Consider the following 576,716-nt stretch of genomic DNA (forward strand, 5'->3'; position numbering starts at 1 on the left):
CCTATAAAGGAGAGAACGAACTTGAATGATGTTACACTGGCCTAAGATCACAGCGCGCACAGAAGACGTGCCGAGTTGGTAAAAACCCTTGAATACGCAGAAGCCAAACACACCCAGCGGCTGACAGTGTTCCACGTGATCGGATCCTGAATACAGAAACAGGAGCGTCTTTCCGAGTCCATGATTAAAAAGGTTCTGCTGTTTTCTTTTGTACCATTTCAGAAAATACCTGCTGTCGCCACAATCGTAGATGCTTCTTGCTGACTTTTCCCGATACTGAGTCGGCTGTTAATACATTGTCTGCACGAAACTAGCGACCCAAACGTCACCGTCGGTCCTTTTAAATCTTCAGCGGTGACAGCAAGTGTACAACGGAAGAAGCTATTGCCACTGTAGTGTGACTGTGAGTCGTGTTACTGATGGCCTGCCAGAAAGGGCCGACGTCTTTCGTTCCTTTTTGGCAGGAGATTGACAGGATGTGATTTCTAAATTAAAGCTGTCGTGATACATATTGTACACATTCTCTCTACGACCGTTTCCCTAATAGCTCTTGTGCCCATGAAAATCACTTCACATGCAGTAAGTAATTCTGTGTGGGTAGTAACATGGTTCATCCTTAGGGACATAATACCATGTTTCTTCCTGAAAGCATACATCCACACATAAGACACTTTTTAAACTTTCTAGTGACGCCTCCATTGCAGCTTAAATGCCCCAATGTTGTACAGAATTGTGACCATTTCTCCTGCACATTCGAAAAGTTTTGTTGCTGTGAAACCTGTTTTTGTTTTAATAAGTTAAAGTTCCTCTTAACGGTGCTGAGAGACAAATTTCTCTTGTCTCCACATCTCCGAAAGGAGTCGGCGCGTTTCGTACGCTCCACGGTTACAAAATCAAAGTAGTGTCCGATGATATTACGAGTACATTTTCAAAGTAGACATCACCATCACTTACTTCATCATTTTTACATCCCTGCCCTGATGTACCAATCAAACTGTTCGACGATTGTAACTGGTGAAACAGTAGGTCATTATCGTCACTGTCATCCTCTCATAAAGAAGCATCGATCGTGAATTGACTATTTTGCGTTACAAAATGGTTCAAATGGCTCTGAGCACTATGGGACTCAACATCTATGGTCATCAGTCTCCTAGAACTACTTAAACCTAACCAACCTAAGGACATCACACAACACCCAGTCATCACGAGGCAGAGAAAATCCCTGACCCCGCCGGGAGTCGAACCCGGGAACCCGGGCGTGGGAAGCGAGAACGCTACCGCACGGCCACGAGCTGCGGACTTTTGCGTTACACTGAGATGACAGACGGTCGTGAGATAGCGATAACCACCTGTACAGCTGACGGTAGTATCGTGCACACAATGTACAATAGGGCAGTGCATTGGCGGAGCTGTCGTTTGCACTCGGGTGATTCATGTGAAACGGTTTCCGGCGTGATTAAGGCGGCACTACAGGAATTAACTGACTTTGAATTCGGAGGGATAGTTGGAGCTATATGAATGGAACATTCCATTTCTTTAAGGATTTCAATACTCTGAGATCCATCGTGTCAAGAGTGTGCGGAGGAAAACAAATTTCAGGCATTACCTCTCATCAGAGGCAATACGGGGGCCAACGACCTTCACTCAACGACCGACAACAGCAGCGTTTTCGTCGAGTTGACAGTGATAGCAGGCAAACAACATTGCGTCAGATAAGCGCGGAAATAAATGTGAGATATGAGACGAACGTATCAATGCAGTATGACGAAACACGGCGTTAATGGGTTATGGCAGCAGACGACCAACGCGAGCGCAAGACATCACCTGCAGCGCCTCTCCTGGGCTCGTAATCTTATAGATTGGACCCTAGACGACTGAAAACCCGTGACCTGGTCGGATGAGCCCCGATTTCATTTAGTAAGAACTGACGGTAGAGTTCGAGTGAGGCGAACACGCCATGAAACCATGGCCCAAGTTGTCGACAAAGCACTGTGCAAGCAGGTGGTGGCTGCAGGATGGTGTGGACTGTGTTGACATGGAATTTTCTGGATTCTCTGGTTCAGCTGAATCGATCATTGACTGGAAGTGGTAATTTTCGGCTACCTCGAGACCATTTACAGCCGTTATGTTAATTAAAATTACTTGAGGAGCGAGGGGATGGGCCTGCACGCCATTAGCTGATACGACAGTGGCCAAGGATACTACAGCGATTGGTGGCAGACATCATGACGATGTCGTCGAATACACACGGCGCCATTGGCCACATGGGGTGAAGGAAGTGGTGAATGGGGGGTGGGGGGGGGAGGGAATGTTATGGGGGGAGGGAATTCCAGGAGAAAATATAGCTGACGTTGCAAGTCCAGGAAATCTGACGCCAGTTACCTCTAAGAAGGGGTTAAGGTTGGCCAAAACTCTCCTTGATACCCTACTAAAGTTTCCTTGTGAGTGACAACTGCGCAAGGCATGGGCATAACGAGAGATCGTAGTCAATTTTTTCGTGGGCAGATCACTGGAGCAACAGGGATGACACGCTCCAACTACGAATCCCTGCAGCAACTGAGGATTCCAGCACCATTCAGATTCTATCTTGTGAATGTCGAGAGTCCGTCAATACTGTTGGACGGATCCCAGGTGGTGGAGGAAGAAAGGTGATTTTGGGAGTCATGAGCCATCTCTGCCCCCCCCCCTCTCTCCCCGAAAAAAACCTTTTCCCTAAAAGCGCTTATATTTTCATGCACATTAATTCACAAATTGTTCAGCCAAGTTTTAGGAGAATACCGTATTTCGAAATGGTAAGACAATCTAAAAAAATTACGAGCCCTCTTTAACAAATTACACTTCTAGTTGTACCCTGAGGGTTAGAACACGTGTATTAGTTTGCGGCCTGGCTGTATAAACAATTCAGTAAGAAAAAGTGGCCATAAACAGCAACAAATGTGACACAGTTCATGAGTCCACAGATGGAACTAGCAAGCCACAGGAATTTGAGAGAAGGCAAGTCAGAAAGGGAAAATTCTCCACTAAGGAGACAAAAGAAATACTGACGTTACGGAATGTAAGTGGAAACAACAGAAAGATACAGCACCTCGTCCCCATCCCTTCCTCCACCGAACAGTTTATGTCCTATATAGCCTTAGTCAACAGATCAGCATTAATTATCTTAGAGCTATGTGAAATAGTGAGCATGGCAATTTAACACTTCGATTTTGTCCGTACAAATTATGAAGCTGTCAAATTTATGAAAGTTTGTTGTCGTTATACGATAATTGCTTAGTTAATTGACCAATTTTTGGGCAAATGCTTTTCAGAAGGTATTTTGGTCTAAATTACAATTTCTTGCGAACAATATAGTCTACAGCATACTGACGTAAACGAATTACATAAAACGTTTAATTCAATGATGATAAAGTCTCGATCAGCATATCAGTTGCTGTACATGATATAGTGCATCATCCAAAGATACGCCAAAAGTTTATCTAATCTAATTTTTTTCTTACATTCAAACAAATGTAGAGTTTAGGACTATAGGAAAAAACATAGTCATCTATAGAGCTATGACAACGCTGAGGCGTTTTCATAGAGACGTTTACAAAATCGCTCTCCTACAATCTTCGGTTCTCGAAATTTTGTCGTTCTAAGGAAGCTAGTTTGACAGTTAAGATCACAACAATGCAATTTTTTACTTGCCGAATGGGTAGGTTTCGAAGAAATGAACTTTTTTTTACACTTCGTTTACATAGGTATCAGTAACTGTAACCAAAGGAAATCCAAGTAAGACAGCAGCAGCTCAAACGGCGCGTGACAGCTGCAAACTAGTTGTCGGCCGTCGATGCTGAGAGTCTGTGATTTAATACGTTCTACACCGCTATTATCGATATCGTGTTCCAATGGAGTTACAATACATAAAATGTTAATTGCCCCTGATGCATTAAAGAGCCAGGTTGGCTGCTACTCCAGGCTCCATTACAGCGTATTGAATATTACTGAACTGCATAGCCACGGGAGACACTGGGGTGACATAAATTCGTTACAGGTTGGCAGGATAGAAACGTTTTGCTTCAAATTTAATTATTCACTGTACCTCTTAAGTCTAAGCAGATAACAAGTAAACACTACTAAGCGGATAAAACATTGTCAGAACCTGATCCTCTTGAGCTTAGAATAGGTATGACCAACAGTTGGATTTTGCTGACAAATTTATTAACACATTAGGCGATTGCTACCACGAAATTGAATATTAAACAAATATTGTGCATGATGGAGAAATTCTAGATGAAGAAATGACGGTAAGTGTCTGAATGCAAATGACATTGAAGGGTGAGTATGGAACTTCTAAACTCTACAAGCGTCTTGCATGCAGCTTCGCTCGCACGAACAGCCGCCACATGTCTTTCCTACACGTATTTTGAAGATCTTTCGCACACATTTCGTTTGTGTCTACAGTAGATTTCACCTCTCGCTTTCATCCAAACCCTGAGGAAATTTTTTTTTTTTTCAATGCAAGTGTCTCGGTTTGATGGAAACTTGAGGAGCTGAGAGAGAAACATTTATTTCAACTTACAAAACTGCAAAAATGAGCTCGTTCGGTTCATGACGTGCTTCATGTCTCCTAGAACATACCACATCTTTGTTCTACCTCTAATGGTTCATTTACCATTAAGTTCATTTATAAATACTTTGCATTTCAGTTGTTAGGGGGAGAAGGGTTTCCGCCCTGTGATACTTGTACAGTTGGCGCTAAACCCTGGACGTTGTTGTAAAACCGCTTTGTTCTGCAACAGACAAAACTCCGAATGACATCGTTGTAAAGCATGAATTATATCGCTTTTTGTTCCTGCCAAAATGCTTCGATTCTGAGATAGTCCCAGAATTAAGACAGTGGCGGTTCTGGAGGGGTTGAGGGTGTTGGTAGACCCAGTGAGGCAGTACATACCAAAAGCTTCAACTTTATATTTCTTATCAATAGAATACTTACAGATCGTTCATATGAATACGTGGTGAATGTTCTTTCGGACGTGTCCGAAAGAACAGACACAACGCAGAATCTGCAGCTGTGATGCATTATATGTAAATTGAAGGTGGAGGGGTGAGCAAGGAAGGGAAAGAGAAGGGATTACTGATGTCAGCTGCATCGGGACATTACGCGGAATCAGCGGCGACGACTGAAAAGTGAACGAGACCGGGATTCGAACGGGGATCTCCTGTTTAGTAGGCAGTTGCGTTAACCATTGCATCATCCGGGACACAACCTTACCTCGGCACATCTCAGCCGATCCACATTCCTACCGAGTGCCACCTGTGGGCAGTCCCTATTCATTTCCTCCGTGCTCGCTACTCTGCGACTCCCGCCTAGATGGGCAATGGATCCACCTTCTTCAGTGTGGATGCACACACAGGTCCGACCTCCTGTGGGAATCTCAGAGTAGCGAGCTAGGAGGAAATGAAAAGGGACTGCTCACAGGTGGCACTCGGTAGGAATGTGGATCGGCCGTGAAGCGTGCGAGATAGTCCGTGCAGATGCGGTAGCACCGTGTCCTGGATGCCGCAGTGGTTAACGCGCCTGCTGAGGAAGCAGGAGATCCCGCGTTTTAATCCCAGTTCGGTACACATTTTAACTCGTCGCCGCTTATTCCGCGCAATGTCCTGACACAGCTGGGATCAATAATTCCTTTTCTTTCCTTTCCTTTCTCCTCCCTCCACCTTCAATTTACATACACTACTGGCCATTAAAATCGCTACACCAAGAAGAAATGCAGATGGTAAACGGGTATTCATTGGACTAATATATTATACTAGAACTGCCATGTGATTACATTTTCACGCAATTTTGGTGCGTAGATCCTGAGAAATCAGTACCCAGAACAACCACCTCTGACCGTAATAACGGCCTTGATACGCCTGGGCATTGAGTCAAACAGAGCTTGGATGGCGTGTACAGGTACAGCTGCCCATGCAGCTTCAACCCGATACCACAGTTCATCAACAGTAGTGACTGGCGTATTGTGACGAGCCAGTTGCTCCGTCACCATTGACCAGACGTTTTCAGTTGGTGAGACATCTGGAGAATGTGGTGCCAGGGCAGTAGTCGACATTTTCTATATCCAGAAAGGCCCGTACAGGACCTGCAACATGCTGTCGTGCATTATCCTGCTGAAATGTAGGGTTTCGCAGGGATCGAATGAAGGGTAGAGCCAAGGGTCGTAACACATCTGAAATGTAACGTCCACTGTTCAAAGTGCCGTCAATGAGAACAAGAGGTGACCGAGACGTGTAACCAATGGCACCCCATACCATCACGCCGGGTGATACGCCAGTATGGCGATGACGAATAGACGCTTCCAATGTGCGATCACCGCGGTGTCGCCAAACACGGATGCGACCATCATGATCCTGCAAACAGAATCTGGATTCATCCGAAAAAATGACGTTCTGCCATTCGTGCACCCAGGTTCGTCGTTGAGTACACCATCGAAGGCGCTCCTGTCTGTGATGCAGCGTCAAGGGTAACCGCAACCAGTCCATGCTGCTGAAAAAGTCGTCGAACTGTTCGTGCAGATGGTTGTTGTCTTGCAAACGTCCCCATCTGTTGACTCAGGGACTGAGATGTAGCTGCACGATCCGTTACTGCCATGCGGATAAGATGCCTTTCATCTCGACTGCTAGTGATACCATGCCGTTGCGATTCAGCACGGCGTTTCGTATTACCCTCCTGAACTCACCAATTCCATATTCTGCTAACAGTCATTGGATCTCAACCAACGCGAGCAGCAATGTCGCGATACGATAAACCGCAATCGCGATAGGCTACAATCCGACCTTTATCAAAGTCGGAAACCTGATGGTACGCATTTCTCCTCCTTACACGAGGCATCACAACAACGTTTCACCAGGCAACGCCGGTCAACTGCTGTTTGTGCATGAGAAATCGGTTGGAAACTTTCCTCATGTCAGCACGTTGTAGGTGTCGCCTCCGGCGCCAACCTAGTGTGAATGCTCTGAAAAGCTAATCATTTGCATATCACAGCATCCTCTTCCTGTCGGTTAAATTCCGCGTCTGTAGCACGTCATCTTCGTGGATAGCAATTTTAATGGCCAGTAGTGTATAACCTATACATCGTTTCCGAAAATTTTCACATGTCACCCTGTCTCAGCCTAACCTCCATCCCAAGGGGCAAGTGAGTATATCCTATTCACGCAGGATCTTTAAACAAATAATGAATCATGTACACTCCAAATTCAGTTGAAATTGCTCCTGGCATTCCTGAATTATGGTTTTATGTTACCGCTATCCACCTCTATTTTCAGCTGTGGAACTCTTAAGGGTGTATTAGTGCCACAGCAATTTTTTTACAGATAGAAGTCTATAAGTGAGTCAAATTAAGTATACATTACTTCAGGCGATACAGAGATGTTCTGATATGCCACTATCTCTTCACCAACATTGCTATCCCTCCCACGTTTCCCTCATCGGGTCTGTCAGTAGTCACTAACGAGCCTATTGTCTGTAACTCGCGGTCTAGTGGATTCCGGCACGGTAGCTCAGCGTGTTCGGTCAGAGAGCTGGTTGGCCTCTGTAATAAAAAACTGAGTGGAAGGATCAACAAACGAAGTTGAACGGATGTCATGTGACGTCCGCAACGACCAAACACAACGATCAACAACGAACAAAATGCAAAAAAAGAAAAGTGGCTATCGTTGCTGCCTCTGGATCACGAGGTCCCGGGTTCTATTCCCAGCCGGGTTGGGGATTTTCTCTGCCCGGAAACTGGGTGCTTGTGCTGTCCTCACATACTTCAACACGGTACGTGATATATGTACCGACCTTCGTTGAGTCTGATCAAGAGGTTTACGAGGAGATGTTCAACGTATATGATTCAAATGGCTCTGAGCACTATGGGACTTAACATCTGAGGTCATCACTCCCCTAGAACTTAGAACTACTTAAATCTAACTAACCTAAGGACATCACATACATCCATGCCCGAGGCAGGATTAGAACCTGCAACGTATATACATAAAACAATTGTTATAAATATATATCTGAAAATAAGTGGATGGAAGGGATAATTAGCGAGTTCGTGACTTTTTACAGAGAAATGCCTCTTGGTGGCTGAGAGCCTCAATTCTTGACTGACTCTTGAGGAAACTACAGCACAGTTCTTGTTTCGGCGCCTCTGCGATGCGCGCTTGTTATACTGAAAGAGTTACTACCATTTTCGTTAATTTTACGCTTTCATCCGAATTAACGTTCGCAGTGGCATTCTGATGAGTGCTGTAATAATCATGCTAATTATTATCACACGGCATTAGATCAGGGTCGTTTTCTTTTATAAAGAACTACTCCTAAAGGTGATTACGATATACAGGGTGTTTGGGGAGGAAAGGTCAATACTTTAAATAGTGATAGTATAAATAATTCTGAACAGAAAAATATTATATAAACCTAGGTCCAGAAATGCTTCGTTTAGGGAGGTATGGGTATTGAGAGGAACTTTAATTCTGCAAAATTGATGTGCACAACATGAACGTATATGCAATGCAACTGGACTGTAACATGATTTTCTTGCAAACAATGCACAGGTACATGCCATGTTTACGTTACCAAGTATTGCGGTCATGTGACGTATGTAGTAGGTAATACAATCACCTGTTGTTTGCGCAGTTGTGCCATGTAAGCCGCATTGTGCAGTGTACCGACGACGAATCGGTTAACTGTGTAGTGTATGGTTTTAACTGCGTTCGTACAAGCGCTGCTAACAATGCTACACGTCTACAGTAATGAGGAATACGCAGATATGGTGTATGTTTATGACTTCTGCAACGGTAGCGCTACCGCTGCAGGAGAAGAATACCACAGGCGCTATCCGACTCGGCGATTACCTGATCGCAGTGTATTTACCAAAGTGTTTATCACTTTGCGTGCAACAGGCTCTCTTCCAAGTATACATTTTTCTTCCGAGCGTGCACGTCTACAGACTTTGCTAGAACAGGAAGAAATTATCGCAAGTGTTGATCGAAATCCCAGTACGAGCATACGAAGAATGTCCCTGTGTATGTCCCACAGACATGTGTATGGGAAACATTATATGCGGAAAACCTGTATCCATTTCACATACAGCATGTCCAAAATCTGCACGTAGGCGACAATGCCCAACGACTTCAATTCTGTCACTGGGTAATTGAGAATAGTCATTTGCTTCCATGTATACTATTCACTGACGATGCCCAATTTTCACGTCATGAAATAAACAACACACCCAATAATCATCGATGGTCACGGGAAAACACACACGCTTCAGTAGACAGCAATTTCCAAGCTCGTCTTGCCATAAATTTTTGGTGCCATAAATGTTTGGTGCGGCATGATCGGTAACCTTTTGATAGGTCCATTTGTTATCAACCATCGATTGACGGGAGAGAGGTACCCGCAATTTTTGGAAAATTTCTTTGTGGAACTATTGGAATCGTTCCTTAAGCCAAGCGAACTGGAATGTACTTTCAACATGACGGTGCCCCTCCATACGTCACCTTGCGTGTGAGGGACCATCTCAACCGCAGTTACCCTAATGGCTGGATTGGCCGTGGCTGTGCTATTACCTGGCCTCCAAGGTCACCTGACCTTACACCTTTAGATTTCTGTTTATGGGGTTGGATGAAATCAGAGGTGCACAAAGTGAAGGTAAATACACGAGATGAACTCCTTCGTCGCATCATGGACGCTGCTGAATTGATTAGGAACCAGTCACAGGCAACTGAACAAGCAGCACAACATGTTACCGCTAGAGCGCAAAAGTGCATTGATATTCATGGTGGGGTATTCGAATATGTACTGTGAACTGTACGATAATTGTTAAAGCCGTCTGTAAAAGACGTGGTACGTCTTTTTCAACTGAATACATGTATCATGCCTGTTGTAATGCATTATGTACTAAATGCAAACCAAATAAACATTATATTATGTGTAACATAACTGTACGTCTCTGTAACATTTTTTTTTTCAAGATAATCACGTTACGGTCCAGTTGTACTGCGTATACGTTCGCGTTGTGAACATCAATTTTGCAGAATTAAAGTTCCTTTCAATATCCATACCGCCCTAACGAAGCGTTTGCGGGCCTATGTTCATATAACATTTTTCGTTCAGAATTACTTATACTATCACTGTAAAATATTGATTTCTCCTCCCCGAACACCCTGCATATGATGATCGATGTCTCGGTTTTCAGTGAATATACTGTCACTATCCGCCTCTTCAAGTTAATCCGTAATAATCAGTGTTCGCTATCAAGAGGAGATATTTCTTCCATGTCAGTGAGCAGATTACAAACACATATCAATAAACAAGTACGTCTGATAATTATCAGTCCCTCGGCTGGTTTGACGCTGTGCTGATATTTTCATACCTACGTCGCTGCCACATAGAACATCGTCTATAATCTATTACGAGTAGATTATTTCGGCCTGTTCTGCTGCTCCTTCCAGAGACGGGTTAACTATTGCAAGGCAACTTGCAAGGTGACTTTGCGAATTTCCCACTAACCTGCGTCTTCTTCAACTAGAAGTCTTCCATAGATTTTTACCCTCACCTATTTGTTTTAGTAAGAGTGCCTTCTACAGACTTCTCTCCTCTCTTATCTTTTATAGTACTTTTTGATTTAGTAGTTCATCCTGTATTGAATATTTAATATTCTTAAGTGGCACCATATTTCAAATGCTTGCATTTTCTTGCTCTTCTGATTTCAGAAGGTCGACGTTTTCCTTTCATTCAATTTTGTATTCAGACGTACACTACCTAGAATTTGTTCTTCAGTTCAGTACAACATGCCATCGACTGCTGTTGCCAATTTGGAGCTCTGTTGAATCATTCAACGCTCTGTCTAACTCTAACCGCATTATATTGTCGTCTATTTCTTCCATATCAACTTCCACCTCTTCTTCCGACATACTTCGGAATAATTCCTCTCCATTGTACGTGTCTTAAACAATTCTGACTTCTAGCTACCTTTTCTTCTTTATTTCATAAAGATTTTCCGATTAAATCTCAAAAGTTAACACCTCTACAGTTTACTTTTACGATGTAACATTTGCTCTTCCTGTACCCTGTGTCGACTCTTCCTAGTACCATGTACAGCGTAGTTATACTTAATTTTAGACCCCTGTATGAGTGAAAAATTTGCATTGCTAATTATCATCATTATCATACGATAATAGTTGGTGGTGACTTTCGTAAAACGTTTACGTTTCAGGTTACAAACGCTGCTCAATGTGACCACCGTTTGTATTGACGACCGCCTGGAACCGCACTAGACATTGTTCTAATGCTTCCCGAAACAACTGTTCACAGCATTTTTCGACCGGTGGACCGTGGAATGTTTCAGCTGTCGTGACACAACCCGTGTACTGCTTGAAGATCGCACATTGTGTCCAGCATTTTCAAGCATGGCAACAACTTCTTCAGCAATATGTGTCGTAACTGTTCGTCGGTCTCTCCGAGGAGCCACTTCCCACTTTCGAATCGTGTTGACAGACTCGCCCAGGGAGGCAGCGCAGTTGCTGTTGTTTTGATAAAACAGCTTTATGAGTAAAGACCTGATCACCTTGTTCAGCCTCATGTTGATTATGTGCAACTCTAAAGCACACTGTTGCGTGTGTTTCCACCATGCGTCATCTACAAGTAGCGGCACCTAACGGCAAGCCACGACACTAACACTACCAGCAACGCAAATCCTGCAGCACACAGTCTGAGGATCATTGCTATAAAGTTGAGTATCCATACAGCACATAGTTGTCGGTCTACTCTGGCTAGAGTAGCGAAAAATTATATCCATGCTGTACACTCAGTACCTGCGTGTTTCTTTCATCCATTCCAATTTAACCTTTCTACACTTTGTGTTAATGTCATAACTATGCATGTTGTACTGCTGTGTCCCTAACTCTGTCTTAAGGTTCTTACATTTTCTTCTTTCATTCGTAAGGTGAACTATGTCCTGAGTCACGCGTGGCTTCCTCGCCTCTACTTTTGCTATTGTGTCTTGTCCTGCCTTGATTATTTTAGCTATTTTTATATTCTGCACCTCTTCTACTAGGCTGCTCGCGAAGCTTTTACTTAGGCAATAGGTCGTCCTTAATTTCCAGTACTGCGTTTCACCATGTACTCTTTTTTTCATGATTTGTTCATTTCGTCCGACTCTTCAGCGCTACTGTGTTATCATGATAGTATATGTATGCACATAGTGATAGTTTGCTCACAGCTTTATGCATATCTGATTTCTGAGGGTTTGTCAAAGCATGTGGTCCACCTGATACACCTCAGTGTTGAAGAACAAAACAAAAGGCGACAGTACACCGAAAAACCAGCCAAAATTGCAAATGTCACTTTTTTTATTCTCTCCATGACTAGTTTCGGTACTGAATCCATTTTCAAATCATCGTAACAGATATTCAAAATATTATTTCCGAAAATGCAAAATCCATGTCAAAAATGTGCAAACGAACACTTACAACGCATACTGTTATCTGTGTGCGTGATTAAAAAAAGTGAGATTTGCAACTTCGGTTGGTTATTCGTTGTACAGAAGCTGCTGACCTGTAATTATTCCAACATGCTGGAAGTTCGTAAAAGGCAGTGGTTCTGGCAACACATACTAACATTGGAATTGCTCCAGCAACGCTTCCTACAGTCGGAACCGATCTCGTTGTATTGCTTTAAGGTAATTATGATGATGGAAGTAAGTACCTTCAAAATGTATAAAATTAGTGTTTTTGCATTGTGAGTACTTCATTCTATTGTCTCCCTTGCTACTGTATAACGTAGCACAGAGTGAATATTATAAGAGGCGAGAAAGGAATGTGATAACCATCATAAAGCGTATAGACTGCTTTGGACTGTTTTACTTTCGCAGCCTCACCAGTGGTCCAGCGAAAGATGCTCAATACTCATCAGTATGGTAACTGATCGGGAAAAAGAATGATGTTCAAATATAATGAAAATGGAACATTATTTGCAATTCATTAGTACTTAGGGTTTTATAGATGGTAAAATACTACACAAGAAAAATAACCAATTAGTCGCTGTACTGCTGTATACGGCCTCGGTGAAACTTCTCTCGCAGCTATAGTGCTGATCGGCTTCTGAAGAAAAACGGAATGAAACTGTAGACGGAGCGACAGGATACACATTGCTTTGGACCGGTTCCTGGAAGTTATGTTGCCTGAAAAATCCTACCGTGACGGGCGCGAAGTGTTAATCACAGAGCATCAGAATTCACGACTAGCCACTGTAACGTTTGACACGCTTTCTCCCACCAAAAGTGGAGAAATTAACAGCGCATGTGATCACCGCCTCGTTCTTCATTAAGAGAAGGAAAAGCATAGCAAATATCGTCATTTATTTACATTCAACAGTATACACGCTAATTTTGTGAATCACACTGCAACTTTCGGCTTTCATACTGCCTCATAAATTGTCTGAGCCAGCCGTTTTGAATACTCCTTTAGCATTCTCCAGAAAGCTTTGGAAGTTTCCCATAACCGGAGAGATTATTTTCATTCGTCTATGGTTTCTCATCTTCAGTAAGATCCAATTAATAATCTCTCAGTCTAAAATGTTAAGTAGGACTTAGTACGGGAAGAGCGGCGATTATTCGTGACTCACGCACCTACTCAGAGCCTTTATTGGTTCGAAGGAGAAACGTGAACAACCTCTTCTGAGACCAAACACAAGCTAGCAGCGTAGACGGATGAGTAATAAAAATAAAAATAAAATAAAAAAGGCCTGGATTTCATAACAAACCGGAGAACAATATAACAACTAGAGTACAACAAATGTAATACTAAGTTGGAGTTTAGAAGACGTTGTACTCGTATCTATAAAAGTAAAGTTATCGCCAGTACTTCGAACGACGTAGAAGAGAGTGAAACTTAAAGTCCTACATTTAGAATTTTTTAGTTAGTAGCACTTCCGTAAAGGGGACATATGCTTCAGGAGCTTCCAAAAGCCATCTTAGGCGAATATATATAAAAGTAATCTCCGTTTGATAATTTTTTCTTCGCTATATTCTTCTCCGATGAAACCTTATTTAGTGAGTCTATTCTTTTAGGTGAACGAGCATCACACTATTTTTTTACCTATGTTTCTAAAATGTGATTTCCGGATTTCGTTATTCGGCCAGATTTAATAGCTCTGAGCACTATAGGGCTTGACATCTAAGGTCATCAGTCCCCTAGAACTTAGAACTACTTAAACCTAACTAACCTAAGGACATCACACAACCGACGATTGAATCCAGTCTATTCCAATAATTATATTCTAAAGTATTTGGAGGGCACAGCATGTTATTTTCTAATCAAATGTCTCAATGCCGATGTACTTAGCTCTTTACTGAACAAAGAAGGGAAGGTTGAAGGGTAGAGGGAATATCTGGAAGGACTACATAAAAGCAGGAATCTTGAGAATATTGCAATGTACGGGGAAGAGAAAGTATATGAAGGTGAAACTGAAGATATGATGAAGAGAGAAGAGTTTGATGGAGCCCTGAAAGACCTTATTCGAGACGCCTTTAGTAGATGGCATGTCCTCACGTTCATTAAGATCTTTGGGAGTACCACATACCACGAAACTATCACTCCTTGTTTTTGGATGGAACCGGCTTTGAACAAAACTCAACTTTTCTACTTTCATTCATGCGTTTCGCTGAAGTTACAGCATCATCAGTGGGTTTTGATTTTCTTTCCTGTTACCACATATTGTGGTTTGTACTGGTTATACGCTTTGCATTACAATGTTTTCCTTTTACAGTTTGTAATTTTTTTCATGTGTCCCCATTGTCTTTCCCGTGCAAAGTTACAATTTTTAAACTTCCAGTGTCACTGTTTATTATAGGAGACGAAAAACAAGATTGGGAAGCAGTTGTTTAAAAGAGAGTGAGTCAAGGTTGTGGCCTATCCCCGAAGTTACTCAGTCTTACGTTGTCCAAAACAGTAAAGAAAACTACGGAGGCTTTGGTAAGGGAATTAAGTTGAGGGAAAAGACACATAAAGTTAAAAATATGTCAGTGATATCGTAATTCAATTAGAAACAGCAAAAAAAACTAGGGAGAAGATTGCTTAAAAATTATAAATATCTTGAAAATAGGTTATAGGATGAACATCGCCAAGAAGAAAGCTAAAGGAATGGGACGCACTCGATTTAAATCAGGCGATTCTGTGGGAACAGTGCTAAGAGCGAGTCAACTGTGAGAAAAGAAGTTGTCACAGTTCAAAGATTCTTTGTGTTGAAACTATGCCTCAATGGGCACGGGGCTGCCGAAGTTATTATTAGTTAGACGACTGTCGATGTTATGACAGCATATTTATACAGTTGACTCACAATGCGCGCTGTTCTCGTTTCAGCTACAGCTGTTTAACCGTTTTTATAAAAATTGTACACTAACTTCCTCTCCGCCGCCGACTTCTACCTCACTATTTACAACCGTCCTATCGAGCTAACTAATACACTAAAATATCTTGGACTAACCCTGGACAGCGACGTGCATGGAAATATCAACTACTTATCATCCATCAGAAAGCCCACTATTGAGTAAAACTAGTAACTAGCCGAAAAAATGGAAATTTGTGATAACGTCTTAACGGACCAAACTGCTGAGGTCATCGGTCCCTAAGCTTACACACTACTTAATCTAACTTCAACCAACTTACGCGAAGGACAACACACACACACCAGTGCCTGAGAGATGACTCGAACCTCCGACGGAGGGAGCCGCGCGGACCGTGACAAGGTGCCTCAGACCGCTCGGCTACCCCTCGCGGCTAACTAGCCGAACTTGCGGATTAAGCCCTCAAATATCGTCCACACAATCAATACCTTGATTCGACATAGCCTGTCTTATGTAAATGTTGTGTGGATTTCTGCTACACCTCCCTTCAATGCCTTATTTTCTGTATCCATTTACCTTGCCCGACATGGATTCCTTGCCATCTCTTCTCACCCACATTGAACACCTTCGTAAGACTACACCAGCTGAAAACTCTCCTCCAATAATCATACTGTCTCCCCTCTAATTTTCTATACTGCTACTCTAAACCGACACATTCCATCAGGTCTACACTTGCACACCCTCCACATTCTCTCCCAACGAAATTTCAACCATCTCCCTCTTCAGGACAATGAAATCCGTCCCGTCATTTACCCATCCCACCAAATACAGATACACCCCACGTGTTCCATCTCATCAGAGCTCCCTTTCTCTTCCGCTCTCCATCTTTCCCTACCATTTTCCCCTTCCCTTCCCATTTTTTATTACTGTTTTTTCCCTTTCATTTTATGACCTTACAACACCCACAACTACTTCTCTCTTCATGTCTCACCAACACCCACGCTTACCCCATCGACACCACCCATCAGTCCTCCATCCTAGTATCAGCACCCTCCTTCCCTATTAAACGTCTTTTACCTCTCCAACAACAGTTCATCTTCCCCAGGGCAGGTAGGGCCTTGAACTTCTAGTGACAGAGCAGAGTTTCATTTTAGAGATCAAAGTTTTACATAGTGTTTCCAATGTATTCCTGTTGCTCTTAGTTTTACCTTTTCCTCTTCCTCTTTCAGATTCAAAACGAAAAACTTTTTAAATGTCAGCCCTGACTAGTTGGGGCTTGACAGGAACCACAGCTGGTGGCGGAGCTAGATAACCACGGTATGGATCTTATCTGTCGAAATATACTGGATGGCGCACGGAAAGAGGGTCCCGAGTGCTAGACTACGCATTATCGCCTACCAGTTATCATATATTCTACATCTACATCCATACTCCTCAAGCCACCTGACGGTGTGTGGCGGAGGGTACCCTGAGTACCTCTATCGGTTCTCCCTTCTATTCCAGTCTCGTATTGTTCGTGGAAAGAAGGATTCTCGGTATGCTTCTGTGTGGGCTCTAATCTCTCTGATTGTATCCTCATGGTCTCTTCGCGAGATATACGTAGGAGGGAGCAATATACTGCTTGACTCTTCGGTGAAGGTATGTTCTCGAAACTTTAACAAAAGCCCGTACCGGGCTACTGAGCGTCTCTCCTGCAAAGTCTTTCACTGGAGTTTATCTATCATCTCCGTAACGCTTTCGCGATTACTAAATGATCCTGCAACGAAGCGCGCTGCTCTCCGTTGGATCTTCTCTATCTCTTCTATCAACCCTATCTGGTACGGATCCCACACTCTTGAGCAGTATTCAAGCAGTGGGCGAACAAGCGTACTGTAACCTACTTACTTTGTTTTCGGATTGCATTTCCTTAGGATTCTTCCAATGAATCTCAGTCTGGCATCTGCTTTACCGACGATCAACTTTATATGATCATTCCATTTTAAAACACTCCTAATGCGTACTCCCAGATAATTTACGGAATTAACTGCTTCCAGTTGCTGACCTGCTATTTTGTAGCTAAATGATAAGGGAACTATCTTTCTATGTATTCGCAGCACATTACACTTGTCTACATTGAGATTCAATTGCCATTCCCTGCACCATGCGTCTATTCGCTGCAGATCCTCCTGCATTTCAGTACAATTTTCCATTGTTACAACCTCTCGATACATCACAGCATCATCTGCAAAACGCCTCAGTGAACTTCCGATCTCATCCACAAATTCATTTATGTATATTGTGACCTGACACTTCCCTGCGGCACACCTGAAATCACTCTTACTTCGGAAGACTTCTCTCCATTGAGAATGACACGCTGCGTTCTGTTATCTAGGAACTCTTCAATCCAATCACACAATTGGTCTGATAGTCCATATGCTCTTACTTTGTTCATATAAACGACTGTGGGGAACTGTATCGAACGCCTTGCGGAAGTCAAGAAACACGGCGTCTACCTGTGAACCCGTGTCTATGGCTCTCTGAGTCTCGTGGACGAATAGCGCGAGCTGGGTTTCACACGACCGTCTTTTTCGAAACCCATGCTGATTCCTACAGAGTAGACTTCTAGTCTCCAGAAAAATCATTATACTAGAACACAATATGTGTTCCAAAATTCTACAACTGATCGACGTTAGAAATATAGGTCTATAGTTCTGCACATATGTTCGACGTCACTTCTTGAAAACGGGGATGACCTGTGCCCTTTTCCAATCCTTTGGAACGCTACGCTCTTCTAGAGACCTACGGTACACCGCTGCAAGAAGAGGGGCAAGTTCCTTCGCGTACTCTGTGTAAAATCGAATTGGTATCCCATCAAGTCCAGCGGCCTTTCCTCTTTTGAGCGATTTTAATTGCTTCTCTATCCCTCTGTCGTCTATTTCGATATCTACCATTTTGTCATCTATGCGACAATCTAGAGAAGAAACTACAATGCAGTCTTCCTCTGTGAAACAGCTTTGGAAAAAGGCATTTAGTATTTCGGCCTTTAGTCTGTCATCCTCTGTTTCAGTACCATTTTGGTCATAGAGTGTCTGGACATTTTGTTTTGAGCCACCTACCGCTTTGACATAAGACCAGAATTTCTTAGGGTTTTCTGCCAAGTCAGTACATAGAACTTTACTTTCGAATTCATTGAACGCCTCTCGCATAGCCCTCCTCACACTACATTTCGCTTCGCGTAATTTTTGTTTGTCTGCAAGGCTTTGGCTATGTTTATATTTGCTGTGAAGTTCCCTTTGCTTCCGCAGCAGTTTCCTAATTGGCTATGTTTATATTTGCTGTGAAGTTCCCTTTGCTTCCGCAGCAGTTTCCTAACTCGGTTGTTGTACCACGGTGGCTCTTTTCCATCTCTTACGATCTTGCTTGGCACATTCTCATCTAACGCATATTGTACGATGGTTTTGAACTTTGTCCACTGATCCTCAACACTATCTGTACTTGAGACAAAACTTTTGTGTTGACCTGTCAGGTACTCCGTAATCTGCTTTTTGTCACTTTTACTAAACAGAAAAATCTTCCTACCTTTTTTAATATTTCTATTTATGGCTGAAATCATCGATGCAGTAACCGCTTTATGATCGCTGATTCCCTGTTCTATGTTAACTGTTTCAAATAGTTCGGTCTGTTTGTCACCAGAAGGTCTAATATGTTATCGCCACGAGTCGGTTCTCTGTTTAACTGCTCAAGGTAGTTTTCAGATAAAGCACCTAAAAAAATTTCACTGGATTCTTTGTCCCTGCCACCCGTTATGAACGTTTGAGTCTCCCAGTCTATATCCGGTAAATTAAAATCTCCACCCAGAACTATAACATGGTGGGGAAATCTACTCGAAATATTATCCAAATTATCCTTCAGGTGCTCAGCCACAACAGCTGCTGAGCCAGGGGGCCTATAGAGACATCCAATTACCATGTCTGAGCCTGCTTTAACCATGACCTTCACCCAAATTATTTCACATTTCGGATCTCCGTCAATTTCCTTCGATACTATTGCACTTCTTATCGCTATAAACACGCCTCCCCCTTCACTGTCCAGCCTGTCTCTGCGGTACACATTCCAATCTGAGTTTATGAAACTGTTGCGATTACGTTTTGTATTGTCAGTATTAAGCCGTTATGACATGGTTAAGACATGTGAAGTAAATATCTCAGCGAGATGTATCCTGTTCAAGAAATGATCGCTACAGTGGAGAAGTAAGTGTCTACCGGTGCTTTTAAGAAAACGCGAGACACTTTTGCGAAGATGTTTCGTGGCGTTTCTATGCCAATAAAGATCAGTTTACAGGATTTCGTGACAAAGTGACATGCTACATGGACAGCTGCAAACTAAAAAGGAATGGAGCTCCGTCCGTTCGTACACCTGCTGTGATTGCGGATATTCGAGCACGAACGACACAGAGTCCAAAGAAGTCGGCAAATAAATTGTCACAAGAAGTGAACTTTTCGTGGAGGATTTGTTAACGCACAGGCACCCGTGGTCTGGGGGCAGCGTTACTGAATGCTAATCAAAACGTCTTCGGTCCCGGGTTCGAAACCCCATCACCTCTCGGCTTGAATTTCGATTAATAGCATTGGTGGCCGAAAATTTCCGGCATAAGAAGTAACGCTCATTCTGCCAACGGTCTTGTCAAAGAGGGAAGAAGAGCCAGCAGAGGTTCAGGCCACTCTTTTGTCATTGGGTGGAAAACTACCTATAAAGGCAGAAGTATCAGCAATGATTAACGGCATGAAGATGCAGAAGGCAATGGAAACCACTGCAGTAAAGACACACAATGTGTATCCACAGGACTTGTGGCCTGTAACTGAAAAAGTGCCATGATGACCTCTTCATTGGCAAAAGATTCCGAGAGGGGGCGCAAACGGAGGGTTGATCCCGAGAAAAAAGATGAATAACCAACGAAACTATAATGTTCTACGAGTCGGGGCGTGGAATGTCAAGAAACTTAAACGTGATAGCGAAGCTAGAAAATTTCAAAAGGGAAATGCAGAGTTCAATATAAATACAGTAGGGTTCAGTGAAGTGAAATGGAAAGAAGACCAGAATTTATGATCAGATGAGTATAGCAGTAAAAATGGTGGCAGTAAAAATGGCATAACGGTAGTAGAATTCGTTATGAATAAGAACGTAGGGCAGAGAGTGTGTTACTGCCAACAGTCCAGTGATTGGGTTGCTCTTATCAGAATCTACAACAAACCAACACTGACAACGATAGGACAGGCATACATGTCGACATCGCAAGCTGAAGATGAATACATAGAGAAAGTACGTATAAGAGGACATTCAAAGGATAGTACAGTACCTAATTGGAGATGAAAATCTAATAGTCATGGGGCACTGGAATGCTGCTGTGGGGAAGGAGCAGAAGAAGAGGTTCTAGGAGAATATGGGCTTCTGACAAGGAATGAGAGGAGAAAGACTTATTGAGTCCGTAAAAATTTCAACTAGTAATATCGAGTACTCTGTTCAAGAATCGCAAGAGGAGGAAGTATATTTGGAAAAGACCGGGTGATATTGCAAAATTTCAATTAGATTCCATCATGGTCAGAAAGAGATTCCGCAATCAGATACTGCATTGTAAGGCGTACTCAGGAGTAGGTACACGCTCAGATCACAATGTAGTGGTGATAAAGAGTAGGCTGAAGTTTAAAAGATTAGCCAGGAAGAATCAATATGCAAGGAAGTGGAATGCTGAAGCACTAAGGAATGACAAGATCCACTTGAAGTTCTCTAAGACATAGATACAACAATAAGGATTAGCTCAGTAGGCAGTACAGTTGACGGGAAATGGACACCTCTAAAAAGGACAGTCACAGAAGTTGGAAAGAAACACGTAGGTACAGAGAAGGTAACTGCGAGGAGACCATGGATAACAGAAGAAGTACTTCAGCTGATTGATGGAAGAAGGGAGTACAAAAATGTTTAGGGAAATTGAGGAATACAGAAATACAAGTTGCTGAGGAATGAAATAAATACGAAATACAGGGAAACTAAGACCAAATGGCTGCAGAAGAGAGAGCGAATAGATGGAAAGAGTACATTGAAGGCCTCTATGAGGGGAAGATATGTCCGATGTGGTAGAAGAAGAAACAGGAGTCGATTTATAAGAGATAGGGGATCCAATATTAGAATCAGAATTTAAGAGAGCTTTGAAGGACTTACGATTAAATAAGGTAGAAGGGATTGATAGGATTCCAACAGAATTTTTAAAATCATTGGGGAAAGAGGCAACAAAAAGGCTATTCATGTTAGGGTGTAGAATGTATGAGTGTGGCGTCATACCATCTATTTCCGAAAAATATCATCCACAGCAGCAGGCTGCTGTGGCCGAGCGGTTCTAGGCCCTTCAGTACGGAACCGCGCTGCTGCTATGGTCGCAGGTTCGAATCCTGCCTCGGGCATGGATGTATGTGATGTTCTTAGGTTAGTTAGGTTTAAGTAGTTCTAAGTCTAGGGGACTGATGACCTCAGATGTTAAGTCCCATAGTGCTTAGAGCCATCCACAGCTTTCAGAAGACTGCAAGAGCTAACAAATGCAAGAACTATCCCACAGTCAGCTTAATAGCTCATGTATCCAAGTTTCTGACAAGAATAATATACAGAAGGATGTAAAAGACAACTGAGGATGTGTTAGATGACGATCAGTTTAGCTTTGAGAAAGGTAAAGGCACCAAGAGGCAATTCTGAGGTTGCGGTTGATAATGGGAGCAATACTAAAGAAAAATCAAGACACGTTCATAGGAAAAAGCGTGCGACAATGTAAAATGGTGCAAGGTGTTCGAAATTCCGAGAAAAGTGGCTGAAAGCTATAGTTAGAGACGGGTAATATACAATATATACAAAAGCCAAGGGGGAATAATAATAGTAGACGACCATAATGTTGTTTGCTGTTGTGGTCATCTGTCCTGAGACTGGTTTGATGCAGCTCTCCATGCTACTCTATCCTGTGCAAGCTTCTTCATTTCCCAGTACCTACTGCAACCTACATCCTTCTGAATCTGCTGAGTGTATTCATCTCTTGGTCTCCCTCTATGATTTTTACCCTCCACGCTGCCCTCCAATACTAAATTGACGATCTCTTGACGCCTCAGAACATGTCCTACCAACCGATCCCTTCTTCTGGTCAAGTTGTGCCACAAACGTCTCTTCTCCCCAATCCTATTCAATACTTCCTCATTAGTTATGTGATCTACCCATCTAATCTTCAGCATTCTTCTGTAGCACCACATTTCGAAAGCTTCTATTCTCTTCTTGTCCAAACTATTTATCGTCCATGTTTCACTTCCATACATGGCTACACTCCATACAAATACTTTCAGAAATGACTTCCTGACACTTAAATCTATATTCGATGTTAAAAAATTTTTCTTCTTCAGTAGCGCTTTTCTTGCCATTGCCAGTCTACATTTTATATCCTCTCTACTTCGACCATCATCAGTTATTTTGCTCCCCAAATAGCAAAACTCCTTTACTACTTTAAGTGTCTCATTTCCTAATCTAATTCCCTAAGCATCACCCGACTTAATTGACTACATTCCATTATCCTCGTTTTGCTTTTGTTGATGTTCATCTTATATCCTCCTTTCAAGACACTGCCCATTCCATTCAACTGCTCTTCCAAGTCCTTTGCTGTCTCTGATAGAATTACAATGTCATCGGCGAACCTCAAAGTTTTTATTTCTTCTCCATGGATTTTAATACCTACTCCGAATTTTTCTTTTGTTTCCTTTATTGCTTGCTCAATATACAGAGTGAATAACATCGGGGAGAGGCTACAACCCTGTCTCACTCCCTTCCCAGCCACTGCTTCCCTTTCATGTCCCTCGACTCTTATAACTGCCATCTGGTTTCTGTACAAATTGTAAATAGCCTTTCGCTCCCTGTATTTTACCCCTTCCACCTTTAGAATTTGAAAGAGAGTATTCCAGTCAACATTGTCAAAAGCTTTCTCTAAGTCTACAAATGCTAGAAACGTACGTTTGCCTTTCCTTAATCTTTCTTCTAAGATAAGTCGTAAGGTCAGTGTTGCCTCACGTGTTCCAGTATTTCTACGGAATCCAAACTGATCTTCCCCGAGGTCGGCTTCTACTAGTTTTTCCATTCGTCTGTAAAGAATTCATGTTAGTATTTTGCAGTTGTGGCTTATTAAACTGATTGTTCGGTAATTTTCACATCTGTCAACACCTGCTTTCTTTGGGATTGTAATTATTATATTCTTCTTGAAGTCTGAGGGTATTTCGCCTGTTTCATACATCTTGCTCACCAGATGGTAGAGTTTTGTCAGGACTGGCTCTCCCAAGGCCGTCAGTAGTTCCAATGGAATGTCGTCTACTCCGGGGGCCTTGTTTTGACTCAGGTCTTTCAGTGCTCTGTCAGACTCTTCACGCAGTATCGTATCTCCCATTTCATCTTCATCTACATCCTCTTCTATTTCCATAATATTGTCCTCAAGTACATCGCCCTTGTATAGACCCTCTATATACTCCTTCCACCTTTCCGCTTTCCCTTCTTTGCTTACAACTGGGTTTCCATCTGAGCTCTTGATGTTCATACAAGTGGTTCTCTTATCTCCAAAGGTATCTTTAATTTTCCTGTAGGCAGTATCTATCTTACCCCTAGTGAGATAAGCCTCTACATCCTTACATTTGTCCTCTAGCCATCCCTGCTTAGCCATTTTGCACTTCCTGTCGATATCATTTTTGAGACGTTTGTATTCATTTTTGCCTGCTTCATTTACTGTATTTTTATATTTTCTCCTTTCATCAATTAAATTCAATATTTCTTCTGTTACCCAAGAATTTCTACTAGTCCTCGTCTTTTTACCTACTTGATCCTCTGCTGCCTTCACTTCTTCATCCCTCAAAGCTACCCATTCTTCTTCTATTGTATTTCTTTCCCCCATTCCTGTCAATTGTTCCTTTATGTTCTCCCTGAAACTCTGTACAACCTCTGGTTCTTTCAGTTTATCCAGGTCCCATCTCCTTAAATTCCCATCTTTTTGTACTTTCTTCAGTTTTAATCTACAGTTCATAACCAATAGATTGTGGTCAGAGTCCACATCTGCCCCTGGAAATGTCTTACAATTTAAAACCTGGTTCCTAAATCTCTGTCTTACCATTATATAATCTATCTGATACCTTTTAGTATCTCCAGGGTTCTTCCATGTATACAACCTTCTTTCATGATTCTTAAACCAAGTGTTAGCTATGATTAAGTTGTGCTCTGTGCAATATTCTACCAGACGGCTTCCTCTTTCATTTCTTAACCCCAATCCATATTCACCTACTATGTTTCCTTCTCTCCCTTTTCCTACACTCGAATTCCAGTCACCCATGACTATTAAATTTTCGTCTCCCTTCACTATCTGAATAATTTCTTTTATTTCATCATACATTTCTTCAATTTCTTCGCCATCTGCAGAGCTACTTGGCATATAAACTTGTACTACTGTAGTAGGTGTGGGCTTCGTATCTATCTTGGCCACAATAATGCGTTCACTATGCTGTTTGTAGTAGCTTACCCGCACTCCTATTTTTTTATTCATTATTAAACCTACTCCTGCATTACCCCCATTTGATTTTGTGTTTATAACCCTGTAGTCACCTGACCAGAAGTCTTGTTCCTCCTGCCACCGAACTTCACTAATTCCCACTATATCTAACTTTAACCTATCCATTTCCCTTTTTAAATTTTCTAACCTACCTGTCCGATTAAGGGATCTGACATTCCACGCTCCGATCCGTAGAACGCCAGTTTTCTTTCTCCTGATAACGACATCCTCTTGAGTAGTCCTCGCCCGGAGATCCGAATGGGGGACTATTTTACCTCCGGAATATTTTTCCCAAGAGGATGCCATCATCATTTAATCATACAGTAAAGCTGCATGCCCTCGGGAAAAATTACGGCTGTAGTTTCCTCTTGCTTTCAGCCGTTCGCAGTACCAGCACAGCAACGCCTTTTTGGTTAGTGTTACAAGGCCAGATCAGTAAATCATCCAGACTGTTGCCCCTGCAACTACTGAAAAGGCTGCTGCCCCTCTTCAGGAACCACATGTTTGTCTGGCCTCTCAACAGATACCCCTCCGTTGTGGTTGTACCTACAGTACGGCTATCTGTATCGCTGAGGCACGCAAGCCTCCCCACCAACGGCAAGGTCCATGGTTCATGGGGGGGAGGACGATAATGTAGTGGTCGGATTAAAAATGGTTTAAGATAGGGATGTAATCTTTTCCCATACTGTTCACTCCGTGCATCGAAGAAGCAACGTTGGAAACAAAAGAAAGGTTCAGGAGTGGGATTAAAATTCAAGGTGAAGGTTTATCAATGATATGATTCGCTGTTGACACTGATATCTTAAGTAAAAGTGAAGAAGAATTACATGAGCTATCGAATGGAATGAATAGTCTAATGAGTACAGAATATGGACTGAGAGTAAATCGAAGAAAGTCTGAAAGAACTGAGAAGTAGCACAAATGAGACCAGCGAGAAATTTAACATCAGCATTGATGGTCACGAAGCAGCTGAAGTTAAGGAATTTTCCTACATAAGTAGCAAAAGTTAAGGAATTCTCCTACCCAAGTAGCGAAATAAGCAATGATGGACGGAGCAAGGAGGAAATAAAAGCAGACTAGCACTGGCATAAAGGACATTCCTGGCCAAGATAAGCCGACTAGTGTCAAACATAGGCCTTATTTTGAGGAAGAAATTTCTGAGAATGTACGTTTGGAGAACAGCATTGTTGGTAGTGAAACATGGACTGTGGGAAAACCGGAACAAAATAGATTCCAAGCATTTAAGATGTGGTGCTACAGCCTTGTAAAAGAATGCGTACTGGGAATTGGGGATATAATTGTTACATCCCGCTTCTGACACCAACTGTAAAAGAGTTCGTGGTTTGGGGATGGGGAGAGAAACTTCTGATACCAACGTTAATGTATACAATGGCACGGAAGGGGGAAGAAGGTTGTTAAATATGCCTCGTGGCGGCAGTGTGCAAGAGGTCGAGCGGTCAGAATTTGATAGTGGGCATCCAGGGCTGCCGTTGAATGACGAAACAGGAAATGAAGTACAATAAAGATGATATATTTCAATATACGGAATACAAAGGACGCGCCTAGCGTCGGAAGTTAGCAGGTTTAGGGCAGTCGAGGAAGTCGAACCATTAATTAAAATGGGGAACGGAAGAGGAAGCGATTCATGTTAACTTACGTTGGTAGCCGGTCGTCAAAAGCAGACCCAGAGGCTCTGACTTCCAAAAAGACGTCTGTTCTGCTCGAGGTCTGGATTACAAGAGAGGGAGGCAACTGTGTTCTGGCCCGCAGGACGCTCCGTCGTCCACTCACGTGATCGGTATCCCGCGCACGCTATTGGCGAAAATCAATGTCGTGAATTCGCTAGCAGTTTCAGCAAAGGTCTCGGGGCGTCTCCTGTCAGCAGCTTTAACTGGAAAGGACTGCCTCGGTTTTGAAAGACAAGCGACTTGTGTCACGTAGACACGGCGTGAATTACTCTGGGACAAAACTTGTAAAGATTCCAACGGGCCTTTGAAATAAATTTTCTTAAACCAATTCCCTAAAATATTCCTTGACTGGCTGCCATCCTGTACAGACGAGAAGGTAAAGAATGGGGAGGTGCTGCGCAGAATCGGAGAGGAAAGGAATATGTGAAAACACAGAATGATAGGACATCTGTTAAGACAACAGGGAATGATTTCTATGGTACTAGAGGGTCCTGTGGAGGGTAAAAACTATAGAGGAAGACAGAAATTCGAATACATCCAGCAAATAATTCTGGAAGTAGATTGCAAGTGCTACTCTGAGATAAAGAGGTTGGCAGAGGAGAGGAATTCGTGGCGATCCACATCATACCAGTCAGAAGACAGATGACAAAAAAATTGTTAACGTGTTTTACACCATATAGGGATGATGCCCTACAAAATGACATATGTCCAAGAACTGAAGAGGGAAGATAAGGTAAAACGTGTGAATTACTGTACGCGGCTATGTCAAGCAATATAGAGTGGAATGTTGGATCCGCGTCTCACGAATTCATGAAAGATTCACAGAAGAAAGGACTGTCAGCATAGGACTGAGACTGCCGCCTTCGCCGGACCTAACCATTTGTGACTTTTGTCTGTGGCGCAGTCTAAGGTGAAAAGTGTACACAAAAAAGCCAAACGCGTTATAAGACTTGAAGAACAATATTCGTAATCAAACTTTTGAGAACCGATGCGGCAGAGTTGCGCAAATTGTATATAAACATGTTAGGGCGCACGCAAACATTCATTGGACTTAGCATTAGCTTATTTGTTATTTATTTACTGTCTAATTATTACATTTTTATCTATTTCTTGTTGTATCTGCTCGTGGCGGGCAACAACTCTTGCGTAATTAGCTAGCAATCTGTACTCTGTGCCGATTTTTCGTGGACGACCCTCTACAATCAAAGTTGTAACTCAGCATTCACATGTGATGAGAGCCGCAAAATGTGGTACAGCTCCTCGTGCAACGGGAAGAATTCACATGGCATCGCATTCGCCGCCGCCCTCGTCTTTTGCTGTCGGCCCGCCCAAGCGCCCCGGACACCATCTCCTGTGACCTAAAAAGTCTATACTTTCCCATTGCCTGCTCTATCTGTCTCAACACGGAACATTCCCATTTGCGAACCACCTTACCTCAGTCCTCCTCTATCTATGATTTTCTTTCTCACCATATCTACCTTCAAAATCTCTCTATCAGTTCCCTTTCAGCCAAAAATCGCCAGCAACCATATCTGCTATTGCCGCATGAATTACTATCCGCTGACCAAAAATAGCTATACTTAATGCCCTGAGCATCCCATCAACAAGACACAACTCCTCAAATGACGCTGTTGAAGGATCTACACAACCCACAGCTACATCATATATCTCCACCCTCATATCTTCGCGCCCTCAGCGGTCACTATGAACCCACCAAAACAACACGCAGTCTCATACCCAGAAACTTAACCAGGCAAGACCGTGTACAGGGACACAACTCATCCTGCTGCAACATACTCCCTTGCCCTCGTATCTTCGTACTCTCTTACTCAAACTCAAATTCCTCAAATCCAAATCGCTCACACTACAACTTTAAAAATACCCCCTAACTATCCAAACATAACAGATAATGCAGAAGAATGACTCATTCCTAACAAAGTCCCAAATCCCAACTTCCAAACTGACTTCCTCTGCAAAATTTCTCGCATTATCTTACGTACAAAAGCCTCCTTAGCACCTCTCACCTCCAACCACTACGCCAAGTAAATCCAATCTCCCCACCGTCCTCTCATCCTCACAGCTGTCAACACAAACGTCGACCTTGACTTGACTCTGAAGTACATTTCGATACAGATATCCTTAAAACTCTCCACATCAACAATTATCTTGGCCCCCAATTACCTCGTCTATGTTTTTTTTAGACTCTGCCTTCACAGTACGTCTACATCTACATGGATGCTCTGCAAATCACATTTAAGTGCCTGGCAGAGGGTTCGTGGAACCACCTCCACAATCTCCATTATTCCAATTTTCGTATAGAACGAACACCTACATCTTACCGTACGAGCCCTAATTTCCCTTATTTTATCATGTGGATAGTTTCTCCACATGTAGGTCGGCGTCAAAAAAATATATTCGCATTAAGAGAAGAAAGTTGGTGATTGGAATTTCATGAGAATATTCCTCCACAACGAAAAACCACCGTCGTTTTTAATTATGTCCATCCCAAATCCTGTACCATTTTAGGGACACTCTCCCCTATTCCGCGATAATATGAAACGTGCTCCCGTTATCTGAACTTTTTGTACGTAGTCCGTCAATCTGGTAAGGATCCCACACCGCGCAGCAGTATTCTAGGAGAGGACGGACAAGCGTAGTGTAGGCAGTCTCTTTAGTAGATCTGTTACATTTTCTAAGCGTCCCGCCAATAAAACGCAGTCTTTGGTTAGCCTTCCCCACAACATTTTCTATGCGTTCCTTTCAATATAAGTAACTGTAATTCCTAGGTACTTAAATGAATTTACGGCCTTTAGATTTGACTGATTTATTGTGTAACATCAGTTTATCCGATTCCTTTTAGCACTCATGTGGATGACCTCACGCTTTTCGTTATTTAGGGTCAACTGCCAATTTTGGCACCATACAGATATCTTTTCTAAATCGTTTTGCAGTTTGTTATAATCTTCTTGTTGTATCCTGCCTACTCGTCAAATATGGGGTGCCTAGGAACTCTGCTTTCTCGGATCGCTACACAACAATTCAAGCAAATCTTATTAATAAGTTTTATTACAAAAATTAAATGACAGAACTAGTAAGATGGTTATGGGATCGGTAAATTAAATGTGTAGATGCATTATGTTGGTGGATGCGACGTCGTTGGTATAGGTGGACGTTTTGGAGTACTGTCGTCATGAATTTTATAGTAACTTTGGTAGTCGCAAGCAAAGGCCGACAGGCAAATAAGAAATCTCTTCAGTATATACAGTTCGTAATACAAGTAAAGTAGTACAGTGAATGCCTCTATCCAGATCTCTGGACTTGACGCTTCTCTAGAACTGGGCCGCGGCCAGTCTGGAGCGGTGCTTATGTTCTCTTCGCTAGAGGCCGCTGCTATCGCGTTGTCGTTCTAGAGAGTGGTCGGTCGGTGTGCTATTGGTTGACGTCTTCTTCACAGCCTTCTCTGCTCTAACGTCCCCGACTGGCGTGCCGGCGCTTGACTTCACGCCGGAACACTTCTGATAACTTTACTAGTCGATAAACGACAGCGTCATCTGCAAACGTCAAACAACCTAAGACGACTGCTCAGATGTTCTCCCAGATCGTTTATATAGATAAGAAACAGAGCCTATAACACTACATCGGGGGACGCCAGAAATCACTTCTCTTGTACTCAATGACTTTCCGTCAATTACTATTAACTGTGACCTCTCTGACCGGAAATCACGAATCCATGCACGTAACTGAGACAATACTCCGTAAGCCGCTTGTGTGGTACAGTGTCAAAAGTCTTCCGGAAATCCAGAAATAAGTAATCAATTTTAAATCTCTTGTCAGTAGCACTCAATACTTCGTGCGAGTAAAGAGCTAGTTGTGTTTCACAAAAACGATGTTTTCTAAATGCGTGTTGACTGTGTGTCAATAGTCGGTACGTTATCTCCTTAATAAGAGAGCAATGATACAACAACACAGCCTCAAAGCTGAACCTTTCGAGTCCCATCCTCAGTCCTAGAAAAGCATCTGTTAACAATGATCACCTCGTAGACAATTAAAGAACACGCTCCTATCTTCAACTTCTTTAGCGATGCCTACACCATTCCTTCCACGAAAAACGAAACCAAGCCCCAACCTACCAAACCTGAAATAACTGTCGCAATCTAGCCCATCGATAATACTATTCATTCTAAAAATTTCTTCTACTCACCTCCCATTAACAAAGTTACTATAAAATACACAACGACAGTACTCCAAAACGTCCACCTATACCAACAACGTCGCTTCCACCGAAATATTGCATCTAAACATTTAAGCTACCGATCCAACAACCATCTTACTAGATCTCACGTGTACACATCACTCCCAGGCCCTTACCATGATGTGACAACACTGCAATATCCCGTCCCACAACATCACTCTGTTCCCGCCCAACAAATAAACCCCTATTTTAGTATTCCATGTCCCAACATAAAATCCATGACTTAATTTTAAATTAGATCTTCCTCCAAATATGTCACACTATCTAAATCGCTCCCTTTATCCAACATTGTACAGATGATCTCATCCTCTGCAGCAGAGTTGTAGTTGGTCACCAAATTAACATCCCTATTCGGTCACAATCTTTATACAAATATCCCACCGAGAACCTCATCCATAGCCACTGCATAAAAACCTTGCCTTTGCCCCCGTATACATCTGGCCTCATCGCCCAGTGCCCTATGACTTTCTCACCTACATAGACTGTACCTTCCCCACTTATATTATTGCCGCTGACCTCAACATTCACAATAGATCCACAGTAGAACTTCAGCGGTGGTATCAGTTTACTCACTCTCCCCACACCCGTCCTTAAAGTAATACAGCCCCATATGTCATCCTAGCATCACCTAACCTCCTGGGACGTATCCTTGATCCATCTGAAAGTGACGATCTACTCATCCTACTCGCTATTCACTTCCTCCCAATGGACCCCAGCACAATATCTGCTCCATAATTAGCCCAGAATACTCGTGTACTAACTGGAATGCTTATCAGGAATCCATACACATGTCAGAAGCCAGCCACAATTAGTTGCAAACCCTGTTGATATACTTTTTTTCCGATTCATTCACTTGTAAGACCTCGTTAGACGCTACATCTACCCATATCTCTACCAAAACTGTTTACCCTAATCTTTCTGCCCTCCCTCCATAGGCTCTACCCCTCCTAAGTGAGTCTCATCGCTTGTACCACTCATTCCAGAAGACTCGGGATCGGGATACAATCACACACCACCGCCACTTACAAAGACATAATAGTTACTGAATGTAAGGAAACGTCGGTATTGACGCCAAACATGCAGCAGACTCTACCCTACATTCCCCGTTAACTCCTCAAAGTATTGGAAAGCTATCCATCGACTAACAGGCAGAATCTCTATCTACTACTTCACAATAATCAACCCCTAATGGACGCTCTGAGCAAAGCTAGACAGTTGACGTCCTATCTCTTCGAATCTTCACAATTCCTAAAGCCTCTCATTTTGATTACTCCCTATTCCTTACAGTCCATGAACATACAGATACCCCAACTTGACCGATTACTCCCAGCTTAAATTATTTGGATAACAGAGTTGGACACACCCACCACAGCCCATTACATAGTATTACACAAAAAACGCAGCTCTGCCCTTGGTCACGATTACATTACCTGTACCCACCTACGTAAATGGCTCTATTCCTTCCTAAGAACCGTTGTACTCCTTTACAATACGATTTTCTCCACAGGCTACTCTCCTGGGCTTTGTAAATCTCCGAACTCCTACATTATCTCAAACCGACCAAACCTCCTGCTAGCAAAGGTCTTCGAATCCACCTATTCTTAAACACATAATTCAATACTTAACCGTTCTTGTGAACCTGTGTGGCTTCCGTCCCATCTTAACAAAAAAAATCTGCAATTTCCGTATTCCTCGACCTCGAAAAAGCCTGTGAATGTGTATGATCTTCCGTCTCCTCTTCAGACTCCAGACATTTGCACCTCTGAATAACTGTGGTTCATTTCTATCTATCCGCCCAACCTCTCTCACTATTACTAATACCAGTTCCAGTATTTTCTGTTTTACTGCAGTTGTGCTCTGTCTTCTCTGTTATCTCTCTGCATTGCTGATAAACCAAAACCACCCTACCTGCCCACCTCCTTCAGCAAGCTGATGACACCGCGTTCCTAGCCCTCTAAGCTAGATTAGAGATTAGATTAGATTAGTACTTGTTCCATAGATCATGAATACGACACTTCGTAATGATGTGGAACGTGTCAGGTTAATAAAAGGTGTCTATACAAGATATTACATTAGACAAAATATTACATGACACTCAATATTTTTAATTTTTTTTTATTCTTCATTTTTTTGTGGGGTTGGGAAATTACCCACTTACTATATCCAAAAATTCATCTAATGAGTAGAAGGAGTTGTCATTAAGAAATTCTTTTAATTTATTTTTAATTGCTATATGGCTATCTGTCAGACTTTTGATGCTATTAGGTAAGTAATTAAAGACTTTTGTGGCAGCATAATTTACCACCTTCTGAGCCAAAGTTATATTTAACCTTGAGTGGTGAAGATCATTCTTTCTCCTAGTGTTGTAGCCATGTACACTGCTATTACTTTTGATTCGTTCGGATTGTTAATAACAAATTTCGTAAGTGAATATATATATTGTGAGGCTACAGTGAAGATTTCTAGCTCTTTAAATAAGTGTCTGCAGGATGATCTTGGATGAGCCCCAGCAATTATTCTGATTACACGATTTTGTGCAATGAACACTCTTTTACTCAATGATGAGTTACCCCAGAATATGATGCCATAAGAAAGCAGAGAATGAAAATAGGCGTGGTAAGCCAATTTACTCAGATGTACATCGCCAAAATTTCTAATGACCCTAATAGCATAAGTAGCTGAACTCAAACGTTTCAGCAGATCCTCAGAGTGTTTTTTCCATTTCAACCCTTCATCAATGCATACACCTAGAAATTTTGAATATTCTACCTTAGCTACCGATTTCTGATCAAAGTCTATATTCATCAATGATGTCATTCCATTTATTGTGTGGAACTGTATATACTGTGTTTTCAAAGTTTAGTGAGAGACCATTTGCAGAGAACCACTTAATGATTTTCTGAAAAACATCGTTTACAATTTCACCAGTTAATTCTTGTCTGTCGGGTGTGATAGCTATACTTGTATCATCGGCAAAAAGTACCAGCTTTGCATCTTTGTGAATATAGAATGGCAAGTCATTAATATATAGTAAGAACAGCAGAGGACCCAAGACCGAACCTTGCGGCACCCCATTCTTGATTGTTCCCCAGTTTGAGAAATTACCAGTTTTTTGCATATTATGTGAACTGTTTATTTCAACTTTCTGCACTCTTCCAGTTAGGTACGATTTAAACCATTTGAGCACTGTCTCATTCGTACCACAGTACGTGAGTTTATCTAGAAGTATTCCATGATTTACACAATCAAAAGCCTTTGATAGATCACAAAAAATCCCAAGGGTGACTTCCGGTTACTCAGAGCATTTAATATTTCATTAGTGAAAGTATATATAGCATTTTCCGTTGAGAAACCCTTCTGGAAACCAAACTGACATTTTGTTAAAGCTTTATTTTTACAAAGGTGTCAAGCTACTCTACAATACATTACTTTTTCAAGGATTTTGGATAAGGCAGTCAGAAGGGAGATTGGGCGGTAGTTGTTGACATCAGTCGTATCCCCTTTTTTATGCAGTGGTTTAACAAATCGAAGGCGATACCTCCATCTTAGCCAGTTTTGCTTCTGTTATAACCACTGGCTCCTGAAGATCAACTCCCCCAAAACACAGGGAATTATTATAGGCCGCGCATGGTAGCCGCGTGGTCGGGGCGCCTTGTCACGGTCCGTCCTGCTCCCTCCTGTGGGAAGTTCGAGTCCTGTCTCGGGCATGGCGTAAGTTAGTTTCAGTTAAATTAAGTAATGTGTAGGCTTAGGGACCGATGACGTCAGTAGTTTGGTCCCATAAGACCTTACCACAAATTTGCAAATAATTATTATAGGACGAACCACCATACCACAATTTACAACCGTCCTAATCAAGTGATTAACATTCTAAAATATCTTGGACTAATCCTCTACTGGCAACTAACATAGAAGCCTTACCTAATAACAATCCCAGGAAGTCCACAACAAACCAAAACTACTAACTGGGGATTGCGACCTATCATTATTCTCCACGTTTACAACATCTTGATTCGTCTCATCCTCTCCTATACAAATGCAGCATGAATAATCACCTTTCCATCTTTCGCTTTAAATACTTGAATGTCACGCATTCCCTCTTACTTTCTGTATGCGTTACCTTCCTCCACACAGATTCTCTGTCGGCTCGTCCAATTCCTACCCTTCCTCACCCACGGTGAACGCCTCCACACATACTACAATATCCTAAAACTACACCACAATTTCCCCTCTTGCCACAAATCCTGATACGCTGTCGCGTTGTTACGACGCACATCCCCGTCCCTACACCTACACACTCTCCATACCCTATCTTAATGAAACTTCAATAGAGTCCCTTTTGATGAAATCCGATCCGATATTTATCCATTGTATCGACTACAGGGTTTTCCTAGAAGGAACGGTCAGTATTCATGGATATGATGGGACCGATCATTCGAAGCAAAAAAGGCTAGTTCCCATTGGCTCTAACATGCATGTCGAAAGAGCTATGGGCACGTACTCGTCTACGATACTGTCAAACAAATCTTTTCTGCTGCAAGCACTTTGCTTTCCATATTTTGAGAGGTAGAACGAAACAAGAAAAAAGCGGCCAGTAAATATGGGGCGAAATGGATGCATGCTTCTGAATAAGTGTTAGTAGTTCTTAAGCTATGTACTTTAGAACTCATGTTTAATGCACTTTTTTTCTGGTCCATACTACGTCCTGAACAGCAAAGAACTTGCATTAGAAGAGATTCGTTTCACAGTATCTAAGATGAGGAAGTGCTCTCGGTTCTTAATGTGTGCATTCTAGAGCCTATGCTTATTAGAATTTTTTTTCTGTTTACTTCGAATGGTCGTTCCTGTCATATCGCTGGATAATGACCACTCCTCCTGGGACGTCATGTATAACTCCTCCCCACCTGTGCCACGGCACATCAGTTCCCCCCCTTCCTTGTTCCCTCTCAGTGTTTCTCTGTCCCTGCTTCTCCTTGTACTTGGCCCTGCCCACAAATAAACTCCTCCATAGATACCACCCAACGCCCCCTATAATTGTGCCCAGATCCTTCAACTCAACAGAACACCAAACGAGTTGGTCTCCCCGAAATCAGCCCGCATCTCGTGGTCGTGCGGTAGCGTTCTCGCTTCCCACGCCCGGGTTCCCGGATTCGATTCCCGGCGGGGTCAGGGATTTTCTCTGCCTCGTGATGGCTGGGTGTTGTGTGATGTCCTTCGGTTAGTTAGGTTTAAGTAGTTCTAAGTTCTATGGGACTGATGACCATAGATGTTAAGTCCCATAGTGCTCAGAGCCATTTGAATCATCTCCCCGAAATCATGATTACACAGTGCAGGGTCTTCATCTCTTTGGTGGAAATGCAGACTCTTTTATAATGAACGTTATCGTCGTTTTAACATATTGTAAATAACATTTTTTTATCTTTACCGTTTAGTCTTTTTTACTTAAACGAAGAAGGAAACAAAGAAATGAAACAGTGTAATCTTTAGCGTCGAACATCCACCTTCTAACACATTTTAAAAACGTTTGTAAATTTCCATCTTTTAAGCGTATTTGTAACGTCTTACAATAGAGCTGGCAGCTCAACTCGAACCCATATAAGAAAAACTACTCGTCATAAGATTTACCTTTACGCGCCATGTGCTGCTTGTTGGACAGTTTGGTGGCCGGTCCTCATCTACATAAGGACCGCCTGAAAGTGGCATCACATCCGAAATTGGCCAATAGTGGAATATCAGTATTAATTACCTTTAAGCTGCGACATAAGGTCGATCAGGAGACCTGCAACCATGATACAAGAATGAGATCACTTATAATAACGCTGTCAAACATGAATTTTAAAATTTTCCCGGCGAACTGACTGTTCAAACAAATTTCGGGTTTTCAGCTGGTTGCCGTTCAGTACATTCCGCGATATTACCACTGGGCATCAGCCAGTCATCCTCACGTGAGCAATCGAAGACTGATGAAGACGTCACCCGTTCCGCGATGTATTGCGCGGTTTCAGTATTCCGCGTCCGGGTCAAAATCATAGACAGACCACACTATCCGCCGGCAGCGCCCTCACTGGTGGCAATACGGAACTCAGATGTCCTGAGTCTTGTCCTTAGGCCGTCCGCGCACTCTGTCGTCTGCGATTAGAGCAAAACGTGTCCGCCTGCTTAGCTGAGTGGTAACGTGCTTGCCTCCCATGCAGCGGGCACGGGTTCGATTCCAGGTCGCGTTAGAGATTTTCTCCGCTCGTGGACTGGGTGCTGTGTTGTCCTCTTCATTATTTCATCCTCATCATCGGCACCCAAGTCGCCCAATGTGGCGTCGACTGAAATAAGGCTCGCACTTGTAGGCCGAACTTCCCCGAATAGGGCCTCCCAGCCCATAATGCCACACAATCATTTCATTTTACAGCAAAACGTGGATATGGTATGGTCCCACGCACTGTCCGTCTGGTAGCCGCTACCACGGTTTATCAGATTATGCTTTATTTTCGTGTCGCCTGGAAGCAGAAATTTTAATACGAATAGTGTAAGGTAAGAACCTCTCTTGTTACACAACTCGCAGTAAAATGCTGCTTCATGTCTAGAAAAGTAACGAAGATGTTCAGAAGCATAACCAACCAGGAGGAGATCAGCATATAACAACCACTAGGACGTAAACAGCTGCACAAAACGCGTGTTTACCGAAACACGAAAGAGAATGGTTCAAACGGCTTATCAGATTATGCTTTATTTTCGTGTCGCCTGGAAGCAGAAATTTTAATACGAATAGTGTAAGGTAAGAACCTCTCTTGTTACACAACTCGCAGTAAAATGCTGCTTCATGTCTAGAAAAGTAACGAAGATGTTCAGAAGCATAACCAACCAGGAGGAGATCAGCATATAACAACCACTAGGACGTAAACAGCTGCACAAAACGCGTGTTTACCGAAACACGAAAGAGAATGGTTCAAACGGCTCTGAGCACTAAGTGACTTAACATATGAGGTCATCAGTCCCCTAGAAATTAAAACTACTTAAACCTAACTAACCTAAGAACATCACACACATCCATGCCCGAGGCAGGATTCGAACCTGCGACCGTAGCGGTCGCGCGGTTCCGGAATGAAGCGCCTAGAACCGCTCGGCCAACTAGGCCGGCGGTAGTCGGAAGCGAAGGGCGACAGACAAATAAAAAATCTGAAGTTAAAATCTTCTGGGTTATTAGGCCGCGTCAGGTTTCTTCTAAAATGTTCGACGTTTCGGCCCCTCTGCTGGGATCTTCCTCAGGATCTTTTGGTCTCCACTACTGCTAGACGTAAAACGGATGAACCTGATTACCTCGGCCACCGATGCCGGCTCACGAAAGAGAGAGAGAACAAAGCTGTAATAATACAAACACGGAAAATTAGCAACGTGTTAATACATTGCCACTCTTTTGCTATTATTAACTAGAAAACATACATCTTATAACCCCATCGTTGAGGTAAGCTGATTAGTGCCATCACTATTTGCAATGATAATATTGAAAGTGTGCGTCGTCCTAGGTGTTATTTTGGTATTGTTTGTTTTCGTTTTGTCAATTTTTGTTTTGATTTGTCTTCTTTGAAAGGTTTTGGTGATTTTAGTGGCTTTCTCCGATCTTTGAAGTGATTTACTCAGTCATTACAGAGACCTATAGTTCACTGTGGACTCCGAATCACGGTTCAGCTTGGCATTGGTTACACACATAAATCAAAGCAAGGACTGAAAGGAGCAAAAACGTTAGGGATAAACCCTGAATCTTTGTATTTGTAGTCGGTCAGTTACCCTCTTAGCCACATTTTTATGCAGTAATGGCAGATAATACACCAAAACAGTACCACTTACTGCTGCAGCCTTACTTTAGTGCCACTAGCCTAATAGTACGGTTAAGCCCATTTATCGGAGTACTTCACTGGCACCGAGTGAGGTGGCGCAGTGGTTAGCACACTGGACCCGCATTCGGGAGGACGACGGTTCAATCCCGCGTCTGGCCATCCTGATTTAGGTTTTCCGTGATTTCCCTAAATCGCTCCAGGTAAATGCCGGGATGGTTCCTTTGAAAGGGCACGGCCGACTTCCTTCCCTAATCCGATGATCTCGTAGTTTGGTATCTTCCCTCAAAACAACCCAACAACTTCACTGGCGTCAGCGTCGACTACAAGCAGCACGCCGACATCCCGTCGGTTGGTTGGCAACATTCGTGTCGGACGACCGCCCGTGGCCTGGCTGCCCTCTTCTACCTGGCTTTCATTAGCACCACTCACAAGGGAACCTCCTCATCGCACCCCCCTCAAATTTAGTTATAAGTTGGCACAGTGGATATTTCTTGAAAGACTGAACACAGATCAATCGAGAAAACAGGAAGAAGTTGTGTGGAACTATGAAAAAAATAAGCAAAATATACAAACTGAGTAGACCATACGCAAGATAGGCAACATTAAGGATACTGTAAGCTCAGGAGCGCCGTGGTCGCGTGGTTAGCGTGAGCAGCTGCGGAGCGAGAGGTCCTTGGTTCAAGTCTTCCCTCGAGTGAGAAGTTTACCATCTTTATTTTCGCAAAGTTATGATCTGTCCGTTCGTTCATTGACGTCTCTGTTCACTGTAATAAGTTTAGTGTCTGTGTTTTGCGACCGCACCGCAAAACCGTGCGATTAGTAGACGAAAGGACGTGCCTCTGCAATGGGAACCTTGTTACTGACGTCGCGAGCTATATTTGCTGCATTCATATTGCCCACGGAATACATCTCACGTATTTATTGCACTCTCATCCAAAGTAGCGAACAGTCTACTGCCAGCCAGGGAGCCTCGTTAGCAGGAATACTCTCTCTTCCGTGCGCTGTGTTTCGATGTTTGTCTAGGTGTAGCGTCCCCATACTACGGCTCAGTTACCTCGCATCGGACCGACGGACGGACGGAGAGATAATAATTGTCTGGAAATAAAAAATTGAACTTTTCACTCGAGGGAAGACTTGAACCAAGGACCTCTCGCTCTGCAGCTGCTCACGCTAACCATGGGACCACGGCGCTCCTGAGCTTACAGTATCGTTGAACTTGCATATCTTGCGTATGGTCTACTCAGTTTGTATATTTTGCTTATTTTTTTCATGGTTCCACACAACTTCTTCCTGTTTTCTCGATTGGTCTGTGTTCAGTTTTTCAAGGCCTATCCACTGGTCCAACTTATAACAAAATCTGAGAGGGGTGTGATGGGGAGGTTCCCTTGTCAGAAACCGCTGCGACGCACCGTGGATCCATAGAACTGCTTGCTGATAAAGGGGAGTAGCTTCTGTAATCCTCGTGGTGAATTGTGTCATTATCTACCTGCCCTCGTTATTACTTTCTGGTTTGTACCCGACCCTTAGAGTTTCACTCTGTCGGCTCTGTGGCCGTAAATATAGGCCGTAGTACTGTACTAGACACTAATTGTCGTTTGAAAATTTGTTCTGTTACTCTATGGCCTCTCCTTTCTGGGTTATACCCGAACATTGATGTTCTAATGAATCCGCTCCTGGTCGTAAATACAGTCGGAACAATTGTACTTAGGCACAGGTTGCCCTTAATCAAACAGGGGTCTTGTAATTAGATTTACATGTTAACCGGTTCGATTCTTTGATTGTTCAAATGGTTCAAATGGCTATGAGCAACAGGGGACTTAACTTCTGAGGTCCTCAGTGCCCTAGAACTTAGAACTACTTAAACCTAACTAACCTAAGGACAGCACACACATCCATGGCTGAGGCAGGATTTGAACCTACGACCGTAGCGGTCGCGTGGTTCCAGACTGTAGCGCCCAAAACCGCTCGGCTTCTTTGATTGTAATTGCATTAGTTCTAATCTGAACAACCTGTTGTACTAAGCTGTGCGTTGTTGTCTTTGAAAGACTGGGTCATTATTGGTGTATTTTTAACTACATCTTGTGGTTCCACCAGTGAGTTCTCGTGTAACAAGTGTTCATAAGTAATGTTTTAAAGTGTTCCTTGTGAGCGGTCTTCATAACTGACAATCAGTTTAACTTTTAAATCTGTCACCAGGCCTTTAGTCAGAATAAGATTGTCAAAAGGGACGTGTCGGAACCCAGTCGCACCCTGGTTGCCGATTGAAATTAAGAGGTTTCTTGCTTTGAAGTAAGCCTTATCATTGTCATAGTTGTTTCCTAATCTGCTTAACCTTTAAGCCCAGGTGCGCATATTAACCCCAAACCTTGCGACATATAGTTTTTAAATTAAAAGTTACGTCATATGTTTGAGTAATTGAAGTACTCTTGTTATCAAACGTTCTTATATAGTTTTCATGTGTTGCAAAAGGGCATTTAATAAGAGAAACTGTGTCCAGCGCTGTAGTAAACACCGCTGTTTCACCCGGTAACGGAGGAGCTGCAGGTCCGGTCGTCTTGTAATTATTGTCATGTTGTTCTTGTTTTGGTTTTCCTTGCAAAAGCTTATTCATTTCACAAATTTGTTAAGTTGTAAAACAAAAATTATTATTATATCTTGTTAAATAAACAGGTTGTGTGAAAAGAAAGTTATATTGGGGGGTCCCTCCTTCCACGCTCTCCTTAATTCCAGTAAATACCATGTCTCACCAAATTTCAGGCATTAACTTTTACCACAATGCAGTGGCTGACGGCTTTCACTTAACGACCGAAAGCAGCGGCGTTTACGTAGAGCTGTCAGTGCTAACAGACAAGCTACACAGCTTTAAATAACCGCAGAAATCAGTATGGGATCTAAGACTAACGTATCCTTCAGGACAGTGCGCCGAAATTTTTCGTTAATGTGCTTTGGCAGCAGGTGACCGACTCAAGTGCTTTTGCTAACAGCACGACGTCGCCACTCCTGGTCTCTTGACCATATAGGTTGAATTCTAGATGACCGAAAAACAGTTGCCTGGTCACATGAGTCCAGATATGAGTTGGTAAGGGCTATTGTAGGATTCTACTGTGGCGCAGGAGCCATGGACCCAAGTTCTCAGGAGGCACTCTGCAACCTGGCTGTGTCTTCATAATGGTGTGAAATGTGTTTAAACGGAATTGTCTGGTTCCTGTGATCCAACTGAACCAATGAGACCATTTGCAGCCTCTCATAGACTCCTTGTTCCCAAAGAGCAACAGAGTATTTGTGCATGACAACGTACCGTGTCAAATGTCACATTTTTATTTCGATTGATTTGAAGAATTTTCTGGACCGTTCGAGCCAATGCTTTGGCCATCCAGGTCACCGTACATGAATACCATTGAATATTTGTGACCTGTGATCCAGAAGTTATTTAGTGCACAAAATACTGCACTGCAAATACCTTCGCAGTTATGGACCGCTATAGAGGCAGTATGGCTCGATATTTCTGCATGGGTAGCCAAAGACCTGTTGAGTCCATGCCAGACCAGTTGCTGTACTATGTCAGGCAAAAGGAGGTCCGACACGATATTAGCATGTATCCCATGAATTCTGTTGCCTCAGTGTATATGCAGTGTGTATGCAGGCCATGAGAAAGAACTCGAAGATAGTTACTATATCATTTTTCAGGTTTATTTCATTCGGCTGGGAGTTCAGTTGCATCATCCTGATTTATATGAGAAAGCGAATGTTGGTTTTGCATATGATATTGGGTTGTGCTCCAACTTTGTAAGATTCTGTTGTATGTGAAACTTCCTGGCAGATTTAAACTGTGTGCCGGACACAGGCACGAACTCGGGATCTTTGCCTTTTGTGCGCAAGTGCTCTACGAACTGAACTACTCAAACACGACTCATGAGCCGTCCTCGCAGCATTAATCCCGCCAGTACTTCGTCCCCTGCCTTCCAAATATCACACAACCTCTCCTGCATACCTTGCAGAACTAGCACTCCCGGAAGAAGTGATATTGTTGAGACATGGCTTAGCCTGGGGGATGTTTCCAGAATGAAATTTTCACTCTGTAGCGGTGTATGCGCTGGTATTAAACTTCGTGGCAGATTAAAACTGTGTGGCGGATAGAGACTCATACTCGGGACCTTCGCCTTTCGCGGGAAAGTGCTCTACCAATTGAGCTACCCAAGCACCACCCACGACTCGTCCTCAGTGAGTAGAGCACTTGCCCGCGAAAGGCAAAGGTCCCCAGTTCGCTTCTCGATCCGGCACACACTTTTAATCTACCAGGAAGTTTCATATCAGCGCACACTCCGCTGCAGAGTGAACATTCTCAAAACATCCACCAGGCTGTGGCTAAGCCATGTCCGCGCAGTATCCTTTTTCTGGGTGTGCTAGTTCTGCAAGCTTCAAGGTATGCAGGAGAGCTTTTATGAAGTTTGGAAGGTAGGGGACGAGGTACTGGCGGAAATGACGATGGGTCGTGAGTCGTGCTTGGATAGCTCAATTGGTAGAGCACTTGCCCGCGAAAGGTAATGGTCCCGAGTTCGAGTCTCGGTCCAACACACAGTTTTAATCTGCCAGAAAGTTTCATAGCAGCGCACACTCCGCCGCAGAATGAAAATTTCATTGTGTTGTATGTCATCAAGATTCTCACTGTGAAACTGTAAATCTGTTTCGTTGAAGATCAATGTATTCACTTTAATCATATGTGGTGAACAATTCCAGTCGGTCACTTCCTTTATGTCATAAAGCTAATATTTGTTTGAGTCCTGGCTAGGGCCTGAGTCGTCAGTACTGGCCTCTTCTCTCTCTTGGAAACAAAACGTTGAGGCTAAGCCGCATTCTTCTACTTTGTTGTAGCGACTGCTTGTGTCAGCCAGTGAGTCCTTCGTCCACACACACAAAGGGGGTATAATAATGGAGTAAGGTCGTATATCTGATGGATACTCCATACATTTGTTTCTAGTGGAAATGTTTGAAGCAAAAATACCAGGCTGCGTCATTCATAGGTTTACTAATTATTCTGATTATAGTGTAAAGTGTAAAGGAATCATTTCATTGATAGGCAGACTCATTTAATCGATATTTTCCTTTACGGACCCGACTTTTGGTTGTGCTGTTTTTTTTATTTCTTTTTCTACTGTAGTAGTTCTATTTCTGTCATGTCACTTTATATCCTCTATTACTTCAACTCTAAAAACTCTCTGGGTGAAAACAGTGAGAAGGAAAGACTGGAAACCGACCAGACATGGCGAAATATGTTCTCAGCATTTCGTCAGTCCGTATCAAGGAAACTGTTGGATTACGAAAGCAGACGTTTTATGTTACAAACTTCTCGTTTTTACTTATTGGGAAAGCGTAACAAAAAGGTTATATTAACGTGATGAAATACATCATATTAATGGATCAAATATACATTTAAGGCCAGGAAAATTTCTGAAAATGACACATTCTCTGTTTAAAACAACTGTTACGTTCATACGACAGAGATTAAAAGCAAGACGCAAACGTAAACAGTAGTGAGCTGTTTTGGGTCATGTAACATGGCAGCGCCGGCTTCAAAGCAACGTGAAGCCTAAGTCTTTAGCGCCATCTCCCTTTATTAGATCATCGTGGTTTGAACAGACACTGGTATTCAAAGTAGCTCGCACAAGTAATGATCATCGGTTAGAAACATAGAGAGGCAAAAATTACGGAGTGAGCTTAGCACACTGTCACCATCTAACCGAAATAGTCACGTGAAGGTGGTATGACTCTGTCGTTCACATGCCGCTACACATGCAAATCGAAAATCTTCAGAGGAGGAGAGCTACTTTTCGTTGCACAAAGGTCTAATTATAACTCTTCTATTAGTATGAGACACTTCACATGTTGATTAGTATCTAGTTTCGTGAATGAACTTTTGATTATACCTGGCAGATTAAAATTGTGTGCTGAACTGAGACTCGAACTCAGTATCTTTGCCTTTCGCAGGCAAGTGCACTACCAGCGCAGGAGAACTTCTGTGATCAGGTACCGGCAAAAATACAGCTGTGTGGAGGAGTCGTGAGTCGTGCTTGGGTAGTTCGGTTGGTAGAGCACTTGTATGCAAAAGGCAAAGGTCTCGAGTTCGAGTCTCGATCCAGCACGTATGTCCTTGTCCAACAGGCAGGACATGTTGAAGTAGGTTCCATATCTGCAGCATTGATTTTGAATAAAATGGTAGCACCAGTAGCACTTTACTTTATATTTCAAGAACCCACAACCGGTTTTCGTCCACTATACTATACGCCAGGCGTTGTTAGAGAACACAAAACGACTGAAAATTCTGTGTCCTCTGAGGATAGCTGACGTATACGTAGCAATGGATGATGACATTTTTATATTAGGAAGAAAAGTGCAACTGTTGTTACTATTTTATTCAAAATTAAAATTATGGGACTAATTTATGTGACTGTATAGCCATACATTTACGAGACAAGTGCTGGATAAATTCTGAACTGCGGAAGTGCACTGTCGGTCAAGCCAGGGAGTGTGTATACGTTCAGTTTGGAGAAATTAAAGGTGCTCAGAGAATTATAGAATATCTTTTTGAAAGTGTAATTGGAAACGACAATATGAACCATTTAATTATGGACCGTGTGAACACAGAAAATAAGATAGCATTTGAGATAGTGAAAGGGTCCTGCTAATTGCCAGCTGGATAATTGCATTGAGAGCAACCTCTGCTTATGCTGTGTGTTTAACTTCCGTCTCCTGTTACCTGAAGCGAATGGGCAAGAAAATGAAAACTATCAGAAGCAATTGCAGGAGATCATTGTGTGAGATTTCCCCCATCTATTCCTCTATTTAAATCCCTATCTAGGCAGAGAATGAGCAGTATTTGTAACTTGACATAAGAGAATATACTTTTAATTTAAAGTTGGCTTTCGGCTTCAGCCATGAATTAGGTCACAGCTTGGGAAACTCCTTGTGAAGGGAACTTACTTTTCGTGGGGACACCGCTCTGGGGGTGGCTGTGCTATGCAACGTCATTCCCTGACAATAGGTGACAGTTACGTGTCCCTGCGGTGGTCTGAGGGAACTTCACAGGCGTCTTGCAGGCGCCGAAGTATATGTTCAATCTTAGGTATTCCTTTTTCACTTCTTTTATAACATTTCCTTGTGGACAGGCCGACCTGGCGACACCTGAAGACACGGGGCTGGAAGAATGAGTCTTCGCAATAGATTTTCGGACACGTCTCGAGTTAGATAGTGCAAAGAGAAATACTCTTTATAGTTCCGACCGAGAAAGTTCCAAATTCCGTAACAATCCGGTGGCAGGGGATTGGGTTGCAGAAGCATGCATCGTCTCTCTCTTCGTGCTTGTCTTTTTCTCTCTCCATTAATCGTTCCTAGATCATAATGAGATGAGATGATAGAAAATCGGACTTTCTCTACCCCGTTGGCTAGTCTCCCAAATTTAACATAGACGGATAAGAAATGAAAACAGCCACTAGCCTGATTGGTTGTTGTTTGTATATTGTGGGCTAGCAATCAAGCTTACACATTTTCTTCCGCAGACCCGAAGCGGAACTCTGAAAGGAAGCAGTCGATGCTTTTGGGTTACAGAACTGGAAGTTGCCGGACTACGAAGGAAGCAGACGCAGAACTCTTATGTTATCAGCATCAAGACACTGCTAATGAATTTGGAGAAAATCAGCTCCTCACGGACGAAACCACAGTCATCCTCATGGTAAGTGTAGCTCTGGAAGTTTCGTGTTATGTTCGATCAAGTCTTGTTCATTTTGAGATGCAAGATTTTATTCAGGTCAATTTCAGTACTCTCATTAAATTCTAGTTTCTTAATTAACGAATGATTTAGGGACTAACTACTCGTATCCCACTGTTTGATTTTCAAGAACTGCTCATACAAATGCCTCATTGCTGGCTTTTGTTCCCTGTGGATAAATGACTAGCCCTCTTGAAGCCATAATGTGACTATCCGTGCACTAGTTTCTGGTTCTGCTGGGAAATATGAGAATTGTCCCGGTTATCAATGAAGATGTACTTCACAGTCCTCTTGACTCAACAGCTTTCCATGTAGCCCACGCATACGAGTGTTTTATGTATGATATTAGAGATTCCATACTTTATCGGTCTATGTCGTTGAAGATGGAGCTGTATAATAGTCGCGTAACCATGGGGTAGGGCTTGTTTAAGAGCTATTTTGTGATCAAGGGACTGGCAAAGGAGGGTGCATCGTGAAGGGCCGCATCAAGCCAGTCAGAGGACGAATGCTCGTAAAAACAAATAACATAAATTATAGCCTATATACTCTTTTTGTGAGACCTGTCACGATAGCCGTGAGCGCTAACGCGCTGCTTCTTGGACTCGGGTAGGCGTGCCGGCCCCGGATCGAATCCACCCGACGGATTAACGACGAGGGCCGATGTGCCGGCCAGCCTGGATGTGGTTTTTAGGCGGGCTGGTCCCCATGTTCCGCCTCAGTTACACGGCTCGCAGACATCTGAACACTTTCGCACTATTCCATGGATTACACTCGACGCAGACAGTTGGGGTACACTACTTCTGTCCCGGCGGGTACGGGGTGGCTGCAGGAAGAGCATCCGGCCACGCCTTAAACATTAACATTAACATGCCAAATCCGATTAACGATGGTTGACCCTGCATAACTGCGGGACAAGCCTCAAACGATAGAATATTATTTTTATGAAATGTTTTCGTATTTTTAAGCGTATTTATATGCCATAAAAAAGTAAGCTTTCAACTTGGGCGTGAAAATCTGCGGCTTGTTACTAACAGCCTGCATCTCTGGTGGACGTACACTGAAAACGTACGTTCTGGTGAATATTTTGTAGCAGTGGTTAAGAATGTGTGGATTCTTTGATAAAATTTCGGCAGCAACCAGTCACTGTAAATTTTCCTATGTGTTCTACGTGTTGGAAGGCAGTGCTGCTATCGGTTTCTTACAACAGGTTCACCCCTAGACTGTTGCTGACGCTGATTTCATGACATTTACGTAGTACTGGCCACAAGATATTGCCTCTCTCCTGAACTGTTGAAAGTTCTTGGGGTGACAATGCCCTAATTGTTCTTCGCACAGCCGAAAACAGCAGATTTCTTTCTCGCAGCTGCTTATTTTTGGAACACAACCTACGACCAGCTTAGAGACAGAAGTGACGACACTTTCTGCATGACCTGACCATCGTTTTGCAGGACAATGTTCAGGCACGTACAGTGCAAGCTGTTACTGATTTGTGTGACTGATGGGGCTGCTAAGTGCTATACCACCTACTGCATTCCCCTGACTTAAGCCCTCGTGAGTTCAACTCTATTTCTAAACTGAAGGAAACATTTCACGGAATTCGCTTCAGAACTGCTACAAATTCGTCGGGCAATAGACTGCGCCGCTCGAACTGTCAACCCAACTGGCACTGCTAAGATTATCCTACGACTTCCACATCGCTGGCAACGGGTTATACACAATGCTGGTGGCTACTTTGAAGGTCAGTAAAACTTTGAAACACGTATCTATTTTGTACGAGCTGTAAATAAATAGTTGCAGCTATTAAAGTTCCAACCCTCGTAATACCGCGTTTAAGAATTTCCTTCCTGTCTTTTATATGGTACCGTTTCTTCATCGACAAATGAATAGTCACTTTTTAGGCATCGACAGTACACAGTTGCAGAATTTTACCGATAAATAATCTTGATCTGTTGTAGAGCAAACATATCTCCGTATTTTAAAGTTATTTTTGCTCGGTTGCTGTATGGCTATTTCACTTGTGAGCAGTTGCAAATTTTAGTTGTAATAAATACTCATTCAATGAATATGCATTAAAAAAATATTTCTGCCTAGAGAAACTTTTGTTGCGACATTTATGCAAATATTGAATCTTCTCTGACAAACATATTCTTTGGCATTCTTTTCCGTTTGTACATCACCATATTTGTGCACAAAGAGCAGTGTGGTCGATATGCTTGGGTATGTGTGCGTGTGATGTTCTCAGTTGCAGATTACAGAAAAGAGTTGAATCTTGCTTATTATTCCAAGAAATATTAACTTCTCAAAAGCGATCAATAGTCTCATAACACAAAATTCTCACTTTCAGGAAGCCTATTACGTTATTTTTTGGTTTGTTGTTAGGTCTGATTAGAGTGTAAAGGTCCTATTTCTTACGTCGACATTTTTTTTTAGGTTAGCCATCTCAAAGAACAGCGAGTTCCTAGTGTTCAGTACAACTTAAACTAAACTATGAACGTTCAAAAATGTAATTGCGGTCTTTGGCCTTAAGAAATGTAATTTGTAATAGGGCTTGCTGGTTTGTTTTAATATTTTGTGCGATTACACCTTATAATGAATTCTTTGTTGACAGTGTCGGTTCATCGGTTCATTAACAATCTGTCAGATGAGAGGTTTCCTGAAAGAAAAAGATTGCAGACTAAATACAGTGATTTCCATTAAAACTGCATCATGAATGTAACATGTAACGTACTTCCATCTCACCAAGGGGTTGACTACGCAAACGATTAGCGTTTCAGAGCAACCGGCCAAAGCAGATAGGAGTGACGCCATCTGCATGCTGTATACAAGGAAAGCTTCTCTTCCAGAAATCACATGTGAATGTTGGTACTTTTTAACAAGATTGTGTTGTGCCTCTTGTACGAAGCAAATATGTATCACAATTCGACAGCAGAAAGCACTTATCGTGTGCAATTGCAGTATATTGTTCTGCAGTACTGCTGCTCTTGTTGATCCGTGTCCCAGGAATGTCAAGCGAATATGGAATAGATAGGATCAGGAGGCCCATACTGAATGTAATGAGGGATTTAACCACTCTACAATACTAGCGCCTGACAGGCCAGACATATGCTGCACTCTGCTGTGCACTATCGTAGAACCACTGCACGCACGTTGGGTTGTCAAGTATCTTTATGGTTAGTGTGAGCATACGGAAGACAGCGAACTGTAACATGACGACGAGTATTGTGATCTGTCTACACTGCAGCGTAGAGAGACACGCCGACAGTGGTACCCCAACAATGCCCCTGGGCACAAGAGTGGGACCACGTTCACTCATTGGACAAGCCCAGATTCTATGTAAGCATCCCGACGAAAGTAACCTTGCGTAGAGGCACCGAGTAGAGCTACCGTCATACGAGCGCAGCACATGGCGTCATGACACCTACTCCACTGGGTACACAACGCAATCAGCTCCCGTTTGCATGATCAGTAATTTGGTCAGCAAGTGCTACTTTGCCAGGGGTTTAAACCGCTGACAGTGGCATATCTTCGAGCTCTCTGGGATACCTTCCAACAAGATTGCACAATCCTCGTGCTGTACTGACTTAACTCAATACACAAGGTGTTCAACCCTTGGCCTGGGCAGCAGTTTCTCTAGATCTCACACCCTGTGGAAACATCTCGGTAGTCATTGATGTATTCCTGCATAGATCTGAAGCAGCATGGAATGACGTACCTGTATGTGTCAACCAAAGTGACTTCGACCATGAAAATAAAATTAGAGATATTCTAGCCTAAACTTAGGCTTACTATCAATCGTTTTTCCCGAAAACCATTGGCGACTGTATAAGGAAAGGGGGGAAGAGACTCCGGTACAGAAGTACCCTCCGCCACACATCATAAGGTGACTTGCGGAGTAGATGTAATTTCCATGTGGGTGTGGGCTCCTCATCTGTATACACCGGGTTGTTATAATTAAAGTGTAGCTACTCTGAGTCGTCTAGTGTGGGCTGTATTTATCATATGGTAATGAAACTTGGTAGATACGCTGATGAGCCAAAACCTGCTTACAACTTGTTTGTCCGTCTTCGGAATGAAGTACGTCACTAATTCTGCTTATCAGTGATCCGACAGTTTGTTTGTAGGTTTGTGGATATATGATGTCTACGCACAGCTCATGTACTTCGCGTAAACATCGGGCCACTGATTTGCGTACGCGATGATGGCGCCCGATAGCGATGGTTTCCATACGATTTACTTTAGGCGACATCACTGTGCGGTAACTACAATGCTCCTCAATCCACTGTAGAAGAATACTTGAACGTATTCTTTATTTGAATATAACTTTCTTGAGACTCAGAAGCTTATGTCCATGTATCAGCATGGTTTTAGAGCGCACCGCTCATGCAAAACTCAACTTACCCTCTTCTTACGTGATATACTGCGAACCATGGACAAAGGACAACAGACAGTGCCAGATTTCTAGGCGTTTGACCTGACTGCAGGCTGTTAACGAAGGTTCAAGGACTCTGCAGAAAACCGAATTTATGGATATTGGTCTGTAATTTTGTGGGTCCGTTCTTCTGCCCTTCGCACATACTGTAGCCACCTGTGCTTTCTTCCAGTCGCTTGTGACTCTGTGCTGGGCGACCTAGCGGTGGACAATGGTCATAATGTTGTGACTTATCAGTGTATACCAATGCGTTAATGCGAAACCGATTGACGCTGGAAAAAAATTAGTCTCAATTTGGACCACCTGCTGCAAATCTTGCGCTGTACACTGTCGGTATGGCACCACGCTGTTATTCGACAAATCATAACTTGAGTGAACAGTGTGGCTACCGAGAAGAGAGACCGAGTGCTGTTAGTGAAATATTTTAAGTGGACGGCGCAGTTACATTGCTGTAGTGAGATAGTATGGCAAACTGAAAGGTCTGAGGAGAGCGCCGATGTCATTAAATGGTTTAAAGAATATAACAATGAAATTCGAAAACACGGGTGAGCCTGGTGTGGCTCCTGGAAGAGGAGAGCGTCCCATCCCGCTGGAAGTTATTGGCGAAGTTGCTATTGCTGTAACTGAACATACAGCACGTGCCCCAGGTAGAGCTAGTGCTCCTGCAGTGTCACGCGAAATTTCCATCCCATGGTTAACAGTACGGAATGTTTTGCGGTCACTTTTAACTGGCAACTGTACAAGATCGAGACGATGCAGCGACTGAAACCTCATGATCCGCAACAACGTACTGAATTTGATCTTCAGTTTCTGGCACAGCTAGAAGTTGGTGACATGTGGCCGGGCAATATTCTGTGCAGTAACGAGGGACATTTACACTACAGGTTGTAGTGAATAAACAGAACACCGAATTCGGGGTACTGTCAAACTGCTTGTTGAACACCAAGAGCTACTGCACTCACCGCATGTGATCGTGTATGGAAATGCTTCGAGCAACTGTTGATCAAGTCGTTTTACGGATCCATCATCTCGTCATCATTTCTGTTGCTCATATTAAAAAAATTGCGTAAGCAGCGGTTAACAATAACATCAACATTATGCCTCTTTCGCTTGTTTGACCTTTTCTGCATATTTACGGTTCCCAATCCATTACATATACAAACGTTTCCATACGTCTCTTTTGCACTCACAGCGCAGGATTTGCATCTGCTGCCAAAAATTGAAACTGCATTTCTTTCTGCATATATCGAGTCCGCATTTTAGGATATCTGCGAGATTTCGCTGCCATACGACAACTACAGCCCACACGAGACCTCTCTCAGTAGCTGCACTTTAATTATAACCACACGATACGTCTGGATGGATGCTGCAGAAGCTGCTGTGCATAGCTGGGCGGAGGAGGGGTGGGAGGGGAAAAAGGGGGGCTGAGGGGGGGAGTGTACTTTGTACTAATGTCAGTCATTCTCTTTCCTGTACCACTCGCAAATGGAGCTAGGAAAGAACGAATGTCTATATGCTTCCGTATAAACACTTATTTCTCTAGTGCGTTTTCGTGGATAGCCATGTGGTCAGCGAGTCCGACTCTTATGCAGGGGACCCGGGTGCGATTCCTGGCGCTGCCAGGGATTTTCTTGGTGGGAGGACTGGACCTGGGGTGCACTCAGCCTCGTGATGCCAACTGAGAAGCTACCTGACTAAGAGGCATCGGATCCAAGGTTGGAACGTCGCCAACGGCCTGAAGTGCAGTGTGCTGACCACAAGCCGCTCCATACCGCATCCGATGATGAGTGACAGGATGACACGGCGCTCTATCGACTATCGCTTGGTCTTCAGGGCCTAACTGCAAAATTTTTGTTTCCGTGGTCCTTGAGAGAAGTGCAAGATGATCCCAGTAAGATAATTCTGTAGTGTATCCCAAATGCCGTTTCTAGAAACTTCAACAGACGGAGAAAGCAATAATAATTGATATAACTGATTTATATATATACGAAAAGAACGTCTTCTTCCCTCCACACTACGGCGTCATCAACAAACAGTAGTAGATTGCTACTCACCCTATCGGTCAGATTATGTACTTGGTATAGGGAACAAGAGTGGTCTTGTCATATTCCCTGGACATTGCTTGTTCAATGCCCAGCTGAGCCCCCGGTCTGCAACATACGATCATGTATTCTCCCCACTGTAGTGTGTACGCACAATAAGTCAATCGTTATTTGCTACTGTACGTGGCATGGAAATTTTTCTGCCTCAAATGAGTTTAGGTGCGATATTGCAACGAAGAAGACCACGAAGCGTGGGAAGTCGCCAGAGGACGTGTCAGTTCTGGAGCAGCTGGAGGGCAGCAGCGATGAGGTGCGTGGGTGCGTTACGCGGAGGGATCCCAGGCTTTGACCAAAGAGGTCAGCGCGGCGGTGGCCCCCGTGAGAGGCGTGTATCGCATCGCGGGCTGCCGGCTGGCGGGAGATGTGCGCCGCCCGACACTTTCTCCGGCCGCTATATAAGCGCGCGGCGCTGGGCTCTCGGCAGTCGGTGAGCAACCGCGCCACACCAGCAGCAGCTGCACAGCACCAACCAGAGCAGAAAAGCGTTCTCCTGCTCACAGACATGGCCGCGCCGCGCACGGTGAGTCCGACCTCTGAGTTATGAGACCTAAACTCCACTCTGCTGCAGGGCTGAGGTCTACCTTCTGACGTGGACACACTAGAAACCAGGAATCTACATGGGGGGCCGTGCGTATCGGCCAGAGCACCACTCACTACTTACACCCAGTGATCCAAATACTTCCTTACTTACTTTGCGCAATGGGGCCCAGAGGGCAGCGCGTAACTACACTGCTCCTCTTCCACTGGATTCTGTCTCCTGCGTTCTGTCGCCAATCACCATCCATGTCTCTCAGCAGCAACTCCTCATGGATTCCATCTCTCCACCATTTCTTTGGTGTCCCTCGAGGTCTCCTGGCAGAAAGTAAACTCCCTGGGCTTCTAAGGCCGTCCATTTTTCTCCGCACTAGCGACCTGCCCGTTTTACAAGCCGTCCGTGTTTCATCAGGGCTGCAATGTTCTTATAATTACTTTAGCATGCAACCATTGATAACAGGAATATAATACTCTTTCTAGCACATGGGATATGGTTTACTAGCGACACTTTTGGGAATAGATTCTTCCTACACATCCAGTGACACCTAGTTGCGAGTTATTTTGTAGTTTCAGTCACACAACTGTAGTACATACACACCCAGAGGCGTCAGAGAATCGTCAGTTTAGTAATGGAGAGAAATTTGGAGAGTAAACATTGGTGAGGGAGAGCAGGGCTTGAATACAGTAATGCAGGTTCAAATGGATAGGATAGGACAGAACAGCGTGGAGAACTGCAACAGATCATCCTTCCCTTGAAAACCACAATAACAAACAACACACTACAGGGCATGGGCGACCTGTAAACTCTCGCTAAAACCTGGACCTGTTGTTTCATGTGGACATCCTTGAGAGTAGGAATCTACATGTGCTCAACCACGGAGCTGCTGGAGTCAGACCTGTGCCAGGATGGTCGTCACCTTGTAGTACTTATTTACTGCACAGTACATATTCACACTCTGTTTTCCATAAGATACCATGTGGATTACATTTTTTCAGAACATGAAATATGACCTAACGATGACGCTTTGCCAAATCGATTCTTCATATACATCCCACGAGACTCAGTCACCAACTTGACTTTTTTAGACGACAAGTCAAAAGTTACGGTGTATATCGTCACACAACTGTAGTATGTACACTATACTAGGCAGACAGAGAAGATGCAACGAAGAATGCCACTTTCAATCTTGAGATCGTTTAGCTTTATTGATCTGCTCCGGTGGCAGACGCTAGAAGAGAGGCTTTACAGCTGCAATTTCTAGAGTCGGGAAATGTATTGTTTCCTCTAACTGTGTCTTCCTAAATGACCACGAGGAGAAAATAATTGGAACTACATCTCATAAGTATACCTACGCAGACACGCTCTCACGGTTGTGAATGTATGCTGATAATGGCACCTCAAATACCGTTTGCCATACATTATTAGGTGGATTGCGGTGTATAGTTGTAGATTTGGACTATACTGGAGCTAGAATTGTCCACTGGCGTCGCTAACGATGCGGTCGTAGGTATAGCGCAGCTATGAACGCAGATGCTAATCATGATCCATCTTTCTGACGAAATTGTCCATTGTTTCCCCAAATCAGCTTACAGACGGTGGAGATAGATCTTTCAACAAGACCATCATGAGCTCATTCTCCCAAACCTTAAACAAGTCGAGCATATTCGTAGTCTTTTGAGTAAGAGGACAGCGATTTTCCAACATTAAAATTCTGTAGTGTATGCTTAACGCAGGACAGGGAGTGGCAGAATAGTGTCTAACACTTCACAGTGTGTGATGGAAGCGCAAATAGAACTTTAAGTCCTGTCGACGATGAGGTGGTTGTAAACGGAGAGCAAGTTCGGTTCGGGAAGAAGATGGGTTGTGCCATTTTTTGAGGCATTATTCCAACGTTTGTCTTACTTTCGGAAACACGGAAAATCTATGTCTGTACGGACGGTTGTAGATATGAACCGCTGTCCTCGCCAGTACGAGCCTAAAGTCTTAATAATGCTCTATCTCTCTCGTTTCCACAGATACTTTAGCAGAACGCGGAACACCTTGGTGAATGTTACAGTATATTCTTACCTCGTTTCCATGTGTTAGCTGTTTTGCAAGGCTACATTAAATGTTGGTTGCCGAGATACCCCAAGTTACCGTCTGTGAACCTCTGTGCACCTCAGTGCCTAGAATCAAGCATACGTATCAGTCGAAGGTCCCGCCTGCAATACATGTTACTGATAAGTACCGTTACCGTTACCAACCTCAACAGCTACTAACTGAAATTTAGGTCTCGAAATCAAACTATACGACTGGTTTATTATATGGTTTAGTACCATGTGTCTAAAAATTATCGTTAAATCAGGGAAAAATCATAAATTATTCCTATAAATAGTTATAAGCTGCAGCTAGCTAGCTATTGCACAAGCTGAGGAACATACGATTGTTAGGATAAGACTTCGCAGGTAATCTATTGACACTATTCCAGTTCGCTGCATTTTCGTTCATGTGCATGTTGTAAAAAACTTTCATTCGGATTATGGGGTACGCCACTAAAATCGCTCGACAGCAACCCAAGCAACTAACTAGTCAGAAATACAAAGACTTCACTTTCTAATAGTTGCGGGAATATGATGTTTCCACTTACGCATCTCACTGTTCAGCAACAATCTTAATACAAACCTTGATGTAGCCTACAAAAGGTCTCTCATTGGTAATTACTTGTAACAAGCACGTGAAATGCTTTCCCAAATCTCTGTATTAACCCATCATAAGAGACGCTGGTGCTCCTACAGCCTCACTGTATCGGGGTTAGCGACCGCAAGCAGGCGACTCCGGTCGTAAACAGAGGCTCGCGGTTTGCTGCGTTGCGGGTCTGCCTAACCGCAGGTGCGAACACTGTCACTCTTGTCGGTCAGTGGGTCACAGAGAGCGCGAGTTGCAGTGGCAGGAACGAGGCGAAAAGATTTACGTACCTGCGGTTAGTTTCTATACGTGTAACAAATTTACTAGACCCACAATGTCATTTCAGGGATGAGCAACATGTACAGCAAAGATAAACTGTCAAAACTGGCGTAAAACTCCTTAGAGAGCAGGTGCTGTCCATCTTACCACATTTATATTTGAGGCACCTCTGCCGAAATCGAATTGCAATGACAAATTAAATTCGACTCATTTCGTTATATTTTGGAAATGTCGCTAAAAACTTCTTCCCTAAAGAGAAGTGTGTGGCACACACGACAATTCAACATGTGCGAAAGTCGACGTTGTTCTTTAGTTATATTTATCCTATAACTTAATAACTATATCGTTCGACTAGGCATTTACTTGTTACAGAAGCGTTTTGTTTGTTCCGAGCTATACCTATGGACCGAGTGAAGTGGCACAGTTGCTGAAACTCCTAAGTGTTTGAAATACACTTACGGTCAGTCAGTGTTAATTTTCCGCTGATTTTCTTAGATTTCTACAGACGTATGTCACGACGATTCTTTCGAATTGCTTTCTTCATCCTCCCCCAGTATGAGCTCGTATTTTGTCTCTAATGACGTTACGAGCTGGCCAGACAAAACATTCGTCACCCCACCTAAGAGAGAACACTAGAGCCCTGTAGAAGGTGTTTTACTGGTAACAAGCGGTCCTGTCACGGTCCAACATTGAAGTAAAAGTGGTAGACTCCAAACGGTGTTTCGAATACGTGGAAACAGTGCAATAAGATGGGTCGGCGTGAAGACATGGAAGAAAAGAAGGAAGATGGTAGCATGTTTGATCGTGCCCATGAACCAAGGGTAAATGAAGTTCTCCGATTTATTTGGGTAGCAATGGAATCTGTGCGATTCGTCTACAAGGAGTGGTGTATTAGTCGAAGGCACGTAACATGGCGCAGAACTGTCCTAACCGACAGAGAACGGAAACGAGTGTTACCCCTCGTCAATGACTTTTCAAAGCCAACAAAAATTTTGCTCTAAGTGAATGCAAGTCCATCTCAACCAGTTTGCCAAAGAACATTGCGACAGGAACTGTATACAACGAACATTTGGAGCCGAGTACCTCGCAAAAGGATACTGCTCGCACTGGCATATAAGGTTACAGTTTTCAGTAGTTCAAAAAAAACACAGAAATTGTACTGCAGCTGACTGGACACGTGTATTGTGGTGAGGCATCACTGTTTTTCCTCTCGTCAAATTATGTAAGGAGCTGAGTGGACCGTCGGCCCAAGAAGGCGTTTAAACCACCGCGTGTGGGTGGTGGCTGGAGGTGATTTGGTCCATTCATTCAGGTTACGGTGAATATAAACCACCATGTTTTTCAATGTTCTCGGTGAGCACTGATCCTTTTCTTCTACACCTTCACGAAGACTCTTCCAAGATGGCAACAACAGTATGACGATCACTCAGACACCATATCGCATCTCCACTAATTCACTATTTCAGCCGATTCCAACCATAGAGAAACTGTCTGAGCAACGTGTGAAAGGCATCAAGCCGGCTGCTGTGGGCGAGCGGTTCTAGGCGCTTCAGCCAGGAACCAGGCGGCTGCCACGGTCGCAGTTTCGAATCCTGCCTCGGGCATGGATGTGAGTGATGTCCTTAGGATAGTTAGGTTTAAGTAGTTCTAAGTCTAGCGGACTGATGACCTCAGATGTTAAGTCCCTTAATGCTTAGAGCCATTTCTGAAAGGCATCAATCAATATCTCCCCAATTTAGTAGCTCTACGGGATCTATTCATCAATCAGTGGCTACAGCTGGATATAGCAAACATGAAGAATTTTGTAAACCCCCGTAGTGACCGAAATGTGGCCATTTTCAAGACCTGAGCTATTGTTTTATCAGTCTCCGGTCCATCAGTCTCTCGGTGGACCTACACTGACCAAAAAAACTGCAACACCAAAACATAATTAAAGTAGAGTGATGATATTTCTGGAATTCATTTGTCTAGGTAACATATTTAAGTGATTAACATAGCAAGATCACAGGTTAATGCAAGCGTGAGATAAGCCGTTGAAAATGTGAAATGCTGGTGCATTAATAACCGGCGTGACCGCCAGAATTGATACAAACGTACAAGCATTGTGTTTTAGAGGTGGCGGTTGTCAGTTTGTGGGATGGAGTTCGAAGTCTGTTAGACTTGATCTGTCAATACAGGTATGGTTAATGCTGTTTTCGGATGACACTGGAGTTGTCGTACGTTGATGTCCTATATGTGCTCGATTGGAGAGAGATCTCTTGACCGAGCGGTGCATGTCAGCATGTTGGCACTCTGTAGAGCATGTTGGGTTATAACAGCAGTATGGGGGCGAACGTTATCCTGTTGGAAAACACCCCTGGAACGTTGTTCGTGATTGGCAACACAATAGGTTGAATCACCAGACTGATGTTCAAATTTGCAGTCAGGGTCCGTGGAACAAACACGAGAGTGCTCCTGCTGTCATACGAAATCGTACCGCAGACCCTTACTCCAGGTGTTGGTCCAGTGTGTAGCACGCAGACAGGTTAGTTGTACGCCATCAACTAGCCTCCTTTTAACCAACACAGGGCCATCACTGGCATGGAAGATGAACGGACATTCATCAGAAAACATAACAGGCCTCCATTCTTCTCTCCAATGAGCTCTCGCTCGACACCACTGAAGGTGGTTTAGGACCAATAGAATTCACGCTATAGGCCGTCTGACCAGGAACTGTCTTTGAAGTAATCTATTTCTACTAGTTCGTTGTGTCACATTGGTTCCAACTGCTGCTGAAATGGCTGCTGCAGATGCAGTACGATATGCCAGAGCCATACGGCGACCACGATGGTCTTCTGCCCTCTTGGTAGTGCCAAGTGGCCGTCCGGAGGGGGTGTCACGTTGAAACATACGTCTAGTTACTGGTGATCCACGGTCCTAATAGAACAGGTGAACCGTCCTCGGGTCGACAATACTTCAGTTTGTCAGGAAATTCACACTAGAAGCTGTGTTTTACTGGTGCGTTTCCTGACTCTCTTCGAGTCACCACCGAGGAAAATTAAGAGTTAAATCTACAGTACGTCTCTGTGAGTGTACCCCTGTTCGGAACATGAGCCTAAGAAGATCGTCCAGCGAAACCACGACGGAAAATGCTGAACGCAATGTCTTTAGTTTTAACTTAAGTGAAAGTCGAGGGCTATGGTGGAAAGTTATGACACATGCAGCGCCACTGTGTTTTAATAAAATGAGTAATGAACTGACAAGTGACCAAGACTTGTCACTAGTTCGGAGTACTTTAAGAAAGTCTTATATAACATAAATTCTGAAACGAACTCAACAGTATTAGTGTTTTTCTTTTTAAGCTGAAGGTTCAGTAAACATGCTGCTCGTTTCGCTCTTTCAGTGCAAAATTTAACGTCTTTCGTTAAGAGCAGGTACAAACTTTTTCGTCAAAATATTCCACAAGGAATATCACTTGTTATGCGAATATATATTCTATATTTCAGACTGGGATAGGTCTAAATATCTTTGGAACATTTTCAGATTTTAATTTTAACTCTGTCTATATCAATGATTCAGCACTCTTATACACGGCACAATGTTGTGTATATGCTTTTTACCTAAAGTAGATGGCCTTTGTTGATGACAGCTTAATCGACTGCCTTATCCGTATATAAAACACGGATCTGACAATCTCACGGGTATCAACTCATGCTAAATTCTACAGACTTCTTTCTGGTAAAGATCTAATCTTTAGTTAACAGAAAACAGTAACTAGTTGTCAAATGCGTGTATTCCTAAACATCTGTACCCAACTGCTTCTATACGACCTACACCAAACACTTTCTTCACACATTAATCATTGGCAGCGTCTGAAGAAAAAGCTTGTAGAAACATTAATAGCCTGTTTTTCTGTTATAACAAACGAAACGGTGAAATAAATATTTTTGTTTTTCGACTTTCTTAAATTCACACTTCATAGCATTTACTTTCTTTAAGAACATTTACATTTACGTGAACCCCTATTCGCAGTCTCCGTCGACTCGGAGGCAGTGCATTAGAACCCTGTTAACGGAAAATATTTATATGTCTCAGGTGGCAACGGACCGTATTCCGATGCATAATTTCTTATGGGGTGAAGATGTATGACGCGTTACGCTCAGCTGTCCCTGTGGTGCCACATTAAAGAAATGATTGAAATGAGTGGTCTATCTTCCAGCGCCGGGACTCCACGTTCACAAGCCTTTCATTTCACGAATCATACACACGACAATGAATTGCACAATCTCATACCATTATCATCAACATGATACTAGCGTCCACTGCCTTGCTGGATAAAGCACACGAAAACTCCGATGCGTTGACTGCTTTTGGAAAAATGAATTCATATTAGGAAGAGTGCTAGGTAGACCAATAGAAAAAAAAGCATCGAAATGAAACCACACAGAACACCTACTGACGAAGGCACGTAATGACTGTTTCAGACGCTGCTGGCCTTGTGCTGCCTCCTGGCGTCGTCCGCTGAAGTCTTCGGGTACGGCAGCAGACGCCTCGTACGCAGAGATGGTGAGTACATACAGAATATAAGTCTGCAGGTTCCCGTCGCCGTTGTCATTTACGGTAAAACTTTGTGCGTTGTTAGACCATGTCACATTCTTCTTCAAATAGTTCTGGCCACTGACTGAACAATACTTGTTGCATGCTTGAACAAACATGACGACTAAGCCTGCGAATAGGAATACGAAAAGTAAAGGTTCAAGCTGTATTCATTAGATTATCAGATGGATTGTTCTTATGGTCCACAGAAGCACAAAAAAATGTCGCTAAGTGTGTATGTTCTACAGTGCTGTTTTACTGATTCTGCTGCATAGCTAGAGATCAATCCGCGAACTGTCATAGGAACTCTGCCTGCCTAACGTTATCTGTCTAAATCGTCAAACTATGATGAGAACTGTAAGAGTTTGACATGAACTGTAGATCTTATAGATCATATTAGTGAAGTTCGCGTTGAAAACTCTGGCGTCGTTAGGGAGGAAAGGACAACTGTAAAGGAAAGGGTATTCATATGGGAAAAACTCTGATATAGGTAAACTAAATGCCACCATTGGTACCTACAGTTAAACGAAACGTGGGTGTTTCTAAATTGTAAGTGTCCATGTTGCAGAAAGGCATCAGGATTCTCAGTATCACGGTTCTGTAGGTAAAAAATGTCAGAAATAATCTAAAACGCCTTATTCTCAGAAGTTGAAAGGTTTCAGACGAACACTGTCAAATGTGACAGCATCTCGTTAAGAGATACCTGCTCTGTACTGGGTTTCTTTTCCCATTGGCTTTCTCATTTAGTGAGGTATCGTCATTGTGTACCAGCCATAACGCGAATTTTTAACTTTTGTTTGAATACATACGAGAAGCTTAATAAGTACGAGACATTGTTCCGTGTGGGTATCACAGTTAAGTTAAAATTGGAAGTTTATGTCATTTTAGGAAATTTGTAGTAAACACTGCTGAAGGAGCCGTGACAGTGCACGACGAAGTAGGTCACGTTTGAGGGACTGGTTATGGCGAGAAACTTTTTAACCAAGGTCCCAAGATATTTTCTTGACTGAAACTTTCACTCCACATTGGAACGTGTGCTATAGATGAGACACTAGAAAGATACACTAATGAGCCAAAAAATTATGACCACTTGTTTAATACCGTGCTGGTCCACTTTTAAAACACAGTACAGCAGCGACTGTGCTTGGCAGGAATTCTACAAGTCCCTGATGGGTTTCCTGAAGTATATGCCACCAGATTTCAATTCACACGTCACAAAACTACGTGGCGGTGGTTTGTGAGCACGCAGCTGGCGCCCAGTAGATGTTCCAGTGAGTACAGATCAGGGGCATTTTCTGGCCAAGGCATCAGTATGAGTTCACGATTATGCTCCTCAAACCATTGCAGCACAATTCTGGCCTTGTGTTGCGGAGTGTTGCCCTTCTGGAAGACGTCATCGTCATCAGAAAAGGTGTTCCCAATAATGTTCACGTAGATGACTGCTGTCGCGGTGTCGTCGAGTACAAGCACAGGTCCCACAGAAGCCCAGCTTAATGCACCCCAAGAAAAATTCTGCTGACAGCCTTCTGCATCTGTGGCATGATGCACGTTTCAAGCAGCCACTGGCCGGGATGACGGCGTGTAAGGAGCCAACCATCGACCTGATGTAACAAGAAATGGGATTCGCTCGACAAGCGACACGTTTCTACCTGTATAGATTCACGGTGAAAACTCAGTGATGCCGTCACCACTGCATTTGTAACTGACGATGTCGTTGGATTAACGCAGGTACGCGAGGAGGTAGTGTGATGTGCAGCTACGTGTTCAACAGTGACCTTCGATCGAAATGCTCCGAAACACTTGTGCCTGTACCAGCATTGTACGCTGTCGACAGGTCTGCCTCAGATCACTGCCTATTCTGGACTACACAGCGGGGGATGCTCAGACCGCTACGATTTGTGATGAGACCTGTACGTCGAATACCACAAGGCCTGCTCGTTATTTCGCCATCTATCGACCACTCTCCATGGGTGCTCACGTATGCGAAAAACCGACCAGCTAAGCAGTTTCAGAGATTCTCATTTCCACCCGCAGCGCCACAACAATGCGCCCTTTGTCAAAAACGCTTATATCAGTGGATTTCAGCATTTATGGCCCGTCCCCTCGGTGTAATGACTGCCCGTTTGTCTCTCTCCCGCATACATTCTTTCCTAGTAAGGTGTCCGCAACACTACCAGGAGGCACTCATCCTCGAGGTGGGCATAATGTTTTGGCTCATCATTGTATCTCTGTGAAGTTTAGAACGCTGGGAAGATGTACTGGCTGACCGAATCTGTGATCTGTCTCGTATGTCCCGCCTGGGAAGCAGCACTGCCAACCAGAGATGTCGATTCGATGCCAAGTACACAGCTTTATCCAGTGATGAATTTCCTAATCCACCTTAGCTTCCAGTGTGAAAAGGAGGCAGATCTCAATATTCTTACCTTAAATTTCAGCTTGAACACTGGATGCTGAAGTAATTTCGTGGAGGGATAAACATTATTTGGTTCCTTTTTTTCAGCTCGCAGCTAGCAAATTTCAAAAGCGGAAGTCGAGAAATTATGTAAGCCTTGTTCCCGTAATTGTGACCAACTGAAGTCGTGGGTTCACTTATTTCTCTTTCGGAAGTATAGCTCTACAGCCGAGAATTTTCAATAACGCACTTACTCGCATCTCATATTGCCCTTACATTGTTCAAGATAAAACTCTGCACATTGTCACAGTGAAATTCCTCTTTAGATAATTCCCGAAAGGAAGTGCCTGGCGCTTATGCAGTGCGACGCAGCTGTCTACGATCGCTATCAGCATAGAAAGCAAGTACGTAACCACGCCAGTTAGCGCGCTGTGCAGGCGCTGCCGATAACGCGGGAGAAAGAAACGAGAAAGTACCCGCATGTGTTGTCTCCATGGCGTCGTGCGCTGGTGCGCCTGCAAACTCCAGTAGCGGCGGCTGTAGCTGCAAACAGTGCGTCTATGTGTTCACATAGACGTTTTAAAACATCTAGAAATGATATCAGGAGGCAGACACAAAATATACCCTTTATTTTCAAACAAGTTCATAGCTTACTCGATAAAATTATATACAGGTAGTAATAACAATCTTAAACGTGTCTGCACAAGATTTGAACTTCTACAAATATGTATATTACATTCCTGAAGATCCTAATATGTGAGTTTTGTGTAGCCAAGAAAGACAATCTTTAGCCACAGTCACATCACTCCATTTACTCTTTCCGAGCTACAAAGTGATACTAGTACCGGGGTTCCAACATAAACACAAGGAAGTTGGTGTTGTCGACTCAGCTGATGTGGTACCTAACGCAGTTTGTGAATTACTTCTGTTCGATTTACAACCTAAAGTTACGTGAGAGACATGTGAGAAAATGGCTTTTGCTGACATAACAAACAAAGACGGCAGTCACAGAATACCTGCTTACACGTATTTCCATAGAATTATCGCGCCTTTTAAGCCAACTCGTGTATTGAATCTGCAAGCATATGCAGCCTCCTTTCCTTGCTGCTGTCGATAACATCTTCCATAAATATTTGAGGCTCTTATGAAGCCTTGTAGTCGTGCATTGAAGTATGAAGATTAACTTGTAACCAATCACATTACAATTTCATAATCTGTTTTCGATGACTCTGCCTCAGTGCTAGAACACATCTTCAGTTTTTCGATTATGTGTCTTCTTTATGTGCGTCTTTGTGTGCCCAACCGCACGGCCCCTGTCTCCACACACACACACACACACACACACACACACACACACTCACACACACACAGTATTTCACTTTATTACCATTACAGAGCAAGACATCGGTGGAACAAGTTATCGGGCGGCATTCTTTTGGTTTACGCTTTTCTACTTCCATTGCTCTTTTTCACAAAGGTTTGCATTTTATTTCACTGGTTCCACAAACAGCTGCAGAGTTTCACTTTACATGATGGTATACAGATTTTGTCCTTATCATGTGATGATCAAGTTACCGTGCAGTATTTCTGCAACAGTGGCCTTCTTCGTGTCAAATGAAAATGAGACAGATGGAAAAAGTAAGTAAACTGTTTGTTATTTCGAAAGTAATAGCAATAACCATTAATACCTTAATCCCACTTCGTTGTCTACGGAAACATAATTGTACCCAGGCGTGCCCTCTTCGTACGAACCTAATCGACGGCCACGAAAGTCTTTCTTCAGGATTCCAAAGATATGGAAATCGCGTGGGAAGGGACTGGGACTGAATGGAGGTAACGGCTTCGCAGTGAAGCTTCTCTAGCGTACTCGAAACAACGTTGACAATATGTGGGCAGTATGTGGGCGGGCCCAAAATGCGCAGAATTTTCATTGGGAAGCCTTATACACCCTGCATATAGTCCTGATTCCTCCCTATTCGTTTCACACATTCTTGGAGCCCTGAGGAAAGACGCTCGTGGCTGCTGATTTGCTTAAGACGAAGACGTGCACGCCTTGGTGCAATTATGGTTCCGTAGACAAGCGCAAACATTTTTCCATGAAGGCACTGATTTCCTTGCCTCCAGTGGTATAAATGTATATATTAACATTTATGATCATTACTTCTGAGATAGTAAACAATTTACTTACTTTTCTCCATTTTTCTTGTTTTCGTTTTACTGTCCCTTGTATTTTGAAATAATGTGAACAGGTTTCCAAGATACTGTTTCAGTTAATTTGTTGCGTAAGAGTCCGACTTGCGAAATACACACCCTAGATTAATACAAAAAGTGTCTTACTGTAATTGTAATTGATAGGTTACAACATTCGTTCATTTTTTTAACATTATTGTGTGCGCCCATATTGTATTGGACTGAAGTGTAGCCACGCGGGATAGCCACGCTGTCTCAGGCGACTTGCCACGGTTCGCGCGGCTCCCCCTGTCTGAGGTTCGACTCCTCCCTTGGGCATGGGTGTATGTGTTGTCCTTAGCATAGGTTAGTTTAAGTTAGGTTAAGTGGTGTGTAAGCCTAGGGACCGATGACCTCAGCAGTTTGGTACCACAGGAACTTACCACCACTACCACTACTTAAGTGTAGTGTGTTACGTGAGCCTGGATCAAGACACTTGAATATTTCGGATAAATCCTCTTCTAGCCATCATAATGAGATTTCCCTAGTTTTTCGCAAACAGCTTCAAGTGAATTCCTTTCGGTTTCTTTAGAGACGAGAGAGCTTGATTAGTTTCTCAGAATCTTCCATCTTGTCTTCTTTTTAATGTAAAGCTTGCAATTTTTGTATAAAGCTAAACGTGCACAAAAAAGAAATCACATTCTGGCGATCTTTATGTTGTGGGACCAGTCGGAATGATTTATGCACGTTTGCCATTGCCAGTTTTCATCTATTGCTCTTCTGTCCACAGCGCCACTGACGAGCTACGGAGCACCTTCCCGGCCGTCTTCCATGTACGGAGCTCCTTCTGCAGGTGGTGGCGGCGGCGGCGGCTTCGGCGGAGGTGGCGGTGGTTTTGGAGGCGGAGGATTTGGGGGCGGTGGCTTCGGAGGCGGTGGATTTGGTGGAGGAGGCGGGAAACCGTCGAGCAGCTATGGAGCACCCGCCGGGCCTTCCCGGCCATCCAGCATGTACGGTGCACCATCATTTGGAGGAGGAGGAGGAGGCTTTGGCAACGGTGGTGGACGCGGGAAAAGCCACGGGGGATTCGGCGGTGGAGGCGGAGGCGGAGGTGGAGGCGGAAAGTCTCGCCCGTCGAGCAGCTACGGTGCTCCGTCTTCTGGCGGTGGTTCCTTCGGCGGCGGATCCTTTGGAGGTGGATCTTTCGGAGGTGGTTCTTTTGGCGGTGGATCGATAGCTTCAGCTCCCTCATCTAGCTATGGTGCACCCTCGTCAGGTGGTGGCTCTTTCGGGGGCGGATCCTTTGGTGGTGGCGGTGGATCATTCGGTGGTGGTAGCGGCGGCGGATTTGCTTCTGCGCCATCGTCTAGCTACGGAGCACCGTCATCGGGAGGTGGATCATTTGGCGGAGGTGGAGGAGGAGGAAGCCTATCATCCAGCTATGGAGCACCCTCAGCTGGTGGCGGATCTTTTGGAGGTGGATCTTTCGGAGGTGGATCTTTCGGAGGCGGTGGAGGAGGAGGCAGCCTATCATCCAGCTATGGAGCACCCTCAGCTGGTGGCGGATCATTCGGCGGCGGTGGGTCTTTTGGAGGCAGCGGTGCATCCTTTGGATCGTCACTATCGTCTAGCTACAGTGCTCCTGCCAAGACCCCGTCATCAAGCTATGGAGCTCCTTCATCTGGAGGTGGATCATTTGGCGGCGGTGGTGGATCGTTTGGCGGAGGTGGTGGATCATTTGGCGGTGGTAGTTTTGGATCTGCTCCATCATCCAGTTATGGTGCACCATCCTTCGGCTCAGGTTCATCATCTTCTAGTAGTGGTGGCGGCGGCGGCCTTTCTTCTAGTTATGGTGCACCTTCCTTTGGCAGTGGAGGTGGAGGCGCTGGTGGGTACAGTGGTGGTGGAGGAGGGTACAGCGGAGGTAATGGAGGTGGCGGCGGGTACAGCAGCGGTGGTGGTGGAGGACACGGAGGTGGAGGCGGAGGATACAGCAACGGAGGAGGTGGAGGATACAGCAGTGGTGGCGGTGGAGGATATAGCAATGGTGGTGGCGGAGGATACAGTGGAGGTGGCGGCGGAGGTTACAGCGGAGGCGGCGGTGGAGGCGGACATGGTGGAGGAAGTGGAGGTGGAGGCCAGGCGTATGCCAGCAATGGAGGATATGTCTACTAGAATCCAGTCTCAACTGGTAGCCGCCTCTTTGCCATTCCGATTGCGCTTCTTTGAAGAGTGTTCAGCCTCCATCTTTGCCATAATAGGAAGCTGCCTTATTATCATGAGCGTTGAGGAATGATTGTTGATCTAATCGCCATGTCTTAAGCAATGCGTTTCCTGACAATATGCATGGTACCTTTATGCTCCCCATTACATATGAGAATTCGGCTATGTTTCCTTTAAAAAAGCTTACCCTTTACTCCTCGTAATTTCTGCGAAGGTACCATTTTTATATTCAGCTGGGCCAAAAACGAAACAGCTGGAATTTTGCTTATTTTTTTCTCTCTAATAATAAAATATCATTTTATTACAGTCTTCTACCATTCTGCACGGAAGTGAGACAAGTACAAAGGAGGGAGACTGGTAACTGTTTAAGTGTTATTTATATATCTCCAAAGATTTTTCACAGTGTAATGTTCTGAAGACAACAGAAGCTTAGCTTCGTGTCTGTAGCAATCCAAACCGATGTTTTCTCAGTTGAAATTGTCTTGCGTAGGCTCCAATACGAGACGTAGTTCTGAAAACAGAATAGCGTACTGTTCACCAGCCAGCTCTCTGGACTGCTTCAGTCTCATGACTTTGAGCATTTGTAGTCCGAAGCACGAATAAGTTATTGGAAGTATGGCGCTAAATAATCGGTTGTTACCTTAGAGAAACGACAGCAAGTCATTACAGCCTGAGGTAGTGCTACGTGTTTTCTCTTTAAAAAATAGAAACAAAGTTTTTATCAGCTGAAATTTTCAAAATCGTTTCAGCTGAAGGTAAAGAGCTGTTCGTTTCTCCAAGTAACAACTGAGCGATAAATAGAAAAAAAGTTAGTGTAGCCATGACTGTTATTTTATGTATTTTGTACTTTTTATATATAAACACATCCATTTTTATGAGAAAAATAAAAAGATAAATATTTTGTACAATGCTGTGTTTTTTAACATTAATATAATACGACAGTATCCGAGAATACGTGGGCAGTTTTTTAATTCTTTTTGAGAAGACTATCACAAAAGTAAAAACAGGAAGAAGAGGTGAATTCTTATTTCACATTATCTGCTAATGTCATTATACCAACAACAGAATTCGGTGCTTGCACATGTTATGGCCATATCTGTACCTCCTACTTGCTACTGGACGCCTGGCAGCACGTATCCCGCAACGTGAAGTAGGATGCCACGACCTACGAACGCCACCTCAACCCTATCGGCCGTTTGCGGATAACCAGCTGCCCTGTGCAATTGCTCGTGTGCGGCGGTTGTGCTAGCTACTGCACACCTATGTCGCTTGCTTTAGTCCCGGACTCAATTCTGCAGTTATGAGGCAGGCTTCTACCGCGACTGCTACTCGCAATATGGCTACTGCTGTCTCCTCTCACAGTTCCCTTATGCTGTATTTCTTGTTACAGAGCTACGAATATATCCATAAGGTTTCATTCTGGTGTACTACAAAGTCCTAAGACAGTGGACACTGCAAAACCACTGTTTACAAACATCAAGCTCTTATATCTATCACGCTTCCGTTCCTTTGCATCATAACGGTTTCTCAAATTTTGTCGTTTAATTTGTTCTGCGTCCATCCTATCTTCCATTGTGTTCTAAAAATAACAAAATAATAAGACGTTTCTCTCTCTACATTACTTTCGCTCTAGCAAATAACGGAAATGACAAGCAGTGATCAGTCAGTTACAGGGGCAAAATGATGTTATGACGTTCTCCTTGCACGTACTGTTGCTTTGATTACTAAGGTGCCTATGAGGGCAGTAACATCACACAGAGTGTAAGGTAAAACATGTGCTTAGGGGCAGCCATTTAATCACAAGGAGATTATCGCGTGGCTGTAACCTACACAGGCGTTCAATCTGCAGCTTTCAAAGTACATTAGATGCACGAAGTTGTCGCTATTACTATCTCCAAGCTATTCCCGGGAAATTACGTTTCTTGTTACGACTGCCAGCACCTGTGTATCAGGCCAAATTCTTGTGCGTACCGTAAGACGTTGCTCTTCGGTAACAGACAAACACACTCGTGCACTCTAACAAAACCAACACTCTGTCTAAATAGTCATGTTCTCCTAAGCTCTAACAACTCATAAATCTTCAGCAACAAACCGCCTGCAGTAGAAATAACATGTAACAGTAAATAGAGAACTCTTTACAGAAACTCCATCTGGCGCAGCCAGATTCGTCTTTAGGCAAACTATCTGCAACAAAACATCTGGCATACGCATTATCTCTTATAAACCTCTCAACCTGAACACTGATATATTATTTTACTTTATAACAGAACCACAGTCAAGTGAAAATCTACACACTTTAATTGCTCGGAGAGTAACAACATTGACAAAACACATCGAGAGATCGTAAAACGTCAGGGCTTTTTTAAATAACCTGTGATATTTGATAATATTGCTGTATGAATCGATTGTCGCTGTCGCGGGCTGCACCATCATTTTTGGACCCGGAAATGCTGCACCCTAATGTCCCGTAATGGATAGTCTCTTTCTAAAACTGCATTTCACAGAGTAATGGTTCTAATAAGTGTCTGGGCCTTTAATCAAAGTTAATGAGGTGTATTTTATTCTCTGTTAATAATTTTCGATTCAGAACCTTTCGTAGCACTTGAAAAATGGCAATCTGATACAGTGAAATCCTTCAAGGCAGCCCACGAAGCACAGTTAATACGTGTACAAATATTTTTTTCCCTTAAGGAGCACTTTAACTAACAAGACAACATTATTATATCAGGCAATAGATACAGTTGACACACCATATTAAATTTCTTTTTTTTTTTTTAACAACTACTCCACATACAATAATTCTAGAATACACAGAAGCTCGTAAAGACATCCATATTCACAACAGCAAATCAAATATAAACGTTCGTATTATTAATTATAGCCTTTAACAACACTCAGCCTAGTATTCAGAATAGACATCCAATGTTTACAACAAAAATAAAACATCCACATTAACAAGTGGAGTGCCGGCCGCAGCAGACACGCGTGGACTCCGGGGCGCTACAGTCGGGCATAGCATTTCTCAGCTGTCGGCTGCACGCTGCACAGCCGACCGCTCTGCTCTCGGGAATGTCGTGTCATGAACTCCATAACTGCTGTTTATCGGTCAAGAAAATGACAGAAAAGTTTTGTACAGGCTGGGAGTTGTGGCAAGAAACAACAGACAAAGTTAATTAGGAAATGCGTTTTGGAGGTTGTCAAGCCTTTGAATAATTCTCGACGAAACCGTTTACAAAACCTGGACGCTATAACACCGTCCTTACTGCACCTTTCAGTTCGGCGACAGTTGTGCAACATCAGCTAATAGTAAGGACCCTGATTTTTTTGTACGTATTTATTAGTTTCTTCATTTCCAAGTTCTTCTTCTTGTGTCTTAGCAATTACTGTTAACTTTCACTGATTTATCATTTTCACTTTACGCGTACGAGAGTGACAAGGGCATGCAGCTGAGTATCTCACTAGGTACAGAATACATTCTTATCGCTTTATTTCGTCCATCTTATACCTGAAAGCTACTTAAATTGCAATAGAGCTTTTCAGTTGAGAAACAGCACGTTTCTAAAATATGATAACGAAAATAGTAAAAACTTTATGTTTGACTGGTTTGATGCTGTCCTCAAACTCCACCTATATAATACTAATCTTTTAATATTTAAGCACCGACTATAACATCTTCAATAATCTCTTTGACATATTCCATTCTTTGCTTGTCATCATTACTCTGCTTGCAGTATTATGGTGTCTATTTATGGAGATCGTAGCAAGCTTTTCATTAACCTATAACTCCTGACAAGACTTCTTATGCGTTTCTTTAGTCTGTTATTCATTCAAGCACGTCTTCATTTCAAGTATTACCTGAGCGTTGAACTATCATGTTCAAAATAATAACTCTATGAATTGTCAGACCCGTACGTGAAAGCATACTTAGCAACGAATTAACTTACAACATCTGAATAACATCACTATGAATTATTATAATTTGAATATTCGACATAAGAGGTGTATTTCTGACAAAAAGTTGCTTGATCTTGATGATCGATCGATATTTAGCCATTCGTTACAGGTAAAAGGATTCTTAACATACTCCATGTGGCAGCAGGAGTAGAAGAATTCATATTGCCAAAATGATGTGAACCTCTCAGAAAGAAAAGAAATTCATTCTTAGCTATAAGCATAAACATGTTTTACAGCTATCACCAGTTTCACGTTTATGTCATCAGCAAAAACGGCAGGGGACAGCTTTTCAAGCAGACTTCCACAGCTGAACGTATGTGAATTGTATGACTCCATACGGATCCAAAGCTACAGTAGGGCCGCCTTTGTGCCGATAACCGTGGAAATTGGTAAGAGCTCTAATTTTTTGATGAGACGGCAATTAAAAATAAAATGTATTCTTAATGCGTGGCAGTCACTGAAGCACTTGGAGTTTAAGTAGTCAGAGAGATTGTAGTTTAATACTCTGAGACCCGGCACTGTCTCATGGCAATTTCTGTATTTTTCTGAAAGGTAGCCTCCTTTAATTCTGACAACAGCACTTTAACGAACTTTTCCTGTACGTGTTAAATATGGTACGAAGAAATTTCATGTCTGACTGTTAGCAAGACTGGAACGAGAGAGAATCACTGGACCACATGGAGGAGACATTATTTGATTCGAGATATCGTCGGGAGACAGTAAAACAGCAGTCGATGTCTAAGTAGTTATTCTTTCTTTCAGCGAAGCAATTACGCCATGCACCGCTTTCAGTAGTTGGAGCCCGAGAGCAGGTGAGTCTGTACGAGTGACACAAGCAAGTGCCATGACGTGGTAGCTGGCTGCACTAAGTGGAGACTGAGTCAACGACACTGCGCTGCCCCGTAGTTAGCTGTCTGCTGCAGCGCAAAGCACACAGAGTCCCTGCCACTATGTGCAGCTCACTACTACAATTATATATATATATAATTCCTTTGTAATATCACACACAAAATATACGTTGTACACGGCTACACCGCGTTGTTACTGTAACAACACTAATACTGATGCTCCAGTATGAGGGTGGGTCGTATTGGTCGTTGCAAAATCATACTGATGGCGCTTACACGACGAACTACGCATCACAGCGCTGTACACGCTACGCGCTTCTTTTGTCTAATGGTGACGGTGTCTGCAGATAAACGCTGAAAAACTACTCTCAGCACCAGTAGATTTCCTAGGAGTTGTGAATAGCCGCGGGGCACTATGCTTCTGGCGTTGTGGTGTCTCCAATAAATATGGGACACGGGATACAACGAGTGATTCTCGTGGCTGTCAGATATCGGGAATAATTGGTACGAGAGTAAATGTAACATGCTACCAGCCAGGTAAAGCCTGTTGTCGGGTACTGTACACATTACACGTCATTACGTGACTGAGTCCTAACATTTCTCCAGAAACACGTCCAATTAGTCCTTGTGCTGTAAACAAGAAAGGGTGAAGCAGACTTAACGCCGTTCATTACATTCTTAACGGAAAAGGATGGGGTGAAGCAGAGGATTACTGGAACAGGGCACAGAAGAGCATTCGGTGGCGTCCATCAAAGTGCGGAGGCAGAGAACGGGCTGCGACAACCATTGCTGCGGCGTGTCTGGAGGAGATAGCTTTTGTGCTTCAGATCTGCAGAAACTTACCCGCTTCCTGACAGTTCCGAATTGAAAATGCTGGCTCGATTTCTGTAAACATTTAACGTTCTATATTGCTCTTGTTAAGTGTCTAAAAGAAGTGTGGCAGCACAGGGCACAGTGTTTCAGGAGGCATAGCCGATTGGGTATACTGAAAGTGGGCACTTAACCCAGCAACTTAAATGTTATAAGTCTGCCGTCTACTGAAATTATTCTGCGCTTAGTTGCACGATGTGAATAAATAGTTCATAGATTCATATCGTTTTCTCATTTTCTAATAAAATTCAGTTCTTCTTATTTTTCGTAAAACTAACGTATCCAACAAAACTGGACAGTGACGCCTCAGTTCTTCAAGGCTACAAAAGGAACACAGTTACTTTAAGTTCCTTTGGAGAAGCGCCAAGTGTCCTTTTCCGTTATAGCTTTCTGATTAACGAAACACGCTTGCTCCTCTATCATGCATCCATCGTAACTCCCACATAAATATTGGAGAGAAACTTTTCAACCTAGATAGCCCTATTTCTGGAATTGAATCAAATACTGCTGACAATGTACAACTTCGGAAAAATTTAGAAAACAAAGTATTTCAGAAATAACATATGATCGATCTGGAGTGCTTCTCAAAGCAGAACTTTCTCAGTGCTGAGTGACACTGTGTTTGCTGTTTGAACTACCACACATCTCTGGGTTTTGGTACTAAATAGAATTGTAGTACTGAACACGAAAAATATTCATACGAGCAAAGCTGAAAGGAAATGCCATTGATAATAGCTTCCTTAATACGCAAGAGGAAGATCACAGTCTCATGAATAAAGAGCAAGGACAGGAAAAGTTGTGCCTTTGGACGAGTAGATTAGATTTAATAATAGGTTGGTAGGTCCAGGGAATTCAGTAAAAGGGGCCCAGCGCAGTGCAGGAACACTCAAAAAGTTACCTGCAATGAGAAATCATTTGGAAGATACATCGTGTTCATAGGCTACTTGTAAACAATAGAAAAAAGTTCGGTAGTTATCTACTGGTACTTGCAAATGTAATTCCCACTTAATACTTACAATGATGTGAGATTACTGTCGCAAGACAAAACTGACGAACTGGGGACATGGGCTGCTAGTGAAGAGAAAAGTGGAACACTTAAAAGCGGTGCTTGTTGCTGAGCATATGTGCCTATCAAGCGAATAATATTGTAATGAGACGTTTGTTTCGTTCGGCAAAAAGCTGTGCTGCCAAAAAGGCAGACAGCTACCACGGAAACTTCCAAGGCTACAGTTACTCTTCACTTCATGTCAGATGGTATTCTTATATGGAGTGGATCCAGACATGAGTCACTGTCTTGTTTCAGCAGTAAGTAGAGACAGTTCATCGATCGGGTACGTTTCTGCAGCAAATGTTATAGTTTCTAGTTGATTATAGAACGCTGTTTTGCTCGGTGTAGCGATATGAGATCTTCGAAAGGATGACGCTGGCGTTGATGTGAGTAGTCCCATATAGCAGGGAGTGACAGGAAGAGCAGTGTTGTGCCTCCAGCTCAGCCGCCAGCGCGCCGCGCAGCGTCGGCCGCCTCCAGAGCTCCGCCCCCAGAGCGCCACCCGCGGAGTTCCGCCCCCTTACAGTGTGGTCTGGCGCTGTTTGGTTGTGTCGGGCGCCCCAGCGCCCACGCCGCCTCCGCCCCCGCTGCCGACGGCTGCCCGCAGTCGCTCCACCTGCCAACATACCAATTCCGTCAGGCGCTCTCGGCCTGCTAAGCTCCAGTGAAAAGAAAGGAAACGTGGTTTACAATGAAGCAGAATTAATCGTCAGGTACAAATATCAGGAAGCTAGCTCATTTGTTGCATTCATGCAGTAGTATAGCCTGCTGGTCATTACAGTTGTAACACAGGAAAAAAGACACCACATAAAGAAAATTTACATATTATGTGTATCGAGTACAGTAGGAGCAATAGGTGATTAAACCTGTAGGTGGTTTAAGGGAACACAGGATGCGAAATGTGGTAGACAGATCTGCGACGTTGGGCTGCGACAATTGTGCTATCCTGCATACGCACCAAACAGAATTAAAGTATGATGCCAAATACGAGTGCATCATTGCATGCTTCTTCAGTTCTTATGCAAGAGGTCATCAACCTTTGTGGCTGGCGAGTGGTGGCATACCACTCCCCCGGCAGCGATTAATGTAGGTTAATACAGACGCTTAGGAAAAAGTATTGTAATGTTAGAATATAGTATTAGTGATGAGCTGCTTAACATTGTCACATGGATTAAATATCTAGGCGAAAATTTGAAAAGCTATATGAAAAGGAACGAGCACATGAGGTCGGTAGTGAGGGAAGGCAAATTGGTGTCTTCGATTAATTGGGAGAATTTTAGGAAAATAAAGCTCATCTTTAAAGGATACCATATGTACAACACTAGCGCGATCCATTCTTGAGTGCTGCTCGAGTGAATCCTCAGCAGCTAGCATTAGAGGGAGACATATAACGCGCTGCCAAATTTATAACCCGTTGGTTCATCAACAGGCGACTATTACGGAGATGGTTCGTGAACTCAAGTGAGAATCCATTAATGGGAGACGTCGTTCATTTCTCGAAACACTATTGAGGAACATTGTTTACACGTGTTGTTCAGGCGATCTAATGTTGCAGTTTACAATGTGTAAGGCAAAATCCGATGTGAAACAGTTTATTTCATGACCAGTTTCGAAAGTAACTAGGTGTCATCCTCCGATTCTCATATCTACAATATACGGATAGAATGTCATTAATGTAGTGATCTGCTTGATCACACAGTAATTATACACATGGTACAAAATTATCTGAAAAATAAACATTACATATCTTCTAGAAATACAATTACACATCATTCTCGTCGACATACTGAGGAAGCGCTCCAATTATAATAATACAGCTCCACATTGGTTTGTCAAATATATAAAACTTGCTAAATGAAATATTCATGCACCAATAAGGAATATAGGAGCAAAAACAGATATATCAGTAAACTACAACCGAGTAAGATTGATTTAGATCCCACGTTAAGAACCCATGGCGATCAAGCTTGAAACCACTTAACATGGGCTCTAAAACGCATCGGTTCAGTCTGATGTCGTCGATGCATAATCTTACTGATGTATCTTTTTTGCTCCTGTTCTCCTTATTTATGCTATGGACACTTTATTTTGCAAGTTTTAGATACTTAGCAATCGAGTGTGGAGCTGTATTATCATAACTGGAGCGCGGCCCCATTATGTTGATGAGACTGATGTGTAATTATATTTCTGGGAGGTATGTACTTTTTATTGTTCAGATAATATTGTTCCTTACGTGTAACTGTTCTTCGGTCATGCAGATCACTACATTAACGTCATTCTACCCATAACATGTAGATCTGAGAATCTGCGGATGACACCTAGTTACTATCGAAACTGTTCGCGAAATACACTCTTTCGCATCAAGCAATCGTGGCATCTAATGTTGTAAACTATTATTGGGAAACTTCACAGAATCTGCATATGCGGATGACTACAAAACGTTTCTGCATCTGTCAACGTACATTTTGAGCAGGAACCGCGAAGACATGACGAGAGAAGTTAGAGACCATGTGGACTCAAAAGGACAAGTCTTTTTTCCTTCGTCGATTTGAGAGTGGAACATGTGATGTACCTTTTGCATTTCTTGCTTTTATGTTTTCGTTTCCTTTAAAACCAAAGAGAAAAGGTGAAGCTGTAACCCAGCGTAGAGCCTGCGCCTACCGTCATGTATTTGTTATTTTCAAATATTAAAAAACATAAGATGTTTTCCCTGTTCCTCGGTAAGAGGCAGGACTCGCTCCCTGCTAATGAACGAAGGTAGACGCACGTTATTTTAGAGCGTAATCAGTGGTAGCCATTTTGGGTTGAGAGAATAAGTAAAAAAGTCTGTGTTTTTGATTTGTGTAGAAAAAATCATACATTGGTATTTCATTAGTGAAAAATTGACTTATTATTCCAAATAGTATTGTAATATAGAAGAATTCAAGAAACCCACCTGTGTACTTCGGAGCTAATACGAAGATCCGGAAACAAAAGGAATGATGAACACGGTCAAGATTTTGTTGATGAATACGACGATCGGACATAGTATTATTAATTGGTAAGCATAAATCTACAGCACGAGAAAGACTATTTCGTCCATGCAGAACTAATATGAACGAATATGAACCCATTTACAGCCATAGCCCAACTTCTTGTGCTTGTCCGAGCGCCGAAACATTAATCTCATTATTTCCATATATCCAATCATTTATTATATATATTTTTATTATATTGTAAACAGGAGTAGTAGTGGTAGGAGGTACGCTCCGCCATGCATCGTATCGTTGCTTGCGGAAAACGTTTGTCGATGTGGATGTAGATGAATCCGTAACTACCTACTTTCAGTGGTTAAGAGATCTTTAGAAGCTGGTAGCCTTGACAACAGTAGAATGCTCCTTGCATCAACATGGGTCAGGACAGAACGGGAAACATGTGCTCTCGTCTTTTTGCAAGACAATCTTACGGATCTCTAAGCTAGGCTGCTCCCAAAAACGTTAACCCACAGATGACTGTGCTTTGTACGCAGTGCCACACCGTACTATTACGCAAGCTGCTGGGCTCGAATGAAATTGGTGAATGCAAGCCGGCAACGTACGTCTTCCTCGGAGCATCCACACATGGATATTTCCATCCGACTACTTTAGAAGAACCGGGACTCACTTGAAATGACGATAAAATACCATTCTTATGTCCAGTATTGTTGGAGGCACTACTGTAGGGGCGCCTTCCGCTGCTGCAAGCAACACTCATGGCCTTGCACTAGTTCTCGAGGTGTCGTCGCAAGGCGTGTGTGGAACCTTAGAGTACACCCGGAGTTCAACTTCCCAGCAAGAAAAACGCAGACTTTCCTATCTGGCACACATTTACAGTACATTCAATAAAGTAACCGTGAAATAGTGGCAGAAAATGAAGCAATATCGGATAACTATACAGGGCAGTCATGTCACACAACTACAATTAAAAAGTACACATGAAGTAACCTCGGTCATTCAAGACGAAGATTTTCTCACAGGGAGAAATGGTAGCGTATTTAAGACACAGAACTCTTATCCATGTGTATAGTACAAATATCCGCCTCACTGTACAGTTTTTTCCCTGACGTTCCTGTAAAACATAAGAGGCTAATGTAGAGGCAGTTCCATTGAAAAGCATGTAGCTATTTACCCAAGTTTCTGTTTGTCTGCAGGAGACAGTCAGTTAGTCAGATTAAGAGGGGGAGCATGCTTGGGGTGGCCTGTTTCGTGCTCGCTGAGGGCAAACATTGCCATGCCAAGAGAACAACTGAGTATGACGCTTTTGCCATTTTTGTATGTACATCAAAGGATGGGAAACAGTGACGGTGACCGACCAGTGTGGAATGTTGGCTGCTTGCGCTCCAAAATTTTGGTCTACCCAATTGAATGAGTCGCCTCCGCCGTTGTGCTTCGTGCGAAGAGGCTGACCAATCGATGAGACACTCCCCCAACCTCGTATTTGTTAATATACGTTTTGTATACAAAGAGTGGGAAGTTTCAGCTGTGTTTCCCTAGTATTTTCGGTTTTATTTTTCATAAAATAAGCGGTATTTTCTTTCGTCACATTCGCAACAACGTTTAGTGGTCCTCTCCATGGCAAGCTATTTTTACAGTGAAGGGTTGGAAGTTTTGAATTAAGATTCTGGGCTATTCGTCTCCCGGCGGCCGACGTGCCGATCGGTGCACACTAGCTAATGTTTGAAGAAATGTAAGTTCCGCACTTGTGATAGCTCGCTCCACGTAACTTATGTCGCTTGACTGGTTATAATTTGTGACATCCTTTTGTCTCCCTCACTTTGAATTTACGGACTGGCCAGATGAGGAGATCTTATTTTGTTTCCTCCACATAGTCTTCCAAATAATCTTGTTATTCCCCCCGCAGTGTTAGCGTTATTATAAAATTTCATTTGAGCTTTATACCTGTTACTCGCAGTCTTGACTTAGATATCAAGATCGCTTACTGTTCTACAAATTTCCATGATTAGCTAAACCACAAATAATAAATATAATGCATTTCTAAGCTGTTGCTCTCACTGTGGCGGTGTTTTTGTTGTGTGCAGGTGCTAGATTCAACGACCATTAATTTAGGAATTCAGAGAAGGAAATGAGTGTATCCGTCGGTCGCCTTTTATGTCTACAGTTTTGTTTATTGACCAGAGAAAGTGATTTCGATTTCCCCTTGATCTGAAACTAGGTTTACTGTTGTTCCGTAATGCTACGACTAACGAACTTTAAGACAGAGGTCACAACTTTCATTCGTTTCTTACGAACAGAAATATCACTGTTGTGGGTTCTGTATTGTTATTGACTACGTTTGTCAGTAACACGTAAATCGTGAGACAGATCTTTTTAATAAAAGTACCCTGAAAATCTTAAAGTTTTCCGGGTGTTATTCCTCGTCCTGAATAAAACACGAGTCGAAATCATAAGAGCAACACAGAGAACAGAAAGGCGGTGTTTTGCCAAAGTAGAAGAACACTGGATTATGAGCAGAAATGTCTTTGAACCGAGTGACCGACGCCGATCGTATTGGCGAGATGTTAATAAGAAATGCACGAATTAATATTATGCTGCATTTCTCAGGCAGATAAATAAGCTGACTATGTAACACAGTGAACGTGATGTAACTAATGTCTGTTGTTAACTGATGTTTGGGCAGCGTACGTTCCACCTGTTGTAAACCAGGTTGCATACGAAGTCCATTTTGGTTGGTTGGTTGTTTTTGGGAAGGAGACCAGACAGCGAGGTCAGCGGTCTCATCGGATTAGGGAAGGACGGTGAAGGAAGTCGGCCGTGCCCTTTGAAAGGAACCATCCCGGCATTTGCCTGGAGCGATTTAGGGAAATCACGGAAAACCTAAATCAGGATGGCCGGACACGGGATTGAACCGCCGTCCTCCCGAATGCGAGTCCACTGTCTAACCACTGCGCCACCTCGCTCGGTTAGTCCATTTTCCTCCAGCTTAATTGTCAGCAAATTAAACCCACTCATCAACCACAGACAACATAACACCGCAAGTGGAACTCTCATCCTATGAAGCCAACGTGTCGTTATACTACACCATGATAAACTCTGCATAACACTTGCTAAAACACTTTGAAATTTACCAATAATAACATTCACGCAAGGCAAAAATTACACCGATTGGTCTCCGAAAATTAATCTTTTCTTAACAGATAACTATCCCACGCAATCAGCTACAACAATAGAATATTAAGAAAGAAGAAAATTTGAAGAAACTTTTATGAACGGAGGAGATGCTTTTTATGAACGGAGGAGATGTTATTACAGCCAAACCACACCTTAAAATGGGACGGTATACGAGAAACAATGGCGTGCATTCTTTTCTCGCATAGAAAAAACACAGTCCGGCATAGCCAAATATTATCTTTTCTGCTTCTAGTAAGCTATTTACGGTTTCTCTCTCGTACAGGTAATACCTGTCCTGATCTTCCATTGGTTGTATTCTCTTACTGTCGTATCGACTGACATTTTTATACGAAAACAACTGCAATTAGTTTCTGGCTGACTGCATCGGTGAAAGCGAAGGAAGCTTTTTGGATAGGATTTGGTTGTAAGTCCATGAAAGTACATGTAAACCACTAGATCCTTGTGGATATGGCGATTTCTTTGGAGACCAGCCAGAATTTTCGACGCCGTTGTTCCTCGGGACTTCTGAGAATGTTGTTCAATTTTTCAAGGTTTTTGCGCTTCATATAAACGGAATATTAGGTTGTTTTTTCTGATGGCTTAAAAAATTATTTGACAAGTTCCGTGCTGCCGAAATTAGAAGTTTTTATTCACGTGAATCGTAAAGTTCGGAACAGTTCCTTAGGAAGAGCCGCTAGTAACCATCATAGATTTGTGTGAAAGAAAGACTTTAATAAACCAGCTGTGAAACGATGTAAACTACTGAAAATACGTACGAAAATGTGGCAAATTAGTGATGAAGACGAGAACATTAAAAATGCACCTCCACCTAGGAAAATTGTTCGGAAAGAACAGCACAAGAAAATCTATGCGTTGCATTTGTAGAAAGAGAAGTAGAAACTTGACCATAACCATTTGTAATTGTAAAAAGAATTGTGGTATGCTGACACTGTTGGGAAAATACCCTATAAGTCAATAATTTGAAGCACTTGAATAAACCTGTCAAGAAGACGTTGAGCGTCCGAAAAAGCTTCAGCGGTGAAAACCAGTTCTAATGTAATGTCAGTCTACTGTATCCCGCAGCAGTTACGTTCGAGAGGTGATTATTCAGCGCCGCATGGAACGGAATGAAGAATGAGTTAGATGAGCTCATGGACAGCTGTAGACTTACTTCTGTTAATACAGAAGCGATAAACTTGTAAACACGCAAATTTTTAAACTTTTTCACCACTCTGAGCACATCTAGGGTAACTGACTGAGTAAGTGGTTTCATCACGTGGAGATAGTTTACTGAATTTCACTTTACATCCTAAGCGCTTCCTCATGTTTTTCCACAACTCAGCGATATCTCTGGGTTATTAATCGCTATACTGTCAGTATCTCGTAGAATAGGCAGTGCTGGTGTTGCTCTTGACTTCTACCTGAATCTTGTAAAAACGTAACTCGTGCTCGGAAGACTTTTCTGCTGATCTGTGCCAGCATTACACACTGAGAACTCTAACATTCTTCCATCAAGCTATTTGCCCCCTTTCAGTGCAATGCACTTTGCAGCACGCTGTTGATGTGTTTAATATCTTACATGTACGCAGTGTCCCATCTAACTGGAATCTGCAAGCACTATGCTAATTTTAATGCAACAAGATAATAATTCAGCCCAAGATTGATTGATTACAGAAGCCCTATCTTCTTGTGCTACCAAAAATCACTTAAATGGGTTTTTTTTAAAAAAAAATACAATGATCTGTAGCATTTATAATGGTACTGCGTTTTTTGTGCCAGAATAGCTGATCCGTATGAGAGAGATTTAGTGATATAACTATTTCATATATCTGAAAAGAATCATGGAGTAAAAATACATTGAATACGGAAATTGTTTTACTGTTGTTACGGCAGTTGAATGATGCGTCACTTTTTACGGTAGTTCGGGTCGAAAAGGCGAGTCAGGTGTGATGTTTACGCCGTTCTCGGCCGAGACTATTAACTGGAATATTCTTCCAGATGACGTATTGTTCCAACAGCTGCACCAACATTGTAAAAGTCTCCATATTCAGAGTATTTTTACTCCATAATTTCATGTCACATATACAAAAGAAGTATATCACGTAACTTGTCTCATATAGATCTATTACTCTGGCGCAAATGTACAATAGTCCTTTTTTTTTAGTGACCACGGTATTTTTTTACAGTATGATATTCAGTTTATTTTCGGTAGCACAAGCAGATACGACTTTTGGGATCGAACAGTCTATGACTGGACCACTTTCTTGTCACAGAAAAATTAACACAGTTCTTACAGACGCTAACGTTGGATGAAATGCTCTATGCATACGCAAATAAGCATGTAAATCTCTCTAATTTGTTATTTTTTCTCGTTGGTTCGTGTACATGTAAAATAGGTGATTTTCGTGTAGCTCTGGTCCGTAATAAAACATACTCCAAGAGCAAAATGCTTGATCAGGATTGCACTACTTCCCTAGCAGGATTGATTAAACGCAGTTGGCAACTATTTTTTACATTGTTTATCCAATCTGTACCTGAAAATTGAGTTTTCACCGATAGCTGACTTTCCTCGTGAGAGACTTTTCTAGTAATATTTTACTCTCATTATACTTCCAGGTGTAATAATTTAATAACAATGTTTTGGGCTTAAATTAACATTCTTTGAGAAAGCAAATGGTTGCTATAAAGACAAATATGGCCATTATAATTCTGAAGCAATATTACAGTAACAATCATTTTCTCCTGTGCCGATCATTCCTGAAATAATGTCCTGTTTTCTGAGAGTAAAAATTTTTCATTGTCAAGCTGAAATTTTACAGTTTCGTTGTTTCGACTTCCACTGAAATTTTCTTATGTAGCATATTCTTATTTCTTGTTCCTACTTCGGAAAAAGCAAAATGATCCTTTCTTATTCTGATTTACATCTCTGCCTCTGCATCATCCTTGACAATCTGTTTCACGCACTTTAATCATAAGTATGGTACTACACTTCTTCCATCTACTGTTCGTTTCGAAGTTATAGATTTCCTTACACACATTCCACAAGACTGTCTCTTCATCTAGTGCAGATTTCCCTTAGACTTTCTTTCCTTATCTGTTCCTTGTACCTCTTCATTTCGTACTTTTTCTGACTGTATTCTTCGGTAACAGAACATTTCGAATCACTGGCCTTTCTAACGTGCAAAATCGTATTTCAGATTGCATAACCAGTTCATAATCCTATTAAACATGTGGAAATGTGTTGGCATTTCAGCTGTATTGGAGACTCTTAAATGATTTTCTTTAATTAATGTTTTGTTCTACTATACTAATTTACAAATATACATCTATTGGTAATTAACGTTTATACTCACATTATTAAATTATTTACTTTAGTATGTCTTTTACTGGTGAAGTTTTAGCTGGCTACATACTTTTCTCTTGTTCTGTAAAGACAAGAGCTTTTCAATAACTGTCGTTTACCTGTTCAGTTTAACTACTTACGAACATAACGGATTTCTCATTGCAAGTGTCAATAATTACTTCCGCGTTTAGAAAGTCTTTTTGTTGACCTATCTTTACTGCGACTTCCTTCTGGTATTATGTACATTCAACCGTATGCGTTTACGCCGTTGATTATCATACGGTGTGTACATGTCGAGTCTCAAGACACTTCGCCCTGTGACCTTTCTCGTAAACAGCTCCCTTCATCGTTTCTATACATTAAATGGCAGTTTAACTTATCGCTTTCTGACACAGTCTTACAGTATTATGCTTCAGATTTAATATATATTTTTTTAGCTATTTCTTTATTTTCACACTGCAAGAGAGAAGTTTACCAGAATAATGGGTCAGATTCGTGTTTGCCCTTGCATAGTTATAGGAGAACATTGCAAAATCTTCCCTAGGAAAGACCTTCCGCTCGTATGTAGGATTTCTAACACTCTCTGATCAAGTCTGTGATTTTAGACCGCAAATATTAGATTTTCTGCGCTTCAATCAATTTAGTTAAAGGTAGCGAAACTGAAGTGGACGAATTGTGCTCACAAGTCGATATACTCATCTTTTCAGCACTTGCCGTCAGTTGCTTATTCTCTTTACGGTGATGGAGATTAAAATTGTATAAATAATTCGTTGTTTGGGACAACAGGGAGGAAGCCAGTAATGAAACACATATTAGAAGAAAATATTCTTTACTTCCAATAGTCAACGTATCGATAATAGGAAGAACAATATCACGTTATATTCTTCAGGTGGGTCAGGAATTCTCATTTGGCAGGATGTGAAGAGTGTGTTCAGGTCTCTCAGTTAGGCCACTGTGGGATGCTACAATAGGAAAATAGTCTACTACAAAACATTTTACTCAGGTTAAGGCACTTATATCAAATCTAGTAAAATATTATTATCTTAGGCATTTCTATACATTTAGAATTTATCTCATCATTTCGTAATTCGCGACTGACAAACATCCTGATTGCTTTGTCTGCCACTTCGTGTGTCGAAGTGCGTTTCATCACGATTAGAGTATGATCCTAAATCGTATAGGCATTCGCATGTATTTGCAATCCTTTTTATGCTTCTTTGACCTTCATAAAGCATTTTCTCCGTTGCTTCTCGTTTTGGAGTTTGTCTTTGTCTCTTGTGATTTATAAGTTACGTGTTTGTATAGTATAAAAATAGCAGGAAAATTTCAAACTTTCATGTCATTTCAAGTCCTTCCCCTATCAAAATTATTTAGTTATCACATCATCAGCAAACACATTCCATTTTGTAATAAATAACAAACTTTCATCCCCTCTTAGATGTTAATCTAAATTTTCAACTTTCTCATATATTTCTTGTGTAACCTCTGACGATAAATATTTTGTGTTGACGAATGAGGCCTATTTCTTTCCTGTTAGTAAGAATTTTGAAATTATATCCTCTTATATCATTATAACGCAATATTTTGTTATATATTTCTGCGTGTAACGTGGATTTTAAAAAATAAAAAATTATGAAATTACTTTTTTGAGAGTCTCTAAAATCTTGATAAATATAAAAACCATAGTGACCCTCTAATTCGACGGTTTATTCGAATACGTAGTTATAAAATTGACATAAGTCATAGTCAAGAAATGAATATCATTCCCGGCAGTGACTGTTTAAGATGTATTAAGTATTTCATTATTATACACAATGCATTCAACGTATGCCGCGTATTTTTCTGAAATAAAAGTTTTTTTACGTACAACATATTTCTCAGCGTTTATCCAATTAGGAATATACGGGTTTCGTCGTCCGCGAGAGGCCTATTTCTTGTAGTTTCCCAAGTTTCCAACTCCGGAAAATGAAACTGATGATAATTACGACTTTTCTTAGTCTTCTCCAGCTCTGGTTGTTATGAATGTCACCCGTGACTATTAATTGCTTTTTAACTTCCTCATTATAACAAATGGCCATTTTCCGTACAATATGGGTAATAGCATAAGCATATAATTACAGTAGGCAGCGTCACAGATAACCTACGTTTACTAGTCTTGTTCTCATTCGGAGATCTCTATGACATTTTACAGCTGTATGAAGTATTCCTTTTTATTTCATTTCTATTGCAATTTTTCTCCTTTTTATCTTCGTCCAGGCACAATAGCCCCTTTCCATGTGGTGTATACGAGTTGTGTTAGATGTATCCGTTGAGTGTGGGTGAATGTAGTGGGCGTGTTTATAATGTGTGGTCATGTTTGAGCAGTATGATTATGAGAGAAAGCTAACGATGAAACCCGGTGGTGGCACGTAGCCTGCACCTCTCAAATGGCATCAAGGTGTCGCTGAGCTTCGGAATTGTCCATCACTCCATGATTCCTCATGAAACGCCTTGTCTTTTCTGACTGTCGGTCATGAATCATGATTCTACCTATAAAATTGAGTTAAGAACTATCTGGGTGTATGCTGTACCACAGTGTGAGATACATGGAGTGTACACGAAACGTTCCTGATTCCCAAATGGAATTAAAGCAAAACTATGAGATACAGATAGCAGCTCAAAAATCTTTGTTTCGATTTATGTCTAATTAATTCCTTCTCTTTTATTTCAGAAGTTAATTAATTACCAGAAATGACTACGGCTCAACAGAGAGCCCAGTCTGTGGTGTGGTGTGCAAAAACTAAATCTTCCATTGCTGTGGAAAGAAATTTCCAACGTGAATTTCAAGTGAAATCAGCAGACGTTAAGATGAACTGGGTTGATGTGATGAATGAGTGTAGACGGACATTCTGGTTATGTCGGAAAGAGAGGTTCAGAGAGAGCGTCCGAAGACAGATCGCTGAACATCACGAGAGCTAAGTATCGCCCACTCAATAGTACAGTTCACAAACTGCAGAATAAATGACTTCACTTGAACGCATACGAAGTTTGAATTATGCAAGCACTGAAGCGAAACGGCTTGGAGCTTGCTACTGCTATTGCTACTTGCTACTGCGATTTTGGACCGGATCAGATAAAACCTTAACTACCTAGGAAATGTCTACATGAAATGATTGTGAATAGTTTTACTTTATACCTACGTCTCATACGATCTTTTGATTTGATTTCTACATGGATCTTATGGACATCCTGTACGTAAGATGCTAAAATACTAAAATAACTTACGTTTATGTCAAGTTGCAGAGGCCATCTTCAGGGTGTAGTCTCTATGCACTGACTCAACTGCAGAAACTCGGCCGTTATATTGGTTATTTCAGTACTTTTAGCATCTCATGAGATGATGCGGCAGCACAGATAGGATTTTAATGAGACTGATACCGGCCGCGAAACGATGCGTATATTGACGAAAAAAAGTAATTGCACCAAGAAGGAGTTGTGCGACATAAAAGAAAATTGGTACACGTGTCTAGACGTCCAAAAGATGACGTCTGTTCAGATTTCCCTCCAAAACAGCGACGCTAATAGCGTCTATAAGGATGCAAATCACGTTTGCTCTAAATACGTTCTGTAGCAGTCGTGAGAATTAGTTACCTTTCAGATCGGACGTAGTGAGTTGATGTTAGTCAGGAATTCCTTTAATTCATCGAAGATTCCATTATCAGCAGCTCACTGAGTTTGAACTAGGTAGTGTAATAAGGCCACGAAATACTGAATGTTCCTTCTGAAATATTGCCGAAAAACTTGGCAGGACAGTAGCCACAGTACATGTGTGCTGACAGCAGTGGACACGGGAAGAACGATGGCGAGAATACCAGACTCCTTGTTGCAACGAGGCGCTACCGAGAGGGTAGACAGTCGTGTTCACCATATAGCTGTGAGGCCTCGTATTGTATCTCCTGCAGCAATTCGGGCAGCAGTTGGTATCACAGAGAAACATCTACCTGTCACACATCAGTTACCTCAAGGACAGCTCCGAGCGAGACACCCTGTAGCGTGCATTCTATTGACCCCCAAACCATTGGTATTTGCCATATAATAGGTATTAAGCGAGAGCTCATTGGAGAGAAGAATAGAGGTCTGGTGTGTTTCCTGATGAAGTCGGTTGTGCCTCGGCGCCAGTGATGGCCGTGTGTCAGTAGTAGGAGATCATATGAGCACCTGCAACCAATGTGTCTGCGGCCTAGACACACTGTACTTACACCTGGGTTTATGATCTGGGGTGAGATTTCGTATGGCAGGAGGAGCACTCTTGTGGCTATCCCACACACCCAGACAGCAAATTTGAATGTCAGTCTGGTGATTCGACCTGTTGTGTTGCCACTGTTAAACAGCAATGCAGACAGTGTTTTCCAACAGGATGACGCGTTCCTACGTACTGCTGTTGTAAAACAACATTCTCTGTGGAGTGTCGATCTTTCGCCCTGGTCTGCTCGATCACGAGATCTGTCTCCAATCGAGCATGTACGGGACATCATCCGAAGACAACTCCAGTGTTATTCACAACCAGCATTAACCGTTCCAGTATTGACCGACCAAGTGAAAGAGGCATGGAAATGCAACCCCCTAACTAACAATTTTTTTCCTGTAGTGTATTTGTACCCTTAAAATTTTTATACAGGAAGCCAGTTTTCAAACCTTTATCTGGAGGGTCACGATAGGCAAAGAGTCTGGAGGAACTTAATCGTTGTGAAGTAGATTTAGAATGTCTTTATTAATAGTGATGTGCGTCATTGCTCCCTACTTATCAGAAATGCTGGACACACTGACGTTGTTCGAGTGTGCGTAAGACCTTTCGATGAATAGCGATACTCTGGAAACCTGTGTAAGAGCCTGCCGATCCTACGAACACGTAGTAGCGAAACAAACGCGAGGAGTAGGGTGGGCTAGAAGAGCGCCGACAGGTATCTGAGTAGCGAGGAGACGCAGTCGACGACTGCGCGCAGCACCTGCTGCAGGGCCGACGAGCATACGCTGAGGTATCGGGACAGAGTGGGGCCGGATGTGGCTGTGGGAGCGGACGTCGGTGCGGTGGCGGGTGCGGGGGCGTACTCGAGGACAGGTACGGGGGCGGGGGCGGGCTCTGGGATGGGCAGTTCGTAGTGCAGAAAGAGCAGCTCCAGCGAGAAGGAGCACGCGGCGGAGGGTCGGCGGCGCACCTCGGCGGGCGAGACGTCGTCGTCGGGCTCGAGCGCCGGGTTGACGCGGCCGTTCATCTCGTCCTTGCCGACGAGCGTGGCGGCGCCGTAGACGCGGCCCAGCTGGCCCGCCGCCATCACCGCCAGCTGCTCGCCCTCGGCCGGTTCGCCCACGCGCTCCACGTCCTCCGGGATGTTCACCACGCAGCGGAACACGTCGTAGCCGGGTGCCAGGTGGCCCGACTCGAAGATCCACCTGCCGAATACAAACATACACACTCTCTCACTTAATGAATAACCGACAAACATACTTCGGGCACTTTTAGTGCTGCAGCTTTAGGTGTGCAGCGAAATCGCAACTGAAGTGGCGCACGGTGCCGGATTCGGCTCGCCCAGTACGGATGGAAAAAACCAACCCATACCAGCATTTTAGTTCTGAATAACCGGTACTTTTTGGTATATGTTTGGTCTCGGCTATAACAGATGTTTTTATGTTTTACTAATAACCTGCTTAAAAAGCCGAAATGCCAATTTGCAATAGCGTCAGTGCAACAATTTTTAGTTTTTAAACAAATCTTTTTTAAAGAGCAAGTAATTTTTATTTGTAAAATTTGCATTGCTCCGAAATATTGCTTTATCGTAGAAAATGGGAAAACAAAATTGTTAAGATTTCGTGGCCACTTGTTGACAAACTGCCTATTGGCTTCTGTCTCGGGTTCTTCGGCCGACGTTCGTCTAATGATTTTACTGACGTTTCGCCAGTACGAGTGGCTGGCATTGTCAAAGCTTCACACTTCATTGCCGGTGGTGAACTGGAACCGAGCTCGCGGCCGCAGACTATATGTACCTGGCGCGCCGACGTCCGAGGGCTTCTCCTCGCTCGTTTCCGGTGCGGTTTTCCTCTTGCTACGTACGACGGCTGTTCGCTGCAGTACTGGAAGCCAGTACTGTGCTTAGTTTTCGGTACATCGTCGGATCTAATAGGTCTCGCATCTTTTGCTCACAATCTTCGGCATTCATTACGACGGTCGCATCCCCCTTCAAAAAATGGTTCAAATTGCTCTGAACACTATGGGACTTAACTTCTAAGGTCATCAGTCCCCTAGAACTTAGAACTAACTAACCTAAGGACATCACACACATCCATGCACGAGGCAGGATTCGAACCTGCGGCCGTAGCGGTCGCGTGGTTCCAGACTGTAGCGCCTAGAACCGCTCGGCCACCCCGGCCGGCGCATTCCCCTTATCGGCAGACAGTACCAGTATACTCTTGTCGGTGTTGAGATTCTTAATGGCTTGTACCTCTTCTTGCAAGCTGGTGGTTTTGCTTGGCGCAGTATCCTGACTGTTTCAGTGCGTATTTCTTCCGCCCTTTCAGAAAAATAAATGTCGAGTACGGTCTTTCTGCCATATATTCCCAGAGTCACGGACAGAATCGGCCGTATATTGCGCAAACATGGCGTAAAGACGATTTTCAAACCGACAAGGAAGATCAAAGAGTGTCTTAGATCGGCAAAGGAGAAAAGGGACCCACTTGCAATGTCGGGAATATACCGTACACCATGCACATGCGGAAAAGTTAATGTCGGAATGACTGGACGATCAATCAACACCAGGATCAAAGAACATAAGCGACAGTGCAGGTTGGGGCAGGTGGAGAAATCGGCCGTGGCAGAGCACGCACTGAGTGAGACCGACCACGTAATAAAATCCACCGACACGGAAGTTCTGGCTGTAGAGAAGCATTAACACATGCGCTTGTTCAGAGAAGCTGTAGAAATACAAAAACATACCAACAGTTTCAACAAGAAAGAGGAAAGCCATAAGGTAAACGGATCCTGGCTTCCAGTACTGCAGCGAACGACCGTCGCACGTAGCAAGAGGAGAACCACACCGGAAATGACTGAGGAGAAGCCCTCGGACGTTGGCGCGCCAGGTACATATGGTCTGCGGCTGCGAGCACGGCTCCAGTTCACCACCGGCAATGGAGGGTGAAACTTCGACAATGCCAGCCACTCGTGCTGGCGAAACGTCAGTAAAATCATTAGATGAACGTCGGCCTAAGAACCCGAGACAGAAGCCAACAGGCAGTTTGTCAAAATGGGAAAAGCAGTCGGTACGCTTTTAATAACAAAGCTGCCAGAAACGAGCAACAAACACGTGGCGTAAGAATTGGTACAGCTCTGCTGAGACAATAATGTACCTTGTGGCAATACTGGCGATGTAAGAAGGGAAAATAGGCTGTAGTGAATTGAAGTTGGGGAGGCCATTGAACAAGGGCGGCCACTGCAGTTGTGTTAGCTGTAATGCTACGGTGGTGTAATTTCTATCACATCTTGTTAGTGAACAGGAGACCTGGCTTCATAACCCGGCCGTGGCACAAATTCATTTCTTCATCTTCTACCGTTATCGAAAACAATTTACCGGGTACCATATGGAGTGGCCTCTTAGATAGTACGCATGTACATGCAGTGCTCAAGACCTGCCCCTGTGGTCTATGTTGTAGTTTTCACTGTCGTCGTTGTCCATCAGTTGCATTACAGAACGGCCTGGAATCATTTTATGAAGTGCGATACCAGTAAAGTATGATACTGTATTTGCCTTAAAAGATTATAAACGGGAGGAGCCAGAACAAACATGCGACATAATATGAAGAGAAAACTTAAAACTTAACAGTTCATGCATAGTTTACAATAACAACAGAAAGCAGAGCATCTGCTACCTATATCTGCGTAATATAGCTTTTATCTGATGGAGCCCTTGAAAATGGACAAATTAAAAGCTGGAATAGAGCTCCTCAGCCTCAAAAATGACTCTGAAAACTATGGGACTTAGCTTCTGAGGTCATCAGTCCCCCAGAACTTAGAACTACTTAAACCTAACCAAGCTAAGGACATCACACACATCCATGCCCGAGGCAGGATTCGAACCTGCGGCCGTAGCGGTCGCGCGCTTCCAGACTGTAGCACCTAGAACCGCTCGGCCACTCCGGCCGGTCCTCAACCTCAGTTTCCACTCTTTATCACTGAATATTCGTTATTTAAAAACAGTGGCATGATCATGGATTACTACATAGTTTTCGAGCAGAGTTTCAAAAAATTAGAATCAATAGGAGAATACGGGTGGTTTTTGTTCTAGTCAGCCACTTACCACTTATCGAGAAAATCAGCGTGGACGAACAAAGTTTTCTTCTATTTGCGTATATAATTTAATATTTTCATCCTGCGTATTTTGAAACTGAGGGAGACAAAATTTTTCAGTCTTAGTTTTTTACGTTTATTATAAGAAATAACTGGAATAAAAACCCGAAGAATCGGTTATCTCAGAAACCGGTTTTTTTCTCGGTTTTAACAGTCCGATTAACTTGCCACTGAAAAAACGAAAGCTTGTTGTTTTAGCGAAAACAACCCACCCCTACCGCTCGGTCGCCCGCACGCGCACTGGCCAACCCGGCTACGCAGCTGGTCGCGGTCCACCGTGCGTGCCCGGCCATGCTGACGCGCCGCGCCCGCCGGGCTGCGCGCTGTGGCTACTCAAGAGGCCGGCCTGTCGTTCTGACAAGGGGACCGTCTCTAGTCGTCTTCACCGATTTCGTCCGAATTTATGGCATATACAGCACTTGAACATAAATGAAAGGGGGAGATCCAGATGACAGAGCGTTTAGAAAAAGACAGCACTTAGGAACGAGTCGGACGAGGTGAGCCATTTATGTTAGCGAAGGTTCCAGGCAGCGACTGGTGAAGCAGAAGGAGTACAGATCGATAATCGAAGGTTCGCCGGTATATGAAAAGGAATTTTTGCCTCTTTTTTGTTTTCAGCTTCACCTTCCTTACACTGCAAATAAACCGAGGTAATAATATGTATATTGTACGCATGAAAAGCAAAGACAAAAGCAAAATGTAGGAATTTCGTTATTACTTCGTCAAATTCTGGAAAACATAGTCTAAAACTAAATATTTTTACTTATGTGATAAAGCCATACTGACACGAGAACAAGTTTCTCCTGTTGACTGACTCGAGGAAAGGGCTACCGTTCACAGTTATACGACGAGATTTATCAGGATGTAGAAGGACTGTCATCGAGCAGTATTATAGTGAGTAGTAATGCACTCCGCTAGAGTAAGGTTCGATGGCTATTTTACGTCGTCAGGTGAAGCATTCCATCAGTAAGCTTCGAACCTGCCCTTATCTTATCGAGAGAGAAAAACAAATCACATCTCGAGAAGACTACATCAAAATACATACCACTGTATATCACCAGCTATCCTCGCCAATATTTTTCGACATGATGACTTAAACGTGATTCTCTGCCAGACTGTGGAATGAGACAGAACCTTTAATGAATATAACAAAAGTTTGTGTTTCTATAGAAATTTTAAAAGAACCATTTAACTGCAAAACCACGGAGTTTATCGTGCGTGCAACATGCAGAGACAATTACTTCTTTCCCCGTCTTTACGATAAATAACATCCCAGCAAGTGTAAAGCGTCAGCTGTAAAATAATAAAAATGTTAATTGACCATGTTCTTGTGAACGGCATACAATCATTTCCTAGAAATCTATTTGCAATCGCAAATTTTCCTTATACTCCGACCCGACCGGGAATCGAACTTGGGCCCACTACAGACAGTTAGACGGGCTGACCACTCAGCGAAGAGGGCAGACACTTTTATGAAAAATAAGTAAATACAATACATTGAGCATTATTTAAATTGAAAAAGTTCACGTATATGGACTAGACCCGGGCACCCTCCGATTTCCGTCTTTTAACCATTCCGGTGTGCCAAAATCTGCCTGGTAACTACGCAAACATAAAAAGTTCATGTCTCACCCGACCGTGCCAATAATGCTATTTTTTTCTAAACGCTTGACCATATGGAGCCCACACTTTGCTCACTTTCATTTTTGGCCAAGCCTTGTATAAACCATAAATTCAGAAGAATCGTCGATGTCAAGTGTCAACTTGCCACTTGAGAATAAAAGTTTGACGACCTCTGTTCTAAACTATTAGTCTTCGCACTAATTAAGTTATCCTGTTGCGTCTGTATGAAAGTGGAATGCTTTGCTCTCATCTGCAGTTTTTAGACTTCCGACTAAAGAAGACCTTGCAGAGGACGGTGAGGCAAGCACCGCGCCCAGCGGGAGATCTATGTAGCTCGCGGCCCGGCTCGCGCCCGGGCACTCGGCTAGAAAGGTCAGAGTGCAGCGGGCTGCGTCCTGATGGACGGCAGGGGCTTCGGTCCCCGGGTGCTGGGGCAGCCGCACACCCCCCCGGCGGTCTGTGCGCCTGCCGTCATACCCAGCTCAATCTACGTTCCGTGTACAGCCACTCGACGAAGAAAAATCACTAGGTCACTTTTTTTGTGTTATCACATTGGTTTCAATCGGTCGGTTACGATCTCCTATCATTTCAGAAACGGATACGGGAGACTGTAACTTCCCTCTTCTCTTTGAAAAGAAATAAAGTAAATTAATTAGTAGGATAGCCGCAAAGCCTCCACCCCCGATTTCTTAGATAATCGAACTACCCTGTGTAAACAGCTTCAACCGTCTGATTACTTTAAAAGAAAGTTAGTGTTTATAAGCTAAAGAGCCAAAGAAACTGGTACATCTGACTAATTCGTGTACTGCGCCAGCGAGCACGCAGAAGGGCCGCAACACGACGTGGCATGGACTCGACTGATGTCTGAAATAGTGCTGGAGGGCTGTTCATAAATCATACGAGTAGGAGGGGGCGGATATCTCTTCTGAACAGCACAATGAAAAGCATTCCACATATGCTCAATGATGTTCATGTCTGAGGAGTTTGGTGGCCATTGGAACTGTTCAAACTCAGAAAAGTGTTCATGGAGCCACTCTATAGCAGTTCTGGAGCCACTGTCACACTGTCCTCCTGGAATTACCCACCTCCGTCGGAATGCACAATGGACATGAGTGGATGCAGGTTATCAGAGTCGTATCTAGACGTATCAGGGCTCCCATATCACTCCAACTACATACTCCCCACAATATTACAGAGCCTCCAACAGTTAAAACAGTCCCCTGCTGACATGCAGGATCTATGGATTTCATACCCGTACACATCCACCCGCTTGATACAACTTGAAACGAGACTCGTCCGACAGGCAAAATATTTGCAGACATCGATAGTCCAATAACTTTGTGTCGTGTAGTTATCAGAGGTACACGAGTGGGCCTTCGGCTCCGAAAGCCCACATCTGACATGTCGCGCGGCTGGCGGTAGTACCTCTTTCTTGTAGTGTCATCCTTGGCGTCGATTTCGCTTTGGACGGCCGCGAGTCAATTGTTCATCGCGGGCTCGGCTATTTAAGTCTGCAGCGTCGAGGCATCAGATCTCACCGAGTGGTCTGTCGGTTGCCGTTACAACACGGTCGGAAGGTTGGCCCTTACTTGGTTGGTGTACATGCTCCCTGCGCGTGGCGTTACTGGAGTGCTGTGGCCGGAGACGGCGGAAAGGTTTTGGGTTGCAGCACGAGGCGTGGTGTTTGGCTTTTCTCTTTAGCTTACGAGTATCGAAATACTAATCTGTCTCATAAAACTACATCAGATTCCATTAAAGTGTAGTCCTGGTGGACTCTTGCCCGTTTAAAGTAATACTCAGCTGTTACTATCACGTTTCAAGGGACAACCTTAATTACGCGTGTATTGTAATGTTTAAGCAAATTCTTAAGTGTTAAAAATTTTTTGGTGATCTTTCCTGTTTTAATGTTATGTTTTATTCTTTTATGTCATATGAATGTGCAATTGCAAGTGTGCTGTTGTAATTGATTTATGTTTCAGTTGTGCGGGACGCAGTGTATTGCATACGGTACTGTGGGTCGTGGCACCCGGGCTTGACGACTTGGCCGTTACCAGTGGAACTGTGATTCGTTAGACCGGGCTTCATATTGCTGGCCTTCTGTCCCGATCTCGTCCTTGAGTATTGCTGTTCTCTTTGTTCCTGGCTCTGTCAGGTAGTTAATCTTTGTAGCTCGTTCCTCAGCCGCTTTGGCGAATGCACCTTTCGCTCGAAATATGAATTTAAGCCTGTAAAACTGGGTTCCACTCCGTAATTAGTGCCCGATCAGATCGCTGGAGGCTCCGCCTTATTAATTCTGTATTAACTTATCAGCCATTCGTTTATGATATTTGTACCTAGTAGGCTGGTTTTGAAGTTTCATTTTTATAAGGAAGGGTTTCAAATGCGTATGTTCTCAGGGAATGTTTAGATGCCGAGGCGTTGTTTTTTATTGTTTGTTATTTAATTAGTGCTTCCCTGTATTGGCATCAACTCGATTATTCCTTAGTCAGAAGTCTGTGTGCCAGGTGTCTTCATTGCCGAGCGGTGAAGTTTTAGAAGTTGCTTTTATTATTACTTGTAAGTCTTACGTTAAGCCTTAATGTTTTACCTCGATATGAATTTATATTGCAAAAGAGACGTCGTTGTACAGGATAGTCTTGCGGGTTCAGAGTTTGGCAAGTATTTACACCGACAGAAATTTGTTAATGTTTTATGCATTCGTTATGCAGATTTTAACAGGAGTTTAAGAAAATTTTTTATTCTGTTCCCGTGGGGTTGTTCAATTTATCTGTTTTATTGTATTTAAATTTTGCAAGGTAATAAGCATTGTTTAACACAAGCTATGTATGTTCGGTAATTATGGCCCTGCTGTTTCCTGTTGTATTATTGGACACAAATAGCACGGTCCAAATGGTAGCAGAGGCTTTGATTCCTTAAAACGAGGGAGGGGATACATACATAGCTTGTGTTGTTGATGGTTTTTTGGTATCGTTAGTAACCTTGTATATCGTCATATATACTAATTCTTTTGAGTTTTGCAGTTACCACGGCCACGGTTAATGCATGCGCCGTTCCCTGCATTGCTCGTTTACGCTAGGAACATCTGATATACGAACTCCAAATCAGAGGATTATCTACCGACGGATGAGTGTCTGATCATGCCGTCCGTCTCCGTGCCACAGTACTAACATCGATTACCTTCCCTCCGGAACTTTCGCTGCTCTTGGTGCCTTTCCCGTGTCTCAGTAGCAGCTCAGGAACTAACACTAACAATAGAATTTTTAAGATCGTCTCAACCTACTCAGCGTCAGGTGTTTCGACTTAGGTACTTTTGGCGTTTTACAGTAACTATTTGTCTGATATAATAATCGTTAATCGTATGGTGTTGGATACCCGTCTTCATCAGAAACTATGTGATAAAGTACACTCGTTGCAGATTCGCCTGCTGGCTATTGGTTTAGAGGGGGGAGGTTTCGGGTCTGAATCCGAGGCCGAGGTACAACCTTTGACTGAACAGTCGGCACCAGTTAGTTTAGCTGATCGATTTGCTCGTTTGCCTCACCCGATACTGTTGCTTATTAAGCATATTAAGGAACTGTCCTTGGATTCTGTGACTCAAGTTCGGCAGGTGTTGTGGTTGATTGTACACCTTCAGTTTCATGCGGACTGAGATGTACGTGATCGCTAGAAATCACTAAGATGTGACGTAATAAGATTGCTACACAAAGCCACAACGATGACGTATTGGCAGTTCAGAGCATTTCCAGGGATGGTAGAAAAAGTATATAGGAGAATAAGTGAGAGCGGCCAGTGTGTGTGAATCATTTCCTCAGCCGCTGAAAACGTCTCATCACAGCGAGATAACGTTGAACATTTTCCTCAATTAACAATTATAAAATTACCTTTCACTCTTGGTTTTCCAGTCAGTATGTAACGACCGTCGTCGGGTTATTTCTTTTATTCCGTTGACCCACTGCTCCATTTCTCCTTTAACGCGCGGTGTAAAGACGAGTAAAGTCGAGATACGTCACGCCGTTTCGCTAGCCTTACTTTATCGCCTTACTAAAGGCGAGTTGAGTATACTATAGGCATAAGTCTTGTAGAAACCTGGGTCGTTACGGCAGCTGAGGCAACGTGTGTTAAAGCAAAAGCTGTCAGCGCGGATGCGCGTTCATTTAGAGCAAGAATATTATTGGAAAGTGCAGGCGCATCAGGAAACCTTGGGACAATATTTTGACCGAGTACGCATCGCTGTCGACGCATTAGACATGCGCATCCCGGAAGCACAGAGCATTGACAACCTTATTGAGGGGATGCGGCCCCAGGACCGACCCCATTTCACCTTTGCACGTTGCAGCACCGATGATGTTTCGTTGACTGGTTCTCAGGCCGACACTTGTTGATGGCGCGGCATTGAAATCTGCAGCAATTTGAGGAAGGTTTGCACTTCTGTCAGTTGCACGATTCTCTTCAGTCATCGTTGGTCCCGTTCTCGCAGGATCTTTCTTCCGGCCGCAGCGATGTCTGAGATTTGATGTTTTACCGGATTCCTGATGTTCACGGTACACTCGTCAAGTGGACGTAAGGGAAAATGCCCAGTAGTAGCTAGATTGACTATAAAACCACGTTCAAACTCACTTAAATCTTGATAACCTGCAATTGTAGCGGCAGTAACCGATCTAACAACTGCGCCAGACTCTTTTCTTATATAGGTGTTGCCGACCGAAGCGCCGTATTCTGTCTGTTTTCATATCTCTGTATTAGAATAAACGTGCCTATACCAGTTCCTTTGGTGCTTCATTGTATATTTGAGTTAAGAGTGCAAGCGAGAAAAAGTTTACAAAATGTTTGGAATTATCTTGGAAGACGGTTATTGATCTCATCAAATGCTAGGTAATTTGTTCTCCTTTTATACGCAAGCTGGTTTTTTACACTTCTAAATGATTATGATGTCATACCTCCTGAACTATATGCTGCACAGTGATAGAATTTTGTAGGCACGTAGCCCAATTTTTTTCCCCTACCATTCTTGCCCTCGATCTAGTGCAGTGTCAATTATTCTTTGTTCTTGATAGACGTCCGATCGTGCTGTCTCTTCTAGCTACAGCTTCCCACACATTTCTTTCCTCGTCGATTCTGCAAAGAAACACCCTAATTTCTTATCGTTCCACCAGATTGTCTGCATCCTTCTGTAGCACTACATCTCCAACGCAGTGAGTATCTTCTTTTCCTGTTTTCATTGTCCATGATTTACTTCCATACAGTACTGTGATCCAGACGTATATCCTCTGAAATTTACTTATCGAGTTAATGCCTCTCTTCGACAATAGAAGCATTCTTTTGGTGAGGAATGCATTTTTTCTCTGCGTAAACCTTCTTCTTTTGTCCTCTTTTCGGCGCCCATCACGTGAAACTTGAGTTCCGTCTAGCAGAATTCCTTAACTTTGCCTACTATTAAGTCCTAAATTTTTATGTTAAGTTTGGCGCTAATCTCCTTCCTCCTCCAACTCTAAAGTTTTGTCTTAGTTTAGTTTGTTCTGACTCCACAATGTGTGAACAGCAGACTACTTATTCCATGCAACAGGTACTGCAGTATTTCCCTAGTTTCGCACAGGAGAAGTGTCATCAGTAATTCTATCAGTGGATTCTTCCACGCTAAAATGTAATGCCATTTATGATTCTTTACTTTTATTTCCTTAATTCCATTTTCGATTAACTTTATGCGGAACGAGCAGCATGGAAGTCCCGGTGTGACTTTGCATTTTTCGGGTTTGCATTCTTCCTCCAAGTCACTCTGTCGTATGTAATTAACATAGTGGCACCTTCATATTGACTTCATATTAACTTTAGGCCTAATAAGACAAGCAGATAATTGGGCTATTACTGTTTCCGTCGAACCTTCCATCTCTCCATTACATTGGTTATGTTAGAAACAAAAATACACGGTAGATAGCTAGAGTGAAAGAATGAAGTATAGTGTATTCATCAAAAATTATTTGAAGTTGAACTATGACTGATGACGTGCACCTTAAGGCGAGCAGTAATATTCTGGCATATGAACAGTTAGTATACACAGAGTTATTAAACGTTCACTTCACTTGAAATGTGAAGTTCGCCTTGACTGTGCTTGTACGGCATGTGGTATTTGTAAGATTTCCCTGCAGAATAAACTGCGGTATTCTTACCGGGGTTGCCGAATCGTATGTAGTGTACGTTCAACGGAGCAGCTTGTATGATGGGATACATCTAGTCTAATAACGTTTTCACTCTTCATATGTTCTTTCTAATGGTGACGGCTAAAAACGCTGTATTTGCTTGAAATGTTCCTGTCGTCCGTACTTTGTAATTTCCGTGTGATCGCGTCAAGTCCCACTGATGTTATTGCACTGAATCAACGCACTCTCGGCGATGTGTCGCGTGCGAGACTCACTACACGAAGTACTTCTTCTCGGATTTAATTGGACAGACCTAGATTAATTATCTGTAATCCTACACATGTGAAATAAGTTAAAACAAGGGTCATCCGTCTCGCTTTGACCTGCGAGATAGGTTTAAAATTGAGCGAGGTGGCGCAGTGGTTACCACACTGAACTCGCTTTCTGGAGGACGACAGTTCAAACCCGCGTCCGGTCATCCTGATTTAGGTTTTCCGTGATTCGCTAAATCGCTTCAGGCAAATGTCGGGATGATTCCTTCGAAATGGCTTGGCCGACTTCCTTCCCCATCCTTCCCTAATCAGATGGGACCGATGACCTCACTGTTTGGTCTCTTCTCCCGAATCAAACAATCAACCCACCAACAGGGTTAAACTTCTCACTATTCCAAAGTCAATAATTAATGCCATGTAGCAAACGAAATAATTTCCGATCCCTGAATTGGAATACGTACATCACTACGAATTCATGCATCTCTTACATCTGGTTCCTAGCCTCACTCACCGAGGTTCGCTACGACAACCCAAGGGAAATATAATTTAAAGTCAGTGGGGGAAAAGTCACACTAGAAACACTGCACGCAAATTTCCATCGAAACGAATATAATTTATTAGTTTCAGCAAAATGCCTGCCAAATCAGTCTCGATCATTACACACCACGGTCCACCTAGTTACTTGCCTCCACAATCTAATTTCAGGTCTTTGTCTACTGAACTTCAGAGAGAAAAAAACGGATAATTCAACCCGAAATCCACGTTCGCTTGCGGGAACCCACTTTCGGATTCTCACAGATTACTCGGTTGATCAGCAACACCTTCTCCTAACTTCTAAAGTTTCTCCGCCGGAGAGGGCGCACGACTTCTACACCTTACGGGGGTCGCCAGGAGATTCCTTGATTTCGCCAGCTCCAAAACATCTCCACGAAATTAGTTAACAATCAGGTCCTCCATCCAGTCGGAATCAGGAGCAAAATATTGGCATTTTCATCGGACATTTCCTGTCCGAGCAAATGAAGTTTTTGTGCGCTGCTTCTTCCTGGGGGTACTTTCAGTTTCTCTGCCATGGATGTTGGAAACGGCCGTCTGAGGAAGCTACTCTCACTGCAATCCTGAGGCTTTGGCTCCGCTCACAACCCACTTAGGGGGATTAGGGGAAGAGCGGCCCATCATCTTCAGGTCGAACAAAATGTAAACACGGAAATCGGCCGAGACGACTGCAATACCGACTGACACACATAGACTGCTAGGAAATCATACTCGTATAGTACTTCAAGCAAAGCTGTTTCGTGCTTTGATTCTTAAGAACAATTTCCTCAATTAACAATTATAAAATTAACTCTCTCTCATGGTTTTCCAGTCAGTATGTAACGAGCGTCGTCGGGTTATTTCGTTTTTTCCGCTGACCCACTGCTCCATTTCTCTTTTAACGCGCGGTGTAAAGACGAGTATTTGACGCGTGACGCGGAGAACGGACATTTCCAATAAACGGAGGTGGCGGCGAGCTGTGAAGGAGCAGGCAGACGTGTTGGTGGCGGGGGTGGCTATTGAAAGGGAGTGGAGGGAGGGGCGGGGAGAGGCCTAGCCGCGGGTCTGGCTGTGGAGGGGCCCTCACGCAGATGGCCAGATTGGTCGCCTTTGTACGCGGCCAGGCGGCGCTGAGTCCGCACCTCTCCCAAGCCTGGGTCACGACTAGCGGGAGCGCACCTCCACCACCGATGCGTCAGCTGCAGGCTTCTCACCCTGCAACAATTGTCACCAAACCTGCACGCAACGTTTTCTCGCTGTGATGAGGCGTTTACAGGAGCTCAGGAAATGATTCAAACACACTGGTCCTTGTCACTTATTCTCCTTTTTACTTCTTCTACCATCCCTGGAAATGCTCTGAACTGCCAATACGTCATCGTTGTGGCTTTGTGTAGCAATCTTATTACGTCACATGTTAGTGATTTCCAGCGATCACGTACATCTCAGTCGGTAGAAGGAATAACTTGATTTTCTGTTGTTGTCCTAATAATTTGCGTTACTTCCCCGTATTCCAACATCTCCACTATTAATGTAAGGATGCTAGTTCCTCTTTACCTACACCGCCCTTGTTTTTATAACCTGCAAATCGTTTTTATAGTTAAATTTCACTACACTCCAACAAAACACTCGCTATATTCTTTATCGTTACCCACCGTTATTGCAGCGCGCCGAGCAGCCAGCAATCTACACTTCTGAATACGACATCGGATGAGTGTGAATAGTACCGTTTATATTTATTTTTACAACAGGGAGTGTAAGGAGTGCCACAAAAATCGATAATAATTAAAACACGACACCATGTTTGTCTTTCTTTACTTTCCTATGCACGTTGGGAAGTATGTAACGGTACATTGCAGGAAGGTTCAAATGGTTCAAATGGCTCTGAGCACTATGGGACTCAACTGCTGAGGTCATTAGTTCCCTAGAACTTAGAACTAGTTAAACCTAACTAACCTAAGGACATCACAAACATCCATGCCCGAGGCAGGATTCGAACTTGCGACCGTAGCGGTCTTGCGGTTCCAGACTGCAGCGCCTTTAACCGCACGGCCAGTCGGCCGGCTGCAGCAAGGGATTCTCTTGTAACCTACGGGTACTTTCCAAAGAATGACGTTTTCTTTAAAAACAAAGAATGGCTAATAAACAGCATAAGACCCGAGATTTTACAGAGAGACATCACATAGGCTACCTAGTGAACAGTATGAAGTGCATTCTCACTTCACTTTCAGTCAAATCAGTGAATGTGTAACAAGGATAAACTTGCAAGGAATGCAATAACTACAGCATTTAACGCACCAAGTAATCCACCACAACTAATGTTGAAGGGAAAACCACACAAACATGATAATACAAAGTCAAAAGCAATAACAATATCTGTCAACACATGAGAAACCAGTTCCACACTTGTTCTTACATATGAGGCAGAAACGGAAGCCTCTTCAGCACATTTGCTTTTGAAGCAATGTAATTACATTTTCAAAAGTATTCTCGTATTATTAAATCAAGTGAAGCGTAAGAATGGACGGTCATTAGACTCAATAAATTTTTACATGTTAAGAAAAGTGCCTAGCACAAGAAGAACAGAAAACAGCAGGAATACTGTATATGTTTCTCATGCATGAAATATACAGTATGTACATATTCTGTTTCTGTCAGCGGAATAAGCTTCAATTTTACACATGTTGCAAAGTATTTCTTCATGAATAAGTTGTAGCTTACGTCACCGAATCAGTGAGATTCGGCTGTTTTTAAATTCATTTAACGATAATTCACATCTATTGGCAGTTTACTAATGAGCGGAATGTAAAAATATTATAACTATTTCATTAATTAAATAGAAAAATAGTCAAAAACAAATATTATCCTTAAGAACCATGTCACTGTTTGCTGTCTTATCGCTGGAAGCGCTAATGCCACTACGGCTGCCAGCGGTATCTTTTGCAGCAGAGCGTGTCGCGACTGTGGTGAGGCTACGTATTACACTGTGGTTTCACTTTCTACGCTGCTAAATCTGGTTTTCTTTTATTTACATGTGTCCAATATCGAAAAACTTTGAATTTCTTGATATTTATACAATATTAGCTTCTTTAACGATGAAGTAATAAGGTCGTATTTGATACGAGATTCTCTGTCTCTTCGACCCCAAAATGTGATGATGCGAAACATAACTGATTCAGAACTATCGAATCAGTAAGTTGTGAACTGATAGGCTAATACGCAACAGTTCAGATTAATCAGGTGTTAGAAGAATACTGAGTGGGGACACTAAGACATTTATAACTTTTTGCTTCCGTTATGCATGATATTGGGGACAACACTTGTTACATATTTCATTATGTAGAATGAAGACGTCAATCAGCTGTGGTTTTTTTTTCTTTTTTCTATTGACCATCGAATTTAAAGTTCTGCTGCGTTACCAGCACTTCCGTAGTGTGCTGGCAATTACTACTATGGTAATTGTCAGTGAATTGTCGAGAGACATCACTGTGATGGGCGCTGTTTCAGCAGGTTGCTTCTGGAACTGACGAACCTCCTTGGCCTAAAATGACAATGCTCTCAAGGTGTAGGCTTGAATGATTATGAGAGGCATTCACTGGCATACCGAACAGTGTACATAAGATGAAGTCTGTTAAACGTCAACGTATAATGTTGCAGGGCGACATGAAGTGGAACGACCACATAAGGACGGTAGTGCGAAAGACGAGCGGTTCACTTCATCAATAAAGACGACCGCGAATAGAAAGTAGGTGCAACCCATTCCTCAGTACTATTTTTGTGTTTCGGATCTGCACCATGTCGGGGTCGACAAGTTAATAGTACGGGATGCTTTTTGATCTCTGGTGGGAATTCCTGGATGAAAGCGACTGTCTTTGCGCGGAAAACTACTGAGAAAAATTCGAGAACCACAATTCGAAGCTGAATGCAGGATGATTTTCCTACCGTCAAAGTAAATTTCGCGTAAGTAGCGAGAAGATGAGAGAAAATAGGGCTCGTGCGGAGAAATTTAAATAATTGTTTTCCTTCGCTCTGTTTGTGAGTGCAACAGGAAATGACTAATGGTGGTATAAGCTACCCTCCGCCACGCACGGTTTGCAGAGTATATGTGTAATGTAGACACAGACATTTTTCGTCAATAAAGGAAACGGTTTTCGTGATAAAAACACGCACTTTCTTGTTGTTACACACACAGATTTAAAATACGTTCAATAATTATGAAGCATTCAATAATTATGAGGCAACTACGGAAACTACGGCAACACAAATGAAGGAAATGAAACAAAATATGCAAGTCGTGAGGTTGGTGAAAAACTTTTTATGGGCTGTTATCTTGATCAGCGAGTGAAGCTGTTGAAGAATATGGGTGGACACTCGCCTGGTGAGCCAGGAGACGAAGACGAGCGTGATGAGCGAGAGCAGCATGGAGAAGGTGCGGAAGGGGAACAGCTGGCGCTGGTTCTCCTCGTCCCAGCCGGGGAAGTGGATGGCCGCGGGCAGCCCCATCAGCTGCTCGCCGCCGCTGATGCGCACGAAGAACGCCACCAAGTAGGCGGTGAGGCTGCCGTACGTGTTGCAGTGGTGCTTGAAGTGCACCACCATCAGCAGCTGCGGGAACAGGATCACGTACACCAGGTCCGAGCACATGGACCTGCGCACGCCACACCACACAGCTGCAGTCGCACGTCGCGAGTAGGTCTGCACAACTTGTTACTACACACACTGTCATTTCATTGGCAGCGTAACATTTATATGAATACGGATGTATAGCATACACGCATTATGGAACATTCTTCCTTACCATCAGTGAGCAACCCGGCTCATACCACATACCGTGTTAAAATGCAAACACGAGGTGGTGTTAGACACATCATAAGCCGGATTAGAAACCTCTGTGACACATAAATTCCTGATCGTAAATAATTTGTAAACTTTTCCTATGTATTCTACATAATTTAGGTGATACGATAATAACCTTTTTTATATATGATCATAGATATAAAGGGCGGTAAAAAAATGTTTGATACTCTTGTAGGGATCTTGCTGGGCAGGTTGTACTGGGACATAAATGTCAAGAAAAAATTCGATCCGTTGCGCCGTTTCCGAGTTATTTAGCACTGAAGTTAGGCAATCAGCTCGTCGCACGCGCAAATTCAAATTTCAGTCAACCAAGCAAAGCACTCACTGGGCAACACCGCCTCTGGTGGGCCGCTTGAATGTGAGCACGCGGCGCCCTGATTGGCTGATTTCAATGCTAAATAACTCGGAAACGGCGCAGTGTATTTTTTCTTAACATTTACGTCTCACTAGAAGCTGCCCTCAGACATCCTTACAAGCGTGTCATACATTTTCTCACCACCCTGTATACGTATGAACCTAAAGTCGTGTAACTAATAGTGGTTACAAAATTTAAAGGTACAGTTCTTTATCGCGAAACCAAAACTCACAGTGCAGAAATTTTAGTAAGTAGGGAAAAGGAACTTTTATTAACGTAAAATGTAATGTTCATATAGTATTTACACATTTTGATTAATTGTGAGACTCATATGCATTCAATTACTTTTAGAGTTGCGTCGCAGTGGTTCACATTACACATGTTGACACGCACATGTTCTTCCTTATAAGTGGCTACAATAAATGATCCTGTTCCCTTCATAAGTTGTAATAAATACAGGTTGTCATAATAATCGTTACTTTTCCTTCCTTTCTAAAATTGCTGTACTTGAAGTTTTGTTGTCACGATAAACAACTGTATCTTTAAATTTTGTTGCCAGTATTAGGTATACACCTGAATACGTTCATGAGTACGTCTCTACAAACATATCAAAATTGTGGTTATTATCGTATCACATAAATTATGTAGAATACTTAAGTAAGGTTTAAAAATTATTTATAATTAAGAATCTGTATGGCACAAACTCGCCAAGTTAGCCGAGAGCGCTAATGCACTGCTTCCTGGACTCGGGTAGGCGCGCTGGCCCGGGATCGAATCCGCTCAGCGGATTAAGGACGTGGGCCGGTGTGCCAGCCAGCCCGGATGTGGCTTTTAGGCGGTTTTCCACATCCCAGTAGGTGAATACCTGGCTGGTCCTCACATCCCGCCTGAGTTACACGACTCGCAGACATTTGCAACACGTTCGCACACTTTCATGGTTTACACTAGACGCAGAGAGCTGGAATACACTGATTCCGTCCTGGGGGCTATGTGGTGGCGCCAGGAAGGGCATCCAGCCACCCCTTTCAATTAACCATGCCAAACCCGATTGTAACAATGACGACCCTGCGAAAACTGCGGGACAAGACAAAAGTAAAAGGAGAAGACGAATTCGTATGGCTTAGAATTTTGTAACACGGTGTATGATATTACCTCTAACGTCAGCTATCACATAGGAAGAATGTTCAATAATGATTGTATATTATTTATCCTCAAGGTATGTAAATCGATTCCTTGCTTCGCACACAGACACCTAGTCTTGTGTTATATTCCGTGTATCGCGTCATTGCATAAGAAATTTTTGTATCTATTCTTACATAAATTTTTTGCACCACTAACCTGATGATGGTATAAAGCGAAACGCATTGTAAAAAGTGAAAAATAAAGAAATATTGGCAACCAGGACAAGAATAAATTTATTTGACTCGAACATAGTCGCAGACCATTCAATGACTTCATGTCTAAAAAAATGTCGGTAAGTTATGCCACGCGACCACCAGCCATGCAAGTCGGCCACCTGGCGAGAAACAGAGTACGAGAAAGGCCCCTCTCTTCGGCAAGTCACTCAATCACGTCATCGCCGTCTACTCACCAGCATTGCCGCTGGACCCTGTTTACGTTACCGGACCGCTCCGCTGGCCCTGCAGAATTCATCGTCTCGTCCTGCTGTACTGACGTGCTCTACCACATCTCATAGAAACATTCCCTCTGGATATATGTACTACCTTGACCAGTCTTTTGGAACACACTTAACTTGCACACCTGCATGTGCCACTGACTGAATTCTCAGTCTACACGGTTTAGCAGTTCTGTAACATGTTTTTGAATTATACTTTGAATAGTTTCCAAACATCTTCCGCTTGTTATAATTTTCGCCATTTTAAATTCTTCCTTAGAGTTTTTCATGATGCTTGTTGTCGCTTGCTGAAATCCCAATTTTGCTTTTATTCCTAAGACGGGCTTATACTCTTGAAAAGAAAGGTTTGAATTGGAATGTCAATAGTGAGGGTTGTGGAGATGGTGAATGGAGGCGACATGTCGTTAGCACACTGCCTTCCAGGCCATTACTGCCGGTTATTGCCGTTGTATTCCATACTTTCCCCTGGAGTTATTCTTCGGGTGCCGTCAAGGAGAATACTTGGCAGAGGGGGCGGGACGTGGGTTGTCCATTTGACAGACGATTTATGATGTCAGACCAGATTTTTCGAGAAATGGCAAGAGGAGACAGAGAAAAGAAAGAGGCAGAGGTACTACATTAACTTACCAGAGGCCGTAAATGGAGGGAATGGTGAGCGCCATGATGGTTGACAGGACGCCCACCACCAGTATGGAGACCCGCATCACCCAGATGATCTCCATCTCGGAGGCCTGTAACACAAGCAAGCCTCGCTGACCATCGGATTTTCACTCTGCACAAGTTCGATCTTTTTCGGCGACTCATTTTCAATGGCCTCTCAAAGTACACCAAAAAGAATTTATGCATTTCGTTGCAATATAACCCGAAAGTAAGCGTAGCTCACTAGAAGAAAAAATATTTTTCAAACGCATACCAAAGGAACGCAAATTCGATTTTGTGATTAATGATATTAGTGAGCCACCTTCTTCTAAGAATGTAGTGGCTCAAGGTTTTTGTCTGATTAGCAGAGGCACTGCTTCCCTTTCATTTCTCAGTCGTTGTCCCTTGTCCGGAAGCCAAAAGCCCTAAGTGAGGCAACTGTAAGTAGACTCGAAAAACTGTTTGAGCACAGGAACCTGGTTTGCATACATTTTCCGTTACACAATGCAGCGAGAGATAAATCCTCTAATGTGGGCGGAACATCACTAGCTACAAATAACTGAGAGTGCTAAAGGTTACATTATTCCGAACCATAAGATGGGAGAAGGGTGGTTTTTACAATGAACGTAACAGAAGCCATTCACGTATTTCATTTTTTTAATGAATAACGAATAGTGTTGCTGACACTGACTGTCGCATTCGTCCAGTATATTGAAATAAACCATTATTTCATCGAGATGCGTCGAATGTCGTACAAATGATAGCCACAATTCCCCTAAACCTAGTTTCTAAATGTATGAAGCTCTACAGCACACTTAGTATCAAAAAACTGGACAGGGCACATTTATCTAAAAAAAATGAAACGAGTAAATTAGTTTACACAGAGGTAATACGAGTTTTGTATACATCAGTCATCGATAAAGATCACATCGTAAAGGAAATGTTTCTGTATGCTTTAGCCATTTCAGTACCATGCTGTGTTATCACTTTAAATTTTATTGTAATGAGTTTTCGCGCTTGTTTCACAAAAAGTGCTGGACTAAGGTTAAAATTCAGTTACTCAGTGGCCTCCTAACATGAAGTTCCCAGAGGGTCCGCACAGAAGTAGATGGTCATTACAAGTAAAGATTTAAATCCACAACAGAATTATAAATATACCAAGTTTTAAGTTCTTCAGATATTTAAACATAAAACTTATCTGCGTAACTATAGCATTACATGCTTTTTGTAGCTTGAACAGTAATTATGCAAGCACTTCAGAATGAAGGGGAATATATCATTTCAAGCTATTTCTATACGCCGTTGGGCTTGATTTCAGGCCCTGTTCTTTCCCGTAGTTTATCATTTTTTTCTTCCAATGTCTTGTTTGCTTACGGCGAAAAACTACATCTAAGCCTGAACTCACTTAATCTGATGAAATGACAGTAATTTGATGTAGTCCGCAGCGAATTTATCATGTTTTGAAACAAATAGACCCTGAAGAAAAAACAGTGGTATCCGCATTACTAGAAAGCTAATGGAATGATGTGAAATTTCTGGGCATAGCGGGATCAAAGGTTGATTGATTGGTTGGTTGATTTGAGGCAGGGGATCGAACAGCGAGGTCATCGGTCCCAGAGATGAAAGGAAAAGGTGTGATGACAAACAGTTCAGGATGTTTGTATTAAAATCTGGCCAAGACGTTGTATTTTGTTACTAACTTAGTTATCTTTTGAAGAGACTAGTGGTGTGTAAATGGGAAAAGACATGCATGTATGTTCGAAGGAACATTGCATCAAACTTCACAGACACATCCAAATACAGACACCGCATTAATGTAATACACTGAAATAGGTACATATTAAGGTACCAATTATCGCAATATTTTTACCTGCACCCCTAACATGCTGACTGTCATATACAGAGTAAGTTCAGATTTCGATCTTGTCTGCTCCATAGTAAATTCATTGTTTAACCTCTTTTGTGTTGCGTCGGTTAACAATGACTTCAGTTCCCTGCTTGAGTTGAGAGTGAAACGTCTCTCACAATTCTCTTCCCCGGTCACGCCTCCTCTTCACGTTGTTATGAATCAGCAAATCTCCACCAAAGAAGTGAGAGCTAGATGAAAAAAAGTAAACCAAAAAGATGTTCAAAGAGAAAGACCGCCAGTTCCATAAGTAACACTTTTTTATATACAGTGCTGCGATAAGAACTCAGCAGAGGCAAGTGCTCGCAGCCTGACTCCAAGTTGCCTGGTTGAGTGGCAGACTTATTGCATGCGAAGCTGAAGCATAGTACCTTTCTATTTCTTTAGCAAAAATATCTGCTTGCTTAAACTACACCATTAAGTGCCTCAATTATCAGACTGTTTTTCAAATAACTCTTAAAATCTGTTCTCTGGAAAAAGGACTGTCCCTTAATTTTGAGAACACATTATATACAGTTCCGTTCGTGGAAGAGAGCCATGCCAACAACTGACGGAGCGCTTGAACAGCAGCCAGTAAACCAGGAAGCATGTTTCAAATCTCTGGGTGCACATATTGATGAAAACTTGAGCTCGAAGAAGCATATTACTGAGGGTGCTCAAATATTTAAGTTCAGCTACTTTTATATTCAACATAATTGTTAGTTTTGGAAATAAACGAATGAGCCTCTTGACATATTTTGTATATTAGTATTCAGAATGGCTTATGGAATAATTTCCTGCGGTGGCACACCACTTAGAAGACACTGATTGCTCAAAAGCGAGCAGTAATAATACTGCTCGTGTGTGGTGTTCACAAAGTCATATTTTTGTTTTTTGAGTGCAGTTGCATGAAGAGGACTGAAAGAATTACTTCATTAACAAAAGAAAAAAATTTAAGTAAATCTTTCAAACTGACTCATTCGATGTCACTTTCATAAACAATCATTCGGTAGATCTATGGAAAATGCAACTAATTCAAAAGAAATACTTACGCGCTGCCTGAAGATAAGCTTATAAACATTCCTGGCGAACATCGAGGACGCTGACAGCACGCTGGAGTCAGCCGAAGACATGACAGCCGCAGAGACAGCGCCAAGCCCGAAGAAGGACACGTAGTCGGGGGTGAGGTACTGCAGCACCATCGGCAGGATCATCGACGTCTCGTCCTCCGTCAGCGGCCAGGGCCCGTGGTACGCCGTCTCGTTCCACGCTGCAACGTACCAGAGAGTGGGCCGACTGCTGATGTGGCTGGTTTGCATGAGGAGCTTAAAACTAGGGTCGAGCACGGGGCGGCTTCAGACGGCCCAACCTGTGTATCGTCCAGGCCAGCCCGTCTCACGTAGTACAGCCAACTGTGCATAGACCCCGGGCGTTACACACACACACACACACACACACACACACACACACACACACACACATTCAAAAATTGTTTGGCACCACCCGTTTGTTTCGAATTTCATGGCACAGGCACGAATATTTATTTCCACTGCTTCCAGATCACTAATTCGAAGTAACAAACATTTATGGGACGACAACTTCGTCTGTTTCCCAAGGGGAATACTTCCCAGCATTCCTAGGTCAAGTGAATATACGGTGAAACTTCCTATTGCTCAAATGCAGCCTTGAATCCGCCGTGGCATAATATCTACGAGAAAATCAAGGCATCCCTGGTCCAAATTGTTCCGTTCTGCAATGTCGATTCTGGATAAGTCGCCCTGAGAACATGGTCGCCGTCCACGTTCAAAACCAGTTCATTTCTGTCGACCCCGGCAGAATCTCGTCCCTGTACCATAAACTAGTGAGACTTCGTTCAACAACCACGATATATGGACGGTGGCCCATGTAATGCCACCCTAGAAACCCGCTCCATCACCTTGTTGCAGACATGGGGCATAGGGTCGGAGGCGTTCGATATTATCGGGTTGTCACCAAACACGTTGTTTGCGATTATCAGGGTACAAAAAAATCAGTTTCGTCGGTAAACAACTTCCAGTGCCTATCCAGGAGCCTCTGTTTTGGATGGTTGTTTGGCCTTCTGTAAGAAAGTCCATTAGGCTGTGGTGTGTGACTTACAGCTCACCATCATGAAATCTTCTCCTAACTGTCCGATGTGATACATAACGTCCTGCAGCCACTTCGAACACTGAATTCAGTTCTGGTCCATTCAGCCCACTTTTTTCACTAAAAATTTTTAGATATCAATCGTTTTGTGCACCTGTCGATCGTTTTCGGTCTGTCCGATGTGAGTCCTCAACGTTACATTTCAGTTGGAACCGATTACACGTCGCGCCACATCACTGTGACACCGCTATAGAAATCGAGCGAATTTCCTGCTTGACAAGCCTTCGGCGCGTAGCGTGGTGATGCAGACCCGATTACTATTCGCGATTGTCATTCGTGACATGATGAAATTTCACTCTACTGTTCCAAAGACGTCTCTAATGCTTCCCTACAGGCTCTTTACTTTCAACTGAAATCACTCAATCTATTCAAGTTCGGCGCTCTACGCGTAACTATGTACGTTTATAAACAACGTCAGGGGTGATTTGCCGATCGGTACATGAACAATAACATTAGTAACACAAGAGCTTAACATGTAGGGTGATGCATAACTTCTGTTGACGTGTGTAGATAGGCTGCCATCCTGTCGTCTCGCCAGCTTTTTTGCGCTGTGCTGCTGTCTGATCATAGATCCACCGCTCCAGCTTGCTGTCTGTGCTGCGGCGCTCCTTCCGACTATCTGAAAAATCCTGAAACTTAAGGGCAGTAAATCTGAGGTCTTGTACTCCTTGATGCCTAATATGCTTCGGTGCATTCGTGCATTGCGACTGTAATTGAATCCTCCCTACTAGAAAGCAATGTCCTTAATTTCGTCAATAATCGCCTGATTTTTATTATAGCTACATCTACTCCATATCTGTAATCCGCAAGCCACCCTACGGTGTGTGACAGTAGCTACATTCCCCTTTTCCTGTTGCATTCGTAAATCCTTCAGGTGAAGAACGACTGCTGGAAAGCCTCCGTGTAGACTGCAAACTATCTAATTTTACCTTAGTGACATTTTCACGAGATATATGCAGGACGAAGCAAGGTATTAGTTGAGTCTTTTAGAGACATACGCTGTCTGTACTTTAACAGTAAACCAGACAGTGATACAAAACATCAGTCCTGTAGCGTCCGCCATTGGAGTTGACTGAGAAACTGTGTGGCTCTTTCGAACTCTTTTTATGAATCTGTAACGAAACGCTCTGCTCTTCTTTGTTTCCTTTATCAATCATACCCGGTACAGTTCCCGGAATGACGAACAATATTCAAATATTAGTCGAACAAGGGTTTTATAAGCTGCCTTCTTTGTAGATGGGCTGCATTTCCTGCGTTTTCCGATGAAACTCAGTGTGAAGTGTATCTTACCTGCTATTACTTCTATGCGGTAATTTTTCTTTTAATCGCTCCTTACGCATATTACATGTTTTATGGGAATGTAATCATAGAATACTGAGTCTTTCTTCCTGTTTGTACGCAATACGAAACATTTGCTTATGTTGACGGTCAGTTGCCTATTCCTACACGATGTTTTGATCCTCTGCAGCCGACCGGTGTGGCCGTGTGGTTCTAGGCGCTTCAGTCTGGAACCGCGTGACCGCTACGGTCGCAGGTTCGAATCCTGCCTCGGGCATGGATGTGTGTGATGTCCTTAGGTTAGTTAGGTTTAAGTAGTTCTAAGTTCTAGGGGATTGATGACCACAGATGTTAAGTCCCATAGTGCTCTGAGCCATTTGAACCATTTGATCCTCTGCTTGTTTTCCTGAATTTCGCTTTAACTTTCGAGCATTTAGATTTCTCTAAATGTTCAAATTTGTGTGAATTCCCAAGGGACCAAACTGCTGAGGTCATCGGTTTCTAGACTTATACATTACTTACACTAACTTACTTTATGCTAAGAACAACACACACACACCCATGCCCGAGGGAGGACTCGAAACTCCGGCGGAAGTAGACTTCTCTGTATACAACATTAGCATCAGCGAAAGGTCTCATAGGGCTTCATTCAATAGGTCGTTTATATGTATTGTGAAAGGTAATGACCCTACAGCATTCCACTGTGGCAGCTCAATATTCCTTTCTCACGACTGAAGACCTCTCTCTATTGAGAATGACACACTGTGTTGCATCTGAGCAGAATCTCTTCAGTTCACTTAGTTCGTCTGGTATTTCGTACTGTCGTATTTTGTTCACAAGCATCTATACGTAACTGTGTCGAAAGGCTTCCAAAATGGCGAGGTACGAGGCATTCACCTAGCGCCGATTTTTACTGTTTTTGATTCTCGCGGACGGACAGAGCAAGATGGGTTTCAAAGGTGATGTTTTCGGAATCCGTCTTGATGCCTATTGTGCAGTTTTTCTACGTCTTTCTGATGTTCGTGTGATAATTGAAAGCAAGAACTACAGGGCGAGCTTCCTCAGTAAAACATACACTCCTGGAAATTGAAATAAGAACACCGTGAATTCATTGTCCCAGGAAGGGGAAACTTTATTGACACATTCCTGGGGTCAGATACATCACATGATCACACTGACAGAACCACAGGCACATAGACACTGGTAACAGAGCATGCACAATGTCGGCACTAGTACAGTGTATATCCACCTTTCGCAGCAATGCAGGCTGCTATTCTCCCATGGAGACGATCGTAGAAATGCTGGATGTAGTCCTGTGGAACGGCTTGCCATGCCATTTCCACCTGGCGCCTCAGTTGGACCAGCGTTCGTGCTGGACGTGCAGACCGCGTGAGACGACGCTTCATCCAGTCCCAAACATGCTCAATGGGGGACAGATCCGGAGATCTTGCTGGCCAGGGTAGTTGACTTACACCTTCTAGAGCACGTTGGGTGGCACGGGATACATGCGGACGTGCATTGTCCTGTTGGAACAGCAAGTTCCCTTGCCGGTCTAGGAATGGTGGAACGATGGGTTCGATGACGGTTTGGATGTACCGTGCACTATTCAGTGTCCCCTCGACGATCACCAGTGGTGTACGGCCAGTGTAGGAGATCGCTCCCCACACCATGATGCCGGGTCTTGGCCCTGTGTGCCTCGGTCGTATGCAGTCCTGATTGTGGCGCTCACCTGCACGGCGCCAAACACGCATACGACCATCATTGGCACCAAGGCAGAAGCGACTCTCATCGCTGAAGACGACACGTCTCCATTCGTCCCTCCATTCACGCCTGTCGCGACACCACTGGAGGCGGGCTGCACGATGTTGGGGCGTGAGCGGAAGACGGCCTAACGGTGTGCGGGACCGTAGCCCAGCTTCATGGAGACGGTTGCGAATGGTCCTCGCCGATACCCCAGGAGCAACAGTGTCCCTAATTTGCTGGGAAGTGGCGGTGCGGTCCCCTACGGCACTGCGTAGGATCCTACGGTCTTGGCGTGCATCCGTGCGTCGCTGCGGTCCGGTCCCAGGTCGACGGGCACGTGCACCTTCCGCCGACCACTGGCGACAACATCGATGTACTGTGGAGACCTCACGCCCCACGTGTTGAGCAATTCGGCGGTACGTCCACCCGGCCTCCCGCATGCCCACTATACGCCCTCGCTCAAAGTCCGTCAACTGCACATACGGTTCACGTCCACGCTGTCGCGGCATGCTACCAGTGTTAAAGACTGCGATGGAACTCCGTATGCCACGGCAAACTGGCTGACACTGACGGCGGCGGTGCACAAATGCTGCGCAGCTAGCGCCATTCGACGGCCAACACCGCGGTTCCTGGTGTGTCCGCTGTGCCGTGCGTGTGATCATTGTTTGTACAGCCCTCTCGCAGTGTCCGGAGCAAGTATGGTGGGTCTGACACACCGGTGTCAATGTGTTCTTTTTTCCATTTCCAGGAGTGTATTTCGAGAAAGGCGTCTCGTATTTCGGCCTTCTCTGTGTCGTCCTCCGTTTCGATGCCATTATGGCGTCAAAGTGCCTGAACTAATAGCCTCAATTCGCTTACGATTTAACATAACAACAAAACTTCTTAGATCGTTCAGGAAATTAAGAAGTTATCAAAGACATACTGCAACTGCTACTGCTGTTACATGCTCTCTTATGATCATGAAAATATCTATGAGGATACTGTAATTGGTTTTAGTTTGTTTTCAAAACGGTATAAGCTGGCGCTATAGTGAAACATGGCAGCACAAACATTCATTAAAACTGCTTCCCATCTGTACCTACGTATTGAAATGCGTCAGTCAAATGGTGCATTGGCACTTTTCAAGCATCATTGCATTGATTCAGTTTATTGTAATCCGTATCGTGTGTCTAACAACTCATGAATACCTGATGCTGATAATTATGAGTGATATCGGTGACTGCAAAAATAAAGGAGCTAACACATGTTTTAATTTCTCTCTATCTTTGTAGTTAATCGCACGTCCCATGTTTGTTGTGTTTTACGGATCTTGGATGGACCACAAGCAGAAGGGGGCAGGAGCCTCTGGCGGCCAGATCTAAAGAGATCTAACAGACGATCTAAAGACGAGGCTGCTTGGAGCTGGGGTCAGCGACCCGGGCACTGACCGCCACGCAGCAGTTTACGGGGTCCCCTACTGCAGGGCTTCATTTCGGTCAGAACGCACCGGAATGGCGTTCCGGCACCCCCCGCTCCCCAAGGACTTCTTCTTTTTCTTTAACTCACTGTAACAAGTCGAAACAGGAGATTTAAAGTAGCATAAGCGTATCACATCGCAATGCAATTTGCCGCTGCGCCGGCACCAGTGGACTGACAATGGGTGAGCAGCGTGAGGCGATTTGCAGAGGCGTGGGGCGAGGTACTTGTGTCAATTAGAAAAGAATAACGCTAGAAGTGTTTCAACATGAGCATCTGTATAATGTTCTTTCACAAAAATGTTGTTTCTTATTTGTCGTAATTTATGCCGCAACAGCTGATCAACTGGGCGCGCGGCACACGGAATTAAAGTTTCGTGAAGTCGTGTTACTGGGATTTTCGATTTCAAAGGTGGTGCTTATTTGTAATAATGAATATGAAATTAAATCAGTCCAGTTGCATTACAACTGAATCAGTAGAAGACAAATGATACTGACAGCATTTGCTTCACATCTGACTCCTCGTCTGCTGTCACATCGTGCTTTGTTTTTACTAACTCTTCGGGAAGTCGGAATTGTAAGTGACTCCAGCGGGCTAGGAATATCTCTATCGTCGTTCATCATTAAAAAGCTTTATTAATTAATACTGGACACACGGTCATCGATCAGCTACAATGAAACTGTTCGTACAATGCGGCTGGCAACAGTTGGAAATATGCTCATAGTCACGAACATTACCAGTTTCTGCCGATTTGCATCGAGCAGGACTAGAAAGTAAAGTGACTTTGCTACAGGGACAGAAGGTAGCCCCTGTTGCTATATTAAATCTTACGTTTTTTGTTATGATTATAATGAATTATGTTTAAAAACCTTATTTCGGTACATTATTTTGTAAAAAACTTAGAAATTAAGCACTGTGTCGCCAGAAAGGCGAGTGCGGTCAGTCGTTGGGCGACGAAAAAGGACGTCCAAGGACTGGGAATTTGGAACTTGGTTTTCTCAGAATTTTATAAGTGAAAAGCAGCTGATTGAATACCTTGTAAAATATTTTCTAAGTGAGGCATTGGATTGCTGTTTTAAAAAATATCGTTAGCCTGTTGCTGGCGAAGCCCTGTCATTGGTGAGGTATCTTTTGTGTGGGTTTTGTGCAGAGAGCAGAGGAAATACAATTTCTGGGACACTCTGGATATATGTGCGGAAGAGGACACACGGGTTTCCGTTACGTGCAGAAGCAGATACTCTGGATCAGGACGCGGAGAGAGAGACTCTGACTTTGGAGACGCGGTAAAAGACAGACTTGAATTTTTGAGGGTCAGTCCATCACACAGTGGTTGATGAATGGTGGCTGTCAGCACGCTCAGCCTTATGTAGAACTCAGTTCTCCAACTCTCCCACCACGGTGAGAATATCTGGCAGCACAGGCTATCCGGGAAGGAGAGCAAGCTTCTCATCCATGACCGAGCAGGGTTTATCATTTGGATGTGGATTCTGTAAGTCTTTCTGGCGTGATCAGGGCAATCACTGCACACTCATCTGCTGTTCTGATTCTTCGAGAATGACCTGTTGAGAAAATGATCAGTACCATCTCTCTTGCTCCTTGCAGGCATTGCCAAACCAACCAAACTCTGTTTTACGTTGATTCCAGTGCTTGTAATTGGTAGTTACTTTTATTAATCAAGTTTATGAGTAATTATTACTTTGTCCTTTACGTATGTGATCGCAAGGAGTATTTGTAATAAATTGGGATCAAACTGGGCGAAAGCTTTTTTATTCAGTAGTTAGGTGACCCCCTCGTAATTAGCAAACCTATAACGCGTTTTGTAAGAACCGCCCGTGTGAGGGTGATTCTATTCATATAGTTCAATCTTTTGCAAGTCAGTTTTATTTCCCTATCTCAGTTCACGGAGCGTGTGATCTGTCTCTTGGTCGGTCCTACCAGTTCAGATGATTATAACAGCCAGAAGGCTTGTTAGTTCGGTTGTCGTCTTACAGTTATAATAATGAAGGAAAGAGCTGAAACCAGCAACTTACATGTGTTTACTTATATCCCTGTTCAGATGTGACTCGTAGACGTACGTTCAAGCAGCAGGCCATGTAAAAACTTCTTGTCATGAGCCTGGTGCACAGACATCCAAAACATGGTGCACTCACCATCATGTTCCAGTTTCAGCTGGTTCCTAAATTTCTCCAAACGAATACGTGAAGTGTGGAAGGTAGGAGACGTGGTACTGGCGGTAGTAAAGCTGTGGGGATGGGGCGTGAGTCGTGATTGGATAGCTCAAATGGTGGAGCACTTGCCTGCGAAAGGCAAAGGTCCCGATTTCGAGTCTCGGTGCGGTACACAGTTTTAATCTACCAGCAAGTTTCAATGTTCACATCAAACAAATTCCTACTTACGGAAAGTTATTCCAGGTGTAGCAAGTGGTGTGTGCTGCTGCCTTATGAACATGCAGATGACTGACAAATATAGTGAAGCACCCAGAAGGGAGGAAGAAACGAAACTAAACTTCATGGGTTGTGAGGGCATGTAAGTCATTTCAAAGACAACGAAATCGAGTCACATTTACAAAGAACTCGTACGTATGAGCCCTCTCATCTGTATGACGTTGCACACCCTCTTTTCTTTGATTGATGCTTTAGTTCGGTTGGAAAGAGTCTCGAAATGCCATTGTATCCGCTCCTGACGCAACCTCGCCTACAATATTTGTAACTAGTCCTTGATATCTTGGATTTTGGCACTGGCACGAAGATGAAGTTCGAGCTGGTCTCACACATATTCTGTCAGGGACAGTTGAGCAGGTGTGCTACTTGGTGGAACTGATCTGGGGTACTTTCTGGGCACGAGAGCATATTTGCTACATATGGAAGAGCATTTCTTTGAGAAAATGGCGTCATACGATGTTAGCTGAGAGATAAGACAAGAGGGTGAATGATGTCTGTGCCGTAAGAGTTCCCTCAATCACTAGGAATCGCTTCCTGAAGTCATACTATATGGCTACATGCGACTTGATGCGAGGAGTAACACCGCTGTGCTTCTCCAACACAATGGACGTATGAGACCACCTACCAAAGTCGCCGCAGTACTCACCAGTGGTGGCCGTCGAGGGTAGTGCAGATGCACGAGATATCGCTGAACACAGTGTGACACCACTCGTCAGCAGTCCATGCTTCCCGCTCACGCAGTCACTCCAAATGCCGCCGTTTGTGGTGTGGTGTTAACGGTGGAGGCCTTCACATGGGGCGGTTATTCTAAAGTCGGTCTGCTGCTACTCTCCGAGTGCAGGATGACAGAGAATGTTACCTGCAATTCATTAGTTCTTCTCGGATGGCAGACGCAGATGAGGAGTTACGATGTGCTTGGTGCTCAATACCTTTACTGTGGTGATCACACGTCGTTGACCGGAACCTTGACGACGAGTATACTTTCCCTCATGTTCCCTTGCTGTCCAACATCTGGCCACTGTCATATCCGAAAGACACACAAATCTGAATATAGCAAAATTCTAGCAAAATCTGTTAGGTACTGACAACGTTGTCTCACACGTACGTGGTATATTCGTGCCCTCCACAATGATCACCCGATATCTATCGCTGTTGACGCCTCTTACATCCCCTACGAGGCCTGCCAACAACACTAAACGCGAACGATATTAATGCACTCTGGTAGCCGTTCTACTCGTCACAGAAAATTACATTTCTGGTCATTTACATACCCGCCAACGGTGTGTACATGCACGAAGTTACACTGACATCCGACCACGATTTCTGGGTGCTTTTTCTCAGGCAATGTAGTTTAGATTCGGTAGTTAAGATTTTGTGTAGTGACGAAAGCACTTTGAGAAACAAATATGAGGCATACCGAAGTTGTGGGTGCATCAGAACTGCACTAACCCGTTGACGTCTATGGCGTATATGAAACGTGAGTATCAAAACGAGATACGTAAAAGAAAAAGCTATTAATAACGTAAAGCTTGCGTAAGGGGTGAACCAGAGCCCAACCGACAAAGGTTTAGAGGTTATACACGGGGCATTCAGTAGGCAGTGTAACAATTTTTTTTTTCTGGGCCAGATGTGGTTGAGAAACTATGGAGTTTGGTATGGGGCATAGTGTAATATTTTCGCTTCAGCCCTTTGGTTTCAGGAAGTTATGACTGGTGGCGGCGCTGTACGTAACCTTCAAAATGGTGTCTGTAAGAGATCATTGAGTTTCTTTTGGAGGAAAATCAGAGCATCGCACATGTTCATAGGCGCTTGCAGAATGGTTACGCAGACCTAAAAGTGAACAAAAGCACGATGAGTGGTTGGGCGAGGCGCCTGTCGTCACTGGAACGAAGTTGCGCAAACCCGCCCGAGCTCCCCTGTGCTGGCAGGTCTCACGCAACTGTGACACCTGCAATGTTGGAACATGTGGACACGAAATGATCGACGGATCACAATCAGATACCTCGCTGCACAATTGAACGTCTCTGTTGGTAGTGCTGACACGCTCGTCCACCTGTTGGGGCTCTCAGAGGTGTGTGCCCGCTGGATTCCTCGCTGCCTAACATAATATCATAAAGGGTAACGAGTTTGGCCCAATGAGGGATGCACTGCGTGGGAAGCAGTTCGTGGATGATGGGGAGATTATTTATGCAGCCATACGTGGTCCCGATGTCCACCAGCAGCGTGGTACCATGAGGCCATAGAGGCCATCGCAGTAAGCCGGCGTGAGGCTGTCGCGTTGAACGAAGATAATGTTGACAAGTACAGTTTTCTAGGTAAAACATTGGGGAATAATATGACGTACTGGAATGCAAAGGTATTTTCTCAGTATTTTGTTTTAAGTCTCCAATGTCTCGTTACAGAGTAATTGCATTTGGTTCTCTTTCTTACTCTTATCCATATTAATATTGGTACTGTAGTGTCGACAGAATCCGCTGAGTGCCTTGTTTACAAATAAAATTGTTCCGTTCAGAATCAGTAATTCCCACTTTATTCTTCGTTCTCAAGCTTGCTTTTTACACTCCTTGGTTCTGTCTCGGGTTTCTTTGTCTAGCAGTGCTAAATGTACGATAACAGTGATACACAGCACTATGAATACGCTTACTGATGAATAGTTGACCAAAATACACATCCTGCTTGGGGTCAGTGAACGCAATAGAAGAGCAGCAAAGCGACGCTATGCTGAATTGTTCCTGCAGCTACGACAATCGCATCACACCACTGATGCATCTGAGAGGTGTGGCATTATTCTGTGTTTTGGACAGTAGTTTTTTATGAGTGCTTATTACGTGGTGTTGTACAAAAACGTTGCGTCGTTTCTTAATGTTACACCTAGATATTTCATCGAAGTGACTCAGTCAGGAAGCGTATCATTAAACTGTCTAATAACATTGCATGATGTTTTCCTTTTGTCCAAATGCATTAACTTATATCAATTACAAAAATAGCTCTGAGCACTATGGGACTCAACTTCTGAGGTCATTAGTCCCCTAGAACTTAGAACTAGTTAAACGTAACTAACCTAAGGACATCACACACGTCCATGCCCGAGGCAGGATTCGAACCTGCGACCGTAGCGGTCTCGCGGTTCCAGACTGCAGCGCCTAGAACCGCACGGCCATATCAATTACATTTAAAGCAAGCTGCCGTACATCACATAAATTAGGAATCCCGTCCAGCTCAAGCTTAATCACATCCCTGTGATGACAAGAGTTTCATGTAGGCAATGGCTTAAAAAGGTCTCCGTTTTTGTTGTTGTTGTTGTTCCCTTCAGTCCAAAGAGTGATTTGATGTAGCTCTCCATGCTACTCTATCCTGTGGAAGCTTCTTCAGCTCCCAGTACCTACTGCAAGCTACATCTTTCTGAATCTGCTAAGTGTATTCATCTGTTGATCTCCCTCTACGATTTTTACCCTCCACGCTGCCCTCCAATACTAAATTGGTGATCGCTTGATGCCTCAGAATATGTCATACCAACCGATCCTTTCTTCTAGTCAAGTTGTGCAACAAATTTCTCTTCTCCCCAGTTCTATTCAGTACCTCCTCATTAGTTATGTGATCCACCCATCTAATCAAATGTTCAGATGTGTGTGAAATCTTAACTGCTAAGATCATCAGTCCCTAACCTTACACACTACTCAACCTAAATTATCCTAAGGACAAACACACACACACACACACACACACACACACACACACACACACACACACACACACACACGCACGCATGCCCGAGGGAGACTCGAACCTCCGCCGGGACCAACCGCACAGTCCATGACTGCAGCGCCTCAGACCGCTCGGCTAACCCATCTAATCGTCAGCATTCTTCTGTAGCACCAAATTTCATCTTGTCTAAACTATTTATCGTCCACGTTTCACATCCATACGTGGCTACACTGCATACAAGTACTTTTACACTTAATTCTATACTCGATGTTAACAAATTTCTCTTCTTCAGAAACGCTTTCCTTGCCATTGCCAGTCTACATTTTACATCCTCTCTACTTCGATCGTTATCAGCTATTTTGCTCCCCAAATAGCAAAACTCATCTACTACTTTATGTATCTCATTTCCTTATCTAATACCCTCAGCATCACCCGATTTAATTTTGCTTTTTTTGATGTTCTTATATCCTCCCTTCAAGACACTGTTCATTCTGTTCAATTGCTCTTCCATGTCCTTTGCTGTCTCTGACAGAATAAGAATGTCATCGGCAAACGTCAAAGTTTTTATTTCTTCTCCATGGATTTTAATTTCTACACCGAATTTTCTTTTGTTTCCTTTACTGCTTGCGCAATACACTGATTCAATAGCAACGGAGATAGCTTACAATCCTGTATCACTCCCTTCCCTACCACTGCTTCTCTTTCGTGCCCCTCGACTCTAACTTCAAAAATTCAGTGTTAAGTAGCACGTACTGTGATTAGAGCCCCCAAGCACTGTGTTATGGTATTGGAGAGAGTCAATATATTTTCCTGAGGAATCTTCCTTCTTGCCGTATGTATGTGAGTCCAGAAAGCATCCACAAGGTTGTTCTACGACCGTGATCCGTTGTATGGGAACATTCCTCTCACCCTGATCTACATCTAAATCTATATACATACTCCGTAATCCACCATACTGTGCGTGGCGGAGTGTACCTCGTACCACAACTAGCATCTTCTCTCCCTGTTCCACTCCCAAACAGAACGAGGGAAAAATGACTGCCTATATGCCTCTGTGCCAGCCCTAATCTCTCTTATCTTATCTTTGTGGTCTTTCCCCAAAATATAAGTTGGCGGCAGTAAAATTGTACTGCAGTCAGCCTCAAATACTGGTTCTCTAAATTTTCTCAGTAGCGATTCACGAAAAGATCGCCTCCTGTCCTCCAGAGACTCCCACCAGAGTTCCTGAAGCATTTCCGTAACACTCGCGTGATGATCAAACCTACCAGTAAGAAATCTAGCAGCCCGCCTCTGAATTGCTTCTATGTCCTCCCTCAATCCGACCTGATAGGGATCCCAAACGCTCGAGCAGTACTCAAGAATAGGTCGTATTGGTGTTTTATAAGCGGTCTCCTTTACAGATGAACCACATCTTCCCAAATTTCTACCAATGAACCGAAGACGACTATCCGCCTTCCTCACAACTGCCATTACATGCTCGTCCCACTTCATATCGCTCTGCAATGTTACGCCCAAATATTTAATCGACGTGACTGTGTCAAGCGCTATACTACTAATGGATTCTTTTTCCTATTCATCTGCATTAATTTACATTTATCTATATTTAGAGTTAGCTGCCATTATTTACACCAATCACAAATCCTGTCCAAGTCATCTTGTATCCTCCTACAGTCACTCAACGACGACAGCTACCAGTACACTTCAGCATCATCAGCAAACAGCCGCACATCGCTATCCACCCTATCCAAAAGACTATTTATGTAGATAGAAAACAACAGCGGACCTACCACACTTCCCTGTGGTACTCCAGATGATACCCTCACCTTCGATGAACACTCACCATCGAGGACAACGTACTGGGTTCTATTACTTAAGAAGTCTTCGAGCCACTCACATATTTGGGAACCAATCCCATATGCTCGTACCTTAGTTAGGAGTCTGCAGTGGGGCACCGAGTCAAACGCTTTCCGGAAGTCAAGGAATATCTTATCCGTCTGATACCCAACATCCATATATCATGTGAAAAAAGGGCGAGTTGCGTTTTGCAGGAGCAATGCTTTCTAAAGCCGTGCTGATGCATGGACAGCAACTTCTCTGTCTCAAGGAAATTCATTATATTCGAACTGAGAATATGTTCGAGAATCCTGCAACAAACCGATGTTAAGGATATTGGCCTGTAATTTTGAGGATCCGTCCTTCTACCCTTCTTATATACAGGCGTCACCTGCGCTTTTTTCCATTCGCTCGGGACTTTTTGTTGGGCAAGAGATTCGCGATAAATGCAAGCTAAGGAAGGAGCCAATGCAGTAGAGTACTCTCTGTAAAACTGAATTGGAATCCCATCAGGACCTGGCGATTTATTTATTTTCAACCCATGGATTGATGTCAGGAATTATTCTGCTGGAACATGGCATACGTGGTTTTCCAACCTGGGAGCCTTACTCCTCTCTAGAATCCTGATTGCGCATGGTTTCCACAACCGCCCCAAATCACAGAACTTGGTATTTGCTCGTCAAGAAGCTCAAAAGCGCACCTGCTTATAGCAGTGGCACAAAACACGTTTGTCCGCAGCTTGTGGTCGTGCGGTAGCGTTCTCGCTTCCCGCTGCTGGGTTCCCGGGTTCGATTCCCGGCGGGGTCAGGGATTTTCTCTGCCTCATGATTACTGGGTGTTGTGTTATGTCCTTAGGTTAGTTAGGTTTAAGTAGTTCTAAGTTCTAGTGGACTGATGACCATAGATGTTAAGTCCCATAGTGCTCAGAGCCATTTGAACCAAAACACGTTTAACTGCAATCTTTAACGGATTAAATGGGCCTTGAAATTTTTTGCGCTCTACACGCCAGGGATGGTGTTGAAAACCCATTGTGTTCTAGGGCCTTTGTGATTTCTCGACTTGGAAACCAACACAGTGTCTTGCTTTCCACTATTCCTGCAGATGCAGCCAAGGCCTTATGGTAACTAGCTCACGAGCGCTGCTGTGTTTCACCGAAGAGCCAACATTATTAGAGTAGCAAAATCCATTTCTGGCAAAAAGAATAAGGCTATCATCATCCTGTGCTTTACAAAGTGGGCATGGGCCACTAATCACTTGTCGCTGCATACAAAGCTATTTTATCATTTGATTCCACGTTCCTATCAAAAATGGTTCAAATGGCTCTGAGCACTATGCGACTTAACTTCTGAGGTCATCAGTCGCCTAGAACTTAGAACTAATTAAACCTAACTAACCTAAGGACATCACACACATCCATGCCCGAGGCAGGATTCGAACCTGCGACCGTAGCGGTCACGCGGTTCCAGACTGAAGCGCCTTTAACCGCACGGCCACACCGGCCGGCACACGTTCCTATCACAGCCGTTTGCAGAAATATCATGTTCCGAGAAATACATTTTCCGGAGATCAACAATTCAACTCTGATATTGCGGCATCTGGTACTAGTTAGGCATACTGGCACAAGCCTTCACGTTCCCTAATTTTTTGATGATTCTTCAGTAGTAGAATTTAGACCAGCTCACTTTCACAAGAATGAATACAGCTGACGGGACAGTTACGCCATCTTCATGCAGTCTTAACCACTATATACGTTTCTACACGTCTTCCGGACGTGGTTCTATCCCAAATCCTCCCGCCGAGGTTCCCTCGGGCATGGGTGTGTATGTTGTTCTTAGCATAAGTTAGTTTAAGTAGTGTGTAAGTCTAGGGACCGATGACCTAAGCAGTTCGCTCCGCTAGGAATTCACACTTTTTTTTTCTATTCCAAATATTCTTTTGAGTCTTATAAACTTTGTTGTACATAGCGGGAAAAACTAAACTTGCCCGGCAAATATTTCACGCATATTAAGATCTGCAAAACAACTTATATCATCCGCCACACCATAGGTGTGAATGATGTAAGCTGGGTTGCCTGTCTTAAGGTACATGAAAGATTTTACGGGCCAGTTTAACCTTGCCCACCGTGTATTATTCTATTCTATTTGCTGTGAAGTCTGCTTTTCAGCTCAGAAGACCATGATTAGAAAACGATTTAAATAATCAAATGTGATAGGACATTGATGAACTGACTGGGAAACAAATTTTGCGGTTGAAAGGTGTACTGCCCTAGCAAAACAATAAAAATCGGTATAGTTAAGCACTAAAAGCAGAAGTAATGTGCACATGTTCACTACACCATCTCCTTTTATTCCGTGGTTATTGATAGGCATCTAGTCCCTCCATTTTTTATATCCCAATATGCTCTAAATGCTATATTCTGCATGCAAAACTAATTTTTTTCAGTTTTTACTTCGCTGTGTTATATAGAGTAGCTATAATCAAAGTGCAGCTACTTACAGAGATCCAGTGTGGGCTATAATTATCGTATAGCAGCGAAACTTTGTAGACGTTTTAATAAGTTGATACGGAACAGATTTACGCTGGAAAAAAATTACAGTCAGTTTTGGGTACAAGGTGCAAAACTAGAGCTGTGGATCCACGGAAGCGGTTAGGAACCTTTCCATATGTAATGGATTAGGAACGGGACGCTGGTAGAATCGGTCAAATAAGTGATAAAGGTAGTTGGAACTAACTTTTTTCCAGTTTAAATGGGTTCGTATCAATGCATTACCATATCTATCAAGTATAGCTGCCATACTATAATTACAGCCCACACTGGACGTCCTTGAGAAGCTGCACTTTCATTATAACCACCCGATATTTCGCGTCGCGTCTTGCTGTTAAACTCTTCGCATTACTTATGAGAACGAAGAGTCAGGCTGTACTCAGTATATTTTAGAAGCTACACGAGGCGAGTTACTCACGTGTCGCCTTGGCAATGGCGCCGATGATGACGGGCGGGATGGCCATGAGGACGCACCCGAAGGCGGCCACGTATGACAGCACCTGTGCGCGGCCCGCGGACTTGCTGGACAGCACGCGCTGGAAGTACACCTGCAACAACGCGAGCCCCACCCTGTACCTCTAGCGTGTGCATTCACAGCACGACAGCTTCCAAATCTCAAGGCCTGTCAGACTCACTGTGCCTGTACGTCTTCCAACACAGACATCTTCAATAAAAGTACACTGCTGGTCATTAAAATTGCTACACCAAGAAGAAATGCAGATGATACACGGATATTCATTGGACAAATATATTATACTAGAACTGACATGTGATTACACTTTCACGCAATTTCGGTGCATAGATCCTGAGAAATCAGTACCCAAAACAACCACCTCTGGTCGCAATAACGGCCTTGATACGCCTGGGCATTGAGTCAAACAGAGCTTGGATGGCGTGTACAGGTACACCTGCCCATGCAGCTTCAACACGATACCACTGTTCATCAAGAGTAGTGACTGGCGTATTGTCACGAGACAGTTGCTCGGCCACCATTGACCAGACATTTTCAATTGTGTGAGAGATCTGGAGAATGTGCTGGCCAGGGCAGCAGTCGAACATTTTCTGTATCCAGAAAGGCCCGTACAGGACCTGCAACATGCGGTCGTGCATTATCCTGCTGAAATGTAGGGTTTCGCAGGGATCGAATGATGGGTAGAGCCTCGGGTCGTAACACATCTGGAATGTGACGTCCATTGTTCAAAGTGCCGTCCATGCGAACAAGAGGTGACCGAGACGTGTAACCAATGGCACCCCATACCATCACGCCGGGTGACACGCCAGTATGACGATGACGAATACACGCTTCCAATGTGCGTTCACCGCGATGTCGCCAAACACGGATTCGACCATCATGATGCTGTAAATAGAACCTGGATTCATCCGAAAAATGACGTTCTGTCATTCATGCACCCAGGGTCGTCGTTGAGTACACCATCGCAGGCGCTCCTATCTGTGATGCAGCGTCAAGGGTAACCGCAACCATGGTCTCCGAGCTGATAGTCCATGCTGCTGCAAACGTCGTCGAACTGTTCGTGCAGATGGTTGTTGTCTTGCAAAGGTCCCCATCTGTTGACTCAGGGATCGAGACGTGGCTGCACGACCCGTTACAGCCATGCGGATAATATGCCTGTCATCTCGACTGCTAGTGATACGAGGCCGTTGGGACCCAGCACGGCGTTCCGTATTACCCTCCTGAACCCACCGATTCCATACTCTGCTAAGAGTCATTGGATCTCGACCAACGCGAGCAGCAATGTCGCGAAACGATAAACCGCAATCGTGATAGGCTACAGGCCGACCTTTATCAAAGTCTGAAACGTGATGGTACGCATTTCTCCTCCTTACACGAGACATCACAACAACGTTTCACCAGACAACGCCGGTCAACTGCAGTTTGTGTATGAGAAATCGATTGGAAACGTTCCTAATGTCAACACGTTGTTGGTATCGCCATCGGCGCCAACCTTGTGTGAATGCTCTGAAAAGCTAATCATTTGCATATCACAGCATCTTCTTCCTTTCGGTTAAATTTCGCGTCTGTAGAACGTCATCTTCGTGGTGTAGCAATTTTAATGGCCAGTAGTGTAAGTTCACCAGGCAGAATTTAGCTACCTTCTTAACATTTCGCACTGGTTATTTCAGTGCGCTATAAATATTCGTAGTGTAGAACTGATACAAAACGGTTAAGTGACACTTCATCGCTGAAGTCATGCCAGTGAATTGGTGTATGTGACAGTCGGTTGTATGGAATCAGTGCAGTGGGATGGGGCGATGTGCATGCGAAATACACTCCTGGAAATTGAAATAAGAACACCGTGAACTCATTGTCCCAGGAAGGGGAAACTTTATTGACACATTCCTGGGGTCAGATACATCACATGATCACACTGACAGAACCACAGGCACATAGACACAGGCAACAGAGCATGCACAATGTCGACACTAGTACAGTGTATATCCACCTTTCGCAGCAATGCAGGCTGCTATTCTCCCATGGAGACGATCGTAGAGATGCTGGATGTAGTCCTGTGGAACGGCTTGCCATGCCATTTCCACCTGGCGCCTCAGTTGGACCAGCGTTCGTGCTGGACGTGCAGACCGCGTGAGACGACGCTTCATCCAGTCCCAAACATGCTCAATGGGGGACAGATCCGGAGATCTTGCTGGCCAGGGTAGTTGACTTACACCTTCTAGAGCTTGTTGGGTGGCACGGGATACATGCGGACGTGCATTGTCCTGTTGGAACAGCAAGTTCCCTTGCCGGTCTAGGAATGGTAGAACGATGGGTTCGATGACGGTTTGGATGTACCGTGCACTATTCAGTGTCCCCTCGACGATCACCAGTGGTGTACGGCCAGTGTAGGAGATCGCTCCCCACACCATGATGCCGGGTGTTGGCCCTGTGTGCCTCGGTCGTATGCAGTCCTGATTGTGGCGCTCACCTGCACGGCGCCAAACACGCATACGACCATCATTGGCACCAAGGCAGAAGCGACTCTCATCGCTGAAGACGACACGTCTCCATTCGTCCCTCCATTCACGCCTGTCGCGACACCACTGGAGGCGGGCTGCACGATGTTGGGGCGTGAGCGGAAGACGGCCTAACGGTGTGCGGGACCGTAGCCCAGCTTCATGGAGACGGTTGCGAATGGTCCTCGCCGATACCCCAGGAGCAACAGTGTCCCTAATTTGCTGGGAAGTGGCGGTGCGGTCCCCTACGGCACTGCGTAGGATCCTACGGTCTTGGCGTGCATCCGTGCGTCGCTGCGGTCCGGTCGCAGGTCGACGGGCACTTGCACCTTCCGCCGACCACTGGCGACAACATCGATGTACTGTGGAGAGCTCACGCCCCACGTGTTGAGCAATTCGGCGGTACGTCCACCCGGCCTCCCGCATGCCCACTATACGCCCTCGCTCAAAGTCCGTCAACTGCACATACTGTTCACGTCCACGCTGTCGCGGCATGCTACCAGTGTTAAAGACTGCGATGGAGCTCCGTATGCCACGGCAAACTGGCTGACACTGACGGCGGCGGTGCACAAATGCAGCGCAGCTAGCGCCATTCGACGGCCAACACCGCGGTTCCTGGTGTGTCCGCTGTGGCGTGCGTCTGATCATTGCTTGTACAGCCCTCTTGCAGTGTCCGGAGCAAGTATGGTGGGTCTGACACACCGGTGTCAATGTGTTCTTTTTTCCATTTCCAGAAGTGTACAATGAGAGAGAAAAACTATCGTGTTTCTATGTCCCCGTGTCCTCATTGTGAATGAAACGGACCTACTTGTTGGTGTATCAACGCATACCGTGCAATATGTCCTCAAGGAAACGTGTAGTACTCGCAGTCGTGCATCAAGAAATAAGAACAGTAGTCGTTAGCGGATCCTGGACAGTAGACAAATGTCACGCTTTATCGATGACTAGCGTGTTTCAGACCACCCCATAAGTGAATTCGGGACTGTCTAAATCACTTTCCGAGTGAACCTTGCGCAAGCAGTTTCCGAGCGGATATTGCGAAGATAGTTTAATTTTCCATGTTCCAACTCGTAAACCAGTGTACCTGGCCGTATTCGACTTATGAGGTTCCTTCCTATTCCGAGGCAGATTTGTGAGGTTTTTTGTGGGGTAAAATGTCCCCTGGCCGCGTTACTGGCGCTGCGCTGGGTTAGCCCTATAGTGGGACTGCCACTGTTCTGACCTGAGCTGGCCGGATTAATGAGACACGCAAACCTCCCCACCAACGTTAAGGTTGTAGTGCTTGAGGAGGCCATCTACGGAGGAATATTGTGAGGTCGGCGCATGATCTACAGAGTCTACGATCGCCGATTTGATGATGATGATAGTTTAATTTTATCCATAATGGACATTAGATCATAGTTATTACAAAGTTAAAATGTCAGCTCTAGCACCTTTTTAAACTTAAAAAGAGCAAACACTAAAATTTAGCCTTTTCGACAGCCAAACCATCATCATCAGATTGCTTACACAAGAACCGCTAAAAGCAATCAAGCTAAAATATAAATAAGAGCAGTAAACAATCTGGTCACTTCCCTTGCAACCACGTCTTAGTCTGTTTTATCAGTTCACGGAGATGTGGGTGGACATCTCAAAAAGACATGATTACGAGGGAAGTGACCACGCTATTTTACTGTTCTTATATGTATTTTATTTTGATCGCTTTTAGAGATTTCTGTATAATCATTCCGATGGCGAAGGTTTGACGTTCGAAACCGCTAAATTTTAATGATTATTACACTGAAAATAGATGGTTGAGGCGACATTTTAAATTTGATTGCGAAAGTTGGTCTGTGCAGTGGACTCTTCAAGTCAAATACTTTGCAAAAGTCGTTGCTAACAGTGGTATATAATACTGTACATCTTTCTTGGGCCAAAAAAAAAAACAGAAAGTGGACAGTAGCTGACTGAAAGTATGTTGTGTGAAATGCGATTTATGCTTATTTGCAAAGGATACAAGCGGTCAGAGCACCGAAGGCCCAATAAAACGTTTAAGCCGCAGTGCGAGGAGGGTGGTTTTGAAGCCGGAAGTTCTTCAGTTAGGTTTTTGAGGTAATTTTATGCACTGACTTGGGCCACTCATCAATATTACAAGGAGCACGAAGCAGGATGATTATTTTAACATTCCCGGTCACTAAGATTTGTGCTTTCCTCTTCATATACATTATGAGTATGCTGTGGAAACTCCAGTCTTCACAGAGCTGCGCGCATACGTTCCTGGTTTGACGAACAATCAGCAACCATTTTGCATCTCGTCTGGCCCACTAAATCGCTCGATCTTAATGTCATAGGTAAATTGTGAGACCGTAGGGAACAGCAGATGAAACAAAACTATCAACATCTCCACAATTTGGATCCAGTCACTCATGAATTCCGTCAGCTGGATCTGGGTATGCACGTGACAGCATACGCCATCTAATACGTTCCAAACGCAGCGTATAAAAACAGGATTTTTCCTGCGCTTATGACAAGGGTTCTATTGGTGATAGATACATAGGGTCAAGTGTTTTGGACAGCATTTGAGCTAGGGACTACTTGTACAACCAACAGAATGATCCTCTTACTGTAATTATGTCTACGTTTGGATATTACACACTTTCTCCTGCTTAGATAAATGGAGCAAATAGGATGATTATTTTTACACTAGATGTGGTCTTCGGTGAGGTTAAAGGGGCTTAAGGAGGGACCATTAATTCGTGGGCGGGTACTGAGAAAACCCGCAAAATAAAGTTTTGGGTGCCAAATTTTGACTTCATTCCTAAGATCCTGCTCTAGAACAACCCTGAACATTTTCTTGATATCATTATTCGTTACAGAAATACAAAGGTTCAAGGTCGTCCTACTTCCACTTGTAAATTACGCGCGTAAAATCCGTTGTGAGGTGACAATGTAGTTCATAACGTGACGTAGCACGGAGAAAATTGCCGTAAAGTACACTATGTGATCAAATGTATCCGGACATCTGACTGAAAATGACTTAAAAGTTCGTGGCACCCTCCATCGGTAATGCTGGGATACAATACGGTATTGGCCCACCTTGATGACAGCTTCCACTTTCGCAGGCATACGTTCAATCAGGCGCTGGAAGGTTTCTTGGGGAATGGCAGCACATTCTTCACGGAGTGCTGCACTTAGGAGAGGTATCGATGTCGATGGGTGAGGTCTAGATCGAAGTCGACGTTCCAAAACAACCCAAAGGTGTTCTATAGGATTCAGGTCAGGTCTCTGTGTAAGCCAGTCCGTAACAGAGATGTAATTGTCGTGTAACCACTGCGCCACAGGCCGTCCATTATGAACAGGTGCTCGACAGTGTTGAAAGATGCAATTGCCATCCCCGAATGGCTCTTCAACAGTGGGAAGCAATAAGGTGCTTAAAATCGTCAGTGTACGCCAGTGCTGTGATAGTGCCACGAAAAAAAACAAGGGGTGCAAGCTTTCACCACGAAAAACACGTCCACACCATAACACCACCGCCTCCGAAATTTGCTGTTGGCACCACACACGCTGGCGGATGACGTTCACCGGACATCCGTCATACCCACACCCTGCCATCAGATCGCCACATTGTGTACCCTGATTCGTCACTCCATACAATGTTTTTCCGCTGTTCAATCGTCCAATGTTCACGCTCCTTACACCAAGCGAGGCGTCGTTTGGCATTTACCGTCCTGGTGTGTAGCTCATGAGCAGCTGCTCGACCATGAACTACAAGTTTTCTCATCTCCCGCCCAACTGTCATAGTACGTGCAATGAATCCTGATGCAGTTTGGAATTTCTGTGTGATGGCCTGGATAGACATCTGCCTATTACACATTACGACCCTCTTCAACTATCGACGGTGTCTGTCAGTCAACAGATGAGGTCGACCTGTACGCTTTTGTGCTGGACGTGTCCCTTCACGTTTCCACTTCACTATCACATCGGAAACAGTAAACCTAGGGATGTTTAAGAGTGTGGAAATCTCACGTACAGACGTATGACACAAGTGACACCCAATCACCTGACCACGTTCGAAGTCCGTGAGTTCCGCGAAGTGCCCCATTCTGCTGTCCCACGATGCTGAGGTCGCAGATATGGACTAACTGGCAGTAGATGCCAGAACAATGCACCTAAGATGAGAAACGTATGTTTTTGGGGGCGTCCGGATAGTTTGGATCACATAGTGTATCTCCATTATCATTAGAACGGTTCTGGGAACCCCATGTTGTAATAATGAAGCACAATCAAAATTGTGTACGCTTAATATCGGGTCTGAGTTGAAAAATTATTTTAACTTTATCCCGATTCCACATTTGTAAAGTATCAAAATATTACAGACCCAAAAAGTTCTTTTTATATAAGAGACATTCTCCGCTGTAGCATGGAAAAGAAGGGAACTAGAACACTTTCGGAACATGATAAAAGTGACTATGGTCCTGTTTATTAAAAATCTTTGACAGAAAAGTGAGGTAGCAATTGCTTTATTCCACCTTTCTCAGCAAAGTTAAAAATTTTCCTAAAAATCGTGGCATGCGTACATATTCGCGCTTTTTTGTGCTTAGATATCAGACAGTGGCAGTGGGAAAGAGACGGAAAAGTAATAAATACTGAAAGACAATAGACAGAGGTTGTGGTACACAAAGAGCAAAGCAGACAGTGGCAGTGTGAGAGAGAGAGTGGCAGTGGAACATGGTTGACAATGATAGAACGGTGCTAGGAAAATAGTGAAGGAGGCAGCGCCATTGGGACAGGAATAATGACTTCACGCTCCGCCTCTACCCTTGCTAACTGTCCACGACTTTCATCAGATATTGCACCAACGGAAAAAAAGGAAAAATTGGAAGTGAGAGCCAGTGATAATGAGAGACAAATCTATGATAATGACAACTAACAACAGAGAGATAATGACTGTGAATGGACAACAGTAATCGGAAGGTATGAAACAGATAGTAGAAATAAGAGGGAACAAGAGGGAGACAGTGACAGTAAGAGGAGACAGAACGAGGGATTCTATGGCCATCAGGCAGGGGACATTAACAAAGCGAGACATTAACAAAGAGATACAAAGAGATAATGACAATAATTTGGACTGAATGAGTGACAATGAACAAGCAGGAATGGATGGGTATGAGCGACTTATAGCGATGGACTTGTGGGTGTGAGTGAGTTACGGGTGGGGGTGCCAGTGGGAGTGAGAGATAAGCTGCATGCTAAAAGAGCGCGAATATGTTGGCATGTTTCAATCTGTCTTTTAATAGGAGCATATTCACCTGTTTTTGTGCTCCGACAGGAGCATGTTTCCGTTGATCGAATATCTGAAGAAAGTCCAGGACTCACCTTCACAGAATTAAGACAATTAGCAAGGGTAGAGGCGGAGCGTGATGTCATCTGGAAGTGAATTATTGTTCTCCCAGCGTGCTTAGTCACAACCTGTGGCCATTATCATGTAAACCAGCAATAATATGTGATGGACGACTTCTGCTGTGTGTAGCAACAAGAGTGAAAGGGACGCCAGCTACAAGACCTACACCGAGAGTGGCGCCCCAGACAGCAGCCGCACCTCCAGGTCCACTCTGTGTCAGGTGGCGCCAACCCCTGATACACGATGCGGCATCAGCAGGCCCACAAATCTGAGCATAAATCGCAATCTCCATTCACTTACCAGGTGTCCACATTGCACCTTCCAGCTTATGATTTAGAATATCATCTTTCCTGTAAACACCATCAAGTGTATTTGAACCTGTTTTATTTTAATCTGAACTTATTTATAAATATCAATGGTTGACAAGCAGCAATAGGGGTGCCCATTCCCCCACCCAGGGGGGTAGGAATGTGAGTAACTTTTAAATAAAAAAAGTAATAATGCAATTTTGTACTATTTAGACATGGTTGAACACCGTGACTGTTATATAAAATAAATTGCTGATGCTGTACAGCAACCAGCCACAAATTGGTTTCAGGTTATTTCATCTAAAAAGTACCATTATAAATTACGAAATTTTTTACAATTTACCATACAGTCAGATAGTTTTTTCATGCTTTTATCAATACATTTTATACATTTGTTTTCCTAGGATACACAATAATTTACAAATTACGTGTAACAAAAATAGTAGCGCTACATATTTGTATTGTAATGAAACACGTGAAATGTCCATCTGGCGCATTTGTCTTTGCAGTTTTCTTGCAATGAAATATATTCCCGATTATGTTTCTCGGAGTATTTCCATAATCAAAAACGTCGCATTGAATTGTAAAGCACTTTTGTTCGCTTACAAAACGAATTTTCATTTTGTGCCACAAGTTTTGATTTATATGTGTTTAGTATGTGGAAACAAATACAGTTTGCAAAGTACATGAGTATCAAAGATGCAACAATGCAATCATACAAAGATGCGGTTTATTTGAGGGGGAAGAAAACGTAAATTACAGTCATATTGAAATAGGGTTTTACATTAGATCTTGTGCATTAAATGCAGACAGGTGTAAATTGCAGCACTACAGACTTATTTCATACAATAGTAGAGATAAAAGTCTGGGTAAGAAGTGTGTGAACTCTTACGTGGTATTTGAACATCAATGATGATAATACATTACAATTTATTAGTGTTTAATGCCGTATATAATACTGACTATTGTAGGTTCATTCAATATTATAAGAAAAAATGACAACCTGAACAGTCTCATATAAACAGCAGAAGAAATTAGAAGCCTTAAAATCTGTTAATAATTCTGGTTGGGTTAAAAATAAGCAATCAGGCCAACAAAAATTCTTTGATGGGGTAGTTAACAGCACTGACATCCATTTAAATGACAGTGAACTTATTCTATTAAGTAAGGGTCTCAAATATAATCTTACAACAAACCACAACAGTCAGTGTCAAAAATCTTATAGCCTGTCCAAAGCATGCATGTGACACAGCTAAACTAGATACTTGGGAGAAAAATGTACTATCTTTTAAGTCAAATAAATTGATAATGAAACATCTAAAAGCTAATAATACTCCACTAAAATATTTTAAAAAATTTCAAGATCAAATTATCTGCAAATTGTCTGAAAGTGAAGCTGAAAGTGAAGTACTCATAGTAAAAACTGATGAAGAAATATTTATTGTCATATTATATGAAAAGGAATATATAGAGAAAACATTAAATTTTTTCCATAGCAACAACATTACTGAAATAAAGTCCGATACCACAATAAAATTCCAGACAATACTCCAAAAGCTTCTAAGTAACTGTCACTTTTTACTGAATGTGCAGCTGTATAACAACAAATCCCTTAGCACCAAAACTACATGAACAGCCGAAGATATATAAACAAAGCTGTCCTATTTTCCCAATATTGAACCTGGGAAACAGGCCCACATACTTTATGAGACGTAAGCTGAAAAACCTCATTGCCTAATATTATACCTCTGAAAATAGCTATACCATCCACAACACGCATGTACTCATAGCCTCTGTTGAAGAGATCAACATCCCACCCACAGCTAAATTTCCACCACTCAACATAGTCAATCTCTACCCAGATATCCGTGTTAAATAAATTATTAACATTATAAGAAAAATCTGCTTAGGTATAAGAAATGGTTCAAATGACTCTAAGCTCTATGAGACTTAACATCAGAGGTCATCAGTCCCCTAGACTTAAAGCTAACCTAAAGAGATCACACACATCCATACCCGAAGCAGGATTCGGACCTGTGACCATAGCAGCATCGTGATTCTGGACTGAAGCGCCTAGAACCACCCAGCCACTGCGGCCGGCGCTTAGGTGTAAGAAAATTAGTACTGCAGATACGTATGAATTCATAGAAATACACACACTCATCCTGGAGCACAATTACTTTAGCTTCAACAGTAAGTTTTACCAAAAACATGATGGTCTGGCAATGAGCAGAATCTTAGCTGGAATATTAGCAGACATCTACATCAGCCACATAAAACAAAAATACTTCTCAACTCTCAACCACAAATAAAATGACATACTACAAAACATACACTGATGACGCAATCCTGCTTTCTGATGGTACAAACAGTGAAACTGACACATTGGCAACATGCCACAGCAAAAAGCACAAAAATATTAAATTCACAGTTGAGCTTGAAACAAATAGGAGAATAAATTTTCTTTGCCTTAAAATCTTTAATGTTAACTACAAACATCAATTTAGCATCTACAGGAAACCCACCACCACAGATGTCAGCACTGACAGGTCCTCATGTCATTCCAGCCAACACAAAATGTCATATTTCAGAGCCATGGTACATTGAATGCAAAAAGTACCTATGAATCACACATATCAACAACGTGAAACCATTACAACTAAAATAGTTACCCAGAATAATGGCTATGATCCTGTAATAATAGACAAACTCGACAACAAAATAAAAACAATATCAACAACTCCACAGCACCGCAGTTTACACACAATTCAGTCAAAAACAAATCACCCTCCTGCAGAAGCCAAACACAAAGTTACAGTTATCCTATACATAGATCCAAAAAGGAAGGAAAATTACATCAGCTTATCTGCTAGCAATAAATTAGGAATACACAAGCTCTAATGTGATTCACACCCAAAAGTTTTGAGATTAGGTAGAAAGAACTCCTCGATTTCTTAAGGCTTGGAAAGTTGATTAAATCTACATTTGTAGCCCACATTGCGGAAGAAAACCATTCAGTGACAAACACTGAAAGCAATATGAAAATATTACATTTAGCAGAAAAAGGAGTCACTATGAACATATTACAGGAAACAGAAATACATACACACAAAAGCATTCCATTGATAACCATTCAGTGACAAACACTGAAAGCAATATGAAAATATTACATTTAGCAGAAAAAGGAGTCACTATGAACATATTACAGGAAACAGAAATACATAGACGCAAAAGCACTTCCACTGACTACATCCTTAATGAGCAAGCTGAATTGGCTAACACACCTTTCCTGGAAAACTTACAAGTACTTTCTGTGCTCCAATATAAATAATAGTTGTGCAACTATCTACAGATCAAGTAACAAATCTTGTAATATTGTATGTACCTAGAATAGTCGGTACTATATAGAGCACTAAATACTAATAACAAAACTGTATGTACCTAAAAAAGTCAGTTTTACATATGACACTAAATCCTAATAAATCCTAATGTCTTATCATGATTGATGTTCAAATAGGACACAAGAAATCACACGCTTCTTGCTCAGACTTGAATCTCTATTCTTATATTAAATATGTTTCTAAAGCTGTAATTCACAAAATCCCATGTATTTATCGTTTCTGTCTGCATTTAATGCTCAAGATTTAATGTAAAAACACTATTTCAATATAACATAACAGTAATTTACGTTTTCTTTGTGTGGTTGCATTGTAGCATCTTTGATAATCACGTACTTTGCAAACTGTGTATTTGTTTTCGTATGCTGTAAACGAAAACATGGTGCGCACAGTGAAAGTTCGTTCTGTAACAGAACAAAAGTGGTTTACAATGCAATGTTTTTGACTGTAAAAATACAAACATAACTGAGAATGTATTTCATTCCCAGAAAACTATTAATACAAATGCGCCGGACTGACATTTCACATGTTTCATTACAACACAAATATGTAGCGCAACCATTTTTTTACGTGTTTGTAATTTGTAAATTAATGTTTATTCTAGGAAAACTCACAGGAAACCAATGTATCATATGTATTGATAAAAGCATGAAAAAACCGTCTAATAAACTGAAAAAAAATTCGAAACTGGGGGTGTACTCCCACCGAAATATCGGCGATCGCTGTAAATATTACCTGGCTGAATTCCCGTAAAATCTTTGGAAAATTTATATGCCAGGAGAAACTCAGATCTCACAGGAATTTAATATTCTCGAGGACTAGTAATATTTTCAAACTTCTCATTGTGCCGGACATTTCAAAAGAAGCAGCATCATTTATGCTGGATATTTCTTCATATTTAATAAATATCATTTTATTACTAATTGCTTGGAATCTTTCTGATTGAAGATAACCTACGCCACCCTCTGAATTCCCATCAGAAATTAATTTTTGTATTTTGATATACTCTGTAGTAAGTAGAACTGAACAGGTAAGAACTGGAGTTGCAGTTATTATCAAAAATACCGATAGGAAATGGCTGCAATCATATATGTTCATAAATGAAAGACGTTTCATTTAAGGTTAAAGACACTAGTTACGCTGGTGAATATAATTGGTGTATATGCATTAGAGGAAGAGAAGAGAGAAGAAACACATGCATTCTATGAATGCATGCAGACAATGATTAATGCAATGCCTAAGTTAGAATATTTAATAATTGCTGGAGATTTCAGTGTAAGTATAGGTAAAACCATTAAAGGAATAGAGATTCACGTGGAGAACATACTAAGGACTATAATATAAATCGGTTAAGGGATTTTTTGGCTTCAGCCACTTAAGCGTAACAAACAGTTTTCCATCTACAAAGATAGTCATAAATTTACATAGGGTGCTTGGTGTACTACGTCTGTAATAGGCCGTGTTATCACAAATGAGAATGCCATCCTATTGATAGAAGACACCAGAGTGTAAGAGACTGTTATGTTACTACTGAACATTTTCTGGTAGCATCAAAACTAACAGTCCCATTTTATAATAATGAAAGCGCAATTAAAACAATACGAGAAGAAGCCTATACAATACAATTGCAACAAGATTTAAGCATTATATAGTTACACAGAAAACGTTTACTTGAAGTACTAAAACATGAGCAACAAAAGCATAACGTTAATGAATAGTGGACAGAAATAATAAGAATGATACACACAGCTTCTGGTGAAGCTTTAGGAACAGCATGAAATATAAAAACAAAAGACGACTCGCAACCTGGAATCAACAACCAGCAAAGATCATAAAATGAATAAAGCAGGCCCACCTGTAATATCTGCTATCATTGGAGCAAGAAGACTATATCAAGTACAAGCGACACACAGCGGTTGACAAAAGAGGGACTAGAAGAATAAAACAACGAAGCTGGGGACGTTATCTGAGTGAAATGAAGCATAATGTACATGCGAAACACTAAAGCCTATTGTATGCTGAAACAACATAATAAAGAGGAAAGAGTTGTAGTTCAAATTAACCCCATATCAGAAATTGAATGGTTAGATTATTTCCCAAATCTGTGTATACGTGACGAGAAAAATGTGAAGGCTGCAGTTAGCGACGAGCATGTTGATCTTATATCAACGGAAGAACTAAAGGTTGTATTAAAAACATCTTAAACCAGATAATCTCCAGACGAAGATAACGTTAATGTGGAGTTATTTAAATATTCATCGGAATCGTTACTCTTAAATACTTGGTGAAAATACAATAGCATATAAGAGGACTGGTAAACAGTGATTATTATCCCATCTGTAACAAAAAGAGGACCGCAGAAATTTGACAGTTATTGAGGTATTAGTCTTCTGAATTCTAGATACAAGATGTATGTAAAACTAATAACAAATAGACTAACGATACTTTCGCAAACCTTTCTTCCTGAAGAACAGAATGGGTTTCGGATTGGAAGATATTTCTTAGACAGTGTTTCTCCAGTGTTCCAAATTATTCAAAAACACAGAGAACACTACCATCCTATATACAAAGTTAACAGAGTTAAATCATGGGAAATTTTAGAAACGAATGGTATACCCCAGCATCTAATAAGTGTAAGTAAAGTATGTATATATACAACAAAATCGAAGTAAAAGAAATAAGTTGGTTTGCGAGAAACATCCCTCATGGAGTGAGACAAGGGTGTCCTTTATCATCCACATTATTTAATACACTGAAGAGCCGAAGAAACTGGAACACCTATCTAAATTTGTGTATGGCCCCCCGCGAGCACGCAAAAGTGCCGCAACACGACGTGACATGGACTCGACTAGTATCTGAAGTAGTGCTGGACGGAACTGACACCATTAATGCTGCAAGGCTGTACATAAATCCGTAAGGGTACGCGAGGCTGAAGATCTCTTCTGAACAGTACGTTACAAGACATCCCAGATATGCTCAATAATGCTCATATCTGGGGAATTTGGTGGCCAGCGGAAATGATTAAACTCAGAAGAGTGTTGTTGGAGCCACTCCTGGTGAAATTGTCCAAGTCCGTCGGAATACCCAATGGACATGAATAGGTGCAGCTGATCAGAAAGGATGCTTACGTACGTGTGATCTGTCAGAGTCGTATCTAGACGTATCAGGGGTTCCATATCACTCCAACTGCATACGACCCACACTATTACAGAGCCTCCACCAGCTTCAACAGTCCCCTTCTGGCATGAAGGGTCCAGGGATTCTTGAGGGTGTCTCCATACCCGTTCATGTCCATCCGCTCGATAAAATTTGAAAGAAGACTCCTCCGACCAGGCAACAAGTTTCCAGTCGTCAACAGTCCAATGTCGGAGTTGACAGGCCCACGCGAGGCGTAAAGCTTTGTCATGCAGTCATCAAGGGTACACGAGTGGACCTTCGCCTTCGAAAGCCCATATCGATGATGTTTCGCTGAATTGTTCGCACGCTGACACTTGCAGATGTCCCAGCACTGAAATCTGCAGCAGTTTGTGGAAGGGTAGCACTTCTGTCACGTTGAACGATTCTCTTCACTCGTCGTTCGTCCCTTTCTTGCAGGATCTTTTTCTGTACGCAGTGATGTCGGAGGTTTGATGTTTTACCGGGTTTCTGATATTCACGGTACACTAGTGAAATGGTCGTACTGAAAAATCCCCACTTCATCGCTACCTTGCAGATGCTGTGTCCTATCGCTCGTGCACCGACTATAATGCCACGCTCAAACTCACTTAAATCTTGATAACCCGCCATTGTAGCAGCAGTAACCGATTTAACAACAGCGCCAGACACTTGTTTTATACAGGTGTTGCCGACTGCAGCGTCGTATCCTGCCTGTTTACATGTTTCTGTATTTGAATACGCATGCCTATACCAGTTTCTTTGTCGCTTCAGGGTATATACATAGACGACGTCATAAAGATATGATAGAAGAAAGTAATCACCATTATAAGCCTAATAATAATTTTCAAAATACATTCCTGTGTGCAGATGATCAAATAATCTCAGCGGAATCAGAAGATAAAATACAAATAGCACCTTGGTCCTTGCACAAGGTAGAAAAAGATTATAACATGACAATATCTAAAGACAAAATTAAGATAATGGTTTTCTTACGTTAAGAAACATTTAAGAGCAAAAACTATAATTGATGATAAACCGCTAGAACAAATAAATACTTTTTAAATTCCTGGGACATGTTGTCTCGTATGTAACACACAATGATGATGAATACAAATTGCTAAATTCCTACTGTTGATAGGTACTATAAATCGCACTCTCCTCAAAACAATTACAAAAAAAACCGTACTAAAAATTTATACTGTCATGGCGGTAGTAAGAGTTCTAATGTATGAGTGAGAAACTGGAACTCAAACCGCCAATCAGAGGAAAAGAACTGAGGCAGCAGAGATGCGATTCTTAACACATTATGGCCTACTCTAGGTTTCTCAGATAAATGGCTGTATTTACGAAGAACAAATAAGTAAGATCTCTAGCTGGTTACAAACTCACCGATTGGATAAAAATAAGAAATGAAGTGAGTGTCAAAAGCATACTTAAGAAAACAGAGGAGTACAGGAAGAACTGACATGAACACATCACATTCAAAGGACGTCAGAAGAACGAATATCCAAATTAATATACAGATATACAACTCAAGGGAAAAGGAATTTTTGATATCCTGAGAAGAGATGGAAGGATCAGCTGCATTGTGTTTGAAACTGGAACATACAAGGATTCGTAGAAGGAAACTGGACACGCCGACGATGAATTGTGATGTAGTCTACACCAATATTGATGGAGCAACAGAGAACGAATATCAAGCATCGAAATCGGTAGGCACTGGTGCTCAGTCTGAAGCTCACATATTATCAAGCATCAGATTAAAAAAACATTATAAAATATAATCAAGAAAGATTCTATAAGGTTTAGCGAGTGAGAGATGTAAGTGCTAGCAATGAGGAGCAACAATAAAGCATGATGGTGCGTTGCCTAGCCAGCAGACCGCAGCATTCCGCACTATTGAGTAAACGGCGGATGGTGGGTGTCCACGTGAACTTCTGTGATGCTCGCGGACGCTACGTATCCACTGTTCCAGGATACAAACAAAAGTGACGCTGTGTGATACTGCTAGCCCCTATTTAAAAACTCTCCTGCAGTGGGAAAACAGCAGAATTTGAGGGTAGACACTACTTTCGATTGCCGCCGTTCCTAGAAAAAGCTATGTCTGTCCTAGCACTAAGTTCTATGGGAACTGTCCAGATCTGTCAGATTACCATTACTTAGTTGGTGCTAACAACCAACTACCTCCCAGAAATGCATCCCCATGCTCCCGGAGACCTTCATCAAACCAAGAGGCTTCTATAAAGATACCACCATCTTAGAGACCACGAATAAGTACCGTTCGAAAGGCGTTGCCTCAAAATTAACGTGAATAAAAATTACTTCTACACACAGGGAATAACGTTAAGCACTTTATCTCACTCTCGTCTCGGTGACACCAGAAATTCGTCAGGCAGTGTTTTTTCTTTTATTTTAAATTACAGTTTAATTTCCTAATAAAAGAAATGTAATATCACACCCTGATGATAACTTCCAAGAAGGTGACGTCGGTTATTGTGTCCAGCTCACAGGACGGTTGCTGTTGGGCATCTTCCATATCGTGCATTTCTTGAGGGTTCTATATCAGCTGCAGGACAGGGAGCAGGGAACCAAGGACGAAAATACCTATCTCGATCTGCATCCCGGCGAAAGTGTGGTGGTCTCGAGTCCCAAAGCTTGACACATGAATAAGAGTAGCTCTGCGTCATTATACAGCACATGAAATGCGCATTTATATCGTTAATCTGTACAGCACTTCTTTCAAAGTTTTATAGTAATTCTTTATTACGAGTATGCTATGGATACACGTAACTGTATCATAAGCACTTAGTGCTTTTTATCCTTGGGGGAAAATTACCTGTTCAGAAGTCCGTCAGCAACACTGTCGAATTTTTCATTCGTTGCAACTGTAAGAGCACTTTACCAATTTGTGTTACTTGTTTGTAATTAATATGAAGGGCGTTCAATAAGTAACGCAACATATATTCCTCCTGGCCAGTTTCGATTGAAAAAAAATGCGTAGTTGTTGGGAGATGTCGTGGAATATTTTCGTTTCTGCCGCTGCAGCTTCATGAAGTTTCGATAGTAGTCGGCGCTATATGTAGCCATCAAACTGCTTGAAGCTGCACCCTTGGCCGGTAAAGTCAAGGCGACGTTCTTCTGGAATTGTGTTTTATATTCTCCCTCATGGTGCAACTATCAACTCTGAAGTGTATTGTGCTAATCTCAGGAAATTGAAGAAACTACTTCAGTTTGTTCGTCGTCACAAAAACGCAAACGAACTTCTTCTGCTCCTTCGCTAGACCTCACACAAGTCTGCGCACCCGAGAGCAGTTGACACAACTTCATTAGATTGTTCTCCCTCATCCACCCTACAGCCCGAATCTCGCATCTTCCGACTTCCATCTGTTTCGCCAATGAACGACGGATGGCACGAGATGATGAGGAGGTTATTGAAGCAGCGAGGAGAAGTTGGCTCCATCGTGGACCAGTAGAGTAGACCATGCGGTAGTAAGGTTGTGTAAGGCAGTCGCATTCAAAAGAGATTATGTTGAACAATAGTATTTTGCAGCCAAAGGAGTGCGGAACAATACGATGTGTTGGAATCCTGAATGAATCAAACCTGCCTTTATAAAAAAAGTGTTGCATTACTTATTGAACGCCCCTCGTAATTTAGTTGCAGCGTTGGTTAATGTGTCTTATCATCTAATTTTTGTGTTTTCTTTCCTTAGTTTTATTTCCATACAAAAACTAATTGCGAGTGATTGCCTGTTGCTGCAGTACGTACCTGCCAAGGGATGCCCCCGAAGACGAGCAGCAGCCCGTAGTCGATGTAGGAGGCGATCTCCTCCTTGGCGACGCTGCCCACCCAGTCCACGTTCTCCGGCGACAGCGAGCCCACCTGCTCGTTCAGCCACGCGAACGGGATGCACAGCCACTGCGACAACACAAGCACGTATCCAGTCTCCTGTTTTCGCAGGGTAGCCTCCCTGTATGCCAACCTCGCATGCGAAAACATCTCAGAAAGCGCAGTGTATTTCTGCGCGTCTTCTCGTACTACAACAACAATTGTTGGCATCTCGTACTACAATAACAATTGTTGGCATTGTCAGCGAACATGAAAACTACAAATTTGTGTACGTATTGAAACAGATGTCTGTGTTTAGTTGCCACTAGTTGCCTGTATGCGACTGTAGGAAACATCTAGAAAGGAAGCCGTACATCTGTATTTTATTTACCTACATTTCTCCTCTGTCCTAATCCAGTGAACCTCATCATAACGTATGATTGTGAATGAATTGAATGTTTATTTTCTGCAAGTGACAGTAATCTGTAGTCTTCTAAACCATTTTTGCCAACTTGAGTTGGTGTAGGCAGGATGGCGGGTTGAATTGCATCGACAGGACAGGCTCGTCTGTCAGGGAGTTCCCCTTAGATAGGACGTCTCGTCCTCTCTCTGGTTAGTTTCCCCCACCACACTTTCAAAGCGGGACCGCTGATCAACATCCAGTGCCCGGCACTCGGACGGCAATACCAAGTGAGGGAAGTGCAGTCTTCCAGGCAATCTGTCATGGTTTGGTTTCAACTGTTAGTGTTTCATAAATAAGCTAAGTTTATGTTCAATACTTTCCTTTCAGTTTTTGGATGTTAGCTGAAAATTATGGTAGTTATTTCGGTTGTAATTTTACAAGTAAGCGAACGATTGCGCTTTCTATGAGAAATACTTTGTGTACAAATGGAATTGCTACCACGAGCAACGTTAATACAAACAAACTTTGTCCGTATAGAAGAATTAATAAAGGAAATTCATATCCAATTTAGCCTATCAAGTAAATTAATGGGAAATAGCTGTGCTTCACCTTCCATTAGTCGCGCTACCTCCCACGCGCCCTAGCAGTCAGAAGTCAGCACTCCTGCGGTACGAATCACTTACTTGTTCAGTTTGTATAAAATTTGTTGTTTCCTACTACCCATGCGTTCACCAAGCGCCCAGATTCCTAGAATTCTTTTTTTTTTTTTTACTGTTAAAAATTGATAAGGCATCCCACAGGTGCAGCGCGACTATGAATGGGGGACCAAGGGGCACAACTATCGGGGTGCTAAGACGCTATTAAATTTCTTGTTTCTAATAGTTTGTGGCCTTTGTTCAGCCACATTCTCAGGGCTGGTAGTAGGAATTAACGCTTGTGTTCAAACAGTCTGTAAAGAATGTTCGCACCCTGACAGCGTGTTGGTTATACGTTAGGATTTCCGAGTTAAAGTCTCTCTTTTTTGTGAAATACAAGATATTTTCTTTGTCCACGGAAATGCTGTGTACATCCAGATGCTTCCAAAGTTGTAGATGAGATCATATTCGTACTATTTTATTGACAGTAATTAATTTCCTACTTCGAAAGAATATCCACTCATGTGCACACATTTTATCCGCTTTCTACAAATTTAATTTAATGCGTTTTTCGTGGTTTAGTACCTGCCCACAATTGGCGTCTCACTTCTCTGCCGAGTGCGCAGTAGTTCTTGTAGACGTTGCTTGTAGTGGAGAATATCATTTGTTATTATTATTTAATGAAGTTTTTCTTCGTATACTGACATCCCTCGTAATGTGTGGTACTGTGAATACTCATGGGTGCCTAGGAGGTTGCAGCTTCTTTGTATTAATGTACTGTTGATTTATCTTATGACAACTGGAAACCACTTTTAGTTAGAGTGTACGCGTTTTGTGTTCACCAAAATCTGTTTTTGCTTGCTAATAAATCTGTTTAATACAAAATTTAAGAAACCCGAGTCTCCTATCTGACGAGCCTCAACCAGATCCTTATTCATATTCATAAATTTATCTGCTGCTCAATTTAAATGTTGATTCAATTTTATCATGTCTGTTGCCTGATTTAAATACTGATTCCTTATTTCCGACCATAATATCATTCACGAAAAGCAAAACAAGTATCGCAAAATAAACCCTCAGTGCGAACAAGTAATAGGCAGCTTTCAAGATCAAACAGTTAACTTCTTTACAGTTCCCGAGTTATTGATATTTCAAAATCAGGATTTATTTTTATAAAGCCTCATCCATAACGGTGGTCAGGAGACTGAGTGGGACTTCATCGGCGTGGCCACTTACGCCTCCACCCTCACAACCGCCGTCAGACAGGGACCGAAACAAGAGCGCCTGATTGGTCTGCTGCCAGCGCCAATGCCGTCCTAGTGCGGACGGCCGCACGCAGGCATCGTGGTCCGCTCTCTCTTACATCGTTCGCGCTCCGCGAAGCTTCTGCTTGCTGGTTAGGACTGCTGCGTGAAGTGTTATGACAAACTAGCTTGTTACCAGACTTGTACAGGACTGTTTCCCTACTGTTTCCTGATCACGAGAATGCGTATACTCTGGTGTTCCGTCACTGCAGCCTTTGTTAGTGCGTACTTTGCTGCTTGTTGTAAAATTGTTGATACTATAGGGACATACAAGGTTTCAGTTTTGCTTTGTGCACAGCTCTGCAAGTAGATGCCACTGACACATCAACCTGAAATGCTCGTCAATTTCGGTTAAAAGCGAAACACCGCTTGCCACAGTCCGAACAACGTGCCGGAGCACATACAGTGCTCTAACTGTGAGGGTATAGGTTCCCGTGTGAACCAGACTGCAGCACTTGCTTCGCACGTAATACACCCTGTACTGTACAATATTAATATCGCTCAAATATTTCCTATTTTATTAAAAAGTGCGTAGTTAATTAAGTGCGTAACTGTGTGTCTCGATCAGTTTCACAATAGATGTGCCAAGGGTGTCCCGAGAAAGGTTGCACTGCTTTCCGTTCGTTCGAACTAATTTTAAGACACTCTGTCTGTCTATAGGAATTCAACACTAGGCACTAAATCTATGGTCAACATGGAGATTATAGCAGATCCTCGGATATATCCAGCGGTTTTCGAAAGAATCACCGTTTGCCGAAAACAACCTCCTAACCTCGTGAGACCTTCTAATTTCAGAGGACCTGTGATGCGAGTCTAGTTTCTGCCCGCGAAAAGGTGCCATTGGCAAATTTGTCACTGACGTCACGGAGACGGAGCATTTTCCGAAACATGAACGGTCTAGCGGGAAGAAACAGCCGCATGTACTATTCTATGAAAATAGCAAAGTGGCGGTGGCTAGATACGAAAGCGATCTGATTGGAGTCCGCTGCCAGACATGCTAGTGAGTGCATCTTTAGAGGCCATTCGAAGACGTGGAGATGTGCGCGTCGTGAGCATATCAGCAGCGGACAGCAGCGCGCATCTTAGCAGACGACGGTTAGCACAATTAACTGCTATTGCGTGATTGGACATTTTCTTAGTTCGCACTTGCGGAAATCAGAACGATCAAGTGTCTTAGCGCCAGCGTTGCTGTAGTGAATGAGTTTTTTAATTACTATCTGGTCAACAGCACCTCTTTTTTGTTTGGGGATATCAAGTTTCGAGAGTAAATTTCAGACCGCCATTAGCGTCAGAGGGCGATTTTTTTTTTTGGTTCAAGTATCGCTGCAAATCAAGATATCCATTAGTAGAATTTGCATAAAGAATTTGTAAGGTATTTCACATTTCATTCATTATCTCTGAGAATAATTAAGTATTTATTGAATAAATTACTATGTGAACTGAGAGATTGTTTCTGTTAACCACCTACTATTCATAATAAAAAATTTTTCTGTGGAAACATCCACTTTATGATCTGTAGTTAGGTCATTAATAATTTCCGTTATCCACTAAAGTTGTGCACACTAATTGGTAACTTACAACATAAAGGCGTGTGTGACTCTCAAGTAGTTTCCTGGGTCAGTGTAACACTACACACTCAGGAGGTCCACAAATCTGCAGAATGGTCGTGTTCTCAAATAGTGGTTTGCTAGAGAGTTCAGTTGTGCAGACACTCTTTTCTGGCTTTACGAACAAATTTTTGATTAGATGAGAGCGTCGCACATGGCAGAAACTGCTAAAACTATTACAATTCCCACGTGTTTTTGTCATTAGATAATGATAAAACGGTAACATGTGATAAGTCGTGGTTTATACTGAAGATATCTGAGATAAGTGGCGATCAGAATGCTATAACGAAGTATTCCTGGTAATTATTTAAGAAATTATGCTGGGTGAGGGAAGAAAGGATAGATCATGTAGAAGTTTCAAAGGGAAGAAGATAGTACTGAAGAGAGTAATATTTCGAAAACGTGAAAGAATAAAGTCAGGGTTTCAAGCGATGAAACTAATGCAGAGAACGATAACTGAAAACTGTTTAGCTGACTTGTCTCTTAGAAAGATTAATTTGGGCCAGAAAAGAATACTTTTGCTCCATTACTCCATAATTTAATGAAATGACAAGACAATGTCATGGCAAAATAAAGTAAAATGTTTCGCTATCTTCTGGCACAAAAGAAGGCTTTTCTGTTACTATTTAGTAATTCGCATAACGAATAGAGAAGAAAGATACCATTACGTCAAATCGTACGAAAAAACAAACAGCCTGTTGTCACAACAGAATGAATCAATATACACTCCTGGAAATGGAAAAAACAACACATTGACACCGGTGTGTCAGACCCACCATACTTGCTCCGGACACTGCGAGAGGGCTGTACAAGCAATGATCACACGCACGGCACAGCGGACACACCAGGAACCGCGGTGTTGGCCGTCGAATGGCGCTAGCTGCGCAGCATTTGTGCACCGCCGCCGTCAGTGTCAGCCAGTTTGCCGTGGCATACGGAGCTCCATCGCAGTCTTTAACACTGGTAGCATGCCGCGACAGCGTGGACGTGAACCGTATGTGCAGTTGACGGACTTTGAGCGACGGCGTATAGTGGGCATGCGGGAGGCCGGGTGGACGTACCGCCGAATTGCTCAACACGTGGGGCGTGAGGTCTCCACAGTACATCGATGTTGTCGCCAGTGGTCGGCGGAAGGTGCACGTGCCCGTCGACCTGGGACCGGACCGCAGCGACGCACGGATGCACGCCAAGACCGTAGGATCCTACGCAGTGCCGTAGGGGACCGCACCACCACTTCCCAGCAAATTAGGGACACTGTTGCTCCTGGGTTATCGGCGAGGACCATTCGCAACCGTCTCCATGAAGCTGGGCTACGGTCCCGCACACCGTTAGGCCGTCTTCCGCTCACGCCCCAACACCGTGCAGCCCGCCTCCAGTGGTGTCGCCACAGGCGTGAATGGAGGGACGAATGGAGACGTGTCGTCTTCAGCGATGAGAGTCGCTTCTGCCTTGGTGCCAATGATGGTCGTATGCGTGTTTGGCGCCGTGCAGGTGAGCGCCACAATCAGGACTGCATACGACCGAGGCACACAGGGCCAAGACCCGGCATCATGGTGTGGGGAGCGATCTCCTACACTGGCCGTACACCACTGGTGATCGTCGAGGGGACACTGAATAGTGCACGGTACATCCAAACCGTCATCGAACCCATCGTTCTACCATTCCTAGACCGGCAAGGGAACTTGCTGTTCCAACAGGACAATGCACGTCCGCATGTATCCCGTGCCACCCAACAAGCTCTAGAAGGTGTAAGTCAACTACCCTGGCCAGCAAGATCTCCGGATCTGTCCCCCATTGAGCATGTTTGGGACTGGATGAAGCGTCGTCTCACGCGGTCTGCACGTCCAGCACGAACGCTGGTCCAACTGAGGCGCCAGGTGGAAATGGCATGGCAAGCCGTTCCACAGGACTACATCCAGCATCTCTACGATCGTCTCCATGGGAGAACAGCAGCCTGCATTGCTGCGAAAGGTGGATATACACTGTACTAGTGCCGACATTGTGCATGCTCTGTTGCCTGTGTCTATGTGCCTGTGGTTCTGTCAGTGTGATCATGTGATGTATCTGACCCCAGGAATGTGTCAATAAAGTTTCCCCTTCCTGGGACAATGAATTCACGGTGTTCTTATTTCAATTTCCAGGAGTGTATCATGCTGAATCAAGACCAAGACATGAATTATTGCAGATCATATTTGAGGGCTATGAGGTTATGTAATGATAAAAAAGAATCTTTTAGCCATACTGTTATCAGGTAGACTGGAACACTAGCTAAAGTTACGTAAATTCACAATAATCAGACATTACAACAAAGTCAACCAGAAAATTTTTAAGAATCCTAGAGGCATGGAAAGATTAGATACCATAATCTATTAAAAAAAAGAATGCCGATTTCAGTAGGTACGTAGCATAAAGGATGAGGGGTGTCAGTACAAAATCAGTTAAAGTAATTAGAGAGACAACCAGAAAAAGAGAAGAACTGAAGTGGATTTACATTTTTATCTATGTGAAATGCAGAACTAATTTTGGTTGCATGTTATTAACAATATCAGATTTGCTGAGGACACCGTGCGTTTTAGCCGGCAGCGAAGACGAACTTGCTGAGTGAAGGACATAAGACTATCATATGGATCAGACATCAACCTCACCAAGTCCAAACTCAGTTGATAGAGGAACTCAAGTTCAACTCACAAGTCGAATGAAGGAACTGGAAATTGTGCACTCATTCATCTGTCTTCGGTCAACCATCTGCGACACGCGAAACTGTGAAGGTGAGGTAAGAAGGAGAATCACCCGATGCCGGGTGACTGTGAAGAACTCACCAGTCTGGCAGAACACAACGATAATCAACACCACTAAACGTCCTACTTGTTAAATCACTCGTGATTTCTGACATCTTTTGTGGTTTCGAAACATGGACCCTAATGACCAGAGACAAGCGCCTATTAATGTCTTTGAGCTCTGGTATAATAATAGCGTGTAACGAGGGCCTCCCATCGAGTAGACCGCTCACCTGGTGCAAGTCTTTCGATTTGACGCCACTTCGGCGACTTGTGCGTCGTTGAGGATGAAATGATGATGATTAGGACAACACAACACCCAGTCCCTGAGCGGAGAAAATCTCCGACCCAGCCGGGAATCGAACCCGGGCCCGGAGGATTGACAGTCTGTCGCGCTGACCACTCAGCTACCGGGGGCGGACTGAGCTTTGGTGCTGGCGTAAGATGTTGCGCATAAAATTGACCGAATGAAGAACAGATTTCTTCATTATAGAGCAATTCAGTATTTCCAAGCGTCGTTCTTCTCTTGTCAGCCAAAAATGTCTCCGGTTCTTTGCCCACATCTTCAGAAGAGATGGAAGAAATCTAGAGAAAATAAGGATGGAAGGGGAGAGACCAGGAGGAAGAGCAGCGAGAAGGTGACTAGAACAAATCAAGATCTGTGGCCAGCCTCTTCAGCAGACTCTAAGAGGATCTGGAGACGTTTCCTCCGTTGGGTCACGACGCTCAGCAACGAGCACGACCACTTGTGATGATAATGAACGTAGGGTAAAGATAATAATTTCGATATCTAAGGCAACGAGAGTAACAGAAGTCTGTTACAAGAGACTACGCAATTTTGATAACTGGGGTGCAAAAAAAGATAAATTTAGGTTCTGGGTCTCAGACTTGGACTGGACGTAGATGGGGCAAGTAATGGACCACGGACTGCTTGAAGGAACTATCCCATCATTGGTTGAAGTGATTTAGAGAAACAATGGAAAATCTGAATGATAGTGGCCGGATGGACATTCAAAACCTACTCCTGGGAAATGTAAATTTTGTGTTAGAGAAAACCCAAAGCTGCCTAGAACTGAAGCGTAAGTTTAGTGATAAAAGTCATGTCAGTATATGAGAGGCAGTCAAATGAAAACCGAACACTTACTGCAATAAGAACCTGAAGCGGTTCCATTGAAAAGTAATCACTACAAGGGTTAAAACATTTATCTCACTGGTAGACGAGACTATCAATTCCTGTTTCGCAGAACGCGGTCAGCCACCGATGAATCCACAACGGCACCCACTCAAACCGACTTCCGTGTCTGTCTTTCTTCAGGTCACCTAAGATGTGAAACTAAGATGGTAAAAGATCCAACAATCGGGTTGTACGGAGGATGTTGCCGTGTGTCCCAACCGAATACTTGGCAGTGTGGGGGCGCACGTTATCATGCAACAGGATGATTCCGTTCGACAGCATTCAGCATTCCTGGATGTTTTGACTTTACGGTGCGTCTCAGTTTCTGTAGACTGCCTTCATGGCGCTGCGCATTGATTGTGGTTCCATGCTCGAGGACATCGACGAGCCGAAGAATCATCCTGTTGCACGATACGTCCGCCCCCACACTGACAATAGGACAGAGGCCCCGTTTCAGTGATTTGATTGGGAAACACTGCAACATCCTTCGTGTGGCACGGATCTTTCGTCTTTCACAGCTTGTTTTCTTATATCTTCGGTGATCTGAAGAAATCCATGCTTGAACGTCGGTTTCAGTCCGATGAGGAAGTAAAGAGTGGGTGCGGCTGTGGATACGTCAGCGGCCGACCACGCCCTACGAAACAGGAATTGATCGTCTCGTCTCCCAGAGGGATAAATGTTGTAAAGCGTGTGATCCCATTGTAGCGAGTGTTCGGTTTTCATTTGGCTGGCCCTTATACAATAGTTACCATTTTAGTAGAATAAAAATGAGCACAGCTTTGAAATGGGTTCAAAGTGAGATTGAGGACAACGACATGCATCCATACTCAGTACATCAGCGAGATACTGTGATCAGATATCATTCACAGAGATGTTGTACTACAACAAAAGAGTCCTTTGAATATGATGCGTCGCTTAGCTTTGTATAATTGTGGGTAAGTGTCAGTGTTCGAGTTCAACGGTCCTAAGATCTTCACTTATCACTTCTCTCACCTTTGATACTACTTTGTACACTGATGAGCCAAAACATCACGACCAACGCCCACCCTGGGACTCAATGCCGCCCATCTGACGCTGCGGTCACGTGACGCCGGAAGGAAAGTAGATAAGCGAAGTAGGGACGAATGAAGAATCATTCTAACGACGATGCGGCCCGCAAATGCGGAAATCGACTGACGTAATGTACTTTGACAAAGAGCAGATTGTTACGGCGTGGCAACTGGGAAGAAATATTTCGGAAACTGCGCAGTTGGTCTGCTGTTCGCGAGCAACTATTGTGAACATCTTGGGAAAAGCAGTTGTAGGACGGTGAAACCCCATCTAGGCGACGAGTTGTTGGACGTCCACGGCTCATCACAGAACGCGGAGTTCAGATGCTTCCCCGCGCTGTAAAGCAGAACAGGCGGTCGGTCATCTGTGCCACATCTGACGCCAGAGCGCAGTGCAGGTGGAGGCGCAAGTGTTTCGAAGCACAGCGTTCAGCCCAGTTTGGTGAACACAGAACTCCGCAGACCACACGTACGTTACTGCATGTTGACCTAACAACATCGTCTGTTACGACTGTAGTTGGCACGGGATAATCGATATGGGACCGAAGGTCAGCGGGACCATGATACCTGATCGGATGAATTACGTTACAGGTCAATCGTCGTCATTCAGATGAACGGCTGCTCGAAACATCTACATTTACATACACACTCGCAAGCCACCGTATTCACTACTAGTCATTTCCTTTCCCGTTCCGCTCGAAAACAGAGCGAAGGAAAGCCGGCTGACTATATGCAACCGCCTTTTTTTCCCCTTTGAGTCATCAGTCTTCTCATTGGTTTGGTATGCTTTCCACGCATTCGTCTCCTGCGCATCTCAGAGTAGCATTCGCAACCTACGTCCTCAACTATTTGCTGGATGTATTACGATCTCTGTCTTCTTCCACAGTTTTTACTCTCGATAAATCCCTCTAATATCACGGAAGTTATTCCCTGATGTCTTAGCAAATGTCCTAGCAACCTGTCTCTTCTTCTTGTCAATGTTTTCCATATATTCCTTTCCTCGCCGATTCTCCGGACAACCTCTTCATTCCTTACCTTATCAGTCCATAGTTTCAACATTCTTCTGTAGCACCACACCTCAAATGCTTAGACTCTCTTCTGTTCCGGTTTTCCCTCAGTCCATGTTTCAGCACCACACAGTGCCGCGCTACAAACGTGCGTTCTCAGAAATTTCTTCCTCAAATTAAGGCCAATGTTTGATATTGCTTGACTTCTCTTGTGCAGGAACGCCATTTTTGCCAGTGCTAGTCTGCTTTTTATGTCCTCCTTGCTCCGTCCGTCATGGGCTATTTTGCTGCCTACGTAGCAGATTTGCTTACCTTCACATCTACTTCGTGACCATCAATCTTGAAGTTAAGTTTATCGTTGTTCTCATTTCTGCTGCTTCTCATTACTTTTGTCTTTCTTCGATTTACTCTCAATCCATATTCTGTACTCATTAGACATACTCATTCAACAAGTCCTGTAATTCTTCACTTTCAATGAAGATAGCCTTGTCACCAGCAAACTTATCATTGATATCCTTCCACCTTGAATTTTAATTCCGCTCTTAAACTTTTCTTTTATTTCCATCACTGTTCTGCAATGTATAGTTTGAACAGTAGGGATGAAAGACTACATCCGTGTCTTACACTCTTTTTAATCAGACAGCTCGTTCTTGGTCCTCCATTTACAGCGTTATTTCTTCGTTTTTGTACATATTTTATATTAATCGTCGTTCCCTATAGCTTACTCCCATTTTTCCCAGAATTTTTTAACAGCTTGCATCATTTCACATTGTCAAACAGTTGTTCTAGGCCGCCAAAACCTAGTAACGTGCCTTGATTTATCTTCGGTCTTGCTTTCATTATCTACCGCAACATCATAACTGTGTCTCTAGCGCCTTCATCTTTTCTAAATCCAAATTGATTTTCATCTAACAGACCCACACTTTTGTTTTCAGTTCTTCTGTATATTATTTTTCTCAGCAACTTGGATGCGTAAGCTGTTAAACTCACTGTGCAATAATTCTCGCACTTGTCGGCTCTTCCAGTTTTCGGAATTGTGTGGATGACGTTTTTCCTTCCGAAAGCGAGATGGTACACCAGTAGACTCATACATTCTACAGACGAACGTGAATAGTTGTTTTGTTGCCACTTCCCCCAGTGACTTTAGAAATTCTAATGGAACGCTACCTATCCTTTTTGCCTTCTTTGATCTTAAGTCTTTCAAAGCTCTTTTGTAATCTGATTCTAATACTGGATCCCCTATCTCTTCTAAAACGACTTCTATTTCTTCTTCTATCACATCAGACAAATCTTCTCGTCATAGAGGCCTTCAATGTTCTGTTTCCATCTATCCGCTCTCTCCTCTGCATTTAACAGTGAGATCCCCACTGCACTCTTAATATTACCATCCCAGGTTTTAATTTCACCGACGGTTATTTTGACTCTTCTAGATGCTGTGCCAGTTCTTCCGACAATCACTTCTTTTTCGATGTCTTCACATTTTTCATGCAGCCATTTCGCCTTAGCTTCCCTGAACTTCCTATGTCCTCCGTACTAGCACTGATTACGCTCATCTTGTCTTCGTGGCTCTCATGCGAAATGTACGTTGGCAGCAGTGAGTCAGGGGAAGAGTATTGTATGTCATTTTGATGATGTAATGATCATAGTTCCACAGTTTCAGTGTCGACAGTACGTAATAATTACTGTCCCGCCCGTCGGTTGGTGGAGAATAAATAAATTAGTTTGATCGATAGAAAATGTATTAAGTAATGACAGAACCAACGTCTGATCCACCTGGCCACCGAGAGCAGCATAGCACCAGTAGGGTTACATATGGGATCCATTGCGTGGAAAGGAAAGAGGGAGTTAATGTCCTTCACTTTAGTCAGAAATCTAATAAATTTATAAAAGTGAAAAATGCTACATGTAACAAAAAGAAAATGTGTAAATAAGAACTTTACAAAATACGCCGAGTATTGGAAGTTTAGAATGTTGACAAGGAACGACTCAAACTATGAACACCGATATCAAGTTTGTTGCCATTCTTGAGTTAGGCGCACTATTTAAAAGCATTAAAAGCACTTTACACTGAAAGTTATTGCAATCGCATGTTAACACCTCTAGCGCGGAGGCGGAGAACATTTTATTATTATTTTTCTGTTGTCCGTGCTGGCCGCGCGGAGTGGCCGCGTGGTTTTAGGTGCCATGTCCTGGATTGTGTGGCACCTCTCGCCTGAGGTTCGAGTCCTCCCTCGGGCATGGGTGTGTGTGTTGTTCTTAGCATAAGTTAGTTTAAGTAGTCTAGGGACCGATGACCTCAGCAGTTTGGTCCCTTAGAAATTCACACACATCTGAACATTTTGTCCGTGCTCTTGATTATCGCATATTTTGTGTTCTACTTGCAACATTTGTCGTTTACTTTTCGTGTGGTAGCACTTAGTGGGTAGCTAAAGTGACTATTCGCAAACACTTCAACCATAAGGGTGATATAGTGACAACGTTCCAATTCTATTAAAAAAATTGGGCCAAGAGCTTACAGAGACTGTGTGGCGAACATTCCCATCACGTTAATGGCTTTCGCCTGACAGGCACAGAAGCTGAACCAGCTCTCTAAACGACGATGGAAGCTTCTCGAAATTGATTTGCGAACCGCAATCGCAATTTCCAATAACTGTGTCGGCCAAGAGCGTTGCTTGGTAATGACAAGCGATATGACTGGCGTAAATGGCATCTATAGCATCTACTTTTCTACCCTATTACAGTGAAAGCCTGAACTTTTCTCGTGAAAAATTGATTATATCTTGGATAGAGGAGAAAACATGAAAGAATCCAGCGCAAGCACAAATATATCTAAAAACATAGATAACGCCGTTACTTCCCGAGAAAGGAACGAAATACAAGCTCATGACTTTCGGAGACTGCAAGATGAAACTAAAGATTCGGCTTTGAAATTCGTTGTTAGATACATATATATTTCGGCGGATTACTATTATTCAGTTAATTTATATAAAATGGTGACGGATATGTGATCAAAAATGCACGTGTTTAAAAAAACAATAATGATGTTGAAATAATTATATGAGGTGAAAGACGTGATTTTGAATATTCCAGTAAAAAGTAAACACTCGCATACTGATTATCGTCATGTCTAATGTTCATAACCGGGGTTTGGCGGATATATATCAGATATCCACAAATTCATTCGGTTTAAAGGGTGTGATCACTTGTGTTGAGATCTCTGAGCGTATACGAGGGCAGTTCAATAAGTAATGCAACACATTTTTTTTCTGAAACAGGGGTTGTTTTATTCAGCATTGAAATACACCAGGTTATTCCCCAATCTTTTAGCTACACAACACTATTTTTCAACGTAACCTCCATTCAATGCTACGGCCTAACGCCACCTTGAAATGAGGGCCTGTATGCCTGCACGGTACCATTCCACTGGTCGATGTCGGAGCCAACGTCGTACTGCATCAATAGGAAGGAGATTAGTGTTTAACGTCCCGTCGACAACGAGGTCATTAGAGACGGAGCGCAAGCTCGGGTTAAGGAAGGATGTGGAAGGAAATCGGCCGTGCCCTTTCAAAGGAACCATCTCGGCATTTGCCTGAAACGATTTAGGGAAATCACGGAAAACCTAAATCAGGATGGCCGGAGACGGGATTGAACCGTCGTCCTCCCGAATGCGAGTCCAGTGTGCTAACCACTGCGCCACCTCGCTCGGTCTGCATCAATAACTTCTTCATCATCCGCGTAGTGCCTCCCACGGATTGCGTCCTTCATTGGGCCAAACATATGGAAATCCGACGGTGCGAGATCGGGGCTGTAGGGTGCATGAGGAAGAACAGTCCACTGAAGTTTTGTGAGCTCTTCTCGGGTGCGAAGACTTGTGTGAGGTCTTGCGTTGTCATGAAGAAGGAGAAGTTCGCTCAGATTTTTGTGCGTACGAACACGCTGAAGTCGTTTCTTCAATTTCTGAAGAGTAGCACAATATACTTCAGAGTTGATCGTTTGACCATGGGGAAGGACATCGAACAGAATAACCCCTTCAGCGTCCCAGAAGACTGTAACCATGACTTTACCGGCTGAGGGTATGGCTTTAAACTTTTTCTTGGTAGGGGAGTTGGTGTGGCGCCACTCCATTGATTGCCGTTTTGTTTCAGGTTCGAAGTGATGAACCCATGTTTCATCGCCTGTAACAATCTTTGACAAGAAATTGTCACCCTCAGCCACATGACGAGCAAGCAATTCCGCACAGATGGTTCTCCTTTGCTCTTTATGGTGTTCGGTTAGACAACGAGGGACCCAGCGGGAACAAACCTTTGAATATCCCAACTGGTGAACAATTGTGACAGCACTACCAACAGAGATGTCAAGTTGAGCACTGAGTTGTTTGATGGTGATCCGTCGATCATCTCGAACGAGTGTGTTCGCACGCTCCGCCATTGCAGGAGTCACAGCTGTGCACGGCCGGCCCGCAAGCGGGAGATCAGACAGTCTTGCTTGACCTTGCGGCGATGATGACACACGCTTTGCCCAACGACTCACCGTGCTTTTGTCCACTGCCAGATCACCGTAGACATTCTGCAAGCGCCTATGAATATCTGAGATGCCCTGGTTTTCCGCCAAAAGAAACTCGATCACTGCCCATTGTTTGCAACGCACATCCGTTACAGACGCCATTTTAACAGCTCCGTACAGCGCTGGCACCTATCGGAAGTCAATGACACTATACGAGACGAAGCGGGAATGTTTGAAAATATTCCACAAGAAATTTCCGGTTTTTTCAACCAAAATTGGCCGAGAAAAAAAATGTGTAGCATTACTTATTGAACTGCCCTCGTATTTTCAAGCGCGTTGATGGATGGTCAGTTGCGATAAATGAAAATCGGATTTGAAAATTGTGTGTGTGATCTAGTATATTGGTTTCGAATTAGTGTTTAATTCCTCTAGATTCAAATGCATGCAACAACATCTCATGAAATTCGGTACTAAATGTAATCTTAGACTTCTACATTAAGCCTTGTTCTCCAAAATATCTCTTACTGGCATCTATATGTACGTTTAAACGTTGAGTTCGTAAATTAAACTTGTAAATTGCAGTACATGCTCCACTGATTATAACATTTACTCTACCAATTACAACATTTGAATATTTATTCCAAATAATCCTAAATTCATCACTAATATCATAAAAATAGTAAAACTAGACAACTTTTCAATTTGTGAGTTAATAAGCTTATTCCCATAATTAAATTTCATTTCAGTTGTATTGGAGGATGAAGGTCTCCATCGAGCCGTAGCCAAAAAGCTCAGAATGGAAGTTATACGAGATGCCGTGCAATATACCGTCGGCAACTACGTGCTCACATGTGAAATAGCTGTCCGCATAGTTAATGAACTCACAAAAGCTGTTACGTTAGCCTCCTTTACCAACATATCAGTAGCGGGTATGGAATCAACCGATTTATAGTCAGAAATATGTGGAAACGCAACGTAAATTAAAAATAAATACATAGTTAAAGTATGATTGACATTTCTTTAAGCACATGAAACTTTTAGGTATGACGTCGTACCTTGGTGCAGTAATGTTCATGACGGAAAGTGTAGGTGCAAAACGTACGTATATTTGGTTCGTGGTTTTCGCAAAACATAGTATAAGTACCATGGAGAGACACTTTTTTTTTTTTTTTTTGAGAACTGTGTAAGTTCTCATCATTGACAATGGAAAATAAAGGGAATCGGTATGGTTCAGCATGGCTTCGAACTGTAATCCCAGTAAATGAGAGTTCATCATTTTGCTGGCTCACAACGTAATCACCTGAACATAGTGAATTCTTTGACAGGATTTGTGCAATATAACTGAACAGTAACGATGTTTATCTCTTGCTTGTGAGGCAATACATTTCATACCTACAGATATTCTGGAGGAGTAGAACATGTCGTAAATAAATAATGCATGACAAAATTCAAGAGGGTGAAACGATATACAGTCATTTATAAAGTCAAATTACATTGTCCACTTTTATCTATGTATATACTGTAATTACATGCATGGTCCTGGGTGGCGTATCGCATGGCACGCATATTCACTAAGCTAATATACTAACAGATATCGAGATACCTATTTGTTCCAGATTTGCTAACAACTGCCACGTTTATTTGCCCTGCTGCATTCACAAAACAATTCCTACTGCGAAAGAAACGTCAGTCCACATGTCCTACTCCATTGTTAGATTGGCGTGCGACACCTAGTACTATTTTTTGTCCGTCACTTCACTGGCCGTTTAAACTAAGTAATTCATGACATTACGAAAATCGGGTAAGGAAGAATGACTGATTTGGGTGTACGGCCATCAGAAAACCAGTAAAAGAAAAACAAGGACAAAAAGGATCGTCTTTGTAGTTACGGATGTATACAGATTTAATTTCCAACGCAGGCGGACTGAAAAGTAATGCATCTGAAGTTTCTTAAATGAGAACTGTTAAGGCTTTTTAAATAAAACGGACGTTGTTAACATTCTTCATCTTCATTCTTCATGTCTCATATTTGCAGCGTTCTGCCGCTATGGGTTGCCAAATTGTAGCGTGTAATGGAGTCTATATATACAGAGAGAGAATGTTCACAGATGAAATTGAACGTGATTAGCTGATGAGCTGCGACGCTATCTTTTTGCCTCAAGTGTCTCTCTGTTCGTATGTTCGCAGTGATTTCTGAAGATGGATTATTGTTTTGAAGGTTTTTGGAAAACTGTTTCAGTCTGTTGCGTATAACGTTCACAGATTTATTGCCTTTGCAAGAAAAACATCAACTTCGAAAACTTCTGAGCATTAGTATCCACAAGTCATTCCGCATACCTCTCGTATCTCACTCAGTAGCATTTAAGAACGTAAATAATGGTGCCGGTTACTCGATTCACGCTGTCCGCGAGAGGCAAAGGTCCTGAGTTCGAATCTCGGTCCGGCACACAATTTTAATCTGCCAGGAAGTTTCATATCAGCGCACGCTCCGCTGCAGATTGAAAACCTCATTCTGGCATTTTATGTTTAATTACTTACGCATGAAAATGCGAGTATCCGTAACAGAAATTCCTTCTTCGAAAATCAGTTGCAGTGACATTGCTTTACCAGGCTTTCATTCTTTTGCGTTTCTAATTATCATTACATTAGTATGTCTTCTGGAAATTTACGGGGTAAGTAACAGTTCCCAGATCCGCAAAAATCTCATCTAAGATTTATTAAACTTAGAGGCTGCTAACAACAACGAATATTCAAGCAAGAAACTCTGAAATCGCTTCAGAGCGTCTGAAATAATACAAGTGAAACTCTTTTCCTCCTGATAGATATCAGTTTTTCCCGGGACGTTGGAATAAATCGCTAATACACTGTAGCATGTCACATTTGAATTTACTCCACGTTAAATGTGAAGCAGCTGTATACTAAATAACAAGTTAGAATTTCTGCTATAAGTTGAGTGTCAGATCCGTCTTGCGATAGTCAATAGGAGACAGTATTATCTTCAAGAATTCGGGCAAAAAAAATGGCGGCCATCTGTTCATATTATCTATGGTCTAAATAACATTGGTCACACTCTCTGTGTACATAGCATCTCTAACGTGTAAGATGGCCGTGAGTAACGTAACTATGCTGGTGCGTGATAAATAGTGTGCTGTAATAAAGTTTCGAATTCGAAGAGTTCGTCCAAACACGGAGCACCCTATCCTTCAGCATGACAACGCCGGATCACACGTGAGCGCAGCAACATCTGCAACAATCCGATACCCTGTATTCACTGTCATCGATCATCCTCCATACGGTCCCAGCTTGGTCCCATCCGCTCTTCATCTGTTTCCAACACTTAAAGGTCAGGTTCGAGGACTTCAAATGGTTCAAATGGCTCTGAGCACTATGGGACTTAACATCTGTGGTCATCAGTCCCCTAGAACTTAGAACTACTTAAACCTAACTAACCTAAGGACATCACACACATCCATTCCCGAGGCAGGATTCGAACCTGCGACCTATCAGTCGTTCGAGGACTTCACTCTGATAAGTGATGAAGCGGTGCAAGCAGAGGTGAGATTGTGGCTCCATCAACAGAGTCTAACATTCAATAGTGACGGTGTCAACAAACTGGTCTCTCGTTGACGGAAATATATTCGTTGCCAGGATGACCAGAGTGAGAAATAAATATGTAGACATGATGAATTAAAAAAGTTTGTTTTGTTTAAAAAGCTTTGAGATTTTCACAGTAAAAACACACAGGCGTTGCTTTTTAGAGCGCCCTCGTATTTAGTTTGCAGGCCACAGTTCAAAGCTTCTACCGCTGTTATCCACTCCCTTTAAGATAGCACCCAGGATGTATTTAGATCTCCCTTACCTTAATATTGTGATCCTCACACGAAATATCCAATGGAGGCAGTAGAATCGTTTTACGATTTGTCTCAAATACTGATTTTTACGCATTAGCGTACTGCAAATAGAGCTGCGTCTATAAAACAAATGTTTTCGGGGAACCATCGTTATATTAGCATACTGGGCGAACTAGCCGATTACAGCTTTAACAGCCGGTTTTTAAATGCTTTCTATACCAGTTCCCATGAGGATCCCAAATACTCTAGCAGTCAAGGAGTATTCATTAAGTCTTATTTACCTCCCCGAAAAAATGAAATTACTTTTTTCATGTAGGCATCTGCAGTTCTTCTACACATTATAATCCCTGCGCTGCAATGCGACAACTCTAGAGAACCCAAAACAAACCGGCGCAGCTATCTTAACGCTGTCTCAATATTGTCTTTGTCACTATCTGATCTGTGATCCAGCTACGTTCAGCGCAGCGCTTGTATAGAGATTCAGAATTTTTCCCTGCCAAAAAAAATCCACAATTGCACTCCACATACTTACGCTTTCCGAGCCAGAGCCTATTGTGTGTAGCTCATCACGGAAATCCTACAATCCTCCACTACCTAGCGTCGATTGATGTGCCTATGGCGGATATCGTCACAAAATTGGCGAAACGTCTGATCCAAGCCTTCGTCTCGACTCCACACCTGAGGAAACCGAATAACCTTGGGGACGGTATATCTCAGCCATGGGCAAATTTCGATGACCTACGGGCCTGGCTGACATACTTCCGGAAGCTCGCTGTCCGCCTGGTCACATACGCGACTGCAGCGCTCCTAGGGCACAAACAAAATCATAACTATAGCTTCCGCAACGTTAATGTTTATGGGGTAACGCAGTGATATGTATGCACACCTTTCTCGACATGCCGCACCAATAAATTATACTTCAAAACGCTCTTCTTTGAGAACTGCATTCAATTTATATTCAACCCATCTTCAGAAGTTTACATTTTTTATGCGTCGTGAACATTGTCTTCTTACTTATGACGTTTTACAATAACTGTCTTAAAATCTTCCGTTACGGAACTCTGCAACGCCGTTAGTAAAGAAACAATATTCACCGCACGTAAATAAATGCATACATCTAAAAATGGGAAGGCGGATATCTTGAAATTTCGACATGTATAAATAACGACTGTAAAAAGGAGTGGTTGTAGCTAATTCATTACAAATTACCTTCAGTTTTAAAAGTTGTAGTGTCCTAAAACGTTCGTAATGGACAAGAATTATTTATTAATATTGGTACGAGAAAGGACAGAAAAACAAAATACGGCGGTGCTCCACATTGCCTCGTCGAATTAGTTCGCGTCTGCAGATAGGAAACCCAATGAAATGACTGCAAGTAATTGCCGGCGCGTATTGCAGTAAGGTAGGTATTTCCAGTCAAGAATCGATAAGGAGTAACACTAATAGGAAGCGATTTTAAAATATTCAATTAAAAAACTTTACAGAGTGACCGATTGTTCACGACTTCAGCCACTCTTCAATTATTTCAGAAACTTGGAGAGGTCATGGGTTCAACGTGGACATTCATCTACAGCAGAAAGCTTCTTGTGCTGTTGCTGCTCTTTGAACCATGAGGTTCCTGTCAGATTGGTTACAGAGTACAGGAGCACAGACAGGTTTTATTTCACTCCTACTAATGTGTCTAAGATGTTCTACAACAGCTCACACTACAATCATTCTTAAGAGAATGTGGCAAATTGCAAATCCTTCAGCGCAGCTATAGAATGTTATTTAAGTGCCTCCTGGGTTTCAGAAGACGGCTGAGCGAAAACCAAAAGACGTACAGTAAAATGACACATATCTGCGAATAGAGCATGTCCTCAGTTCTGATTCTTAATCGCACCATGTCGCATGTGCACTAGAGGACAGGTGTATCACAACATGCAGGCAAATCACCCGCTTCACATTGCCTCGTCGAATTAGTTCGCGTCTGCAAATAGGAAACCCAATGAAATGATTGCAAGTAATTGCCGGCGCGTATTGCCGTCTGTCGCTTCACAAAAGTTGTCCATACTGATTTCCTGTAATGTGAGATAATTACTTGCGGAGATGATCTATCCACTAATATATGTTTATTTTCTGTGTGTATTTTAGATCCGAAAGACCAGAGATAGAAATGAATAACTCTGTAATATAGTGTTTCTACATTTCCGCTGGCCAGAAATTACTTGCTCTTGTTTTAAGGTCATTGTAATTCGCGGCGAAACCTTAAAACAGTACTTACAAGGCCGATGAAGATGCAGAAGAGCTGTATGACGTCTGTGTAGGCGACACTGTAGAGGCCCCCGAAGAGCGTGTAGAAGACGGCGATGCAGGAGCTCAGGATGACGCTGGTGCGGTGGTCCATGTCGATGATGACGCTAAGCGTAGCTCCTGTCAACGGAAAAGGTGTCTTGTTATTTAATATGTCGTTTTACTACGTGGAAGTCGAAGTAAATTGTGCCTCTCGAATTCAAAAGGGAACGAATGAGAATAAGGGGAAATGAGATGCATCGGGATGTTTGCAGACTTCTGCTGTTTTGAAAACATTCCCAGGAACTCGTAGGGAATATTGACTAGATTATTGATGCTCCAACCGCTTTAATGTAGTGCATAATAATTCCTGGGAGCTCTAACTTAGTCACAGGCAACCTCAACAACAAGCCTCCACAAGCAGACGAATTTCCTCGATACCGAAAAAAAGTCGAAAAAACTTAAACAAGGATACTGTCTATAGCAAACTATCTTACAAAAGGAGAACATGAGCCAAGTTTTTTCATCACTCCATTAGTGTACTCACTGGTTTGGGGCAACCCGCCACGAATTCCCCTCTTGTGCCCGTGTGCGAACCTTGTCATCTCCGAGTAGCACTTGCACCCAACACCTCCATTACTTGCTGGATGTATTCCAGTCTCTCCCTTCCGCTACATTTTTTATCCTCTACAGCTCCCTTTAACACCGTGGAGGTTATTCGCTGATGGCTTAATGCATGTCCTTTCACCCCGCCCCACAATCCTGTCAGTTTCTTCCATATATTCCGCTTCCTCGCCTATTGTACAGAGAACCTCCTCGCTCTTTAGCTTATCCTTCACCTAATTTACAACATTATTTTATAGTATCACATCTCCAAGGCTTCGATTCTCTTCTTTTCTGGTTTCCCCACAGTCCACGAATCACATACTGTGCTCCAGAAGTACAGTTTTAGAAATTTCTGCCTCAAATTAAGGCCTATGTTTGATATTAGATTGCTAGTAGACTAGTCGGCTTTTTATGTCCTCCTTGCTCCGCTTGTGATCCGATACTTTGCTTCCACCAGAGCAGAACTCCTTCACTTCGTCTACTACTTGGTCACCAACTTTCATGTCATGTCATTTTGGTAACTCCTTATTACTTTCGTCTTCCTTTCGTTTAATCTCCGTCCGTTACTCACTGGACTGTTTGTTCCATTCAATAGGTCTCGTAATTCTTCTTCATCAACGGCCTTGCCGCCGTAGTAACACTAGTTATCGTCAAATCACAGAAGTTAAATACTGTCGGGCTTGGCTAGCATTTGGATGGGTGACCGTCCCGGCCTGCCGAGTGGTGTTGGCAAGTAGGGTGCACTCATCCCTTGTGATCCCAATTGTGGAGCTACCTGACCGAGAAGTACCGGCTCCAGACACGGTAACTGACAACGGGCAGGAGAGCGCTGTCCTGACAACATGCCCCTCCACACCCCCATCCAGTGATGCCGATCGGCTAAGGATGACACGGTGGTCGTCGCTACCGTTGGGCCTTTCGAGGCCTGTTCGGACAAAGTTCTATTTGGTTTAGTTCTATTTTAATAATCCCTCTTCACTTTCACTGAGGATGGCAATTCATGAACGAATCTAATCATAGACATCCTTTCACCCTGATTTTTAATCCCACACTGAATCTTTTGTTTATTCCGACAGTGCTTCTTCGACGTACATATTGAATAGTGGTGCGCAAGAAAGCATTCCCTGTCTTACACCCTTTATAAGCCGAGTACTTCGTTCGTGGTCTTCCATCCTTACTTTTTTCCTCTTAGTTTTTGTAGATATTGTATATTTGTTCTCTATAGCTTACTCCCATTTTTCTCAAAATTTCAAACATCTCACACCATTCTACATTGCGCCCACGACATTCCACATCGACAAATCCTATAAACATGTCTTGATTTTTCTTAAGTCTTGTTTTCATTATCAATCCCAGCGTCATTACTGTGTTTCTCATGCCTTTACCTTTTCGAACGCCAAACTCATCGTCACCTATCAGATCCTTAACTTTTTCCAGTTCGTCTGTATATTATGCTTCTCAGAAACTTCCATCCATGAGTAATTAAGCTAATTGTGGGATAGTTCTCGTACTTACCTGCCCCTTCTATCTTCAGGATTGTGAGGATGATATTCTTCAGAATTTCCTTAGATATGTCTCCAGTGTCATAGACTCTATGTACCAATTTCAGTAGCCGTTTGTTTGCCTCTCCCCCCAATGTTATCCATTCCTTCTGCCTTATTTGATTCTAAGTCATCCAAAGCACTTTTGAATTGACTCTAATACTGGATCCCCTATCTCTTCCCACCGACTTCTGTTTCCTCTTTTATCAAGTCATCTGACAAGTCTTTCTCTTCATAGAGACTCTTTCCACCTACCTGCTCTCTCCTGTAATTTTATCAGTGGCATTTCCATTGCGTTGTTTACGCTGACGCCTTTGCCCTTAATTTCACCGAAGGTAGTTTCGTCCTTTCAATACTCTGAATCAGTCCTGCCGAGTCCCATTTCTCTTTCGATATCTACTCTTTTTCCCTGCAGCCATTTCGACTTGACAAATCAGCACTTCGTATTTATTTTAGTAACCAACTGATTTCTATTACTGTTCTAGCTGATAGACTCAGCAGTGCCAGCGTATTCATCTTTCCAGTCTGACTGTGACCAAGACGAACATCTTCGTTCATTATTAACTTATATGTACTCCGGCAGTAGACACGGTGTGAGATGTGGTAGCTGCACTTTCTGTAGAACGGAAACGGTACGTTTCAGGTCTTGGGTTCCTATTCAGAATACTATGTATTCACTACCTTCTACACCTCCTAGAAGTTTGTAACTGGAATTTCCGAACCCCCTGTACATGCAACTAAGGAAACACAGAAAACATAAAAATGACGATAAACCTGGATATTAATGAGAACATTCGAGGAACAGTCAGCCACCCTGTTGTACCACGAGTGTCTCGCTGAATCGCCCCATCTCACAGAAAACGTTCTTGATCACTTGGAAGAGTGGGTGAGTCGTAGAAACCAAAACCTCCGAAACCTGTTTACTCTAGGGAATCTAATCGGCAATGATAGGCTTCTTTTGGATAATGTATACGTGACCATCTTTTGGGCTCCCTTCCCAGTCAGATTCAGGCCAATACTAAGATTTGACGCTGTGTTACTCGGTATTAGCGTGACCTTTCCTGGGTTGTCTAAGTTGTGTACGGTGCGATTAGGTTTCACATCATCTGCTAGCTCTACCTTCATCCTCTTCTGAAATAAACAGCTCGAACGATGTAGCGCAGCAGTTAGGACTCCGGAATCGGAAACTATTGTTGAAATCAAAATAGACAAGGTTCCAGTGTTTTTGGAAAAATCATTTAACGCACAGGCCTGACTCTTTCCACCGAAAAGGCGGCGGTCGGTGATCTGACCAAGCTAAGGACGTCATAAATTTTGTTTTCTTTGAACAAATTGGAGAATTTTACTCTGTTCTTCAGCTCACTGCTTTATCTAAATGACTGTAAAGAAAACAACCGTGATGCAATACTATGGAATATTCTTTTCTATGTGCTATGAAGTCCCATCAGCTTCGGGTGACCTTCACTTCTGGTTTGCGTATAAGGTGAAGGTTTGTTTGCACTTTATGGGCACCCGTGGGCTAGTGATGACCAGCTGGGGAACTGTTGGCTCCGGTTCGATTGCCACTCCTACCAAAATTCTTTTTCATTTTCTTTTATTCCTCATGTTATTAAACAGTTAACTACAAAATTAAAATATATATAAAAAAGGGGTAGCGTCTTTGATTAATAATCAAAACTTCCCCGATCCCGGGTTCGAATCCCGCCACTGGTTGAATTTTGATTAATAATGAGCATTGGCGGCCGAAGACTTCCGACATAAGAAGTCTCCCTCGTTCTGCCAACGGCCTTGTCAAAGAGGGCGGAGGAGCGGACAGAGTTTCAGGGCACTCTCCTGTCCTAGGGGTGGGAAAATGCCCCTAAGGGCGGAAGAATCAGCAATGATCATCGACATGAGATGCAGAAGGCAATGGAAACCACTGCATTAAAGACACGTAACGTGTATCCACAGGATCTTGATGATCTTTCCATTGGTAAAAGATTCTGGAATAGTTCCCCATTCGGATCTCCGGGAGGATACTGCCAAGGGGGAGGTTACCACAAGAAAAAGATTGAATAATCAACGAAAGGATAACGTTCTACGAATCGGTGCTTGGAATATCATAAGGTTGAACGTACTAGCGAAACTAGAAAATCTGAAAAGGGAAATACAAAGGATTAATCTAGATATAGTAGGGGTAGTGAAGTGAAATGGAAAGAAGATAAGGACTTCTGGTCAGATGAGTACAGGCTAATATCAACAGCAGCAGAAAACGGTATAACAGGAGCAGGATTCGTTATGAATCGGAAGCTTGGGCAGAGACTGTCTTACTGTGAACATTTCAGTGATAGGGTTGTTCTTATTCGAATCGACAGCTAACCAACAACGATAGTTCAGGTGTAATTGGCGACGTCGCAAGCTGAACATGAAGAGACTGAGAAAATATATCAGGATATTGAAACGGTAATGCAGTACGTAAAAGGAGATGAAAATCTAATAGTCATGGGAGACTGGAATGCAGTTGTAGGGGAAGGAGTAGAAGAAGAGCTTGCAGGAGAATATGGGTTTGGGACAAGAAATGAGAAAGACTAACTGAGTTCTGTAACAAGTATCTGTTAGTAATAACGAATATTCTGTTCAAGAATCACAAGAGAAGGAGGTATATTTGGAAAAGGCCGGGTGATACGGGAAGATTTCAGTCTGATTACATCATGGTTAGACAGAGATTCCAAAATCAGATACTGGATTGTAAGGCGTACCCAGGTGCAGATATAGACTCAGATCACAATGTAGTAGTGATGAAGAGTAGGCTGAAGTTTAAGACATTAGTCAGGAAGAATCAATACGCAAAGAAGTGGGATACGAAAGTACTAAGGAATGACGAGATACGTTTGAAGTTCTCTAACGTTATAGATACAGCAATAAGGAATACCGCAGTAGGCAGTACAGTTGAAGAGGAATGGACATCTCTAAAAAGGGCCACCACAGAAGTTGGGAAGGGAAACGTAGGTACAAAGGAGGTAGCTGCGAAGAAACCATGGGTAACAGAAGAAATACTTCAGTTGATTGATGAAAGGAGGAAGTACAAACATGTTCCGGGAAAATCAGGAATACAGAAATACAAGTCGCTGAGGAATGAAATACATAGGAAGTGCAGGGAAGCTAAGACGAAATGGCTGCAGGAAAAATGTGAAGAAATCGAAGGACAGACTCAGCATACAGGAAAGTCAAAACAACCTTCGGTGACATTAAAAACAAGTGTGGTAACATTAAGAGTACAATGGGAATTCCACTGCTAAATGTAGAGGAGAGAGCAGATAGGTGGAAAGAATACATTCAAAGCATGTATGAGAAGGAAGATTTGTATGATGTGATAGAAAAGGAAATAGGAGTCAATTTAGAATTTAGAAGAGATAGGGGACTCAGAATCTAAAAGAGCTTTGGAGAACAGCGTGAAGGTGGCGTCATGCACTTTGCGGGAGAACGGATTTCTTTTCGGAACAGGTGGGCTGCACTTGGGTGCTGGACTTTTGATCTGGCAAGAGGTCTTGTGGTCGAAGGTCTGGCATGTGTGGTGGGTGCTTGGGACCTATCCTGAGCCTGACTTCACTTGCGAGTAGTTTAGAATTGGGAGCCTATGGTGAAGTTCTTACTGCACCAACAGTGTGACTTCAAATGTCTCGGACTACTCGTTTGCCGAGGGCACACTTATTCGTCCTTGGTTTACCCGTCTTGACTTTTGGTATCCTTGTGCACTCTGTTGTATAAGTGAGCCAAATTGGTCATTGGTGTGACCAGCGAACGGGTATGTCACACACTGAAATCTACCGTGATTTCAGGACTCTGGTAGAGAGTAAATTGCAATCCGCCTGCCTGATCGCTAGACCGTGAGATTTTTGCATTTCTTTCGTGGCAATGATCGATTCACAGGTGCCGCCTCACGTCGGACCTCCGCCGCACCCATCTCGCCAGCTTCAAGTTACACTGCCGCAGAAGCAAACAGGGTAACTTACTGCCGCTCCGGCACTATCAGGGCGCATAGCTCTCAATCGCCACTTGCTCTCAGCTGCACATATGTAGAGAAACCACAGTGGATTTGACAACTCAAAGTCTGCTCAGTGTCAGATCAATTCAGATTGCGTTATCCACATTTTTAGGGCCAGAGTACTTGACTCACTTCTGCCACCCAGGATCCTTGTCCATTGTACTCTTAAACTAGCTGTTATTGTTTACCATAATATATGCCTGGTTTAATAAAATATATATTGATAGTAAATTTTACTTCATTCTCAATCACTTTATATAGTCCGCACACGGGTAAATTTCAATGGAAAGAGGATAGCTAAATCAAGGAGTCGTTAATTTGGTAATACAGCTAAATGTGTCTTTGTGTTAGCGGGGGGGGGGGGGGGGGGGCTAATACAATACATAATAGCTGGTTCAATAAAATGTAGGTTGCAGTAATGATGTAGAGATGAGAGCCTTGCAGACAGCAGATTAACGTGAAGAGCTGCAAAAACCCGTCCTCGTATATGAATCGAAGACCAAAACAAAATGTGAATGACCGTTACACTAAATACTCGTAGGGAGCAATGTTGTGATGCTTTACAGTTATGTTCGAATGCATGTGCACTCTCTGATCGGTGCAGACGTTATCTGAGTAGTAAAATTCTATAGCGCTACTGCACCAGTTGAATCAGTATGCAACGATTCGTTTCCCGTTTTCTGTTTATATTTCGCAGCTCTATCGGAGTTACGACTAGCTAGTGATTGCTGACACAAAGGAGACGCGTCACAAATTCGTCGTCTTGTCTTCTAACTTGTCAAGCCGGAAAGTCGTTTGGCTAAATTTCATGCGCCGTATCGCGTTGGCATCCCCTTAAATTCACCACCCTACTAGATCCTTACACAAAAACAGTCCACAAAAACATTTATATGTGTTGTAATATTATTATGTCATTGTGTAATCATTTACGAAAAGTCGTTGTGTTGTATATCCTAGGATAATTAGTATGAGAATTTCCTTTCACAACTAACATACATACGTGGCTTTTTCTGCTGTTAAGAAGCTCATCTGTGTGGCTCGATAAGAAAACTGCTGTGTCTGCCGACGACAGTATTTGCCTTCGCGTCAGCGGCTGCGCACCGCTCTGGTAGCTCAATTTCAGAGCGGCGCTCCAGGCGTTACAGATCGAGTGCTAATCGAATTTTGGGACGTTGTATACATTAGAAATCAAGGCGCCGCTGCTGCGTCAGAGCCACACCGGGTTCTTTCCCTTCTGATATAGCTCCGCGAGTATCTATATCTATACCTACATCATACTCCGCAGGCCTCCTAATGGTGTGTGGTGGAGGATACTTTCTGCAGCACTATCTGATCCCTCCAACCCAGTTCCACTCGCGAATAGTGCGTGGGAAGTATGACTGTCGGTAAGTCTCTGTACTGGCTCTAATTTCTAGAATTTTCTCCCCGTTGTCAATACGCGAGATATATGTGGGGTGAAGCAATATGTTGTCTGACTCCTCCTGAAAAGTGCTGTCCCGAAATTTCAATAGCAAATCTCTCCGTGATGCACAACGTCTCTTTTGTAACGTCTGCCAGTGGAGTTTGTTTAGCGTCTCCATAACTCTCTCTCGCCAGCTAAACGATCCCGTGACGAAATGCGCCGCTCTTCGTTGGACCTTCTCTATCTCCTCTATCAGTCCCACCTGATGGGATCACGGGGTCCGGGTTTCGATTCCCGGCCGGGCTGGGGATTTTCTCTGCCCACAGACTGAGTGTCTGTGTTGTCCTCATCATTGCATCATCATCATTTGTGAGAGTGACTGGATTGTGAAAAGAAAATGGACTGTGTAAAAATTCGGACTATTTACGGGCGCTGATGACCGCGCAGATGAGCGCCCCACAAACCAAACATCATCATCATCGTCTCTGACTGTGAGAAACGTGGCACTGTGGCCGCTTTCTACTCGCTGACACGTCCCCCCTCACAAAAGCGAGCACGAGTGTGGGGTTAGTCGTGACTTAGTACAGAAGTCAAATGCACGCTCTTGCAGTTGTAAAATAGCATTAATAGTGCGAAAATGTCCTACTACTGAGATCAGATGGTCCTCACGAAGCTGCGTTTTGTTCAAAAAAATGTTCAAATGTGTGTGAATTCCTAAGGGACTTAAACACTACTTAAACTAACTTATGCTAAGACCAACACACACACCCATGCCCAAGGGGGAACTCGAACCTCCGGCGGGAGGGGTCGCGGAATCCGTGACATGGTACCTCAAACCACGCGGTCTCTGCGCGCGGCTGTGTTTTGTGACACGGTGAAGGGTTAAGAAGAAAGGTAAGTGATGCAGTGTGTACAATTGCAAACGTACTCCATTAGAGGATGAGTGATTTTTGGAGAAAGTTCGATCCTATAGTCCTCGCTTCGGACGAAAAACGTACCAATTTCGTCCAATGCAAGCAAGATGGTTTGTTATTGTTTGTTACACCTTCACCATGAGAAAATATATGCGATCGGTCAAATGTAAACGGGGCACAGAGCAACGACACTGTTATGTCTCTGCGACCAAGAAGAGCGCTGTTTGTCTTTCTTTTCCCAGAGCAACTTGCATTTTGGGTTATAGCAAGTTGTGTAGCTTATCATTCATTTCTGTAACTTCTTCGAAGCGTGCTCTGAACTTATTTTAATAATGAATCACAATTTAGAAAAAAACACTTCATTCTCGTTTCCTTCTTTCTCATACTGTCGTCACAGACTCGTTATCATGTCGAAAGTGTGTGTATTTATATACGGTGGTGAAAATCAGTATAAAGACGGGGATATTTGTGGAAAAATTTACATTGTTGGTTGGAATAGTTGTGCACAGTGCATATGCAGCAATATGAGATTCAGTATATTGACAAATGTAGTCAAATAGTACCGCATTTGATGTCAGTAGTGCAGTATACAACAAGATATCAATGATTCAGGTGGTAGAGGGTGGAACTCACTATAAAGGCAGACGGCTCTGTGTGATGTTAGTGTGAGTGTCCATGCCTTTCCTGCTGATAGGAAACAGACACCATTAGTGACAGTGCGTTTTGTGTGCATAATGCACGATTCTGACATAGCTGTTCGGAAAACAGACATCATGGGATGAAAAAGCAAAAGTCGTTGCTTAGAAGGAAACGGGACTCTCTAATAGTCAAATTGCCAAAATAATGAACCGTTCGACAACAGCTATTTATAATTTCGTTAGATTCGGAACACGATATGGACAGACTGGAAAATATGGGCAAAGTAGACAATTATCTGAGGCATCTAAACGGCCACTTCAGCGCAAAGCAAGGGCCACAAACCTTTATTCTTTTCAACTTGTTTCTCGTTTACAGTTGGCAGTAACTGCTAGACCTGTACGACAAATTTTGTCAAATGAAAACATCTTACATTCAAAGAAAAACTGCTGAAACGTGCTCTAACAATCCATACATAAACAGGAGACATTGGAGTTCGTTGAAAAACATTGATCATAACTTGATGGTGTTCTAAAGTGATTTTCAGTGATGAGAAGAGATTTAATTTAGATGGTGTGGATGGACTTCAGTATGACAGGCACGATTTGAGAACAGAGCAGCAGGTAGGAATGAATAGAAATTTGGTGGTGGAAGCGTTATGATCTGGGCAGCATTCTGCACTAAATGTAAATCACACATTGCTTGTGTGAACAACAGAATGAATTATAGATGTACGCCGAGATGCTAGAGACAGAATGCATTAGAATGTATGAGGATCTAGGTGACGACAGTCGAACGTTTCAACAAGATAATGCGTAAGTGCAGATTTCTGCACAACATGAAAATGGTTTGAAGATAAGGAAAAGATAAGATGGAAAACCTTTGAGGAATACTTGAAAGGCGCATTGTCGTAATGGGAGACAAAGGGAATGAGTGGAGGATATGGGTAGAGAGAGGGTGAGAAAGAAAAGGGACAGAAGCGAAAGGAGAAGGTGGGCTAACAGAAGAGTGGAATAAATACATACCCAGGTAACGCCACGTATTCAGATAGTATCCCTGTAAAAGGTCAATTCAGGGTGGGTTTGACTTATAAATATGTAGTATGACAAGTTACATTTTTAGTTGTCTGCATTACTAATACAGCAGAATTTTTCAGCTTCGACTCTTCCTCTGTTTTTTGTTTCATCAAGTTGCCAAAAAAGTTTCATTTTAACACCTACGGTATTTCTGCATTGATTTCCCAGATTCTTTTCTGGCGGTCTTGGAAACGCGCGGAACCACGAGGCACACATTACGTTGAAGGCAAAACCTCGTCCACATTTTTTCAGAGCACGCCTAGTACCTATGGCCATACGGGACCTAGCGAAAGCAGAACTAGACAGACTTACAGATCGGAATGTTACCAACATGTCTCAACTAGTGATTGGGTGACACCGCCTGTCATTATAAAACAGCCTTCTGGAAAAATACCTATTTTCGGCGGCAAAGCGGAAATTGGCTTGTATCCTGTTCCCAAACGTGAGGAATGATAACCAAAATTGCCTGTGGGACAGTTCTTCTCCAAGATCGATCTTGCAGATGCAAATCTGCGGTTACTATTTGACGAATAATCACAAAATCTTCTCGTTGTTGACCCACCACATGGTCTCTCTAAATTCAAACGTTTAGTTTTGGGCTTCGCCAGCACTCCTGTCCTTTTCCAGTGATTTCTATGGCAAATAATCAAGAATGTTTCTTCTTCTATAAATGGTCTTGATGATATCATCGTCAAGGGTAAAACAACTGAAGAACACCTACAGAACTTAGAAAAGCTCTCCCGTGTTCTAGTAGAGGCCACACCAAAATGAAATCTATGGTAGTCGCAATTTTTTCAGACTCCCGTTGAATGCTCAAAAACACCTAGAAGTCATTATGGCCCTACCACATCCTACAAATCTAAAAGAACATAAATCATGTCTTGAAAATGTAGGATATTACAAGAAGTTTATTCTAACAGTGGTAAAAGTTGCATTCCCATTGACCAACTTCAGAAACACAGGTGTACCATTTAGTTGGTCAACAGAGTGCGACAAGCGTTTCAGACCACAAAAAATGCCTTCACTCCACTACTTTTAGCGACCGAAGCACCGTGGCTGAGCAAGAACTTGGTGCCGTTCTGGCACACAGGAGCCCGGAGTGCCCCGAGCAGCGAGCAGTCATCGCATCAAAATCTCTCCATTCGGCGCAAAAGAAGTATTCACAAATTGAAAGGTGTGAGGGCATCCACAAGAGTTCTGAATGGAACGTGTTAAATTTCGGTTACATGGAAAATCACACAAATCTAAAGGCTGTAAATTCAGCGAAATACCTAGGGATAGCTAATACAGACAACTTATATTACCTACATGCATATCTGAAACAACAGACGCTGTAGACGATCCACAGCTGTAGGAAATAATCTAAATTAATTCGCTGAATATAAATTCCTTGACATCAGGAGTATTAGATTATCCAGCAGTGAGATACGAAAATTTGTGGTGAACCGGGACTCGAACCCAGATTTTCCCTCAACTGGTTGCCCTAGCCGACTTGCCTATCCGTGCACGCTCCCGGATCGCCCAAAACTTCTATATATCACAATGTCTACATCCTTATATCGTACTCCATGGCGGTTAGTACCTTGCACCACTATTGGTCATTTACTTTCCAGCTCGTCTCGAAAACAGACTGAGGGAAAATGACTATCTATAATCTTCATACGAGCCCTAATTTCTCCAGTCTTATCTTACGCAATTTCATAATACTATCGAGCGGGATAGCGCAGGAGTTAGCATTCTGGACTCGCATTCCGGAGGACGACGGTTCAAACCCGCGTCCAGCTGTCCTGATTCAGGTTTTCCATTATCGCTTAAGGCAAATACCGGGTGGTTCCTCCTAAAGGGCAAGGCCGCTTTCATTCTCCATCTTTCTTTAATCCGAGCTTGTTTTCCATCCCTAATGACCTCACTGTTGACATTAAACACCAATCTCCTTCTCCTCCACCTCCTCCTCCTCCATAATACTTGTGTGCTGATCGAATCCATCGGTAACAAATGTAGCAGCACGCCTCTGAACTACTTCGATGTCTTCGTTTAATCCGACCTGGTTGGGATCCCAAACACTCGAGTAGTAGTCAAGAATGCGTCGCACAAATGTTCCATACATCGTCTCCTTTACGGATGAGCAACACTTTCTCAAAATTCTCCTAGTAAAACGAAGTCTACTTTTTACGTGTAGTGAAAAATAATTTGACAGTTACGACATGTAATACATAATATTACACTTGTAAGTAGGTATTTTGCATGGTAAGGTGGTATGTTAATGTGAGGTGTGTATTAGGTTACTTATGCATTGCGATGTGAGGAGATGTATGCAGACAATGAGATATTCTTCCACGTTGGTTTTACAGATGCTTGAAAATGACAAGTCGTCGAAATTATCTTATCACATGATTTAAATTAGACATTGTCTACATTACAGCCTATCATGGACCATGTATTCTTTTATTAAATATTATCTTATTGCTATATCAATGCATGAGGAGTTAATAAAATTTATTTCATCTTCTTCTGTGGTATAGAACTCAGTGAGAGAAAGTAGCACAGAGATTTAAATGAGCCACGGTGAGTCTCTGAAGTAGCAGGCACAGACTGCTAGACCAGAGATATAATTTATTTCTTTTAAAGCGTCTTATTTTTAATTTTTGTTTTTACTGAGACGTTAACACTGATCTAAAACTTAGTAACTTAGTCTGAACGCAAATAATGGAATAGGATTCACATAAATATTGAGGTGCTATCCAAAATTTTCGGTACTTTTGCTGCTATCTGTTGAAAACCTTACATTTGGACTAATGGTCACCATCACTCTCAAAGTAGTTCCCATCCGCACGTACACACCGGTTCCAGCGCTTCTGCCACTGGTCAAATATTTTCTGGAAGTCATGTTCTGGGAGGGTGTTTATCACCGCCAGCGATGCTTCTTGAATCCTCTCTAGCGTGTCGAACCGACGGCCTTTCAACTTTAGTTTCAGTTTTGACGCCAAAGTTTGGGCCGTCGTCGCCGCACGTTTTCACGGAGTCGTCGCAAAACGTCACAGTAGTACGCGGAATTCACTGTTTGGTTGGTATCAAAGAAAACGACGATCATGCTCTTCACTTTGCTGTTCACCTGTCTCGCTTTTTTTGGGTCTTGGAGAGACTGGGTTCTTCCACTGGAACGATTGTTGCTTTGTCTCTAGGTCATAACCATAAATCCAGCACTCGTCGCCGGTGATAACCCATGACAAGAAGGCTGGATCATCAGATGCGGTCTGACGAAGGTCCGTGCACACTTCAACACACTGTGCCTTCTGATCCTTGGCACAAACTTTGCGGTGACGTAATGCATGCCCATTTCATCAGCAACATTCGTTGGCATGTCCCATAAACAATATTCACTTCATCCGCAAGGTCCTGAATGGTTCGACGTCGATCCGCACGAACCAATTGTTGACGTTTGGCAACAATGTCTGGAGTTTTGCGGCTAACGGGCCTTCCAGTGTGAGCATCATCTTTGACGTCTGTACGGCCGACCCGGAACCGAGCATGCCACTCAAACACATGCGTACAGCTCATGGTCTGTCCCCCAAACACTTGTTGAATCATTGCAAGGGTCTCAGTAGCACTTTTCCCGAGATTCGCACAGAATTTGATACACATGCGCTGTTCTGTTCGCGGATCCATCGTAAAATCGCCATACTTCAAGCACAGAATATTACGGAAATAGTTGTGGACACGCAACAAGTCCTCCGAGCTGAATGCCATTCCGCACACTGACTCACCAAATATGCAGCTCTCGTCGCCTAGCGGTGCAAAAATCGACGACTTCTACTTTCCAGATGGCAGCACCAGTCCCGAAAATTTTGGATTCCACCTCGTACGTAAGGATTCTGACTCCTCGATTGGCAATAAGTGACTTCTATCAGTGACTACAGAAATTTGTGGCTTATGACTATATGCTCAACCATTGTACCCCGTTCTTAACTCTCTAAGCGGACTCATTGTGCTAGAGGGACTGTCTGGAACGGTTTGAAGGTGGAATGAACACTTTAACATAGCCGTTGGGAAGACAGACGCTGGTCTCAGATATACTGCGGGAATATTAAGTGGCAGGTCCCTGACAACCAATTCTCGACCCTTATCCCTCGGTCTGTCACCAATACCACTCACCAAGTCGAATTCACGGAACAATAGAAGATACTGAAATAAGAATTGCACGATACAGCACGTTTATGTTTATGCGCTATGAGAGTATTAAAGAAATGAAGAAGTGGGAGACGTTACAAGAACGATACTGTCCATGGAAGAGCTCTTTACTCACTATCTTCCGGGAGCAGAAAGAGCTATGACATACACTATATGATCAGAAATATCCGGATATCGCTATATAATGTTACGAGAGGTGGACCTGTCGGTAGAAAAGGAGGCAATGTGTGTGTGTTGTCAGTAGAGAAACAGTGACAGGATAATTGGTCGGAGAGCTCAGTGACTTAATACCGTGGAGTAGACATTGCTGTCACCCGAGTAACAACTCCATCAGGATCATTTCAACCCTTCTGACGCTGCCCAAGGCGACTGTTAGTGATGTGAATGTGGCGTGGCATCGCGAAAGAACACCAACAGCTAAACCCATGCCAGACACACCTCACGTACTGGCGGACAGATACTGTCGAAAATTGCGGACGGTGGTTGTAAACAAACGCATTACATCAGCGAAAGAAATCACTCATGTTCCAAAGTTCTACTGCCTCTCCAACAAGCACAATGACGCTGCGTATAGAGTTAAGAAGAATGGGGTACAATTGTGTAGCAGCTCCACATAAGCCACACATTTCTGTAGTCATTGCTAAGCGACGCTTGAGGTAGTCTAAAGATAGACGCCACTGAACAGTGGATGAATGGAAAGGAGTGATTTTGAATGATGATTCACGCTATACACTGTGGTATTCCGATGAAAGTCTTTGGGGTTGGCGAACATTTGGTCAACTTTTCCTGCCGTCATCTGTAGTTGCGAGCAGTGATGTTCGAAGAATAAATTTCTTTTATTTCCGTCAATGATGACAAAACTTTTGGTCTTTAGACTACCGGTTTCAGTTAGTAATGACCAGATTTACTTTATAACATGTTCTAATATAATAAAGCCGTAGTGGCATAGCACTCCGCCGGCACTGTGGTCTACTTTGCACCATGTTTCAAATGTGTGCGACGGACCTAAGATGATTTTTTGTATATTTCGTGACGATGCCACTATAGCTTTATTCTATTAGGAAGTTGTAAAAAAGATCTGAACATGGTCATTGCTGACCCAAACCGTTAGTCTAAGGACCAAAAGTTTTGTGATCATTGGCGGAAATAGAGAAATTTATTCTACACTTCCTGGATCACTGTTTTATTTGCGCACTTGTCGCAGTTTGTGAAGTGTGGACGAGATAGTGTTACGGTATGGGCGTGTTTTTGGTGGTTAGTCTGTGGTCCCCTTACTGCGCTTAAGAAAACGCTAAATTCGAAAGGTTATGAACACATTTTACATCTTTGTACACTGCATAAAGTTCGGAGACGATTTTTGTGTGTGTGTGTGTGTGTCAGCACGACGGTGCACCCTATTATAATGCAGCATCTGCAAGGCAATGGTTTGTGGTCAATATCATTCCGGAAGCTGGCTGGCGTCACCAGAGGGCCGATGTGAGCTGAGTGGAACACCTATGTGATGAGTTAGAATGTCGACCCGAGTGTGCAGCCCTCTTCGGTTTCGGATCTTGAGGAAGAATGCGTTCTTGTTCAACCACAGACGTTCAGAACCCTCACTGAAATCGCTCCCATCATTGTTCAAGCCCTCATGGAGGAGAAGGCTGTACACGGACCATATTGGAGTCCCCTGGTAAGTGTTTAGATAATTTTGATAAAATACAGTAGGTTATTTGATGTATCAGTTTCTTCGATACCTGCCTAAGATAATAACCATCTACGAATGGAATAGGAAGAGCGGGAAGTGACACTGGTTGTTGTTTTTGTCTTCATTCCAGGGACTGGTTTGATGCTGCTCTCCCCGCTATTCTATCCCGTGCAATCTCCTTCATCTCCAAGTAACTACTGCAACCTACATCCTTCTGAATCTGCTTAGTGTACTCATCTCTCGGTCTCCCTCTACGACTTTTATTCTCCACGCTGCCTTCCATTACTAAAATAGTGATCCTTTGAGCCACACAACATGTCCTACAAACCGACCCCTTCTTCTAGTCAAGTTGTGCCCATAAATTCCTCTGCTCCCCAATTCTACTCAGCACCTCCTCATTAGTTACGTGACCTAACCATCTAATCTTCAATGTTCTTCTGTAGTACCACATTTCGAGAGCTTCTACTCTCTTCTTGTCCAAACCATTTATCGTCCATGTTTAACTTCCACACATAGCTACACTCCATACAAATACTTTCAGAAAAGACATCTTGACACCTAAATCTATACTCGATGTTAGCAAATTTCTCTTCTTCAGAAACGCTTTTGTTGCCATTTCCAGTCTACATTTTATGTCCTCTCTATGTCGACAATCGTCAGTATTTTGCTTCCCAAATAGCAAAACTCATCTATTACTTTAAGTGTCTCCTTTCCTAATCTAAATCCCTCAGCATCACCTGATTTAATTTGACTACCTTCTGTTATGCTCGTTTCGCTTTTGTTGATGTTCATCTTATACCCTCCTTTCAATACACTGTCCATTCCGCTCAGCTGCTCTTCCAGGTCCTTTGCTGCCTCTGACAGAATTACAATGTCATCGGCAAACCTCAAGGTTTTTATTTCTTCTCCATTGATTTTAATTCCTACTCCACATATCTCCTTTGTTTCCTTTACTGCTTGCTCAATATACAGATTCAGCAACTTCAGGGTTAGGCTACAACCCTGTCTCATTCCCTTCCCAACCACTGCTTCCCTTTCATGCCACTCGCCTCTTACAACAGGCATCTGGTTTCTATACAATTTTTAAACAGCCTCTCGCTCCCTGTATTTGACCCCTGCCACCTTCAGAACTTGAAATAGAGTATTCCAGTCAACATTCTCAAAACCCTTCTATAAGTCTACTAATGCTAGAAACGTAGGTTTGTCTTTCCTTAATCTGTCTTCTAAGGCACGTCGCAGGGCCAGTACTGTCTCATGTGTTCCAACATTGCCACGGAATCCGAACTGATCTTCCCCGAGATCGGCTTCTATCAGTTTTCCATTCGATTGTAAAGAATTCGTGTGTGTATTTTGCAGCCTTGATTTATTAAACTGATAGTTCGGTAATTTTCACACCTGTCAGCACCTCCTTTCTTTGGGATTGGAATTATTATACACACATCAAGAAAAGTTTCGTATCTCCCCGGTTCCCAGAACTCCTGAAGATAGACGGCTGTAGTTATTGTATCACAGACACAGTCCCTTTGACTGTTCAGAGATGTCACTAAACCCGCCCAAAGATGTAAACAACCATGCAAGACCAGCGCCTATTAGACGGAGGGGGTCCGACAGCCTGTCAGTTACAGTCATTCCATCAGGAAGGAGGTACACAGCTCGCGTTGTCTGTAGTTCAACCATGCCTAGACAGAGTATACCACGGTTCGATGGCGTCCGCATTGTTACTTTGTGTCAGGAAGGGCTCTCAAAAAGCGAAGTGTCCAGGCGTTTTAAAGAGAACCAAAGCGATGTTTTTCTGACATGGTGAAGATACAGAGACACAGTAACTGTCGATGACATGCCTCTCTAAGGCCGCCCAAGGGGCGCTACTGCAAATGACGACCGCTACCTACGGATTATGGCTCGGAGGAACCCTGACAGCAACGTCACGATGTTCAATAATGCTTTTCGTGCAGCTACAGGACGTCGTGTTATGACTCAAACTGTGCGCAGTAGGCTGCATGACGCGCAACTTCACTCCCGACGTCCATGGCAAGGTCCACCTTTGAAACCACGACACCATACAGGGTGCCCAACAACATGCCGAATGGACCGCTCAGCATTGGCATCACCTTCTCTTCACCGACAAGTGTCGCATATGCCTTCGACCAGCCAATCATCGGAGACGTGTTTGGAGGCAACCGGTCAGGCTGAACGTCTTGGACACATTGTAGAGCGAGAGCAGCATGGTGGAGGTTCCCTGCTGTTTTGGGGTGGCATTATGTTGGGCCGACGTACGCTGGTGGTCATGGAAGGCGCCATAACGGCTGTATGATACGTGAATGCCATCCTGCGACCGACAGTGCAACCATATCGGCAGCATATTGGCGAGCCATTCGTCTTCATGGACGACAATTCGCGCTCCCATCGTGTACATCTTGTGAATGACTTCCTTCAGGATAACGACATCGCTCGGCTAGAGTAGCCAGCATGTTCTGCAAACATGAACCCCATTGAACATGCCTGGGATAGATTGAAAATGGCTGTTTATGGACGACGTGACCCACCAACCACTCTGAGGGATCTATGCCGAATCGCTGTTTAGGAGTGGGACAATTTGGAGCAACAGTGCCTCGTTGAATTTGTGGATAGTATACCACGGCGAACACAGGCATGCGTCAATGCAAGAGGACGTGCTACTGGGTATTAAAGGTACAAGTGTGCACAACAATCTGGACCACCACCTCAGAAGGTTTCACTATATGGTGCAACGTGTGGTTTTAATGAGCAAAAAAAGGGCGGAAATGATGTTTATGTTGATCTCTATTCAAATTTTCTGTAGAGGTTCTGGAAATCTCGGAACCGAGGTGATGCAAAACCAGATGTTACAGTTTTGTCAGGGCTGGCTCTCTGAAGGCTGTCGGAAGTTCTGATGGAATTTTGTCTACACCCAGGGCCTTTTTTCCACTTTGGTCTCTCAGTGCTCTGTCAAATTCCTCATGCAGTATCATACACTCCTGGAAATTGAAATAAGAACACCGTGAATTCATTGTCCCAGGAAGGGGAAACTTTATTGACACATTCCTGGGGTCAGATACATCACATGATCACACTGACAGAACCACAGCACATAGACACAGGCAACAGAGCATGCACAATGTCGGCACTAGTACAGTGTATATCCACCTTTCGCAGCAATGCAGGCTGCTATTCTCCCATGGAGACGATCGTAGAGATGCTGGATGTAGTCCTGTAGAACGGCTTGCCATGCCATTTCCACCTGGCGCCTCAGTTGGACCAGCGTTCGTGCTGGACGTGCAGACCGCGTGAGACGACGCTTCATCCAGTCCCAAACATGCACAATGGGGGACAGATCCGGAGATCTTGCTGGCCAGGGTAGTTGACTTACACCTTCTAGAGCACGTTGGGTGGCAAGGGATACATGTGGACGTGCATTGTCCTGTTGGAACAGCAAGTTCCCTTGCCGGTCTAGGAATAGTAGAAAGATGGGTTCGATGACGGTTTGGATGTACCATGCACTATTCAGTGTCCCCTCGACGATCACCAGTGGTGTACGGCCAGTGTAGGAGATCGCTTCCCACACCATGATGCCGGGTGTTGGCCCTGTGTGCCTCGGTCGTATGCAGTCCTGATTGTGGCGCTCACCTGCACGGCGCCAAACACGCATATGACCATCATTGGCACCAAGGCAGAAGCGACTCTCATCGCTGAAGACGACACGTCTCCATTCGTCCCTCCATTCACGCCTGTCGCGACACCACTGGGGGCGGGCTGCACGATGTTGGGGCGTGAGCGGAAGACGGCCTAACGGTGTGCGGGACCGTAGCCCAGCTTCATGGAGACGGTTGCGAATGGTCCTCGCCGATACCCCAGGAGCAACAGTGTCCCTAATTTGCTGGGAAGTGGCGGTGCGGTCCCCTACGGCACTGCGTAGGATCCTACGGTCTTGGCGTGCATCCGTGCGTCGCTGTGGTCCGGGCCCAGGTCGACGGGCACGTGCACCTTCCGCCGACCACTGGCGACAACATCGATGTACTGTGGAGACCTCACGCCGCACGTGTTGAGCAATTCGGCGGTACGTCCACCCGGCCTCCCGCATGCCCACTATACGCCCTCGCTCAAAGTCCGTCAACTGCACATACGGTTCACGTCCACGCTGTCGCGGCATGCTACCAGTGTTAAAGACTGCGATGGAGATCCGTATGCCACGGCAAACTGGCTGACACTGACGGCGGAGGTGCACAAATGCTGCGCAGCTAGCGCCATTCGACGGCCAACAACGCGGTTCCTGGTGTGTCCGCTGTGCTGTGCGTGTCATCATTGCTTGTACAGCCCTCTCGCAGTGTCCGGAGCAAGTATGGTGGGTCTCACACACCGGTGTCAATGTGTTCTTTTTTCCATTTCCAGGAGTGTATATCCTATTTTATCTTCATCTACGTCCTCTTCCATTTCTATAATATTGCCCTCAAGTACATCGCCATTTGATAGATCCTCTATATACTCCTTCCACCTTTCTGCTTTCCCCTCTTTGCTTAGAACTAGTTTTCCATCAGAGCTGTTGATATTCATAGAAGTGGTTGTCTTTTCTCCAATGGTCCCTTTAATTTTCCTGCAGGTAGTATCTATATTACCCCTAGTGATATATGCCTCTACATCCTTACATTTGCTCTCTAGCCATCTAGCCATCCCTGCTTACCCATTTTGCACATCAAAATGGTTCAAATGGTTTTGAGCACTATGGGACTTAACGTCTGAGGTCATCAATCCCTTAGAACATAGAACTACTTAAACCTAACTAACCTAAGGACATCACACACATCCATGCTCGAGGCAGGATTCGAACCTGCAACCGTAGCGGTCGCGCGGTTCCAGACTGTAGCCTCTAGAACCGCTCGGCCACTCCGGCCGGTGAAGATCTAAGGGCACAAGAAAAGATGAATAAGATGGGCGCGAAATAACATCCAGAGCAACTCCTGTACAGTTTTCTTTGTCAGTCTCGCAGAATGCGAGCAGGCGTTATCGTCATCATCACCTGACGCAGTCTTCCTGGTCTTTGTTCTCGGACTGCGTCTGCAAGACGTCTCATTTGTTGACAATTAAGGTCAGCAGTGATAGTTACACCTCGGGGAAGCAATTCGTAGTACACCACCACGTTGCTGTTCCACCGGATGCAGGTCTTTGTACGAGGTGTTGCTATTTTGTTTGGGCTCAACCATTTCTTTCTTTTCCTTGTGTTAGCGTTAAGACAGCATTTCTCGTCACCAGTAACGATACAGGGGAGAAATGGCGGGTGTTGTTCGCGAGCCAATTGATGATGATTCTCTTGCCGTGCTCTGTCCAGTAGCATATCTCCATATAGTCGCAAATGTTTGTGGCTGCCTCCGCTGTTGTCATCCCTCTATAGAACTCAAACATAAGATACGTAAATTGGAGGGAGATAACTGCAGCTGGACATTAAGCGGAGTCAGCTGCGAAGAGCGAAAATGTTTACCGGATAGGAATTCGAACCGGGGATCTCCTGCTTACTAAGCAGGTGCGGTAACCACTGCACCATCCGGGACGCAGCGTTAACTGCACGGTCTACCTCGGTACGCCTTGCCCGATCCACAGCCCCACCTAGCGCCACCTGTCCGCCGTCCCTGTCCATTATACAACTGTTCGCTGCTTAGAGATTCCCACAGGAGGTCAGACGTATTTGTACATTCGCCAGGCTTGTAAATTATGTGAAAGCATGGTGTCTGTTCATTCGAAGGAAGAGACACCACACTGATCCCGCAGCTGTGAAACACTATATATAAATTGAAAGGGATAACTTCTATCAGCTGCAGCGGAAAATTAAGCGGAATCAGCGGCGACGAACAAAAATATGTACCGGAAAGGGGTTCGAACCCGGGATCTCCTGCATACCAGGCAGGTGCGGTAACCACAGCACCATCTGGGACACAGCCTTATGGCAACTGCACAGACTATCTCGGTGAGCCTCATGGCCGATCCACACTCCCACCGAGCAGCTGATAGCAGTCAGCCCCTTCAAATTTACATACAGTGTTTCACAGCTGCAGGATCAGCGTGGTGTCTGTTCTTTCGAACGAACAGTCACCAAGCATTCACATCAAAGAGAAGAATACGTCGGAAATGTTCCAACTGTCCCAGGTGGCACTCGATTTTCTAGGGTCTACAGCTCCACTCACTATCTCCAAATGACAAAATGACAGTATGTAAACTAAACTAGCAACAGTGAACTACAGCTAAAAGTGACAATCGATAAATAAACCCGTAGCAACCTCAATACTAATTCAAAACAAAAACGCTACAAACTTACGCACCAGTCGTATACCACACTGGTGACTATTATAAATCAAACAGCATGTGTTAGAGAAAACGACGGAATTTTCCTTATTATGCGTATACTTAATTACATTTTCAGGCGATTGGTGGGTGCGCAGCGAAGCCTACTCACCCAGCGCGGCGAGGATGCCGGCGGCCCAGAAGACCTCTCCGCAGAGCGCCGGCAGGAAGAGCAGGCCGCCCATGCGCTCGCCGAACGAGTCCTGCAGCGGGTCCAGCATCGTGATGTAGCCCTGCTGCCGCATCTTGTTCGCGAAGAAGATGCCGCCTGCAGCACACACACGTGACATTCATCCGTAGTGTATTTTATAGTCAAGGCAATAGTACAATCAGGTCAGCTACACTACGAATGACTTGTGTTCAGTTTTCTTCCACTTTTAGAAAAGATGGCTTTTATTAATCATTAAAAATTTTATTGTTGAAGTGTCTTGTCTGTCTTTTCGATTGTCCTTCTTTTATTTAACGTGATTTTACTGTTTGAAAGTAAAATTATAGTAGACATCCGAACCGGTTATAAAGACATGGGCTTGTACGAGAGAATGCTGAAAAGTAATGCCTCCGAATCTTTTCTGTAAAAACCCTTGAAGCTTTTATAAATAAACCAAACGCTGTTAACATACTACACTTTTATTTCTCAACATAGTTACCATTTCGAAGACTACTTTTCTCCCAACGACAGACCAGTTTGCTGATATCGTCACTGTAGAATGATTCTGTTGATGGAGCTACAACCTCGCTCGTGCTTGCACCGTCCTATCGCTATAAAACTGAGGTCCTCTACGGTGTTCTTTAAGTTCTGGAAACAGATGAAAATCGTAGGGAGCCAAATTGGGACTGTATGTAGGATAATCGATACCAGTGAAAAAAGGGCGTCGTATTGTTATAGATGTCGCTGCGCTCGTGTGTGGCCTGGCAGGGTCATGCCGAAGAAGGGAGTGCTCCATGTTTGAACAAACTCATCGCATTCGAAACTCGATTACAGCGGGCTTTTCTCATGCACCGACCGGGGCCCATGAGAAATAGCGGTATCGCAACATGTGACGTCACATTTGTCGGCTTGTCTGCGACACTTCGCCAACGCTCGACTCCGTGCTGGGCCTACGGGAAATCAATACGCAATTGGAAAGGTATCCACTAAAGATCTTAAATTTTTCGGGTGCTATCGAGAGCTTGCTTGCATTTTAACGAACAGTCAAAAATTATGAAACTTGTCTGAAACATTTACTCGCTCCTCGCCGGAGACGGCTGCTGTCACTTACGTGCAGTGTCACGTGCTGTGACGTACGTCCCACGGCCTGCCTTACTCGTGGGCCTCGATCACCGATATAGTTACTTTACACACCACCATATCAAAGGCTACAATTCGGAGTCCTCTAGCGGCAGAGGGCTTCAACTAGGCAGCCATGAACAATCAAGATAAAAAGCTTTAAGTGTTTTGACATAAGAAATTCGGAGACATTACTTTTTAGCACGGCATATATGTAAAGTGTTCGTTTAACTTTATATATACTACCACAAATCGTAAAACGTGCTATACCGCACGCACAAAATTATATTTTAGGAAAATGTGCGAATTAACAAATAACAGTTGGCAACGGGAGATTTTGAGTGAATCCAACGAAAGAAGTGCATTATATGAACATCAACTCATGTTAATTGCAGTTCCTTCTCTAAATCCTAGCACGAACGAAAAAATGGCTGACGTCGAAATAAGTGTCCAAGGAATATAAACGCAACTGAAATCACTCAACAGTGGAAAGTTCACTGGACCTGACGGGTTACCAATTCGATTCTACACAGAGTACGCGAAAGAACTTGCCCCCCTTCTAACAGCCCTGTACCGCAAGTCTCTTGACGGACGGAAGGTTCCAAATGATTGGAAAAGAGCACAAGTAGTTACAGTTTTCTAGAAGGGTCGTCGAGCAGTTGCGCAAAACTATAGATCTATATATCTGACACTGATCTCAAAAATGGCTCTGAGCACTATGGGACTTAACAGCTGTGGTCATCAGTCCCCTAGAACTTAGAACTACTTAAACCTAACTAACCTAAGGACATCACACACATCCATGCCCGAGGCAGGATTCGAACCTGCGACCGTAGCAGTCGCACGGTTCCGGACTGCGCGCCTAGAACCGCGAGACCACCGCGGCCGGCTGACACTGATCTGTTGTAGAAGTTTCGAACATGTTGTTTGCTCACGTATCGTGTCATTTCTGGAAACCCAGAATCTACTCTGTATGAATCAACATGGATTCCGGAAACAGCGGTCGTGTGAGACCCGACTCGCTTTATATGTTCATGAGACGCAGAAAATATTAGATACAGGCTCCTAGGTAGATGCCAGTTTCCTTGACTTCCGGAAGGCGTTCGATACAGTTCCGCACTGTCGCCTGATAAACAAAGTAAGACCCTACGGAATATCAGACCAGCTGTGTGGCTGGATTGAAGAGTTTTTAGCAAACAGAACACAGCATGTTGTTCTCAATGGAGAGACGTCTACAGACGTTAAAGTAACCTCTGGCGTGCCACAGGGGAGTGTTATGGGGACCATTGCTTTTCACAATGTGTATAAATGACCTAGTAGATAGTCTCGGAAGTTCCATGCGGCTTTTTGCGGATGATGCTGTAGTATACAGAGAAGTTGCAGCATTAGAAAATTACAGCGAAACGCAGGAAGATCTGCAGCCGATAGGCACTTGGTGCAGGGAGTAGCAACTGACACTTAACATAGAGAAACGTAATGTATTGCGAATACATAGAAAGAAGGATCCTTTATTGTATGATTGTATGATAGCGGAACAAACACTGGTAGCAGTTACTTCTGTAAAATATCTGGGAGTATGTGTGTGGAACGATTTGAAGTGGAATGATCATATAAAATTAATTGTTGGTAAGGCGGGCACCAGGTTGAGAGTCATTAGGAGAGTCCTTAGAAAATATAGTCCATCAACAAAGGAGGTGCCTTGCAAAACACTCGTGCGACCTATACTTGAGTATAGCTCGATATTTGCGGCAGCAAGGCAGAGCCACATTTAAAAACCGCCGTTCGTGAAGCACCAGCAGAGTAGATCGTCTGTTTGTGCATTATATTCTAAGTAAAAGCGAGTTACTTATTTAGCTTTGTTTGTGTGCTTCTGTTGTTTAATGTTAAATTTCTCACGTGTTTGTGTGCCGGCCGCGGTGGTCTAGTGGTTCTAGGCGCGCAGTCCGGAACCGCGGGACTGCTACGGTCGCAGGTTCGAATCCTGCCTCGGGCATGGATGTGTGTGATGTCCTTAGGTTAGTTAGGTTTAAGTAGTTCTAAGTTCTAGGGGACTGACGACCACAGAAGTTAAGTCCCATAGTGCTCAGAGCCATTTGAACCATTTGAACGTGTTTGTGTAGTGTAGATTCCCACCGTCTTGGTTGTGTATAGGGACTGTGAATATTGTGTCAGATGGGAGCTGAGTTGGAGACCCTATGCTCACAGCTCCAGAAGATGCTGCCTTCAGTCTCATAGCTTGAGGCATCACTGAGGGATGGGGGCATCGAACGTGGCCGTTATGGATATGGCTGCCTAGGAGGGGAAGAAATCCAGTGTGTGTGTGTATACCGCGTGAGGAGTCACCCCAGATGTGGAACAGGTCCTTCCGGACGCCACGAAAAGCATAAATGCAAATAACTACAGGTTAACACGGTAAAATGACGTGTGTCTCTTTGGACCGGTAGATATTTTCATCGGCTTCCGAAGGCTATCTGAAATTGTAAACACTGCCAGTCTTGCTTGAAGATGAAGAGGAGTCTCACTCTGTATAAAGGTCCAGAACACACCTATTGCGGGCCTTTAACACAGTGCCGAGAGGAGGGTCTGAACCAGAGGATTAGACGGTTCTGCTAACGTGTTGGCTGCTGATTCCCCAACTTGCGCCATAAGGTGGGGATGTCAGGACCAGGTTAATATATGAAGTGTCAGTTACATACAGGAGATGACTAAATGGGTAGCAGGGGCTTCGAGGAGTGCGAAACTTTTTAGATTAGTGGGTCTTTGAAATACACATAACCATGGGCTCAGTTTCAAGAGATCAAACACAGGACAAGAAAGTGCCTAGGAGACATGGTATTATAGCTGAAAAACGTCAGAGCTGTGTTGGGAAAAACCAGAGTTCAAAATCATCACAAAAGCACCGAAGCAGAAATCGTTACATGTGCTGTGTAGCTGGCTAAACCTTGATATGAATTCAAACAAATTTTTACCAAGGACATAACGGTGCTTGAGAGGATAAATTAAATTCAGTTGGTGGTGTGCGTGTTGCTAACTATTAGAAATAGTTTATCTTGTAATGATACTGAAGTAGTTCCTGTGATTTAGTATTGGTAAAGGCTATACTCCACAACTCGGATAAATCAATGCTTCCTTTTATCAGCCCCCTGACCATGACCATCATTATGATGTCAGAGATAGCACAGAAAGGAGTAGGTGTTCATTTTTCTCAGATGCGGTTCTAAAGTGAAACGTTAGAGAAATAGTCTGAGAGTGGTTCTACGTCCCCTCCGCCAAGCACTTACGTGGGAATTGCACAGTAATGAAGTAGATTTAGATTTGTAAAAGAAAGTAATTAAACTGATAGAAGAGTCGCAGTGACATAAATACAAAGTTAAAATTGCAGATAAATACAGCCTCATTATTAAGATAAAACTTGTATTTTATGAAACCTTAAGAAATTGCTTTAGAAGCTTTACGTATTGTATCCTTCAATATACAGCGTGTAAATTTTAAGCAGATAAACCAGAATAACTCAAAAAATAAGCTTCAACGAAAAAATGTGTAGAATCCAAAGTTGATTATTTTCGAGAGGGACATCTGCTGGTACTAAAATTAGCCCGCCACCCCAGCTCCCTGTGGGCGAAGTGGGAGGCAACTTTAAAATTTCAAATGGGAACCCCAATTTTTATTGCAGAATCAGATTCTACATAAAAAATTACGTACATTTTGTCTTAAACATTTATTTTGATGACATGATTGATTGGCGCTGTAATTCAAGAAAATCCATGTTCTCATTTTTGCCTGTAAAATGTTCACGGATAAATAAAAAATACTTATTTACTTCGTAAATTTTGATTCGCTTAAACTAAAACTCTCCTTCTCTACCCATAGGGTTGGGGTTGAGAGAGAGGAATTGGAGTTTTACAAATGTTGACCCAAATATTAATTTTTTCCGCAGATTCGGATAAGTTTTGTTTGTTTAGTGGTTATGAGGCCACACAGCTTTTAATTACCAAACAAATCACCTGACTAGCTAACTAACTAACTAACTAAACATCCTACTTACTACCGAGTGAACTCATTAACTAAAAAATTAACTGACTCACGAACGTCATTTTTTATTAGTGTCGAGAAGTCTCACAACTCGGGGTGCTTGCTTAATTTGAGTCTCTTAGTTGATGCTCTTATCCAGCCCATGCTGATGAGCGGCGTAATGTTTCGGAGTGCCGGCGATAGATAGCGCAGGGACGAGAAATTCGTCCTTTCTCGTAATAACACTGGGCCTTAGAAATTATAAGTATTAATGTAGTTAACGCACTGTATCTTTCACCCGTCTGAGCATTAGGGGAGCAATACATCGTTTATAACGATTGTCTTTTGGTCGACTTATGTTTGATTACCTTGTGTGACTGCGTTCGCGGCTTTTCCTTACTACAAGTCGCGTTTGACGCGTAGTTAGCATTGCTAGGTGGAATTACGCCGAGCGGGCCGCTTCTCGCTCATAGAAATTCTAATCCTGCCTATCTCGACGCCCCTTATCTTTCCTCTCTTGAGATTAATAGGAGTCAATGTCATTATGAATTATCCTTCTGTGGAAGAAAAAATTGAGATGGTGTACATTTACGGAGAAAGTGGGAGAAATTTTGAAGATGCAGTCGCGCTTTACGAGCAGCGTTTTCCTGCTCAAATACGATCACGGTCCTTTTTTTGTTCGAGTTATTAAACCATTTACTGCGGAAGGTAGTGTGAACCAAAAAAAAAAAAAAAAAGAACCTGTGCAGCTACTGTTTGTGGAGAAAACAATCAACTGACAGTCTTAGCTGCTGTGACTCATAATCCTCATGCGAGCACAAAAGAAATATGAAGGCAATCAGGAATTTCAAACATTAGTGTTTAGAAAATCCTGAAGCTCCACAAATTTCATCCATACCATGTACCCATGCATCAGAAACTACATGGCGATAACTTCCAAAACCGTCTAACGTTTTGTCACTGGGCAGTTCAGCGGATGCAAACAAACCAAAACGTTTTGTCAGAGTACTTTCCCCTGTGAGGCAACATTCACAAACCACGGCGAAGTTAATCGCCATAACATGCATTACTGGAGTGAGCAGAGCCCACACTGGATTCGAGAAGTCAACCATCAGCGACCTTGGTCAGTTAATGTTTGGTGTGGTATAATTGGTAATAAACTGATCGGTCCATATTTTATCGACGGTAATTTGAATGACAACAAATATGGAAACCTACTTTAAAATGAGGTGCCAGATCTACTTGAAGACCTGAGCGTCGAAGTTCGACAAAACATGTAGTTTCAACATGATGATTGTCCAGTGTAGTATTTATTAGTAGCGCGCGATGTGCTAGATCGACTTAACCATGGTCGCTGGATCGGCATGGCAGGTCCTGTGAATTGGCCAGCCAGATCGCCTGACCTTACCTCGCTGGATTTTTTCTAATGGGGTTATCTAAAAGATATCGTTTATCAGGAAACGCCTACCACTCGCGAAAACATGATGCAAGGAATAAGAGATGCTTGCGCTGCAATTACATCAGACATGTTATCAAGATGTGTGCAGGGATTTAGAACACGAGTCAATAAATGCATTGAAGTTGGAGATCATCACTTTGAACATTTGATTTCATAAAACGGTGAGATGCAAGGGAATTACGGACAACAAGCGGGCCGAAAGTGAGAGGCGAGTGGACTCACTGGAAACAAACACCCCTAAATTCATTTACTTGCAAGTATTTGCAAATAATCAACAATTAAACGAAACCAATCGTTCCTTTCAGGACCACCAAATCTTAAACGGGAATACGTACATCTGTAGTTGGCGAGTGGGTTAGTCTTTTCCTCAGTTAGTCTTTTACTTTGTTTACTCTGTGAGTTAATGAGTTCACTCGTTAGTAAGATGTTTGGTTATTAGGTAGGTAGTCAGATGATTTGTTTGATAATTAAAAGATGTGTGGCCCCATGACCACGAAAGAAACAAAACTTATCCGAATCTGCGGAAAAAATTAATATTTGGGTCAACATTTGTAAAACTCCAATTCCTCTCTCTCAAACCCCACCCTATGGGGAGAGAAGGGGAGTTTTAGTTTTAGCGAATCAGAATTTACGAAGTAAATAAGTATTTTTTATTTATCCGTAAGCATTTTCCACGCAAAAATGAGAACATGGATTTTCTTGAATTACAGCGCCAACTACCATGAATCAAAACAAATGTTTAAGACAAGATGTATGTAGCTTTTTAAGTAGAATCTGATTCTGCAATAAAAAATGGGGGTTCCCACTTGAAATTTTAAAGTTGCCTCCCGCCCCACCCCCACGGAGCTGGCGTGGCGGGCTAATTTTAGTATCGGCAGATGTCCCACTCGAAAATAATCAGCTTTGAATTCTACACATTTTTTCGTTGACTTTTATTTTTCGTGTTATTCTGGTTTGTCAACTTAAAATTTACACTCTGTAGATAATTTCTTGCCAGGCTGAGTTTATGTATCTGTTCTCTGGCGTGGACGGCTCTATCCCATTGTACTATGTGCACTCTGTCAGCAATGTCTCCAATAATAAGCTCTGCTATATTCTGATATGGAAGATAGCGGTTGAAGCGATTTGAAAGAACCTCTGCATCTCATTGAGCGTAGCATCTGCTGAGAGTGTATGCGCTTCCAAGCAGATGGCGCTGCCGCTGGGGTCAATACCCCACCAGAACGGCTTTTCATCAACGCGACGTACTAAAGTCAGTGCTTACGGCAGTCACGTCTGACTTTACGTGCACATGGCCCTCATTACACGCCACATTCAAACGCGACGCGTTTAAAAATGCTTCTTCTTGTCATCCACGCGCCACTAGCCATATCTACGGACCCAGTAGCGGCTACAGGACGGTGTCCTCCTTTGTGGTGGCCTATAGGTTTTGACTTACAAGTATAGCAACATAATAAATTGAATATATTAATCTTATGTATATAAACAGAACTTTTTTAATATATTTATATTTTGTAATTAATAGTTTAACATTGCCAGGAATAAAATAAAATGAAAAAAGAAGCTGTGATCAGCAATAACCCAACCCCAGTAGACGAGTTGCCAGTCTGGGCCTTACAGGACTTTTTTTTACCGGGTACAGGGTAAGTGAAACAAAATATCTTTATTTGTCAATCACAAATACAACAGAAATGCCATCCTTCCATCGGAATCAACATGAGACATTGCACTCGAACGAGGCGAGCAGAAATCTTTATTAAAAAGGTGGCGGAACAAAATAATAAGAGTAATATTGAATTAAGCTAAGAGGTGTGAGGCAAGAGACAAAAAAGTGAAGAAGATGTGGGGATATAATAAGACTTTCAGGCAACTGTCTGGCAGATGGAGCGTGGAGGCAGAGTGGGCAGCGGTCAGCATGCGAGGCCTGGCCACGGTGTCCCCGACACCGCTACCGGGAAGAAGCGCCCGAAAGGAGGGTAGAAACCGGAGAGGAGGGGACAGTAGAGTTGAGGGAATGATCAGTGTGCACCTGGTATAGTGCATAAAAGAAGGAGGCACATATCCATGCGTCTGCTCCAATGTGGTTTACGATGTAGAAACTAGCGCGGAGAGTCTCAGATGTCAACGGAGGAGGGAGGGGGGGGGGGGGGGGCAGGGGGGTCCAGCTGAGCGGGAGTGATGTAAGGATCGCTTGTAGGTAATTGGCGAAGAAGGTGTGGTATCACCGCCAGACACCACACTTGCTAGGTGGTAACATTTAAATGGGCCGCGGTCCGTTAGTATACGTCGGACACGCGTGTCGCCACTATCAGTGATTGCAGACCGAGCGCCGCCACACGGCAGGTCTAGAGAGACTTCCTAGCACTCGCCCCAGTTGGACAACCGACTTTGCTAGCGATGGTTCACTGACAAAATACGCTCTCATTTGCCGAGACGGTAGTTAGCATAGCCTTCAGCTACGTCATTTGCTACGACCTAGCAAGGCGCCACTACCAGTTGCTATTGATACTGAGTCATACACAGTCAAGAGCGACGCTCATCATTAATGGATTAAAGTTAAGTATTCCACCAGCTACGTCCGTTTTTATTAAGTCTAAATTCCTTGTCCTGTTCCAGACCTCAAGCCAGCCTGCGTGAGCTAAAACGCGTGCCTTTCGGCTTCCTCTAGTACCCGGTGTTGGCTCTCCTGCCAACCCACAACAGAAGGTGCGGTAACCCGGTCGGTACTCGACTTCACTGTGGGCGGTTTGTAAGTACTCCCAGAAGCCAAGGCCTGATTTGTCGCCATCGTTATACATGTAGGTGATCGTCCACTCCTTGACCCATACAATCGGGGTGGCGGGGAAATAAATATTCTCAGGATGGATAAAAGTGGATGGGTCAATCGAATCCGGTGGAACGCGGAGGTAACAGGCAACGAACTGTCACCCAAGTTTCCAGACGTCACTGGTTTCAGCACAAGTCAGTTGGTGGACATCGTCATCCATGAGGTGGCAAACTGAACAAAGCTGAGACTCTGTTAGTCCTATGATGTGAAGACGTTGATTTGTGGCGAATTTTCCACATGCGACGTGGTACCATGTTTCCTGGACGTTGGAGGGAAGGAAAAACTGGTGGATATGACGCCAAAGCTTGGGCCACCGCGTCGATGGAGGTCTGAGTTCGATGTCGTTGCTGGATATGTGGCGAAGCAGTGGGATGTAAAAATCTTTGGGTCGAGGAGAACGCGTGTTCGGTAAGTGTGCGTGAGCATAACTGAAGTCGACGATGAGATCAGAAATGTGCGTCAGATGGTGCTTGATGAGTCCGACTGGTACTGGTGGCGTTATGGTCGAGGGCATAAGAATTTCCAGCAAGCTGCGCGTAAGGGAGGTGCCCCCGTGCCACTGCTTGTGCATGGTGGACATGTACAAGGACGCCCCTGGTAGTCGCAGATTGACAAGGCCGAGACCACCTGCTCGCGGGCGGAGGGTGAGCGTTTCGTAATGTATCTTAAAGAGCGTACCGGCCGTAAGAATGTACCCGAAAGCAGCCTGGAGGCTGCGTCCAATAGTTGGTGGCAGCGGGAGGACCTGTGCGATGTGGACCATACTAGACGCCACATGTTGATTGAGGTATTGGACATGTTGTAAAGAATCGAGTCGGCGGAGGAGATTTTGTCTCAACGCCGTGCGGATAATATAGCGTGCACGCCGAAAATTGATGGTAGTGGAGCGGCTCATGGTGGAGGAGAAAATGATACCAAGGTATCGCAGTTTCTATACACACGGGAGAGGTGCTAAGTCGTCGTGTGCGAGGCCGCATCCAATGGACATCGTCATGGATTTAGCCACATTCATGTTACTGCCAACTGCAGTTCCGTACGTTGATATCAAATCAATCACCGTTTGTGTTTCATTTCGTGAGCGGACTAAGAGGAGGAGGTCGTCCGCATACGCACGACAGCGAAAACTGTGCTGTCGCAAAGTGAGACCTGAAAGGTGGCTCCAGTTTTATGAAATAGGGTAGTGTCGAAAGTGGGCAACCTTGTCTTATCGAACGCCGGATGGTCACTGGTTCCGCCACGCGGCCATTGATCTGAATCAGCGATTCGGCGTTGTCGTACAGGTGCAGGATGACATCGACAAAGGCGGGTGGAAAAACCATTCGGCTTATTACTGGGAACAGAAAACGATCCCGCATCTTGTCGGATGCGCTGCCAAAATCAATGGCAACCACCGCGACGCGTAGTCTGCACTCACGACATTCTCCTGTGGCCGTTTGTATATTAATTGAGCCACTCAGAGCTGTCTGTTCCGGGGATAGAATGCTTGTCAGGATCTTGCGGCATCGCGTCGCCAGGAGTCGTGTAAATATTCTACAGTCTGCGTTAAGCAGAGTCTGAGGAGCGTAATGTGCTGTCGTCACTCCCAGTGTCGGTTTGTGGATGGGTATATTAATTCCTGTGACAAAGGACGGCGATACGGCGTTCCCCATCGTCATCAGTTCATCGTACATCGTCGTCCACCGTGACGCCATTGGCACGAAGAAAGCGAGATAAAATTCTATCCTTAATGCGATGACACCAGGTAACATATTCAGACCACCTTTGTTGATTGCATCGTGGACTTCGTCGCGCGTAACGCTTCGTCGCTGGCGAGGGTGAGAGTTTCGTATGGTCTCCTCCTGGTCTCCTCCTGGAACACTGTGAGCTTGCGCTCTACAAAGGTATTGACTATTTCGGCCTGGCAAGTGACTTACTGGGCGCGACAGGTGGAGATCTCGGTGATGAGTTGTTGTCGTCGGTGTTTCCTGTCGGTGGTGATATGGTGCATGGTTGGATGTTCTTGTTGCGCCGAATCTCGACGTCGGGTCCACACCATCGCCCCCTGGAGTCTACGGTGTGTCAACGTTACAGTTTGTGCCTTAATCCCGCTGCGCTCCCTTTGGATTTCAGGGGTGGGCGGCTGAGCGTCCAGGTTGCGGAGAACGTCGTAGATATAGTCTGCAGTGTGCCGGCGCCACGCAGCTATTTCCTTGCCATACTGAATCAAGGTACGTAGAATGGCAGGTTTGGCACATTCCAGCCACCAAGCCAAGGTTGTGCAGTACTTAGGTAAGCGACGTTTACAGATGGCCCATGTCTCGGTAACACGTTGAAGACATTCGGGATCATGAGGATGAGAGGAGTTTAGCTTCTACGGTGCACGACTGCGCCAGACCACCTTTTACGGAAGAATAATGTTGCAGATTTAGGCACAGTGGTCCGAAAAGGCCAAGAGCCAAAGTTCTGCACCTTGTACTGCAGACGTGAGATCCCGAGAGACATAAATCGTATCAAGGCGCCTCGCGGAGTGACTTGTCTGGTAAGTACGTCCAGGTGCGATGCCATGCCGAACTTCCCAAGTGTCGGGGAGCAACAGATCACGGACAATGAGGTGCAGTGGGGCATTTGATCCTTAGGGAGCAGGACACAATTAAAATCATCCCAAAGCAAGTAATGGTCACAGAGCCCAAGAATATGGGGTGTCCTATACGGTCGACTGTGCGGACAATGTACATGAGGAATACAATGATGACAATATGTGCTCAGCAAGTGAAAGTGATACTGAAACAGGTGCCAAGCCATGTAGTTCATCATCTTGTCGGACACGGAGCAACAAATCCCGTCTCCAGTGAAACGGAGTGAAGGTCGGTCGTTATCTAAAGAGCAGCTACTGTATATAATTACGTACACGGAATATCATCCGCAGCATAGACTAGTGTTTCCGCGTTTCAAGGATGCTCTATAAAATTTATAGAATGTGTGTGATAGTGACCTGCTACGTTATCCACATCAAACTGCGCGCATCATATACTACAGTGGTTTCAAGGAAAGCCGTGGATGGTTGCATAGCTTCAAACAGTTCATTAGAATTGGGAGCCATAAGATAACGAAATTTCAAGCAAAGCGTCAACTTGACGAAACACAGCAAACTGCAGAATCGGTCCGAAAATTTGTAGATAAGGTAAACAAACATATCCCATCGCTCAGTAAAGAATTTGTTTTCAACTCCGACCGGCCGGGATTTGAAGCGGAAATGCCTATGAAAAGAACCCTGGAAATTAGAGGTACTAAAAGAGTTGTTTCAAGATCAACTAACACAAATGCCTTAACGCATCCGCATACAACTAAGCCGGCTGTTAATTTGGATGGTAAATTGGCTGGAAAATTATTTACCGTGCTGCGAGAAGTTGGAAGTGCTCAGCCCTCTACAATTCTTACATGTGTGTATGATCTTGGAAGGGCGGTAGGGAATATTTACGTCACAGAAAGCAAGAGAGGGAAAACGGCCTTAAGAGTACTACGACTGTGGTGTGATGGTGATGTTTGGTTTGTGGGACGCTCAACTGCGCGGTTATCAGTACCCGTACAAATTCCCAAACTTTGCTCAGTCCAATCTAGCCACTTTCATGAATGATGATGAAATGATAAAGACAACATAAGCACCCAGTCATCTGGAGGTAGGTGAAAATCCCTGACCCCGCCGGGAATCGAACCTAAAACTCCGTGCTCGGGAAGCGAGCACGCGACCGCGAGACCACCAGCTGCGGATGACTCTGGTATAAGCACTGCTTTTGGCCAATAGCTGGTCAAAGTAACTTGCTTTTACTTGATTCCTACTCTGCTTACAAAAATCATACTCCTTTATAGCAAACTATCCCTCCTGAACAGGGTGTCACATTTCAGTTGATACCACCTGGAACCGCTGGACAAATTCAGCCTCTGAATGTTAATTTTTTTCCGTACCTATAAAACATATTATCGAACTATCTGCAGCTACGCTTTAAAGATAGCCAGTTTCACGATAATCTCTACTCATTCAAGCTCTTCACATTCAGTTTCATGCCATAGCATCCCATGAGTTCTCATCAGCCGGTTACACCAATATTATTTTATATGCATTATTTAGAAGTGGATACCTATGTGAACGTCCTGCACTGTCTGTAACTCCCACGGAGTTCTCTTTCGAGCTTGATGATGCGAACCTTTGTGATCATTGTGGAGGAACGTTTTTCGTTCGGTGTTCATGGTGCAAGTTAATGATTTGTTTTGAACATTTCTTGAATACTGCCGTTGTCCATTTTTTGAAGTGTAATACGAGTACATACATCCCGTAGAAGGTTGCTGTCTGCAACTCTCGTACATCCATTTTCTGACGCTCTCCTGATGCACATGGTCAGTTACTAGCAGCTAATACTTTTCCTATCATAACTGTTAGCACAACACTTTCAGATGAGCCCTGCTAGAGATCAAAAAAATGGTTCAAATGGCTCTGAGCACTATGGGACTTAACATCTGAGGTCATCAGTCCCCTAGAAATTAGAACTACTTAGACCTAACAAACCTAAGGACATCACACACATCCATGCCCGAGGCAGGATTCGAACCTGCGACCGTAGCGGTCGCGCGGTTACAGACTGAAGCGCCTAGAACCGCTCGGCCACACCGGCCGGCTGCTAGAGATCGAACCTGTGACTTCGCACTCAAGGGGTTCCTTGTGAGAACACACTTGCATGCGATAGTGATACTGTTAGCGCAACAGAGGCTTCAGAGAACTACACTGTTTCCTTCTTCTTTTAGTTTTTCATTCTTGTTTTATGCTACTGTAGTTTTCTTAAAATGTGTGACACGCAGTAAATTACAAAAATCAGGAACTGTTCTTCCATTACCTGTGGACGGGTGGATGTTTAGAGGTGGCGCTTTCCATGTGTTGTAAGGTACTTTTACCTATTTCTAATTTCGCGTTTATTTTGATAGCTGACACGAAACTTTCGACACTTAATGTCTTTATTTAACGTGTCATTAATAACAGTGACCTTAATTTCGATAAGACAAAGAATTTATCTGACGATTACCTCCGCTGTGCATATTGCTGCTTTCGTAGAAGCTCATAATACAGGACTGCGTTGCCCCCACTGCCTAGATGTGGCACATGGAAGCGGAATTTTTTCTCCCCTTCCATCTTCCTTCCCCCTCCCCCGTACTCCATTTCAACCCTGTAATTGTGCCTAGTTGACCTGCTTACACCAGGAAGTACTTTTTTGGGATATTTCGAACACATTTCAATTGAACATTTCACTTTCATTATGTGCCGATGTACGTGTTTACTATACACAGTGTTGCTATCTTCCGGTGTGCCTTTCGTTAGTCTTTTGTTAGTGTTCTGATTTCTGTCTGTAGTGTGATGTAAGCTAGCTAAGCATGAGCGTGTATCTTTGTGTGTGGTGGTCTAGGGAAATGGGGAATTCTGAGTGGAGGAAATCGCAAATAGTGTTTTTCTTCTTTTACTTCTTTTAGTGTTGTGGTGGGAGATTAAGTTATTATTTAGCCTGGTTTTGTTCATAATTTATGTTTGTTGTTGTCTTACTGGTTAACAGGATCATTGAGTTGCTATATTGATTTCGCCATTTATTACTTTCTTGTTCATTTGAAAGTGCTCATTGTACGTGTAATGTTAGGGGTTTTGTTTTGTAATTGTTCAATCTATCGATGTTCATATCCTTTTCCACTTTAGACGGTTCATGGTCATTTTTGTTAGGCGTTCAGCAAAGGCAGAACGACTATTTCCATACTTCCAGCTTCCAATGTGTTCTGTGTACCTAGTTTTAAAATTTCTGCTCGTCATTCCAGATTCACTGATTTGCAATCTTGACATTCTAATTGGTATCTACTAATTATTTTGCGTTTCTCTGGTTTTTCCACTCGTCGTGTGCGGTCAAGGTTCGCTCTGTCCCTGATTTGCTCGTTCCTACCCGGAGGTACTCGATACAGCTGACGTCTCTTTTAGTACTGCGGCGCAGCATTTTTCGGTCGGCACAACTCTCTTCAGCACGGCAGAATGATGGTGTCAGCGCCGGTTACCCTTCGCTATTTGTTCGTGGTATGAAGGAAGTTCAGAGGCCCAGTGACTGTTTCTACAAAAAGAGGAAGTCCAGCAGTGTATCGTAATAGTCCTTTAAAAATGAATAGAAATGACAGAAGAGAGGAATGAGAATTCTCAACATACATTATGCAGTCGCATAAGCGTTTGGTACTGCAATTTTGCTATGAAACGATATTAAGTACCATGCAGAGAATTTAAATATTTAGTTGGAAATGAAAGAACAAATCATTACAACGATCGACAGACGTCTGAACATCAAGAACAACTTTGTGCTAAATTTGCAGGTATACAGCACGTGAAGAAACTGGTGTAACGAATAATAAAATTTGTGAAATCGCACACGTTATTCTACTGTCAGTAGGAACAATTTGCGATGGAATTGAACGAACAGTGTGGAGACGTTATATGTTACTGCAAACCACGTTGGTTAAGTCAAGGTGCATGTCTGGAACGATTTTTCGGTTTAAAATTCGCTATTGTTGAATTTATGTTCAAAAAATGTTCAAATGTGTGTGAAATCTCATAGGACTTAACTGCTAAGGTCATCAGTCCCTAAGCTTACACACTACTTAACCTAAATTATCCTAAGGAGAAACACACCCACCCATGCCCGAAGGAGGACTGGAACCTCCGCCGGGACCAGCTGCACAGTCCATGATTGCATTGAATTTATGAAGAAAAAAAAGAGTACAGGAACTAAAATGAGGACATGCGGACTGGATTGCATTTTTAGTGTACTTGACTGCATACTGCCCATAGTAAGACACTGGAAAATCAAAAACAAATTCTTTCTGATCTGATGGGTATGCATTTAAAAAGAAAAGACGTTGTACAAGGGATACATTACGATAAACACCGTCCAGTTCCGGAAGATCACCGCAGTTAAACAAAACACGAGGTTTGAAGAATCCATGGTTGCCTTGAAAGACATACAAGAGTAGTTTCCTAAACGTTTTGAGGACATTACCAATCTTAAATCAGTTTTCGGGACCTTTTCATTGTTTCAGTTGAAAGCGCCCCTGCGCATGTAAAGATGTAGCTGATTGACCTACAAGGTACTTCCCGCTTTAATGACAAATTGTTTTACGTCAAAATTGTCCAGGCTGCTCACATTGCTTTCCTCCAGAAGAGTTCCTGTGTCTCTGTGGTGTCACCGCCAGACACCACACTTGCTAGGTGGTAGATTAAATCGGCCGCGGTCCATTTAGTACATGTCGGACCCGCGTGTCGCCACTGTGTGATCGCAGACCTAGCGCCACCACAAGGCAGGTCTCGTGATACGAACAAGCACTCGCCCCAGTTGGACGGACGACCTAGCTAGCGACTAGATGTACGAAGCCTTTCTCTCTCATTAGCCGAGAGACAGAATAGCCTTCAGCTAAGTTAATGGCTACGAACTAGCAAGGCGCCATTAGCCTTACAGTGATTGTAATTAAAGTCTCCTGTGTATAGTCAAGAGCGATGTACCACAATGATTGATTAAAGATAAGTATTAATCCAGCTACGTACTTTTCTTCATAGCATTAATTACGTAGCCTGTTCCAGTACTTGACGCCCGTCGGCGTGTGTGTGTGTGTACGCGTGCCTTTCAATCGGCTACTACCGTGTGGCGTAACAGTCTTGTTACGTCACTACAGATTGGCGACGAGACAACGGAAAGGGTCTTGTTTTTTCTAATTGCTAACATTTATTTGTGTCATGGCTTCGCCACATTCTCCAGATGTACTGTCCGAATTTTATTGCTTGCAGACTCAGCAGACGCAGGCGTTATTGGATGCCCTTGGACAGCTCGTCCAGGGTCAACGTGCCATTCAAACCGATGCGGCCGCCGCCGCTTCACCAGTACCGCAGCCACAACCTGCCGTTGCACCGCCTTTTAGGCACTACGACCCGAACCACGAGTCCTGGCAAGAGTGGTCCCGCCAGTTTGCCTTCCACCTCGCCGCCTACAGAATTCAAGGTAATGAGCGGCAGCCGTTTTTGCTTTCTTGTGTCGGTGTGTCCACCTACCGTGTGATAGTGAAATTGTTTCCCCAACGCGACGTAGCAACTCTGTCCTACGAGGAAATTTTGTCTGCTTTAGATGCCTATTTCAAAGAAACAGTTAATGTGGTTGCAAAACGGTATACGTTCTTTCGTACACAACGTACGGCCGGTCAAACTAATAGGGAGTGGGTAGCAACGTTGCAAGGACTTACTAGGGACTGTGCCTTTGACTGTGACTGTGGTCTTTCTTATTCAGATACAATGGTACGTGATGCAATTGCACAGAACGTTTCTGATGTTCGCATATGGGAGCAAATATTGAAACTAGTTAATCCCTCCCTTCAACAAGTGATCGACATATTAGATAGACAAGACACACTTGACTGTGCTCAAGAATCTTTTGAAACTTCGCCAGCAGTGTGTAACATTAACCGGCCCGCCGGGCGAGCTGCGCGGCCCGGTCAACTGCCCACGCGCAAACAACCGCAGCTGCCGCCGCGTTATAAACCAGGTGTGCCGCGCCAGCCCACAAATGCAGTGAAATCGTGCCCGCGGTGTGCTACTAGCCATTCGCGTGAACATTGCCCGTCACGCCAAGCTATTTGCTTTTTCTGCAATAGGAAAGGACATGTTCAAAGTGTTTGCCAGAAAAAGCTCCGATCAGACAATCACAATCATTCCAGGCCCTTTGCTTCGCGCCGGAATCGAAACAAGGACACTCAGGATCGTGGACCTTCGCCCATGGACATTCATGTCGTTAATGCCACTTCGTCCAGTGACACTTTCTCTAACAGTGACTGTGTTCGTTCCACAAAAACTGTGCGTCGACGTCGCCGGAAATCACGTCAATTAGCAAGTGATTCTGTACCAGTGTCTGTTCAAATTGCACGAGACAGTCGCTCTTGTCGTCAGCAGGACAATAAACGTTTTGTAGATTTGGACTTTAATGGCAAGGTCATACCATTCCAGCTCGATACCGGAGCTGCAGTTTCATTGCTCAATCACGACACGTACAAACAACTGGGCAAACCTCCGTTGCGTTCCGCAAATGTTAAGCTAACCACATATTCCGGACAGACAATACCTGTGTTAGGACAGTGCACTCTTTTTGCAACATATAAAGGACAAACAAAACTTGTGTCATTTTACGTTCTTCGTTCTTCTACGGCAGTGAACTTGTTTGGCTTAGATTTATTTCAGTTGTTTAACATGTCTATTGTAAATCAGGTCCTATCAGTGAATCAGACTGTGCCTTCAGACAGTGTTTCTCGCTTATGTGACGAATTTGCAGACATTTTTGCACCGGGCTTAGGTTGCGCTAAAAACTATGAAGCACATTTGGAACTGAAAGTAAACGCGCAACCGAAATTTTTCAGAGCGCGCAATGTTCCTCACGCATTGCGTCAGGAGGTCGCAAGAACATTGAACAATGTAGAATCACAAGGTGTGAGTGGATGTGCGCAATGCCTCTTCTCTTCAGCTCCGCTTCATCGCTTACGCCGCACAGGTGTTCCGTTTCTCTGGACGACGGAATGCGAACGCGCTTTTCGCCAGTTGAAATCGGCGTTGCTTTCCAATACTTGCCTCACGCCTTTCGATCCCCAGAAACCCCTTTTGTTGATGGTAGATGCATCGGATTTCGGGATCGGTGCTGTGCTTGCGCACAAAGTTGGCTCCCATGATCGCCCTATTGCCTTTGCGTCAAAAATTGCTCTCATCTGTGCAAAGAAATTACTCACAGATAGAGAAAGAAGCGTTGGCTCTCGTGTTTGGTGTTACTAAGTTCCATGATTTCTTGTATGGTCGTCACTTCACCATCATCACAGACCACAAACCTTTGACATCGCTTTTTCATCCGAACAAGCCTGTACCTCCACGTACAGCACAGAAATTCATTCGCTGGTCTATTTTCCTCTCGCAGTACCGCTACGATATCTTGTATCGGTCCATTGCTAAGCACGGAAATGCCGATGCGTTGTCCCGTTTACCTGTTGCTGAGGATAAAGCATTCGATTCTTCTGAACTTGCTTGCATGTTCATTGATTCGGAAACCGATGAAGTGGTCGAATCGTTTCCGATTGATTTTCGTCGTGTAGCTACAGCCACAGCTGCTGACCCTGTCCTTGCTACTGTTTTGCGTTTTGTTGCTACGCAATGGCCTTTGTCAAAGTCTCGGATCGAAGATCCGTTGGTTCGCAGATTTTTTGCTCACAGGGAGAGACTTTTTGTTCGACGTGGTGTTTTGTTGTTGCGTTCTGATAATGATCAGTCCAGAGTCGTGGTCCCACGTTCGTTACAGTCCTCTGTTTTACGGCTTCTTCACCAAGGACATTGGGGTATAGTGCGAACGAAACAACTTGCTCGTCAGCACTGCACTTGGTTCGGAATCGATGCTGCGATTACGAATATGTGTTCTTCTTGCATGGCGTGTGCCGAACAACAATCCGCACCGCCGCGGAAAGTCTTTGCATGGCCAAAAGCCACTTCCCCTTGGCAACGCTTGCACATTGATTTTGCTGGTCCATTCTGGAATGCTCGATGGTTGGTTCTGGTCGACGCCTTCAGAAATTTTCCTTTTGTTGTCCGGATGTCTTCCACGACGTCCTCCGCCACCATCCAAGCGTTGTCTGCTATCTTTTGCATTGAAGGTCTTCCGCAGACTATTGTTTCCGACAATGGCCCACAATTCATGTCCGCAGAATTTCAGTCATTCTGCCAGGCCAATGGTATTCAACATCTGACATCCGCGCCGTTTTCGCCTCAGTCTAACGGTGCCGCTGAACGATTGGTCCGGACTTTCAAGGCACAGATGTTGAAATTGAAAGAGTCGCATTCTCTGGAGGACGCGTTGTTGCTCTTTTTGTCTTCGTATCGCTCTCAGCCCCGAGATGGTCGCTCGCCGGCTGAGTTGCTCCATGGTCGTCCTCATCGCACCTTGATGTCTTTGCTGCATCCGCCACATCAGGTTCCTGTGCAGCGGCAGGCTCCTGCTTTTGCTCCAGGCGACGTTGTATTTTATCGCAACTATCGAGGTTCACGGCGTTGGCTCGCAGGGCGCATTCTTCGCTGCCTCGGCCGCGCGATGTATTTGGTTTTGGGGGCCTCTGGTGAGGTGCGTCGGCGTCTCAATCAGCTGCGCCTCTGTCGTCGCACGGGTTCTGCCGCTCCCCGTCTGCTTTCAGCGACGGTGCCGTCCGGTCAGCGCCCTGGGGACCCATCTACTGGCTCGCCTCATCCCCAGGTGTTACCGACGATGCCTTCCATTTTGCCTCATGGCGTCGCGCCGCCGCAGCGGCCGCCGCCGCCGCCGTCGCAGCCGCCGGTCCTCCGGCCGGCGCCGCCCGCATGCGACGCTTCGCTGCAGCCGCCAAGCGCCTCCCAGGGTCACGCGCCGCCGATCGCTTCCCGTGACCAGCTGTCCTCCGCCATGGAAATCTTGCCCGCTCCGGACCACATGACGTCTTCGCGCGTCGGGTACCCCGACGCAATGGAGGTCGACCCTTCGGCCCCTCCTGTCTCATTACGGGCGCATACACCGCATGTTGACGTGCACCCTGGACTAGGTTTTCAGGCGTTTCCTAGCTCCCCTCGGACCGAATGGCCGGGTGCGGGTGGCACAGCCTCGCCTGTTGTTAGGCTCCCCACCTCATCGCATACGTCAACATGGGGTCCTCCCCACGGCGGGCGGAAGCCTTACCTCACGACCGTTCGCCGATTTGCGGGGGAGGAATGTGGTGTCACCGCCAGACACCACACTTGCTAGGTGGTAGATTAAATCGGCCGCGGTCCATTTAGTACATGTCGGACCCGCGTGTCGCCACTGTGTGATCGCAGACCTAGCGCCACCACAAGGCAGGTCTCGTGATACGAACAAGCACTCGCCCCAGTTGGACGGACGACCTAGCTAGCGACTAGATGTACGAAGCCTTTCTCTCTCATTAGCCGAGAGACAGAATAGCCTTCAGCTAAGTTAATGGCTATGAACTAGCAAGGCGCCATTAGCCTTACAGTGATTGTAATTAAAGTCTCCTGTGTATAGTCAAGAGCGATGTACCACAATGATTGATTAAAGATAAGTATTAATCCAGCTACGTACTTTTCTTCATAGCATTAATTACGTAGCCTGTTCCAGTACTTGACGCCCATCGGCGTGTGTGTGTGTACGCGTGCCTTTCAATCGGCTACTACCGTGTGGCGTAACAGTCTTGTTACGTCACTACAGTCTCCATAATAAGGTTGCAGAAGTGCTACAATATGTCGAGCGACATTCTTGCGTGAAAAACCTTTTTTCTATTATCGGTACGAAACTAAACAAGTGACGATTACATGGCAACCCCAGTGCGAAAATCTGTGAAATTGCCTGCGTCTGTCCGTAAGCAATTGTTTGTACCAGATAAAAATCCTTCATCGCACCAATAATAATTAAATAATATTGAAAATTTTTTGTGATCTATGTTGTTGCGAAATGTGAAGTATAAAACAAAGTCGCATGCAGTGTGACTGGAATGTCATTTAAATGCGACGCCTTCGCAGTTTCTCCTTCTTTCCTCTCCTCGTTCTCAGAGAGCGTGCCGTGAAATAGAATTTTAAGCAATAAATGTGTTGGTGATTCATCGTGACATTATTTGGAAGGCTGCGGAGAGCTAACTGTCAGTGCGTTCGTAATTTCGGTGACAGAATTACCTCTGACACAGTGGTAAGACATTGGTCTCACATTCGGGAGCAAGGCGATTCAAATCCCCGTCTAGCCACATATATTTAGGTTTTCCGTGGTTTCCCTAAATCATTTACCTCAATTTCCGAGATAGCTTCTTTGGAACGACGTGGCTGATTTCCTTTCCGAAGCTGAAATTGTGCTCCGCCTCCAATGACCTCGTTTTGGACAGGGGGTTAAGCCTGAGTCTTTCGCCCTCCTTTCCGACATAGTAGATTTCCTCTTTCTGCTCTCCACTTTTGGCACACTTAAAGGACTGCCATTGATATATTTTTAATTATATAGTGTGTGTAGGGATGCAGAACAGACACAACAGCATTATATATCGTACCGCCCCCTATTTCGAAGAAAAATGAGCACGAAATCAAAGGGGACAGCAGCGAACGCCAGTCACCGAAATACCTAAGCACATCAAAGTACTTTTTGATCGTTAAGGGTTCTCTTTTATCGTGGTTAAATATTTATAACTCCGCTCACTTGGTCTTCCGCACTTTGACACACAAATTTACGGCGTGCGCCGCAAGAAAAGTTGCCGAAAAGTCGCTGAAGCATATGAATTATTCAGCGTCAAAACTTGAAGAGCACCCGTAGCTATTTTCCGCTGTACTCGATGCAGTTCGGACTGTAAAAGTTAGTTGCTCTTGAAAAGAGGCACCGTACACGGAGAATTTTACAGTGATGTTGACACATTTTGCTCATTGTCTATTTTCCTCTCCCTCGTGATTTTTTAATCATGTGCCTCTGTTAAACAAGGGAACAACTAACGAAATGGCCGGTACAATTTTTCCGTTTCCTGGTAACCACTTATTAGTGTCAGTTTTGGAATTATCGCTATATTTTTCTGGATACAATGACATCAATATCACGGCATCAGTCCACTACAGTTTTATTAGGATATTTCCCAGGCACTCCTACTTCTCGTAGCCATTGTTGCGTCAATTATTCTTCTCGCTTACTGTTGCCTCTCACAGTGTCTACGTTAGCACATTACTGATTTTCTTAGATTCTGCTTAATTATGTCACTTTAAAAACTTAGATATCATTTTGCCAAATGAAGTACCGAGCGAGGTGGCGCAGTGGTTATCATACTGGACTCTCATTCGGAAGGACAACGGTTCAAACGCGCGTCCGGCTATCGTCATTTGGGTTTTCCGTGGTTTCCTCAAATCGCTTCAGGTAAATGCCGGGATCGGTGCTTTGAAAGAGGGCGGACGATTTCCTTCCCCAATACGATGGGACCGATGACCTCGCTGTTTGGTCCCCTCCCCCAAATCAATCAATCAGTCAATCAAATGAACCATAACAAAATGGTTACACAAAATATCAGAGCCGCAGAAATTATGTCTGTCCGCTATATTAGTCTGTGCCATATTCTGACTTTACTGTATTAAACTTCCTTGCAAGAGAATAACTGTTATCATCTAAAGTACAGCAAGGATTTTCGAAACATTTATAATACGTGAAATCGAGATATGGTTGCCCATCTTCACAACCTACACTGTGTGTATTGGCAGTAGTATAGATATATGTACACGATGCATCTTTTCTCTTCGGCAGAAACAGAAAAAAGAGAACGAAGGTTGCATGGTCATACGGTGGATGAACGAATTGAGTGGTTTGGTTTGCGCTTTGGTGTCCACAGGTTTCCTCAGACTTCTTTAGAATCGACATCAAGTGTCACTGCAAGGTTATAATATTCTGTTTTCAAAACTGAGAACGCATTTTTCCAGGAAAGATACGGTTATGCGCTGTAACTTAATTTCAGCAGAGATAAGACTGACAATAACGCTTCGTTATCTGTACACCGATGATTCATATCCAGAGTTCAACCGCTAACCATATGTCTCAGATAGATAGTACCGCAAACTTTTTATTTTCAAGAGGATCATCCGATTTAACAATGATACATCGTGCATGCACCGCAGTATGATTTTTACAATTACATCTAGGATCAAAGTTTTCATTTTTGTTTCATAGATGTACTGTGTACCCCACGCATGACACACAGTAAACAGCTGCACGATGGTCAAGCTCGTCTGAAACTACTGCGAGCTTGCTTGGAATTAGTATATTACCTGCCATTCTTCTACGACGTTGCATTCGACATACAGTGTTGGGAGAGGAGAGACATAGACGAAATTTTTCACAAATTTCAGCAAAAAAAGTTTCAGATCAGAAGACTTTGGACGCCAATGGTGCAAAGAGAGACCTGTCAATCCCTCACAGTCGGTCCATATTTGAGGCAGCTCACTGTTAAGAAGTGTTCTTACATGCTGCTGTCAGTGTTGGACGTGCACTGATCCGTTGAGAAAATATTTTCGGCGTGTTCTGCACTTGACACAATTGGGTAATTGTAGCGGCACCACCATTTAAGATGGGAAAAGGTTTGCTTCTGTGCAATATTTCTGAGTGCACAAGTCACTGACAGGCGCAGGCTTGTAGATAGTAAGTTACGCTTATCAGTGGTTGCGAAGTAGAATTGAGTCCACAAGGCCATAGACCTGCTGAAAAGAGTAAACGCAGCAGTTTGCATGGCGCAAGTTACAGGCAGAAGGGCCCACTGGCCCAACACAGGTGTTATGAGTACATGACTCGGAGTGGAGCATTAGCAAAACATAGGCGCCCAGCCGCTTATAAATAGGCGCCAGTTCACTAACAAGGCACTCAAGTGTGATAGCTCTCCTGGACGGCGGGGTATATCACACCACCAGCTGCATACAACAGCAGATGCCACGCCAGCGTCCCAGTCCACAGCAGGTCGCTGGTTCGACCCTCTGAGGCCAACGCGGAGTCTGCATACAGCCAGTGGCGGGCCACACCATGGCTCGCTACTGTGGGCAGTGTTGTTGGCTCCCAACACATGCCGGAGGCATCCCAAGATGAGAGCTGCAGATTCGGATGCCGGATAGTGGGTGCTCGTTGTCACCACAATCTTAGCCGTGTTGGGGTGGAAGCACGCCACGGACTGCCTTACAGCTCCCAGTGGGCGGCACTGAGGCGGCAGGGACAGAGACCACTGAGTCGACTGCCGGTGCATCCTGACATTGTCATAACTCTGCGGCCGTACAAGGCCGACACATAAGAGACCATTACACGGGTCGCTGAGGCAGCCATTCCATGCCAAGCTGTTTCGTAGATAGCGAAATGGCGTCCTCAGCATTGCGGGATCCAGTGACACAGACCAAGAGGAATGGGGCACTGTAGCTGGAAATAATAAATCATTTGGGAAACTCAGACGACTTTTAATACGGTGCATCCTGACAGTTTCCATCCTCATCTAACATCCCTCTACATTTTAGCACTGTAGATGCGAATTTGAGAAAAGGAGTTTTAGTAGCGAATTTGGATGTACCAGATGATGAAGACTGGTGTTCGAGAGGTAGGCATAGCGATCAACCAAAAAAAGGGTTCAAATGGCTCTGTGCACTATGGGACTTAACTGCTGTGGTCATCAGCCCCTAGAACTTAGAACTACTTAAACCTAACTAACCTAAAGACATCACACACATCCATGCCCGAGGCAGGATTCGAACCTGCGACCGTAGCGGTCACGCGCTTCCAGACTGTAGCGCCTAGAACCGCTCAGCCACTCCGGCCGGCCAGCGATCAACCACTAACTGTCGATAGAACTGCATTGCGTAACAAGGTTGAGCATTTGAAAGGAGGAGAAAAAGAGCATATGGAAGAATTGTTGTGGGAATTTAAGGATTTGTTGTTTCCACAAGGGACATTACCAGCAGCTCCATTAGTTCAACATAGGATACCAACAGGTAACGAAGCACCTGTTTACCGTAAACCATACAGAATACCGAGGTATTTGCAGGCGATTGTGGAGAACTTCATTGATCAACAGCTTGTGGACGGTATTATAGAGCATAGTAATAGTTGCTGGGAAGTGGTCATTGTCCTTGTGCCTAAAAGATCTATGGATGGAACTAAGAAATACAGATTCTGTTGTGACTGTCGATACCTCAATAATAAGACAGTAACAGATGCATACCCCATTCCGAACATATCAGAGACTTTGAATCACTTAGAACAGTGCCAGTACTTTTCGACGATGGATTTGACAAGTGGTTATCATCAGTTAGAGGTGGCTCCAGAGGATCGTCCAGAAACTGCTTTCGATACTCCAGGAGGCCATTACCAGTACACCAGAATACCTTTAGGTGTGAAAAACGCACCAGCAACGTTTCAGAGGTTGCTAGACAGTGTGTTAAGGGGTTTGAAACCACGGCAGTGTCTTGCCTATTTGGGTGACATTATAGTGTTTTCAAGTAGTATGGAGCAACATCGACAGCGGTTAAGAGAAGTCTTCATGAAGTTAAGAGCACCTTGTTTGAAGTTAAGCCTGGAGAAGTGTCATTCTGCATTGAAAGAAGTGAAATATTTAGGTCATATCATCAATAAGGACAGAGTGTGAATAGATCCGAGGTTGGTACACGCTGTAAGGGATTTTTGGGAGCCAAAAACAGTTAAGGAAGTGCAATCATTCGTCGGAATTTGCAATTTCTATCGAAAGTTCGTGTAGGGTTTTGCAGATTTAGCACAACGATTCACGCGATTGTTACGGAAGGGTGTGAAATTTGAGTGGACAGAAAAGTGTCAGAAAGCGTTTGACAAATTGAAAGGAGTGTTAAAGTCAAGTCCGGTTTTTTTGTTTCCAGATTTTGAAAAGGAATTTATAATAGCATATGATGCATCAAATCAAGCATTAGGGTGTGTTCTTAGTCAGGAAATTGATGAGAAAGAACATCTTGTAGCTTATGGGTCTAGGTAGTTGAATGCAGCAGAGAGGAATTACTCAACAACAGAGAGGAAGATGCTTCGTATTATCTATGGAATCACATATTTTAAATGTTATTTATATGGGAGAAGATTTCGGGTAGTGACAGATCACGCTGCGTTGAAGTGGTTGCTGGGGTTGAAGGATCCATCCACTAGAGTCACTAGGTGGGCTGTGGGGCTTAGTGAATTCGACTACGAGGTGGTGCACAAGCCTGGGATGAAGCACGGTAATGCGGATACACTGAGCAGAAAGGTGGCAAAAGTAGAAGTCATAGGTTGTGACCTAGCAGTATGCCAAGAGTTACAGGACGCTGACGACGATTGTAAATTGTATCGGATGCAGCCATAATTTAATATATACGATGGTCTTCTGTGCAGGAAAACTAAGTTAGGGACAAGGGTAGTAGTGAAAGCGAAACTGAGAGATAAGGTTTTAAAAGAAGCACACGATCACATGTTATCTGGTCATGGAGGGTGTAGAGCGCCGAATAGGAGAGTTGCGGAGAGGTACTGGTGGAGAGGTAGGAAAGTGGATGTGGATCAGTATGTCAAGAATTGTATACCATGAATGCAGAGAATCGATTTGAGTCGGAAACAGATACAGCTACAACGATTGCCATAAGCGACACGTCCATTTTCTATGTTGGGAATTGACGTCTTAGGACCTTTCAGTCGAACATCATCAGGGAACAGATTCGTTCTGACAATAATAGACCATTTTTCGAGGTATGTGGAGATGTTGGCTATGCCAAATCAACAGGCAGCAATGGTCGCGCAAGCATTAATAAACAACTGTATTTTGAAGTTTGGTGTACCAGAGACAATAATTATCTACCAAGGGACCAACTTCATGTCAGATTTAATAAAGGAACTGTGTAAATTGTTGAACGTAAAGAAATTGAGGACGAGCGTGTTGCATCCACAGGCGAACGGAAGGACAGAACGGGTACACAGAACGATCGGGAAGATGCTGAGTTTTTAAGTGAATTCTCATCACCGTCAGTGGGACGAGTATTTGAAGCATATTGTATGCACGTACAATGCAAAAGTCCATACCAATACCAGTTTGTCTCCATTTGAGGTAGTGTATGGGTGAAAAATGCCGTCACCGTTCGATTTAGTGAAGCTACAGAAAGGAAGGACTGGTGAATCTGCACATCAATTCGTAAGGACAATTCAGGATGTTTGGAAACAGGTACAAAAAGCGAATACAGAGGCTTTGGAAAGGCAGGAAGACGCAGTGAAGTGGAAAGGAAGTGTACCACAGTATAGAGTAGGGCAATGGGTAATGCTATCCAGTCCCTATACGCCAAAAGTGAAAACGAAGAAGTTCATTACGAGGTATCAAGGGCCATACCATTAGTTGAAACCACATGCCCCATTAATGTTAAGCTTCAGCTGCCAACTAGAACAACGATAGTACACACTGGGCGCTTGTGGCCATTTAAGGGTTGTCTGGGTGCGATTCCAGGTATGTCACAGAAAGGGAAGAGGAAGAAAGAGAGTGAAGAGAGGTGTTCAGCGCAGAGACAACCAAGAAGATAGAGTACAGCATGATATACCGTATGCTCTGCGATCCAGAAAGTAGTGGAGTATTTGTAGTTTTTTTTTTTTATTTCTGGTTTTGTGTCATTGGGTTTGTGTAGATTAATTAGGCATTGTATTTTCATATGTTGTATGTGTTTTCGAGTATTGTGAACCTGCTAGGGACAGCAGTCTCTTTGAAGAGGAAGTAAGGGTGATGGTGATCCCTGTCCTCAGGTCACTGAAAAGGGGAGCGTTGAGCAAGTGGTATTAGGAAAAAACTGAGAAGGTATTGCTGATCTCAGCAGTTAACAGCCGGTACACCGAGATGACAAGGGAGGAATTATGGAGTTGCTGTAGAGGGAAGGTAACGGTATGCCCAGCCAGGGCTATAAGCAGCAATCCGGACACGTGCCCAATGCAGTTATTTTTAGCCAGGAGGAAAGAAATAGACTGTCCAAGGGACATTGTGGAGCCAAAACTGAGCTTGCAACGGGTCGGAATGCATTGGATCTTCTCCACCTACAAAAAATTAATAGCAGTAGCAAGTTGTTTTGTGCAGGGAGTATTTGCCGAAGCGAAATGTATAGATCGGGGGGAACAGAATTTTAATCAATAGAACTAAGTGTAACATAATAGGACCAACCTTCCATCTGCCAGCGTAAATTTCAGGAGTCACGCAGTTGAATGTTACACAGCCACAGCTGTACAGGCCAGAGGCATCTTTAAATTTTTGCCAAGGCAGAATCTGACCTTGTTAAATCAAACTCTGGAGTCACGTCTGTTGAGATCCATAAACCAGTTCATTTCAGAGCAAGAGGGCCGCATATCAGCCACGCAGCTTGTACACCATGTTGCTCAACACAGGGAAAGGCAACGGCAAGTAACGATCATCCTGAGCACCTCTGAGCCAAGTGCCATCGCAGCCTTAACCTTGTTGTGTGTTGTTTTCATTCTGACTGGGCAGAGATCCAATTCCAAGAGCAAGAGGGAACTGACGGTAGTCCAAGTCCCAGTAGATTGGATACTGAGGGCGTAAGACGGGTAGGTAAGGGGTTATCCAGAAAGGAATTTTTACGTTTTGTTTCATGTCATGTGTTTTAAGAGGACTAGACCACACCTAAATTTTCTAGTAGTAGTAGTAGTAAATATGCCATAAGTATGTGCTGACCCAAACAAGTTTAAGAGTAGTTAGAGATCGACCCGGGGACTGGGTCTTTCTGAAGGGGGGAATGATGTAGTGGCACCACCGTTTAAGATGGGAAAAGGTTAGCTTCGGTGCAATATTTCTGAGCGCACAAGTTACAGCCAGGCGCAGGCCTGTTGACAGTAAGTTATGCTTACCAGTGGTTGCGAAGTAGAATGGAGGCTACAGGGCCGTAGACCCACTGAAAAGAGTAAATGCAGCGGTTTGCATGGCGCAAGCTACAGGCAGAAGTGGGCCACTGGCCCAACCCAGGTGTTATGAGTACATGACTCGGAGCGGCACGTTAGCAAAAAAGAGGTGCACAGCCGCGTATAAATAGGCACAGGTTCACTAACAAGGCATTTAAGTGTGACAGCTCTCCTGGATGGCGGGGTGTGTCCCACCACCGGCTACACACATCAGCAGCAGATGGGGCACCGGTATTCCAGTCCACAGCAGATCGCTGGTTCGACCGTCTGAGGCAACACAGTGTCCGCAGCCAGCCAGTGGCGGGCCACGCCATGGCTTGCTACTGTGGGCAGTCTTGTTGGCTCCCAACACACACTGGAGGCATCCCGACGTGAGGGCCGCAGATTCGGACGCCAGATCGTGGGCGCTCATTGTCGCCACGATCTTAGCCAGGAAGCATGCCAAGGGGCACCTTACAGTTCCCAGTGGGCAGTGCCGAGGCGACAGGGATGGAGACTGCTCAGTCAACTGCTGGGGCATCCTGACATCATCACAATTCTGTGGCCGTACAAGCCCGACACAAAGCAGGGCACTGCACGGTTCGTTGAGGCAGCCATTCCACGCCAAGCCGTTTTGCAGACATTGGAGTGGTGTCCTCTGCATTGCAGGACCTGGTGACGCAGGCTGAGCAGAACAGGGGAACTGTAGCTGGAAATAATAATCAGTTGGGAAACTCGGACGAGTTTTAATACGGCTCATCCTACCAGTTTCCATCCTTGTCCAACATTCCTCAACATAAGAAACAGGCAACTGAGGAAGCTATCTGCATCACTGGCAATCATAGGAACCGACAACTTACAACCAGCACCAACGGAAGTTTCTAGTTTCGTTGCGCAATTTAAAATATACACTAAGATTTTATCTTTATTCACCTAGAAGACATAGCCTTGTGAAACAGGGTGAACCTTTTGGAAACACAGTGTACTTCTCGTGTGAAGTTCCGTACAGAGCATATTTTCAGATATATGCAAGTGGTGGAATAACTTCAGTCATTACCGTTTTATGGATCTGAAAATGATACTGAAACTTTTCAAAGTTCTGAGAGAGAGTCTAATAGTTCCACACAAACGTATAACGAGTTTCCTTGTCCATGTTACGAGTTACTGGGCTATATTTTACATTTTATGAACCATTCAGTTGTTTGATTATTTTTGAGGTAACTGATGCTTGCCCATCGATTTTACTCCTTGTCGAATAAGACAGGCATAGATATTGACGCGTTGCTCCAGGCGAGAGGGCGCGAGCCGCGGCGGAAAGAATGAAGTTGGAAGTAGGTGCCGATGGACAGAGCGCCGTGGCCATAGTGAACCGAGGGCATGCTGCGAACGGTCGGCTTTGGGGATCGGCGTTTTGTACACGCCCACAGCTGAGGTCAACGCGAGGGCCGCTGTCAACGGGAAATGTGTGCACCAGACCGAAGAAGGCTGTTGGCGCCGGGCCCGTGACTGTGGCACCGAGTTTGGCGCCGAGTTTTGATAAAGGTTGCGGTCTGGCTGGAGTACCCCTGGCCTTGGGAACTACGGTAGGTGTTCCTGAACTTTATAAACAAGTTCCTTGGCTTCCGAGCAGCTCGCTACAACTTTGCTGCGCGTTTAAGGCTCAAATCTGCTTTGGGCTGTGAAGGGAAGGGAAGCGCGACGCCGAGTGTGTGCTCTGTTTTCCCATTCACAGGTTAGTACTAAAATTTTGTAAGCCACTGACGCGACTACAATTTTCTGAGTTAAACCCAGTTGTGTACAGTGTGTTTCGTTGAGGTGCCCTCATGGCGAAAGGGCAACGTGTAAGTAGGCTGTTTAGGTTTTTTTATTGGTAACGCCACCTCTGTATGAAAATCACTGGCTGTGCTGTGTGCAGTCTGTGGCTGCTTTGCATTGTTGTAATACTCGCCATTGTAGTGTTGGGCAGCTGGGCTGATAGCGCGTAGCGTTGCGCAGTTGGAGGTGAGCCGCCAGCAGTGGTGGATGTGGGGAGAGAGATGGCGGAGTTTTGTAATTTGTCGTGAACTGCTAGATATATGATGATATTAAGGTAAATACATTGTTTGTTCTCTATTAATATCTTTCATTTGCTGACTATCCCTATCAGTAGTTAGTGCCTTCCATAGTTTGAATCTTTTATTTAGCTGGCAGTAGTGGCGCTCGCTGTATTGCAGTAGCTTGAGTAGCGAAGATTTTTGTGAGGTGTGTATAATTCTTCAAAGGGGACGTTTCAAACGTACATGTTGCTGAAGCCAACTGCATTTTTCTGTCTGTTGTGGTGCTCTCTGTGATTTGCCCAGCGCTTGAAATTACCTTGTATAGTGTGGGGAGGCACTGCCAGTTAGAAAAGATAAGGTAAAACTCCGCTTTTCACTGTGTGTAAGCTGAATGAAAGTTTGGCGTGCCATGTATGAATACCGCTTGGTTAATACTAATATTTCTTGAAAATACTGGATTTAATTGTTTCTTGTACTGGTCAGTTACGGCCTTCTGTGACTAATAAATACGCCGAAGAAAAACAAATCGCTGTATCAAGGAAGAGTTGTGTGACGTAAGCATAAGTTGCTAGGCTTGGTTCTTCAGCTGAAAGGCTAAAAACTGTTATCTATTCACATCTCGCGCCAGTCGCATAAGAGTGGCGCTAGTAGCGCCACTTTGAGGATGCATATCAGGTTCGCTTTAAATACACGATGCATCGGTCGAGAGCATTAGCTACCTTTGAGGTTGGACGTGGTGACTTGATGTTAATCAAGATTGCCTTTAAGGCGACGAAGACGTCTTTATCAATACCTCACTGGGTTTGATCGAGTTGGTGCAACACGGCTACGAGGAACCAGATGTTCCTTCTACGATATTACAGAAAGACCTGGCAGTAACGTAGCTACTCGACATGATTGCTGGCCGTGGTGATCACTAGAATGTTGGGTCGCAAGATGATCGGGCTCTCCGACGGCCAAGTGGCGTTACCAAGAGGATGTGGCTCTGCCGCATCGTACTTCATAAGCTGCAGCAATTCGACAGCAGTGGACACCACAATGACACAACGTACTGTTAAAATCGGTTACTTCAAGGTCAGTTCCGAGCCAGACGCCCTGTGGTGTGCTCTCCGCTGACCCTAAACCACCTCCATCTGCGACTTCAGTGGCATCAAGCGAGAACTCATTGACAGTCAGGGTGGAGGCCTGTTGTGTTTTCTTATGAACGCTTATTCTGAATTGGTGCCAGCAATGGCCGTGTGTTGGCTATAACAGGGCCAGTTGAGGGCTTACAATTTCATACGACAGCAGGAGCGCTCTCTTGATTATCCCAAACACCCTGACTGCAAATCTGTAAATCAATCTGGTGATTCGACGTGTCTAGCTGCCGTTCATGATCAGCTTTCCAGAGGATGTTCTCCAACAGCATAACGCTCACCCACGTATCACTTTTATAACCCAATCTGCACTACGGAGTGTCGAGATGTTGTCTTGGCCTGGTCGACCATCAGATCAGTCTCCAGTCGAAAACACATGAGACATCATCGGACAACTCCAGCGTCGTCCACAGCTAGCATTAACCTTCCGTGTATGACGGGCCAAGTGCAACAGGCATGGAACTCCATCCCAAAAACTGACATCAGGCACCTGTATAACTCAATCCATGCTCGTTTGTGTGCTTGCGCTCAACATTCCTGCGCTTATACCTGTTATGAATGTACTAGCATTTCACATTTGCAATGGCTTATCTCATGCTTACATTAACTTGTGATCTTACAATATTTATCACTTAAATGTTACGTAGGCAATTGCATCCCCGGATCTTCATTCCTTTCTATTTATTGGTGTTGCAATTTTGTTCCGACAGTGTATTTGCTTATTCATATACTTATACTATCAGTTTTTCTTGTGTGTTCTCTTAGTAAAATTACTCTTGGTATTGTGTAATGAATCTAGCTGCTCTGGCGGTAATGGCCAGTTGTTTAATGCTGTCTAGTTTTGCTTTAAATATTTAATCTGATTATTTCTGTACTGGTCACTTACGGCCACCGCTGGTTTAAGAATATTTGCTTAGTAGCTGATAGTTAATAACGCCCGCTAGCTTAATGCTCTGTTATTTGCTTTAAATATTAAACTGAAGTGTTTAATTGGTCAGCCAAACCCGCTTACGTATTGCTATGAGGCTTGCAATCAAGATTTAATTAACTGTTTCACCGGTGAATGACGACCGTTTCGGACACAAACTTCAAGCAATATAATTTGTAACGTATCGTGGAGATAGAATTGAGATGGCTCACTGGAATTGGTGGAGTTCAATTTTTTTTTTAGAAAAGTGTGAGTGTCTAGAACTAACTGGATTCTACGGACTTAACACACATCATTTAATTGAAACTGTTTTTCCTTACGCAAGAGCCTCTGTAAAAGATACCTTTTACGGACACTATACTGACCCTCGTTACACTGCTGACAGTGATACACTGCTCATTGTAGACACGTTGGACAAATCGGGCAACTTCGTTCACGGTGTACTCACGGAAATGTGCGAACACCATAGTCCCTTTGTGACATTCATTCACATCTCCAAGTCGACCCATCTTAATGCGTAGGATCCATACAACCTGATGGCTCATACACACCACATTACTGCTACGGTTACGTCAGCGGTGGTGGGCCAATTGCCCGCCAAGTATGAGTTCTACACCTCTGAAGCTGCTCAGAGCATCCAGCGTGCTCTTTTAAGATGGGGACAAACATTTTGTCAGCTAAGCTTAGTTCTAAGACAAAAATATATGCAAGCAGAGACTTACCGAAGACGAGGCTGAGGGCGTAACCAAAGGGCGCCTGGCACCAGACAAGCCCATACCGGTAGATGGCCTCGGCGGTGCCGTTGATGTAGCCGCCGCCCACCCACGTCGCTGAAACACGACAAGCACCCTCCTATGAAACCTGCGTCTACCTCTCAACGTTATGTACTGCTAATTTCGTCAACAACAAAAATGTTTATTGAAATGAGACCCTTCAGTGCTCAAGCAAGTACCAGTTTTATTTAGACAACGGATATGACTCAGTTGCATGTATTTTAATTGTTAATGCCGAGGACAGTACTATCAAGAAATAAAATGCATTAAATCAGAAAACATGTGACGATGTCGGCATTGTTCGAAACTAGTACTGGGAGTGAAACTACAATATAATTTGATTGTTTGATTTCTATTACGTATGCAATAAACAGTTGTAAAGGACTTTCGCCATTTCCAAAAGTCAACACAGTCATTCTCTTGTGAGCATAACAATATACATATGAAGTAGCCAGTATACAGGGTGAGTCACCTAAATCTACATCTACATCTACATCTATACTCCGCGAGCCACCTTACGGTGTGTGGCGGAGGGTACTTATTGTACCACTATCTGATCCCCCCTTCCCTGTTCCATTCACGAATTGTGCGTGGAAAGAACGACTGCTTGTAAGTCTCCGTATTTGCTCTAATTTCTCGGATCTTTTCGTTGTGATCATTACGCGAGATATATGTGGGCGGTAGTAATATGTTGCCCATCTCTTCCCGGAATGTGCTCTCTCGTAATTTCGATAATAAACCTCTCCGTATTGCGTAACGCCTTTCTTGAAGTGTCCGCCACTGGAGCTTGTTCAGCATCTCCGTAACGCTCTCGCGCTGACTAAATGTCCCCATGACGAATCGCGCTGCTTTTCGCTGGATCATGTCTATCTCTTCTATTAATCCAACCTGGTAAGGGTCCCATACTGATGAGCAATACTCAAGAATCGGACGAACAAGCGTTTTGTAAGCTACTTCTTTCGTCGATGAGTCACATTTTCTTAGAATTCTTCCTATGAATCTCAACCTGGCGCCTGCTTTTCCCACTATTTGTTTTATGTGATCATTCCACTTCAGATCGCTCCGGATAGTAACTCCTAAGTATTTTACGGTCGTTACCGCTTCCAATGATTTACCACCTATGGCATAATCGTACTGGAATGGATTTCTGCCCCTATGTATGCGCATTATATTACATTTATCTACGTTTAGGGAAAGCTGCCAGCTGTCGCACCATGCATTAATCCTCTGCAGGTCCTCCTGGAGTACGTACGAGTCTTCTGATGTTGCTACTTTCTTGTAGACAACCGTGTCATCTGCAAATAGCCTCACGGAGCTACCGATGTTGTCAACTAAGTCATTTATGTATATTGTAAACAATAAAGGTCCTATCACGCTTCCCTGCGGTACTCCCGAAATTACCTCTACATCTGCAGATTTTGAACCGTTAAGAATGACATGTTGTGTTCTTTCTTCTAGGAAATCCTGAATTCAATCACAAACCTGGTCCGATATTCCGTAAGCTCGTATTTTTTTCACTAAACGTAAGTGCGGAACCGTATCAAATGCCTTCCTGAAGTCCAGGAATACGGCATCAATCTGCTCGCCAGTGTCTACGGCACTGTGAATTTCTTGGGCAAATAGGGCGAGCTGAGTTTCACATGATCTCTGTTTGCGGAATCCATGTTGGTTATGATGAAGGAGATTTGTATTATCTAAGAACGTCATAATACGAGAACACAAAACATGTTCCATTATTCTACAACAGATTGACGTAAGCGAAATAGGCCTATAATTATTCGCATCTGATTTATGACCCTTCTTGAAAATGGGAACGACCTGCGCTTTCTTCCAGTCGCTAGGTACTTTACGTTCTTCCAGCGATCTACGATAAATTGCTGATAGAAAGGGGGCAAGTTCTTTAGCATAATCACTGTAGAATCTTAAGGGTATCTCGTCTGGTCCGCTGGATATATTTCGTAAACCACATCAAATACTGACGAATCGATTCCACAGACCGAACGTGAGGAGAGGGGCTAGTGTACTTGGTTAATACAAACCATAAAAAAAATGCACGGAAGTATTTTTTTAACACAAACCTATGATTTTTTAAATGGAACCACGTTAGTTTTGTTAGCACATCTGAACATATAAACAAATACGTAATCAGTGCCGTTTGTTGCATTGTAAAATGTTAATTACATCCGGAAATATTGTAACCTAAAGTTGACGCTTGAGTACCACTCCTCCGCTGTTCGATCGTGTGTATCGGAGAGCACCGAATTACGTAGGGATCCACAGGGAACGGTGATGGACCTTAGGTACAGAAGAGATTGGAACAGCACATTACGTCCACATGCTAACACCTTTTTATTGGTCTTTTTCACTGACGCACATGTACATTACCATGAGGGATGAGGTACACGTACACACGTGGTTTCCGTTTTCAATTACGGAGTGGAATAGAGTGTGTCCCGACATGTCAGGCAAATAGATGTTCAATGTGGTGGCCATCATTTGCTGCACACAATTGCAATCTCTGGCGTAATGAATGTCGTACACGCCGCAGTACATCTGGTGTAATGTCGCCGCAGGCTGCCACAATACGTTGTTTCATATCCTTTGGGGTTGTAGGCACATCACGGTACACATTCTCCTTTAACGTACCCCACAGAAAGAAGTCCAGAGGTGTAAGATCAGGAGAACGGGCTGGCCAATTTATGCGTCCTCCACGTCCTATGAAACAAACACCCGTCGAACATCCTGTCGAGGGTCAGCCTAGTGTTAATTGCGGAATGTGCAGGTGCACCATCATGCTGATACCACATACGTCGACGCGTTTCCAGTGGGACATTTTCGAGCAATGTTGGCAGATCATTCTGTAGAAACGCGATGTATGTTGCAGCTGGATATATGGTTCAAATAGCTCTGAGCACTATGGGACTCAACTGCTGAGGTCATTAGTCCCCTAGAACTTAGAACTAGTTAAACCTAACTAACCTAAGGACATCACAAACATCCATGCCCGAGGCAGGATTCGAACCTGCGACCGTAGCGGTCTTGCGGTTCCAGACTGCAGCGCCTTTAACCGCACGGCCACTTCGGCCGGCTGTTGCAGCTGTTTGGGCCCCTGCAATGAAGTGAGGACCAATGAGGTGGTCGCCAATGATTCCGCACCATACATTTACAGTCCACGGTCGCTGTCGCTCTACCTGTCTGAGCCAGCGAGGATTGTCCACGGACCAGTAATGCATGTTCCGTAGATTAACTGCCCCGTGGTTTGTGAAACCCGCTTCATCGGTAAACAGGTAGAACTGCAACGCATTCTCTGTTAATGCCCATTGACAGAATTGCACTCGATGATTAAAGTCATCACCATGTAATTGCTGATGTAGCGACACATTAAATGGGGGAAAGCGGTGACGATGCAGTATGCGCATGACACTACTTTGACTCAGTCCACCTGCTCCCGCAATGTCCCGTGTACTCATGTGTGGGTTCATGGCAACAGCAGCTAACACACCAACTGCACCCGCTTCTCTTGTGACGGGCCTGTTACGGACCCGTTTGCGGGCTACGACCATACCTGTTGCATATAGTTGGCGGTAGATATTTTGCAATGTGCGGCACGTTGGATGCTCTCTGTCCGGGTACCGTTCTGCATACACTCTGCAGGCTTCAGCTGCATTTCGTCGACACTCGCCATAGATGAGTATCATCTCCTCCTTTTCAGAGTTCGAATACAGCATGGTCACAGTTCCTACAACACTACACTATCACAGACGTCTGGTAACACGGTGTACTACAGTTGGTTTGCGTGGGGAGACGAATGCAGAAAAACAATAGCAGCAAGCGCTACATGCGGACACTGCGACAGCTAGATCAAACCATAACAGTGCACTACAGCCACACTCGTAAACACGGTCGTTATCGTAAACATGTCCCTGCAGATGCTGCCCGCCGACCGTGGCCTGTGTTTGTTACAACACGCAACTGAACGTCGGAGGTTTCAAGCGTCAACTTTAGGTTACAATATCTCCGGATGTAATTAATATTTTACAATGCAACACACGGCACCGATTACGTATTTGTTTATATGTTCAGATGTGCTAACAAAACTAACGTGGTTCCATTTAAAAAAACGTAGGTTTGTGTTAAAAAACATACTTCCGTGCATTTTTTAATGGTTTGTATTAACCAATTACACTAGCCCCTCTCCTCACGTTCGGTCTGTGGAATCGATTCGTCAGTATTTGATGTGGTTTACGAAATATATCCAGCGGTAACGTTAGGTGACTCACCCTGTATATTCAGTTGTTGTGGTACCAGCAGAACAAGAATATCTGCTTCCTATTTCGGATTGTATCTCTCTCAATCACTGAAGAAATAATGATACTCTGAAAAGCGAAGCCACTGAAAATGGTATGACTACGGAAAAAACATAAACTTCGGTACAGATCGTATCACTTACGATGGAAGGTGGTAAATTAATTACCATGTACAAGTACCCGAGGATGTAGTGAGATATTTTCATTTCGAGAGGTAGATCAGAATTAATAACGAAAATAATTAAGTTCTGGAACTAACGTCAGGTTTACATCTACTTTTACATTTACATCTGTACTCCATAAGCCACCTTAGGTTGTAATGCAGAAAGCCTCTCTTGCGGAGTTGTGCAGTTGGCTGAACCTCTCCGTGGCGCTTTCACGCTTCCTAAATGAACCTGTAACGAAACGTGCCGCTCTTCTTTAGATGTTCAAAGCCTTCATCTGCCACAAAGTTTCATATCAGTGGACATTCCGCTGCAGAGTGAAAATTTCATTATGTCTTGGATAGCTGCTGTATTATATCTTTTTATTTCATCCTATTTCGTGTGTATGAATTGTTTATGAAATAAGTTTGCAAACGACGCACCTGCGCTCTTACGCCGGCCGCGGTGGCCAAGCGGTTAAAGGCGCTACAGTCTGGAACCGCGCGGGCGCTACGGTCGCAGGTTCGAATCCTGCCTCGGGCATGGATGTGTGTGATGTCCTTAGGTTAGTTAGGTTTAAGTAGTTCTAAGTTCTAGGGGACTGATGACCTTAGAAGTTAAGTCCCATAGTGCTCAGAGCCATTTGAACCATTTTTTGCGCTCTTACTTTATGTTTACGCACTTACATGAGTGCATCGACTCCTAAAATCTCATATCTAATCGCTGAACTAATTTCGTTCGTCTGATATTTTTGTACTTCGGATGTTTTTTCATCTCTTGTGAATTCTGTCTTCCGTTGTCTCGCTCTCGCAAGGTACGGAAACCATTCTGCTGTTCTCATTGTAAACATTATTACGTAAATGATAACCAGGTTTCCTTAACATAGTATGAAGTTAAATTTATTCGGCCACTTTTTATTTATAACAAAAATCATGTTACTTTTATATGATTTTTTAATTGGTACGATGTGTTTTCAGAGGATGGCAGCTGGAACGGAAGCGTCGACGGCACATTGTTAGCGGACGTTAATGACTGAACGCTTTCCGTGTTGAGTCATTACTTTTAACTGCGTCTTCCGCTACACGTCTCTGAGATACTTAGACCGGTTATCTTATTTGTATCTTGCAGTAATTTCACGCAAGTTAAGCAAAGAATGATTCTGTCATTCGTCTACTGACAACGAAGTCGTTGTGTGGCATATACCAGTGCTACAAATTTTTGATCCTGGTTAATTTTCCTTACATGTTGCGTTCTCAGCTTCACGCTGAATTCGGTGTGGAGTAATTTTTGTTTACCGCGCCGAACCGTCCGTATGACAGACGACAATACGCGCAACCACCATCTGGTGACACCTACCCTTTTTCTTTAATTTATGTTAAGTCTTTGCAATTACTTTATTTGAATCTATTTAAGGGCAGTAATGTGTCACTGCTATTCAATCAGATTTGGAATAGATAGATAGATAGATATGGATAGAGAACGGCGCAAGAAGAACAAAAAAATGGTTCAAATGGCTCTGAGCACTATGGGACTTAACATCTGAGGTCATCAGTCCCCTAGAACTTAGAACTACTTAAACCTAACTAACCTAAGGACATCACACACATCCATGCCCGAGACAAGATTCGAACCTGCGACTGTAGCGGTCGCGCGGTTCCAGACTGTAGCGCCTAGAGCCGCTCGGCCACCCCGGCCGACATATGGAATGAAAGTAGTACATTCTGACTGTCGTCCCCATATGTCTTTTTAATATTGTAGAGTGAGTTTCTGGCGTGCCCCCTCTTTTCGACTTCTGGCTAGGATTAGTCAGGGTACACCTAGATTTGTTTCCATGCTGTTGGTGTTATTTGTACAAGGGTCCTAGAATGATGTTCGCAGGCGGTGCGTTCCGGGAATGGGTATATTTACTGCATCATTGTGGATGTTATGAGTGAATGGCACACTGTCAATTTGTAGTGTTGTATACTGAGTAAGAGCGAACCCTGGCGGTTCCTGTGTTAAACGTACTCGAAATTTTGGATCACAACGTTGGGCGGGAAGTGTTGACAGACGTATTATAAACAGTTATTGTAAGCAAGATTTTTGTTGTTGTTAATTGCTTTAATGTTATCTGGGATTATCTCGGAGTTTGAAAGGTTACGTAATGCTGCTCATGCTAGTTATTTAATGGACATTATTGTAAGCTTGTTCAATAACATGGCCTTTTGTTTTACCTCCGCGCTGGGAGTAACTTACTAAAATACTGTGCATACTAAATGCTTAGTTAGCGTGGTAGGGATGAGCAGAGACTCCGTTGTGTGTAATAATTTAGTGTCAACAAGCACCGTATGTATTTTAACACCTAAGCAGCGGAGCAACACGTTCATGTCCCAGGAGTGAAGGTGGCCCCTCATTGTACTTAAACTGCTCAGTTAACCTACGGAATTGTATACGAGGACTTTTACTGGCATGAAGTTGTTTAATTTTCACTCTCGGAATTTGTAGTACTTAGTTAATAAATATTGAGTAAGTCGTTCGGTGCTGTATTTACCTAGGTATCAAACCTGTGTAACAACACCTACCATCTCTGAAAGAAAATACGATGAGACAAAAGACGTAGATCAGATCGTCATCGGAGACAAATATTTTAATTTTATAGAGAACTGAAATTCAATAGTAGGAAAAGGAAAATAACGAAAATATGTTGGAGAACATGGACTGGGGGAAAGGGATTAAATGGGAAGCGACCTGGTAGAATTTTAAACAGAGCACAATTTAATCATTGCTAACACTTTGTTTACGAATCGTGAAAGAAGGTTGTACTGTAGAGAAGCACCGTAAGTAACTTGCAGGCCAACTTCATAGACAAAACGCTTTTTTTATCCTAAAACAACCAAAAATGTACAAACGAATGTCTCCACTTTGCAGAAAAACCACACAAGATGCTTTGTAAATAAAAGCGAAACGTGTCTGGTGTAATTGTTTTTAGTTAAATCGCAGTCAGCTCAAGACGGATAACCTATAGTAACAGAGGGTTGTACTCGTTTACGTTGATGAGATCTAGAGTCTCTGGAAGGTTTGATATAGATTATATCATGATAAGACACACACTTATAAACCAGGTTATAAACTGGAAATCATTTCTAGGGGCTGATGTGGTGTCCGACCATAATTTATTGGTTATGAACTGCAGATTAAGATGGGAAAAACTGCGTAAGGGTAGGAAATCATGTATATGGGAAAAAGATAAGTTGGAAGAACCATAGTTTGTTGTTGATGATGCTGATGTTTGGTTTGTAGGACGCTCAACTGCGCGGTCATCAGCACCCGTACAAATTCCCAAGTTTTACGCAGTCCAATTTTTTTACACAGACCAATCGAGCCACTGTCACGGATGACGGTGATGAAATGATGAGACCCAGAGTTTGTTGCTCGTTTCAAAGGCATCGTCGACCAACGATTCAATTAAGCAGACAGAATGTAATATAGGCGTCTAAAATTGAGACTGACAGAAAGTAAAAAATGCCTAAGCAAATATAGCTAGAGGAAAGAGGTAAAGTTGTAGAAGAATACATGCCATGCGAAATATAGATGCCGCCTATCAGAATAGTAAAGAAACTTTTGGACAAAAGAGAAGCACCTGTATGTATGTTAAGAACTCAGGTGACTATGAAAGGTCAGTACTAAACAAGAACGGAAGGATGAAAAGCAAATGGAATATATATAAGTTCTGTACGATGTAAATGAGCTTGAAGACACATTATACAAATGGGAGAGGAGTTAGATGAAGAATTTTACACAGTACTGGAAACAAGGCCTCAGGAACAGAGGACACTCCGAATTATTCAGATATTTGGGAGACAGCATACAAGATATATGAAGATGCGAAGCACCCTCAGACTTTGCGATGTTTCTGGTTTTGGAGTAATAAGCTTTCTTTCATTCCATAGTTTGGCTGCGATTACGGTAGATGAGGCCTTGCGTAAGAAATGTGGTGAGAGGTAGACAACATATGGTTCGGTGAGTACCAGTTCACTGCTAAATTACGCTAGTTTATGAGGATAATCTGATTGTCTGCTGACACAGAAGCCAACGCGATAAGCTTTTAGTTTTTTTTTTTTTTAATTTTTGATAGAGCATAATTCATATTTTGTGATATGTCAAGCTGAATACAAATAAAAGACCAATATCACCATAGTTTGTTTGCAGTAGAGTTTTAGAAAATATACTGTTCTCGAACGCTATGAACCACCTCGAAGAAAACGGTTTATTGACAAATAGCCATCACGGATTCCGAAAACATCATTCTTGCGAAACACAACTAGCTCTTTATTCTCATGAAATAATGAGTGCTATCGACAATCGACGCCACGTTGGTTACTTATTTTTAGATTTCCAGAAGGTTTTTGACTTCATTCCTCACAAGCGACTTCTGGTTACATTGCGTACCTATGGAGTATCGTATTAGTTGTGTAAATGGGTTCGCGATTTCCTTTCAGACAGGTCGCATTTCGAAATAATTGATGGAGAATCTCCGAGTAAAACGGAACTAATGTCAGGCGTTCGCAAGGAACTGTTATATGCTCTGTGTTGTTCCTCATCTACATAAATGATATAGGAAACCATCTGAGCAGCCCTCTTACGTTGTTTGCAGATTAGGCTGTGATTTAGCGTAATCTACAGTCATCAAATGATCAAGATTAATTGCAAAATGATTTAGACATGATGTCTGTATGTTGCAAGAAGCGGAAATTAATTCTAAATCATGAAAAGTGTGAAGTTACCCACAAGAGCACTAAAAGAATCCGCTAAATTTCAGTTACACAGTAACTCACGCAAATCTGAAGACTGTAAGCACAACTAAATTCTTAAGGATTACAATTAGGAATAATTTAAATTGGAACGTTGACATAGATAACGTAGTGAAGAAAGCAAAGACTCCGATTTATTTACAGAACACTTAGGAAACGTAAAAGGCCTACTAAAGAGACAGCTTACGCTACGCTTGTCCGCCCTCTTCTGGATTACTGTTCTGCAGTGTTGGATGCGCATTAAACAGGGTGGACGGAGGACATCGGAGAAGTTCAAAGAGGGGCAGCTCGTTTTGTACTGTTGCGAAATAAGGGAGAGAGTGCCACGGATATGATACACGAATTCGGGTGGCGGTCATTAAAACAAAGTCGTTTTCTCTGCGGGAGGACCTTCTTAAAAATTCAAACACCAACTTTCCCCTTATAGTGTGAAAACACAGGGTATTTCGAAAAGAATATACGTATTTCGAATGCTATATTTATTAAACTTTAAGACATACGAATATGAAACTTCACACACATATTTACGAACCTCTCAAGTTCAGATTGCAAATGTTCAAAATGTCCTCCATCAGCTACACGAACAATATCACATCGATACTCAAATTCCTCCCATACTCGGGTAAGCATGTCCTTCGTCACTGATGTTACGGCAGTACGGATTCGATCTTCAACTCATCCGTGGGAGTTGTGACACATAAGCGTTGTCTTTAACGAAACCCCACGGGAAGAAGTCAGAGGGTGTCAAATCCGGTGACCCTGGAGCCCAGCTGAGTCATGCTAAGTCGCCAGCTCATTCAGATATTCACGCACTTGGCGGCTCCGGTGAGGGGATGCCTCGTCTTGTTGAAATATGAAGTTATCCTCGTGCAGCCTCGGAGACAACTACTTTTGTAACAAAGAAGAATGGGCTGTAAATAGATGATGGGGATATCTCACAAAACACATTGACTTTGGGCGAATCTCGTACATGTTCAATGGCTGCACGTGGTTTCTGTAGGCCCCGAATTCGAACATTGTGTTTGTTTACCTGACCACTAACATGGAAAGTCGCTGGATCACTGAACACGATGCGCTGTGCGAAAGTGTTATCATTGTCAATAGCATCAAGAATCTCGTTGCAAGATGCCACACGCTTGCGTTTGTCATCAGGACGCAGAGCTTGTAACAGCTGTAACTTGTACGGCGTCATAACCAACTGACGTCTCAAAACGCGCCAAATTGTTGTTGTAGGTAGTTGTAAATCGCGACTAACACGACAAGTTGATTTTGAAGGACTATGTTGGAGAGCAGTCTGAATTCGTGCAACATTTTCTTCAGGAACACGAGGGCGGCCAGGACTCTTTCCTTTACATACATATGCAGTGTCGATACCATCAGGAATGTTCCACCCATTCGGAGGATCAATCTGGTACTTCAACCTGAGACGTCTTTGCACTGTAATCACGGAATTGCACTTCGCAAACTCGAGAACACAAAATGATTTCTGCTGCGGAGTAGCCATTTTGAACATATGACGGTTACCAAGCAAAACAGAAGACAACGGACATCTAGCGGCTATTAATATAAACTAGACTTTGTATTCGTTTCTTCAATAGCCGAGCCGAGGCACAGCGATCGATAGTTTGGACAAAATACTACTTTGTAATCAGTATATTCTTTTTGAAACATCCTGAATTTTGGTGGCGTCCACTTACATAGGAAAAAATGATCATCATAATAAAAGAGACCTTCTACGGAAAGACTTAAGTGTTCATTTTTCGCGCACGCTCTTCGAGACTGGAACGGTAGTGAAGTAGCTTAAAGGTGGTTCGATGAACCACCTGCCAGGCACTTAATTGTGAATTGCACAGTAATCATGTAGATGTGTATGTAGACGAATGTTCGGTCGGGTATATTTTTCTGTTTTACACTTTTATCGCCGCGCGGGATTAGCCGAGCGTCTCGGGCGCTGGAGTCATGGACTGTGCGGCTGGTCCTGGCGGAGGTTCGAGTCCTCCCTCGGGCATGGGTGTGTGTGTGTTTGTCCTTAGGATAATTTAGGTTAAGTACTGTGTAAGCTTAGGTACTGATGACCTTAATCCACTTATTTCGGGTCTTATTTTTTATGACAATTTTCATCAGAATAAAACCATTCAGACGAAGCACTTGGTGAGGCTTCGGCTTCCGCTAAAAGGGCGCTACGAAGCTGAGTGATTCGGGCTGTCTGGTTAGTCTGAAGCAAGGGGATTGAACGGAACGATTAACATTACTGGCCGCACAAATAAGATCCCAGATGCGCGCCACACAATATTGTGTTCAGATAATGCGACTCTGCATACAAAGCAGAGAGGAGTAGAGTAACATTGTATACAATTTTTATGAACATGGTTTCTACAAGACTTAATAAAATATAATTGTGATCGTTTCTAATGTGAACTGTGATACGTGTGACTTTGTAACCGAAGATATGCTGAACGTCTTACTAGCAGTTTATAGCTTTATCTTCTTCGTGTTTTGTCAGTACAAAATCTGTTGGCATCTCCAGTTTCGAACTTATCATCTAGTGGATTTGAGAGCGTTACCCAACTCACCAGTTATTTTACAACGCACTTCAATGACAACGAACTTGCGGCTTGTGCAGGTTTGTGCAGTGTAAGGGAATCTCTGCGTTTTACCTGCAAGCGCCAAAACACGGCAAACCCCTTATATGTCCTGCATTTCCAATACAAGTGGAGACTGCTATACCATATTCGTGGTTCCATGGAGGAGAGTAAGTGAAAGAAAAACTAATGTGAGGAAGGACTGTCGATTTGGACACAGACTAAAATCGTCATATTCAATACTCAGCTCATTTTGCTGCATGGAAACTCAGTAAACTCCTCATTTATATCTATACTCATTTCTCACCACCACTACTTCTCTTTTTTTCCTGTCGTGCTGCCATAACTTGAAGAAGAATGTAATAACTCATACTCGAAAGAAAGCAAGTGTGAATATTTTCGAACATGATCACAAAATACTGACATGAATATTTACAGAAGAATGGAGCAATCGGTATTGCCGACCTCGGCGAAGACCAGTTTGGAATCTGGAGGAGTGTAGAAATATGCGAGGCAATACTGATCCATGACTTTCCTGCGACTTATGTTAGAAGATAGACTAAAGAAAGGCAAACGTACGTTTATCGCATGTCTAGATTTGAGAAAATATTTTTGAATACGTTTACTGGAAAATACTCTTCAAAATTTTGAAAGTAGTAGGGTTAAAACACAGGGAGCGAAATGCTATTTACAACTTACAGAAAATAGACGGCATTTGTAATGTTCAAGGGGCATGAAAGAGAAGCAGTGGTTGAGCAGGAAGCGAGACATGGTAGTTGCCTAACATCAATGTTATTCAATCTGTAGACCGAGCGAGCAGTAAAACAAACCAGGGAGATATCTGGGAAGGTGATTTAATTTCACGGAGAAGAAGTAAAAGCTTTGAGGCTTGCTGATGACTCTGTGGTTTTGTCAGAGACAGCCAGAAACTTCGAATAATGTTGAATGGAACACACAGTATCTTGAAAAAAGATTATAAGATGAACATAAATAAGAGTAATATAATAAGTCGGATTACACCAGAAGACATTGAGGGAACTAGGTTAGAGAATGAGACAGGGAAGACAGTACATGACATCCTACATTTGGTCAGCAGAATGAGTGACGATGGTCGAAATGGAAAGGATATGAAGTGCAGACTTGGCAACAAAAGAAAGACCTTCATCAATACAGTCTACGCACTGAAAGCCTCAACAACAACATCACATCTAATAGCATAATAGCACATTGGTGTCAGTGTAAGGTTTTCAAAAGACCGAGACGGCGTTCTGATAGTAGGCGACTGGACTGAAGGACCAAGAAATAAGACCCCGGATTAAAAAGTTTGTAGGAAGGGTTTAGTGTCTGCGGGCGAGTAGTACGACGGACGACAACTGAAATTATCAATAATAACTTTTCATTATTCAACTAAGAAACAGAACTCAAAATACAGTTACTGGGGATGAATGTCGTAACGCTCAGTCACAAATATAAAAGTCAATGTTTGACATTTGACGAAATGCATAAAAGCCTAGTGGGCGGCGAAGCAGAAGGGTAGCGACGGTGATCGATGATAGGACCCTGCATTGCCTCGCTTGTTCCAACATTTCTACGGAATCCAAACTGATCTGTCCCGAGGTCGGCTTCTACCAGTTTTTTCAATCGTCAGTAGAGAATTCGTGTCAGTGTTTTGCAACCGTGACTTATTAAACTGATGATTCGGTAATTTTCACACCTGTCAACACCTCCTTTCTTTGGGATTGGAATTATTATATTCTTCTTGAAATCTGAGGGTATTTCGCCTGTCTCATATATCTTGCTCACCAGATGGTAGAGTTTTGTCATGGCTGGCTCTCCCAAGGCGTCAGTAGTTCCAATGGAATGTTGTCTACTCCCAGGGCCTTGTTTCGACTTAAATCTTTCAGTGCTCTGTCAAATTCTTCACGCAGTATCATATCTCCCATTTCATCTTCATCTATGTCCTCTTCCATTTCCCCAATATTACCCTCAAGTACATCGGCTTTGTGTAGACCCTCTATATACTCCTTCCACCTTTCTGCTTTCGCTTCTTTGCTTAGAACCGGTTTTCCACATGAGCTCTTGATATTAATACAGGTAGTTATCTTTTTTTCCAGAGGTCTCTTTACTTTCCCTGTAGGCTGTATCTATTTTACCCCTAATGATATATGCCTCTACGTCCTTACATTTGTCCTCTAGCCATCCCTACTTAGCCCTTTTGCACTTCCTGTCGATCTCATTTTTGAGACGTTTGTATTCCTTTGCGCCTGCTTCACTTACTGCGTTTTTATATTTTCTCCTTTCATCAATTAAATTCAGTATCTCTTCAGTTATGTTTATCAGTTGTAAAACGAAAAGTGCTGCTGACGATGCTGTCGCTTCTTCTCCAACAACTCAGTGAGGTTTAAGGGAAACTTTGCTGCGTCTGATGAAAACAGTGGATTTGGGTAAGAATCAGATTTTTTCTTGTCTTTAACTTTGTTATTCTCTTGTAAAAAAATTTAAATGATGTGCGGAATGGTTTTTGTTGGTTATAGTTCTACTAGCTAAAACATTACTACTATGTTCTGTGCTTGTATTAACACAAATATTGTCCCTCAGTATTAATGGAAGTAGAGAGGAAAACTTTCTCATGGCACTTAGAACCAGTAGCCTCCCCGGTATTCTACCTAGAATGTTCTTAGTAAAATATTTATCTCCTAATTTGTGTCACTATTGTGTTGAGGTGACGAACATAATTCTGTGATACCAGAATACTTTCTCAACATTTTGGATATAAGTAAGTCATGAAAAAATTGATATACTGTACATTGTTTCTTTTATTTTTCTGACAAATGTGGGATGGGCGCTTTGACAGTCCATTCTTCACATATGGAACAACAAATAGGTGTGAAGCTTCGAATAAATGGAAAAATTCTCCAACTTCACAAATATGTTAGTATTTTTAAGCAGTAAAAGCGAACTGTTTCGGTTTATCAAAGCAAGGAGCGAAAAATAGTTTCATCTTCAAAGGCGTAATTAAACGTGCCTAAGCGAAAGTTCGCATCAGATTTCTTATTTATCTTTAAAATGAGGTAAGCGGGCGATTAAGTGACAAGTCTAGGAGCTCTCACTAGTTTAACGTACGGAAAGTGAATCGGTGACGAGGCAGGTCAGGAGAGAGGGGCGTGGGAGCCTTCGCATCTAGATCGGCATCTCCCCCTAGCCGGCGACCCGCCGGTCGCGGACATAAATATTCAGGTAGAAAGTTCCGCACACATCCGCACGAGCGGGGAAATATGTGATCGTGCAGCCCAGCGGCGCCCACATGAGCCGAGCGGCAGGTCGGGCCGAAACGTGCGATGGGTGGGATAGCGCAGCGAGAGCGACGCCGCACGAAGGGGCAGCCGAGCTTCCCAGGCCGCGGCGTGACTGCAGACGCCGGCCGAGTGCAGGCAATCAAGACGCACTTATCTGACCGGCCAACTACACTAATGACGCATCAGTTACACCCTTATATGATGTCTCGGCCGTTCTACACCTCCCACTGATCTTCATGTTAAGATTACGAATTTTTAGACCAGCTGTATTTAATGGGTTAAATATGACCTAATGAAGTCTAGCAATTATATGGCCAGAGATTAAAAATGGTATCAACTGGGTTTAAAACGTTTAGCTGGTGGACCGACAGCTAAACGGCAAAGTGTGCCAGAAAACCATAAATGCCCATGCACAAGTAGAGTCACGTCGAGCACAGCTGAAACATACTTACTGCGACTAGCCGTGAGTGAAAACGTGTCACTGTGTAATGGAGCATAGTATAAAAGTTAAAGTTTGACACTTATTCCGACATTCGGAAGTGAGTAAGTGTGCAGAACTGAAATCAAGAGCAGAAGTTGTGTTTATGACTAGTACAATGCCATGCTGATGGGACGTCTGGTTGGGGCCGACCGTAAGCAAGCGTAACAGTCAACAACATCAAAGAAATTTCTTAATAAAATGAAATTGTCACTTGGAGCAGCACTCTAGCAAGAACAAGTTCATTGACTTTCGTGGTGATTTTTTATGAGACATCAAACTTCTGACTGGTTTCATTCGGCCCGTCATGAATTCCTCTACTGCGCCAATCCGAGTAGCACTCGCACCCCACGTTCTCAGTTATTTTCTGAATGTATTCGTAGAATATGAGAGCCTTGAAGAGAACACCAATCAGTTTTGGCTCTTATATAGAATTTCTCTAAATCTCAATGTATATGACATATTAACAGAATGGCTTTGACCTTAGCTGGAACTAAACGAAAAAAGATCAAATTTGAACGTTACCTCAAAGATGAAGTCATTTTAAAAGCATGCTCGAAATGGACCAGTACTGGAAACAAAATTGGCCATACCTTTTCTGATGAACCTTATTTGTTTCAAAAAAACCACAGAAAACTTAAATAGCTGGTAAGAGATTTAATCCACGCCCATCCAGTAAATTACTCCGTTGCTTTCCTGATCCACATGGTACACAAAACAGGTCATAACACAATTGCAGAAGCAACGAGAGAAACATGCAAAATTTAAAAGAACGCAAAATCCCCAACATTGTCCAAGTTTTACAGAAGCTACAAATTTAGCTCGAATTTCAATGCCAGGTGATTTTAAAAGGTAACGCAACGTAACTCTGTCTAGAAATCTGACAAAAAACCCAAAGACACTCTGGTTGTACGTAAAGTACACTGGTCGCAGGACTGTGCGACAACTGTGGTGATGTTGTTGACGACAGTCCCACTAAGCAGATTTCCGAAATTTCTTCACAAAAGAAGACAAAGTGAAGATTCCAGTATTAGGATCTAGAACAATAACTAACATGAACAACTTAAAAACATATTTCCTCGATGTATCGAAGCAGTTTAAAATACTTAAGAAAGGCTAGGCTTCCGGTCCAGATCATATGCTAGTCAGGCTCCTTTCAAAGTGTGCTAATACAATAACTTCACACTTAGCTACCATATATAGCCGCTCGCTCATAGAAAGATCCGTACCCAAGGACTGGAAAGTTGTGCAAGCCACACCAACACACAAGAAAGGAAACAGAAGTAATTCGCTGAATTACAGACCAATATCACCATAGTTTGTTTGCAGTAGAGTTTTAGAAAATATACTGTTCTCGAACGCTATGAACCACCTCGAAGAAAACGGTTTATTGACAAATAGCCATCACGGATTCCGAAAACATCATTCTTGCGAAACACAACTAGCTCTTTATTCTCATGAAATAATGAGTGCTATCGACAATCGACGCCACGTTGGTTACTTATTTTTAGATTTCCAGAAGGTTTTTGACTTCATTCCTCACAAGCGACTTCTGGTTACATTGCGTACCTATGGAGTATCGTATTAGTTGTGTAAATGGGTTCGCGATTTCCTTTCAGACAGGTCGCATTTCGAAATAATTGATGGAGAATCTCCGAGTAAAACGGAACTAATGTCAGGCGTTCGCAAGGAACTGTTATATGCTCTGTGTTGTTCCTCATCTACATAAATGATATAGGAAACCATCTGAGCAGCCCTCTTACGTTGTTTGCAGATTAGGCTGTGATTTAGCGTAATCTACAGTCATCAAATGATCAAGATTAATTGCAAAATGATTTAGACATGATGTCTGTATGTTGCAAGAAGCGGAAATTAATTCTAAATCATGAAAAGTGTGAAGTTACCCACAAGAGCACTAAAAGAATCCGCTAAATTTCAGTTACACAGTAACTCACGCAAATCTGAAGACTGTAAGCACAACTAAATTCTTAAGGATTACAATTAGGAATAATTTAAATTGGAACGTTGACATAGATAACGTAGTGAAGAAAGCAAAGACTCCGATTTATTTACAGAACACTTAGGAAACGTAAAAGGCCTACTAAAGAGACAGCTTACGCTACGCTTGTCCGCCCTCTTCTGGATTACTGTTCTGCAGTGTTGGATGCGCATTAAACAGGGTGGACGGAGGACATCGGAGAAGTTCAAAGAGGGGCAGCTCGTTTTGTACTGTTGCGAAATAAGGGAGAGAGTGCCACGGATATGATACACGAATTCGGGTGGCGGTCATTAAAACAAAGTCGTTTTCTCTGCGGGAGGACCTTCTTAAAAATTCAAACACCAACTTTCCCCTTATAGTGTGAAAACACAGGGTATTTCGAAAAGAATATACGTATTTCGAATGCTATATTTATTAAACTTTAAGACATACGAATATGAAACTTCACACACATATTTACGAACCTCTCAAGTTCAGATTGCAAATGTTCAAAATGTCCTCCATCAGCTACACGAACAATATCACATCGATACTCAAATTCCTCCCATACTCGGGTAAGCATGTCCTTCGTCACTGATGTTACGGCAGTACGGATTCGATCTTCAACTCATCCGTGGGAGTTGTGACACATAAGCGTTGTCTTTAACGAAACCCCACGGGAAGAAGTCAGAGGGTGTCAAATCCGGTGACCCTGGAGCCCAGCTGAGTCATGCTAAGTCGCCAGCTCATTCAGATATTCACGCACTTGGCGGCTCCGGTGAGGGGATGCCTCGTCTTGTTGAAATATGAAGTTATCCTCGTGCAGCCTCGGAGACAACTACTTTTGTAACAAAGAAGAATGGGCTGTAAATAGATGATGGGGATATCTCACAAAACACATTGACTTTGGGCGAATCTCGTACATGTTCAATGGCTGCACGTGGTTTCTGTAGGCCCCGAATTCGAACATTGTGTTTGTTTACCTGACCACTAACATGGAAAGTCGCTGGATCACTGAACACGATGCGCTGTGCGAAAGTGTTATCATTGTCAATAGCATCAAGAATCTCGTTGCAAGATGCCACACGCTTGCGTTTGTCATCAGGACGCAGAGCTTGTAACAGCTGTAACTTGTACGGCGTCATAACCAACTGACGTCTCAAAACGCGCCAAATTGTTGTTGTAGGTAGTTGTAAATCGCGACTAACACGACAAGTTGATTTTGAAGGACTATGTTGGAGAGCAGTCTGAATTCGTGCAACATTTTCTTCAGGAACACGAGGGCGGCCAGGACTCTTTCCTTTACATACATATGCAGTGTCGATACCATCAGGAATGTTCCACCCATTCGGAGGATCAATCTGGTACTTCAACCTGAGACGTCTTTGCACTGTAATCACGGAATTGCACTTCGCAAACTCGAGAACACAAAATGATTTCTGCTGCGGAGTAGCCATTTTGAACATATGACGGTTACCAAGCAAAACAGAAGACAACGGACATCTAGCGGCTATTAATATAAACTAGACTTTGTATTCGTTTCTTCAATAGCCGAGCCGAGGCACAGCGATCGATAGTTTGGACAAAATACTACTTTGTAATCAGTATATTCTTTTTGAAACATCCTGAATTTTGGTGGCGTCCACTTACATAGGAAAAAATGATCATCATAATAAAAGAGACCTTCTACGGAAAGACTTAAGTGTTCATTTTTCGCGCACGCTCTTCGAGACTGGAACGGTAGTGAAGTAGCTTAAAGGTGGTTCGATGAACCACCTGCCAGGCACTTAATTGTGAATTGCACAGTAATCATGTAGATGTGTATGTAGACGAATGTTCGGTCGGGTATATTTTTCTGTTTTACACTTTTATCGCCGCGCGGGATTAGCCGAGCGTCTCGGGCGCTGGAGTCATGGACTGTGCGGCTGGTCCTGGCGGAGGTTCGAGTCCTCCCTCGGGCATGGGTGTGTGTGTGTTTGTCCTTAGGATAATTTAGGTTAAGTAGTGTGTAAGCTTAGGTACTGATGACCTTAGCAGTTAAGTCCCATAAGATTTCACACACATATGAACGTTTTTGAACACTTTTATCAGTATGGTGTTCACTAATTTCCACCGGAAACTTTGTGACTAATGGAATGGCACTCCATCGAATGTTAGATTGTGCTGCGAGTGGTAATACATAGGTTCCTCTGTAGCCTGAGTGACGAATTGATTTACTTGTTAGTTTTTTGAGCGGTTATGTCAAGTAACATCACACATATTTCGCATTAACAGAACATTATGTGGAGTGATATTTGGCATGCATTAGAACAAATAACCGACGGTATTTTGGAGTAAAGTGGAACATTCGTTATTTGCCTTGTCGTTCCGAATCCTCGTATGCCTCACACATGTGTCACTGGATTATATTGTGGATCTTGAATATCATTTACACAAAGGATAAATCAGCTTAGCACCCAACTTGCTTTTAGTTAGTCTTTATGAAGCGGAAGTACGTATTTGTGGGGATATTTTCATTTCTGTCTCGATAATTAGGGTAAAAGAAATGTCTCAACGTGCGGCGTACTTGCAGAATCCGTTGCGTGTGGTGGATCGCGTGCCGCTCCAACTGTATTTACAAGCCGTCTCTTCTGTTCAGAGGTCAAGTCGTCCTTGCCAAATCAGAACTCGATCTTTGCACGTATATCGAACGACGCAAACATTAATGAATGGTGTGTTTGTTTCATCCCTGCTTTCCAGGTCAGCTTCTCGGGGTCTGGCCGTAAGATGTCGTCGCCGCCGTCAAAGCAACACTACCGATAAATAATCACGTGTCCGGGGTGTAACTCTGAAGCGCTTACAAACAACGCAGGGTAATTTTTCTTTCGATAACGCCTGTTAGGACAGTGGAAGATTCAGCTGTTATACGAAAGTAACGGTTCGTGCCTCTCATATCAGAACCGTTCAATGCTTTGACATGGGTATGCCATTATTCGTTCCCATAAAAAATTCGCAAGCTTAATGAGCATCGTTATCTTGTCGAAAATGGAGGTGGTAGGAAAATGACTGTGTGTAAAAAGACAGGAACGAATAGCATCGATAACGCTTTCGGCAGGTTTATCTTCAGAAGGCTGCTCACATTTCTCTACGTGTGATTTACGACAGGGAAGTAATATCTGTAGGTATACTTTCTGTAAAAAACCACCGAGTATGTAATTAACAGCTGTTGCCGAAAATTGCTCGAGTTACCTACAACAAGAAGTCCGTGGCATACAAATAGTAAGTAATGATTCTAGATGAACATCTACATCCAAACTCCGCAAGCCACCTGTGACGGTGCGTTACAGAGGGTACTTCTGGTACCAGTAATTCTCCCTCTCTCCTCCACTCAAGAATGGTGCTTAGGAAGAATGACTGCCGGTAAGTCTCTGTATTAGCTCTAAATTCTTGAATTTTCTCGTCGTGGTCATTTCCTATTGTGGAGGAAGTAATATGTTGCCAACTCTCCCCGGAAAGTACTTATCCGAAATTTCGATAGTAAACCACCCCGCGATTCATAAGGCCTCTCTTGAAACGTTTGCTTTACTAAACGAAACAGTAACGAAAAGATTATGGTGGAGGCGAAGATGATGATAAAGATGAGAAACATCATATTCACGATGGAAAGACAGTGTCAAAAACCAGAATCAGATGTGGTCTATACGCCTTGAAATGACACGAATAACTTATTAGCGCTATTAGTTTTCGTGCTAGCTTTGAAAATGATAGGCAAAAATTCACATGATGATGAAATACCATCTGCAGAGAAACTTCAAGAATCATCTATTATCGCTTGAAGTTTATGATGTCTTTCGAAGATAAAGTGCATGTCATTACTGAAAGTGTAACAAAATGGTTCAAATGGCTCTGAGCACTGTGGGACTCAACATCTGAGGTCATCAGTCCCTAAGAACTTAAAGCTACTTAAACCTAACTAACCTAAGGACAACACACACATCCATGCCCGAGACAGGATTCGAACCTGCGACCGTAGCGGTCGCACGGTTCCAGCCTGAATCGCCTTGAACCGCTCGGCCACACTGGCCGGCAAAAAAGTGTAACATATAGTATGTAATTGCCCCACAAGAGTGATTGCCCACAGATAAAGGAGTTCGGCGTCAGCAAGCGTGAACTTACTGACTATGTATTTTGCAAGCACCAGCTTGTCTTGGCTTGACAAGACAGTGAAACACAATATGCCTGGAGATTACTAAATGTATTGACTTGCTGACAAAGTACTTTTGCTCGTTGTAACTTGTCGGAACAAGTCGGCAACTACTTCCTCAGCGGGAAAGTACGTTTAAACACAAGACAACTAATAGTAGATATAAGTCGTTGTTGAGGCTCTTTGTGCATGCATCATAGAATTAGGAAAATTTTAAGTGTAATAGACACTACTACCACTAATAAAATTAGTATTTTACTTATCAGTTACTTCTTATAATTCAAGAAGCTAGGGGTACTTCTGCTTCCATGTTACAGAACTCGAAGGACCAGTGCGGTGGTGGAAGTGCAGTAAGCATCGAAAAACGTTCGGTATTGGAGAATTGGGGGGGGGGGGGGCAGCTAATCTTGAGCGCAAGGCACAACAACACCAAATCTAAAGCGGCAGTGTCGGCTTATCTGAAGCACTGCAACATATATCTGCAATTCACGTTTGCAACTATCAGCGATGGTGCAGTTGACTTTCTCAACAGAGACGCTGTGTGCATGTATAAAGTGAGCAACATGGACACAGTTGATTTCGAAAATATTGATATGAACTAACATATGTTTTCAAATTTGCCTATTACAAAAACTGTATCATTCAAAATGCAGTTCCTATTCAGAATGTGTTACGCAGTGGAACTATAAGAGATATTAATGTTTATTCTCTAAAAGAGGATTGTTGTGGCTCTGCGTTAAATTCATATACGTGTCCAGTTCTCAAATAAAGTCTCTTGTATCCCGGGCCGACAACTTGGACGGCCCGCCAGAAGGCATGGACGTAGACGACAGCCGCTAGGCGGCTCCCTGTAACCTGCGGGCGCTGCTGTCGCGCCACGGCGCTGTGTGCTGGCGCGGGCCACCCACGCCGCGCCAGCCTGCCGGCACTCGCGGGGGTCCTACAAAGCCGTCAGTGCAGGAGCTTACAAGTCCCCTTCTACAGTGAAGTCAGGTGCAGTGGTCTCAATCGTATGCTTGACTTGTATGTAGTTTTGCTGTCCGTGATTGTTCTGTGTTACGCCGCCCATCCCGTGGCTGTTTTAATCATTCTTCAACTTTTATGCTGCGGTCGTACTTCGCCTTGTGTTCTTTTAATCCTTACAGTGCGTAGTTTTTCGTGCAATTACTTTTTTAGATTTTTATCTCCATTTTTACAGTCACCCCCTTTTCCACGCTATCTTCAATTATGTTCCCCGTTTTTATATCTATGTTCCACAATGTTTTCTCCTTTATGTTGTTTTAAATGTCTTCCTGATATATACTTAATGTCTCTCGGCTGCAGAGCAGCTCCTATGCTGCTACCAGCCCGCCCCGGCTGGAGAACTGAAATACAATAAAGAAATAAAAGGCTTAGATGTCAGTCGTGTTCCGACTGCGCTATGGTACTGTACGTCGTATCCATCGTTATTCGGTTCCTGATCTTCCTACGTCTAGGTTCTCAATTTGATTCAGTCTTCGGAGTTGCCGTTCTGTCGTATCTGTCCATAGTTGTTGTTGTCGTCTTCGTTTTGTCCATAGCTGTTGACTTTCTGTGGTTTTGGCGACTCATCGTCGATGCCCTCGGCCAGTCGGCCTGCGTCTCTTGGTCGTGTGGGACTCCGGTTGCTAGAGAGTCGATGGATTTAGTTCTGATCCAAACGCATTTTTAGAAGTGAATATTAAAATAATACAGTCGCTCATGAAGGAGTGCTTCACATATTCTGTGCACGTCGATGCTTCTGTGATAAGTATGAACGTATTTAGTGAACTTAAGTGACTCTGTTTCATTATAAAAAAAATGGTTCAAATGGCTCTGCGCACTATGGGACTTAACATCTGAGGTCATCAGTCCCCTATAACTTAGAACTACTTAAACATAACTAACCTAAGGACATCACACACATCCACGTCCGAGGCAGGATTCGAACCTGCGACCGTTTCATTATAACTTTGAGTGCTAAATTAAGGATATATTATTCATATTGTGTACAATTTGTCCACAAAATGCAATGAAGTATAATTTCGATTGTATGAAGGTCGATGTAGCTGTCAAAACTTGGTTAGCTGCTAGGGATATCTCAAGTATTTACCCAAATTTTAATAGCCTACTGCTTAGGATAGATGATGCCCTGAGAAGTGTTGAAGTGAAGTATAATACATATTAAATTTGTATTTTTCATTCCATATGACAACATAAAAAGCGAATTCTGTACCAGTATAAGAAACTGGTCAATTATTACAACGAGGATACTAGAGTATTTTTGTAGTGCAAAAAAAAGTGAAAATAGTAAATGTTAACGTAAAGTGGTTAAACTTCGAATATACCTTGTCATAGATAAAGCGTAAGTAAATGTGCAGTCAACTAAGCGTGCATCCAACTTTCTTTGTAATGTAATTCTTTTCTTTTAACTTTTATGTCTGGATTTTTTTTATTGTTTTTCTTTACCTTCCCTCTGCAATATACCAGTATTAATAAGATAGAAATGAGATTTATTGATAATTAAGTAGTACAGGACTTGACATGAACAGAGACATGTGATATGTACTGATGATAAACAGTACAATATTTTGATAAACAATAGGAAAATATGGAAACCCAATAAGAGATGAAATTTACTGATCAGGCAGATGTGAGATGAATTTACTGAGAAGATAGCACAGTTTTTGACATAAAGTATTAAAATGAGTAAAGCATAAAAGGAAGGCAATTTACTGAAGAGACTACAGTATTCGACGTAAACATTTGTGTGTTAAAAATGGTTCAAATGGCTCTGAGCACTATGGGACTCAACTGCTGTGGTCATCAGTCCCCTAGAACTTAGAACTACTTAAACCTAACCAACCTAAAGACATCACACACACCCATGCTTCGAACCTGCGACCGTAGCAGTCGCGCGGTTCCGGACTGCGCGCCTAGAACCGCGGGACCATATATATATATATATATATATATATATATATATATATATATATATATATATATATATATATATCACACAAAGCCGGCCGCGGTGGTCCCGCGGTTCTACGCGCGCAGTCCGGAACCGCGCGACTGCTACGGTGTGCTACACACACAAACACACCCACTCACGTATATATATACGTGTGTGGGTTTGTTTGTGTGTGTGTGTGTGTGTGGTGTGTGTGTGGGTGTGTGTGTGTGTGTGTGTGTGTGTAGGTGTGTGTGTGTGAGAGAGAGAGAGAGAGAGAGAGAGAGAGAGAGAGAGAGAGAAAGAGAAAGAGAAAGAGAGAGAGAGAGAGATTATCGAATATTTTTGAATATGGCACTAATTCAGGTGAAGATGCTCGTGGAAATACTGTAATATCATTGGACACTTTTGAGCATGACACAAAACCAAAAAAAAAAAAAATCACATGTCAAAAATTTTGATTAATAATCAAAAATTGGCACCTTGCTCTGTGATTGTCTGAAAAATATTCCCTCCAGCACCATCATATATTTCTTTTAAATTTACCACCTTTAACTATTAAACGTCTCACTTTCCACCATTTTGATGCCATCATGCATTCGCGCTCACTGGCACATTTATACCTCCTTATCGAAATTATCTACATCTCTATCATTCTTCGTAGATCAACTAACAGTGTGTGGAAGATGATACTTCTTCTACCACTAACTACTCCTCTCTTCCTTCTTCCACTCGCGAATGGAGCGTGAGGGGAATGAGTATTGATAAGCGTTCGTTTCAGTTCCAATTTCTCGAATGTGGTCACTTTGCTTGATGTATGAGGGAGGAAGTAATATGTTGTCCGACTTTTCGCAGAAAATGTTCTCTCGAAATTTCAAAACCTCTATTGTGGTGTTTGCCACTGGAGTTTGTTGAGCATCTCTGTAACGCTCTCGCGCTGACTAAACGACCTGCAACAAAACGCGCCGCATTTCTTTAGATCTTTTCTATCTCTTCTGTCAGTCATACCTGGTAAGGATTCCGTATTGATGAACAATGCTCAAGAGACCATATTTCAGTTTTATACTACACACAGAGAACTTTGAAAAATATCACCCAGTATGTCACAACATGGGCGATAGTACAGGGCTATTACAAATGATTGAAGCGATTTCATAAATTCACTGTAGCTCCATTCATTGACATATGGTCACGACACACTACAGATACGTAGAAAAACTCATAAAGTTTTGTTCGGCTGAAGCCGCACTTCAGGTTTCTGCCGCCAGAGCGCTCGAGAGCGCAGTGAGACAAAATGGCGACAGGAGCCGAGAAAGCGTATGTCGTGCTTGAAATGCACTCACATCAGTCAGTCATAACAGTGCAACGACACTTCAGGACGAAGTTCAACAAAGATCCACCAACTGCTAACTCCATTCGGCGATGGTATGCGCAGTTTAAAGCTTCTGGATGCCTCTGTCAGGGGAAATCAACGGGTCGGCCTGCAGTGAGCGAAGAAACGGTTGAACGCGTGCGGGCAAGTTTCACGCGTAGCCCGCGGAAGTCGACGAATAAAGCAAGCAGGGAGCTAAACGTACCACAGCCGACGGTTTGGAAAATCTTACGGAAAAGGCTAAAGCAGAAGCCTTACCCTTTACAATTGCTACAAGCCCTGACAGCCGATGACAAAATCAAACGCTTTGAATTTTCGGCGCAGCTGCAACAGTTCATGGAAGAGGATGCGTTCAGTGCGAAACTTGTTTTCAGTGATGAAGCAACATTTTTTCTTAATGGTGAAGTGAACAGACACAATGTGCGAATCTGGGCGGTAGAGGATCCTCACGCATTCGTGCAGCAAATTCGCAATTCACCAAAAGTTAACGTGCTTTGTGCAATCTCATGGTTTAAAGTTTACGGCTCCTTTTTCTTCTGCGAAAAAAACGTTACAGGACACGTGTATCTGGACATGCTGGAAAATTGGCTCATGCCACAACTGGAGACCGACAGCGCCGACTTCATCTTTCAACAGGATGGTGCTCCACCGCACTTCCATCATGATGTTCGGCATTTCTTAAACAGGAGATTGGAAAACCGATGGATCGGTCGTGGTGGAGATCATGATCATGGCCTCCACGCTCTCCCGACTTGACCCCATGCGATTTCTTTCTGGGGGGTTATGTGAAAGATTCAGTGTTTAAACCTCCTCTACCAAGAAACGTGCCAGAACTGCGAGCTCGCATCAACGATGCTTTCGAACTCATTGATGGGGACATGCTGCGCCGGGTGTGGGAGGAACTTGATTATCGGCTTGATGTCTGCCGAATCACTAAAGGGGCACATATCGAACATTTGTGAATGCCTAAAAAAACTTTTTGAGTTTTTGTATGTGTGTGCAAAGTATTGTGAAAATATCTCAAATAATAAAGTTATTGTAGAGCTGTGAAATCGCTTCAATCATTTGTAATAACCCCGTATATGTTGAGTTATCGTCACAGACGGTCAGTGAAGAGGACTGTGCCGGCCGTTGTGGCCGAGCGGTTCTAGGCGCTACAGTCTGGAACAGCGAGACCGCTACGGTCACAGGTTCGAATTCTGCCTCGGGCATGGATGTTTGTGATGTCCTTAGGTTAGTTAGGTTTAACTAGTTCTAAGTTCTAGGGGACTGATGACCTCAGAAATTCAGTCCCATAGTGCTCAGAGCCATTTGAACCACTTTTGAAGAGGACTGTAACGAAAAACAAGAGTGCGACAGTTGCAAAACTCACTGCGGAACTGGATGTCACGCTCACGAACGCTGTCAGCCCCAAAAAACACGAAAGGCGTTCCATAAGCAGGGTACTGTAGGACAAGCTGAAATTCCAAAACCACTCATCAGTGATACAAATGCCTGTAACGGGAAAACGCGATGGTGAAGCCATAAAACCTGGACTACGCAAAAAAAAAATTCAAATGTGTGTGAAATCTTATGGGACTCAACTGCTAAAGTCATCAGTCCCTAAGCTTACACACTACTTAACCAAAATTATCCTAAGGACAAACACACACACCCATGCCCGAGGGAGGACTCGATCCTACACCGGGATCAGCCGGACAGTGACTATGGAGAAATCGAAGAAAGTTATTTTGTCGGATGACTCTTGCTGCATATTTTTTCTGACTTTGGCCGACTACACGTCCTAACAGTGAAACATGGCGGGGTTTGCTGGTGATTGCGGCAGCCATATCGTGATATTCCTAGGACCCCAAGGCTATTCTGCAAGATCGTATTACAGCCAAGGATTATGTGACTATTTTGACTGATCAGGTCCATCCCATAGTATAATGTTTGTTCCCTAATGATGATGCTCTGTCCAAGACAACATGGCCCCTGCTCATACAGTTCTTATCGCCCAGGTGGTTTTGTGAGCACGAGGACGAATTTCCGCATCTCTCTTGGCCATCATAGTCAGCAGATCCCAATATTATTGAGCCTTTGTGGTCTACTTTGGAGAGAAGGGTGCGTGATCGCTGTTCATCTTCATAATCTTTACGTGAATTCGTCACTATTTTGTAAGAAGGATTGTATAAACTTCCCTTGTAAACCATCCATTCCGAGACGACTGGAAGCTGTTTTGAATGCCAACGGTTTTCCTAGACGAAAACAGTAATGAACTGCGTTTCTCGTGTTTGCACATGTTTGTCCATTACCTGTACGCGGTTCTTCAAACCCGTGCCTTTTTTTACAGTGTGTTCGAAAAAAGTCTCCATTCATATACAGTCGCACACAAAAAAACCTTGTTCTTGTCGTGAGATAGCCATTTTGTAAACTGTATCAATTGCGATTTTGGCTGAGATAGGTAGAACACGGTCTGATGAAATTTATCGAGGATGAATTTACTTCAAATGTCTGTCACTACATACTGCTGTGGATCGTGTACGTCATTTCAGTAAGAACAGAGCTCGGAATGTTTTCTGTCACTGTAGACTGATGAGGAAGAAACCAGCTCTACTAATTCCTCAATAACTTTTCGCAAAGAACGTCGTCATTTCTCCAGGGATTCCCATTTCAGTTCACGGAACACTTCCGTAATACTCGCGTGTTGATCGTACCTAGCAGCAAGCCTCTGAATTGTTTCGATGCCTACCTTTAATCCGAGTTGGTGGTTCCCAAACCTTCGAACTAGTCTAGAACAGTTTGCACCAGAGTTGTGTCTATAACAGATGAGCTTCACTTGCCTGAAATTCACCCAATCAACCGAAATTGACAAGTTGCCCTCCCTGCAATCTACCTTACGTAGCGGTTCCTTTACGTGTCGCTTTGAAGCCATCCTCTATTTGCTTACTGTCATTCAACCACGACATATATACATACATACAGCGTGATTCACTAAGTATTGCCACCTAGAATAACTCCGAAAGTATGATAGTAGCTGAAAAATTTGTAGAACAAATGTTGCAGGGGACAACGGGGGCCATAATATGACGTTGGTTTTTTGTCGCTACATGGGGTCGCGTCAGAGATATGAAGGCCACCTTTGTTTTTCTAATGCTATAGTTTGGTACTTGTTTTCTGATAGCGGCTTTCGAGACGAATGCAATGATATGTAACAGTAAGGTCTTTGAAGGTCAACGAAGTTCAAAAAGATGGCATGAAATTCCATTTACAGAAGATGTTAGAAGTCATGACCATTGGTATCAATGCAGTGCTGCAATCTTCTTATCATGGATTGAGCATTCCATTTCCATTTAAAAAAACAAAGTTGACCTTCGTATCTCTGCAACGACCCCACCTACCAACAAAAATACCAACGTCATATTACGACCCCCGTTGCCCCACGCAACATTTGTCCCACAAAATTATCAGTTACTATCATACTTTCGGAGTTATTCTAGGTGGCAATACTTAGTGACTTAGCGCGGCACCTTCCCGCCGGAGGTTCGACTCCTCTTTCGGGAAGGGGTGTGTGTGCTGTTCTTAGCGTAAGTTAGTTTAAGTAGTGTGTAAATCTAGGGACCGATGACCTCAGCAATTTGGTCCCTTAGGAATTCACACACATTTGATCATTTTTGAGCAACTGGTTGAATGAGATCACTGTAAGCGACGTATTTCCTGGATGAATTTCCTTAGGATTGGGAAAAACATCAGTAGTGTAGTAAGTGAGAGAATTCTGCAATCCAGGAAGAAAATCAGACGGAATGGCTTAAGGAAGATATCAGAAATAGATTGTCGCAGAAAAAGGAAGTGTTCTTCATTAGAGAAGCTCTACAGGTAACAGATTTTGATATTGAAACTAGGAAAAGTACGTCTGTTCACACGATTGCATAGCAGTGAGATGTGAATTGTGGGAAATCCGAGAAAGAAGAAAACGGAAGTATTTGAAATTTGGTGCAACAGAAAAATGTTAAAAATTATCTTTTAAATTGTGTAATGATACTATCTTCGTGTGGCTCAGAGACCGAGCACAATTCTTTCAGTTGGACAGCACTTTTACTTGCGTGTCCCTAATCTACAGCAGTCATCCAACGACGAAAAACAGGACCTACAGTTTAACTATGAATTCGAACCAAGTGTCGTTTCTTGCGACTCTTCACATCGCTGACAAGGGGGTGACTAATTTAAAAGCACTCCGTCTTCAGGCCACAAGTGGCCCATCTGGACCATACGGCCTCCGTTTCATCCTCAGTTGAGGATGCGGATATGAGGGGCGTGTGGTCAGCACACCGCTCTCCCGGCCGTTATGATGGTTTTCTTTGACCGGAGCCGCTACTATCCGGTCGAGTAGCTCCTCAATTGGCATCACGTGGCTGAGTGTACCCTGAAAAATGGCAACAGCGCATGGCGGCTGGTTGGTACCCATCCAAGTGCCGGCCACGCCCAACAGCGCTTAACTTCGGTGATCTCACGGGAACAGGTGTATCCACTGCTGCAAGGGCGTTACCGCAAGCTAAATTATAGGCGGACTGAAAATTTCGGTAGTTGATTAGGTTTGGATCCCGCAACCACTCTGTTGCCAGGCATGCGGTATACCCTAGGACCACCAGACCCCACTCTACACAAATAGTCCTATATATTTTGCCTATTTCATTGATATCCGTCACTGATCGCCAATCCTGAAGTTAAATGATATTGTGACTCTTCACCCATGCACGTGTTTTACATTACTTTTACTTATATCTGGGTCCTCTACCAGCCTTTGGAACAAGTGCTCGTCATCTGCAAGCATTCGCGCACTTTGTAACAATTTTCTAAAGGCATGCATAACGACGGCGTATGCAGACAGCCTCCCAAACTTTATATGTCCGGTCATTTATACCTGAAATAAAATTACCTTACTGAGAGACAATCGTCAATGGCGGGGCCGATGTTGCAGCTGAAATGCAGCATGTTACATTTTCGTGTGATCCGTCTATAGTGTAACAACTATTTGTTGGGCTTTACTGTAGAAAGAAACAAGTAGCTCGGTCATAGCAGTTGAAGGAGCTATAGGCAGCCAGCAAGCAACAAGTTATGGACATGCCGATTGCATCACAGGGCTGTTGGGACATTGCGAGGCGGACTAGATCAAGCATCACAATCCTGACAACGCAGGGGTAGAACTGGACTCTTCCACGTCGAGCCAAGCAGTTTCTACACTGCCAGGCCACATGTTGTTCCGAATGTTGCTGGAACGAGTGGGCTAGCGGCCGAGAATTTTGCAAGAGTTATCAGCAGTCGGGCAGCGCCTACCACGACGAGAGGGCTACATGAGACGCTGGATCAATATGGGAGAGCAATCAGTCGCCACGAGCTAGAGATTGCACTACAGCACCAGCTTCTAGTACTGCTTACTCCATCCTGGACTTGGTGCCTCTTCACTGGTGGGCCGCCTCCAGGTTCACTCCAGCAGCAGCAAGAATCCTGCTGTGAATGGCAGCAGATTACGTCTGGGGCAATACAGGCTCCCACCCTCCTTGTGCTGATACGGGCACATCGGCACCATGTTCTCCACTTGCAGGTGCTAAATGCGGCGAAGTAGGCTGAAGTCGCCTGCAAATGGTCTGGCAGTCTTCTGCGCCGCTGGCCACTGGGTCACACCTGATAGCGAGCTTCTGGTGTCTGCACTCGCAGGCGGAGATGTGACAGCCCACAAGCAGTCAGGTAGCCTACACCGTGTACCGTCGTGTGCCTTCCTCGCCACATGCTGAGAGGGAGAATGTCTGCTGCACTATGACCCTATGAATGTAGAGGTATCAGTTTTAACAAAGTATTTGACTTCCATGTTGTCAATCTGAGCTGTCATCAGCCTGCATTCTTGCTGTGACCCACTGCTGCGAACCAACGCAGTGCAGAAGTGGCTCTACACTTCTGATCCACTTCAGATATAAATCTATGTTTCATTGAATTTTCTGTCCTCCCCTGGTAGCTGAGTGGTCAGCGCTATGGATTGTCATACCTAACGGCCCGGGTTCGATTCCCGGCTGGGTCGGAGATTTTCTCCACGCAGGGACTGGGTGTTGTGTTTTCCCAATCATCGTCATTTCATCCCCATCGACACGCAAGTCGCCAAAGTGGAATCAACTCGAAAGACTTGCACCAGGTGAACGGTCTACCCGACGGGAGACCCTAGCCACACGGCATTTCCCTTTCCATTGATTTTTCTCATTTTGAGAGTTCCGGAGGAGAGTATCTGTTTTACTTGCTAAAAACATTCAATAGCCTAGATCGCATAAATCTGTGTTTGGCTCTACACCCCCCATCCCCACCACGTGCTTAACATTTCGCTACTCCAGTAATATGGAATTCCACTCAGAGGATGGCGATAATACACTGAACCGCCAAAGGAACTTGTATAGGTATTGGTATTTCAGAGATATGCAAACAGGCGGAATACGGCGCTGTTGTCGACAACGCCTATGTAAGACAACAAGTGTCTGGCACAGTTGTCACATCTGTTACTACTGCTACAAGAGCAGGTTATCAAGATTTAAGTGAAGTTGTAAGTGGTGCTATAGAAGACCCACGAGAGATGGGACACAGCATCTCTTAGGTCGCGATGAACTGGGTATTTTCCAAGAGTGTACCGTGAATATCAGGAATTCGATAAAACATCACATCTCCGATATCGCTGCGGCCGGAAGAAGTTACTACGAGAATGGAACCGTGGTGCTGCTACGGTCGCAGGTTCGAATCCTGCATCGGGCATGGCTGTGTGTGATGTCCTTAGGCTAGTTAGGGTTAAGTAGTTCTAAGTCTAGGGGACTGATGACCTGAGCTATTAAGTCCCAAAGAGCTTAGAGCCATTTGAATCATTTTTGGCTCTGACAGGTAAGCGTCCTGTCTGACCACCTGCATCCATTCACGTCCATTGTGCATTCCGACGGACTTTGGCAATTCCAGCAGGACAATGCGACACCCCACATATCCGGATTGCTACAGAGTGTCTCCAGGAACACCCTTTGAGTTTAAACATTTACGCTGATCACAAAACTCCCCAGACATGAACATTATTGAGCATATCTCGGATGTCTTGTAACGTGCTGTTCAGAAGAGATATCCGCCCCCTCGTCCTCTTACGGGTTTATGGACTGCCCTGCAGGATTGATGGCGTCAGTTCCCTGCAGAACTACTTCAGGCGTTAGTCGAGTCCATGCCACTTGGTGCTGCCCAACTTCTGAGTGGTCACGGAGCCCTGCATGATATTAGGCAGGTGTGCCAGTTCCTTTGACTCTTCATTGTAGTATATATATATATATTGTAGAAGTTTGAAGATGACTGCTGGTTTGTCACAAATAAATAACATGCCTAGGGGCTGGATTGGGAGTTCGTATCTCGTTGAAGCCTCTGAACACTGATCATCATATTCAAGAGTTATATCGCTTTCTAGACCAGGCCTTTGAACTAGAACACTGAATGTCAGTGATGTGTTTAAGACAGCCTTGGATGTGTTCTTTGGTAGTGGTTGAAATGGCTCTGAGCACTGTGGGACTTAACATCTATGGTCATCAGTCCCCTAGAACTTAGAACTACTTAAACCTAACTAACCTATGGACATCACACAACACCCAGCCATCATGAGGCAGAGAAAATCCCTGACCCCGCCGGGAATCGAACCCGGGAACCCGGGCGTGGAAAAGCGAGAACGCTACCGCACGACCACGAGATGTGGGCTCTTTGGTAGTGATCTGAACTCATTTTACTTGCTGTTGTAATATTTGCTCACTATTACGCACATACCTTCATAATGGACAACACAGCTTGTCTGGGAATGGCCTGTACTTGACTGACGCCTGGCCTCCGCCACTCGTCTCACTGAAACTTTAACCACGAAGTTATTTTTACAGAAGTGTAGCAGAGTCTCCGTCGTATATGTCAAGCACATATACCCAAAGCCGCGCACTCCAATTGTCAGTATTCTCCTTTGACAAACATGGAACCTATATTACGGCCGGATGCATATGCCTGGGGCGAGGGTATTGTGATAGCACGTGCGCGTCGCCTCTGCCACGACCGCCTTTGTTGGGCAAGAGCCTTCGGCGGTCGTGGGTCAAGCGGCGTCCCGTAGCGTCGTGGCGTGGCGTGGCACGGCGTGCACGCTGACCCAGCGCGACCTGGCGTGCGGCGCGCCGCTAAATATAGCGCGGTCGATGCAGCAGCCAGCGGCCAGCAGCCGGTGGCCAGGTCGCGGCCTCGCAGGACTCGGCGGGGGCTGACCGTCCCTCACCAAGGCGCCTGGCTCCTCCCGGACGCTGTCGCGCCTCGCCTGCCTGGCCACGCAAACTGAGGCCTCCACAGTGGTGATTTTAGGGAGACCCCAGCAGAGGCGCTGCTCGCATTCCTACACGAAAACGCAGTTGTAGGATCAGCCAGAATCTTCTTCCGTTGTGCTATCTGCAAATTGGAGTCATCGAATTTCATCTTGATTATAATCACCTTGGAAGAGATTTGGACGCTTTATGCAGGGTGTCCCAGAAATGCTGCGACAAACTCCGAGGGGTTCTAGAGGATGTCTTAACAACCATATCGAGGACAGGAACCGGTGTCCGGGAATGTCATCCAACGATACTACAGAGTGTGGAAGTTAGAGGTGCCGGCTAGTGCCGCTGGGGCACAACTTCAGCAGCAAACGTGACTCTGAGCGCTGGCGGGCCTTACGTGGAAGGTCTTGTAATGTTGTTTGTTATTCAGTGATCGCAACTGATGGCCACGATCGCCACTGGAAAAGATTGCACTAGCTGTTGCGTAGAAGGGGCTTGTCTCCTCTGAATGCGATGCTTGTTGCTGTTGGTGGATGAAGTTTCGAACATTGGTTTCCATTTTGTGTTTATTTTTCTGCTGTATACCCTTTGCAGGGTTACAGAAGAAAAATAAACTGCAAAAGGAAACCCGTGTCCAAAACTGTCGTCCACCATGGCAACAGAGCGTCGAGTTCATAGGAAGAAGGCCGTTCTAGGCAGCAGACAGTTCCATCTTCTCGAGCGTGGCAATCAGTCGCGATCACTGAACAACAAAAAAACAATACGAGACATTCCCCCAACGGTTCGTCAGCATATTACGTCACCTTTGCTGCCGAAGGAGTGGCTTAGCGGGGCCACGCTCTGTAGGGTCGTTGGATGTCGTTTCCAGACTTCGGTTCAATTTGTTCCTCAAGACACCCTCTACAACCCCTCGAAGCTTGACGCAACATTTCTGGGACACCCTGTATATGGAATTTGCTCACTACAAATCAGCGTCTCGGGTCAAGGCGTTATTGCCGTCGTGGAAGTCACAGTGTTCATTTCCAGTGAGCCGTGCGCCAGACTACATCAATTCCTGTGCTTAAGGACTGGTGGCGTCTGGGCCAGCTCAACAAGCGGTCTAAGCACGCGCGCAGCTCAGACGCGATGTGCTTGAGTTTGGAGGTTTCCATGCAGCCTCGCGTAGTATAGCAACTCGTACATCGGAGCCGCTTTGGCTGCTCATCGTGTCTGTGCAATGGATGTTCACTTCGCGGGCGGAACCGTCGCCACCTGAGGAGCTGTAACTTTACTCCGTGCGGTCACGTGACGTATTCTGGGGCTGGACAAAGAGCGTATTCTTCCAGCCTTGGCTGGAGGACGTGGCCATATGCGCTGTCCGTGATGTGCTTCAGGCTGATACGGGAACGACAGTGAGCAACATTCTGTGGGCGTTAAGTATTGCTCAGGTTTCGAGAGAGAAGAACCTATCCCTATGCAGTCACTTCTGAGTGTGTTGGTTTTTTTGACAGCAAACTGATTCGGATCGCTCTACTGACCATGTTTGGCCGATGCCTTTGCGTGGATCACCGTCCTGGCAATAAGAATCTGTTTAAATCAAATACTAATTTCATTGTAAGAGAGTACCAGCTTCAGGAGGTGTATATCTTTTCTAAATTAAAATTTAAGTGTCCTGTATTTAAGTCTCTATTTATATACATTTTCTTATCTGAATATTAGCGTGATAAATGAACTGTTGTGTGTCCTCAAGTTACTGTAATGACTGGATTCCCACATACTGCCTGCCAGCCGCTTTAACTTGAACCCTGTGTGAACGTTTTAGAATTTGTCGAGCAACTGGCTGGGAAGTCGACCGAAATCGAACAATTACTCAATTTGCCTCATTTTTATGCTTGAGACCTTCGCTTGTCTAGGATTTCGTTGCTCATAAAAGTGCTTGGTAAAACCCTCCAGTCTGCTTCACAGACGTGTACATTTAAAATTTTCTGCTTTTTATGATTATGAAATTTATTCATCCAAATCTCTGTGACTCAGATGTGAAAATTTTCTTAAACTTTTCTTTTTTGTGACTGATGTTTATTGATTCTCAAGTGTGCTTATCATATGCACACTTATCCTAAAGTTTCTGGTTTCTATAAATATGCACATTAGTGAAATAACAATTCGTTTTGGATGCTTCACAGCCATGTACGTACAACTTTAAAATATAAACATTAATTTTCTCATCTCGCGATTCAAATTTACTGGTGCATAAGTCCGCTGCAGGGACGAAGTCATTATTTCAAATATCTGCTTTCCCCAAGTCGCACTCTCTATTCTGTATTCTGTCTGCTTCAGAGACGTTTATGCATTATTTCCTATGTCAGTTATTTGCCTATATGTATTAGAGAATCTGTAATTTTGATAAATTTTTGGGTATTTCTTAGAACCTAACGATTTGTTTTGAAATAGTCTCTGTACAGAACAAATATTAGCAGATTTTCTAATTTAAAAGAAATCGCACTCTGATATAAAACAATAAATAATTGGCACTTCAAACATTATTTTATTTTCGCTCAGCACCTTGCTACACCCAGATCCTAGCTCATAATTAGTTCCTCCAAATAATCTACTTCGAGGAAAGGATGATTACCATTTAACACCACGTGAACATGAGTTCATAATAGACGGATTATGAGCTCTTTCTGGAACAAAATGAACCATGAAATTTGTTCTTATCCATATTAAGGAACTACCCAGCATTCGCAGGAAAGGCTGTAGCGGAACCAATGTGAATTGTGAAGTACAAGCATTGTTGTATGTACAGTACAAGAAAAGAAGAAAACAGGACAGGAATAATATACTCCAATTGCAATGTCGCTTTGTCTGTACATCCACGTTTCAGACGGTCGCATAACGTCCAGTACTTAAATTTTCCTCATTATTTTGTGAAGAAAAGATAGCCTAGGAATCATGTATATTTTAATTTTGTTTTTCAATGTCAATTTTTATAATAAAAAATTCCTAAAAAATTGATAGTATCATATCATGGTGCATCGGAAGCTACATTCCCACACAAATTCTCAAAAAAATGAGTGCCTAAACGTTTTTTGTTTTTCTACAGTATGGCACAGGTGGTTCATAGCAAGTCATTGAACCACCGGCTGTCAACTTTAATAAGCTCAGAAAAACGTGCCCTTGGAAGGGTTTGGACACGGCAAGCATATGTTAGAAAAAGCATCCTCTTGGAGTTCTCCGTTTCTTTTGGCTGCTCATGGGGTTTAGTGGCTTCTGGTCGAAATGCACTGCGAATCCGCTTATAAGAAGTACCCATTCTGACCACGCACATTAACCTTTTGTGGGCAAGTGTTCTATCAACTGAGCTATCCAAACACGACTTATGACCCCTCCTCAAAGCTTTATTTCCGCCAGTACCTCGCCTCCTACCTTCCAAACTTAACAAAACTTTTCCTGTGAAACTTGTAGGACTAGCACTCCTGGAAGAAAGGTTACTGCACAGACATGGCTTAGCCACATCCTGGGGATTTTCCCAGAGTGAAATTTTCACTCTGCAGCATTGCCCTCGCAAGGCAAAGGTGCCGAGTTCGAGTTCCACGTCGGCACAGTATTAATCTGCCGGGAAGTTTCATATCAGTGCGCTCTCCGCAGCAGAGTGAAAAATTTATTCTGGAATCATCTCTCACGCTGTGGTTAAGCCACATCTGCCCAGTATTCTTTGCCGCGCGAAGTAGCCGTACGGTTAGAGGCGCCATGCCACGGACTGCGCGGCCCCTCACGCCGGAGGTTCGAGTCCTCCCTCGGACATGGGTGTGTGTGTTGTTCTTAGAATAAGTTAGTTTAAGTAGTGCGTACGTCTTGGGACCGATGACCTCAGCAGTTTAGCCCCTTAGGAATTCACACACTTGTATTCTTTCCTCCAGGAGTGCCAGGCCCTCAAGTATCGCAGGAGAACTTCTGTGAAGTCTGAAAGGTAGGAGACGAGGTACTGACGGAAGTAAAGCTGTCTTGCTTGGGTAATTCAACTGGCACAACATTTGCCCGCGAAAGGCAAAAGTCCCGATTTCGAGTCTCGGTCTATCACACAGCTTTAATCTGACATGAAGTTTTCTACGGAACAGTTTAGAAGTGCTGTCTTGCGCAGTTACAGTAGACTGTCGAGGTGCCTTATGGGAAGTATGTTTCATACTGGTGGCTCAGTGCCCCACGCGTAGAAAACAGACGCACGTAAGGTGTTGGCTGGATTGAAGGTATGTGCTGATGAAGAGCAGCTATCAGTTGTTATTTTTATTTCAGGGGAAAGAGTGAACCTATTGGTGTGCACTCCTCAAATGATAATACTTCTGTTGTTCCTAATAACGATCAGAACAAGTAATCGAAAGAAACAAGCTGTGCGGCAACACTGGGTCACTTGGTTTCTCCTTCCTCCTGTGTTGCACCACCATCAGTAACCCGATTCTACACAGTAAGCCGTACCCCGACGTACAACATTCACCTACAATTAAAAGTTACATGAAAGAAACATTCACGTTTCGCAAAATAACGGTGCCCAGTGGGTGAGAACCAAGAAAGCCTTTCCAAACGATTCGATACTACTTTTACATTAACGAGGTCCCTCGAAAAGAAATAATGTTGTTTTTTTTTTCAAGATTTTCAACTTCTACATCTTGCTAATAAATTATGTTATAGAAACAATATTTCTTCCTGTATTCAAATTTATTTCTACCTGTCTCCACGAGTCACGCTGTCGTAGCTCTCTAATAATGGCTGATGCACTTGATTTTCGTCTGAAGCAACGCGCTGTTCCAGTGTTGTAGTGTTGTGAGAACGAGACGGTGACAAACATTGACAAAAGACTGATGAAGCTGCATGGGGACGACGCTGCTAATCACAGAAGACTTAGTCGTCAGGCGAGCAGATTATCTGGTGAAAGTGGCCACGGTGCTACTCGGGACATTCCGCGCAGCCGTAGGCGGGTCACCATACAAACTCCTAATAATGTACGGCGCATTCATAATCTGACTTTGGCTGACATACCCATGGTCAGTCGGAGTGGGAGTACGACAAGCCATTGTGTGCAGAGTATTCAGACAGTCAGACAGTTGAAGTTGATAATACGCGGCCACAGGTCACGGAGAAAACCACAGCCAAGATGGCAAAGCTTGAGTGGACAACACTGAAACATCCACCCTCTGTTACTAAACTGACAATTCCTTGATGTTTTAGGTTGTGTCCTATCAAGGATCCCTTCTTTTGGTCAATTTGTGACATAAATCTCTTTTTTTACAAAATTCGAGTCATTATTTCTTCTATAGTTACTCGATCTACCCATCTAATCTTTAAGGCTTATCTGTAGCGCCAAATATCAGAAGCTTCTTCTCTCTTCTTATCTGACCTTATTATCGCCTATGTTTCACTTCCGTACAAGGCTACAATGCATACTAATACCTTCAGAAAAGTCTTTGTAATACTTAAATTTATATTCTGTGTTAATAAATATCTCCTTTTTTAATGTTTTTCTTACTTTTGTTGGTTTGCATGATTATGTTAATTCTTTCGGCCATTATTAATTATTTTGCTGCCCATATACTGAAGATCATTTACTTCTTTAAGCGTACGATTTCCTAATTTAATTCCCTCAGAGTGTCGGATTTAATTCAACTACATTGCCTTACCTTTTTTAATGTTGTTAATATTCATCTTATATTCTCTTTTCAGGACAATATCTATTAGCCGTAACTGCTCCGTAAGTCATTTTTCGTCTCAAGGAGAATTACAGTGTCATCAGTAAATTGCAAAATTTTTATTTCTTCTCCCTGAATCCTTGATTCCCTTTTCAAATTTCTCCCTTGATTCCATTGTTGCTTGCTCAGTGTGTATATCAAATGATATCGGGGGTAGGCTACAACCGTGTATCACTTCCTTATCAAAAACTGCTCCCGTTATAGGTCATTCGACCCTCATAACGGCAGTCCGGTTTTGTACAAATTGTAAAGAGCCCTTTCGCTTCCTGTATTTTATATCACTGAATATTGTCAAAAGCTTCTCAAAATCTTTTTTTTCTTTATTTTGTCATCAGTCTACTGACTGGTTTGATGCGGCCCGCCACGAATTCCTTTCCTGTGCTAACCTCTTCATCTCAGAGTAGCACTTGCAACCTACGTCCTCAATTATTTGCTTGACGTATTCCAATCTCTGTCTTCCTCTACAGTGTTTGCCCTCTACAGCTCCCTCTAGTACCATGGAAGCCATTCCCTCGTGTCTTAGCAGATGTCCTATCATCCTGTCCCATCTCCTTATCAGTGTTTTCCACATATTCCTTTCCTCTCCGATTCTGCGTAGAACCTCCTCATTCCTTACCTTATCAGTCCACCTAATTTTCAACATTCGTCTATAGCACCACATCTCAAATGCTTCGATTCTCTTCTGTTCCGGTTTTCCCACAGTCCATGTTTCACTACCATACAATGCTGTACTCCAGACGTACATCCTCAGAAATTTCTTCCTCAAATTAAGGCCGGTATTTGATATTAGTAGACTTCTCTTGGCCAGAAATGCCTTTTTTGCCATAGCGAGTCTGCTTTTGATGTCCTCCTTGATCCGTCCGTCATTGGTTATTTTACTGCCTAGGTAGCAGAATTCCTTAACTTCATTGACTTCGTGACCATCAATCCTGATGTTAAGTTTCTCACTGTTCTCATTTCTACTACTTCTCATTACCTTCGTCTTTCTCCGATTTACTCTCAAACCATACTGTGTACTCATTAGACTGTTCATTCCGTTCAGCAGATCATTTAATTCTTCTTCACTTTCACTCAGGATAGCAATGTCATCAGCGAATCGTATCATTGATATCCTTTCACCTTGTATTTTAATTCCACTCCTGAACCTTTCTTTTATTTCCATCATTGCTTCCTCGATGTACAGATTGAAGAGTAGGGGCGAAAGGCTACAGCCTTGTCTTACACCCTTCTTAATACGAGCACTTCGTCCTTGATCGTCCACTCTTATTATTCCCTCTTGGTTGTTGTACATATTGTATATGACCCGTCTCTCCCTATAGCTTACCCCTACTTTTTTCAGAATCTCTAACAGCTTGCACCATTTTATATTGTCGAACGCTTTTTCCAGGTCGACAAATGCTATGAAAGTGTCTTGATTTTTCTTTAGCCTTGCTTCCATTATTAGCCGTAACGTCAGAATTGCCTCTCTCGTCCCTTTACTTTTCCTAAAGCCAAACTGATCGTCACCTAGCGCGTTCTCAATTTTCTTTTCCATTCTTCTGTATATTATTCTTGTAAGCAGCTTCGATGCATGAGCTGTTAAGCTGATTGTGTGATAATTCTCGCACTTGTCAGCTCTTGCCGTCTTCGGAATTGTGTGGATGATGCTTTTCCGAAAGTCAGATGGTATGTCGCCAGACTCATATATTCTACACACCAACGTGAATAGTCGTTTTGTTGCCACTTCCCCCAATGATTTTAGAAATTCTGATGGAATGTTATCTATCCCTTCTGCCTTACTTGACCATAAGTCCTCCAAAGCTCTTTTAAATTCCGATTCTAATACTGGATCCCCTATCTCTTCTAAATCGACTCCTGTTTCTTCTTCTATCACATCAGACAAATCTTCACCCTCATAGAGGCTTTCAATGTATTCTTTCCACCTATCTGCTCTCTCCTCTGCATTTAACAGTGGAATTCCCGTTGCACTCTTAATGTTATCACCGTTGCTTTTAATGTCACCAAAGGTTGTTTTGACTTTCAAAATCTACAAATGCTATAAACGTAACTTTCTTCACCCTGTCTTCTAACATACGTTGCAGGGTCAGTGTTGCCTCAAATGGTCTACATTTCCCCAAATCTAAATTGATCTTCTCTGAGGTCACCTTTCGCCAAATGTTTCATTCTTCTGTAAATAATTTCTGTCAGTATTTTGCAATCATGACTTATTAAACTGATACTTTAGTAAGAATCGCATCTGTCAACACTTTCTGCCTTTGGAATTGGGTTTGTTACGATCTTCTTGAAATCTGAGATTATTTCGTTTATCTAATACCTCGTGCACTCGTGGATTAGTTTTGTCGTGGCAGGTTCTCCAAAGGATCTCAATAACTGCGAGTTGATGTCGTGCACAGACAAATTCTTCTTGCCGTATCTCGTCTCTAGTCTCATCTTTATATATTTTCTCTAATTTTATGTACGATGAACATTCGAAAGCACGCAGTTCTAATTGTCTCACCACGCACTTATACGGCTCTGGTGGACCACTTACAACGCCGTCAATTCTTCATTTGATGCTCAGATGTATCGAACGGCTAGCAGATTTTGTTAGGCTTTGCTGGCGAGCAGCCAGACGAGGTATAAGTGAATGAAATGTCAAGTGCTAATGTTTGCAAAAAATATTACGCAAGTTATCGATCGCAATGAGCCACCCAGCGATCTGCAGTGCCTCACGGAAAACGAAACTACCCGCCACTTCGCTGTACGAGCTACGACGGTAGGGCTGCGATGCCGGCCCCAACGCAACGACGGGGAGCCACGACTGCTGAATGAAAATAACTGACGCCATCAAACATCGTGTATTCAGTACTTTATTCCACGCATAATCTTATATGCGCCAGGCCACGGTTTGTGGGCTACTGATTTGAATTGAAGACTTAATATTCGTCAGGAAATATTACAGCGCATTGCTTGTAGCGCAGTTTTGGGAGAATATAATTGGACTTGCCTTACAACAGATATTCTTGATTTTTGATATGTAGCTGGCGTTTCTTTGAAATTAAAGCCTTTCATTGTTATTGCCGAAGTATAATTTACAGAGATGCATTTTAAATCCATTGACAATACGATGGCGTGCTGAAAAGTAATTCCTGTAAATTTTTTATGCGAAAACCCTTACAACTTTTTAGGTAAAATAAAAGTTATTAACATTCCACAAGTTTTTCTTATGTCTACATATTTCGAATTCGTAGAGTTCGTCCCCACATGGCACATACTCTCCTTCAGCACGAGAATGCCGGACCGCACGCGTGCGCTGCGACATCTGCAGCAATCCGACGCCCTGAGTTCATTGTTCATCCTCCGTACGAGTTCCGATTTAGCCCCAACTGATTTTCATTTGTTTCGAAACCTCAGTGATGATGCGGTGCAAATAGAGCAGAGATTGTAGCTCCGTCAATAAAGTCAAACACTCTACAGTGACAGTATCAGCAAACTGATCTCCAGTTTTCGCCGCCAGGGTGACTATGTTGAGAAACAAATTTGTAGTCAAAAAGAATAAAGATATGTTTCATTTAAAAAGCTCTAAGAGTTTGCCCATAAAGAGTTCGGGGGATTACTTTTCAGCACGCTGTCGTAGTTAGGCGAATTAGTGGTGAACGTTTATTCCTTTGAAACGATGTACGTTCTTGAGATCGTGTGCTCTGATGCAGGTTAATCTGTAATTCGCGTTCAGATTATGGTTTTAATCAGTTACAACAGCTTAACTGAACTGAAGGTTTTGCTTTTACTGGGGATATACACTACTGGCCATTAAATAGCTACACTAAGAAGAAATGCAGATGATAAAAGAGTATTTATTGGACAAATATATTATACTACAACTGACATGTGACGGCCTGGGTGGCCGAGCGGTTCTACGCGCTACAGTCTGGAACCGCGTGACCGCTACGGTCGCAGGTTCGAATCCTGCCTCGGGCATGGATGTGTGTGACGTCCTTAGGTTAGCTAGGTTTAAGTAGTTCTACGTTCTAGGGGACTGATGACCTCAGCAGTTAAGTCCCATAGTGCTTAGAGCCATTTCTACCATTTTTTTTTTTTTTTTTGAACTGACATGTGATTACATTTTCACGTAATTTGGGTGCATAGATCCTGAGAAATCAGTTCCCAGAACAACCACCTCTGGCCGTAATAACAGCCTTGATAGGCCTGGGCCTTGAGTCAAACAGAGTTTGGATGGTATGTAAAGGTACAGCTGCCAGTGCAGCTTCAACACGATAGCCGGCCGGAGTGGCCGAGCGGTTAAAGGCGCTACAGTCTGGAACCACACGACCGCTACGGTCACAGGTTCGAATCCTGCCTCGGGCATGGATGTGTGTGATGTCCTTAGGTTAGTTAGGTTTAAGTAGTTCTAAGTTCTAGGGGACTTATGACCGCAGCAGTTGAGTCCCATAGTGCTCAGAGCCATTTGAACCATTTGAATCAACACGATACCACAATTCATCAAGAGTAGTGACTGGCGTATTGTGACGAGTTAGTTGTTTGGCCACCATTGACCAGACGTGTTCAATTGGTGAGACATCTGGAGAATGTGCCGGCCAGAACAGCATTCGAACATTTGCTGTATCCAGAAAGGCCCGTACAGGACCTGCGACATGCGGTCGTGCATAACCTGCTGAAATGTAGGTTTTCGCAGGGATCGAATGAAGGGTAGAGCCACGGGTCGTAACACATCTGAAATGTAACATCCACTGTTCAAAGTGCCGTCAATGCGAACAAGAGATGACCGAGGCATGTAACCAATGGCACCCCATACCATCACGCCGGATGATACACCAGTATGGTGATGACGAATACACGCTTCCAATGTGCGTTCACCGCGATGTCGCCAAACACGGATGCGACCATCATGATGCTGTAAACAGAACGTGGATTCATCCGAAAAAATGACGTTTTGCCATTCGTGGACCCAGGTTCGTCGTTGAGTACACCATCGCAGGCGCTCCTGTCTATGATGCAGCGTCAAGGGTAACCGCAGCCATGGTCTCCGAGCTGATTGTCCATGCTGCTGCAAACGTCGTCGAACTGTTCGTGCAGATGAAACTTCCTGGCAGATTAAAACTGTGTGCCCGACCGAGACTCGAACTCGGGTCCTTTGCCTTTCGCGGGCAAGTGCTCTACCATCTGAGCTACCGAAGCACGACTCACGTCCGGTACCCACAGCTTTACTTCTGCCAATATCTCGTCTCCTACCCTCCAAACTTTAGAGAAGCTCTTCTGCGATCCTTGCAGAACTAGCACTCGTGAAAGAAAGGATATAGCGGAGACATGGCTTAGCACAGCCTGGGGGATGTTTCCAGAAAGAGTTTTTCACTCTGCAGCGGAGTGTGCGCTGATATGAAACTTCCTGGCAGATTAAAACTGTGTGCCCGACCGAGACTCGAACTCAGGAACTTTGCCTTTCGCGGGCAAGTGCTCTACCATCTGAGCTACCGAAGCACGACTCACGCCCGGTACCCACAGTTTTAATCTGCCAGGAAGTTTCATATCAGCGCACACTCCGCTGCAGAGTGAAAATCTCATTCTGTTCGTGCCGATGGTTGTTGTCTTGCAGACGTGGCTGCACGATCCGTTACAGCCATGCAGATAAGATGCCTGTCATCTTGATTGCTAGTGATACGCGGCCTTTGGGATCCAGCACGGCGTTCCGTATTACCCTCTTGAACCCACCGATTCCATATTCTGCTAACAGTCATTGGATCTCGACCAACGCGAGCAGCAATGTCGCTATACGATAAACCGCAATCGCGATAGGCTACAATCCAACCTTTATCAAAGTCGGAAACGTGATGGTACGCATTTATCCTCCTTACACGAAGCATCACAACGACGTTTCACCAGGCAACGCCGGTCAACTGCTGTTTGTGTATGAGAAATCGGTTGGAAACTTTCCTCGTGTCAGAACGTTGTAGGTCTCGCCACCGGCGCCAACCTTGTGTGAATGCTCTGAAAAGCTAATCATTTGCATATCACAGCATCTTCTTCCTGTCGGTTAAATTTCGCTTCTGTAGCACGTCATCTTAGTGATGTAGCAATTTTAGTGGACAGTAGTGTATTTTAGCTCCTTATGCTCGTGATCGCACCTGGCTCGAACGTAAACGTTCTTGTTCGTCCAAGATTGGCAAGATGTTAAGTTTGGTTTTCACTCTAAGAACATTTTAACATTCACCTCGAGGCAATCAGACTGCCGCCCAGTTCTCTTACTTGCGGTAGACTAGAGTGTAGCATAACGAGTCGAATCTCCTGGTCTACAGTGAGAAGTGGGACACGCGTCGTAGAGCTGTTGCCAGCAGCGGTCCTGCTCGGTGTTTCGGCAGGTGTGGACTCAGCTCAGCGGCCGCGGCCTGCCCTCCGTATCGACGTGCGCCGCTCCTGTGGCTTCCCATCCAGCGGCAGACACGTGTCTGCGACCCGTGCGCTTATCCGCGGATGTCTATCGACTGCGCGCGAAAAGGTTTACTGTTTGCGCGACTGTGCGAGTGAAGGTTCAGCGTTACCTCAACAAACAGATCGAGTGCGCACGATGAGGTATGTTATAAAAAGGTCGACTGCGCGCGAGTGTTTTATTTGCTACTCAGTAACGTTTGCACACAAATGTTGGTAACACTGTTGTCATTAATCACCTTCTCCGAGAGCTATGCTGTGTGGACCACATCCCACTCCTCGTACGTGACTAGTACATTAGAAATGGAGAATATGATAAGTGTAAGAGGCCTTAAGTTCTTAGGAGTATTAAATTTCGGAAACACAGAGAAACACGACGTGGAGTAGCCTGGAGGTGCACAGTAAAAAATGCATGTACTGAAATGATTCTTCAACTCTCATTGTGTTTACTATGAAGTCGGTTATACCCATGAAGCCACTGATAACTTAAACAGACAAACAACTTCCAATGTGTAAAACTGAATGCTATTACCGAATTATGTGAATCACTCTTAAAATTAAGTCGTTTGACTAACATTAAAAAATGTACGCTGAGATGACAAAAGATATATCGTGTCGCACCTCCTTTTGCACGGCGTATTGCAGGAACTCGACGTCGCGTGGACTCAACAAGCCGTTGAAAGTCCCCTGCAGAAATATTGAGCCATGCTTGCTCTATAGATGTACACAATTGCGAAAATGTTGTCGGTGCAGGATTTTGTGCTCCAAGTGACCTCTCCATTATGTCCCATAAATATTCGATGGGATTCAGGTCAGGCGATCTGGTTGGCCAAGTCAATCCTTCGAGTTGTTCAGAATGTTCTTGAAACCAACAGCCAACACTTGTGGCCCGGTGATCTGGCACACTGTCATCCGTAAAAACACTATGGTTCTTTGGGAACATGAAGTCCATGAATGGCTGAAAACGGTCTCCAGGTAGCCGACCATAACCATTTCCAGTCAATAATCGCTCGCTCTGAAACAGAGCAGCAGACCTCAGCAGTTACGGTGGCTAGGACTGTGACCTAGGTTCTGCTGTTAGGTAGTTCTCATGGCAGAGGTGTAGGCCAGCAGTTGCAGGAAGTGTTGAGGAATGAGTACCAGGTCACCAGCATTGTGAAGCATAATGCAGGATTGGCTCAGGTGACTGCTAACATAGGGGGGTTATGTAGGGATTTTATTAAAGAGGATCAGGTAGTGATAATGGGTGGGGCTGGTAATAGTATTGATAGGGATGGGGAGTATGACATAGATGGTGACCTGGAAAAGATAGCCACTCAGACTGGCAACACGAATGTGCATTTCGTGGAACTGTTTCAGCGCCACGATCGGCCTCATCTTTATACAGCCGTCAGGCGTAATAACGTGAGACTTGGGGATGCGCTGATGATAAAAAGCATGGGTCATATTTCAGTGGTGTCGGTGGAGTCTATCAGCAGGACGGGTTTCACTAGACATGGCCTGCACCTCAACAGGTATGGGAAGGGGAGGTTGGCAAAGCTTATAGGTGACAGCATAGGTGGCGGAGGTGGGATCACTCATGGGAAAATTCCTGCAGTAGTGGGTGTTAGAGCTGCACCTTTTTTTAGATTGAAGTCGGCTGATAGGTATTTCTGCTTAAGAGAAGTCTCTCTAACAAAGGAACCAGTTTTGACAAAGCTTAGGTATCAGAGTAATGAGGGAATTAGTATATTTCATCAAAATATACAAGGTATTAGAGATAAAGTTAGTGAACTGCTTATAGATGACTCTGAAATTATTGGTATATCTGAACACTTCTTAAATAAGGAGACAATTCAGAAGCTTCCTTTACCAGGATACAGGTTGACTGGCAGCTTTTCTAGAAGCTCTTTGCGGTGTGGGGGAGTAGCCATGTATGTGAAAAACGGCATCCCATTTGAGTCAATTGATGTTTCAAACTACTGCACTGAAAAGGTGTTTGAATGTTGTGCAGGTGTGGTTAAATTTAATGGAGCTTAACTTTTAACTGTTGTTATTTATAGATCCCCAGACGCCGATTTCACAACGCTTTTGCTAAAGCTAGAGGATGTTCTTGGTTCACTTTATAGGAAATACAAAAAGTTAGTTATATGTGGTGACTTCAGTATTAATTGTATGAGTGATTGCGCAAGGAAAAGGATGCTGGTAGACCTCCTTAATTCATATAATCTTATGCAATCTGTATTCTTTCCAACGAGAATGCAAGGGAACAGTAGAACAACCGTAGACAACATTTTTGTTCATTCCTCGTTACTAGACGGGCATTCTGTTAGCAAAAAGGTGAATGGCCTTTCAGATCATGATGCACAAATTCAACTCTAAAAGATTTATGTGCTGCAACACATGTTAAATATAGTTATCAACTGTGTAGGAAAGCTGATCCAGTTGCTGTAGAGACCTTTGTAAACCTTGTCAAGGAACAAGAGTGGCAAGATGTTTATAGCGCTGATACAGTAGACGTTAAATATAATGCTTTTCTCAAGACTTTTCTCGTGCTCTTTGAAAGTTGATTTCCGTTACAACGTTCAAAACAGGATACTAGCACAAACAGGCAGCCTGGGTGGCTGACTAGAGGGATAAGAATATCTTGTAGAACAAAGTGGCAATTATATCAAAACGTTAGAAGCAGACAAAATCTAAATGCAGCAGCCCATTACAAACAGTATTGTAAGGTGCTTAAAAATGTTATTAGGAAGGCAAAAAGTAAGTGATATACAGATAGAATAGCTAAGTCTCAGGATAAAATTAAAACCATACGGTCAGTCGTAAAGGAAGTGGCTGGTCTGCAGTGAAGCCACTTTATAAAAAGGGAGACAGGGATAATGTTGACAACTTTAGACCTGTTTCTATGCCATCGGTGTTTGCTAAAGTTATCGAGAAGGTTGTATATACAAGGTTACTGGTGCATTTAAATTCACATAAGTTGCTGTAAAATGTACAGTTTGGTTTTAGAAATGGTTTAACAACTGAGAATGCTATATTCTATTTTCTCTGTGAGGTTTTGGACGGATTAAATAAGAGGTTGCGAACGCTAGGTATTTTCTTTGATTTAACGAAGGCTTTTGACCGTGTTGACCACAAAATACTACTGCAGAAGTTGGACCATTATGGAGTAAGGGGAGTAGCTTACAATTGGTTCGCCTCTTACTTTAAGAACAGAAATCAGAAGGTAATTCTCAGCAATATTGCGAGTGGAAGTGATGTTCAGTCGCAATGGGGCACTGTTAAGTGGGGCGTTCCCCAAGGGTTGGTGCTGGGGCCACTGCTTTTTCTTATTTATATAAATGATATGCCTTCTAGTATTACAGCTGATTCAAAAATATTTCTGTTTACTGATGACACCAGCTTGTTAGTGAAGGATCTTGTGTGTAATATTGAAACAGTATCAAATAATGTAGTTCATGAAATAAGTTCGTGGCTTGTGGAAAACAATTTGATGCTAAATCACAGTAAGACTCAGTTTTTACAGTTTCTAACTCACAATTCAACAAGAACCGATATTTTGATCAGACAGAATGGGCATACTATAAGCGAGACGGAACAGCTCAAGTTCCTAGGCGTTCGGATAGACAGTAATCTGTCATGGAAAGCCCATGTCCAGGATCTCGTTCAGAAACTAAATGCTGCTCTATTTACCATTAGAACAGTATCTGAAATAAGTGACAGTTCAACACCAAAAGTAGTCTACTTCGCATATTTTCATACGCTTATCTCGTATGGTATTACTTTTTGGGGTAATTCTTCTGATTCAAAAAGGGTATTTTTGGCTCAAAAACTGGCTGTTCGAGCTATATGTGGTGTAAGTTCGAGAACCTCTGGTCCACCCCTATTCAATAGACTGGGAATTCTGACTGTGCCCTCACTGTATATATTTTCTTTAATGTCGTTTGTTGTTAGCAATATTAGCCTATTTCCAAGAGTAAGCAGCTTTCACTCAGTTAATACTAGGCAGAAATTAAATCTGTATGTGGAATGCACTTCCTTGACTCTTGTGCAGAAAGGAGTGCAGTATCCTGCTGCATCCATTTTCAATAAGCTACCACAAGAACTCAAAAATCTTAGCAATAGCCCAAAGTCTTTTAAGTCTAAACTGAACTGTTTCCTCATGGCTCACTCCTTCTATTCTGTCGAGGAGCTCCTGGAAGAGCTGAAAAATTAAGCAAATTCCAGTGTTACATTGTTGATTTTCTTTATTTAAACTTACGACTTGTCGCCTGAATATGTTTTTTATATTTCATTTTATCTGTTTCTACTATCGTGTTATAATTTCATGTATTGACTCGTTCCATGACCATGGAGATTTCTCCTTAATTTGGTCCCACGGACCAATAAATAAATATAAACACGGTCCACGCCATTACGGTATCACCACCAGCTTGCTCAGTGTCTTGTTGACAACTTGGGTCCATGGCTTCGTGGGGTCTGCGCCATTCTCGAACCCTACCATCAGCTCTTACCAACTGAAATCGGGACTCATCTGACCAGACCACGGTTTTCCAGTAGTCTAGGGTCCAACCGATAGGCCACGAGCCCAGGAGAGGCGCTGCAGGCGAGGTTGCCCTGTTAGCACAGGCACTCGCGTCGGTCGTCTGCTTCCAAATTTCGACGCACTGTCCTAGCGAATTGTTCGTCCGATTTCCTAAAAAATGGTTCAAATGGCTCTGAGCACTATGGGACTTAACATCTTAGGTCATCAGTCCCCTAGAACTTAGAACTAGTTAAACCTAACTAACCTAAACACATCACATACATCCATGCCCGAGGCAGGATTCGAAGCTGCGACCGCAGCAGTCACGCGGTTCCGGATTGAAGCGCCTAGAACCGCACGGCCACCGCGGCCGGCCCGATTTCCTACATTGATTTCTGTGGTTATTTCATGCAGTGTTTCTTTACTCTTATCAGTGACATCAATACACAAACTCCACTACTCTCTCGGTTGTTAAGAGAACGCCATCGGCCACTGTGTTGTCCGTGGTGAGACATAATGCTTGAAATTTGGTATTTTCGCCAAACTCTTGACACTGTGGGCCTCAGAATATTGAATTCCCTGACGATTTCCAAAATGGAAAGTCACACGCGTCTAGCTCCAAGTACCATTCCGCGTTCAGAATCTGTTAATCCCCGTCGTGCTATCGTAAACAAGTCGGAAACCTTTCCAGATGAATCACCTGAGTACAAATGACATCTCCGCCAGTGCACTGCCCTTTCACACCTTATGTACGCGATACTATCGGCATCTGTATGTGTGCACTTCGCTATCCCATTATTTTTGTCACCTCAGTGTATTTATCGGGTCAGAGTGTCTGTTTTGTTACCATTGCCGAAAACGTTAAATGAAGTTCATAGTGTTAGTATTTTGTTTGTTGCCTAACAAAACAGACGCTACGTATAAAAAGGTATTAACTGGAATCGTAAAAGCCTTGTCACTATTATTAAGTTTCAACCGTCAATCATGTGACTATACGCAAAGTAGTTAGTCAGGTACGGCTATTTTCAACGGTTGTAGGATGTAGATTTCATTTTACACAGGCCTGGACAAAATTTTGGCGTAAGGGCTACTTCTGATTATAAACAAAACAGTGCTGGTAAAGGTAACTCGTTGCACCGGTTGTTTTGTTTGGCTTTTCTCCCTCTCCACGAGGTTGTTGGTGCTTGTGTTGAAGATTTAATGATCATTATACTCGAAAGTGAAAATGTTACATGTTTTGCTGATTATTTGACTACGAACTATATAGACTCAGAATGTGAGTTTTCGCACAAAATTTGGGCTTCCAAGTTCTGCAAGTGCAACTAACGCTTGTGACGCATTTCACAGCGCTTTCGGCCTTAATTTTCACAGAGCACATCCACAAATACATATTTTTGATGATGCTATCGTTCAGACTCAGAGCCGCGCAGGGTAGCTGCGCTGTCTGAGGCGGCTTGTCACGGCTCGCGCGGCTCCCCCCGTCGGAGATCCGAGTCCTCCCTCGGGAATGGGTGTGTGTGTTGCCCTTAGCGTAAGTTATTTTAAGTTAGTTTAATTAGTGCGTAAGCGTAGGAATCGATAACCTCAGCAGTTTGGTTCCATAGAACCTTACCACAAATTTCAAAATTTTCATACTCAAACAACCACCTGAAATCACATAAATCATGCAGACAGGCCTCGCCGATTTGCACCAAACGTGAAAACCATGTGCAGTATATATAGGAATGATTTTAAATTGGACCTGTAGCAAGACTGAAATTTTAAACCCTGTTTTTGTTATTGCACGACTTTTTAAATACATTGACGAGAGTCCCATTAAGGGACTGTGTATTTTATCAAGAATTTTTTAACATCCGTCTGATCTAGCTTACAGCCATAGAAAGTCCTTGAAAATATGAAGGAAAATGCTGTAGTGCTAACTTACTTGTGTTTCCCCCACGCGCTTTTGACTTGACTCAAAAATAGACCTCCACGTGCAGTTAACCTGTTTGGAAAATATACCACAGGTGCAGTGACCACTTCGACAATAGGTCAAATTTTGGGTCAGCCTGTAGTTTGGATGACCCGTGACACACGCCACTCACTTCGGTGGCCTGACGCTACCAGTATCTGGTATCTGTTTCCGAATCTAACAAATTCGAGCTTTGTGGACGAAGGCCAGCTACCGTCACTTTACACCATCTGGCTTATCTCGTAGTGAAACCACCACAAGCTGCGTCTACATCGACATCAGAACTCCTCAAACCAACATAAGTTGAGTGGCTGAGGGTGCTTTTCGTGCCGCTGTCGCTCCCGTCTCCTCCCCACCCATTGCCTGTTAAAGGCAAGTGCACGGCAAGGACGATTGATGGTGAGCCTCCATGCGATTCCCGAAGGCCTCTAATCTTTGTTTCATGGTCTTTTCGCGAAATACATTAAGTAGGAAGCAGTATATTGCTTGATTCACATAGGGACGTATGCTCTCAGAATTTTGGCGGTAACCACAACGTCTCTCTTGTGGCGTCTGCCATTGCAGTTGGACGAGCGTCTTCATGATGCTTTCGTGGCTACTACATGAAACAGTGACAAAACACGTTGCTCTCCCTGTGATCTCTGTTTTTTTTCTATCAATCCTATTTAATATGACGCCGCTACTGACAATCAATACTCAAATATAGAGCGAACGATGGTTGTATAAGGTGCCGCCCCCCTTCGCGGGTGGACTACAACTGAGCATTCTTCCAAAGAATCACTGTGCTTTTGGTATCTCCCTTTCTTTAGCTTTTTTTTATGTGGGCGGTCAGCTGAATCGTCCGGAACGCATAGTCCCAGATTTTTAAAGTGTAAGGGACGATCAGAAAGTTCCCATTCATGGTGCTTCTGCAAGTTATACGCAACCTAGCGAGACTCCGATGTGGGTATATAAGCACCGACATCCCAGCGAGGGTTTAGTGTGGTGTTCGTGTCGTTCCGACGTGCATGCGGTAAATGCATAACCGTGAACTATTGTGACTTTATTACCAAATGCGTCCAAACAGAACCACGTGCTCTTATTGTTTTATTGGCTGCCGAAGGGCAAACACAGGCAGACATCCATTGGAGAATGAAGAATGTGTGTGGGGAAGCATGTCTTCCGAATACCACGTCCGGGGAAACAGCGATAAGGCGCGCTGCTGCTTCATGATGGTACACGTTCCCATATCGCAAATGCTGTAACGCAAAAGTTATACCAACTCAAATGGAAGAGACTCGAGCACTCGCGCTGTTGTCCCGATATTCTCCCCAAGCGATTATCACGCCTTCAGTCCCTTCAAAAAGGCCTTGATGGGTCAAAGATTCCCGTCGGAAGAGCCAGTTACGGATTTCTTGCCGCAGAATGACACGATATTTTACAAAACCGATATTTTCAACGTAGCGTGTCCGAGCGATGATTGTCTCAGTGTTGAAGGCGATTTTATCTCATTGGCATAGAGATTCTGGACCGTATGGCCTTCCAATTGAGACTTTGTTGTCGCCTTTCTATTTGACTACTTGCATGTAATCGTACAATAACGGTTGTTTCCGTTTCTTTGTACGCATTACATTTGTGTATGTTGGGTATCAAATGCCAATCGCTTCTGAAAGTGTAGATTCTCTGTAGATTTTGTCCGCAGCTCGTGGTCTAGTGGCTAGCGTTGTCGCCTCTGGATCACGGGCCTCCGGGTTCGATTCCCGGATTGGAAATTTCTCTCTGCCGGGGACTGGGTGTTTGTGCTGTCCTCATCATTTCATCATCATGATCATTCATAACAGTGGACTTTCTAAAAACATGGACTGTGTAACAATTGAAACTTTGTACGGGCGCTGATGAACCTGCAGTTGAGCTCCCCACAAACCAAACATCTGTAAGTCTTTTTGTAATTCATTACAATTCTCGAACGTTGCAACTTCTTTATACCTTATAACCAGAATCATCGGCGAAATACCTTAAGAAGTTTTCAACGTCGACAGCTGACCCCCAATAAATGTGATGTAAGAGATTTCTTAGGCTGGTGGTAGAAGGTATAAAATACAGGGCGCGAAAGATTATGTACAGCTTGTGCACAAATTAGATTCCAGTTGTAGGAGACGAAGGATATTAAAGGAAATCAATAGCTGAGAAAGTGGTGAGGTAGATTTCGTAGCCTATCCCCGTTGTTATTAACTCTGTTCACTGAGCAAGCAGTTAAGGAAACAAAAGTGACGTTTGGACAGGGAATTAAATTGCAGGGACAAGCAATACAACTTTATGGTTTGCAGATGACGTTGTAATCCTGTCAAGGCAACAAAGTAATTGGAAGAGCATATGAAAGGAATGGACGTCTTGCAAAGAGCAATAAATTAATAAAAGGGTAATGGAATGTAATCATATTAAATGAGGAGATTCCGAGATAATTAAATTAGTAAATGAGATAGTAAAAGTAAGAGATGAATTTTGGTATTTTGGCAGCATAATAACGTATTATGTCCGAAGTAGATAGTATACAAAATACAGGTTCCCCAGAAAAGCGTTTGTGGAAAAAAAGTTTACTTCGAATACTGATTTAAATGTTAGGAAGTATTTTCTGAAAAGTCTTTTTAGAATGTGTTGTTGTACGGAAGTGAAGCATGTACGATAGGCGGTTCAGACAAGAAAGGAATCCACGTTTTCGATAGGTGGTGAAACGGAACAAAGCTGTATATTAGATACGTGGATCCGATAAATAATGGGAAGATACTAGATATAATTAGAAGAGGATGATCACCATCGAGAGATGCACCAAATCACTGTTTGGTCCACAACACTAACGACAACAAAATAAAATGAAACGTTAACCAAACAAGTAAGACAAAATTTAAAATTTGTGCTTTGTGTTTAGAATTAATGTTAAAAAAAAAGGTAACAGATATGTTTCAGGCGCATTCCTTCAGCGTGACACCAACAAACCAATTAATGACACATACTTGTCGTAGTATGAACTGTTGTAAGGGTTACTTGTATCCAACATTTCCTGACTTCGTTTGAAAGATTTTTGATAGCAACTATTACACTCCAAGCGAATGAATAGCATGCGTCGTTGGATTAGGATTCCGAAAAAGAGCATCCTTGAGATATTTACTTCAATCCATCGAATTTTTAATACCAGAGAGCAATATCTGTTTATTGAAACCAAGTCTCGTTAGATTCTACAGTAGCCTAACATTTTCACCCTCTTGGATATTATCGCACTAGAAGATATCTTTTCCTCCACACAAATGTGGACAGCCTGTTGAGCCACACATGTTGAAGCGGCAGCTGTGTGCAGTGCGCACCTGTCATGGTGAAGATGCCGACGAAAAGGCCGATGTTGCGGCCTGCCAGCATCACCTCCTCCTCGGAGTCGTTGCCCGCCTCCTTCTTGCGGCCGGCCCATATGCCCACCGCTAGGATCAGCACGTAGAACAGAACGATGGACACCACGCCCGCGATGTTGATCATTTTGAGACCTGCCAACATAAATGTCCTGATATTAGATGCTGTCCTGCTATTGGTAGAGAGAATGAGAATATAATGTAATGTCTTCAAGTAAGGCGATTAACGATGTCTTTAGGCTACAGGTGTCCCAAAATATCAGTCTCCCATACGAAGGTTTAGAAAACTTGCTGCATCCTGTGATTCCCCCTGATGTCTTTCTCAAATTTGTTAAGAATGTTCTTCTTATTGACTTAGCTGATTCCATTGTCTTCAAACAAATTCATTGTTTTATAAATGTAATAGTAAAATTGCTGTATTATCCATATCTTCTTTCGTTACAATTGCATTATTCTCCTGAAAGTTTTCATTCTGCTTCTTAATTGTTTTCATTTCATTTAGATTTTTCTTTTTCTTTTCATTAATTACCTTTTTAAACTTTAACATTAGTGGCCATTTGTTGGTATTTATTCATTAGAGCTACTATTGCACTTTTAGGATCTGCTGTATTCTGTTTAATTGCGAAAATTAAATTTCTACTGGGTTTTGTACCGCTTCATTGTATAAAATATTTTAATTTAGCATTATATATCAGACCCTTGTTAGGACGTTAGGTTCACTGTCCTGTCATTGAGCTGAAACTGTTCGTCATCGACGGGAAACTAATCGCATTTCAACAGAAACTAAAACTGCTTCATAACTGGCTCAGATGTGTAAGTACCAACAAGTGGATGCCAATGTTTAAGTTAGAAAAGTGTTAGCTAATGAAAGAAAAAATGAAAATAAAAATCTAAACTAAATTAAAACAATTAAAAAGCTGAAGCGAAAGCAGAAAAGGCTGATACGGCAGTTATTAATTATGATGACGATTACATTTATAAAACAGTGATGTTTTTTGAATACAATGGAATCGTCGAAGTCATCCAATTGTTATCAATATCAGATACCAAGCTAAAAATATGATACTCAATGACAGGATCAAGAGGACGTATAGCTTTCAGCAGTCTTAAACAGCATAACAACGCCCTGAATTCGTAAACGTTATTAGAGGTGTTGCAATACGCAACGAATCACATTCGCTTCGATTGGTATAACACAAACGTCCCAGTCAAAGAAACTACTGAAATCATTAAGAAGGACCTAAATAGGTACGGAAAATTAAGCATTGGTGAACAGATTTTTTTATAGTTGGTGCTGGATTTCAATTATTTCAAATTTCAAGGCAAAATGTAACAGCAATGGGGGATAGCTTATCTGGAACACTTGCAGATATATTTAGAAAAGGCTTTGAATGCAGATTCTTCAGTAGATTCCCACAAACAACAGGAAACAATCGTGGACCGCAAGCAATATCTTGACGATCTTATCATATTAGTCGAAGCTAATGAAGCTGAACTAAATTCAGATTAAGCGCAATATATCCCGATTTAACTTTCACAGCTAACAAGGGAACCTCCCCATCGCACCCCCCTCAGATTTAGTTATAAGTTGGCACAGTGGATAGGCCTTGAAAAACTGAACACAGATCAATCGAGAAAACAGGAAGAAGTTGTATGGAACTATGAAAAAATTGGTAAAATATACAAACTGAGTAGTCCATGCGAAGATACGCAACATCAAGGACAATGGGAGTCTAGGAGCGCCGTTGTCTTGTGGTTAGCGAGAGCAGCTACGAAATGAGAAGTCCTAGGTTCAAGTCTTCCCTCGAGTGAAAAGTTTAATTTTTTATTTTCAGTTTATGTGACAAACTCTTATGTTTTCATCACTTTTTTGCGAGTGATTATCACATCCAGAAGAAAACCTAAATGGGCAAGGTAGAAGAATCTTTTTACCCATGTACAAGTTAGGTGGGTCGACAACATATTCCTGTCATGTGATGCACATGCCGTCACCAGTGTCGTATAGAATATATCAGACGTGTTTTCCTGTGGAGGAGTCGGTTGACCAATGACCTTGCGATCAAATGTTTTCGGTTCCCATTGGAGAGGCACGTCCTTTCGTCTACTAATCGCACGGTTTTGCGGTGCGGTCGCAAAACACAGACACTAAGCTTATTGCAGTGAACATAGACGTCAATGAACGAACGGACAGATCATAACTTTGCGAAAATAAAATTTTCAGTCGAGGGAAGACTTGAACCCAGGACCTCTCGTTCCGCATATACTCACGCTAACCACGGGACCACGGCGCTCCTGAGCTCACTTTTTCTTGATGTTGCTTATCTTGCGCATGGACTACTCAGTTTGTATATTTTACTAATTTTTTTCATAGTTCCACACAACTTCTTCCTGTTTTCTCGATTGATCTGTGTTCAGTTTTTCAAGGCCTATCCACTGTGCCAACTTATAACTAAATCTGAGGGGTGTGCGATGGGGAGGTTCCCTTGTAAGATGGAAGTAAATGACAAGTTCAGTTCCTTAGGTTTGACAGTAACCAAACTTGGAGGTAAACATGAAATATCCATTTTAACAAAGTCTTCGACCACCGATGTCATTATTAACGAGCAGTCCTGCCATCTACAGCAATATAAAAATGTATACTTCTATGCTATGGTCACTGGAATCCTCAAACTGTCGCAGACTGTAAATGAAATGGTAAAAGAACTTAAAATTTTAAAACATATAGCAACAAACAACGGTTGTAGAAGCAGTCATGTGACATTACTGAACAAGAAGATGAAAGGAAAAGTGAAACTACAGCATAGGGCAAACTCTGCACTAACAACGAAAAATGACGTATGTTCCCATGACTTATTACGGCCAGGTGTCCGATAAAATTGCGAAATATTTTCGTAGCGGCAAAGTTAACGTATATTTCCGAACAAAAAAACACTTAAAATACAGCTATGTCGTAACATTAAGGATAAAAAGAAGGCGAAATCTTTTATCATGTGACGATATGTACATTCACTGAGACGTTAAAAGACTATAATGTTCAAAGCGCCTAACTAATTGTTCGTCTGTACGAAGATTTTTGTGGATTAGTCATCGAATGGGTGCATACATCCTACTTACGTTAGCGGGCGCATGGCGTACTTCATACACCACACGGATTGACACATATCCATCATTTCACTGGAAACTTATTTTAGAAATAATATTCTATCATTATTATTTCAAACTGTTTAAGTGACACTCTTTAGTAAAGATGGCGTACATCTAGTAGAATTATGTATAGGGGTCCACAATACGTAACAGTCTGCTAACTTCATGAGATAAATCATTTTTGTTTTATCTTTTAAATTAAATGGTTTCTCTTGTAAAGACTCACAATTTCTAACTTTAATGATAAACAAAAATCTTTTCTTGATTCTTTTTTGTTTCGTCTTGCTTTTACTTTCACATCAGATTTTCTTCCATTTACTCTGTCTCTTCCTATGAAATATATCTCACTTACAACCCCACTATTACCTTCCAATCATCTTCAGGATCATATGCTTGCTCACTTTGTGAATAATGCTCGGAGGAGACAATGGCTTGATCTTCTTTATCAGAATTGTCGTCATCAACTTCTTCAATTTCAGAATAGTAGTTAGTATAAGGCAATTCATAAAGTTTATCATCTGTGACGTTTTTTACGCGATCTGAACAAGAAGAGCCCTTTTTTTAGGTAATCAAGCGTGCGGTGTATTTTGAACGCCAAATGTGACTGATTCACTGTTAAACTTCTCACAGACGCACATCTGAAGATGGCAGTTATTTGCCGTAACGGATAATGTGAATATTTTTTATACATCTAAGCGATCGTGGATGTTAAAAAATGGTTCAAATGGCTCTGAGCACTATGGGACTTAACTTCTGAGGTCATCAGTCCCCTAGAACTTAGAACTACTTAAACCTAACTAACCTAAAGACATCACACACATCCATGCCCGAGGCAGGATTCGAACCTGCGACCGTAGCGGTCGCGCGGTTCCAGACTGTAGCGCCTAGAACCGCTCTGCCACTTCGGCCGGCGATCGTGGATGTAATAAATTATTATACGAACATTACCAAGGTCGCATGCTTTTAGTTGTCAGTATGTCAGTTGTTAAATTCCTTGTGTTATAATATACTTTCACGTGTGTCATTTTTTTGGTGAAAATTGCTTTAATTTATTTGCTGGACGGCAGTACTTTTTTGTACTCGATTTCGGTTAAAATTTTCCGTAGAACCACTTATTCAAAGCCGGTGCTACAGGCATTCACCTACAGCTTTCAGTGCTCAACGAGTACGCAGTCGTAATTCATCGATTCTGGGCAGCATTCTGCAAGCTTCTTTATTGAATGTCAGTAAGGATGGCGTGGAATTTAACGACAAATGGTAATTACAGTGTAACAAAAATCTTGCGCTAGAGAAAAACACTCTAGTCGAGCAGAAGAATCAAAGGAATTTCGACTGAGAATGTAAGGAAAAATGATTTACACGATAAGAATAGGACAGATGCTCAAACGGAATAGGACAATAGGCACGTTGCCCGCGCCTACGTATCGCCAGACGTTGAGCGCAGATTCGCAGCGCCTCTGCTGCTCCTGCTGGCGTTCAGGCGGCAGACAGGTGTCGGCCTTGACCTCGGGGTGCCGCCTGCGAGCTGAGAGGCGTGTTCGCTGACGCGCAACACCAGGGCACAGTAGCTCAAAGGACGCCCACTCAGGCTGCCCGCGCTATGTGCGATTCTGGCCCGGTCAGCGACACCTCACATCCCAGCCCCTCAACATACAGTACAGACACTGTGCATCTACAAAGTGTTTTGTCCTTAGGCTGAGTACCTGAAACTGCATCTTCTGCGATGTATACATTCTACATTTATTTTATTCCACATTACACAGTAAAATCAACAAGGGTTCGGACTTAAATAGCGGAAACAATGCCATACAACAGAACGTAATGAAATAACGTCGATTACAAATCACATCGCCGGCCGTGGTGGCCGAGCGGTTCTAGGCGATACAGTCTGGAACCGCGCGACCGCTACTGTCGCAGGCTCGAATCCTGCTTCGGGCATGGATGTGTCTGATGTCCTTAGGTTAGTTAGGTTTAAGTAGTTCTAAGTTCTAGCGGACTGATGACCTCAGAAGTTAAGTCGCATAGTGCTCAGAGCTATTTTAACCATTTGAACAAATCACGTCAGTTACAGACCTCACTGCAAGTAGACTCTCCCTTTTCATCATGGGCATGAATACTTAAAAGAGTCGCATGTATCGGACGGTCTGCTGAAGTCTGTCACGAAATTTTCGAGACATGGATAACAGAGCTGGAATTGAATGTGCCAGAGGACGTAGAGCAGGATGGAGTAATCAAGGTATTCAAGAGGCTTTCGGAGAATCCGCATTGCCTTGTAGAACAGTGGCAACGTGGGTAAAAGTCTTCAACAAGGCCAGGTGGATCCCTATCAAAGAAAAGCCATCTGCTCTTGCCTCGTTTTTCGACACCGATCGATGCCAAACGTTTCGTGAGTGGGCCTCGAGAGACAGGAGTAGAGCGTATGACTGTGCACAACTTTCGGAACAACGCTTGGACATAAGAAAAGTTCATCCTGATGATTTCGCATGATTCGACGGAAATGCGGAAACAGTTATGATACGACTCGTACCCACATGGAACGCTGTGAGAGCGAAGGAAAGGCTTTCTTGCACTGTATCATTACACTGGACGAGACATAGGCCAAACCGTACGGGCCCCATCTGAAATTCCAATTAAACGGAAAGGTCAGTGCGCGTCATCACGACAATCGGAAGCTCGTCAGAATCCCACTAGTATGAATGCACAACATCACTTGGAGCGGAAAAAATACCTCTACCATTGGCCTGTGAACCAGTGAATCCAGATCTGGTTGCAATAGGAATCAGTGTACACGAAGTGGCACTCAAACGCCGACAGTGCGTCAAGAGTGTTACAATATGTGGCGCAGCGAAATTCGGCTGGGAAGATGAGATGCTTTGAACCTGTTTTCTTGTGTTTTGGTCATTCGGCGTTATCGTGATTTCCACGCTGCATAAACAATTTCGTTTCGAATAATTTTCTACGTCAGTAATCTGGTGTTAATGTACTGAACACAAAAGCTTGCTAGATTGAAAAAGTATCAGGCAGATATTTTTGACTCGGTTGCTTAAAGTTTTGACAATTTCCCAAAAGTACATCTTTGGAGTGACCCGGGGTGTCGCAGAAGGGCCTGAAGAATTTGAACAAAAAGCCAACAATAATTGTTCCCCACGTTATGGGAAGAACAAAATAAATTCCGTTTCCAGCATACCAGTAGGGCCTACTTGATTAAATGGATTCCTGAAAGTTCAATGCTGTAATTGTTACGAAACGAGGTTTATGATGTTTTTAGTTACATGGTTGCAAGGTAAATGTTCAGAATTCTTATCAACGTTCTTTTTTCATTACCTATAATTTTCCTTGTACCATGCGACAGCGTCATCTACCATGTGTTCATCAAACCGCGTGAGCATTGGTTGTCCTTCCTATGAGACATCTACATTTAGAGCTCATCCTCTTTGCTTTCCTTCTCTGTCTGTCACCTGCAATTAAAGTTCTTCGAATGATTCAGTGTCTCGCTTGCTCCAAGTACTCCTAGGCGGTCATCGAGGTTCCAAGTGGACACGAACGTAGTTTTGTAGGCGGGATGGACTCATTGCCTGAATATCGAGAAACTCCGTTACCATATGACAAATGGGTTGCTGTCTTTTAGTGACGGCGCAGCAACTTCTCCTAAGAAGATTGCCGGCCTGGGTGGCCGAGCGGTTCTAGGCGCCACAGTCTGGAACTGTGCGACCGCTACGGTCGCAGGTTCGAATCCTGCCTCGGGCATGGATGTGTGTGATGTCCTTAGTTTAGTTAGGTTTAAGTAGTTCTAAGTTCTAGGGGACTGATGACCTTAGAAGTTAAGTCCCATAGTGCTCAGAGCCATCTGAACCATTGTTTTCCTAAGAAGATTCGGATCTCACACATGAAACGAACTTGGGCGGATGGCGCACAAAACACGACCGCTCCGGCGTTTGGTGTAGATAAACGAGAATAATGTCACTTTAAAATAACCAAATGCATGGTTGCCAGTAGGAAAAAAATGAATACGCAAACATAAAAAATGGCGTTTAATAATACAGCTGGCTATCAGAGTAACACGATGCGTAATAACGACAGTAATTAGTGCTAAAAATGCATGGCAAGTGAGTAAAGTTACAGTTAGGTTCTTCCAATAATTTGTTTACTTTCTCTTGAGATCTGATTTCACGAACTCACTGAACTACCTCTGTAGATCTTGATGAAAAATGAGCTGTAGCTAATTAAGGAAACCTGCTAGTTAATGTAATCCTCGAAATCACCCACTTCGGCAGCTTTCAAGATAAGGACTCCTCACACTGAAGCAATACGTCACAAGTGACTTATATGCGGTTCCCTTGCAAGACACACAGCGCTTTTCCAGATCCAATTTGTCAAATCTTCCATTCACCTTCCTACTACTGACTCCAGAACGCTTTGCAATGTTATTTCTTGGAGTGGGAACGAACTGATCGGCTCCATAAATTTACCAGTTATATTGTAACTTTCTTAACTACTCTATTTTTTCAAAACTGGATATTTTTGAACATTTTCAAATTTTTGACTTTTTATACAACTAAATAGTGCAAACGAGCAATTATTTGACCTTTCTATATCTTATTTTTTCTGTAACATACCGTATCCATATCGACACGTTGGGCACTTAGATGCGTATTTTAAATTTTCCCTGCGACATTGTAATTCTATTACTGACAGTATTATAGGCATATTTTAACAGAAATAACGCAAAATTTGAACAAAATAATTCTTTTAAACCGATTCATAACAACAAACACAAATTAATATGCAATTTTTGGTTTAGTGATTTATTTGGTATGTTTCGAAACATTGTAGACACAATCCTGCGTCACATTTCATGCATTTTATGCTTAGATAGGACTACTAGAAGCCCTGCCTGCTCCTTTTACAGGATATATATACACATATAATGTTTCCTGAACCAACACTGAACATTTGAGAATGGAATTTCATCGATCTTAGGATACGCCCTAGATCCTTCGAAAAGCCTCACGTTAAGGTGTTTATAGTCTGTAATTCTGTGGTCAAGTTGCTGATATGAATAATACACACAATAAAAGAATAGGTAACGATAAATTTAGGTTTAGGAAAAATATAGGTACCAGAGAAGAAATTCTGACAAGATAGATAATGGAAGTTAGACTCACAAAAAATTAGTATATGTTCAAGGGATTTATCGACCTGGGCAAAGTGTTCGAGAACGTGAAATTATACCAGATGTTAGAAATGCTTAGGAGAATAGATGTAAGATATAGGGGAAAACGGGTAATATACACTAAATAGCCAGAACATTATGACCATACACCTACTATCGATATAAACCTGGACAGGCGATAGCAGCGTCACCTGGCGAGGAATCAGTGCTAGTGTGTCCCACAGGTTTCAGTCTTGGGTCCATTATTTTTCTTCATATATATTAATGACGTCCCACTCTATATCCATGAAGATGCAAAGCTAATTCTTTTTTCTGATGATACAAGTATAGTAATCACACCCAACAAACAGGAATCAGCTAAGGAAATCGTAAATAATGTCTTTCAGAAAATTATTAAGTGATTCTACGCAAATGGACTCTCATTAAATTTTGAGAAAACACAGTGCATACAAGTCTGCACAGTAAACAACATAGCACCGGTGATAGACTTTGAACAGAAGTCTGTTGCTAAGGCAGTATATTCAAAATTTCTGGGTGTATGCACCGACGAGGAATTGAATTGGAAGAAACACATCGATGATCTGCTGAAACGTTTAGGTTCAGCTACTTATAACATTAGAGTTATTGCAAATTTTTGGATAATCGTATCAGTAAATTAGCCTATTATGCATATTTTTATTCACAGTTTGCAAGTGGCGTCATATTTTGGGGTAATTCATCATTAAGAGAAAAAGTATTCATTGCACAATTGCATGTCTTCCTTGACATCTGTACTGAGGTACGGAGACAAGCTGGCGGCAACTCCATTCTGCTCTGGGAAACATTCATGTGCGCATTCATGGGTCTAGTGGAGCTCGTGCAATGCACCACGATGGCCAAGAAGTATCGTACATTGGTCGCAGACCACGTACACCTCTTCATGACGATCATATTTCCCGACGGCAGTGGCATTTTTCAGCAAGATAATGAGCCATATCACAAGGCCATGAGTGGGTTGGAGTGGTCCGAGGAACACAGCGCCTGGTTCCAATTGATGTGTTGGCCTCCTAACTTGTCATATCTGAACCGATCGAACACGTCTACAATGTGGCGTCAGAGCTCATGGCACCCCGGAATTTACGGGAACTGGATGATTACCTGTATGTGCATATGTAGTTCCAGTTCTCTACAGCGACCTACCATGGCATCATTGCTTCTATGTCACGACTCGTCGCCGCCATTGCTTCTATGTCAAGACTCGTCGCCGCTCTTATCCGTGCCAAAGGTGGACACACCGGTTATTAGATAGGTGGTCAAAATGTTCTGGCTGATCAGTATATAAAATGTACAAGAACCAAGAGGGAAAAGTAAGAATGGAACACCAAGGAAGAAGTGACCGGGTTGAAAAGGTAGGGATGCAGTCTTTCGCAACTATTGCTCAATCTGTGCAACGAACCAATAGCGACTCAATTAACAGAAATTTTCAGGAGTGGGAAAAATACTTCATGGCGAAAGGATATCAGAGATAACATTCGATGATGACGTTGCTATCCCCAGTGAAAGTGAAGAAAATTACAGGATTTGTTGAATAGAATGAACAGCCTAATGAACACACACTATAGACTGCTAGTAAATCGAAGAGAGGTGAAATAATGAGGAGTAACATAAATTAGATTAACGATAAACTTAACATCAAAATTGGGTCCATGAAATAGATGACGTGTAGGAGTTGTGCTACATTGGAAGTAAAATGACACAAGGTAGACGAACCAAGGATGATATAAAAAGCATCCTAGTACTGGCAAAGAGAATATTCGTAACCAAAAGAAGTCTGCTGGTATCAAACATAGGCCTTAATTTCAGAACGAAATTTTTGAGAACTTACGTCTGGAGCGAAGCTTGGTATGGTAGTGAATGACGAAATGGACGAAAAGAAGATAATCGAAGCGTTTGAGATGTACTGATAGGCTGAAAATCAGGTGGACTGATAAGGTAAGGAATGAGGAAAATCTCTGTAGAATCGGCGAAGAAAGAATGGGAAACACTGACAAAAAAAAGGGACCAGCTGACGGGTCGCGTGTTACAACATCAAGGAATAACTTCCATGGTACAAGACGGAACTGTGAAGGATTAAAGCTGTGTTGGGAGGCACAGATTTTAGTATATCCAACAAACAATAGAGTACGTTAGGTGCAAGTCCTTCTCTGAGATGAAGAGGTTGGTACAGCACGGAAAAAGAAAAGAAAAAAAGACTCCATGTATGGATCTTATTACATGCAGATGATTCAAAGTAACACCTAATAAGAATTTCTTTGGGATCCAGTGACTTGTCTTCCGAGAATAGTTAAAGTTTTGAAATAAGCAAAGTGCTTGTGTCAACATCATCAGTTTGAAGAGAGGAAGACCGACCACGATGAGTTCATTAGAGGCTCGGATTGAAGAAGTGTGTAGAAGGAAGTAGCCTGTGACTTCCCAAATTAATTGCGCCGTATGAGATTTACGGTAACTACGGAAAACCTAAATTAGATGCCTGATGGTGGTTTGACCTGCTTCCTTCCACAATACGAGGAAGTATGTTGACCACTACGCCACCTCGCTCGTTCCTTCTGATCTGTGAGTTTGTACTTAGGGATTTTTTTGTTATTATTTAATAGCAAGTTAGTAGGAATGCAGTGGGCGTTCTGGACGAAATATACTCGTAAACTTGACCTTTGATCTTCAATTTTGATTTTCGTCTTACACATTGGAACGCACTCGGCATTGTGCACCACATTTTACATTTGTCATTTGTGCTTAACTTCAGGCCCCTCCCCTTCCTCAATCTATTCTGTTGATAATTTCTTAGCTGCCTGCTATGCTTTGTCTGTCATGTGCCATATGGCTGTAGGTGTGTTCAGGTAAGTTGCTATCTGCAGGTGCATATTGTATAATCTTTTGTTTAGTTGAAGTTTCTTTCACACTATTGTCTAACTTCAAAATCAGACAAGAACTGTGTGCTCCTATTTTAGCTTTGTATGCTGCTTGAAAATAACTGCTTAACTTGGCATAAATTTAATTTGGAATTCTATGATATTGATTATATTTTCATTGACTTTCAAGTTGTTTCTTTTCCCGTTGAGTTGGCTGAGAGTCTTCTTGTAGGTGTCGTAAGTTTGCAGTGGAAATGGTTGACAGGCAGTAAGAGTATTGTTAATATTTGCAGCAAATCTTCCGCATGCCTACTTTACTTAAGTGCATCATGCAGATTAGAACAAATGCTGACTGTACCAATGGTACAAACCCTCAACTAAGCACAAAAGCGAAACTTATAAAAAGCAGTATTTGCCAGTCAACAATGCCAATTATATTATTCCAGTGTAGAACGTTGTGCATTGTCACTTCTCCCCTAAAATGGCCACTGGTAAAGTGAAACATTCCTGAAAAATTTCTAAAAATATCAGGTCCTCGAAGTATGCTTTTCTACCCTCCAATTCTTGAACAATATTTGCAATAACAGACGTCGCCACCTACACCACAGACCACACTATGATCAAAATTCAGAGAGTTTTACATTGACTAGAGTGACTTAATAGCGCAAAACTATAGCATAGAGGGTAAATCACCTAAAACTTGCACCGAAAATATTGGGGAAAAGGAAACTGCTATTGATGTGCGGTTTTCATAAAATGGATTGGTAATCAAGAGCTCCTGTTGTTAGCCAATAAACAGATTGTAATAGTACTTAATGGGATTTATCAATGGAGAAAAAGCTGACATGCTCAAAGTATATGAGAAGAGTAGGAAGAATGCAGCTCATTCTTGTGTATGCGGAAAGATAGACATTAAACATCAACCACCTTGGCAATTATTAATCAACTTCTTCAACGAATTACGTGATGTAACATCTAGAAACGTAACAAAAGGAAACAATTGACGGCAGAAGATGGGGAAAATAGTATTCTTGCTGCCGTTGCAATTGATTCGGCCGTTAGCCCCCGCGGAATCGCGCAAGAAAGTAGCATGACTCAAACAAGTGTGCTATACATTCTCCATCGACATAGGTTCCATCCCTATCACACCTTTTTTTAGTAATAGCTACATGGAAAAGATTATGAGGATCGTGCTAACTTCTGTACATAGGCATTAAGACAAGATACTCCAGATGTATCATGTATTGATGATTACGTATTTACCGATCACGGCCAAGTAAACTGTGTATGAAACATGCAGTTGTGGTCTCTTGACAAATCCTGTTGGCTTCGTCAGTTGGAACGTCATTCCTTATGAAGTGTAAAATTGTGGTGTGGGATACTGAACCGTCAGCTCATAGGCCCGTTTTTCATAGACGGAAGGCTGAATGCGCGCAAGCGTCGCAGCCTCCTAACAGACCATCTTCCACGTGTGCTACTTGCTAGGAGGAACCTGTGGTGCCAGCATGATGTCTGTCCGGCCCATAGTGCACAAAGTGCTACACCATGTCTTTGCGATTTTTTTTTCCAAATCGTTGGATTGGACGCAGAGGACCTGTACTTTGGCCGGCTTGTTCCCCGAAATTGACGACTGCAGACTTTTGTTCCCTCGGGGAAAGCTGAAAGGCACCGTGTACAAGGACATACCACTACACCCGATGATATTCAACGACGTGTTACTACAAGCTGCTAGGACCTCTCCACTGAAATGCTAGCAAGTGTGTTGCAGTTTTTCCATACCAGACTAGAAGGGTATATTGCTACTGCTTGTGCTCATTCTGAAAACAACCTCTGATGATCAATTATCTCGATACTCGCCGTAATGCTTACAACTAGTGTATGAACTTGTGTTGTTCTTTAGTGTTTCTTATAACAGGTATTGTGCAAGTGTCGGTGTGGGAATTTTTCAAAATACGATATCTTGTGGACGACTCGCACTAGAATCCTGCAACAAACACCACTGAAATTCTAATTTACCCCGCTTTTAGTTTGTTAATGCAAATAAGCAGTGTTCCATTTAAAAATGTATGTTTGCACAAAAAGTACACTTTCTAAGTACTATTACAGTCTGTTTATTGGCTAACAATACGAGCTCCTGACTACCAATCCGTTCTGTGAAAGCCGCACATCAATAGCACTTTCCATTTCCGCAGTATTTGAGGGGCAAGGCTTAGGTGGTTCACCTTGCATAGTAAGTAAACAAACCGTTTTATATTATTGCCCACAAATACCGAAAAATCACTTTGGAATATCGAAGAACAAAATCTGTTTGTTGATTTAACGGTGGAAACGAATGTAACGTCAATTTTTTTCCAAAATTCCGCCAAAATACGAAATGAAGCCAACTAGAGGATTACGCTAGCATCCATTTGCGACGTCCACAAGGTCGATACTCATATACTTACACTCACACTACTCACAATAGCTATTTCTAAAACATAAAAATCCAGAATAACAAGCCATAATATCCTTTCAAACTGCTCGTAGTATAATGTGTCGCTATTTACGTCCAGAGATATGAAAGATGAACTAATATTGGCAGTGGTATGAAGATATCGGGTGCCAGACAAACATTGCCAACACCACTGGATTAAGAATGATGTTATGCTCCACGCATCCTTGCCCTATGAAGATATTTGATTGGGATGTATCCAAGAACGGGAAGTGGCTTAACAAGAAGGTGAAAAAAATGATTCAAAGAGCTGATTTGTAAGTAAAATAGTGAACTGTAGTTGAAAGAGCTAATCATGAGTGTTGAATTAGAAGCTCTGATTGACCTATTTCCGAAAAAGGAGCATGGCTTGGGAAAGGGTGGAGGGGAAGTGGCCTAGCTCAGAAATGGTAAGGGAGGTTGAAGGAAGGAGGAGGGGAAGGGGAAGGGTGGGCAGGAGAGGGAGCAGGGGGAGGGGGAACGATGGGACGTCATGGGTGGGGAGGTAATGGTCAAAAGTCAAATTTAGCCCAGAATACCCAGTTCATTTCTACTGAAGGCTTCAATATTTCGTATTTATGTCTATTGTCTAATGTTTCAATAACCAAAATGAATATTTAGAACCTTTTACTATTTTACTTGATAAGTATTGATCTACATAAAGATATACGGTGTGGTGGATTTGTCAGAGTTGATTAAATTTTTTCTGTTCGCTATTTCAGTGTAATACTAGTGATTGTAAATCATTATAAATACACATGGTCTCCAAACAAAATCTGTCTTCTGACCTTAAGATAGTTAGAATTTGTTAGAGCGTTGCAAGTGATAACTCCGTGCATGATGGGAAACACACAAAAACACACATCTGAACCAGACTCTTAGGCCGCTCAGTTGCCAGTACCACGCACGTTTTGATCGGTCATTGTAAATGACTGTGCAAGCAGTGCATCAAATTTATGTTTATGGTAAACTAATGTGTAATTGTATCTGGTAGTTAGCTTTTATTTTCATATACCTTGTGATGGACCGTTCTGCTGCAGGAGATAGTTCAATTGTATATGTTACCATACAATTGTATCATGAAAAATTGTCTCCTGTGATGCGTCTAAGTTCAAACCTGTCACATCTAACTTACCTTAGGCCTCGCCGTTGAAAGCTAGAAACATAGGCAAAAGGAGCCTTTAGTCCCAGTATACGGTCGCAAAGTGTTCCAAATATCTTCCCTAGCAAGAATTTAACAGTTGAGACTAGCAGCGACATCCCCGTTGGAGCATTGGTGATATGAGGTGCGATGAGACTGTTGCTACTGTGACCATAAGGTAAATAAATCTTTTCAGTTCATCAACACGTGCTTCAGTTTGTACTCCAGCAATACCACAATGGTTTCTTTTTAAATAACACTCTGAATCCGCTTTCTCTACTGTCCCTGTCCAATATGAATCTGTTTCTTCTACACTGATATCATCATCTACTTGGCATTAAGTCCTAATTCCTAGCTTTTTACATTTATATCAGGAAGACCTTACAGCAGCAGCTGTGCAGAATGTTTCGCTGAACGATCCTCACAAACACATTCTATACAACCGATCTTTGAAATTTTTGGAAGGGAATATGGGCTTCCGATACGCCTCTGAGCGACCCCATGATTTTTGAGAGTCTCGTTTGTACTTGTGAATGAATATCTCTAATTTCTCTTCTGTTTTGTTAGCCTCTATGGGAAGAAAAAAGATGCTTCCAGACTGAAATTAATGTTCGTGTAAGAGTAGTTATATCAAACAACTTAATAAATGACAAGTACTATACTACTAAACCCGCCCGGCTAGCCACGCGGTCTAACTCACTGCTTCCCTAGCGGGAAGGCGTGCTGATCCCGGCATGAATCCGCCACTCGGATTAGTGTCAAGGTTCGTTGTGCCGGCCAGACTGTGGGTGGTTTTTAAGGCGGTTTTCCATCTGCCTTGGCGAATGCGGGCTGGTTCCCCTTATTCCACCTCAGTTACACTACGTCGGCGATTGCTGCGCAAACACTGTCTCCACGTAGGCGTACGCGATAATTACTCTACCACGCAAACATTGGGGTTACACTCGTCTGAAATGAGACGCTCCCAAGGGGGGTCCACTGGGGGCCGAACCGCACAGTAACCCTGAGTTCGGTGTGAGGCGGCGGTGGGGTGAGTGGACTGCTGTAGCCTGTTGTGGGGTTGTGTACCACTGAGGGCTACGGCAGGGACGAAGCCTCTCCGTCGTTTCTAGGTCCCCAGTTCAATACATGCATACGTATATACTATACTGCTTATGTTTTAATGGAATAATTTATTAAGGTTAACCAGTTTTCGTCTTACATGTGCATCACTATAGCCTTTTAAGCAAAAACCGGTTAAGCTGAATAAATTATGTCTTTTATAACATAAGTAATATAGCCCTTTTCATTTATTATTATGTTGTTCTGCGAAGAAGAGACAGGAGAACCAGTTAACATCAAATAAATTAAATTTAACTCATTTCTTTTCCTACGTGATCATTTAGGGTAGCACATTTGGATGCTATGTTTTTGGCAACGCTTCGTTGTTTTTGCGTATTAACTGCATCGTGAAACGGCCGTCACCTTCATTGGTGTGAAGACCACAGAGCATTTATCAAGCACCGGCCTTTTGCCTTGGCTTTCTACATATGGCGAATTGACTCACAACAGCGTACTGCTGAAACACAAGCTACACCACAGCTACATATTTCCAGTAATGAAACTAACGACGAATCACAGTAAATTTAGCTAAACCGGACCGGGGATAGAACCCCACACATTTGGAGTTGTAGTCTGTCATTTAATCCCTGGACCACAAACTTTCAAGAGGTGTACTGAGGATTTATCGAGATAAATGTGTAACCTTTGGAAAAAGTCGTAGACTTCCCTTATCCGTATAGGAAGTAGTAGTTAAACCCCAGATAATAAATAATACATAATTGCATTATACGAGATCAACACATAAACGAAAGTCCTATTTCGCTTATACATCACCGAAACACCCATCATCTTGATGTAAGCGGTGTGCGACATTCAGACCATAACTCATACTTGGTCATCTGTTTCTTCCAGAAACAAGCGCCGAAGGATAATGTAAACCTTTACAGCGGCGTAGGGTGAATTCGCTTCAAGTCTTGCACGGGGCGATGGCGTGAGAATGAACTGAGTCTGGCCTAGAGGCGTGGACCCGCCCCTGGAGGCTGTCCACTCCATCCGCCTCAGCCACGCCCCCAAAGCGCCCCGCCCCCTGCTGTTGGCACAATGCCCGAGATTTCAGAGCGCCGCCCTCGCACTGATTTTCCTTCATTACCCACTCACCACCACTTCACTCTGACAACGGCTTTTTCTGGCTGCGGTGACACACTTCCCTATGAACTCACTCCATTGCAAGATCGTTGTGATCCTCCGTGCTCTCCTTTTGGAGTTCTCGTTTTTCACACCTACTAACATAGAACGACCCTACTTTACATCACACTAAATTCAGTAAAACCAGAATATTGAAGAATGATAAAATTCCGTTTGCGTGTGTACCAGTGTTCTACGTAAGACCCTCTTCCTTCTAAACTGACGGAAAAAAAAAATCGCGCACCAAAAAGGAGTTTTCCGACATAAATGAAAGTTGCTAGGCGTGTTTATAGATCTGAACGATAATGTATATTCAGATTTTACGCCAGTCGGATAAGAGCGGCGCTTGTAGTGTCACTGTGGGGTGCAATTGGGTTTGCTTGAAATGCTTGCTGTAACGGTCGTAAGCAATAGTTACCTTTGAGACTGGACGTAGTGAGCTCGTGTTAGTGAAGAATGCTTTTAAGGCGACAAAGACGCCATTAGCAACACCTCACGAGGTCGTGTAATAGGTCTACGAGAAGTTGTATTGCAGAAAGTCTTGGCAGGAATGAGTCACTGTACATGACTGCTGGAAGAGGTTCGGTCTCAAGAAGATCGGGCGTTGGACAGCCACGCGGTTCTACCAAGAGGGAAGACCATCGTTTTGGCACCACAGTGACACAACGAACTATCACAAATAGGCTGCTTCAAGAAGAGCTCTGACCCAGACGTCCTGTAGTGCTCACTGAACTGACCCAAAACCACCGCCATTTGTGACTTCAGTGGTGCCAAGCGGGAGCTCATTGGAGAGCAGGGTGAAAGTCTGTTGTGTTTTCTGATGAAAGCTGGTGCCTATGATGGCCGTGTGTTACGTAGAGTGAGGCCAGTTGAGGACCCGCAACCAATCCGTCTGCGTGCTACACACACTAGACCTACACCTGGAGTTATGGTGTGGGATGCGATTTCGTATGACAGCAGAAGCACTCCTGTGGTTTTCCCATTTGTATGTCAATCTTGTGATTCGATGTGTTGTGCTCCATTCATGAACAGCAATCCAGGGGGTTTTTCTAACTGGATAACGCTCGCCAACCTACCGCTCTTGTATCCCGACATGCCCTACAGAGTGTCGACATTTTGCTTGGCCTGCTCGATCACCGGACCTGTCTCGAATCGAGCACATAATGGACATCATCGGACGACAACTCTAGTTGTTGTTGTTGTGGTCTTCAGTCCTGAGACTGGTTTGATGCAGCTCTCCATGCTACTCTATCCTGTGCAAGCTTTTTCATCTCCCAGTACCTACTGCAACCTACATCCTTCTGAATCTGCTTAGTGTATTCATCTCGTGGTCTCCCTCTACGATTTTTACCCTCCACGCTGCCCTCCAATACTAAATTGGTGATCCCTTGATGCCTCAGAACATGCCCTACCAACCGATCCCTTCTTCTGGTCAAGTTGTGCCACAAACTTCTCTTCTCCCCAATCCTATTCAATACTTCCTCATTAGTTATGTGATCTACCCATCTAATCTTCAGCATTCTTCTGTAGCACCACATTTCGAAAGCTTCTATTCTCTTCTTGTCTAAACTATTTATCGTCCATGTTTCACTTCCATACATGGCTACACTCCATACGAATACTTTCAGAAATGACTTCCTGACACTTAAATCAATACTGGATGTTAACAAATTTCTCTTCTTCAGAAACGCTTTCCTTGCCATTGCCAGTCTACATTTTATATTCTCTCTACTTCGACCATCATCAGTTATTTTGCTCCCCAAATAGCAAAACTCCTTTACTACTTTAAGTGCCTCATTTCCTAATCTAATTCCCTCAGCATCACCCGACTTAATTAGACTACATTCCATTATCCTTGTTTTGCTTTTGTTGATGTTCATCTTATATCCTCCTTTCAAGACACTGTCCATTCCATTCAACTGCTCTTCCAAGTCCTTTGCTGTCTCTGACAGAATTACAATGTCATCGGCGAACCTCAAAGTTTTTATTTCTTCTCCATGAATTTTAATACCTACTCCGAATTTTTCTTTTGTTTCCTTTACTGCTTGCTCAATATACAGATTGAACAACATCGGGGAGAGGCTACAACCCTGTCTTACTCCCTTCCCAACCACTGCTTCCCTTTCATGTCCCTCGACTCTTATAACTGCCATCTGGTTTCTGTACAAATTGTAAATAGCCTTTCGCTCCCTGTATTTTACCCCTGCCACCTTTAGAATTTGAAAGAGAGTATTCCAGTCAACATTGTCAAAAGCTTTCTCTAAGTCTACAAATGCTAGAAACGTAGGTTTGCCTTTCCTTAATCTTTCTTCTAAGATAAGTCGTAAGGTCAGTATTGCCTCACGTGTTCCAGTGTTTCTACGGAATCCAAACTGATCTTCCCCGAGGTTGGCTTCTACTAGTTTTTCCATTCGTCTGTAAAGAATTCGTGTTAGTATTTTGCAGCTGTGACTAATTAAACTGATAGTTCGGTAATTTTCACATCTGTCAACACCTGCTTTCTTTGGGATTGGAATTATTATATTCTTCTTGAAGTCTGAGGGTATTTCGCCTGTTTCATACATCTTGCTCACCAGATGGTAGAGTTTTGTCAGGACTGGCTCTCCCACGGCCGTCAGTAGTTCCAATGGAATATTGTCTACTCCGGGGGCCTTGTTTCGACTCAGGTCTTTCAGTGCTCTGTCAAACTCTTCACGCAGTATCGTATCTCCCATTTCATCTTCATCTACATCCTCTTCCATTTCCATAATATTGTCCTCAAGTACATCACCCTTGTATAGACCCTCTATATACTCCTTCCACCTTTCTGCTTTCCCTTCTTTGCTTAGCACTGGGTTTCCATCTGAGCTCTTGATATTCATACAAGTCGTTCTCTTATCTCCAAAGGTCTCTTTAATTTTCCTGTAGGCGGTATCTATCTTACCCCTAGTGAGATAGGCCTCTACATCCTTACATTTGTCCTTTAGCCATCCCTGCTTAGCCATTTTGCACTTCCTGTCGATCTCATTTTTGAGACGTTTGTATTCCTTTTTGCCTGTTTCACTTACTGCATTTTTATATTTTCTCCTTTCATCAATTAAATTCAATATTTCTTCTGTTACCCAAGGATTTCTACTAGCCCTCGTCTTTTTACCTACTTGATCCTCTGCTGCCTTCACTACTTCATCCCTCAAAGCTACCCATTCTTCTTCTACTGTATTTATTTCCCCCATTCCTGTCAATTGCTCCCTTATGCTCTCCCTGAATCTCTGTACAACCTCTGGTTCTTTTAGTTTATCCAGGTCCCATCTCCTTAAATTCCCACCTTTTTGCAGTTTCTTCAGTTTTAATCTACAGGTCATAACCAATAGATTGTGGTCAGAGTCCACATCTGCCCCTGGAAATGTCTTACAATTTAAAACCTGGTTCCTAAATTTCTGTCTTACCATTATATAATCTATCTGATACCTTTTAGTATCTCCAGGGTTCTTCCATGTATACAACCTTCTTTCATGATTCTTAAACCAAGTGTTAGTTATGATTATGTTGTGCTCTGTGCAAAATTCTACCAGGCGGCTTCCTCTTTCATTTCTGTCCCCCAATCCATATTCACCTACTATGTTTCCTTCTCTCCCTTTTCCTACACTCGAATTCCAGTCACCCATGACTATTAAATTTTCGTCTCCCTTCACAATCTGAATAATTTCTTTTATTTCATCATACATTTCTTCAATTTCTTCGTCATCTGCAGAGCTAGTTGGCATATAAACTTGTACTACTGTAGTAGGTGTGGGCTTCGTATCTATCTTGGCCACAATAATGCGTTCACTATGCTGTTTGTAGTAGCTTACCCGCATTCCTATTTTCCTATTCATTATTAAACCTACTCCTGCATTCCCCCTATTTGATTTTGTGTTTATAACCCTGTAGTCACCTGACCAGAAGTCTTGTTCCTCCTGCCACCGAACTTCACTAATTCCCACTATATCTAACTTCAACCTATCCATTTCCCTTTTTAAATTTTCTAACCTACCTGCCCGATTAAGGGATCTGACATTCCACGCTCCGATCCGTAAAACACCAGTTTTCTTTCTCCTGATAACGACATCCTCTTGAGTAGTCCCCGCCCGGAGATCCGAATGGGGGACTATTTTACCTCCGGAATATTTTACCCAAGAGGACGCCATCATCATGTAATCATACAGTAAAGCTGCATGCCCTCGGGAAAAAAACTCTAGTATCATCCACAAATACCCTCACCAGTCTCTATACTAATCGACCACTTGCAAAGCGCAAGGAACTATAGCCCACAAATTTACATCCGGCATCTGTACAGCACAATGCATGCATTCAACATTCCGGCGGTCACACCGGTTATTGATGAGCCGTGGCGCCATTGAATTAGTGGGCAGTTCCGTCTGGCATCACTGGCTCAGGTGTAGCATCGACTATCCCTCCTGCGGCCCCATTGTCAATACCTGTGAGGAAAACTTGGTATCTGTGGGTTGAGTTCTTAGAAGGTCTTTGCTTGCCGATGTATATACGGGGTTCTCTGGCCCGAGAGAGAGGCACGAAGTTTGGGGATTGGCAGTACCGTCGCGACCAGAGGTGGCCACTAGGTCCGCGCGGCCGAAACCGCGAGCTGTGCAAGGAGGGCCTGCGCAGAGCGAAGATACCGGATTACTTCACCGGGGTCAGCATCGACTACAAGCAGCCGGCCGATCTTATTATTTTCTGGTTTGTACCCGACCCTCAAGTTTTACTCGGTCGGCTCTTTGGTCGTAGACATAGACTGTAGTATTGTTCTAAAGCACAAGTTGTCGTCTGAAAATTTGCCCCGCTATTATATGGCCTTTCCTTTCTGGTTTGTGCCCGATCATTAATAGCCGCGTGGGGTAGCCGCGTGGTCTGGGGCGTCTTGACACGGTTCGAGCGGCTCCCCCACGTCGGAGTTTCGAGTCCTCCCTCGGGCATGGGTGTGTGTGTGTGTGTTGTCCTTAGCGTAAGTTAGTTTAAGTTAAATTAAGTGGTGTATAAACCTAGGGACCGATGACCTCAGTACCTCAGTAGTTTGGTCCCATAGGAACTTACCACAAATTTCCAAATTTCCGATCATTAATGTTGTAATTAATCAGCTCTTAGTCGTTAATACAGCCGGAACAATTTTATTAAGGCACAGGTTGCCATCAACAAAAAAGGGACCTTGTGGTTAGATTTAGCTGTTAACCGGTTCAATTCTTTGATTGTAATTGCATTTCTCAGTCATTAGTTATAAACTGAACAACTTGTTGTACTAAGCTGCTCGTTTCCGTGTTTGAAAGAGCCTGTCATTATTATTGGTGTATTTTCGCTGTATCTTGTGGTTCCGTCGAGTGAGTTATCTTGTAATAAGTGTTCACAAGTGATGTTTTAAGACGTTCCTTCAGAGCGGTCTTAATAACTGACAATCAGTTCAACATTGAAAATATTAACAGCCAACTGTCACCAGGAGTTTAGTCAATTGTCAGAAGGGACGGGTTGGGATCTAGTGACACCTTGGTTCACGATTGAAATTAAGAGGTTGTTGCTTTGAAGTAAGCCTTATCATTATACTGTTTGCTAATCTGTTTAACCTTTAAGCACAGGTGCGCATCTTAACCCCGAACCTTTCAACATACAGCTTTCAAATGAAAAGTTAAGTCATTTGTTTTGAGTAATTGAATCACTCTTGTCATGAATGATGCTTATATAGTTTTCATGTGTTGCAGCAGGGCGCTTAATAAGACAGACTGTGTCCAGCGCGGTAGTAAACACCGCTGTTTCACCCAATAACGGGAGGGCTACAGGTACAGTCGTGTTGAAATCATTGTCATATTTTGCACTTCAGATTTCTCTTGCAAAGTCTAAAAGCTTATTCAACTTAACGTTTAAGGTCAAAAGAATTTTGCAAATTTGTTCACTTTGTAAAAGAAAATTTTATGGTTAAATCCTTAGACCATCTGTAAAACACACTTTACGTATTGTTAAGTAAACAGATTGTGTGAAAAGAAAGTTATATTTGTGGGTCCTCCTTTCCACGTTTTCCATAATTCCAGTAAGTGCCACGTTTAAACTGAGGCACCAGTATTGCAAATTTCCAATGCCTTATCTCGCGCTTACATCAGCCTGTGATTTAGCAATGTTAATCACTAACATATGTTACGTAGATAAACGTATTCCCGAAATTTCATTACTCTAAATTAACTACTTTTTGGTTTTGCGATTTTTTTCTGTCAGTTTATATGTAACACGTGTGTGCCATGTATTGTGATCCATAGTAACAGACATGCGGAATAAGAATAAATGATAAAAGAAACAGCTTTACCGCCCAGTTAGTGTAATGGGTAAAGGTTTTGCGTTAGAATACTCGAGTTCACATGTTCCATTCCGAGACTAGGCGTATTTTTTTTTTAAATTTCGTATTTTTTGACAATGTAATCTGGTATCTGGCATCTCAATCGGTACATAACAATTACAGCAGGCACTGTACAAAGTATACGCAATTATTTAGCATTAACACAGAAATAAGAGTACAGCGTTTTCGTCACGTCGCTTTTAAAGACGTATTTTGACTTTCATCGTTTTGTCTGTTCTCTTCCATGCTCTACGCCCGTGCATGTCTTCCGTTCCATTGTTAGCATTGTTCCCCTTTTTTTCATTATACTCCATGCCCCCAAAGGAAAAAAAGGAAAAACAAGGACTACACCTCTCCTTGGTCTATGTTTGCTTGTTTAATACTAGGTAGTTCCCACGCAATCTTGCAAACTACTAGCCATATCGCCTACGTGCGCTATTTCGCTCTACTTCAACAAACTACGTTGGCACCTAGTTTCCGATACAGCCAGTGCCATTGATTCTATCGCTTCGTACCATTATCGTGCTTGTCACTTTCATGGTCATTACATTTCTTTAGGACTTTACGTCACCAGCAGGGAGAGCAACCAGCTTCACACGCATGAAGAGGCTACAAAAAGTAAATTAAATAATATTTTTGCAGGCCAAACAAGTTTTATTAGATACTGCACACCCCTTCACAGTGACACAGATGCATGACGTCGTTTGTCAGCATATTTACCAAGTCTGTGCAAACAAATGTTCAATTCCTCGACGATAGAAACATACTCCTTGAGCACGGAGATAGTCGAGAATAGCTCTGTGAACGTCCTTATCGTTGGAAAATCTCTTCTCTCTATATGGTCTTTTTCATTGTACAAGACCTGGACTGTATGGTGGATCACTATCACCCACGTCCATTCGTTACGATTTCTCTACAGTTGTATGCGACACTGCATTTGAATCATACACCGCTAGAATTTTACGGTGAATCTGCGTACGATTTAAACGTTTAGTCCAAAAGAGTCATACTGTCCCGTCTGCGAAGGACATTCTGAATATAAGTTCAAAAATGGCTCTGAGCACTATGGACTTAACATCTATGGTCATCAGTCCCATAGAACTTAGAACTACTTAAACCTAACTAACCTAAGGACTTCACACTACACCCAGTCATCACGAGGCAGAGAAAATCCCTGACCCCGCCGGGAATCGAACCCGGGAGCTCCTGTCTGTGATGCAGCGTCAAGGGTAACCGCAGCCATGGTCACCGAGCTGATAGTCCATGCTACTGCAAACGTCGTCGAACTGTTCGTGCAGATGGTTGTTGTCTTGCAAACGTCCCTATCTGTTGAGTCAGGGATCGAGACGTGGCTGCACGATCCGTTACAGCCATGCGGATAAGATGCCTGTCATCTCGACTGCTATTATATGAGGCCGTTGGGATCCATCACGGCGTTCCCTATTACCCTCCCGAACCCACCTATTCCATATTCTGCTAACAGTCATTGGATCTCGGCCAACGCGAGCAGAAATGTCGCTGTACGATAAACCGCAATCGCGATAGGGTAAAATCTGACCTTTATCAAAGTCGGAAACGTGATGGTACGCATTTCTCCTCCTTACGCGAGGCATCACAACAACGTTTCACCAGGCAGCGCCGGTCAACTGCTGTTTGTGTATGAGAAATCGGTTGGAAACTTTCTTAATGTCAGCACGTTGTAGGTGTCACCACTGGCGCCAACCTTGTGTGAATGCTCTGAAAAGCTAATCATTTGCATATCACAGCATCTTTTTCCTGTCAGTTAAATTTCGCGTCTGTAGCACGTCATCTTCGCGGTGTAGCAATTTTAATGGTCAGTAGTGTACACCATGGCATCGTGAATTATACACCTAGCACTACTTCCGATATCGTCGCCAGCGAAATTGAAACATTTGTCGTAGAGTCCCATGAGTTTTAAGAAACTAATCAGTTAAAATTCGGTGTGCTGCGATTAAAGGGATTGTCGCAACGCCTGCTCTATCTCTTCATTGATTGGGAAGTAACGTAGTGAGAGTGTGGCCCTCAATGTAGGTAACAGGTGAAATTTCGATGGAGCAATATTGGTGCTCTAGGTTGTGTGACGCAGTCTCTCTAATCCGAAGCTACGAATCTGATGCTGTGTGAGCCTTGCTGTGTGCGGTTTTGCGTTGTCGTCCAATAGCACAACACCTTCGCTCAACAGTCCCGGCCTCTTACGCCGAATGGCATACCACATTTTGATGAGGATGTTGTAGTACCGTGCCGCACTGATGGTCGCTTACTGGAGGATATCAAGGAGAATCACACTTTTCGCCGCCCAGAACATGTGTTATGCTTCCAAGTCACTGAGGTAGCCTTGGGTTCTGAACAGGAACTGATTTTTCTCTCGCGCTTAGCGCATCGAGCAATCAACGTTTATTCCCATTCTTGCTCTCTTGTGATCCCGGATCTGGTTTCTGGGCACCCATCTTGCAGGCACTATGGATATCATTTTAAGCTTCGTAGTTCTAGGACTAAAAGAGAATAAGGGTAAACGCAACATATTAGGAGAAAGCGACAGGCCCGGGATGCCATTCGAGACGCAATGGCAGCACGGCCGGAGAGTAGAAAGCGCGGCGCTATCGGCCGCGGCTGGGCGCCAGACACTGGTAGTGCGGCGCTAATGGCGTGGCCCTGTCTCCAATGCGGCTGATATCGCGACACCGACCGTTGTCGAGGCGAGACGCCCCTATCTCGCCTGTGTACGCTCTCCTCGCTGTCTCAAGGGAAACGCTAGGCAACCGCTACATTAGTCATTTGAATACTGTCGGACGTGGCTAACAAACTGCTAACTAATCAAGCTTTTACCGAAGAACGTGACCATTCCTGTTCATATATAGCGGTCGCATAAATTTCAGAACCGTCTTCCTAAGAAGGGTGAAAAGATAAAATTATCTAAAATTTTCCTTCAAGTCCTGTACAATGGTTCCACTCATACCTTACATCTCACCAACAGTGTTTAATAGTACGAACAAAAAGATCACAATTGATGGATGTAATATTAGGGGTTCCACAAGGATCAGCATTGTGCCCATTACTCTTTTCATTCTGTGTTATGATGCGTCAACTATTACCTCTCACTGAAAATGTCACCGATACTCTCACGACATTTTGTAATATGTAAGTCTAGATCCAACAAACCTGTGCGCAGCCATCCAGCACGTAAATGCCGATTTACGTACCCCGTCAAAGTGAGCACAGAGCATAGGTTTGGAACTCAGCCCATCTAAAATGCAAGCGATCTTAGTCACTCACAAAAGACCTTTTACCACTCAGTTCTTAGAGTCTCTTCCACAATCTCACCACAGAAATATAAAAAAGTATTTCTTCTCGATCTAAAAAAGAAACTCGTAGAGACACTTATACTCTCCATACTTGACTATTCTGACGCCATTATCCAAGCACATTTGTACTAAACCTCACCCACACTGGAACTGGCGATGAGCGATGGTTTACGCTACATTTGTGAAGCTCGCTTTTTCAACGATATCGATTCCCGGCGGGGTCAGGGATTTTCTCTGCCTCGTTATGACTGGGTGTTGTGTGATGTCCTTAGGTTAGTTAGGCTTAAGTAGTTCTAAGTTCTAGGGGACTGATGACCATAGATGTTAAGTCCCATAGTGCTCAGAGCCATTTTTCAACGATATCGCACCAGCCTACGAACAATTATTATGGCCAGCTTTCGATAAGCGTAGATACTGTCGTACGTTATGTCTGCTCTATAGTATTGATTTAAGTGTCAGGAAGTCATTTCTGAAAGTATTCGTATGGAGTGTAGCCATGTATGGAAGTGAAACATGGACGATAAATAGTTTGGACAAGAAGAGAATAGAAGCTTTCGAAATGTGGTGCTACAGAAGAATGCTGAAGATTAGATGGGTAGATCACGTAACTAATGAGGAAGTATTGAATAGGATTGGGGAGAAGAGAAGTTTGTGGCACAACTTGACCAGAAGAAGGGATCGGTTGGTAGGACATGTTCTGAGGCATCAAGGGATCACCAATTTAGTATTGGAGGGCAGCGTGGAGGGTAAAAATCGTAGAGGGAGACCAAGAGATGAATACACTAAGCAGATTCAGAAGGATGTAGGTTGCAGTAGGTACTGGGAAATGAAAAAGCTTGTACAGGATAGAGTAGCATGGAGAGCTGCATCAAACCAGTCTCAGGACTGAAGACCACAACAACAACAATAGTATTCTCAATCAATGCACTCCCTCTTATTTGTCTTCAACTCTTACTCTACTATCAGAACAGCGCAGCAGAAATACTCGTTCTCAACAAAGTAAAATTCTCTCTGTATCATCACATAACGCTGCCGCATTCCCTAAATTAAATTCTGTACTGGAAATATGATTTGGGACAAATCTTTCTCAGAATCCTCAAAATATCGGAGAAATTAAATTCCTTCCAAACTTCGAAAGACAGCTAAAGTTCCACGTTCTATCACAATGGCCATCATATCCACTTTCAGTGCAGGTCATTCTCGTGAGTCCCCTCCCCCCACAACAATTCCCTACCCCTTTACGGTATATTTATATTCAGTTTTTTCCCAAATAGCCACTGTGACTGCCATTTCAGTCTTCCCCTCATCCTTTATCCATTCCGCTTCTGACAAGACTAAAAGTGGCTTCAAATGTGATGAGCTATTGTATATCATCGTGAATGTCCCTTAACATTATCATTGTCATTATTATTATTAGCGTCAGTTAATATTATTACTATTATTGTGCTTCTGGTCAGATTAAGTAAGTAATAAACAAACAAAAGTCCTATTTTGAGGTGACAGTCCTTCGCACGCCTATGAGATGATAATGAGATGCATGACAAGCATCTTAGCAAGAAGGGTTACTTCCGATCATGAAGTGAGGCTTATGTGGAAAACTGAAAAGTCTATGCACACGATTTCTCCATTACTCCTCTACCACCCTGAGACAGAATGAACCGCGCAAGGAATTATCATCGACAAAACAGCTGCTGTAATCAGCAAATGTCGTTCGCGTCATCTGCTCACAAGAACCGAACAGTACATACACTTTGATGGGGTGTTTATGGCATACGTTTATCGTTTGGCTGGTGATAATAGAAGAGCAGGCCACTAACCCAAAAGGAACGATTTCTGTTACTTACTCTACACCACTATATGTTTGCAAAACTCTATCACCATCAGATTAATTTAAAAGTTTTTCTCCGCAATTATCCGCCCAGACCGTAGAGTGTGAGTGTTCACGAGCTCTAAATACTTTTCTTCCGAAATAGTTACCATAGCGTAGCCATCAAACAACTACACTATACATGCGTTCTGTGAGTGGTTGCCCACAGATTCTACACTCAACACTGGTTTTCCAACGAATACGCCATTTACCGGCGAAGCACAATACGATAGTGAAGGCGCTAACAGCCATTTTGGTAAGATGCAAACAAGCATTGTATCACTCAAGAATACCATCAGTCTCGGTTTTGTGTTAACGTGTGAAGTAGGATTCATAATATCAGCTGATAGTTTCACTCTCCATTTTAAAACCACGGGTCAAGTGTTCCTAAACATCTTATGCAATGTACCACATTTGGTTGTAACGAACTGAAAGCCATCGAGTAAAACAGAAGCGATATCTGTCGTTCCCTAAGGAAGTGTTGTAGCCCCTCTGCCGTTCCTAATCAATATAAACGATTTAGGAGACAATGTGAGCAGGCCTCTTCCGTTGCTTGCAGATGATGCTGTCATTTACCGTCTAGTAAATTCATCAGAAGATCAAAACCAACTTCAAAATGATTTAGACAAGTTAACTGTATAGTGCCAAAAGTGGCAATTGATCCTAAATACCTTAAATTTCGGTTACATTATAAATCACACGAATCTAAAGCCTGCCAATTCAACTAAATATCTACGAATTACAATTACGGACAACTTAAATTGTAAAGCTGTCGCAGATAACGTTATGGGAAAGCAAACCAGAGACTACGGTTTATTTATTTATTTGATAGAATAATTAGAAGATCCAACTGATCCACTAACGAGACTGCCTACACTACGCTTTCTCGTCCTTTGCTAGAGAGCAACTGTACAATAATGATCCTTACCAGGAAAAAGATTGGACTGGCCAAGGACATCAAAAACAACTAAAGAAGAGCAGCTCGTTTTGCATTCTTGACAAATAAGGGAAAGAGTGTCATGGATATCATATGTGAGTTGGGATGGCACTTATTAAAACAAAGGCGTTTTTTTGCTGCAGCGAGATCTTTTCACGAAATTTCAATTTCCAACTTTCGAGAAATTTTGTTGACAGATTGAAATGATCATTGCAATAAAATAGGAGAAATCAGAGTTCGCGCGGAAAGGTTTGTGTTCGTTTTTACCACGCACTGTTAGAAATTGGAACGGTTGAGAAATAGTCTTGAAGTGATTCGATGAACCCACTGCCAGGCTCTTTAAGCGCCTACCAACGATACGGGCCGCAGATTGTGAAATCAACTGGCGTAAGCGTCTGTGAAAAAGAGCAGACTGCTATGGCGCGATCCTTGGGACCGAGCATCGAGAATGTCATTACTGTGCTGTTCTCATGCTTCCGTCAAAAGTGGCTGAAGGATGCTGGGATCCCACTGACCGACAGTAAGTTGGACGTCCACGCCTCGTTACAGAACACGGAGATCAGAGGTTCATCCTCTCTGTAAATCAGGACAAGCAGTGGTCAACGGCAGATCTGAAAACAGAGTACAATGCCGATTCAGAGGTAACTGTTTCGAAACACACCCTTTTGCACCCACCATTGAACATGAGGCTCTGTAGCAGACATTCCCAAGCTATGACCACGTTGATCCAAAGACATATAATATCCTTAATTGCGAATGCAATTCGCACGGGATCATCGAGTTTGCATCGCTTGTCGTTCGCTCGAATGAACAACGTTCCTTCTTACATCAGATCGACGATTGTGTCCAGATAAGCCGTAGTCCAGGAGGCTACTCGAAACATGCACCGCGCCACGCGCACAGGCCGGTGGCGTTTTTATTATGCTGTGGGGGCTATCCACCTTGATCTCCATGCGACTTGTGGTAGTAATCGAAGGCTCTGTGACGTCTACTGACTATGTGATTTTTTCAGGGCACCTGGATTCCTTCAAGGTTGATGTCCTCTCCGACGGCGGTACTGAACTCATGTTGATTTCTGGGGCATCCAATTCTTCTGATCTGAACCCGATGGAACACGTCTGAGACGCTATCGGGTGCCAGTTCAGCGCCCATATTCCCCGATCCTTAATTTACGTCAATTGCGTGACCTACTCGTAAACATCTTGTGATACATACCTCCGGAAACTTGCCTAGAACTTCTCGAATCCAAGACAACTCCAAAAATGGACCAATACGCTATTAAGCAAGTTGGCAAAATGTTTTAGCTCACGAATGTATATTCAGTTCAGATGTGGTACAATGTCCCACTGCACATGTGGATTGTTATGCTTTTTCATATAAAGAATATCACCAACCCATTTCCTATGTAAAACAGTGCGAAATTTTGTTGGAATTTGAAATGATCATCATGTGACAGTATCCTTGAGCGTGAACATCTCAAATGTAACGATTCCATTTGTTATCACTAACGTAGTATTTTCTGCAAATATCACACTTATCTCCAGCATGGCATTAAGCCTATCTACCTATATAAATTCTCTGGTTCAAATGCCAGTGATAATTAAAATCTAAACTTCTAAACACGTGGTCTAGGAATATTACACACTGAAGAGCCAAAGAAACTGGTACATCTGCCTAGTGTCGTGTAGGGCTCTGGCGAGCGCGCAGAAGTGCCGAAACACGCCGTGGCATGGACTCGATTAACGTCCGAAGTAGTGCTGGAGGGAACTGACACCAAGAATCCTGCAGGGCCCTGCGTAAACCCATAAGAGTACGAGGAGGTGGAGATCTCTTCTGAACAGCTTGTTTCAAGGCATCCCAGATATTCTCAATAATGTTCATGTTTGAGGAGTTTGGTGGCCAGCGAAAGTGTTTAAACTCAAAAGAGTGTTTCTGGAGCCACTCTGTAGCAATTATGGACGTGTGGGCTATCACATTGTCCTGATGGAATTGGACAGGCAGGTGATCAGACAGGATGCTTACGTACGTGTCAATTGCCAGAGACGTATCTAGACATATCATTCCAACTGAACGCGCCCCACACTGTTACAGAGCCTCCACCAGCTGGAACAGTCCCATGCTGACATGGAGGGTCCGCGGATTTATAAGGTTGTCTCCATACCCGTCTACGTCCATCCGCTCAATACAATTTGAAATGAGACTCGTCCGACCAGGCAACATGTTTCCAGTAACCAACAACCCAATGTCGGTGTTGACGGGCCCAGGTGAGGCGTAAAACTTCGTGTCGTGCAGTCATCAAGAGTACACGACAGGGCCTTCTGCTCCAAAAGCCCATATGGATAATGTATCGCTAAATGGTTCGCACGCTGACACTTGTTGATGGCCCAGAGTTGAAATTTGCAGCAATTTGCGGAAAGGTTGCACTTCTGTCACGTTGAAAGATTCTCTTCAGTCGTCGCTCGTCCGATTCTTGTGGGATCTTGCTCCGGCAGCAGCGATGTCGGAGAATTGATGTTTTACTGGATTCCTAATATTCACGGTACACTCGTGAAAATCCCCATTCATCGCTACTTTGGAGATGCTGTGTCTCATCGCTCGTGCGCCGACTATAACTCCACGTTCAGACCCACTTAAATCTTGATAAGCTGCCTTTGTAGCAGCAATAACGGATTTAACAACTGTGCCAGACACCCGCTGTCTTATATAGGCGTTGCCGACCGCAGCGCCGTATTCTGCCTGTTTACATATCTTTGTATTTAAGTACGCATGCCTATGCCAATTTCTTTGGCACTTCTGTGTATATTCCTGAGGCACTGAGTCTGTTTGCTGTCCACGCATTAAGAAAAGCCTTCTCAAGCCGTAACACCTGCATTTGACTTCCTGGAAGAAAGGTACCGTACCATACTGGGTCAGTAAAGGTTTTAAATGTGTCAGGAAGAGGTAGATGGATATGATTTCCCAAGACTTCGAGGTCTTATTGTAGTCATTGTGAAGAAATACCTATCACATTGGACGTCAATTCTCAGATCCGTATGTCTATCAGACGGCATTGGAAGCAGATGCACTAGGTTATTCTGTTTCTAGATTCAGCCACTTACAGGTAGACACGTTGCTCAGACGACGAGAAGTCATTGATCGAACGGCGACTATTAAATCGAGTTGCATCGGCGAGTTTTTTGGTGGTAGTGAGGTTACAGGCAAGACTGACGGTCACCAGAGTAATCTCACACATATTTTTATCGTACAAACTGCTTCCGAAATTGAAACCGAATCTAAGGACTCAGCTGAAGTGCTTCAAAGGGGCAAAGTTGTCAAAACTGGAGATATTCTTCACAACATAATTAGCCGCAACCGTTATTTATAAAAAAAATTTCAGTCTGCTGATCGCTCCCCTTTATTTCCAAATTAACGGTTTCGGGCAATGGCGCCCATATTCAGATCATATGTTACAGTTACGAGGTGGCGAGTCATAAGGGCATTGTAAGATCACTGTACACGACTTCTTTTTTTAGAATGGTCTGTACTGATTCAGGTACCATGATCGCATTATCAGCCTATATTGCCATTTCCGAGTGATAGGTCATGAATTGAGACAATGCATCATTTACTTTAAGAGAACGCTGTCCTCTTGTCATTCATGTTTAAATATTCCATGCTTATTCGTAGTTTTCAAGACAACGTAACACTTCACTGAAACGAGAACACGATATCAAACACTGTTTTCATCAATTGACTTAACTTTTTGTAAACACATTACTTACTATAATGATTGCTATCAAAATCATGCCATTGTGCATGTAATAGCATTGCGCCCATCAGGTGTGACAATGTATCCATAGCTGTCATGGCGCCTTCGATTACCACCACAGGTATCCCACCTGAAAGTGCCCCATAGTATAATAATGCCCCCACTTGCCTGCGTTCCTGCCACCGTGCACGTTTCGAACAGTCGTTCACCTAAATGTTGACATATCCAGACGCGAGCATCGACTTCGTGTAACAAGAAATGCGATACATTAAATCGAGCGATATGTTCCATTGATCGATGGTCCAAAACCGATGATTCCGCGGCCATTGCAGTCGGAATTGACGATGTTGTTGGGTCAACATTGGAACACCTGGGGGGGGGGGGGGTCATCTGCTGAGGAGTCCCGTGTCCAACACAGTGCATTCAAAGGTGTGCTTCAAAACACTTGTACTTACACCAGCAATGTACTGTGTGTCTCATCTGTCACAGATCGCCATCTGTCCTGCGCTTTAACATGTTCATACAGGCGTCTACCAACGGTGGCTCACGTTAGATCCTCGCATCGAGAAGTATGTACCGTCAGTGGTTCACGCCAGAATCTACTAATTAGACCACCAGCAGAACACTAACGTGTAATACAGTATCTTCCAGCCAGAAGTGACGAACAGCTGCGAATACAACGATAGAGATTTCTATGCAAATGAGATTACAGTATTTTGTGATCAATCTAGTGTAAAATTATTTTACGTGACCTCCCGCTTCTTTAAAAGACTGTTCTTAAGCCCTTTCAAAATAAAAGGTGAATATATTAAAACAGCAGCCTAGGGCCTTTCAGTATAATCGTCGCCGGTGCAAGGCGAGAAATAGGAAAAGCATCACCTCCAGACGAAGGAAAGCACGAATATGCGCGTCACCCCACAGCAATAACACAATTCTCAGCACCAGCGTGAATGTGCCAAAGAGCTGGAAAGGCTTCTCTGACCCCCCCACTTTAAACGAAGCACAGATGTCTACAACTTCAATAATAACAGCAATGCACTTATTAAAAATTTCACACAGTAATTTATATTTCTAGCACATAAAGCTGAAGATACGTCTATACTGACGTCAAACCGGTAGTTGTGAATAAAGCATCTTCATACAGCTATACGGCTGTGGGAAACACCTCATCATTCTTGACTTTTTAATTGTTGTAATTTTTATGATAATTTGAACGGTTATTTGGGTGTTGAGTGTTGTTATTGTTATTCATATTCAAAGTTCTTTAGCATGATAATAGATAATTATCATAAAATGCATCATATATTCTTTTGTAACAATAATAATAGTTTGTTTGTACCAGTGAGCTTCACATTGCTTTAGCACAATGTCCAAAAATTGCAATTCAAAGAAATTCTTTAAAAAGCATAAATCTGAGAAGCACTCGTGTCATGAAATTAATTTAAGAACCATAATAGCAACAAACTCACACAATTTTGATAACGTCATAATTTAACGATATAAAACTGATGTCTGCTTCCTCAATTATCAGTATTTGACTAAGGATTCTGACTGTGAACACTGGACTGCAAACTATGACTGTTCAAATGTGTAAATGAGAGGAATGTCGTTTCTTTCTGTAGGTTTTACCTACTTTAGCTAAGTCAGCCTTTCTGTGACTTATCTTAGGGAATAGCATTTCCCATTCTGCCTTCCTTTACTCAACTATCTGTGGTTTGCTGATTCAACCTGTGGAGTCATGAATCGTGTCGGATCTGTTGTTAAGAGCAGATACAGCCCATCTATGAACGTTTGCCTTTATCTGGCTGGAATGTTACCAGTCAAGTCGTAAGCACAGCCACATGAGCAAGACTCATGGAAGCAACTGCACATTACCTCGTGTTAAACGTAGCTTGTAAATTCTAAGTTCTAAAAATTTATAAATGCATTTGAAGTTTTGAGATTAATATATGTCAAAATACAAACACTTCTGTGGCACGTATTCCCGATAGAATGACCCTCCGAATGACCCGCCACTTATTTACTTCCCTTACTGCGAAACATGTGCGCCTACTCAGACAGCAACCAACAACACAGGCGGGTTATGTGGGCATCGACCTCGCAGGGGACAGCTCCTCAGACAACGGACAAGCGATGGCAGCACTTTGCCCGGCCATCCAGGTAGCAACCCAAGTGTCACTGGTGGTCCTGGAGCGATGGAGTTTTTCTCCTTGGAAATCTTGTGGCCGAAAGTAGTACCTAATATCCTGGCACCCAGCCAGTATTTAAACCAGCGGCTGGGCTACGCTCGAACAGGTCACTCAGAGTGAGTTTCCTGGGGCAGGCACCTATTATGAAAACATTCCGGCTGTGATGACAATGCTGTCCACGTCGGCCTTCATCTCCAGGAACTGTCAGGGGTGGACCTACTCCATTCATGCTCTGTACCAGAAAGACGTGGCCACTGACTGACACTGTGACCAGCAATTGGACTTTGCCACAAATGTCCTTGTTTCTCATCAGCACTCAAACTTTTGTGCACCTCTTAAGTAATTTTGTTTTTGGACAGCGCCCCCAACGTTCCAGCAGTTCGACAAGGAGGTCGAGCCTTGTGCAAACTAGATCGCACACATAGAACAACGCTTCTTAGCCCACAGCATCACAAGTGATACCTAGCAGTATACCTTCTTTCTGGCATACACAGGCCCAGACATTTAGCGCCCACTGCAGCAACTTAATCTTGGAATGGAACTCCGCACTCTGCCTTATGATACATTGAAGCCCAGTTTGTTACAAATACTTTGATTCGTAGGTGCACCTTCCCATAAGTTTTCAGCTCCCATGCATAAACTTAATAGACAAGTTTACCGTGAATGCATCACCTGCCTCCAAGGGCTTTTTCGCGATTGCTGTTCCCAGTCACGCAATCCTCAGTTACGCAATCATATGCGGCATCCTTGTCTGGAATATATTTCTAGTGTGCACCCCCTATGAATCTCCTCAAATTGAAAGACCCTTCCTTATAAACAGGTCTCCCCATTATCAGACCATTTGTACAGTCCGGCCTACGCCCTGCCCTCAGTCCCAATCACGCCACCACCCACGTCGGAATCACGCAATGCAGCTAAAGACTTATCACCCAGAAACCACTCTCAACAGCTCCCTTCCTGCAGGCAACGTTTTATTAGTCAACAGAGACACCATTGCCACTACCGGCTCAATAAGTTCACCATTTGTGTAAAATCTGAACACAGAGCTGAAGTGTGACAAGCAGCGATCAAACTGAATGTGGTCTCTGAAGGTCATAGTAGCGCTCAACAACGTGGCTATCGAGCTGCAGATAGGCATGCTTTTCTCTGTGACTGTTATAGACTGGAAATCTTATTATCGTATCTTTCGATACTCCACTGCACAGTTATAGCAATATCACCATTAAAGTACACGGCCAATTTACTGTTCACGTTCAGTACCATTACATGGCCTCACAGCCAGGATTTTGGTCATCGAAGCTACAGGAGCCATCAGTCTCCTTGGCCTTGATATGTTCAAGCCTCTTGGCTTAGAAATCCACGACTCTGCCACCTCCGTCAAGTCATTGGGCACGAACCCCTACCTAAAAGACCTCTTTTCCAAGTCCTCAGTGTTCATACAATCCTTCTGAGTTGCCAAAGATTTCGAGCCGCCTATGGCTCGTCTCCCATCAGTGACACCAATGTTCTTCAAATCCAGAATCATTCCCCTCGTGCTCACAGAAAAACATTTGGCTAGAGATACAGTGGTTACAGGGTGAGAGTATTATCACTCCCATTCCCAGCTGCCAACTGGCCAACCCAATCGTCAACGTAGGAAAACCAAATGGCACATTGCGCATCTGCAGGGACTTAAAGACGACCATTAATAATGTCCACTCTGTCATAGACGCTTATTCTATTCCTAAGGTAGAGGACATTATGACCTACCTCACAGGTGGCAAAATGTTGGCCAAGATTGACTCCTGTGATGTGTACCTGCTGCTTCCTGGTGCTCCTTAGTGATTAATCTCTTTTTGGCCTGTTTCGGTATAATAGACTTCTGCTTGGCGTTGCCAGTGCCCTGAGCATTTTACAGCACTACCATGAGCAGCTCATTCACAATGTGCCAGGAGTGGCAGGCTATCTGTATGACATTCTTGTCACAGGGAAAAACACACAGGACTTGGCTAACAATCTGCATACAGTGTTTAAAGTTTTCCAATAGACCAACCTCAAATGCTATAAAGACAAGTGCTGTTTGTTTCTCAGCAGTTGAAATACTTGGCTCACATTTTTAAGGCGTCAGGCATATGCCCTATACCACAGTGTACTGAGACAGTGCAAAAACTTCCGCCCTCACCAACACCAGCCAGCTGAATTCAATATAGGGGCAGTTCAGTTGTCACCGTAAATTTATTCCACAAGAGGCAGCCATTACAGAACCATTGCACGACATGAAAACGTTCGCTTTCAGTGATCCCCAGCATTAGATAAAGTCTTCCAGGACTTAAAACAGATCCTTCTCTTCCCCACATGCTTCACACCATACAACACTATTAGGCTCCTAATATTAGCAACTAATGCATCGAACTATGGGTTGTGAGCGATCCTTTCACATGTGATTGATGGTATGGGGCCACTGATTGGATTTGTGTCTAAGACTCTCTCTGCTCCACAGTGCAACCGCAATCAGAGAGAAAAAGAATCCCGTATAGCAATCAAATTTGGCATAAAAATGTTTTATGACTATGTCTATGAGCGCCATTTCCCACTTTTCGTGGACGAGTATTCCAACCCAAGTAGCACGCTGCCTTCAGTGGTGGGCTCTGTTCATTTCAAGATATAATAATAACATTCAGTACTGTTCAGCAACTCAACATACTAATGCTGACCTTCTCTCGCTTCTGCCCCTAGGCTAGGACCTTGCCTGGAATATGATGTCATCTGGACGTCGCCACCAAGGTAGCCATTGTCAGTCCTCCATAGGACACCAAGTTCATCGTGTGCACGCCCTCTAGGACCCGTGCTCCTCCAGCTACTCTGTCAAGTGGATTGTGGTTGGCCACCAGACTGCAAGCAGTTGGGATACCCAGAGGTCCAGGACTACTGGTACCACTGGAATGAGTCCTTCAGCCTCATCAATGTACTCCTGCTCCAGAGGGAAAATGGACCACCAAGGTCGTGATCCTGGTGGCCCTACACTTGTGGATCTTGCTTCTCTTGCACATCAGGCACTGGGGCGTTCTGCTCACTAAGTGTCTGTCCCTCCAACATGTCTACTGGCAGGGCACGGACATGGAGATCAACCAGATGGTTACCTCCTGCTCTACCTGCCAGAGCAAGTAGGCTACCCCTCCACATGTTTTCCTTGGCCAGACTGTTCTGATCTCTGGTCCCCATTGCACCTGGATTTTGTGAGTCCCTTCCTGGGGTACTCCTGGTTAACTGCCTTAGAAACTGTTAGTGGCTCTCCTATATCTTATGCATGTCTACCACTTCTGCAGCACAGACCATTCAAACTCCGTCCTGAATTTTTCCAGCTGTAGGGCTCCCAGAAATAATGTTCTCAGATAATAGCCCTCAATTCCTTTCTGCAAATTTTTTTATGTTTTGTGAATTAAATGCCATAGCACTGATACATACTGCACCCTTCTACCCTTTTTCTAATGGTCTATCCAAACGTTTCGTCTATACCTTTAAATTCAGCTGTCCAAAATCTACCGCCATCATCCTTTGGACGAGGCCCTTACACTATTTCTGGCTTCTTATCGTTTCACTCCCCAGTACAAGTGAATCCCAGCAGAAAAACTCCATAGCCGATCACATCAGCTCTAATTATCTACCATCCATCCCATGAGCGCCGACCCTTTCTCTCAAAGTCCATATTTTACCGTTTCTCTCTCCAAGATCCGATTTGGATCCTTTTATTCACCAAAGGCCGCCAGCATTGGTTTCCTGCGGTCGTTTCGAATCTTATGGGCTGGGCCATGGCCAATATGACACATCAAGATGGTACAGAGTGCTGGAAGCACATTAATCAGTTGCAGTCTTGCCATGGTCTGCTTCCTGGGTCAATTAGTATACCATCACCCGCCGTTCCAGTGGCAACGTCCTCCACAATACCCATCTCGGACACCAACAGCCCATCTTAGCTCCACTCCACAGCCAGCTCCGTGGAGGCGCCGTCAGTTGCTCTACACTACACCAGCACAAATGCTGATGAAGGTGGAGATCTCAGTACGTCCTCCAACCACCTACCCTGGCCACCAGTTGGGACCCAGCCCCTTCTACAGATGTCGAGACATTCTACACCTATTCGGAGAGAGAGGGGAGGAGAGAGGAATGCTATGTTGAAACCTTCCGCCCAACGGGACAGCCCTTCAGCTGACAGACAAGGGATGGCTGTCCTTCGTCTGGTCACCTAGTGGCAGCACAAGTATCGCCAGAGGTCACACCCATGGACCATTCCTCCTCTGTCGCAGCATAACTGAAAGTAGAACCTGCAGTATCGTGGTGGATTTTGTAACCTTCAGATTACTGTAATGTTTTCAGGCTTTCAGCCTTCAGATATAATGTTGTTCTTTCGATATTCAGGAAGTCACTTGTTTTCAGTTGTTCAAAACTAATTCGCATCAGATAAGACTGTTTATCGACGTTACAGTAACTTCACACTCGTTTCATACCTGCGTGTTTTTCCTGTGCCATCTTCAGTGGGTACTTCATCGAGCCTGTAGCACCACCAGGTAGAGAACGAGAGAAAGTAAAAAACAGGGAGAGAGTTTTATGTTCATTCTGCACAAAATTTCTTTATAAATGATTTTTCTTAATATCAGCTACATGAAACGTAATATAGACCTGTTTGAAGAAAAGTGTCACGCAATTCTCCAGGATGCAGTATTGGCCAGTACTAGGAGAAGACTTCCTATAATTATATGTACAGAGACCAGTATCTATTGTGATACTGGTCGTTTTATTTGTGGCAAGTAACGTATAGTATTTGCTGGTACAAAAAGGAGTCTCAGTAAACAGCACAGTAAATTATCACAGTGAACACTTGTGGACAAATTCAAATTCGCGAGTATTCGTGGGGATAAAAATTAGGATCACTTCAGCATCAGTGTACGGGCAAGAATTGTAGGTGGCAGACTCCTGAGGGCATACACTTTACGCAACAGATTAACATGTGCTGTATATCATCGATTTACGTGCGATGAATTACCAGTTCTATCGGAGAACGTTAACCTTTCAGAAAGCCAACGACTGTGGTTTATACTCAACGAGCAACCGGCCTATTTCCTATGCATCAGGTGACTGTATTTCACCGCAACGTTTTATGAGCAGTGGATTGGTCGAGAAATTCCGGTATCATGTCCTCCCTGTTCACCGGATCTCAATCCGTTGGATTCCTAGCTATGAGGACATTTAAAGGCACTAGGGTATGCGTAACCTATAGACGATGTGCATACGTCATAGGAGCGTGTGACCAACACATGTGGCACCATCTGAATGGAGCCACGAGTGTTTAAAAGAATGCGTCATACAATATGAAGAAGAGTTGAAAGTTGTGTAAGGATGCGCGGCAGAAACAAACAGCACTGTCTGTAGTGACTACCTCCACGTAACACTCAGATGGGAACTTGAGGACAGATTGAACCGTATCTCGACAGGTGTTGGTTTCCAGGCATACCGTAACAGCAGCTTTTCTTCTAATTTTGACCAATATTACCTGCGTAGAAATATGTCACACTATTTTTAACGTACAGCATAAGATAGTAATTAACATTCCAAAACAGAGATGAGAAACAGAAAAGGGGACGAGAAAATTACTATCGAGCCGTTTCTGAAGCAAAGCTAGTAATGTTGGCCGTATACGAAACATTACATTCTGAAGTTCGTAGATAGTACTATTCGTGTCAGCAGCATTCTTGTAGCGTAGGATGAACAATATTGCGCACTCAGTTACTGTAATGCCTTGCCTGCAGCTATGACAAATCATTTCAATCTTCTTCCGTCTAGCCTTTTTGGCGAAGATTAGTTTCTACGGAAGACAGGTATTTGAGTGTTCTAAGCGACGCAATTATCATTCTTTTTCTGTCTGTAGCACAGGGGTTTCAGCACGCTATTTCCAACTGTTAGTATTTAGACAAAATATCGTACAAAGGAACTGACGCAAATTTCGCGGATCAGTTCTTCAAGACAATGCTCTAATAAGACGTGAGGGAGTAACATTGGATTTAAATAGAAACGGGTGAATCCTATAGGAGAAAAAAAATGTATTTCGTTCTGTTATAAGTGAAAGTTTACATGTGAAAATAACCTGACAACCTCATGAAAAGATTGTTTGCTGGGTCTGTAAAGAAAAATAAAGAATTCAGATGGCTCAGAACTTTAGGCTCACCTAGTAGGCAGAAGACCCTTTCACACATACGTGTGGCGGTTTGCCTACGAAGCGGGCGGCAACATGGGCGTTCGTATCAGATGGCTGTAAAGCATGTCAAAGACGGGACTAAAGATTGGAGCTTAACGTGTCATTGACTTTTAACTTTGGAGCCTTTAGGGATGGAAGCTCCGTTGAACAAGAAAGCCGGCCGCGGTGGCCGAGCGGTTCTAGCCGCTACAGTCTGGAACCTCGCGACCGCTACGGTCGCAGGTTCGAATCCTGCCTCGGGCATTGGTGTGTGTGATGTCCTTAGGTTGGTTAGGTTTAAGTAGTTCTAAGTTCTAGGGGACTGATGACCTCAGAAGTTAAGTTCCATAGTGCTCAGAGCCATTTGAACCATTTGAAGAAGGAAAGGGGAAGCAGACCATGTCGAACGAATAATATCGACATTTAATTGATTTACGTGGAGTGAAGAAGAACCTCCTTCTGCTGGAGAATCACTACTCATTCTGTGATTCTCCAGCAGAAGGAGGTTCTTACTCATTGGTCTGAAGATGACCACAGTAGTGGTCGAAACCGGTCACCGTAATAAATAAATTGTGATCAAGACTGTTTTTTGATAATAAAAATTACGATACTGACGTATACGTCGTAGTGGCTACCGCTGCTGCTCACAACGCAGCCATCACTACGGCCCTTCTCACTACTAAACGAAGACGACGATGATTCAGTATGGTAGTGAGTGTTTCGTCTCATTCCTGGTTATCGATCGCATCAACACCAGCTGGAAACACAGACTCCTACCACTGCCTTCTGCCAATCACATAGTCATTTTATTCGTGGTACATGCTGCATTGGAAGCTCTGGTTAATATTGCCACTCTATACACACATCAACAATGGTCACTTAAGCTCAACAGACACAATCAAGACACAACTCCCTCACACCACGAGGAAAAAGACAGCTGTGCCTATTGGGAAATTCAACTTAGGATCTCCTTGGTAAGAGTACCATACCACATTTCCATTTTTTAGTCCACTATCAGTCCACTATCAAATACATGCAGAGAGATACTGCATAACGTCGTTCCGTCAGCGATGATGGAACCGGGAATATTGCACGATATTCCCTATTCTGAGGCCCAATTACCAATCATGTTCACTTCCCATTTTGTTTGTCAGTTGCATATCGATATTTGGCACCAGTAGCGCTCGTTTATGGATGAAAGTTCTCCTCGCTTTCACAAAGATGGTGGTGGTGATGGTGGTTAGTGTTTAACGTCCCGTCGACAACGAGGTCATTAGAGACGGAGCGCAAGCTCGGGTTAGGGAAGGATTGGGAAGGAAATCGGCCGTGCCCTTTCAAAGGAACCATCCCGGCATTTGCCTGAAACGATTTAGAGAAATCACGGAAAACCTAAATCAGGATGGCTGGAGATGGGATTGAACCTCGTCCTCCCGAATGCGAGTCCAGTGTGCTAACCACTGCGCCACCTCGCTCGGTTTTCACAAAGAGACTTCCGATCTGTTCATTGTTTCGGGCATCTCATATTGCCAATTGACAGAGTTCTTTCACTTCTTCTGCAACTCTATCATTCAAAATTTTTATGTTAACCACGTTATTGTATTCTTTTCAATTAATCAACATCACCTTCACCTCTTTTTTATCTGTCCGTAAATGATATTTTCTGCAGATAATAATTATGTAAAATGCACTATCGGATCGAAAGTATCCGCACGTCTATTACTGTACACTACTAAATCGTATTCGCCTTTTTTGTGAGTCATCAGCCTTCTGACTTGTTTGCTGTGGTCCGTCATGAATTCCGTCCTGTACCAATCTCTTCATCTCAGAGTACTACTTTCAACCTACGTTCTTCATTATTTGCTGGATGTATTCCAATCTCTGTTTTCTTACAGGTTTTACTCTCTACAGCTCCCTCTAGTACAGTGGAAGTCACCCCTCGTTGTCTTAACAGATGTCCTATCATCCTGTCCCCTCATCTTGTCAGTGTTTTCCATATATTCCTTTCCTCGCCGATTCTGCGGAGAACCTTTTCACTCCTCACCTTATCAATCCACCTACTTTTCAACTTTCTTATTATCACCACACACCAAATTCTTCGGTTCTCTTCTGCACTTATTTCCGTCATTGCTTCTTTGATGCAGAGATTGGACATTAGGGGCAAAAGACTACACCCATGTCATACACACTTTTTTAATCCGAGCTCTTCGTTTATGATCTTCCACTCTAATTGTTCGCTGTTGGCTCTTGTACATGTTGTATATTACCCTTCTTTTCCTACAGCGTACCCCTATTTTTCTCAGAGTTTCGAACATATTGAAGCATTTGACATTATCCAACGCTTTTTCCAGGTCCACAAATCCTATAAACGTGTCTTGATTCTTCTTCAGTCTTCTTTCCATTATCAGTCGCAACGTCAGAACTGTCTGTCTCGTGCCTTTACCCTTTCTAAAGCTGAACTCCTTTTCTAATACATACTCAGTATTCTTTCCCATTGTTCTGTGTGTTATTCTGGTCAGCAACTTGGATGCATCAGCTGTTAAGTTGGTTGTGCGGCAGTTGTCGAACTTGTCGGCTGTTGCAATCATCGAAATTGTGTGGACGAGGTTTTTTAGAAAATCAGATGGAATATCTCCAGTCTCATACATTCTGCACACCAACGTGAATATTTGTTTGATGTCACTTCAAAATGGTTCAAATGGCTCTGAGCACTATGGGACTTAACATCTGTGATCATCAGTCCCCTAGAACTTAGAACTACTTAAACCTAACTAACCTAAGGACATCACACACATCCATGCCCGAGGCAGGATTCGAACCTGCGACCGTAGTAGTCGCGCGGTTCCGGACTGAGCGCCTGAACCGCTAGACCACCGCGGCCGGCTGATGTCACTTCCCCATTTTTTTAGAAGTCTGGTGGAATGTTAACTATTCCTTCAACCTTATTCGATATTAAGTCTCTCAAAGCTCGTTTAAATCCTGATTATAATACTGAATCTCCTATCTCCTCTACAATGGCTCCTGTTTCCTCTTCGATCACATCAGACAAATCTTCCGCCTCTTAGTGGCCTTCAGTGTACTCTTTCACGTCTCCGCCTTGTCATCCTGCATTTGACAGTGGAATTCCCTTTTAACTCTTAACGTTGTCACTCTGGCTTTTGATTTTACAAAACGTTGTTTTGAGCTTTCCGAATGCTGAGCCAGTCCTTCCGACAAACATTTCTTTTTCGTTTTCTTCATATTTTTCACGCAGCCGTTTCGCCTTAACTTTCCCGTACTTCCTATTCATTTCATTCCTAAGTACCTGTATTTCTATATTCCTGAATTTCATACTTCTATACGTCCCTCTTTTATCGATAAACTGAAGTATTGCTTCTGTTACCCATGGTTTCTTCGTATTACGTTCTTTGTACCTATGTTCTTCTTTCCGCCTTCTGTGATTGCCCTTTTTTGAGATGTCCATTCCTCTTCAACTGAATACCTAATGAGCTATTTCTTACGGCAGTATCTATAGCCTCACAGAATTTCAAGCGCATTTGTTCATTCCTTAGTACTTCCGCTTTCGACCTCATTGAGCACTGATTTTTTCTGAACAGTCAGTTCAACTTCAGCTTATTTTTCATCACTACTCAGTTTGGATGCTAGTCTATATCTTCTTCTGGGTACGCCTTACAATCCAGTATCTGATCTCGAAATCACTGCCTGGTCTTGATGTAATCTAACTGAAAACTGCCCTTATCGTCCGGCCTTTTCGAAGTATACCTTCTCCTCATTCAGTCCTTCAATAGAGTATTCTCTATTACTATCTGAAATTTATTGTAGCATCCGATTAGTTTTTCTCCTCTCTTATTTTTACTACAAAGAATACATTTTCTCGTAACCCTTTCTTCTACATCTTCCCCTACAACCGCCTTAAAACCTCCAACGACTATTAGATTTTCATGTCCCTTTACATACCGTAATGAATTACTCTTTCAATATCCTCATACACTATCTCTACCTCTTGATCTTCTGCATGTGGCGTCGGCATGTACACCTGGTCTGTCGTTTTCAGTGTTGTTTTGCTGCCTATTCTGATAAGAACATCACTATCACTGAACAGTTCACAGTAGCCGGCCGCTGTGTCCGAGCGGTTCTAGGCGCTTCAGTCCGGAACCGCGCAGCTGCCACGGTCGCAAGTTCGAATCGTGCCTCGCGCATGGGTGTGTGTGATGTCCTTAGTTTAGTTAGGTTTAAGTAGTTCTAAGTCTAGGGGACTGATGACCTTAAATGTTAAGTCCCACAGTGCTTAGAGCCATTTGAACCATCTGAACCAGTTCACAGTAACTTATTCTCTGTCCCGCTTCCTACTCATAACGAATCCTACTCCCGTTATACCATTTTCTGCTGCTGTTGATATTACTAGATATTTAACTGACCCGAAACTTGGTCTTCTTTTGCATTTCACTTCACTGACGCCCATTATATCTAGATTGAGCCTTCGAATTTCTATTTTCAGATTTGATAGCTTCCCTGCCACGTTCAAACTTCTGATATTCCATGCCACGACTCGTAGAGCGTTAGCCTTTCGTTGGTTACACAGTCATTTTCAAATGGTCACCTCTCCTTGACAGTCCCCTCCCAGAGATACGAATGGGGTGGTAGTGCGAATTGTTTTGCAAATGGAAAGATTACACGCCACACATCCTGTGGATGCAAATTATATGACTACTGCATCCTCATTGCTGATTCTTCCCCTTTTAGGGACAGTTTCCCATCCCGAAGGAAAGAGATTGCCTTGAACTTTCTGTCCGCTCCTCCCCCCTCTTTGAAAAGGCCGTTTTCTGACTGAGGGTGACTTCTTATGCAGCAAGTCTTCGGCCGCCATTGCTGATGATTTTTATTCTATATTTAGTCATGACGGTCTTTGAACCCAGGACCGAGGACTTTTCAGTTACTAATTAAAGACACTATCCCTATACCATAGGTGCTGTCTTCACCTTTATGACGTGTTGAATTCCGCTGGAGACACTTTGAATGAGGTGACTGTCTGTAGAAAAATGGCAGCCCATTCTTCATCCAGTGTCAAATCCATGGAAGGTAATGATGTTGGAAGCTGAGGTTTCGAGAGAAGTCTATGTTCTAACTCATTCCAAAGGTATTTCCTCTGGGTTCATGTAGGGAGTCTGAGCAGGCCAGGTCGCTTCAGCAAGGTTATTGTACACAAAACATCGCCTCACAGGTGCTACTTTATGACAGGGTGCCTTGTCATGCTGATACAATCTATGTCTACATGACTACACCTGCATAACTATTCTGCAGTTCACACTGAAGTGCATGTTAGAGGATTCATCGAGCCACTTCCACACTCTTTTTCTACCGTTCCACTCTCTAACAGCCCACGAGAAAAACGAAGACTAAATCTTTCAGTGTGAGCGATTTCTCTTGTCTTATTATAGAGCTCGATTCTCCCTATGTAGATGGGTGTCAACAAAATTCTTTCGCATTCGGAGCAGAACGTTGGAGATTGAAATTTCGTGAAACGATTCTGTCGCAAAGAAAGACGCATTTTCTTTAATGATCGCCACCCCATTATGCGTATCATATTCGTGGCACTCTCTCCACTATTCCGCGATAATACAAAACAAGCTGTTCTTCTTTGAACTTTTTCGATGTCGTCCGTCAATTCAATCTAGTAAGGAACCCACACTGCACAGTAGTACTCTAGCAGAGGTCGAACAAGCGTAGTGTAGCTAGTCTCTTTAGGAGACCTCTAGCATCCTCTAAATGTTCTGATAATAAAACATAGTCGCTGATTTCCCATCCCCACAACACTGTCCATGAAATCGTTTCAGTTTAAGTTGTTCGTAATCGTAATTCCTAAGATTTTAGTTGAGCTGATAGGCTTTAGATTTGTGTGATTTATTGTGTAATCGAAATTTAATGCATTCATTTTAGTCCTCATGTGGATGACCTCACACTTTTCATTATTTATGGTCAGCTGCCACTTTTTCCAACTCACAGGTATCCTGTCTAAATCATTTTTAAATTGATTTTGATCTTCTGATGACTGTACTACACGGTAAATGACAGTATCATAACAATCTAAGACGGCTGCTCAGATCGTGTACCTAAATCGTTTACGTGGACTAGGAACAGCAGAGGACCTATAAAAGTACCCGGGGGAAAGCCAGCTATCACTTCAGTTTCACTCAATGTCTTCCCAGCTGTTATAAATTTTGTAAGCCCTCGTCGCCACTTTTGTAAAGTCTCGTCGCCAGTTTTGTAAAGGCCTCGTCGTTATTGCTGTGGGGTCGAGTTGCCACTGTCACATTATGACGAGTTTGTGAGTTCGTGAAACGGCTTACGCTGCAGTATACCGCTAAGACAATTTCTCCCTGCCACTATTACACAGCTATGCCTCAGGGTAAGGTAAAAGGATAGGAGAACGAAGGGTCTACATCACCGCAACAAATTAGTAACAAAGTCTCACAAATGAGTTACAAAGTTTACTTACGTTTATGACTTGTTGAATTATGAAGTCTACAACACTGCCTGCAATATAACACAAAAATGCCCTCAATGGCTAACTGCAAATAATAGTAGGTAAATTTCACAGTACATAGCAAATGCAATTTTACAACTGTCTCTTCACTTCTGAAAGTTCACTAAACGACGTTCCCCGTCTAAGTCAGCCCTGGACAATGATCTATAACCAAGTGGGCGAGAACTGTTCTTCTATCTTCCGAGTATGTTTCTGTCCGTTGTCGTCCGGTCATTGACGGACTCTGCTCGGTTGGCAATTGGCCGAGGCGAAGTCGACACCTTCATCCTGAGCGGTGCCCGTGGCGCTGGTGGAACTCGAGCAAATGGCGAGACTCTATGGCACTGGCACCAACTCGCATCTTTGAGCTTGTGGTGCTTTTGCCCTGGCTATGTATTGTTCGGACGACACAACAATAACTAACTGTGATCTTTCCTGCATTTAATCACGAATCCAGCCGCACATCTGAGACGATACTCCACAGCACTCAATTTGATTGTTAGCGATTTGTAAAGCATACGTTGACTCAACAATACTTTTTACGCTTGTTTGTTTTTGAAATTGCGCCAGTGCAGTAGTCGTTATAGAGGACTACGTAAATATGATCAGCCCTGAGTAATTGGTCGGAGGAAGTGTTGACATAGTAGGAAGGTCAATAAACAGCAATTTTTTAGTAGGGGATGTTCTCAGGATTCGAGCACTCACAAAAGTTAATGAAGTGAATACAACCGATCATCAAATAATACTAATATGAAACCATCTAAAATCGACAAGGAAAGGAATAATTACAACTCAGTGAGGAAGCGGGCAGCTCACCAGCGCGATAATGAAATACTAATGAAGACTTTGAATAATTGAGTAGCATGAGACAATAGCCTACATCGCCGTCTCCATAGCTCCATGTTTCACAGTAGAAAGTTGTCATTGAAACGTAAAAGGGCTTCTGCATTTGATACACATAATTCGTATCTCGTTGTTTTATACAAGGCTGAAGATGCGCTATAGTATTACATTTTTATGTTCCAATCATCGTTGGTCCACGATCCATAGTCATGTTTCTGTTTTTGGTGATTCTCATACTTTTGTTGATGCTCAGTTCTTTTCTTATAGCTTTCGAATGAGATCGAAAAGATTGGCTGATTGAAACAGTAGCTGAATTTTACGTCAATGCTTAACGGATCATGACAACACAATTAAACAGGAAACAGTTCTGTGATGTTATACAATATCTCAATATCTTACACTCAACGTCGGGAAAGTATATCCTAATTCATATAACAGACTGATTGAGTTCAACCGTTTCTTGCGTCACGTTAACTCTCAGGCCGACCACTGCATATTGTTTTTCTATCCTCGTGTATGTTATCCTGGTGAATCTTGTATAACGTCAACACTTTACACACAGGTAACCTTCGTAAGCCAATACACGGCAATTATTTGATTTACTTCCAACAACAAATCATGTTCCTATAACCAGCTCCTGTTGAAGTGAGAGATATGCCCCGTTTTGCATCACACATTCGTGAACGATTGGACAGTCTCAAATACGTTTCATACTCCTTAGCTACCATCACCCTTCCTTCCCAAAAGACGACAGTCATAAAGTATAATGTGTATTTGTAATCAGTGTTATCACCCAACGAGCGTCCTGTGTTCTGAAACATGCAAAGCAAAAAGGGAACTCAAAACTTGTTATGAACACAGCAGTGCTCTTTCAACTACTTTCAGTTCAGTGATCAGCCAGCCACGTGGATACGATATTTAATTTTTATTCTTGAGTTATTTTTAATGACTCTAGTAATTTTAATCATATTTGACAGAGCAGACTTCAGTTTTGGTGCTAAAGACCTAGGTGGCATGTGCCGAAACAATTCTGTCACTACGGTAATAGCTCTTTGTCGCCGATGGTGTTAGTGCGATGCATTAGACCTATTTCGTCGCCTCTCTCCGACCTGAGAATTGACTAATAAGCCCAGTTATTGCCGGATCTACCGCTTAAAGCAGAAACCCGAAAACTAGGCAAGCTGGCAAGTTTTCATTACATGGTACCTTTCCAGTGTTGAAAGGAACTTTTCGTGTCATGAAGGAACAAATATTGGGACTGCATGACGACCGTTGCTTGTACCGGTGTATCTGACAACCAGCTGCTGACAGCCAAGCCACTTCTAAGACGTTGGTGTTCCCGTTGTTTTCGTAACCATCTAAACCTGAAAAATCATGCCTTAAATATTTCATAACTTCATTTTTGACGACTAAAGGTCGAGATCAGCTGCATAAGATTTGTCTTTGAAATCTTTTTAAGCCATTCCAGTATTGGGTCACATGTCCAGCATCGTTGGCATACTATTGATAAGAAGTCAAGATGTTAAAATAGTTACATACCTAAGTAACTTATATATATATTTGAACGTTCTGACTTGTCTCCCGTAGTGTTCCACTGTGTGTGTGTGTGTGTGTGTGTGTGTGTGTGTGTGTGTGTGTGTGTGTGTGTGCGCGCATGTGTGTGTCTATCTGTCTTCTGTAGTGTTCTGCTAAAGATGGGTGTGACCCGACACTGGCCAAGCAAAACAAAATTTTAAAAATAAATCTGATTCAGTGTCGACTTTCTGTCATCAAAATTGAAGTTCCAAGCTTCGTGCTCGTTGCAAAGCACCTTATAAACAAAGTCTTAAACATTTGTAACGTAGCCAGTGGCTCAGATACCGAAACTATTTATTTGCTCCCACAATCGGCAGCTGGACATACACACAGCAGCCAGCAAGCCCACTGCATCTACCCGTAGCTGAAGACTGGCCCTCCTCCGCCACGTCACGTCATGTCACGTTATCCCGTGGTCTTCGAAGCGGAATGAAGCAGTCTGCACGGCGACAACAAGCTAGTGTCGAATTAAGTTTACGAAAAACGTCATTTTTAGTTTGTCGTTAAACTATAGATGTGAAGGGCCCCAACGTGGACGAAAAATTTTATGGAATTTATTGCGAACAACATTCGCTAGAAATTTAAAGATAATTGATACTATTTCAATATAATTTTCTCAAGGATGCCTTTTTCCAGTTGTGTCACAATTCCTGCCGGGGTGCGATACGCCCTGGCTGCAGTGTGTACTGCGTGCTTGGACTATGTCTGGTACTTGACTCTCGCTGGATTTCTCATATCAGTACGGCTGACGTGTACTCTTTTCGGCATAATAATAAACCTGATGCAAACATTACAACATGTATTCTTCCACGTTTGCTTGAATCTCATTAGATATAGATATAGTTTCATGTGGAGCGGAAGCCAAGCCGTGTCCAGTACAGTCAAGTACGATCATAAAGGATACGTTTTGTACTTCGTTACATGCACATAGACTGAGCGATAATGGGTGACAACTTTAACGGCGCATTAACTTGGACAGCCCTGGCCTGCCACCTGCAGTTGCAGTTAAGACGTAAAAAGATCCGAGCAAAGAAAATGTAGCTTCGAATATTGTCTAATTTTTCAAGCGAATGAAATAATATTCGGCAAAACCCCAGCACTACCAGACGATTCTCAGAACGCCAGACGAAAAGCATAAAATTCTCTTGTTCTCACCTACCACAGTGTTTCAATTACAAACAAGAGTGATGAAAATTCGTAACTTAAACACAGGGTAAGTTTTCTGAGGGATCTATATGTGATGCAAAAGCATGCTGCAGGGATTTTACAGAATTTTTTAATGCTGAAGCCCCTGACGATATTAATTACAGTCAGTCGTCTGGTAATCTTTTAGTTCCTTCGTTACCCGAATCCGAGAAATACATTTCAGTTCTGGAACTGCCATCTGCTGCGTTGGTAACGAATCAATCAACAACAGAATCCACATAGCACACAGGCACCGCATTTTCTCCTCTTCTTCTATGACGTGCCGTTCTATATTCCGCCAGCGTTGGCAGTGACATGTGAAAAAGCTGTGTGCATTAGTTCCAGTACCCCGGCAGCTTAACAGTCGTGTTATTTCTCGCAAAAAAGATCCCTTTTCTTGGCTCCAGATCAGTTCTGTTGGGTTCATATTGTAGTGGCACAGTGGCCAACGTAAAAATGCAGCATTTTTATGGTGTGCTCAATGCTATGAAATAAAATGCCTCGCATGTTTCTACGACATTTATCACTCTGGTTCGTGTGAGACTATACCTGTAGTATAAAATGATGGACATAGTCTAAATAAAGAGTATTTGGTTTTTCATTTTTGCCCTAAGAATAAGTTGTTATGTTTTCTTAATTTAAGCAACCTTTATTTAAAAAATTTCATAAAATATCGATGATTAAGAATTTATATTTGAAATTAAAACTGGAATTTCGCGTGAACATGTAATTACAAACAACAAGATGTGCATTAGTCACAAAAATGACGATGAATTATACAATTAACGACATGTAGGTATTACAAATCGAGCGAAAATAAATAATGACTAAGGCGAGACTTGAACCAGTGATCCATAAACGGTACCATTTTATGTATCTACTATGTTACCAATTGCCCTACACATCCAGTGTGCATTTGTATTTCAACTGTATCACATATAGTCCCTCTAAAAACGTCAAAGCCGATTTTTTCTGTAAATTTATGAAAAACATTAAGAACAACCTATTTCTCGGCACTTTTCAACTGTGTTCTACACGCGTGTTTCACTACGGAGGAGGAAGCAGCATCAGCCATTTTCACGCTGTGTAGTATTAGCGTGACAATCGGAGCACAACAATACAGACTGTGATTGTGATTTAAATACAAAGCACATAGCTAGAGTGTGATTAAGAAAAACGCTGGTTGCTGTTAATACAGTAGAATATCTTAAAGTTTCAGTTGACGTAACTAAGTAATAAGATATCTAATACATAAGTAGGACCTACTTCCAAGAGCATAACAACAACAGCGTACATGTGCTGCGGCTCCTGACAAATCATCGCGTTTACTTATGTTTACATCAGGTTTATTCTTATGATAAACAGAGTATAGGACTAACAGTGAGGTGCTACAGAGTAACTCATCCGATTTTTTTTATGTTAAACATAGTCGGTCGTTGACCCATTGTCAAAGATACACTCCTGGAAATTGAAATAAGAACACCGTGAATTCATTGTCCCAGGAAGGGGAAACTTTATTGACACATTCCTGGGGTCAGATACATCACATGATCACACTGACAGAACCACAGGCACATAGACACAGGCAACAGAGCACGCACAATGTCGGCACTAGTACAGTGTATATCCACCTTTCGCAGCAATGCAGGCTGCTATTCTCCCATGGAGACGATCGTAGAGATGCTGGATGTAGTCCTGTGGAACGGCTTGCCATGCCATTTCCACCTGGCGCCTCAGTTGGACCAGCGTTCGTGCTGGACGTGCAGACCGCGTGAGACGACGCTTCATCCAGTCCCAAACATGCTCAATGGGGGACAGATCCGGAGATCTTGCTGGCCAGGGTAGTTGACTTACACCTTCTAGAGCACGTTGGGTGGCACGGGATACATGCGGACGTGCATTGTCCTGTTGGAACAGCAAGTTCCCTTGCCGGTCTAGGAATGGTAGAACGATGGGTTCGATGACGGTTTGGATGTACCGTGCACTATTCAGTGTCCCCTCGACGATCACCAGTGGTGTACGGCCAGTGTAGGAGATCGCTCCTCACACCATGATGCCGGGTGTTGGCCCTGTGTGCCTCAGTCGTATGCAGTCCTGATTGTGGCGCTCACCTGCACGGCGCCAAACACGCATACGACCATCATTGGCACCAAGGCAGAAGCGACTCTCATCGCTGAAGACGACACGTCTCCATTCGTCCCTCCATTCACGCCTGTCGCGACACCACTGGAGGCGGGCTGCACGATGTTGGGGCGTGAGCGGAAGACGGCCTAACGGTGTGCGGGACCGTAGCCCAGCTTCATGGAGACGGTTGCGAATGGTCCTCGCCGATACCCCAGGAGCAACAGTGTTCCTAATTTGCTGGGAAGTGGCGGTGCGGTCCCCTACGGCACTGCGTAGGATCCTACGGTCTTGGCGTGCATCCGTGCGTCGCTGCGGTCCGGTCCCAGGTCGACGGGCACGTGCACCTTCCGCCGACCACTGGCGACAACATCGATGTACTGTGGAGACCTCACGCCCCACGTGTTGAGCAATTCGGCAGTATGTCCACCCGGCCTCCCGCATGCCCACTATACGCCCTCGCTCAAAGTCCGTCAACTGCACATACGGTTCACGTCCACGCTGTCGCGGCATGCTACCAGTGTTAAAGACTGCGATGGAGCTCCGTATGCCACGGCAAACTGGCTGACACTGACGGCGGCGGTGCACAAATGCTGCGCAGCTAGCGCCATTCGACGGCCAACACCGCGGTTCCTGGTGTGTCCGCTGTGCCGTGCGTGTGATCATTGCTTGTACAGCCCTCTCGCAGTGTCCGGAGCAAGTATGGTGGGTCTGACACACCGGTGTCAATGTGTTCTTTTTTCCATTTCCAGGAGTGTATTTGGGCGTGCTCGACGCCGTGCTACCTTGCCGTCCTGCTAGGACACCACGGAGTTGCGACTCTGCAAAACAGGGGAGCAAGCACGTCATGCCAAAGAAGCTTAGGTCCCGCCTGCGGGCAGTGCTCTATGTGGTGCTGGACGAGTAACTGGTGTTTGGTGGAAGATCCTGTGGGCGTTGTGCAGTGGCGCCATTGCAGTTGGGTGCGTAGTGTCCTTTCTTTCTGACGTTGTGGAACTTTTTTTTTTGTCATCAGTCTACTGACTGGTTTGATGCGGCCCGCCACGAATTCCTTTCCTTTGCTAACCTCTTCATCTCAAAGTAGCACTTGCAACCTACGTCCTCAATTATTTGCTTGACGTATTCCAATCTCTGTCTTCCTCTACAGTTTTTGCCCTCTACAGCTCCCTCTAGTACCATGGAACTAGCAGTGGAGAAACCATGGCAGCCTTAGTGAATGGTTACCGGATAAGGTCTTTCAATAGTGGTGCTGCACATCAGCGACCAGAAACACCAGACAGAGTCGTCAGCCACTTCCCACATTAGTCGTCTACTGTTGATTCTGATGGAGAACAAAGGTTCAAAATGGCTCTGAGCACTATGGGACTTAACATCTGAGGTCATCAGTTCCCTATAACTTAGAACTACTTAAACCTAACTAACCTAAGGACATCACACACATCCATGCCCGAGGCAGGATTCGAACCTGCAACCGTAGCGGTCACACGGTTCCAGACTGAAGTGCCTAGAATCACTCGGTCACACTGACCGGCCGGAGAACAAAGGAACACTTCCGTGAATGGCCAGCGTCACATATGGTTGCTAATAGTTTCTTCACTGGAATTAGGATAAGAGGCTCATTTGTACTCTGAACGTTCGGGTGTGTGTCTGGGCTTTGAAGTTGCTGAAATCAACTGAGGCGTAAGGCGTTTATTGGTTTACGAATTGTTGATTAATGAACATAAGTTAAATAATGTACATTTTATTACGTTTCTGCTGACGCAATACCTTTTAAATGGTCTTATTGTGGGGTCCATTTACTTTAGTGCTGTAAACCTTCCGACTTCTTTTTTTTAATTTAAAGGATATTGATGCTTGAACCGAGTTATGAAAGATTACAGCTAGTTCTCTGTCAGGTGGTCATCCTGAGCCGAAATTGAATTTACACAAGTTGCAAGAATTAAATTCTACCTTATCACAAAGTGTATTTTCTGTTAAAAATTTTCTTTGGCATTCCTGGCCGTAACCCTTATGGTGAATATTAAGTTTTGCTACTGGTTTTAAACGCATCGAATCCAAGATTGACAACATACGTTTCAAGCACGTTTCCTTTATGTTAAAGTATTATTTGCTAGTGTACGTTCTGTAATGTTTTAATATTGTATTTGTGTTTTTTAGATTTTGCCTGTATCCGACAAGTATTAATGTATTCTGTGAAGGCAATTATCAGCAAGGTACAGGCTGTTTGTTTGGAGGCTACACCATTCATTGTGTGCCACCATCACTATCACTTGAATTTTTTTTTAGTTATTCAACTTTTTATTTGTTGGTAATTTACTGTTGAATAAATGTATATAATTTATGTGGGATTGTGCCAACAGTCCCTCCATGACAGAATTGATCGTGCTTAAATTCTTGTCCAGGATTACTCAAAAATTACGAAGACTTTTCAAATAAAACAAGTGTTATTATCATTATACATCCTTATTCTTTTATGTCTATATATATGCAGCCCTCAGCCACTAGAGAGCTCAGAATTGTAGCGTGTGTAACGTAACTATGCCGGTGCTTCAGAAACAACGTGACGTAACAGAGATTCGAATTCGAAGAGTCTGTCAACATGTGGAGCACCGTCTCTTTCAGGTTGACAACGTCAGATCATATAACGAGCCCTGAGACATCTGCAACAACCCGATGCCATGGGTTCAATGTCATCAGTCATCCTCCATACAGTCCCAACTTAGTACCATCCGATTTTTACCTGTTTCCAAACTTTAAAGAACATCTTCAAGGACTTCACTTCGATTACGGTGAAACGATGCAATCAGAAGTGAGGTTCTTGCTCCATCAACAGAGTCAAACATTCTGCAATGGCGGTACCATTGAACTGTTCTCTCGTTGGGAGAAACGTATTCATCACCAGGGTAGCTATGTTGAGAAATAAACATGAAGACATGAAGAATAAAGTTTTGCAATGTTAATAATGTTCCTTTTATTTAAAAATCTTTGTGCACTTTAACATAAGAAATTCCGAGGCATTACTTTTCAGCATGCAAACACATTTGCAGTGTTTCACAGTATCCATTGTTTGCATAACAACAGTCAACCCAACGTTTGTGTTGTTCCCCGCACTCTTAACTTGCAATACACTTGTAACTGTTCTTTTGTGATACCCCTTTTTCCTAAATTAATTGGACAATCGACCGCTCCACAGATGGGATGAAGCAAATTCTGTAAAAATAATCTGTGAAACAAATGACTGTAGCTTCTTTAGCGAGGGATCTTGTCTCTCTCTCTCTCTCTCTCTCTCTCTCTCTCTCTCTCTCTCTCTCTCTCTCTCTTTTTTTTTAACTTAGCCTCCGGCACAGACGCACGCTGCGAAAGGAGCGTGTTTGTATCTTTTATGATAATATATGCGTTAAACTTCGAAATGTTCTTATTTGAAAATGGTTATTACATCTACCTAGTTCTAACCCATATTTTTCTATTACAGAATGTCAGACGAGACTACCAGGAAGTCTTCGTAAGGTGATAGTAGTATGTTTAAGAGAGTTCTAGCTCATAGAGCATTGCCAAGTTAAATTTCCAGGATACCGACCTAGAATTAAATTTCTCAGTCCCCCCCTCCCCCCCCTCCCCCCCCCCCACCAAAAAAATCTCATTTTGGAAAGTATTTCAAAAGGAACTGAAAACAATGAGTTAAAAGATACTTAAATAATTCTAACTTTTCGTTCATTGAATTAATATTAAATTTTCAGTAAGCATTCCATTTTGGGAATCATAAGCTACATATTTTAGCATACATAATAACATATGCAATAGTATCATTTGTTATATTCTCGTTAAAGAATATTCATAACTTCATTGTTGTTTTTTGAATAGTTAAAACATTCTTTCTTCTAATCAAATTAATTACAGCAACTGGATAATTTTGAATAAAATTGTAAAGACTTACATTTACATCATTATTTAATTGAGTTATTCTCATAAAATCTCTGAAAGAATCATAAGTTTTTAAGAAGTTCTTGAGAAAAAACTTCATTTCTTCCATTTTTCACTTAGATATTTTGTAATACGATCGAATAAAAAATAGTCAAGTAAGTGATTATTCTTTCGATTACTTTCGAAAATAAGAAAAATAAAGTAAGGTATAAGGGACATTCAAAAAGAAATGAGCTGGAGACGTAATTACAGAAACCAGTATCTGTATGTTAGAAGTATTGACCCTGGCTGTTGAGACACTTGTCCCACTGTGACACAGGGTGGTGAATGGCTGTGTTATATTTTTATTAAAACTTTTACTATTATAATGTATCTTTGAGAGTTTAGATTTTGAGGGTCTGATTTATAAAGAATAAAATTTATTAGATGTGAAATTTTTAAATTAGAAAATGAGAATTTGGTTTTATCGATATGGACAAACGAGATTTTTTTACTCTTATTTATAAAGAATAAAATTTATTAGATTTGAAATTTTTTAAATGAAAAATGTTAATTTGATTATTTAATGTATGCAAATGAGGTTTGATGGTTTTTATTTATAAAGCATAAAATTTATTACATTTGAATTATTTTAAATGAGAAGACGGAAATCTGGCTTTTCAATATAAGCAAATGAGACTTTCAAAAATGTAGATTTTTTCTTTTGATTTGAGATTTCCATTGCTATAATTATCTACGTTTATTAAATAGCTCAACTTTGTTCATCAATTTTGTTTCCATTGTATTTATTTGGAATTTAATTTTTCGAAATAGGGTTCAAAAAAATGGTTCTGAGCACTATGGGACTTAACGTCTGTGGTCATCAGTCCCCTAGGACTTAGAACTACTTAAACCTAACTAACCTAAGGACATCACACACATCCATGCCCGAGGCAGGATTCGAACCTGCGACCGTAGCAGTCGCGTGGTTCCGGACTGCGCGCCTAGAACCGCTAGACCACCGCGGCCGGCTTCGGAATAGGGAAATGAGATTTTTTGGTGGGGGGAAACTGATAAATTGGATTCTTGGTCGGCATCGTGGAAATTTGACTTGGGAATGCTCTTTGAGCTAGAACTCTCTTAGACATACTTCTGGTGATGCAACTGATCGGCCGCCTTTGCAGCAACCTATACGCCGATTTGCATAATCAATCACAGAACCTGCCTTCAGTATCTTTTCGTGATTCACGATTTCCGATTGCAATTTGTTGTACGAATTTTACGCATGCCATCATTGGCGACACAAATCTTTATTAGCGATGCATGATCAAGCATCATCATATTAATGACTGACCACGAAAACCAATTATGCCGATCACCTCTTTTTCTTTATCAGAATGTCTTGTCTTTCTTGTAATAATAATAATAATATTTCTATGTTCATTAAACCTATTGTAAAACCATTATTATTATTATTATTATTATTATTATTATTACATTTTTTGTTCAAATAAAGAGAAGAGAAATACAGTTCCACCAATTTACGTTCCTGTTAAGAAAACGTTTCAGTAAGACACGCTCTGCTGGTGTAGTTACCTTGTTACGTGGTAGGTGCAGAGAAGAGATGAGGCGCCGTGTGGCTGGCAGTGGCGCGACTACTAGTGGTCGGTGGCTGGTGAGTGTCGCCTCAGAGGCGTGCGGCGCCCGCAGCGCTGCAGGAGTCGCCCCAGCGGAGGGAGGTCTTCTGCGAGGGGCTGTTGCGCGTCCTAAAGGCCGGCCCGCAGGAGCTCATATCGCCGGCACCCGCGCCGCCGCATCCAAGACCGCCGCCGCGCCGATCTGTGGACGACACTTTCACTGTAGCGTCTAGTCCCACCTACCTGCACTGAATTACGACCGTAACGCAGACGTACTTCCACCTCTTGACGCAAGTGATCAAAGTGACATCATCTGCCGAAATTTTCCTTGTCTGTTATGCTGTGCAACAGTGGGGCTTTGCAAATACTGCATGATGAAAAGTTGAAGGGTCCCTCTGTTCTGTCCCTGTATGTAACTGTAAAGCAAACAAGTAAAACTTGCTCAAAACGGAGTCGCCTGGGACTAAAATAATTTTCCAAATTGGACACGTTTCCGGATTACACAAAACTCACTGGGCTACGCAAAATTTGTCAGGTAGAGAGTGAAAAACTTGTACGGTTTGGGCAGATCTCCAAATTATACACGTGTCGATTTGAGCAAGTTTTACTGTAGTATTTTCGCATGCTTTATTTATTAACTAGCTGTACCACGTCACGCTTTGCTGTGGTTCAGTCTGGTTAAATGGAAAAGAAAGAACAGATAAAGCGCACGTATCTAATGCGTATGGGAACTGGAAATACGTCCTAAACTCCTTTCCCCCCTGTCTGTGTGCATTTCCCCCTCACTCTCTTTTTACCCATCTCCTACTCTTCCCTCCCCCCCTTCCAGCCTCTCTCTGTCCACCTTCTCCTCCTCCCTCTCTGTCTTCATCTCTCCCAGCCCCCTCTCTCTGTCCACCTCCTGCTTTTCCGTCGCAGTGTCCATTTCCTCCCATCCCTCCGTCCAGCACCTTTTCTCCTTCCCCTTCTCTCTGACCTTGATCCTTGTTTATTTTTACTGCACATTCAGATTATCTAGTAGTATTCTCATCGTATTAAAAAACATCATGTCTGTACCATCGGCTGTACAATTATATGTGTATACCGGTTTCGGTTATTGCAACCATACCCACAGGAGAAAAACAGTGTACGAGTACATCAATGGATCAAAAATACGCGTTCGTCAAATATGATCCAGTCAAATGTAGAACATAAGACAATAGTCAGTCTTAACACAGTCCACACTAACGTGATGTGCCTTGCCACAATTAATGTAAGAAACAACTTTTTGGAGCGCAAGTTTAGTAAAGTTAAATTAGTGTTTGGTTCTACTTATGGTTTTTGGATCAAATTTTCCAGTGCAATGAAAACATGATTGCGTATAAATTAAACTAAGAATTCTTCTCGGTATTTTCAAAGCCAAATGAAGGACAAATGTGGTATCAAATATACTAGCGTGAGGTTCTGTTTTCCAAAAACTTATTCAGTTACTTCAAAGAAATCAGGAAATTTGAGAAAAAGTTAATTCGTGATTTATGGAGAAAACTGAAATATTTCACGAGCAGCTGCTGCCGCCTATCTAAACGAAGCACCATACAGTTCATCTCTTCAAGGTTCAGCCATTTTGCAGATAAAAGTTGGATTGTTGTGATATTTAATTGCGAAAAACACTGTCTCCAAATCAAGCACTAAATTTAGGACGTTCCGTGAAGAGAAGGCGCTAGGAGGGCAAATAAGGTGTCGAAACGTTTTTCTATTCGTGAATTTTGCATTCGTGACATACTTCACTGTCAGAACGATTTCCTTCCACGCAAACGCTAAATTTAGGATATTTTGAGAACAAAAGACGCTTGACAGTGATTTTATAAGCGTATCTATGGTAATGCCTCATTACTGTCGCAGATGTATAGATCACTATTGCTTCTACTGTAGCCCTCAGCGCTTCACCACTGTTCGCTATCAAGGATGATATTACACTGACTCGACTACAGAATGTCTCAAACGTCACCTGAGTTGCGCAAGGATGCCTGGTAAACATGGAAGAACTTCCAGCAACATTGAAGGCAGAGAAGTGTGTGAGAAGCACCAAGAAGGAGAAACATCGTCCTGGTAGTGAGAAAATTATTTCCAGGCATTGACACTTTCCTCACCAAGTCTTGACATGTTGGTGATCGTCAAATGTTTCCACATATTTTCGTATGTTGTTCAGCTAACAAAAAAATTAGTAAGCTGGTGCTAGATAACAATATTGAAATAACAGGATACTAACTGGTATGTAAGTGTATTGTACTTCATACACTCTGAACAAAACTTGAAATTTAAAAAGAAACTGAGAAAAACGATCCACTGTTTTGAGAAATCATTTGTCTAATAGTAAGAAATGAAATAGATTAGAAAAACATTTGATGTGCCTTTGAATGATGCTAGAAATAATGAATAGAAAATGAGGCACCGACTGAGAATGTAAATTTACCGTAGTAATTTACAGTGTTAGAACTTTACACAGTAGTAGATAACATTTGTCTTTTGGATTACGCGTTTTTTACAGTCTGCTATTGTATGACGTTGACGTATTTGTATCCACGATGTCCGAAGGTATAAAACACATCTAACAATTTTTCAATCTTAAAAATGATTCAGTAGAGAACCCCCAACTATCAGGAGAGAGAATGTGTACGGCGCAAGAAGCAGTGCCTCCCTCACGAGTTGCTGCCGACGTCACTGTTCTTGCTGATCTCATTTGTCCGATTAGAAACTGCATGATTTCAAGCACCATTTACTGTTAGACAAATGACTTCGCAAAACGTTTCACTGTTTTCTTTTCCATTTTTTTATTTTCAAGCTGTAGTTGAGATCTTGTCACTACATAGGTGTCCACCTGGAATTCTACCTTGTAGTCCTGTGAACACCAGGATGTCCGATTTTCGGTGTTTGGCAGCGCTTAACTTTCACTGAGTACTTTTATTTAAAATGTGTGTTAGTAATGATTAGTTACTGCTTTTTGTTCTGCCAACTGTCACTGCGTATTTTTCGGTCGTTTTTTACTAGCGCTATAGTGTCTGTATGCAGTTTTACATTCGTTCGTTTGCTCTGTAGCTGCGAGTGTCACTGTATGTCAAAGAGCCCTGGCAATAAACAAGAAAGTAAGAAGCAAACAAATTAATAGAACCAATTACTCATCATGATAGTCACTAAAAATAACAAATCGAGATGCAGAATATAACCGGACTAAATAGTAACTTACTCAGTCTCCCAACCAGTGACACTCTCATCCGTAGTGGGGAAAAAAACGAAATACATCAAATAAACAGCAAATAACAAATTTATACAAAACTGCACAGTGAACGTGAAGTTAACATTAAAATTAGACTTCCCGTGGTGTGCAGGACAACGAGGTACAGCGCCAGAACGACACACTATCATAATAAGATCTCAGGAACAATTAACAGAACCAAACAGTAACCTAATTTTATGAAATCTGCCCACCAAACCAACAAAAAGACAATAATGAAAAAACTGTAATACAATTGTGGACATTGAATTACCCGTTACATTTTATACTTGCAGTATAAGCTCTCCAATTTTTTGTGTTGCCTCTAAATTACAAACGAATGATAGATGCAGATTTTCCTTGCACTCTTACGATTAAGCTTTGTAATACATCGCTTATGTTATATTGAACAAGTAAGTTGTATTTACGCACGACATTTAGTGACTACGAATTTCCTAATCACGAGTTGGATCGATCGCATCGCACGCTAGACGAACTGAATTTCGCGTCTGGACGTAAAACGCATCTTACGTAAGGTTTCATGTCAATGCCTACCACGAAAAGAATACAGAATCCTGAAATCATGGATCTGCCAGCGGCAAAAGTGATCCTTAGTACGACTGCAATGAAACTCGGAGCGTTTTGGTCGGATAATCCAGAATTGTGGTTCGCCAAACTTGAAAGCCAATTATTCTAGGCCCAGATCACCTCAGATGAAACCAAATATACTCGTAGTAATGTGGCAGTTGCATATGGCTACAAAAATACAAGCCATGCTATTTTCACCACCAAGCACTGAAAAATACACTTCTATCCAGTATGGGCTTGTAAGGCGCTTCTCGAGAACAGAAATTATTCGACTTGAAAAATTGCTATACAATGCAGAAGTCGGTAATCGCACACCATGTCACCTACTTCTTCGTCTTCGCACACTCACAGGCAATGTAGTTAACGATATTCTACGCAATGTATAGCTGTCGCGTTCGCCTGCAGATGCACACAAAATACGGTTTGCACTGGTGACTTCGGTCTCTCTCAAACTGTTGACCGTATAGTAGAGATGTATCCATCGACGGGCGTCGCAGCGGTCTCCGGTCTCCGGCAGAACAGAGACTTCTCTGAAAGTACTGGAAGCACAAATAACTCAGCTATTTAAGCAATTCGCGTTATGACACTACCGTCCGCTACTGCTTTACCATAACCTTAAAGTTGTAGGCAGGTCGTGAAATAAAACTATCCTGTTAAAGCAATTATGGTATAAGGCAACAGAGCAGTGTTAGCCTCTGAGAGGAATTTTGTTATGTTGACCGTGTGGTACCTAACGGAAATGGCTTATCGGAAATGAAAGTCAGAATTACGTAAATATTTGAACAGTAACAAACAAGATTTTTGCTTATCTACACTGTTTAAAGAAAAAGGAAAACGGTCGCCAGCCTAATTAGGCAAGAGAAAGATTAACGTTCTCGTTTAAGAAAGTAGGTCTGCGTAACTTTAACGGACAAACACAACCTAGACTTGGCCACACGCGAGTGCAATGAACACTGACACCTGCATATGTTAACGTTAAGGTTGGAACAAACAGCTAGAGCAGCACAAACTATTTGTAAAATTATAATAGATAACAAAACACACTATTACTTTCAGGGCTTATTCAAACTGAATGGTCTTTATAACGTTACTATTTATATTCACTGCAGAATCATTAATTGGATATAGGTTAAGTCTCTCTCTCAGTTAAATACTTTACTATTTAAAATGAAAGTTAATTGGAATCCACTAACAGGTTGCTTCTCACTATCATTTGAATACAGAAATTATGGTTTTCATAATTAATGGTCTTTCCGTTACTTGTTACCGAGCATTAGCACAATAGACAAACTGTGGATCCTGTTATACTGTTAATATGCACTTCTAATACACAAGAGAGACAAACACTTAGCAAACATGAGTATATAACGTTTCACAACTGCAGTTTTCCACTTTTACTACAGTGAGAGACAAAAATAACATATATGTAAGACACTGACTCACCTTCTGCGATTTACAACAGGCAGTAATGTGATCATTTACTAAGCAAAACTTTATAAGCCTAAGACTTAAGAACTTTTAATTTGAAGTTGGCAACAACACATTAATAAGCAGTTTTACTAGGAAAATTATTTCAGCAAGCATCATTAACTTTAACTCACTCTCCTGCCACATTAACTTTCTTTTTACTTTGTTCAAGAGGCATCAATTAGCAAAACACTGGGCTTTAATGCTCTTTCAGTAAAGATACTCAGAAATCACTTTAGTTCAAACGGAGAGGAACCTGAGAGGTGTTATGATAAGGAGAAAAATCAAGGTAGGTACATAAATTCAGTTATAAATTACCTTATATTTGAGCACACTAACACATCCATTAAGCCGATCCTTCACTGTACATCATTGCAGCATTCCGATGCAATGATTGCGCAATGTGGTGGCAACTGCATGTTGGTAGGTGGAATTGCAGGTAGAATTGCTGGACTCTGTCAGTTCTTGGTGGCGATGATCGATACAAATTCCCGAATAGCTCCAGCTATTTATCCATCCATCCGAGGCATTGGAAAGTAGCAGAAAAAGCCTCTCTCTGAACCTGCACAATATGCATCTTTTACACGGCAGTGCACACTTTGGTAGCTCGTCCCCGACTCGTAGCCCGACTGACTCTTGTTCCACCTTTTCTACCTAGGCCAACCACAATTTGCGCGCGCTACCTCCTTGGGTACCTTATGGACGCACAACGAACCCTGCCGTCTCAAGACAGAGTGGAAGCTATTTTCAGTTTCCTGACCTGTTACAATACGAGAATAACACCACTTCTTGGGCTTAAGAAACTTTTGTCGAAGTTTTTTCTGTAACCTCCCAACAAAACGCTAGGATATTCGCCTAAACCTGGAGACAAGCTGCAGTGGACTGAGAAAAGAAAGCATCCTTGGCCAATGTGAAAGCTGCTATTGTTGGGGTTGCGTTATTAACTCATCCTCTTCCTGGTGTATATCTAGCAGTTCTGGTGGACACTTCATCAACTGCAAGTGAAGCTGTGCTACAACGTGTGCAATATGACTGACACCCTCTACCTTTCTTCAGGAAGAAATTATCACCTCTCAAGAAAACTGGTCAATGTACGACCGCCAGTTCTATGGGGAATATGCCTCAATCAAGGGATCTAGGCACATGCTTGAAGAAAAACGTTTTACTTTTCTCACAGACCATAAACCACTTGTATTCTCTCTCCGTCAGAAGCCAGACAAGGTATCATAACATCAACTGCAGTATTTGGACTTCAATGGATATTTACGACAGACGTTCAGTACGGTGAGGGTGAGCAGAGTGGATCAGCAGGTGCATTATCTTGCACTGACGCCATCGTGAAGTAACTTGGCTTCATAGTACTAGCAAACGCCCAGGAAGGAGACAACGAACTAAAACCATGACTTGAAACATTGTCAGGCCTACACTTCGAGTTCGAATACCGATCTCGAACGGAGCGCTACACTGCGGCCTATCAAACCTCACAGGGATGCATATTGTGCAGGTTCAGAGAGAGGCTTTTTCTGCTACTTTCCAATGCCTCGGATGGATGGATAAATAGCTGGAGCTATTCGGGAATTTTTGGTCGTCCACTGGTTATCACTTGAACTAAATTATGAAATAAATGTGAGTACACAATTTTCCTATATAGTTTCATGTAAAGTTCAAATACGTTTTAACTAAAGCATTGCCTTTACACGTTTTGTTCTGGTTTATATACAGATGTATCCCTAAAGATGTGACTCTAACTCCATGAAGCTAAATGTATCATAAATAAATATTTATCGTACTACTCAAGCGGTCTTTTTCAGCATAACGACAATTAAGGCCTCCCTCAGATGCTACGCCACAGAGCATTAGACCGACAGACTCCTGTTGTCTTATTAGGCCTCCAGGCAGCTTTCAAATGCGATCTCAACGCAAAAACGACCGGATAAGTGTGTGGACTAAGAACTCGACTACCAGGAGAGCTCTTTACTGACACTTCAAGAAGTCTCTTCGGCTGAGTAACGAGTTTCTTGTGTGACAATTAATACAGTTTTGATTTTCGAGTAGAGTTCTAGTGAAAGTTTTGAATTTGCCACTTTGTGTAAGGAATTTTACAATATTCCTAGAAAAAAAATCTGACGCCACTTGCCAACGCTAGGCGTCGTTTAAGATCGGTGACGCACCCGAGAGCCGGCAGGGCTTAGGCAGTCTGTGGCGTTCCTATGCAATGCGTGTTGCCTATCGTCCAGTAACTGCTCCGTGTGGAAGCCGGTTCTCCGAGCAAAACTGGGGTTCCTGTTTCGCCTTAAAAGTATAAGAGGCGACATTGCGGGAACTTGGCGCCCTATTCCACTGCGGTGATTTTCGACAGACATGCTGCCCCATACACATTCTTCATTCCCCGAAGAGTGGCATCGGTTTGTCCTTCGGCAGCCAAGAAAAAAATAACAGCACGTTGGTTTTTCTTTGGACGCATTTGGTAACAACAACGCGACAACTCACGTTTCTGCATTTACTGCACGCCCATCGGAAAGACACGAACGCCGTACTAATCCCTTCCCTAAATGTCGGTGCTTATATACGAGAATCTCACTACGTTGCGTATAAGATGCAGCTATGCCTTCAAGCGCAAATTTTGTGTTCGTCCCTAGTATTTCCTCCACTTAGAGACACTCATCACTCTATTAGTTCACTAGGGCAGGTAGTACGCAGCACAGTTCGTTTGTATATCATGCTGGATCGATGATATCTTTATGTCAAAGAGCCGTCAGAAATTCAAGAACACCAAGCGACAACGAACATTTTGTCCGTAAGAAAAGTAGTTTTCCATGACATGTTGTATTACCCGCAGACGTTTGTCGCAAAGATAGTTAGTTAGCAACATGTTCCATAGGTCATCTGAATGATCTTTTATAGAAAATGATGTGGAAATAGTCGGTTTACAGTATATGTATGCATGGTTATTGTTAACATTATTGGACACGTTATTATTTTTAGTCTTAATCATGCAACTACACCTTCCTTTATTGGCTACTAAGGTTTAAGTAGAATTGAGTCAATGAAATAAAAGGAGTTATCCAGAAGAAATGATTTTAAATTAGATTTAAAAGTTGCTTCGTTCTCTGTCAGACATTGTATGTTATTGGGAAAACGATCAAGGATTTTTGTTATCCCATATTTAACTTCTTTCTGAGACGTTTACAGCTTTAACAATGGATAATAAAGGTCATTTTACCCTCTGATGTTGTAGATCTACATCTACATCTACATTTATACTCCGCAAGCCACCCAACGGTGTGTGGTGGAGGGCACTTTACGTAGCACTGTACATAGCTGTTCTTCTCAAATTATTATGGATTATTTATGATTAATTTCACTTCCTAGCTCTTTGGACTGGAACCTACATGACGTCCGTGAGTAAACATTTTTTTTCTGCAATCAGTACCTGCCTTCTAAGTAATGAATTACCCCAGAAAATCATTCCACACGACATTATTGAATGGAAATTTGGAAAATACGTCAGGAGGTTCATACTTTTGTTTTCAAGATTAGCTATTACACAAAGAAAAATAGTATCTGAACTAAATTGTTTGAGAAGATCAGTAATATGTTCCCTCCAGTTCAAATTTTCATCAGTATGTACAAACAAAAATTTGGAGCATTATACACTACTGACTCCTGCTCAAGTCCTACATCAATTTTTGATATGACTCTATCTATTGTACAGAACTGAATATAGGTTTTTTTCAAAATTTAGGAAGAGTCCATTTTCAGAGAAGCACTTAATAATTCTTTGGAAAGCACCCTTTACGAACTTTTCTGCTGTTTTCTCGGTAATGGGGTGTATTATAGCAATAATATTCTCTGCAAAAAGGACCAGTTTTGCTTGTTCAGTGTTAAGTAGAACGTCACTCATACACAGGGTGCCAATTATTGAACTATATCAAATAAAGTCGTCATAAGATCTGAACGGTTTGCGTTAGGACGTTCTAACTTCACTGTTGACCGCGGGGCGTGATGGGTATTAGTACGATGTGAATATGGTTTGATTTAGCGACGAAGCCCACTTTCCTTTGGATGGGTTCGTCAGTAAGCAAAATTGGTGCATTTGGGGGACTGAGAATCCGCATTTCGCGATCGAGAAGTCTCTTCACCGCCAACTGTGTGGTGCGCAGTGTCGAGTCACGGAATAATCGGTGCGATATTCCTTGATGGCACGGTGACTACCGAACAGATGTGAAAATTTTGGAAGATGATTTCATCCTCATTACCCAAAGAGACCCTGATTTCGACAAGATGGAGTTCATGCAGGGAGGAGCTCGACCCTATCGAAGAAGGAGATCGTCCTGGAGGAGCGCATTCTGGCTCTGGAATACCCAGAGGCCACTGGCATTGGTCTCGATTGGCCGCCATATTCTCCGGATCTTAACATACGCGACTTCTTTTTTGAGGGGTTATATTCAGAACAATCTGTACAGCAATAATCTCAAAAGCATTGCCGAGCTGAAAACAGCCATTCAGCAGGTCATCGACAGCATCGATGTTCCGACAGTTCAGCGGGTCATGCATAATTTCGCTATTCGTCGGCGCCACATCATTGCCAATGATGGCAGGCATATCGATCATGTCATAACCTAAATCCAAATGTCTGTAGTGACGTTTATATGTTGAATAAAGTGTGTGCACTCTGTAATTTGTAACAAATTTACGTTTTTTTATATAGTTCAATAACTGTCACCCTGTATATAAGAAATAGGAGTGGCCCCATTTTGAACCCTTTGAGGCTTCCCATTGTGATTTTTCTGCAGTCACTATAATTTTTTACCTTTTCTACCCTGTATGAATTATTCAGCACACCTTTGAAGCACCATGCATACATACAACAAAATTATGTTACAGGCCACTAAGGGTATTTCATAAATAAAAGGAAGTGATAGGCATATCGCATAAAAAAATTACTTAGCTGCTTAGATGGAGCACACCTCCGAGAAGACAATAATAACAATAATAATAATAATAATAGTCTCCCATCGGGCGCCTCCCCAGGTGGTGGATAGGGGAATGCTCTCCAGATATGGAGGGTACCGGGGAAATAAAATACCCGGGGTGGACCAAAACTATCAACCGAAATCCACTAACGTCTGCCTGGTATCCAGCGGTTAGGGGTCAGCGTCTGTTCGCCTAGATGGTGCGGCTGCAGCAACCTTCTTGATCTCAACAATCAAGTCGTATTCCTCGTGATCTTTCCTCGGAAGGACCACCACCAAGTTAGTTTTCAACTTGAAAACCAAACATGATGATAACACAAGGAATGAATCCACTACCCCGGGCACCAGTCGCAAGGCTGGCTTTACCTGGTCATCGGATTCCGGGGGACCAGGAGCATCATGTTACGCCTAAGGTTGAGAACCAGACGACGTCCAAATTATTACACACAAAACAAAGACACTTCATCGGTACACTTAATACTAATACTCTTTTCAAACTGGGCAAGATCAAACAACTTACAGACGTGCTGCAAAAATTCCAGATCAAAATCCTTGCAATCCAGGAAACACGATTTACGGACGAAACCCATTTTGATACAGACAACTACAGGATCTACAAAGGAAAACCAGCAGTTAAAACTAATGAGAAAGGACTCAAACAGTTTGGCACAGCATTTGCAGTCCACAAATCTATCAGTGACTCTGTCATTGACTTCCAGTCTGCCTCAGAACGTATATCAACGCTCTCCGTCAAATCGGCCAACAAAGCATATACCTTGATCAACGCACACGCACCCACAAATAACTATAACAAGAAGAACTGCCAGAAAGTGGATGACTTCTGGAATGACCTTGAAGAGACGACAAACAAAATTGCCAAACATCATGTAATAATCTTGTTAGGCGACTTTAACGCACAATTAGGTAAAGAGAAAAAATACAGGAAAATCACCGGAATCCATACAGCTCACAAGAGAACTAACAAGAATGGGGAAAGATTGATAAGCTTTTGCGAAAATTTCGGCCTCGTAATTATGTCAACACAATTCAAAAAACCCAACAAGAAACTGTATACTTGGAAGTCGCCCAACACAATGTTGGGTGAATTCCAGATAGACCATGTGGCCATCTCCAAGAGTAACACAGCAGAAATTCTGAATGTGAAAACGAGAAGAGGATTTTTTGACTCAGACCACCATCTTCTACAGATAAAGACCAGATTACAACCCAATAGAAAAAAACCAAAACTAAACAAAGTGCTGAGACCAGACCCCGAATACATAAAACTCAACAAGGAAAACATCTTACAGGAAATTAGTCAGACAAACACCACAAACTGGACAGAACTTGTGGACGTCCTCAAATCCACAATGAAATTGGGTCAACCCCCGAGAAGGAGAAAACACAGGTGGTGGAATATAATATGTGACCAAGCAATAGAAGAAAGGACCAATGCCTGGAAAAACTTCAATAGTCACAAAACATCAGAAAAATGGCAACAATTTCTAGTAATCCGAAAACAAACATCGAAAACTAGTCGGAGGGAAAAAAGAAATTATGACAAACGGCGACTAGATGAGATAGAACAAGACTTTAAGAAGAACAACACCAGGAATTTTTATAAGACGTTTAAAGAACATATTGCAGGATACCAGCCACCCAATCTTTGCTTCAAGAAACTGGATGGTTCACTAGAAACTAACACGAAGAATAACTGCCAAATCCTCGCAGACTATTTCAACAAACTTCTCAACTGTGAAAGACCTACAGAGGACATTCACTACGAGACGTCTACACCAAATCCTGACGCTAAACTGCCAACCATCAACGAAATTGTAGAAATTATCAAGACACTGAAAAACAATAGAGCCCCAGGAGAAGATGGAATTATTGCAGAACTATGGAAACTAAATGATGAAAGATTAACAGGAAAAATTCACAAAATCATATTAAACATTTGGGAAACAGAACAGATCCCTTCTGAATGGAAATGCGCACTCATCCATCCACTCCACAAAAAAGGGGACAAAACTGAACCAAATAATTACAGGGGTATCTCACTAGTACCGGTCACATATAAAATCCTATCAAAAGTTCTCATGTATAGATTAGAAGAACAAGCTGACCCACAAATAGGAGAATACCAGGCTGGTTTTCGCAAGGGACGATCATGCATAGAGCAGATCTGGAATCTGAAAATGATTCTCCAGATGAGAAACACCCGAAACACAGTGGTTACTTTTGTAGATTTTAAAAAGGCCTACGACTCAATAGACAGAGTAGTGCTCTGCAAGACGCTGGAAGAATTCAGCATTGACAGAAAGACAAGAGCAATCATTCAGGAAACATTAACTGACACAGTCTCCAAGGTTAAATTTATGGGGGATATCTCGGAACCATTTGTAATCCAAACTGGAGTGCGACAGGGTGACGGACTTTCACCATTACTCTTTAATATCATTCTTGAAAAAATCATCAGGACATGGGAAAAAGAAGTCAAAGGAATCCAAATTGGCATTAGAAAAGATAATAGATTCAATGTGAAGTGTTTAGCTTTTGCAGATGACCTTGCAATCCTCACAAATAATAGAAAAGAAGCCACTAACGCCATAGAGAAGTTACACGAAATTGCACAAAGAACTGGCCTGCAAATCTCATATGAGAAAACCCAGTACATAGAAAGAGTGCCACAAGACAAATTGCCTATTGTGACAACCCATGGGAAAATCATACAAGTACCACATTTTAAATACCTGGGAGAAATCATTCAGCCATCAGGGATCAACCTAAAGGCCAATGAGGAAAGAATAAAAAAATTACAGAAAGCATATAAACTCACGTGGAACTATTATAACAAAAAGTCCATATCCACTAACGCAAAATTGAGGCACTACAACACTGTCGTACTTCCGGAGGCACTGTATGCATCTGAAACAACACAAATAGGTGGGCAAACTAAAATCAAAGAAATAGAGAAACAAGAAAGGAAAATTCTCAGGAAAATTTTTGGCCCGATACAAGAGCAAGGAATCTGGAAGAAGAGACCAACATCAGAATTATATAAATACACAGACAAGATTACAGATACAGTAAGGAAAAGAAGAATGCAGTTCTACGGACATATCCACAGGATGAATGAAAACAGAATTTCAAAGCGAATTCTTAAAGTCATCAACTCAGGCAGGGGAAAAACAAAATGGATAAAAGAAGTTGAAGAGGACCTCAGACAAGCACAAATAACAGTAAACGATGCAGAAAACAGAACTGAATTCAGGAACATCATCAAAAAACATAAATTTGACACCACAACACAGAAGAGACCAGGATGCAAATGGACAGCGGAGCGAAAGAAACAACACAGTGAACACATGAAGAAAATTTGGGCTCAGAAAAAACACAAACAATCATCATAAAGGAATTCAAGTTCAAACGCTCTCTTAAATGGGAATAATCGAAAATAATAATAATAATAATATGGAAGCAAGTAAGGAACGACAGAAACAAAAATGACGAAACATTAATCCATTCTTCGAGCATGATCCTGGGGAGTCAGCCATCGACTCATCTTGAGAGTGGCTGTAAGGTCCACAGCCGAAACATCGCAGGAGGAAGCGTTACTATGTGGCATGCACGCCGGAAGAACGATGTCATATTCAGTCTCTCCGGAAAACCTCAAGAATGATAATCCACAACCTGATAATGGTTACTTTCGCAGATGTAACAATCTAGAACGTGCGTGCCTCTGTGTGTGTGACACGTGAATGACAAAGGGGAACCATCGGTCCGAACTGTTTCTCCTTCTGCTGTCCGCCCGTCAGCATTCCCAGAGGGTGGGCGCGGGGTCGCGTTTTCTGGTCAGCCGGCGCCGCGGCCACAAAGAAAGGTCAGTCGTCACGAGGCGTCGCGACGCTTTGTGGCGGGTGGCCGCCGCGGGGCAGCGGCGCAGAACTGCAGGGGTCACGGACGCTGCAAAGGCCGCGCAGTCGCTGCGCTTCACTCCTCACATCCCCCACTGACAGGTCACGCAGAAACGTGGCTCAAAGCCCGCGATCCCGCTGCAATGACATCTCGTCAGGTTTAGCGGTACCCGGAGCTTCGACGGGCACATTCCAGCTTGAGTTGTTACCCCCGACATTGTCAGTACCCAAAGTATTTGTACCATATGCCAAATGTGACGTTCGTTACATGCAGCTCACGACGTATACACTGACGCGACAAAAGCCAATGGGTAGCGCCATACACATACGCAGATGGTGGTATTATAGTGCACACAAGGTATAAAGGGGCAGTGCATTGACGGAGCTGTCATTTGCAAGCAGGTGATTCAGGTGAAAACATATCCAACTTGTTCATGGCTATATTATGGGAATTAATAGACTTTTGAACGCGGAATAGTAGTTGGAACTAGTAATTTAATTTCGGATATCTTTAGGGAATTCAGTTTTCCAAGATCCACAGTGTCAAAGAGAGTGCGAAGAGTACCATATTACCTCTCACCACGAACAACGCAGCTGCCGAAGGCCTTCACTTAACGACGGAGGTGGTTGGGTTGGCTTGTTTGGGAGAGGAGACCAAACAGCGAGGTCATCGGTCTCATCGGATTAGGGAAGGACGAGGAAGGAAGTCGCCCGTGCCCTTTCGAAGGAACCACCCGGAATTTGCCTGGAGAGCTTTAGGGAAAGCACGGAAAACCTAAATCAGGAAGGCCGGACGCGGGATTGAACCGTCGTTCTCCTGAATGCGAGTCCACTGTGCTAACCACTGATCCACCTCGTTCGGTAACAACGGACAACAATGGCGTTTGTGTAGAGTTGTCAATACTAAAACACAACCATTGCTGCGTGAAATAATCGTGGAAATCAATGTGCGATGTGTGACAAACGTATCCATTAGAACAGTGTTGCGGTATTTGGGGTTAACGGGTATGGTAGTAGACGAACGACACGAGTGCCTGTGTTGACAGCACGACACCGCCTGCAGCGCCTCCCATGGGCTCGTAACTCTATGGGTTGGAGCCAAACCCACAGGAAAACTGTGGCCTTGTCGGATGAGTCCCGATTTGAATTGATGAGAGCTGATGGTAGTGTTCGAGTGTGGCGCAGACACCACGGGGCCATGGATCCAAGTAGTCAACAAGGCACTATGCAATCTGGTAGTGGCTCCACAATGGTGTGGGCTATGTTTACATGGAATAGCTGGCTCCTCTAGAAGTTCAGCTACTTAGAGACCATTTGCAGCCATTCATCGACGCCTTGTTCACATACAACGAAGCAATTTTTATGGATGACAATGCGCTATGTCAGTGGATCACAGCTCTCGTCATTTGTTTAAAGAAAATTCCTGACAAATCGAGCGAGTGTTTTTACCATCCAGCTGGCCAGACATGAAGTCTATCGAATATTTATGGGACATAATGGAGAAGTCAGCTCGTGCACTAAATCCTGAACCGACAACACTTTCGGCTATAGAGGCAGCATGGTTCAATATTTCTGCAGGGGACCTACAACGATTTGTTGATCTACGCCACGTCGAGTTGCTGCACTACGCCGGGTAAAACAGGTCCGGCACGCCATTAAGAGGTCTCTCTCTTTACTTATGTCACCTCAGTGTAGTCACGCTTGCAGAAATCTGAGGAAGTAGGTGACTCTCCAAAAATTAACAAGGCGAACGTTCTCGAAACGAGATATGTAACTGTCAATGCTGTTTCCACAGGAATGAACACACTGCAGATTAATATATTAAACTATGTACATTTCGTAACTACAACAATTATTTTTACTGCGAGACTAATAGCAAGAGATTGACAGTTAAGTGTGTAGTAATGTTCTACTGCATCTACATCTACGCGATTACTCTGCTATTCACAATAAAGTGCCTGGCAGTGGGTTCAATGAACCACCTTCAAGCTGTCTCTCTACCGTTCCACTCTCGAATGGCACGGGGGAAAAACGAGCACTTAAATTTTTCCATGCGAGCCCTGATTTTTTTATTTTCTCGTAATGATCATTTCTCCCTATATAGTTGGTGCCAACGCAATCGGAGGAGAAAACCGGTGATTGAAATTTCATGAGAAGATCCAGTCCCAACGAAAAACGCCTTTGTTTTAATGACTGCCACTCCAATACACGTATCACGTCTGTGGCACAATCTCCCCTATTTCGCGATAGTACAAAACGAGCCCTTCTTTGAACTTTTTCGATGTCATCAGTCAGTCCCACCTGATGCGGATCGCACACCGCACAGCAGTACTCCACAATAGGACGGACAAGCCTGGTGTAAGCGGTCTCTTTAATAGACCTGTTGCACCTTCTAAGTGCTCTGCCAATGAATTTCAGTCTTTGGTTTGCTCTACACACAGCGTTATCTATGTGATCGTTCCAGTTTAGGTTATTTGTAATTGTAATCCCTTAGTATTTTGTTGAATATTTGTAATTTAAATCCCTACCTATTTAGGTGAATTTACAGCTTTAACATTTGTGTGACTTACCGCATAATCGAAATTTAGCTGATTTCTTTTGGTACTCATGTGAATAACTTCACACTTTTCTTTATTCAGGGTCAATTGCCACTTTCGCACCATACAGATGTCTTATCTAAATCATTTTGCAATTTTTTGGTCACCTGATGACTTTACAAGACAGTAAATGATAGCATCATCTGCAAACAATCTAATACTGCTACTCAGATTGTCTCCTATGTCGTACATATAGATCAGGAATAATAGCGGGCCTGTAACACTTCCTTGGGGAACGCCGGATATCAATTCTGTTTTACTCGATGACTTTCCGTCTATTACTACGAACTGTGACCTTTCTGACAGGAAATCACAAATCCAGTCGCACAACTGAGGCGATATTCCATAGGCACGCAGTCTGTTTCGAAGATGCTTGTGAGGAGCGGTGTCGAAAGCCTTCTGTAAATCTAAAAATATGGAATCAATTTGACATCGATGGCACTCAATACTTCATGAGTATAAAGAGCGAGTTATGTTTCACAAGAACGTAATTTTCTGAATACGTGCTGACATTGTGTCAATAAATAGTTTTCTTCGAGGTAATTCATAATGTTGGAACACAGAAGATGTTCCAAAACCCTACTGCAAATCGCCGTTAGTGATATGGGCCTGTAATTCAGCGGATTACTGCTGTTTCCCTTTTTGGATATCGGTGTGACTTGAGCAATTTTCCCGTCTTTAGGTACGGAACTTTCTGTGAGCGAGTGGTTGTATATAATTGCTAAATATGGAGCTATTGTATCAGCATACTCTGAAAAGAACCTGACTAGTATACAATCTGAACCGGTAGCCTTGCCTTCATTAAGTGATTTAAGCTGCTTTGCTGCACCGACGATATCTACTTCTATGTTTCTCATCTTGGCAGTTGTTCTTGATTGGAATTCAGGAATATTTACTTCGTTTTCTTTGTAGAATGGGTTTCATGAAACCGTTGTTAAATAATCTGCTTTAGTGGCACTGTCATCAGTAACTTCACCGTTGTTATCGCGCAGTGAAGGTATTGATTGCGTCTTGCCACTGGTGTGCTTTATGTATGACCATAATGTCTTTGGTTTTTCTGCCAGATTCCGAGACAGAGTTTCGTTGTGTAAATTATTAAAAGAATCTCGCATTGAAGTACGTGCTATATTTCGAACTTCTGCAAAACTCTGCCAATCTTGGGAATTTTGCGTTCTTTTGAATTTGGCATGCTTTTTTCGTTACTTCTGCAACAGCGATTTCACCCTTTTTGTGTACCATGGAAGATCAGTACCATCACTTGGTATATATCTCTCAATTGCCGTCGATACTATCTCATGGAAATCATTCTACATCTTTTCCACATTTACGTGATCAGGTCGGAAGGAGTGGAGACTGTATCTTAAAAAGGCGTTAGAAGCATTTTTATCGGCTTTTTTTAAATAGATGTACTTTGCGATTCTTTTTTCTGTTTGCAGGTGTTAACGGTATTCAGCCTAGCAGCAACTGCCTTGTGGTCGCTAATCCCCGTATTCGTCATGATACTCCCTATTTTCCCAGGATTATTTGTTGCTAAGAGGTCAAGTACGCTTTTGCTAGCATTTACGCTTCAAGTGTGCTCATGAACTAATTATCCAAAATACTTTTCTGAGAAAGCATTCAGTACAATTTCGGATGACGTTTTATACCTGCCGCCAGCCTTAAACGCATAATTTTTTCAGAATATCGAGGGTAGATTGAAGGCACCATCGACTATAATTTGTATGAGTGGGGTACCTATTTGAAATGAGACTCAAGTTTTCTTTGAACTGTTCAGCAACTATATCCTCTGAGTAGGGGGGTCAGTAAAACGATCCAATTAATAGTTTAGTCCGATTGTCAAGTATAACCTCTACCCATACTATTTCGCAGGTACTATCTACTTCAGTTTCACTACAAGGTAAACTACTTCTGACAGGAATAAATACTCCACCACCAACTGCATTTAGTCTATCCTTTCTAAATACTGTTGGGTCGTTTGGAACAATATCGGCTGAACTTATTTCCGGAAAAAGTTCACCACATATCATTGGAGTAGGTGCTCATCTCATACGACTAAATTTGAAGGCGCTAAATACTGGCACATGTATCATTTTAACACACATGTGGTATCAACGAACGGCTGCGCGTAGCAAGGCGTCCTACAGACTCCGCACTAAGTTCTCTGGTGTTAGAGTGCTTCATATTTAAAAGTTAATTTTGGAGGTTGCTTCTGGCTGTAAGCCCTAAGAGAATGCATGGCGTATCGGCGTTCGTTCCTAAGCTTTGACGGAGTCCGTTTTGTCCAACATGTCCAAAATGTTATGCAGTTGAAAGAATAGTGCTCAGAGCTAATGCACATTATTCATGTTGTTTTCAGTCTGTTGTACTGCATTCACGCTGTTATAGTGTCACATTTTTTTAAATGCATTAAATCGAACCATCAGGAATTACATTCATTTTCACCTAGGAATCTTCAATGGCATGTCATGTAATAGGTTCAAGGCTGCAACTACTCACACTGAAAGTTGAACGTCAACACCTCTTTTCAAAGTTGACCAATGATTCTGCTGTGGTGTGCGTACACAAACTCGGAGTCTGAGATATTACTATCGTGAGTAGTAGCGAGCGAACAGTTGTTAAGAAGTGTCGGAGGTGGCTGGACGCAGCCTCCGATGGAGAGAAGCCGCGCGGCGTGAAAGGCCGCAGCCTGCCGTGGTCGTACCAGTAGCGCCGAGAACACTTTGGTATTAATTGAGGACTTTTGGTAGTTGGCCTTTCTGCTGTACATGGTTGTTGTTGCTTGCGCACTGGAGGGATTTTGTCGGATTTGTGTTTGCACACACTCAGAGTAATATTCATATCTTTGCTGTGGCCAGAGACATGTTTATTGAGTATAGACATTGTGGGATAATTAAGGTACCTGTAAAGCTTGTCAGTGTTCAAATAATCTATTTTGCGAATATAGGTAATTAAAAGTCATTATTAGTTTCTTTCCTTTTTTTACAAATGGTTCAAATGGCTCTGAGCACTATGAGACTTAACTTCTGAGGCCATCAGTCCCTAGAAGTTAGAACTACTTAAACCTAACTAACCTAAGGACATCAAACACATCCATGCCCGAGGCAGGATTCGAACCTGCGATAGTAGCGGTCGCGCGGTTCCAGACTGTAGCGCCTAGAACCGCTCGGCCACACCGGCCGGCCTTTTTTTACACCGTTTAAAGCTAGTTGACCAAACCCCTCCTGATCATTCAATTTCTATACAAAAAATATGGCAATAGTTGTTACAATTATTATGGCCATGCATTGCACTCTGCATAAATCACAGTATTGGTTTTGAATTACTTTTAGCGCGTTGCTGATCACGCAGTTGCAGCGACAAGACGATGTACCTTGTCTTTTGCGTACAAGAGTATCGCAGAACAGTTATTAGGAGTTGTTAGAGGATATTTTACAAACCTCAGTCAGATACTAGAGAACTGATTTCTTTATGATGTGTAGGAAGAGTAATTAATTTCTTTTTCTTTTTGTTCTCAATCAAAATTCTATACTATGTGAACAAAAGTATCCAGACATTTGGTTGAAAATGACTTACAAGTACGTGACGCCCTCCATCGGTAATGCTGGAATTCAGTATGGTGTTGGCCCACCCTTAGCCTTGATGACAGCTTCCATTCTCGCAGGCATAGGCTCAGTCACGTGCTGAAAGGTTTCTTGGGGAATGGGAGCCTATTCTTCGCGGAGTGCTGCACTGAGGAGAGGTATCGGTGTCGGTCAGTGAGGCCTGGCACGAAGTCGGCGTTCCAAAACATCCCAAAGGTGTTTTATAGGATTCAGGTTAGGTCCCTGTGGATGCCAGTCCATCACAAGGATGTTACTGCCGTGTAACCACTCCGCCACAGGCCGTGCATTATGAACAAGTGCTCGATCGTGTTGAAAGATGCAATCGTCATCCCCGAATTGCTCTTCAACAGTGGGAAGCAAGAAGGTGCTTAAAAGATCAATGTAGGCCTGTGCTGTGATAGTGCCACGCTAAACAACAAGGGGTGCAAGCTCCCTCCATGAAAACCACGACCACACCGTAACACCACCGCCTCCGAATTTTACTGTTGGCACTACACACGCTGGCAGATGACGTTTAGCGGGGATTCGCCATACCCACACCCTGCCATCGGATCGCCACATTGTGTACCCGGATTCGTCACTCCACACAACGTATTTCCACTGTTCAATTGTCCAATGTTTACGCTCCTTACACCAAGCGAGGCGTCGTTTGGCATTTACCGGCGTGGTGTGTGGCGTATAAGCAGCCGCTCGACCATGAAATCCAAGTTTTCTCACTTCTCGCCTGTCATAGTACTTGCACTGGATCCTGATGCAGCTTGGGATTCCTGCGTGATGTTCTGCGTAGATGTCTGCCTACTACACATTACGACCCTCTTCACCTGTCGGTGGTCTCCGTCAGTCGACAAACGAAGTCGGCCTGTACACTTTCGTGCTGTACGTGTCCCTTCACGTTTCCACTTCACTACTACAGCGTTAACAGTGGATATTTAGGAATGTGGAAATCTCGCGTACAGACGTACTACACAAGTGACACCCAATCACCTGTCCACGTTCGAAGCCCGTGAGTTCCGCGGAGCGCACCATTCTGCTGTCTCACGATGTTGAATGACTACTGAGGTCGCTGATATGAAGTACCTGGCACTAGGTGGTAGCACAATCCACCTAATACGAAAAACGTATGTTTTTCGGGGTTTTCGGATTCTTTTGATCACATAGTGTATAGTTGTCAGAGGTGCAACGTCGTGAATATTTCCGTATGTCGTTCAGCAGAACAAACAAGGTCCAACGTCATACAGCCAATGTTGAAACAACATAGGCGCTCATGCCTCTTTGGGACAAATTATATTTACGTTGTTCGTAGTTAATTCTGCAGGTCAACAGAGCACATGACCCCAATCCAGATTTTTGGGTGAGCTTAGACCAGTTTCTATTTTATAAGATTTATACGAGTACTTTGAACTGTTTTATTTTCAGTACTCCAACGAAGATCTGTGCTATATTCAGTTTTCTTGATGTTGTGGTATATCTGTTGTGAAAACGATGGTCTTTTGTTTCTTTCTTTGCTTGACTATCCCTGTTTCTCTAGGAAATCGATATTCTTATAAACTACCGTCAAAAATGCAACAGCCTCAAGCACAAGGGGATTCTATTTACAAGTGAGATGAGAGGTAGTTCTTCGTTGTAAGAGTATATTATTACAAATTAAGACAAAATGAAACACCCATGTCACAGTAAAGGATGTCTAAACAGTGTAATCAATACAGAGTGTACGCCCTCTCTGGCGGCGATGCAGCCGTGTATTCTCGCATGCAAACGATCATAAAACCGCCGAACAGCATCCTGCGATAGATTGTCTCAAGCATCTTCCGTCTTTTGTTGCAGTTCGGCAGGCACAGGAGTAAGTGTTTTCGCTATTAGTATCTATTCATTAAACCACTGTGAAGTACGGCCAGACAATACTTCCCATTGTTCTCTACATTAAGGTTTCTCTCCCTTCCATTCACTTACGGCATGCGATATGCCTGTGCACATTGTAACTAGCCTAGTCTGCACGGTCCCTAAGAGACGATACATTAGGGATTCTAGTATGTGCTTAGATTCCTCAATGGTGGTTCTTGAAAAATTTTAACTTCACGGTATAGGCGGTGTCTACGTTGAATTTCGAGCATCTACGTGGAGCTCTCTCTGCTGTCAAACAAACCTGATCCCATTTTTTAATGCTGTCAGTATTCCCTAATTATTCTATTTACTATGGGTCCCACACACTTGAACCATAATCTAGAGTGGGTCGCACTAGAACTGCTGTCTCCTTGAGTGCATTTTTCCAGTGTTCTAGACAGTACAGTGTACATGCTTTGGGGTGCAATGATCGCATCTGCTGATACCATGCACAACGGACAACAGTTGCTGATTATGCATCCGTTGGCTCTGTACAAGTACCTCCAACACGGCTTCAAATGCCACTTCTCTATTCTGAATAATCTTCCTCAACAGGAACATCGCATTTCCCCCTAGGGATTCCTATTTGAGTTCCCGAAGCATATTCGTACAATTGCGTGTTGCTTGGACCTACCGATAACAAAACTAGCAGCCCGCCTCTGAACTTCTTCGATGTCTTCCTTTAATGCTACCTGCTACGGATTCTAAACATTCGAGCAATACTCAAGAGTAGGCCGCACAAGCATCCTATACGCGGTCTTCTTTACAGATGAACCACACTATCCTAGAATTCTCCCAATAAACCGAAGTCGACCATTCGCCTTCCCTACCACAGTCCTGACATGTTCGTCCCGTTTCACATCGCTTTGTAATGTTACGCCCAGATATTTAAACGACGTGACTGTGTCAAGCAGGGCACTGCTAATGCTGCATCCGAACACTACTTATTTGTTTTTTCTAGTCATCTGCGTCAATTTACATTTTTTTATATTAGCTCTCATTCACCACACCAACTAGAAATTTTGTCTAAGTGATGTTCTGTCTCCTACAGTCACTGATCTTCGACACCTTACCATATGCCACAGTATCATCAGCAAACAAATGGAGATTGCGGTCCACCCTGTCCTCCAGATCATCTGTATATACGGAAAATAGTAACGGTCCTGTCACACTTCCTGGGGCGTTCCTGACTGTACCCTTGTCTCTGATGAACACTCGCCATCGAGGATAACATAGTAGGTTCTATTATTTAAGAAGTCTTCGAGCTATTCACATATCTGATAACGCATTCCCTTTGCTTGTACCTTCGTTAATAGTCTGTAGTGGGGTGCCATGTTAAGGAAATCTAGGAATATAGAACTGTCTGTTGCCCTTCATCAACAGTTCGCAGTACATTATATGAGAAAAGGACAAGCCGCGTTTCACGCGAATGATACTTTATAAAATCGTGCTGATTCGTGTGCATAAGCTTTTCCGTCTCTAGGAAATTTTTTTATGTTAGAACTGAGAATATGTTCAAGACTTCTGCAGCAATGTCATGTTAAGGATTGGTTCGAATGGCTCTGAACACTATGGGACTTAACATCTGAGGTCATCAGTCCCCTAGAACTTAGAACTACTTAAACCTAACTAACCTAAGGACATCACACACATCCATGCCCGAGGCAGGATTCGAACCTGCGACCGTAGCGGTCACGCGATTCTAAACTGAAGCGCCTAGAACCGCACGGCCACTCCGGCCGGCCATGTTAAGAACATTGGCCTGTAATTTTGCCTGTCCGTTCTTTTGCCTTCCTTATGCACAGGAGTCACCTGCGCATTTTTCCAATCTCTTTCACTTTGCGCTAGATGACAGATTCGCGAGAAGTGCGAGCTAGATACCGGGCCAGTTCCGTAGAGTACTCTTTGTAAAACCGAACTGGGATTCCATGCGGATCTGGCGACTTGCTTGTTTCACTTGTTTCTTTTGTTTATCTCCCCCAAATATGCTTATTAATGTGTGGTCCGTTCAATAGCCACACGACGATACGTTCGTACGATTCTTCTGCGTGAACGATTTCTTAAAAGCGAAGTTTAAAACTTCTGAGTTCGTTTTCCTATCTTGGGCAGACTAGTCAGCGAATAACTGGATGGAAGCCTTATACCAGCATAGTGATTTCGCTAACATACATGTAATGAAGGTGGGTTGTATATAAGCTGAAACTAGTTATCAACTAACTAGACAATGAAGAGTTTTCCTGAATACACAGCTTCAATACAAATTACTTTGAAGGAGAATTAAGATGTAACATTTTTGTATTTTTTATCTTATTACACTATTTCCGTTTTTGTATTTTTATCTTTTATACCATTTACCGAAAATTTCACAGAAATCTCATAAAATGTAACCCTTGGCGCCAGAAAGATTAGTCAGAGAGAACTATTGCTTGTCTAGCTTACCGTCCAGCCGAAGGCGGTATTGGGCGGTCGACCACATTTAATTAAGCAAATGCTTGTCTGCTTTACGGTTTGAGCCTCAGATAACAGACACGCAACCACATAAACCTACTAGGACAGGTACTTAACAGTTAGTAGCTTTACACTACTTCAGTAGCGCCTGGCGTTCTGCACTGTGATGTCAAGGTGAAACACGAAGCAACAAGAATATAAGAAGCAGACTAGCGCAAGAAAATAGGGCATTCTTCATCCAGAGAACTAGTATCGAATATGTACGTCGCGAGCTCAGCTCTGTATAGAACTGAATCACAGACATTAGAAAAAGCGGAAAAATTGAAAATCGGAGTGACTGACATGCGGTGTTTCAGAAGGAAGCTGAAAATTACATTTACTGGTAACATATGAAATGACGAGGACGTCTACAGAATTAGCAAAGAAAAAACTTTCGGAAAACACCAATTAGACGAGGGTACAGGATGATATGAGAGAATAACATCCATGGTACCAGAGAGCAAAAATTGTAATGACAGACAGAGATTAGAATATTTGTTATGTATCTGTTTACGTTTGGCATAAGTGCTACTCTGAGATGAAGTCCGAGCGATGTGGAGGAGTGGTTACGACACTGCACTCGGATTCGGGATAACGACGGCTCAATCCGCGTCCAGCCTATGAATATGCATCTATACGAGTACACATGGAGTCAATATCATTTACACAAGGTATAAAAGGGGAGTGCATTGGCAGAGCTGTCTTCTGTACCCATGTGCGTCACATGAAGAGGCTCCCGAAGAGATTATGGAAGCACAATGGGAATTAACCCTTTCAGACATGAATTTCTCCCGAGGAAGAAAAATTTTTCTTTATGTCGCATTGCTCTTATGCGTTTTTTAAGATAAATATGTACTCATTTTCAAAAAAAAGTATATACACTTGGCCTCATGCTACGGTCTAATATAATTAGGTAATATTTTCTATTGTAAAAAAATAAAATGATCATTCAATAAGTGCCATGCGAAATAAAAATTATAATATTGAACTGCACAGTGGCAATCAGCGAACCAAGCATTTCCTAATATTCTGGTGATCAATAGCTGCTCCACACTGTTACACTGAGTCGCTGATATTTTCATAGTGGTGCCCAACAGTTGGCAGCGCTTGAAAGCGATGAAATGGTTGAACTTTACAAATGTGTACCTCAGTTTTCCATTGGGAAAAAATACTTAGACTGCAGGTAAGACACAGTAAAAATTACTGTACGCAGTTGTAGCCAGAGGGACTGAAAGGATCAACAGACATAGAGCGCGAAATGGTAGCTGGAACTAGACGCACGTGGCATTCCATTTCGGAAATCGTCAGGGAATTCAGTATTCTGAAATCCACAGTCCCATGAGTGCGTCGAGAATAACAAATTTCAGGCACTACTTCTCACGACGAACAACGCAGTGCTCCATGGCCGTCACTTAACGACCGACCAGCGGGGTTTGCGTAGAGTTGTCAGCGTTAACAGACAAGCACCACTGCGTGAAATAACCGCAGAATACAATGTGGGTCGTACGGCGAACGTATTCGTCAGGGCAGTGTGGCGAAATTTGGCGTCAATCGGCTATGTCAGCAGACGACCGACGTTACTGCCTTTGCTAACAGCACCACGTCAAAGAAGGCACTGTTCAAGTCGGTGGTGACTCTGTAATGGTGTGGACTGTGTTTACATGGAATGGACTGGATCCTTTTGTCCATCTGAACCGATAATTGATGGGAAATGGTTACTTTCGGCTACTTGGATACCATTTGCAGCCATTCATGGATATCATGTTATGGATAGCAGTGCGCCATTTCACCGAGAAACAAATGTTCGCGATCGGTTTGAATAACATTTTGGACAGTTAGAGTGAATGATTTAGCCTTCCAGATCGCCCAACATGAATCCCATCGAACATTTATGGGACATAATCGAGAGGTCATTTCGTGCACAGAATCCTGCTTCGGAAACACTGTCCCAATTATGGGTGGCTATAGAGGCACCATGGCTCGATATTTCTGCAGAGGACTACCAACGACTTGTTGAGTCCATGGCACGTTGAATTGTTGCACTAAGTCTGTCAAAAGGAAGTCCGACACGATATTAGGAGGAATCCCATGACTTTTGTCACATCTATGTAAAGCACTAAAGCATTTCGTCTTCAGGCCACAAGTGGCCCATCGGGACCACCCAACCGCCGTGTCATCCTCAGATGAGGATGCGTATAGGAGAGACGTTTGGTCAGCACACCGTTCTCCTGGTCGTTGTGACCTCTGACCGCCGGTGCTGCTATTCGGTCGAGTAGCTCCTCAATTGGTATCACGAGACTGAGTGCACCCCGAAAAATGGCAACAGCGCATGGCGGCCCGGATGGTCACCCATCCAAGTGCCGGCCACACCCGACAGGGCTTAACTTTAGTGATCTGATGGGAACCGGTGTATGCACTGCGGCAAGGCCATCGCTGAGTTTATGTAAATGGGTACTTTATTAAGCACCACTCGCTTTTTTCGAGTATTTTATGAATATCAAGTGCACAAGAATGACGTGTCTAAGTTCATTGTGCACTGGGGAATGAGTACACGCTCTAACTAGCTGTTGTTCTTAATAAAGTAGTCATTTAAACAACCAGCCTGCTGGGAACGGTATCAGTCTTAGTAGCTTTAGTGTGACATGAAACATCTCATTATTGTGATTGTATGCCGTAAACCCGCATTTCCCTCACGTGTTGGGTGCTGCGTTCTGGCTTACAATCCGTGTTGGTAGTTATCATTTGTTGTTGTGGTACATCGATGACACCGTGGTCTAGGGGCAGCGTCTATAATTAGTAATCAAAATGTCCTCAGCACTGGTTTCGAACCCTACCACCACATAATTTTTGAACAAAAGTCACTAGCATTTGTGGCCGAAGACTGCCGGCATAAGAAGCCATTCTCATTCTGCCAATGGACTCGCCAAAGCGGACGGAGGTTCAGTGCAATCTCTTGCCCTTGGGGTGCAAAACTGCCTTAAAGGTATCAGAATCAGCAATGATCAACGCCGTTCGGATACAGAAGGCAATAGAAACAGTTGCATTAAAGACAAGTAACGTGTATCCACAGGGCATGTGGACAGTAACTGAAAATGTGTTATGATGATGTCTTCATTGGAACCCTCCAGGATAGCCGAGACCGCTAATGCGCTGCTTTGTGGACTCGGGTAGGAGCGCCGGCCCCGGATCGAATCCGCCCGGCGGATTAACAACGAGGGACGTTGTTCCAGCCAACCTGGATGTGGTTTTTAGGCCCTTTTCCACCTCTCCATAGGTGAGTACCGGGCTGGTCCCCATGTTCTGCCTCAGTTACACGACTCACAGTCAGTTCAAAACATTTGCACAATTTCATGACTTCCAGTAGGTCGCACACAGCTGGGGCGCACTATTTACGTTCCGGGGGGTTCAGGGTGGCGTCAGGAGGGGCATCCGGCAACCCTCTGCAACTAACACTGCCAAATCCGTATTAACAAGGGCGAGCCCGTCGAATGAAACAGAAGTGATTTCTGGCGTTCCCCAAGGTAGTGTTATAGGCCCTTTGCTGTACCTTATCTACATAAAGGAAATGGGAGACAATCTGAGCACCGGTCTTAGGTCGTTTGCAGATGAGGCTGTCTCTTATCGACTAATAAAGTCATCAGAAGATCAAAACAAACTGCAAAACGATTTAGAAAAGGTATCTAAATGGTGCGAAAATTGGCAGTTGACCCTAAATAAGTGTTAAGTGCTAAATAAGTGCTAAAAGTCATTCGTTAAACTTCGATTACACGATAAATCAGTAAAATGTAAAGGCCGCAAATTTAACGAAATACCTAGGAATTACAATTACGAACAACTTAAATTGGGCAGGCCGGAGTGGTCGAGCGGTTCTAGGCGCTACAGTCTGGAACCGCGCAACCGCTACGGTCGCAGGTTCGAATCCTGCCTCGGGTATGGATGTATTTGATGTCCTTAGGTTAGTTAGGTTTAAGTAGTTAAAAGTTCTAGGGGACTGATGACCTCAGCAGTTGAGTCCCATAGTTCTCAGGGCCATTTGAACCATTTTTAGCTTAAATTGGAAGGAACACACAGAAAATGTTGTGGGGAAGGCTAACCAAAGACTGCGTTTTATTGCCTGGATACTTAGAAAATGTAAAAGATGTACTAAGGAGACTGCCTACACTACTCTTATTCGTCCTCTTTTAGAATACTGCTGCGTGGTGTGGGATCCTTAGCAGATAGGACTGACGGAGTACATCGAGAAAGTTCAAAGAAGGGCAGCAAGTTTTATATTATCGCGAAGTAGGGGAGAGAGTGTCACTGAAATGATATAGGATTTGGGCTGGACATCATTAAAAGAAAGGCGTTTTTCGTTGCGACGGAATCTTCTCACGAAATTCCAGTCACCAACTTTCTCCTCCGAATGCGAAAATATTTTGTTGACACCAGCCTACATAGGGAGAAACGATCACCACGATATAATAAGGGAAATCAGAGCTCTTACGGAAAGATATAGGTGTTCATTCTTTCCGCACGCTATACGAGATTGGAATAATAGAGAATTGTGAAGGTTGTTCGATGAACCCCCTGCCAGGCACTTAAATGTGATTTGCAGAGTATCCACGTAGATGTAGATATAGTTGTATAGTCTGTGAGGTTCAGGAAGGTACCAATAGCGCTGTGAAGCGATGCCGGCTTCAGCGCTGTGGCCGGCTGCACTACGTTTCTTGCTTGACGATCCACAGCACGAACAGCACCATCGAGATGGTCCCACCAGTTCTCGATTGGATTGAGATCCGGCGAGTTTGGTTACCAGAATAACGAGATCACCTCAGTAATGGCACGAAAGCTTTCCCCAGGCCATATCGCTCCCTCTTCCGGCATAGATCATTCCACAGATTGTTGTAGGGTGTTTACTTTCAGACGTTTCCGCTGATGGAACATAGGACTTGATTCATCTGAAAATACCTTCTGCCGCCATTCGGTGGACGTCCAGTTGCGGTACTGGCGTGCAAATTCCAGCCTACGTTGTCGATGACCGCAGTCAGAACGGGTGGATGAACGAGGTGTCTACTGCAGAGGCCCATACGCAGAAACGTTCGATCATTGAGTAGACGCTGTTGGTAGCCTTTGTTTCACCCGGACTTCAGTAGCTCAACAGCTGAGCGTCTATTCGTCCGTGCATATCTCTGCAGCCGTCGTCCATCCCTGTCATCTTTTTTTTTGTTCTTTATTGTGATTTCATTCCCCTGCCCCATATGGGCAGGGGAGGGCTGTCAGCGGCACAATATGCCGCTCTTCAGCCGAGTGACATGACAACTAAAACAAGAATAAAGTGTTACATACATAAGGCGATAAAAAAGGGGAACATAAAACAGAGTAATGGCAGAAAATGGAGGTAAAAATAGACTGACATGGAGACGTTCATGGGGAACAGTTAAAAAAGTCACCAAAAAGTTAAAAAACACAGTTGACGATTCTTAAAACACAGAGAAGACACTGAATGGACATGTAAAGGTTAAAAGTCGGCCACAGTATTAAAAACACTCCAGAACAACACACTTAAAACCCACTCTTAGCACACACGACGAAGAATAAAACTGCCAGGTGGCACCTGCGGAGAGAAAGGTCAGAGAGGGTGGAAAAGGAGGGCAGAGCAAGGGGCAGCAGGGGAAGCGGCGGGATGAAGAGAGTAGGGGTGTCAGCGGGTACACGAAGAGGCAGGAGACACGTGGGGCGGGAGATGAAGAGGGAAGACAGGGCAGGAGGGAGTTCAGAGACACTGAAAGGAGGCACAAGAGATGGAGGGGGAGTAGGAGGGAGAAGCCGCTCAGGAGGAGGGAGGGGGAGGAGAGGGAGCCCTGAGGAGGAGGCAGGAAGATGGGGTTAGAGTTGGTAGGAAGGGTAGATGTCAGGGCGAAGCTCATCATCCGGGAGATCCCTGTCATCTACGGCCCGTGATGCCCACAGTTGCCTCGACGCCGGTTTTGGATAGCGCGATTTTGCTATGCACAGTATACTTCAACCACAGTGACATGAGAACAATTTAAAAACTGAGCTGTTTCGGAAATGCTTCCACTTTTGGCCCGAAAAACCAATAGTCTGGCCGTTTTGGACGTCAGATAAATCTCTCTGTTTCCGTATTGTAACAACGACGGCACTGTTTTCCGCACCCCTTGGACACGCTTCATGTGCCCTCCACTGCTAGTGCTGCCATCTGTTGTCTGTGGGTGGTTATTGCATAATGACGTTGAACACAGGCGGTGGTCGCATTAATGTGACCGGGCCGTGTATATTCCTTGCACCTTTCAGCTTTGTCGTATTTGGTTGTACTGGCTTACAATCCGAACTCTTGACATCCCGTATTTCTGGTTTTCTGGAAGGCTTTTGACACTGCAACACATAAGCGACTTGTAGTGAAATTGCAGCTGCACAGCTGTTCTCGTATCTGCAGAGCTCTCTTTAATTTTCCTATAGACGGTATCTATCTTTCCCCTAGTCATGCATGTTTCTACAGCTTTGCATTCTCCTCTAGAAATTCTTGCTTAGGCATTTCAGTCTTTTGTAATTGTTATTATGTAGATTCCTATATTACCTTTCGAATCATTCATTTGTTGCTTTTGATATTTTTCCTGTCGTCAGTTAAACTCAGTGTCTCCTACCCTATCGAAGATTTCTACTACGTCATGACATTTTACCTATTTGATCCCCTTTTACTTACCCTATTTCATCTCTCAAAGCTATCCATTTGTCATCTGTTCTATTTCTTTCTCCTGTTTCAGTCCGATGTTCCCTAATTCGCCGCGCGACAGTCTCAACTACCTCAGGTTCCTTCATTTCATTAAGGTTCTGTCTTCTCAAATTCCTACCTTTTCGCAATTTCTTCAGTTTTAATCTGCATTTCATAGACCACAAATTATGTGCAGAGTCCTTAGCTGATCCTGGAAATGTCAATTTTGAAATCTTTGTCTTCCCATTGTACACTCTGCCTGAACTTTCCAGTGTCCCAGAAATCTACCCTATACGTAACATTCTTTCAAGTTTCTTAAACAAAGTGTCACATATGATCAAATTACGCTCTGTGCGAAATGCTTTATCCTATGGACGCTATCAAAATCATCACCAGACACAGTCTAGTCCTCTTGAATAGATGAGAGGCTACATCTCTCACTGAAACATGACTTACCTACCCATACCACGGCGGAGCATTTATCCCAGCATCGCTTTGCGGCGCGCAAAACTCAAAGGATGAATTTTTTCACACAGATCTTACCTTCTTACCAAAATACATTGGTTTAGTACTTTGTAATCTTCCCAGCGTTCATAGCTGCTTGAAATGATCGGTTTGACTAGAACAGGCACAATTCTTAATAGACAAAGTGCAGTCCGGTGACGCTTGTCACAGCAACATCTCTCTTCACAATGATCTCAGCAATCAGGCGCTTTTATTCGTCTGCCAGTATTCTGTTGTGGTCTTCTTGGCCGTCCTTTACAATCATCCCCCCCCCTCCTCCACCCCCCCCCCCCCCGCCACACACACACACACACACACACACACACACACAAATTTCCACAAATTCACTCCATTATCAAGCAGACTAATCCTTGATGTTTCAGTTTGTGTCCTATCAACCGATACCTCATTTTTACTCAATCTATGCCATGGACGTCTTTTGTCCCAGTTTAGATTCAGTTGCTGTTGTTGTGGTCTTCAGTCCTGAGACTGGTTTGATGCAGCTCTCCATGCTACTCTATCCTGTGCAAGCTTCTTCATCTCCCAGTACCTACTGCAAGCTACACCCTTCTGAATCTGCTTAGTGTATTCATCTCTTGGTCTCCCTCTACGATTTTTACCCTCCACGCTGCCCTCCAATACTAAATTGGTGATCCCTTTATGCCTCAGAACATGTCCTACCAACCGATCCCTTCTTCTAGTCAAGTTGTGCCACAAGCTCCTCTTCTCCCCAATTCTATTCAACACCTTCTCATTAGTTATGTGATCTACCCATCTAATCTTCAGCATTCTTCTGTAGCACCACATTTCGAAAGCTTCTATTCTCTTCTTGTCTAAACTATTTATCGTCCATGTTTCACTTCCATACACGGCTACACTCCATACAAATACTTTCAGAAACGACTTCCTGACACTTAAATCTATACTCGATGTTAACAAATTTCTCTTCTTCAGAAACGCTTTCCTTGCCATTGCCAGTCTACATTTTATATCCTCTCTACATCAACCATCATCAGTTATTTCGCTCCCCAAATAGCAAAACTCCTTTACTACTTTAATTGTCTCATTTCCTAATCTAATACCCTCAACATCACCCAACTTAATTCGACTACATTCGATTATCCTCGTTTTGCTTTTGTTGATGTTCATCTTATATCCTCCCTTCAAGACACTATCAATTCCGTTCAACTGCTCTTCCAAGTCCTTTGCTGTCTCTGACAGAATTACAATGTCATCGGCGAACCTCAAAGTTTCTATATCTTCTCCATGGATTTTAATACCTACTCCGAATTTTTCTTTTGTTTCCTTCACGGCTTGCTCAATATACAGATTTAATAACATCGGAGAGAGGCTACAACCCTGTCTCACTCCCTTCCCAACCACTGCTTCCCTTTCATGCCCCACAACTCTTATAATTGCCATTTGGTTTCCATACAAATTGTAAATAGCCTTTCGCTCCCTATATTTTACCACTGCCACCGTCAGAATTTGAAAGAGAGTATTCCAGTCAACATTGTCAAAAGCTTTCTCTAAGATTACAAAAGCTAGAAACGTAGGTTTGCCTTTCCTTCATCTTTCTTCTAAGATAAGTCGTAGAGTCAGTATTGCCTCACGTGTTCCAGCATTTCTACGGAATCCAAACTGATCTTCCCCAAGGTCGGCTTCTATCAGTTGTTCCAGTCGTCCGTAAAGAATTCGCGTTAGTATTTTGCAGCCGTGACTTATTAAACTGATAGTTCGGTAATTTTCACATCTGTCAACATCTGCTTTCTTTGGGATTGGGATTATTATATTCTTCTGAGGGTATTTCGCCTGTCTCATACATCTTGCTCTCCAGATGGTAGAGTTTTGTCAGGACTGTCTCTCCCAAGGCCGTCAGCAGTTCTAATGGAATGTTGCCTACTCCCGGGACCTTGTTTCGACTCAGGTCTTTCAGTGCTCTGTCAAACTCTTCACGCAGTATCATATCTCCCATTTCATCTTCATCTACATCCTCTTCCATTTCCATAACATTGTCCTCAAGTACATCGCCCTTGTATAGAGTTTCTCTATACTCCTTCCACCTTTCTGCTTTCCCTTCTTTGCTTAGAACAGGGTTTCCATCTGAGCTCTTGATGTTCATGCAAGTGGTTCTCTTACCCCCAAAGATCTCTTTAATCTTCCTGTAGGCAGTATCTATCTTACCCCTCGTGAGATAAGTCTCTACATCCTTACATTTATCCTCTAGCCATCCCTGATTAGCCATTTTGCACTTCCTGTCGATCTCATTTTTGAGACGTTTGTATTCCTTTTTCCCTGCTTCATTTACTGCATTTTTATATTTTCTCCTTTCATCAATTAAATTCAATATTTCTTCTGTTACCCAAGGATTTCTACTAGCCCTCGTCCTTTTACCTACTTGATCCTCTGATGCCTTCACTACTTCATCCCTCAATGCTACCCATTCTTCTTCTACTGTATTCAGTATCTGTTCATTATTTATCCGATCTTCCCATCTAATCATTGGCATTTTTCTGTACGTAATCCATTCTCTTCTTGCCTTAATAGTCAATCGTCCACATTTCGTTTCTGTACAAGTCTACACTCCAGACACGCACCATCAGATAAGAATTCCTAACAAAAAAAAATTGTTCAAATGGCTCTGAGCACTATGGGACTTAACATCTGTGGTCATCAGTCCCCTAGAACTTAGAACTACTTAAACCTAACTAACCTAAGGACATCACACACATCCATGCCCGAGGCAGGATTCGAACCTGCGACCGTAGCAGTCGCGCAGTTCCGGACTGAGCGCCTAGAAATTCCTAACAGTTAAAAGTATATTCGTTATTAACAAAATTCCCTTTTTCGGAAAAGCTTTTCTTAAGGCTGCCGTTCTGCTTTTTATATTCTCTCTAGTCGTCATTAATTGATTTTCTGTTCAAAACCGAAGACGCCTCTACTACTTTTTGTGAGAAGATCGGTATGTGCATAGAGTATTTAGAGATGATTGTCACATGTGTTTAGATATTGAGAAGGCTCTTAGCCTTTGTAAGTATACAGCAAACAGGACAAGCACTACGTTAGAAGTCGACAGCGGTGGTTTTCGTAACATCCAAATGTTGCTAGCGAGTGTCAGAAGCGGAAACAGTGGTCAAATGTGGTGATTGCCCTAACGTTGTCATTACCAATGACGCATCGTAACAACAGAATCCCTTGTGGTAGATGGTCTCCAAATTCACGTCTTTAGTAGTAGCTGTAAAAATGACCTAATTTATTAACGAGCTTTGGTGTACGAGGGCAGTTCAATAAGTAATGCAACGCATTTTTTTTCTCGGCCAATTTTGGTTGAAAAAACCGGAAATTTCTTGTGGAATATTTTCAAACATTCCCGCTTCGTCTCGTATAGTGTCATTGACTTCCGACAGGTGGCAGCGCTGTACGGAGCTGTTAAAATGGCGTCTGCAACGGATGTGCGTTGCAAACAACGGGCAGTGATCGAGTTTCTTTTGGCGGAAAACAAGACCATCTCAGATATTCATAGGCGCTTGCAGAATGTCTACGGTGATCTGGCAGTGGACAAAAGCACGGTGAGTCGTTGGGCAAAGCGTGTGTCATCATCGCCGCAAGGTCAAGCAAGACTGTCTGATCTCCCGCGTGCGGGCCGGCCGTGCACAGCTGTGACTCCTGCAATGGCGGAGCGTGCGAACACACTCGTTCGAGATGATCGACGGATCACCATCAAACAACTCAGTGCTCAACTTGACATCTCTGTTGGTAGTGCTGTCACAATTTTTCACCAATTGGGATATTCAAAGGTTTGTTCCCGCTGGGTCCCTCGTTGTCTAACCGAACACCATAAAGAGCAAAGGAGAACCATCTGTGCGGAATTGCTTGCTTGTCATGTGGCTGAGGGTGACAATTTCTTGTCAAAGATTGTTACAGGCTATGAAACATGGGTTCATCACTTCGAACCTGAAACAAAACGGCAATCAATGGAGTGGCGCCACAACCACTCCCCTACCAAGAAAAAGTTTAAAGCCATACCCTCAGCCGGTAAAGTCATGATTACAGTCTTCTGGGACGCTGAAGGGGTTATTCTGTTCGATGTCCTTCCCCATGGTCAAACGATCAACTCTGAAGTGTATTGTGCTACTCTTCAGAAATTGAAGAAACGACTTCAGCGTGTTCGTAGGCACAAAAATCTGAACGAGCTTCTCCTTCTTCATGACAACGCAAGACCTCACACAAGTCTTCGCACCCGAGAGGAGCTCACAAAACTTCAGTGGACTGTTCTTCCTCATGCACCCTACAGCCCCGATCTCGCACCGTCGGATTTCCATATGTTTGGCCCAATGAAGGACGCAATCCGTGGGAGGCACTACGCGGATGATGAAGAAGTTATTGATGCAGTACGACGATGGCTCCGACATTGACCAGTGGAATGGTACCGTGCAGGCATACAGGCCCTCATTTCAAGGTGGCGTAAGGCCGTAGCATTGAATGGAGATTACGTTGAAAAATAGTGTTGTGTAGCTAAAAGATTGGGGAATAACCTGGTGTATTTCAATGCTGAATAAAACAACTCCTGTTTCAGAAAAAAATGTGTTGCATTACTTATTGAACTGCCCTCGTACAACCGAGTCCATAAACGACTTCTTGGCTGGTAACACAAGATATTTGATGGGGGTGAGGCTTCATTTCTGACCAGTAGTTAGTCAAATGGTTCAAATGGCTCTGAGCACTATGCGACTTAACTTCTGAGGTCATCAGTCGCCTAGAACGTAGAACTAATTAAACCTAACCAGCCTAAGGACATCACAAACATCCATGCCCGAGGCAGTTAGGTTTAACTAGTTCTAAAATCTAGGGGACTAATGACCTCAGCAGTTGAGTCCCATAGTGCTCAGAGCCATTTGAGCCACTTAACGATGCCCAGTCTCTCTCTTTCTTTCTTTCTCTCCCTCTCTCTCTCTCTCCCTGACCTCTCATTCTCTCTCTCTTTACATCACTGGATACGTACTCAAATATTTTATGGACGAATACTTCACTTCTTTCTGTTCCATACTAAGACCGAGTGAGATGCAGCGCAAGTCATTTCTCAGACTAGCATTTTGCGTCAGATTTTAACATTTTCATTGCAAAAATCTCATATTATCCTTAACTCAGACAATAGTTCCATCGTAAGCAATAAGAACTATTTTTGCTAGTCGGATGTACGATAGCAGATAATTTATTTATATAAGTAGAACAAATACCTAATATCGATGTTTATGGTATACCTGTACCCTTTCTGAAGTTGTTGTTTCGTCGCCTATACCACTTCGGTTTCATAATTAATCATTCTGCAGCCTTTTAGTTAGATATGTAGCAGTTTAGTGAACAATAAAAGAAATTCTTTGAAGACAATACGATACACGACTTTGTCGTGCAGTCATACACTAAGCAGCCTACGTGCCTTCCGTGCCATTTAGGTGCGAGAACGTAACAATGCCTCAGTGCAGTGTGAAAGTGACTTCAGTCAGCTGAGAAAAGGCATGCCATTCACAGAAGCAGAAAGGAGGAGGCGCAAGGTGACCTGCTCGGCAAAGGCGATGGTAGCGAGGGCGGAGGTGGGGGTGGGGGTGGAGGCAGAGCCGGAGGTGGAGGTGCCTGCGGCAGCTGGAGGGGCGGCGGTGGGCGGCGATTTCCACCCCCGCTCAGTCGATGGCCAGCGCTCCCGTGGCCGCAGCTCACCTATCGACCGGCGTCGCCCAAAAGTCGGCCGCGCAGACCTCGATTTCGCACGGTTGGCTACGAGCAGGTTGGTGGCACACTTCTCCTACTTGTGTAAAAGCGGTCCGCAAGCCGTAAGGTCTGACACGCAAGGATCACATCGGCGCATAATGTATTAGTCAACAAGCTCTAGTCACTCGCTGATATTCGTTCAAAAGTAACAGCACGCAGGACTTTTTTGCTACCGCTGCAGCAAATACACACATAAAAAAAAGTTTCGCATCACCTCGGTTCCGATGGTTCCGGAACCTGTACAAACAATTCGAACAGAGATCAACATTAACATCATTTCCACCCTTTTTACTGCTCATGAAAACCACACATTGCATGTTGTACCACCATACAGCGAGACCAGATTTCTGTACACACCGGTACCTCTAATACCCAATAGCACGTCCCCTTGCATTGATGCATGCCTGTATTCGTCGTGGCATACTATCCGCAAGTTCATCAAGGCACTGTTGGTCCAGATTGTTCCACCCCTCAACGGCGATTCTGCGTAGATCCCTCAGAGTGGTTGGTGGGTCACTTCGTCCTTAAACATCCCTTTTCAATCTATGCCAGACATGTTCGATCGGATTCATGTCTGGGGAACATGCTGGGCACTGTAGTCGAGCGATGTCGTTATCCTGAAGGAAATCGTTCACGAGACGTGCACGATGGGGGCGCGAACTGTCGCCCAAGAAGACGAATGCCTCGCCAATATACTGCCGATATTGTTGCACTGTCGGTCGGAGGATGGCATTCACGTATCGTACAGCCGTTACAGCGCCTTCCACCAGCGGCGTCCGTCGGCCCCACATAATGCCACCCCAAAAAAATAGGAAACCTCCACTGGCTGCACTCGCTGGACAGTAAGTCTAAGGCGTTCAGCCTAACCGGGTGGCCTCCAAACACGTCTCCGACGATTGTACAGTTGAAGGTATATGCGACACTCAGCCGGCTGGAGTAGCCGAGCGGTTCTAGGTGCTATCTTTGGAACCGCGCGACCGCTACGGTCGCAGGTTCGAATCCTGCCTCGGGCTTGGATGTGTGTGATGTCCTTAGGTTAGTTAGGTTTAAGTAGTTCTAAGTTCTAGGGGACTGATGACCTCAGAAGTTAAGTCCCATAGTGCTCAGAGCCATTTCAACCATTTTTGCGACACTCATCGCTGAAGTGATGCCAATGCTGAGCGGTCCATTCGGCATGTTGTTGGAACCATCTGTACCGTCCTGCATGATGTCGTGGTTGCAAAGATGAACCTCACCTTGGACGTCGGTAGTGAAGTTGCGCGAAGATGCAGCCTATTGCGCACATTTTGAGTCGTAACTCGACGTCCTGTGACTGCACGAAAAGCATTATTCAACATGGTGGCGTTGCTGTCAGGGTTCCTCTGAGCCATAATCCGGAGGTAGCGGTCATCCACTGCAGTAGTAGCCCTTGGGCGGCCTGAGCGAGGCATGTCATCGACAGTCCCTGTTTCTCTGTATCCCATCCACGTCCGAACAAAATCGCTTTGGTTCACTCCGAAACGCAACAATGCGGACGCGATCGAACCGCGGTATTGACCGTCTAGGCATGGTAGAACTACAGACAACACTAGCCGTGTTCCTCCTTCCTGGAGGAATGACTGGAACTGATCGGCTGTAGGGCCCTCTCCGTCTAATAGGTGCTGCTCATGCATGGTTGTTTACGTCTTTGGCCGGGTTTAGTGACATCTCTGAACGGTCAAAGGGACTGTGTCTGTGATACAATATCCACAGCCAACGTCTATCTTCAGGAGTTCTGGGAACTGGAGTGATGCAAAACTTTTTTTGATATATGTAATATCTTCAGAAGTTGGTAGACGATGTTTTGATACACTGAAGGCGATATTTTTTGCCTTTATTCCTGAAGCATGGTCAGTAATTGTCTTGTATGTATTCAGTTGGCATGCGATTTATGCCACAGGTTCATTCCAAATATGTTCACTAGGACTTGGGTTAGAGTTTCGATCAGATCACTGCATGTGACCATGGTCTGTGCTTTATTTGAAGGTTCTGTAGAAAAGAAGTGGAAATTACATTAAAGTACAGGGTGTCCATAATCAAAGTTCCAGTTTCAAAGCGTTGTAGACAGAGAACCACTGCTCAGAATGACGTCAAATTTGAAAATGGTTCAAATGGCTCTGAGCACTATGGGACTTAACATCTGAGGTCATCAGTCCCCTAAAACTTAGAACTACTTAAACCTAACTAACCTAAGCACATCACAAACATCCATGCCCGAGTCAGGATTCGAACCTGCGACCGTAGCAGTCACGCGGTTCCAGACTGTAGCGCCTAGAACCACTCGGCCACTCCGGCCGGCCTGTGTGCTGAACCGGGACTCGAATCCAGAACCTGGAATTGTTCGGATCTCGGCTCAGTACATAGTTTCGAACTACCAGGAAGTTTCAAAGCAGCGTTCAAGCTACTGCAGAGTGGAAAATTCATTCAGAAACCATATTTTTTGCTGCCGATGATCCTCGTCTAATTGAGAAAGAATTGGCTTGCATATTGCAGCACGGACCATAAAATGTAGCTCAGTGCACTGATGTGCAAACTATACCTAGACTTACAGTATCTTCACTGAAAAGTATGATACGAATATGGTAAAGCTCTCTCAAACAAGACAGTCGTGAAGCGGCTGAACGACAAGTTCCAGAAGACAGTAATGTTACAGATGTAGCCAAAAATTAACCGACCAAAGGTATCGACACCAAAGAAATTTGATACACACGCTGCATATTCTTCGAGTACCAGCAAATCCGAACGACGCCTATCTCTCCGGTCTGGCCGTACCCTCATGGTACTGCGTAAGTGTTTAAAGATGTACACAATTCGTGGTCGTTGTGAACTTCGTCTAACATAATCATTTTTCGTGGTCCTTCTGTCATCGTGTGGGCAGGTATTATGTTGTTTGGGTTTAATGACACCCAAATCTTCGAACGCGATACACTCACCGATCAACGTTATTATGACGCTGTACTCTCTTCCCACGTGCGTCTTTTCAGGTATGCATTCGGCCCTGACTTCATTTTCGTGGATAACAATGCGCGACCTCTGACTTAAGTCGCATCGAACACTTGTGGGATGCCTTGAGAGGATGTAATGCAGCACGTTCACATGCACCAACGACCATCCAGCAGCTGTAAACTTGTGGCCACCGTCGGATTACGTTGTAGAGGACGTATTACTGTCTTTGGTGATAAAACACCCTAATAATGATAATGTCCCACTTTTTGTAATGTCCAAGGGACCATGTAAATAGTGGTAGCTTCGCCGTAATTAATGCCTTTGGATAAATGTGTCATTTCTGTTCGTTTCATTACATATGTCATTCACTTACTTTCTGTACTGTACTGTACTGTATTCTACTATTCTCTAGCAGCTTTTTCGACGATGGTCCAAGTTTCACCGAAGTATGTTAGCTACATTACTTGGCAGTGTATAACGCGGAAGTTACTTTTGTCCTTACGTTCTATACACCAGTGCACAAGTTACTATAACCAGTCCCGATTTATTTCTATCTGCACTAAGCGTTTTGGAAGGTTAAACTTCCATCATCAGGTCGATTTACGTCAGTTAATAACAGTGTGAATGCTTTGTATGCACACTTGTGGGTAAGCTATGGCCTCGTCTTTCAGTGATCACAGACTGCTTTTCATGTGCTGAAAAATGGTCCACAGGTTATCAAAATATCATACATACAACAAATACATGTCTTGTTAATTGATTTAAATCCACCTGATGATGGAAGTTCAGCCCTCTGAAACAGTGCAAATAAAAATAAATTGTGACTAGTTATGGCACTGGCATCTGGCGTCTACTGACAAAGGAATGAGTGTAATGACCTGGTGGTTGCCAACCCCGACAACACTGGAAGACTTCATCATTGTTCACCTTCTCCTGCCGTTAGCATGCGTCGTAAGAGGGCGAACATCAGTGAGGACAAGACATTGGGCAATTACAGTTTGAAACTTGCTCCTCCTCACGGCGGTACAGGTGACATTCTGTGTCCGTGCTGACATCACAGGCCAAGCTTGTGAAAAGCACAAGTATTTCGGTACACACCGTTCAAATTCATTACTCCAAATGGATCAGCGCATGAACGTCCCGTGCCTATTTCCTTGCAGACTTAATTCCTTCTGCTGTTACTATCGAAGTGGGGACAGAGCATCATGCGCCGATCTCCAAACAATGGAAGTTAGTTGTCTGGTCGGATTTTTACGTGGAGGTCGTTTGAGGACTCACCACCGTGCAGACTAACTCCTGCCCTATAAGGGCTCCCTGACTCGTGATGGCATTGTAGGTGCTGTTCAGTTACGTGGATCGTTGAATGGAGGATACTTTCAGTCTGGGGAACGACCAAGGTGGGTTACAACCGTCTGCAAGAAAGACAGCAGAAGTGATCCACAGAAGTACCATAAAATCTCATTGACGTTGCTCTGTAGGAGAAATATGCCTCAAATTCTAGGATGAAATATAATGACGTATCTGAGAATGACCTCCTCCATGGAAACCAGGATGGATTCCAAAAGCGTCGGCCATGCGAAGCGCATCTTGAGCCTCTCACACATGAAATCCTGAGAGCCACGTAAAAAGAAAATCAGATGCATGCAGTATTTTTTGTCTTCCGAGAAACCATTACCCGTTATCACAATAAGGTTTATTTACAAAAATACGCACGTGTGGGGTATCAAATGAAACTTGGAACTGAACTGGGGATTTCTCCCTAGAGATGACATAGAATGTTATCTAGGACGGAGATTTATCGACAGAAGCTAACTTCAAGCGTACACCAGGATAGTGTCTTGGGAGCCTCGCCGTTCGTAATGTATGATAATGGCTGACACGCAACATCAATAGTAGCTTCAGAACTTCTGTAGATGATGCACGTTTCTATAATGAAGTACTTCCAGAAAAAAGCTGCGCAAATATCGATTCAGACTATGATAAAATTTCCAAGTTAAGAAAGGATTGGCAACTACATACACCGATCTGCAAAACTTAGGGAAGAGACAGATAAGGCAATATACATGGTGAAAAATTATAGGATAACGTTAAGCACATGTATAGGTGGCGCTAGTGTCACCGGAGTGCGTTGGCGGATCTGTTATTTGTACTCAGGTGATTCATGTGAAAAGGTTTCTGACCTGATTATGGTCGGGCAACGAGAATTGACAGACTTTGAAAGAGGAAAGTTAGTCGGAGCTAGACACAGACGGCATTCCATTTCGGAAACCATTAGGGAATTCAATATTCCGAGATCCACAGTTTCAAGAGTGTGCCGAGAATACCAAATTTCAGATATTACCTCTCACCATGGACAAAACAGTGGGCGACTACCTTCATTTAACGACCGAGAGCAGCTGCGTTTGCATAGTGTTGTTAATATTAACAGAGCAGCAACACTGCGTGAAATAACAGCAGAAATCAATGTGGAATATACGAAGAAGATATTCGTTAAGATTGTCCGGCTAAATTTGGTGTTAATGGGCTATGGCAGCAGACGACCGACCTGGGTGCCTTTGCTAACAGCTCGACATAGCATGCAGCGCCTCTCCTGGGCTCTTGGCCACATCGCTTGCACCCTGGACTATTAGGAGACAGTGGCCTGATTTCAGTTGGTAAGAGTTAGTGGTAGTTTCGAATGCGCCCGTAATTGCATGGGCTTTGTTTACATGGAACGCTGAGCGGAAATGGTTATGTTCGGATACGTAGAGACTATTTGCAGCATTGATGGACTTCAAGTTCCGAAACAACGGTGGAATTTTTGTGGATGACATGCGCCATATCACCGGATCACAATCGTTCGCTATTGGTTTGAAGAACATTCTGGACAGTTCTAGCGAATGATTTATCCCCCCAGACCGCGCGACATAAATCGCATCGAACATTTATCGGACATAATGGAAAGGTTAGATAGTGCACAAAATCCTGCATGGGCCACACTTTCGCAAATATGGACGCTTATAGAGGAAGCATGACTCACTATCCCTGCAGGGGACTTCCAACCCCTTGCTGAGTTCATGCCATGTCGAGTTGCAGCACTACGCAGGGCAAAAGGAGGTCCGACGTGACATAAGGAGGTACTTTTGTCTCTTCGGTGTAACACATCAGCTACTCTGTGGAAATAAATGAAAGGCGAGAGAATATTTCCAGAGGTGTCCCAGTCGTGCGTAGACGGATGGATGTCACACAGCATGTGGCCAAAGTTACTATATCGCGAAATGGTGGTGACCCTGCAATACGAGGCATTTGGATCAAGCGGAACAGACCGTGTTTGATGTGACTGCGTTTGTGTGTGTAGGTTCTTTTTCTTTAAAAAAAAAGATGTCTGCGATCGGTTACGGTGCACTATGCTGGTGCTCTTCATTACAACGCGGCCTGGAGACATCTGGATAGCTTCACAGTGAATCATCGGGAAACTAGAAGTAGGACGAAGTGTGACGACGGTAACCCAGGAGTTTCGTATTCCTCACAGCATTTTTTCACTTGCATGGGAAACTTTCCGAAGCACAGGCACTGTTCCCCGAAGGACAGGGAGCTTCGTTCCCGCCGAAGCCCTCAGTGGTTCACAACCCTACAACAGTCTACAGCAGTCCACTCACCCCACCGCCGCCCCACACCGAACCCATGATTATTGTGCGGTTCCGCCCCCATTGGCCCCCCCCTTCCGCCACCCCCCCCCCCCCCACCCCCCTCTCCCGGGAACGTCTCACAACAGACGAGTGTAAACCCAAATGTTTGCGTGGTAGAGTAATTATGGTCTATGCGTACGTGGAGACAATGTTTGTGCAGCAATCGCCGACATAGTGTAACTGAGGCGGAATAAGGGGAAGCAGCCCGTATACATCGAAGCAGATGGAAAACCGCCTTAAGAACCATCCACAGACTGGCCGGCACACCGGACCTCGGCACTAATCCGCCGGGAGGACTGTGCGTTAGATGGCACGGCTAACCGGGCGGGCAGGATATGAGGTGGCAGACAAGGTCAACTGCAGCAGCAGAGTTCCGCTACGCTACGTTGCACAACAGGGAAGAAGGGCCCTACGTCAGACAGCGAATTTCATTGCACCTAACAGGGCTGTAATTAATAGGACTGCGAGGTTCGCAATCTAACGTTCCGCAGTGACACGGTGACTGCATGGGATGGTCTCTTTTTCCCGATTACACTACATTGTGTTCCGTTGACGCCGGCACATCGGCGGCCCCGTTCACGACGATGCCAGGACCATAGGGACTGACCAACGAGGGGTGGGGTCGTGCACGCTTCTCGGTCGATATCCGGTCTGTGTACCATCATAACGCGAGAGGTGAGAACACATAACGAACACATTTCGGACTATGGACTGCTGTCCGTGGTCTTCACACACTCCCAGTAAGAACCATGTCCCTAAATCGCGGTGTCTTCAGTGTAATTATTGTCTTTGAATAAAAATGACATTTATGTTCGTCTCACTGCATATTTCTTTCAGTTACCTTCTGTAGTGCACTATAGAAGTTCTTTCTATTTATGGTGCAAGTCCCATCGAGCTACTTGGCTGTGAAACATTACGGAAAAGTTACTCTCGTCTTTAAGTTTCGCAGACCAGCGGTCTCGCCACCAGCGCAAATATTGATACCGTCTGCGACAGCAGTGCGTAACCGCCGACCAATCACAAGCCGACCAATCAGAAGCCGTCCATAGGCTATGTAAAGCCACAACAGCAGCAGTGAAGATAGTTAGTTACTCTGACGATGATGATGGAGGCTATCGTCGGAAGCTTGAGATTTTATCCCGATTTGACGCGGCAAGAAAAGAGTGTTTTACATAAAATAAGCTTATTGGACAAAACAGCAGTCACTCCGTTACAAGAGCACAGTGGTCGTTCTGGAGCGCTGTGGGTGATGGGGTCTGGTCCATGCAACTGATGTGAGCCTCTTCCAGTGACGTAAGTGATCGCAGTAAGGTGGTGTGTATGAGCCCGTTTTGTGGCGTCAGCGACCTGGAGGCATGACAGAATGGCAGAAACGAGATATCTAAACACACCGTGAATGAAGATACGCGATTTGGTTGTTATCAATGCGGACTGTGCAGCTCGTTCCGAGGTGGAGTGGTTGTGGTTGTCTGAATGCAAAGTTAAAGTCCCCATGAAGCTCCCTACGCAATCATGCGGATTTACTTTTAAACGGCAATGAAACAAGTCGCGCAATAGATAACGTCTTGTTCGGAAATGTAACTCATCCGCGAAAGAAGTGCATAAAAAGCGCTTGTTCGCCCGATTCTTGAGGACTGTTCATCTATCTGGGATCCCTATCAGTTAGGACTGATAGAAGAGATAGAGAAGATCCAACGAAGAGCGGCGCGTTTCGTCACGGGATCGTTTAGCTGGCGAGAGAGTGCTAAGGAGATGATAAGCAAACTCCACTGGCAGACGTTACAAGAGAGGCGTTGTGCAACAGGGAGAGATTCACTATTGACATTTCGGGACAACACTTTTCAGGAGGAGTTAGAAAACATATTACTTCCCCCCACATACATCTCGCGTTCTGACTCCGATGAATCTGAGTCTGGTATCTCCTTGTCCCACTATCTGTTTTATGTGATCATTCTACTTAAGGTCGCTCTGGATAGTCACGCCTAGATATTTTCGGCAGACACTGTCTCCATCTGTTTGCCATCAATAGTGTAGCTGTACAGAAGTGGATTTCTTTTTTTGTATGTAAGCGCAGTATATTACGTTTATTTACGTTTAGGGTCAACTGCAGGAGCCTGCACCATTCATCAGTTCTCTGCAGGTCGTTCTGCAAATCCTTACTATCGTCTGGCGTTGCTACTTTGGTATAGACAAGTGCATCATCTGCGAATAGCCTTAAAGAGTATCCGACGCTTTCTACTAGATCATTTATATACAAGCGCGTATATTGTAAGCATCAACGGTCCTATCACACTTCCCTGTGGTACACCGGATATTACGTTTACATCTGTCGATTTTGTTCCGTTAAGAGAGACATGTTGAGTTCTATCTGCAAGAAAGTCTTGGATCCAATCGCTGGTCTGCTGCGATACTCCGTAAGCTTGTACTTTTTTGATTAAACGGCGATGCGGAACGGTGTCAAATGCCTTACTGAGATCAAGGAACACGGCATCAACCTGAGTGCCGTTGTCTACTGCGCTGTGGATCTCATGGAGGAACAGAGCGCGTTGGGTTCCGCAGCTCTGTTTGCGAAATCCATGTTGATTTTTATAGAGGAGATATTCATTTTCGAAAAACGTCATAATTCTTGACCACAAAACATGTTTCATAAGTCTGCAACAGAGTGACGTCAACGATATAGGTCTATAATTGTGTGGATCTGTCTTACCGCCTTTCTTAAAAACGGGAATGACCTGCGCTTTTCTCCAGCTGTTAGATACCTTTCGTTGCTCAAACTATCTACGATAAATTACTGCTAGAAGGAGAGCAAGTTCTTTCGAATAATCTTTATAGAATCTTATAGGTATCTCATCTGGTCCTGCCGCCTGTCCGCTACTAAGCGATTGTAGCTGCTTTTCAATTCCGCGATCGGTTATCTCAATATCTGCCATTTCGACGTTCGTACGACAATTGAAAGGAGGGACAGTGTTACGATCTTCCGCGCTGAAAGAACTTCGGAAGACCGAATTCAGTATTTTAGCCTTCTCTCTGTTGTATCCCTTTTGGGTGTCGGTGTGGTCGCTGAGAGAATGAATAGATGATTTTCACCCACTTACTGATTTTACATACGACCAAAGACTCTTAGCGTTTTTACTCAGGTCGGTTGACAACGTCTTACTTTCAAAATCATTGAACGGTTCTCTGATTACTCTCCGTATGCTCATTTTCACTTCATTCAGCTTTTGTTTGTCAGCTAGGTTTTTAGTTCTCTTGAATGTGAGACGAAGTGCTGTTTGTTTACGTAACGTTTTTGTAGCTATTAAACCATGATGGATCTTTCCCATCCCTTAAAACTTTACTCGGAACATACTTGTTTAGGGCATATTGAACGATGCCTTTTTAGTTTTTCCATTTGTTCTCCACATCTTCGTCGTCATCACCGAATATTTCATGCTGACTGCCTGAGATATTCTGAAATTTGTATCCTGTCACCCTTGCTGAGCAAATATATCTTCCTACCTTTCTCAACATTCCTTGTAGGACTCGCCGTCGTAGATGTTGTCACAGCCTTACGATCACTGATACCTTCATCTACATTAACTGATTCTATAAGTTCAGGTCTGTTTGTTGCCAGGAGGTCTAAGACTTTACCCTCACGAGTTGGTTCTCTACCTATCTGCTGAAGGTAATTTTCGGACAAGACATCCAGAACAATGCCACACTATTCCCTGTCTCTGGCACCAGTTTTGATCGCATAACACCCCCAGTCTATATCTGGCAAGTTGAAGTCACCCCCTATTACAACGGCATGATCAGGAAAATTACTAATGATATTCTGCAAACTCTGTCTGAAGCGCTCTACAACTAAAGATCCTAACCCAGGAGGTCTATAAAAGCATAGTCTTTGATACTCAATTTCACCCATATTAATTCACATTCGGAATCCGTGATAACCTCGCTAGATTTTATCGAATTTTTTACTGCAATAAACGCGCCGCCACAATTGTCGACTAACCTTTCCTTACGGAAAACATTCCAATTTGAACTTAGGATTTCGTTGTCATTGGCGTCTGGTTTCAACCCTCTTAACGACGTACACTGTTCTACTAGGTCAAATTCATTACGAATCGACAAAAGACGGCTGTCCATTCACGACCTTAGTAACTGTAGAGAGCCATTGATTACTGAAGGTATGACGCGCTGGAAGGCAGAGGAAGCACGCAGGATGCACAAGGTCAGGGGGGAGAGGCCCAGAATAGCGGAGCCGGCATGACGAATTCATGGGGCGGCGGCGGGCGGGCCGACCAGCGCCATTCTACCGCACTTCGCTCAGTGCGCTGCTCGATATTTAACGCGGACAGCGGTTACGGCCACGGAAGCAATGTTTGAAGTTCTATCACTTTCTCAAATAAGTAACTAACGAAATAAACATTCTAGCTTCTGTATAGACTACTTTCCCAGAGATTTAAGTACAATCGAACCAGAAATTTAACCTCAGTCGATGTATATGAAAAAGCACTTGCAGCTAACTTGACTGAAACTAAGGACCAGAAACAAGGGACAAATGAATCTGGCAAGAACAGCCAGGAGAGAGCAAACAGAGGCCGGCCAGAGTGGCCGAGCGGTTAAAGGCGCTACAGTCTGGAGCCGCACGACCGCTACGGTCGCAGGTTCGAATCCTGCCTCGGGCATGGATGTGTGTGATGTCCTTAGGTTAGTTAGGTTGAAGTAGTTCTAAGTTCTAGGGGACTTATGGCCACAGCAGTTGAGTCCCATAGTGCTCAGAGCCATTTGAACCATTTGAAGAGCAAACAGATATCCTAGGCACTCGCATACATTTCCTAGTGTACTCGACAGCTGAGTATTGTGCACCAGTATGGTGCAGGAGCAGGTCCGACGATGCATCAGGTTGTCTAATTTATTATCTGGCATGAATTAATTACACAGCCCCCAAAAACAATGAATTAGGGATTCTATTGAAGTTTCTCATATTGATAAATGAGAATCAGTGATCTGTAAGTGATTTAATGCTATATTTTGTAGTCAAGAACTGTAGGAGTATGTATTTTGAGTGAAAAGGTCCCAAGATGTGTTTTACTCGTCATGTGGCATAGATCTGCACCTTCACTATTTATTGTAGATTTTAACAACTGACATGTACCAAACGAGTGTTACATATATGTACATGCCAAGTTCCACAAGGTGCATTTTAGTTGTGTACATTTTTGCTTGTGACAGACATGCTTATAATTTTATTTTTGAGAAACCTACGTGGAAGGTGAAGTATTCTCTCCACTAAAATCTTAATGTGGCATGACTAATGAACGCGTAATGAAACATGACGTACAACCAAAACAGGTTTTGAAGATCTGAATAAGACAGTCGTACCTGTCGAAATCGGCGAATAAAAAACAGTTTTGATCGCGACCATGGCTTTAAAAAAATTATTTAAATTTCTATTTCAGTAACTACTAAATGAAACAAGAATCACAATTAATTCGCTTAGTTATGTTAAATTTCCTGACAAGAAATAATAATTCCAAAATAAAACCTTGCCACATGTAACTGAAGGGTCAGGGGTAAATTCTAATAATCTTGCATTACAATGAAACAGCTGTGGTTGCGAAGTTGTACCGTGATTGGCGTGATGTTAGTATAAAAGACAGATAGTACTGGAGAACAGAATTTTTTGCATTTGTGGCCTCAGTTGGAAGTAAATTGGCCATTCGAATATGAAAGCAATTCTTCAGAGAGAAGTTTTAAGTTACTGAAATTTTACATAAACGACTTTGCTGTTGCTGCAGGCCATCTCGTTGTCGCGTTTGCATCTCACCATTTCTATGTGTGAGTAGAGACTGGAGCGATTGCAGAATCAGTCACTAGCGCCGCACCACCGACCCTCGCCTGGAGCTAAGTTCGACTCACCCGAAATCTTTCAAAGTCTCTCAGCTCAGCTTCTTGGCATCGCAGGGTGCGCATGAGAAGTCTGACTGTGAAAGCTTCCAGTTATAAACAAGTCTAAGGGACGAATGCCGAAAATAGAATGACTTTGTAACGACCAGTTCTTAAAGGAATAACTAGTGTTTCTGCGTTTTGCGGTCTTTACTCCGTTCGAATTTTTTGGGCTACGGATATTTCGAGAGCCGACCAGTAAAAAGATTCCTTAAAAGATGCTGGTCCCCTTCCCTAAGTTTGTCTTCAGGTTGTTAACCAGTAACGCACTTCCTACATTTAGTAGTGAAAAAAGGAATCTCACTCTCTCTTGTATCTCTTTCTGTGGTCAATGAAATGGGACATTTCAATGGGACGGCATCAAAGTCAAGTATCCCTCTCTAACATCCAGTTTATTTTATTAGCCAATCTTGGCAGTTCTTAAGTTACATAAACATTTCGTTGTGCGGCGGCCCACGTTAACGAAGAGGCCCCAAACTTTGGGCTCTCGCTCTATTTTATAAATGGCATCTGTGTCGTCCGATGCATCCTAAAGAAACACTGCTTTCTACGTTTTGTTCAAAATGTCGTTTCCAGAAACTTGCTGAAAAGAACATTTCAACTGTTTCCACTTTCAAATCATAAAACAGTCGCAACAGGAGATCTAACGCGACGGGAGATCGTAACTAAGTAGCCTACGGGGTACCGGCATCCAGTCGTGGCAGCTCAAAAGGAAAGTCTGGTTGAGCGAGTGAGATCGTCCGACGCACCCTCTGAGAATTCACCCAGGGGTGGTCCCTGTATCTGTCTATGATACCTCGCTGCTCACACGCGGGCTGCCAGTTCACCCGAGCGTGCTTCCAAACGGCTTCATCCTTATATACACCATGCAAATGCAAATGAAAATGCAGATTAAGACAGTTAACTTCCAGCAATCAATGGTATTCATATGCATTTCCTTGTGTCTAATGATTAATTATTCTTATATAACCGGTCTTTCATCATCATCATCATCATCTTGGACAGTTTCCAGCCACTGGCTGGGTCTGTCGGGAACACAAGCCTCTCCATCGTGTTCTGTCTTTCCACCTTTCCCCCTGTTCCACCTTCGTCCAGTTCTCTCCTCTTCTCGTCACACATTCCTTCACTCCCTTCACCCATCTATCTCTTGGTCTTCCCCTGGGCCTCTTCCCCTCCAGTTGCAGATCAAACATCCTCTTTGGAATTCTTCCCTCATCCATTCTCTTCATGTGTCCATACCACTGCAGTCTTGATTTTTCTATCCTGTCCTGTACTGGTTCCTCCTTTAGTCTTTCCCTCACATACACATTTCGCAATCTGTCTCGTCTTGTTACACTCAACCTGCTCCTCTGGAACCTCATTTCACTAGCTTGTATTCTACTTTTGTCGCTTTTGTGCATTACCCATGTCTCACTTCCGTATGCCAATATGGGGACAAAGTAGGTTCGGTATATAATTCCCTTGGATTTCTGTGGCACCTCCTTGCTCCAAATAAGCCCCCTAATGCATTTGAAGAACTGCCCTGCTTTTCTGCACCTTTCATTTATTTCCATTGCGTTTCCCCCCTTACTTTCAATCATGCTTCCCAGGTACTTGAAGTTCTCTACCACTTGTAGTTTTTCCCCTCCACAAGTTATATCCACATTTGGCCTATTCTTCTTCCTTGTTGTGACAGTTATTTCACTTTTCTTTGCAGAGAAATGCATTCCATATTGTGCTGCCGTTGCCTCCCATACATCTAACTACTCTTGCACCTCCTTCTCGCAATTTCCCCATAACATCAGGTCATCGGCAAAAAGCACTGCTCTCATTTTATGATCTCCAATTGCATCTGATACTTATTGTAGGATTTCATCCATAACAATAATAAACAATAAAGGCGAAAGTGCACTTCCCTGTCGCAGCCCATTTTCCAGCTTGAACCATGCAGTACGTTCCCTCCCCACTTTCACACAACTCTCACTTCCCTCATACATTTTTCTGACTTTTCGTGTTATCTCTTCATCTATCCCTTTTGCGTTCAGCACATCCCAGAGCTTGTCCCTATAGATACTGCCATACGCCTTCTCAATATCTAAAAAGGCCATGATTAAGTCCTTCCCGTACTCATAGTGCCTTTCCTGCAGTTGCCTTACCGCAAATATGAGGTCCGTTGTTGATCTTCCCGGTCTGAAACCATACTGCTCCTCTTGCAGTCTACTTTCAATACTGCTTCTTATTCTCTTCTCCAGGATCTTTTCATAGATTTTTCCACAGTGGCATAGCAGGGTGATTCCTCTGTAGTTCTCACATCTCCTTTTATCCCCTTTCTTGAAGATCGGGACTATAATTCCTTTCTTCCAATCCTCAGGAATTCTGTTCTCCTTCCACACCACCCTCAGCACTCTGTATAGCCTCTGGGTTCCTACTTCTCCTGCTGCTCGTATCATATCCACTGATACTTCGTCCCAACCTGGTGCCTTGCCCCCTTTCATCCTCTTTAAGGCTTCTTCCACTTCATTCCAAGTTAGATCATCAATTTCCCCACTATTATAATCGTCTGCTGCGGTCTTTATATTCTGATAATATATTAGTTACCGGACAGTGTTGAAAAAAAAACAGTTGTTAACTCAGTCACGGCAACAAAATACACTGCCTGACAAAAAGACTTAAGCATTCGGGAGGGGGGAAGAAATGTAATGAAACTACGAGAGTTGAGGGGGCATGTCATATTATTACAATGACCTCAAAACTGAGTCAAATTTACAAGGAAATGGACAGTATCGGCCACTTTATCAGTATGTCGTTGCAGTCCTTGTGGCCTGGATGCGTGCAGTGACACCTGCGAAGAGTGTCATAAAGTTCATGTGCCAGCCGTAACGTCCCCAAGCAGCCCGACACAGGGATACTGGCATATATGAATGCCACACAAATCTGTGTTTCCGCTTAAATGGAGACCCGTGAAGAGGCACCTTTCAAACTCTGTCAGGTGCTGATAATGCTGTCCCACACTAGCACGTATCATCTCCGTATCTTTCACAGTGATCACCCCACATCTGACGCTATTCATGCCGTTTGTGTAGCCTACTAGGCTTCTGACAACACTAAAGACGAACAGCACAAAGCAGTCTGTCACAGTGAATTGCGACTCTTATCACACAGTCTATAAATTCACTCGTACTCTTTGCTGTTTCACTCTTAATAATTTAAGTTCAGAAGTGTTAAAGTTTTACTCTATCATGTAAGGTCCTTTCACAAATTAATGATGAAGATCCAGAAAATTCATTCAATACACATGCATTGAAGAACATGATAAATTAAGGAACTCCGGGCATTACGGTCAAGTACTGCGTTCTTCAGGCCTAATATGGAGGCATAAATCTTAATAGCTCTCTTTTTTGCCTTAATCTCCTTTGTGTTTTCTTTTGTGCACTGATTTAGGACACTCCATGTGCAGCATCCACCAGTAGTCAGCTATCACGTTGACGCTCCATTGGTCTTGATATCCCAATTCTATTTGTGTAGTGTTTTGGTAGAACCTTTCTCCTGGCTCCACGCTCACAGCACTTAGATTTTGTAGAAAATATCTGATATTGGAGTCTAGAGAGTGCAGCTTCAAGCTCACTGAGGTGTCCAATACTCTAAAGATAATAAGAATGTATACAACTAATTCTCATAATCAATGTCTTTACAGTTCTCAAGAAACATATTGGCAACTTGTTTAAGGGATATCCAAGATGATCCTAAACTTTAATTAATTTTGTGTTCAAATGTTTCGCCTTTCATTAGCTGCCGAATGTCAGGGCTGACGAAAATCCTCTTCTTTTATTTTAGCTTCTGATAGTCTCGGTAACATACTTGCCACATACTTGAAAGTGGGACCACTGATACTCAACCTGTACGCCAAAGTACGCAAAATATACTTATCTGAAAAATTCTGACATTGTCCCCTGCTGATTTTTCACTTCGCGTTTGCCACAGATGTATCTGAAGTGGTTGGGAGACTTAATATAATCTCTTGAAACCACTTAACTCCAAACAGCTGGCATCAGTCGATTTATCACTCATTGCTGAAGTTTTTGTGACAACCGACATCTAAAACAAACATGTGGACTCAAAACTACAATATTACCGTATATAGATCACACGAAGCGTGTTAGTTGAAATAAGACAGTCTCGTTTGCAAAATCTTTTTCATTTACAGGAAATGACATGTTTCGCCGTTTTGGGGCTCATCGGACTGTCCTATGATTGAAATATAGCAATAGTGAGGCATATGCAGATTAAATGGGGAAATAGATTGTTCCATTGTTAATCTTCAGAAAACAATATCTGTGTTATTATAACGATTAAATAGGTGCATTTTACGTACCTCAATAATTCTAAATTTGTGTAAAACTGCATGTTTTTATCATTCTAAGTACTTTGAGGAAATCAGCTCCCAAACACACACCAAAGAACCCTCTACCTTCAAGAAAAAAATTCATTGTCAACCAAAGTGGTCTAAACATCGCCGATGGTGTCAAGACCACTTCATCCACACTGCGCTCAATAACATTCGATGTCCCCGCCAGAGCCCCCGCAGATCACTGTGGGTGTCAAGACCACTTCATCCACACTGTGCTCAATAACATTCGATGCCCCCGCCAGAACCCCCGCAGATCACTGTGATAAGATGATGTTCAGTTGCAGTGTCAGCACTTTCTACTGGGGGAGGGGTGCCTTGACAGGTGGGCTCTAATGAAGGTTTCTCTTATAAAGGCAATTAAAGCCCAACTTCATCAACCTTGGCGCCAATGAACGTAAAATATACTGAACCAATTATTTATCATCATCACAAGTTTCTTTGGACCTTTGTTTGACTGGGATGGAATTAGTGTACCCCTGCAACCTGTGTCTAGTGTAAATCATGAAATAGCGCAAACGTTTTCAAATGGCTGCGAGACGTGTAAATGAGGTGGGATGTGGGGACCATTTCGGTATTCATCTAGTGGAGTGTAGGAAACCGCATAAAAACCACATCCACGCTAGCCGGCACACTGGCCAGTGTCGTTAATCCGCCGGGCGGATTCGATCCGGGGCCGGCGTGCGTATCGAGTCCAGGAAGTAGCACATTAGCGCCCTTTTTTCCTTTTTTGTCCCTGAGCGGAGAAAATCTCCGACCCAGCTGGGAATCGAACCCGGGCCCTTAGAATAGACAGTTTGTCACGCTGACCACTTTTTTTTCTTTTTTATTCAGAAAATTGCACACTATCACACAACGCATTAATCATATATAGTAGTTGTTCTTTTTTTTAGGAAGGCCAGGGCGTGGTACACACCGCACTAGCAGTGGGGTCTCTTCACGTCACTGCCAGTGCGTCGAGGCCCAAACCCCTCCCACCCCTTTTTTCATGTCCCCTGTTGGGTCATAGCACTAAGTGTACAGAAATCGTAACACAAAACTCCCATTCTCCGATGTAATAAAGACAAAGAAACCTCTTCTCCGAGTAGAAACTGAACACTGATAAAACTTAGCAATTCTTCATGAATCACACAAATACTTTGGCAGTCGAACACGAGTAATTCTGAACAAAATGTTTTGAAAAAACTCTTCGTGTAACATAGAAGTTTCGGAAACGAGGTAATAGTAAATAATAATAATAACAAAAGCGACTTTTAATTTTCTTCTGTTCGTTGTCGTTCAAGGTGTAGTTGTTTCACATATTTAACCTACACCCATTCTTTCAAAAATGATCGTCAGTATGTTGCCGTAGAGCTTCTTGTGGTTGCGATACTTGCTGATTTTTGCGTATTCAAACTTCATGTAAACGCGGAATTCTATCTCGTTGTCCAACCAAAGCTTTTTGATGACATAACTAACATATTTTCCCAGTAACCAGCTAATGGCGTTGGTTTTTAATTTCGGAAAGTACGTCATGTCTGGTCTCAGGAGGAGCGATGGCGTTAAATATTCCGTCAAGGATCTGGTGAGAAAGGCGATTTGTTGCCTGATCCAATTCCAGTTATTCACATTGCCGCCACAGGTGAATCTGTGGATGAGTTTATCCACAAGATTGCATTTTCTGTGTGTGGTTTAAACCGATCCCATATAGTCTCTCGTTGGTGCTGATGATATTGTTAACTGTTTTGTACCATGCGGAAATAGCGTCTGTAGATAGCCCGGCATAGTTGATGTTCCGCCATACAGCTTTCCAGTCACAATTAGGGAATTTCTTTTCAATTTTGTTTCTGCCCTCATTTAACTTCCTTTCAAGTATGATGACGCGCGCTGTGATACATGTGTTGCTTCTGATTTCGTCACTAAGATAACTTGCTTCGAGGAAAAAGTTCCTCACATACTGCAGACGGGCATTAATCCTTCGCACATCAATCGGTACTTGCAGGCTATGGGCTGTCACAGCCTCAAAGAGCTTTGCGGTTATACATTGTGGAAGTTCTCTGAGTATATCGAAAGTCCGTTTGAGAAACAGAGCAGACGCTTTATTTCGAATATCAAATGGTTCAAATGGCTCTGAGCACTATAGGACTTAACGTCTGAGGTCATCAGTCCCCTAGAACTTAGAACTACTTAAACCTAACTAACCTAAAGACATTACACACATCCATGCCCGAGGCAGGATTCGAACCTGCGACCGTAGCGGTCGCGCGGTTCCAGACTGAAGCGCCTAGAACCGCTCGGCCGCACTGGCCGGCTATTTCGAATATCCACCAAACTGAGGCCCCCGTTATGACATCCAGTATAACGGTAGTTGCACCAACCGTGAATATGTCTCCACGCCATAAATAATTGGTAACAGTGGACATGATCCCTTTCGCTACTAGTTTGGGAATTGGAAGTACCTGCGCAGTGAAATATTCAAAACCCTAACATTTCTAATTACAGACTCGGAATTCCTGAGTTTTACAGTACTTTTAGTACCATCATGGTGTGTAAATTCCGTTTCATAACCAAATTTTTCCAGAAAGCGGTCAACACTCACGAGATCGTTAAACTTTACAAAAATGCAGTATTCATCAGAGTCTATCTGAATGGTATGAACAGATTCAGAATGAAGGCCAATTACCTTGGTAATCCAATCGTGTATTTCAAGTGCAGAGGGCTGTACTCGGCGGGTGTACTTGTCGAAGGTGAAAATCATGGTGTTTTTTCTCACTGAGTTTGCCATGGTGTTCTGCAGCGAAGAAATTTCGGACAACGCAGAAATCCCAACGGCACTACGTAGAAAGACAACACGAACGAAGACCAATAGCTCAATTTATAACACTTAATTCACGTGCAAAACGCCAATAAACAATCACGAAACACAAAAACACTGGCGTAAACACTGAACGTTCACGGAGCAAAGTTGAGGAGCGTGCGACCGCGGCGACAGCTAAAGCCAGACTGCTCTCGGCTAACCTGGCGGGTCTATACCAACTATGTATAATACCAATACAAAATACACGATACCAGTACCATGGTCCGATCTATCCACGAAGATGGGCCGTAATGGGAGTAGGGCTAATCTGCACAGATGGGGCGTTGTCGACAGCCCTGCAAGTGACTGCGCAGCAGCAGAGAAGGCTGTGGACCACATCGTCCGACAGTGCTCCAACACAGGATATTCTGAGAAATGGGTTAATGTCCTGGAAACTACAGTTTAAGCTGCTAATAGGATATTAAATGCTCATATAGATATGTGAATATTGAGTGTTGCGTCAGAGCTATTTTTTAATAGAATTTGTGAATTACGTTAGTGTCTTTGTTGCTATAGTGGTTCATTGTTCTTCTTTGTAAACTCTGAGCTCTACAATTTTTTCATTTGCATTTGTAATGGAACTTGTAGGTCTTAGTTTCCCAAATAGCAAATAAATAAACTTCTCTCAACAGCCTTCATTTGAACTAAACCCTTGCTATTTAAACATATATTACTTCTAGTTACTTCTATATCCGATATACAGTTATTTTAAAATGACGGTTGTCTGTCACGTGACCTCCTCCACCAGCATTCACGTGCGAATACAACCAAAGTGACATTAGGCTACGTAGTGTTTCCTTACCGACCATTTAAATGTTGGGTTATTGATAACCACCTCCTGTTGGTTTAAACAATCTTCTTAATTGAGTAAGGTATGTTGATTTCCTTCAAAACGTGTTGCCAGAATACTTGGATATGCCTTTGAGACAGAACTTCTTATATACTTTCAACAATGTAGTTCCTGCACATTCCGTAAGGCCAGTGACACATTACCCCACTTAAACGTATGCTGGGCGTTGGGTCTCTCGGCGTGTACTCATTTCTCAGTCACTGAGGTCACCCGATCTTACTCCATTGGATTACTCTTTGTAGGGTTGGCTTAAGAGCAAAGTCTACAAGCGAAGAGTTGGCACCAGTAAGGAACTACTCGCTCGTATTTTACGTGCGTATGCTCAAGCAAAGGACCGTACGAATGAGCTCACATCAGCAACTCAGCTACTGTCTACAAGAGCTGCAAAATGTACTGCAATGGGCTTTTTCAACATCTTTTGAGAGTAAATGTACACACTTAAACAAAACATTTGATCATAATGTTTTATTTACTATCAACGGGATTCGTCGTGTTTCCCACTGCTTTATTAGCTTCCTCGGAAACTGTTAAGAAGAGCACATGTGTTCATATGACTTTTTTTGTTCAGAATCACTGATATTAGGTTGGTGTCTAAGTTGGTAGCGTTTTCGTTTTGCATGTTGGTATTCTGATTGCCATGGGTTTATTTATCGATTGTCATTGTTTACTTGTAGTTCACTGTTGCTACTTGATATTGCACATTGTCATTTTGACATTTGAGTGGAGCTGTGGACACCAGAAAATTGATTGCCAAGTGGAGAAATCGGAATATTTAAGACATATTCTTCTGTTTGAGATCAGTAGAGGGGTGACAGCAGCAGGAGCAGCCAGGGACACTTCCGCTGTGTATAGTATCTTCATGCTAATATAAGGAAAAGAAGTGAATGGTTGAGCCCAAACAAAGCAGCAATTCCCCGCTCGAAAACCTTCTCGTTTCCACAAAAGATAATGTTATGCATCTGGCGGAACAGTGACGGCGTGGTGTCCTACGAATTGCCTCCCCGAGGTGTAGCCGTCACTGCTGTTATTTATTGTCAACAACTGAGACGTCTTCCATACGCAGTCCAAAAACAACCACCAGGAAGAGTGCGAGAAGTGATGCTACTCCACGATAATGCCTGCCCGAATTCTTCTAGGCTGACAAAAAACACTATACAGGAGTTGGGTTGGGAAGTCATTCCGCATCCACTTTACTCACCCGATCTTGCGCTTTCAGATTTTCACCCTTTTCGCTCTCTATCGAACAACCTTCAAAGAACTTCCTTTCCGGATGAAAATGCGCTCCGAACATGGCTCGACGAGTTCTTCGCCTCAAAACCACGTGATCTCCACAGTCGCGGAATCGAAAAGTTACCTCAACGTTGGTAGACTGTTGTAGATAGTGAAGGAGAATATACTCGTATTATTAATGAATAAAGTCTCTGTTATGTGTATCTATTGTGTTTATTAAGCGTACGGAAAAACGCTACGATCTTATGCACAAACGCAATAGTATCACCCCTCAAAGCATGTATATTTCCTCCTGACTTACTGTCTGTTGTGCGTAGAATGAAATCAACAACTAGTATGTACCCCCAATAGCACACCATTAACTAAAGTCGACTAATGCTCTTTGCGACAGAGATGTACGTTTACGCACTCTCCGCCAGGAGCTCTCCAGCAGCAGTTAAGAAGCCTCGCAGTCGGAGTGGCCCGTGCAGCCGCGCCACAGGTCGCTTAACTCTGTGTAGAGGCAGGCAGTGAGCGACCTCGCCCTGCCCTACTTGTGAGGCCACACTGACGACTACCTGCTGTATACCGCCTCCCACGCAGCGGCGGCGCGTTAGCGCGTAGGGCTTCCCGCGCTGACAGGGCCAGCTCAGGGCCCGCGGGGTCACCGCCCCCACCACGCACTCTCGTTCCCCGACCGCGGCTCTAATAGGGAGCCTCCACGTCAAGCTTTTACCCGTGGCTGTAACATGAGTAACATATTGCTTCTTCTTATGTGCCTCGTTTGCCATGTCTCTTGGCTTGGCCCTCTTAGTTGTGTTACGACTGCACTAAGGGAGGACTCCAGAGACAAACATAAGTTATACCAACATACTGCGACAGCTGGAGGCCGACAGGCCAGACTTGTGCAGTTTAAACCGTCTAAGTCACAAATGAGGAAACTGTTCCGAGATAAAATGAAACACTGGGGGGGGGGGGGGGGGGCGAGGGGGGGGGGGGGGGAGGGGGGGGGGGAATTGCGTGGATAGACTATCACTGGGGTGAACCATATGAACTCTTTGCCAAGAGAATAAAAACGACATTACTCTTACAAAGTAATCCTACGGTTAAACTAGGTGGAAAATCATAAAAAGAAACTTGCTTAGAAAATACTTGGCCGTGTTCCTGGACCAGAGCATGCGACAGACAGCACAGGCTCGCCAGGATCAACACGGTGAGCTACAGATTATTCCCCATGACAGTAATGCGAACATACCACTCTGCTCTCTTCGGGTCAACAATATGTTTTGCTGCCAGCCTGTGGGCATATCGACTCTGCACCGCAGCTAATACCATGGTCGTAAGGCGCAGACAGTGGAGTGTGCTATTGTGACTACCGCAGACTTTCCGCAACACCTGAGGCTCTATATCCGACAGACCTAATTACTAATCTTGCGTTAATATATTTGGTGAAAACAGGCAGATTAGACACGGTCAGAGAGCTCTTAGACCTTAAGAGAGCTCAAAATTTGGAGAGTGAATTCATGGAAAAAGATGTGAGACACATATGAAAAGGCCTGTAGGGTACATGCATTCTTCCCCAACATCAGCGAGCGGCTAAGGATGAAACACGTTAATCCCAGTCGGGGAATGGTTCATTTCTTAGCCGGCCATGGGCCATACTCCATTTTCTGCGTGTAAATCTTGTGCAAGAGGTTTATTGTGCCTGTGGAGAGAGAGAAACGCCACAACTCGTACTGTGTTTGTTGGTGGCAGGAAAACGACTAGCGCACTCTCACGACGACATAATACAATCAGTTATACATCAGAGCTTGTGGACCGATCTCAACGACTGCACAGACAGAATATCTAGAGCGCTACATAGAGAGCACTTGCAGCGACGTGAATCCAGGCACCAACGAGCACAGGCAAGACATGGCTCCGCAGTCAATACTAGCGAGGCAGACAGCAGTAGTAGCGGTAGGAGATCAGAGGACAGTGGCACAGGCAAAGACAGACAAGCATAGGATGAGCACTAAAGGCACAGTCACCGAAGTCTCACGAAAACAAGTGTTCATAGTCATTAACATTATAATTTGTACATGTTGTTGGGGCGATCTAATGTTGTAATTTATAATATTATGAGCCAACATCAATTTTGTGAAATAGTTTACTTCATTACCAGTTTCGACTGGTAGCTAGCCGTCATCCTCAGATTCTCAGATTTCCAAGAAATGTAATAACACATCAGTCTTGCTGATATAGTGAGAAAGTGCTCCAATTATAACAATACAGATCCATAATAGTTTTTCATATTCGCTACTGGCCATTAAAATTGCTGCACCACGAAGATGACAGACGCGAAATTTAACCGACAGGAAGAAGATACTGTGATATGCAAATGATTAGCTTTTCAGAGCATTCACACAAGGTTGGCGCCAGTGGCGACACCTACATCGTGCTGACATGAGGAAAGTTTCCAACCGATTTCTCAAACACAAACAGCAGTTGACCGGTGCTGCCTGGTGAAACGTTGTTGTGATGCCTCGTGTAAGGAGGAGAAATGCGTTCCATCACGTTTCAGAAGTTGATAAAGGTCGGATTGTAGCCTATCGCGATTGCGGTTTCTCGTATCGCGACGTTGCTGCTCGCGTTGGTCGAGATGCAATGACTGTTAGCAGAATATGGAATCAGTGGGTTCAGGAGGGTAATACGGAACGCCGTTCTGGATCCCAACTGCCTCGTATCACTAGCAGTCGAGATGACAGGCATCTTATCCGCATGGCTGTAACGGATCGTGCAGCCACGTCTCGATCCCTGAGTCAACAGGTGGGGACGTTTGCAAGACAACAACCATCTGCACGAACAGTTCGACAACGTTTGCAGCAGCGTGGACTATCAGCTCGCAGACCATGGCTGCGGTTACCCTTGACGCTGCATCACAGATAGGAGCGCCTGCGATAGTGTACTCAACAACGAACCTGGGTGCACGAATGGCAAAACGCCATTTTTTCGGATGAATCCAGGTTCTGTTTACAGCATCATGATGGTCGCATCCGTGTTTGGCGACATCGCGGTGAACGCACATTGGAAGCGTGTATTAGTCATCACCATACTGGTGTATCATCCGGCGTGATGGTATGGGGTGCCATTGGTTACACGCCTCGGTCACCTCTTGTTCGCATTGACGGCACTTTGAACAGTGAACGTTACATTTCAGATGTGTTACGACCCGTGTCTCTACCCTTCATTGCATCCCTCCGAAACCCTACATTTCAGCAGGGTAATGCACGACCGCATGTTGTAGGTCCTGTACGTGCCTTTCTGGATACAGAAAATGTTCGACTGCTGCCCAGGCCAGCACATTCTCCAGACCTCTCACCAATTGAAAACGTCTGGTCAATGGTGGCCGAGCAACTGGCTCCTCACAATACGCCAGTCACTACTCTCGATGAACTGTGTTATCGTGTTGAAGCTGCATGGACAGCTGCACCTGTACACGCCATCCAAGCTCTGTTTGACTCAATGCCCAGGCGTAACAAGGCCGTTATTACGACCAGAGGTGGTTGTTCTGGGTACTGATTTCTCAGGATCTATGCACCAAAATTGCGTGAAAATGTCAGTTCTAGTATAATATATTTGTCCAATGAACACCCGTTTGTCATCTGCATTTCTTCTTGGTGTAGCAATTTTAATGGCCAGTAGTGTATATAAAGCTTGCTAAATCATAGCACCAAAAAGGAGTACCGGACGAAACATATACGTCAGTAAAGATGATTCGTCGACAACAACAGCCACCAAAATGCTCTCAATCACTACCAGTCGTGACCTGAAGTCATACGCTAGGATCTCCTCATTACGGCGCAAGGAGTATCACCACCGCATCTCACCGACTCATTACTAAAATGGGACTCTCCCCAAATAGCCACCATACTCATCGATGATGATCGTTCGGGGTAGTGCAGAGCTGCGATTCATCGCCCGAGACAACGCGACGCTATTCATTAGCAGTACATACTTCCCGGTCACGGCACTGCTCCAAACGCAGCCGTTTGTGTTGTGGTGCTTAAAGGCAGCCTACGTATAGCACAGTAATTCCCTAGCCTGGTTGTTGCTAGTCTTCAACCAATGATGCGGAATCATACAGAATGTTTCAGGGAGTCCGCAACTTATTCTTGGATGGCTGACGCAGATGAGAATGGGTTACGATGTACTTTGTGCACAATGCGGAGATTGTCCGTTGTGGCCGTGAGACGCGGTTGACCGGATCCTTGACCAGTTCCCATGCAGCCCAACATCGTGCCACTGTCACATACGAATGCCCAACGAATACGCGATATTGCATGATTCCACCAGCTGGCCAAATGGGGACCCGCAATGATGTCCCTTTCATACTCCGTCAGGTACTGTCTCATGAGCACACGGTGTCTCCGCGTCCTTCACGGCGATGATTCCAGTTGGTTTCAGCTGTTCATTTGAACGAAACATGCACCCCTATACAGGCGTATAAACAAAACAACCCCGTAAGTCACGTTGAAATTAGTCTTACGTTACTGCAAACATGTACAGGCGAAACAGAAACAATTTTTATTGTATTCAGTACACTCTCTGCGTCACGCAGACGGCCTTTCATCTTATGCTTGTAAGATGTACAGTCAGACTGTCATTGGTAATTGTTTTATGTAGTACGACATATTTGTCGTTTGCAGATGACCCTGTTGGCTATATTTTTTAAACTCATATTTATCACCAGACATAACCACATTTATTTCTTTAGATATATTTAAAAACAAATATGTGATTATGACTGTCAGTACAATCATTTTAAAAAATGGGAGCAAGTTTGTCTTGACGGTAGAGCCATTTCATCTCGTGTGCACATTTACGAGAATATTATGATCAGCCTCAACTGAATCTTGTAGGCAAGGGTGACAGGCATTTAGCAATGTGGGACAGTTACGCTCTTAGTGTATTCGCCACGAGGTACGAGGCTATCAGATTCACGAGCGTTTTGTAGTGTCATGCCGGGCTAACAGATACGTGTCGATTGCTTCGACAGCATACTGCTGGCAACTTCATTCATCCCGAGGACTCGTCGTGCAATCCTAACGCAAGAATCTAGCGTAACTCCAAATGAATTTAGCTGGCACATATTGGCAGACGTTATTTAGGCTTTTGCCGGTCGGAGTGGCCGTGCGGTTCTTGGCGCTACAGTCTGGAACCGAACGACCGCTACGGTCGCAGGTTCGAATCCTGCCTCGGGCATGGATGTGTGTGATGTCCTTAGGTTAGTTAGGTTTAACTAGTTCTAAGTTCTAGGCGACTGATGACCTCAGAAGTTAAGTCGCATAGTGCTCAGAGCCATATTTAGGATTTTCGAAATCAAACTTTCTCATTTCGCTATCAAGGCAGGAATCATGTCTGTAGTTCATGAGTGGAGCTATAATGGACATCTTACCTGAATAGAATTAATTGAGTTTTAAATTAAAATTTAAACACGTATATACTAATAAAAAATAAGGTGTGTCAATGGAATTATACTGCTGTTTTTATTATACGAAAGGCGTTCCGTAATTAGTGCAACACATTTTCTGTTGAAAAAATTCGGAATTTGTTGTGGGACATCGTGGAATATTCTCGTTTCACCCCCTATTGTTTCATTATGTTCCGATAGGTCGCAGTGCTAAACGTAGCCTTCAAAAATGGCTGCTGTAACGGAGATGTGTTCCAAGCAGAAGGCTGTCATTGAGTTTCTTTTGCTGGAAAACCAGACCTTTGCAGATTTTCATAGGCGCCTGCGGAATGTCTACGGAGATCTTGCAGGGAAGGAAAGTACGATGAGTCGTTGGGCGAGGTGTCTGTCATAATTTCAAAAAGGTAGTGCAAACCTGTCCGATCTCCCGCGTGCTGGCCATCCGCACACAGCTCTGACTCTGCAGTGTGGGAACGTGTGGACACTCCCATTCGAGGTGATCGACGGATCACAATCAAACATTTCGCTGCTCAACTGGACGTCTTTGTTGGTAGCGGTGACACGCTCGTCCACCAGTTGGGATACTCAAAGGTGTGTGCCCGCTGGATTCGTCGCCGCCTATCAGACGACCATAAAGAGCAATGAAAGACCATCTGTGCGGGATTTCTTGCACATTACGAGGGTGATAGTGACAATTTCTTTTCAAACATCGTACAGGCAATGAAATATGGGTTCACCACTTCGAATCGGAAACAAAACCCCAATCCATAGAGTAGCACCCCACCACCTCTCCTCCGAAGAAAAAGTTCAAAGCCACACCCGCAGCCGGTCTTCTAGGACTCTGAAGGGGCTATTCCATTTGAGTCCTCCTCTTGGTGTAACAGTCAGCTCTGAGATGTATTGTGATATCCTCAGAGAACTGAAGAAAAGACTTGAGCGTTTTCGTAGCCACAAAAATGCAAACGAAGTCATCCTTGTCCATGACAACGCAAGGCCTCACACAAGTCTGCGCATCGGAGAGATCACGGAACCCCTTGGACTGTTCTTCCTCATTCAACCTACAACTGCCGGCCGGTGTGGCCGTGCGGTTCTGGGCGCTACAGTTTGGAACCGAGCGACTGCTACGCTCGCAGGTTCGAATCCTGCCTCAGGCATGGATGTGTGTAATGTCCTTAGGTTAGTTAGGTTTAGTTAGTTCTAAGTTCTAGGCGACTGATGACCTCAGAAGTTAAGTCGCATAGTGCTCAGAGCCAACCTACAACCTGGATCTCGCAACTTCCGACTTCCATCTCTTTGGCCCTGTGAAGGCTGCACTCCGCAGGAAGCAGTACGTGGGTGATGGGGAGATTATTGACGCAGTAAGACGTTGGCTCCGACGTCGATGAGTAGAGTGGTACCACGAGGGCATACAGGCCTCCCCAGTATAGGGCATAAGGCCGTTGCATTGAACGGAGATTATATTGAAAAATACGGGTTTCTAGTCAGAAGAGTGAGGAATAATATGGTGTACTGGAATCCTGAATAAAACCAACATAGTTTCAGAAAAAAAAACCTGTTGCATTTCTTGAACGTCTACATCAACTTTAAATATATTTATAAGGGGTAACGTGATGAAATACGTATTCCACCAGCCATTTACTGATGTACGTAGTGGTGTAAACCTTTATATAGGTACATGATGAAGAAATAAATATTGAACTTACTAGATAAAGAATTGGACCAAACATCGATTTCACAGATGCAAAATTAACAGTTTTATTGTTATAGTGAGTAAAGAGGTGGACGCCTTATTCCCATAAATACAGATTTCTACAGCAGGTTGGTTGCGCAAGACAGGAGATGTTTACTGTCAGCTCGTCGCATCCAAGCTCGCGCCGCCTGTCAGCAACGCATGGCTGAGCTCTAATAACCGCCTGAAGATCCATAAACAACACTTGATTCAGAACGTACGTGGCCACTGAACAGCAGTAGGCAGAGCGCATTCGCCCATCGCCAACAGCGAGCACAGGCAGGGGCCAAATGCCGGCCGCGGTGGTCTAGCGGTTCTAGGTGCTCAGTCCGGAACTGCGCGACTGCTACGGTCGCAGGTTCGAATCCTGCCTCGGGCATGGATGTGTGTGATATCCTTAGGTTAGTTAGGTTTAAGTAGTTTTAAGTTATAGGGGACTGATGACCACAGATGTTAAGTCCCATAGTGCTCAGAGCCAGGGGCCATCTAGGGGAAGGCTTGAGTCACTGTCGCTGCTTACACAAGCCTTCGACGTCACCGGGACTAACCACGTGTCATCCACAGGCAACTTAATATTCGTAAATTATCTACAGTCGTGAAGCCTCCCTCGCTGGCGACTTACACCGACATTTCAACGTAGCTTTCAGCACCTCGTAACCAGGACGGACATCCACAACTGCTTTCTCACGTTTTTATGTTTATGCTACATCGATTGATGAAAGTTTTCTTCATTGAGTGTTACCGTTTTATAGTTTTCCTCCTTCTGTCTGCTGTGGTGGCAGCACTTCATATCATGCCGTTCGGTAGTTTCCTTGAGAGACGTGGAGCTGACTGAAATGCGGATCAAGGACTGAGAGTAGCTGGAAAATCACTTGCCGGTTTACCCGTATCGACTGAGAAACACGACAGCCGAATAATTAAACACAAAAACCGGCTGAAGGAAGATCACACGACTTTCACTTCTCAGGACGACAAAGTTGTACGGCCAAGAAGAGTGTCCTTTCATAGATAATACAACAAAATTGGCGCATTATGGTTTCCTAATTTCCTATCATTGGAAGACCCTACCACAGGCAGAATAAGGGCAGAAGAATAAAGAAACATTCTTCTGGTTTCGGATGCATTTATTCTGTACAAATTCAAGCATAGTATTAACATTCAGTTCTCATTTTTGAAATTTTTATTATTGCAGTTTTAGTTACAAATTTATTACAGTTTATAACTAACATAAATTTTTATTTATGGGACATCCACAAATGCTCCGCAACATGTTCATGATAAGAAAATCCCTCACAGTTGTAAAATGCTTTTATTGACCGAAGTCTAACACGACAGAAGTCGCTATGTACTACCACGATTTCGGGGTCTTGGCGCTAATATCAGATGAATCTGGAATCTTCCTGTTGTAGGACATCATGTCAATGCCCAGACAATTAGTAGGCAAACACGTACCGTAGGTGGACCGTCATAATAGCACCCCAACTTTCAATCGCGGCCTGGGAAAATGCCCCCGTCCCAAAATTGCCACCAGGAATGCATGCAGTCGAACGCTGATACAGAGCGCCCGTGTGACTCGCGTACAACTGATAGATTTCAGATACAATTGGTGATGGGACTAAGATCCCAAAACCGTGGTAGTATATACAGAGTGTTACAAAAAGGTACGACCAGGAGAGCGTGGAGGCCATGGAATTGGTCCGCCTCTACCAATCCATCGGTCATCGAATCTGTTGTTGAGAAGCGTACGAACACTTCGACTGAAATGTGCAGGAGCTCCATCGTGCATGAACCACGTGTTGTGTCGTACTTGTAAAGGCACATGTTCTAGCAGCACAGGTATCCCTTATGAAATCATGGCGATGAATCGAGAAAGTACAGTACATACTGACGAAACTAAAATGAGCTCTAACATGGAAATTAAGCGTTTCTGGACACATGTCCACATAACATCTTTTCTTTTTTTGTGTGTGAGGAATGTTTCCTGAAAGTTTGGCCGTACCTTTTTGTAACACCCTGTAGTGCCTTACGTTGCGTAAGAACTCGGTCAGTAAAAGCATTTTACAATTGTGGCGTATTTGTTTACTATGAACACTTATCTTCAGATGACGGCGTCTGCGGCGTGTTTTTCTGCTTGTGTATATTGGGCTCACTCTCCCCACAGTCGCACTGTCACCCTGCCACGGTGTCTGCAAGTGCGGAGGGCTGCTGAGGTCGTCTTCCGACGTCTCGACACCTTTCATGACAATATGTCATCCATTTTTCATTGTTTTCTTACATACAGGTCTACACTCGTCAACCAAAACTTTATGAACTTCTGCTTAACAGGATTTTGTTTCACCTTTGAAATTTACAGCAGCGATTCTGAGAGGCACGGGTTCAACAGGCCCTTGGTAGGTTTCCCGAGGAATGCGGCAACAGATGCGCAAGCTCAGAGCACGCAGTTCCTGCAAATTGCTGCCCCTTGGTATGTGAGTGTGGAGCTGGCGCTCTATAGCGTCCCAAACGTGTCCAATCAGGTTCAGAGAGGGCGAATTTTGGTGGACGAGATAACAACGTGAGTACATTATCATACTCCCCCACCGCACTGCAACACGATTCCGAGCTTGTGAGACGGACAGTTAACCCTCTGTAAAATGCATTCACTGTCGGAGAAGGCAAGATTGAAGGGTTGCAGATGGTCCACAATAAGTTTCACGTAGTCCACTATTGTCACGGTGCCCTCCGTAATTGTCACAGGTCCCTTGGAAGCCGAAGTGAATGTCTGTCATAGCATAATGGCTCTGAGAACTATGGGACTTAACTTCTCAGGTCATCAGTCCCTTAGAACTTAGAACTACTTAAACTTAACTAACCTAGGGACATCACACACATCCACGCCCGAGGCAGGTTTCGAACCTGCGATCGTATCGGTCGCGCGGTTCCAGACTATAGCGCCTAGAGCCGCTCGGCTACTCCGGCCGGCTGTCATAGTATAATAATGTCAGTGGTGCGGCACATGACTGAACCCGCCATTCGCCTATATCGAAACACAACGCTTGAACTCGTGTAGCATGGAATGTCATTCTTTCGACCAGACGAAACGTTTCCACTGAGCATGGCCCAATCACAAGTTCACGTGCCCAACTGCAATCGTAATTGACGACGTCGTTGACTCAACATGGGAACACGCAGGGATCATCGCTGCAGAGCCCAAAGTTCAAAACAGTGCGCTGGAAGATCTGCTCCGAAACACTTTAGTCTGCACCACCACTGCACTGCCACAGATCTCCACCTGTCCTGCTTTACAGATTAGACAAGCTACCGACCTTCACTTTCTGTGATGAAGCGTGTGCATCCAACATCTTATCCCTACTTGTTGTCTCACTTACCTTCAATTACTTTCCATAGATTCTCACGACAGTAGCAGCTTCGCCGTTTCGAAAATACTCTTCTTCCCAGATGCCGGTACATACCAATATTGCCTTTGTCAAAGTCACTTGTGTCAGTGGAGTTGTCCATTTGCTGCTTGTATCCTCGCCCGAATGAGTCCCCATTCGTGTCTGCTGCACTTATACATGATCCAGTCACAAAACTTTTTTTTTTTTTATGTACACGTCTAGTTGCGTAAGACCAAGTTGAGGAGCAAATCTCCAAGGTCATGGAACGTCTCAGTACATGAAATTACAACATAAAAGTAGTAACAGATAAAATATAATGTTTATGAACCCAAAAAACACAAGCTACAAGTTTAAGTAAACGCAATCAACAATATAACATAAGAATCAGCTTAATTTCTCAAGGAACTCCTCAACAGAATAGAAGGGGGGCCCCTGAGGAAACTCCTTAGTTTCTATTCGAAAGCGCGTGTTTTACTGTTAAGGTTTTTGTATTCTTGTGGTAGCTTATTGAAAATGGATGCAGCAGTATACTGCAAACCTTTCTGCACAAAAGTTAAGGAAGTGTGATCCAAATGCAGATTGGAAAATTTTGGAAATTCGTGGTAAGTTCCTATGGGACCAAACTGCTAATGTCATCGGTCCCTAAGCTTACACACTACTTAATCTAACTTAAACTAACTTATGCTAAGGACAACACACACACCCATGCCCGAAGTAGGACTCGAACCTCCGACAGGGATAGCCGCGCGAACCCTGGCATGGCGCCGTAGAAAGCACAGCAACCCTGCGCGGCTACAGGTTGTATTTCTGCCGAGTATCAACTGAGTAAAAGCTGTTAATACTTGGGAATAAGCTGATACTGTTAACAAGAAACGACAGTAAAGAACATATATATTGAGAGAGCAATGTCAAAATACGCAGACTAGTATACAGGGATCGACAAGAAGTTCGTGAACTTACACCACTTATTGTCCGAACTGCCGGTTTCTGAGCAAAAATATCCTTTTAGAATGAGAAGAGTTGGCCCAAAATATAATACCATACGACATGAGTAAATTAAAATAAGCAAAGTAGACTCATTTTCGTGTCTGACGATCACTTATTTCAGATACCGTTCGAACAGTAAAAATGGCAGCATTAAGTCTTTGAACAAGATTCTGAACATGAGCTTTCCACGACACTTTACTCTCTATCTGAACACCCATAAATTTGAAATGTTCAGTTCCACTAATCATATGCCCATTCTGTGAAATGAAAACGTCGGGTTTTGTTGAATTGTGTGTCTGAAACTGTAAAAACTTAGTCTTACTGTGATTTAGCGTTAGTTCATTTTCTACAAGCCACGTGCTTGTGTCATGAACTGCACTATTTGAAACAGTGCAACATAAAAGTAGGAGGGTTCCAAATGATTGGAAAAGAGCACAGATAGTCCCAGTCTTCAAGAAGGGTCGTCGAGCAGATGCGCAAAACTATAGACCTATATCTCTGACGTCGATCTCTTGTAGAATTTTAGAACATGTTTTTTGCTCGCGTATCATGTCATTTCTGGAAACCCAGAATCTACTATGTAGGAATCAACATGGATTCCGGAAACAGCGATCGTGTGAGACCCAACTCGCCTTATTTGTTCATGAGACCCAGAAAATATTAGATACAGGCTCCCAGGTAGATGCTATTTTTCTTGACTTCCGGAAGGCGTTCGATACAGTTCCGCACTGTCGCCTGATAAACAAAGTAAGAGCCTACGGAATATCAGACCAGCTGTGTGGCTGGATTGAAGAGTTTTTAGCAAACAGAACACAGCATGTTGTTATCAATGGAGAGACGTCTACAGACGTTAAAGTAACCTCTGGCGTGCCACAGGGAAGTGTTATGGGACCATTGCTTTTCACAATATATATAAATGACCTAGTAGATAGTGTTGGAAGTCCCATGCGGCTTTTCGCGGATGATGCTGTAGTATACAGAGAAGTTGCAGCATTAGAAAATTGTAGCGAAATACAGGAAGATCTGCACTTGGTGCAGGGAGTGGCAACTGACCCTTAACATAGACAAATGTAATGTATTGCGAATACATAGAAAGAAGGATCCTTTATTGTATGATTATATGATAGCGGAACAAACACTGGTAGCAGTTACTTCTGTAAAATATCTGGGAGTATGCGTACGGAACGATTTGAAGTGGAATGATCATATAAAATTAATTATTGGTAAGGCGGGTACCAGGTTGAGTTTCATTGGGAGAGTGCTTAGAAAATGTAGTCCATCAACAAAGGAGGTGGCTTACAAAACACTCGTTCGACCTATACTTGAGTATTGCTCATCAGTGTGGGATCCGTACCAGGTCGGGTTGACGGAGGAGATAGAGAAGATCCAAAGAAGAGCGGCGCGTTTCGTCACCGGGTTATTTGGTAACCGTGATAGAGTTACGGAGATGTTTAATAAACTCAAGTGGCAGACTCTGCAAGAGAGGCGCTCTGCATCGCGGTGTAGCTTGCTCGCCAGGTTTCGAGAGGGTGCGTTTCTGGATGAGGTATCGAATATATTGCTTCCCCCTACTTATACCTCCCGAGGAGATCACGAATGTAAAATTAGAGAGATTAGAGCGCGCACGGAGGCTTTCAGACAGTCGTTCTTCCCGCGAACCATACGCGACTGGAACAGGAAAGGGAAGTAATGACAGTGGCACGTAAAGTGCCCTCCGCCACACACCATTGGGTGGCTTGCGGAGTATCAATGTAGATGTAGATGTAGAACTTCCTTTACCACCAAGCTAGTATCATCAGAAAACGTAAATATTTTAGAATTACCGGTAATACTAGAGGGCACATCATTTATATAAATAAGGAACAGGAGTGGTCCCAACATTGTTCTCTGGGGTACCCCCCATTTGACTGTACCCCACTCAGACCCCACATCACAGCCATTCTCAACATTGTGAATAATGACCTTTTGGTGTCTGTTGCTAAAGTAAGAGGTGAACCGATTGTGAGCTACTCCGCGTATTCCATAATGGTCCAACTTCTGGAGAAATATTTTGCGATCAACACAATCAAACGCCTTAGCTAAATCAAAAAACATGCCTAACATTCGAAACCTTGTGTTCAATCCATCCAGTACCTAACAGAGAAAAGAGAATACAGCATTTTAAGTTGTTAGACGACTTATGAAGCCGAACTGTACATTTTATACGATATAAAATGGTCAGTTATCCTTACACACACAGCCTTCTCGATAACTTTAGCAAACACTGATAGCATAGAAGCAGGTCCAAAATTGTCTACATTATCCCTTTCTCCCTTATTATAAAGCGGCTTCACTACTGAGTACTTAAATCGTTCAAGAAACTGATCATTCTTAAAGGAAAAATTACAAATATGGCTAAGTACAGGGCTAACATGTGCAGCACAGTACTTTAATATTCTGCTGGACACTCCATAATATCCATAAGAGTCCTTAGACTTCAGTGATTTAATTATTGACTCAATCTCCCTCTTGTCAGTATCACAGACATTTCAGACATCAGTCTCGGAAAGGCACTTTTCAAGAGAGTTAAATGAGGCCCTGTAGAAACTAAGTCTTTATTTAACTCACCAGCAATGCTCAGAAAATGATTGTTAAATATTGTACATATATCTGACTTACCAGTAACAGAAATATTTTACTACGAACTGACTTTATATCGTCGACCTTGTGCTGCTGACCAGACACTTCCATCACAACTGACCATGTGGTTTTCATTTTATCCTGTGAATTAGTTATTCTATTTGGATACCACATACTCTTTGCCTACCTAATAACATTTTTAAGCACCTTACAATACTGTTTGTAATGGGCTACTGTAGTTTTATTGTAATTACTTCTACCATTTTGATATAATTCCCGCTTTGTTCTACATGATATCTTTATCCCACTAGTCAGCCACCCGGGCTGCTTATTACTGCTAGTACCCCGTTTAGAACGTTCTAATGGAAATCAACTCTCGAAGACCATGAGAAATGTGTTAAGGAAAGCGTTATATTTGTCATCTATGTTATCGGCAATATAAAGGTCCTTCCACTCTTGTTCCTTTATGATGTTTAAAAAACTCTCTATTGCCGTTGGATTTGCTTTCCTACATAGTTTGTAATTGTATGTGACATCTGTTTGAGTACAAAAGCCTTCTAGTGTTAAAATTTGTGCATCACGGACTGAAAGGCTATTCACCATTTTACTAACAGAATGCCCATGTGGTAATGAAGAATGAATAAAAATATTGCCTATGGCTGTGGTACTGTTCCGCTGCACCCTAGTTGAAAAAACACCGTCTGCATCAGTTCGTACGAGTTTATGAGATCTACCAACCTTCTTTTTCTTGCACAGTCATATACAAAATTAATATTGAAGTCACCACATATAACTAATTTCTGGTACTTCCTATAAAGTGAATCAAGAACCCTATCTAGCTTGAGCAGAAACGCTCTGAAGTAAGAGTTAGGGGACCTATAAACAACAACAATTATAGAAGATTAGTTTCACTAAATTCGTCTGCCCCTGCACAACATTCGAATATCTGTTCAATGCAATGTCGTCTGTGGACTCAAACCGAGTACTGTATCTTTACGCAGGGAACTCCTTGAAAAACAGCCAGCTAATGTGTATCCTGGTAAAGGAATCCCCTGGGCCGGTCGAAGTGGCCGAGCGGTTCTAGGCGCTTCTGTCTGGAGCCGCGCGACAGCTACGGTCGCAGGTTCGAATCCTGCCTTGGGCATGGGTGTGTGTGATGTCCTTAGGTTAGTTAGGTTTAAGTAGTTCTAAGTTCTAGGGGACTGATGACCTCAGATGCTAAGTCCCATAGTGCTCAGAGCCATTTGAATCCTTTGAATTGTCAAATTATTTAAGTGGTGCTCCGATGTGCCAGTAATATCAGACTCAACATCTATAAGCAGTTCACTAACTTTATTTCTAATACGTCTTATAATTTGGCGAAATATGTTGATTCCTTCTCTACTTGGATACCTGACCTCCTCTGAAGGTGATTCCTTAGTTAGAGGGACTTCCTTTAAGCAGTTATACCCATCAGCTGACTTCAGTCTAAAAATGGTGCAGCTCTAACACCAACTACTACAGGAATTTTTCCGTGAGTGAACCCACCACCACCCAGTACACTGTCACCTACAAGCTGTACCAGCCTCCCCATCCCAAACCTATTGAGCTGCAGGCTATGCCTAGTGAAACCCGATCTATTGATAGACTCAACTGGCACCACTGCAATGTGACCCGTGCCCTCTGCCATCAGTGCCTTCTCCAGACCCATATTAACACGCTTAACAGCCGCATTGTGGCGCCGATCATGACACTGAAACAGCTGCACGAAATGCAAATTAGTGCTACCAGTTTGAGTAGTTATCTTTATCAGGTCACCACCTACATCATATCCCCGTCGCTATCAAAACTATTCTTTGCTCCACCCACAATCACTACCTGATCATGTTTCGTAAAATTCCTACGTAACTCCCCTATGCTGTCAGTCACCTGAGCCAACCCTGCACAAGGCTTCACAATGCTGATGACCTCGTACCCACTCCCCAACACTTCCTGCAACTGCTGGCCATCACCTCTACAGTGCGAACTACCTAGCAGCAGAACCTTCTTCTTTCTGTTAGACTTTGCAACTGAATTAGACTTTCTAACTGCTGAGGACCGTTAACATGCTTCCTACACCTACAGCTACTAGAGGCTCCTCTCCACTCAACTCTGACAGTTGGTCACATCTATTGCGTATACGTAAGGTAAAACTGTCTGAATCCTTCCAGCTGCCTTCTTGCCAACAGCCAGATCCCATTTCGCAGCACCCTTCACCCTCCTCAACCAACCTAGTTCCTCCTCTGCGTATTGTAACTACACTTGAAGGGCACAGATCTTATGCTCCTGTTTCTCTATCAACTTATTTCTACTACAGATTCTGCATTCCCAGGAGAGGATCTCGCTACACTGCCCACTGACTTCCCCACTGCATTCCCCCCAATGAAAATACTTTGAACAAATCTCAGATCGTAACCTACTACTCACAAACCTACGACAAAGCCCACACTTCTCACTCATGGTAACATTTTACAGTTACTGAAAAAAACTAAACGTCTACGTTACGTAAGTTCAGGTACACCAGTAGAATTATTTATAGAACTAACAATAATGGTCTCGAAATTCTCTCTCTGCTAAGAAAGCAACAACTTTTATTAATTCTACTAATCCACAACAAATACTAATACCAACAAAACTTCACACAGTTTATTAGCTTAAACTGAAAATTCAGGCAACTGCCTTGCCGCAGTGGCTACACTGGTTCGTGATATCACCGAAGTTAAGCGCTGTTGATAGTGGTCTGCACTTGGATGGGTGACCATCCAGGCCGCCATGCGCTGTTGCCATTTTTCGGGGTGCACTCAGCCTCGTGATGCCAATTGAGGAGCTACTCGACTGAATAGTAGCGGTTTCGGTCAAGAATACCATCTTACGACCGAGAGAGCGGTGTGCTGACCCCACGCCTCTCCTATCCGCATCCTCCACCGAGGATGACACGGCGGTTGGATGGTCCCAGTAGGCCACTCGTGGTCTGAAGACGGAGTGCTTTTTTAAACCGAAAATTCAAGTAGCACTGGAACACTCAACGAAGTTAAAACAGCGAATGAAAATTTTGCTGAAATATTTCGCTAGAAACAATAAGAAACGGTAGCTGAAAACTACCGCATGAAATTTACTGAACGACTTCAACGCACAGAAAACTCTAAAAAACACATTGAGCGAACGTTTCAAAAAGTTTATTAAACTGTTACACTACTGGCTGTTAAAATTGCTACACCACGAAGATAACGTGCTACAGACGCGAAATTTAAACGACAGGAATAAGTTGCTATGATATGCAAATGATTCGCTTTTCAGAGCATTCACAAAAGTTTGGCGCCGGTGGCGACACCTACAACGTGCCGACATGAGGAAAGTTTCCAACCGATTTCTCATACACAAACAGCAGTTGTTGTGATGCCTCGTGCAAGGAGGAGAAATGCGTTCCATCACGTTTCCGACTTTGATAAAGGTCGGATTGTAGCCTATCGCGATTGCGGTTTATCGTATTGCGACCTTGCTGCTTGCGTTGGTCGAGATCCAATGAATGTTAGCAGGATATGGAATCGGTGGGTTCAGGAGGGTAATACGGAACGCCGTGCTGGATCCCAACGGCCTCGTATCACTAGCAGTCGAGATGACAGGCATCTTATCTGTAACTGATCGTGCAGCCACGTCTCGATCCCTGAGTCAACAGGTGGGGACGTTTGCAAGACAACAACCATCTGCACGAACAGTTCGACGACGTTTGCAGCAGCATGGACTATCAACTAGGAGACCATGGCTGCGGTTACCCTTGACGCTGCATCACAGACAAGAGCGCCTGCGATGGTGTACTCAACGACGAACCTGGATGCACGAATGGCAAAACGTCATTGTTTCGGATGAATCCAGGTTCTGTTTACAGCATCATGATGGTCACATCCGTGTTTGGCGACATCACGGTGATCGCACATTGGAAGCGTGAATTCGTCATCGCAGTACTGGTGTATCACCCGGTGTGACGGTATGGGGTGCCATTGGTTACACGTCTCGGTCACCTCTTGTTCGCACTGACGGCACTTTGAACAGTGGACATTACATTTCAGATGTGTTACGACCCGTGGCTCTACCCTTCATTCGATCCCTGCGAAACCCTACATTTCAGTAGGATAATGCACGACCGCATGTTGCAGGTCCTGTACGGGCCTTTCTGGATACAGAAAATGTTCGACTGCTGCCCTGGCCAGCACATTCTACAGATTTCTCACCAATTGAAAACGTTTGGTCAATGGTGGCCGAGCAACTGGCTCGTCACAATATGCCAGTCACTACTCTTGATGAACTGTGGTATCGTTTTGAAGCTGCACAGGTAGCTGTACTTGTACACGCCATCCAAGCTCTGTTTGACTCAATGCCCAGGCTTTTTATGGCCTTTATTGCGGCCAGAGGTGGTTGTTCTGGGTACTGATTTCTCAGGATCTATGCATCCAAATTGCGCGAAAATGTAATCACATGGCAGTTATAGTATAATATATTTGTCCAATGAATAACCGTTTATCATATGCATTTCTTCTTGGCGTAGCAATTTTAATGCCGAGTAGTGTATTTCGCCACAAAGAGCACGAGACACCATTGAAAACTACTAAAATAAATAACCGTATAAAAGTGCACAAACAATTTGTCAGTAATGTGACGACCGCCGATGTTCAACGTCAACGTCCAATAATCACTCGCAGACGGCAGGTGGCAGCACTGGCAGTGTCAGGGGACGCAGTAAACAGGGCTGTCGTTCTCTTTGTGCGGACACGGAGGAATTTATGTGACGTCAAAGAAGGGATGATCTTAGATTTTTGGGTCAAGGGTGGAGGTATTTCCGAAACGATTGAGTTGGTAAACTATTCGTGTGGCGCTGTGATTAATTTATACTGTGTGTGGCAAACTGGTGCTATCCAAAACTGGCGTCGAGCAGCTGTGATGAGAGGGGTGAACGACGGTTGCGGAGGTGTGTACGAGCGAACAGACGTGTAGTTGTTGAGCAGCTGGCCACCCTGGTGCACCAAGGGATTACCATCAATGTCTCCTCAACGACCGTTCAGCAGAAGTTACCGCCTATTGGCCTGCACTGCAGGCGCCTATTTCATGCACCTATTCTGACTGCTCTTCATCGGCAACAAAGGCTGGAGTTTGAACGTCAGTATCGCAACAGGACGTCTACTGAATGACGACACGTGGTCTTATCAGATGAATTACGTTTTGTCGTCCACGGGAAGGATTGCCGTTGGGGTGTATGGTGTGAAACGTCTGAAAGCAAATAACTGCAACAATCGGCTGGAGGAGGCACCATTACGGTCTGGAGAAGGTTTTCGTGGCTTTCCATGAGTGTTCTCATCATTCTAGAGGCCACAATGCATCAACATAAATACGCATCCATCCTAGGGGGCCATGTCCACCCCTACATACCGTTTGTTTTTCCTTGGCACGAAGGCATCTACAATCAGGACAACACAAAGTGTCGCATAGCTCGCGGTAGACATGCTACGTGCGTGGTTCTAAGTATACCAGGGGTGAGTACACTGTACTCCTCTGGTCACCATACTCGGCGGGTCTACACCCAATGGAGAATCTGTGGCACCACATAAATTGTCCTTTTCCGCGCTGTGGATCCCCAGTCGAGAAAACTAACGCAGCTGGCCACGACACTGCAGTCGGCATAGCTTCACATCTCTGTCGTTACCTCCAAAAACCGCACTGACTCTTTTCCTGCACGTCTCGAACTGCAAAAAGTGGTTATTCAAGCTTTTCACAGGTGGTGACATTAATGCGACTGGACAGTGTACACACGATGTTTGTAATTAAACTTTCGCTACTGGAGAGAACTGCCATGAGAAACGAGTAATCGTAGAACAATGAAACTTGGTGGAAACATTTCTGATGGCAGGCGGAAGAGAAATAGCAAATAAATCATTGAAAGAAACCCATTTTAATTTCCACATGAGAGGGCGACATTTGTTATTTGCGTACGATGTTTAACTAGAAGGTTACAAGCATTTCTCAATATGACGACCATCTACATCCATGAAAGCCTGGACACCACAATTGTTCGTGACTTTTCGAACGATGGAATGTTCAATTGTCGAGACACAGCTCGTGCAGTGCTTAAGTTCGCACACTACATCCAGCATTCTCAGCCATGGCGACAGTAACTTCAACAACGTGTAGATCAGTTGGCCGTCTGCCTCTGCCAGGAGCTGTTCCGAAGTCACCACTCCCGAATCATGCTCTTGAAATCTGGCGAGGAAAGAGGACCTTCCAGACTCCTTTAATGCGCCGATATTCGCAAACAGCAGCAACACTCTTGCTGCTGATTTGATGAAACGGGTTTACGAGTAAGGCCGTACTTACCTTGTATAGACCCATGTTGACTACCTGCAACTGTAATGCACCCTGACGCTTGTGTTTCCGCCCTACGTCACAGTACCAGTACCTGCGCCTAACGGCAAGTCATGACACTAACACTTCTAACACGCATATCCTGCAGCGCACAGACTGTACATCATTCCTGTGCATACGGTAAACAGCTTTCAGTCTACACTGGCTCAAGTGGCGGAAGCTTAGTTATGACCGCCCTTTACTTCCCTCACCCACATCCCCACCAGGCGGCATTCAGCCGCGCTGTGACCAGCAGTCACAGAGTTTTGGCTCACAAGTGTTTGCGCATATACTCAGCTTACAATCAAGTATTACTGTTCGTTATTAATGCAAATAAGAACATGCGTATTCGAAAAATTTCAATCAGCTCGAAATCGAAAGCAACTGCAAAGGCATAAGTTCTTCAATACCATGCAGGAAAACTCGGTTAGGTCAGCCCTTGTATTGGACTTGGTAAATAACTTTTTCATTTCTGGTGGTTTGCGCGTTCCTGTACACAACACCTGAATAAAAGCCTAGGGTGCAAGTCCGTCAATCAAGTGAATTCTGTCTTCCTGGGGAATAAAAATTGTGTAAATAATTGTGGAGTGCAAGTGACTTACAGAAAGCTTGAACCACACCGAAACTATCAGCTGCAATCAAAAAGTTTCCATTCGAAGGAGGCCGCACAATCTACAATAGGTATGCCAATCAGGCAAAATCATCGTGAACATTGAGGCAATCGTCCCACCGATGCATCAGTTTCAAAATACTCGTTTGGTAAACCACGGCGTCCGCTGCACATCCTCGTCCGACAGGAATCGTTGAACCTTCAAAACCACTTTAAGGGATCGAAGGCGTGACCGTCGCATGAGGAGAGGCGAGGACCATAGGGCGGATGATAGAGTGTCTCTCTCTTGAGTTGGCGTAACTTCTACGTTAAGACATCTGAAATATGGATTATGCGTAACCATGAACTTGGCGCACCTTTCCACAACGGTGGTTTATGCTTCTCCATATTCATAGCGACAATTATTGAACTGTATGGGAAAAAAAGTAAATTAGTTAAAAACTACGACGTGCACACACTTTACACAATATTTAAACGTCACTACAGATATTCGGATTTAGATTATGACATTTCGACATGCCTGCCATCATTTGGCGATGATGTGGCGGAGACGAATAGGCTAAATTCTTCATGACCCGCTAAAGTGTCGGAATATCGATGCTCTCGATGACCTCCTGAATGGCTGTTTTCAGTTCAGCAATAGTTTTGGGATTATTGCTGTAGAACTTGTCTTTAATATAGCCCCACAAAAAGGAGTCGCATGTGCGGAGAGCCGGAGAATATGGCGGCCAATCGAGGCCGATGCCAGTGGCATCTGGGTACCCCAGAATCAGTCAGCGGTCCCCAAAGTGCTCCTCCAGGACATCAAATACTCTCCTGCTTCGATGAGGCCGATCTCCGTCTTGCATGAACCACATCTTGTCGAAATCAGGGTCACTTTGTCACTTTGGATAATGGGGATGAAATCATCTTCCAATACCGTCACGTAGCGTTAGATAGTCTCCATGCCATCTAGGAATATCACACCGATTATTCCGTGACTGGACGTTGCACACACACACACAGTCACGCGTTGACGCTGAATAGACTTCTCGATCGCTAAATGTGGATTCTCAGTCCCTCAAATGCGCCAATTTTGCTTATTGACGAACCCATCCAAATGAAAGTACTCTCCGTCGCTAACCAAACCATATTCACTTCAAAGTCCTGTTCGTCCATCCTGTGGACAATAGTGCTGACGAAACACGACCGCTGTTCCATAGCCCTGGGGCTTAAGCGCTGATGGGTTTGAATTTTACTTGGGAAGCAATGCATGCCTTTAACTATAATTTGTCCCATTGTCTCCTGGTTGATTCCCATCTGTCGTGCAGAACGTCCGATCGATTTCCTGGGGCTGATTTGAAAAACAGCGCGTGTCTTGTTGATGCTTCCAGGCGTTTCCATCCTTTTTGGGCGACCGACATTGCCAACACTGTCATCACGAACAAGCCTGCGAATCAAATGCTTGACTGTTAGCACACTTGGCCCTATTGTCTTCAGCTTGAACTCGTTCGCAGACTTCCTTCGAGCTGCAGTTGGGCTATTATTGCTCACATAATAGGACTTCACAATCGCTCTACGCTAAGCAACGTTGCACCGTGACAGTTTCACGCGCAAATGGCTGACAACGACAAGGTGCATGAGTATGCGTATACTAATTCCCATCATGCCCCTCGGCCAACTGTGCAGTTTGAACGCCTAACCCAAACAGTTCAGAGGTTATGACGATTTTATTTCATATAGTTAAATAATTGTTGCCCTGTATATTCTTCATTCTCTGATGGACATGCAGGGGTGTTTGATCTTCGGCGGCCAAGAAAAGAAAAACAGTACGTTGGCCTTGTTTGGACGCATTCGATCATAACGTCGTCATAGTTCCATTTCCGTATTTACCGCACTTACGTCGAAAAGACACGACTGCCACACTAACACCATGCATACATGTCGGTGTTTTTACAGCCGTATCCGACCCGCACGACCTGTACATACGCAGCACCGATACCCTCAAACGGAGACATTTCCATAGCCTTTTATAGATCAAGATAGCTAGATCGGAACCAACATATTTTTTGTAAATAAGACACTGGCATTGTTTCCTATCGTCATCAATAACACACACTATCAACAGGTGAAGAACTTCCAGCAGTAAATTAAAGTTATTTTATTAACACACGATGGAAATAGGATGTGTCATTGATTCCATACACCGTTGAAGTGAGTTGTCACTCGGCGCTAACAAATGATTCAAAAACGATCCTGGCAAAAGTACATCGTCAATGAATTCGAAAAGACAATGCTTTCAACGGCCAGGAATCTCATGCCAACGAGTTGCTTCAGATAGCTCGGAATAAGATAAAAAGGAAAGTTTTACTAATGTAACTCAGACAAAGAAAGTCAGAATTCTTTTGTACTGTCAGTTGGGACACTCCGAGAGGACTTTTCAACTGCCTAATTGGAAAGATACTCCTTCCCCAGCTCATAATGGGACCTTAACTCGCAGTGTGTGAGAGTTTAACCTCAAGTGTGTCTGCTGAGTGTAGGTGACCGTAATATATGTGTGTATGACTAAGTTGTGGTGTCAAGTTTCCGCTGCATAATGATGAGAAATGAAAGTGAGTAAAAGCAGGTGTCTCCACATGGCTTACTCCTCTGTAATAGCACCATTGCCCCCATCCGATTGACGGATCAGCATCAATAGTTTCACGTGCCTTCAGTTTAATCCGCGATGTTGTCGGACAGTTTGGTGATCAAGGAGATTTCGTCACTATCTCTCCACCCCTTCAAGCTCAAATACCGGCACTGAGAAATTCATCACCAGCAGGATTCAAACCTGCTATATCCGAGTCATTCGCCACCTCACAAATGTTCGTTTGATTTATTTTATTCTACGTTACTGCCAACTGTCAGTTTTTGGAAAGTGTTGATTATTCTCAGTTACAATTAAATTTGATATACACTGGAAGCATATGTAAAATGATTCAAAATTTTGATAAGGACAAACAGTTTTTCATCAAGAAGCAAATTGTTATAAGAAGCGTTTCTCTAGAAGCACTAATACAGTATTTGTGGTATCACAGTATCTTCACCTTCCAGTTGATCCTGATGTAGCTTTATTTGTCCTATCTCCTCACGCAGGGCAATCATAAATTTTTGAAAACATTTCTTTTCTCCATAAATCATGAAAAATTCTGTTTCGGTTTGCATGGAGCAATCGATCAACCTAAAAATTCATAATCTTACACTACAGTTCTCATTTGTCACAGAGAAGTAGCCATTCTCCATTCGATACTGCATTTTCGTGCCCGTTGACACCGCTTTTGTCCCTACTGCACCCAACCGCTACTTAAGCTACCAGTTCGCCATATACTGTTCAAGAGAGATGGCTGTTGTGCTTTTGGGAAACCGTGGAACACCTGAATCTCAATTGCTGGACGAGGATTTGAGCCGTTGCTCTCCCAAGTCCGAGTTCAGCGTCTATTATCATCACAATGGGTGGAAAGACGTGAAGTGTCATGAGAAGCAAGCTCGAGAACGTGAGGTGTAAAGAGTAGTATAAATGTCCTCGAGCATAACAAAGATCATTCCGTCATGGATGCGTCTAAATAGCAGGTGTATCGTTACATTTAAGCCTACTGGTTTTGCATCATTTGAAGTCATCTTGTTTTGCAGGGAGTTCAGATTTCAGGTGCAGCCGTAAGATGATCATTACCGTGATCTCAGTCGCAACGCCTGCTCGCTAGACAGCCCACAAAAGGCGCAAGCCACACGGGTAGGCCTAATCACCAGGCGAAGTGAATCTAGCACAAATTATAGTGGCCTGCAGCAGAGGTCGTTAGCAGAGTGGGACAATGTTCGACGTCACCCTTTACGTGGACGAAATATCGTGGAGGTCAGTATCACTGAGCACCGGCATATAAGTCACGCTCCAGGGCTTAATTGGGAGACTATGTTCGGGAATGCTTTCCTGCGAGAGTTTCATCGAGAGCCAGTTGGAGTTTCAGTTCCAGCCGCTGTCGCCGCTACCACTACAGTTGATTACAGCTTGCCTGTCCGAAGAAGGATCCGCCGCTATTCGACAACTTACGGCACTGCCACAGCAATGCACACGTCGTGTAATACTGTAGTGTGCACCAATTGGACTTAGCCTCAGAGCAGGACACCCTGGCCAGGAATATTGTATGATTTCTTGAAGTTCAGTATTTGTGTATCACTGAATACATTTGTGGTTTTGAGCAGAGAATTGCAGTTATTTCAGCAGTTATGCTTATAGGTATGTGAGCCTGATGTGAAGTTGGAATTAGCGCCCCTCTTTACACTGAGTCGTATAAAATCTATGACGCAGTACTGTCTTTCAATTTCGTGTTTTCTCTGATCGGATTCGGTCTTAAGCCATCATGCAGTAGAAACTAAATTTAAAAAACTCTCACATGTCATACATGATACTTTTGTGCGCAACATAATATCAAAGCATCCAATAAGATAGTGTGACCAACTCAGTGGCAAAAGACAGATTTGAAGGCGTGATGGCAAGGGGGAACTCTGTTCTCTCTCTCTCTCCGCCTCTCCGCGCTACCGCCCCCCCTCCCCCCCCCCCCCCACACCGCCTCACCGCTTCCCTGGAACTGGAGTATAGGTCTAGAAATTTTAATCAATACACAATTCTCATATCGTTCTAGAACCGATTTTCCGTGATTCCACTATACATATAGTTTAGCCAATTGTCGCTTAACGGTGATTGTGGAATGACACCACTCGAAACCAGTCGACTCATTCATGTTAAAATTGACAATTTTAAGGGTCACCCCCGCCCCCGCCCATCTGGACCAATTTCTGCAGGCGCCCACGACTGGGATGAAATTTGGCTGCGTATTTTAGCTCCAATGGCTGTGTCTAGGATTGTATGGCCCGGACAACGGGGGTAGGATAACCGTACTATCCGGCCGACGAGCGAAAAAATGTTGGATCTTCAGTATTGGGGGGGGGGGGGGGTGCGGTGGCCGAGTGGTTCTAGGCGCTTCAGTCCGGAACAGCGTGACTGCTACGATAGCAAGTTCGAATCCTGCCTCGGTCATGGATGTGTGTGATGTCCTTAGGTTAGTTACGTCTAAGTAGTTCTAAGTTATAGGGACTGATGACCTCCGATGTCAAATCCCATAGTGCTCAGAACGATTTGAACCATTTTTGAATTGCGGGGGTGTCACTGGGATGACGTTAGACTATGTACTGGCCATCAGTGTGACAGTCGAATGCAGTGTAAGTAAGATACTTGATATCATCACATTTTATATTGGCCATATCGTGAGTTCCCGACTCGTTGGATACTCCATAAATCGTGAGAAATTGGTTAATTGGTAATGACGAGATTTGGTGGATTCGGTAGATGGACACACATAGCACACGGCTGACAGAAACTCTGGGCCTGTTATGATCACTGGTGCTAAACGAGGATGATTTACCGAAGAGAAATAAATAAATACGCTGACTTGTGAACTAGCAGAGCAGAAACGTGAGAAAGGGGCTAGGAACGATGGAAGCCGTAGCAATGGGTGGTGACCGAGGAGTGAATGAGGCAGCGGTGGTGTCATGTCTGATGGTGGCTGCGTCGGTGTAATACCAGTACAGCACTGGCTGTACCGTTGTCTACATCCACTGTCCATTCATAAACTTAATTTTATTTTAGATAGTTGTATGTTTTCATAACTATGAACCTGTTGGCGTCCTGTTGCCTTACTGAGCAACAGAATGAAAAGTGTAACTATTCTTCATACATCTCGACGAATAGAAAATTTAGCTTAGGCATCAGCACAGCACTTCATACAGGCAGCTGTTTGCCGAGACTCGCGTAAGCGAATATCAAGTAATCTGCTCCGACGTTTCCCCGTTTGTATTAATAACACAGAGCGTTAAGAACACAGATGAACGCGCATCTCGCACCAAGACGTTCCGTTATTCAAAACATTAGATCGAGAGATAGCTGAAGATACAGGGCCGTCAACTGGTGTGACTGGACCTAGACCCATAATTTTTGTTACTCGGGAACGCTCGGAAGGAACCATCCGGTGACCAGACTTTCGATTTTATTTTTGTTCTTACAAATGGCCTGTTAGCTTACCTTGCAACGAACGTACTAAATAAATTATATGTCTTGATTTTTAAATATCTTTCTTCTGTTTTACAATTATTTCAAAGTGTGTGTGTGTGTGTGTGAGAGAGAGAGAGAGAGTGTGTGTGTGTGTGTGTGTGTGTGTGTGTGTGTGTGTGTGCAACTGGAGGGTGGAGTAGGGATGTGGGGAAGGTGGAATTTATTTATTTTCTTATCATTAAAAGCAGTTACATTCGCGATTGTGTAATGGAGGCATCAATTGAAACATATAGTACAATAAGCTAGCTATGGTCAGTATTTCCACCTTCCTGAAAATTCGAAATATGCAGTATTATGACAGAATAAATAGCTTCAATCCACTTAACGTAAATCAAACGGTAAACAAGATACTGGTATAGCAGCAGATAAATTATTCCTTCAAACTCTGTGATGACTAAGTGGATATTAGGCAGCCTGTGAGATAGGACGTCTTAAGACACTCTAAAAAGCATTTCCGTTTTTCACTTCATGTCCATGATACATCATTAAATATTTATGGTTGTTGTTATTCAATTGCAGCTGATTAATTTTTTATGGTATTCGCTAACAGGTTGCTTCGAATCGTTGACGTAAATGCTCTCACACTACTGTATTCAAGACCGTGACTGATATTTATCTCAACTTAGTAGCATTCACTTTCTTGCAGAAACTGAAAGAAAGATTGCTTCTCCGATCTACTGTAACATCGTCCGAGGAGGCCTCCAACATGAATAGACTTTTTAATGAAAGCGAATGTCCGAGAGCAGCTTGTTTCATATTAATGAGAGAGAGAGAGAGAGAGAGAGGGAGAGAAGGATCCAATATCTAAGAAATAAACAGCATCAACAAACGAATACCTTATGTGTGCGCATACTGATATAATTATAGGATACCTAGAGTGAGGCAGACGACAGATAAGCACGTGGTATAGTTGAAAAATGTGTGCTCCACTATAAAGAGTGCCCAACTGCCCTTTCCCTAATTTTTATTAATCTCCCAGCTGTAGAGGTTCTAAATTTATACCCTCTCTCACCGCGTTTTTATTCTTAGCAGGATGAAAGTTTAAAATGTGCTCGCGTGAGTATAAGCAGCTGCGAGGAGGCGCAACTCAATTCCTGTCCGGCATTTCTTTCGCGACGCCGACGTGGTGGAGGCAAAGGCTCGTAAGAGCCTTTTTATCACTACACGACAACAGATCGTAAACGGAATAGCAGTGCTTACAGAAGGGGCAGTCAGAAAGGTGGAGGAGGAGTTCGGGGTTGGTTGGAAGGGGGGGGGGGGAGGCGGGAAGTGGAACAGAAGAAACAGCTGGAGGGCATCGTGACTGTGAGTATGCTCGCAGAAAATGTTTGTCGTGTTCCACACCATACAACAGTAAAAGGTACGAAAGGTAAAGCACGGAGTTACTGTGCGCTCAACAATTATAGGCTGTAGTTATGACTGAAATGTCAGCAAGAATAGTTATATAAATCGCAAGTACATCCACAAACACACACACACACACACACACACACACACACACACAAACACGACCACCCCTAAACGTACACACCTGTTTCAAGGTTTTATCCTGTAGTACAGTTGCTGCGAACTGAAAACACAAACTGCAGTAACCGATCACATTTATTACACGTTCTAGAGACATGTCAGTTAGTACGGCATGAATGTATGACTTTTGGGTTACGTGTGGCACTGTCTTTCACTGAACATTATACAGTGTGTGATAAAAACACTAGAAAAGAAGCCCGAAACCTGTGATGACTGAAAAAGAGTGCCACTGGTTACCCAAAAATCACTCCTACACATCCAAGCCATATTATCTGACATAAATCCACATGCTGGAGGTATAATCCTCCAAATCGCGTAAAGTATAAGACAATAGATGTGACTGGTTACAACAATTTGTATTTCAATTGAAATTCATAATGGTTACAGTCAGCCTTAACCTAAAATGTTCGCATTTAAAGTTTGCGTTACTGCCAGCGACATATAAAGTAACGAAAAATACAAGTGCCGAAATATTATAGAAATTAAATTGCTGTTCTCAAAAAAACGACAAGACAACCTGAAAAGACTCACAAAGCCCTTAATTAATTATCTGTGTAGGTCTTCCTGAAGAACAAATCGTCAAAGTGTTGATTCTTTTATTAATATGACATGTCTCACTTGCACTCGCCGAGCTTATAAATCATAACAGCAGAAATTATTTGGCGTTTGTGCTTGGAACCCAGAAGTAGGGCAGCATCGAGAGACAATGCCTTACTACAAAATGCCAGGTGCTGCTCATGGCCCAGTACTTTGGCGTGCTGGGGCCTACCCTTGTGTGTGTGTGCGTATGTGTGAGTGCGCGCGCGTGCCATTGCTCGGCGCCTCTCGCCTACCTGCGAGTGTGTGGCTGTCAGCGTCTTGGCCAGCAGCCGGCAGCGCGCGACTCCCCTGGCGTGTCGAACCGGCGCTGGGCGGCGCGCTACTGGCCTCGGCGGCAGCGTCGTCGGCAGGTGGCGTCGCGGCGCTGGCTGGGCCATCCGGTGGAGCGGCCGCGCGCGCGCCCTGCGCCGCCTCCGCCGCCCCCGCCGCCGCGTATTGATCACGGACCGGAGTCCGCTCTGGTGGGGATGCACCGGTGACGTCAAAGCGGTGCGGCCCCTCTATTGGCCACAGGTCCGCTCCGGAGCGCGCCATTGGCTGGCGGCGGCCGGCTGCCCCCTGGCCGGCCAGCACCCCCTGCGCGGCGCGCGGCGTCCTGCGCACCCCTTTCGGTACGCGGAGAGGCGTATGGCCGCTGCTCCTGCTGACGGCTGCGTGGGAGGCCGGCCCGAGGAGTCGCCACCTGTCACTGGGCTATCGGATGCCCTTTGGGTCATGCAAATTCAACACCTCGCCTAGCGATCGTGGGATTTCTGGACGTCCGGAGGTAGTCCGCTAATAAATTAGTAATGCGCTGGAACTGCCATATGAAATGAAAACCGATGGAAGTGTTTCCTTAGAAATTTATGAAGCACGAAGCGCTAATGCAATTAAAAACAGCAATAAACTCTCTAATTCTCAGTCTTTATGGAACACAGATAGTGGTGCTAAATGCACTGCTGGCTATGAAGGCGATGTGCAATAAACACCATAATTTCGTGTGTGCTCCAGGCATGCAGATGATTAGCATTTCAGCGCAGTTGCAGAGACTAGGCAGGAATAACGTCTTCTACATTATGTATGTAAATAAGTATTATGCAGCGGCATTCTCACATATATGGCTCACATTTGAATGTTGGCTGTTTGGGAGAAGATAGTGTTACACTTCGTGTAAGGAGAAATGTCGAGAAATGTCTAAACATCGCATGTCGGAATTTGACAGCGACAGGACTGTGGTCGCCAGGACTGTGGCCGCGATGTTGTTGCTCGAGTTGGACAGGATCGCACGACTGTGATGCGAATAAGAAATTAGTCGGTTCAGGAGGGCCATACTCAAACCCATACGTGACTTCAATAGCTCCACCTGACTAGAGCCCAAGAGGAAAGACTCCCTGTTGACTTCGCTGAAAGTACAACCACGATACGCATCTTCAATTAGGAAAGAGACTCGTTTACAGCTACTACTTGGATCAACATGGACTATCAGCACGGCGACAATTGTTGCAGCTTCGCTTGACACGGCATCGCAGAGAGGTTTGTCGGCAGTGGAGCGCCCAACTACAACGTTGGACACAGGAGTGGTACTACACTGCCTTGCCAGAAGAATGACAGTTCTGCGTGCAGCATCATGATGCATGATTTTGTTTTTGAACGTTCTGGGGAGATGATCAGTACCACCGGTACTAAAACGTAATGAGACGAGTGTAGAATAAGGTTGTAGAAGTACTGCAAATAAAAGCAAAAAGAACGTCCTACACACACACACTTGCATACACACACACACACACACACACACACACACACACACACACATAAATGACGAAAACCACGTTGTCAGATCTGACAGTAAACGAGGGAAATGCAGTGGAATGAATTACAATAAGACAGCAGATGCCATCAGTTGGCTAATCGTTGGAACAAAGTGGATGAACCAGGCACTATGAATTTGTCGTCCTCATTAACTACGAGAATCTGGCCTATTGGTGTGAGGTGCTATTGCGTACAGAACACCATCACCTCTGGTTCGCACATGTGGTAATTTTGGCATAAAAATATTACGTTTATTACGTTCTAAGACCGGTGACTATACCCTGTCTTGGATGTCTCCGTGCCTTATCTATTGATAAACGCTGTACTGTATGCTGTCCGCGTCGTCCTGAGATACCTCGTCACAAAGAGTGTTCAGCTGTGGCGTGACCAGCACGTCCTCTCAGCCACCGACTACACCTGGCCGTGGCTTCCCGATATGCTGTCAAGCCAGCGCTCACCAGGCGCTACAGCTCTGACATAAAGTTGAAGCAGCATGGAATGACGTACCGCATCTGTCATCCAATCTCACTTCGTCTTGATGGCCAGTAGCGTTAGGGTAGTGGTTCCTAACCTTCCTGAGACCCTTACACCTGAACTGGGCCAGGTTTCATCCAGTACCCTAAACAAAGTTTGGGACCTAATTAAATATTACACTGCAAGAATGTTAACACTTCCATTTTAATGAAGTTTAAAAACACCCAACCAAGTGCTTAAATTTTATTGCATTGACTTGGTTTTGATACCAAATAATGGTATCCTCATCAGAATAAGTTACAGTTACCTATAGAAAATTTTTAATCAACATGAGAGAATAACAACCAAATTAAAAAGCTCAAGTTGCACTAGAAGCATTAAAAACAGGAAAAACATTACTTACATTCACATTGCAAGGAGAGGTAATAAAAACACATGAGATAGATTGCTCGAGTCGAAACAGGTAAAAGTTATCTTGTAAAGCCAACATTAAAACATGAGTATGGCAATCCGCTGGGACTGAAAGGTTTGTCAACTGATTACGTGGAAACAGCGCAGAGCGCGCCACCTACGGAGAGCGAATAGCTTGTAGTGACACTCATTTAAAAAACAATTATATTATAAACGAAAATAATTACAAGAGACCAAGCTTACTAACAGATGCATAAAAATAGGTAATAAAGGAAATACACAGGAAATACTGCAGCAGGTGATACACACCATCTGTCCAGTGCAGATACCATTAAAGTGCTCAAATTGAACTGAAATAACATAGTAGAAATAACAGCCATGGAGTACAATAAAAACGGTTAAAAGAGGAGGAAAACAATGCCTGAGAACTGTGTGTAAAGACCTTCAGTGGAAGAACGATAGCATGTCAAGTAGTTGCGAATAACGGTTTGAAGTCCTTAAGGGCTAAGTAATTTTTATTTCCCAACTATAGCTGTTCGTGGAGAATGACATCACCATTAACAGACACGTGCTTAAAAATTTTCAGTTATTCAATAATATCAAGCCTATAACCCTTCTTTTTCTTAAGAAAAATAATAACTTCGTTGACTTTCTTCGTCTGTGGCCAGTAATTAGCAAATAATCCACAAAGGGGAAATTATGCACATTACTATCGTTTCCTCGTAATAAATCCTTATTATATCTGATTCTGATGGCTCATCCGGTCTGTCCTAGACAGTAAACTGGAAAAGTATCACAGGTGATTTTTTAAATCGCTGAAGTTCGCAAAGGAGTAGCCGAAGATTTCAAATTGTCAATTAGATTTTCCTGCGAAATGTTATTAGTTGCAAAGGCACCTTTCCGTCCACATCTTTTTCCTACAAAACGACGAGTTCTGTAAGAATTAGTCCCTAAGATAGCTACTGAGAAAAGTTTTTTTTTCCTTCACTATCTTTATTAGCAATATAATCTAAAGTGTGAATCTGCTGTTAGTTTTTGCTATTTTTAAAGTGACAGATTATTTATAATGCTTTATTAACGTTCACACAACTGAAGCTCGAGCATTCTCTGCGTCTTTCACTAAATTAAAAAATAATGAGTCATTGGGACGTCTGATTCTGTTTATTTCTACCAATCCATTCTTGTCTTTAGTTTAGTGTCCTCCATTGCACATGGAAACTCATGTACCAAGTTCACTAATTCCTTCATTTCTGTTTTCATTTCTACCATTGTCAAAATTCTACTTTCACACCTGTAAGTCCTACTTTTGGGAGACATTAACGCCCATAACCCCTTGTAGTGTAGCACCATGCTTACTGGTCGTGGCGGAGATGTCGAAAATTTACTTTCCCAACTCGACTTCTGCCTCTTAAATACTGGGGCCGCCACATGTTTCAGTGTGGCTCATGGTAGTTACTCGGCCATTGATTTATCAATTTGCAGCCCAGGACTTCTCCCATCAATCCACCGGAGAGCACATGACGACCTGTGTGGTAGTGACCACTTCCCCATCTTCCTGTCACTCCCCTGGTATCTTGCCCACGGACGTCTACCCATGCAGATTTGGTAGCCTACACCTCTGCTGTCACCGTTAAATCTCCCCCACGTGGTGCCATCGATGTTGTGATTGAGCAGGTCACTACAACGATAATTTCTGCGGTGGAAAACGCTATCCCTCGCTCTCTAGGGTACTCCAGCGAAAGACAATTAAAGAGCGTTGGCGAGCTCTACAGCGACATAAGCGGCACCCTTCCCTAGAGCACCTGATACCCTTTTAGCAGCTCCGTGCACGCGTTCGCCTGCTTATAAAACGACGGAAGGAGTGTTGGGAGAGGTACGTGTCGACCATTGGATGCCATACGCCACCTTCCCAAGTCTGAGCTAATATCAGATGTCTTTTTGGGTACTAGACTCCAACAGGTGTCCCTGGCGTTAACATGAATGGCGTGCTCTCTACCGACGCAAACGCGATTGCCGAGCACTTTGCTGAGCACGTCTCTCGTCTGCCTACAAGCGATATCTCCTCGTCATCTTCAGCCGGATCTGGTGCGGTGGCGTCTTTCCATCGCAATGGCGGGAGAGCACCATCATTCCGGTGGTAAAACCAGGTAAAAATCAGCTTGATGTTGATATCTATCTGTCCATCAGCCTCATCAACGTTCTATGTAAGCTGCTGGAACGTATGATGTGTCGGCGGTTGGGTTGGGTCCTGGAGTCACGTAGTGTACTGGCTCCATGTCAGGGCAGTTTCCACCAGGGTCGCTCTACCACTGATAATCTTGTGTCCCTCGAGTCTGCCATAAGAACAGCCATTTCCAGACGCCGAAACCTGGTTGCCGTCTTTTTTGACTTACGTAAAGCACACGACACGACCTGGCGACATCATATCCTTACCAAAATGTAAGAGTGGGGTCTCCGGGGCCCGCTTCCGATATTTATCCAAAACTTCCTGTCGCTTCGCACTTTCCATGTCCAAGTTGGTGCCTCCCATAGCTCCCCCCGTATTCAGGAGAATGGCGTTCCGCAGGGCTCCGCATTGAGTGTATCTCTATTTTTAGTGGCCATTAACGGCCTAGCAGCAGCTGTAGGGCCGTCGGTCTCCCCTTCACTGAATTAGGATGACTTCTGCATTTCGTATTGCTCCTCCAGTACAGGTGTTGCTGAGCGGCGCCTTCAGGGAGCCATTCACAAGGCGCAGTCATGGGCTCTAGCCTATGGCTTCCAGTTTTCAGCCACGAAGTCGTGTGTCATGCGCTTCTGTCGGTGTGGAAACGTGAACTTTATCTTAATGACAGTCCACTCATTGTAGTGGAGACGTATCGATTCTTAGTACTGGTTTTCGACGCCCGATTGACTTAGCTACCTCACCTTCGTCAGCTTTTCCCACAAGCGGTAGTTCATCTTTCGCATCAGCGGCCCAGGTCAGGGCTCACGATTGCGGTTCGTGTACGATTCCTTCCCTCCGAACTGCAGTCCTTCCCTTTACCACCTCTACTTGAGGTCCATTCTTGTACACGTCCATGATGTACACCTCGGTTGAAGCTTCGTATGGACCTTTCGCATGGCCCTAAGGACTCCGTTAACCCCGCCGCTCTCTGCTGTCACTTCCTCTCGATTCTTGACATGTTCCGGAGCTCTGAAGTTGTTTACACCGACGGCTCGATGGCTGATGATAATGCTGGCTTTGCCTATGTCCACAGAGGCCATATTGGACAGCATTCCTTGCCCGCTGGCTGCAGTGTATTCACTGCAGAGCTGGTGGCCATATCTCGTGCACTTCAGTACACCCGTTCCTGTTCTGGTAAGTCGTTTTTCTCTGTTCTGACTCACTGAGCAGCTTACAAGCTATCGGCCAGTGCTACCCTCGCCATCCTTTGGTAGTGAACATCCAGGAGTCCATCTCTGCCCTGGAACGGTCCAGGCGTTCAGTAGTGTCTGCGTGGATCCCAGGTCACGTCGGAATCCCAGGGAACGAACTTGCTGACAGGCTGACCAAACAGGCTACGCGGAAACCGCTCCTGGGGATGGGCATCTCTGAAACTGATTTGTGTTTTGTCTTACGCCGCAAGGTTTTTCGGCTTTGGGAGACGGAATGGCATAATAGTATGAACATCAAACTGCGTGTTACTAAGGAGACTGCGAATGTGTGGAAGTCTTCCCTGCGGGCTTCTCGCAGGGAATCAGTTGTCCTTTGTCGGCTTCGCATTGGTCATACGAGGCTCTCACATGGTTACTTCCTTGGTGTCAAGGACCCACATCAGTGTCGCTGTGGCTCCCAAATGACAGTCGTCCACATCTTGCTGGACTGCCCACTTTTAGCCGATCTGCGGCGGACTTTACACTTCCCCAGCACCCTACTAACGGTGTTGAGCGACAAAGCCTCAACAGCAGCTTTAGTTTTACGTTTTATTCGTGAGGGTAGATTTTATCATTTGATCTGAATTGTATCGCATGTCCTTTGTCCCTCTATGTCCTCCATCCTAGGGCTTTTAGGGTGGAGGTTTTAATTTGTTACAGAGTGGCTGGCTTCTCCTTTTTTATTCTCATGGTCAGCCAGCCATGGTAATCTGCTTTCTCGTTTTTAGTCTCTTCTCCCTGTTTCTTGCGTCTCTCTGTGGTTTGTTTGTCCTGTTTTGTCCATTGTAATGTTTGTTGTCCTTCTGTTGTTCTTGTGGTTCTTCTTTTCTTCTGTTATTGTGCCGTACATTTTCGTTTTCTTCTTTCCCTAGGGTAATTGTTCTACTGGGAACAAGGGATCGATGACCTAGCAATTTGGTCCCTCCCTCCCTTCCCCTCCCCCTCCCCCGTCTTAAATCAACCACACGTCTCTCGGTATCATCATTGATCGTTGTCCACTCAAAATGGCGACGCTCAACTGGAAGTCCGTTACGGACAAAATTCAGGGAGCGATACTAGAGCATGAAACGCGTTCCCTTACTACGCTCCAGAAAGTCCGAATACTGGATACATTTGTTTTATGCAATGCTTATTACGTGGCCCCAGTTTATCCGCTTCCCTCGATGATGACGAAGAAACTACAACAATTGTCTGGTCGTTTCTTATGGAAGAGACATATATTTCGCTTACGGTATGAGGTGATCACGAAGCCTCGTTCCTTTGGGGGGAGGGGGGGGGGTTGTGCCTAACTAAGATATGGAGGAAGACGCAGATGCTCTATGTGCGTCGAACTGTTTTGACGTGACTCAAGAAACTCACACATTGACGTCAGATTTATTTCTCTGTGTCCGTCCTGCTAGTCTTGAACCCCCTATTGATCTCGGACGCATAAATTATAAGTTAAAAACATTAGTGACATATATCTTGCATTGAGCTATTTAGGGGCTGACATCTTATGGAGACCTGTCCTTACCATGAAATTCCTAAAGACTCGATGGGAAGCAGTCCCCTGTCCGAACCTCGTTGAAAGAGAATCGCCGCATACAGTTTGGTTCAATATCAGTCTTTCGATTATACGCGTAGCGTCCTCGTGGTACAAGGTAGTAAATAACTTGATTCCAACCAACGAGCGACTTTTCCGTATTGGTCTTAGTTACACGGATTTATGTAGTCGTTGTAAGTCTCCAGATACGATTCGACATCGCTTTACTTGTGGAGGTCATGTGGCAAACTGGTCTTGGATCAGGACACAATTGGCCTTCCTTACTCGATCTTCTGAGACTCCATGCACTACGGACATCATATTGCGCCCAGATTCTTCTTTCTTTCCACAGTCGAAAACCCATACCGTGATGTGGTTGCTGGGACACTTCGTTCATTATGTTGTAAAAGGCAAATGTGGTTAATTTAATTTTTCTGATAAGTGTTTTTCTGTGTTATGTATGTTCCCATCTCCTCTGCTTCGGCTTGTCCTCTCCTGGTTTCCCTGTTCGTTTTGTTTTGTGTATTGACGCAACATCGCTCCAGTTCTACTGTAAAATATGTATAGATGAATTATAGGTATACATGAGCTTCGACAATGCTTGCAATCAAATTGAGATTTTTCTTAGTTTGCTATTTCGAATGTAATCTGGTTTCGTTTTCCTTCTACTTATAGATTCTATAACGAACTATAAAAATAAATAAAAAACACAAAATAAAAAAATTAAAATATTACTGAAAAACCCATATAAAAATAATTGTTGATGCATATCATGTGAGCTTGGTGGTGGTTTGTCGCCTATGTTCTCTGTTCTTTTTTTTCTTATCATAATTAATTTTTTCTCCCATTTGTAGCTTATATTACATGATGATTTGACTATGGTCTACTGAAGTGTCATGATAGTACCAAGACATTCTGATAAAAACAAAAAAAAAGGCTCAGTCGGATAGAGCTTCCGCAACGTAAGCAGGAGATCCCGGGTCGAGTCCCGGTAGAGACGCACATTTTCAACTGTCCCCGTTGATATTTATCAACGCCTGTAAGCAGCTAATGGTCTGGATTTCATTGTAATTTCATACTTCAGACACTAGTCGAGTCCACGCCAGGTCGTGTTGCGGCACTTCTGCGTGCTCGCGGGGGCCCTACACGATATTAGGCAGGTGTACCAGTTTCTTTGGCTCTTCAGTGTATATCTGAGGGTTTTATTCAATGTATTTGTTTATTTGTGTGTCTGCGACTCTTAAATATGTAGATATGTAGTCTCCGCACCTGTCCTCTTCTATCAGTAGCTTGATCATAATCACAATGATAAAGACGCTGTAAAGGTCCTATATCTTCATGAGTCATATTATTCGCTGTTTTATAGCATTTTCTAAAGTTTTTCTTTAGCTTTCCCACCGGTAGTCACACAGTAACAGCTGGTTAAGCTGTATGCAGCAGTAAAATTATACTTTGGCTACTGACAAAGTTTTGTGTATTATCGGTATCGCTGGTGTTGCGCGCACACTGGGCGTAATATTTGAATCAGTAATAGTTTGTCGGCAACACACTTATGATGCCGATGTGTTGAGCCGTATACGTTTCCATATAACCGAGATGAAATTGTAACCATCTAGAGATTAAGTTCAGTTTAATTGTTCTCACCGCGACTGCAGCAGTATGTCTCAAGTTTCAGTGCGAAGAAATGCATCATGTGCTGTGGCATCCGGCATTTGTCTAAATCACAGAGTAATGTATGTGTGTGTGTGTGTGTTTTATGATCCGTCATTAATTGTTCGCAGTTAACTTCATCATGTGCTGCTGAAAGATCCGAGTGTAATTCACCGACAGGAGAAACGTATGTGGAGAAGAGATTGATAATACTGTCGCTAATATCTTGGTAGCCGTGTCACAAGATCAGCGTTAATTATGCCACCAAAATTGGATAGGAAGCTGATCCCTGGGTCACCGTCGGAATAGGAAGTTATAAGAGAGTTGCCTAGTGCAGCAAGAGCAGATGTCGCTACGAGGGTTATTAGACTGTGACTTCAGATTAACTGCTTCAGTCTGAGTCTTTGGCTTGCATGGAGTCTGAATCTTTCGCTGGCATCGGGGAACATCTCATGATATCTTCAAGCTTTTGTTTGTCCCTCTTACCTTGGAACTCAGCTATTTTCCAATTTTTGCATGATTTCGCAATCTAGTCTGTCTTATCGCCGTAAACCATTGCTAAGCAGATAAGCACACTATCAGATCAAAAGTAACCAGACACCTACCAGAGGACATTAAAACTGGGTGTGTTCACAGTTCACCTTCATCACGATTCTAACGCTGCTGAAGGCACTTAAAATGAGATGTCCGAATGTCTGGGAAAGAACTGGAACAGACTCTTCCTTAAGAGCCGAAACTGCAGACGGTAGTGATGTTGGACGCTGCAGAGTGGAGCGAAGTCGACGTTCTAACTGCTCCCAAAGATGTTCCATTTACACTACTGGCCATTAAAATTGCTAACGACGAAGATGACGTGCTACAGACGAGAAATTTAACCGACTGGAAGAAGATGCTGTGATATGCAAATGATGCAGAGCATTCACACAAGGTTGGCGCCGGTGGCGACACCTACAACGTGGTGACATGAGGAAAGTTTCCAACCGATTTCTCATACACAAACAGCACTTGACCGGCGTTGCCTGGTGAAACGTTGTTGTGATGCCTCGTGTAGGGAGGAGAAATGCGTACCATCACGTTCCCGACTTTCATAAAGTTCGAATTGTAGCCTACCGCGATTGCGGTATTATCTTATCGCGACATTACTGCTCGCGTTGGTCGAGATCCAATGACTGTTGGCAGAATATGGAATCGGTGGTTCAGGAGGGTAATACGGAACGCCGTTCTGGATCCCAACGGCCTCGTATCACTAGCAGTCGAGATGACAGGTATCTTATCCGCATGGATGTAGCGGACCGTGCCGCCACGTCTCGATCCCTGAGTCAAGAGATGGGCACGTTTGCAAGACAACAACCATCTGCACGAACAGTTCGACGACGTTTGCAGCAGCATGGACTATCAGCTCGGAGACCATGGCTGCGGTTACATTTGACGCTGCGTCACAGATAGGAGCGCCTGCGATGGTGTACTCAACGACGAACCTGGGTGCACGAATGGCAAAACGTCATTGTTTCGGATGAATCCAGGTTCTGTTCACAGCATCATGATGGTCGCATCCGTGTTTGGCGCCATCGCGATGAACGCACATTGGAAGCGTGTATTCGTCATCACCCAGCGTGATGGTATGGGGTTCCACTGGTTACACGTTTCGGTCCCCTCTTGTTCGCACTGACGCCACTTTGAACAGTGAACGTTACATTTCAGATGTATTACGACCCGTGGCTCTACCCTTCACTCGATCCCTGCGAAACCCTACATTTCAGCAGGATAATGCACGACCGCATGTTGCATGTCCTGTACGGGCCTTTCTGGATGTAGAAAATGTTCGACTGCTGCCCTGGCCAGCACATTCTACAGATGTCTCACCAACTGAAGACGTCTGGTCAATGGTGGCCGAGCAACTGGCTCATCACAATACGCCAGTCACTACTCTTGATGAACTGTGGTATCGTGTTGAAGCTGCATGGGCAGCTGTACCTATACACGCCATCCAAGCACTGTTTGATTCAGTGCCCAGGCGTATCAAGGCCATTATTACGGCCAGATGTGGTTGTTCTGGGAACTGATTTCTCAAAATCTATGCATCCAAAAGTGCTTGAAAATGTAATCACATGTCAGTTCTAGTATAATATATTTGTCCAATGAATACCCGTTTATCATCTGTATTTCTTCTTGGTGTAGCGATTTTAATAGCCAGTAGTGTAGTTCAGCTGGGAAGTCTGGTAAGGGCAGCGCATATCAGGAATGTTGTTGTCCACGAACCACTGCCACACGGATGCTGTTTTATGATAGCGTGTGTTGTCATACTGACACAATCATCGTCTCCGAACTCTTTCTCTACCTTATCCAATACATAATACGGCAAAATATGTTCGCATCCTTATGCCTTTAGCGTCTGCTTAAACGCTGTAAAAGAACCACACCCTGACCACGGAAAACATTGCCATTCCGTAACAGCACCTTCTCTGTACTTCACTGTTGACACTACGATGATGGCAAGTTCTGTTCTCAGGTTTTTACAAAACTCAGGCCTTTCAATCGGATTGCAAGAGGTGTAGCGTGATTCATTACTCCAAATCATTCGTTTCCAGTCATCTACTGTCCAGCGACGTCGCTCTTTACACCTCCTCAAGTGCGGCATTGACTACCGAAATGTGTGGCTTATGAGGAGGTGCTCGAACACTGTATTCCATTCTGTTTAATTCCTTACGCCCAGTCATTGCGATAGCTTGATTTTGGAACCCACGAGTGACTCCTTCCGCTAATTTTTTTGCGATTTCTTGTAACCGCCCTCCACAATGCTCGACGATCGCTGGCCGTCAGTACACGAGGTCTGCCAGCTCTTGGTTTAGCTGTAGTTCTTCCTTCGCGCTTCCGCTTCACAGTCACGTCACCAACAGCCGATTCGCCGATTCGGGTAGCTTTAGACGGGCTATAATGTCCCTAATGGATTTGTTACTTAGGTGACATCCAGTACTAGTCCACGTTCGAAGTCACTAAGAGCTCCTGCGCGACCCAATCTGTTGTTACTGCTTCTCTACTGACGATACTGTACTCTGCGTCTCCTTTTATACTGGTGGGTCGGGTCGAACTCTCGTTACATCTAATGATCAGTTCCACATTATGCAGGGCATGTTCGTAAAGTATTTATCAGATGGCGTATATGGGCAGGCGTGTTACTAGTAAAACAACCAGGGCATCGGCTAGTACAGTCCTCCAACAGATGTAAATTCAGAATGCACGTAAGGATCGAGGTAGCAAAAGAACTGACGCAGTCCAGTTCTCCGAGTAAAATGGAGTGGGAGCTCATAAACAGCATGACTGAGAGTCACAGGAGAAATAATGAGCGCGGTGCCCGAGAACAGACCAGGTGGATACACGGATGTGGGCTCTTGAACGTTGTGACGAGAGTGGTCCCCGCTGGCAGAGTAGTTGGGCGGTGATGAGGCGCCGTGGATGGGCGGCAGGAGCACCGCTGGTGCTCGCTGATGGCACCGAGCTGGCCCTAAAGCGGGCGCCCCGCGCTCAGGCGGCCCTCAAGTTGCTGCGGCCGCCAGCCGGCCCCTACGTATTAATGTCTACTTAACATTAGCAAGCGGCCCCACCTCACTGCGAATCACGAGGTCTCATGTCAATAACTTCTTTAAAAATAGATAATTAAAAAGCTCTACAGTTTTTTGGTTCTGTTCTTCAATGTGGCAACATTTGGAAACCAAAAATCTACTCTTTAGGACTTTGTATGGTTTCCGCGAACAACGATCCTGTGAGACCCAGATCGTCTGTGCACGTACGAGACCCACAAGAAAGTATATACCGGCGCCCGCGTTGTTGTCGTCCTGCTTGACTTCCGACAGGCGTTAGATATAACTCCGCACTGCCCTTTGAAGACAACCGTACGTATTTAAGGAACATCAGACTAGCTTTCTGATTGGACTGAAGTTTTTTGTTTGTCTATCCTTGTGACGGATACTCTTCGGTCTTTCACTCCCGTAAAAAAATGTTACACCTGCGGCAGTCGTTTTAATGATATTCTACTATACTTCAACCACTTTCGGTGACTCAGTACACCATCTTCAGGCCTGTTTGCATATACAGTAATGGTAGAAACATCAACTTACCAACCATGCAAATACAAAGACAGAAAAAACCAGGACAATACTATAAAAGTGAATTACAGTGATCATTTGATAAAACTCAACAGATGCATCCCTCGTCACATACCTAAAATAGAATTATATATTGTATACCACCACTGCACTCTATCCGTTGCACAGATGTACTGCTTATTAATAAAATTATTAATTAAATATTTCATTATTAAAAATGACAAACCGAAAAATCCTGAAGTAACCTACCAAACCACAAAAATAACTGTAGAAAATGATAGATGCGTGAAAGAAAGTACAGAAACATCTGAAATAAGTAAACTAAAGAAATGTGGATCAGTGTGAAAGTACGTCTTGCAAGGACAGCATCAACAATACCTAAGTGACGATATAGGTAAAGCTATTAAAATGATAAAATAAATATATCTATATGTCACGTCGAAATTATAAACTGCCGAATGAAAACGGAATATGGACATATTTACACTAATTAGGCAAAATATTACAACCTCCGGCTAAATATCTTATTTGTCAGTCTTTGGAATGAAATACATCATTGATGCTGAATATCTGGGATCCGACAGTTTGTTAGTAGTTTTTGGAAGTATGTGTCTTTAGATGCCTACGCACAAGTCATGTAATTCGCGTAAATAACGGGCTGCTGATCTGCGAACGTGGTGATGGCGCCCAATAATGATCTAGATAGGTTGCATAGAATTTACATCAGACGAATTTGGTCGCTGATACACCAACGTGAGTTCACTACGGTGCTCTTCGAACCACTGTAGACGGTTATGGCTCCGAGACACGGACAATTATACTGCTGACAGATGACACCGCCGTCGGGGAAGACATCAAGCATGATGAGAACCGTAGTGGTAGTTTCTCTGTTCTTTTACCTCTTTACGTACACGCTCACGACAGTAGCACGTGAACATTCGACCAGCTTCGCCGGTTTAGAGATACTCGTCCACTGGCTCTTCGTAACAATAATCTGCCCTTTGTCAAAGTCGCTTATCTCAATGGATTGCCCCATTTGCAGCAAATATCTTGGCTAGGGTGATCCCCCACCCACGTCTCCTCCGCTTACATAGTTTTGCTACCGCGTCACGTGTCCGCAACGGTGACAGGCGGCTTCCAGCGTCGCGGTGGGCAGTGGTCATAGTGTTTTGGCTTATCAGTGTACATCATATTCATAAAATGAATGTTCAGGAACGTGCAAAAGATCAAATATAGAAAACTAGTTATGTCATACCATACACAGAAGACACAAAACCCGAGATAATGTTCAGGATGAACAACATACACGTATCTATGTGCAAGCAGCCCTTGCCGAAGGACAGCACCAACAAAATCTAAGTGTCAATTTACGGGCAGTTATCAAAATGACAATATAAATATATCTATATCTCATGTCAAAATTTCAAAATGCTGAGGTCCAAATAACGAAGGCTGCAGGTGTTTCACTTTTTACGGGACTGAAGTGTTTCTAGCAAATAGGACACAGCACTTCATTCTTAACAGAGAGAAATCTCCAGACGTAAAAGTAACTTCAGGAGTATCGCAAGGGAGTGTTGTAGGTCCCTTACTTTTCACAATAAGTATCATTAAATGACCTAGTGGGTAACGTCGGAAGCTCCATGAGGCAGTTCGCAACGATACTGTTGTATACAGAGAAGTTGTAACGTTAGAAATTGTAGCGAAGTGGAGGAAGACCTGTGAAGAATAGACGTTTAATGCACGGATTGTTAGTTTTTCCTGATCATAAGCAAACGTAACGTATGACGCTTAAATTGGCGGAACAGCCGAATATTTTACGATTGCACGATTTCCGAACTAGTAGGGTAGCAGTCACATCGATGGAACACCTTGAATATTCGTTTTATAATCTGGAACACCTTCTCCCGTTACGTTCTATATTAATTTACGTTCACGTTTCGCCTTTTACATTAAGGCATCTACAGTCGACTGACTCTGCGGTAGTAGCTTATAAATTAGAAAACAGTTCACGCCAAAATTTCTACATTACATTAGTAAATTATTACCCACAGTATTTGGGTTTCTTATCACCAGGTCACACTGTCACTTCACTTACAAAATATCGACCCATTTTCACGTCGTGATACTTTCTGTTTTGTAGTTGTCATATTTCTTAGAGTGACTGCCTTGAAATAAGACTGCTGATCTAGCAAGAACTACAAATTTTTCTTACGTGAATAATTTTGTGAGCGATTTCTGTGATAACTGCTAGTTCACTTGGTGTCCCTTATTTGTTTTGGCAACCTACAGAGGTTGCTTTCTGTTCTCTCTCTCTCTCTCTCTCTCTCTCTCTCTCTCTCTCTCTGTGTGTGTGTGTGTGTGTGTGTGTGTGTGTGTGTGTGTGTGTGTGCGCGTGTGTGTGTCTGTGTATGTTTGGCCGTGCGTACGTATCTTTGCGTTTATGTACGTGTATAGGAGTCGATTATTTTTTTGATTACATATATGTAAAGCTATGTTAATTCTTTTGGACGATTTGACTATGTTTAGTCGGGAAAGATGTTGCAAAAGGCTGAATTGGATCTAATAACGGGGGCCAGGAAAATGATGAAGATTGAGAGGTGCTGAAACCATTGGATTTTTGTTTTCTAGATTATTTTTAGGGAATTAGGGGAGACGAGGGGAATGAGGTTGTGTGGCATTATTCTGCTAATCGTCTGTTGGGATACTTTACAATTTTATCTATTAATGTAAACAGTAAGTTGTTTGGCATGTGTATCTGATAATTCAAAGTGGCTTTCATTTCGACTTTCGTTTTTGTATACGATTATTTTTCTGGCAAGGGTAGAAGATGTCGTTTATTGTTTATTCTGATTATTTTCATGTCACCTTCTTTAGAGACTGGCTTGTGATTATATTATCTGAGATACGCTGCAAATGCTGAGTAATTTATCTCATACTCTAAGGCTATCACGTGTTCTTTACATCGAATATCGAGGTTCTGTTTGCCCTAAATACCTCACATCACACATGTTATGTTTTGATATACGCCTGTTTTCTGTTATATGTCTATGCCTTTTGTTAGTTCTGGGATGTATTTTCAGATAAAATAGCATATGACTATGTTAGTATTGTACCCATTGTTTGTGGCTATCTGCAAAAATGGTTCAAATGGCTCTAAGCACTACGGGACGTATCATCTCATCAGTCCCCGGCTATCTGCAGTAAAGTGTCTAAATTTTATTGGTAGTTTTCGTAGTTTGGTAGTTGAATGGTACTCTTTTGATTCTCTGGAGTATTTGACAGGCTGCTGCTTGTTTTTCTGAGTTTAGGCGGTTCGAAATTTGGTGTAGGATTGTGTCAGTTGTTGTGGAATTATAGTAAATTTCAAATATGTGCTTCTTGTTTTGTTTTTTATACATCAATTTTTTTTCTATCGTAAATTAAACAGCTGTTGGGATTTGCCAGTTAACTCCATGGTGCGCGTCCTCAATGTGAAACGTCTCCTTTAAAAAAATTAATGATTTACTGTGCTGATAAACCTCTTACATTATTTGATTTTCAAACAGCTGAGCAGAACTGAACGTACCCAGACATTTCGCTCTTTACCTATTCTGATCAACACTAAACTGACACACAATATTTTTAGCGCAACGCAATCTGACTTTCAATAATCCCTACAAAAGAATGGCCTTGTGTTATTATTTTGTGGCTGTTCCGTATTTCTATGTCCCACATCCCGTATTGGAGCGCGACTGTCCTCTGAAATAAGTAATTCTTGTATTACCTGTCTCAACTGATCTTGTACTTCCCGGATTTCTCTTTGGTGTTGCGTATTAATTTGATTCTGATTTTGTTTGAATTTCCAAATTTGTTCGTACTCTTCTGTATCATTAAAGACTACCGGTCTTGTGTCATTCAGATTATCGTCTACCTTCGTAGATAAATTATGTAGCTGATCCGAAAGTTCGACTACTTTCTCTGATAATGAACTAATTTCCTCGATGTGTCTTTCTGAATCAATTTTCAGAGTATCTACTGTGTCCTTTAAGTTTTCCTGAGTTTTTTCAAGTAGCGTAGCCGAATCGGTAGATGCAACTGAGTCAATTTTAGCCCGCAAGGTCTCGTGATTTTCATGAACAATAGTTTGCAGTTCTTTGATGGCTGCTTCATGATTCTGTAATGCATTTTCAAATGGAATTAGGGAGATCTCGCCAGCTGTTGTGCCAGCAGAGTCGGAGGGTAGTAAGGAAGTAAAATATTTACTGTGAAAACATAAATGGAGTGACCCTCCATGTTGGGGTGGGGCACTGGGCCAACAGCCAAGCCCATAAAAAGAGACGTGTTGCGAAACGTCAGAGACATGCCTCACATGAAAATAGAAAGAAGCAATATCGGAAACGGGGCTCTCAGTATTCTGACAGACAAACTAGACAGATGTGAAATGGATCTGGTAGTACTGCAAAAAACTGTTCACGGAGGAACAGGAAAACTGGAAACGGGCAAACACATTCTATACCACATTGAATCGGAAGATGGAAATTTCCAAAAGGGAGTAAGTTCTGTGGCCAGTAAAAGAATAGCAGAGGCAGTAATTGATTTCCACCCAACCGATGACCGAATAGCTGTTATGAGACTAAGACCAATATTTAAAAATATAACGACTGTCACGCTACATGCTGCAGCTGACGTAGTGGAGGATAAAAAAGAAAGATAGTTGCTATGAAATACTTGAAGAAGTAATTAGTAGGACATCACGATACGATATGAATCTCATTGTTGGTGACGCTAAGAGTCGGAAGGGAGATCATTTGGAGGGAAATAACAGAAGTTGAAAGCCTACTTGCAGAAAGTAACGACAATGGAGTGAGACTGCTTAGCTGTGCACGTACACCTCAGCATTATGAGCACATATTCCCGTCTGAAGGTTGTTCGCAAGGCACCTAGGGAATGGCCGGATAATAGAACAAGAAACCAAATTGATCCCGTCCTGTTAGACTATAGGCATAAAATTAGTTTAATGAATGTTAAAACGATAAGCTGAGTCAGCCACAGACCACTATTCAGTCATGACACAGGTACGACAACGAGTGCGTATAGAAAAACCAAGGGGAGGATAAGGCGTAAAAGAAAGGAACATTGATGCAGACAAATTGAGAGATAATGACAAGGCACAGGCATTTGTCAGTTTTGTGTTCCTGACAATGGAAGATAACCTCGATATTGAAGGCCAATGGGAAATGATAAAAACAAATGTAAAAGAAGCAGCACAAGAAGTGTGCAAAGAAAAAAGGTGGAAGCAAAACCCATGGTTTTCAGAAGAAAATGAGCAAAAAGTGAAAGAAATAAGAGTAGAAAAGGATAAAAACATACAGGGATAGTCCAACGAAACCGAAGATGCATATGAAAACGCTTCTCAGAAGTAAAAGACAGTCATTTTGGGTATTCTAATTAAAAGAACAGAAAAGGATATAACTCCAATGAATGCAAGAGTTTTTGCACAGCAGAACAGTAATTAAAAACTTAAACTTTGTGTTCTCACTTATGGCAGTTCTTGTCATGGGGGAAGACTCGTCAAAGAGGTCCACCGCATGAGCGTCTAGGGAAGTGATTCCCGTGGTGGTTTCCCGTTGCCTTCCACTGGTGATGATGAAATGAAAATGAGGACAACACAACACCCAGTCCCTGAGCGGAGGAAATCTCCGACCCAGCCGGGAATCGAAACCGGACCCCTTGGCGTGACAGACTGCCGCCCTGACCACTCAGCTATCGGGGAGGACAGCGTAGTAATTGCGTACAGGAAATCAAATAGAGTTGGAACTGACTGGGATGATATGAAGTGGAACATGCCCATCGAGTACGCAACGATGTCGTAACCAATGTCAGTACTCGGAATAACTGAGGTACAGTCAGCTCACTGCCTCGGAATGTGCGACAGAGAACGTCAGGAAACCCTCGTTCAGCTCTTAGACGACGGTGAGGAACGGAAACAACACTCTCCTGTAACGGCGTTATGTGTACTAACTTCGGATGGGGATGACACAAAAACGCCTTTCAGGCTGGAAACATAGCATGAAGAAACGCTCTGATGCCCTGAAGTTAAACAATGGACCAGCCAAGAGCGCTAACTGACTGATAAAATGAGAGCACATTCGTTCACCAGAACAGTGGGAATCACGTCATCGTCTGCTATGAGACCCTCGCCTTCCTTCCACTTACTCTCCTAACAGACCATCTTCCACGGATGCTAGAAGACGTTCCTCAGCAGACTAGGAGAAACCTGTGGTGCCAACATGATGGCTGTCCAACCTATAGTGCACAAAATACTATCTCATGTCTTCACGAACTGTTTGCCAATCGTTGGATTGGACGCACAGAACCTGTGCCTTGGGCATCCTATTCCCCGTATTTGACGCCTGTAGATTTTTTTTCTGCGGGGAAAGCTGAAAGAACTGTCTACAAGGGCATACCAATTACAGCCGATGATGTGCAACAACGTATTATTGCAGCCTTCTCGGTCATATACGCTGAAATGTTAGCTTGTGTGCAGCAGTCGTTTCATACCAGACTAGAAGCGCTGCCGGCGGTCATCTTCAACATAACCTGTGATGTCAGTTGTCTCGTTACCGGTCAGAAACCACAGAACTGGTGAATGCTCTCGTGTTGCTCTTTAGTGTGTGCTACCATATGTATTGTATTAGTGCGGTGTGAGAACTTTTCTAAATAAAACATCTCGTAAAAGACTAACACTAGAATTCTGCAACAGACAATAATATACCCTACCTTTAGTGTGTTAACGTCAACGGCATTGTTCCAGTTAGAAAAGTATATGCTTGCACCAAATCTATTAATTCGTTAACAATACGAACCATTGACTACCAGTCCATTCTGTAAGAAGCGCACATCAGTATCACTTTCCATTTCCGCAATATCTTCGGTGCAAGTTTTAGGTGATTCAACCTGTATTTGTGTCTGCTTCGGACGTAACTGTTTTTCTGTCACATAGGTACCTTAGAAAAATTTTTCGATTCAACAAAGAACTGATAGTAGTATACCTTGATAACAAAACAGCAGAAATGTTCTACTGAATGGGGTAAGTGTGTTGAGTATGATACTCTCATCAACCCCCTTAATATTTGCTACCTTTTTCCTCACTCACGTCCGCAGCTCGTGGTCGTGCGGTAGCGTTCTCGCTTCCCGCGCCCGGGTTCCCGGGTTCGATTCCCGGCGGGGTCAGGGATTTTCTCTGCCACGTGATGACTGGGTGTTGTGTGATGTCCTTAGCTTAGTTAGGTTTAAGTAGTTCTAAGTTCTAGGGGACTCATGACCATAGATGTTAAGTCCCATAGTGCTCAGAGCCATTTGAACCTCACTCACGTGGTAAATCGTAAGTGGGTTGGTCCACAGAAGTACAGAACAGAAAGAAAAATGTGATCAAAATATATAAGGAATATTCTGCATGAGTAAGGATAATTGATTCCATATCCTCTTGGAGCTAATATTTTCCTCCCTAATGACATTCTTGATGAATGCTCCACCGGAGATGACTTCAACTAAAAAAATAAACTTTTTTAAAAGGTTACTCTAACCAATTTCTGATGTAAAATATTCTTCTTACGAATTTTCGCTTGTTTTCAGGCTTGAGAGTGATTGTGTACTGAAGAAATTAGAAAAAATAGGGGTACTACCATTTTAAAAAGCAACACTGAGGAGCCGTAAGAAGTTACTGCTAGAGTATTGTTTTCTAAACAGTTCAAAAAAAAATGGTTCAAATGGCTCTGAGCACTATGGGACTTAACTACTGAGGTCATCAGTCCCCTAGAACTTAGAACTACTTAAACCTAACTAACCTAAGGACATCACACACATCCATGCCCGAGGCAGGATTCGAACCTGCGACCGTAGCGGTCACGCGGTTCCAAACTGACGCGCATAGAACCGCACGGCCACACCGGCTGGCTCTAAACAGTTGCTACCGTTGACAGTCACAGGATATCAGCGGATTGACCAAACAAGCTGCAAGAAACACTTCCGTCCCCATTGGACAGTACTCAGTTTCGTAATTTAAATTTCTGAAACGACAATACACAGCGTCACCTGTGGCAGTATTTCAGACAGCAAAAGGAAGCATAGCGCTATTCTGAAAGGAGGAAAGCAAAACAACCGGCCGCTCCTGTGAGCCGCTCTATTCAGCCGTCAGCGTCAGCTGTCCTGCCCAGCGCACTGCTGCAAGCGCACTGTTTGTGAATCCATCCTCTCCCTCCCCCTCACCACGCTAACCCTCGGGCTCCCTTTTCAATAGTTCAATCGTCTTCTGTCTCTATCACTGGCGAGCCAGCCTGGGAGCCTCTTTTGTTTTCTTTTGGCGTCCTCTTTTCATTGGGCTACTACCTAGTGTGCCTGTGAGCTTACAGAAAAAAAAGCTATTTGTCAGTCCTTTAGAAGGACACATTGGTAATTTTAGAGGGCTGTAAATATTGTAGATCTGGAACCATGATGTGCATGTTCCATTCGACTGTATGGAGTCAAAGGAGTAATATGGACTGACCAGGAAATGTGGCAGAATGGCAGAAACCAGGTATCTGTATTTGGAATTGTTCATGACACTCCGCGACTGGAGTCGCCCTACTTACTGGTCAGTCAACGCGTCTAACGTACCCAGAAAGAATGGTGTTCTATTTGCGGTAGAGTAAGGTGGTGTGAGAACAGTGACAAGGTTCTAGGCGACAGGAAACTAAGGTGTGTGTCATGTGTTATCAGTGACAACAGGTATCTAACTCGGCAAGAGTTGATGCTGGCAGTGAATGCAGATCCATCTCAACCAGTCTCTGAGCGAACACTGCGAAGGGAACTGCATGTTAGGGACATATGTAATCAGGTACCTGGCCAAAGGCCATTGTTCACAGCCACGAATAAATCTGCAGGTGTTCAGTGGCCTAACAAGACAGACAATAGCTGACTGATGGCTTCTCGCATGCTCCCACGGGTCGTGATTTCGCCTCTTTTAAAATGATGCAAGTGCACCGAGGACCCAATGAGGCGGTTAATTCTCAATGTGCGGAGGACGTAGTTCAAACAACAGAGGCATACTGTGACGGCCGTGAACTTGGACGAGGCTGTTTATTTCAATTCTCTTGGTGACAGAGTGGTACCGTTTCTTCTGCATATTCGTGACGAGTGTGATGTGACCATTTTCGTCTTCCGAGAAAACAGCGGCGTTCACAGGGCTACACGCATATACTCTGAAGAAACTGGTAGCGGCATGCGTATTCAAATACAGAGATGTTTAAGGGGCTCCGGAACGCCCTATACTTGCAATGTTAAAATAACGCTTATAAATTACATCTTTCCTCACAAAGTATTTGAGGTAGGAAGTTGAACTTTTTACAGATTATTTATTGGAATATGGGCTACAACTTAACACAGGGATTTTACAAAATTTTAGTTCAGTTATTAAAGATGATTTTTTTCAATTGTAATGAAAATATGTTTGGAAGATCCTTAGAAAACATGTAATTAGTATGAGAAAATAAAAGTTTTGGGAATCGAGCGACAAATATTGGATTAACTTTTTAGTGCATTCCAGGTCCATAGGATGGATTATCTTCATCCTCTGCAAAATCCTCCTCCAGCTTCCTCTTGTTCCTCCTCCTGTTTACTCTTGCTTGTATTTCTAGACTATTTACAGCCCTGTCTGCAGCCCGAGGGCGTTCCTTGTCTAAAGCAAGCATCGCTCGTTGTTGTGTTCGTAGATTTTGCTACCATTTTCTTCAGTTGCAGTTACTGCAACACTGTTCCAAAAGGTGGTCATGTATGAACACTTATCACATTTCAGTTGTATTTCACTAGCAAGTCCTACGTGCTTTATTATGGAGAGTTCCAGACCAACTTCACACAATGAATACATCTTACACAGTTTGAAAAAATTCCTTTGAGAACCGACATATCAAATATTTCATTCACATCCGATTCGCCCATAAAACATTCATAGTTTTCACTCATTGAACCAAGCTTCTTCTGTGAAGTATTTTCTTTCCCACTTTGACTGCTATGGGCAGGTGTACTTGAGAGGTTAGGTTCACTCACTTGGTTATCGTCTTTATTGTTTACTGTAATAACACATACCTTTGGCTTTCCAACATTTCTCCTTTTCTTAAAAGCCTTCAGAGGATTTCTAATAACTTTACTTTTACTCATTATTATACTTCAACAAAACAGAGACTCAAGAAACAGAATTAATTACGAATATTTTCGAGATAACGACAGAGTAAATAAACATGAAACAATCGACAATCACTCCAGCGATATATATTGAACCATCACAGGTTAGCCACAATACATACTTTATCTCACATCACTAAAATGTACCTGATGAACACGGACGTTAATAATAACACCATTTGACAGCAGTTTAACAGCGCCACAGTGGGTCACGCCCATGTAGAACGCATTTTTAAAAAAATTTAAAAGTAGTTGTAGTCTTCGGAATTGAATAAATTATATATCTATTAAAAGGTAAAAGTCTGCAGATTCAGAAAACGCAAAAAAGTAAAAATTGAACTTTTCATGATTTTGAGCCTTTCCGGAGCCCCTTAACCAGGCAGAACACGGCGCTGCGTTTGCAACGCCTATACAGGTGTAAGACAAGTGCCTGGGGCATTTGTTAGATCGGTTACTGCTAGTACAATGGCAGGTTAAGATTTAAGTGAGTTTGAAAGTGGTGTTACAATCGGCGCACGAGCTACGGAACACAGCATCTCGAAGGTAGCGATGAAGTGGGAATTTTCCCGTACGACCATTTCACGAGTGTACAGTGAATATCAGGAATCCGGCAAAACGTCAAATTTCGGACATCGCCGCGGCCAGAAAAATATCCTGCAAGAACGGGACCAACGACGCCTGAAGAGAATCTTTCAACGTGACAGAAGTGCAACCCTTCCCCAAATTGCGGCAGATTTCAATGCTGGGCCATCAACAAGTGTTAGCGTGCGAACCATTCACCAACACATCATCGATATGGGCTTTCGGAAGGCTCACTCGTGTACCCTTGATGACTGCACGACACAAGGATTTACGTCTCGCCTGGGCCAGTCAACATCGATACTGGACAGTTGATGACTGGAAACATATTGCCTGGTCGGACGAGTCTCATTTCAAATTATATCGAATGGACGGACGTGTACTGGAAAGGAGACACTCTCATGAATCCATGGACCCTGTATGTCAGCAGGGGACTGTCCAAGCTGTTGGAGGCTCTGCAGTGGTATGGTGCGTGTACAGTTGTAGTGATATGGGACCCCTGACACGTGCATTCCGACGGACTTGGGCAATTCCAGCAGAACAATGCGACATGCCAGACATCCGTAATTACTATAGAGTGGCTCCAGGAACACTTTTATGAGTTTAAACCCTTCCGCTGGTCACAAAACTCCCCACACTTGAACATTATTGAGTACATCTGGGATGCCTTGCAACGTGCTGTTCAGAAGAGAAAGCCACCCCTTCGTATTCTTACGGATTTATGGACAGCCCTCCAGGACTCGTGGTGTCAATTCCCTCCAGCACTACTTCAGACATTAGTCGATTTCATGCCACGTCGTGCAGCTCCACTTCTGAGTGCTCGTGGGGGCCCTACACGATATTAGGTAGGTGTGGAATACGTTTGTCTATGTAGCATATTTAAGTGATTGACAATGCAAGATCACCGCTTAATGTAAGCGCGAAATACGCCATTGCAAATGTGAAAGGCTAATACATTAATAATCAGTGTAACTGCGAGAATGTTGAATACAAGCATGCAAACGTGCACGCCTTGTGTTGTACAGGTGCCGGAACTCAGTTTGTTGCATGGATTTCCATGCTTGTTGTATTTGGTTGATCAATACGGAGACGGTTAATGTTGTTTGTGGATGACGCACGAGTTGCTGTCCGATGATATCCCATACATATACATTCTCGACTGGAGACAGATCTGGTAATCGAGCTGGCCAAGGGATCATGACGACACTCTGTAGATCATGTTGGGTTACAACAGCGGTAAGTGGAAGAGCGTTATTCAGTTGGAAAACACCCCATAGAATGCTGTCCGTCAATAGCGGCACAACAGGTCGGCTCACCAGACTGGCGTACAAATCTGCAGTCAGTGTGCGTGGAATAACCACGAGAATGCTCCTACAGTCATCCCAAACCGCGCCCTAGACCGTAGCTCCAGGCGTAGGTCCAGTGTGTCCAGCGCGCAGACACGTTGGTTGCAGGACTTGGTACGGCGCCGAGGCAGAACCAGCTTTCGTCAGAAATCACAACTGACCTCCACCCTACCTTCCAATGAGTTCTCGCTTGACATCACTGAAGTCTCAAATGGCGGTGGTTTAGGGTCAGTGGAATGCACGCTACAGGACCTCTGGCTCGGAGTTGTAATTGAAGTAACCGATTTGTAATAGTTCGTTTGTCACTGTGATACCAACTGCTGCCCAAGTTGCTGCTGCAGACAAGGACACGATGACCTTCCCTCTAGATAGTGCCACGTGGCCGTCAGGAGCCAGGTCTTATTGGGACCATATATTCTCGTGACCACCGCTGCCGGCAATCAGCTACAATGGCCACATTACTGCCAAGTCTTTCTGCAATATCGCTGAAAGAACATGTAGCTTCTTTTAGCCCTATTACACAACCTCTTTCGAACTTACTGAGGTACTAATAATGTCGTCCATATTGCCTTAATGGCACTCTTCACTAACATCAACTCACCACGTCGAATCCCAAAGGTAACTAACGCACACGACTGTTACAGCGTGTGTTTAAAACAACCATGATTTGCATTTTCAACTTTTCGGCGTGATGAATAGTCGATTAAACTTCCGGCATGCAGCAGCGCAAATAAAATTTCTTCCACTGGTATTTCGGCCGCGATTTACACTGAGGATGGCTGGACGATATGCAACCGAAATATCAGTGAAAGAAATTTTACTTGCTGGACTCTATGCCCGAAATTTAATGGAACAAGCATGAGTTCTTTGCTACCGAACAATGTATATGATTAAGTCAAAGTGGAATCAAGAAACATTATTACTGAGAATCTTCTTCATTGATATGAGCCACTGTTATTAATATTAACGACAATTAAACTTCCAACTAGAATTAAACTTTGAAAATTTTCACAAATACAGTTGTGTACAGAAGCTGGAAGCCAATTAACTGTAAGAAAAATTTCAGTGGCAACGTAATTCACTAAAATGACTGTCTAATTTAAGTCTGCTTCTATTTACACAGTCTTGCAATGCGACTTTAATGTAATCGTTATTATTTAAGCTCTTGCCTTAGTAGAATGTTTTAATGAATTGCTTTACTGAACTACACCAATGATGGTTGTGTCGTTCAGTATCGTCGTGAATATTTTCTTTTTATGATTTTGATGGAATCGAAGATGTACCCAGAATAGTCTTACCAGAGTCCTCTCCTGAGGCAAGCTGGCCCGCAGCTGTTGTAACTGCCCCTGATACAAGGACGGGCTTGAGGTCCGAGCTGGTCCCACACACGATCGGTCGGGGATAGGTCTGGGGATCTCGCTGGCCACAGAATTGCTTCAACATCAGGAATACATCTTCTAGGTACACTAGCCAATTGCGGACGAGTGTTGTCCTGTTGAAATATGGCATACGATAGTTTCACATGAGAGAGAACACATGACGACGCAGCGTTTCCGAGGGGTGTTTGACATGTTCGAGCCGGGCGGAGTGCCTGTGCGGTTCTAGGCGCTACAGTCTGGAGCCGAGCGACCGCTACGGTCGCAGGTTCAAATCCTGCCTCGGGCATGGATGTGTGTGATGTCCTTAGGTTAGTTAGGTTTAATTAGTTCTAAGTTCTAGGCGACTGATTATTTCAGAAGTTAAGTCGCATAATGCTCAGAGCCATTTGACAAGTTCGAAAAATTTCCTTAAAAGAATTAAACATTTTTATTGCGCCTACGTAGATAGTAAGCTCGATTTTTCCAAGGATTGTATTAAGAATTTCAACAATGTACAACCGTACACTTCATTGCCTTCTCAATTAGTCATTGTGTCAACTGTGACTGAAAATGGAGAAAACCGAATTTCGTGCGGTTATTAAAGATTTTAATTTGAAGGGTTGGACTGCCATACGAAACAAAACAGAACTAGAGGAAGTTCACAAGGACAAACACCGAAGCCAAAGAAATCGTTGACAAAATACATGCTATGGCATTGATAAACCGCCGAATAAAATTTCGTGGTACTGCTGAGACTACGCGTCTGAACTGAGCGGGTACATAATATGCTGCACGGAGAAACGGCTATGAATAAGCTGTGTGCTAGGTGGGTGCCGCGATTACTCACAGCCGACCAAAGGCGCATCTGTCACAGTATGTTTAAGCGCAATCATCAAGATTTCTTGCACCGATTTACAAGTGTTGATGAAACTTGGATCCATCATTACAGAGTCAAAATAGCAGTCTGATCAATGGATAGATGTTGGCGAAAGTGCACCGAAGAAGGCAAAGAACATTTTGTCAGCCGGTAAGGAGGTGGCTAGTGTTTACTGGGACTCCCAAGGAATAATCCTCATAGATTACTTGGAGAAAGGAGAAATGCACAGTATTATGCTTCACTGTTGGTTGAAAAAAGACCAAGATTGCCTAGCAAAAAAAGTGCTCTTTCGCCAGGATAATGTACCATTCCACATATCAGTGGTAAGAATGGCGAAAGTGTGTGAATTGGGCTTGGAATTGGTTCTTCATCTATCCTGCTCACCAGACTTAGCCGCAAGCGACTTCTTCCTGTTCCCTAACTTGAAACGTTGTTTGCGGGGGAAAAATTCATCAAATGGGGAAGTGATACTACAGTCAACCAATATTATGCGGAGTTCGACAGAACCTATTTTTTCAGATGGGATGACGGGAGAATCGCTGGACCAAGAGTATATCCCTCAAAGGAGACTACGTGGATAAGTAAGGCGATTTGTTTACAAAAAGAATATTTTTCTCTGCTTTCTACCAGAGTTATCAAACCATTCTCGTACGTGACATATCGTTGGACCGTCATAGTTCTGTCAATAACTACCAGTCGTGATTTGAAGTCGTAACCGATGAATGCCACACCTGACGCCTTGAGGAACACTGCTGTACCTCTCGGAAACATTGGAACAACGAGACCTCGGCCAAGATAGCTGCCCTACCTGCCGGGGCATCAGGAAAAAGATTAATGTTTAACGTCCCATCGACAACAGGACCATAAGAGATGAAGTACAACCTCGGATCAAGGAACGGTGGGGATGGAAATCGGCTGTGCCCTTTTAAAATTATCAGGCCAGCATTTGCTTTAAGAGATTTACGGAAATCGTGGAAAACCTAAATCACAATGGCCTGACTCGAATATCAACTGTCGTCCTCCCGAGTGGGAATATGCGGGGTAGCGCAGGATTCACCCTTGAAAACAGTGCGATACCATTCATCAGAAGTCCATGCTTCCCACTCACGGAGACACTCCATATGCAGCCCTTTGTGTTGTGGTGTTAGTGGCAGCCTGTACATGGAATGGCAATTCCCTATCTGGTGGCTGCTGGTATGTGGTCAGTGGTGTGGAATCACACAAAATGTTGCAAGGCGTCCATGACTCGTTCTCGGACTGTATGCACAGATATGAAGGAGTTAGTATGTGCTTGGTATGCAATACACAAATTCTTCCTTGTGGTGCTCAGATATGCTGTGATGACAAGTGTGCCTGATCTCACATTCCCATGTAGTCCAACGCTGGGTCACTGTCACACGAGAATGCCCACAGATCTCGATATTTCTCAATTCAACTAGCAAGCTAAATAGAGGCTTACAATGAGACCGCTTCTTAGCATTGTACGGTGCTGATAACGCTGTCTCATACATGTACGCAGCATCTCCGTGTCATTCACAGTGACTATTCAACATCTGACACTGTTCACACCACTTTTATGCCCTGTAGGCTTCGTAACAACACTAAACACTATCAACACTGTAGCATTCTGGTGACCATTGTACCTGCCACAGAGAACTGCGAATTAAATCGTTTGCATACTCATCAATGGTGTATACTGTACTAAGCTACATTGACATCCGATGATATCCTCTAGATGCTCCACTTTTTTGGTTAGGCGTTGCAGTGCACCAAGCCCGTGTCAACGTTAGATTGATAACCACGCACCCACAATTTTCTCACGGAGGAACTGACGGATTTTCAGAATACTTTTGACATCTGACACACAGGTTGTGTTTCCTTGGAATTGTGAACCGTTGTGGGCTTCGCTGTTTTTTTCTTGACTAGCTTACAGTCTGCTGCTATATGCTCAGTAGGATACCACTTGCACTATGTAAAGACGATATGTAGGCCTGTAGTCGTAGTAATCCGTTCCGTGACCCTTATTGACAATGGGAATGACCTGCCTATTTTTCCTTTCCCTTGGAACGTCTCATTCCTCCAGTGACCTACGGTAGAAAGCTGTTATAAAGGGCGCGAGTTCCTTCGTAATCCTATAAAATCGTATCGGTATCTCATCAGGTCCAAACTTCTTTCAACTTTTGAGCGATGCCACCGCCACTTTCGTCGATATCTGTCAGTTTCGCGTTTGGGCAACGATCAAAAGTATGTTCAGTAGCCCACCAATAACGCTACCGGAGTACATCTCACAGCTCAACGCAAAAGGTGCAATGTGTCACAGGCTACGTCTCCCAGAAACGTCTACTTGACCCAGTATACTGGAATTTGACTAAAAAGAACCAAGTTCTACAACAGCCCTCCCTGTTCTCATGAACAGAAAATTACAGACTCATAAAAGCGTAAAAACCCAGTCAACCAACTTCCTCCGTGTTTTCCGAGAGTTTTTTCTAAGAACAAGAAACACACTCCCAAAAACTCCTAATTGGGAATTCCCTCTGCCCTACTCCCAACGTTTTGGAATATTTGGCTGAAACGAAGTAAGTACTTTAAGAGCCGATTCCCAGTTATAATTATGGAATAGTTCCGCACACGTCAACGACTTTACTCTTTGAGCCATGCAGAAAGCTGTGTGCACTCACATCAGATTATTATATTTCTTATTGGGACAGTATTGTCCATCATCATCAATCCAGTTTTGGTTTAGGCATCCTTGCCTGTTCCAATTTCATGTAGATTGAGGCTGATCTTTCCATCTCATCTTAGGACGTCCAACAATGCTCTTCTCTTGAGATGTATGTTTGTATATTATTTTAGGTACTCGTTCTTCTGGCAGCCTTTGAAGTGTTCACGCCATTTCTTTCTGTATTCCTCTATTTTATGAAGTACCCTTTTGATTCTCAGTTCCTTCCTTATTTCATTGTTTTTTATCCGATCTGTGGGTCTGTAACCAGCTAGTGGTCTTAGGAGTCTCATCTCAGCTGCCTCAGTAATCCTCCGTTGGCCGGTCGTTAGGGTCCAGGTCCCTGACACATGCATCAGAACTGGCACTTTTATCACATTATAAAATTATAGTACTCTCTCTTTTCTAATTTTTTGGGGAGAATGTGATTTACAGTGCCTACCAAATGCTGGAAGTTCTGCAGTTTATATTCTTGATCATCCTACATGAGACCTCACATCCCAGATATTTAAAAGTATTTAGTTGTTCTAGCGGCTAATCATGAGTTATTATTTTTGCTCTTAAATGCTCCTCACCATGGAATGCCATAATCTTAGTTTTACTTTCAGATATTATATTACGATCATTTGCCATCACGTGCAAGAAGCAAATTGCTCCCTGTAATGTATTTTTTGATTTCGCTAAGATTATCTCATCATTTGCAAACTGGAGTGTATTTATAACTTTTTTGTTAAGCTTGTAATGCTACACTACTTTATTCTGTCATGTCTTTAGGCATCGTCTATGTATATTTTAAATAATTTGGGTGTTAAAGGACACCCTTATCTCACACCTTGACAGATATTTCTCGCAAACGGGCTTCCTTTTTGTACTTTGATTTTGATGTGTATACATATTTTGAATTAAGCTTATTAAATACCAATGTACACCATTCTCTTCTAAAATTCCCCATAATTTAATCTGTTAATTTTATCAAAAGCTTTCTCATAGTCACTAAAGACTAGGTATGTGGGATGATTGTATTGTCTACGTTTTTCAATAATTCGGCAGACTAGAGAAACACTTGTAACACTATTATCGATTGTGAGTAGTTAGTACAGTGTAATTAAGAGTATATAATATGGAGTATTTATTCTTTACGTAAGCAGCAGTAAAGGAAACAAAAGAAAAATTCGCAGTAGGTATTAAAATTCATGGAGAAGAAATAAAAACTTTGAGGTTCGCCGATGACATTGTAATTCTGTCAGAGGCAGCAAAGGACTTGGAAGAGCAGTTGAATGGAATGGACAGTGTCTTCAAAGGAGGATATAAGAGGAACATCAACAAAAGCAAAACAAGGATAATGGAATGTAGTCTAATTAAGTCGGGTGATGCTGAGGGAATTAGATTAGGAAATGAGGCACTTAAAGTAGTAAAGGAGTTTTGCTATTTGGGGAGAAAAATAACTGACGATGGTCGAAGTAGAGATGATATAAAATGTAGGCTGGCAATGGCAAGGAAAGCGTTTCTGAAGAAGAGAAATTTGTTAACATCCAGTATTGATTTAAGTGTCAGGAAGTCATTTCTGAAAGTATTCGTATGGAGTGTAGCCATGTATGGAAGTGAAACATGGACGATAAATACTTTGGACAAGAAGAGAATAGAAGCTTTCGGAATGTGGTGCTACAGAAGAATGCTGAAGATTAGGTGGGTAGATCACATAACTAATGAGGAAGTATTGAATAGGATTGGGGAGAAGAGAAGTTTGTGGCACAACTTGACCAGAAGAAGGGATCGGTTGGTAGGACATGTTCTAAGGCATCAAGGGATCACCAATTTATTATTGGAGGGCAGCGTGGAGGGTAAAAATCGTAGAGGGAGACTAAGAGATGAATACACTAAGCAGATTCAGAAGGATGTAAGTTGCAGTAGGTACTGGGAGATGAAAAAGCTTGCACAGGATAGAGTAGCATGGAGAGCTGCATCAAACCAGTCTCAGGACTGAAGACCACAACAACAACAACAACATTCTTTACGCGTTAAGTTCTTTGAATTGTTGAAGGGAAATGGGAATTTGTGATGTATATTTTGTTTTAACTTAACAGTGTGCTAAAATAATGGAACTTTATTAAATGTGTCTGTTTATGAAAACTAAACTGTATGTAGAAAACTGGTTCATACTTAGAGATCTTGTATTGTGAAACAGATAAGACGTAGTGAACACCCTCTACTACGGAAGGGGTTTGGCGCTCGAGAAATGTGGAAGTGGCGGTCAATCTGGGTGGCAAGAGAGGGAGTTAGTCAGGTAGTCAGTGGCCAGCAGTCGTGCAGTCAACACCGAAGGTGCCAAGTGAGGCTTTCAGAAACCGAATTTATGATGGAATGGCCTCGGATGTGGTTCCGGCTGTACAATGGTACTCTCGCATTTGGAAAGGCTCTAAAGATGATGAGTGCGTGGCCAAGAAGAATTAAATAGAGTTTAAAACCACCAGAAGGAGACCTGATAGCCACCACGTGCTTGCCACCTCTATTGCACCACTGCTTCATATGCTTTGGAAAACACATATATATGTCAGTATGAACAGTGTGCTTGTGTGTGCTTTGCAATAATAATTCAAGTGTTGCAAAATTTGTGATTGAACTTTGAAACTGTCCTCTTCATGATACCAAGCAGGGCACTTTCCTAAAAGTGCTAAAAATCAAGAATCCTGTTTACGAAGAAATGCAAATTTGTTTCTGTTTAAATGTGCCTAAGTTTCAGTTTTAAAACATATAAAAGTTGCTAGTTAAATCATTTGTTTCATAGATAAACAGAGAGGTACATTATTTTAAACGTGTTAAAAAGCTTTATTTTACTTTGAATTGCTACTACTTTGATTGTGCTAAAGGGTATAAATGTTGATAATTAAAATCACTTGCTTCTCAAGTGATGAAAAAGGTACATAATGATAAACCTATTTGAAACTTTACTTTACCTTGAATTTACTTCCGAAGCTAAATAAGAATACTGCAAGTGTAAATTGTTATAAAGTATTGAGGGCTAAATAATCTTAAGTGGAATTGTAATTCAGAATTTCTGTGATTCAAATTGTTTCTGAAATGTGTGCATAGTTACTTATAAAGGAAGGGACAGTCTAAGGGCCCCAACCTTAATCATTTTTAATAGGAAATGGTTAATTTTAATTCGTTTTGCTATTGAAATCTGAAACATTACTACAGTGAAATGAACATGAAATGTGATAGTTAGGTCTTACACTACTGCCCATTAAAATTGCTACACCACGAAGAAATGCAGATGATAAACGGGTATTCATTGGACAGATATATTATACTAGAACTGACTTGTGCTTACATTTTCACACAATTTGGGTGCATAGATCCTGAGAAATCAGTACCCAGAACAACCATCTCTGGCCGTAATAACGGCCTTGATACGCCTTGGAATTGAGTCAAACAGAGATTGGATGGCGTGTACAGGTACAGCTGCCCATGCAGCTTCAACACGATACCACAGTTCATCAAGAGTAGTCACTGGCGTATTGTGACGAACCAGTTGCTCTGCCACCATTGACCAGACGTTTTCAATTGGTGAGAGATCTGGAGAATGTGCTGGCCAGGGCAGCAGTCGAACATTTTCTGTATCCAGAAAGGCCCTTACAGGACCTGAAACATGCGGTCGTGCATTATCCTGCTGAAATGTAGAGTTTCGCAGGGATCAAATGAAGGGTAGAGCCACGGGTCGTAATACATCTCAAATGTAACGTCCACTGTTCAGATTGCCGTCAATGCGAACAAGAGGTGACCGAGACGTGTAACCAATGGCACCCCATACCATCACGCCGGATGATACGCCACTATGGCGATGACGAATACACGGTACCAATGTGCGTTCACCGCGATGTCGCCAAACACGGATGCGACCATCATGATGCTGTAAACAGAACCTGGATTCATCAGAAAAAATGATGTTTCGCCATCGGTGCGCTCCTGTCTGTGATGCAGCGTCAAGGGTAACCGCAGCCATGGTCTCCGACCTGATAGTTCATGCTGCTGCAAACGTCGTCGAACTGTTCGTGAAGATGGTTGTTGTCTTGCAAACGTGCCCATCTCTTGACTCAGGGATCGAGACGTGGCGGCACGATCCGCTACATCCATGCGGATAAGATACCTGTCATCTCGACTGCTAGTGATACGAGGCCGTTGGGATTCAGCACGGCGTTCTGTATTACCCTCCTGAACCCACCGACTCCATATTCTGCTAATAGTCATTGGATCTCGAACAACGCGAGCAGCAATGTCGCGATACGATAAACCGCACTCGCGATAGGCTACAATCCGACCTTTATGAAAGTCGGAAACGTGATGGTCCGCATTTCTCCTCCTTACTCGAGGCATCACAACAAATTTTCACCAGGCAACGCCGGCCAACTGCTGTTTGTGTGTGAGAAATTGGTTGGAAACTTTCCTCATGTCAGCACATTCTAGGTGTCGCCATGGGCGCTAACCTTGTGTGAATGCACTGAAAAGCTAATCATTTGCATATCACATCATCTTCTTCCTGTCTGTTAAATTTCGCGTCTGTAGCACGTTATCTTCGTGGTGTACCAATTTTAATGGCCAGTAGTGTATTTTATTGCATTTGTGATGTGTATGTGTTGATCCAACTTGAAGTCTTGTCTGTCCAGTGAGAATAAGATTTTCACCTTGTTGTTGTTGTTGTTGTTGTTGTTGTTGTTATCTTCAGTCCAGAGACTGGTTTGATGCAGCTCTCCATGCTACTCTATACTGTGCAAGCTTCTTCATCTCCCAGGACCTACTGCAACCTACATCCTTCTGAATCTGTTTAGTGTATTCCTCTCTTGGTCTCCCTCTACGATTTTTACCCCCCACTCTGCCCTCCAATACTAAATCGGTGATCCCTTGATGCCCTAACAACCGATCCCTTCTTCTAGTCAAGTTGTGCCACAAATTTCTCTTCTCTCCAATTCTCGTCAAACCTCCTCATTATTTATGTGATCTACCCATCTAATCTTCACCTTATTATTCCTAATTAGGCTGGCGATAGTTTTTTTGTTTCATTTACGTAAATTATCACTACTTTCGTTGTTTTCTGAATTATAGTCTTTCTGCTTTCTGCTAATTACCACAATACGAAGTTCACGTTCGATACCCTCTATCCGTTAGGTTAATGCAGGGTCAAACTTTTCAAATTTCCTCCCAGAGGGTAACGCTTACTGCATGTTAAGGTCATATTTGGCATTTTACGTTGCGCAGTAGTGTCATACTTGGCTTCCCTGTGAAAAGAAAAAGTCGGTTCACGGGAGCACCTTTGCCAGGTAGCACGATAGCGTTATGCACTGTATAAGCAAGATCTTCCCATCTGAAACCCATTCCGTTCTTCGGTATGAAAGCTTTCCGAACGTGTCTTCCACTATTTGTCATTACTTTTGCATAAATCTTGTATCCAGAGTACAGAAGACAAATACCTCGATAACCGTCACATTTTCTGTGAGCCACTTTTTTAATTGGTGGGATAACAACTGCTGTTTGTCAATCTGCTATGTTGCTGTATTTACAATCAGTATTTAAAAAATTCAGTAGTTTTGTGAGTAATGATTCCGAAGCATATTTAAATAATTCCACATTGAGGTTGTCTTCCCCTGGGGATTTCCTGCTTTTAGATGTGTTTAATACAGGCTTTAGTTCTTCCATTGATTTAAGATCAACATGCTCGTCATCAACTGCAGTTTTCATATTCTCCTCATAGCCTGTCAATAGATTTTGCAAATAATGCACCCACTCATTTTCTGAAATGTGGTTAATCTGAACTACATCTCTTTCATCTATGTTTCAGCATCCTATAGAATTGTTCCAGCTTAAATTTAAATAGTGGTTTGGCTTGGTTGTAAGGCAAATGGCAGAACTGAAAATCTAAATTTGCCCTTAGGGAATAGCCTGGCCCCAACCTCACATTTGGATTTGGCCGAAGATGTCTCGAGAGCAAAGATAGGCCAGGGAATGAAATTGCAAAAAGTCGTAATTGCTTTGACCAATGTATAAACTCCTTAGTAAATGTGACTGTAATTCAGAATTTTCGTAGCGCCAGAAAATACATCAGAATTATGGATCTCCTCCATACGACATGACAGGAAAAGAGAAAACGTATCTCCAGTGTCTTTTCAGTGGTAGATATAGCGAAGAACACGTTCGAACTGGGTCACCTACAAGAAAATAAAGGATCCTAAATGTTGAGAGCTCGTTGTTTCGTTCTTTTTGTCGAGTACACGCTAGGAATGAAACTGTCGAAAATTCGAAAAATCTCGAGAAATATCGAGAGGACAGCATTGCATTGCGCTTGACCTCTTTCTCTGTCGCTAATGATTTCGACGCCTATGGGATGCTAACTTCTGACCTTCTTCCCATTTTTCTCAGTATTTGTGGAGAATATCACAGTTTGTTATTGGTAGTTGCCGTCATCTTTTCCAATGAAATAATGCGACGTCTCTTGTCCATAGACTTCAGTAACAACCAGCGATGGAAGCTACGGCAGTGTTGCCGCCATAAATCGCGTCTGTTGTTTTATTATCTGAGAAGTATTTTTTATACGATAGCTTTATTTATACCAGAAATTCTGTTTCCTGTTCTTTGGCAAAAAATCAATTGGCTTCCATGGTTTTTACGTACCGTCCATATCTCATACAGGGTGCTATAAAATTGTTCTTACAAACTTCTAGGACTTATAGAGGGGAGTGAGTAGATAATGTTTTGAATTGAAACCCATGTCCGGAAACGTACGGTTTCTGTGCTGCAACCATTTGAAAACATGTTGGTAATGCCGCCACTTTTACAAGTAATTTATTATCGTGACCCAGTACATCATTTTTCTCACATTTCCACTCATTAACAACCAAAAACACAAAAAGGAACCAAAATCAATTTTCACAAACGCTGTTGATTACAGTGAAATTCAAAACATTTTTGTCGTTTTCAAAGAAGAATTAGCATTCTGACCCAATACAAGTACCTGTGAATGATGTTGTGGTACACAGGCTCTGTCACATCTGGAGTCTCTGAGTTCTATCCTGCAGCGACCACAACTCGTGCCACGAAATGCTCTTCTGTATCTACAGGAGTCTCATAAGCCAAACTCTTCGTTCCACCATGGGGTAAAAGGTCCAATGGAGTGAAATACGGTGACCGTAGAGACCTTGCGATTGGACCACCTCGGCCTATCCATCTGTATCCTAATCGTTGGTGTGTAGTTAACGTGTAGTTAACCAAGTTCCTCAAACACTCACAGACAGGTCAATGGGACTCGAACCAGGTCAGAGAGACAGGATAGACGTCAAATGTCATCAGCCGATTCGACGTAGCCACCAACTCCCCACCCTATCATGACTATCCATTTAGTACCCACCTAGAAAACATTTCTTCAAATGGCTATCACACGAAAACGATATGTTTCCAGACAGGTTCCAATTCAGTACTTTCTCTGTTCAGTCCTCCACAAATACTAGAAGTTTGTAAGGGGAATTTTAGAACACTCAGTGTAAAATTAGCTGTTAGTTCCTTACATTTTTATTTATCGTTTATTTAGCCTGACCAGATTAATGCCTTGAGGTCGTCTCTTACACTGAAACAGTAACAAAAGATACGAAACAATATTACAAAATATTCTCGATTTCTATTTACTTATAATTGTCAATACATATAATAACACTGTTTAATAATAACAGACGTTCATAATTACAATAATAATAACAATGAAAACGAAAATACTAAAAAAAGACAAGAAGAATGACAACAATATCGATTAGTTTGGCACATCTGAAGCCGTGTTTAGTACCACCAGAAACGGAAGGGATAATGAAACAAGACTGAAATTACAGTGGCAATAGCTGTTATGAAAGAAGAGACTTCCAATAGAGGACCATGTTGACAGGAGTAGGAGAAGTGGTTGAGAAAAGTGATAACTATTGTGATAGAAGGTGGACTATTTGCCATATTTGAAGTTTGAAAAAGATTTAATTTCCCTGATATTTTGAAAAAGATTGTTCAAAAGTCGTGGTCCTGATACAGAAAATGATTTTGAGAGGATGGTTATATGTGGAGTAGTATAGAGAGGATTTTACTCTGGTGAGTATTTTTGCTGTGCCATTCAGTTACCATTTACGAGTTAAAAATAAATGGAAGAATGCAATGACTGAGAAGACGATAGGGGGAATACAGCATATAATAGTTGGCACGCAGGCATGATAATTCTCCTTCGGCATGAGTGACATTTTTGAAATAGAAAACGAAACAAATGTATCGCACACAAGTATTCATCGTCAGTCCCAGCCGGCGTTGGAAAACAGTAGCCCCAGAATAAAATATGGGATGTATTGCGATTCAACGAGTTTCTTTTTGCGCATGAGACGAAATACTATTTTGGATTTATGTAGCGAATGAAGTCATGCTGACGTCTTCGTGTAGACCTTTGGCCGATAATATTACCACTATACGAAAGAATGTTTTGATCGTAAGTGTATTTTTGCACTACTATAGTCGTTCACAGAAGGGTTACGTTCGACAGGCGGTCACGGTAAGTCACTGCTAAGCCCTCCCACAGAGAACGAATTTTTCATTGCGTCCGCACGCAAATCGTGACGTCATCAGTACGAGGGGCGTGACGTCAGCGAGTAACGATTCGCCGGGCCGAACAATACGGTCAGAGTTCACCTGGTCCCACGACCCGAAGTCCGCCAGTCGATACCAGTCGAGGTCATGGCATGAGGGAAAACCTATGAACTGTGGCACGTGTCAGTATTGAAGAGATCATATTCATAATCGGGTGAAACAGATGGCTCTCGCATAATACCTTGCAGGTAACTGTCATTCTGATTTATTGAAACTTTTGGTAAGGTTGGGAGCTTGTAAAGGAGCAATCTTTTTGTTAAAGTATCGAGAAATGAGAACAATAGCAAGTGAAACCCTCCCAAGATTTTTCCACGTCAAAACAGATGAACTACACAAGAAAATCCAGGTGTGGATATTGAATACATTTCTCATATACGTAAATACGAGGGGCGTTCAGAAAGTAAGCTCCGATCGGTCGCGAAATGGAAACGACTATGAAAATCCGATAAAGCTTTGCACAGATGTGTTGGGTAGTGTCTCTAGTATAACCCCAGTTAGCATCACGTCGCTCTTCTCATTTCTGAGCTCGCAGTGAGTGCGTAAAGATGTCTAGAAAATAGTGTCTGCCGCCAAGTACGAGGGCCTGGTGAGAAATTTCGCCTGAAGCTATGCAGCTAACATTACATAACTGTCGTGCTGTTTCTTCTTCAAGACAATTCTCAGCCGCATTCTGCAGGGGCAATGGAGATGCTCCTGCATCGTTTTCAAATGGAAATGTGAGATTACCCACAATACAGTCCGCAATTGTCTCCCCCTGAGTTTCATCTCTGGTCACATGAACCGCTGTCTTTGAAGCCAACATTTTGACACAGACAACGAGGTGTAGGCCAGCGAGGAGAATTGGCGGAAAGCACTGGCGGCTGCCTTCTATGATGAGGCTATTGAAAAGTTGGTACAACGCTATGACAAAAGTCTAAGTCAGAACGGCGACTACGTAGAGAAGTAGCTGAAAGGTGTAGCTAACTGTTACAAGTAAAACATTTCTGATGTTCACTGTGGTTTCAATTTGGCAATCAATCGGAGCTTACTTTCTTAACAGGCCTCGTAATAGTTATGTGTGTCTCCTGATGAATGAACTGCGGAATTAATGAGGTCTTCATAGGCGCCGAATCGACCGTTATATCATAGCACTACGATATCTCTGTTCTAATGTTAATGTTGTGGAAGAAAACACGAAGTAAAATTTTGATTTGTTTAGGACTGTCTGATCAACGGTTTCATACCAATGTTAGAGTTGTTTGTAATGAAGTTCAGCAAGTTCGAATTAATTTGTATATTGTTAGATGAATAACACAAAGTAGCTTATCTGAAGCGAGAGACTTAGCTTTACTTTTAAAAAGGCACTGAAAAAATGTTAGCGTATGTTCTGAGCTCGAAGCTTTATTTGATTTTTCTGAAAAAAAAGTAACAGATATTTCGCAGCTCATGTAGCAAGAAGAAGAAGGATAATTTTGACGTAATTTCTTAAGCAATGGAAAATTGTATTAACATTCACGAAAATATTGTCGTAGAAGCTTAGAGAGAATTAGGAATGATGGCATTAGGGATGAATTAAATATATAGAAGCTAGGAAATAAAATTCACAAAAACAGAAGAAAATGGAATGAACACTTTAAAAGGGTGGGTAGCCGAATACTTCCTCTCTACACATAAACCTAGAGGGAGATGAAGTCAAGGAAGACCGAGGGAAAGATGGATATGGCCAGACGCTTAACGCTTGAGATATAGAAGAAGAAGAAGATTATGTTTACTAACGGCAAGATTAAGAAGCTATGCAAGCAAATAGAATATTATTTTTATAACGAACAGACTTCTGCAAATAGTTATTTGCTTAGTCACACTGCAGATTAAACTGCGAACATCAGAAATATTTAATAAGATTCGTCCAAAGGAGAAATTAAATGCTTGTATCTTCGCATAAGACCATAAGAAAACGAGGATTGTATCACGTGGGCTGTCATCGCAAGAATATTATTACTCTAATGATGCTTCGCAGATAGAACCTAGTATCTTATTCAGAAATAGTGTCAAAACAACCAATGGACAGCAATTTATTATGCAATATATAATGAACTGGTCTTTGTCTCTGGCATGATGTTCACTTAACTTACACAAAAATTTGATCCTGTGATTCCCGTTATAATTTTATGTTGACAAGAGCTCCTATCAGTGGGAATTTACCATTGTACATTCATTCTGAAGTACGCTAAATGTAATCTGCCTGCTTAAAGCCATAGCTTGGGATAATTCCCGTTTTTGTCAGTTTTATATATGACAAGTGCTGCTCGGCTTCAGCAAATCTAATGTACCATCATGTGATGTAGCAAGGCCCCCTCCTTTTGAACAAGATATTTTTAGAAATATCGAAACCTAGGTTAAGAGCTAATAAACCTTCGTTTTGCAACTGGTTGGTTGATTTTTTTCAACCTCGTCATGAGTTTTTCTATTTGCGAGCTTGCCACTACATCAGTATAGTTATTCAAATCAGTGACGAGTAAGGAATGTGGTTCTCATTTGAGTCTACTACACGAGCAGTTACGTACGTAAACGGATAACATACATTGCATGCACCCACAGAAAATGTCTGTGTAAAATTACGAGGGTGTGTGTAGGTATTTGAGAATGACACATCGCCGAAATCAACTGATCGTGGGGAATAACTGAATTCGATCACAACACAAGCAAATGCAAACTGCCATTGTCTTCAATAAATTTACGGCTATGGCGCACGATATGAAAAAAAGTCATCAACGGTAAGCTTAATAAAACCGAGTTATTTGTCTGAATCGCTAGTTTTAATGCTTTTGCATGACATAAAATCGGTTACATGGAAGGTGAATCCAAAAAATTCGAATTGCTGTTAGAATTATTTACAATGAATGGCAGCCAAAGAGGTCATGTATTATACTTTGTGCCTTTTGATATTTTGGAAGTTGTCATAGTCGACTAATAGTCAACATGGCTTTAAAATGGCAAGCAATTTACTGCAATGGTAACATATGTTGTTTTTTTTTTATCTACTGCGACACTGAAGCAGCTGTAGTTATGTGAATGGAACTATATACTTTTTACTACCACTCGAAACCTCTTCGATAAAGGAGTTCTTTGTTAACGTGTGCAGTGAAATTTTTTCGTGAACAGCCGGGTAATTTTGCACAGACAAGTGTCAGGGCAGGCAGCAAGACGGTTCTGTCTCTTCTCCAATGAAGATATGTGCAGGGTTGCACAAACGTATGAAGACACCAGAAACACATTGTCACGCCTAATATGTTCTAGGAAACCTGTTGGCACTCAAACAATTTCCAGTCGTCTCGGAATGGGTAAATACAACTCCTGTTTGGTTTTCAAGGGAATCTTCCACCATTCTTCCTGTAAAATAGTGGCAAGTTCAAGTGAAGATAAGTTGGTGACCGTGGTGTCCAAGGGAGATAGACAATCCATCTTCGGTTGACAAAACCACTTCTGATGATGGAACGCAGTATTACTGTTGGGAAAGAAACAATATTCCACGGGAGGGACCTAATCAGCCAGAATGGTCACATAACCCTTGCCAGTTCTGTGACGTTGCAAAGTAGCCAGGGGGTCCATAGAATTCGACGATAAGGCTGTCCAAATCAACATTGAATCCCCGCCATGTTTCACTATTGGGACATAAATTCGGCCAGAAGTTGAAAACAGTGTGAAACAAGGACCAAATTACTTGTTTCCATTACTCCATAGTCCTGGTTTTATGGCTTAGGCACCACGTTTTCCATTTACAGACATTTGCATCACTGATGTACGCTTTTGGAACTGCAGCTTGTCCTGTAATTCCCAGCTTATGAAGCTCCGTTCGTGTTGTTTTGGTGCTGATGGGGATTCTGAGTGCGACGTTCAATTTTGCAGTGACCTTTGCAGTGACGTCCTCATTTTTAGCCCCAATCCTCTTCAATGACCGTCCATCACGATCACTCGACGCACACGTTCCCCCGCGTTGTGATTTAGCGAACTATGTTTTCCGCTTTCCCTGTAAACGGTATGAATCTTCGATACGGTGCCTCTTGATACACCAAACGCTTCATTGAAAAACGGCCCAATCGTACGGAGAGCATGTTTGTTGCAAGAGATAAGACGTGGTATAAGGGAATTCAGGGAAGGACAGATGTCGTTGGCAAAAGATGCACGATCTGGAACGCCAAACTTTATTACCTATGCCATTGTCCTTATTCAAGCCGGCGAGTTACAGTAGCAGCCACTGCCGCAAAGGTCCAATTGAGCTCCGGGAATGTTCACAGTCTCAGCCATCGCAGGAAACACGTCGAATGGCACTCTCTCTACATCTACATCAGTACTTCGCAAGCCATCTGATGGTATATGGAGGAGGGCTTCTGGTACCACTAACTAAATCCCCCATCCCTGTTCCACTTGCAAATAGTGCGTGGGCAAGTGGTTGTCGGTAATTCTCTGTATTGGCGCTAATTTCTCGAATTTAATCGTAGTGGTCGTTTCGCGAGATGTATCTGGAAGGAAGCAACACGTTATCCGACTCTTCCTGGAAACTACTCTCTCTAAAGTTAAATAGTAAACCCCTCGGTGATGCAGAACGCGTCTCTTGCAGCGCCTACCACTAGACTTCGTTGACCATTTTCGTAATGCTCTCGCTCCGACTAAAAGATCCCATGACGCTCTTCGTTGGATCTTCTCTTTCTCTTCTATAAGTCCTACTTCGTAAGGGACACAGACTGAGAACAATATTGCAGAAATCGGTGGAAGAAGCGTCATCTAAGCCACTTCTTTCGTGGATGAGCTACATTTCGTGAAGATTTTGTCTCAGAATCTCAGTCTGGCGACTGCTTTTCCTACTGTTTGCTTTACGTAGTCATCCCAATTAACGTCATTCTGGATAATTATTCCTTGATATTTTACAGTAGCTGCTGTTTCCACAAATTTGTTATCAACAGCGTAGTTGTACTGTTGTAGATTTCTCTTTCTACATATGAGTAATATGTTACATTTATTTACGTTCAGGCTGAACTTCCAGAGACAGCACCATTCCTCAATCCTCTGTAGGTTATTTTGCAAATCTATACTGTCGTCTGACGTTGCTACTTTCTGATACACAACAGCACCATCTGAAAACACTCTTAAAGGGCTTCCGACGCCTTCTACTAGATCGTTCATATACACTGCAAACGGTAACTATCCTCTCACGACTCCTCTGCGTACTCCGGAAATCAGCTTTACATCTATCGATTTTGCTGCATTAATAGCGACGTGCTGAATTCTACCTGCAGAGAAGTCTTGAGTGCACAAATCTGGTCCGGTACTGGATAAGCTCGTATTTTTTTCACTAAACACAGTGTGTCACGGTGTAAAACACCTGTCTTAAGTCAAAGAACACGGCATCAATCTGAAGGCCATTGTGCACACCGCTGTAGGCACAGCGCTGAGCTAAACAAAATCGCTGTTTGCGGAATCCTTGTTGATTTTCATAGAGATTTTCACTCTCCAAGGACGTGTGCTAAGGAAATTACTGAGCCCGGGTCACGAGTGGTAACTGGAGACTAGACATGATATCATTTTGAACCCAAGTAAAAATGACGAAGCCTCCGGTGGAAGCATGCAATGTCGAAACCACAAAAAGAAAATCAGGACCGTCTATGCATCAGTGTTACGCTCACCTCCTTTTTTGACCAACAGGGTGCCCTTCTTATCCACTATCTCCACTAAGGGACAACGGTGAACGCACAGCTTTAGTCACAAATTTGACTACCCTTCACGGAGTCATCAAATCAAAAGACCAAGACAGCGCACCCGGAGGATCATTCTGCTCCATCACAATGCAAGACCCCACACATGAAACGTAGTCAAGGAGCTCATGTAGACATTCAAATGGGAGGTCCTCAGTCACCCTCCATACAGTCAAGACCCATCCCACTGAGATTATGCTATTTTTGGTGAGCTAAATCAAGCACTGAGACGTAAACGATTCACCTAAGACAGGGACGTCATGCAGTACTTTCGGAACTGGTTCACAGCGCAATCCCAGGAATTTTTCGAGACGACCATTCGTCATCTTGTACCGCAGTAAAACAAGTGCCTCAGCAGCTGATCTATGAAGGTACAAATTTCTGTTTACAGGCATACAGATAGCTTTAATCTAAGTGCATACACAGTTTGAATGAAGCGATTAAAACACAGTGAAATGGACCAGCTCCTGCCATAGACCTGGATAACGTGATCAAAGTGGCCTTCGATCTTGGGTACTGCATTTTTTATACAGCGGAAGTGTTGTAGGAAGTCCATATGTTTCCACGTCAACTGTGTATAGCGTTCCACGTCGCTGAGTGTCAGGATTTTTTGTCGACAAATAAATAAGAGTTCTTATTCCTTTCCGACACCTCCACTTTTCTCGGCGTGGAGGGAAACAAACGTATAACGATAAATTAATAACTAGGTTTGCTGATTCTCTTGCGAGCAATATAAAATGGAAATTTTGTTAATTTTTATTTATTTGACCTGATCTGATTAAAGCCATTAGGCCCCTCTCTTACATCGGACGAGGATTTCACACATACAGTAACTGTTTGACGTCATAGTTACCTAAGAAATAACAATTTCAATATGGCAAATAGTACAAAAACGAGATGAACGTCTATAGATTCAATGTGACTACGAACTAATAAAGTGAAAACTGACTGTACTTCTACTACTTCTAATGCCACCGCTAAGAATTATAATAACAATAATAATAGTAATAATAATGAGAATAACAGCAATAATGACAGCGACAGATATAAAAAGAACCCATAGATGTACAAAATAGATGTTTTATGATATAGCAAGAAATGGGAAAGGAAATTTAAGGAGTCTGCATCAGCTAACAATACTGGGAAATGAGAAAGATCTGGTCTGAAAGAAGGACGTAAGGGGCAAGGAGTGCGTACAGGGGCAATGACAATCATTATTGCTGGTTTAGTAGATACATCATTAAGGGTCTTCTGAAGCTGAAGATGTCATTCAGTTCTCTAATATACCGCAGAAGATTATTCCAGAGCCGGCTTCTTGCAACTCAGAAGGACATCGAGAAAGTTGCTGAGTGATGGAGTGGGGCAGCAAGGAATTTGCTCTGCCATGTTGGTCAGACAAGAACGTTAAGATCGAGGAGCGATATGAAGTATAGTTGATAAGACATGAAACAAACCCTTAGCAAAATTAATGAATTACTGTGCTGATAAACCTCTTACGTTATTTGATTTTCAAACAGCTGAGTAGAACTGAACGTACTCGGACATTTCTCTCTTTATTTATTCTGATCAACACTAAACTGACACACAATGTTTTTAGCGCAACGCAATCTGACTTTCAATAATCCCTAGAAAAGAATGGCCCTGACTAACAATAACCTATACCTTTCATGAACCACTTACCTCACAAAACTCTTCGTTACTCGAACTACTGTAATACAGCGAGCGCTAATACTGCCAGCTAAATAAAAGATTCTAACTACTGAAGGCACTAACTGCTGATAGGCATAGATAGCAAATGAAAGATTTTGATAGAGAACAAACAATGTATTTACCTTAATAATGTTTAAAAGTCATCATATATATATATATCAGTTGATGATATCCAATATTACAAATTTACTCTTTCTGATGGACACACGTCCAGATTGTCCGCTCTCAAAATTCTGCCATCTCTCTCCCCACATCCACCACTGCTGGCGGTTCACCTCCAACTGCGCAACGCTACGCGATGTTCACATCCAACTGCCCAACACTACAATAGCAAATATTCAAACAACGCCAACCAGCCACAGACTGCGCACAGCACAGCCAGTGATTTTCATACAGAGCGCTACGTGACGTTACCAACATAAAAACCTAAACAGCCTACTTACAGACAGTCGAAAATACAGAGGGTATGGAAATGTCTGCGCTTGTATTCAGATGGTGAAATATGATCAAAGAGCCGAACTCCGCAGATATACCATACACAGGCATTCATAACCAGTTCCAGAAACCGTCAGCTTTCTTTAGAAACGCCTAGCAGGATAACATCACTGCAGTTAATAATTGGAAGTATAAGTGTTTGTTGAAGGTCCTTTCTCACATCAAGAGGGAAGGCTTTTTATATTTCTGTAGGGCACGGAGAAACGCTGATGCCTTCTTGCACATGGGAGATGTACGTTCAGTCAAAAGTAGATTTTCAGCTATTATTACTCCTAGACTCTTTGATGAGGGAGATAAGTTGATATTTGTCCCATATAGGATTAAATATGGTAGCGATTCCCGATATTTCTGGCTTATGAACCTAGAATGACCAACGAGTACCGCTTGGGTTTTGGATGGGTTGAGCTCATTTTGATAATGGACATAGATCGGTACTGAGAGTCTGATATATGTTCTCAGGTTTACTGGATTAGCACTTAGATACAAATGCAGGTCATGTGATATTTGCAGTAGGACAGTCCTATGATTTTTATCTGTCACCTATCACTTCATTCACTTCTCGCAAACCGAGCGAGGTGGCGCAGTGGTTAGCACACTGGACTCGCATTCGGGAGGACGACGGTTCAATCCCGTCTCCAGCCATCCTGATTTAGGTTTTCCGTGATTTCCCTAAATCGTTTCAGGCAAATGCCGGGATGGTTCCTTTGAAAGGGCACGGCCGATTTCCTTCCCAATCCTTCCCTAACCCATGCTTGCGCTCCGTCTCTAATGACCTCGTTGTCGACGGGACGTTAAACACTAACCACCACCACCACTTCTCGCAATGTTTGCGAATGTGAAAACTCCCTAGCCGCATCGCGGTTCGGAGTACGCATTAAACTACAAGTCTGCCTATGACTCCAATAGGATTATGGCTAGAAAGCACCGTGGTGCTCAAACTAACTTTTGAGTTGCTGGCAGTTTTACTTAGGAATATAAATTCGTGTGTCGTACCGGGTAAATTAGGTGGACGATAAGTGCTATTATCCTACATTTTCTGACTCGTAACGGTAGAACAGCTTTCACTGCTCACCGTTCTTTCAATAAGAGCGAGTAGCTTCGGTTAGATGAAAGATTTTCTTCTGCTTTGCCCTTGTTGTCGTCGTCATGTGCACAGTGGCGACTGCAAGGTGGCAGGCGCGGTGTACCTTTGCAGGGCTCTGTGCAGGGGGTGAGGGGTGACCCAAATTCCTGACGCTGTGAGCTGCGCTGGCCCGGGGCCAAGAGCGCGCCCGCTGTCGCTGCCCACAGCTTTTAATTGATTGTGCCCCCACTCGTTTGCGGTGAAATAGTCGCGTCTAGTCCCATCTCTCATAGTCTACTCGTAGACAGCATACAGGCGTGAGGATACTAGGACAGATGAAATAACGCCAAATCATCCACGACCAAAAAAATGTAAAAGATACACTAAAGCTAATATTTACTTAAAGAAAGAATCTCAACCAAAATATTAAGGTAGAAAATAAAATACTAATCCAAGTAAATGAATTTTGGTGTTTGAGAAGTACAATAACAGATGAAAGCAAAAATATAATGGAGACTAAAAGAAGAATGAGTAAAAAAGCCTTCAGAAATGAAGTCAATTTATTAACAAATTCCGGGCATGGTTTTCTAACACACCTGAAAACCGAGAGGTCGTGGGATAGAATTCTGGTCAGACCATGGAAATTTTCAGTCTGACTTTAATGTAGCCCTCACCTCTCAGGCATGTGAGAAACCGCCAGGGACGACACATGGTTCGAATTACACGTTAAACTGTAGGTTACATTTCCCCGGTTGGACACGTGCGGTAGACTAATGGCATGCAAAAAAAAAAAAAAAAAGAGAGAGAAAAATAGTCGACGATGTGATGTACAGTCAAAGACTTTCACACGGCCTTTGACCAACACGAAGTTATTATTATTAATTATTATTATTAACAAAAAAACAATCTTAATAGAGAAACAAGAAGAAGATCGTCCAGATATATATTTGTATCATTTTAAGCTATAGTTGTGGTGGGTGGACTCTGGGGAAGTAAGAAAAGGGAAAATTAGAACCAATAGTGATGTAGGCCTACAGAAAATCGTAGACTAAAAGAAAATCTATTGAACAAATACTAAAATAAAGAGAAAAGGACATTGATTTACATGATATAGAGAAGAAGAATTAAATTAATTGACCGCATTATGCAACATAACAGGCTCTTAAAAAACACCTAAAAAAGAAATATACTGGAAGAAAATCAATAAACTGGCGCAGAAAATCGATATTACAAAGCGTTTTCAGTGGAATGACCTGCAGAAATGTAATCAAATGGTATAGATGGCGAGGGACAGAGACTGAGAGCTACATCAAGAAGGCATTGGCATCAGGGTCTGACGAGAAAGAATTTTCAGGCAATAATAAAATCACCCGTTAGTAAAAGAGCATTATTCTCTTTTTATTTCTCTCGTGCTTTTCCGCATCGACGCAGAGTCGTTATGGTTATTAATCCTATCACCAACCCGTCATCCCCCGGACGAAATATGTATGCCCTAACTGTTCAAAAATGGTTCAAATGGCTCTGAGCACTATGTGACATAACTTCTGAGGTCATCAGTCCTCTATAACTTAGAACTACTTAAACCTAACTAACCTAAGGACATCACACACATCCATGCCCGAGGCAGGATTCGAACCTGCGACCGTAGCTATCGCGCGGTTCCAGACTGTAGCGCCTAGAACCGCTCGGCCACTCCGGCCGGCCGCCCTAACTGCGTGCGTATTGTGTTATGCATTTGAAAGTGAGCGAAACTTTTCTAAATGTTTACGAATCGTTTCACTGAGGCAGGATTTGGGTACCAGCCCGGTATCACAAAGTGGTATGTGCGGAGCCGTCAAAAAACCACATCTACGCTTGTCGGCACACCGATGCTGGTCGTTAATACGCCGGCGCATCTCTCTGTCCCGAAAGCGGCGCTTTAATACTCACGGCTGTCCGAATGGGTAAGTTTGTACAAGTCCATTATTTATAAATATTTCATTTGACAACCCAGATTAACCTGATGCCCAATATAATTGCAAAAAGATGAAGATGGCATGCAGCGAACTTCACACTTCACATATTTGCACATGCAAATGATTTAACATTTCAGTGCAGCCGCACAAAGTAATTAATAGTAACGCCACCTACGTTCTGTATATAAAGAAACATTACGCAACGGGTGCCTCTTTCAGAAATCGCATTTGAATGTTGTTTATTTGAGAGAAGATCCTGTTATTTGTCGGCCAGCATGGATGTGTTTTAGGTGGTTTTCCACAGCCACTTAACATCGAGCTCGATTCCCAAGTTCCGCCTCAGACGATGCGCAAACACTTTGATAAACGATGTCACATCTGACCAACCGATACACACTAGACTCAGACAGAAGGAGCACACGGATTCTTGCCCAGAGGGGTACTGGCAATAGCTTTATAATTCCGTTGGGAATGGCAACCACATCTATGTAATAATAGCCTATATACAGGTATGCTTACCCCGGAAAATCCCGTCTCGGATGACCTCGTCGTCGACGGAACGTTGAACACTAACATCTCCGCCTCTTCCTCCTCCCCGAAAAATTGGGAAATACAATGGCATGCTGAAGCCTCCAAATTTTTATGTGAAAACTTTTGAGCTTTTTTAAATAAAGCAGACGGTATTAACATTCTACATCTATATTCTTCTTCTATATATTTGCACCCTTGTGCCGCTAGAGGGATCCGAATTGTAGCTTGTAACATGGTGGCGTGTAACGTTACTAAGTCTGTGCCTGAGAAACAGTGTGCTGTAATCGAGTTTCGAATGCGAAGAGTTTGTCCACACATGGGGCACACTCTCCTTCAGCATGAGGATGCCAGATGGCACATGACCACCGCGACGTCTGGAGCCATCTGACGCCTTGGGTTCACTGTCATTCGTGGTCCTCCATACGGTCCCGACTTGGCCCCATCTGTCCATCTGTTTCCAAAACTTAAAGAACATCTCGATGACTTCACTGTGATAGTGATGAATCGGTGTAAACGAAGGTGAGGTTGTGGCTCCGTCAACAAAGCCAAACATTCTAGCGCAACCGTATCATCAAACGCGTCTCTCGTTCGCAGAAACGTGTTCGTCGCCAGGGTGACTATGTTGAGAAATGCCTGCCCGGTTAGCCGAGCTGTCTGACGCACGGCTTTCCGGAGTGGGAAGGAGCGCCTGGTCCCTGGCACGAATCCGCCCAGCGGACTTGTCTCGAGGTCCGGTGAGCCGGGCAGTCTGTTGATGGTTTTTAGGTTGTTATCCACCTGCCTCGGCGAATGCGGGCTGGTTACCCTTATTCCGCCTCAGCTACCATATGTCGGCGATTGCTGCGCAAACAAGTTCTCCACGTACGGGTACACCACCATTACTCTACCACACAAACATAGGGGTTACACCGATCTGGTATGAGACGTTCCCTGGGGTGGGGGGGGGGGTCCACCGGGGGCTGAACCGCACAATAACCCTGGATTTGGTGTGTGGGGTGGCGGAGGGATGAAGTGGACTGCGGTAGTCGCCGTGGGGTTTTGGACCACTGCGGCGGGGACGGAGCCTCTCCGTCGTTTCTATGTCCCCGGTTAACATACAATAAAATACACACAATGTTGAGAAATAAATATGTAGACATGAATAATACACGTGTAGAATGTTAATAAAGTTTGTGAAATGTATTCGGAGTTGCAAATACGGCAACCATCAGCTATGTAAGGAAGTGGCAACAGCGAAGATTTGAGCCAGACCGGGGCTCGAAAGAATTTCCCATTTTACGCTTGGGGTCGATTTAACCATTTTGGCTATCCGTGCACGATTAACGGCCAGCAGCAAACTTTCATATGTCGCCGTTCCTGCATCACAACCTGTACTCGCAAAATGCGTTATGTAATTCCCCTATACCGGGGGACATTTTAACTGAATACATTAGATGCATTCGCAGTTGCGACTAAGGACAACCATCAGCTATAGAATGAAATGCCGACAGTGAAAACTTGTGCCAGACCGGGACCCGAACCAGGATTTCCCCGTTATCGCGGGAAGTCGCCTTACCGTCTGGCTATCTGTGCACGACTCACGGCCAGACCCAAACTTCCATATGTCGTCAACCATGCGTCTACTACCTGCACTCGTATATCCATTATGTACATTCGCGTGCGGGTCAGGCGTTGTACTTGAAAGTCGCTTGACCGGTATCGACAGAGAAGTACGATATTGCAGTGCCTGTTTTGTTAAAAACAACAATGCAATGTTCATTCTGACATGCATATATCTCAAAAGGAAGACTGTGCTGTTCTTCTTAACAACGCAGATACCACAGTATCGTACATATTAATAAAGTCTGTTTCATTTTAAAAGTTTTAAGAGGCATTACTTTTCAAGACGCCCTCGTTTCATTCTAGTCCCGACTCGGCATTGGCTGGTTATAGGGCACCAGAATAGATGGGCGATACATCGCATTATGCCACATTTAAGAAAGAGTAACGTCTCATCAGCACTTGTCGAAATTCTACAGCGTCAGCATCGTGGTTTATGAAGACTGAGGTTTATAATTCAGTAATATTGGTGTTCACTTTAGTACAGATCCCACTGTTTCAGTGATGAACACGATGGCTTCAGGAAAGCCAAACGCCATGCAGGATTTCAACGGCATCACGCGACTAACGCCCGAAAATACTGACATGTTGTTCGCACTTCCTTACAGGACCGCACAACTACGTCGGATAACTTGGGTCAGCAAATGGGCATATTTGCAGCAATAAAAGAGTCCACAAAGACAGTGCGACGGCTTCCGGAATAGTAAGATGAGCATTGTTGCAGCACACCAGACGCAGTAATAGAGACAGGTACTGCGGAAGTGGTGCCCCCCCCTACCTCCCCAACCCTCCCCCATCCCCCCACCCCCCCACCCCCTTAACGATGCACCATGATGGACGTATCCAGATGTGAAGATTCCGAGGACAAGAAAGTTATCAGACTACATCCGCCGTCGTCATAGGGGCCCAACACATTGTGTTATTACATGGGCGCCATTGAGTACACGATACGATCACCTCTGGCTCGCATTGTGAGTAATATAGCGAAATGCCCTTACTTTTCAGACGTACTAAGACTGGTGGTTCCCCCATCTCACGATCTTCGTGACACCATCCCTCAACAATTTAATGCAAAACAGCACGTTGTTGTTAGTGCTGTCCTGACCTACCCCGATGCAAAATGTGTTCAGCTGTTGCCTTGGTCAGTACATTTTCCAGATCTCTCACCAACTGAAAACATCCGAGCATGAGCTGCTGAGAGACTGCCATACCGCAACTCGCCAGCCATTATGACTGATGAACTTTGGCATAGAACTGTAGCAGTATGGAATGACGTACTTGTATGTGCCAACCAAGATCAGTTTTACTCGATGACCAGCTCGGTTATAGATGTTTATTTATTTGTATCATACTCCAGTTTCTTGATTACCACAATGGATCGTTTTATACAGAGTTACATGTGCGTGAATTTTCACGATAATATATTTATTTTTAATCCCTTTTTTCTGTTCTAAACGTGAAACTTCTTCAGTTGGTTTTCTTTCCGAATTGCCCAGTATCTTTCCATTTGTTCTTATCTCTTTTGTCATTTCTCATTTGTAAATAACCTTATTATTGTTGGTCGTTTGACTATGTCTGATTTAAATCTATTTTTTATGTTTTTCAATGTCATTAAACTTATTGTTTTGTTTTGCAAAACGTTCAGGATTAATTCTAGCTCTTTCATATCATCCATAATTTTCTTCATCCATCCTACTTGTTGCTTCATGTTCCGAAGTTTCTCTATATTTTTTCTTCTCAGTCTGGTCTCTGGTGTCCTCATAATGTGACCAAAAAAAAATTTTGTCGATTTTGTTTTTCTGGGTGACATTGAAAACAGTTTCGCTTCCGTATATCACGTCTGATTGAATCGCCGTCTTGTAATGTTTTAAATTAGTTTCGATTGACAGACATTTTTTATTGTATGGAGATCATGTACATTTTTGAGCTTTTATCATTTTGTTAGTTTTTTAATGCCATACAAGTTTCTCGTGAAAGATGCATTTTATAATTTCTCCTAGGTATTTAAATTATTTCACTGCTTTTACTTTCCGGTTATTTACTGTTGTGTGGTTCATTACTAGTGAATATGTTACCATTGTCTCAGTCGTCTCGATTGATATCTGAAACCCTATTTATGTGCCTTATTTTGTAGGCTTGTTACTTGATTTCTGGTTTCCTGAAGCTAGCTAGCAACGCTATGTCAGCTATGAATCCTTAGCAGTTTAAGTTTATTTGATCTTTCTGGGTTCCAATTCTTTTGTTTTTAGGATTTTCCTTGTACAGTTCCTTCATCATGTACTCCAGAGTACAGTTTAATAGTAATGGCGATAAACCATAACTCTATCTTCACCTTGTTTTAGTAGTAAATGGCTGAGATATTTCTCCTCTGAACTTTACTTTAGATTTAGTGTTCGTTAGAGTTAAGTTTATCACTTTTATCAGTTTGAGATGAAGACTGAAATTCCTTAATATCTTCATAACTGAAGATCTGTGGATACAATCATAAGCTTTTCTGAAGTGTACAAAGATTATGACTTGTAGTTTTTGTCTTGTTTTGTAGTAATCCAATACCATTTTCAAACTGATTATCTGTTCTGGGCGGCTTCTCCTGGTGATATGTCTGCGTAAGCAGAAGAAACTAAAATTCTCCAAGTATACCGCCAACACAAAACAGTGATCCGTCTTCGAATCACAACTACATACAAGGATAAGATAGAAAACAACTGAAATAATTTCCTACTAGTCTCCGCCAGAGACTTCTCTGATATACCAAGCCTAATCCAGAGATCAGCGAGAAGATCCAAGCCGGGCTGCGGGGCGGCAGCTATCAAAGTCTGCTGGCGGTCGATGAACTGCCGATGCGCGGCCGAGCGCCGGCCTTTATAGCGCTTTGGCGGATGAGTACCTCGGAACTATTTTCCATCACGTGGTTTGACGTGTGAAAATAGTTCCGGAATCTGCAGCGACCTCTTCCTTATGTTTATGTGGGCCGGTAGTGGCCCCTGGTGGCCGCTGGTGTCTTTGCTGTGGTGTTGTTGTTGTGGTTGTTGCTGTGGTCGTTCATCAATATTGCCTGTCGGTTGTGTAGTGCTTCGGTGTGCCTGCAACCCGCGGCTGCATTCTGTCAGTTTGGTTGCTGATACTGTAGGCGCCGTGATGTCTGGTGGAGAAGACCACAGCACCTGGGTCTACGTCCTTCTTGGTATTGTCCTGATTCCAGTTCAAGTTGATCTTTCCAAGGGTTGCATAGAGTTAGTTCCTGATATGACTCTATTTGTAAGATTCAGAATAAGCAATTCCTCTAAAGTTGTCCGAATAGTCTATAATACTATTTTTTTGCCATTGTTTTTCCTAATACTGTTACTCTAACATTTATATACTACCTATCATTTTCGCTTGTCACCTCTGTCCACCCACAGTCGGATGGGTCCTTAATTATAAAAGAAAGAGAGCCACAGTTTTCTGTCATTTCCAATTATCATGACTGATTTCCAGTTACTATACGTACTGCTATTACTACCGTTCAACAACATATAACCATATACTGCTGCTAGAATAACAAACAATATAACTATTACAATTACAAAAAATGTCGCTGGTACTATTACTAACACCTGTATTTTATTTACTTATTTATTTATTTTCAGAAAATGCTACTATTGCTGAAAATTATTATTAGAGCCACTGACTCTCCCAGAGGTGCACTCGACTTCGCACCCTCTATACTGACAAATTACCTAGACATCTGCTCATGTATTCTTCCCAATACAATGTGTACACACAATAAGTTAAATTTCGTTATATACTATAGCAACTGTGCTTTTCGAATATTCCTTGAGGAACATACAACGGTGGATTTTTAAACTACATCTGTGTTTAATCAGCATGTTGATGCATATGTATATTATTCCTTTGTTATTTATATTTTACTGTGTGAAGTATTTCCTACGTTGATATGAAACAGGGAACAAACAGTAGATAATTTTCTGTACATTCCCTGTACTCGCGTAAATGTTTGTAATGATCGCCTGTAGTGTATGATACAAAATCTTTACGCCATATTTAATGCAATGCTATGGCCCAATCAGGAATATGTATAATATCTGTCAAATTTTTATCAGAGCAGGAACTTTACTTTTTAAAAACAAGAGACTGTTAATGATCGTGTTAGCATGGGAACGCGAAAGTGATACGGAGTGTGGTAATTTCTCAAACTAATTTGGAATCAAGGCTTAATACGAACTGTGAATTCTCTTGAGAGGCATTGAAGAGAGGAAGTTTTACTGAAGTGAGACGACTTGGAGACTGTGGAACATAATGTAGTGTTTTTTACTACTAAGCAAACGACAGACTGTTTATTTCTTGAAAGGGATGAGCATTAAAAAATTACAGTTGCCATTCTGGACTGTACAGGAGAAAGAAGATTAGTTAGTGGAAATGCCACATGAAAAATGTGAAATGTGTCGTAAAAGTATTGAAAGGTGTCCGCCTGTAAACGGTGTTATTCAGAACTGTGTTACGTTGAGAGCAGAACGTTTTATCGATTAATGCTTACGTCACGACAGTGAGAGACTAGCAGTATAAATAAACTCTAAAGGAGTTTTACGTGCTGATAATTGAAGATCGGAATAAACGTGAACGCTGCCAGACGCTATTCATTTGTAAGATGTATTACACAGTGGTCGACTACTGTCTTCTACTACCCAACCTAAGAGCCAGATATCATGTAGCATCAGCGAGCAGTCCCACAGCACAGACACAGTGTGAAAACTACAAAACAGCTTCCTTGGCTCATAGCCTATTTTTATCATTACAAGATCACTAATTGCTCTCTAGAGATGTTTATTATTAAGCTCACCTTTCCTCTGCAATTTCTCGACAGCTGGTTAATGAGTCAGACCAGTAGTTTGGGTAGACCGGTAATACTGATGGAACAGCACCCTATTTGCATCTTGGTCTTGAAGGGTTGACTGCAAACTTTGTGCCTTTTCGCATCATCGTAACATTCAGTATGTCGACAGATGTTGGACTCGGTAAAGTGATGTTCACAAGCCTAGAGCAAGACGCGTAGTCAGTAGAGTATACCACCTAGAGATGACACGTGTGCACATCTGAAAGTAACCAACACTGGACTCTCATTCACCTTCGACCAACATGAACGTGGTAGGTCGCATCTTTGCCGAAACACAAAAGCAAATTATTTTAAAGTCATATACCGTGCTCTAACGCAAAATGCATTCTGCTCTGTAATATTCTTTTCTTAATTACAAGTAGCAGAAATAATATGTCTTAACATGAGTCGCTTCATGGTGAACATACCTGTGACCTGCTTGCATTGTAGCCGTGTTTCGACGTTATTTGTGTAACTATAGGAAAGCAACTCCTAATATAATTAATTTTCAATAAATTTCAATCACCTGTTACATTCTGCATGTTAATACGTATTACAATTATTTTGTAATTTTGACTTTATTTTCTTGGTTGTCATGGTATATAGGAGACACCCAGTGAATATAGAATAATATTTTAGTGTGGATATTATTATGTTACAAGACCTTAAAATTGACAGTAATACGGTATTTCACTCTCCAAAGCCTAAGTCTTAAAGTGACAACTAACTGAAAATTCAAAATTTACATGAGGTATTAGTTGTTAGTGGAATGACTGGCTTGATTTCTTATTTTTCGCGACCGTTTTGGCTTTGAATATCTCAACTGCACCAGTACTATTCATACTAGGAAATCTGACTCATTGAATGAAATAGGAAACAGGTCCTAAATAACTGCTACAGTTCTTAGCGATTTCGTTGAGATAGCCCTAATGTCGGTTAAATAGACATCGCTCAAGCCGGTTATTTGCATTCATACGACAAGACTCGCCCACATTTCCACCTGCGAACCCCTTAATAATGTGTGAAAGAGATTATTAGTTATAAATAATAAGAAATGAGTCAATATTTGAAAGAAAATAAATAATTATTTTCACTTATATGATCTTACAATGATACATATATCTTAACAAACCAAGTAGAAGAAGAATGGGTAGCTTTAAGAGACGAAATAGTGAAGGTGGCAGAGGATCAAGTAGGTAAAAGGACGAGGGCTAGTAGAAATCCTTGGGTAACAGAAGAAATATTGAATTTAATTGACGAAAGGAGAAAATATAAAAATGCAGTAAATGAAGCAGGGAAAAAGGAATACAAACGTCTCAAAAATGAGATCGACAGGAAGTGCAAAATGGCTAAGCAGGGATGGCTAGAGGATAAGTGTAAGGATGTAGAGACTTATCTCACGAGGGGTAAGATAGATACTGCCTGCAGGAAGATTAAAGAGACCTTTGGGGAAAGAGAACCACTTGCATGAACATCAAGAGCTCAGATGGAAACCCAGTTCTAAGCAAAGAAGGGAAAGCAGAAAGGTGGAAGGAGTATACAGAGGATCTATACAAGGGCGATGTACTTGAGGACAATATTATGGAAATGGAAGAGGATGTAGATGAAGATGAAATGGGAGATATGATACTGCGTGATGAGTTTGACAGAGCACTGAAAGACCTGAGTCGAAACAAGGCCCCGGGAGTAGACAACATTCCATTAGAACTACTGACGGCCTTGAGAGAGACAGCCCTGACAAAACTCTACCATCTGGAGAGCAGGATGTATGAGACAGGCGAAATACCCTCAGAAGAATATAATAATCCCAATCCCAAAGAAAGCACGTGTTGACAGATGCGAAAATTACCGAACTATCAGATTAATAAGCCACGGCTGCCAAATACTAACACGAATTCTTTACAGACGAATGGAAAAACTGGTAGAAGCAGAACTCGGGGAAGATCAGGTTGAATTCCGTACAAATATTGGAACACGTGAGGCAATACTGACCCCACGACTTATCTTAGAAAATAGATTAAGGAAAGACAAACCTACGTTTCTAGCATTTGTAGACTTAGAGAAATCTTTTGACAATGTTGACTGGAATACTCTCTTTCAAATTCTGAGGGTGGCAGGGGTAAAATATAGGGATCGAAAGGCTATTTACAATTTGTACAGAAACCAGATGGCAGTTATAAGATGGTTCAAATGGCTCTGATCACTATGGGACTTAACATCTGTGGTCATCAGTTCCCTAGAACTTAGAACTACTTAAACCTCACTAACCTAAGGACATCACACACATCCATGCCCGAGGCAGGATTCGAACCTGCGACCGTAGCGGTCACGCGGTTCCAGACTGCAGCACCTAGAACCACAGTTATAAGAGTCGAGGAACGTGAAAGGGAAGCAGTGGTTGGGAAGGGAGTGAGACAGTGTTGTAGCCTATCCCCGATGTTATTCAATCTGTATATTGAGCAAGCAGTAAAGGAAACAAAAGAAAAATCCGGAGCAGGAATTAAAATCCATGGAGAAGAAATAAAAACTTTGAGGTTTGCCGACGACATTGTAATTCTGTCTGAGACAGCAAAGGACCTGGAAGAGCAGCTGAATGAAATGTACAGTGTCTTGAAAGGAGGATATAAGATGAAGATCAACAAAAGCAAAACGAGGATAATGGAATGTAGTCGAATTAAATCTGGTGATGCTGCCAGAATTAGACTAGGAAATCAGACACGTAAAGTAGTAAAGGAGTTTTGCTATTTAGGGAGCAAAATAACTGATGATGCTCGAAGTAGAGAGGATGTAAAATGTAGATTGACAATGGCAAGGAAAGTGTTTCTGGAGAAGAGAAATTTGTTAACATCGAGTATAGATTTAAGTGTCAGGAAGTCGTTTCTGAAAGTATCTGTATGGAGTGTAGCCATGTATGGAAGTGAAACGTGGACGATAAATAGTTTAGACAAGAAGAGAATAGAAGATTTCGGAATGTGGTGCTACAGAAGAATGCTGAAGATTAGATTGGTAGATCACATAACTAATTGAGTAGGTATTGAATAGAATTGGAGAGAAGAGAAATTTGTGGCACAACTTGACTAGAAGAAGGGATCAGCTGGTAGGGCATATTCTGAGGCATCAAGGAATCACGAATTTAGTATTGGAGGGCAGCGTGGAGGGTAAAAATTGTAGACGGAGACCAAGAGATGAATACACTAAATATATTCAGAAGGATGTAGGTTGCAGTAGGTACTGGGAGATGAAGAAGCTTGCACAGGATAGAGTAGCATGGAGAGCTGCATCAAAGCAGTCTCTGGACTGAAGACCACAACAACAACAAGAAACCAATGCCAGGAGGAGAAAAGTTACTGAATGAAGCAAAAAAAGAACGTCAGACAAATGACACAGATTTTTTCACAAAGATATTATGATTTCGACTTATACGTCTACATTTTAAAACACCATGAATTCACGTTTTACATACAAGACTCTTTTCCTTATCATCAGTGCCCCAGTGCACAATGAGCTCATTATATGTAGAAAAAAAGTAATTTTGCCAGCAGAGAAACAACAACAAAAAATTTAAATATGTTGTTACAGGTCTCATAACAAGACGAAAACCCATAATGGGGGTCTTGATTCAGCACAAATGGCATGTTTTGATAGAAGAACAATTATAAAGCAAATACATGAGACACAAAACATAAATAATATACACAAATCAACAATACAGATTTGACCATCCAACTGGAAGTGTGTTAAGAAGCTATCAAGTTAATATCATTCTGCACAAAGCTGTATTCCAAATTGCGTGTGTCATGTAAATTTGTCAATGTAAACATTCAAGACAAGAATTAAATAACTAGATAATTGGGCTGCAAGGAAGAATTTTATTATCAATCTGAATTATCGTCATATGAAGAGGCTCGAGAGTGGTGATACTGCTCCTCCCCTCTTCCCCTTCCCCCCTCCCCTCCCCTCGAAATATTTGTTGCGGTGACAGACTGATCTGTAGCCTAGCACGAGGTATAAGTTAGGTTGAAAGGTAATAATTTGGTTGTGAGTTGGCGTAGTCAACGAATATGAAGCCTAGTAAGGGGACAAAATCATCGTGTAAGAGAATAACCACATCAATAGGTTTCATTCAGAGAGATCGCTTATTAAAACTGAACATTGCAGTTTCAGCAATAATACTCATGTTAACCAAAGCGATACTTGAGGGCGTTCAGTGTTCCGTCTATGAAAAACGGACCTATGATCTCATAGTTCGCTATCCCACATCTCACGTTTACATTCTACGGGTGCGGATGTTCCACCTGACGAGGCCAGCGGGGAATGACAACAAATCAATGGTGCGTGTTTCGGCAGTTTACCTGTCCTTGATAGGTGAACGTGGCTTCATCACTAAATAAGATACCTGCTACATCTGGAGTATCGTGTGTTAATGCCCATGTACAGAAGTTAACGCCTCATAATCGTTTCCATGCAGCTCCTGATATAGGATAAGGATAAGGATCGGACCTATGTCGATCGAGAATGTGTAGGATACTTCCCTGATTCATGCCACTTCCACGTGTGATTGCGCGGGACATAACGTGCAGATCCACTGCAGCAGCAGCGGCAAGAACATTAATTTTCCCTTCTTCTGTCGTCATTTCTTTCCTTCTGTTACGTTGTCTAGGAGTTGCACTACCACTTTCACGTAACTGGTGGAAGTGGGTGATAAATAATTGTCGAGATGTTTGACATCTATTGGGATATCTTGCCGCATACACCATATAAGAACGAACAGCATCCCTCCTACACTCTTCATACACTACGAGCATATCACCTTTTTCTGCATTGGTAAGCTCCATCATCCTCTCACAACCTATTGCTTGTATTGGCACACACTAACTGACTAGCAAGTTGCATTGCACTCAAGGAACACACACACACACACTGTAAGCAAACGTAACAGCATCGCACCTAGCAACTACGCAGGCTGAATGGCACAGATTAGTGTCGGCGTGGAAATATTTCAAAAACGGATATCTCGTAAGCGACTCCCACTAGACTCCCATAGCAAACACAACTGACACCCTAATTTACACTAGCTTTTAAATGGAACAATGCCTATTGACATCAACAAACTAAAAGTCTATGTTTGGACAAAAAATGCATTTTCAAAGTATTATTACAATCCGTTAATTGGCCAATAATACAAACTCCTGACTACCAACCCATTCTATGAAAACCGCGCATCAACAGCACTGACCGCTGTACTTCACACGAACAACAAGCAAGAGTAATTATTTTCTATCTTTCTTGCTATTGCAGTTTTAATGATCATTGCTCCATTTAAGAAATCGCAATTGCTTTAATATATCTGTAGATAAAACAAAATACAGATGTTATCAACACAGCGAATCAGTTAGCCCTTCCTTTATATCATCTTTTGGGAATTTCGTTCCGACAACTAGAACCATTTACAAAACGTAAGTGGTGTCCAAGTTAGTGTTTTACCCTGCATATAAATAAACTCTTGCATAACATCGCAATATAAAAAAAAATTGTAGTGAAATGAAAGGGAATCTTAAGAAAATCGAAACTTGTTGTAGAGAAGGTAGCAGACGCTCAACATATAGAAACGTAACACATTACGTCTAAAACAGCGAAACTATCCACTATTGCCCGAGTAACTGACAGGCGATCAATGACTGTAAAAAGAAACAATCCAAGCGTGCATAGGAGTATGCGTCCTGACTGTACTGAATGTCCATAAAAAACTATCTGTAGCGTGTTATGAAATGTAATCCATCCTCGAATAAATTAATTTTAAAACCTAAGTTCGAGCGATTCTTGAGTAATGCTCATTTATGTGCGCCCCTTACTAAGTTGGATTATTAAAGGATGTAGTAAAGATCCAAATAACAGCGGTGCCTTTCGCCATGAATCATTGAAGTAAGCGAGGATGTATCATGAAAATGTCCGTGGAAGGAAGACCAGTGCCAGACGCTACAAGAGAGCCATCGTGAATCACGGAAACCTACTTCAGAAGCATGCGCTGCTAAAATGTTGTATCCTCTCACACAAAACATTTTCCGAAAAGAACGTTACGTCACAATAAGATAAACTCGAGTTCAAACAAAGGGTTACAGACAGTTGTTGTAGCTGTGCACCATTCGCAAATGCTGGAGATTGTACTGATGGATGAACTACTCTCCACCACACAACGTATGGTGGTGTGTGATGAACACGTGAAGATATAGATTCCAATACAGTCGTGTAGTCACAACAAACTGACGCTGAGAGAGAAACAAATTTTAGCTATGATCCGTGATACTTAGAACATAAATACATACATCTAATAACTAGTGGTTCAGACAGTGAGAAAAATATAACATATACATATGTGAAAGTGCGTGCGTGTGTGTGTGTGTGTGTGTGTGTGTGTGTGTGTGTGTGTGTGTGTGTGTGTGTTTGTGTGTGTGCGTGTGCGTGTGTGTTTTCCACATCTTCTCCTAAACCACTAGATCAATTTCAACTAAATTTTGTACACATACTATTTACTGTCTGGTGGTAAGGACCATCTAACTTCAATAACGGTAGAGGTGCGGGTGGGGGGTGCAAATGGTTTGTAACCATGACAGCTAGCCTGCCCTGTACAAAATATGGGTTGTACATGTTGTATCAGAATGCATTCCAGGGGCTATATGTGCAGATGTGCACAACTGTGCAGAAAAAGTGAAAGGAGGAGATGAATAGAGGCGATGTAACAATGTGGTCGGAGAAAGGGGGAAGAGATGGACAGAGACAATGGGGAGTCGATGGGCAGATAGAGGAGGAGAAGGGGGAGATACTCAGAGATATGGGGAGGCACAGAGAGAGGGAATGTGTTGCGTGCCTTGTTGCCATTGCTCATGGTGTCTGCTGTTGATTACAGTAATACCCTCCTTATCTCGCTGCCTTTAATTTTTCATTCAGTACTGCTCCATTTTCTCTAGGGTTGTGTTTTTCGGTGGTATTAGTTGTGCGTTAACAGTGATGCACAACAGTGCTACGGATACGTTTACTGTTGGCGAATTGGCCGACATGCACCTCGAGTATGGCTTCACCGAATGCAATGAAGGTGCAGCGCAACGACGCAATGCAGAACTGCACCGACAACAACCAAATCTCAGTACTTTTTCAGTTGCAAGCAGGCACCTACGAGAAACTCGATCTCCGTGTTAGAATGGAAGATACTGGCTGTATGAGGCATGCTAAAACACCCGATATGAAAGTTAATGTGTTACATATGATTGGGGAATGTGGGAAGATTTCAGTTAGATTACCTCATGGCCAGACAGAGATTCCAAAATCAGATGCTGTATTTTAAGTCGTACTAAGGAGCAGATATAGACTTAGATTACAATGCGGTAGTGATGAAGAGTAGGCTGAAGTTCAATAAATTAGTCAGGAAGAATCAATACGCAAACAAGTGGGATATAGAAGTACTAAGGAATGAAGATATATGCTTGAAGTTCTCTAAGGCTGTAGATACTTCAATAAGTAATAGCTCAGCAGCAGTACAGTTGAAGAGTAATGGACACCTCTAAAAAGGGCGAGCATACTAATAGAAGTTGGAAGGAAAACATTGGTACAAAGAAGATAACTGAGAAGAAACCATGGGTAATAGAAGACACATTTCAATTGATCGATGAAAGAAGGAAAAACAAAAACGTTTGAAAAATTTGTGGGAAGGTACTATGGGACCAAACTGCTGAGTTCATCGGTCCACACCCATGCCCGAGGGAGGACTAGAACCGGGGGGCGAGGGAGGGGGGGGGGGGGGGAGTAGTCGCGCGAACCGTGATAAGGCGCAACAAAGATCATGAGGGAAATTATTCAAGAATAGAGAAATACAAGTCACTGTGGAATGATATATACAGGAAGTGCATGGAAGTTAAGACAAAATAGTTGCATGAAAAATGTGAAGAAATCGAAAAAAACGTGATTATCGGAAGGAATGACTCAGCATATAGAACAGTGAAAACAATCTTCGATGAAATTAAAAGCAACGGTGGTAACAATTAGAGTTCAACGGTAATTCCACTGTTAAATTCAGAGGAGAGAGCGGATAGGTGGAAAGAGTACATTGAAGGCCTATATGAGGGGGAAGATTTGTATGATGTGATACAAGAAGAGGCAGGAGTAGATTTAGAAGAGATAGGGGATCCAATATTAGAATCAGAATTGAAAAGGGTTTTGGAAGACTTAAGATCGAATAAGGCAGAAGAGACAGATAACAACATCCCACCAGAATTTCTAAAACCATTGAAGGAAGTGGCAACGAAATGTCTATTCAGATTGGTACATAGAGTGTATGAGTCTGGCGATAGCATCTGACATTCAGAAAAATATCATCCACCCAGTTCCGAAGACTGCAAGAGCTGACAAGTTCGTCAATCATCGCACAATCAGCTTAGTAGCTGACAAGAGTAATATATTCAAGAATGGAAAAGAAAATTGAGGAGTGTTAGACGACTATCAGTTTAGCTTTAGGAAAGATAAAGGCACCAGAGAGGCGATTATTACGATGCGGTTAATAATGGAAGCAAGAAAAAAGAAAAATTAAGACATGTTCATAGAATCTGTTGCCTGGAAAAAGCGTTTGACATCGTCAAATAGTGCATGATGTTGGAAATTCAGAGGAAAACAGGAGTAAACTATAAGGAGGGGCGAGTAATAATACAACATGTACGAGAGCCAAGAAGGAGTAATGAGAGTGGAAGAGCAAGAACAAAGTGTTCGAATTAAAAAGAGTGTAAGGCACGTCTGTAGTCTTTCGTCCTTATTGTTCACTCTATCCGAAAAAGTAATAATGGAAATAAAAGAAAGGTTCAAGTGTGGATTAAAATTCAAGGTGAAAGGATACCATTGACAAGATTCACTGATGACATTGCCATCCTCAGTGAAGCAGAGAAGTAATACAGGACTTGTTGAGTGAAATGAACAATCTAATGATAAATACGAAAGCAATGAGAAGTAGCAGAAATGGGAACAGCGAGAAACATAACATCATAATTGGTGATCACGAGGTAGGTGCAGGGAAAGGAATTCTGCTACCTACCAGGAAAATAATCCATGATGGACAAAGCAAAGCCGACTAAAAAGCAGGCTCTCATTGGAACAAAGGGCATTCCTCGCCAAGAGACGTCTACTAGTATCAAACATAGGTCGTCATTTGGGGAAGAAATTTCTAAGAATGTACATTTGGAACGCAGCAGTGTGTTGCACTGAGACGTGGGCTGTTGGAAAGCCGGAACAAAAAAGAATCGAAGAACGTGAGGTGTAGTGCTATAGAAGAAAATTGAAAATTATGTGGACTGGTAAGGTAAGGAAAGTGAAGGTTCTCCGCAGAATCGGCGAGGAAAGGAATATATGGAAAACATTGACAAGTAGAAGAGACAGGATGATAGGACATGTGTTAAAACATCAGCAGTTAACTTCGAAAGTACCAGAGGGAGCTGTAGTAGGTAAAAGTTGTAGAGGAAGACAGAGATTGCGATAGATCCAGCAAATAATTGGGGACATAGGTTGCAAGTGCTATTCTGAGAGGAAGAGCTTGCCAAAGGAGAGGAACTCGTGGCGGGCATTCTCCAAAACGAATGGTCTTTCCTTTGCGTATTTGTAGTTATTTACTGGATTCAGATAAGACTAGCGCCAGTCTCTTGGGAGCTCAAAGAAAACATGAGTGATACTATAACTGACTAAACATAGAACGAACATGGTAGGGCACAAATAGACTACATTCTAATACGCCTTCTATTTAAATAACTACTGCTTTAGTTTCTTATGAAGCGATACTATTCGCTTCCGTTACGGGAGCGCCACAGCAACCTTATACTCGTACATTCACCAAAGTCACTCCTTGTGTTAACAACAGGACAGCCCGTGCCGCGGTCAGAGCCTCTGTCTCGCTGAATAGCTTCATAACACTTCAACAGTTACTGACGAACACAGTTTTCTTCTCCTTCTTATAATATATTTGTTTCTTGTATAAGCGACAAGATCAATGTGTCGCAGATTAATCTACACGTGTGTCCGTTCGAGTACGGTCTAAAACCGTAATAAATTAAACTTTATGGCTTCCGTACATTCGAATTTTCTCTTTATGAGACTTACTTGAAGTGTTATGGAACTCTTTTACTCTGTTTATTAACAAAAAACTACTGAGAAGAGTTCGAGCACATTCCAACTTCAGGGCAACACCGAAGCCAATTAGGCCCTTGAGAAGCGCCTATGTAAAATGCTAGCGACGCCCATGAGTATTGAACAGTCTGTTACAACTTCCTTCAAGTCTTCATTTATTTATTTGTTTTCCTTCTGTCCCATGATATGTTTCTAACTGTTCTCCACTTCCTTCGCAAATATATTACATCCAACTTTCTCATCCTTCGCTTATACGTGTTCCTGTCCTCGCCTTTTCCCACAACTTTTCCTCTGTAGCTGTCTCCACTCTCAAATTAATTGCAATTAACATTAAAGCTAATGCTAACTAGACAGTCAGCTCTTCAAGGCGTTCCAAAATCTGTTCGTCATACCTGTATCAGATAAGACTTCCTCATTCAGTAATTATAACATAATTTATCCTTCTTAAAATTCTTTGTCAGTTCACACATTCTAAGTTTCGTACTTCCCAATGTCCCCGTTTTGAGTTCATGCAGTGCTGCTCTGACTACACCCAAGTTGAAGAAGTTTTCCTTAGTTCTCGGCTAACGTCCCTGGCAGATTTCTTTGCATTTCCCTGTCCGCACCCTACGTCTCCATTGATCTGCTGATCTTCAGTATGCTTGTACCCAAAGTGCCAATACTATTTTATTTAGTGTTCTATATCTTCCTTAATACTGATAATAAGGCCAACGATGAAGAAACTTTTTTAAGGAAAGTAACTTCTTCAAGTGGTTTCAGTGGTCTTAAACTCAATATGATAACAAAAAAGCAATGGTCAGTGCATTAAACCCATTGAAATACTTTGTGAAAGCTTTACCAAAAATGTATACACTTTCAAATAACTCTGCAAGACTTTTTGTCATCTATTAGAAACGTAATTTAAAGAAGGTGTTTTTGTTATGTCTGAGATGCGAAAAACCATGTTCGATGTCAAATTTGAATCAAAAATGACTGTAAGCGAGAACGTTATTCGGAAGATGATTACAAAGTGCTTAAGCAACATGCTGGAGAGGGTTCAAGAAGGTAGGCTTTTGATTAGGCTCGAGATTCAGTTTTTGAAAAGTTTTTTTTTCAGAAAATTTTGGTAATGTCAGAAATGAACAAGACCAGTGCCTTCATCAAGACAGAAACGTGATGGATGGGCGGTATCAGGGCTACTGGAACACCAGTATGACGGGAAACTATTGTTGGTCATATCTTCTGGTAAACCTTCCGGGATGTAAGGTCGTGGTCCATGAAACTCTTCATCCCAGAAGGTTTACCAGAAGATATGTCATCCGGTCGTGAAAGCTTTCATATTGTTGATCACTTCAAAAAGACGTACAACAGACAATTTACAGAATGAAAAGCTGCTTTAGATGTTTTAACTAGAAGCGAAAAATATAAGGCAATGGGAACTTAGTTCTTATCGCATGAACTGGTGTTCCATTTTTATTCTTCAATAAAACCTTTGTTCATATTGAAAAAGTACTTCATGTTGTTGTTGTGGTATTCAGTCCGATGACTGGTTTGATGCAGCTGTCCTATGCGAGCCTCTTCATCTCCCAGTAGCTACTGCAACCTGCATCCTTCAGAATCTGCTTACTGTATTCATCTCGTGATCTGCCCTTTTTTTTACCCCCATGCTTCCTCCAATACTAAATCGGTGGTCCCTTGATGTCTCAGAATGTTTCGTATCAACAGAACCCTTCTTTTAGTCAAGTTGTGCGACAAATTTCTTGTCTCCCCAGTCCTATTCAGTACCTCCACATTAGTTACGCGATCTACCAATCTAGTCTTCAACATTCTTCTGTAACACCACAATTCGAAAGCTTCTATTCTCATTCTGTCTAAAGCTACTGTCGTCCGTGTTTTACTTCCATACAGGGCTACATTCTAGACAAATGCTTTCAGAAAAGGCTTCCTAACACTTAAATCTACATTCGATGTATTGACAAATTTTCCTTCTTCAGGAATGCTTGTCTTGCCATTGCCAGTCTACATTTTATATCCTCCTTACTTCGGCTGTCATCAGTTATTTTGCTGCCCAAATAGAAAACGCATCTGCTACTTTAAGTGTCTCGTTTCCTAGTCTAATTTCCTTAAAATAACCCGGCTTAATTCAACCATATTGCTTTTGCTGATGTCCATCTTGTGTCCTCCTTTCAAGACACTGTCCATTCCGTTCAACTGCTCTTTCAAGTCATTTCCTGTCTCTGACAGCATTACGATGTCAAAGGCAAACCTAAAAGTTTTTATTTCTTTTGCCTGAACTTTAATGCCTACTCCAAATTTTTCTTTGGTTTCCTCCACTACTTGTTCAGTGTATCGATTGAATAACATCGGGATAGGCTACAACCCTGTCTCACTCCCTTCTCAATCACTGCTTCCCTCTCATGCCCTTCGAATCTTATTACTACCACCTGGTTTCTGTACAAGTTGTAAATAACCTGTCTCTCCCTGTATTTCACCCCTGCTACCTCAAGAATTTCGAAAGGGGTATTCCAATTAACATTGTCAAGAGCTTTCTCTAAGTCTACTATGAAATGCAAATTACGCGAGCTTTGCTAATCTTCTACTTCATACCGAAGTCACTCTGTGAGAAAACTGTTCTTATTGCAAGTAACAGAGGTCACATATGCATTCATTGTGAAAATACCACAAGAAATGGCTCAAATGGCTCTGAGCACTATGGGACTTAACATCTGAGGTCATCAGTCCCCTAGAACTTAGAACTAATTAAACCTAACTAACCTAAGGACATCACACACATCCATGCCCTAGGCAGGATTCGAACCTGCGACCGTAGCATTCGCCCGATTCCGGACTGAAGCGCCTAGAACCGCATGACCACGGCGGCCGGCAAAATACCATAAGATTACGCAATAAAAGTTAATCAAAAATACTTTTTCCGTTGGTCTATATGATTAAAGAATTTTTTTTATTGCTATTATCATTATCATTATTATTATTATTAATACCATTCATTATAATCAGTAGCCTGTTTTACTTAACCTTAGCCTGAACTGAGTCCTAGGTAACCTTAACGTTAGATTTCATAGTACTAATAAGTGTGTCTTACTTTCTGTTAAGAGAGCGTTATCTTCGAAGAACCTTAGCGCCTAGCTGCTGGAGACAATTTGTATTTTTAATATTAGCCCCTAACCTTGTCGCTTCCCCAAAACTTCTTGTAAGAAGCTTTTAATATTATCAATTTTTCAGCTGTCGCGGTTGTTATCCATTTTTCGGACGTAAGGTCGCGGTCGTTATAGGTTTTCAGTAAACAATATTTGCATTGAACCACTGTAATATTACTTGGTACAATCCAACTACTCGTTTGGTAGCTTGGACACAGCAGCTGACAACTACCTCTGGACTCCAGGAAAACTACCAAATGGACGCTCTCGGTACCCACAGCTGAAGAAGAGGACACGGTCTGTTGCGCGATTGTGGCGTGGAAACTGAATGATTTTATGTAAAGCAAGTACATAGTTTTGTTGGCTGTACTGAAACATACTGCCAACGACGTGCTACAAATATAAAATCGTATCCACGGAGAAACCATTCTAACACCATTATCGATTGTGAGTGGTTAGTACAGTGTAATTAAGTGTATATTACTATGAAGTGTTTATTCTTTACGCGTTAAGTTCTTTGATTTGTTGGAAGGACAAGGAAAATTGTGATGCATATTTTGTTTTAAAAAATGGCTCTGAGCACTATGCGACTTAACTTCCGAGGTCATCAGTCGCCTAGAACTTAGAACTAATTAAACCTAACTAACCTAAGAACATCACACACATTCATGCCCGAGGCAGGATTCGAACCTGCGACCGTAGCGGTCGCTCGGTATATTTTGTTTTAACTTAACAGTGTGCTAAAATAATGAAACTTTATTAAATACGTATGTTTGTGAAAACAAAGTTGTATGTAGAAAACTGGTTCATACTTAAGGATCTTGTATTGTGAAATAGAAAAGACGTAGGGACCCCCTTCACTACGGAAGGCGGTCAATTTGGGCGGAAAGAGAGGGAGTCAGTCAGGCAGTCAGTGGCCATCAGTTGTGCAGTCAAGTCCGTAGGTGCCAAGTGAGGTATTCTGAAACCGAATTTATGATGGAATGGCCTCTGGATGTGGTTCCGGCTGTAGAATGGTGCTCTCGCATTTGGAAAGGCTCTAAAGATGATGAATACGTGGCCAAGAATAATTAAATAGAGATTAAACCGCCAGAAGGAGACCTGACAGCCACCACGTGCCTGCCACCTCTATTGCGCCACTGCTTCATCTACTTTGGAAAACAGATATGTATGCCAGTGTGAACCAGTGTGCTTGTGTGTGCTTTTGGAATAATAATTCAAGTGGTGCAAAATTTGTGTTTGAACTTTGAAACTGTCCTCTTCATGATACCGAGCAGGGTCCTATCCTAAATGTGCTAAAGATCAAGAATTCTGTTTATGAAGAAACGGAAATTTGTTTTTAAAGTGTATAAAAGTTGCTAGTTATATCATTTGTTTCGTAGATAAAGAGAGAGGCGTAGTATTTTAAACTTGTTAAAAAGCTTTATTTTGCTTTGAATTGCTACTACTTTGATTCTGCCAAAGTTTAGTGCTAAAGGGTATTAGTGTCGATAATTAAAATCACTTGCTTCTCAAGTAATGAAAAAGGCACATAATGCTAAACCTATTTGAAACTTTACTTTACCTTGAATTTATTTCCGAAGCTAAATAAGAATATTGCTAGTGTAAATTGTTATAAAGCATTGAGGGCTAAATAATCTTAAGTGGGGTTATAATTCAGCATTTATGTGATGCACATTGTTGCTGAAATGCGGCATAGTTGCTTACAAAGGAAGAGACTGTTTAAGCCCCCCCCCCCCCCACTTTAAACTTTGCTAGTAGGAAAAGGTTAATTTCATTTCCGTTTTTGTTACTGAAAAAAGAAACATTACTACAGTGTAATTAATATGAAATGTGATAGTACGGTGTTATTTTATTGCATTTGTGATGTGTATGTGTTAGTCAAACTTGAACTCTTGTCAGGTGCCACTTATTCTCGTGAGGTCTTCGAGAAAATTCTGTGCTGAATTAATTAATGGTTGAGGTAGTAATTATAGTTAACAGGAGTAAAGTCTCTTTTAAATTTCTGCACTTTCCAAACTATGCTATTAATAGCTACTGCTATCCACTGTGCATTTCACCTGGTAGTTGTGTGTGTTCACAGCACTTCACTAAGACAGAATTTATAAAAGCCCTTTTTGCAAGAGTATATTTAAATCCACGTTTTCACATTATTAAGCCTAATTAGGCTGGCGACCGTTTATTACGTATTTCATTTGAGGGAACTTTATTGCTTTCATTTCTTACAAAATTAAAGTCTTTCTTCTTTCTACTTATTGCCATACTACGAAATTCGATACCCTCTCTCCATTAGGTTAACACACGATCAATTTCAAAATTCCTCCCAGAGGGTAACGCTATACTGTAGGTTTATGTCATATTTGGCGTTTAACATTCCGCGGTAGCGTTAACCATAATAGTCACATACAAACTGTAGACAAAATAGAACATAAAAAAGAATTCAGCAGAGACTGAGGATATACACCTGTAGATTAGAATGTTTATGCAACTACAGATACTACAGAAAACTTACTATCACATATAAAGTATAAAAGAACTTTTTTATATTACAGGATCTTGATGACACGATAAAACAGGGGCACTTGTTGAAAGGAGGAACTTTAATCTCACAGTTTTTCGTAGTAAACGGTTTTATTGAGTTTCGAAGGAAAATCGCAGGTAGTTTAGAAATCCTTATTCTTTGTTCTGGCCGTCGCTGGCTGGGTTTTCATTGACGCCTACCCAGTGTAAATGGGAGAGAGTTGAACCAAGGAAATTTTCGACTTTGCTGCCTATACTATGTGAGTAAGAGGGATTTGACTGTTATCCATTCTTGCCAAGGTAGTTATCGTCTTCCTGCTCCACATAAATTCTGAAACATGGGGGAAGTGGTTCGAATGCAGCTGTAGTAATGAACTTTACAGCAGATTGGAACGCGCCAATCCTCTGCCCATTCTTCCTCAGTCAGTTTCCATACCCGTAACTTGAAGGCGAGGACCCATACTTAAATGTTATTTTATTTAATTAATACCACAAACTTAGTGTAAACAATTTTATGATGAGAGCATTGTCTCTTGAAACCTATAGTTGAATTGTATCAAGAGTATTAAAGTGGTTGAAAGCAAATAATTATTACTGTAAGAAGCTGATTATCTCAAACAAAAGGTATACTAAAACAACCTAGTCGTGTTGTTTACCGTGCAGATTTCTCACTTACGAACAGCGTGGCAAGCCAGCGCCAGATTAAGGGCAGTGTCTCTTTACACCTGCCAATCTGTGGACTTTTAGGTAGGCTTTCGCACTTACCAATGAAAACATGAGGCTGTATTCCTCTCTATGCCCGAGGAACGCAACACACGCTCAGTTATCGAGATGAAGCAGTGGTAATGCACTGGGCTGACATTCGCGGGAACCGAAGTTCGGTTCCTCGTCCAGCCATCCAGATTTAAGCTTTCTACGGTTTTCCTAAATCGCTTAAGTGAAATGTCGCGATGGTCCCTTTTCATCTCTAATGACCTCGTCTTGGGGAGTACGTTAATCCCTTATCTTCCGTTTGATGAACACGCCGAAAGCAGATCACACGATTCTTCTCATTTAAGGTAACTAACATTTAAGAAGATTCGGATAATATCCGGCCACTAAATTATAACACACGTAATTGAGAAACCCTAGATGTGTGGTTGTCCATCATTAGTGGTCCATGTCAGGAGCGGGACGAACATTGAATAAAAAACAGAAAAAAATATTATCGTTTCTTACCAGCCTTCGCTATACAAAACCACTTTTTTTTTAAGTTGAATAATTAGCTTATCAGCGTCTTGACAACGGAATAATGACGTGTAGTGGTACCCTTAATGGCCACATCCAGTTCTAAGAGCTGAATAGCATACTTTCGCACCTTTCCTACATTTGAGTTTATCGTTGACGCTCACGATTCTTGTAGGCTCAGTTGTCTATTAGCTGGTTCTTGCTCGTGAATTGTACAGTTCACAGAACTCCCGTTTTTATTGCATATAAGTTTTACCTCTTTAAAATTATATTTAGTGCCGCCCAAGTCATTACTATGACTCAGACACTGTATGGAACAAGAGAACGATGTGTTGTTTCGGCTTATAAACACTGGCAAGTGAGGGCCGAGTCGTCTCTTCTCCTCAGCAATGGAGTCAAGGAGTCTCCGTGCTGTTCACTCAACACAGGACCCTGGGTTCGATTCCCGGTCGAATAGGAAGACTTACCCCGCCCGTAACTGGGTTTGTATCTATTGTCCTCTTCATCATTTCATTACTGTCAACGCGTAAGTCATTGAAGGGCTGTCAAATTGAAAGACTTGCACGAGATGACCGAACCTCCCGTATGGGATCTCCCTGCCAATAATGCCGTAGCACAAGCACAACTGACGAGTGACATGTTATATCAGCTGCTGGATGTACCAAGCGATCATAAATCAGTAGCCTCCGACAGCGACAGTCATAGTCAAATGGTGGCAACATGTAATGTGGCTCAAAAATGATTCAAATGGCTCTGAGCACTATGGGACTTAACATCTGTGGTCATCAGTCCCCTAGAACTTAGAATTACTTAAACCTAACTAACCTAAGGACATCACAAACATCCATGCCCGAGGCAGGATTCGAACCTGCGACCGTAGCAGTCGCGCTGTTCCGGACTGAGCGCCTAGAACCGCTAGACCACCGCGGCGGCTGTAATGTGGCATTTCCTTGCTGTGGCTGTAGTAAATCCCAGCATTGACATAGGTGAAATTAATCCAGAACATAGAGTGACTTTGAAGGAGTTTAGAGCTGCTGTTATTCCATCCATGAGCCCATCAATACGAGTAAACATATCACTAGGTTTCAGCTGCTATACAACATACGTTCCACAGATTAACTGGGTCACGGACTCGGCAGGAGTGATAACAAGAATATTTGTTCACCAATGGCTTCGCAGTGAAACCACATACAACAAAAATAACGTGCAATACTTCTTTTCTGTAAATGTTTGTACTTACGTTAATTTTGCATGTACTTGATTGTATCTGTGTTAAGAAAGTAATTATTGTATCAGTATACAGAAGAATGGAAAAGAAAGTTAAGACTCTGTTAAATAAGAAACAGTTTGGCTTTAGGAAAGGTAAAGGCACCAGAGAGGCAGTTCTGATGTTGTGGTTGATACTGAAAGAAAGACTAAAGAAAAATCAAGGAATGGTAATAGGATTTGTCCATATGAGAAAACGTTGGACAGTGTCAAATTGTGCAACATGTTTGAAATTCTGAGACAAATAGGGGTAAGCTATTGGGAAGGAAGGGTAAAATACAACATGTACTAGAACCATGAGGGAACAATGACAGTGGAAGACCAAGAAAGAAGTGCTCGCATTGACAACGGTGTAAGTCAGGGATGTAGTCTTTCGCCACTACTGTTCACTATCCTCATCGAAGGAGCAGTGATGGAAATAAAATAAAGGTTCAATATTCGAATTCAAGTTGAAAGGATAACAATGTTACGATTTGCTGATGACATTGGTACTCAGTGAAAATAAAGAATTACAAGATCTGCTGAATGGGATGAACAGTCTGATGAGTACAGAATATGGATTGAGAGTAAATTGAAGAAGGACGAAAATAATGAGAAGTAGCGGAAATGAGAACAGCGAGGAACTCAACATCTTTGGTGATCACGAAGTAGACGTAGGTAAGAAATTCTGCTACCTGCGCAGCAGAATAACCCATGGCGGACGCAGCAAGTAGGACATAAAAAGCAGACTAACACTGGCAAAAAGGCCATTCCTGACCGAGAGAAGTTTACTGGTATCACATATATTGGGTGGGCTCTTAAATCCGCACAAACGAAATTTTTTTTAATTGCAAATTTATTAAAACAAAATACAAAGAAAGCTGAATAACCTTTTACATATAAGTAGTGGTATTACTCGATATAACCCCGCTCATCCGCAATGACCGTCTCGCGTCTTGTCCTTAAGCTATCGCTCGTACGCTTTAAAACAGCGCTGTCTATATCCGCGAGTACTGCTTCGATAGCGGTGTAGAGAGATGCGACGTTAGGGTGCCTCGTCTAGGTAACTTTTGCGACTACGCTCCAAACATAGTAGCAGAGCGGTTTCAACTCCGGGCTGTTCGAACGCCAGAACTCCTTTGGCTAGAACATGTCAACGTTATCCGAGAACCATTTTTGGACACAGCTCGTATAAGGTCCTCCGACGCCAATTTCCTCCGCCATTGCCCCACGTCCTCTGCAATCAGCGTCAGCCTTTTAGATAACTGCGCAGTTAGTGACACACGTTTCCTCGAATGAGGTTTCCTCGCCGGATTAGCTTCTCCGAAGCATTATCGTAAACAACTGACCTCGGGTATCCGAAGAATCGAACTATTTCAGTGGGCGAACGCCCAGCGCAAAGATTTTCGATAATCGCTGCTCTTCGGTTGCACTCCGTACTTGTCCGTAACGTCTCGGCCATTTTGAGGCAGTGACTGTTTATTAGATGATTATGGTTTTCAAGAACGCCAATCGTGAATTCCGTAGGAACTTCGAGATGGTGGGAAATTCACATCGAAATTTGTCCCGATTTAAGCGCCGCACGCTGTAGCTTCATTTGAGGAAAAAAATTTCTGAGAATCTACGTCTGGAGCAAAGAATTGTGTAGTAGTGAAACATGGATTGCGGGTAAAACAGGAAAGAGAATAGAAGCGTGTCATATATGGTGCGACAGAAGAATGCATCAAATTAGCTGGGCTGATAAAATAAGGAACGGAGCCGCTCTCCGAAGAATCGGCGAAGAAAGGTATATAAGGAAAACACTGACAAGAAGAAGGAGCAACATGATAGGACAGGTGTTAAGACATCAGGGAATAACTTTAATGGCACTGGAGGGCGCTGTAGAGGGTAAAAATTGAAGATGAAAACAGAGATTGAGCCACATCCAGCAAATAACTGAAGACATAGGTTGAAAGTGCTACTCTGAGATGAAAAGATTGGCACAGGAGAAAAATTCGTGGCGGGCCACATCAAACTAGTCAGAATATGCAGCAACTTTTTTTTTATAATCAAAACTGAGCACTTTTTATTAATCAGTGGCAGTACCAATTTGTCAGGTTTCCATACGTCCGCCTGCGCGAACGACTTAATAAAGAACTTAAGTAGTGGACACACATGTGCCTGGAATAAACTGTTTACGCGATAGTGCGGCGTATTCCAGAGCCAAACAGTGACCCTACAGTTAATAAAGAAACCTACGTAATGGACAAAGTGTTTTCCAGGCTTAAATAATTACCACGTTGTTACACGAGAGCGAAACGCGTACTGCAGACTCATTAATGAAAGGTTGTTTACGTATGGCAGCCAGTGGGAGCCCTGTAAGAACGCCACCTTGCAGCGATCGATAGTATTAACGCTGTTGTCAAGAGCGCGAGAGCAAGTTGATTGTTTAGCGACTAAAAGCGAACGGTAGGGACGGCAGCGTAACGCGGCCACGTAAAGAGGAAGCATGTAGAATAAGAAGAGGTAGTTGCGTAATAAATGTTGAGTACAATCAGTAATTAACATTATGAGGAGCACTTTATGTGTAGGAAGATACAGAAGTGTTTGTTCTAAGTAACCTGGAATGCCTATAGTCTGAAAGAATCAACCAAGCTGCAAACGGTTACGTGAAAATAAAAAAATGATTGATGACTGTGACTTTTCGGTGTCTTAAAGTGCGTCTACAGGGATCATATTTTAGGGAAATTTGTTGCTGCCATAGTATTGGCCACAATGTTTGTCTAATTTGGCTGCAGAATATGGCATTACTGCTGTATTGCTGTGCAGAGTTGCCGATGGAGTATTATGTAGGGGCGAGTTGCCGACTTATTGCCAAAGTGTCGCCGATGTTATCTACCAAGGGAGCAGAACAACTGGCATGGCCGGGCCATGTCTACCCCTGTCCTTGTCTGTAAATGCACAGTCTCACTCTCAGCCTTACCACAGCGCTGTAGTGCTGAATCACATAATCTGACCGATGAAACAATATTTCTCGTATTTCGCTTCCTTTCGGAAGATGGCGTGCGTATGTAGAGGCGCTCGATTCGTTTATTGTGTACGGGAATGCAGACACGAACAAACTAGGAAACCATGAATTCCATACATTTCGTACGTACATCTATGACCAGGGCTGTGGAGCACAGAAAGTAATATAAACAAAGTCCGAAACTTGCAAAAGAAATTCTCGCTTCTACTGCAATAGTGGAATAGCTGCATCAGTAAGCCATAGTTGCACTCCGCATAGGTTCTTATGATTTATAAGGCTTTTTCTTTTTTAACTACACGATATGTGTTTACCTGTTCATGACCAGCATCTTCTCAGTCGTTTCTTGTTTTTTTGTATTTTTATTAAAGTCTTTGTAGACGTTACTTTTCATGTCCTATAACTCTAGTCGTATCGCATTTATGAAATTCAAGGTTTTATGACTGTAATGGCGATTCACAATAAAATTTTAAAGCACACGTGTTTCGTTACTTCAAACTACTTTAATGAATCCCTCGAGTCTTTCCAACTAAACGATGAAACGTATTGTACCAAGAAGCGTACTGATGAGATCCATAATAATCGCAAGTAGCCAAAGACTGAAGGGTGATCGCCAAAGTTGATATTAATTGGTACACAGTCTCTCACACTACTTTTGCTCTTACCAATTCTCAGACGAATTTCTTTCGAAGTCATGTTTTATCACTATGGAATAGATTCAAAATCTAAAGCTTCGGAAGCAGTTCGCTTCTAGGAAGTATCTAGGAAGCTCAATTCTCTTTATCTTGCCACCTTTCTTTTTCTTGTCGGATGAAAATGCAGGAGCGCCACATCCAAATCCGCTAACTCGCTGTCGTCCATTTCACGACCATAGCGTGGCCGAGTAAACACGTCTGACCCAAAGTGTGTTGCAACAAACATTGCCTACGAAACAGTGACCGACAATGTTGCTGAACATGTGGTTGCAATCTGTGGGGCGGGCAATGTCCCTAGACGACATTGCCGGGTACATGGCGGGGAACAAGCAACTTTACAGTCCGTGTACACCCGTCCTTGTGTTATAAACATGCTGTAGAAGGCCATTGTGGCGATATCCTGATCGCACAAGAGTATGAAGGCTTTGTAATTAGGAGTGGAATGTCTAAGTATCGTGACAATCGTCAATAGACCTGTCGTTCTGACCGAATATTTAAAGGAGCATAACTGCTCAACTGACGACAAGCGAACTTTTTAGAGGTGAAAAATGCTGTCAGTAGAGCGTGCCACTAGTATCACAATAAATAAAAAACATTGCCAGAGCAAGTCACTATATTTTCGTCTCACACCACTCTGTGTGGTAAAGACAACTTCAGGCGCTGTACAAGTTGGATTGTAGTCAGGACAACCTGGTGTATAAGATGCTGACGCAAAAGCCCATCCCTGACATCTACATTAAGATCGTGGATGATTTCCTTCACCAGAGGACCTTCCTCGCTGCTCAGCGAAGAAAGCGCTCCAGTGTACACCCCTTGTCAATGGGTGCCCCTCAGGGCTCTGTGCTGTCCCCTCTTCTTTTTAATATCTACGTCAATGACATGCCCGTCATCCGTCACTGCCATATGGCGCAATACGCCGATGACACGATGCTTTATACGACCGGCCGCAATCCTGATCAACTCATTGCTCACCTCCAAAGGTAAGTGGACGCAACAGTCACCTAGTGTTGCTCCAATAAAATGGCCCTCTTTGCCGCCAAAACCATGGCTGTGTATTTCACTAAACGGCGCCCTGTACTCCGAAATAACATCTCAATCGGGGGCGTCAGGGTCCCGTGGGCCCAAGTTACCAAGTACCTCGGGGTCTGATTGGATATGAAACTTTTCTTTCACCGCCCCGCAGAATACGTCACCCATAAAGGGTTAAAGTTGGCAAAGGCCTTGTAACCGCTCTTCTCCAGCCGAGAGCTGAATTTAGACACCAAGCTCCGGCTGTATCACTCCGTTGTCCTACCCTCACTAACGTATGGTTCCTCTGCGTGGGCTACGATCAGTAAGTCCCGGATGCTGACGCTCCAGCGCCTAGAGAATAAAGTTCTCAGGCGGAGTCTTCACGCCCCTCCGCTCACCAGGATTGTCAGTCTGCATGAGGAGACAAATACGGCCCTTCTCAAGACGGCCATTCGCCGTAAGGCTCGCCGTCTATACAGTAAAGTGGACGCCCTTCGTGACACGGTCGACGGACTACAAACCATCGGCACCACAGTTCCATGGCGCTGGCACCAAACACCCCGTTCCTCTTCACCATCCTGGAGGACTAGGATTCGGGCCATAACTGACGATAGGCTCAATACGACCACGTTTTTCCGTCCGTTTTCGTACAGTCACTAGCAGTGGCCTGTTCTCGCCCAGACACTTCCTTCTTTGACGGTGGAGTTGGCGCATTACTGCACCCCTCCTCTGTTCTTCCACCGTCGGAGGGTGGCACGAAACTTAAAGTTCCACCGCCAACCTTCGAAGTGCTATGCTCGGCTGTTATTCAGCCGTTGCTTTGAGTCTCCACTTATTTGTCCGAGACAGTTGGACCGGGTCTGAACCGGTAACGCTGTGTATTAGTAACCTGCCACAGAAAAAAAATGGATTACAGTGTACGAAGAGGACAAGCATGCTGTGGGAACACAGCTATCCTAGCAGCATTCGGATCAATTCATGTGTCGTGGAGTGTTTCACTTACATAACAGCATCTCCCAACACTATATGAAGGCTTAGACGCCCTGGTAGCATGCACATGTTTTTCTTTTCTTATTGTAGGAGCTTACAGGCTATTAGGGTCGACGTTTTGTGATAACCATCTTTATCCTGTGATTACGTTAAGTGAAACTTGTGCCAGGTAGCCATCGTATAAGTACGCTGCTACCGAGGTCACGAGTCGGTGATGAATTTTGTTAAGCAATCCTTCTCACAGATTGTCTTTATTTTACAGCAGTTGAGAGAGTTTTGCTGCACTTCCGGATAGATCAAACATAGATTTTAATTGCTCGAGAATTCTGAACGCCAAAAAATTACAAACCTGCTTATAGAGATTCAAAGCCTTAGAATTCCGAGGTCTTCCTAGCAATATTACCTCGATCGTAATAAAAATGTAGCATCACGAGAATTCCAGCAACGAAGACTAGTACCTTACCGTTTACCAGGTGACGCGAGCTTTTACTTCATAAATTGAAGAATCAAAATTATATTGAGATGTTGCTCTTTTTTCAGGCTGCTTCGGATCCTTGATGGAACGGTATTCTCGCTACCTTGATAGCGGAATCGATATACGACCGCGTTTCTTTCTGTAATAAAATGATCTGCCAAATATAGTGACTCCTTTCTTAACTGAAATTTAACTTGTACCAGGGAGAGAAATCTTGACTTTTACGTTGAGACACGTCTTTAGGCGCAATGACATGCGCACTCCTTTCTAAATACCACAGACATGTGACCAGCAAAAATTATTATTAAATTTAGATTGCCAAACAACGAACGAATAACGTTGAAAGCCAGAATGAAATTTTCACTCTGCAGCGGAGTATGCGCTGATATAAAACTGTGTGCCAGACCGAGACTCGAACTCGGGACCTTTGCCTTTCATGAGCAAGTGCTCTACGATCTGAGCTACCCAAGCACGACTCATGCCCCCTCCTCACAGCTTCAATTCTGCTAATACCTCGTCTCCTACCTTACAAACTTCACAGAAGCTCTCCTGCAGACCTTGCGGAATTAGCACTCCTGGATGAAAGGATATTGCGTAGACATGGCTTAGCTAAAGCGTGGGGGATGTTTCCAGAATGAAATTTACACTCTGCAGCGGAGTGTGCACTGATACTAAACTTCCTGTCAGCTTAACGAAGAATATAATGACCTAAACAAGCTCTTTGTTCATTTCCCCAATCACAGTACTTCGGAAGATGTATTTGAAGAAGCTTTCTAAGTCAAAAAATCCACAAGTCTCAGGCACAGGAATAAATAAATACTCAGGCAATACTGGGTTTCCCAGGTAATATTAAATATTCACTTGCATATAAGCATTTTAGTATCCCCACTAATGGGTAGCACTTTATTTTAAGTTTTGTTGTAAACATTACTCATCAAACAATTGGAGCATGTCCTCTCCCCTACGATATATTTTAATAAACCATTTCGTCAATTGTTTTCTGTTCGTGCTGTGGTTAGCAGGTGGTAATAGTTTTTATCACTTTTTTAATTTAATGGGTTGCTCAATTGGAATAAAAGTGTAATCATAGCATTCTTTATGCAAGCTCATGATCTTTATACATGGCCATTTCGTTATTCAGAAGCATACACCATGCAACTGATTGGCTGTTAACAAGTGCTTGACGAATTGTGTGTGTGTGTGTGTGTGTGTGTGTGTGTGTGTGTGTGCCGTATTTGCTGTTCGTAACACAACCTTACTCCATTAATTCAGTGCAACACGAGGCCTCGATACATAAACCTGAAATATCATTCTGAATATCCACTTTCCGCCTTAGAAAACTTCTTAGGGTGTATCTGTGACTAACTATTTAAAGCAAATTTGTTGTCTTGTGTTTTTGTTTAATCCAAATCGTTATTTATTGGCTCGGTAGTTTATAAATCGGTATTGTAGTCTCTGTCGTGTATAATAATTATTATTATTACTACTAAACAAATGTTATAACGGATGAGTACAGCGTCGTTGAACGGTAGACCGGCCATCAGATGGTTTGAACTGCACGCCTCCGGCTGGTGAACCTGCATGACGGCGGCGTCGGGATGGTTGTCGCACCGCCAGGCCGCAGCAAGTTCCTGAAGCTTTGGCAGTAGCCGCACCCCATGCCTTTCTAAGCACAAATCCGTTTTCTCGATTGATTTTTAAGAGTCCTACCATGAGAATCTCCACTGCCTTCCTTTGACCATTTCCCGGAAGTGAGTCCGTTCTGCACCCTGTTACTTTCAATCGCGTCCTACGGTAGGGGAGCAAATCACTCGAAGAAATCGTCGGCTCACTAATTTAACTTTTCCTTCACCCGCAGCATTACTTGTGGGCGGAACACACGGCTTTCCGTTGTCTTGTACAGGCCTATGCCACACAACGTGGATTCTTTTTCACTAGTGGTGATGCCATCGCTTTCGGAACCAAAAGTAGGTTCAGTGGACAACAGACAGTGTAATTTCTACATACGTTATTCTTAGAAGTCCTTGTTACTCTCAAACGAGGGATGATAAATAACGAACTTCAGCGAAGAATAAACGAGCTCTTTAATTATCGCTTGCCGACACGCAAGTCGCCGAAGTGACGGCAATTAAAAATACTTGCACCAGGCCATTGCTCTACCCGACGGGAGTAATTATCCAAACGCACATTCTTCCTTGTAGCGTGTAACCTCCCCACAAAATTTTATATTCTCATTTAACCTCCCCACAAAATTCTTTCTGATTTAATCCACCCACAAAATTCATTCACATTTAGCCTCCCTACAAAAATTTATTCACATTTAATCTAAGCTCAAAACAGAAAAATTCCTAAACCTCTCAACAGTAAAAAATTATAATTATGTCGTTCATGTTCAGTGTAACGTCCCAACAAAATAATTTCCGTAACCTGGTAATAATACAATGTAACTAACCTCTCAATTAAATTGTCGCTTACTTATAACTTTTCAATAATTGACTGTGAATTTAACCTGGTAAATTTTGGACGTCAGCAGTGCTGCGTCATGGCCCTGAAAGATCATTCTGAATTAAAAAAAGAGAAAAATTGTTACCTCAATGAAGTCGCCGGATAACGCATATATATCTGCTCTTAAAATAATGTTTTCTGGCACAGCCCTGTGCAATGCTGGCCGATAGATTTGTCATTTATGAAAGGAAGCAACTGATGTTTCTTTTGCAACAATCTGGATGATCATGGATGGGAGAAATTAGTAAATTCTTTAAATTGAAATGAATGGTTGTTAAAAGCTACTTTTTAAGAGAAAGATTATTATTACGAGATTTTTAAAACATTTACATGGGACTTGAGATGACATTATTACATATGCGCGAGGCTGCTTTTTACCTTATACAATAATACTCAGGCTCCGGCATCGCTGCACCGCGACCGGGCCAGCCAACACAATACACCAGACCAGACCAGAGCAGACTACAGACTAGCAACAACTTACTGCTACAGCTACACAGTTCCTACTGCAGTCAACACTGCTCTCTGGTCAGAGATTGTATTATACCTTGCATATCGCAGGCAGCGCATGAGCAATACATCGAAATTACATCTGCTCGCACCTCTTACAAGCGAGACAGTATTTTCGATCACTCTGCCTTGTCGCCTCAGCGATTTAAGGTAAATATTTCTAGTCTAGATCACGTTGAGCGCTATAGCTGAAGTGACACTAATTTTAGTGATTGATTGGAAACCAATTCTGGCATACTATTACACGTACATTGTGTTAAGACTGGTTTCGTTCTTACAGCATCTTCATGTTGCCAATTTGTGCATAAGCCTTGATCAAATGGTCTGGTTGTCGTATATCCTAATCGAGAAACGCTGATCACAAACATACTGCCTACCGCTTGGCCGAAGAATGGCGAGCTGACAGGGCACGCTGCGTACAGCAGACCTTATAGGCTGTCCGGACAGTCTAGAGCCTAAACCGTGCGAGTCGTAATGCACTTCTGTTGTTGTCACCTTGTGGCTTGGTGGTTTTACATTTTACCGTGTGAGAGTTTTAGACAGCTAATTTCAGCTGACTGCAGGAACCGAGCGAAATCTGGGCTAATCTCAAGTTGCTCACCTTAAGTACCTGATTAATTAATTTTGTAAGGTACACATGCTGTTCTGTGGAGCGATAGGTATGGTTGAAAATGAACACGCTTCGTACGCCGCGATCGCGGTATAGACACTTTTATTGTTCGAAAATGAGTGGTTTCAACAGTGTTACGCTGACATAATCTGATTCAAGGGGAAAAGACAAAGATAACAAGAGGGTGGGGGGTGGAGAGAGAGACTACAATTCATATCACGAATTATATAAAGTTCACAGAATTCCACTTACCTTATGAGACTTTCTGCACAATTCCCATGTTACATGTAGTAAAAGCATAAAAGGCACTCTGAGCATATACATGCCTTGATAAAAATGCGGTTGATAAAGTGCACAAAGTTGATAAAATGCACACAGATGATAAAATCCGCATATCGTCCATTCATATTGGTGGTGAGCATGATCCTCAGGCTTGCTGCATAGCACTAAGCTGCCAGCAGAGTGTTAACATAGAGGGGGCAGACCTGCTACAAAGTTACTCATTTCGCCCTGGATGGCGTGTGTGGTAAATGCTAAATAATCACATGCTGTGGTTATAAGCAATGATTACTGGTACACCAGAAAGGCGGATTTTTCAAATTGTCCAATGTGACGGTTAGGAATGCGATCTGGCCAAACATACGTACAAATCTGCGATGAGCTTACGCTCCATACAGACAGTAGTAATTACATACTGTACGCTTATTCACAGAGAGAAAACAAAAGTAATGTCCAGAAAATTTTCAAAAGCGTATGTCGTTAATTAACAAAGCAACGTGCCTTACAAAGAAAACTTTGACTGGCGCTAGCGTGAATGCTAAGCCGGCCAGACCTGGACGGATCCCGCGAAGTATCACCCATGAGAAACGGGGGCAGGGGAGGGCGGAGAGTGGACGCGCGCAGAAACGACGCAGAACTGGATTTACTTCAAAGTCATGTAATCCAGATGCAGATGCAAGCCTTACTGAGTGATGGGCGTCTACTACGTAAAAAATAACACAGAAGACTACAATAAAATTGAAGGTATGAATCGGTCGTAATAGTGAGTGAGTGAATACGTCATACGTCTGCGATCGATGCTGTGTGTAAATATTTTATATGGATCATAAGCCCATTTTAATTTTATAAGTATGGCCAGGTGACATTCCCAAGCGTTACATCGGGCGCTCTGAAAAATCCAGCTTTTTACTGCTGCGAAGCTATTCATTGCTTGTAACCGCAGCATGTGATCATTTAGCACAGGGCCGGCCTGCCAAACTTCACGTGTGCAGCGTGTACGAGCCGCAAGAGGCAAAGCCCGCTTCTCGGAAGAACCCGGAACAGCGCGACTTAGCCGTGCGGCATTTTTCGGTCGGCGCAAATCTCTTCAGTTCGGCAGAATAGTGCCATCAGCCCTGTTTAACCTTCGCAATTTGTTTGTCGTATCAAGGATATTCACTGGTCCAGTGGCTGTTTGCTCAAAGGAGGCAGTCTAGCGATCTTTTAAAATGAATGGGAATTCACATAAGTGGCAGGTAGTGCATATTTGCTACGAAAACAACATTACGATAGAAAGCTACTAAATATTTAATAGAGAATGAAAGAGCAAAAAATTACAAAGATTCGTTATTTTGTACATCAAAATTTGCAGGCCTGGAGTACATGAAGAAATTGGCGGTATGAACAGTGAAATTTCTGAAGTCACACACAACATACCAGTTACGCTGCAATAGTTATCAGTGGAAGTGAACGAAGAGTAGGCAGACTTCATATGTTACTGCAAATTACGTAGGTTAAATCCAGGGCCATGCCTCGAAGGACTTTTCGATTTAAAACTCGCTACTGTTCAATTTATGAAGAAAAAACGAGTGCAGGAACGAAAATTAGAACATCCGGAATGGAGTGCATTTCACACTTTAAGTGGACTTTGTTACACACTGCCCACAATAAGACAACGCAAGGTAACTTCTTTCTGATTTAACGGGGATGCATTCAAAAAGAAAATCGCATTGTAGAAGGGAAACATTCCGACAAAGGCAACCCAGTTCCGAAAACTCACTAGCTTTAGAGAAAATGGGAGGTTTGAACAAATCGTTGTGGCGTAGAAAGAATTAAAAGGATAGTTTTATAAAGATCTTCAAGATACTGTCAATCTGACATCTGTTTCCGAGCTGTTATCGGGACTGTTTACCATTTCAGTTGAAAGTGCCCCAGTGCATGTGAAGATGTAACTGATTGACCTGCAAGGTAATTCCAGTTATGCCAATCTTTTTACGTTAAAACTGTCCAGGATTCCTGTATTGCTTTCCTGAGGTAGAGTTTCCATGTCTCCATAATGAGGTTACAAGAGTGCTACAATATTTCGATCGACATATTTGTGTAAAAGACCTTTTTCGGATTATAGCAAAAAAAAGCTTGATTGCATGGCAACTTGAGTGCAAAACTGTGAAATTGTCTATGTCTGTCAATATTCCGGCAGTCTGTACCAGATAAAAATTATATTATGTCTTCAGAGTGTCAAAAATAATTGAATAATACTGAAAATTTGTTTTGTTTGTGACCTATGTTATTGAGAAATGTGAACTATAAAACCAAGTCGTATGCTGTGAGACTGCTTTTCCATTTAATTGCGGCGTGTTCGCAGTTTCCCCCTCTTCCCCTTCCTCGCGCTCAGACAGCGCAGTGCGGTGGAGAGGGAAACGTAAGCGAGGCTGATCGCTTTGGCACTCGTACCCAGGCCGAAATCTTGGCTGCCCCTGATTTAGCATCCACCTCACACGCCTTCCAGCGGCGATATAGGCAACTTCGTAGTGGATGTGCCGCTTCTATGTCAACACTCCCCCGCGAGCGTGTTGCTGTGCGGCAAGCTTATGAGAATCATGTTCGCCACCAACATACGAATTAGGTTTTATCAAGACAAGTATATGTGCGGAGCGCTTTTTATGCTTCAACTCCGTGTAATGTAATATGGCAATTTTATAACAAGTTCCAAGAGGTGTGTAGAACATTATACAGGGTGGTCCATTGACCGTGACTGGGCCAAATATCTCACGAAATAAGCATCAAATGAAAAAACTACAAAGAACGAAACTTGTCTAGCTTGAAGGGCGAAACCAGATGGCGCTATGGTTGGCACGCTAGATGGCGCTGCCATAGGTCAAACGGATATCAACTGCGTTTTTTAAAATAGGAACCCCCATTTTTTATTACATATTCGTGTAGCACGTAAAGAAATATGAATGTTTTAATTGTACCACTTTTTTCGCTTTGTGATAGATGGCGCTGTAATAGGCACAAACATATGGCTCACAATTTCAGACGAACAGTTGGTAACAGGTAGTTTTTTTAAATTAAAATACAGAAGGTAGGTACGTTTGAACATTTTATTTCGGTTGTTCCAATGTGATACATGTACCTTTGTGAACTTATCATTTCTGAGAACGCATGCTGTTACAGCGTGATTACCTGTAAATACCACATTAATGTAATAAATGCTCAAACTGATGTCCGTCAACCTCAATGCATTTGGCAATATGTGTAACGACATTCCTCTCAACAGCGAGTAGTCCGCCTTCCGTAATGTTCGCACATGCATTGGCAATGTGCTGACGCGTGTTGTCAGGCGTTGTCGGTGGATCACGATAGCAAATATCCTTCAACTTTCCCCACAGAAAGAAATCCGGGGACGTCAGATCCGGTGAACGTGCGGGCTGTGGTATGGTGCTTCGACGACCAATCTACCTGTCGTGAAATATGTTATTCAATATCGCTTCAACCGCACGCGAGCTATGTGCTGGACACCCATCATGTTGGAAGTACATCGTCATTCTGTCATGCAGTGAAACATCTTGTAGTAACATCGGTAGAACATTACGTAGGAAATCAGCATACATTGCACCATTTAGATTGCCATCGATAAAATGGGGGCCAATTATCCTTCCTCCCATAATGCCGCAGCATACATTAACCCGCCAAGATCGCTGATGTTCCATTTATCGCAGCCATCGTGGATTTTCCGTTGCCCACTAGTGCATATTATGCCGGTTTACGTTGCCGCTATTTGTGAATGACGCTTCGTCGCTAAATACAACGCGTGCAAAAACTCTTCCCGTAATTTCTCTTGTGCCCAGTGGCAGAACTATACACGACGTTCAAAGTCGTCACCATGCAATTCCTGGTGCATAGAAATATGGTACGGGTGTAATCGATGTTGTGTAGCATTCTCAACACCGACGTTTTTGAGATTCCCGATTCTCGCGCAATTTGTCTGCTACTCATGTGCGGATTAGCCGCGACAGCAGCTAAAACACCTACTTGGGCATCATCATTTGTTGCAGGTTGTGGTTGACGTTTCGCATGTGGCTGAACACTTCCTGTTTCCTTAAATAACCTAACTAGCCGGCGAAAGGTCCGGACACTTGGATGATGTCATCCAGGATACCGAGCAGTATACATAACACATGCCCGTTGGGCATTTTGATCACAATAGCCATACATGAACAAGATATCGACATTTTCCGCAATTGGTAAACGGTCCGTTTTAACAGGGGTAATGTATCACGCAGCAAATACCGTCGCACTGGCGGAATGTTACGTGACACCGTGTACTTATATGTTTGTGACTATTACAGTGCCATCTATTACAAAGCGGAAAAAGTGGTCCAACTAAAACATTCATATTTCTTTACGTACTACACGAATATATAATAAAAAATGGCGGTTCCTATTTTTAAAAAACGCAGTTGATATCCGTTTGACGTATGGCAGCGCCTTCTAGCGGGCCAACCAAAGCGCCATCTGGTTTCCCCCTTCAAGCTAGACGAGTTTCGTTCTTTGTAGTTTTTTCGTTTAATGCTTATTTCGTGAGATATTTGGCCCGGTCACTATCAATGGACCACCCTGTATATTCTCATGATATGAATTGTAGTCTCTCTTCACCCCACTTATTATCTGTATATTTCCCCATTGGATCAGATGATGGCAGCATGAGACTGTTGAAACCGGTCATTGGAATAATAAAGGTGTGCACATTGCGATCATGGCGTATGGAGTGTGTTCATGATTAATTAATGCCTAATTAATTCCTAATTAATAAAGAAATGAACTTTTTCAGTTCTTTATAATGTAATTTAGTATGGTCTATGTTTTCGTCATTTATATTATGTTGACATTGATTCTATCACTGTTTACCGTGTTCAAAACTCATATATGCCCTTCTTTAAAATTGTCTTTAAATGTTTAATAACTCGAAGTGTCACTTTTATTGTGGGATTCGTTAATTATTTTATAGTGGCTCCAAAAACGCCTATTTTGGATTATTCATTTTGTCGGTGTTTAAATGCCGCTGAACAGGAAAAAAGTGTTGTTAAATGTCTTTCTTTTGCACCTTTCCACTCACAGCTCCTTTTCATATCAGGGGTTTTCAGGTACCATTAAAATTAGTACAGATTTCTTTTTTAGAATATAGCTAATGAGTCTTTATACAATACAATAATTACACTATGTTTATTTGTTATGTTTCATGTTGAAGGAGCGCGGTCAGATAACACAGGCCGCGTATATCACGTTGGGAGCGAACCACTGCCGCTCCGGTCAGAGCGATATTTTTAGCCGACAGCCAGCGATTGTGAAATGGTACTGTTGTTTTCTTCTCGTTTCCTGCGACCATTTTTGATGTAACTGTAATGTAAAACGAAAAAAAATGTTACGTATGCAAGTTGTACAAATGTCTCTCTTGCCATGTTCAGACCGAGCGACGTGACACAGTCGTTAGCACACTGAACTCGCTTTCGGGAGATCGTCACTTCATATCGGCATCCGATCATCCTGATTTATGTTTTCCGTGATTTCCCCATTGGATCAGATGATGGGTAAATGCTGTGATGGTGCTTTTGAAATGACTCGCCAGTTTCTTCCTTATCCTTGAAACAATCCAAGAATATGCTCCTTCTCTAATGACCTTGATGTCGACGGGACGTTAAATCCTAATCTTCCTTCCTACCTTTTCTTTGCAATGTTCAGTCTTCATGTTGTAAGACAGACAGACATGAAAAACTAAGTTGTACGTTGCTATAACAGGCCAAGTAACTTTTACTGATTGCGCACCACATTTCAAAATGATGCAGATACGGGACACTATTTCTCAGCATAGTCACCAAGTCTCTATAAACAATGGTCCAGCCGTTCTACAAATAGTTCAGTTCCTCAGTGATGGAAATGCACGCATTGGTCACGGAACCATTCGAGAAAACCTGTGCGAACATCCGCATCACTGGAAAAGTTCTCTCCTCCCCTCTCCCTGATGTTCTTTGGGCTTGCCGAAAAGATGACAATGGCATAGTGGAAGGTCTGTACTTCTGACCAGTATCAGTCGCATATCTGTAGCCTTGGTCTACTAGTTGCTGGCACCCTTTCACTGCGGCTGGAAGTGACACGGCTTTTGGTCCAGAATTCCCCGCGTACTTCACCTTCAGAGTACGTTTCCAGTCGCCGCGCCATTACTTCTGGTACCACTAACTGAACACCCCTGCTCTGTTCCACTAGCGAATGGCGCGTGGGAAGATTGATTGTCGGTAAGCCTCTGTAGTGGATTTAATTTTCGAGTAAGTATAATGGAAGACGTGCCGGTATGGGAAGACGCCCCTCGTTCGGCGCCGGGACGCGAGGCCGGGGCCGGCTGCCGGGCTGTGGGCACCGGCTGGGTGACGTCACGGCCGCGCCAGGTATCGAGCGGCGGCCGCCGGGCGCCCACGCCTGCTGCCAGAGGCCAGCCACGGCAGTTTCCGGGCCAATAGCAACGCGGAAGCGCCGGCCGCGTTTCCTGGTAACGAGAGTACCGGCTCCGTATTACCCGCATGTGCCAGTTACAAGCGGTGACGTCATCACCACCAGCATCTCCTCAGGCAAACCCTCTGGTCCCAACCCACTGTGTGAATTCTGTCCATTTCCCCGAGAAATCAACGTCAAATTTTTAGCTCTAGTAGAAAAAGATTAAAAAAGCGTGGCACGAGATGGTGTCCAAAAGTTTCATAAGCCTTCAATTTGTAAAAAATACTTAGAGAACACTAAAACGCACTGACAGAAAAAAAATCACAACGCCGAAACATAATTAATGTAGAGTAATGAAATCTCAGGAAGACATTTGTCCCACGCCTGTTGCACTTGATTGGTCAATACTGCGCGGTTAATACTGTCTGTGGATGACGCTGGAATCGCTGCCCAATGACATCACATATGCGTCCGACTGGAGTCACATCTGGTGATCGAGCAGGCCAACGCCACATATGGACAGAATGTAGAGCATGTTCGGATACAACAGCGGTGTATGGACGAGCATTATCCTGTTGAAAAGCAGCCACTGGAGTGGTCTTCATGAAAGGCAGCACAACAGGCCGAATCACAAGGCTGACGTACAAATTTGCATTTAAGGTGTGGAATGACCACAAGTATGCTCCTACTATCATGCAAAATCGTACAACAGACCGTAACTCCAGGTTACAGGGCGTGTGCCTCTGAGCTGTCCTTGAAGTAACTGATTTCCAATTGTTTTTTGTTTCACCGTGTTGCCAACTGCTGTCCAAATTACTGCTGGAGATGCAGTACGATGCGAGAGTCATTCGCGTACCAGGTCGGGTTGACAGAGGAGATAGAGAAGATCCAAAGAAGAGCGGCGCGTTTCGTGACAGGGTTATTTGGTAAGCGTGATAGCGTTACGGAGATGTTTATCAAACTCAAGTGGCAGACTTTGCAAGAGAGGCGCTCTGCATCGCGGTGTAGCTTGCTGTCCAGGTTTCGAGGGGGTGCGTTTCTGGATGAGGTATCGAATATATTGCTTCCCCCTAATTGTACCTCCCAAAGAGATCACGAATGTAAAATTAGAGAGATTCGAGAGCGCACGGAGGCTTTCCGGCAGTCGTTCTTCCAGCGAACCATACGCGTCTGGAACAGGAAAGGAAGGTAATGACAGTGGCACGTAAAGTGCCATCCGCCACACACTGTTGTGGCTTGCGGAGTTTAAATGTAGATGTAGATGTAGATGTAGAACGTAATGGTCTTCCCTCTCGGTGGTGCCACGTGATCGTCTGGAGCCCGGTCTTCTTGCTGCTGTACATTCCCGTGACCACCACTGCCAGCAGTCACGTACAGTGGCTACATTCCCGTCATATCTTCCTGCAGTATCGCAGAACGAACATCCAGCTTCTCTTAACCTTCTTACAAGACCTCGTTCAAACTCAGTGAGGTGTTGATAATGCCGTCTTTGTAGCCTTAAAAACGTTCTTGAATAACATCAACTCAAGACGTCCTACCTCAAAGGTAACTAACGCTCACGACCGTTACAGAGTATAGAATAAAAGTCATCTTTCAGATATAGAAACACGCCTACCGACTTTCGTTTGTTTCGCACACTCCTTGGTACTGAGATTTTTTTTCCTTTGGTGTAATAACAAATTCTCCTCTTACGAACATCGACGTTTTTACTCCTGTGTGTGGCAGAAGCTACTTCTGGCATCACCATCTGTTTCCCCTTCTCTGTTCCATTTGCGAAGGGCTCGAGGGAAGAAATAGTGTCACCAAACCTCAGTATAAGTTCTAATTTCAATAGAAAACCTTTCCGTGATGCAGAACGCCTCTCCTGCAGCGTCCGCCAGTGGAGTTTCTTGAGCATCTCCATAGTACTCTGGCGCCGTCTAGGCGATTCCGTGACGACACGCTCTGTTCAACGTTGGATATTCTCTCTCTGTCTCTTTTGTTAACCCAGTCTGCCAGGAGTCCCAGAGAAATAAGCAATACTCAGGAATCATTCAGAAAAAAGTGTTGTAAGTCACTGCTTTCGTGAATGAATTAAATTTTCTTAAGATTCTTCCTATGTATCTCAGTCTGCCGTCTACTCCTCCTACCAATTATTTTATGTGGTCATTCCATTTTAGGTTTCTCCGAATCACTAAATCGTAAGTATTTTACTGTAGTCGCTGTTTCTAGTGGTTTGTCACAAATCGTAAAGTAGTGGATTTCTGGGTCAATTTATACGTTCAGGGTTAACTGAAGCAAAGATCAATCATCTACAGACTTTCCCGCAGGTGGCTGCAGTCTTCTGGCGTTGCTACATCCTTATAGACAACTCCATCATCTACAAACAGCCTCATGGAGCTTCTGCAGACGTATTGAGCCATGCTGTCCTCTATAGTCGCCCATTACTGCGAAAATGTTACCGGTGCAGGATGTTGTGTACGAACTACTTCTCGATTATGTCCCACAAATGTTCGACGAGATTCGAGTCAGGCGACCTGGGCTGCCCAGTCATTCGCTCCAATTGTCCAAAATGTTCTTCAAATCAGTTGCGAACGATTGTGGCCCAGCCACAGGACATTCTTGCTTACGAAGATGAAGTCCATGGGTGGCTGCAAATGGCCTCCACGTACAGGTACATAACCATTCCCAGACAATGATAGGTTCAACTGAACGAGGCGACCCAGTCCATTCCATGCAAGTACAGCCCACAACATTGTGGGGCCACACCAGCTTGCACAGTGCCTTGTTAACAACTGGGGTCTTTGGGTTCGTGGGGTCTGCACCACACTCGAACCCCACCATCAGCGCTTGTCAAGTTATCGTGTAGGATCCAATCGATATGGTCATGAGCCCAGGAGAGGCGCAGCACGCGTTGTCGTGCTGTTAGCAAAGGCATTCGCGTCGGTCGGCTGCTGCCATAGACCATTAACGTCAACTTTCGCCGCACTGTCCTAAAAGATATGTTCGCCGTACGTCCCAAATTCTTTTGTGTAGTTATTTCAGTGTTGTTTGTCTGTTAGCACTGACAACTACACGCACACGCTGCTGCTCTCAATCGTTAAGTGAAGACTGCGTTGTCCATATTTTGATGTAATTCCTGAAAGTTGCTATTCTCGGCATGCTCTTGTCACTGGGGATCTCAGAATACTGAATTCCCTAACGATTTCAGAAATGCGTCTAGCTGCAAGTACCGTCCCGCGTTCTAAATCTGTGAATTCCCGTCGTGAGGCCATAATCACGTCGCAGTCCTTTTCACATGAACCACCTGATTACATATGGCAGCTCCGCTAACGCGCGGCCCTTTTATACCTTGTGTACGCGATACTACCACTATTTGTACGCGTCCATATCGCTATCCCATGACTTTTGTCACCTTAGTATAGATTATTTATGTAAATATTGTAAACAGTAACGGACCCATCACACTTCCTGCATGTGCACTTGCAATTACACTTACATCTTCCGACTTTGTTCGATCGAGAGCGACCTGTCGAGATCCGTCTGCACAGAAGTAAAGCCAGTAAGCAGATTGAAATCATCTGTTCAGTCCCTCGGTGACCATACTGCCACCGAAACGAAGACGACAAACCGAAGTCTGAAATACTTAATTCGAGTCTCTCGAAACTGTTTTACTGCGAGAGGTCGCAATACGGTTCCTATTTTCAATCATCGAACGAATGCCGAAATGGCAGATACTGCGTAGCTGTGTAGCAGAGAAACATCTACAATCTCTCGGTAGTGTAAAGATATCTGGACCGGATAAAGATATCTATGAGATTCGACAAAGGTTGTGCAAAAGTACTTGATGCCCTTGAATACTTGAACTAAACCAAAATATGCATACGGGGAGAAAAGCGAGAAATTTTCGATGAATTGGAAAGTAAATACTTGTCTATCAGTTTGACGAAAATTGATCTGTTCACTCGCTAAGCGATAATTCTGGGACCGAAATTCCAAAATGGCCCCCGAATGGCCGAAATTCCGAATTATTTCATTGCAGTAGTCTGTAATGTGGTTCCTCTTTCCTATCATCGCACAAATGCTGGAACTGCTGATGCTGAGATAAGTTATAGCGAAATAGAGAACTGATTGAAGTCACTTATTAGTGAAAAGGTATCTGAACGTGATGAGCTGCGAAACGATTTGGTCTCCTTGTAACAATAGTTAATCGTACGTCACGGGAGTACCGAGTCGAATGAAGTGATTGAAAAAAAAGGCACAGGTTTTTCCATTTTAGAAAAGGGTCACAAACGATAGTACATAATTATATGCTTATACCGCTTCGTCAGTCTGTTGCAGAACAGGAGAACATGTTTTACCCTCACACATTATCACCTTCTTGGAGAATGAAAACCTGCTCTATAAAAAACGGCGTGGATTCTGCAGACAGAAATCTTTCAGAACTCAGCTCGCTTTGCTAGTCCACGAGATCACAAAGTGCCGTATCCAACGACGCTCGAGTAGACTTTCAGAAAACATGAAATTACCGAGCATCGGACGTCATTTGTGACCGGATTTAGAACTTTCTAGCAGACAGAATATAAAGCTTCGCCCTTAATAGGGCCTAATGAACTGTTGTAAAATGAATTTTGCGAGTCCTCCAAAAGAGTATTGTAGCACCGTTACAATTTTTGCTATATAAATGATTTAGTAGACAACATTTGAAGGGCCATAGTGCTGCAGGAGGCGACTTATAAGAGCGCGGAAGTAGAGATAGTTCTGTGGTAGGAGGCACTTTCCTAGTTCGCTCCCTACCTGTTTTCATCGGAAGGATGATGGTGAGCTGTTGTCGCCGGTCCGCTGTTAACATCGGCTGCCGATGGTTGTCGAGGAATCATGTCGTAACCGGCCTTCGGTAGGCTCGAGGTAGCTGGCGCCGCGCTTTCCGTTCCTTGCAGGCTCCTGCTATGGCAGTTGGCCGCCAGCGGTAGCTCCAGTGCTAGCCGCACCGTGATGCCGCGCCAATGAGTGATGGCGTTGCGTGTGTTGGACTTCAGCACGCCGATTTGGGAGGTGCTGTGTCCCCTCCCGTTCACTGCCGTTCTTCTTCGTATGTTGAACCGCGATGATGGTTGTCGAGCAGCCGTGTAGTCGACGATCCTGGAATGCCGTTCAGGAAGGCCCTGGTCCGTCCGCTAAAGCATCAGGTGCGCTGATGTCCTAACCGGAGACGATAGAGAAGACCTTCGGGTCCACCCATCCCCAACAGTGGCATGCTGTGAACTCTGGCTGGTGACTATGGCGAGGCAGCGGCTGTCGGTGTTGAGTAGCGTGCAGGAAATCTGCAGCAAATTTGTACCAAGACGTCACTTCACTGTGATCAGGGATCCGAGTGTGAACGGTATGTACGCCATCGATCCGTCTGACCGGCTGCCTTACAAGCTAAATTACTGGGGTATTTACTGTGCGAAGTAGTGCGTAATGATTACCCGACGTCACCCGCCATGACCGCATCGGTCATGCTATTACTAAAGTGTCCACGGTTCACATTCTGCCATACTGGCTTAACGAGTTTGTTGTAGTGTAGGACCGGTTCATGAAAGCTCTTGGCACGCGCCGTTGCATTAGAAATAGCGCTCCTTTTATTACGTAACGAAGGCGACGTGATGCTGTCTAGTTGCCCCGCCTACTGCATTTCTGCTGAGCTCCGCTCTCTGGCACGCCAGAAGCACCGACGTAGTGTTTTTCCCTGACGCACTCCCAGTGGTGAAATGTCATTTTTCGCGCCCGCCTCGTGTCGACACCGCTGTGACGTAGGCGAGGTAACGTCGCCGAGCCGCGCGGAATGGCCGCGCGGTTTGAGGCGCCGTGTCACGGATTGTGCGACCCCTCCTGCCGGAGGTTCGAGGCCTCCCTCGGGCGTGGTTGTGTGTGTTATTCTTAGCATAAGTTAGTTTAAGGTAGTTTACGTAGTGCGTAAGTCTAGGGACCGATGACCTCAGCAGTTTGGTCCATCAGGAATTCACTCACATTTAAACATTTAGCGTCGCTGTGGAACTTTGAAAATTTTAACCATTTGCTGCCTTCTTCAAAGTTAGCAAACAGTGAAGATCTGCAAACGCTCAGCGATTGGTGCATACACTGAAAATTGACCCTCAGAGCAATTAAAGGTAGCGTATTGCATACAAATAGACGGAGAGATCCAATATTATTCAATTACCTACATGTAAATAAATCACTGGAAACAGTAGCCACCATTAAATACCTAGACTAACGATCCGGAGAGACCTAAAGTGAAGCGGTCACGTCGAAAAAATATTAGAAAGAGCAAGCGCCAGGCTAAGATTTATTGGAATAATTTTAAGAAGTTGTAATTCATTCACGAAACAAGTGGCTTACTCGTACTCGAGTTTTGCTCGGCAGCCTAAGTCCGGTACCAGATTGAATTAATGCGAGAGAAAGAGAAGATCCAATGGAGAGTGGCACGTTTCGTTTACTAAGCGAGAGTGCGCTACAGAATAGTTCATAAATGCTGCTGGAAAGGTGCTGTGCATTGCGAAGAAAGTAACAAAACTGCGAGAGAAGAATTGGACAAATATTACTCCTTCCAACTTACGTGTCGTGATATAGTCCCGACAAGAGAATCAGAAAAATCATAGCTGTAACGGAGGCTTGTCTGCCCATCCACAATTCATGAATGGAACAGAATAGCGGGCAAATGCTACTGATTCCAAAACTAATCATCGACACGAATCGTCAAGTGGCAAGGCGAGTAGACACTCAGGTGACAAACGTAATGGGATGCCTCCTAATAACTTGTCGGATCTCCTTTATCCCTGCATAGTGCAGCAGCTTGATGTCAAATAAACTCAACAAAGCGTTGGAAGTCCCCTGCAGAAATAGTGAGACGTACGACGTCTATAGCTGTCCATAACTGCGAAAGCATTGCCAGTGCGGGAGGCTGTACACAAACTGACATCTTCAAATGTTCAAATGTGTGTGAAATCTTATGGGACTTAACTGCTAAGGTCATCAGTCCCTAAGCTTACGCCGGCCCGGGTGGCCGAGCGGTTCTAGGTGCTACAGTCTGGAACCGCGCGACCGCTACGGTTGCAGGTTCGAATCCTGCCTCGGGCATGGATGTATGTGATGTCCTTAGGTTAGTTAGGTTTAAGTAGTTCTAAGTTCTAGGGGACTGATGACCTTAGAAGTTAAGTCCCATAGTGCTCAGAGCCATTTGAACCATTTGAACCCTAAGCTTACACACTACTTAACTTAAATTATCCTCTGGACAAACACACACACACACCCATGCCCGAGGGAGGACTCGAACCTCCGGCGGGACCAGCCCCACAGTCCGTGACTGCAGAGCCCTAGACCGCTCGACTAATCCCGCGCGGCCAACTGACCTCTTGATTATTACAAAAATGGTTCAAATGGCTCTGAGCACTATGGGACTTAACTGCTGAGGTCATCAGTCCCCTAGAACTTAGAACTACTTAAACCTAACTAACCTAAGGACATCACACACATCCATGCCCGAGGCAGGATTCGAACCTGCGACCGTAGCGGTCACGCGGTTCCAAACTGACGCGCTTAGAACCGCACGGCCACACCAGCCGGCGGATTATTACACTATAAATGTTCCATGGGGTTCATGTCTGAAGATCTGGATGACCAAATCATTCGCTCGAATCGTCCAGAACGTTCTTCAAGCCAATCGCGAACAATTGTGGCCCGGTGACATGGCGGCGCATTGTCTTCCATAAAAGTTCCATCGCTGTTTGCGAACATTGCTGCAGATGGCCTCAAAGTAGCCAAGCATGACCATTTCCAGTCAATGATCGGTTCAGTTAGACCAGAGGAACCAATCTATTCCATGCTGACACTGCCCACACCATTACAGAGCCACCAGCAGCTTTCACAATGCCTTGTTGACAGTTTGGGTCCTTGCCCTCGTGGGGTCTGCGCCACATTCGAACCCTACCATCAGCTGTCATCAACTGAAATCGGGACTTATCTGACCAGTTTTCCGGTCGCCTAGGTTCCAACCTAAATGGTCGCGAGCCCTGGGGAGGCGTTGCTGCCAAAGGCACTCGCGTCGTTCGGCTGCCGCCATAAATCATTAACTCCATCTTTCGCGACACTGTCCTCACAGATACGTTTGTCGTACGTCTGGCATTGAATTCTGAGGTGATTTCAGGCAATATTGCTTGTCTGTCAACACTGACAACTCTACGCATTCGCCACGTCTGGCATTGAATTCTGAGGTGATTTCAGGCAATATTGCTTGTCTGTCAGCACTGACAACTCTACGCATTCGCCACTGTTCTCCGCCGTTAAGTGAATTCCGTCGGCAATGCGTTGTCCGTGGTGAGAGGCCATTTGGTAATCTCATTTCACTCTTGAAAATGTAGTTCTCGGAATATTGAATTTCCGAAATGAATGGTCCCTTGCGTCTAGCTCCTGCTACTATGCCGCGTTCTAAGTTTGTTAATTCCCGTCTTGCGCCCACAATCACGTCGAAAACGTTTTCATATGAATCACCTGAGTACAAATGACAGGTCCGCAAATGTTATATCTGTTATATCTTTTGTAATCTAAATTACAGCCATCTGTATTATTCCATGACTTTGTCACCTCATCGTAGATGTTGATTGTTCCGTACGTACACTTTTTTGTGTCGAGGGAAGGGGAGTTTCAAAATGGTTCAGATGGCTCTGAGTGCTATGGGACTCAACATCTGAGGTCATCAGTCCCCTAGAACTTAGAACTACTTAAACCTAACTAACCTAAGGACATCACACACATCCATGCCCGAGGCAGGATTCGAACCTGCGACCGTAGCGGTCGCGTGGTTCCAGACTGAAGCGCCTAGAACCGCTCGGCCACGCCCGCCGGCGGAAGGGGAGGAAGGGGATTGATTTGTGTGAATCAATCAAAGATAACGAGCGTGTGAGAGAGACAGAGAATGAGATAATGAGCGTGTGAGAGAGACAGAGAATGAGGGAAGAGGCCATGGAGAGGGAGAAGGGGAGAGAGACAGACAGAGAGAGAGAGAGAGGCTAAAATTTCCGTTTTCAGCAGTCGAGTGGAAACACTTGGAGATAGTACCACGTGTGATGTGATAGCATTCGTTACCGATGTAGCCAGTTCGAAACCTGCTGCGATTAATCTGTCTCACAGAGGAAGGTGATATGGCCCTGTTATCTCAATCTTTTAAACTTAGATCTCCGTTAAGCGGCCATTCAGCCACGTCTTTCTTTTTCTTTACATATTGTGTTAATATACTCGTATACAGTGTTTCAAAAAGTTTTCCACATTCCTACAGGAGATTATTCTAGTCAAAGCTAAAAGAGTCCTACAAATATACCCCTGGAAACAATGACTTGTTGAACTGCACCTGTTGTATGATAGGCATCTGTCTATTGAATTTACAGGGGGTGGTCAGTGTGGTTAGCACTCATTCTTAAACAGAACTCAGCCCTCCTCCTCAAAGAATCATGAATTCATCTGAACACACCCTCGGGTTTGTCATTTGGATGGGACATGCACTGCTGCGATGTATGCACATTGTCGTTGGGTGTAGAGTATACGAGTGCCTTTAAATGTCCGCACACTTAGAAATCGCGGATTAAATCTCAGGAGGATGGGGATGCCATGCTAATGAAACTTTTCCCCCATAAAACGTAGAAGGCATAGAAAATAGGATAGTGCCTCGTCGTGCTTCAACCACGTCAGTTTTCTTCCTGCAAGGGTGAGGTTCTCCAATATCGCGGGTAAATCACCGCACAGAAACTGGTGAGAAGAGCATCTTTTAATTGCTCCATTGAAGTGTATGTCCCTAGATGTTTGTCACCCAGAACTCAAGTCTGGCTTCTACAAACGCTCGAGATGTGCATCTGCCTACCTTTTTTGTAATCGCTTATTATATCACTCACTGTGAATCCCACTCATCTGTAAATAAAACGCAAACTGCCAATTTATAGTCTTCTCCTTCTTCCCCGCTGATCACCTCTGCTGGCAGTGTATTACACTGGTCATCTCACTACAAAGTGCGGACGGCAAATGATGTCGCTCACGCAATCGAATTATAAAAACTATAATTGCTTGATGGGTGGGGAGGGGGTCTTCGCTTGCACGCTAATGGCCGAATCGTCAGTACTTTGGAGTCCCTACGCAGTTGGCTGAGGGCATGATAACATACATACGACTGGCTATGGGCCATGGGCCACCAGGGTGGGGAGGGGGCGTGAGGGGGGGGGGAATTCTGGGAAATGGAGAAGGGGAGGGAATTGCTGGAATGTTAATGCTGATATCGGCGATTCCAGGAATTCGCTGATAGCGAATTGGGCCAGAACGTAAACCACTCCCCTACCCACATAGACTGCACTCTGCCTTTGAATCCACTGGAATAACCGTACTTGGTAAGTCAGTCTTATGAGCTACGAGTTTGCACAAGCTGCTAGCGATATGGACAAAATACCTACTCGTGCAGAATTGACTACGCAAGAGCATAGTTTGTGTCTTCAGTAGCTTCCATTCTTGTCACACATGTTTAAGGATGATGTTCTTCTCGTAAAAACTCTCGCTGTTTGCGATCTATTTTACGTCTACCGCGATCATTTGCCTTGTGTCTGTAAGTGGCTGAACCAGCCTAATGGCCGACCGGTGTGGCCGTGCTGTTCTAGGCGCTTCAGTCTGGCACCGCGTGACCGCTACGGTCGCAGGTTCGAATCCTGCCTCGGGCATGGATGTGTGTGATGTCCTTAGGTTAGTTAGGTTTAATTGGTTCTAAGTTATAGGCAACTGATGACCTCAGAAGTTAAGTCGCATAGTGCTCAGAGCCATTTGAACCAGCCTAATGAATTTTTTTTCTAACAAGATGCAGCTTCGAGGATATCGTTCGGTGTATATGATACATATCTGTCAATTAACATCATTGTAAGAAGTAGGAGAATACTGTGTCTGCCATTTCCCAGATGGAATAAAGGGAATGCATTTCAATGTTTACATTGTTCACACTCTACAGAATGAATCATTTGTTTTGATTCGAGCATAATCTCAAAACGACACACTAGCACTGGCTAAACGAATATTTGTTTGCAGAAATGTTTTTATTCGACTTTTTTTTCTCGTTTACACCAGTGCTATCTCCAATAAGAAATTGGACACTTTTTTCAACACAACATATACGTCACCAGTTATATTATTATGTAACTAATATACAAAGACACAATCGAGGACAGAATGGTTTACTCACATTGAGCATATTGCACGTGCTACTGGCCCCACACTGTCAGTGGCCTAGTAGATAGGTACTCACAAAAACAACAATACTTTATTAACGAATACTACTTTCATCTCTATACCGATACTTTTTTACTCGATCCTTGTAATTGATACTTAGATCAGTACTTTATAGCAGATATTCCATCAAATAGTCCTAGTAACGATTTATTACATTTTTATATTTAGATAAAATTTCGGCCATATGAGTCATTTCCAACACTTTCAACAATCGAACATGGCGAGCGACAGTTGAACATGCTGTGTGCGTATGAGGGACGTTTCATTCGCAGTCAGTCGTTTGAAATATTTTCGTTTTCACGATTCGACGTACTTGTTTGTTACGTCTTCTTGTTCAAAATAGCATAATTACAAGAAATACTGAATTATCAGACATAATGACGCCTACAATATCGGTGATAAAAACTGGCAAGATTTTGGTAAACTGGATGATAAACAAGAGATATGAAATATATGTTTCAAAAATTTGGAATTTTTGGGAAACAAAGAGCGTCCTATAAAGCAAGCTACTTTTGAGCGCAAAATAACACGCAAAGTTTTGTTGAAATTTAATAACTTTAATAACTTTATCCCCCCTGTGATTATATGTGGATAATAATATTACTCAAATGGTCTTCAGGACTCTGCAGGTACACTCCAGTTCTTTGGACGAGGTTTTCCGTAACTTTTCGCATACTTTACGCCTCTAGTTCTGAAATTGCACACTGAATTTCGGCCTTAACCTCTGAAAGTGATTGTGGTTTGTCGGCATGCACACGACATTTCAAATACCCGCACAGAAAGATATCACATATTGTCAAAATCGCAAGATGACGTAACGATTATGAGGACTCGCCCAGCCAGAGAACTTCTCTCGTAATAAATCCATTGCTGCAGTCGCTATGTGACAGGTTGTTGAAACCAAACCCAGCCACCATTCACAAGATCTAGCTCAGACGAAGAAAGCTCTCTTGACGCATTCGCCGTCCACTCTCAATGCTTTTCCAGCGCCATCTTGGAAGAAGTACTGCCCAACAGGCAGGCGTATTGTTGTTATTCTGATGATTATAACATATAAATAGCATTCTGGTCAATATTCTCACAAAATATATGTTATTTTATGTAATTAAAGCTTAAAAACCATTCAGTATCAAGATCTGGTCACATGATCGAAAATGCTCTGTTAGTGGCTGAGACATTGGTGACGTCACGGACTAGGAGTAAGACGAAGTATACATGTTACGGAGCGTTAGCTAAAGTTACGAGGTTTTTACGTACTTTTTCCGCAAACAATTTAGCTATTTAGTGATGGAAAACGCAGTTACAACTTTTAAGCAACAATAGAAAGGAATTATGTTAATGCTTATAGCGGAAGCCTTGCGAAAGTTGATGCGTTTATGCTCCACCGATTTAGAGCGACGATGTGTGAAACGAAGGACATTCTTTTCTGTTCTCTGCAACACCATTAAACTCGCTCAAAACTAAGGAATTGTAGATCTTTTACAAATAGGTTCGCTATATTATAACTAGATTGCCGACTATCAGTTATGAGCTACGACCCAAAGCACAATAAAATAATTCTTTGCAAAACTTACTGCTGATTTCCTATGTAGAAGACACTCAGCAGAGATCTCACTTCTAATATGTGTTCGGTGATGCAACGACTAGTGCATCGGAATACCGATAAAGAGGCCATGTGTTCGAAACCTAGAAGAGTCGTATATTTTTAAAAGTTTTACACGAAATACGAAAACAGCGTAAGCAAGAAATGATTGTAGCAGCTGTTTCGATTGTGGGATGTATTATATATAGCTTCACATTCGTCTTATTGTGAGAAATGGTCAACAGTGGATAAATGCATTTACTTTGCGAATAAACAGTTTACATTTTTGGGAAGCACTGCTAGTAGACAAGTACAACGAGGTAATTTTCCTGATCATGCCGTTGTAATAGGGGATGAATACAACTTTCCAGGTATAGATTGGGAGTGTGATGCCATCAAAACTGGTGCCAGAGACAGGGAATTGTGTGGCATTGTTCTGGTTGCTTTTCCAGCGCCGTCTTGGAAGAAGTACTGCCCAACAGGCAGGCGTATTGTTGTTATTCTGATGATTATAACATATAAATAGCATTCTGGTCAATATTCTCACCTTCAGCAGATAGTTAGAGAACCAACTCGTGAGCGTAGCGTGTTAGACCTCCCGGCAACAAACAGACCTGGACTTATCGAATCACTTAACGTAGAGGAAGGTATCAGTGATCATAAGGCTGTGACAGCATCCATGACGACGGGTCCTACAAGGAATGTTAAGAAAGGTAGGAAGACATACTTGCTCAACAAGGATGACAGGATACAAATTTCAGAATATCTCAGCAGTCACCATCAAATATTCAGTGATGAGGACGAAGATGTGGAGAACAAATGGAAAAAATTCAATGGCATCGCTCAATATGCCCTAGACAAGTACGTTCCAAGTAAGGATTTAAGGGATGGGAAAGATCCACCATGGCTTAATAGCCGTGTTAGAAAAGCGCTACGTAAACAAAGAGCACTTCGTCCCAGATTCAACGCTGAACGAAGCGAAAATGAGCATTAGGAGAGCAACGAGAGAATATTTTGAAAGTAAGACGTTGTCAATCGACTTGAGTCAAAACCTCTAGAGATTAAGTAGGTCAAAATCATCTTTTCATTCTCTCGCCGAAACGGAACATAACTGATATAAGGCCGAAATACTGAATTCGCTCTTCCGTAGTTGTTTCACCGCGGAATATCGTAACACTGCCCCTCTTTTCAATCGTCGTACGAACGTCGAAATGGCAGATATTGAGATAACCGATCGCGGAACTGAAAATCAGCTACAATCGCTTAGTAGTGGAAAGGCTTCAGGACAAGACGAGATACCTATAAGATTCTATTAAGATTATGCGAAAGAACTTGCTCCCCTTCTAGCAGTAATTTATCGTAGATCGCTTGAGTAAGGAAAGGTACCTAACAACTAGAAAAAAGCGCAAGTCATTCCAGTTTTTAAGAAAGGTCGTAAGACAGATCCACACAATTATAGACCTCCATCGCTGACGTCAATCTTTTGTAGAATTATCGAACATGTTTTATGCTCAAGAATTATGTCGTTTTTGGAAAATGAACATCTCCTCTATAAAAATCAACATGGATTCCGCAAACAGAGATCCTGCGAAACTCAGCTCGCTCTCTTCCTCCACAGATCCACAGCGCAGTGGACAACGGCGCTCAGGCTGGTGCCGTGTCCTTCGATTTCATTAAGGCATTTAGCAACGTCCCGCCTTGCCGTTTAATGAAAGAAATACGAGATTACGGAGTATCGCAGCAGACCTGCGATTGAACACAAGACATTCTTGCAGATGGAACCCAACACGTCGCTCTTATCGGAACTAAATCAACAAATGTAAAGGTAATATCCAGAGTACCACAGGGAAGTGTGGTAGGACCGTTGCTGTTTACAATATACATAAATGATCTAGTAGAAAGCGTCGGATGTTCTTTAAGGCTATTCGCAGAGGATGCAGTTGTTTATACCAAAGTAGCAACGCCAGAAGATAGAAGATAGTAACAATTTGGAGAACGACCTGCACAGAATTGATGAATGGTGCAGACTCTGGCAGTTGACCCAGAACGTAAATAAATGTAACATATTGCGCATACATAGGAAAAGAAATCCACTATTTTACAGCTACACTATTGATGACAAATAGCTGGAAACAGCGTCTGCCGTAAAATATCTAATCTTAACTATTCAGAGCGACCTTAAATGGAATGACTGAATAAGACAGATAGTGGGAAAAGTGGACATCAGACACAGATTCATCGGAAGAATTTTAAGGAAATGTAACTCATCCACAAAAGAAGTGGCTTATAAGGCGCTTGTTCGCCCGATTCTTGAGTATTGTTCATCTGTCTGGGATCCCTATCAGGCAGGACTAATAGAGGAGAGGAGGAGGAGGAGATTAGTGTTTAACGTCCCGTCGACATCGAGGTCATTAGAGACGGAGCGCAAGCTCGGGTGAGGGAAGGATGGGGAAGGAAATCGGCCGTGCCCTTTCAAGGGAACCATCCCAGCATTTGCCTGAAGCGATTTAGGGAAATCACGGAAAACCTAAATTAGGATGGCCGGAGACGGGATTGAACTGTCGTCCTCCCGAATGCAAGTCCAGTGTATAGAGGAGATAGAGAAGGTCCAACGAAGAGTGTTTCGTCACGGGATCGTTCAGCTGACGAGAGAGCGTTATGGAGATGCTAAACAAACTCCACTGGCAGACGTTACAAGAGAGGCGTTGTGCATCATGGAGAGATTTACTGCTGAAATTTCGGAACAGCACTTTTCAGGAGAAGTCACACAACATACGTGGGTTGTGCGGAAAGTAAGGTCCGATCGGTCCTGAAATACAGACCACAGTGAAAATAAAAAAATGTTTTATTTGAAACAGTCAGCTGCATCTTCCAGCTACTTCTCTACATAGTCATCACTCCGACTTCGACATTTGTCGTAGCGTTGTACCAACTTTCCAATACCTCTTCATAGAAGGCAGCCGCCTGTGATTTCCGCCACCTCTCTACGCTGGTCTTCAGCTCTTTGTGTGTGCCAAAATGTTATCTTCATAGCTAGCTGTTAATGTGAGTAGAGATGATCATCAGAGGGGGTCAAATTCTGGCTATATGGTGGGTAATAAAACACTTCACATCGAAAACGCCCAAGCTTGTCCTCATTGCTCCTCCAGTGTGCGGCAGAGAACTGGTATGAAGAATGAACGGCATGACAGGTACGTTATGTGGGGTGCAGGAAACCAGGGGAAACCTGTCAGCGGGCACCCATACTTGGCGGAAGAGACTATTGTCTTAGGCATATTTACTTGCTCACTGCTTGCTCAGAACTGAAACGAGCGACATGATGCGATCGACAGGCATACTACAGACACGGCTCAACACATCTGTGCAAAGCTTCATCGGATTGTCATTGTCGTTTCCATTTCGTGACCTATCGGACCTTACTTTCCGAACATCCCTCGTATATACTTCACAGTACAACACAATTTTAATTAAGTTAGTGGGCATGTGCGTTGACGTGACGGCACTCTATCGGTACAGTGCAACCACATTTTACACATCTTATTCTCCAAAACAACCAAAAACAACTTTTCAGGAGTTTTTATAGACGTATTTGTACAGTATGGTACTACACACAATTTGAATCCAATTTCCGAAATGCAAATTCCAAAACAAGACACTGTGAATTGACATTATGAAAGCAGGATCAGCGAACTAGCCAGTGACGTAACAGGCATCACGTGACTCGAATGGAGCGTTTTAGAGGTCTTTCAAATTATTTTAATTCCATTTCAGTGTTTATAAAATAATACTGAAATTCAAAAGGGAAAAAGGCATGTTAGGGGCATAAAATGGCGTAATTAATGATTTGCGACATTTTCCAGAAAACAGTCAAATACCCTGTTACGCCCTCAGTCCAAAAGCCAAATCACCACACAGTTACTTGTGGATGTAATGGTTTCTTTCTCATTACTCCGCTGTCGCTCTTTGTTTCACAAGAACCCAATGAGCAAATGCTCAGCGCTTTTCGTGAACATTTGGCTTCATTCTTGTGTCACTTGCATTTAATGCGCAAAAAGATGGAGATCTTCCAGAATTCGTTCCATTCTAGCTCTGGAAATATCCAACAGTGAACGTCGACGAATGTCTACGAACATACAGCAACATATCACCCACGATGGCGATGTTTTCCGCAGAACTTCTAACACGAAAACGCCCCGAGAGTTTCATGTCCACAACCGAATCAGTTTTTACTTATGAAGAAACATTCACGACCACAAAATACCGTTTTTTTGAAATGACCGGTTTCGGCAATACAGTAAACCATCTTCAGATTAATTTCACAGTAAGGATTATAAAGTGCATGGTAGTTAGGGAAGTCAGCCTTGCATAAAATGTACAAAGGTGTGTTGTTTTACCCGTTTGCTGCAGCTGGCGACGCGCTGAGAAGCCGTGTGTTGTCAAGACGGTAACTACTGCTAAAGACATTAGAATTTATGAAGTATGAAGGTCACAAAATTCAATTTGTTACATCCAACTTACGATCTAGCGAAAAATTAGAGACATATCTACGACATAAAAATAACTGTGGCAAATGCATGCTACGGTTTTTCGATTATCTAGAAAATCTTATCATTACGTAATTAGCTACATTTCTATTCTAACTGAAAAACGCTTTGAAATGTTGTGGATTTTCCTTTGAAACCAGTTGCCTTATCCAAACTATCTTTTAGTGCAACATCCAGTTAGGGACGAAAATTCATCAGTCCTTTGAAAACAAGATGGTTTGGTGTCGCTTCACTTTCATTATGACCCTTTGGCCAATTCGAAGGACCCACAGAAATGAATACAATTTATTAAAATATTTAACGTATGCCTACCACGCCTAACATCTTCATTGTACTCCGCCGTTTTCCTTCTATACGCACTATACAGTTGTTCAGCTGCACTGAAAGTTCCAAAGACAGTCTTAAACAGTTTTGTATATGAGCAACTGAAACTCATGCTTCTTCAAAAAAAATGGCTCTGAGCACTATGGGACTCAACTGCTGCGGTCATAAGTCCCCTAGAACTTAGAACTACTTAAACCTAACTAACCTAAGGACATCACACACAATCATGCCCGAGGCAGGATTCGAACCTGCGACCGTAGCGGTCGCGCGGTTCCAAACTGTAGCGCCTAGAACCGCTCGGCCACTTCGGCCGGCTCATGTTTCTATACTTTGGTACTCATATAACGTGTGTCCGTAAATCCCGCTTTCGTCCATGAGGGCCCCACTAAACAACAGTCATTGGACAGACAATAATGCTTTTTAAATTTCACAGCCACATAACCAATCACTGTTTTATAAATGTATACTGAAAATGCTATCTTAAACTGTCGATTTGCATTATTAATATTTTGCACAATATTTAAAACTGGTAACAATCGTTCTAGTGTTTTTACAGCAAGTTTCTCCTCATAAGAAAAGCGGAAAAGTCTGCACCTGCACTTTGTAAATTATTTACACTACCCATTTCCAGAGGCGCTCCACGACCTAAAAACTATGTGACGAGCCAGTTGTCACTGTCCATAATGTATCAGATACCCCAGCGCACATAAAACTGGGATATCAGGGACGAAAACACTCAACTTCCTTGAAACACCACAACATCTACACCCAAGGCTCGTAGAAATAATATTCATATACGTGATAAACATGAACAATTCGGCTGCCGTAACACCTGCAAAAGTAATATTCTAGTCACTTTCCTAAATGTTACAATGTTACCATTACATCTAAGCTCTACTTGCGAGTGACAGAAATATAAAATGCATTAATGCTGATGAGAAAGCATTTTCTCCATATTTCAGCATTCAGATTGTGAATGAAACAAAATTATTAGATTACGGTTGAAATGTCAATATTGTGGATAGCGGAGCTGAAATGACAGTATTGGTAATATTGTGGGCGGCGGAAATGCGTTCATTAGCGGCTTGGATAACAAATCAACGTTGCGGTAGGAGAGAAGGCTGGGAGAAGTCTCCTCCGTAGAGTGGTGCTACCTACAGGGGCATCTGGAACTGTTCCTAGGCGGTAGGCAGAATATTTGCAGGCCGACATCAGATACCGAGGCCTACGAGAAAGACAGGCCGCGGCGCGTACGTCACGAAGGTAGTCCTGCGCTCGCTCGCTCGCTCAAATCAGCAGACAAACTACGTTTCTACACCTGTTAACTCGTAACTAGGCGTGTCCGTACAAACGAAAGCTGAATCTTCTACTGGAATCCGCTATTATGGAATCTTACTTTTATTAGTCCTACAATGATGGAAAGCCCATGGGCCTACTTATAATTTGTTATGGCTCTACTGGCGTAAAATAAAATAAATCATTCTAAAATTATTATCAGTTGCATAAGACACCACTTCCAGCATGTAATGAGTATTATTAAGCAGAAGAGGCTAAATGCTATAAACAAGCCGTTATACCATTTATATCGAGTATTGATCTTAAATTAAATTTTGCTGTAGTACTGTTAACCAATAAGACTTCATAACAGCAGATTCGAGTGGAAGATGCAATCCTCGTTAGTACTTAGGCGCCCAGCTGCGAGTTAACAGGTTTAGAAACGCTGAGCTGAGCGAGCGAAAGAGTTCAGGACTACCTTCGTGACGTACCCGCCGCGGCCTGTCTTTCTCGTGGGCCTCGTCAAATACCCTGTGACGTCACTGCCGAGCACGCTACCTACTACTGCCTTGACTCTATAGAGCAGAAATATCCCTGAATGAGTTCAGCGCATGTTGTCAGCATTTAACGGCGGGTGTCACGTGATCTCGGGATGACGCAGTTTGTTTGTGCTTGCGTCTGAGTTTGAAACATCTGCTTACATTTATTTGTCGCGTTTTACCCATTTGTTTATTCGTACCGGCAATGGAGAACTACTACACTTGCTACAGGTACGAAGATAAATACATTAAAGGCGAAAAGTAGGTATTGTATGAGTACTTTGATGTACCGATAGAGTACTGTGCTGTTTTGGTTGCATTTTGAGTAAATGTTTTGAATCTGTTGTTATGTATGCAAAACGTGTAGGAATGTCCAGCAAAGTCCTTGGCCATCTGCGGTAGTCATTTCTTGGTATTCGTACACATAAATGGCAAGAAACTCAGTGTTCAAAAAATGGCCTTTTCTTTTGACAATGGTGAATTTCAAAAAAATACTGGTAGAAGTCAGGCTTTTTCCCTTTTTAGATATTTCTTATAGATCACACCTGCGTAGTTTATGGTGAGCTTGTTTGTTTCAAACTGAAATACACTTCCCTTAGGCTACTATGTAACATGAAGAAAATATTTCGTGTTTTGTTCAAAATCAAAATATTTGTGAAATATTCCACTCTTGGTTGGATAGGATGTTTTGCAGACTAGAGATTAAGTGTGTACAGTGTGTGTATGTGTGTGTGTGTGTGTGTGTGTGTGTGTGTGTGTGTGTGTGAAGAGAGAGAGAGAGGAGGGTGAGGAACACAAGAAGTAGGTAGATAGAGAGAGAGAGAGAGCGCACGAGGAGAGAAGGGGAGAGATGTTATCACAACACTGGCATCCTCACATCTCGCTTGTATATCCTGCTTTGCAAGTAAGTCAATTAAGAAAACAACAGACTGATGTGAACCATAATAATGGGGAACAACGATCAGACACACACACATATACACACACATGAACACGCACGTACGCACACACACTGTACTCCTTTACCATTTGATTAGCAGGCATAAAATATTACTACATAAGAGTCCACCAAACTCCTTCGTGTGTGTCATTGTCGACTTCCCTGCATGTTACGCCTCAACAGATCACACTGAGGAAAATAAATGGTTCAAATGGCTCTGAGCACTATGGGACTTAACATCTATGGTCATGAGTCCCCTAGAACTTAGAACTACTTAAACCTAACTAACCTAAGGACAGCACACAACACCCAGTCATCACGAGGCAGAGAAAATCCCTAACCCCACCGGGAATCGAACCCGGGAACCCGGGCGTGGGAAGCGAGAAACCTACCGCACGACCACGGGATGCGGACAGGAAAATAAATGTTATGGAGTCCACTGTGTTATAATCTTCAGTGTGTTGTGGGGGGAGGGGGCGAAGGGGAGGGGAGGAGCGAGAGGAGAGTGGAATGTGTGATATATATTTTTATTATTTGGGATACATTTGGCTTTGTAGTATGCTTAACCAGCAATCGGATTTTTTTTTCAGTTCTACTTCATCTGTAATGTGGTGGGAATATTTACACTAAATGCTCTACATAAATACGTCAAAGTGTTGCTCCAAGGGAAAATTGTGCTCTGGCCTACAGGAAGGAGGAAAATAAATATACAAAAACCGGAAAAAACTACGAAGAAGCAGGTAGTATAATCGCTAATGTGTGGTAAATTCAGTACTTTTGGGGACACTTTCAAAGGCACTTGCTTGCTATTAAGTCGTTTTGCAATACTATCACTGCAAAAATTTACCATACCAGACTCGGCAATACAATAATGTTCTGTACAGAACCCAAAGATAGTGAGGGGTGTTGCAGATATAACGCAACTGGACAGTGGCTCTTGCCGGAAAGAAGCAAAATTGACTCTTCACTTTTTCCTCGAAGATAAAGAGGCTGGTTTATTCCAAGTATCCAATGCAAATTGTTATGTTATTTAGGACATGTCTGTACCAAATCCGTGGCACCTACGAAAATAATCTGTTTGCACTAGGGATATAATGATATGTTACGTGTTCAGGGGCTTTATGATAAACTCACGGCATCCCGAGATCACGTAGGGTGGCTATATACGTTGACAACACTGAATCTGTTCTGCGCATCCCAATACTCACTGCAGAGATATTTCTACGCTATGCTCGACTCATGCGTCAAATTACATTTGGTGATGTCCTCCAGAGTCTTGCCATAGGAGTGCAAACCCTCTAAGTTTCCTTTGAAACTGACAGTGTATTTGGGTCCATTACTTGACAATAGGGCGTTGGAAGTTGTACGACAAAAGATGTTGGTTGTAACATATTTCATGCTGTTCTTGTGCCACAAGTAAGTGCAGGCAGGTGCGATGTTGATATTTTGTAAATGATTCTGCGAGGCAGCTTTACGACACCGCTCGCAGGCCAGAAGGCGCGGCCCGGCGGGCACTATATACAAATGTGTAGTTATCAGGGCAATATAGGCCATCGATGTACTGTGAATAACCCAGACGTTGCAGCTGCAACAGCGCCTAGCAACCTGTGTGTAGGGGCCGAAGCGGGGCTGGGAAAAGTTGACATCGAGATTACCAAAGAGAACTCCACTTACCACTACAGAAGAACTACGTCAGTGGCGTACAGCAATAAATAAGGGAGCCCGTTGGCTCAAATCAGGCAGTCGTGTCGCCATTCTGTCCGCGACTAGAACCGGAGGCAGTGAGGATTACTTAAGTTGCAGGTCAACCACAACAAACTTTTGGTGATGGATATCGGCGGCCAGCTGGCCCGCAGAAGCTACGTCCAACCTCCGCTGCAGGGACGCGTCATCGCTATGGCGGGGCACGTCGCACCTTGGAGCTGCACCTTTGAGACGAGCGAGAAGCCTGTTAGCCTCCGCTCTCTGGGTGACATGGCCCGACGGACTGCAAGCTGATGACCACAGGGGCGGGGCCGGGGCATGAACGCCCAGCCTCTCGGGTGCAGAGCTGTCTGTGGCCGTTGACCGAGCCTCCCTGGGCGGACCGCTAACGCTCACTGCAACGACGGCGGCCGGCTGCGTCCCTTCGGTGCTCTGCATGGGGTTCACGAGTCGCGCTTGAGGGAGCAGTCAGCGGTGTTCCGGGCTATCGGGCGCATCTAACGCACGCGGCTGCACTTAGCCGTGGCATGAGTACGAGCAGTGCGTCCACAAGGCTGGGCGATTGGGCGCCAACGCTGCAGATTCCGGCATCGGCGCTGACCCACGCACGCACGATGTGCGGTGCCATCGCTGAGTTCAGCAGAACGCCTGCCGTGTACTTCGACGTTATAAAGTCAGTGACACACTTACCTGTGATTCTATGCACGCTTCGGTGTGAGTCATCCCTCTCCCCCAAATTATACCTCTCAGCCGTTCTGACATATTACAACCCCAGAGCTCGGCGGAGGGGGGGGGGGGGTTGTAACAGTATATACAGTGTGCCCACAAAGTCTCTCAGGTGCGGCGACCTCCGCCTGTCTCACCTTGCAAGGGGCGTAGGGTTGGCAGCACAAAAATGGTTCAAATGGCTCTGAGCACTATGGGACTTAACTTCTAAGGTCATCAGTCCCCTAGAACTTAGAACTACTTAAACCTAACTAACCTAAGGACATCACACACATCCATGCCCGAGGCAGGATTCGAACCTGCGACTGTAGCGGTCGCGCGGTTCCAGACCGTAGCGCCTTTAACCGCTTGGCCACCCCGGCCGACTTGGCAGCACATTTATGATTTATGTCGCCGTATAAACTAGGGGCTGGGATTCACGGCTAGCGGCTGCTGTTGTCTTGGGAGATGGGATTCAACATTATTATTATTAAAACAATGAAATTAATTAATTATGTTAATTGCAGTTGAACACACTGTACACACTAACATCGCAGAGAGGCTGGAAATGTTTTGCTCTTTCTTGAAGGCATTGTTCAATACATTTACATTTACTTGCGAACACCTTTACCAAAGTTTCACTTGTAATCGAATGCTGATAATCAATTATTGCTGTCTTCAGTTCAACTACTGTCTTTGCATTGATTTCATACACGAAAGTTTTAGCCGAACCCCAAAGGAAATAGTCGGGAAGAGACAGTCTGGGGAGAATGGGGGCAGAGGCCTTTCGTAATGTTATGCCTCAGAATAGTATCCATGTCAGACACTAAATATTCGATCAATTTCTGTCTTGACGGCTTCCAGAGACTAAACCACCTGTGTAAAATGACCATTAGACTGCCAGCTAGGAGGAGTTGTGGCAAACACTGAAGCTATTGTGACCCGGGGCAGCGACCGACTGCCCACATGTACGAGAACAGTATAACGACATCGTGGAAGCCAAGAGATACCGTCACAAAGCAGAGCCTTCTAAGAAAGACTAGGTACAACGAAAGTTTAAGTATTCAAGTGTCAAGCCAGCAGAAAAGAGCCTCTAAAAGAGGAAGCTCTGAAGGTCTGGAGTGACTAGGAGAGCTGACAGCGAGGTATAACCAGGACACATGATGGCATAGTCTTCCCCACCACTGCAGAGCACACGGGAAGTGCCAACATAAATATCCCACACTTCTTAACAAATGTCATTGCTGATTGCTGAGCGTCATTTGCCAACTGTCCAGTGCTTTGCCTCAGCCCTTGTATCAGTTGCAGCTATCCAGTGTGAGAGGAGGCTACGGCGGTTAACACTCAGCACATCTAGCTGTCTTCAGTTGTCTATGGAACCGTGAGTCTGGCTGGAAGGACACTGCTGCTGCCAGCTACACTGCCGACTTCTGAGGCCACACTGATGGGGCGTTAAGGCCCCCATCGCGCTGTAGACCTGTTGGAGGCTTCACTTGCATGACCTGGATGGTGTCCATCATCCACCTCCGTGTGCGGGGGCAACGCTGCTGCTCATCCTATTCTTGTGGCAGACAATGATGCTGCCGGCTCCTGTTTCCTAAGCGAGGGCTTGAGAGCCGCTCCTTGCGAGCCAGTGAACACTTCAGGTGGACCTGGAGCGTAACTCCTGAGTGCAAATCTCCGACGTCCATGAGAGCACTTTGGAGATCGATACGCAGACCTGGAGGCCGCCAAATCCGTGGTCGATGGTTGCCCATGACATAGCAGCTGCACCTGATGCTTCACTGAGCTGACGATATTGCAAGCGAGCTGAGCACAAGCTGGGCATTCCACTGCTGATGAGATGCTACTCTGCTGGCCTGATTGTGGCACAGTGCTTTGGTAAATAATCCTGTATTACTGCCTAATAAATGTGTTATTGTTAATGACATTTTTTGGCGCTCTCAAGCGTAACTAGGACCTAACCACCACAGCTCGCCCGACCCTCTCCTGGCGGCTGTAGGAGTCTAGGACTGTACTCCAGTTCCTGGTTTAAGGCCGGCCGCGGTGGCCGTGCGGTTCTAGGCGCTCCAGTCCGGAGCTGCGCTGCTGCTACGGTCACAGGTTCGAATCATGTCTCGGGCATGGGTGTGTGTGATGTCCTTAGGTTAGTTAGGTTTAAGTAGTTCTAAGTTCTAGGGGACTAATGACCACAGCAGTTGAGTCCCATAGTGCTCAGAGCCATTTGAACCATTTGAACCTGGTTTAAGCGAGTGGTTGCCAGTGGTTGAGATGCCTATGCGCAGTGCCACACCCACATGTCTAGGACAACAGCAACCGACCGTCTATGCAGCTCCAATGTGAGGCCAATAACTAAGAGTTGAATTTCGTAACAATGTGGTGTGGTGAATGACTAATATTTTTTTCTTGTTCTGTATTTTCACATGGCCATGTTGAACAGTAGGGACCTTCATGGTACGTTAATAGTGTCATTTGTTAGATTGCACGAACTATAGAAGTTTACTTACAGCAAACAAGGTGCCCGAACTGTAAGTTATGTGGAATGGCTTGACATGTATTCAATCTATGTCCATGTATAAGGATTGGTCACGAAGCACACCAGTGTCTAGAATCTCTCTGGGCTTTGATACAGCGTAAATATTACAGTTTAATTCCGTTTTTTGTCTATTGTCTGTGCAGTTTCCTTCTTTTCTTGTGTAACAGCAGATGAAGTTTACGCAAATGACGTAAACACGAGCAGGGACTCTGAATGAAACTGTGGAAATCTTTGAAGGGGCAGAATGCTGCACCGAACGGTGCAGTTCAGTAGCTAGCACAATGGAATAGCATTCCGGAGCACAATCGTTCAAACCCGCGTCCAGCCATCCTGATTCAGGTTTCCCGTGATTTTCCTAAGTAGCTTAAGGCAAATACTGGGATGGGTCCTTCGAAAGGGCACGCCCGCTTTCCTTCCCCATCTTTCCTTAATCCAAGCTTATTCTCCATCTCTAATGATGTCGTTGTCGACGGGATGTTAGACACTAATTTCCTCCTCCTCTTCCTCCAGACACCCGCATTGTTACAAATTATAGTGGAATAGGGGCAAGACAGTGAAGCATTGTGTAGGAGACCAGAACAGTGGGAAGCCGTTGGGTGCCAAGGACTTATTGACTCAGGAGAAAATAAAACAATGTTGAGTGTAGCCGCCTATTCCATTGATCCTGCAGCTGTTAACCCCAAGCGCAATTTTCCGGGGAAACAGCCGAAGACACATCTACTTTTATTCGTGATGTAAAGGCGGCCGACAAATTGGGAAGATGGTCGGAAGAACGTCCTTGAATGCGGCTATATTATGGTTAATGGGTGACGCGAGACTGTACTTTTTGTACCACGAGACCCTCAGTAGGGCCCAAACGTTTGATGAACTGGCTAACGGCCTAATGCAGCGCTATCGGAAGCAGAACAGCGCGAAGTGCTTTAGGGAAAAACTCAATAGACTATAGCATAAGCATGGAGAATTAGTGGATCCCTTCTCTGACAGGAATTGCAAACTGAACTCGCAAACGTCTGAATTAACGCAGAGTGCGGAGGGCAATAGTGGTTCTGCGTGAGGCGGAGTATAAGATTCTGGATGTGTTTCTAAGAGGTATTTCTGCTGAAATGTCAAGGAGGGTCAGAATGAAGAACCCAAGTGACTTACTTCCTGCCATTAGAACGGTTACGCAATTTGGGGAAATCGATACTGCTACAGGAAGACAGAGATATCGCGGCGTTTGTTTCTTCAGAACCGAAGTGTTTTAGACGTGGGCGCATGGACCACTTCAGGAAACAATGTCGTCAGCCGGAATATTATGAATGGGAAGAGATGGGCCATTAAGCATGTGATTGTTGGAAGAAAGCAGGACACAACAACGTTCCAATAATCGGTCGTTAAACAAGAAGGTAGTGCCTCATCCGTCGGACGGCATCCACAGTAAAACGTGAGACTGCAGAAAAATATACAGAGAACCAGTGTTGTTTGTTAGACAGAGTAAATGGTACAGAACATATATTTCTGGTGGACACAGGGACTCACGTGTCAGCAGTCAGTCTGGATCTGTTGGGTCGCCACGGTATAGGCTAAGCAGAGTAGGTAATAATGACGTGAAGTCGTTGGGGACAACCCTGTTCAGTTTTAACGTGGGAAACAAGTGTTTTCGATAGTATGTAGAAGTATTGCCGTGTGTTGGTGAGGGTGTTATGCGACCCTGGAACTAAACTTTCTTGCTAAACATCACGCAGAAACTGACCTTTTGCAGCGTACAATTGAACTTGCGGTGGGGGGCGGGGGGGGGGGGGGGGAGGGGGGAAACAATTTTCTGTAGGGGCAACGGCAACATCTGTTACACTGTCGCAAGTTTCACCGATCATGAAGGTAGTACCCAATAAACCACAGACACAGGCACTAAAGATCAATCGATACCACAAGTTACAGGGAATTTGCTCCGGGTGGGCATAGATAAGGACCTACCTAACCATTTATTATGTGTTGTAGAGCCATTGAAAACTAATGACGAATTGGAAAACTCATCGTTTTGTACCGAGAAGTATAGTACCCGTCGTGGACCGAGATTTTATGGTTCCGGTCAGTCTTTACAATATTAGCAAGGACGAAGTGAGTGTGCCAGAGGCTTTACTATCTGTTAATTTGAATAGTTTTGAGGAAGATGATCTAGTTAGGTCAAGGGAGGACCTCAGCCGCAAGAAAACCGTAAATGCATTACACGAGACAAGGAAATGATAGAGAAGCAATGGAAGCTTTGTTACTGCAGTTCATAGATTTGTCCAATCTTAATGTTCCGTTACCAGGAACGCCATTCACGCAACACAGAACACCATCAGTGAATAATGCTCCAGTGTACAAAAACCAATATCGAGTTCCAAAGTGTATGCAACGGATAATGGAAGAATTTATCGACCAGCAGTTAGCTGACGGATTTATCGTGTATACTGATGGACCGTGAAGGACACTGTTAATTTTGGTCCACAAAAAGTGACAAAATGACACAAAAGACTACAGATTTGCTGTGGCTACCGATAACTCGATGCCCGAACGATCAAAAAAAAAAAAAAAAAAAAAAAATGGTTCAAATGGCTCTGAGCACTATGGAACTTAACTTCTGAGGTCATCAGTCCCCTAGAACTTAGAACTACTTAAACCTAACTAACCTAAGGACATCACACACATCCATGCCCGAGGCAGGATTCGAAACTGCGACCGTAGCGGTCGCGCGGTTCCAGACTGTAGCGCCTAGAACCCCTCGGCCACACCAGCCGGCCAGAAAGATCACTGATGCACATCCGATACGAAACCTAACAGAGATTCTCGACAACTTGGATCAGTGTAACTATTTCTCCATAGTGAATTTAAAGAACGGATATCAACAAATCAAAGTAGCGCTAGAGGGTCGACCGAAGTCAGCTTTCTCCGTCCTGGGAGGTCATCTCCAATATCGGGGAATGCCATTCGGACTCAAGAAAACAGCTGTTAGCTTTCAGAGATTATTGGATGGTATATTTTGGGGAGTCCGCAGCTCGTGGTCTCGCGGTAGCGTTCCCGCTTTCCTAGCATGGGGTCCCGGGTTTGATTCCTGGCAGGGTCAGGGATTTTCACCTGCCCTGAGATGACTGGGTGTTGTTGTGTCGTCTTCATCATCATCATTCATCCCCATTACTGTCGGAGGAAGGCAACAGCAACCCACCTCCATTAGGACCTCGCCTAGTGCGGCGGTGTGGGTCTCCCGCATCGTTCCCCCCAAGCTCTGTCAAGAAGCACGGGACTACATTTCCATTTCCATACCTTGGGGACTGAAACCAACGCAATGTTTTATCTGTCTGTATGGCATAATGGTATTTACAAAGGACATGGAAGAGCATGTATGACGGTTGGAGGAGGTATTCAAAAGACTGAGAACAGTATGCCTAACGCAAAGCATCGATAAATGTCATTCTGCAGCAACGGAAGTAAACAATCTTGGCATATAATTTGCAAGGAAGGTGTGAGAACAGATCCACATTTGGTCACCAGAATTTTTTGCCACCGAAGACAGTTAAGTAACTTCAGATTTTCATCGCTTTCTGTAATTATTATCTTCGATTCGTAAAGGACTTTTCTGAAATTGCCCAACATTTGAACCATTTGTTAGGGAAAGGAGCAAAATTTGAATAGTCTATCGAATGTCAGCCGGCATTCGATACTTTAAAGCGAGCACTGAACATCGGATCCAGTTTTGGTATTCACCGATTTTGAAAAAGAATTCATTCTGTTTTGCGATACAAGTAATACGGATCTTGGATGTGTCCTAGAACACTATATAGATGATAAAGAGCGTCCTGCAGCGTACGTATCCCGACAGTTGAACAAAGCAGAGCAAAATAATTCCACAACTGAGAAGGAGATACTAGCAGTAATTTATAGTATTACGTACTTCCGCTGTAATTTATGTGTACAAAATTTTAAGGCGTTGACACATCACACTACTCACAAATGGGTATAGTACTGAAGAACCTTTGCACAAGATTAGTTGTGCAGCGTTTAATTGAATTTGATTATGAGGTAATACACAAACGAGGGAAAAGGCTTGCTAACGCCGACAGATTGAGTAGAGTAATTGCAGTTCTGCAAACACTGTGTAGAAGGGTTGCTGCATGGTGAGTGGTCCAAGCTGCTGATGCTGACTGTCAACAATTATTCGAGACGCACCCTCAGTTAGTGGCACGCGATGGCTTGCTGTGCAGAACAACAAAGTGTGGTTTACGAGTGGTAGAACCTGCAGTGAACCTGCAAAGTCTTGGCACAAGCACATGATCACGTATTGTCAGGCCATGGTGGGCGAAGAGCAAGTAAGAGACGAACTTGTAACACCATAGCTCTAATGCTGTACTGATTTATTTTGCGTTTGTTTCATTTAGTGTTACATTGCTGTGCTTCTGTAAATGTGTTTGATTGAATAGATAACACAAAATTGTATACTCCTTTCTTTGTACAAACTATGACGTCATGTTTTGGTCCAATGCAAAGTAGTGTATCTGCAATTTATATTCTTTGTCCCATTTGGAGGGAACAAAACTTACTGTATATGATTGTAATTTTGTGTGAATAATCTTTGGTAGAAACGTCAATATGTGCAAATGTTCTGTTTTATTTAATGTATTTGGTTGCTGTTATGTAAACTGCTGATCCTCACTTAGGGTTCTTAGTTTGTATGTAAAAGGTAGTGTGGTTCCCCTCGGGAACGGAACTGTGTAGCGCGCGCAAATTGTGGTTGGCCTATGTAGAAAAGGTGGAACTGATAGTCAGTCGGAGACGAGCAACGAGTCGGGGACGAGCTACCAAACCGTGCTCTGCCATGTAAAAGATGCATATTGTGCTGGTTCCGAGAGAGGTGTTTTCTGCTTCTTTCCAATGCCTCGGATGGATGGATAAATTGCTGGAACTATTCTGGAATTTGTATCTGTCGTCGCCACCAAGAAATGACAGAGTCCAGCAATTCTGTCTGCGAATCCACCTACCAACATGCAGTTGCCACCACGTTGCGCAATCACTGTAAGGTAACACTATAATGATGTACAGTGAAAGATCAGCTTAATGGATGTGCTAATGTGCTCGAATATAAGGTAATTTATATCTGAATTTATGTACCAACCTTGATTTTTCTCCTCATCATAACACCTCTCAGGTTCCTTTCCGTTTGAACTAAAGTAATCACCGAGTGTCCCTACTGAAAGAACTTCTATGACCAATGTTATGCTAATTAATGCCTCTTGAACATAGTAAAAAGAAAGTTAAAGTTAATGTAGCAAGAGAGTGGGTTAAAGTTAATGATGCTCGCTGAAAATAATTTTCCTAGTAAAACTGCTTATTAATGTGTTGTTGCCTACTTCAAAATTAAAAGTTCTTAAGATTGAGGCTTATAAAGCAAATGATCACATTACTGCCTGTTGTTAATCGCAGAAAGTGAGTCAATATCTTACATAAATGTTAATTTTATGTCTCACGGTAGTAAAAGTGGAAAACTGCATAGTAGGAAATTATATGTTCACGTTTGCTAAGTGTTTGTCTCTCTTGTGTATTATAAGTGCATATTAACAGTATAACAGGATCCACAGTTTGTCTAGTGTGCTAATGCGAGATAACAAATAACGGAAAGATCTTTATTTATGAAAATCATAATCTATTTATTAGAAAAACAGTGATAAGTAACCTGTCAGTGAATTTCAACTAACTCTCATTTTAAATAGTAAAGTATTTAACTGAGAGAGACTTAACCTAAACCTATGTCCAATTTATGATCCTAGAGGGAATGTTAATGGTAGTGTTATAAAGACCACTCAGTTTGTGTAAGCCCTGAAAGTAATAGTGTTTTTCTGTACCTGTTATAATTTTGCAAATAGCTTGTGCTGCTCCAACTGTTAGATTCAATCTTACCGTAAACATATGAGTGTGTCAGAGTTCATTGCACTCGCGTGTGGCCAAGTATAGGTTGTGTTTATCCATTAAAGTTATAATAACTATTTTCTTGAACGAGAATGTTAATCATTCTCTTGCCTAGTTAGGCTGGCGACCGTTTTCGTTATCCGTTAAACAGTGCAGATAGGCAATATTTTGTTTGTCACTGTTTAATTATTTACGTAATTCTGACTTTCATTTCCGATAAGCCACCTCCGTTAGGAATAACACGGTCAACATAACAAAATTCCTCTCAGAGGGTAACATTGCTCTGTTGCTTTATACCATAATTGCTATAACAAAATAGTTTTATTTCACAACCTGTTTCCAGCTTTAAGATTATGGTACAGTAGTAGCAGACAGGGAGTGTTATGCGTGGCTTTTCCGTGACAGGACTATTTGTTCTGTTGGGGCATACTACATAATAAACCGAACTTGGTATTTCATAGTATAAGCTACGTAAATGCTGTTGCAGTGCTACAAACTGCCGAAATTTTTAGTGGAGGACTAGAAAACGAGATGTCGAGCAACATGTCGGGAACTGTGTACCTTGTACGCAACAATCCACTGACCGATTCCATTACAATGTCTACCAGAAGCATTAAAATCATTTGAAACGCTTGGACTGGACATTGAAGCCCGTACAATAAAACACGAGTAGGAAACATATACATATTGACTATCATTGGCCATTTCTCGCGCTATGTGCGAGAGCTGTTCGGAAAGTAAGGTTCGATCGGTCGCGAAATGAAAACCACAGTTAAAATCAATTTTTTTTTTATTCTCAACAGTTAGCCAAGCCTTTCAGATACCTCTCTAAATAGTCGCTGCTCCGACTTAGACATTTGTCGTGGCTTTGTACAAACTTTCCAGTACCCTCGACACAGAAATCAGTCGCCTGTGCTTTCCGCCAAATCTCTTCACTGATCTGTCTTTCGCTGTTTGAGCCAAAATGTTGTCTTTGCAGCCAGTGGTTCATGTGAGCAGAGATGAATAACGGAGGGAGCCAGTTAAGGACTGTATAGTGGATGATCAAACACTTCCCACCGAAAACGCTGCAGGAGCATCTTCATTGCTCCTGCAGAATACAGCTGAAAATTTTCTTGAAGAAAGAAACACATGATATTTATGCTATGTGGGCTGCATAGCTTCAGGCAAAATCTCTCACATACTTGACGGGAGACTCTGTTGTTTTAGGCATTTCTACATGATCACTTTGCTTTCTGAACTGAAAAGAGCGATGTGAAGCAATCGACAAGCACACTAAAGACACTGCCCAACATATCTTAGCAAAGTTCCGTCAAATTTTCACAGTGATTTCAATTTCACGCCTAATCGGACCTTACTTTCCGAATCCATCTCTTAGTAATAGTTGCAGTTCCTGAGCAAAGAGAATACAGATGCTCAACCAGTAATAAATAATTGGTTGCTCACATTTGGCATTCAGGGCATACTAATTACTGACTAGGGTACCAATTTCATGTCTGGTCTTATGAAACAATTGTGTTGATTACTCCAAATTCGTAAGCTGAGAACAAGCCCCTTCCACCCTCAAGCCAACAGAATGGAGAGAGCTCATCGCACGATTTCCAAAATGTTGAGCTATTATGTTAGTAGTAATCATGAAAACTGGGACATATATTTAAATTTTGTAACTGCTGCATAGAATTCTAACCTCCATATGGCTACTGGTCTTTCGCTATACGAGGTAATACAGGTATATGGGACAAAATGCCTTCACCCTTTGAAATGATTAAGCCGAAGCTTGGATCCAATGTCGAATCAGTAAAACAGTTTTCTAAGAACTTGTGAGACATTTGGCAACAAGTACAACCTGTAAATAAGGAAAGCCACAGAGAGAAAAGAGCACATAGTACAAGATTTAGGAAAGTTACCACATTACAGGATTGACCAATGGGTGTTAGTAACGAACCCATATACACCAAAAGGCGAAACATAGAAATTCCTGACCTGATACCATGGACCACACTAAGTAGTGGAAATGCCTTCACATGTCAACGTTAAAATACAGATACCAACAAAGACATTCACGTGGGACACATTAAGTCTTTCAAGAGAGCATTTGATACACTGTCACAGATACCAGCACCATCTGCAGTACATAAGGCGAAGCCTCGTGGAACAAAGAAGAAACAGAAGACTGGTGACAAGTTTACGTCTAAAATGCCTTACGTCCTTACCTACACCACATCAGTAGATAAGAGTTGAGATTGTTGTTTGCCTATATTGCACTTCGTTTGTTTTTGTGTAGATTTTAAGGAAGTTTTTGTTCCATTTGTGGCATGTTTTAAAGTGTTTTTCATTTATCTTTATCGATTCTATATTGTTTTTGTATATGGGCCTTGTATAGTTTTGTCAGGGTAGCCTCGCCTTCTGAATGGAGGGAGAGATGATGACGTCAGAAAAATGGCTAGGATATCTTCAGCTCTATACAGATGGTTCAAAAATAAGGATGAAAAATCATACCAGATGCGCGTTCTTCTGTCCAGAATCTGGAAAAGAAAGAAAGTTTCGATTACTGGGCGATGCTTCCATTTTTCTAGCTGGAACTTCTGCTATTATAGAGGCAATCAAATACGCAAGACTCTCAGAATACCCAACGCAGTAATAACCATCGATCCTCATAGCGCTCTGAAGCAATTAGTTACTGGAACTGGGACAAAAGAACTACTAAATATACTCTCGACATAGTGGATCATTATAACCAAGCTAAGAAGACCGGTCAAAGTATAGAATTAGTATGGGCCAAATCACATTCTGGCATTCTATACAATGATAAAGCTGATCAACTAGCGAGAGATGCGATTAGCACATGAAGACATATGGAGATTAATCTCCCGTACACAGAATACTTCCTAATAGTGAAAGAACAAGTGCTTCTCTCGTAGCAGGAAGAATGAAATGAAAATCATAAAACAACAGGTAAAAGCTATGCACATATACAGACATTCATAACAACACAGCCATGGTTTGCGTGGCCCAAACATTCCAGAAAAAGTATAACATCCATTTTGAGAATGCATCTCAATCATGGATCTCTACCTGCCCATTTACATAGTATCGGCTTATCGGAGACATCCTGCTCTCAGAGTGAAGAAGAAACAACTGATGATATTAACCACATCTTATTTCAGTGTACTGTAGATACTATAAGAAAGCCAGATTCAACTTTTTAAAGGAGCTTTTAAGGCTTGCTCACTACCAGCTGCTTTGCACGATCCCAGTTCTCTGAGACAGAACCAGGAGGATCTACGACCCATATCCAGATTTACCAAACAAGATGTAAAAGTTTAAACGGAATTATGACCATTGAACTTAACTAAAGAAATGAATTAACAACTAAGTGGTTAGCTGTCAATTGTGTCTGTGTAAATGTATGCATATGTATGCTATATATGTGTGTGTCAATATATCAAATATGAGATGACTAAAAAGTTTGTATTAGAAATCAATAAAATAATTGGAAGGTTTCTTTCAGGTAAATATACGAAAATGGGTAAAGGTACAGACCAAAGACGTATTAATAATTTCAGAGTGAAGAGGTGGCTACACTCTAATGTCGTTGGAAGACCTACAGAGATGCGAAAGGAAAAGTGTTAAACTCTGCCCAAGTAGGATGATATAGATTGATATACAGGAATGCGAGATCCAGTTATTCCTGGGAAAAACTGAAGCAAGTAAATGTCAAAGGAATATGTTGACGTTGTATCCATATTTTTAGAGAGTAGGCTAGGCACCCACTCTGTCTACTCAGTTTATTCACCAGAGGTAGTCACAGTAAATTATTTAGAACACAGGAAACCAGTAGGTATGAACAGAGTGGAATTATGGGATAGTAGAATAAAAATAAATGGTACGACTTGTGACTTAGCAGGCATGACATTTAGTCTACCAGATAGATCACTAGAACAACCACACTTAAGTGGGAACAACCTATGTTGTATTGGCCCAAGAAACTGCCAGACATTCTGCCTACACAAAACTTAACCTTCCTAAATAATACTCTGAATCCAGACATTCTATGCTCACTATACGAACTACTAGCAATGAAGGGAAACTTACATAAAAAAAAAATGTTCCGGCACATGCAGGAATATGGCCATAGACAACACCATGGTATCATGACTATAAGCAAGACATTTACAAGCACCAAAGTGGTTCTGATTGCGAGTTATGTAATCTACTTCTGTTTGAAACGATGTCATTGCACCGCTGAAATTTACCTGTGTATAAAATACTCTTTGATTGACATGTAAATAAATCTCAGACATAATAAGCGAATTACATGTAAGTTCGGAGGAAGGCAACGGCAAACCACCTCCATTAGGACCTTGCCTAGTAAGGCGGTGCGGGTCTCCCGCATCGTTCCCCTACGCTCTGTAAAGAAGCATGGGACTTCATTTCCATTTCATACATGTAAGTAGTAGAACAAAGCCAACACCATCCCACATTGCATTGATGTCAAATTTATTCAAGATGGCGTATCCAAGATGTCGGCGATAGATATGGCAACATCGCAATGACATCATGGTGGGAAGTTCAAACTTTGGTGGCAAAATAGGTCAGTTGGGCTACCTCCACTAACCTAAACCCCTCCCCTCTCCCCCTCCATTCCCCCAGAAAATGGCGGGAAGTTCAACTTTTGGCAGAAAAAGGTCAATTGTGCTTCCTCCAATAACCTGAGAAAATGGCAGGAAAATAGTTCCCTTGGGCTACCTCCACTAACCTAAGTCATCTTACGGCCTCTTCTCCCTTGGAATTGGCGGGAAAAGGACTCAGCCTATGCTGGGCCACAGGAGAGAGGAAAGAGTGTAACTTATTTATTTTGAAACAATTTATTTAGGGACGGATTTCACGTAGTTTATTTATTATGGTGATACAAAACACTCGCTCTGACATGCTTGGGGTCACAATACACAGCCTAGAGACCAGCAAACTACTCGTAAATCACCGAAATAATGCAGTACACTGGTGTACAGACACGCAAATAACTCGTAAATTGTCAAAATAATGCATGTATAATCCTCTGCAAACAGACTTGCTAATTGTAAACTGTCGAAATAATGCACTGAACAGCCTACAGACCTGCAAACTACTTGTAAATCACTGAAATAATGCAGTACACTGATTTGCAGAGGCGCAAACAACTCATACCTTGTCAAAATAATGCATGTAAAAGGATCTGCAAACACACTTGCTAATCGTCAATTGTAGAAATTGAGAATTGCACAGCCTGCACACTTATTCACAAAATAATGCAACAGATACAAAAACAACTCATAAATTGTCAGAAGACAATGCATGTATAAGCCGAAAATAATGCAGTGCACAAACAGTCATTGCACATAAAAAACTCTTCCGAACTATCACCACCTGCAACATATCAGCAAACTCTTCCTTACAAAGGTCGCAAGGCACACACTCCCGACGGCGTGCTCACACCAGTCACATATGCAAGACGCCTCTGGGCTGCGCGCTTATGTTTACTGTTGCTGGCATGATGCCTCTCTACCTCTGGTCCAGCAAAGACCTAACTGCAGAGCGACTCACCACTGTAGGCGCAGATAAAAGGTTGCCAGTGTTATACTGACATCACAGGTCTATGTAAATATCAGCCAAGTCTCTCTCTCTGAATGTACTATAGAAATCTGTTGCAGTGATTCCCAGAACAGCACAGGGTGCTTTCTTCCTAGCGATCCTAATGTGACATCTGAGATGCATCTAGCCGCGCAGCTTGGCTGATGCTTTGCTGTGAAATGTTTGCATAGCAACTCACCATCGCAGGTGCAGCTAAAAGGTTCTCAATGTTATATTGACGTCACATGGCTTTGAAAATAAGAGTCAAGTCTACCACTCAGAAATCGTAAAGTGCCACAGAAATAGTTAATGGTCGCTTTGTACGAGCTTTGGTGATGTCTCAGCTTCTCTGCACGGAAATTCTTGTCCTAAAAGGACCTGCTAACGAAAATAGCCCTAATAACGCCGAATGCATTGCTCCTGATGATCCTAACGTGGCACCCCATCCATCACGTTTTACCCTTCCTGGAAATCGTTAAGTCTTACTTTCAACAAATATCTCCAAAACGCAAATGTTCTCACCGCTATGTAGAGGCTCCTATGGCCCAGCACAAAGGATGTCTTGCGAATAAATGCAACATTCTGATTGGTTCTTACTGAATTTACCCTCCAAATTACTGATGCTGCCAGTATATAAGCACTGTCCCGCCTTTTTCTTTCTGCAGATGAGACTTTCCGTGGCAAAACTATTTTGTTCAGATCGCCATATTGCACTGACAGTAAACCCTGCAAAAGTGGCCTACGGATTGTCAAATACGGAAAGACTCTTGCTCAATTACACTGCTCTGCCACTGAGGTACAGAAGCTTGAATATTTTAGCGTGAAACCGATCTCCATGTACCATATCGATGTAGTAAACACACAATTCGTATCCTGCGCCATACAAAATCGCTCCTTTTGCATCATGCATATAGTAATCGACCACCAGACACTCGTACATATACTGCGAAGACAGACTGCATAAGCACATGCACCGTATACACTCACTGCAACACTAGATAATTTCTGCGCGGTCGGGTGGTCATCCACCACAGCTAATGGTCACAAGTCATCTGCTTCCAATGCATGACCAGAGCGCCCTCAGCGGACCGAAGTCACTTCGTGGACTGTTGTATGAAGTCAGTACAAAGACATTACTATTTCTGGCCCTGACCTACTTACTTGCTTGCTGTCTACACCAATCTCAGACTCTGGAATTACAAGAACATATGTATTTTCACACAGTTTCCCAGAATATTATTCTATTTGCGCGATTCTTCTCGATATCAAGCAAACAACAATGCCGTTTGCATAGCAGCATAACTGACACAGTACAATTCTGAAGATATAGACTCAAAATTATTTCTCCAGAAACTCGAAACTTTAGCGAGGTGGAGTGTGCTGTAAACCACTGAGTAAGCAGAAACTTATACCGACTGCAAAGACCTTTCTGAGAAAATTCGAAAAAAATAGAGAAACTGATATTTACACTGGGGAATACCAATGTCGGTATGTAACAGATTCCAAATCATTCTTATAATTTACAAAGTTAACTAAGGTGTTTCTCATGTCTAGAGAACCAGCAAACGTGTCTTCCACCTGTTAGATGCACACACCACAATCGATGTTCCCTCAACTAAATAAAAGCGCAAAATGTGCAGAAGCAGTCAACCAGACAAAATTAGATGGGAGGGAATAATTGTCAAGTGCAAACACACGTCCATATTGACTCTCCTCAAATTCTCACGCGCTCACGAAAGCTGTCCAACACATACTAAGTATTAGTTCGCTATTCGGCCGTCTAGAGGACAATATGGTTTAGTCAGCTACAATCCTGCATCCCAACAGGCCTCTCCATTCGGACAGTTCCTACTATTAGCCAGAAATGTTAATCATTCCTGCCACGGGTCACCGGCGCAGCACGCCAAACACACATAGACAGAATCATTCTAGAAAACTGGCCACATATATATTTTACCACTGTACTTACAATTAAATAATATGATTGCAGTCTTCATTGGAAGACATCTGACAATGAGCGAAGTAGCGGAAATACATCATGCTGACGGCTGTGGCCCTGGAAATAGAAATATCTGTGCCATTCTTATGACTTGACATACTTTTCCCTTTACTATCACAATATTTCACGTCATATCCATACCTTCCTTTCGACTGGACGCAGCCATTTCCTTTGCACATGTCGGAACATAAACATATACTTTACAAGCCTGATGCTCAAGGCGAACCTATCACTCATCCCCTGTTGTTGTTGTTGTTGTCTTCAGTCCTGAGACTGGTTTGATGCAGCTCCCATGCTACTCTATCCTGTGCAAGCTTCCCCATCTCCCAGTACTTACTGCAACCTACATCCTTCTGAATCTGCTTAGACTCATCCCCTACTACTAAGTAATATACTTCGCCAATAACTGATTGCTGGCGATACGAAATAATACTGACCGAAAACCAGCGATGGGTGAACATGTGTCATAAGGTTTTCCGGCGAGTGGTACCACTGTGTCTTAGAAAGATATGCCTAATCGCCTTACAAACCGCCAGATTTTAAAAACACGACCATTTTACTATCACTATCGGTCCTGGTTCTGCAGGTGCACAAAAGTATCAATGTTAAAAGCTATTCTGGCTTTATAAATCGAGGTATGGCATTAACTCCGAATGAAGTGGTTTTTCCAGACAAATACCAAGACACTGAATATAGAAGGTGGAGTCATGGGCGTACCCAGCGAGGGGCATGGGGGGGGGGGGGGGGGGGGAGCAGCTGCACCCCCCTAGAAAATATTCGAACTCGTTCGCGCAGATCCGGGAGTAATTTTTTCGTCTTCGTCACGTTACTGTCGGCAGGGAAGTTTATATTAATAATAAATTTAGCGATAAGCAATCCGCTCTGCTATTCGCAGGCATGTTACGTCGCCAAGGAACAGCGTATTCACTAATAGGCAGTAAGGGATCATGACTATGTGAAGTTTCTAACGAACAACATCGTTTCTCCTACCATATTTAAATTAAAAATGCTTTTCTGCTCCTAAACTATTAATTTTTTAGTTACAGCTGACTCTAACTGTAGATTAATAGCAGTTGACGTGCAGGTTACGACAAGCAGTAGATAGCGAGACATTTAGTGCAAGTGGTTGTGTACAAGCCATTTTAATAAAGAAATATTATCGAGCATCATACGTTCATTGCTCAGGCCACAAACTCAACCTTGTGGTGAACGATGCAAACGCAGTGCCGGAAATCAGGAATACTGTTGCCACTGTGAAAGACACTATAAACTTTTTTAGAGAATCGAGTACACGTCGGAAATACGCTCCCAATTTAACAAGAATGTGTGAGATGAGATGGTCTGAAAAATATAAATCCATCAGACTATTTTCTCAAAGTTTCCCAGAGGTTGTGAGAGCTCTAGAAAAATTGTCTACTGAGGGAAATTATGCAACGAGGAAATCTGCGTATCAGTTGCATTCGGCCATTACCAAACCAGTGTTCATCTTATCTTTACAAACAATAGCCAAATATCCAGCAGTCTTGGAACTAGCAGCTAATGTCTTGCAGTCTGTAGATATGATCGCGGTGAGGGAACACATCAGAGGAATCCTTGACGTGCTCAGTAATGATCGAAAGGAAGCAGACAGAGTAACTAGCGAATTACTTGCAAAAGCGCAAGTTATAGCAGAGGGACTGGAAATAGAAATTACTGTTCCACATTTTGCTTGCAAGCAAAAATTCAGAAACAGTCCACCATCCCAAAATGACATCGAATACTGGCGACATTCGCTGGTAACACCATACATCGAATCATTCATGTCATCATTAAATATACGATTTTCACCAGAAAATACACCAGCTTTTGCTCTAAATAAGCTACATTCCTTGAATATGAGCAATTCTAGTGTAACAGCCGTCCTTAAAAGTGCAGAATTGTTTAAAACATTTTATGGATTGGATGATATTGCCAGAGAACTGGAACTATGGTACAATTTGTGGAGGAAAAAGAATATAACTGAAGCTAAATTAAAGGATATGGAAGTCGCTGACCTGTTTAACGAGAGCAATATTTTTCCATAACATGAAGAAAGCACTAAAATTTTTGAGCACTATTCCATGCACAACAGCGACTGTGGAACGATCCTTCAGCACACTTCGAAGAGTGAAGACGTGGCTCAGAAGCACTATGGGAGAAGAAAGGCTCACAGGATTGTGCCTGATGAGCGTACACCGCAATTATGTGAAAGAAAACTGCGAGATGTTAGAGAAGAAAGTAATTGAGAAATTTGCCGCAGATCCTAGAAGATTATTATTGAATTAAAAAGTTGTATTTTTAAACAAGTCCATTCTTATATTTAAAATGTTTATTGAAAGCAGTTTTTCACTATTTTACTGTTTTATTTAATAAGAAATGCTGCATGTTTTCTCAGATTGTACAAGTGCATTCTTGTATTTAAAATGTTTATTAAAAGCAGTTTTTTACTGGTTTACTGTTTTATTTAATAAGAAGTGCTGTATATTGTCTCGAGTCCTTGTTTCCTGAGACTAGTATGACCCCCCACCCTAGTTCAGATCCTGGATACGCCCTTGGCCGGAGTGCTTATCATCAGACCAACAGTGCGGTTAGACGTCGCCAACGGTGCAGCCTCGTAATAAAAATACCGAATTTAGAAAGTGATTCGGGTGAGAAACGTGGTATGAAATCAGTATTTGCAACTCCCTCATGCCGCTGCTTGATATTTCTCCAATACTTGTAACGCATTCTGTCTCGATGCCACGTCAGAGGTTCGGTGATATATTCATTGAGTTATAGGCGATGCTTCATTGAGAAGGATCACAAACAGTAGATGGTGTACTGATTGAGGTCGTAAGAAATGTACGCTAGCTTTTCAGATCTCTAGTTCTACGCTTTCTGGTAGAAATGATCTCTATGATTTGGAATCAAGTCTTTCCATTCAACCACATACCTGTGTTGGATCCTATGGAGAAGTACTTTAATGATTACAACCACTAGTGAGTCATGTTTCTGGCACTCTCATATCTCGAAACGAGTCACATTTTTCGAACAGCTACAGTAAAATTTTAGGTAGTCCCTATGCCCCTTGCAACTGCTGACATTTCTGCAGCTTTTCGCATTTGGTCTTTCCAATTTCAATCGGAACTGAGCACAAGTTGGAGGGAGCTGTATCTACCACCTTCTGCAACCCGTGAAGAAACAGGCTAAGCTGAGATAGTGTGGCAGGACTGTGTTTTGACCATTCGATGGAAACAGTAACTTGCTGTTGTAGCTCCACCAACTGTGCATGATGTGTAACTTCAGAGCCAAACAAAGCCTGCTGCTGCAACACGAGGTAGCACATAAGACAGTACAGGAACTGGGAGAAGGAGGAGGATTTTGTAACTGCATTGTGGTGCTTCTCCAAACTATGTACAGGTACTGCAGTTCGAAGCAGATTTGTGTCCCTCATTATTACAGTACATCGACAGTGGTTTTGCAGGACTATGTTGGTGAGGGTTAAGGATTGGCGGAATCTGAACAAGTGGAGGTTATTATGGAAGATATGGGTAATTTGATGGTAAGGTCATTAGAGGAGATCCCATGAGCCAAGCAACAACGCAGGAACAGTATGTGGGACTGGGATCTGACTAGGGATAAGGAGACTTTTCTGTATTGATGCAGATGGAAGGAGCAAGGATCCATGGAGGCGGAAAAATGCGAAAAATTACGTAAATAATGTAGAGTAAAATCCGAAAAATTTCGCAAAAATACACTCAAATACGTGTGAAAAATATACGAAAAGGATGAAATGGATGCAAAAGGGGGAAACAAAAAGAAATACTACATCCCCACCCACAATTACTTCTCCTTTGAAGGTATTAGGCCTACCTACAAACAAATCCAGGGTACGGCTATGGGCACCCACATGGCACCACACTATTTCAACCTATTCATGGGCCATCTAGAGGAATCCTTCCTATAAACGCAGAATCCTACACTCCTCATCTGTTTCAGATTCACTGATGACAGCTTTGCTATCTGGATCAAACGTGAGGACACCCTATCCACATTCCTCGAGAGCCTCAACAACTTCATCCTCATTTCCTTCACCTGTTCCTACTCAACCCAACAAGCCACCTTCCTAGATGTTGGCCTCCATCCATAACAAACCTACTAACAACCAGCAATACCTCCACTTCAACAGCTGCCACCCATTCCATACCAAGAAGTCCCTTCCATACAGCCTAGCCACCAGTGATCATCGCATCTGCAGTTGGATCTCCTTTGTATTCTTTTATTTGTTACAACTTAGTGTATCCAATAAAAAGAAAATATTGAGCAGTTTCCATGTCTGTGGCTTTCAAATGGGATTTATTTCTTGTTGACAAATTACTCATAATTCTTCCCACCCCTCCCACAGTGGTATTCCGCCATCCACCGAACCTACACAGTATACTCATCCATCCTTACACAACCCCTGCTCCCAATCCCTTACCTCATGGCTCTTACCCCTGTAATAGACGTAGAGGCAAGACCTGTCTCATATATCCGCCTACCACTACCTACTCCAGTACGGTCACTAACATCATCTATCCCATCAAAGGCAGGGCTACCTGTGAAACCAGTCATGTGGTCTACAAGCTAAGCTACAACCACTGTGCTGCATTCTATGTAGGCATGACAACCAACAAGCTGTCTGTCTGCATGAATGGCCACCAACAAACTTTGGACAAGAAACAAGTGGACCACCCTGTTGCTGAACCTGCTGCTAGACATGATTACCTTCATTTCAATGACTGTGTTACATGGATCCTTCCCACCAACACCAGCTTTTCTGAATTGCGCAGGTAGGAACTTTCCCTGCAATAAATCCTACGATCCCATAGCCTTCCTGGCCTCAACCTTCGTTAGTCGCTGTCCTCACCCATCCAGCCCCTTCCCTGCTCCCATTCCAGCACTACACAGCCTTTGTTCCACCACCCCACCCAGCCTTCTTTTTATTTATTTTTTTATTAATTTCTCTCTGTTTTTCTCCTTTGCTGCTACTTCCCCTCCCCCACCCTGACCCACATTCCCCAGCCTCCCGCCCACCCTGCAGAGCTTCACTGTCTGCCATCCCCACCATACTATCCCTCCCCTTCCCGGCCCCAGCCTCCTCCTTTCCTCAACCAGTTACTACTCCCATCATGCACTGGTGCTGCTGCTTGCAGTGTGCTTTCAGTTGCCGGAAACTGCAGTTGTGTGTGTGAGTTGCATTTGCATGAATGTGTGTGTGCATATGTGTGTCTATTGTTGACAAAGGCCATTGGCCAAAAGCTTTAAGTGTGAAAATCTTTTTTTGTGTCTATCTGTAGCTCAGTATCTCTGCTATAGGGTGAGTAGCAACTTTCCTTCTCATTATATTATATGATAAAGCTGTGGTTTAGTCAGTGTCCTATAGTAAATGTAGCATGTAATTTAGTCCTCAGTGAGATTCCAAAATGTGAGTGAAGCAGTCTACATAAACTTCATATAATAAGTTATTTTGTATCCACGCGATACAAATGGAAGAATGACTAAGTGCAGCAACAATGTAACTGATTGTCAACAATGTAGGAAAAGACAGATTGCTACTTACCATAAAGAAGACATGTCAAGTTGCACACAAGCATAATTAAAAGACACTTACATAAAGCTTTTGGCCAAAGTCTTCATCTGTAGAGGAGAGACACACACCATTCACACTCACAAGCAAGCACACCTCACATACATGACTGCCAACTCCAGCACCTTGGGCTAGAATGCAGTGATCACGTGGGATGCAAGCAGCATAAGGTGGCAGAGAAGAGAAAGGAATAGTAGTGTAGGGGGTGGGGAGAGAGGTGAATGCTGTCTGGTGGAGTGTGCAGGGACTAGACTGACAAAAGGTGCGATGTTGGGAGTTTGTGGGGGATGGAGGTGCGGAAAAAAGAGCAAAAAAGGAAAGGAGTAGGTAAAGACACTCAGATGCATTTGCAGAGGGCTGGAAAAAAAAGACAGGGTGGGAGATGGGACTGGGGAGGAGATGATAGAACAGAGAGGGTCGAAACTGTTGGGTGGAGTGTGTGGAGGCAATATATTACCATAGCTTGAGCTCATCTGGATCCTCCCCTCCACCACCAGCTTTTCTGATCCATCCAGATGGATTTATCCTTACAAGAAATTCTTCACTCCTGTAATTATCATGGCCTCAACCTATGGTAAAATACTGTCCCCACACCCTCCACCAACAGTTCCCATCCTTTCTGCTCTATCATCTCCTCTCCATTCTCCTCTCCCACACCGTTTATTTGCAGGACTCTGCCAATGCATTCACCCATCTTTCACCAGTCCTCTCCTTTTTTGCTCCTTTTTCCCCACCTTCCTGCCCCACAACCTCCTGATACTGTGCCTGTTGGCAGTCTAGTCCCTGCACGCTCCACCAGACAGCATTTGTCTCTCTCTCCATCCATACACTACCATCCCTCCCGCCCCCTCCCCCTCCCCCTCAGCCCCTCCATCCCCCGTCTAGTTTGCTGCTTACATACCATGCGATAGTTGCATTCTGGACCAAAATGCTGGATATGGCAGTCATGTGTGTGTGACATGTGCTTGTTTGTTTGTGTTAATGGGGTATGTTGCTCCTTAACTGATTAAGGCTGTGGCCAAAAGCTTTACGTAAGTGTATTTCCATTGTGCCTGTCTGCAGCTGGACATGTCTTCTTTATCGAAAGTAGCAATGTGTCTTCTCCTACATTGTTAATATTCCTACCTGGAGTTTCCATCGTTTGATTAACTGATTGTCATGTGGTTTGTCAGACAGAACTTGGTTGTGAAAGGATACCATAAAAATAATGCCATGATATCAAAAAATTGTGTAGTGTCAGTACTGACCTGTTATAGATGAGCTGCTAAAATTATGATTCCTTTTTCTGGAATTTTTTAATTGCAGTCACATACAATTTCAGAAGATTGTTGATGACTGTATCAAGATTAGAACCCCTTGCTTTGCAGTTACAGAGAGTTACTACTTCACCATGGTGAAACAAACTGTACTGGAACTTCATACTCATTTTTAACAATAACTTTCCATTGCTGAAAGATGGTGGAAATTTATGATCAATCACATTACATTTTAATCACAGTACACCATATAGAGAATACTACAAATTAGAATAAAGGTCTTGAAGAAAATTCTTTTCTGTAGATAACCCATAAGCGTTCCTTCAAGTTAAGTTTACTAACAGCGAGTATACACGTAGTTTCAAATCGCTCGGTAATTTGTGATCGTATTTCGTCAGTGAAGTGTACCATATGCCATAAAATTGTGTTAAATGGATTAAGAATTTGCGCGTTCAATCATAAGTGGTGCAATACCCATTGTTTCTCACGATCGGAAGTTCTAAACAAGTGCGACTGCGGTATAGAATGCAACGGGCGGGACAAAGCCAGTGAAATGCACAGGGCAGGTTTGCAAGTGAATGTAGAGAACGAACTTAGGAAAGAACTCGATTATATTATAAAATACACAAAAACGCTTGAAAACTTGGTAATAAGTGTGAGAAATTCCTCAAAATCTAGCCTACAAGAGTTCTCAAATACCAGTCAAATAAGCAGCACACGACCAAAAACAAAAACAGCGGAACTTACTTTAAAACTAAGTAATAGGTTTAGTGTGCTTGAAAATAGCACAGAGGAGAAAGAACAACCAAATTGTACCATCATCCACACGGACAGTTCAGTGATCAACGCTAAATTGCGCTCACAAAGCAAAACAAATCGGCCTGCTATTTGTAAACAAAACAAAAAACACACGTTGGAAAATAAACATGACATCCTTGTTCTAGCAGACAGCCATGGAAGAGGTGTAGCCGAAATTATGAGTTCTAAGAAAACAGGATTCAAGGTAACTGGCGTAATCAAACCAGGAGCGCCACTATGTGAAGTTTTAAATAGCTGTAATCAGTCTATGACGAATGGCAGCACATGTGTGATAATTGGAGGCGCCAACGATGTATACCACAATGAAACTAGACGTGCTACAACAGTTTTAAAGCAAGTAATTTGTAAAATGCCTGAAGTGAAATTTTTTGTTGTCAGTATCCCTCATAGGTATGATCTCATGGAAAACTCTTGCGTGAATACTGAGATTATTACCGCCAACAGACTTTTCCCTAAGATATGTCGAGGTTATCCTAATGCTACATATGTTGGGATAAATAGTGATTGCAGAGAGCATTTTACAGAGCATGGACTTCACAGAAACATGAAAGGTAAAGAAGCCATGAGTGCTGAAATATCGAATGCTATTAAAGACTCTAAAGTAGAACGAAACACAATTACACTGTCTGAAAACGGCCTTATTAAAGTATCAACATTAGCGGAAATAGGAAGAGCTGATGTCCCACAATCATTGGTAGCAACAGAAGATTCTTTGACGTTAGAAGAAGTAAACAAATCTGAAGTGTCGTCCAGTAGAGCAGCCACATCAGCCAAATTGTCAGTAGTGTCGAAATCATCAAAAACAGCTGAACCATTATCATCAGCAGCAGATGTACCACCTTCCCCAGCAGGTTCAAAATCAAGTCCAGAATCTGTGACTAGTCCATCAATCAGAAGAACAGAGGCAAGAACAGTGGTACAAAATGCCACTCAGATATCATCAACAGAAGAAATATCAACACCATCGGAGCTTCATTTATCAGCTTCATATGCAGCTTCAACGTCCACAGTAACGTCAGTGCCAACTGTAGTTCAAGATTTAAACGAAAATACAGTTTCAGCAAAAGTTCCAGTATCAATTGGAACATCACTTCCAGTATCAATTGGAACATCACTTACAAAACCAGACTCAGCATCAAAACTGGCAGCATCTCAAACATCCACTGAGTCATCTGCTTCAGAAACACCTCCAGCATCCACTGAAACAGCAGCTACAACTACAGATACAAGAAGTATGGTGGCACGTCCAGGGGTAAGAAATACAAGGAGCAGGAAACGTGTAATTCTTAAGGATTTTTGGTACCCAGCCTCGGCAAGGAACAGCCGGTAACATTGGGAAACATGAGTACAAACTCCTCTCAATCTAATTTCAATAATTTAAAAATAATGAGCCTTAACATACAATGCATTAAAAATAAAATATTAGATCTTGAGATTGCAGCCAGTGACGCTAGTATAGATTGTATTTGCATTCAAGAACATTGGTGTATGAGTTATGAACTAGAAAATATTTGCATTTCCCCATACAAATTAGTAAGCCATTTTTGCATGAAGGAAACAAGACATAGCGGTGTTTGCATTTATGTAAAACCTGGAGTAAAGGTTACAAATATGACTGTAACTGAATCCTTGAATGAAGAAAAACATTTTGAAGCTGCAGCAATACAGTTGAATATGCAAAAGAGTAAATTAATAATAATGTCAGTCTACAGATCACCATGTGGTGATCCTGAAATTTTTAGAAATAAGTTAGAGGCATTGCTCAAAATATTACATCATAAAAAATCAACAATAATTATAAGTGGAGATTTTAATGTCAACTTATTGACTGAAGGCGCATCCAAAGATCAGTTCCTGAATGTTTTAAATAGCTTCAATTTGTATCCACATATAACTAACCCTACGAGAATAACAAACTCTTCAAAAAGTCTCATAGATAATATCTTCACAAATATAGATGCCATAGATATAGATGTAATAAATGTTGACCTAGGAATATCTGATCACAATGCACTTATCCTTAAATTTCCCATAGCCCCTGTGACCAAAGATAGTTCATACCAAATGTACAAAAGAACCTTCTCCACAAATAGTTGCAGTCACTTCATAAATACACTGACTAACCAATCATTGGCAGAAGTACTGTTACAAACTAGCACAAACACTGCATATAATGTTTTTTCTTCCCTGTTTATGTTGAATTTTGAAATGTGTTTTCCTAAGAAACTTGTCAAAACAAACACATATGGGCATACACATGCTAACTCCTGGATCATAACAGGTATTAGAAATTCCTCCAGGACCATGAAAATGCTTAACTATAGACTGAAAAGTTGGAGTGACCCCGAGTTTAAAGAATATGTAACAAATTACAAAAAAAATATATAGGAAAGTAATTACAAAAGCAAAATTACTAAGTAATGATAAAGTAATAAGAAAATCAGGCAATAAATCAAAAACTATTTGGGAAATTGTGAAAAGGGAAACAGGTAAGGACCTCAAGAAACAGGAAATAGTACTCAAAAATAGTGAAAATATTGAATTAAAAGATGAAACTCTGGCAAATTACATTAATAATTACTTTTTAAGTGTACCAGTGTCATTAAGTAAAAACTTTACTAAACATAAGAAATTAACAGCCCCAAAAGTAGACAGTAGTATGTTGTTAACTCCCACAAATGATAATGAAATATTAAAGGTGATAAAGAGTCTAAAATCAAAAATGTCTGCAGGTGTGGATGAAGTGCCTGTGTCAATAACAAAAAAAAGTTGCCCAACAAATTATAAAGCCCCTGGTACATATTGCCATTTGTCTTTCAGCGAAGGTGTGTTTCCTGAGAGGTTGAAAATCTCTAAGGTTAGGCCTCTGTTTAAAAAAGGAGATTCATACAAGGTAGAAAATTATAGACCAATATCCCTTCTCCAATAATTTTCAAAAATTCTAGATAAATTAAAGAAAACCCGACTCATAAATTACTTAGATGCTCACAAACTTCTAAACTGCAATCAACCTGGCTTTCACTCGGGCCACAGCACAGAATCAACTATCCATGCCTATACCAAAGAGATTGTCAGGAGTCTCGACACTAAAAAATGTGTAGTGGGAATTAACTTAGATTTATCTAAAGCTTTTGATACAGTAAATCACAAAATTCCGTTAAACAAGATGGAGGCAATAGGTGTAAGGGGAGTTGTGAAGCAGTGGTTTGAATCTTACCTTCAAGATAGAACTCAGGTGGTAGAAATCATCGCAGAGCATAATAATCAGAAAATCAAGTGGGTCTCAGATGCAAAGAAATTGGAAATAGGTGTCCCACAGGGCAGTGTTCTCGGTCCCTTATTATTCTTGCTTTATATAAATGACATAAAAAATCCTAATATTTCTACCAAAATAATGTTGTTCGCAGATGACACTAGCATAATTATAAGTGATGATAAAAAATCATTAACCACCACAACTGATATAGTCCTGAAATATATTCAACATTGGTTTAATGCTAATGAGTTAACACTTAATCTAAGTAAAACAAATTATGTACAGTATGGCAAAGCAACTCAAGATATGGACCTCCAGTTAAAACTAATGGATAAGAAGATAGAGAGTGTACAATCCACAAAGTTTTTGGGCATGCACATTGATCAAAACTTAAGCTGGAAAGACCATCTCAAGTACTTATCCCACAGGCTTAATTCGGCATGTTTTGCATTGAGGATATTATCTAGATTATACAGTACAGACTGTACTAGACTAGTGTATTTTGCTTACTTTCAGTCCATCGTGTCTTATGGCATAGTGTTCTGGGGTAAAACTAAATCAAGCTTAACAGATATCTTCAAATTTCAGAAAAGAGCTGTACGAATCATAACACATAACTCTCCAAGAACTCATTGTAGGCCCCTTTTCAAATAACTGCAAATACTCACAATACCATCACTGTATATTTTTAAAAGCATTCTGTGTACAAGAGCACATATGAAAAATCTACATACAAATGAGGACTGCCATAATTATAATACTAGAATTCGTAAGAATTTGTATGTAGAAAGGGTAAGGACAACACAAACCCAAAGGCATGTAAGTTATTTTCGAATAAAACTCTACAATGCTCTGCCAGTATACATGAAGGCAATAATAGATGAAGTAAAATTTAAGACTGAACTTAAAAATTACCTTTCAAGCAAAACTTTCTATGACGTAGATGAGTACTTTGATTGTGTGTAAATTTATTGCCAAAAATTTTAATTTGTATGTCTAAACTTGTACTTTTAAAAAAATGCCTTGAAAGTGATATTCTATTATTATGTCTGTAGTACTTGTACTAGTATGATAACTTTGTTGTGACAATTCCTACATCACGTAAATGAAACTTCCTGGCAGATTAAAACTGTGTGCCCGACCGAGACTCGAACTCGGGACCTTTGCCTTTCGCGGGCAAGTGCTCTACCAACTGAGCTACCGAAGCACGACTCACACCCAGTACTCACAGCTTTTACTTCTGCCAGTACCTCGTCTCCTACCTTCCAAACTTTACAGAAGCTCTCCTGCGAATCTTGCAGAACTAGCACTCCTGAAAGTTCGAGTCTCGGTCGGGCACACAGTTTTAATCTGCCAGGAAGTTTCATATCAGCACACACTCCGCTGCAGAGTGAAAATCTCATTCTGGGATCATGTAAATGATATACAGGAAGATAATAAAATGAAATGAAATGAAAACAAATGCTGACAACACTGAGTTGTGAACTTCCCTGATGCTCCTCACTAACGCAACAGTACAGCATGTGAGTTTCACAAGGATAAAGAAATGTGCTACTCATATAAGTGGAAATGTTCAGTTTAAGTTGTAAGAATATGCAAGATGGAAAGAGAAGACAGGAGCAGTTCCTCATCTGGATGTTTTAACTCTCTCTGTCTTCAACTAAAATAATTTTTTGCTCTCTCTCTCTCTCTCTCTCTCTCTCTCTCTCTCTCTCTATCTATCTCTGTGTGTGTGTGTGTGTGTGTGTGTGTGTGTGTGTGTGTGTGTGTGTGTGTGTGTGTGTGAGATGGAGCTTAGGGGCACTCAACACTAGATGTTTACTATAACAACTTTCATATTTTAATCAACTCACACATCAATACTAATAACTGTGGAATACCACTTATATTTACAAGAAAAACCATTGTTGTTTCTTTTGTTCTTGTTTATTATTAACTTTGTACCAGCACTACATTTCCTTCCTACAATATTACACACGAGAAAATACATTTTTCATACGATACCAGTACCCATAACATTTGAAGCTATTACATCGTGTGAGTGGTGCTGAAAATGGTCTACTTGCTACTATATCTGCAGGAGATTATAAACAATCTTTTTTCCTCATCATACTTGTCTCATGAACAAATAAACACCATACATAGGAGATTACTGTCATTATGCAGAAAACCAAAAGCAATAAAAATGTGTGGTCAGTCACTTGTATGCGACCATCACCTATGTTTGACATCAACATGCAGCATTCACAGGCAGTAGATGGAAGCACTAGCAGTTGGAGGTATACAAAGGGTATTGAGGTGGGGGGGGGGGGGGGGTTGCAGAAAACTCTGCAGCCATCATTGTTATAATGTTGAAACAGAGTAGTTTATTTGGCGTCAAAAGAGGCATGATCATTGGCTTTGAGGCAAAGGGGGCAAGCATGTCTGAAACAGCTAAGATAAGGTGTTTGAATGGTTAAAGTATACTGTGCATAGCAAAATGGTGCTATCCAAAACTGATGCATCTATGGTGTGCCATGGGCCATAGGTAACAGGGATCAATGATGGCTGTGGAGACGTGTATGGGTGCACAAATGTGCAACTTTTGAGCAACTGACTGCACCTTGATGTCCACTGAGTAGTGGCAGGTGCCCTTTTTAAAAGTAGTTATTAAGGCTTTCACTGGTAGTTACATTAGTGTGACTGCACATTGTATAGCAGATAAAGTGATAAAGAAAAGTACAAATTGAAATTATGCTGTATAGATTCAGATGACAGTACACCCACAAAAATCATAATGACTGCAAGGTTAAGTACTCACTTGGCTTTTTGTAATACTACAATGGTGAAAATATTCTGGACCAAATTATTTAGCAAGTTCCTCAAAATATTTTAGTATATTTTAGCTGTTTTAACTTTTATCTACATACTTGACATTTATTCAGATACCTAATTTTAGTTGTATCTAGGTGAAAAATGGTGGTAGACACTCATTAAATCAGCTCCCACATAACTGAAAACAGATGAGTTACTATAATAATATTAACAGAAAATCCTCTCACATGTAAATCCATGGTGACTTAAAAATTTTTAAATTAATAAGATCAAGTATTATCAGACAGATTTGATTGTGTGAAATATGACATAATTGTCATTTTGGAGACTACTGTGTTCAATGTAATAATTCTATTTTCTTAATTTATTCAATTGACAACAATCATATGTTTCAAGTATATACACAATAACAGGTTTCAACTATACTCACCAGTCACCTTCAGAGTTATAAACACAAATCAAAACCAAGCAAAACTAATAATTAAAAATGACATTATAGAAATAGAAGATGAGAAGTACCATACCCAGTTTCTCAGCATAAGATGCCTCACTACACAAAGTCACATGCACTGTCGTAATGCTTAATGTAACCTGTAAAAGAGGTTACACACTAGCACACAAATAAACAGTGCATGAACAACACCATTTGAGCACCACCTGACATTGCTATTGAAACTGAGTAGCTTGGGCAACGTTACTCTTGACCATCATAGTCCCACATCCCAGATTGGGTTTTTTATTTATTTATTTATTTATTTATTTATTCTTTGCCCATGGACTCCAGCTGAAAATCCAGCTGAGAGTATTGGGTGTGTCATACAATAGCCTATTAACATCAAACTTGATTTCAATATATATATAAATTAAACAGATGATTAAACAGAAATAGTCCATAATCATACAAAGGTTTTGCATGTTTCACATTATACGTACACACAAATAAAAAAAAAACATACAGAAATGATAATTTTTACAGGTACATTTCAGTAATGATATATTTAAACACCATCTTAGTATTCACTCAAACTGTATATACATTTCTCTGTGAGATATAGTTTCAAATGATTTTTAAAACATTTTAGATCTGTTTCTTTTTTAATGATTTTGGGGAGTTTATTAAAAAACCTTTTGCCTGCTTCTTCTGGGGCAGTCATAGACAGTTTTAGATTTCTGTTTATCATGTAGTAATTTTCATTTCCTCTTGTACCGTGTTTGTGTACATCTTTATTTAGGAGGTGTTTATCACTTGATCTTACCACCATTATGCTTTGGTATATATACAGTGAATATACTGTCATAATATTATAGTGTACAAAAGCTTGCCTACAGGTCTGTCTTGGTGGTATTTTTGCAATGCATCTCACTGCCCTTTTCTGAATTGTGAATATTCTTTTTAGGTAGCCTGCTTGTGCATTTCCCCATATATGAACTGAATAAGACAAATGTGGGAAGACAAGTCCATAATACATTGATCTGAGGACTTTATCATCCACAGTCTTAGCTGTTTTATGCATGATGAAGATCTGTTTGTTTATCTTTTTACACAGTGCATCTATGTGCTCCCCCCATGCCAAATGTTTGTCTATTATAGTTCCTTGAAAATTTGTGCTGGTTACTTCTTTAATAGTCTTTCCATTTATATTAACATTTATATCATAATTTTCACTATGCTTGGTCTGAAATACTACATTCATTGTTTTAGACTGGTTCATAAACAGGTTGTTTTGTGTTAAATATTTATTTGCATTTTCAATAGTCAAGAGTGCTTCCTTCTCAAGCTCCTCCTTTGTGTCAGCTGTGCAAATGATTGTTGTGTCATCAGCATACATTATAAGTTTCTGATTTATATAGCTAGGGAAGTCATTTACGTAGAGTATAAATAGTATTGGCCCAAGCACAAACCCTTGCGGCACACCGTGTTTAACTGTTTGTAATTCTGATATGTAGTTTGTTATATTTCCCCCACTAGTATGTCTGATTTCTGTGCATTGTTTCCTATTTGTAATGTATGATTTAAGTATGTCATAGCATTTTCCTCTAATTCCATACTGATATAATTTCATCATTAATTTTGAGTGGTTCACACAATCAAATGCCTTAGATAGGTCCATAAAAATCCCACAAGTTTTTTGTTGTCTGTCAAGTAAATTAAGAATGTGCTCAATTATATCTGTTGATTCTGTTTTTGTTGACTTCCCTTCTCTGAAACCATGTTGTGATGAATGCAGTATACTGTAGTTTGTTATAAAAATTACAATTCTATTCTTTATTATCATTTCATAGATTTTAGCAAATGTTGAGATCAATGATATTGGCCTGTAATTTCCTAATTCATCCCTGTTCCCTTTCTTAAATATTGGCTTCACTTTACTTACTTTCAGTGAATCTGGAAATATACCTTCTTCTATCGCAGCATTCAGCATGTGTGTCAATGGTTTTAATATACATTCTCTGCATTCCTTCATGAGATGTGATGTGACACCATCCAAGCCAGAAGAATGTTTAATTTTAAGTTGTTTTATTAGGTTTGACAGTTCTGCATCTGTTGTAGGTATGAAAACCATAGTATGATTTGTATGTGGGAGGTTTAACAATTTACTTACTGCATTTGTTTTATTTTGACTTATTAATTCGTCTGCTACAGTAATATAATATCTGTTAAAAGTATTGGCTACTTCTAGAGGGTTTGCGTTGCTTTTCCCACTCATCAGTGGGCAGATGTCCTCTGCCCGATTTGTTACTTTTCCTCTCTCTCCATTAATGAACGACCATAAACCTTTTGACTAGTTCTTTCCCTTATCTA

General features: G+C 43.1%; 2 protein-coding genes across 2 annotated transcripts; one reads left to right on the top strand and one right to left on the bottom strand.

The window, feature by feature from the left end:
- The first annotated feature begins 53,457 nt into the window (after positions 1-53,457).
- LOC126477224 (loricrin-like) lies at positions 53,458-68,565 on the top strand. Its single transcript, XM_050103601.1, has 7 exons — positions 53,458-53,539; positions 60,961-61,042; positions 66,424-66,489; positions 66,583-66,798; positions 66,871-67,212; positions 67,321-67,377; positions 67,510-68,565. Exons 1-7 carry the CDS (start codon positions 53,522-53,524, stop codon positions 67,806-67,808), a joined length of 1,080 nt encoding a protein of 359 aa, XP_049959558.1. The 5' UTR covers positions 53,458-53,521; the 3' UTR covers positions 67,809-68,565.
- A 106-nt stretch (positions 68,566-68,671) lies between these two features.
- LOC126477208 (high-affinity choline transporter 1) lies at positions 68,672-429,692 on the bottom strand. Its single transcript, XM_050103600.1, has 13 exons — positions 429,564-429,692; positions 340,274-340,516; positions 280,829-281,002; positions 224,442-224,549; positions 189,703-189,858; positions 167,164-167,312; positions 146,531-146,680; positions 127,971-128,100; positions 111,421-111,638; positions 108,472-108,575; positions 105,372-105,644; positions 89,261-89,495; positions 68,672-75,192 (listed from the first exon to the last, which is right to left on the bottom strand). The coding sequence occupies exons 3-13, from the start codon at positions 280,992-280,994 to the stop codon at positions 75,097-75,099; spliced, it is 1,785 nt and encodes a 594-aa protein (XP_049959557.1). The 5' UTR covers positions 280,995-281,002; positions 340,274-340,516; positions 429,564-429,692; the 3' UTR covers positions 68,672-75,096.
- Between the last annotated feature and the right edge of the window lie 147,024 nt (positions 429,693-576,716).

This window comes from Schistocerca serialis, chromosome 1 (assembly GCF_023864345.2).
Source record: "Schistocerca serialis cubense isolate TAMUIC-IGC-003099 chromosome 1, iqSchSeri2.2, whole genome shotgun sequence".
In the NCBI taxonomy this organism is placed as follows: domain Eukaryota; kingdom Metazoa; phylum Arthropoda; class Insecta; order Orthoptera; family Acrididae; genus Schistocerca; species Schistocerca serialis.

Bases quoted from the DNA above. Each gene is read 5' to 3' on its own strand.
- LOC126477208 (XM_050103600.1), bottom strand. From the start codon at position 280,994: ATGATCAACATCGCGGGCGTGGTGTCCATCGTTCTGTTCTACGTGCTG. The intron at 111,639-127,970 runs GTGAGTAACTCG...GGTACGTTGCAG, and splicing joins CGCCATTGCCAAGGCGACAC to CGTGGAACGAGACGGCGTAC. The intron at 75,193-89,260 runs GTGCGCCGCCGA...GTATGTTGGCAG, and splicing joins ACGACGTCTCGCCCGCCGAG to GTGGAGCGACTGCGGGCAGC.
- LOC126477224 (XM_050103601.1), top strand. The intron at 66,799-66,870 runs GTGGTTCCTTCG...GTGGATCGATAG, and splicing joins CGGTGCTCCGTCTTCTGGCG to CTTCAGCTCCCTCATCTAGC. The intron at 67,213-67,320 runs GTGGGTCTTTTG...CTTCATCTGGAG, and splicing joins TGGCGGATCATTCGGCGGCG to GTGGATCATTTGGCGGCGGT.